Below are 423,510 nucleotides of genomic sequence, written 5' to 3' on the forward strand. Positions count from 1 at the left end.
CCAGCCTGGGCAACAGAGTGAGATTCCATCAAAAAAAAAAAAAACAAAAACAAAACAAACAAACAAACAAAAAATGAAATCACCAATAAAAAGTACAAAAGTGAAATGCAAAAAATATGTGGCACTAAATAGACCATGAAAAGGACACTCATTACAGTATGAGAGCTGAACAAGAAGGCAGGGTGTTGCTTTGTTTGAGTTCAGCTGGGAACATGTCTCAGAGTAAGCCAAGTCTTTGCCACCCTGCACATGTCCATGAATAGCCACAAAAGTGCCCTGAGCCTTGATTTGGGGGTTACAAACCCATTTTTAGCAAGTAGAAAGATTAGCAAATATTAGAATTATGAATAATGAGGATCCAAACCATAAATATGAACCCCTAAATTCTCTGTACAGCCAATGACTACTATGTGCATGAGAATATTTTACTAGAATATTTTTACTCTCTCTACAGAGATTTCTCCTCTAATATAGGAGAAAGACATGAGTGAATTTAGGGATATCTATGGGTTGAAGGCTAAAGATATGGGAACTCATATACAGCCACACTACACTACAGCAGTGTCCAAACAGACACTGTGTCAGCCTAGAGACAGCCTGTCAGAGGGTGACTTACAGCTCATTTCCTGATGCGAGGCAAGCCAGACAAGAGCGAAACCTCAGAGCCCGCAGGGTTTCTCTGCTGTGTCAGCTGTCAGCACTGACACTCTCTGCGTTCATTCCTACGTGCCCACCCAGCAATGTGTTGAGAGAACAGTCTGCACAGCCTGATGCTTCAGAATTTTCCAGAACAGAATGATAAGTAAACTCCTGGAGCTGCTCAGGCCCAGGGATTCTTCTAGGGCAATTGTGTATTTGAAATGCCAGACATTGGGCTGACAGGTTTTATTTACTATTTTAAAGTACATATTAGAAATCATGAGTGTCAACGTATTTTTTTAAAAAAAGAAAAAAGTAGTATTTGAAAGCACAGATAGTTTCCTGTATGGGGAAAAAAGGTATAGAACACAATTCCTTCAGAGTATAATCTCCAAGCTGATCTGCTGAACTCAGCAGGGACTTTCCTTTGTCATTGATATGTATAATTTATTGCTTAGAATTTCATTTTTAAAGGACGTATGCTACACACAATAGTTGAAAGTGATCATCTGAAGCTTCGCAGAGGGTATCTAACCCCCAATTTTTGTGGATTTCCCCAGTTATGTTTTAATTTTTTTTTTTTTTTTGAGACAGATTCTCACTCTGTTGCTCAGGCTGGAGTGCAGTGGCATGATCCTGGCTCACTGCAGCCTCGACCTCCTGGACTCAGGTGATCCTCCCACTTCAGCCTCCTGAGTAGCTGGGACCACCATGACCCCAAGCCCAGATAAGTCTTGTATTTTTTGCAGAGACAGGGTTTTGCCATGTTGCACAGGCTGGTCTCGAACTTCTGAGCTCAAGCTGTCTGCCGTCTCAGGCTCCCAAAGTGCTGGGATTACAGGCGTGAGCCACCATGCCAATCTATTTTTTCATTTTTAATTTAAAACATAGACTACTTTTTAGAGCAATTTTAAGTTCACAGCAAAATTGAGCAGAAAGTACAGAAAATCCCCATATACCCTCTGCTCTATACAGCCTCCCGCACTATCAACATCCCCCACCAGAGTGGTACATTTCTTACAATCCATGAACCTACCTTGACATGTCATTATAACCCAAAGTCCGTAGTTTATATTAGGGCTCACTCTTGCTGTTGTACACTCTATAGGTTTTGACAAATATACAATCACATGTATCCACGATTATACTAGCATACAGAACAGTCTCACTGCCCTAAAAATCCCCTGTGCTCTGCCTGTCCATACCTCCCTCCCTGCTAACCCCTGGCAGCCACTGATCTTTTTGCTGCCTCCATAGTTTTGCCTTTTCCAGAATTTCATATCGTTGAATCCTACAATATGTAGCCTTTTCAGAGTAGTTATCCCCAAATTCTTGAAATCAATATAAATATTTATTTATTTACCTATTTTTTGAGACAGAGTCTTGCTGTCATCCAGGCTGGAGTGCAGTGGCACGATCTCGGCTCACTCCAACCTCCGCTTCCCGGATTCAAGCGATTCTCCTGCTTCAGCCTCCCAAGTAGCTGGGATTACAGGCATGTACCACCACGCTTCGCTAATTTTTGTATTTTTAGAAGAGACAGGGTTTCACCATGTTCTCAGGCTGGTCTCGAACTCCTGACCTCAGGTGATCCACTCGCCTCGGCCTCCCAAAGTGCTAGGATTACAGGTGTGAGCCACCATGCCTAGCTAGACCAATATAAATTAATAGGCCAGGTGCAGTGGCTCAGCTTGTAATCCCAGGACTTTGGGAGGCCAAGGTGGGCGGCTCATGAGGTCAGGAGATTGAGACCATCCTGGCTAACATGGTGAAACCCTGTCTCTACTAAAAAATACAAAACATTAGCTGGGCGTGGTGGCAGGCACCTGTAGTCCCAGCTACTTGGGAGGCTGAGGCAGGAGAATGGCGTGAACCCGGGAGGCGGAGCTTGCAGTGAGCCGAGATCGCGCCACTGCACTCCAGCCTGGACGACAGAGCAAGACTCTGTCTCAAAAAACCAACCAACAAACTATACATATATATATATAAATAACTCACCTGCAAATCACTACATTGTAAGCAACTTAAGATCTTAGTCCTCATTGTATTCACGGTGTACAGGGACACTCAAACACCTGTTGAATGGGTGGAAAGATGAATAGCCTGCCTCTCCGATTTCAAAAGAAAAACCAGAACACTAATCTAGTAACAGTGAGTGGTTGTACTTAGTATTACTTAGAAAAAGAGATGCTAATTCTTTTTATTCCGAATAAAGAACAGCTTGTAAAAAATGAAGCCCAAGCCAGGAACAGTGGCTTACGCCTGTAGTCCCAGCTACTTGGGAGTCTGAGGCAGGAGGATGGCTTGAACCCAGGAGTTCAAGAACAGCCTGGGCAACACAGTGAGAACCTGTCTCCACACACACACACAAATTATCTAGACATGGTGGTGCACGCTTGTAGTCCCAGCTACTCGGATGGCTGAGTTGGGAGGATCGCTTGAACCCAGAAGATCGAGGCTACAGTGAGGTCTGATCACAGTATTACACTTCAGCCTGGGTGACAGAGTGAGACCCTGTATCTAAATAAAATAAGTATCAATGCCAGACTATAGGTCATGAGATTTGACTCAGATCTTAATATTTTGGTAACTTTTAAATTTCCAATTATATCTTCCAGAAAGTAGGATTTCACAACTGATAGCATGGTTTCTGTGAAAGGGATTTCTGCTCACCCTTTTCAAGTTTTTTATTTGGGGCACTCTTCAAATGATCTGTCATTCCCCTATGCCAGGATATCCAGAGTGTCTGCACAAAGCCAAATATGATGAGAAGATGAGCTCATGGATCGGTGATGCCTTGTCCCTATTTCTGGACCCCAGGATCATCCTTGCTTTTTTGACGATAGAGTCATGCTGCTGAGTCATGGGTAACTCAAACCCTCATCTGCAGTTACCTTCTTCTTGCTAGAACCCGGGAAACCTGGACAAGGGGCAGTTGTCACTGGCAGGATAATGGAGGGAAGGGCAGGAGGTAAGGAGGCATCCAGGAAATAGACACACAGAAAGGAACATGTGAGTCTAAACAATAATCAGTGAGAGGTAAGTCCAGGGAAATGAAAGCATGGATCTGCCTCACGTTATATAATTAAGATGTTGAAAATGTCCGCATAAATCAACTCACATTTCATTTGCAACAGGAGAACTGACACTTAGGGGAACCTGGTAATGGTTCATTTTGTAGAGTGAAGTATTTGTCTGTAATGTTAATACTCTCTTTCTAATTTAGCTGTATTTTATATTGATATTTCCCAATATTGGCTTTGAGAGAGGGCTGTCGTGTCTCATCAAAGCACCCTGTTTAGCAGACAATTAGGCAGAACAAATGCATGTTAGTCTGTCTAAATATGCCCTGAATTTGGTGTCTGAATTTACAATAGAAAATAAAGGAATGTTAGTCTTGAAGGCTGTCATCTGTTTCAGTAGAAAATGCCTTTTTATGAAAGTGTTTTCATGAAACTCTTTCAAAGAGTAAGCTGCTCATGATAACTGGGAGGAATTACCAAGTATGATGGCCTCTTAGCATTATTGTGGCTGTTCCCCAATGTCCCCTTCTCCTCCTATAGCTGGTATTTAGCTGGACACAAGTCCCTGTAATAAAAATATATTTTCCAGCCTCGCTGGCAACTTTGTGTGGTAATGTCTAAATTCTGGCCAATAGGATGTTAGCAAGGATGTCATATGTGACTTCCAGGAAATGTCCTTAAAGTAAAGTTGTTCTCTTCCTCATCTCTTCCTTCTTTCTGGGGGCTAGAATGCAGATGTGATGACTGGAGCTCAGGCAGCTGTTTTGGACTATGAGGCAGCATGCTAAGGATGGTAGAGAAACCATACAGCTGGATAAGAGCTCCCTGATGGTCTTGGAGCTTCTAAAACAGCCTTTGACTCCTACTTCTGGACTTCTATGTAAGAGAGAAATAAGAGAAATTGCTGTCCCTTAGCAATCATGGTTGGGCAAGGGAGTAGCAACCGGTGCCCAGGTAACAAACGTGTTCCTCCCTGCTGCACTGTATAATTGCAGCCCTACTTCCTGCTAATGACTAAAGTTAATTATCCCTTCCAAGATGGTAACTTTTCTTTTTTCCTGCTGATGTCTGGACATAAGGAAGCAGAAGGGCTCAGGCAGCAGCCACAGCTGATAGTTCAATAAAACTGTGCTGTGTCCCCTGGTGGAAGTTTTCCCTTTGGGAGACCAGGACCTCTAACCCTGAAGAGCTTAGAGTTGTAATGATGTGGTGGTAAATGCGGCCACTTCAGTTTTCACCCTTGGTTCCCAAACCCATGTATTTTTTCCTGTCGGGGTTTGTTTTCTATCACTGCTGGAACCAATTAAAGACTGGGATACATTCTAAGAAATGCTTCATTAGGTGATTTCTTCATGTGAGCGTCATAGAGTGCACTTACACAGCTTAGATGGCACTAGGTACTACTAAATGCCTGGGCTATATGGTATAGCCTTTTGCTTCTAGGCTACAAACCTGTACGGCATGTTACTGTACTGAGTACTGCAGCAACGGTAACACAATAGTAAGTATTTGTGTATCTAAATGTGTCTAAACATAGTAAATGTATAGTAAAAGCAGTATAAAATAGTATAAACACAGCGGCTCATGCCAGTAATCCCAGCACTTTGGGAGGCCCAGCCAGGAAGATCACTTGAGCCCAGGAGTTCTAGATCAGCCTAGGCAACACAGCAAGACCTTGTCTCTACAAAAAATCAAAAATTAGCCAGGTATGGTGGCATGCACCTGCAATCCCAGCTACCCAGGAGGCTGAGGTAGGAGGATTGCTTGAGCCCAGGAGTTCAAGGTTGCAGTGAGCCATGATTGCACCACTGCACTCTACCCTGGCAGACAGAGTGAGACTCTATCTCAAAAAATAAATAAAATAAAATAAAATAAAATAAAATAAAAAGTTGAAAAACAGTACCTCTGTTTAGGACACTTACCATGAATGGAACTTGTAGGACTGGAAGTTGCTCTGGGTGAGTCAGCGAGTGAGTGGTGAGTGAATGTAAAGGCCTAGGACATCACTGTACACTACTGTTGACTTTTTTTTTTTGAGATGGAATTTCACTCTTCTTGCCCAGGCTGGAGTGCAATGGCAGGATCTTGGCTCACCATAACCTCCGCCTCCCGGGTTCAAGAGATTCTCCTACCTCAGCCTCCCAAGTAGCTGGGATTACAGGCATGCACCACCACACCCAGCTAATTTTTTGTATTTTTAGTAGAGATTGGGTTTCTCCATGGTGGTCAGGCTGGTCTTGAACTCCTGACCTCAGGTGACCCACCCGCCTCAGCCTCCCAAAGTGCTGGGATTACAGGTGTGAGCCACAGCTCCCGGCCTGCTATCAACTTTATAAACACTGTACATTTAGTCCACACTAAAGTTATTAAAATTATTTTTCTTCAACAATAAATTAAACTTAGCACACTGTAACTTGTTTTGCTTTATAAACTCTTAAATTTTTAAACCTTTTTGACTTTTGTAGTAACGTTTAGCTTAAAACACAAATACGTTTTCAGCTGTACAAAAATTATTTCTTTATGTCCTTATCCTATAAGCTTTTTTCTATTTTGTTTTTTTTTTACTTGTTACACTTTTCTTGGTAAAAACTAAGACATCAACACACATATTAGCCTAGTCCTACAAAGGGTCAAGGTCATCAGTATCACCACCATCTTCTACCTCCCCATCTTGTCCCACTGGAAGGTCTTCAGGGGCAGTAACATGCATGAAGCCGTCATCTCCTATTATAACAATGCCTTCTTCTGGAATCCCTCACGAAGGCCCTGCCTGAGGCTGTTTCACAGTTAACTTTTTTTTTTTTAATAAGTAGAAGAAGTACACTCTAGAATAATAATAAAAAATATAGTATAGTAAGTACCCAAACCAGTAACACAGTCGTTTATTATCATTATCCAATTTTTTTTTTCAGATGGAGTCTCACTCTGTTGCCCAGGCTGGAGTGCAATGGCGTGATCTCCACTCACTGCAACCTCCACCTCCCACGTTCAAGTGATTCTCCTGCCTCAGCCTCCTGAGTAGCTGCAACTGCAGGTGCCCGCTACCATGCCCGGCTAATTTTTGTATTTTTAGTAGAAACAGGGTTTCACCATGTTGGCCAGGGTGGTCTCAAACTCCTGACCTCAGGTGATCCACCCACCTTGGCCTCCCAGAGTGCTGGGATTACAGGTATGAGCCACCACACCCAGCTGGAAAGCCTTTTCTTTCTGCTTTGTCGCTCTAGGGCATCTACAACAAAGCTTAACCTGATGCTCACCACAAGGGAGAAATGCTTAAAGTGTCTAGCTCCATTATCACAAAGCAGGTAATGCAGGGTGATTTGGAGATGAGAGTCAATACATTGAAAAACTGGCACAGACCAGACTGTGACAGACGGTGGAAAAGTTAATGTATGGGGGGGAGTTGTAAATGTATACTGTTGTCCATTCCATGTGAATGTGGACTACTTTGAATCCTCTTTTCAGATAGGGAGAGAAAAGAATGAATTCTCTAACAATGGCCACACACTATGTGTCTGAAACTGTTCATCTATTCTAGCAAAGATACTGTATCTGGCATGGTAGGTGCAATGGCAGCTACTACTCCATTTACTTTGCAGTAGTCTAGTGTCATTCCATAGAATCCCTCTTCTCCTACATGAATCATACTAGAGACATGAAGGTAACTATTACCCTTGCATTCTTCAGTTCCCCAAGGGTCTCAACTCTTTCATCCCGGGATGCAATATTGTTTCTGATTTATTATGTTGACCTGGGTTGGAAGGGGACTGCTTGGAGGCAACTACTATAGCTCTTACTCCACAAGCCAGCTCAGTGTGTATATAGGAGAGGATCACACACACTCCAAGAATTCATCCTTGGTTTCTTTTGATGGTGCAGGTTGAGCAGTCCCGTTTTCAGTCTCCCATCTCTCTTTGCCCTCAGGGACTCTGTGCTCTATTACCCACTTCCACAACTCTGTAGATCAGGCTCCTGGGCTGTCACTCCACCTGTAGATCACATCCGGCTCAAATATTTCTATCTCGATTTTTCATGTGGGAGATAATGACTGGATGGGGTCCGTGGACCCAGTGGACTCACTGTCAGCCAGACCTTGGCCGGGACTCCATTTGTTACCAGGTCTCCAAATACTTCCTCTCTAATGAAGGCCGTGATGATACTTCAGGCCTCTGGTTATCAATGCCAGCTCAGACACTGTGTCTTACAGTCCTCAGAATATTTGGGTATTCCTCTTTTCCCATTTGCCATGGTGCTGCACAGTCCTTCTTAATGAGGAGCCAGGCTTCTTTTCAATCAATTGGTTCTGCATCTGAAAACTACCTCAGGTCTGAAAACTGGGCAACGTGTGACTTTTTACTGGGGTGTCTGCCTTAGCTTCCTGATCATTCATCATGATTTATTCTAATGGTGCAGGTTGAGCAGTACCCTTTTGGGTCTCCCATCTCTTTTTGTTTTTTTTCTTTGTTTGTTTTTGTTTTTTTGTGAGATAGAGTCTTGCTCTGTCACCCAGGCTGGATTGCAGTGGCACAAGCTCGGCTCACTGCAACCTCCGCCTCCCAGGTTCAAATGATTCTCCTGCCTCAGCCTCCTGAGTAGCTGGCCCTTCAGGTGCCCGCCACCACGCCCGGCTAATTTTTGTATTTTTGGTAGAGATGGGGTTTCACCATATTGACTAGGCTGGTCTCAAACTCCTGACCTTGTGATCTGCCCACCTCAGCCTCCCAAAGTGCTGGTATTACAGGCATGAGCCACCGCGCCTGGCCTGGTCTCCCATCTCTTTTGCCCCCATGGACTCTGTGCTCTATCACCCACTTCCATAACTCTCTGTAGACCAGGCTCCTGGGCTGCCACTCCAACCTGGCCAGTTACTACAATCAGTGCACTTGCCTAGCTTCTGATGGTGCCCCAGTTGTGCCTCCTCAGATAGTGGAAGGAATCACAAGAAGACTCCTGAAAGTATACTCACATAGGGCTTTCATAAAACTAAAGAAAATAATATAGCAGGATAAAGGCAAACACCAGAGCTGTCCGACATCCAGGCGCATCTTCCTTTCAGGTACATAGGATGTACTTGATCTTAGGATGATAAACCACCAAGATGCATGCAAAATGCCTTGGTCTCAGGGAAGTCACAATCTCATCTAAGATGGTTTTTAATATCCCTCTGGTCACATAGCCAAAACCAGCTTGCATGATCAGGCTCAACTAAGATAATCTAACAGAAACCAGGTGAAAATAATCAATCTGTACATTTTCACTTAACAATGGTGACAAGTTGGTACAGAATATCTGTAGTAATTTTTGGACTCAGTACAGAACTACACTAATCAATGGTTTGCAAATTCCATTCTGGATGGATCAAGACTCAGCACTATGGCTTCAGGATCCCCTGGAGATAAGCACAAGGTTGCAGCCAGGAAAAATGACCCCCATACCTACACAGATAGTTAAGGGCCAAACCACCTCTGTTGTTTTGGGTCCTATCATTCTCTCTGCTATCAGTAGGCCTTATTCTATAAGAACTTCTTCAATCCAGTATTGGCCTACAGAGACAGCTAAGTCTACATTTCATTTATTTATTTATTTATTTATCTATTTATTTATTTATTTACTTATGACACAGGTTCTTGCTCTTTCCCCCAGGCTGGAGTGCAGTAGGTGTGATCTTGGCTCATTGCAGCCTTGAACTTCCAGGCCCTGCCTCAGCCTCCCAAGTGGCTGGGACTACAGGTGTGCGCCACCAAGCCTGGTTAATTTTTGCATTTTTTTGCAGAAACGGGGTTTTGCCACATCGCCCAGGTTGGTCTCTCACTCCTGGGCTCTAGTTATCCTTCTGCCTTGGCCTCCCAAAGTGTTGAGATTACAGGTGTGAGCCACCCTACCCGGTCTGAATTTTTTATTGATGCTGGTGTCCCCTCTCATCAGTACATTCTGATGTTCTCAGAATGGTTGTCCTCTGCGCCTCCCTATGGAACATTATCATCAGGTGGGTTTTCTGGACTTTTTGCAGTGTGTCTACTCCAGCAGGTTACTGCCCTTCCCCTTGTGACACCTTCCTCTACTGTCCACCAGGGCAATGATGGCATTTCTACCCCATTTACTACGGGCTTTATTTTTTATTTATATATATATATATATATATTTTTTTTTTTTTTTTGAGATGGAGTCTCACTCTGTTGTCCAGGCTGTAGTGCAGTGGCACGATCTCAGCTCACTGCAATCTCCGCCTCCCAGGTTCAAGCAGTCCTTCTGCCTCAGTCCCCCAGTAGCTGGGATTACAGGCATTCGCCACCATGCCCGGCTTGTTTTTGTATTTTTTTTTTTTTAGTAGAGACAGGGTTTCACCACGTTGGCCAGGCTGGTCTCAAACTCCTGACTTCAGGTGATCCACCTGCCTCAGCCTCCCAAAGTGCTGGGATTACAGACGTGAGCCACTGCACCCAGCAGGCCTTTATTTTTTTCATGCTTCTAAGAGTGAGTTCATAGAATCTCTGGGAGCCTTTGCTAGGATGTTAAATTGTGTATTATGGGATAGAATGCTCCCAAGTCAACACAGTCTCCCTCATCCAATCTCATGTTCTGGCCACCTTGATCAAGCACCCTCAACATTCAGTCCCACATGTCCTTCCCAGCTTCTTGCTGGTGTATGCTGGTTAGGTCTTGCAGCTACTTTGGGGTATAATCCCTTTTCTCCTTTACTAGGTCCATCATGTCTCTGAGTTATACTGTGACTTAGCCCTAGTTTACATTTCATGGCCAGGAGGGGAGGTGGGTTCCTTGTTGACTGTGGGAAAAAGCCTTGGCATTTTCGAGTAGGAGCCAGGGAAGGGCACTTCTGCAGGCTCAGAGCATTCAAGAGAATCTGGAAATCCAAGATTTTCAGGGGCATCAACTCAGATGTCCCTGTTTCACATGTCAGGGTCCCATCCTTTCCCAACAAGGGCTCTGACCTTGATATAGCAGGCCTACTTTGCTTGGAAGCTGCATTCGTCCTTTCTCATGCTGCTAATAAAGACATACCAAAGACTGGGTAATTTATAAAGGAAAAAGGTTTAATTGACTCACAGTTCAGCATGTCTGGGGAAGTGTTAGGAAACTTACAATCATGGCAGAAGAGAAAGCAAACCATCCTTTCTCACGTGGTGACAGGAAGAGCAAAGCGGGGTAAGCCCCTTACAAAACCATCAGATCTCATGAGAACTCACTATCACGAGAACACCATGGAGGTAACAGCCCCCATGATTCAATTACCTCCCACCAGGTCCCTCCCACGACATGTGGGGATTATGGGAACTCCAACTCAAGATGAGATTTGGGTGGGGACACAGCCAAACCATATCAGAAGCTTAACCTTCTTTGGAGCATGATTATTCAGTTGAACTTAAGTTCAGTAGTCACCCAGTTATGCTGTCCTCAGCTACTATTTTCCATATGTTTCTCAAACATCTGATATATCACACTGGCTAGTGCACTTTCTTCCACCAGCATACCATCTCAATTTACCACTTTAACAATTGGACTGCCACTTTGTGTCAGGGACTATCTGTGCTCCAACTACTACAAGTGATAAGGTCCTCACTGACAGCCAGGGAACAAGTGATCCAGCTCTAAAACTCACCTTATCATCTGCTTTCCTAGACCACTCCTAACAACCAACTATTCTGGGTTGAGTTCTCCAAGAGGCAGAGTTCAGGATACAGAATGTTGTTTTGTTTTTGTTGTTGTTGCTGTTGTTGTTTGTGTGTGTGTTTGGGCTTTTTTGAGACGGAGTCTCACTCTGTTGCCCAGGTTGAAGTGCAATGGCATGATCTCAGCTCCCTGCAACCTCCACCTCCTGGGTTTAAGTGATTCCCCTGCCTCCACCTCCTGAGTAGCTGGGACTACAATTGTGCGCCACCACATCCAGCTAATTTTTGTGTTTTTAGTAGAAATGGGGTTTTACCATGTTGGCTAGGCTGCTCCCAAACTCCTGACCTCAAGTGATCCACCTACCTCTGCCTCCCAAAGTGCTGGGATTACATGCGTGAGCCACCACACCCAGCCCAGAATGTTTATTATAATGCACAATTAATACCAGAGGCAGTGGGGAAGGAAGGAGGACTGAGCAGAGGAGGAAGTTGAGTTGTGATTCAACCCAACAACTGCCTGGCTGGCATGGGGAGCTCTGGAGTTAAAAAGGGCCATCAGACTTTCCCAGTGTGGGGCCAACATGACTGGGTCTTTATACCCCCACCTCTGTCAGTCACTCAACGTGGTCTCCCTGCAACAAGGTGACTCTTGCAGCCGAGACAATCCCTGAAGGGACAGAGGGCTGAAGCCTGTCTGCCAACAGCACTCCCAGTGGCTGGAACAAGTCCTTCCCTATAGGGGAATCTGGGCAGCACACCTCCATCTCCATGTCCATCACATACGATATCACAGACATTTAAATATTTTGATAACTGTACATAAGAGTTTCCTTTATAATCTTATAGATCTTATTTTATGCATTTGAAAATATTCTTCTGAGACAGGGCTTTTATTATATTGCCATAGGGTGCCACGACATAAAAAAGGTTAAATACTCTCTGATTCAGAAGTATCCAATGATGACTTCTCTCTCATGCATTTAATTGAAAATCTGGTTTTTCTCCTTCTCTGCTAGTTCTCTACCTCTCTCCCCACCTCCCACATCATAGCCTATTCACATATGTCTGAATCTCATGATAGACAAGTTCAGGTTCTTTTCCCAGGTTCTTTTTATGACACCCCCCCACCCCCACATAAAAAGTATATAGGGCACAGCCTAGGTTCCACCCAAATCCTTTCTCCTCTTCTTCCTGGGCCCACAACTCTCCTACATACATTGGTATACCTTGCGCTTAGGGATGGCCATGTGACTAAGTTCTAACAGTGGAACATGATCAGATGCCACTTCCAGCCTCTAAGACAGCCAGTGTGTTTCCTCCATAAGCTCCTTCTCTTCCTCCCAACTGGAGACTCTAAATGATGACCCTGCCTCAAGCAAGCAAACAACAAGTCCCTCAGGGGTGGTGTAGGCTGCAAATGGAAGGAGCTTGAGTCCCAAACCTTCCACGGAGAAGGCTGGCTACCAACCTGGATCACTCACCCAAGACTGCTCGAAGAGTTGGTTTGAACCATTATGTTTTGGGGTCTATTTATTACAACAGTTTAGCTTGCTTTGTGAATAGATTTAGTGGCAGAGCCTCCAAATTCTATAGATATATTGATCTCAGTCCTAACCGCATCTGGAACACCATTAAATAAAGGAATTGCAAACCCAGAGAAGGTAATGAATTTGTCTAAGGTCATACAAGATGGCTAGGATCAGGACCCAACTCTCCAGTTTTCTTTCTTCTCTGCTATTCTGCCTTCTGTGATCCTACATAAGTGGGCATGAGTGTGTAACATATGCGGCCATGAGATTTCTCTTTCAGCAAGAGAAAGGGACAGGAAGAAAGAGAGGGAATGCACTTTCTTGGCCTGAATTAGTGTGAGCCATTAGTTACCAACATTGACTAAATTATCTGGAATGAACATTCAACTCTACATCACATATAGTTAAAATGACAGATCTGCTTAAGATTGTTTCTAGCATACATTATTTCAATTTAGGCAAATGTGACCATTCAGTGTGAGGGGACCATAGTGTCATTAGGTCCCTGTCAGTTCTCAATTATACTGTTATCTTAGAGGGGGAAAAATGTGAAATTTGAATGTAGACGAGTGTTGATTTGACTGCTACAGTTTATTTTACGTATAGAAATAAAATAATGTGTAGCAAAAGCATTATTACAAAGATGATAATGAAATAACTAGTATTTATAATAGTATAATAGTCTAGTATTTATAATAGTATGAGTATAGTATTTATAATAGTATGATAGTTTAATGACTATTTGTCAGACGTTGTGTAAGAAACTTTATACACACACACACACACACACACACACACCTCATTTAATTCCTGTATCAATCAGGATACAGGATGCTGTGGTAACAACTCCTCAAATCTCGGTGGCTTGCACAACAAATGCTTATATCTTTTTTTTTTTTTTGACACCAAGTCTTGCTCTGTAACAGACTGGAGTGCAGTGGTGCAATCTCGGCTCACTGCAACCTCTGCCTCCTGGGTTCAAGCGATTCTCCTGCCTCAGCCTCTCGAGTAGCTGGAAACACAGGCACGTGCCACCATGTCTGGCTAATTTTTGTGATTTTAGTAGAGATGGGATTTCACCATGTTGCTCAGGCTGGCCTTGAACTCCTGACCTCAAGCAATCCACCCACCTCAGCCTCCCAAAGTGCTGGGATTACAGGCATGAGTCACTGTGCCCAGCCCAAATGTTTATTTCTTGCTCATGTGACATGTACTTCCTCGAGTTTTTCCATCCTGAGATCTAAGCTGAAGGAACAGCTCTCTGGAGCCACGCCATTCTGGTGGCGGAAAGGAAGAGTAAAAGTGGTAGAACCTTGCAATGCCTCTTGAAGCACCTGTTTGGAATGTCTACATCATGTAAATGGTAATGGACAAGTATGTATAATCCCCACACCAAAAAAAGGGGACACTATTGGGGACAATAACCACATTTCAATGCTGCAAGATGGATATTGACTCCACCCCCTTCCCACTTTCAGAAAGAAGAAGAGTAATTTTGCTGAACTCCTTCTAGAGACTGGAAATGTCCCTTCCAGTTGGGGTGATTAGGGAAGGCTTTGGTAAAATTTGAGCTAGAGTTTGAAGGTTAGGTAGACTACTGGTGGGTGAAGAAAGAACAAGGACCTTTGTAGGCAAAGGAAAACCTCAGAATTACAGAGGTGGAAAAAGAGTTCTAGTCAAGCCACTTCAGCTGGCTACAGAGTAGGTGGGAAAGAAAATGGGAGGACAAGGGCTCAGATGATGGGGGGTCGGGGCATTGGGGGGACACTTGAAAGCTAAACTAAGGGGTTGAACTTCATTTAGGAGGCGGTTAGAAGCTTTTACATATTTTTGAGCAAGAGATTGCCATAATTAAAATGATCTGGGCCAGGCGTGGTGGCTCACACCTGTAATCCCAGCACTTTGGGAGGCTGAGGAGCTTGGGTCACCTGAGGTCAGGAGATCAAGACCAGCCTGGCCAACATGGTGAAATCCCGTCCTACTAAAAATACAAAAATTAGCCGGGAGTGGTGGCACATGCCTGTAATCCCAGTAGCTGGGAGGCTGAGACAGGAAAATCGCTTGAACCCGGGAAACAGAGGTTGCAGTGAGCCGAGATCGTGCCACTGCACTCCAGCCTGGGCAACAGAGCGAGACTCCATCTCAAAAAAACAAAACAAACAAACACAAAAAACCAAAAATAAATAAATAAATAAAATGATCACTTCTGAATACTGATCTAACTAGGGGTTGCAGGGTGGGCTGATATAGGGAGAAACTGGAGAGCAAGGAGATCACTAAGGTCCCTACATGTCCAGAACCAAGATAGAGGTCTTGAACTAGGATGGTGGCAGTTAGAACAACAACAACAAAAAGTCAATTCCAGGCTGAGTGCAGTGGCTCATGCCTGTAATCCCAACGCTTTGGGAGGCTGAGGTGGGAGTTAGAAAGCAGCCTGGGCAACATTGCAAGACCTCCTCTCTAAAAAAAAAAAAAAAAAAAAAAAAAAGTTAGCCAGGTGTGGTGGTGCCCACCTGTAGTCCCAGCAACTCAGAAGGCTGAGGTGGGAAGATTGCTCGAGCCCCAGGAGTTCAAGCTTGCCGTGAGCTACGATTGTGCCACTGCACTCCAGCCTGAGCAAGACCTTGTCGCCAAAAAAAGGTCAATTCCACTGACTTTTCTAAGGTGTACACCATCAAGGGGCAGCTCCATCTCCAGGCCATTGGCTCATGAGACATTCTGTAGTCAGAAGGCTAGGGCAGATTGCTTTGAGCAAGCCCCCATGGTGGTTCTCACTCCTACTTCTTTGGGTATATGCCCCTCTGTTTAAAAATAAAGTTAATATGGATTTAAAAAAAAAAAAGAAGAAAAAGGTCAGTTCCAGAAACTGTGTGAATAAAGCATTTTACTTGCTTTTTCTATTAATCTATAACATATGTTGATTTTTTAAAAAGAATATAAGAGCTATGCAAATTGGAGCTTCAAGACAACTTCCCATCTCCCTAGGAGGAGATGGCTGCCCTAAACCCCCCTACATAGAAATCATCCCACTGCTTGGGCTTAAACTTGATGTTGGGGAAATGAAAAATCCAAGCTAAGGCCGAAGCCTGGGGCCTGGGTGACCAGCAGAATGAGGACCACTGGTCAGTTTCAGGCTGAGGTGCATCTTCCAGGGGACAATCTCTAGCTGGCCCTTAAACATTCAGACTTCAAGCTCTACTTACAGCATAAAGGTGTTTCAAAAGACGTGATACAAATAACTGCAAATGCTCTGCGATGTGTTAAGTACTGTTTGAAATTCGTCTAAGACTTTTTTTTCTAACGTAACGGTTAGATACATCATAGATTCACGTTTTTTTTTTTTTTTTAAGTACAGTTCTACTGTATTGTAACTGAGTTGGCTTGCTTTAAGCCGATTTGTTAAGGAAAGGATTCACCTTGGTCAGTAACAAAAAAGGTGGGAAAAAAGCAAGGAGAAAGGAAGCAGCCTGGGGGAAAGAGACCTTAGCCAGGGGGGCGGTTTCGGGACTACGAAGGGTCGGGGCGGACGGACTCGAGGGCCGGCCACGTGGAAGGCCGCTCAGGACCTCTGTAGGAGAGGGCACCGCCCCAGGCTGACTGAAAGTAAAGGGCAGCGGACCCAGCGGCGGAGCCACTGGCCTTGCCCCGACCCCGCATGGCCCGAAGGAGGGCACCCACCCCCCCAACGAGACAAAGACTCCAACTACAGGAGGCGGAAAGAGCGCGTGCGCCACGGAACGCGCGTGCGCGCTGCGGTCAGCGCCGCGGCCTGAGGCGTAGCGGGAGGGGGACCGCGAAAGGGCAGCGCCAAGAGGAACGAGCCGGGAGACGCCGGACGGCCGAGCGGCAGGGCGCTCGCGCGCGCCCACTGGTGGCCGGAGGAGAAGGCTCCCGCGGAGGCCACGCTGCCCGCCCCCTCCCCTGGGGAGGCTCGCGCTCCCGCTGCTCGCGCCTGCGCCGCCCGCCGGCCTCAGGAACGCGCCCTCTTCGCCGGCGCGCACCCTCGCAGTCACCGCCACCCACCAGCTCCGGCACCAACAGCAGCGCCGCTGCCACCGCCCACCTTCTGCCGCCGCCACCACAGCCACCTTCTCCTCCTCCGCTGTCCTCTCCCGTCCTCGCCTCTGTCGACTATCAGGTAAGCGCCGCGGCTCCGAAATCTGCCTCGCCGTCCGCCTCTGTGCACCCCTGCGCCGCCGCCCCTCGCCCTCCCTCTCCGCAGACTGGGGCTTCGTGCGCCGGGCATCGGTCGGGGCCACCGCAGGGCCCCTCCCTGCCTCCCCTGCTCGGGGGCTGGGGCCAGGGCGGCCTGGAAAGGGACCTGAGCAAGGGATGCACGCACGCGTGAGTGCGCGCGTGTGTGTGTGCTGGAGGGTCTTCACCACCCGCTTTGCGCAGACCCCAGGTGGAGGCTGTGCCGGCAGGGTGGGGCGCGGCGGCGGTGACTTGGGGGAGGGGGCTGCCCTTCACTCTCGACTGCAGCCTTTTGCCGCAATGGGCGTGTGTGTGTGTGTGTGTGTGTGTGTGTGTGTGTGTGGAGGGGTCCGATAACGACCCCCGAAACCGAATCTGAAATCCGCTGTCCCTGCCGCTGTTCGCCATCAGCTCTAAGGAAGACGTGGATCGGGTTCTAGAAAAGATGACTCCCTGCACGCCCCTCCCTGCACCTCCCGAGCAGTGATTCCGACAGGGCCTTCACTGCCCCTGATTTTAGGCGGGGGCCGGCCCCCTCCCCTTTTCCTCCTTCAGAAACCCGTAGGGGACATTTGGGGGCTGGGAGAAATCGAGGAGATGGGGAGGGGTCCACGCGCTGTCACTTTAGTTGCCCTTCCCCCTGCGCACGCCTGGCACAGAGACGCGAGCAGCGCCGTGCCTGAGAACAGTGCGCGGATCCCACTGTGCACGCTCGCAAAGGCAGGGTTCACCTGGCCTGGCGATGTGGACGGACTCGGCGGCCGCTGGTCCCCGTTCGCGGGCACGCACAGCCGCAGCCATGCACGGATGGGCGCGGGGCTGCAGGTGCATCTCGGGGCGGATTTCTTTCTCAGCGCTCGGAGCGCAGGGCGCCCGGCGTGTGCGCTCCCTGCCGGAGGCGCGGGGCTGGCGCGCAGGGCTCGCCCCTCACTGCGGCAGTGGGTGTGGACCCTGGTGGGCGAGGAGGGGGGAGGATAGGCTGTGCCTCCTCCCACTCCCGCCCCCACCCCACCCCCATTTTTCCCCCTCGGAACGCGAGGTGCCATCTTTTTTCGGCGTGTCACGTCTTTACGGTGCCATGCCAAACCGGGTGGCCGGGCTTCGTAGGACAGGGCGGGGCCTGGCATTAAAGGGAGGGGGACAATCAGCGCTGAAATCTTGGCGTTTTGCTGCTGCGGGCGTGAGCACTGGGGGCGTTCGCCCAGCACCTTCTTCGGGGGCTCTTTGCTTTGTCTGTAGAGGTTACGTGATCTGCGCTCCCAGCCCTGGTTTCTGGCTTTTATTCTCAGGGTGTTTAGCCAACCTCCCCCCTACGCCCATGCGCCTCTCTTTCCTTTTTCGCTCCTCATTTCCGAGCCCATTGTTGGATCTCGAGGCTTGCTGGGGTCGATGAACTCGAGTCAACCCCCCGACCCCCGGCACGCATGGAACGGGCGTGACCGCGCGCAGCCTCGTCTCGGAGTCTGCCGGCGCCGGGAAGCTTCTGAAGGGATAGGATTCGAGTCTCCGTGCGCGCTGCGGGCGGCGGCAGAGGGATCTCGCCCCTCCCTACACCCCAAGTGTCCTCAGGGCCACGCCACACCAGGTTGCCCAGCGAGGGACGCTGGCTACCCATCCGGGGATGGGTGGGGAGCCCTGGCGGGGCCTCTCCGGCTTTACGCCCTGTTGCTTCGCCTGGCTGGAGAATGTGAGGAAGGGGCATAAGGTTACTGGTGCTTCGGCCACACCCATCTTTCTGAGCCCACGGGACTGGGCGCAGAGGGGGGATTGCCATGGAAACCACAGGCGTCCGGAGAGGGGATCTTGGGGCTGGCCTCACCCCTTCCCTGCGGAGATTGGGGACCCTGGGGTAGGGGGAGCCGCGCCCAGTCGGCCTCCTGGAGGACACGGGAGGAAGCCCCGAACCCCCGCGCCTGAGGCTGTTTCTGATTGGCCCCTGGGGGCCGCAGACACGCAGATAGGCGGCCCTGGGTGTATTTTTATTAATATTATGTCCGTACTGATTAATATTATTTATCTTAAATAAATTTCACCCGTGTCCAAGTTCACCGCGCCCCCAAAACCGAGTCTGGGGCGGCAGGGGGAACTCCTGGCCAACGAATCCGAGCCTCGCCCTCCTGTGATGAACCTGGTACGCACGGTTTTCTGGTTAATTCTATCGCTGAAAACTGGTGCGGGGGGCGCACTTCTGAGACGGAAGAGCATCTAGGAGCTGAATCCTCCACGCGGGTCGCCCAGGTTGATCTGAATTTCTGGGGAATGTCTTGGCTGCCCGCCCGGGACCAGGCCGACCCTCCTTGACGGTGGCGTAGAGGGCTGGAGCCTGGGTACTGCGAGGCTCCTCGCATGGCTGGGCCCGCCGCGAGGGGTTGCAGAGCGGCTCAGGGATCGATTCAAGCATCGTCTCTCCTCCCTCGCCCCCAGACAGAGCTGGGCGCGGGGTTCCCCTTCCAGATGGAGCGAGGGTCTCGGGGTGGCCCCGGAAAAGGGGAGCCCGCGGCCACGGCTACGTATTGCCATCTCGCGAGCAGAGATGTCACCTCCTGCCTTTGGAGGAAAGGGAGCCCTGTGGGGATGAGCGCATTTAGCCTAATGCTGGGAACAAAGCGCACTCCGCGCTTCTGCGATTTCGCTCCATTTTGAAATGTGTTAGCGCTTTGGTGGGGCCGCTGCGGTGGGCAAGGCCGGGGGCGCTGTTAATGGAGGAACCTCAGGGGGACGGTCCTTCGTAGGAAACTCTATCCTGGCTCTGCGCGCGCTTTAAGGAAATGGCTTCGCTCCAGGACCTCGAGGGATGCAGCTTCTGCGCGGATGACGGTGGGGTGCTGAACCAGCCGGTGCGCCTCTGGAAATGTCTGGGCACGGATCCTGGGGCCATCGACGACTCCTCCCCATTCCCAGCAGGCGGGAGCTCTTACATTCCGAGCGAGTGACCCCTCTCACCCTCTGGCGCTCACACACCTGTAACTCCAAACCTCCGTCTCAGAATGGTCCAGGCTGGAAGGGATGATGGGGGCTCCGACAGCGACTGCCTAGCTCACCCCTCTGCGTGCTCAGGCTCCAGGCTCAGCAGGACCAATTTGAGTTCTATCTGATCCCCCTCGGCCCCTTAACTGACCCATCCTACAGGAGACAAGGAAATGTCTTTCCTACCGCGGTTGATTCTGGGGTGTCATTTTGTGTTTTGTGATGGCTGCTTATATTTATTGTATAAGCATTGTTTATTTTCCATCTCCAAATCCTCCCTCTACATAAACAAATTAATGGATAAACAGATAAGTGTATCCCCTGCCCCCACCCCTGCTACGCAGGTCCGGAGTGACTCTTGAAGCTCATACATTCCTTGGCCAAGTTTGCTTCTCTAACAGATGTTTATATAGCAATAACCTGGCTTGGCTCTTGGGTTCACCTTTGGACGATTTGGGGAAGGGGCTTGTTGGCTTTGCTGGTTTTTGGATGAGTGACAGTCCATGACTGTTCCTGCTGGAAGGGCGTGACTTTTAAGTGGTTTCTAATATCAGGCATTGCTCCTCCGACAGGAACAAAAGAAATGGATACTGCCCATAAATTGTTAGAAAACTTAGAATCGCTTTGATTGAGGAAAGGTTAGATTTATTCCGGTTGGAAAAAGTGGCCTTTCTATTAAACGTGCCCTTTGACCCTCATGCCCTTGGAGGTCGGTGCCAGCCTGGAGATGGGATAAGATTGTGGTTTTCCTTCTGCCTTTTTAACATCTGTTGTTACAGTCCATTTGTTGAAAATTTAAAGAAACTGTTTTATTCCACTTTCCCTCAGCATTTATGTGTGTGGTTTCAGTAGCTCTGTGGCTATATGTACGAACACGTGTTATTTTTCCAATTGGACATGTGATAATTTTCCAACTGGACCTTGCCTTCTATTGATGTATTTATTTAGCATCTTCCTTACTCCCTCCTTGAAAAAGAATCACTCAAAAACAAATAAAAACAGCCGTAGGGGCCTAATACAGTGCTAGACATACAAGAGGTATTCGGTCCATACCAAATGGATTTTATCCATGAAGGATAAATGGGGAAATACAGTGGGAAGCGGGTGGGAAACTGCGTTTGACGCTGCTCTTTCCTCCACCACCACTTTCCTCATCACCGTGTTCAGAGACCCCCAAAGCCCCCTCACACTCCCAGAAACACCCCCCTGGCCACTCCTAACTTGCCATGCCCAGGAGTTGGGTGCTTCCACTAGTGACATGGAGCTGGCGTTTGGGGGGCACCTCGGCAGGTGACGGGAAGAGAAGACCCCAGCCTCACCAGCTGGGCTGCAGCAGGGAGAGGAGTCCTCATGTTCCAGCAGGGACTCTCAGCTGTTTTCCTGTAAAACCATGGTTCTCAACTGGGGGCCACTGAGATGTCTAGAGAGATGTTTTTGTTTTCACAACTCGGGGAGGGTGCTACTGACATCTTGTGGGTAGAGGCCAGGAATGCTGTTAAACATCCTACAAGGCACAGGACAGTCTCCTACATCAAAATATGACCCAGCCCCAATGTCACCACTGCTGGGGTTGACACTGGCACCGCTATCTTAATTACATTCATTGAGTGTCTTTTAGGAGGCCCTATTCTAAGTGCTTGCTAAGATTATCTCATTTAATCCTCACAACACTTCCGCTATGTAGCAGGTGCTGTTATTATCTCCGTGATGGGGAAACTGAAGCACAGAGAGGGTTAGTAACTTGCTAAAGGTCACAGAGCCAGTGGGTGGTGGAGCTGGGCCTGACACTAGTTCCCTCCCCTCTCAGCCACATGTGGGTTTACTTGGCCATTGTGGACTAGTCTGGGTACCCAGATATGATCTATAACATTGACCCAGTAGAATATTGATTCCAAAACCACTGTCTCACAAATGAATTTTTACAAGAGTCTGTAATCGGAGCATGACCCAGAATAAGGTTAGGGAGATGTGGAGTTAAAGCTCTCAATTTCTTATCTGGCCCCGACACAGAGAGCAAGGCATTTCACTCTACATTGGTGCTCTGTTTATAAAACAAAGAGCAAATATCTCTTCCTAAGTTCCTTAAACCTCTTCCCCCTAATCCAGGGTTTCTGGACTGCTCTGCCATATGACGGGGCAGCTGGTTTGATTGACCCAGGGAAGGCTGGAAATCAAGACTGGGGGATCAAGACGTAGATTTAGTGTGGCCAAGGTCAAGTCTCTGAGGTTTAGGGACATCAGATCCCCAGCTTAGGTTCTGTACCTCGGCAAGGTGAAAGCGTTGGTGCCCACTGATGAGGCCAGCTCTGAGATTGTGGGTGTGGGTTGAGTTGGGTGGGCATAGGCAAGTCCTCTTGTAAGAATCTTTTGGCAAAGATGGGCCTGGGAGGCTTTTCTCACTTCCTGGGGCCCAGGCTTTGCAATAAGTATTCCATTATACTGTGGTACCTTGGGGCTACCTGAGAATCCTCTGTCTCGCCCCTGTTGCCTTGCCAAAGAGGTTGCTGTCCAAGAATTCCTTTCCTGTCTCCAGGTGCCATGCTCCTGCCACCTCTGCCAGGTTCCCTGCCTGCCCAGATGGCTCCCAACTGAGTGTGAGGAGGAATTTGAGGCTGGCCCAGAACAGGTTTTGAGCTTTCTGGGTTCTCCAGTTAGGAAACTTTCTGTAAGTATGCAGATAGAATGGGCTTCAGCAAAATACAAACTCGAACAACTTCCAGGTATAGTCCCTTAATTTTCTTTGCTTTTTTCATATTTCATCAGGCTCCATGCTGAGCCCAGTCAGGCACCCGATAGAAATCCAAACACCATGTCAGCGAGTCCCCAAGAAATGCATTTTGTGCCAAGGCTATTCAAGGAAGGTTTGGGAGCAGCTCAAGGGCAGACACTGTTACCCTCCCCCAGGTCCCCAGTGCAGGGCAGTGTTCTGCATGTGGAGGCAGTTTGGCCTAATGGTTAAGGAGGTAGGCTCTGATCGGGCCTCCTGGGCACAAGTCCCAGCTCCCTGCTCACTGTCAGACCTAAACCATGTTGTTTAGCTGCTTGGAGAGTTTTTTGTCATCCATAACTTGGAGTATGATGGTACCTGTCTCAGGGGTTGCCATGGGGTTCAAACAAGCTAACCCGGTACTCACTAGTGCCAAGCACGTAGTAACTGCTCAGTAAATGGCATCATCGGCGGTGTCCTGTGGATAAGTGCTTGTGATTGGCTGAATGACCAGAGGGGTCTAAAGATCCTGGTGATGGAATCAGTCGTACAGATAAATTGTTACACTGAGTAGGGATCAAGATAGGAAAAGTCGGCAACTACCCAGCTCCCCTGCACCAAACTGGGCAGAAGTGGATCCTCTGAAAATTGCACACACCCATGTTTAAATGTACACACAGAACTCTTGCCACAGGCAAGCAGAGATTTGTCATCTGCTGTCCCTGCCTCATCTTCTTCCTGAAATCCACTCCATGCCAGGAATAAACTGCATGCTCTCCACCAGCCCAAACCGACCTGCCTTCCCTCCAGCCATCCTGGGCAGGGTGACCTGGCTTAGTACATCGGGTTCAGAGATCTTTCTGGTTTACTCGTTGAATAAAAAGTGAGGGCTGATCGAGAAAGTAATGGCAGTCAGGGAAGGCGAAGGAGGTAAAGAAGAGATTTTACAAATGAAGTAATTCAACAGAGTGCTGACATTGGTAAACTGGCAAACAGATTTCAGGGTGGTTGGTTGAGAGTAGAGTAGAAAAGGATTAAATAAAGCAAACTTGTGGTGTACTGAATCTTAGGAATTCCATGTATCCAATAAGTATAGTCATTTATGAATTAATAAATTAGGCCTAAGAAGCCTTCTTATCGCTTAAATCAAGACTGAGTAACAATATATCAGTTTTAAAAAGTCATTATATCAGAAAATCATTTAAATGATACACATAGATTTCCAAGATTTTACTTTAACCGAAACTATATAAATGTGAATTCGTTCACCCATCTTTTGACACAGGGCTCAGGTCTTCTCTTGGTGTCTGGATCAGCCAGTTGAAATTTCTTGTCTATTTTGCCTATGCCACATTAATAATGCACTGTCTGGGTCCTCCGATTTCAGTTTGGATTTTGGGTTTACATTGTGGAGTCATCTGAATGCAGAATCCTTCAGGGATTTTACTTTTTTTTTTTTTTCATGGTCTTTACCATCCCATTTGATAGTAAATATTACTCACCTTTATGAAATCTTTCCAAAACATTCAACTAAATTTTCTTAAAATCATTGAATGATTTGAAGAGCTTATTCCTCAGCACTTTTACTCCATCAGCTTGCACCTTATTTTTTAATGTTTTTTTGAGACGGAGTCTCGCTCTATCGCCCAGGCTTAAGTGCAATGGCGCGATCTTGGCTCACTGCGACCTCCACCTCCTGGGTTCAAGCAATTCTGCCTCAGCCTCCGCCGTAGCCGGGACTACAGGTACACACCATAATGCTCGGCTGATTTTTGTATTTTTGTATAGATGGGGTATCGCCATGTTGGCCAGGCTGGTCCCGAACTTCTGACCCAAGTGATCCACCCACCTCGGCCTCCCAAAGTGCTGGGATTACAGGCGTGAGCCACCGCGCCCGGCCAGCTTGCACCTTATTTAGGGTATGTGATTATTATAGCAAGTCTGGTGTACATACAAGATTTTGAATGGGCACAGATGACCTTTAGTAAGTGCTTGGCTGTGATAAGAGGCAGTCCTGACTGCAGATCAGGCTGTGTGGACCCCAGCCTTGCATGTTTACAGACCTTCATGTCTTATTCTTACAGGGTATCAGAAGAACACCTACTGGGGAAACTTATAAATTAGTAAAAGGTGGGCGTTCTCCCCACCCATCTTCTGTCTGTCTGCCAGGACTAGCACAGCACTTTGAAGTCATTCACATAGAATCCCAACTTAAGAGGGTAAAATCCTCCTCAACAGACTGAAAATAAGTTTAAATTCCCTTTGCTATATTAACTCCCCTGAGGAAAGAGTCTTAGATCAATGTCCAACACTAAAAACAGTTTTAAATCAGCAAGTGAGAATTAAATCTGAAGCCATTGATAATAATGTTTCATTCATTCCTCTCCTTTGGCCCCGTCCACCCTACTGCTAAATCCAGGCATCAAAGAGAAGAGGGACATAATTATCTCTAGTCCCAGCTGCTGGTTTTCCTTCCAGCCTATGGCCCAGTTTTCTGTTTTACTGAGAAGGCTGGTGATGTTTTCTTGGATCTAAGTCTGCAGTTTCACCACAAAAAGTCCAGGGATGCACTTTCATGCTTGTGTCCTCCTCCCTGGGATAGCAAGGATATTAGAAGACCCCTGGCTCTGTAATTGCTTGTCATGTGCTCTACAGACGCCACAGAATGCCAAGAACGAAGTGCTGGGAAGGACCAATTCATGGAACCGTGGGACGGTGCTCCTCCCCCAGCGTAAAGGACAGCTCCTCCTCCTGAATTGGAGCCAGCATTCTAAATCATGTGTCAACAGAGTTGTCCTGGATCGGATCCAGTTCTGCCATTGATTTGCAGGTCATTTCAGTGGTACCTGTTTCCAGTTGTTCTTAATTGAACAGTGGCACCAAACCATTGTCTTGCCTCATCCCCCTCCCATGGCCTGTCCCCCAAAAAGAGACTTCTTGGGTAATTAATCAGGGCAACATCAGGCAGTCTGGGCGCAGTGGCTCATGCCTGTAATCCCAGCACTTTGGGAGGCCGAGGCGGGTGGATCATGAGGTTAGGAGATTGAGACCATCCTGGCTTTGTGAAACCCCGTCTCTACTAAAAATACAAAAAATTAGCCGGGCGTGGTGGCGGGCGCCTGTAGTCCCAGCTACTCGAGAGGCTGAGGCAGGGGAATGGCGTGAACCCGGGAGGTGGAGGTTGCAGTAAGCCGAGATCACACCACTGCACTCTAGCCTGGGCAACAGAGCTAGACTTCTTCTCAAAAAAAAAAAAAAAAAAAAAAAAAACTCTTTGGTTTTATATATATATATAATATATATTATATTTATTTATATATTATATAATATATATTTTTATATATACATTATATATAATATATATTTTTATATATACATTATATATAATATATTTTTATATATACACATTATATATAATGTATATATTTTATATATACATTATATATAATATATATTATATATTATATATTTTATATATTTTATATATTTTATATATATTATATATATATACACACATATTTATATATAAATGAGGCCAGGCTCGGTGGCTCACACTTGTAATCCCAGCACTGTGGGAGGATCACTTGAAGCCAGGAGTCTGAGACTAGCCTGGGCAACAAAGCAAGACCCTGTCTCTACAAAAGGAAACTGTAAAAGTTAGCTGGGCATGATGGCATGTGTCTGTAGCCCTAGCTACTTGGGAGGCTGAAGCAGGAGGATCGCTTGAGCCCAGGAGTTCAAGGCTACAGTGAGCTATGATTGTCCCATAGCACTCCAGCCTGGGTAACACAGCAAGGCCCTGTCTCTAAACTTTTTTTTTTCTAATTCTATTTATATTTACATGTATTTAAATGTGAATATTCACTACCTATTTGTTGCATGCCTGCATTTTTTATACTGGGCTTGCTGAAAACCCGAACAGCTTTCTACTTTGACAATGTATCAGAATTTAAATCAGCAATATGTTAATAAGCCAAGCAAAGGTTATATATGCAAATAAAACTGTTGTCTATAACCTCCTGTTACACTGGGGCACAGCAAAAGTCATGGTGTAGTCGCATGTGAACCTGTCCCTTTCATAGCTGCTCATTGCCAGGAAACATCAGGAATAGCCATTTGGAAGAGTCACCAGCCCTCCCACCATCCGTTTTCTGTCTTGTCTTTTCCCTATGAGCAGGGGAAATTCCACGCTGGCCCCAATCCCCAGTGCAGCGGCTCAGCCTCTGCCTCTGCTGCTGGTCCCCATGAGGCCAGCTTAGAAAACGGAGGATTTTGCAGAACATCCCTAAATCCGCTTGAATAATGGAGTGATCATTCATAAACTCACCTGAACCTTATTAAAACCTATTTAATATTTTTCCTGGATAATCCTATAGGGATAACTTGCCTCCTGGGCTTCTCTCCACCGGGTTCAGTTCTTCCTTTAGTGGTGAAGTTCCTCCCTTCTTAGCATCTCAACTGTGCCTGAGAAAAGGCCAGTGGCGGCTGCACTCTGTTCCCTGTGGAGTGTTAATAAAGACTGAATAAATTGAAATAAATCCCTTTCAATGTCACTAAAGTGCTATAAATAATCATGAACCAATGTTCGATGGCTGATGAGAAATGCAAGAAAAAATTTTTAATCAGTAGGATTCATGTTATAAGTTGACAATCAGGGCCAAGTTAAAAAAAATAAAAATAAAAAGACTTTTAAAAAGATCTTATCGTTTGTTACCAGTAAGACTGAATTCCAGAAGCAAGCCACTCCCTCATTTGTGGGCCCCTGTTATCACTGGCTGCTTAGGGTTGCCAAGCCCTGAATTCATTTGTCAACTAAGAGATTTTTGGCCAAGACTAAGATTTCCCATACCTCCATATTTCCATCTGAGACATGGAGATTATACTGTCTTCCCCCTCAGAATGGACGATAGTGTGGTCTCTCTTCTGTTCGCATAGTCATAGAACTGAAATAAAACAACTTAAGAGAATTCCTTTGAGCTTCTCAGAAGTGCTGCAGGGCTGGGGGATGCCTCCCAGGAGCCGCAGTCAGGTGCTGATCTGAAGTCTTTGGTGGGCTGACTTTAGCCTGACCTGAAATAGTATAGCTGCTGCCACCTGGCTCCCTTAGTGTCAGTCAGATGGTGCAGCTGGTTCCTAGGGGTGAGGGCTGAGCCAGCAGGGTCCGTGCCCAAGAGGGATGCATGGGTGGCCACAGCCCAGCCTGCACTGATCTTGTCTGTCCCCTTCTTTGGAAGGAAGGAGCCCCAAACCAGGGTGCAAGACAGTGAGTGGGGGTGCCTTGAGCATGACCTCAAGTGATTTCCAGCCCCTGCCAGTGCTGACTTCTCTGGGGAAGGGCTGGGACTTCCTTCTGGGCTCAAGTCACAGCCCTTGGATGGAATTTCCTGGGAGCTTTTCTGTTTTTTCTGGAGTTTTCAGTTTTTTCCTAACCAGACAGGGACTTGGTACAGAATCTCATATTCTAATTATGCCTAGGAGCAGCCTCTCCCCACCACTCACAGTGTTTAGCATGTGACAGGAATCGATTAAGGCATGAGTGATTAAATTAAAGCCAGGCGTTGACTTGGATGGTGTAATATTCTGACAACTGTTTGGTGTCAAAGGCACGGGGCAGGCACGTTAATTGAACTGCTTGCACCTGGCATTTGAATTGAGCCAGAGCGGGGCTGAAGTCAGTTTGCCTTCACCCTGTGAATGGAGGGTTTCTCCGGAGCGTGGATGGTGGGAGGTATTTCAGGGTGTATGCATAACTCCCACCCTGACAATGGCCCATCTCTTCTCCAGCATGGCCAGGTTTGAGTGCCAGTCCTGGGTGTCCAGTGGCCCCATAGCCTTGCGTTTTAGTAAAATGCTGCCCCCATTACCACCTGGTCTGTGCACTTCAGTCACTGGAATTTGCCATCTTCCAGTCTCGAATGTGGCAAGCCATGGAGCCTTAAGCTCTTCTCCCTCCACATCCTGGAACAGACCCGCCAGTTTCTTCCAGGCATTGCCTCAGTTTGCCCCTCTCTTTCCAGTCACACTCTCACCAGCGATAAAATGATTTTAGACCTTATCATCTCACCCTCGGATCCTTATGGAAACAATAATGAGTTGTTCCCTGTTTCAGTTCCAAAATTCATATCCAATCCGTTTTGCATGCCATTGCCAAATTCTTCCCAGAGCAACCCTGTCACCTGCCCTGGCCCTCTCCAAGTGTGGTCCTGCCATGGGCATCGCCTGCTAAGCCAAGCTGGCCTTGAGCTGCCTGCCCGGGTCCCCACACCTTGGCTCACCTCCCTGCCCAGTCCCACCTCCCGCTTCCTGCCAGCCTGCCCTGTGGCTCCTTCATAGATGCCGTGCTCTTTCTGCCCCTTGCTCACCCATGGCAGCCTTGCCCCTCTCTCCCTGCCCCACCACCTATTTAAATCGCCCTGACCTTCCTCAGTGTCCATCCTCCCTGAAGCTTTCCCCAGCCTTGGCACTCAAGGTCCAGAGGCTACGCGTTTCCTCTCACCTGTGGCAGCGCCGTGCTCCCCAGTGCCTCAGTTTCCTTCTTGCCCCCACTTCCTGTGTAGGACTCATCTGCCCACAGGTTGCACGTCCTGTGAGGGCAAGGACTGTGTCTTATGTGACTTTCCTTCTCCAGTCACAGAGCTGGGCACATAGATAGCTCAAAACCCTCTTTATTAACACAGTTGGATGTTGAGAAATCAAACAGGCCAATGTCAAATGAGCTCTCCTTATTTAAATCAAGTCAGTTCTCCACCTCCTAGCACTCACTTCCAGTACTCTATATACATGGAAATAATAAAAAACACATTTCCTTTGAAACATTCTATAACCGTTCCTTTGCCCTACTTCAGACCAACTTAACGCACTCCCCATTGGTCCAAATGAGTTTTGCTATACGAAGATGCTGATAATAATAGCAGCAGTGGATTATTCTGCTAAAACCATTGCCTCGTTAATCCTCAGTCCCGAGGTGGGGATTATTATCCTCATTTTGCAGAGAAGCAAACTGAGGCTCAGAGATTTCACAGCTGGGGAGGGAGCCAGATCATCCCTCTGTCCAGGCCCAAGCTCTCTCCCGCTTGCCTTCCTGCCTCTGCAACCTCAGAGCATCCCCCATCTGGTTCCACTGCCTGTGCTAGTTGTGCAGGAGCCAAAAGACACGTCTTTAGTGCTAAGGACTGGAGAAGCCATGCCCTCCAGCCTCTGTGAATGGGTCATATGTAACATGAGCCTGGAGAAATTATTTGAAACCCAAGGCAAGCCTCTAAACCAGGCTGCTGCTTCATGGCGCCGGTGACGGCAGAACCAAATTTAGTGCTGTGGGCAGGTCCACACTTATCAAATAGAGAAGCTCATTTTTCTTCGGGCTCACATCAAGCATGAAAAATGTTCACACACACCCCACACACACACATGCTTTCCGGAGGGGTCCATGTGGCTAGAGGCTGGGAGATGTGGATGAGAGGAGCCTGGCGGGTAAGCCCAGGGAAGATGACATTGAGCTTCCCAGACAGCATCTACAGGGAGAAATTTAATTAAAAGTGGGGCGGTTTCCCTGAGCAAGGCAGACAAAGTCAGCCCTCTACTGTTAAGAAAAAGGGTCACAGTGAGAGGGGAGGTGAGGAGACTGAGTCTGTATTTTCTAGTCTATTGGGCTACACTACCTGATCCCCCTTCCTCAAAAATCCACTTTACTTTCCCCATGTCTACACCAATGTGGTTCACACTCTGGGACCAGGAAAAGGGGGAGTGATGGGGAACAGAGAAGGGAGGAGCTCACACGGCTGAGGCTGGGGTTATGCATATCGAATTACTTCGAATTTGCAACCTCACAGGGTACTTTCACGGCGTTGAAATACACTTCCCACAGCCACCCTCCCTCTAACTAAAAGCAAGAGTCATTTCTCAGTTCTGGTCTTGCCTCCCACGTTCTCCTCCACATTTAAAAAAATCCACCAGCTACAAAGTGAAGATACCATATGTGATATCCCACCCTAGTTTCTGTTTTATCAGGGTTTGGAGCAGGTGGAGCAGGCAGAGGGATCATTTCAGCCTATAAATTGTATTAAGGGTGAGTACTGAGTCATTCTTCAAGAAAAGTTTTAGAAGCATCCAAAACTGAAGGGCGGAGCCACCTGGAGACAGTATCATCAGTCCTGGCCCTGAGCATGGCCTGCATAGGCCCCCGTGGATCCCAGCGGGAGCTGCAGAGTGCGGGCACCTTGGCACACAGCCGTGAGTGCAAAATTAGGAGCTGGGCAGAGGGCATCTCTCTGTCGCCATTGGGCAGCCCAGGGCACACTGGTCATAGCCTTAGACCACGAACACCCTGTGCCCGGGGGACAGATGGAACCAGTGTGCCCTGGGCTGCCCAATGGCAACAGAGAGATCGACACCTGGACCCCATGTCACGGGGACTCCACTACTAAGGCTCCTAAGACTGCCACCTTCCAGTGGGATAAGCCCTGCCTCCTACTGGGCCCACAATGTGCAGAGAACACTTGGGACTACCTGGCTTTCTGGATACACAAATATTGATCCAATCTGGACTAATTAGAAGGTCAGTCCCAATAAAAAATCGAAGTCAGCTGGGCGTGATGGCTCACTCCTATAATCCCAGCACTTTGGGAGGCCGAGGTGGGCAGATCATTTGAAGCCAGAAGTTCAAGACCAGCCTGGGCAACATAGCAAAACCCTGTCTCTACTAAAAATACAAATAATTAGGCTGGGTGTGGTGGCTCATGCCTGTAATCCCAACACTTTGGGAGGCTGAGGCAGGTGGTCACCTGAGGTCAGGAGTTTGAGACCAGCCTGGCCAACAGGGTGAAACCCCGTGTCTGCTAAAAACATAAAAATTAGCCAAGCATGATGGCATGTGCCTATAATCCTGGCTACTAGGGAGGCTGAGACAGGAGAAAATCACTTGAATCCAGGAGGTGGTTGCAGTGAGCCGAGATGGTGCCACTGCACTCCAGCCTGGTTGACAGAGCAAGACTCTGTCTCAAAAAAAAAAAAAAAAAGCCATGCCTGGTGGTGCACTACGTGTAATCTCAGCTATTTGGGAGGCTGAGGCACGAGAATCACTTGAACCTGGGAGGCATTGGTTGCAGTGAGCTGAGATCGCGCCACTGCACTCCAGCCTGGGCGACAGAGTGAGTGAGACTCCATTTCAAAAAAATAATAAATCTGAGTCACTTTAATATTGTTATTTGGATGTCAACCTCTAGGTGTTTGAGACAGGAGAGTGATATGGGGGCACTGGAAACACACAGGCACGGGGTGTCCTCACACTTGGGTAGCCCACACGATGTGATTTCAGGGTGCTGGGAGGTCCCCCCACTCCCCAAATTACTAACAAGTGGATAGTACTTTACAGTTTATATGATCTCATTTGATTCTTAACATGAGCCTGTGAGTGAAAAATTCCTTCCCCTCTTCTACAGATTAGGACGTTGAGATTCGGGGAGGTTCAGAGGGATTCAGGGAAGTCAAGTGGCACCTGGAGTCCTGTGGCTAATTTGAGGCCGGTAGGGGATTCGAACCCAGGATTTGTGCTTCTTACGCCTGGGCTTCTGCTCCCTGGGGCATGGTCTTCCCCCTAGCTTTCCCATTCACCGCTTTAGCCTAGGGGTTCTACCCTTTATTAAACTGCCAGTGCCTCACTGCTTTTTTCCCCCAAAGACAAAAAAAAAGTGTTTTTGCTTTTGTTTTGTTTTTCATGGGCAGAGACCTGGAATTTCAGCTTGAGAATTTGTGCCATATGATAAATAAATCAACAGATGGCTTTTTCCTTAAAAAAAAAAAAAAAACTAAGATGTATTTGCAGTGAGGCATAATTTGTACCAAAAAGTGCTCACCACACTGTAGTCATGGGGGCAGGAGGCAGCCGCGGGTGAAGGGAGAAATCTTGGAGTCCAAGCAGCCCCCTTCTGGGCTGAACTGGGGAGCTGGGGGTGCTGCCGGCCCTGCCAGGTTCTCCTAGGAGGCGGCAGCTCATATGGCCGTGGGAGGAGGCAGAGGGAGCCTCATATGCACCCACATTTTCAGGGATCTAGAAGACAGAAGGAGGAAAACCACCATCATGTTAAAGCAGACAGTTAGGTAACACATCCTGTAATACAAGTTATTTTTTCCACATCTAAAGGCTAAAAATAGTTGTTAGAATTTAAAGGTAATTGGTAAATGAGTTTCTATCCTTCTAGTTTCACATCAAATGGAATCATGCTGCCTTCACATCACTAGTGCCCGTTATTTGTGTTTAATTTCCACAATGTTGTCTAATTCCACTCTTTGGGCTTCCCCAGGGATCCAGCCTCCCTCACTCGCCCATCGCAGGGAGATGCTTTATTCATCTTTGTGTCTTCTGTGCCGGGCATAGCGCATGGCACAGAATAAGCACTCAGTAATTGATTCACGAGTGAATAAATGGATGAGTGGGTGAGTTCAATATCGACTACAAAAACCCTAAGGCCACACTGGTGAGTGGCTGCGCCTGTAGTCCCAGCTGCTGGGGAATCTGAGGCAGGAGGATCTCTTGAGCCCAGGAGTTTGAAATTAGCCTGGGCGATATAGCGAGAACCTGTCTCAAATGACAAAAACAGGGCCAGGTGCAGTGGCTCACGCCTGGAATCCCAGCACTTTAGGAGGCCAAGATGGGAGGATCACTTGAGGCCAGGAGTCCGAGACCAGCCTGGGCAACATAGGGAGACCCTGTCTCTACAAAATTTTTTTTAAAAATTAGCTGGGCATGGCGGTGTGCGCTTGTAGTCCCAGCTACTCAGGAGGCTGAGGCAGGAGGATCACTTGAGCCCAGGAAATTGAGGCTGCAGTGAGCCATGATGGCGCCACTGCACTGCAGCCTGGGCGTCAGAACGAGACCTGCTCTCAAAAAACAAACAAACAACAACAAAAAAAGGCCTTTCTTAAAGAGACTTGAGAACAGAAAGGGGAACAGATACATAACTTATATATTTATTTGTTCATCTTTCCACCTTCCTGGAGGGTGGAGGGGAACAGGTCTGCATTTGGAGTTTTGAATGCTAAAAGTGGGAATACATGTACTGTTTGCCATGATCTGTTCAAAAGTTAAGCCAAATGCCTTAGATTCTCCTGAAAACTGGAATGCCACTGTAAACTATAAGCCCCACTTCAAAGATAAAAGATCTTGATGAACAGCGTTGGGTCTGTGGACTGGGCCTCTCCCCACCACACAAGGAAGGGTGGTGCCAGTTGAAGGAAAATCACTTAAATCCTTGCTGTCTCCTAATAGGTGTGGTCCCAGGTAGGGCTGTCAGAATTAGCAAATTAAAACACAGGGCATCTGTGAAAATTAGAATTTCAGGTAACAACAAATAATTGGCATAGGCTGCATATTGTCCCTCAAAGATATCAGGTCCTAATCTCCAGAACCTGTAAATGTGATCTTATTTGGAAAAGGGGTCTTTGCAGATGTGGTTAAATTAAGGATTTTGAGATGGGGGGATTATCCTGTATTATCTAGGTAGGTCCTAAATGCAGTCACACTCATCCTTGTAAGAGGAAGGAAGAGGGAGATGGAAAACACAGAAGAGAAGACAATGTGGTGATGGAGGCAGAGATTGGAGTGATGTGGCCACAAGCCAAGGACTGCTGGCAGCTACCAGCAGCCAGAAAAGGCCAGGAACCAATTCTCTCTTGGAGCTCCAGAGGGAGTGTGGCCCTGCTGACACCTTAGCTTCAACCTAGTGATCCTGATTTTGGACTTTGGCCTTCAGAAGTGTGAGGGAATGAATATCTGTTGTTTTAAGCCACCAAGTTTGTGGTCATTTCCTACAGCAGCCACAGGAATCAAAAACAGTAAGTATGCCCCATGCAATGTTTGTGACACACACCAAAAATATTACTTGTTGTTCACCTGAAATTCAAATTTAACTGGGTCTCCTGTATTTTACTTGGCCAACCGAGTTCCCAGGCCCAAAGAAAGAGGCTTTTGAAATTTGCAAGAAAGCTGGTTGGAGCTGTCAGAAAGTGGACTTTGTAAACACAGTACCACTGAACCAATTTGAACTGTACTACCTCTAGACAAAAGAGAGGGCAGTCAGACAGTTGTTTGTGATTTCTTCTTTCAACAGTCATTTGAGCACTTACTACAAAACAGAAGCTATGTGTAAGGGTGGAGGCGTTAGCTGTTAATCAGGACCTCCAGGCTAAGTTTCTGTATTAGTCCGTTTTCACACTGCTGATAAAGACATACCCGAGACTGGGGAATTTACAAAAGAAAGAGATTTAATTGGACTTACAGTTCCAAGTGGCTGGGGAAGCCTCACAATCATGGCAGAAGGCAAGGAGGAGCAAGCCACATCTTACATGGATGGCAGCAGACAGAGAGGGAGAGAGAGCTTGTGCAGGGGAACTCCTCTTTTTAAAACCATCAGATCTCGTTAGACTTATTCACTATCAAGAGAACAGCACAGAAAAGACCTGCCCCCATGATTCAGTTACTTCCCACCAGATCCCTCCCACAACATGTGGGAATTCAAGATGAGATTTGTTACCATATCAGTTACCAACCCTTCCAGATAAATCACGTGAAATATCGCCATTAACAGAGTGAGCTCAGGTGGTTCTTCAGTGCATTTCTGATACCTGAACCTTCCCTGGGAATTTCACAGACCATCAGGCTCTCCACCCTTTGATGGCAGGATAGCAGGGCCCAGGTTCTGCAGGAGGAGATGTTACCACAGGCCTGAAAGGGAGGGAGGGGCAGATGCTACAGGAAGATGCTGGCTCTGGATTCACTGGAGGAGCTTTCAAGGGAAGTAGATACACACTGTCTCCATCATTTCATGTCCATCACACTCTAAAATGCTTTGGACAAGAAGCAAATGTTAAAGACAAATGTGGCCCATTTTCCTGTACAAAGAGGGCTGCTCCCATGCCAGGCTATTGGCACTGGTGGGCATGAGGCTTCTCTGCTGCCCTGGCCGGGGGGTTCTCTCGCTCACCGTTGGCTCTCTGACACCTGGAGAGACCACCACCCTTGGGCTTTTGTGATGCTCACAGAATCCACACTGTTGGAGCTTTAAGGAGCCTGGATCAACTGGAACAGGCAGGGAGTACTAGGACAGCCCAGCATTGCCCCAAAATATCCGGGCCTGATAAAAGAGAAAAACAGGTAGCTCACAGGAAAAGGATAAAAAAAGGAGGAGGGATTTAACATGAAAAGGTGTTTGATCTCCCTCATAATAAAAAGACTGCTGATTCCATCCAGGCAAGTGACAGAAAAAAAATAAAATTTAATTTAAAAAGACTGCTGATAAAACCACAGCGAGATGCTGCTGCTCAGGGATCTGAGGGTGTGGGCAGCCAGGCTGCCATGCATCATGGGTCGGAGAGGAAGACCACACCCCTGGAGCAGAGGGCGGCTGATCTGTCAGATGCCCTTTGACAGCAGCGCAGCTTCCAAGAATTAACCCTTTCTATGTGAGCAGAGGCATCCATGGGGGGACACACTGGTGAATCATCTGTTATGTAGAAGTCTGGAAAACATCAGGATGGAACTGGTGAAATAAGTGTGGCCTCTGATGGAATGGAGCGGTCCATCTGCACTGCTGCGGGTGCCCCTCAGATCCTGTGGGTCAGTGAGAAAAGCAGTGAGGAACAAGGCGGGTACTGTGTACTGTCCTCTGCGTGCAAGGAAGGCCAGCGCATGCAACAGAGTCCACACAGACACAGCCTAACTCTGGAAGGAAGAATGAGAATGCAGTTTCAGTGGTGGCCTCTGGTGGGGAGAAACTGGGTGAAGGGAGATGTCATTTCCATTTCTCTACTATTAATTTTGTATTACCATGCTTAAATGTTACTTTTTACCTTTTTTTTTTTTTGAGACAGGGTCTCTCTCTGTTGCCCAGGCAGGAGTGCAGTGGTACAATCATGGTTCACTGCAGCCTCAACCTCCCAGGCTCAAGCAATCCTCCCACCTCAGCCTCCTGAGTAGCTGGGACTATAGGCACGCATACCACCATGCCCAGCTATTTTTTTTAATCAAGATGGAGTTTTTCTATGTTGCCCAGGTTGGTCTCAAACTCCTGGACTCAAGCAATCCTCCTGCCTCAGCCTCCCAAAGGGCTGAGATTAAAACGTGAGTCACCCTGCCCAGCCAATTGCTTTTTAAAAAAGATTAAATGCATGTATACGCTCAGGCATCAGCACACTTGGAAAGGATGAGAATATCCGGAAGAAGGGTTCTTTTAGAAGGCTCCTCAAGTGATGCTGGCAGGCATGACGAATGTCCCTGGTCACAAAAGCTCTGATCTGGCCTAACCCTGTCATGTTAGAGACTGGAGTGCGTGTGTGTGCGCGCAAAGTGTGGGGGGATGGGGGTGAGTGTGTGTGGTGTGTAAGCATGAGTGTGTATGTGTGTGTGGTGTGGGGGTGTGTGCTGTGTGAGCGTGTGTGAGTCTGTGTGTAGTGTGTGAAGTATGTGGTGTGTATGTGTGACGTGAGGTGTGTGTGGTGTGTGAGTTTTGTATGGTGTGTGCATGAGCATGTGTGTGGGCGTGTGATGTGTGTGTGGTGTGTGAGCATGTGTGAGTGTGTGAGTATGTTTGAGCATGTGTGGTGTGTTGTGATATGTGTGTGGTGTGTGAGCGTGTGTGTGATGTGTCTGTGTGTAGTGTGTGTGAGCATGTTTGTGTGTGGTGCATGTGTGCGGCATGTGAGCGTGTATGTGCATTGTGTCTGTGAGCATGTGTGAGTGTGTGTGTGTTCAGCATATATAAGGCATGTAACTGAACACAGCACTTTAGAAGGCTCTCCTGGAGTCAGAGGGGGTGGGTAGGAGGAGAAGGGAGGTGGGCTAGTGTGCTGAAGTGTCTACTCCTTGTCATAGTCTGTGACAACCCAGACTAGCCCATGAGCCACCCTGTTCCCTGCATTTCCAATGAGACCTCGGTGGACATGTTCCCTGAGGTGAGGCTGACTGATGTCATTTGACAATCTTGATGCCAAATCCTTTTATATCAAAAACAACCAGAACACTCTCTTTTCTCTTAGTGCTTTCACCCAGATGACCACATTTCATCCTCCCAGCCACTCTGGGCCAGGTGGCACTGCTGGTTTGAAAGGGAGGTCTCCCCTGGAGTAACTTCCGTGGGCAGATTCACACCCTGCCCACAGTCCTGTCCCAGTCAGCCCACCATGGTGGTCTCCGGTTCCTCCAGAATTCCCGCTTTTCAGCTCATCCCCACATTCCCGGAGGGACTGAGAGCGCAGCCCCAGGGCCCTGCTCTTTGGGGGCCGTCTCCACACCCAGAGAAGCAGCAAGGCATTCCTAGGTTTCTCTTTCAGATGCAGAACTTCAGTGTTCAGAGATGTTCCCACCGGTCCTCAGAGGGCTCAGTTCAGCTTTAATGACTGCGCTGTTGCGTGTGCTCTGCAGAGGGCGGGTGGCCCAGTGTGGCTGACTGCAGTTTTCCTGACATGGAGCCCCAGCCTGCCCCGCTGTTTATTAATTAAGGATCACTCTGCTTGCAGAACCCTGAACTCCCCAGAACCGTGAGGTGGGAGAACCCCGAGAGGCCACCTGGCCCCACTTCCCACCTGCTGCCCAAACCCCCTCTCTGCCTTCCTGACAGTCACCCCAACTCCCAGTGATCCCCATCAACCATCTGACAAGGGGACTGAGAGGGAAGAGAAAGGAGGGGCCCAAAGAGGAAGGTAAAACTGTCGGGAACAGCCCCCAAATGTGTGACATCCTTCAGTGGAGTCGCCCACTTTCCCTTTTCTCCTCCCTGCAGGACCTCCCTTCTCCCCAGTCCTCCCCAACTTCTGAGGTTACATTGAGAAAAGTCTGCAGAGAGGTGCCAGCATCACAAGGTGTTAAGGACCACGAGTTTGGCATTTTAACAGATGCCAGAGCCACTTGAGAAATGTGGTAACTAAGCCCAGAGAGGTACAGTTAACCTCCCCAGAGTCACACAGCAGGTTCATGGCAAAGCTGGACTAGCACAGGTGTCCTTCCCCCGCAGATCCCCTTCTGTGCCCCACATCACCTCCCTCCAGTGTCTGGGCCACCTGGAGATGGGCCCTCAGACTCACCCGGCCAGAGGTGCCATCTCATGGGAGAGGTTTGGCCAGGAAGCATCGATATTTGAGATCCCAAGAAATGAAGACTTGGCCTGTCAGATGACAGACTTCGGTCATGGGGACACGTGATCTGTTTTACACATGCGTCCCCTCAGCAGCAACTTTCCAGAACATTCCCACTTTCTTCTGTAGTGAGAAGAACTCTTTCCCTGCAGCCTCCTGCCCATCTCCTCCTTCAGTGTCTTTGCTTCAGTGTCTTTGATAAACCATTCTGCTTTGCAGAGTGCGAGCTCTGCCTTGCAGGGTTCACATCTGCCTGTGCTGAGTAACCAATGCTAAGGTCGAGTGGTCGGTCACCTCTCGTAAGAGCTAGGGTTGTCTCATGCTGATGACTAGGACTTGCCCTCAAGGAGAAAAATAAATCAAAACAAAAGCAAAAACAGCAAACATGCATCTCTCAAAGAAGGCTCTGAGTCCAGGTAAATTTCCTTCCACTGAAGCAGCCAGGCTGAATTCGAATTATCTTTGCCCCTGCTTAAAAACTAATGCAAATTTTCCTAGAGAATGTCCACTAATTCCTGGAGGGGGCATGGGCATTCCTGATGCCCATGAGAGGACCATTTGCTCTTCCCTCAGTGTGCTAAATAACAGAAGCGACATTTGTTGCTGGAAAGTATCAGTGAAGTTAATAAGGTTTTTCTTGCCCAGGGTGAGGGAACAGTTCCCAATGACAAATGCTGTATGGGAAGGGGCTGTAGAACTGCCAGCCCCTTTGGTCCATCCATAAAGTGAACTCTGTGGATCCTGGAGGATTTCAGCGTCTTTTTTTTTTTTTTTTTTTTTTTTTTTAGACAGAGCCTTGCTGTCACCCAGGCTGGAGTGCAGTGGCACGATCTCAGTTCACTGCAACCTCCGCCTCCCGGGTTCAAGCGATTCTCATGTCTCAGCCTCCCGAGCAGCAAGACTACAGGTGTGCATCACCATGCCCGACTAATTTTTGTATTATTAGTAGAGACGGGGGTTTCACTCTGTTGGCCAGGCTGGTCTCAAACTCCTGACCTCAGGTGATCCACCCGCCTCAGCCTCCCAAAGTGCTGGGATTACAGGCATGAGCCACTATGCCCAGCCAGCATCTTTCATTTTTCTGTCTGCTTTGGCCCTTTCCTCTCTCACTGTCTTCCTTTTCCATTTCCAAAGTCAGTCCATCTCACTATTAGCACAAAAACTGCTAGAGCACTTGTCATTGGTCATCTCTCCCTGCACCTGGCTGGTCTGTTCTTAGCCACTGAAGTGTTTCCCCCAGCTGTTGCTTTAATCATTTTATTGTTATTATGCCTTACTTAAGAAATGGATATGAGATGCATTTACCTGTCTCTTCCTGCCACTCTGCAGAGCCAGTAAGATGTGGTGGAAAGGGCCCAGGCTTTGGAGGAGGGCTGGCTGGGGTTGGATCTTGGCTGCCCCCTACTAGCTGTGTGACCTTGGGTAAGTAGCTGGACCTCTCTGAGCCTGGTTCGGAATCATAGCACCTCTCTTTCAGGGCTGCTGTAAGGAATAGCAGTGGTGTGTATAAAGCAGAGCGCACAGCCAGCAACTGGCCCCTAGCCACACTGCTGAGCACCTACTGTGATAAGCTGCCATTGTGGTGTGTGAAGCAAAGGGGAAACATGCCTGCTGTAGTGAGCTTCCTGTAGGGCAGGCTGTAGAATCAGAGGTGGGTTCCAAGGTTACAAAGGGACTCTTAGTGTATTAGTCTGTTCTCACATTACTATAAAGACCTACCTGAGACTGGATCATTTATAAAGAAAAGAGGTTTAATTGGCTCACACTGGCTGGGTGCGGTGGCTCACGCCTGTAATCCCAGCATTTTGGGAGGCCAAGGCCGGCGGATCACTTGAGGTCAGGAATTTGAGACCAGCCTGGCCAACATGGTGAAATCCTGTCTCTTCTAAAATAAAATACAAAAATTAGCTGGCCATGGTGGTGTGCGCCTGGAATCCCAGCTACTCAGGAGGCTGAGGTGGAAGAATTGCTTGAGCCCGGGAGGTGGAGGTTGCAGTGAGCCAAGATCGCCCCACTGCACTCTAGCCTGGGCAGCAGACTGAGACTCTGTCTCAATAAAAAAAAAAAGAAAAGAAAAAGAAAAGAAAAAGAACTGCAAGAAATAAATTATTGTTTATGAGCTATGTGGTCTGTGGTACCTTGTTGTGGGACTGGGAGTCTTGGCGTCTCCCTGACCCTGCCTGTTGCTGCAGCGCCGCTCAGCCCTGCCTGCTCCCTACCTGCCTCCCCTCGGCCTCTCCTGCCTCCACCGGGCCCCTGGTGCCTCCTCTAGAGACAGTCCTCCTGGGACCGATTGTGTTCTCACTTACACGAGGCATCCAGGACTACAGATAACCAGAGGAAGGGGCGCCCGCCTGCCTGCCCTCCTCCCTGGCATCCTCACGCTGCAGAGGTCAGAGCCTCATCCCAGCCCCTTACCTGCCCCTACCCTGTGGAGAACCGTGGTCAGTTCGCCAGGCCGGATCCACGAACGGCCTTGTGGAAGATGGTGAGCTCACACCCAGAGCTGGCTCCGATGACCCTGTCTCCTTCACATGTTTCTACCTTCCCCTCCCTACCTTCCCCCACTGCTGGGCGCAGAGTGGAGGCAGGTGAGGTTTAAAGCTCAGAAGGGCTTAAAGGGGTTGGGGCGCAGTGGCTCATGCCTGTAATCCCAGCACTTTGGGAGGCCAAGGCAGAGGATCACTTGAGCCCAGGAGTTCGAGACCAACCTGAGCAACATAGTGAGACCGCGTCGCTACAAAAAATAAAATAAATAAAATTAGCTTTGCAGGGTGGCATGCACCTGCAGTCCCTGCTACTCAGAAGGCTGAGGTGGGAGGATCACTTGTGCCCAGGAGTTTGAGGCTGCAATGAGCTATGCTGGCACCACAGCACTCCAGCCTGAGTAACAGAATGAGATCCTGTCTCAAAACAAACAAACAAACAAAAGAAGGCTTAAAGGGGGCTCCAGGTGGGCTTGGCAGCACAAAGCTATGAAGTTCTATCTTAGACACAAGCTCTGTCACTGGGCCTTTGCAGGCTGGCCTGGGTACCTGGCTGCCATAGACAGGGAACCTTCCAGATGAGCTGCAGGCGTGGAGCACAGGAGCCAGGGTGCTCTTCTTGGGCTCTGTCCACAGGCAGTACGTACACAGGCTTTGTACACGTCTGGCGGCTCTGGTTCCTATTTTTGTTTGTGTTTTTCTTTTGTTTGGGGGGATGGATTTGGTTTCCCCCGAGCCCTCTGTCCTCCTGTCACCTGGCTGGTGCTTGGCAATGTTGACCAGCTGCCTGGCTGGAGTTGGCAGTGGCTAAGGCTGTGACAGCTAACATGTTCCTGAGTCCTCTCATTTCTTCACCATAATGCCCTGTTGAGTTTGCAGATACTGTCTCTGTTTTTATCTCCCAGGGAAACTGAGGCTCAGAGTGGCTAGGCCACCTTCCCATGGTCCCTCAGCTCATGAGGGCCACACAGGGCATTGTGGTGGCCTTCTCCTCAGCCTTGACCCTCCGGCCCCAGCATTGCTGCCTCAAGGGGTCTCCTCTCCTGAGCCGTGCACCTTCTGCCTGGCAGCTCCAACTCTGTGGCTGTGTTCAGTGGCTCAGCACTGCCCCTTGACCCTCCCTGGCCTTCTGCAGATGCCAGACTGGAGCACTCTGACAAGGTCTGGGGTGGTTGCGTGGGTCCTGTGACCTCTATACACCTCCCAGTGCCTGGGAATCCTGCAGATACACCCTCCTTAGCCATCCCTAACCATAGAGGACATTTCTGAGGTCCCCGAGAGAGTGGGGCACCTCTGCAGGATCCAACTGCCGGGCCCAGGAAGGATAGCAGCAGCATGAGGGGTTCCATTAGCCACAAACTCACAGCATGGAACCTTCACCCACCTCGCCCCTCATCTGCTGTTTAGCACCTGGCACGCCGTGTATACTTACTAATTATTACATTTTAATGGCAAATTATAGTGGCAAACGTATGCATCTTTGCACAATTGTTGTACAGCATGATGAACAAGTCATTAATAGTAAGGAATAAATGTGAAAGTGAGAAAAATCTGACTGCCAAAGTTTTTACTCCTTCCTTCCCTCCCCAGACTTTTAAATGAAAGTTTAGGGATAATCCCTTAGTTGTCCTGCTAGTAGGACTTGCAATTAAAAGAACTGGGCCAAGAACCCTTCTACGTTTCTCCTTTTAGGTTTGGGTGTAAATTCGGGGTATTTCTCACTGATGAAAGCCTGGTGCAGGGCAGACCATGGGAAGCTTTCATTTCCGGAATGGACCATCAACATCCCTTGGAGAAGAATTCTCTTCTCCAGACCCAGACCTGGTGTCCTGGCACCCATTGGGCAAGTGGGTCCTAGAAGACAAACCTGGTCAGAGCCTGGAGGCTGCTTAGCATTCCCCATGCACACTAGCAGCTCGGAGAGCTCAGGAAGCCGCAGCCCCTCCTTGCCTCACCAGCCTGGGTCAGGAGAGCATCCCCTGGAAGACACACAGGGCCTGGCCTCTGGTTACCCAGCCTGGAGGGAAAGCTCAATCGAGCATCATGTCACCCAGTGCCCCCATGCAGGGTGGCACTGGTGAGACCCCCAAGCCAATGATACCACCTCACAGGAGTGCAGGCCCATTGTGGCCAGATCATCTTGACTTTTCAAGATAAATCAGAAATCGTATTTCCATGAGATATCCCTATTTGCAAGTGATGGGGACTAAATCAGAAGTTTTTGAATATTGTAACATGTTCCTAGGCTGTTTGTCTGGTTTAAACTCTGTCTGGAGGAATTCAAGCTAGACTTCAGGAATAACTTCTTGAGGCAAGGATTTTGAGACCTTACGGAAAGAAGGACGTCTTGGGGGTATTCTGACTGTTGTCCTCCTGGAAGGGAAGAACAGGGAACTAGAAGACTGCCCTTAGCGAAGTTCAAAGCACCTAAGCCCGGGACCCTCAGCAAGTGTTCTTGAGTCACAGATTCTCCCTGAGGCACCTCTTTCTGGCTCCACAGAATGGCTGATTCTGTAACTCGGTGAGTTTCCTTTTTTTTTTTTCTCCGTCACCCGGCTGGAGTGCAGTGAAGCTGGAGTGCCGTGGAGCGATCACTGCAACCTCTGTCTCCCAGGTTCAAGCGATTCTCCTTCCTCAGCCTCCCAAGTAGCTGGGATTACAAGCATGCACCACCACACCTGGCTAATTTTTGTGTTTTTAATAGAGACGGCCCGAAGTGCTAGGATTACAGGCATGAGCCACCGCGGCCAGCCATAACTCTGTGACTCTTGTTACAAAGGCCTTATATTTTGCTCTTTGAGGGTGGTTTTGGTTGGATGCCTGTTGGTTGCCATCTTTTAACTAGGGATGTTTTATCAAAATGCCCAGCCAAAGTGTCCAAACAAATTATACCTTAAAGTTTGAAAATGTCTGGCACTTCTAATTGAATGCCTGTTGTGCCAGGCACTGGGCTGCTGAGGAACTGAGTCCCGTCCCTGCAGGCTAGCTAGAGAACACACACACACACACACACACACACACACACACACACACACAGAGTGGTCTTACAAGTCAGTTTTATATTCTACCTATATGCAATAAAGGTGTTATTATGTTGAGGTGCCTTGATATAAAAATTTTTCTTAAAGGAGAGGATGCCTAAAACAGGCATTACCTGAAACCTCCTCTCTCCAGCATTGGTTGTCTTCTGTCATGACTCAGGGTTTTCACTGAGAATGGGATGGAAATGTGGTCTAAAGATAGGGCCAATGTTGGGACTGGATCCCCTCTGGGAAGTCAGACCAGGCTAGGGCAGGTCCTTGGAGCCATCAGGAAAAGCCTCTGGAGCCAGAAACAAAACAAAACAAAAAAAAACTGGTGTTAACTAAACTCAGTCTCAAATCCTGAATTGGACTCAAGTCAAGCAAAATAATTAAAGGAGTTAGCAAAGGGCAAGTCAGAGAGACCGAGCAACACCAGTGTCTTCTGGGAGCCCTGTGGCGAGTGACAGAGCCTGGACTCTGGAGTAGAACTCATCTTGTGTCTTCTTCTGCCACTCGTTAGCTGGGTGACCTTGAGCCAAGCCCCTTAGCCTCTTGGACCCTATGTTCTTATCTCTAAGTAGGGGCTGGTAATATCTTCCCCTTTGAGGAATGCCCTCTAAGGGGTGTTGTGAAGATTCGGTAAGGTGGCAGGGGTAGGACTCGTGGCCAGAAACAGGCACATAATAAATGCTAAGTCTCTCCTTCCCTCCACCTGCTGGATGCTGTAGATACTAAGGATTTCTATGTGAATGAGACAAAACCCCTGCCTTCCAGGAGCCTTTGAGAATCAGAGAACTAGACCCATTTCCAGAACAAGGGGATGCAGGGTCTGGATAAAGTTTTGGGGATCAATAGAGCAGAGGGCTCCCAGAGGATCCCATAGGGTTGACTCCTAACTCAAGGGCATGAGACAACCCCCAGGAAGGGCACCCTGGAAGGGGTCCGGCTGTCCCTGATTTACTTGTGGGCACTGGGGGAATGCCCGGAGCCATCCAGCCCTCAGGGCTCTGTGTGATTCTGGGTTCCTCCCATAAAAAATAATCAGATTCTTTCACGTTAATGTCTTTCTCCACCTCATTGCACATCATGCAGCTATTCATTGGCTCAGCAAGTATCAGCTTTGCATGCTACCTTGGCCTACCCACTTTAGCTTTTAGTGATAGCTCCGTTCTTGAATAATACAACCAGTGGGGAAACAGAACCTAACTCTTACCTCTGGGAGGGTTATTTGCTTTGAGAACATCTGTCCTGCAGTTTTGTTCCTATGGCAGTGAAGTTTCGTGCACACACTCTAGAGCCAGGCAGCCTGGGTTCAAAGCGCAGCTCTGCCAGGTCCTAACTGCATGAATTTGGGCAAGTCACTCAACCTCTCCATGCCTGAGTTTCCTCATCTGTAAGATTGGAGCAATGGTAATACCTGCTTTTTAGGGTTGAGAAGAGAATTAAATGAATTAAGATGGGTAAAGTGCTTAGAGTGGAGCTTTGCAAGTAGTAAGTGCTATGTAAGTGTTTGATTTAAAATGAAAGACCCTTAAATACATTCTTTGTTCATTTCACAAGCCCTTCATTTCACAACCAAGCTCTGTCTCCCCTGGAATCCAGCCATAACTCTGCTCACAAGTGTGAGACAGGCCCCAGCAGAGCTGCATGAAGAGGAGAGAAGGCAGCCCCCCAGACTCCCAACCCCCTGTCCAAGACGGCAAAACCAGAACACAGCCTCTGTACCACCCCAGCAGGTGTTCAGAATCTGCAATCTCCAAAGCCCACTTCAGTTGTAAGTGTAGAGCCACGTGCGCTTTAAGTCACCTGTCACTCTGGAGGCTCTTTTGCTCAGTTCCTCACCATTAGCAGGGATGACAGGGAGTGCAGGAGTGCGGTCAACTCCCAGATATTGGAGAGCGCTGGGCTAGCTGCCCATTCTCCCGGCCTCCACTCCTCTTCGCTGTCCAGCCATCACTTGCTCTTTGAAGGCAAACAAAACAGAAAACAGTGCCAAAAGTATGGGAAGAAAGCCAGCTTCTCCCCTGGGGTACCTGTGATACCATGCCTACCCTCCCTGACCACGCAGCCCCTGGGGACCCTCAGGGCCCCAAGCCCCCATTTCCATCACATGCGTACACCCATGTGTGTCCATAGCCACCCATCTCAGTCAATAAGGCTGCTCCTGCCCACTTGGAATCTTGGTGACAACCAGGAGTGGCTTATGGGAACTATCCCAATGGCCTGACAGCATGTCCGCTGCAAACCGCTGAGGTGGGACACTGCCCTCACGTCTAGCTGATCAGCAAGAGGCGCAGTTGCTTTCTTAGGTAACATTGCTGCTGTGTCCTGGCCATTGCTGGGGGGTGGCACTTAATCTACACCAGATTTTTCCCTCCTGTATCCTCCGAGCTGCTTGGATCTTGGTGCTGAATTAGGTTGGACTTTGTCTTGTGGGGAAGGGAGGACTATAGACCCTCAACGTAAGCAATGGTCAGACTATTCTAAGAAAACTCGCCGAATTAAAGCATGAGGTAAATTTAGTTCTGACTTCTGTCCACCCCACTGCTACTGTCCCTTTTTATCCCATGATCCCTTGCTTTTCTTTTCCTCCTCTCTCCCTATCTCTTGTGTTTGACGCATGATAGGAATTCAGAAATATATGTTTGTGGATTTGTTTATTCACGTAGCAAACCATTTCTTGAGTGCCTACCATGGGCCAGGTAGAATGGGCGGCCCCGGGCTGCAGTGGTTTCTTCAGCCCCTCTCCTGGGTTTGCACTGTGCAAGACGGTTTGTGATGGGTCCTCCCATCGAGGACCACACTCTTCTTTCTCTGTGTCCCTTGGTCCTCAGTCTCTGACCCCACTTCAAAGGCAGCATTCACTCAGGGAAGCTCCCATACAATGCTAGTCAGAGTAAAAGTTTGGACAAATTGCCAGGAAGCAGCTTGTCTGTATGCATAAACAGCCTTTAAAATATTACTACTCTTTGACCCAGAATTTCACTTCTAGGAATCTGTCCTAAGGAAGTAGTCACATGCAAAAGATTTATGTACCAAGATGTTCATCAAAGTGTTGTTTATAACAGGAAGTCTCAGAAGCTGGCTAAATATCCAACCTCTGGAAATGGTTAGATAGAATAGTATGTAGCCATTAGAAAATTATGTCTATGGGGTTTAAAATGTCATGGGAAAACACTTCTGACATAAAAGAGCATGAGAACTGTATATTTAACATAATCTTAACTATGTTTTAGAATGCACAGGAAAAAAGAAATGTACAAACATATTCATAGTGATGTCTCTGGTGGTAGGATTATGATCAGTAAGTACTTCCGTCTCTTCATATTTTCCTGTATTTGATAATACATGCATATGTTGTTTTTAAAATAAGAAAAATTTTAAGTTTAAAATTGGAGCTGAAAAGTGTTTTTAGGTCAGGCGAGGTGGCTCACACCTGTAATAGCACCACTTTGGGAGGCTGAGGCAGTCAGATCACTTGAGCCCAGGAGTTCGAGACCAGCCTGGCCAACATGGTAAAACCCCATCTCTACTAAAATTTTAAAAATTAGCCATGTGTGGTGGCTCACACCTGTAATCCCAGCTACTTGGGAGGCTGAGGCATGAGAATTGCTTGAACCCAGGAGGTGGAGGTTGCAGTGAGCCAAGATCGTGCCACTGCACTCTAGTCTGGGCAACAGAGTAAGACTATGTCAAAAAAAAGAAAAGAAAAGAAAAGTCTTTTTAAACAGTAGCAGACATAACTAAATATAATCCTTACTAAGCCGTCGGTCAAATTTTTATTTATATATTTATTTTATTCATATATTATTTTTAGACAGGGTCTCACTCTCTTGCCCAGGCTGGGGTACAGTGGCGTGATCATGGCTCTCTTCAAACTTGACCTCCCGGGCTCAAGTGATCCTCCCATCTTAGCCTCCCAAGTAGATGGGACCACAGGTGCATACCACCACACCTGGCTAATTTTTTTTATTTTTTATTTTTAGAGATGGTGTTTACTATGTTGCCCAGGCTGGTCTGAAACTCCTGGGCTCAAGCTATCCTCCCACCTCGGCCTCCTGAAGTGCTGGGGTTACCAGCATGAGCCACTGCACCCAGCCCTCAAATTTTTAAAAATCTATAAGAGACATTATTGGACAATTAGAGAAATTCACATATGGACTTATAATAGTATCAGAGTGTGTGGTGTGATGGTTCCGGAGGGAATGGACTTTTTCTTTGGAGACAGGCTTTTCTATGCCCACCCTTTTATCTTGCTAACTTATCATCATCCAGGTTCCAGCAGAAACATTACTTCCCCCAGGAAATTTCTTAAGGGTGCAGTATCATGATGTCTGCAGCAAATTCTCAAATAGCTCAGGAAAAAAAGTACGTGTGTGGTATGAGTGTGTGTATGTGTGTGTGTGTATATATACATATATATACACACATACACATATATACACACACACATACATACATGTATTTTTATATAATTATATATGCAGAGAGTGCAAATGTTGCCAAGTTAAAGATTGGTGAGTCTAGGTGAAGGGAATGTGGTATTTATTGTATTATTTGTGCAACTTTTCTTAAGTTTGAAAATTTTCAAAACAGAAAATTGGAGGAAGAAGGCATGCCAGTCTACCCCAAGCCCTCCATTGGAATGCTGAAAATCTAAACAATGTGATTTGGCAATTTCATTTCTTTTCTGTTGTGGGCCAGTAGTCCTTAGATGTTGGGGAAGGGGGTAGTCGCTGAGGTGTGGTTGACTTAGGATGGAAGAAGCAGAAGTCAAGACTCCCAGGGTCAAGGTGGTTTGCTCTGCTGACCCAAGTGTGGGAGGCCCAGAGTCAGCATTTCAGGTGTGCTAATTCAGCATGGTTCTATTCACAGCCAAAGTCCACCCTGGGCACCTCTCTGGCAGCAATCTTGGGCGACTCTACTAAGGCCAGGCCTCCATGACCCTATGTCTGGATCCCATATCTCCACCTCTCCCACTGTCTCAGGAACGGTGCTTAGCTTTTTCTTTTCCCTCTCCTGTCTTCTTTGCCAGCATGTAGAAAGTTTAAATAATTCCCCTCTTTACAACAAAACAAAACATACCCCCTTCAGTCAACCACCCTAGCTCTCTTCTCCTTTTCCCAGCCAGATTTTTTAAAAACATCCTAGGCCGGGCGTGGTGACTCACGCCTGTAATTCCAGCACTTTCGGAGGCCAAGGTGGGTGGATCACAAGGTCAGGAGATCGAGACCATCCTGGCTAACATGGTGAAACCCCATCTCTACTAAAAATACAAAAAAGTAGACGGGCGTGGTGGCAGGCGCCTGTAGTCCCAGCTACTCGGGAGGCTGAGGCAGGAGAATGGCGTGAACCCAGTAGGCAGAGGTTGCAGTGAGCCGAGATGGCGCCACTGCACTCCAGCCTGGGTGACAGAGTGAGACTCCGTCTCAGAAAAAAAAAAAAAAAAAAGCATCCTCAGCACTTTGGCGACTCCATCTCCTCCCAACATGTCCCTGTTACTGGAATCCAGCCAGGACTCAGCCCCGATCTTTCTACTCTAACCACTTGTCTCAGTTAACAAGGACAGGTTTATGCTGCAATGACAAACAAGATCCCAAATTCTTGTGGCTTCACACATCTGGCACCACCTCATCTTCCAGCCTTAGGAGTCATCTTTTAGTTCCTTGAAAACTCTTTACAGTTTTCTGTTGGGGCCTTGTCATATACTATTCCCCTGGAATGTTCTTTCCTATCCCCTCCCTTTCACCTTGCTAACTTCTGCCCATCCTTCAGGTCTCAACAGAAACATCACTTCCTTGGGGAAGTTTTCTCCAACACCCACACTACACAGGTGTCCCATCTACATTCCTATGACTTTGTGGTACTTGTCTCACTTGATTTTCCACTGCCTTCCCCACAAGGCACCTTCACAAGGGCAAGGACCATACCACTGTACCTATGTCACTCATTGCTGTGGTCACCTGCACTCTGGCTGCCTACCTTAACTACACATTAGAATCACCTGAGGAGCTTTTAAAGCCACAATGCAAGACTCCACCCTAGGCCAATTGTATCCAAATCCCTGGGGTAGGGCCAGACATCAGTGGAGATATATATACATATATATATTTTGTTTGTTTGTTTGTTTTTTGAGAAGGAGTTTTGCTCTGTCACCCAGGCTGGAGTGCAGTGGCGCGATCTCGGCTCACTGCAAGCTCTGCCTCTCGGGTTCACACCATTCTCCTGCCTCAGCCTCCTGAGTGGCTGGAACTACAAGTGCTCGCCACCACGCCTGGCTAATTTTTTTGTGTTTTTAGTAGAGACGGGGTTTCACCGTGTTAGCCAGGATGGTCTTGATCTCCTGACCTCATGATCTGCCTGCCTCATCAGCCTCCCAGAGTGCTGGGATTACAGGCATGAGCCACTGCACCCGGCCATCAGTGGATATATTTTTAAAGAACTGCAGAGAATTCTGTTGCATCAGCTTGAGAACCACTGATCCGCCTTGTGCTTCACATTTAAAACTTTTTTTTAATGAATAAATAAACTCTGAAAAATTAATCTCCCTAAGCCTCCCTAGAAGATAGGATGGTAAGGATATTTTCCTAGGTAAAAATATGTTAATTTCATATTTCATGAAATTTCATGTTTCATTTCAATCAAGCTCTGTCATACACCTTACATGGGGCAAGCCCAGTGCCTGGGCAGGGTGTAATTATACTCATTACACAGGCAAGGAAAAGTCACATTAGGTGATGGAGCACAAATAAGCAGTTAATGGTTTCAGGGCTAGTTAGGATATGTTTGTCTTTCAATTGCAAGTAATAGAAGCCCAAAGAAATTGGTTATTCATATAATATAATTGATTGGTTCCCAAATTTGAAAAATTCAGGAATAGACCCAGCTTAGGTACAGCTGGATCCAGTCACTCAAATAATGTCACAAAGAACCCTTTGACAGGAATGTACCCTGTGTTGACTCTACTTTGCTCTGAGTAGTCTTTCCCCAGGTGATGATAAAAATGGCCATCATCGCCAGGCTTGTGTCCTATTTAGTAGGAATATACAAGAAGAGCTCAGTAAATGCTGGCCCCACCACTAAGCAAAAACAAAACTTTTGTTGTTGTTATTGTTGTTTTAAATAACAGCTTAGACCTTTCTTCTTTCCTTGTTATTCTCTTTCATCTGTAATCCAGTTTTCTACTTCTGAAGTATAGAATGTTCTGATGATTTACTCTTCATTACCTACAACTTGCACATGTTTATTTAAAAATGCCAGGATTGCCTGGCCGTTGTGTGCTGTTAACCTTTGTTTGCTGTTAGTGGATCCCTGAAGTTCAGGCTCCCGGGGGAGCAGATAATGGGTATCCAGTTCCTGCAATATCCACCCTCTGGCAAGCCAAGTTCCTTCCTGGGTAAGGTTTTGCCTACCCTGCATTCCTAGGGAAGTTTCTGGGCCTGACCACCAAGCCAGCTCTGAGAAGGGGTGCATAAGCCCCACCATGCTTTGGCTCTGTCCCTATAGAATATTTTATGTTGTTATTGAAAACTAAAGGAAGATGGGTGCGGTGGCTCATGCCTGTAATCCCAGCACTTTGGGAGGCCAAGACAGTTTGATCACTCGATGCCAGGAGTTCAAGACCAGCCTGGCCAACATGGTGAAACCTTGTCTCTACAAAAACAAAACAAAACAAAAATTAGCCGGGTATGGTGGCATGCACCTGTGGTACCAACTACTCAAGAGGCTGAGGCACAAGAATCTCTTGAACCTGGGAGGTAGAGGTTGCAGTGAGCCGAGATCACACTACTGCATTCCAGCCTGGGTGACAGAGCAAGACTCTGTCTCCGAAAAAAGAAAAAGAAAAGGAAAGCTAAAGGAGAGAGACTAAAATGATACCAGGTTCCTGGAGAACAAACAGACATGATTTTGCTTCATGGCAGGACAGCCGGAAGAAGTGGGATTATATCCTCACATTACAAATAAGAAAACTGAGACTCAGAATGGTTAAGTCACTTGTCCCAGGCCACACAGCCAGTAAATTACAGAAAAAGAATTTGAACCCAAATCTTCCAGCTCCAAAGCTTGTGTTCTTTTCACTACCTCCTGCTTAATTTTTTAATTTCTAAGATTAGACCCTTCATCTATCCATGACACCTGCCTGTCATCCCCCGAAAAAAGGTGAACGCCGTTCAGAAATTTTTCTAGCCTGAGCTCACTCCCAGTTCACTTATTTTTGCTTTGTCATGGCTGCCCAGTCCCCACCTGTAGACCAGGAATAGGTCATGGCTGCGGGGACTACACGCTGTCGCTGCTGCAAGGGCCGGCCTCTGTTTCCGGGGCTGAGCGGGGGCCAGACCTGCCAGGAGCACCATCTTCTGTGGGTCCTGCCTGGATGTCACATCCCGGCCCCAAGAAGTCACTGCAAACCTTCGTATTGTTGAGCTTCACATCCTAGAATTTGCTGCCACTGTGGCTGCTGCATTAAGTTGTCCTGAGAGAAACGGGCATTGTCATTAACAGGGAAATTGATGGTCTGGGGGAAAAGTCATCCTCATTCTCTTGCAGATCTATGGGTGATTGAGACTGGCTGATGTTGAAGGGGTTTCTCAGCCATCGTGTGCCATGTTATGGAACAGTGGTGTAGCCAGCCATTTGACACCCAGCGCTGACCTTTGTTTAACAACCTCACCTATATATGACAAAATGATTGTCAGAAATAATCGTGTAATGAAATGACTGTAATAATGGCCAGAAAAGAAACGCAGATAGTAAAATGTTTCTCTTGTTGAACTCTGTACATGTAATTGCACCAGGATTTTTTTCAAATAAAAAGTAAATATTATACTACAAAAAAGGGAAAAAGCACAAGCATTTATTAAATAGCTTTCTATATCTTTCTGAGTTTTGATCCTTTGATTGCAGACTGATGTAATATTTTATGTAAATCATTGTTTGGTTACTAAGTGAACTTTAAGAAAAGTGAGACGTCTGCAGAAGTTGCCCATAATTTAGCAGCTACTGTATTGTACCATTGATGTACGGCTTTATTTTCTTGATTAATTCTTTAAACAATATAATTCACAATTTTAAAATAATAAATTTCCACTTAAAATGGTATTTAAACTCAGCAAAATATATCATCTATGAGTAAAATTTGTATTTACCAAGCAAAAATATTACAGTTTGTGGTTCACATGCTGTCTCACTGTTTTAAATTTTAAATACAAAAACTCCAAGTAGGCTGGGTGTGGTGGCTCACACCTGTAATCCCAGTACTTTGGGAGGCTGAGGCAGGCATATCACTTGAGTTCAGGAGTTCAAGATTTGCCTGGGCAACATAGTGAGATCCTGTCTCTACTGAAAACAATTAGCTGGGTGTGGTGGCACATGCCTGCGGTCCCAGCTACTCAGGAGGCTGAGATAGGAGGATCACTTGAACCCTGGGGGACAGAGGTTGCAGTGAGGCAAGATTGCACCACTGCACTCCAGCCTGGGTGACAGATTGAGACCCTGTCTCAAAAAAAGAAAAAAAAAGAAAAAAGAAACACAAAAACTCCAAGTGGTCGCACAGAATGACAGGACTGAAGTAACTTAGCTCCAATTTCTGTCTTCATAATCACTGTCCTACCATTGTCTGTGCTTAGAATCTACTTGCTTAATGCAGGAACATGTGTTCTCACAGAGATGGAAAATGCAAATGGCGCCAGAAGCAAGCTGGAAATTCTGAACCATTAAGAATTTACTCTCTGCCAGGCACGGTGGCTCACGCCTGTAATCCCAGGACTTTGGGAGGCTGAGGCAGGCAGATCATCTGAGGTCAGGAGTTCAAGACCAGCCTGGCCAACATGGTGAAACTTCGTCTCTACAAAAATACAAAAATTAGCCAGGCATGATGGTGGGTGCCTGTAATCCCAGCTACTCGGGAGGCTGAGGCAGGAGAATCGCTTGAACCTGAGAGGTGGAGGTTGCAGTGAGCCGAGATCTATCTGCACCATTGCACTTCAGCCTGGGAGACAGAGTAAGACTCCATCTCAAAAAAAAAAAAAAAAAAGAACTTACTCTCAAAATAAATACGTGTGGCTGACTCCACATATGGTAGGGCCAACTGTATAACTAGAAGTTCTCCAAATAACTTCTGTGGAGAAAAAAGTTTATTAAAGGATAACTTTTTTAAAGTGCTAACTGGAACCTTACTAACACTGAGATCGCACCAATTGTTTATAACTTAGACAGGGCCAGGCGCAGTGGCTCATGCCTATAATCCCAACACTTTGGGAGGCCGAGGCAGGTGGATCACTTGATGTCAGGAGTTCGAGACCAGCCTAACCAACATGATGAAACCCCATCTCTACTAAAAATACAAAAATTAGCCAGGCATGGTGGTACACGCCTGTAATCCCAGCTACTGGGGAGAGTGAGGCAGGAGAATCTCTTGAACCCAGGAGGCGGAGATTGCAGTGGGCCAAGATCCCGCCATTGCACTCTAGCCCCAGCAACAAGAGTGAAACTCTGTTTCAAACAAACAAACAAACAAAAAAAACCTCTTAGACCAGGAAAATATTTTTTAAGGGAAGAGTATTTTATCACTGGCATTGTTTAGGATTGCAGGCACATGATGCTAATAAAAAGCAGACTAACTATTAGTTGGTTTTATTACTGTTTTTGAACTCTCTCTCTCCCTTTTTTTTTTTTTTTTTTTTGAGACAGTCTCTCTCTCTGTCACCCAGGCTGGAGTGCAGTGACTGCAGTCTCAGCTCACTACATCCTCTGCCTCCTCAGTTCAAGTGATTCTCATGCCTCAGCCTCCCGAGTAGCTGGGATTACAGGGCACCACACCAGGCTAAGTTTTTGTATTTTTAGTAGAGACAGGGTTTCACCATGTTGCCCAGGCTGGTCTCAAACTCCTGGCCTCAAGCGATCTGCCCATCTTGACCTCCCAAAGTGTTGGGATTACAGGCGTGAGCCACCGTGCCTAGCCCTGTTTTTGAACTCTCTAGAGACAGTCCAGCCCCTTATTACTTGTCCTGAGGCAGCTGCTCCCTTCACCTGGCCCCCCGCATTGTGTTCCGGACCCTTGTCCTGGTGGTGCTGAAGAATATCTCTGTCGATCCTTTGGGAACTGGGGAAACTGAGGCCCAGTGCCACGCGATGCCATTTGTTCAGGGAAGATTAGGTCATCTGCTAGGTCCCCAGTCACTTGACCTTCTTCCCAGACAGGAAGAAGCTGCTCTGGGTCTCTCAGTGCTCCACGTGTCTTTGCACATTGAAATGTTTTCTGATTTTTTTTTTTTTTGCTGTTACATTTACTTTTAAAAAATAACAAGCAATAAAATGTTACATTTGAGAAGGTTGAAATGAGAATTGATTTGAGTTAAATTCTAGCAGATTTTTCTTAGAAGAATGATATCATCATCTCCAGCTACCTGCAATTGATCTACTCTGAATTAAGAAAGAGACTTCCATTTGTTGTTTATATTTTGCACTCTTGATGTGTTTCTTTAAATTATGGTCATGGGCCAGGTGTAGGAGCTCACACCTGTAATCCCAGCACCTTGGGACTCTGAGGAGGGAGGATCACTGGAGGCCAGGAGTTCAAGACCTCGTCTCTACAGTAAATTTTAAAAATTAGCCAGGCATGGTAACATTCACCTGTAGTCTTAGCTACTTGGGAGGCTGAGATGGGAGGATTGCTTGAGCCAGAACTTTGAGGCTACAGTGAGTTATTTTCACACCACTGCCCTCTAGCCTGGCTGACAGAGCAAGACCTGCCTCAAAAAAATAAGTAAAAAATAAATTAAATTTCAATCATTAGCAGTCGTTAGGATATTTAAATACAGTATGTTGAATCAAAGTTACGCATGTGTGTATTTTTTTTTCCAGAGAGTTGTTTATCGTGTGGATTTTAATTTAACTTTAAAAAAATGTTGGCTGGACAGTTGCCCAAATGGTATCATCAGCCATTTGGTTGAGAACGTATGTCCTGCGGGCTCCTCTGTCACTGGAGTTTTGCTAGCTGACAGCCACTGGCTAGTTAGAGACTGCAGTCAGCACAGATGCAGGCGTGGACTTGCGCACGTAACCATGTCAATGCAAAGCCATCACTTCTTAAAAATTCTGAACCCTGCTGTCTGAGATGGTGGTGCAGCCGATAGAACTCTGCTCTAGGAGGCAGTAGCTAATTCCATGTCTTCTTTGCCCTTGACTAGCTGAGTGACTTTGCACACGGGGCTTGCCTCTCTGTTGCCTTGTCTGCAAAGTGGAATCATCTTTTCCTTGCTAGACAGAAGGTGGACCCTGGACCTACGGCCTTTTTGAGTTTCCCCCCGCCTCTTAGAAGGACCTCTGATCCTACTGAGTTTAATACCCACGGGTTAATAATTGGGAAAAGCAAAGGAAGTGCTTCTGTTTAGATAATTATATGCATGTTTTTGTCTTTTTCTGGCTGGAAAGATATCCAAGCCACTGGGAAGGTCCATGGCTACCCAGGGTAGCCCTCTCTGGGGAGGGCTGCTATATCCAAGAGCCCCTCACCAGAATTTGAAAATCGACCATGGTAGGGCCTGCTGACTTTTGACAGCTAATGGTGTGCTGAGAATTGTCCCTCCAAAGATGCCTTTCCATTCCCTCGGGAGAGTCTGGGCAGCCCCTACTGGGGGCTGGGATGCTGGCTCTTTCCTCAGCCTCCACCCCAACTGCTCTCTTCCCTCCTCCCCTCCCCAGCCCCCTAATTTCTCTCACAAGGCTTTGTTCTGCAGCAACCTTTCCTAATGCAGTCCTGGCCACGGCCTCTTCGCAGCTTCATTACATAACCTTCCGTGGACTCCTGGTCCAAGGATCACCCCAGAAAGCCAGTCAGAGGTGGGCATGCAGCTGGGGTCCATTTACTTACCTTCCCCACCCCCTCGGAACTCAGAGGTGGTGCAGGAATTTGGACTCCAAGAATTAACAGCTCCACCACCATTACCAGAGCCAAAACTTCAGGATGCATGCGCTTCATCTGCTGCTTATTTCCAGCTGAGAGCCAGTGGTGCCATGGTTCCTTAGGGAGCCGGTCCCCTGATGCTGGCTCCTGGCCCCAAATCTCTCTGATCCGGGCTCCTCCAGAATGTCTTGTCTCCACCATCGCCTTTGACACCTCTCCACCATCGCCTTTGACCAATGGTGTCCCTTTGCCTGGTAATATCCCCTTTGCCTGATGATGGCCCTGTCACTCCTCTCTTTAGCACAGAGGAGGCCGTTTCATCCCTTCAAGCCTGCCCTCCCTTCAAGTCTTAGCTCAAGTTCACCTTCTCCGCAGAGCCTTCTCCAGTCTTCTTGACTACGTCTCCTCTCAGCTCCAGCAACCTCTGTCTCTGGCACTGATTCCTTACTTAGCTAAGAGAATCACAGACACTTGGGGCTCAGGACAATCTGCTTTCTCTCTTCTTACCCATGGCCTTGGACCATGTGTACCTCTTTGTCTCCACTTCCAAACCCAACCCCCAGAGGGCAGAGAGCATGTTGTCTGTCCCTTTGCTCAGCATGAAGCCATGCGTGTGGTAGGTAGGCAGAGTTCCATAACTTGTGTTGATCAAGGGGTCGCTTTGCTCTGAAATTACCCCTGTGTCCTTCAGTATTTGCACAGATAGCTTCCTGGCCAGACCAAATATATCCAAGGGCATGGCCCACCTCTGCTCCTGTTTCCAGGTCCCTGGTGGGGGTTAGTTCATGCCTTCCTCATAATCTGCCCACTGGCCTGGTCCTCAAGGTCTTCTCAACTGCTCAGCCAGAGTTGAGAAAATGGGTCGCTCCATCCTGTTTGTGTCATTCTCTCCTTCCTGGCCCACTCTCCTGCCCACAGGTATCCAGGGGCTGCCTGTAGCATTAGAGGACATACGTGCACATGCGTGGGCATGGGACACTCACGTAGCCTCCAAGCACAGCATCAATAATGCATTCTGTGCTTTATAGCATGGAAAGCTGCTCTAAACTTTATTACACAGTGGACATGTCTGAAGCAGCTCCCAAATCCACCCCTGAGTGTGTTGGAATTGGCGAGCCTATCACTTGGGAGTCTAGTTTTCTCTGTTCGTTAATAATAGATGCTTCCTGTGGCCCCAGCTTGGCAATTTTGATTTAAAGTGATCTTAACTGAAGAGACTAATGGACGGGTCTGAATTTGTGCCTTTTAAGCACAAAGTATTGCTCTTAATTAACTGGATTCTATCCTTTGAGCAGGCAGAGGCCTTCCCCCAATGGCGTCATTAACGATCCACATCCGGACATCTTCCAAAGCCTTCTTCTGTTTCAGGCCAACCGCAGGTGTGTTCCTGAACACCTAGGAGGCTGTGAGAGCCACATATGCCTCCCAAATACACACAGCGTGCATACCCGGGGACATAGAGCAGTGTGCAAAGTCCCATTCCATCTCTCTCCACCTGGGAGAGGATGGCTCTTCCGTCTGATTCATGGCTCAAAGTGGTAAAGGAGCTCCCCACTCCCCGTCCCATGCCTACTCAGAGTCTGCAAATATGCATGCGATATGAGAGCTCGTCAGTTAGCTGTCTTCAGTGTGGTGCACATTTGAGGAGTCTGACTCCCCTCCAGCACAGGCCAATGTGCACTGCTCTCCTATCTTTGTGCCCCCACCGTTGCACTGTGCAGAGGTTGGAGCCATAGAAGTACCAGAGCTGTGAAAGGAGAGGCCCCCTCTCACCTCTGCCCTGGTCTCCATCCCCACTTTCTCTAGGAAGCTAGTAGGTGCTGACAGGGGAGAGAAGGGAGGGGAGGGGTCCAGAAACAGTGGCTCATGCCTGCAATCCTAGCACTTTGGGAGGCTGAGGCAGGAGGATCATTTGAGGCCAGGAGTTTGAGACCAGCCTGGGCAATGTAGCAAGACCCTATCTCTACAAAAAGAAAAAATGTAATTAGCTGGGTGTGGTGGTGGGCACCTGTAGTCCTAGCTACTTGGGAGGATGAGGTGGGAGGATTGCTTGAGCCCAAGAGTTTGAGGTTACAGTAAGCTGTGATTGCACCACTGCACTCCAGCCTGGGCAACAGAGCTGAGACCCTATCTCAAAAAAAGAAAAAAAAAAGGAGAGAGAGAGAGAGAGAAAGAAAAGAAAAGAAAAAAAAAAGAAGGGAAGGGAAAGCCCAGAAGAGTGTGGGGAGAGGAGGCGGCCGTCATTCTGGGGCCCTCAGTGTGCACAACCAGATAACACATGCTCTGTGGGCTTTTGTACCATTTTGCTTGAGCATAAAGAAAGGAAGGCTGCCCCTAAATAGAAAGCACTCTGGAGGCAAACAAATCTGACTCCAATCCTGGCCCTGCCACTTTCCCAGCTGAGGACTTAGACAAGCACCCTAGCCTCTTGGACATTCTCAGAGCCATCTGCTGCAAGTGGGTGCTGCCATACCCACCTTACTGGGCAGGCTTGGGGGACCAAGGGTGGTAAATGGCTCAGAGTCTTTCATGATGCGGCCACACAGCAGGTGCGCCATCCAGGTCCATTTCTTTCCTTCCTTTCCCCCAAATCAAGTTGTCATTAAAGTACTAGTCCACATTAATGAAATCAACTGTATTAGTTTTCTATTTGCTGCTATAACAAATCATCAGAAATTTAGTGGCTTAAACCAACACAAATGTATTACCTTACAGTTCTAGAGGCCAGAAGCCCTCCATAGGTGTCACTGGGCTGAAATCAAGGTTTTGGCAAGGTTGTGGTCCTTTCTGGAGGGTCCAGGGGAGAATCCATTTTCTTCCTTTTTCCAGCTTCTAAAGGTTTCATGCATTCCTTGGCTCATGATCTTCTATAGCTATAGTCAGAAAAATTTTCCATCAATCATCTTCAAAGCCAGCAATGGCGGGATGAGTCCTCACATCACCTTGCTCTGACACCAGTTCTCTGCCTCCCTCTTCCACATGTCAGGACCCTCGTGATTACTTTGGGCTCACTCTGATAATCTGGGATGATCTCTCTATTTTAGAGTCAGCTGACTGGGAACCTTAATTCCATCTACAACCCCAATTCCTCTTTGCCATGTACAGTAACATATTCACAGGTTCTGGGGATTAGGACGAGCCTGTCTCTGAAAGGCTACTTTACATGAAAATTCATTTTTTTAATTAAGATTTTTTTTTCCTCTTGAGACAAGGTCTCACTCTATGGTTCAGGCTGGAGTGCAGTGGTATGATCACAGCTCACTGCAGCCTCGACGTCTCTGGGCTCAGGTGATCCTCCCACCTCAGCTTCCCTAGTAGCTGGAACTACAGGGGTGAGCCCCCATGCCCAGCTAATTTTTTTTTTTTTTTGAGACAGAGTCTCACTCAGTCACCCAGGCTGGTGTGCAGTGGTGCGATCTCAGCTCACAGCAACCTCCGCCTCCTGGGTTCAAGTGATTCTTGTGCCTCAGCCTCCCAAGGAGCTGGGACTACAGGTGTGCACCACCACGCCCGACTAATTTTTGTATTTTTAGTAAAGATGGGGTTTCACCATGTTGGCCAGGCTGGTCTCAAACTCCTGATCTCAAGTGATCCACCAACCTCGGCCTCTCAAAGTGCTGGGATTACAGGTGTGAGCCACCATGCCCGGCCCCAGCTAATTTTTAAATATTTTTTTTGTAGAGATGGGGTTTTACCATTTTGTCTAGGCTGGTCTTGAACTCCTGGGCTCAAGCAAACCTCCTACCTTGGTCTCCCAAAGTGCTGGGATTACAGGCATGAGCCACTGCACTCGGCCTTAAGAGAAGATGTAATAATTAATACTTTACAACAAGATCTGGAAGAGGTGGGATGAGTAACTAAATGAGGATACAAGTAACCCGGGTCATATTTGCTAATACCCTTGGTCACATTGAACTTGATATCTTATCAGATTTTCCTAATCAGCTCCTTTAGCAGCAGTGTTGCAGCATCTTATCTCATTTTGTTTTTTGTTTTTTGTTTTTTTGCCTAGCACATGCCTGTAAATCACTGGATTGAGGTGTTTAGATGTTTGTTGTCCTTTGGATGCTTCTTATAAATCCATATTTCATGGCTCCCTGGAAAGTGCTTTGCAAATGATAAGCTGCAAGGATGGAAAGGAAATTGCAGTGCTCCTGAATTGTAAATGGGCTTTTATGAGGAGGTTTCTAATTACTCGCTCTTTCTCTTGAACTGAGGAGTTGAAGTGTAGGTGGCAGATCCATAACAGATAATCATGTGTGTGATGTGACTTCAGCCTGAGCGTCGAGGACCAAGTCACAGAGCGGGAACAGCCACTCTCCAGTGTCCTTGGGGCTACGTCTGAGGAGAACCTGGGATTTCATATATGACCTGCACTGGTGGGGGGCTCTCTTGACGTAACGTGTTCCCTCTGAGCATGTTACAGATTCTGACATTCTTATGTTCCTTCTGTGGAGAGACGTGTACTTAGTGACCTAACTCACTTTAGCATATTTTTGCTCATCGTTTGTGTAGCTTGAAGGAATCAGATAATTACCCCCTCCCCCCTACTTTCGGAAGCAGAAATGCAATGCCCTAGAATTGTACTGGGGACTCAAAGAGAAAAGAGAGTAGTAAAATCTATTAAAGGGGACAAAGACAGCCTATATACTACAAGCTTTGTATTTTTATGGCAGAGAATGCCATTTTCTAAGTAAACAGAGAACTGCATTTGACCTGCAATATCAAATGCATGGATTTGATGCTTTGGAAAGCAACTGTTTTCTGCGTTAATCTGGGTGTCTTCCGTGAAATGTCCTCCTGCCTTTGGCTTAAACACTAGCTTTGTCTACAGCCATTCCATCCTGAACCTGCCCAATCTTGTCTGAATCCTGGCTTCACCACTGACAAGCTGTGTGTCCTTGGGCAAGTTACTTCACCTGTCTGTGCTTCAGAGTCCTCATCTGTGAGTTGGGGAATCTGGACAGAATCTACCCCATAGGGCGTAGTGAGGATGTGTTGAATTATCCCAAGTGGCTACACAGAGTAAGCACTCAAATGATGTCATCGTTGTCGTGATTGCTGTTACCAGAGCCTAGAGTTGATTCTGATACTCGAGTCTGTGGCCCATCCAGCCCAGGTAAGGAATAGTTGGAGGAGTTGGGCATGTTCAGCTTGAAGAGGAGACGACAGGGGATATGGGATAGTTGAATCTGTGAAGGGCCCCCTGGGATGAAGAACTGGCATGTTCTGTGTGGCTCCAGGGCACTGAGCAGGACCCATTTGCCAAAGCCTCAGGGACACAGTTTCTAGCTATAGACAGAAAAATTTTCTGTCACTCAGAGGATGAAAATAGAATGAGCCCCCTTAAGAGGTAATGAGCTCCCTGTCATTGGAAGGATTCCAGAAGAGCTAGGTAACCACTTTAGGTGCTATCAAGGGGCTTTTTTCTTTAAAGTCCTTTCCAAAAGCTTCTGAGATTGCATAAACAATAGGAAGCCACCTTGGTGCTTTAACACAAACTCTCCCCAGTGATGAGGTTTGAGCCAAAGCCAGATTGGCAAGCAGAGAGGAGACTTGTGTACAAGGAGTTCCTCGGGTCAATTGCTTTTTCCTTGTTCTAGCCAGCCAGAGGGCTCCTGTTGGAAAACAGGAGACCGGAGAGGCTGAGGCCTGACCAAACCAGCCTCTGCAGGCCAGCTGGGAGGCCACAACTCCCACCTACGGGAAAACTGAAGGGCATCTCTATTTTTAGATTAGCAAAAGAAAATAAATTTAAGTTTGAGCCTCCTTTGCAACTTTTAAAAGACATCTTTATTGAGATGATCATTCACATTCTATAAAATTCCCCCACTTCGAGTTACAATTCAGTGGTTTTAGTCTTCCTTGATGATTTTGATGGTCTTTTCTTAAGGCTCTTGGAAGACCCAGAAGCCTCTCAGACACAGGTGGGTGTGGAGGGCATAGCACAGAGGCAGACTTCTCATTTCCTGGGTCTCCCCTTTAATGACTCTCAGAGACCCCTCCTTCCCCCTGCCCCTGGCTTCTACCCCAGGGGTGTAGAGTTTTGCCATTTTCCAAGCAGAACTTCATTTCCTCTTCTGTGTCTACACTCTTTGTGCTTCTTTCTTGCCAGCTTTTTCTCCTTTGCCCGCCCTTCCTTCCTTCCTTCCCTCCCTCCCTCCTCCTTCCCTCCTTCCCCCTTTCCACCCTTCCCCCCTTCCCCCCTTCCCTTCCTTCCTTCCTTCCTTCCTTCCTTCCTTCCTTCCTTCCTTCCTTCCTGGTATGTGACTAATTTCTGTTTCAGGACATAAATGTTGTCCAGGCTGTTCTTTGGTCTTTCTGTTGGATAGTGGACATTTGGCACTGAGAGAGGCTGCTTTTTCTGAAATCATGTTCTTGGGGCCCAGAACCTAGGTGTGTGCTTCTGACTTTGTTTTCTTCCTGATCCAAATTCTGATATGTCCATTTAAATTGATCTAGACCCACAGGGCACTGTGGGACAGATCCTCAGTGGAACATGACTCTGTAACAAGAGCATTTTGTTTTGTCAAAATGAGAACATATTATTGCCTTTCATCTGATTGTAAACATAATACATGTTTATAAAACAGTATAATGAGACAAAAATGTAGACACTAATAAGGGAAAATCTCCCTAATTGTATTTCTCTTCACAGAGAAAGCCCTTGTTGGGCATATATACTCTAGTTTGTTTATTTGTTTGACTACACATATATGTATTCTTTTCTTATGTATAAAAATTCTGAACATGCACATTTCTGCAACTACTGTTTTCACTTGATGATGCATGGACCTCTGTAGAGTGTACGTTTCTTCCTCCTTACAAAGCAGTTGGCTTCGCCCAGGGTGCACCAGGACACGGTTTTGGCTCTGTCCCCAGGGTGTCACGGGACCAGGGGATGATCTCACAGGGTCTGCCATCTGCCCTGCCTGGCCGGAGGCTGCATCGAGAGGGCCAAGGGGCACCACGTGTCGTGGGTACTGTCAAACAAGAGCCTTCAGAGCCTTCCACAGTCTTTCTTTTGCTTCCCAGCATTGCTTCCCCGCTGGTGGACTCTGAATCTAGAACTAGCTCCAGGCGCCTCTCCAAATTCAGACGGGGGCTGGGGCACTATTATAATGCAAATCTAGGCAAAGCCCTCCCAATACCAGGATCCAGAATGGGGTGGAGCCCTTTGCCCTGAAAAGCTGTTTAGTTTGAAAATACAAACAGGAGACAGAAAGGTTTGGCTAAATTAATGGATAAAGTTTTAACGATGGTAACCATAGTAGGGTTCATCGACAGCCAGCGATGGTTCTGAACACTTGACATGTATTAACTCACCTAATCCCCACATTTTACAGACAATGCAAAGGAGGCTCTGGGAGGTTGAGTGACTTGCCCCAAAGTTGCACAGCTCCTAAGTGAAGGATTCGGAGTGGACTCCAGGGAGCCTGGTCTGACTCCCTGCACTGCGCTGTGCTTATCTCTGGCCCCAATGCCGCCATGCAGAAGTGTCTGGGGGCACTTTGTCTCTGTCAGACAGAATTCGGAGATGTGTATGCTTGCCCTGGTATGGCACTTCTCTTTTTTTGAGACAGAATCTCACTCTGTCACCCTGGCTGGAATGCAGTGGCATGATCTCAGCTCACGGCAACCTCCGTCTCCCAGGTTCAAGCAATTCTTGTGCCTCAGCCTCCCGAGTGGCTGGGATTACAGGTGTGCACCATCGTGCCTAGCTAAATTTTTGTACTTTTAGTAAAGATGTTGTTTTGCTGTGTTGGCCAAGCTGATCTCGAACTTTTGGCCTCAAATGATCTGCCTACCTCAGCCTCCCAAAGTGCTGGGATTACAGGCATGAGCCACCATGCCCGGCAGTGTGGCACTTCTTACGTGTGTTCAGCGGACACTGTTTATCTTCTGTCCCTCCAAGACGGTGCTGAGCTGAGGTCGTTCATTACTGGCAGACAACTGCTGATTTCCAACAGAATTGCCATCCTCTTCTCCCCTGCGACTTTCAGAGTGTGACCTCAGACTCAAAAATTAGAAGTGAAAACATCTTAAAAACTATCACCTTTTCTTCCTAATCCTCCTCTCCCCTCCCTGTCTTCCTTGTTGTCCCCATCTAATGAACTATCATGGCAAAAAGAGCCCATTTCTGGTCATTTTCTGTGGCCTTTCAAACTCCCACCTACCCCACTGCTCCTGGGTGCATTACCCGACAGCTGAGACTTCAGTGCAGAAAGTGCCAGGCCCTCTGTCCCCCCAGATCGCCTTCCTTGTCTTCCCTGTGCTTGCCTGTCACATTGTGTGGGTTCCAGCGCTGGAAGGAATGAGGAACAGATTCTCTGGTTTACCTTCGCTCCACCACTTCTGAGACCTTCCCGGAAGTTGCCCCTTGTTTCTCTCCTCTCCAGGGCTGCCCCAGAGCTGCCTCTCACCTCTTCCTGCTGTCACCCCACCACCATCAGGGCAGAAGTTGGGACAAAGCCTCTCCTACTGGCTCCTGCTTTTCCCCCTTAGGTCCAGCCTCCTCTTCTCCATCTTCAGGAGTCTCCTTCTCCACTCACACGTCATGACTTCAGCACCTCGCATCAGTCCAGAACATGACTGCTTGTTCAAGTGCCACCTTTCTCATGCATTTTTTTCTAGTGACAATCACAGCCACCCTGTGGGGCAGGAGTGTCATCATCCCCATGTTTCAAATGAAGAATTGCAGTTCAGAGAGGGCAAGTGACTGGCCCAGCCTCAACAGCTAGCCAGTGGACCCCACCAGGGCTTCTGACTCCAGTCCGGGTTCCCTTTCCACCCAAATCCATGGAGGGAGCTGAGCCGAGAACAGGTGTCCTTCAGGAAGACGTGAAGCCAAAGCCTCCACCTCCAAACCCAGGGGCCCAGGGAGTCCAGGCACCCATCCACTCACAAGGCTGGATATGGTGCATTCCAGGAGAGGGGTTGGGGGCGAGTGGCCTCTCTGTGCACCCGTGGGGATAGATGCGCAAGTGGCATCGCCACATCGTGAGTCCTGGCTTCATGGGTGAGCTCCAGGTCCAACGAGAAGCCAAGCAGGGGGCGCCCTTCAAGCTCAGCTTTGGGCCCGGGTCGGGGTACAGGGTAGAGCAGGCCTCCCCAGCCCCTGCCATGAGGCCAAGGCAGTGCATCGTTCGCAGCGTACATTCAGAAACCACAGCCTAGGAGCTGGTCATCATTCCGGTTTACAGCTGATGGAAGAGCAGGTGCTTCCGAGAACCCACAGTGCTCTTTGGCCAGTGACCCAAGGGTGCCTCTGAGAGGCCTCGCAGCACCCGGAGGTGCTGCTGAGGCAACGCCCTGACTGTAAGGAGGACCATTCATCCTCAGAGAGTGGCCGTGATGCTGCTGCGACAGTCCCACCATCCCTCCCGACTCTCACTCCCAACAGACTTCCCACTGTAAAGCTGAACTCTGCAGCACATCACCTCTCGCCAGACTCTCTCCCGCTGAACTCTCCAGCAAATCACCTCTCGCCAGACTCTCTCCTCACTCTCTCTGGGTCCACTAGAGGTTCCTCAGCCTCTCTTTGCCTTGGTTTTCCCAGCTGTAAAATGGAGCAAAGAGGGCCTATGTACCCACAAAGGTGAGGTTGGAGCGACTCCTCCTACATTAGGGCCTCGAGTGGGGCTTCATGATTGGTTGGTGGAGGTCTCCAAACCCACCCAGTGCCACCGAAGGCTGGGACTGCAGATGCAATGCCACAGGTGTCCTTCCTCAGCCTGGGCAGCTGCACATCATGTGTAAAATGGGGATAATAAGATAATAACAGCCCCTTGCACCTATGTGGCTGTGAGGATTAAACAAGATAAATGTGTAACAGTGCCTGGCTATAGAAATATTTACTCTTGTTATTAAGGGAAGAATATGTGTGGCTAAAAAGGGATCGAAGATGTAAAAGCCAATCCCTCCCCCTCTAGCATATTTAAGGGTAATGTTGAGTTGGTTTGTGGACCATTTGCTGCCTGTTAGAGCTGGAAGGTAGGGACCCCCTCTCAACAGCGATGCTACAAATTATACCCATTGGAGGTCAACCAAAAGACAAAGCTTATTGGCTGGACATGGTGGCTCACACCTGTAATCCTAGCACTTTGGGAGGCCAAGGCAGGCGGATCACTTGAGATCAGGAGTTCGAGACCAGCCTGGCCAACATGGTGAAACCCCATCCCTACTAAAAATACAAAAATTAGCTGGGCGTGGTGGTGCACACCTGTAATCCCAGCTACTCAGGAGGCTGAGGCAGGAGAATCACTAGAACCCAGGAGGTGAAGGTTGCAGTGAGCCGAGATCGCACCACTGTACTCAAACCGAGGCAACAGAGGGAGACGCAATCTCAAAAAAAAGAAAAAAAGACAAAGCTTGTTAATACCAGCATATTGTTAAGGGAATAAAGTAGGCTGCAGAACAACTGGTGTAATATGGTGCCATGTAGGGAAAATTACATGTGTGCATAGGAGAGGGGTCTGCAAGGTTGTGCCCTAAGATGTTAGAGTGGTTCCTTTGCTTTTCTCTTTTATAATTTTGTATTTGACTTTTAAATAAGGACCATAAATCACTTTTATAAAATACATTCTCTCCAGCCCCTACTACTCCTTTAAAGAATAAGAGTGGTTTGCCCAAGAAAGACAGTTTTTTTTTGCTCTGGTTTTCTTGATTCTGACATCAGAGGAAACTCCTTCTCATCCACTTGGGGCTCTGGGTTCAGGGGATTCATTTCAGGCAGATTAAAGTGGTGACCAGGGGCATTCGTGGACACAGGGAGGGACAGGAGCACCATCAGTTTGTCTCACACAACCACTGTCATCCTCACTGAAGGCTGTTGCCTGATCAAAAACAGTATTGGGCCAGGCACAGTGGCTCACACCTGTAATACCACCACTTTGGGAGGCTGAGGTGAGTGGATCACTTGAGGTCAGGAGTTCGAGATCAACCTGGCCAACATGGTGAAACCTTGTCTCTACTAAAAGTTCAAAAATTAGCCAGGCGTGGTGGTGGGTGCCTGTAGTCCCAGCTACTTGGGAGGCTGAGGCAGGAGAATTGCTTGAACCCGAGAGGTAGAGGTTGCAGTGAGCCGAGATGGCACCACCACACTCCAGCCTGGGCGACCAAGGGGGACTCTGTCTTAAAAAAAATATATATATATATGTGTGTGTGTGTGTGTGTGTGTGTGTGTGTGTGTGTCAAAAATGGGGTAGTTTTTAGATCTATAGTAGTTCTAAAAACAAAGGCCATCCAAGCATGACAGATTTACAAGCACTATTGGCTATTCCAGTAGTTACAATGGAGGAGAGAAGCTTTTAGTTAAAACAAACAAACAACACAACAAACCCAGAAACCTTAGGTCAAAACCAAAATTGTCCTCTCAGACACAATCTGGGAATTTTCTCATGACAGTGGGCATTAGCCAACTGACATCAGCAGCAACCATCCGTGTGCACACAGTGGCACCACCTCCTCCCAAAAAGCAGCCTTCATCTATGCCCTCATACAATCGTTGATTATTCTCTTTGGATTGAGGCCTGGAATTATTTCAGTTTCTTCTTGCCAGCATGAGTCTTTCCTTTCTGTATGCTCCTTATCTTCTCTCTTTAATTTGGCAGTTCTGCTTGAAATCTGGGTCTTTCATTAGTAGTAGTTCAATTTGGTTCCAGAACATTCTGTGGTGTGATGCAATGTGACCAGAGCTCACACTTCAGAGCTCTTCGAGGGCCAGTCTTACTGAGCACCTCCCAGTGGCTGCCTGTGTGCTGGGCGCCACTTGTGGTGGGCAGGAGAGAAGAGGGGACACAAAAGGAGACACAGCTCCTTCTTAGAAGCTCAAAGTTGGGGACCAGCTGCCACAGAAGAGTATGTTTAGCATCTGAGACACCAAGATCCAGCGTCACAAGGGTGTTTATTAAGCCTCCTCATCTCTTTCTTTTTCTTTTTTTTTTTTTTTTCCTCAGGCAGTCTTATTCTGTCACCCAGGCTGGAGTGCAGTGGCATGATCTCGGCTCACTGCATGCAACCACCACCTCCCGGGTTTAAGCGATTCTCCTGCCTCAGCCTCCCCAGTAGCTGGGATTACAGGCGCCCACCACCGCACCCAGCTAATTTTTGTGTTTTTAGTAGAGACAGGGTTTCACCATGTTGGTCAGGCTGGTCTCGAACTCCTGACCTCAGATGATTCACCCACCTCGGCCTCCCAGTGTGCTGGGATTACAGGCGTGAGCCACTGCGCCTGGCCTTGCTGTTGCTTCATCTATAGTATGTTTGACTTGATGACCTCCAGTTACCTTAGACAGAGGTTCTCATCTAAGCTCCAACTTTCCATTTCCTTTGTCCTCGTCTTTCCCCTTAACCCCTCCACATTTCTCTCAAAATCACCCCACTTCTAAAAAATACTGTTTATTTTTCTTTTAAATTTCAAATTATCTATACTCATTGAAATAAATCAAAATAGCATAGAATAAGCGAAAAAAATGGATCCCACCCTTCCCCACTCCCATTCCCTAGGGCTAACCATAGTTAACCATTTAATGACTAGGTTTTTTTGTTGTTGTTATTTTTTATTTATTTATTTTGAGACAGAGTCTTACTCTGTCACCCAGGCTGGAGTGCAGTGGTGTGATCTCGGCTCACTGCAACCTCTGCCTCCCAGGTTCAAGCAATTCTCCTGCCTCTGCCTCCTGAGTAGCTGGGATTACAGGTGCCTGCCACCACACCTGGCTAATTTTTGTACTTTTGGTAGAGACAGGGTTTCTCAATGTTAGCCAGGCTGGTCTCGAACTCCTGGCCTCAAGTGATCTGCCCACCTTGGCCTTCCAAAATACTGGGATTAAGGCATGAGCCACCGCACCCAGCCCTCCTGGGCTCTCTTTTCCTTTAGTTGCACTCGCTCCCCGCTCCTGGAGTAGAGGGATTTCCGAGAGACTGTGGGCTCCAGCCTTCACCTAGGCCCAGGACTAGGATGCCTGCCCTAACATTTATCTTTATACCTTAAAGCAAAACAGCTGGACCATAAGCATTCAAGAACAAACTGTGAATAAGGAGAAAGTTCTCCCAGGAAACAAGAGCTTTAGTTCTGTTGGGCCAGCCCTTATATTCCTTAGCTGTTACCAGTCACTGCTTGATTTAATCTCGGCTATCACTTGGCCTGACAGGTCTGCTGCTGGTGCCAGGATGTCTGGGTTTTGAAGCCTGGCTCCATTACATACTTCCTGTGTGACCTTGGGCAACTTACTCAACCTGCCTGTTCCTCAGTTTCCCCAGCTGTATTATGTCAGCATAATAGTTTGTTGTGTGAATTAAATGAGGCAATAACTGGAAATGCTTCAAACATGGTTCCTATCATGAGAAATCCTGCTTTCCGCCTAAATGTGCTGGAAAATTCCTGGTGGTGCAGAACAGGAGACCAGAGCAAAGGAAAGACAGGGTGCAGAAGCCAAAAATTACCTTGGAGAACAAAGCGCATGTTAAGGTTATTTTTGGATTCTAGGTTTATCTCTGCTTGGTCTTCAGTTACCTGCAAGAGATCCATTTAGGGGATTTTTGTTTGTTTTTAACGATAGCTTTATTGAGATATAATTCATATGCCATAAAAGTCACTCTTTTAAAATGTTTCCGGTATATTCACAAGGCTGTGCAGCCTTCCCTGTCCTTGATTCCAGTCTGAGTTTTTAACTGAAGGGGTAAGGAGGACCACGCTTTCCCCAGACCAGAACCGCGGGCCAGGGGGCGATTCCGCTGAGTCACCGCGGGCGCCTGGTGCGCGGCGGCGGAGCCCGGGACCTTCCTTGGCTGCCCCCTAGCGAGGGCTGCAGCGCAGCCTGAGACACCCGCCGGGGCCGCTCCACGGCCGTCGGATTTAGACTGGAAGCTTGGTCCAGGTCCCCAGCTTGATGCGCCCGCGGTGTAGGAGACCAGCCCGACTCGGGCTTCCCCTGAGCCCCTGGACTCTTGACTCCAGCAGGGGCTGGGTAATGAACGTCAGCTCCCCTTTCCCAAAGGGGTTGCTCTGTTGGGAAGGCACCCATTTGATACAGTAGCATAGAGATGGGTTTTAGCATCAAAATATCAGAATTCAAGCCTTGCTCTCTGCTTACTAGCTGTGTGACCCTAAAAAGGTTTCTGAACGTCTCTGAGCTTCAGTTTCCTCATCATTCCTTCTCACGGGGTGGTTGTGAGCATTACAGAGATCCTCTCTGTGAAGCCCCTGTGAGTGGCTCATCCTGAGGGCTGAAATAAACATGTTATTAATAATCCAAAACTGGCAAGGGGTGTTGACTGGTCCCCCTCCCTTGCCTAAGGAGCTTTCTAGAACCTGAGTTATCATTACCAAACTGTACTGCCTTGAGTAAGAAAGTTAGAAGGAATGGGAAGGATGGTGGCAGGTGGAGGAAGGCGGATTGGTCATCACCTCCTTGCAGCAAGAAACAGCCCCAGATCGTGGGAAACCTACAGACCTGCTAGACAGACTAGGAGCAAAAGCTGGGGCTTTAAGAATCCCCAGGGAGGTTCTCCTGAGAGAGTAGCCAGTTGGATTTTGTAAGCAGAGATTTGGTTGGGGAGGAGATGACGACGTAGGGAGCAGAGGGGCAAAGCTGTCGGGAATCCTGCCTTGAGGGCAGGGATGTGTGTTGGGGGGAGTTGGGTCACTGGGGCTCGGTGGCCTTGGGCAAGTTTCTACCTCTCAGGTCCTTTACCCACCTAGGGTCTCCATCCTGCCCACCTCACAGGTTACAGTAAGCCTGGATGCACTGTCATGGGCAGGTGCCCAGGAAAATGGCAGACATGTTCCAAACAGCACGCAGCATTCCCCAGTGATGCCCAGGGTCACCTTGGAGGTGGGCGAGATGCCTGGGGTTTCTCGTCCACCCCACAACACCTCAGGGGACAGCCAAAGCTGTCCCTTCAGGTAAGCTGCACAGAAGATGTGAACTCTGCTGCGAAGGCTCTATTCTTTGGGAGCAAAAGGGACCCAGGGTCTCACCTGCACATCCCTGTCCCTGAGGGCCTAGGGGTTCTTGGAGGCCCAGCCTTGGCAAAATGAGGAAGAAGGTGAAGGTTGTCTGGGCCCCTGCCAGGCTCCTTCCTCGGCCACGCACTCCCCTTCCTGCACACACACCCTTCTCCCTCCACCCCATCTCCATTGTTGTCAGAAAAGTCACAATAAAAAGGTCCATATTGTCTAGTTCCCATACTTTTAATTTTTAAAATTTTATTTATTTATTTATTTATTTATTTATTTATTTATTTTTTGAGACAGAGTCTTACTCTGTCACCCAGGCTGGAGTTCAGTGGCATGATCTAGGCTCACTGCAACCTCTCCCTCCTGGGTTCAAGTGATTCTCATGCCTCAGCCTCCCGAGTAGCTGAGATTACAGATATGTGCCACCATGCCCAGCTAATTTTTGTATTTTTAGTAGAGACGGGGTTTCACCATGTTGGCCAGGCTGGTCTCGAACTCCTGGCCTCAAGTGATCTGCCTGCCTGAGCCTCCCGAAGTGCTGGGATTTCAGGTGTGAGCCACCGCACTCGGCTCCACACTTTTCACTTACTAAAAGACTGTGGTGTCCATCAATGGATGAATGAATAAACCAATGTGGACTATCCCTCCCATTACCCAAGGAATGAAGCACGGAGCTGTGCCAAGATCTGGATTCACAGTGAAAGAAGCCAGTCACCAAAAGCCACGTGCTGTGTGACTTCCCTTATACGAAATATCCAGAAGAGATACATCCATGGTGACAGAAAGTAGATGAGCAGCTGGGGACTGGCGAAGGGGAGAAGGGGGAGCAGCTGTCTATGAGGTCCAGCCTTTCTTCTGGGTTTGGTGAGAATGTTTTGGAACTAGATAGAGGTGATAGTTGTACAACATTGTGAATGTACTAAATGTCACTGAATCATGCATTTTAAATCATTCTTTACGTTGCATGAATTTTAAGTCAATCAAAAATAGTTGTTTGAAAAGAGAAAAGCCTATGGGTAGCAGCAGCAGTGATTGGATTCATGATTCGATTCCATGGCTCATCCCTCCCCTGCCTCACCCCCTCGCCCTCCGACGTCTTCTTCTTTTACTCTGAACTGTTATCTTTGTTCTCATCTCTCTCTCTCTCTCTCTCTCAATCCTGCAGACACTTTTCCCTTTCTTTGTCTGCCCCCACCCTCCAGATTTCCGTGTCTCCAGTGTCTCCCTACGAGGCATGAATTGAGGCTGGGAGGGTGTGATTCTGAAGAAGGCACCAACAGTGACTCAGCTAGCCCCTTCCCCCACCCCGCGCCCCGGGCCTCAATTTAGCTAAAAAACCACAGGGACGGACTCAGGAGGCAATACCTTTCCAAGGGTCCCTAAAAAATGTCCCATTTTAGTGTCCAGGTTTCACTCAACTTTAGTGCCTCCCCTAAAATGTGTTCCTTACCTCCCACCCCACTGCATCTAAGTCACTGCCTGAGAAAACAGGATTGAGGAAAGGAGAAAGGAAGAGAGAGAGAGAGAGGAGGAGAGAGAGAGAGAGGGAGGAAGGCTGATGGATTTAGAAAAGAAGAAAACAAGTGGTCTGAGGAAAACAGCCTTGGTGTGTTTATTTTCCTGTCTGTGTATCACTTCTCGGCCTTTTGGCTAAGATCAAGTGTATTTTCCTGTCTGTGTGTCTCGCTTAGATTACAGGGATCTGTGGGTGATGACACGTCTGGTCCAGGCTGCGTAGTCACCTCAAGGGCAAGCTTATTTATGTGTTTTTCAATTCACTATCTTTGCATGGGAGTCCCAGGCCAAGAGGCACAGCTGTGCCATTTGTCTGTTGGTTTAGATATCCTTTATCCAGTTCTTCCAGAGAAATCATCCTGCCCTTCTGGAGGAGGTGGGCAGCAGGGGTCAGAGATGGGAGGGAAAGGAAGGAGCCAGGTCCTTGGCTAGGATGCCAGGGTCCCCTGCCTCTCACCTGGCCTGGGCTGGAGGCCTCCTGCTGTCCTGTCACTGATCACTACCCCGCCCCAGGCTCCTGAGTTAGAAGACACAGGCTAAAATAGAGTATTTCTTCATTGAAAAACCCATACAAAATAAAGGTTCATAAAAAATAAAAATTTAGACCGGGTGCTGTGGCTCACACCTGTGATCCCAGCACTTTGGGAGGCCAAGGCAGGTGGATCGCTTGAGCCCTGGAGTTCATGACCAGCCTGGGCAACATAGTGAAACCCCATCTCTACAAAAAATACAAAAAATTAGCCAGGCATGGTGGTGCATACCTGTGGTCCCAGCTTCTCAGCCTATGGACCCACATAGAATACAATGTCAGCATAAGAAGGGAGCCCTGGGGTCACCAAATGGTTTGGGCGGCAAAGAACCTGAAGGTTGAGAGAAGTGGCTTGGTTACCCAGCTGTTGGATGTGAGACCTGGCCACTGCTTCTTCCATACCCTAGACCTGCACCCTGACATCTCAGGTAAAAATTTGGGGGATGTTTTATGGTCCAGGATGAAGGAACGGGCAGTGAGGGGCAGCGGAGCATCACTTTGCATTTCTGTCTGCCTCGTACTGGCTGTGTGACCTGGGGCAGGTAACTTCCCAGACTCCTGGGAATCATAACACCTATGATGATGATGATGATGATGACACCTACCTCAAGGATTGCCCTGAAGGGTCACAGAGATGCCTGCAAGGCACCTGCATGGAGCAAGCGCCCCTTCTCTGGCAGGTGCTGGGTGAGCACTACCTGCTGCCAGGCCCTGGGGCTATGGCACTGCGTGACCCTGCAAGTCCTACCTGGCGAAGCTGTCGTTCTTGTGCTCAGTCAGTGTTGGTTGTAAGACTGAGAAGAGTCACTTCATTTTGCTCTCCAGGGACATCTTTCTGGGTCCTATTTTCTGCCTAAGTCAAGTAGCGCCTCAAGGATGCTCCTGAAAATGGGCTTGTCTTTCTTAACATGGCAGGTAGGTCCCAAAGCATTAGCATGGGGCAGCTGACCTAGCCCAGCCAATGCAGTGCAGTGACTCTTGCAACCGAGTCTGATCAGAAGGTCCATGAACCTACGAGCATTTCCTGTCCCGGGATCAGGGTGGAGGCTGAGCCTCCCTGCTTAGAGATTCTTCCCATGCATTCCACTTTTTTCCCCAAAAGAAAATATTGACCCTTGAGAGGCACACAGTTTATTTATTTTGCATAGTAAATAGTAGCCTGTATTTTAAGGATGAGTTGATTTCTGCATTTTAAGGATGACCCTGTAGGTCATCAGCCTTCTATTGGTGCATCTGACTCTCTCTAGCCCTGCAGGGATGGTGGAGGGGGAGGGGAAGGAGGGATCTTTATTGGAAACCAGGACAGTGAGACTCATTGCCCTGTCATCTGCTCTGTGGTGCTGAATGAGGCAGCCCAACAGTGAAACACCCTGAGCGAGCATCCCCAGCCTCCAAAACAGTGGCGCATTGCCCTGAGTCCTGGGAATGACCTTTGATGCTCCTGCTCCTGACTTGGAACCCATGGAAACCTCTAGAAGCAGCTGAGGAAAACCCAACATGAAAAGCAGAACTCCACACTGAGAATATAGGAGGTGATCAGAACATACAATGATTCTTGCTAAGACTGATTCACAGTTTTTCTTTTTTTTCGATCGAAGAAATACTGGAGAAGCCTAAAGAAGGAGTCTAAAAACTCTGGCACGTGGGCCAAAACTGTCGTTGAGCTGAGAATGATTTTCACATTTTTAAGTGGTTGAAAAATGAAATAAAATAAGATGATGTTTTGTGACACATGAAAGCTATGTGAAATTCAAATTCTAATATCTATAAATAGTGTTTTATCAGAACACAGTCATGCTCATTTATTTATCCTCGATGGCTGCTTTCCCGCTACAATTACGTTGAGCAGTTACAACAGAGACCACGTGGCCCACAAAGCCTTACAATATTTACTATCTGGCCCTTTCCAGAAAAAAATGTGCTGACTCTTGACCTTGACCTCAGCAATTTGGGAGTCCGAGGCAGGCGGATCGCTGAGCTCTGGAGTTCATGACCAGCCTGGGCAACATAGTAAGACTCCATCTCTAAAAAAATACAAAACATTAGCCAGGCATGGTGGTGCACACCTGTGGTCCTAGCCACTCGGGAGACTGAGGTGGGAGGATCGCCTGAGCCCAGGAAATCGAGGCTGCAGTGAGCTGTGATGGCACCACTGCACCTCAGCCTGGGCGACAGAGCAAGACCTTGTCTCCCAATAAATAAATAATGCAAAGTAAAATAAATAAAATCATATAAAAAGGAATCAATTTAAAATTATAATGAAAGCTGGCCGGGCGTGGTGGCTCATGCCTGTAATCCCAGCACTTTGGGAGGCTGAGGTGGGTGGATCACAAGGCCAGGAGATCGAGACCATCTTGGCTAACACGGTGAAACCCCGTCTCTACTAAAAATACAAAAAAAAATTAGCCGGGCACAGTGGCGGGCGCCTGTAGTCCCAGCTACTCGGGAGGCTGAGGCAGGAGAATGTCTTGAACCCGGGAGGTGGAGCTTGCAGTGAGCCGAGATCGTGCCACTGCAGTCCAGCCTGGGCGAAAGAGCGAGACTCTGCCTCAAAAAAACAAAAACAAAAACAAAAACAAATTATAATGAAAGCCAAGGGGCATAGTAGAACAAATTTTCTAGAGCTCATTAAGTCAAATGAGTCACCAGTTAGTAAAACGCAGTCAGGGGGAAGAGAGGGCAGGATTCTTTGAAGCAGCAGCTCTCCTAAAAACAACCCACCCTTGTCCAGCTGCCTTCCCTCCTGAGGGTGTTCCCTTTGACTGTGTGACCCCCACCCCCTATTTCCCAACCATCCAAGCCCACCTCTAGCATAATACGAGCTTTTAATCCCTCTCCCTGACCCCAACCCGATTTTGAAGCCCAGTCTAGTATTTTCTCAAATACACTTCTTGGCTCCATTCCTTCCTTTCCATCACCTCTGCCTTTTCACTGCATGCTTGGACCACTGCAGTCAGCTCCCTACGAACAGTTGCTCCCTACCCATCCAATCGGCCCCGCCTGCTGCTGCCAAATTCACCGAGGGCACCTCTGTGGTGCTGCCTGTGGACAAAGTCCAAGCCAGCCACCTCACCCACCTACAGGTGAGTGGGGAGCAGCCAGCATGTCCAGTGGTTTACCCCATCGCCACAGACTTGGTGATGTGTCGATGTGCAGAGAAGGGGTGTTGGCAGGCACAACACAAGCAACCCCGCCCCACGTGAGATCTAAGATGGGCGTGCTGGGAGCCACCTCTGAGAATCCAACAGAAGGCAGAGGGGAGAACGGCTCACACGGCACAAACACTCCTTCCTTTTTTTTTTTTTTCTTTTTTTTTTCTTTTTTCCTTTTTGAAAGGAGTCTCACTCTATTGCCCAGGCAGGAGTGCAGTGGTGCAATCTCAGCTCACTGCAACCTCCGCCTCCTAGGTTCAAGCGATTCTCCAGCCTCAGCTTCCCAAGTAGCTGGGATTACAGGTACGCTCCACCATGCCCGGCTAATTTTTGTGTTTTTAGTAGAGACGGGGTTTCCCTATGTTGGCCAGGCTGGTCTTGAGCTCCTGACCTCAGGTGATCTGCCTGCCTTGGCCTCCCAAAGTGCTGGGATTACAGGTGTGAGCCATGGGGCCTAGCCTCCTTCCATTTAAATGTATGCCTAATTTGCCCATTGAGAACGGCTGAGATGCATTTTAAGTGGCCAGGGTCTACTTAGAGTTAGTGCTCATGACCAGGCCCAGGCCAAGCCTGGCTGGCCAGATGGTGCCTTTGACCTGCTCTGTCTCTGTGCAAAGGAATGAGCTGAAGGATGGGGGTGCAGTGTGTGGGCAGTGGGCTGGGGCTGGCAGGACTCAGTGACTAAGGGAAGAGAACTTTCCTCACTACCAGCCTGTCTTTTCAGGGCACCGCGGGGGGCTTTGGGACTTGGTGATGAACACAGCACAGAGAGCTGTCCAGCATGCGGGTCCCTGGCTTCTCACACTTCCCAGGCTCCTTCAGAGGCTCTCTCCAAAGGGAGCTGCTCTCTCTAGAACCCACGAATTTAGAATATAGGCAAACACTGCATTGGGGACCACTGACCTCAAACATAGAGACCAGAGCAAATGGGGCTCATCACGTGAAACTCATCTTGAACTCTAGCAGCTTCTTTTATATATATATATATATATTTTATTATTATTATACTTTAAGTTCTAGGGTACATGTGCACAACATGCAGGTTTGTTACATATGTATACATGTGCCATGTTGGTGTGCTGCACCCATTAATTCATCATTTATATTAGGTATATCTCCTAATGCTATCCCTCCCCACTACCCCCACCCCACAACAGGCCCCAGTGTGTGATGTTCCCCTTCCTGTGTCCAAGTGTTCTCATTGTTCAATTCCCACCTATGAGTGAGAACATGCTGTGTTTGGTTTTTTTGTCCTTGCGATAGTTTGCTGAGAATGATGGTTTCCAGCTTCATCCATGTCCCTACAAAGGACATGAACTCATCATTTTTTATGGCTACATAGTATTCCATGGTATATATGTGCCAAATTTTCTTAATCCAGTCTATCATTGTTGGACATTTGGGTTGGTTCCAAGTCTTTGCTATTGTGAATAGTGCTGCAATAAACATACGTGTGCATGTGTCTTTATAACAGCATGATTTATATTCCTTTGGTTATATACCCAGTAATGGGATGGCTGGGTCAAATGGTATTTCTAGTTCTAGATCCCTGAGGAATCGCCACACTGTCTTCCACAATGGTTGAACTAGTTTACAGTCCCACCAACAGTGTAAAAGTGTTCCTATTTCTCCACATCCTCTCCAGCAGCTGTTGTTTCCTGACTTTTTAATGATCGCCATTCTAACTAGTGTGAGATGGTATCTCATGGTGGTTTTGATTTGCATTTCTCTGATGGCCAGTGATGATGAGCATTTTTTCACATGTCTGTTGGCGAACTCTAGCAGCTTCTTTTCACAAGTTCATGGAGAGAGGTTTCCCACTGAGGGAATCACATCTGTCTGATCAAAAGAGGCTTGGGAAATGGCTCTCCTGTTCATTCCCTGGAAACCTCTGATGGAACCACTGCCACTGTGGCAGCCCCAGCACTGGCACCCCAGCCATGATTGGTGCCCCAGCCACATCTCTGCTGTGAGCCCCAGAGCCCTGGTTAATTAATCATCCACGTGTTGATGGGGAGAGGCCCATTCACAAAAGCGACATAAAGCCCAGGGAGACGTGGCCGTGGCAAGAAGGGTGTGGGACTACATTCCGCCCCCAACTGAGAGATTCAGAAACCAGAAAAAAATGGAAAAACATACTGTGCTCTTGGGTGGGAAAACTAAATATCATGAAGGGAGCAATTTTTAAAGTTTTGGCCTATAATACAATTCCAGCCGAAATCCCAATGGAACTTTGAGAATTTGCAGGAAAAAAAAAATTTCTAAAGTACATCTGGAAGACAAACTTACAAGAAGGTCAAATAATTTTGAAAAAGAAAATGATATCTAAGCCCACCTAGAAAATAAGACTTGAGATCCAAAGCTAAATCAGGAGGCTCTAGCAAAATTGACAGATAAGCAGGACAGAGTGCATGGTGCATTCACCTGGGGAAGAGGGCAGATTGCTCTACAAATAGGCCTGGGTCCACTGACTTTAGCTGTTATATTTGGGGAGAAACTTTTCAACCTCACTCCATCTTAAACCTAAAAATATTCCAGATGAATTAATAAATATAAAAAATTAGACCACTAAAAATGTAGAAGAAAATGGATGATCTTTCTATACCATAGAGCAATGGAATAAATCACAAAGGAAAACAGATTTGACTATATAAAACTTAAACCCTGCCCATCAAAAACCATCAGAAACCAAAATAAAAGGCAACCAACTGGAGAAGATAGTTGCCACAAATATGATCAAGGGTTAATGTTATTCATAAATTAAGAGCCCACACAAGTCATTAGAATAAGCACTGAGACCTGAACAGACAAGCAAAAAGAATGACAGTGGGTCGGCGCGGCGGCTCATGCCTGTAATCCCAGCACTTTGGAAGGCTGAAGCAGGCGGATCACTTGATCCCAGGAGTTCCAACACCAGCCTGAGCAACATGGTGAAACCCTGCCTCTACAAAAGTCATAAATATTAGCCGGGTGTGATGGCACACGCCTGTAGTCCCAGCTACTCAGGAGGCTGAGGTGGGTGGATCACTTGAGCCCGGGAGGTAGAGTCTGCAGTGAGCCAAGATCACACCACTGCACTCCAGCTGGAGCAACAGAGTGAGACCCTGACTTAAAAGAAAAAAAAAAAAAAAAGAGGAGAAAAATGCTGATCTCACTAGTAATTAAAACATCAGGCCAGGCGCAGTGGCTCACACCTTTAGTCCCAGCACTCTGGGAGGCTGAGGCAGGCAGATCACTTGAGATCAGGAATTCTAGACCAGCTTGGCCAACATGGTGAAATCCCGTCTCTACAAAAAATACAAAAATTCGCCAGGCGTGGTGGCACATGCCTGTGATCCCAGCTACTCGGGAGGCTGAGACAGGAGAATTGCTTGAACACGGGAGGCAGAGGTTGCAGTAAGCTGAGATCGTACCATTCCAGTCCAGCCTGGGCGACAGAGCGAGACTCTGTCCCAGAAAAAATTAAAACATCACATATTTAAACAACACTAGGATATCATTTTAAAAAACATTAATAGACTGTTTTTTAGAGCACTTTTAGGTTCACAGTGAAACTGAGTGGAAGGTACAGAGACTTCCCGTATGTTCCCTGCCCTCCACGTACAGCCTCCCCCACTGCCAACGTCCTGCACCAGAGTGGTACACTTGTTACAACCAATGAATCCTCATTAACATATCATTATCACCCAAGTTCATAGTTTATATTAGTAAAACATTATCTTTCATCTATAAGCACAAAAATTTTTTGGCATTTATTTAGGTGTATGATTAACTCAGTGTTGACAAGACTCACACTTCATACCCACTTGCACCACATCTGAGAAGCAATTGGTGTCTACAGCCGCAACACCCTCAACAAGCCCGATCTTGTTTGAAAAGCAGTTGGTGATGCTTCTCAAAATTCTATGGACAAAGTCAGCCGGGCATGGTGGCTCATGCCTGTAATCCCTAAACTTTGGGAGGCCGAGGCAGGCAGATCACCTGAGGTCTGGTGAAACCCTGTCTCTACTAAAAATGCAAAAATTACCCAGGCATGGTGGCTGGGGCCTGTAATCCCAGCTACTCGGGAGGCTGAGGCAGGAGAATCGCTTGAAGCAAGGAGGCAGAGGTTTCAGTGAGCCAAGATTGCACCACTGCACTCCAGCCTGGGTGAGAAGAGTGAAACTCCATCTAAAAAAAAAAAAATTATGGACAAAGTTTTTCAAAAAGATGTTTAATGCGACTTTATTTGTAATATTGGAACATCTGAGGCCATTTCAGTGCTATTAGGGGATGGTTAGGAAAATATGGTACATATGTGGAAAGGAACATTTGGTAGTTACTGCCCCTGATGTTTACAAAGGCTTTTAGTGACCAACAAATGCTCATGCTATAATCTTATGTGAAAAAAGCAAGTAGCATAATTGCAACTATATTTTTAATGCATAGAATAAAAGGCTAGAAGGAAATATCACAGATCCTTGACATACATTCCCAAACCTTTGTAAATCCGCGGATTCATGAAAACAGACACGTTTGCACAAGTGCCTGATCTTTTCTGTTATACATTCATTAGAAGTCAAGCCCTGGTGCCACAAAGTATCTGCCTTTTCAAATGTGATCAGAATGTTCTCTTTTGCTTCAAGGCCATTTTTCACGAAGCAGTGGCATTTTTGCCTCTTCATCAGAGTCACCGTGTGCCCTGGAGGACTGAGAACAGCAGAGCCGTTTTAGGATGGGACAGGGCAGCCAGGAGGATTGGGCTCACTCCCTACTAAGTGCCTCACTCCCGTACAGCCCCCATAGAGGAAGAGGGGTTCAAATTTATTCCTCAGCCAGATGGCATGTGCCGCCTGTCCTGGAATTTCACATCACTTATGATGGACCAAAATTCCAAAAGCTGAATCCATGATTGTCAAAGTCTGGTATGGCAGGATGTCAACAGTAATCGTTTCTGGGCAGAGGGATGATTTTCTCTTCCGATCTTGCTTTGTATAAATACATTTTCTATAATAAGATTGTATTACTTTTCTCATCAAGAAATAGCAAGTACTGTTTTACTCAAAATATGAATAGAGCCAGGCATGGTGGCAGCTTATGCCTGTAATCCCAACACTTTGAGAGGCGGATATGGGAGGATCACTTTAGCCCAGGAGTTTGAGACCAGCCTGGGCAACATAGTGAGACCCCCCGTCCCCACTCCCCGAAAGAAAACCCACAAAGCATTTATCCTGGATTATTCACAGAGGCCAAAAAAAAAAAAAAATTCAGGCCTCCTATAGCCATGAGCTATGAATATGAAAATATGCAAATGTGTAAGAAAAGCCAGCACATCCGATTTTTACTTTTACTGTCACACCTCTGTCCACCATGTTCCAAGAGAAGAAACTTGGTCATTGAAAGGAATAGATCAAATCCAAAGAACAAAACCACTGTGCTCATTGAACTTCTTAGTGTTCACAAAGCTTTAGCTGCAGGTTGAATGGGGCAACCCGAATTGGCTGGCTCACCTGGGCTGCAGGGAGCAGAGATCGCGACACTGCACTCCAGCCTGGGCAACAAAGCGAGACTCTATCTCAAAAAAAAAAAGTTCATAAATTCAAAGTTATGAATTATTTTTAAAATAATAATAATTCACAATAAAGTTGAGGACAAAGTGTGAGTAAATGGTGGTTTCTATCCAGCTCTGTTGAGCTGAAGTGGCATCTCCCTGCTGGGGCTTTTGGGGAAGAAGGGTGTGTGTTGCTCTTCAGATCCCAAGCCTCATGCCCCTACTGGGCCCTGTGGGGTGCTTCTCAGCCCACCAGGAGAGCCACCGTTGGAACGCACACGTGGGGGACCTGGTGGGTGCCGGTGTGGTGAATGGGGGCCACAGCCTGACTCCAGGAAGCCAGCAAACTCGGAGCTGGAGGAGTCAGGACACCCCCGATGAGTCAAGAGTTGGTTTTGCTGCCAGTTGACATCTGATTGAACCATCTCTTCACTTCTCCGTGCCTCACCTTCCTTACCAGACAGGCTCTGCTGATGCTGTCCCTCTCCTGTTCAGTCGTGCCCTCACCGTTAAAGAGAAAGAGCAAATTGCTAGGCAGCAGCATTGATTTTTTTAATGAAGTGGAAAGAGAGCTGGGAATAACAAGTCGGGCCCACCTCACCTGCCTCACCTGGTGGGTTTATTTGTTTTGTTTTTTTTTTGTTGTTTTGAGACAGAGTTTCACCCTGTCACCCAGGCTGGAGTGCAGTGGTGTAATCTCAGCTCACTGCAACCTCCACCTGCCAGGTTCAATTGATTCTCCTGCCTCAGCCTCCCCAGTAGCTGGGATTACAGGCACCTGCCACATGCCTGGCTGATTATTGTATTTTTAGTAGAGATGGGGTTTTACCATGTTGGCCAGGCTGGTCTCGATCCCCTGACCTCAGGTGATCCACCCACCTCGGCCTCCCAAAGTGCTGGGATCACAGGCGTGAGCCACCATGCCTGGCCGTCACCTGGTGGTGTTGAATATGAACTGCTGCGGTGTTGGTAAATTAAGCAAGCAGATAGACGTAAATAACGCTTGGGCAGGAATATGGAGCACGGGATGAGGATGGGCGGCCAACTGTTAGAGAGGGTAGCAGGGAGGCTGAGATCTGCCTGCCATGAACTGGGAGGAGAGGCTCCTCTCTCTCTTCACCCCCACTCTGCCCCCCAACACTCCTCAGAACTTATCCTCTCCTCTTCTTTCCCCAGGTGAGCTTTGAACCAGGATGGCTGAGCCCCGCCAGGAGTTCGAAGTGATGGAAGATCACGCTGGGACGTACGGGTTGGGGGACAGGAAAGATCAGGGGGGCTACACCATGCACCAAGACCAAGAGGGTGACACGGACGCTGGCCTGAAAGGTTAGTGGACAGCCATGCACAGCAGGCCCAGATCACTGCAAGCCAAGGGGTGGCGGGAACAGTTTGCATCCAGAATTGCAAAGAAATTTTAAATACATTATTGTCTTAGACTGTCAGTAAATTAAAGCCTCATTAATTTGAGTGAGCCAAGATAACTCAAGCAGTGAGATAATGGCCAGACACGGTGGCTCACGCCTGTAATCCCAGCACTTTGGAAGGCCCAGGCAGGAGGATCCCTTGAGGCCAGGAATTTGAGACCGGCCTGGGCAACATAGCAAGACCCCGTCTCTAAAATAATTTAAAAATTAGCCAGGTGTTGTGGTGCACGTCTATAGTCCTAGCTACTCAGGATGCTGAGGCAGAAGGATCACTTGAGCCCAGGAGTTCAAGGTTGCAGTAAGCTGTGATTATAAAACTGCACTCCAGCCTGAGCAACAGAGCAAGACCCTGTCAAAAAAAAAAAGAAAAGAAAAAAGAAAGAAAGAAATTTACCTTGAGTTACCCACATGAGTGAATGTAGGGACAGAGATTTTAGGGCCTTAACAATCTCTCAAATACAGGGTACTTTTTGAGGCATTAGCCACACCTGTTAGCTTATAAATCGGTGGTATTGATTAGCATGTAAAATATGTGACTTTAAACATTGCTTTTTATCTCTTACTTAGATCAGGCCTGAGTGGCCTCTCTTTAGCAAGAGTTGGTTAGCCCTGGGATTCTTACTGTAGCCACATTAATAAACAACATCGACTTCTAAACATTCTATAATACCATCTTTTGGCCAAATTGACTTCGCCTCTTCCTCTCTCTTTCCAAATGAAATGTGTTTCATTTCACTGTCAGACCACATGGTTGGGGACCCCACAGAGCACACAGCCCTCCCTCTGCCTTCCCATGCTGGCCCTTCACCCACTGCTGGAGTGCCAGGTTGGTCCAAGGGTTGGACCAAGTTGTCTGAGGTTGTCTCAAGGTTGGTCCAGGCTGTCTCCGTGCTGGGTTGTGCTACAAAGAGCCCTTCTTTCCATGGGTGTGGCTGGCAGTGAGTGCTCACAGCAACAGCCCACAGTGCAGCCCGAGGGCAAGATGGACTCAGTCCCTGCCTCCATACCCATTTCTAAGGAGGCAAAATGGCAAACACTCTACTTTTCTCTTTTAATGCTAAAAATAAGAAAACACCTTGCAGCCCAGGGTATGGGTAGTGCGTGGAAGCCGTGGAATTCCGAGGTGGGAAGTGACCTCTGCTGGATATGTCTATTCAGGAAGATTGCTGGAGTGGGTGGGGTCTCTGGGAGGTCCCCTGGGTGTGGGAAGCTGGGACCACCAGCTTTCTCGCACAGGGAGTGGCCATCCCAGCTTGGAGAGGTTCCAGGACTGGTTGGGAGGCACGTTTCAGATTTCTATCTGTTGAATCAGCGAAGATATTGGATTATGAGGAATTTGGGAATTAGGAAAGTGGGTGCAGGTGGGTTGGGGGTAGGTGAAGGAAGACATGGGCGTATTGGGGGAGCGGGGGCTGCTCAGAGGTGTTCCAGAAGCTCTGGGTGAGGAGGTGAGAGGGACCGGGGAATGCAGCTCGGCCCAGCCTCCCTGCCTGAGGTCAGCCATCACGTGGTGATGGCAAGATGGAAATGTGCTTTCTGACTGCTCCAGCCAGTGCTGCCAGATTCAGCTCCCCAGGGAGGGCACCTGAGAGGCTCCAAGCCAGGAGATCTGTTTTCTCCTTTGTTTTTTTTGTTTTGTTTTGTTTTGTTTTATTATACTTTAAGTTCTAGGGTACATGTGCACAACGTGCAGGTTTGTTACATATGTATACATGTGCCATGTTGGTGTGCTGCACCCATCAACTTGTCATTTACATTAGGTATATCTCCTAATGCTATCCCTCCCCCCTCCCCCCACCCCCTGTTTTCTCCTTTGAATCCTTCTTAGAGGCCGGGCGCGGTGGCTCACGCCTGTAATCCCAGCACTTTGGGAGGCTGCGGCAGGAGGATCGCTTGAGCCCAGGAGTTCCAGACCAGCCTGGGCAACATAGTGAGACCTCGTCTCTACAGATAATAATTTTAAAAATTATCCGGGCATAGTGGCATGCACCTATAGTCCCAGCTACTCAAGAGGCAGAGGCAGGAGGATCACTTGAGCCCAGGAGGCGGAGGTTGCCATGAGCCAAGATCCCACCACTGCACTCCAGCCTGGGCGACAGAGACCCCCATGTCAAATAATAATAATAATAATAAATAAATCCTTCTCAGTCCCTTCCTCACTGTGTCCCCCTCTACTGAATTTTTCCACCTCCTCTCCCACTTCCCCCACTCCTGCTTTCCCTCTCCTTCTCTCCCCACTCCATCTTTTTCTTTCTCTGCTGTTTCTCGTCCCTCCCTCCTCTCCATCCCGCAACGCTGCCTACCCTGTCCCTGCCCCACCCTGATGCTCAGGATGTGTGAAGTGAGGGGTGGTAGCCCCCAAGACCTCAACCCCGAAGGTTAGCCTGTTGAAACCACTTTCTCCCAGCTGCCCCCCTGGCAGTTGGTGCTGCTGGGGGAAACTGGGATTGGGGGCCAGATTTTGCCTCTTTTCCTGACAAAGAGAGATGAAGAGTTCTCTCACCAGGTGCCTGGGACTGGGGTGTGGGTGTCCCAGCCTATCCCAGCGCATCTGTTCTGCATCATGATTAATAGTGCTGCTTCAGCCGGGCGCGGTGGCTCACACCTGTAATCCCAGCACTTTGGGAGGCTAAGGTGGGCAGATCACGAGGTCAGGAGTTCGAGACCAGCCTGGCCAACATGGTGAAACCTCGTCTCTACTAAAAATACAAAAATTAACCAGATGTGGTGGTGGGCGCCTGTAGTCCCAGCTACTTGGGAGGCTGAGGCAGGAGAATCACTTGAATCTGGGAAGCAGAGGTTGCAGTGAGCCAAGATCATGCCACTGCACTCCAGCCTGGGTGACAGAGCGAGACTCCATCCTAAAAAAAAAGGAGTTTTGCTCTGTCGCCCAGGCTGGAGTGTAGTGGCGCCATCTCGGCTCACCGCAACCTGCGCCTCCCGGGTGCAAGCGATTCTCCTGCCTCAGCCTCCCAAGTAGCTAGGATTACAGGCGCCTACCACCACGCCCGGCCAGTTTTTGTATTTTTAGAAGAGACGGGGTTTCACCCTGTTGGCCAGGCTCGTCTGGGACTCCTGACCTCAGGTAATCCGCCCACCTCAGCCTCCCAAAGTGCTGGGATTGCAGGCATGAGCCACCGTGCCCAGTCAACTCCTTCTCAAAAAAAAAAAAATAGTGCTGCTTTCTCTTTCAAGTGTCCTGATTTGGGTGATAGTAAATGCCACTCTACTTATAAGGGTTCTACCTCAGAATGCTAATTGGGACATTTTTGTAGCACTCTACTGTTGGCAGCAGGTGATGCTCACAACAGCCCGTGAGGGTGAATGACGTCCGCTTCACAGATGACAAAGGAGCCTCATGCTCAGACCGTGGGCTGCCAGAGCAGGGCCATGGCTGCAGCCCCACATGGACCATATTTCCCCCTTGTCACTCTTTCCACCAAGCCCCCTTGGAACTTCAGTTATTAAACTCTCTTGGGTGGAATCCAAGTTAGAATCACAACATGTGCCTCATATGGATTGTGCCAGTGAAAAATGACATTCTATTTAGAGGCAGGGCAGCCTGGCTTAGAGTCAGTTTAAAATATGTATTATGCTGCAACAAATGTACCATGATCCTGTAAGATGTTCACAACAAGGGAACTGGATGTGGGGTATACTGTCTGTACTAACTTCACAAGTTTTCTGTAAATCTAAAACTGTTCCAAAATAACAAGTTCGTTTAAAATTAACTCCAGGAGACCAGGTACGGTAGCTAATGCCCATAATCCCAGCACTTCGGAAGGCTGAGGCAGGTGGATTGCTTGAGCCCAGGAGTTTGAGACGAGCCTGGGCAACATGGTGAAATCCTGTCTCTAAAAAAAAATCACAAAAATTAGCCAGGTGTGGTGGCGCATTCCTGTAGTCCCAGCTACTTGCGGGGCTGAGGTGGGAGAATCATCTGAGCCCAGGAGTTTGAGGCTGCAGTGAGCTGTGATTGTACCACTGCACTCCAACCTGGGCAACAGAGCAAGACCCTGTCTCAAAAAACAAAAATGAAATAAAGTCCAGGAAAGAAGTAGGTTTTACCACTCTTATTTTCTGAAGAGAAAACTAAATTTAATGTGTAAAGTGAGGACAAGTTCACCAAGTTAGTGTTTGAGTTGCCTAAAATATGTTTGCTAAAACTATTCAAAGCTTTCACATAAAACATGATCAGAAGTTCTATGCCAAAACATATGTGTGTATATATATATGCACTATATATACTGTATATAAAAATGCAAAATCTAAATTGCCAACCTTTTTGAAATTGCTCTGAAAGGAAAGCATTTCAAGATAATTTGCTTACCCAAAGAATATACTTTCCAAGAAAGCAAGTAATACTTAAGGTGTTCATAATCCTCATCAAATTAATTCTTGCTACTGAAAGCTTACAAGGAGCTGTTTTGATGTCGGGTGTGACAGGTTTGACTTGGCAGAAGGTGTCACTTTACTAACAACGTTTTAAATAAGTGACAGAAGACAAGAAACTACACGTTAAATGCCAGAACAAAGAGTGTCTAAGTGGATGCTAAGAGTTGAAATATGGCTGGATACCTGCCCAAGAGAGCTGAAAAGTAGATGAAAGTTGGTTACCTATAAACTAGTGCACCCTAATGAATTAAAAGGTGTTGATGAGTTAACTTGTTATGCCTTCCAGATAAGACATGCAAATGGGGCTTCTTCCTCCTTCACTACTTCCAAGGGATTTAACAAGGAGACCAATGCAAATGATAAGGACTGTAGGGCTCAAGCTGGGGACAGATTGGGGAAAGGGGGACCATCATGCCCATATAGATGTCCCTGTGCCCTGGCAGTCAAGGCTGCTGAAAAATAACAAAACCCAGAAGTCTGCGTGATGCTGCCTCACCATTTGTCCAAAGCCTTCTTGCGGCAGTTTGCAGGCTTTTGCAAAAGCTCCAGGACCAAGGAGCTATGTTCATGCTGGAAGCTTGTTCAGGATTAGCTGTTCTTTGTGGGATGGGTGCAGCCAGGGCCAGGTGTCCAGGGACAGTGTTTTAACAAAGGGCGTGAGGTGTCTGATCTCACAGTGGAACTCCACTTGCCTTTTTTTCATCTTCTCATTCTGCTTCATGCACAGAACCAGCCCCATCCTGAAACTGACTCTAAATTACTCCCGCCCCAGGTGGAGTGCCTTTCTCGGAGTTCAACAGAGCCTTCCTGTCGCCCAAGGCACAACTCCACTGAATGCCCAAGCCACACCCAAAACCTGACAAGTAAAAACCAAATTCTGTGCTCCCCCATCCTGGGCCATTCCTGGTTTCTCTACTGCTGTTGGTGGTACCACCATCAGCTTGTCCATCATGACCCTGGCCAGTTCCTCCCACAACCCTCCACAGCACCCAGGGACCTCACCTCCATTCCATCCGACACAGATCTCCTCACCACAAACCTTGGTTTTGCAACAGCAGCCATGAGACCTTTACACCCTCCGCCCTTCATCCTGTCCCCCACTGAGGCCCCAGAGCCATTCCTTAAAGCAGCGCACCACAAACTATGACCCACAAGCCAATTCTGGTACCCAGCCTGTTTTGCACAGCCAGTGAACTGACAATGATCTTTTCATACAGCCAGAAAAACAAAACAAAACAAAAAACAAAAAACAAAAACCCCACCATTCTGAGCATGTGACTTCCATGTTCAAGATGTCTCATGTTCAGAAAGGCCCCTGGAAAAGGAGGAAGGGGAGCTGCGCACAAAGGGGGACCCTCTCAGCTGATCTCCTCCCATCCAGACATTTCCCTGGACTTCCTATCCAATGACTTCCCTTAGCTTCTTATCAGCCACCCCTGTCTGCCCAGGAGGCTGGAAGATGTGGCCTTTTAACTGGGCACAGCTCTGTCCTCTATCATATCAGGGCTCTGTTCCCAAGGAGGGTAGAGAGAATGGACACCAGGTGGACCCTCAGCAGTCTGTGCCACAGAGGGAGTGTTTGCAATTTCCAGACTAAAAGTCCCCATGTGCTTGACGGGGTATGTGACTACAACGTGATGCTTGACTTTTCCTCATATGACCAGAGCCACTTTGTCCATCTGGTACAATGTCAGCTATCTGCTAGGGGCCCTCCAGGATTCCCAGTCAATTCCATATCTGCATCACCACCATTGGCACTAAATAAAATAAAATACTCAAGTTCCTGCTGGTGAGCATGAGCAGTGCTACACTGGGCCCTTCAACCAAGGTGACATGATAATGACTGAAAATAATCACTGCCACTTATTGGGGGCGTCTCATCTGCCAGGCATGGTACAAAGTGCTTTAAATAAGCATTCAACAATTTCATGCTGACAGAAGCCCTGTGAGCCAGTGGAGCTACTACTATGCCCATTATACAGGGGAGAAAACTGAGGCAGAGAGAGGTTAGGTAATTCGCTCAGCCTCACACAACCAATAGGTGGTGGAGCCAGGATTTGGGCCCCATCTGCCTGACTCTCTAGAGGCTCTATCTTCCAGTCTTCCAGAGTTGAGTCTAAGCCATGAATAGGACAATTAGACAGCAGACGAAACCCATTCAGCCACCATGTGCATGAAGAGTAAGGAATTTCTGTCATACAGAGGGGAGTGAATTCACTGAGCTGAGAGCTGAGGAACCATTGATCTGATGGCTGAGACACCACTGGGAAGACTGGAGAGGCTTTTCTGGGCATGCAGTGCCAGGCACAGGAGGAGCTGAGGGAAGATGACTAAGAGGTACTGGCAAAGAATTCAGAAATTCTGATGGAAGCTTTACATGTTACCATCACATCCATCCATCTATCCACCCATCCATCCACCCATATCTTCCTCCCTCCACCCAATCATGCATACATCCAGTCATCTATACACCACCCACCCACCCATCCATCCATCCATCCATCCCTTCATCCATCCCATCATCCATCCAATTATACATACATCTAATCATATATCTGTATATAATCCATTCTTCCCTCGGTTCATCCATCCATCCATTCATCCATCCATCCACCCATCCCTTCCTTCATCCTTCCTATCATCCATCCAATCATACATATATCCAATCATACATCTGCACATCACCAGCTCATCCATCTATCCATTTATCCATCCATCCTTCCTTCCATCCATCATTCATCCATCATACATACATCTAACCATACATCTCTACATCATTCATTCTTCCGTCGATTCATCCAATTATCCATCATTCCTTCCTCCATCCATCCCATTATCCATTTGATCATACATATATCATCTATACATCATCCATTCATCCATCCATCCATCCATCCATCCATCCACCCATATCTTCATCCAATCAATCATACATACATCGAATCATCTACACATCACCCATCCATCCATCCATTCATCTATCCACCCATTCATCCATCCATCCATCCATTCATCTATCCACCCATCCATCCATCCATCCATCCATCCATGTAACCATCCAGTCATATATCCAATTACACATCCATCCAGTTATACATTCATACATGCATCTAATCATTCAATTATACATACACACATCCATATAATTATACATCCAATTATACCTCCATCCAATTATACATTCATACACCCACCTAATAAATTATTAATTCATATATCCATCCATATAATTATACATCAATTATACATCCATCTAATCATTCAGTAATTCACCCACCATCCAGTCACCTATCCAATAATACATTCATCCAATCATCCATCCATCCATCCACCCATTCATCCATCCATCCGTCCGTCCACCCATCATGGTTTGAGCCATGATTTACCACGATGGTCCCCTGTGGACAGCCCAGGTGGGGCAGAACTGAAGGGAAGCCCAGGGCTGCCCCCATAAACATTTGCCTCCTTTACATCGATGAGAACTAGATCCACATGTATAAATCCTCATGATTTGAAGGTGCTTTTACCAACATTCACTCATGGGATTCTCCCAGGAGCTCTAGGAGGAGGCAGGTAGAGTTGAGGTCATCTCACGCATTTTACAGATGAGGAAACGGAGGCCCTGACAGGCAGGTCCAAGGCCACCTGACCAGAAAGAAGTGGAACTGGGACTTGAACCCAGCCATCTTGCCCCTTGGTCCCATGCTCTCTAGCCTGTAACTCCTGCTTCCTGGTGGGGCATCTCCAGGAGGACCCTATCGGCTGGCCATGGGCCTGCCCTGGAGTCTTTTGCTCTGTGTGGCCATCCTTCCTCCCTCAGGAGAGTGTGTGCTCCCAGAGCACAGGCTGTATCTTCTGAGCATTTTATCCCTTCCCAGTACCTAGTACTCAGCTCTGTATACATCGGGCTCTCAAGAAGTCTCAACCTTCCAGAGTGTAAGGCCTTGACCTGCTCAGCCCTGGATACTGCATGATGCATTGATAAGCCCATAAAATAACCAGGGCAGATTGACTCCCAGTGGCCAAAGTGCCACAGGGAAGGGACAATTCAGCCCTTCTAGGAGGAGGAGGAGGTAGTTTTCTCATTTCTATTACGGCAACAAAAGCTGCCTTACTAAAGACATTCTCGGTGGAGGGCGTGACTGTCAACCACTGTGATCATTTGGGCCTCTCTTGCCCAGGCTTCCCATTCTGAAAGGACAGTTTTATTGTAGGTACACATGGCTGCCATTTCAAGTGTAACTCACAGCTTGTCCATCAGTCCTTGGAGGTCTTTCTATGAAAGGAGCTTGGTGGCGTCCAAACACCACCCAATGTCCACTTAGAAGTAAGCACCGTGTCTGCCCTGAGCTGACACCTTTTCCAAGGAAGGGGTTGGATCGCTGAGTGTTTTTCCAGGTGTCTACTTGTTGTTAATTAATAGCAATGACAAAGCAGAAGGTTCATGCGTAGCTCGGCTTTCTGGTATTTGCTGCCCGTTGACCAATGGAAGATAAACCTTTGCCTCAGGTGGCACCACTAGCTGGTTAAGAGGCACTTTCTCCTTTCACCCAGGAGCAAACGCACATCACCTGTGTCCTCATCTGATGGCCCTGGTGTGGGGCACAGTCGTGTTGGCAGGGAGGGAGGTGGGGTTGGTCCCCTTTGTGGGTTTGTTGCGAGGCCATGTTCCAGCTGTTTCCACAAGGAGCGATTTTCAGCTCCACAGGACACTGCTCCCCAGTTCCTCCTGAGACCAAAAGGGGGTGCTGGGGAGAGGCCACCGTTCTGAGGGCTCACTGTATGTGTTCCAGAATCTCCCCTGCAGACCCCCACTGAGGACGGATCTGAGGAACCGGGCTCTGAAACCTCTGATGCTAAGAGCACTCCAACAGCGGAAGGTGGGCCCCCCTTCAGACGCCCCCTCCATGCCTCCAGCCTGTGCTTAGCCGTGCTTTGAGCCTCCCTCCTGGCTGCATCTGCTGCTCCCCCTGGCTGAGAGATGTGCTCACTCCTTCGGTGCTTTGCAGGACAGCGTGGTGGGAGCTGAGCCTTGCGTCGATGCCTTGCTTGCTGGTGCTGAGTGTGGGCACCTTCATCCTGTGTGTGCTCTGGAGGCAGCCACCCTTGGACAGTCCCGCGCACAGCTCCACAAAGCCCCGCTCCATATGATTGTCCTCCCACACCCCCTTCAAAAGCCCCCTCCTCTCTCTTTCTTCAGGGGCCAGTAGGTCCCAGAGCAGCCATTTGGCTGAGGGAAGGGGCAGGTCAGTGGACATCTGATCTTGGTTTAGTATCCTTCATTTTGGGGGCTCTGGGTGTGGCCTGGGCCTCTGGACTTTGGCCACGGTGCTTGTTCCAGCCCTTCTCCTAACCTGTCCTTTCCAGACACTCGACATCTAGGTTATTAGCACCTCACATACTTTCTGACATGCTCCTCAGTCCTGATTTTGACCATCTTCTCTTGCTTCCCATCTGTGTCAGTCAAGACTGCATTTGGCTGTAAGAAACAGAAACCCCAACTAACTGTGGCATTTACACGAAGAGGTTTACTTTTCTCACATAATCAGATGTCTGGACTTGGCCAGCACCTCAAGGGTCATTGATGCTCTCCTGTCTTTATTTTCTGTCATCTTTAGTGGTTGGATTGTTGCCTCATGGTTACAAAGTGGCTGCTGCACTTCCAGGCATCACATCTGCCTTTGAAGCAGGAACAAGTTGCAAAGTAAAGTGGCCAAAAGGGCCCTGAAACTAAATGTATCCCCTGAGGAAAGCAGGAGTTTTCTTGCAAGTGGCAATCTTCTGCTTATGTCTCATCGGCCAGAGCTGGGTCTTAGGGCCACCCCTTGCTGCAAGCAAGGCTGGGACATTGAGCATTTTGCCTTCCAACCTCTTTAGCAGAATAAACCAAGGGGGAAGAACGTTAATAATGGCTTTTGAGTCACTAGTTGGCAGTATCTGCCCCTCTATCTTTCCATCCTCCCCATGGAGTTTCAAGGTTCCTTTCTCAGTACTTCTTCAGGCTCTGCACGTTCATTTGGATCTTGTGTCTTGGGGTGAAAAACTGGCCCAAGTGTCTCCCCAAGCATCCACCTTTGGATTAATTTGGAAAATGGCTGTCAAGTGCCCGCCTCTTGCTTGGTATAATGCTACAGCTTTAGAGGACGCAGCAGGCATGGGCCTTGCCGCTGAGGTTCTTAGCCTCATGAGAATATCCAGATCAGATTCTCTTGGCTCCTTCTTAGAGCCAGTGATGCAAGACACTTCCTGCTCATCTTGTCGGGATGGTTTTACAAGTTGCCTGCCATCCTGAGAAAGTCTACAAAATGATGCCAGACCTCATGCCAGCTTCCCAAGCCTTGACTCTCAGTGCTCCCTCAACAGGATTCTGGAAGAATCTCCCAAACAAGTCTCAATGCCCTCTGGACCCTGTGCAGGCGTGAGACTCAAGAGCATTGGCTCCCACCCCTGGTGGAGGGAACGCTGCTGGGGCTGGGATCTTGCCTGGTTGCTCCGCCTGCACCCAAGACAACCATAATTAAAATGTCCTTCATTGAACTTGGAAAGCCTTCAAAGCTGACAACTCCTTACGTGTACCCGGAAAGGCCTGGGAGTGTGCCAGGGCATTGCTCGGGAGGGACGCTGATTTGGAAGCATTTACCTGATGAGAGACTGACAGCAGCTCCTGGTAGCCGAGCTTTCCCTCCTGCCTCTGCTGTGAAGGTGGACCCATCCAACAGTCAAATGCCTGACTCTGGACAGGAGCGGACCTATTTATTGCCATGCAAGGGACTCTGCACTTTTGAATTGTGGGTCATGGGCTTGGATTTAGGGGTTAGAGCTGGGAGAAGTCTTGGAAGTCACCTAGAGATGACACTGCCATTTTGCAGATGAGGAAACCGTCCAATCAAAATGGACCAAGGACTTGCCCAAAGCCTCACAGCAACACCATAGGCCCCCGCACTAACCCCGGAGTCCCTGTGCTGTCTTAAGGATCAAATAGTTGTAAGCAATCATCTGGTTTTCAGTATTTCTTCTTTTAAAATGCCTGGGGCCATGCCCAGCAGTCTGTTTCACTGCAGCGTTTACACAGGGCTGCCGGGCTTTCCTGGTGGATGAGCTGGGCGGTTCATAAGCCAGAACCACTCAGCAGCATGTCAGTGTGCTTCCTGGGGAGCTGGTAGCAGGGGCTCCGGGCCCTGCTTCAGGGCTGCTTTCTGGCATATGGCTGATCCCCTCCTCACTCCTCCTCCCTGCATTGCTCCTGCGCAAGAAGCAAAGGTGAGGGGCTGGGTATGGCTCGTCCTGGCCCCTCTAAGGTGGATCTCGGTGGTTTCTAGATGTGACAGCACCCTTAGTGGATGAGGGAGCTCCCGGCAAGCAGGCTGCCGCGCAGCCCCACACAGAGATCCCAGAAGGAACCACAGGTGAGGGTGAGCCCCAGAGACCCCCAGGCAGTCAAGGCCCTGCTGGGTGCCCCAGCTGACCTGTGACAGAAGTGAGGGAGCTTTGCGTGTTTATCCTCCTGTGGGGCAGGAACATGGGTGGATTCTGGCTCCTGGGAATCTTGGGTTGTGAGTAGCTCGATGCCTTGGTGCCCAGTTACCTCCCTGGCTGCCTGCCAGCCTCTCAGAGCATTTAGGGCCTTCTGGACTTCTAGATGCTCCTCATCTTGCCTCAGTCAACGCGTCAGTTCCAGAGACTTCTCTGCAGGGTTTTCTGGGGCAGGTGGTGGCAGACCCGTGCCTTCTTGACACCTGAGGTCAGTCCACCCTCCTGCTCAGACTGCCCAGCACAGGGTCACCTCCCAAGGGGTGGACCCCAAGATCACCTGAGCGCACAGAGGGTGCAGATGACTGGACCACACCTTTTGGTGATCTTAATGAGGTGGTCCCAGAGGAGCTCAGACATGCAATCTAGCATCCAGTTCTGGGACTCTGTCTCCTTTTCAAACGTATTCATGTAGAACAGGCATGACAAGAATGCCTTGTCAACATGGGTGATGGGGAATCAATCAGACAGGGCGCCGGGCTCAAGGCTGCAGTCACCCAAGAGTGGCTCAGCCCACCAGGCCCTAGGAAATGCCTGCACAGCCTGGAGCTCCTGGAGTCATTTCCTTCATGTCTTCTTCACTGCACATACGTAAAGATGCCAGCCATTGGTTTGGTGATTTGGAGGGTGCCCAGTTGCCCAACAAGAAGTGCAGAAGAGGCCTAGCCAGGATTTCACCAGCAGTGGAGAGTAGAGAAGATGTGGCCAGAAAAGAGTTTCCTTTCCCTCCTAAAGATGGTACTCCCTGCAGCTACTGGGGAAGCCTGCAGCGTTCTCTAGGGCTCTGTGTGTTGAGAGCAGCCCCACCCTGGCCCCTTCTGAGTGCATTTCTGCTTTGTGACTTGATCCGTGAAGTCCCCTGAGATGGGCAGAGGGGATGTCCTCGAAGCTGGGGCAGAGCCTCATCCTTGAACGTGAAGGACGTTTGAAGACTGTGGCATGATCACAGGATGAGATCACAGGGAACTTGAGTTTCTCTCCTCCTCTCCCTTCACAGTTATTTCACTGAGGGAAATCCCTCCCCTGCCCAGAATGAAAACTCTAGCCAACTTTGACTTTTCCATCACTCCAAAGTAGTTGAAAGTACATTAGTCTCCACAGTGGCAAAACAGTGTGCAAAAGCTAAATAATTAGAACAGCCAGTCCCGTGTGACAGTCAAAGCTTCTAACTCCATTCAAAGTTGCAGCCATTCCCCTCGGGGGCTGGCGGGGAGGGGAGGGGTAAGAGAAACAGGAAGGTTCTTACTGAGTTGGTCCTGGTGTGAGCTGCGTCACACTCCCTGCAGAGGTTTCAAGGAGACTCTCTCTCTCTCTCTGTCTCCATGGGGACCTTATTTGAATTCTTCTAGACTCTTACCCCAGCCTGCCATCTCCAGCTATCCTCCCCTGAAGAGCCCTTCTGCTGCGCTGGATTCTGGTGGCCATGTCATCTCCTCGGCCCCGTGGGAGTCTGAAGATCTGGCTGCAGCCTCACCTCTGAGATCCTGCTGGTTGCCACCTCTTAAACATGATCTGAGGCTCCCATGCACTCTGACCTGTGCCCACATGGGGCCCATGGGAAACACGCTGGCAAGCAAACTGTGGGTGTGCAGACGGTTCTCAGGGCTGCAGCACCTGTCCTTTGCTCTGCCCCCAAAGCAAGGCCAGCCCATCTTCCATCCTCTAGTGTTCCTTGGTGGGGCCCTGACCACAGTCCACCAGGTCCCTAACCAGAGGGGATACACACCAGGTGTCCTCAATGTATTGCCTTGAAACAGTTGTGCTGGGACTGTGATGGGGGGTGGCCATGTAGCCACCCCCACCACCCCCAAGCCACTCTCTCCAAGGAAATCCTCCTAAAGATCCCTTTACATCGTCCATGTGGTGGGGAGGTTCTAGAGTTGGGTGCATGTGTCTTCAGCTACTGACAATGCAGACCTTAGTTGGCACCTCGCTCTGGCCTATCCTGTTTGCTGTTCTTGGTGCTCCAGTGAAACTCCCCATGGGCCATCCAGTTGGGGTGCAGTGTGGCCACCCCCTTGCAGGATCCTGCCTTGCTGGAGAGCACAGGGCCCTCCTGGCTCTTGTAAAACACTCCCCATGGTACAGAGAGGCCAGCAGTGATGTGAGGCCCAACCTCCCTCCATGGTGTTCCCAAGCAGCTCCCTTTCTGGGGTCAAGGGGTGGCAAAGACAGCGCAGCGTCCAATTTCTGACTCAAGCCAGGCCAGGCTATCGCAGCTCTGCACTGTGTGTGACAGCAAGGCAACTCACCCAGTGCCGTGGCAGTGACGGTGTCCGAGGAAGCCTCCTCACGCCCTCTGTCTCAAGGACTCTGGCATTTAGCTGGACTTGCTGTAGCTCTGAGCCTTTCTGCCATTGCCATCACCTTGTCAGAAACTCAGGCCGAATCTGCACTCAGAGTTGTGCCCAGGCAGTTGAGCCAACACTCGCTCAGCGATATTGTCACATGACAAGGCACTGTCACCACTGGGCGTCGTGGGCAGCGCAGTGTCGGCTGGATGGACCCGGAGGGTGTCTGTGTCATGCTAGTGCTAGTGATGGGAGCCCCGTGAGCCCATTGCCCGCCCTCCCATGGCCTCAGCAGCTGCCTGGGGACAGCCAATGGCCTGGGTGTTTCTGAGGCTACCACACGGCTGCCAGGAAACTCGAGAACCTTTCTCTCCCTTGCCTACACTCTTCACACAGGCCTGTGCTGGCCAGCGGTGGGGATCCGGCATTCCTATCTTAGGTGCAGAGAGTGACTGACTCATTGCAGGCCTGGGAGATAAGACTGATGGCCCAGCCAGCAAGATGTATGGATTTCTCAGAGGCAGTGGCCTCTGTCATTGTCCTCAGGAAATGCTGGTGATTCTGGTGGCCTGAGGTCAATGCATGTCAACGTGGCCAACTTGCCTTATAAACTTTTTTTCTGGACAACTGCGTGCACTGTCCTGTAACAGTGTCCTGTTGTTTATGATGCAGAAATAGGTGTTTTTAAAGCCTATTGATTTTGGTACTATTAATGTGGTCAGGAACTTTCTCAGTCTTTCTTGTTTGGGGTGAGCTGTGGCTTCCTAAACAGGAACCCAAGACACCCCCAAAAGCTGCTCACCAGCACTGCCAGCCTCCCTCTTACCAAGTAGCACCCGTTCAGGACATTCTGCGAAAGGCATTTGCCCAGAAGTTGGGAGGAAGGAAATATAACATTTTGGGGCACCTACCATATGCCAGGCACCAGGCTAAACGTGTTCACACGAATTCTCTTACTAACCCTCACCATCCTTCTACAAGACAAACTAGTATCTTCATCTTGGGGTTCAAGATGAGGAAATGGAGGCTCAGAGAGGTTGAATGAATGCCGGTGCCTGGATATGAACCCATCTGCCTGACTCCGCAACCCAGGCAAAGTCTTTCCTTGAACTTCCCAGCAGCCACTGCTTAGACACAGCCTCCATGACCATGGCTCAGCAGCAAATTGCTTCTCTGACCTCACTCAGCCTGTGTGTCCTTGTTGAGTGAGGCATTCAGGACCCTGGTCCCAAAGTGGAGAAAGTCTTTCCTACTAGGTCATAGCTACACCTGCATGTGGGTGCTGTGCCTTTTGTTTAGTGAACTTCTATCACCAGCATCCTCAGCAATGACATTTGCAGAGAAGCCAGAGCTGAGGCACCTTGGTATTCTTGGGATGTGACTTTCCTGAATGTTTTAGGGAAAATGCCCGAAGATAGAGAGAGCTTGGTTTCTAGTAAACAATAACTGTCTTGCTTTTACCCCCCTTCATTTGCTGACACATACACCAGCTGAAGAAGCAGGCATTGGAGACACCCCCAGCCTGGAAGACGAAGCTGCTGGTCACGTGACCCAAGGTCAGTGAACTGGAATTGCCTGCCATGACTTGGGGGTTGGGGGGAGGGACATGGGGTGGGCTCTGCCCTGAAAAGATCATTTGGACCCGAGCTCTAATTCACAAGTCCAGGAGATTTTAGGGAGTTGGTTCTTATCAAAGGTTGGCTACTCAGATATAGAAAGAGCCCTAGTGGTTTTTCTCTAATACCATTTCTGGGTAATTCCTAAGGCATTTAGTGTTCTGAAAGATGCTAGCCTTGTGCAGCCTGGGAGTTGAGAATGAATGTCTAACAGAAACTCTAGGCCGGGCGTGGTGGCTCACACCTCTAATCCCAGCACTATGGGAGACCCAGGTGGGCAGATCACCTGAGGTCAGGAGTTTGAGACCAGCCTGGCCAACATGTGAAATCCTGTCTCACTACAAATAAAAAAATTAGCCGGGTGTGGTGGTGGGTGCCTATAATCCCAGCTACTCAGGAGGCTGAGGCAGGACAATCGCTCGAACCCAGGAGGTAGACGTTGCAGTGAGCCGAGATCGCATCATTGCACTCCAGCCTGGGCAACAAAAGCAAAACTCCGTCTCAAAAAAAAAAAAAAGAAACTCAAATATGTGTGACAGGCGATTCTCACTGCAGGCTGCCCTGTGGCCGATCCAGGAGCAAGGCCTTAACCATGTCATCCCCAAGCGATTGCTTGTAAACTTTCTTCTGTGCAGCCTTCAACCCTTATTATGATTTTCTTTTCAGGAACCAAACTGCTGTATTCAAGAAAGGCAGCTTTGTGTAATCATTTATCATAAATATCTTAAGAAAAATCCTAGAGATTCCTAATTTTAGGAAATGGGAGACCTGTGGTACTGATATAATGTGGGCTGGGCTTGTTTTCTGTCATTTGCTAGATAAATGAACTTGAGAGCCTACTGTAAAATGTGGAAGCTTCTAGATTGCAGAAGGGCTGGAAAGACACTGTTCTTTTCTCCCGAGTGATGGGATCTGTCCAGTATTTAGAGCTGCCTCTGAGGCCATCTGATTCTAGGAGACTCTGCCTCGTTGAGGATATTTTGAGGCCTAACTACACATTCCTGCCCCCAGAGAGGTCACAGCCTATAGCAGGCTGATGTTTCTCATGTCACATGGCACAGAAAGGCACATTTTCGTTCTCAGGCTAACAAAGAGCTTCAAAAACTATTAGAAGGGACAGTGGCTATAAGAGAAGAACCTCAGTCAATGTGTGAAATTAAGTAGGAACCTGGCTCCTGTTTCTTTTAGGTCATGTTTTTCAGCTTAGGTAAAACTAGAGGCTTTGATAAAGCATGACCTCTAGAAATCATTGCTTTTCATAAATGGAAGTGGGTTTGAGTTTTTTCTACTGATTGTTAGTGCAGGTGATGTCTACATGCCCCCAGAACATATTCCATGCAACAAAAAAAGCCCAGGTCACCATCTTTGCTGGGAACTTGACTTTTGTGCTCACTGAATTTTAAGCTTTCTGACAGCAGCCTGGAATCATGGAGGGATAAAGTACCTATTAGTAAGATGGAAAAAGGTGTTTCAGGTTGGAGCTGCAGTCTGTTGAGAGTAGGCTATGGGAAGGCCTGTATACGAGGGGTGGACTTTTCTTCTGTAAGTGTCCAGAGACCAGGCCTCCTGAAGAAGGCATGGGGGCTTAACTTACCTGGACTACTGTGTTTACAATACTCATTTATCTTGAACTCCTCCTAACCCCTGAGAATTGCTACATTTAGTATTTGCTGAGTACTTCCTAGCATCCTAGGGAATCAATAGAACATTCTCCCAACCAGGCTGGGTGCGGTGGCTCATGTCTGTAATCCCAGCACTTTGGGAGGCCAAGGTAGGCAGATCCCTTGAGGCCAGGAGTGCAAGACTAGCCTGGCTGACATGGTGAAACCCCGTCTTTACTAAAAATACAAAAGTTAGCCAGGCATGGTGGTACACACCTGTAATCCCAGCTACATGGGAGGAGTAGGAGGCAGGAGAATTGTTACTGAGGCAGGAGAATTGCTTGAACCTGGGAGGTGGAGGTTGCTGTGAGCCGAGATCATGCCACTGCACTCCAGCCTGGGCGACAGAGTGAGTGAGACTCTGTCTCAAAAAAAAAAAAAAGAACATTCTCCTAACCTGGCTTCTTCCTCCAGGGGTGTAATTAATCATGTCAGTTTCCTCATTGATACACACACACACACACACACACACACACACACTACAATCCTGTATCCATTACTTTTCAAGGTACGTTTACTATTTACGTTTGGGGTCCTTGTCTCTTTTTTAATAGTGTTTCTTAAAGTCTTGTATTATATCAGAGTACAGTAACATCCCAGTCAAGAGTACTCTAGTAAGCTCTAGGAGGAAAGCGACTTCCGGAAGGCAGTGGAGACCTGTCCTGTTGGGGCAGCATAGGGGCAGCCCCTGCCTCTGGTCAGTTCTGGCGCTCAGGCTCAGGGTTGCCTCTGGGCTGTTCTTCCCAGAGACTGACCAAGGGCTCCCATAAGGCACCTGCAGAGCCTGTGAGAAGCTGAAGTCAATGTTTTCCTGACACCAGTTGATCTGTGCAGGATCCATTGATTTAACCACCTGCTGTGTGGCATGCACTGTGGTCAATGCCAGGAACAGGAATTGGAGGGGCCCATGAGCATGGCCAGTATCACAGGCTGGAGGTGCTGCTGCGCTCTGACCGGGCCTCTTGGGGATGAGCCCATGTCAACCACCTTGCCTCCGATGGGGTTGGGCCCACAGGTTACCTTTGTGTGTCCATGACCACACCTTCCTCCCCGACCTCATCCAAATCTCTTTCTTTTCCAAGCCCCTGAATCCTTCAGGGCTGCAGGTTTTGTTTAAAGCAGAGCTGGTGAGTTGCATAGGTTGTTGCGTTGGGACTAGATGGGGTGTTCAAAGAGTTGGGAGTTAAAAAACATAAAGGGTATTTATTAGGAGAACCAAGGAGTGTAGTTCTCCTGTTCTTAATATGCGGCCAGGTTAATGAATGTCACGTGAATGAACCAGAAAAAAATGAAGTGTGCCCTTGATCAGCTGGGTTGGTGTGCAGCAAGCTGTGTGACCAGGGGACAGCAGTGGTCCTGAGGGCCGTCACTGTCTGCCGTGCAGAGCCCTTCCTCCCACGGGGGCCTACCTCACCTGTGCCAAGGGCTTGTCTGTGGTCAGTGACCTGGATAGATCTGAATGGGGCTTCTTTTTCGAGGAGTCTTATGGCAGGTCTCTCAGTAAAGACTCCATTCTTGATGATCACACATTTTGGATTTTCCAAATCTGTCAGAGAATGGGCTTGAGGCGGGGTTTGTGGGCACTAGTTTCACTGGTTTCATTTACCAAAAAGGGGAGCAGAAGTCAAGTATGGTGGCTCATCCCTGTAATCCCAGAGGCAAGAGAATTGCTTGAGCCCAGGAGTTCGAGACCAGCCTGAGCAACATAAGGAGACCCCGTCTCTAAAACAATGAAAAATAACATTTTAGTCAGACGTGGTGGCATGCATCTGTGGTCCCAGCTGCTTGGGAGGGTGAGATGGGAGGGTTGTTTGAGCCCTGGAGTTAAAGTTGCAATGAGCTGTGATTGCACCACTGCACTCTAGCCTGGGTGACAGAACGAGACCCTGTCTCAAAAAAAAAAAAAAAAAAGAAAGAAAAAAAGGAAAAAAAACCCTCATGCCTGTAATCCCAGCACTTTGGGGACCGGGGTGGGCAGATCACGAGGTCAGGAGATCAAGACTATCCTGGCCAATATGGTGAAACCCCGTTTCTACTAAAAATACAGAAATTAGCCAGGTGTGGTGGCACGTGCCTGTAATCCCAGTTACTCGGGAGGCTGAGGCAGGAGAATCGCTTGAACCAGGGAGTCAGAGGTTGCAGTGAGCTGAGATCGCGCCACTGTACTCCAGCCTGGGCGACAGAGTGAGACTCTGTCTCAAACCAAAAAAAAAGGGGTGGGGGGCGGGGGCAGGAGAACAGTGAGAGGTAGGGAGAGGAAAGGGGATTCTCGCTACACCCAAACCAGGTACCATCTAGAGGCTAGAATCTTTGGGAGGCTCAAATTCCCTAGAAAGCAGGAGAAGCTTCTGTAGCCCTCCCGCTTTCCCAGTAGATTAAGCCCAGGGCGGCTCCAGATGTGTGACATGCTCTGTGCCCAACCAGAGCCCATCATAGGCAGAGGAATAACACCCACACCAGAAGGGCCCTCGGAGGTCACCACGTCCAAGAACCCTCTTTACAGATGAGGAAACTGAGGCCCAGAGAGGGGAGAGCCACCTAGCGAGCTGGTGGCGGCTAGACCAGGAGAGCTGTCATTCCAAGCAAGCAAAGGCAACGAGACGAGCCCAGAGCTGTGCTCCCATCTCTTTGTTAGGGGGCCTGGGATGCCCTCTCAGTGTCATTTTGTCCAGGATGATGCTCTCTCTCTCAAGCGATTAATGCGCCCTTGCTAACCTCTTGCTATCGCTGCCTCTTCAAACCAGAGGAGTTGAGAGTTCCGGGCCGGCAGAGGAAGGCGCCTGAAAGGCCCCTGGCCAATGAGATTAGCGCCCACGTCCAGCCTGGACCCTGCGGAGAGGCCTCTGGGGTCTCTGGGCCGTGCCTCGGGGAGAAAGAGCCAGAAGCTCCCGTCCCGCTGACCGCGAGCCTTCCTCAGCACCGTCCCGTTTGCCCAGCGCCTCCTCCAACAGGAGGCCCTCAGGAGCCCTCCCTGGAGTGGAGACAAAAAGGCGGGGACTGGGCCGAGAAGGGTCCGGCCTTTCCGAAGCCCGCCACCACTGCGTATCTCCACACAGAGCCTGAAAGTGGTAAGGTGGTCCAGGAAGGCTTCCTCCGAGAGCCAGGCCCCCCAGGTCTGAGCCACCAGCTCATGTCCGGCATGCCTGGGGCTCCCCTCCTGCCTGAGGGCCCCAGAGAGGCCACACGCCAACCTTCGGGGACAGGACCTGAGGACACAGAGGGCGGCCGCCACGCCCCTGAGCTGCTCAAGCACCAGCTTCTAGGAGACCTACACCAGGAGGGGCCGCCGCTGAAGGGGGCAGGGGGCAAAGAGAGGCCGGGGAGCAAGGAGGAGGTGGATGAAGACCGCGACGTCGATGAGTCCTCCCTCCAAGACTCCCCTCCCTCCAAGGCCTCCCCAGCCCAAGATGGGCGGCCTCCCCAGACAGCCGCCAGAGAAGCCACCAGCATCCCAGGCTTCCCAGCGGAGGGTGCCATCCCCCTCCCTGTGGATTTCCTCTCCAAAGTTTCCACCGAGATCCCAGCCTCAGAGCCCGACGGGCCCAGTGCAGGGCGGGCCAAAGGGCAGGATGCCCACCTGGAGTTCACGTTTCACGTGGAAATCACACCCAACGTGCAGAAGGAGCAGGCGCACTCGGAGGAGCATTTGGGAAGGGCTGCATTTCCAGGGGCCCCTGGAGAGGGGCCAGAGGCCCGGGGCCCCTCTTTGGGAGAGGACACAAAAGAGGCTGACCTTCCGGAGCCCTCTGAAAAGCAGCCTGCTGCTGCTCCGCGGGGGAAGCCCGTCAGCCGGGTCCCTCAACTCAAAGGTCTGTGTCTTGAGCTTCTTCGCTCCTTCCCTGGGGACCTCCCAGGCCTCCCAGGCTGCGGGCACTGCCACTGAGCTTCCGGGGGCCTCCCGACTCCTGCTGCTTCTGACGTTCCTAGGACGCCACTAAATCGACACCTGGGTGCAGCTGCTCCACTCCCTCGGCCTCCTCCCATGCTCAGGCTGTGGCCGCACGCGCCCCTCACGCTTGCCCGCCACTCTGCATGTCACCAGCACCCCCGCTCCGTGCTCCCCACCTTGTTTGACTCTCTGGCCACTTGATTTGTCCACAACGGCCCATCAGCCCACAGGAGGTTGGTGGGTGCCTTCCACCGACAGGATGACGGGTGCCCTCATGGTGTCTAGAACTCTCCAACCCTCCCATGTAGGCATAAGCAGCTCCACTTTGCAGATGAGGAAACGGAGGCTCAGAGAAGTACAGTAACTTGCCGAAGGCCAATGAGTAGTAAGTGACAGAGCCAGGTTTGGGATCCAGGTAGGTTGTCTCTGAAAGACACGCCTGTCCTGCATCCCACAACGCCTCCCAGGAGGTGCTGGAGTGTGGACGCCTAACACAGAGATGTGCAGGGCACACACAGCAGGCGACACACACAGCATCCAGAGGTGGCCCAGAGCTCATGCTGTGCCTTTGGCCCAGTGCCCTGCCCCCACCCACTCTGCCTTGTGGCAGGAAGACAAGGAGCAGACACAAGATCTCCCTGGTCCACATGCCGCCACCTCCCTCTGCAGAGGACAAGGGGATCCTCATGCTGGCATTGGAGGGGGTTGAGCAGGGCCCACCTTGAGCCCTCAGGAGCACGACCACAGCAGCCCTGCAGGGAGGGATTGGTGGGAGGAGAGTCCCAAGTATCAGGGAGAGGAGAGTTGGTGTCCCACAGGAGACCTCAGAGCCACAAGGCGAGCTTGTTCATAAATTTGGGACCCTTAGCATTTCACAGTTATTTGCAGAGCCCAGAAATGGATGTTACTGAAGCTCACAGTTGCAAGCATCTGTTAAATTTTTATTAGATTTTACTTTTAGAGAAAACTTTGAAATGCTATAAAGAAGCCTGTGTTTAAAAGTTAAGACAGAGGCTGGGGGCGATGGCTCACGCCTGTAATCTCAGCACTTTGGGAGGCCAAGGCAGGTGGATCATTTGAGGTTAGGAGTTCGAGACCAGCCTGGCCAACATGGTGAGACCCTGTCTCTACTAAAATTACAAAAAATTAGCTGGGCGTGGTGGCGGGCACCTGTAGTCCCAGCTACTGGGGAGGCTGAAGCAGGATAAGTGCTTGAACCCAGGAGGCAGAGGTTACAGTGAGCCAAGATCACACCACTGTACCCTAAGCCTGGGCGACAGTGTGAGACTCTGTCTCAAAAAATAAAATAAAATAAAGTTAAGAGAGAAAAAAATATATCCTATATCCTTTGTTAAATTCCAAAACAGTAGGGGACAAATAACTGACTTGACAGGTTACTACAATATTTCCTGAAATGATGTTTTCTTGAATACTGGCCTACTAGAGGTTCATAGGTGTGTTTGGATTAAAAAAGAGTTCCATGGCCCAGTGACTGGGGGAAAAAAATAAAAGACTAAACTAAGTTAAACAGGCTTTTCTGCTGCAGGACTTGTCAGAGCCTTTAATGTACTAATGGCCATTGTGACCCTCTGAGAAGGTCACAGAGTGGGTTTCCCAAACTTACTTGATTCTACCTGCTAACATTTCCTGGAGGAAGTTTGGGAAAGGCCGATTTAGCAGATTCTTTTGTTGTGCCATGGATGGTGCTGGTTGATGTGGGCAAAACAAATAACACGTGAGTCAGATCCGCCTGGGGCTCTTACTAAAGTGCAGGTTCCCAGGTGCCACTTTAGGCTTACAGACCCAGTTGTGGGGTAAGCCTGGGAGTCTTTTAGCAGGTGATTCTGCCACATAGTATAGTTGGAAAACCTCTGGGCATACTCATTGCTGGTCCCTCTAGAAATCCAGGTGACAATAGCCAATGAGAAGCTCCAAGAGACCCAGTTGTCCATGGGGTAGAGGGAATGTGATGTTGAAACCAAAGAAGAAAATCTATGATCAGTTTTCAGCAGTGACTGTCAAGAGAAGGAGAAGGGTGAGTTAGCGCTGATGCTGGCCGACAGGTCAGCGGGTTGGTTTCACCAAGGAGTGTGATGAAGGCTGATGTTGTCTGTGGGAATGTATGATGGTAACTGGTTTGTAGCTAATTTGGGGAAGCAGTGAGAATTCGTGCCCTTTGAAGACCAGCAAGTGGCAAGAAACCCACCAGGCCTGGCTCAGGGCTGGGCTGGGCTTGGCTCATCTCAGAGCAGCTGGGGCTGGTGGCCAAAGCCGCCATTAGTGAGGGGCAGGCCCTGGGGGTACAACCAGCAACTAGGGGACAAAGACAACCCTGCCAGCCTCTCCTATTCTGGAGGTGTGTGACCAGAAATGGAGATGGGTTGGTCAGCATAAGATGGCCAGGAAGGTGGGAATCAGGACTGCTGGCAATCTAGCCACATGGGCAGGGGAGCCGGGTGGTTCCAGGCAGTTTCCGAGGCCAAGAGGGTGAGCAGGCACCTCACAGGGAATCAGGGCCAAGCCTGGCTGCAGTGTGGAGACAATGCACCCACCCCCATCCTTGGATCTTGCAGGAGGCTGGGTCCTCACTCAGCTACCAACATCCATGGCCCTGAGGCTTTTAAAACACCCATCCATGGAGTGGGGCTGGTCCCAGTGGGGTGAGGCTGACCCTGGCAGAAACAGGGCAGGAGCCTGTGGGTTAGGGAGACTGCACCTTCCTTAGATAGCCTCCATGCCATCATGTCCCCGTGACAGTTTCTGCTGCGTCCCCTCTGCATGGTCCCACCCTCGGCCAGCCTGCTGCCCCCTCTTGCCAGGTTGCTCTAATCAATGACCCCAGTGTGCTGTGTTGATACTAACAATGCGAGGCCTAGCAGATTCAAGGGAAAAGAGAACCAACTGGGTTTCCACCAGACCCAACTAAACAAACATGGACCTATCCCAGAGAAATCCAGCTTCACCACAGCTGGCTTTCTGTGAACGGTGAAAATGGAGTGTGACAAGCATTCTTATTTTATATTTTATCAGCTCGCATGGTCAGTAAAAGCAAAGACGGGACTGGAAGCGATGACAAAAAAGCCAAGGTAAGCTGACAATGCCACGGAGCTCTGCAGCTGGTCAAGTTTACAGAGAAGCTGTGCTTTATGTCTGATTCGTTCTCATATATAATGTGGGGAGTATTTGTCACTAAAGTACAGCTGTCATTTAAAGTGCTTTGTATTTTGGGGCAGGCTTTTAAAAAGTCCAGCATTTATTAGTTTTGATACTTACCCCAGGGAAAAGCAGTTGGCAGGTTCATGAAGTCATGCTCCTAATTCCAGCTTTCCTAGTGTACTTTCAGTGAGACCCTGACAGTAAATGAAGGTGTGTTTGAAAACCAACCCCAGGACAGTAAATGAAGGTGTGTTTGAAAACCAACCCCAGGACAGTAAATGAAGGTGTGTTTGAAAACCAGCCCTAGGACAGTAAATGAAGCCATCTTCTCACTGCATAAACTGCACCCAGATCTTTGCCCATCCTTCTCAGTATTTCACTTCACCCATTGTTTACTGTCTCAATGACTGGGGAAATGTCTGGGGAAATGCTCCCGTAATTACACAGTGGCGTTTTTCCTGGAAAATCCCACCATGGCTCTAGATAAGACCTGTTTTTCTTAAAGGTATCTAAAATTTCCAGCATAAATTCTGTCTGAAACACCTGAATTTTAATCAGTACTGGAGCCCGGAGGGCATCTCCAGTTGCCACATAGCTCTGAGCATTCAGTGGTGTGTTGAGGGCTGCTCCCGGAAGTGCCTGCAGAGTCAGGGCTCCCCAGCCTCATCTAGTGAGGCAGTGGAAGGGCCTGTGGGGATTTGGAGAGCTGGCCTGGGTCTCTGAAGTGACAGTGACAGCTGCTTGTCAATCACGGTGCACATTTAGTGCCGGGGGCAGGGGGCAGGGAATACCAGCCTCATGCATGCATGCATTCATTTGTTCCTTCCTTCATTCATTCATTCAGTACACATGGGTACAACATCCCTGCCCTGGAGTTGCCCAGAGTCTAGGGAGGGGAAAGATCTATTACCCTGGACCTCGGCCAGTTGGGGAGTGCTGCTGGTGGAGAGGGGCCGTGTGCAGCGAGGGAAGGAGGAGTCGTCAATACCCCCACCCCAGCTTTGCTTTCTTGTCATCAGCCCCAGGGCCCCAGCCTGTGTCCCTCCTCTCCCATTGCTACTTCATCTCCTGGGTCCTCCTTACCAAGCCTGACCACACAGAGGGCCTTGGCCGCTTCCATGGGGAATTGGAAAGCAGTAAGATAGCATCCCCTAGAAGCCCAGTGAGTCTGGGTCAGGACCCTTCTCTGAGCTCTGACTTGCTCTTGGAAACACTTCGAGGCTTAGCCTCCCCACTTTGTTTCCTGAGAGTGTGACCTGTTCCCCTCCAAACACCCCCTTCTCCTCCAGGGCCATGCCCACCCGTCAAAATCCCCCACGGGCAGGACAAACTGTGGGTGTCAGTCACCATCTATCCTGCATCCTGGTTCCAGGGCCCCCCCCCAGCCCCACCTCCATAGGGACAGGCGTGCAGACACCCGTCCCTGGCTGCTTCCTCTTGTGGAATGGGTTCAAAAGTAAGCAGTGTTGTTTACACGGACAAACTGAAAAAAAAAGAAAAAGAGATAACATTGGAGGCTTGGCACAGTGGCTCATGCCTGTAATCCCAGCACTTTGGGAGGCTAAGGTGGGAGGATGTCCCCAGCCCAAGAGTTCTAGACCAGCCTGGGCAACACAGCAAGACCCCGTCTCAAAAAAAAAATTTAATTGGCCAGGCAGAGGTGGGAGGATCACTTGAGCCCAAAGGGTGGAGGCTGCAGTGAGCCGTGATGGCACCACTGCACTCCAGCCAGGGCAACAGAGGGAGACCCTGTCTCTAAAACAAACAAACAAACAAAAGAGTTAACATTGGCCAGATTAGGATTCACCAGATAGTGTTAATATTAGTTTGATTTGAGACTTTAATCAGAAAGCACATGTGTGGTGGGGGTGGGTGTAACCTAAGTCAGGTAGAATCTTTCCAACTTTGGGGGGGCACACTCCTGATTGTAGCCATATGAGTCTGTCAGTGTGGTGGAAGAGGCCATGGGTTAATGGGCAGGTAAAAAAGCACCTTGCCTGGAATTGAGTAGAAAGTAAGGCCCTTCAGACCCCATGACACACTTGGGGACATTTTCTTGAGTAACATCCTAAGATTCATGTACCTTGATGATCTCCATCAACTTACTCATGTGAAGCACCTTTAAACCAGTGGTCTCCAAATTCAGGGGCACAGTAACATCCAACAGGCTGGAGAAAGAACGTACTAGAACTTCCATTCCTTTTTCATGTCCTCTTCTAAAAGCTTTGTCAGGGCCAGGCTCGGTGGCTCACGCCTGTAATCCCAACACTTTGGGAGGCCGAGACGGGTGGATCACGAGGTCAGGAGATCGAGACCATCCTGGCTAACACAGTGAAACCCCATCTCTACTAAAAATACAAAAAAATGAGCCGGGCGTGGTGGTGGGCGCCTGTAGTCCCAGCTACTCGGGAGGCTGAGGCAGGAGAATGGCGTGAACCCAGGAGGCAGAGCTTGCAGTGAGCCGAGATTGCACCACTGCAGTCCAGCCTGGGCGACAGAGCGAGACTCCGTCTCAAAAAAGAAAAAGAAAAAGAAAAAGAACTGTGATTGGGGAGGACGGTCACTTTCCTGTTCTTACTGATCAGAAGGGATATTAAGGGTACCTGATTCAAACAGCCTGGAGATCACTGCTTTCAACCATTACCTGCCTTATTTATTTTTAGTTACTGTCCTTTTTTCAGTTTGTTTCCCTCCTCCATGTGCTGACTTTTATTTTGATTTTATTTATGTTTATGTTTAAGACATCCACACGTTCCTCTGCTAAAACCTTGAAAAATAGGCCTTGCCTTAGCCCCAAACACCCCACTCCTGGTAGCTCAGACCCTCTGATCCAACCCTCCAGCCCTGCCGTGTGCCCAGAGCCACCTTCCTCTCCTAAATACGTCTCTTCTGTCACTCCCCGAACTGGCAGTTCTGGAGCAAAGGAGATGAAACTCAAGGTAAGGAAACCACCTTTGAAAAGAACCAGGCTGCTCTGCTGTGGTTTGCAAATGTGGGGTTGGTTTGTTTGTTTTTTAGCCTCAAAGACCTTTCTTCAAATGAGCTCTGGCATAGAAGCACCGTGTAAAATAGTTAGAATTCTGGGCAAAGGGGAAAAGAGAGCTGGGGGCCATCCCTCTCAGCACCCCACAGGCTCTCATAGCAGCAGCCCCTAAGACACCTGGTGGGACCTTGGTTTCGAAATCACTACTCTAAGGCTGGGCACGGTGGCTCACACCTGTAATCCCAGCTCTTTAGGAGGCTGAGGAGGGTGGATCACCTGAGATCAGGAGTTCGAGACCAGCCTGGCTAACATGGCAAAACCCTGTCTCTACTAAAAATACAAAAATTAGCCGGGCGTGGTGGTATGCGTGGTGGTAATCGCAGCTACTCGGGAGGCTGAGGCACAAGGATTGCTTGAACCCCAGAGGCAGAGGTTGTAGTTAGCTCCAGCTTGGGCGACAGAGCAAGACCCTGTCGCAAAAATTTTTTAAAAAACAAACCCAAAATTGCTACTCTCATTGGGTTCCTTTGCCCATTCCTGATTTTGGCAAGAGAAATGCTTCCAGATTGCCCTGATCTGGGTAGGACAGCATCACGCCATAGCAACACTGCCCCGTGAGCTCACTGCCCCCTCAACTAGCTTGTGGTCCTTGGTTAATGTCAGTTTCTTTTTTGAGTTTGTGTTATGTCTAAGGGCCATCTGCTGGGTAACGGAACCCAGGGACTGCCCTAGTCCCTAGACTGTGCCATGCCTGACTCTGCCAGCTTTGTCAGTGATGCTGGTGCTCGCCTCCTCGGGTGCTCACCTGCTCTGAGCACACCCAAGGAGTTCTTGAGGCCTTAGGGTTGTTTGCGAGAGAATGAAAGAACACGACCTAGCTCTCTTTAGCATCCTTGGTCAGGTTCAACACTGCCTCCAGGGGCCTCTGGTGGAGCCAACCACCATCAGCCAAATAAATGCATAATTAGAGTCAGAAAATGGATGTCTGCATATGCATAGTGCACTAATGTCCTGCTGATGATTGACATGGAGTGGAGAGTGACCTGACCATTGCTGTAAGCTCTGCTGGCCTTGGCACAACTCATGCTGATAACTAATGCACACAGTTCCTCTGGGAGGAAATGTCCTCAGGGAACTTGGAGTTTGGGTGGGGATGTGGGTTTGTGTGCCCAGCAAGCCCTTGTGGTTGTAGCAGACGCTAGTGGCATCTAGGAGGCAAAGGGTCACCCCAGTCTTAGCCACGTTTTGAGTCAAGGTGGCAGAGTGGGGCTGGTGTTGACTCTTGGTGGCAGTAACTTTTCCCAATGGTGAAAAACCCCTCTATCATGTTTCATTTACAGGGGGCTGATGGTAAAACGAAGATCGCCACACCGCGGGGAGCAGCCCCTCCAGGCCAGAAGGGCCAGGCCAACGCCACCAGGATTCCAGCAAAAACCCCGCCCGCTCCAAAGACACCACCCAGCTCTGGTAAGAAGAATGTTCTCTTGAATCTTAGAGGAAGCTGAAGCTCTCAGAGGTACAGCCTTCATTTTAGGAGGCCTTAGGCCACTGAGAATGAACAACCCCTGGCAGCTGGTCAGCAGCTTGCAGTTTACTAAGCACTGGAGTCTTCATTGCCTTCTCAGTCCTTTTGATTTCTGAGGCAAACGTTGAATCCCTACCTTTTTTTTTTTTTTTTTTCTTGAGACAGAGTTTCGCTTTTGTTATCCAGGCTGGAGTGCAGTGGTGTGATCTCAGCTCACTGCATCCTCCACCTCCCGGGTTCAAGCGATTCTCCTACCTCAGCCTCCCTAGTAGCTGGGATTACAGGCACCTGCCACTATGCCCGGCTAATTTTTTGTATTTTTAGTAGAGACAGGGTTTCACCATGTTGGCCAGGCTGGTCTCGAACTCCTGACCTCAGGTGATCCACCTGCCTCGGCCTCCCAAAGTGCTGGGATTACAGGCATGAGCCACCACTCCCGGCCTGAATCCTCACTTTTTATCAATGAAGAAATTGAGGCTGATTCTGCAGCATGATAAAAAAAAATACAGAAAAAGGAAAAAAAAGAAATCGAGCCTCTGAGAGTTTGCTTGACTGAGTCTAACCAGCTCATTTTAAACCCGAGGAAAATGCAGTCACATGACTACTAAGTGGCAGCTCTCGGAGCCTCTCTGGCCCCAAGTCCAGGGTTCCATAGAGGCAGCCCCAGCATGGCGTGTTTTCAGTCCCCAAATGAGACTCTGGAGACAAATGTCTCTGGAGACAGAGCAGCAGCCTGGATAAGTCACAATGGGTGACGTGACTCGGGGCTCAACCCCTGGGCAGCTTAACTTGCTAGGGACGTTAGGAGTCTGCTGCAAAACTTGAGGGTCTTAGCTGAGCAGTCACAGGCTGGGCCCGTTGCCCTGGGCTCCTGTGAGTAAAACCCAGTCAATTTTGAGTACCCAGTAAGGCATCCATTGAGTTATTTTGCAGCCAGGGGTGCTATTAAGAACAGTCGCGGCTGGGCGTGGTGGCTCATGCCTGTAATCCCAGCACTTTGGGAGGCCAAGGTGGGCGGATCACCTGAGGTCAGGAGTTCGAGACCAGCTTGGCCAACATGGCAAAACCCCGTCTCTAATAAAAATACAAAATAATTAGCTGGGCGTGGTGGCGGGCACCTGTAATCCCAGCTTCTCAGGAGGATGAGGAAGGAGAATCACTTGAACCCAGGAGGCAGAGGTTGCAGTGAGCTGAGATCGCACCATTGCACTCCAGCCTGGATGACAAAAGTGAGATTCCTTCTCAAAAAAAAAAAAAAAAAACAGTCGTCCTCTTTGGGGATTAGGGACAGCCTGCCTGCCTGCCCGAGCACTTCTCTCTTCCATTGCCCCAGTGAAGTATTCCAGGCCCCTGGGTTTAGACTCTGCACCATGTAGGGGTGTCTGACCTGCACTTGCTCCTTGGTGGCACGGGCAGCCTATGGCACTTGCTGCGGGCTGTGGCCAAAGCCTGGCCTGGATCTTGGATCTTGGTGACTCTGCTTCTCCCTGGCCTGAGGGAGCTGCCCAGAGCCTGCCCACCACCTGCTGCGTGTCTTTGCGGTGGCATTTCTTGCACACATGCCGTGCGGTGGCACCCCCAAGGATGGCCATTCACTAAGGCCCATTGTTTTTGTCTTTTCGCTTCGTGTTTTCTGGCCTGGTGTTTTTCTCATATACATGTGATCAGGGATAATTCCCAGAATTTTGACAGGATTTTAAGTAGCGTTTGGATCCTGCTCTTTTTTTTCACTTAACATCGGGCCAGTTGACTCACACTCTGTTTTTTGTTGTTTTTTTGAGACGGAGTCTCACTGTGTCACTCAGGCTGAAGTGCAGTGGCACAATCTTGGCATACTGCAACCTCTGCTTCCCAAATTCAAGCAGTTTTCCTGCCTCAGCCTCCTGAGTAGCTGGGACTACAGGCACAGGCCACCACGCCCTGCTAATTTTTGTATTTTTAGTAAAGACAGGTTTTCACCATTTTGGCCAGCCTAGTCTCGAACTCCTGACCTCAAGTGATCCGCCCACCTCGGCCTCCCAAAGTGCTGGGATTACAGGGGACTCACACTTTGTAACAACCTGAAACAAGGTGATGCATTTCCCTTTGGGTCTTACCTGCTCTTCGGTGGCTGCCTGCAGGTGGAGAGACCCTCCCCCTTGGGCCCCTCGACCTTGTTTCAGAATGGGGCCCCTGCTGGGCCAGCCGTGGGTGCCTGCCATGTGAAGGACTCATTAAGGCCCTGTTTAAGCCTGATGATAATAAGGCTTTCGTGGATTTTTCTCTTTAAGCGACCAAGCAAGTCCAGAGAAGACCACCCCCTGCAGGGCCCAGATCTGAGAGAGGTACTCGGGAGCCTACTTCGCTGGAAGCAGCCTCCGTTTGCGTGTGTGGCCATTCACTGGCTTGTGTTTCTAGAGCCGGGAGGACCCTTTTCTGCAATGCAGGGTTCACACAGGGTTCGCAGCCTGAAGATGGAGCAGTCCGAATTCTCTTCCCTGTGCAGTTTGCACAGCTGTGTTTGTCTGATGGGCTTTCTAATCCTGTGTGCTCTCCTTGACTTCAGGGACAATGGCATTACAGGCATGAGCCACCATGCCTGGCTGTCTCCCTATGTTTCAGATGAAGACATAGGCTTAAGGAGTTCAGGTGACTTGCCCACGACCAGTCTGTAAGTAAGAGGCATGAAAAGTATTTGGAGCCACCACCACCAAGCCCACTGGTCACCCTGGGTCTCTGAAGTCAGGGAGGCAGGAGGATGGGAGGTCTGAGGAGGCAGAGAGGCTGAGCCTGGAGGCCCTGGAGGCCAAGGCCCCATCTGTTGTTTCCTTATGTGGAAAATAAGAGGCTTCATTTGTCCTATTGCCACAGAGCGTACTACTTCAGGAACATCCAAGACATGGAAATCCGCAGGGCACGGTGGCTCACGTCTATAATCCCGGCACTTTGGGAGGTTGAGGTGGGAGAATCGCTTGAGGCCAGAAGTTCAAGACCAGCCTGAGCAACATAGTCAGACCCCATCTCTATAAAAAACATTATTTTAAAAAAAGACATGGAAGTCAAATTCTAAAAACTGGTGCTGGCTGGGTGCGGTGGCTCATGCCTATAATCCCAGCACTTTGGGAGGCCGAGGCGGGTGGATCACCTGAGGTCAGGAGTTCAAGACCAGCCTGGCCAACATGATAAAACCTCTACTAAAGAAATCTTTACTGAAAATACAAAAATCCAGTCTCTACTAAAATAAGTCTCTACTAAAAATACAAAAATTAGCCAGGCGTGGTGCTGCACACCTGTAATATCAGCTACTCGGGAGGCTGAGGCAGGAGACTCGCTTGATCCCATGAGGCGGAGGTTGCAGTGAGCCGAGATCACGCCATTGCACTCCAGCCTGGGCGTCAGAATAAGACTCCGTCTCAAAAAAAAAACCACAAAAAAACAAAACAACAACAAAAGAAAACTAGTGCTTATTCGTCACTGGCCAAGCTGCCCATTGGCTACATGGGTGCTTCAAAGAGCTGCCCTTCTCCAGGTCTGGCCAGCAGGTATGTGTTACAGCAAATGCCTGGGGCAGCGGCAGGGGCATTGCTGCGGGAAGCTTCTGGACTTGCAGGAAAGCTAAGTTCTCAGACTGCAGGGGAACTAAGCACACCTCGGCACAGGGTGAGGCCTGCGGTTCTCAGACTTCAGTCTTTGTGGAGCTTGAGAAAAATGAGGCTTTGCAGGTCCCACCCCTAGAGATTCTGCTCTATCCACTCTTGAAGGGGATCGAGAAATTTGCATTTTGCAACTCCCACTTTCCTCCTTGAAAGCTCCGGAGATTCTGACACAGGGTTCCGTGGGCCACACTTTGGAAAACACAGACCCATGAGACAGAATAGCAGAGTGTTGAAGTGTAACAGGGCCGTGGGAAGTGCAGTAACAGAAGCAAGTTTGAGGGTAAAGGACACCCAGAGGAGGGAGGGACAGCATCTGCATGGAGAGGAGAGGAGACCCCCCAGCAGCTTCCAGGGTGTTGGAAGGGTGCGCTAGTAACTGCTATGCATGGCAGGTGGGGAACTGTACGGCAGGGCACAGCAGCATGAAGCGGTATGGCTCGTGTGGACAGCTAGGGACAGGCAGGCGTGGAGCAGGCATCCTGTTCTGAAGCCCAAATCCCACAGAGGAGCCAGGGAGCTGGCAGGAGCCCTGAACTAGCTGAACAGCTGAACATTCACCCTGTGAGGAAAGGGTCAGAAGCGTCCAGGCTTGAGGGCACAGCTGGGTCTCGTCACTGCATCACCCTTATTTAGGATAAAGGCCCTGAAGAATTGTATTAGAGGTTGGCAAAGCATATCTACCACCTCCTGGAGCCACACTGGCCGCAGGGATTATAATTATTTCCATTTTCAAATTAAGGCCTCTGAGCTCAGAGAGGGGAAGTTACTTGTCTGAGGCCACACAGCTTGTTGGAGCCCATCTCTTGACCCAAAGACTGTGGAGCCGAGTTGGCCACCTCTCTGGGAGCGGGTATTGGATGGTGGTTGATGGTTTTCCATTGCTTTCCTGGGAAAGGGGTGTCTCTGTCCCTAAGCAAAAAGGCAGGGAGGAAGAGATGCTTCCCCAGGGCAGCCGTCTGCTGTAGCTGCGCTTCCAACCTGGCTTCCACCTGCCTAACCCAGTGGTGAGCCTGGGAATGGACCCACGGGACAGGCAGCCCCCAGGGCCTTTTCTGACCCCACCCACTCGAGTCCTGGCTTCACTCCCTTCCTTCCTTCCCAGGTGAACCTCCAAAATCAGGGGATCGCAGCGGCTACAGCAGCCCCGGCTCCCCAGGCACTCCCGGCAGCCGCTCCCGCACCCCGTCCCTTCCAACCCCACCCACCCGGGAGCCCAAGAAGGTGGCGGTGGTCCGTACTCCACCCAAGTCGCCGTCTTCCGCCAAGAGCCGCCTGCAGACAGCCCCCGTGCCCATGCCAGACCTGAAGAACGTCAAGTCCAAGATCGGCTCCACTGAGAACCTGAAGCACCAGCCGGGAGGCGGGAAGGTGAGAGTGGCTGGCTGCGCGTGGAGGTGTGGGGGGCTGCGCCTGGAGGGGTAGGGCTGTGCCTGGAAGGGTAGGGCTGCGCCTGGAGGTGCGCGGTTGAGCGTGGAGTCGTGGGACTGTGCATGGAGGTGTGGGGCTCCCTGCACCTGAGCACCCCCGCATAACACCCCAGTCCCCTCTGGACCCTCTTCAAGGAAGTTCAGTTCTTTGTTGGGCTCTCCACTACACTGTGAGTGCCCTCCTCAGGCGAGAGAACGTTCTGGCTCTTCTCTTGCCCCTTCAGCCCCTGTTAATTGGACAGAGATGGCAGGGCTGTGTCTCCACGGCCGGAGGCTCTCATAGTCAGGGCACCCACAGCGGTTCCCCACCTGCCTTCTGGGCAGAACACACTGCCACCCATAGGTGAGCATCTCCACTCGTGGGCCATCTGCTTAGGTTGGGTTCCTCTGGATTCTGGGGAGATTGGGGGTTCTGTTTTGATCAGCTGATTCTTCTGGGAGCAAGTGGGTGCTCACGAGCTCTCCAGCTTCCTAAAGGTGGAGAAGCACAGACTTCGGGGACCTGGACTGGATCCCTTTCCCCGTTCCTGTCCCTGTGCCCCTCGTCTGGGTGCGTTAGGGCTGACATACAAAGCACCACAGTGAAAGAACAGCAGTATGCCTCCTCACTAGCCAGGTGTGGGCGGGTGGGTTTCTTCCAAGGCCTCTCTGTGGCCGTGGGTAGCCACCTCTGTCCTGCGCCGCTGCAGTCTTCCCTCTGTGTGTGCTCCTGGTAGCTCTGCGCATGCTCATCTTCTTATAAGAACACCATGGCAGCTGGGCGTAGTGGCTCATGCCTATAATCCCAGCACTTTGGGAGGCTGAGGCAGGCAGATCACGAGGTCAGGAGTTCGAGACCAACCTGACCAACAGGGTGAAACCTCGCCTCTACTAAAAATACAAAAATACCTGGGCGTGGTGGTGGTGCGCGCCTATAATCCCAGCTACTCAGGAGGCTGAGGCAGGAGAATCGCTTGAACCCAGGAGGCAGAGGTTGCAGTGAGCCGAGATAGTGCCATTGCACTCCAGTCTGAGCAACAGAGCAAGACTCTGTCTCAAAACAAAATAAAACAAACAAAAAAAACCCACCATGGCTTAGGGCCCAGCCTGATGACCTCATTTTTCACTTAGTCACCTCTCTAAAGGCCCTGTCTCCAAATAGAGTCACATTCTAAGGTACGGGGGTGTTGGGGAGGGGGGTTAGGGCTTCAACATGTGAATTTGCGGGGACCACAATTCAGCCCAGGACCCCGCTCCCGCCACCCAGCACTGGGGAGCTGGGGAAGGGTGAAGAGGAGGCTGGGGGTGAGAAGGACCACAGCTCACTCTGAGGCTGCAGATGTGCTGGGCCTTCTGGGCACTGGGCCTCGGGGAGCTAGGGGGCTTTCTGGAACCCTGGGCCTGCGTGTCAGCTTGCCTCCCCCACGCAGGCGCTCTCCACACCATTGAAGTTCTTATCACTTGGGCCTGAGCCTGGGGCATGTGGACGGAGGGTGGCCACCAGTGCACATGGGCACCTTGCCTCAAACCCTGCCACCTCCCCCCACCCAGGATCCCCCCTGCCCCCGAACAAGCTTGTGAGTGCAGTGTCACATCCCGTCGGGATGGAAATGGATGGTCGGGTTAAAAGGGACGCATGTGTAGACCCTGCCTCTGTGCATCAAGCCTCTTTTGAGAGTCCCTGCGTGCCAGGCGGTGCACAGAGGTGGAGAAGACTCAGCTGTGCCCCAGAGCACCTCCTCTCATCGAGGAAAGGACAGACAGTGGCTCCCCTGTGGCTGTGGGGACAAGGGCAGAGCTCCCTGGAACACAGGAGGGAGGGAAGGAAGAGAGCATCTCAGAATCTCCCTCCTGATGGCAAACGATCCGGGTTAAATTAAGGTCCGGCCTTTCCCTGCTCAGGCATGTGGAGCTTGTAGTGGAAGAGGCTCTCTGGACCCTCATCCACCACAATGGCCTGGTTAGAGACCTTGGGGAAATAACTCACAGGTGACCCGGGGCCTCTGTCCTGTACCGCAGCTGAGGGAAACTGTCCTGCGCTTCCACTGGGGACAATGCGCTCCCTCGTCTCCAGACTTTCCAGTCCTCATTCGGTTCTCGAAAGTCGCCTCCAGAAGCCCCATCTTGGGACCACCGTGACCTTCATTCTCCAGGGTGCCTGGCCTTGGTGCTGCCCAAGACCCCAGAGGGGCCCTCACTGGCCTTGCCTGCCTTTTCTCCCATTGCCCACCCATGCACCCCCATCCTGCTCCAGCACCCAGACTGCCATCCAGGATCTCCTCAAGTCACATAACAAGCAGCACCCACAAGGTGCTCCCTTCCCCCTAGCCTGAATCTGCTGCTCCCCGTCTGGGGTTCCCTGCCCATGCACCTCTGGGGGCCCCTGGGTTCTGCCATGCCCTGCCCTGTGTCCCATGGTGGGGAATGTCCTTCTCTCTTTATCTCTTCCCTTCCCTTAAATCCAAGTTCAGTTGCCATCTCCTCCAGGAAGTCTTCCTGGATTCCCCTCTCTCTTCTTAAAGCCCCTGTAAACTCTGACCACACTGAGCATGTGTCTGCTGCTCCCTAGTCTGGGCCATGAGTGAGGGTGGAGGCCGAGTCTCACGCATTTTTGCAGCCCCCACAAGACTGTGCAGGTGGCCGGCCCTCATTGAATGCGGGGTTAATTTAACTCAGCCTCTGTGTGAGTGGATGATTCAGGTTGCCAGAGACAGAACCCTCAGCTTAGCATGGGAAGTAGCTTCCCTATTGACCCTGAGTTCATCTGAGGTTGGCTTGGAAGGTGTGGGCACCATTTGGCCCAGTTCTTACAGCTCTGAAGAGAGCAGCAGGAATGGGGCTGAGCAGGGAAGACAACTTTCCATTGAAGGCCCCTTTCAGGGCCAGAACTGTCCCTCCCACCCTGCAGCTGCCCTGCCTCTGCCCATGAGGGGTGAGAGTCAGGCGACCTCATGCCAAGTGTAGAAAGGGGCAGACGGGGCCCCAGGTTATGACGTCACCACGCTGGGTGGAGGCAGCACGTCCAAATCTACTAAAGGGTTAAAGGAGAAAGGGTGACTTGACTTTTCTTGAGATATTTTGGGGGACGAAGTGTGGAAAAGTGGCAGAGGACACAGTCACAGCCTCCCTTAAATGCCAGGAAAGCCTAGAAAAATTGTCTGAAACTAAACCTCAGCCATAACAAAGACCAACACATGAATCTCCAGGAAAAAAGAAAAAGAAAAATGTCATACAGGGTCCATGCACAAGAGCCTTTAAAATGACCCGCTGAAGGGTGTCAGGCCTCCTCCTCCTGGACTGGCCTGAAGGCTCCACGAGCTTTTGCTGAGACCTTTGGGTCCCTGTGGCCTCATGTAGTACCCAGTATGCAGTAAGTGCTCAATAAATGTTTGGCTACAAAAGAGGCAAAGCTGGCGGAGTCTGAAGAATCCCTCAACCGTGCCGGAACAGATGCTCACACCGAAGGGAAAAGAGCAGGAGCCAAGTCACGTTTGGGAACCTGCAGAGGCTGAAAACTGCCCCAGATTGCTGCAAATCACTGGGGGAAAAACGGAAAACGTCTGTTTTCCCCTTTGTGCTTTTCTCTGTTTTCTTCTTTGTGCTTTTCTCTGTTTTCAGGATTTGCTACAGTGAACATATATTGCTTTGGGGCCCCAAATGGAATTATTTTGAAAGGAAAATGCAGATAATCAGGTGGCCGCACTGGAGCACCAGCTGGGTAGGGGTAGAGATTGCAGGGAAGGAGGAGGAGCTGGGTGGGGTGCCAGGCAGGAAGAGCCCGTAGGCCCCGCCGATCTTGTGGGAGTCGTGGGTGGCAGTGTTCCCTCCAGACTAAAAGGGAGCACCTGGCGGGAAGAGGGAATTCTTTTAAACATCATTCCAGTGCCCGAGCCTCCTGGACCTGTTGTCATCTTGAGGTGGGCCTCCCCTGGGTGACTCTAGTGTGCAGCCTGGCTGAGATTCAGTGGCCCTGGGTTCTTACTGCTGACACCTACCCTCAACCTCAACCACTGCGGCCTCCTGTGCACCCTGATCCAGTGACTCATTTTCCACTTTCAGTCCCAGCTCTATCCCTATTTGCAGTTTCCAAGTGCCTGGCTCCTCAGTCAGCTCAGACCCAGCCAGGCCAGCCCCTGGTTCCCACATCCCCTTTGCCAAGCTCATCCCCGCCCTGTTTGGCCTGCGGGAGTGGGAGTGTGTCCAGACACAGAGACAAAGGACCAGCTTTTAAAACATTTTGTTGGGGCCAGGTGTGGTGGCTCACACCTAATCCCAACACTTGGGGAGGCCAAGGCAGAAGGATCACTTGAGTCCAGGAGTTCAAGACCAGCCTGGGCAACATAGGGAGACCCTGTCTCTACAATTTTTTTTTTTAATTAGCTGGGCCTGTTGGCACTCTCCTGTAGTTCCAGCTACTCCAGAGGCTGAGGTGGGAGGACTGCTTGAGCCTGGGAGGTCAGGGCTGCAATGAGCCATGTTCACACCACTGAACGCCAGCCTGGGCGAGACCCTGTATCAAAAAAGTAAAGTAAAATGAATCCTGTACATTATATTAAGGTGCCCCAAATTGTACTTAGAAGGATTTCCTAGTTTTAAATACTTTTGTTATTTAAAAAATTAAATGACTGCAGCATATAAATTAGGTTCTTAATGGAGGGGAAAAAGAGTACAAGAAAAGAAATAAGAATCTAGAAACAAAGATAAGAGCAGAAATAAACCAGAAAACACAACCTTGCACTCCTAACTTAAAAAAAAAAAAGAAGAAAACACAACCAGTAAAACAACATATAACAGCATTAAAAGCTGGCTCCTGGCTGGGCGCGGTGGCACATGCCTGTAATCCCAACACTTTGGGAGGCCGATGCTGGAGGATCACTTGAGACCAAGAGTTCAAGGTTGCAGTGAGCTATGATCATACCACTACACCCTAGCCTGGGCAACACAGTGAGACTGAGACTCTATTAAAAAAAAAAATGCTGGTTCCTTCCTTATTTCATTCCTTTATTCATTCATTCAGACAACATTTATGGAGCACTTCTGAGCACCAGGCTCTGTGCTAAGAGCTTTTGCCCCCAGGGTCCAGGCCAGGGGACAGGGGCAGGTGAGCAGAGAAACAGGGCCAGTCACAGCAGCAGGAGGAATGTAGGATGGAGAGCTTGGCCAGGCAAGGACATGCAGGGGGAGCAGCCTGCACAAGTCAGCAAGCCAGAGAAGACAGGCAGACCCTTGTTTGGGACCTGTTCAATGGCCTTTGAAAGGACAGCCCCCACCCGGAGTGCTGGGTGCAGGAGCTGAAGGAGGATAGTGGAACACTGCAACGTGGAGCTCTTCAGAGCAAAAGCAAAATAAACAACTGGAGGCAGCTGGGGCAGCAGAGGGTGTGTGTTCAGCACTAAGGGGTGTGAAGCTTGAGCGCTAGGAAAGTTCACACTGGCAGAAGAGAGGTTGGGGCAGCTGCAAGCCGCTGGACATCACCCGACAGGACAGAGGGTGGTGGACGGTGGCCCCGAAGAGAGGCTCAGTTCAGCTGGCAGTGGCCGTGGGAGTGCTGAAGCAGGCAGGCTGTCGGCATCTGCTGGGGACGGTTAAGCAGGGGTGAGGGCCCAGCCTCAGCAGCCCTTCTTGGGGGGTCGCTGGGAAACATAGAGGAGAGCTGAAGAAGCAGGGAGTCCCAGGGTCCATGCAGGGCGAGAGAGAAGTTGCTCATGTGGGGCCCAGGCTGCAGGATCAGGAGAACTGGGGACCCTGTGACTGCCAGCAGGGAGAAGGGGGTGTGCAGGATCATGGCCAGGGAAGGGCCCAGGGGCCCAAGCATGGGGGTGCCTGGTTGGCTCTGAGAAGATGGAGCTAAAGTCACTTTCTCGGAGGATGTCCAGGCCAATAGTTGGGATGTGAAGACCTGAAGCAGCACAGAGCCTGGAAGCCCAGGATGGACAGAAACCTACCTGAGCAGTGGGGCTTTGAAAGCCTTGCAGCGGGGGGGGGGGGGGGGGGGGGGGGGGCGTGCAATATTCAAGATGGCCACAAGATGGCAATAGAATGCTGTAACTTTCTTGGTTCTGGGCCGCAGCCTGGGTGGCTGCTTCCTTCCCTGTGTGTATTGATTTGTTTCTCTTTTTTGAGACAGGGTCTTGCTGGGTTGCCCAGGCTGGAGTGCAGTGGTGCGATCATAGCTCACTGCAGCCTTGAAGTCCTGAGCTCAAGAGATCCTTCCACCTCAGCCTCCTGAGTAGTTGGGACCACAGGCTTGCACCACAGTGCCCAGCTAATTTCTTATATTTTTTGTAGAGATGGGGTTTCACTGTGTTGCCCAGGATGGTCTTGAACTCCTGGGCTCAAGTGATCCTCCTGCCTCAGCCTCCCAAATTGCTGGGATTACAGGTGTGAGCCACCATGCCCGACCTTCTCTTTTTAAGGGCGTGTGTGTGTGTGTGTGTGTGTGTGGGCGCACTCTCGTCTTCACCTTCCCCCAGCCTTGCTCTATCTCTACCCAGTCACCTCTGCCCATCTCTCCGATCTGTTTCTCTCTCCTTTTACCCCTCTTTCCTCCCTCCTCATAAACCACTGACCATTATAGAGAACTGAGTATTCTAAAAATACATTTTATTTATTTATTTTGAGACAGAGTCTCACTCTGTCACCCAGGCTGGAGTGCAGTGGTGCAATCTCGGCTCACTGCAACCTCCGCCTCCCAGGTTGAAGCAACTCTCCTGCCTCAGCCTCCCTAGTAGCTGGGATTACAAGCACACACCACCATGCCTAGCAAATTTTTATATTTTTAGTAGAGGAGGGGTGTCACCATGTTTGCCAAGCTGGTCTCAAACTCCTGGCCTCAGGTGATCTGCCTACCTTGGTCTCCCAAAGTGCTGGGATTACAGGTGTGAGCCACCACACCTGCCCTTAAAAATACATTATATTTAATAGCAAAGCCCCAGTTGTCGCTTTAAAAAGCATCTATGTAGAACATTTATGTGGAATAAATACAGTGAATTTGTACGTGGAATCGTTTGCCTCTCCTCGATCAGGGCCAGGGATGCAGGTGAGCTTGGGCTGAGATGTCAGACCCCACAGTAAGTGGGGGGCAGAGCCAGGCTGGGACCCTCCTCTAGGACAGCTCTGTAACTCTGAGACCCTCCAGGCATCTTTTCCTGTACCTCAGTGCTTCTGAAAAATCTTGTGTAAATCAAATCATTTTAAAGGAGCTTGGGTTCATCACTGTTTAAAGGACAGTGTAAATAATTCTGAAGGTGACTCTACCCTGTTATTTGATCTCTTCTTTGGCCAGCTGACTTAACAGGACATAGACAGGTTTTCCTGTGTCAGTTCCTAAGCTGATCACCTTGGACTTGAAGAGGAGGCTTGTGTGGGCATCCAGTGCCCACCCCGGGTTAAACTCCCAGCAGAGTATTGCACTGGGCCTGCTGAGCCTGGTGAGGCAAAGCGCAGCACAGCGAGCACCAGGCAGTGCTGGAGACAGGCCAAGCCTGGGCCAGCCTGGGAGCCAACTGTGAGGCACGGACGGGGCTGTGGGGCTGTGGGGCTGCAGGCTTGGGGCCAGGGAGGGAGGGCTGGGCTCTTTGGAACAGCCTTGAGAGAACTGAACCCAAACAAAACCAGATCAAGGTCTAGTGAGAGCTTAGGGCTGCTTTGGGTGCTCCAGGAAATTGATTAAACCAAGTGGACACACACCCCCAGCCCCACCTCACCACAGCCTCTCCTTCAGGGTCAAACTCTGACCACAGACATTTCTCCCCTGACTAGGAGTTCCCTGGATCAAAATTGGGAGCTTGCAACACATCGTTCTCTCCCTTGAAGGTTTTTGTCAGTGTCTATCCAGAGCTGAAGTGTAATATATATGTTACTGTAGCTGAGAAATTAAATTTCAGGATTCTGATTTCATAATGACAAGCATTCCTCTTTTCTCTCCCTTCTGTAAATCTAAGATTCTATAAACGGTGTTGACTTAATGTGACAATTGGCAGTAGTTCAGGTCTGCTTTGTAAATACCCTTGTGTCTATTGTAAAATCTCACAAAGGCTTGTTGCCTTTTTTGTGGGGTTAGAACAAGAAAAAGCCACATGGAAAAAAAATTTCTTTTTTGTTTTTTTGTTTGCTTGTTTTTTTTAGACAGAGTTTCGCTCTGTCGCCCAGGCTGGAGTGCAGTGGTGCGATCTCCGCCCACTGCAAGCTCCACCTCCCGGGTTCATGCTATTCTCCTGTCTCAGCCTCCCAAGTAGCTGGGACTACAGGTGCCCGCCACCACACCTGGCTAATTTTTTTGTATTTTTAGTAGAGACGGGGTTTCACCGTGTTAGCCAGGATGGTCTCAATCTCCTGACCTCGTCATCTGCCTGCCTCGGCCTCCCAAAGTGCTGAGATTACAGGCGTGAGCCACCGCGCCCGGCCAGAAAAAAACATTTCTAAGTATGTGGCAGATACTGAGTTATTGCTTAATGTCCTTTGATTCATTCGTTTAATTTCTTTTATGGATTAGTACAGAAAACAAAGTTCTCTCCCTTGAAAAACTGGTAAGTTTTCTTTGTCAGATAAGGAGAGTTACATAACCCATGACATTTCCCTTTTTGCCTCGGCTTCCAGGAAGCTCAAAGTTAAATGTAATGATCACTCTTGTAATTATCAGTGTTGATGCCCTTCCCTTCTTCTAATGCTACTCTTTACATTTTCCTGCTTTATTATTGTGTGTGTTTTCTAATTCTAAGCTGTTCCCACTCCTTTCTGAAAGCAGGCAAATCTTCTAAGCCTTATCCACTGAAAAGTTATGAATAAAAAATGATCGTCAAGCCTACAGGTGCTGAGGCTATTCCAGAGGCTGAGGCCAGAGGACCACTTGAGCCCAGGAATTTGAGACCTGGGCTGGGCAGCATAGCAAGACTCTATCTCCATTAAAACTATTTTTTTATTTAAAAAATAATCCGCAAAGAAGGAGTTTATGTGGGATTCCTTAAAATCGGAGGGTGGCATGAATTGATTCAAAGACTTGTGCAGAGGGCAACAGTGACTCCTTGAGAAGCAGTATGAGAAAGCCTGTCCCACCTCCTTCCGCAGCTCCAGCCTGGGCTGAGGCACTGTCACAGTGTCTCCTTGCTGGCAGGAGAGAATTTCAACATTCATCAAAAAGTAGTATTGTTTTTATTAGGTTTATGAGGCTGTAGCCTTGAGGACAGCCCAGGACAATTTTGTTGTCACATAGATAGCCTGTGGCTACAAACTCTGAAATCTAGATTCTTCTGTGGTTGCTTCTGACCTGAGAAAGTTGCGGAACCTCAGTGAGCCTCACATGGCCTCCTTGTCCTTAATGTGGGGACAGTGGGCAAGAAAGGTGATGTGGCACTAGAGATTTATCCATCTCTAAAGGAGGAGTGGATTGTACATTGAAACACCAGAGAAGGAATTACAAAGGAAGAATTTGAGTATCTAAAAATGTAGGTCAGGCGCTCCTGTGTTGATTGCAGGGCTATTCACAATAGCCAAGATTTGGAAGCAACCCAAGTGTCCATCAACAGACAAATGGATAAAGAAAATGTGGTGCATATACACAATGGAATACTATTCAGCCATGAAAAAGAATGAGAATCTGTCATTTGAAACAACATGGATGGAACTGGAGGACATTATGTTAAGTGAAATAAGCCAGACAGAAGGACAGACTTCACATGTTCTCACACATTTGTGGGAGCTAAAAATTAAACTCATGGAGATAGAGAGTAGAAGGATGGTTACCAGAGGCTGAGGAGGGTGGAGGGGAGTAGGGAGAAAGTAGGGATGGTTAATGGGTACAAAAACGTAGTTAGCATGAATAGATCTAGTATTGGATAGCACAGCAGGGTGACGACAGTCAACAGTAATTTATAGTACATTTAAAAACAACTAAAAGAGTGTGATTGTACTGGCTAACATGGTGAAACCCCGTCTCTACTAAAAATACAAAAATTAGCTGGGCATGGTGGCTCACGCCTGTAATCCCAGCACTTTGGGAGGCCAAGGCAGGCCGATCACGAGGTCAGGAGATCGAGACCATCCTGGCTAACATGGTGAAACCCTGTCTCTACTACAAATACAAAAAAAAGAATAAATTAGCCGGGCATGGTGGTGGGCGTCTGTAGTCCCAGCTACTCGGGAGGCTGAGGCAGGAGAATGGCATGAACCCGGGAGGCGGAGCTTGCAGTGAGCCGAGATCGCGCCACTGCACTCCAGCCTGGGCGACAAGGCAAGATTCTATCTCAAAAAAATAAAAATAAAATAAAATAAAATAATAAAATAAAATAAAATAAAATAAATAAAATAAAATGTATAATTGGAATGTTTATAACACAAGAAATGATAAATGCTTGAGGTGATAGATACCCCATTCACCGTGACATGATTATTGCACAATGTATGTCTGTATCTAAATATCTCATGTACCCCACAAGTATATACACCTACTATGTACCCATATAAATTTAAAATTAAAAAATTATAAAACAAAAATAAATAAGTAAATTAAAATGTAGGCTGGACACCGTGGTTCATGCCTGTAATCCCAGTGCTTTGTGAGGCTGAGGTGAGAGAATCACTTGAGCCCAGGAGTTTGAGACCGGCCTGGGTGACATAGCGAGACCCCATCATCACAAAGAATTTTTAAAAATTAGCTGGGCGTGGTAGCACATACCGGTAGTTCCAGCTACTTGGGAGACCGAGGCAGGAGGATTGCTTGAGCCCAGGAGTTTAAGGCTGCAGTGAGCTACGATGGCGCCACTGCATTCCAGCCTGGGTGACAGAGTGAGACCTTGTCTCTATTTTAAAAATAATAAAAAGAATAAATAAAAATAAATTAAAATGTAAATATGTGCATGTTAGAAAAAATACACCCATCAGCAAAAAGGGGGTAAAGGAGCGATTTCAGTCATAATTGGAGAGATGCAGAATAAGCCAGCAATGCAGTTTCTTTTATTTTGGTCAAAAAAAATAAGCAAAACAATGTTGTAAACACCCAGTGCTGGCAGCAATGTGGTGAGGCTGGCTCTCTCACCAGGGCTCACAGGGAAAACTCATGCAACCCTTTTAGAAAGCCATGTGGAGAGTTGTACCGAGAGGTTTTAGAATATTTATAACTTTGACCCAGAAATTCTATTCTAGGACTCTGTGTTATGAAAATAACCCATCATATGGAAAAAGCTCCTTTCAGAAAGAGGTTCATGGGAGGCTGTTTGTATTTTTTTTTCTTTGCATCAAATCCAGCTCCTGCAGGACTGTTTGTATTATTGAAGTACAAAGTGGAATCAATACAAATGTTGGATAGCAGGGGAACAATATTCACAAAATGGAATGGGACATATTATTAAACATAGTGCTTCTGATGACGGTAGACCATAGACAATGCTTAGGATATGATATCACTTCTTTTGTTGTTTTTTGTATTTTGAGACGAAGTCTCATTCTGTCACCCAGGCTGGAGTTCAGTGGCGCCATCTCAGCTCACTGCAACCTCCATCTCCCGGGTTCAAGCTATTCTCCTTCCTCAACCTCCCGAGTAGCTGGGTTGCGCACCACCATGCCTGGCTAACTTTTGTATTTTTAGTACAGACGGGGTTTCACCACGTTGGCCAGGCTGCTCTTGAACTCCTGACGTCAGGTGATCCACCAGCCTTGACCTCCCAAAGTGCTAGGATTACAGGAGCCGCTGCATCCAGCCTAGGATATGATATCACTTCTTAGAGCAAGATACAAAATTGCATGTGCACAATAATTCTACCAAGTATAGGTATACAGGGGTAGTTATATATAAATGAGACTTCAAGGAAATACAACAAAATGCAATCGTGATTGTGTTAGGGTGGTAAGAAAATGGTTTTTGCTTTGATGAGCTCTGTTTTTTAAAATCGTTATATTTTCTAATAAAAATACATAGTCTTTTGAAGGAACATAAAAGATTATGAAGAAATGAGTTAGATATTGATTCCTATTGAAGATTCAGACAAGTAAAATTAAGGGGAAAAAAAACGGGATGAACCAGAAGTCAGGCTGGATCAACCCCAGACCCGACAGCCCAGGCTGATGGGGCCTCCAGGGCAGTGGTTTCCACCCAGCATTCTCAAAAGAGCCACTGAGGTCTCGGTGCCATTTTCAAGATTTCGGAAGCGGCCTGGGCACGGCTGGTCCTTCACTGGGATCACCACTTGGCAATTATTTACACCTGAGACGAATAAAAACCAGAGTGCTGAGATTACAGGCATGGCGGCTCACGCTTGTAGTCCCAGCACTTTGGGAAGCCTAGGTGGGCTGATTGCTTGAGCCCAGGAGTTTCAAACTATCCTGGACAACATAGCATGACCTCGTCTCTACAAAAAATACAAAAAATTTGCCAGGTGTGGTGGCATGTGCCTGTGGTCCCAGCTACTTGGGAGGCTGAAGTAGGAGAATCCCCTGAGCCCTGGGAAGTCAAGGCTGCACTGAGCCGTGATGGTGTCACTGCACTCCAGCCTGGGTGACAAAGTGAGACCCTATCTCACAAAGAAAAAAAAACAAAACAAAAAACCCAAAGCACACTGTTTCCACTGTTTCCAGAGTTCCTGAGGGGAAAGGTCACCGGGTGAGGAAGACATTCTCACTGATCTGGCAGAGAAAATGTCCAGTTTTTCCAACTCCCTAAACCATGGTTTTCTATTTCATAGTTCTTAGGCAAATTGGTAAAAATCATTTCTCATCAAAACGCTGATATTTTCACACCTCCCTGGTGTCTGCAGAAAGAACCTTCCAGAAATGCAGTCGTGGGAGACCCATCCAGGCCACCCCTGCTTATGGAAGAGCTGAGAAAAAGCCCCACGGGAGCATTTGCTTAGCTTCCGTTACGCACCTAGTGGCATTGTGGGTGGGAGAGGGCTGGTGGGTGGATGGAAGGAGAAGGCACAGCCCCCCCTTGCAGGGACAGAGCCCTCGTACAGAAGGGACACCCCACATTTGTCTTCCCCACAAAGCGGCCTGTGTCCTGCCTACGGGGTCAGGGCTTCTCAAACCTGGCTGTGTGTCAGAATCACCAGGGGAACTTTTCAAAACTAGAGAGACTGAAGCCAGACTCCTAGATTCTAATTCTAGGTCAGGGCTAGGGTCTGAGATTGTAAAAATCCACAGGTGATTCTGATGCCCGGCAGGCTTGAGAACAGCCGCAGGGAGTTCTCTGGGAATGTGCCGGTGGGTCTAGCCAGGTGTGAGTGGAGATGCCGGGGAACTTCCTATTACTCACTCGTCAGTGTGGCCGAACACATTTTTCACTTGACCTCAGGCTGGTGAACGCTCCCCTCTGGGGTTCAGGCCTCACGATGCCATCCTTTTGTGAAGTGAGGACCTGCAATCCCAGCTTCGTAAAGCCCGCTGGAAATCACTCACACTTCTGGGATGCCTTCAGAGCAGCCCTCTGTCCCTTCAGCTCCCCTGGGGTGTGACTCGACCTCCCGTCACTCCCCAGACTGCCTCTGCCAAGTCCGAAAGTGGAGGCGTCCTTGCGAGCAAGCAGGCGGGTCCAGGGTGGCGTGTCACTCATCCTTTTTTCTGGCTACCAAAGGTGCAGATAATTAATAAGAAGCTGGATCTTAGCAACGTCCAGTCCAAGTGTGGCTCAAAGGATAATATCAAACACGTCCCGGGAGGCGGCAGTGTGAGTACCTTCACACGTCCCATGCGCCGTGCTGTGGCTTGAATTATTAGGAAGTGGTGTGAGTGCGTACACTTGCGAGACACTGCATAGAATAAATCCTTCTTGGGCTCTCAGGATCTGGCTGCGACCTCTGGGTGAATGTAGCCCGGCTCCCCACATTCCCCCACATGGTCCACTGTTGCCAGAAGCCCCTTCCTCATATTCTAGGAGGGGGTGTCCCAGCATTTCTGGGTCCCCCAGCCTGCGCAGGCTGTGTGGACAGAATAGGGCAGATGACGGACCCTCTCTCCGGACCCTGCCTGGGAAGCTAAGAATACCCATCAAAGTCTCCTTCCACTCATGCCCAGCCCTGTCCCCAGGAGCCCCATGCCCATTGGAAGTTGGGCTGAAGGTGGTGGCACCTGAGACTGGGCTGCCGCCTCCTCCCCCGACACCTGGGCAGGTTGACGTTGAGTGGCTCCACTGTGGACAGGTGACCCGTTTGTTCTGATGAGTGGACACCAAGGTCTTATTGTCCTGCTCAGCTGCTGCTCCTACACGTTCAAGGCAGGAGCCGATTCCTAAGCCTCCAGCTTATGCTTAGCCTGCGCCACCCTCTGGCAGAGACTCCAGATGCAAAGAGCCAAACCAAAGTGCGACAGGTCCCTCTGCCCAGCGTTGAGGTGTGGCAGAGAAATGCTGCTTTTGGCCCTTTTAGATTTGGCTGCCTCTGGCCAGGAGTGGTGGCTCGTGCCTGTAATTCCAGCACTTTGGGAGACTAAGGCGGGAGGTTCGCTTGAGCCCAGGAGTTCAAGACGAGCCTGGGCAACAATAAGACCCCTGTGTCTACAAAAAAAATTAAAATTAGCCAGGTGTGGTGGCACGCACCTGTAGTCCCAGCTACTTGGGAGGCTGAGGTGGGAGGATTGCCTGAGTCCGGGAGGCGGAAGTTGCAAGGAGCCGTGATCGCGCCACTGCACTTCAACCTAGGCAACAGAGTGAGACTTTGTCTCAAAAAACAATAATATAATAATTTTAAAATAAATAGATTTGGCTTCCTCTAAATGTCCCTGGGGACTCCGTGCGTCTTCTGTGGAGTGTCTCCGTGAGATTCGGGACTCAGATCCTCAAGTGCAACTGACCCACCCGATAAGCTGAGGCTTCATCATCCCCTGGCCGGTCTGTGTCCACTGGGCACCCGAGGCTCCTCTCCCACCAGCTCTCTTGGTCAGCTGAAAGCAAACTGTTAACACCCTGGGGAGCTGGACGTATGAGACCCTTGGGGTGGGAGGCGTTGATTTTTGAGAGCAATCACCTGGCCCTGGCTGGCAGTACCAGGACACTGCTGTGGCTCCGGGGCGGGCTGTCTCCAGAAAATGCCTGGCCTGAGGCAGCCACCCGCATCCAGCCCAGAGGGTTTATTCTTGCAATGTGCTGCTGCTTCCTGCCCTGAGCACCTGGATCCCGGCTTCTGCCCTGAGGCCCCTTGAGTCCCACAGGTAGCAAGCGCTTGCCCTGCGGCTGCTGCATGGGGCTAACTAACGCTTCCTCACCAGTGTCTGCTAAGTGTCTCCTCTGTCTCCCACACCCTGCTCTCCTGTCCCCCCAGTTTGTCTGCTGTGAGGGGACAGAAGAGGTGTGTGCCGCCCCCACCCCTGCCCGGGCCCTTGTTCCTGGGATTGCTGTTTTCAGCTGTTTGAGCTTTGATCCTGGTTCTCTGGCTTCCTCAAAGTGAGCTCGGCCAGAGGAGGAAGGCCATGTGCTTTCTGGTTGAAGTCAAGTCTGGTGCCCTGGTGGAGGCTGTGCTGCTGAGGCGGAGCTGGGGAGAGAGTGCACACGGGCTGCGTGGCCAACCCCTCTGGGTAGCTGATGCCCAAAGACGCTGCAGTGCCCAGGACATCTGGGACCTACCTGGGGCCCGCCCGTGTGTCCTGCGCTGTGCTCATCTGTGGGCTAGCCTGTGACCCACGCTGTGCTTGTCTGCGGGCTAGCCTGTGACCCCCGCTGTGCTTGTCTGCGGGCTAGCCTGTGTCCCGCGCTCTGCTTGTCTGCGGTCTAGCCTGTGACCTGGCAGAGAGCCACCAGATGTCCCGGGCTGAGCACCGCCCTCTGAGCACCTTCACAGGAAGCCCTTCTCCTGGTGAGAAGAGATGCCAGCCCCTGGCATCTGGGGGCACTGGATCCCTGGCCTGAGCCCTAGCCTCTCCCCAGCCTGGGGGCCCCTTCCCAGCAGGCTGGCCCTGCTCCTTCTCTACCTGGGACCCTTCTGCCTCCTGGCTGGACCCTGGAAGCTCTGCAGGGCCTGCTGTCCCCCTCCCTGGCCTCCAGGTATCCTGACCACCGGCCCTGGCTCCCACTGCCATCCACTCCTCTCCTTTCTGGCCGTTCCCTGGTCCCTGTCCCAGCCCCCCTCCCGCTCTCACGAGTTACCTCACCCAGGCCAGAGGGAAGAGGGAAGGAGGCCCTGGTCATACCAGCACGTCCTCCCACCTCCCTCGGCCCTGGTCCACCCCCTCGGTGCCGGCCTCAGAGCACAGCTCTCTCCAAGCCAGGCCACGCGCCATCCATCCTCCCTGTCCCCCAACGTCCTTGCCACAGATCATGTCCGCCCTGACACACATGGGCCTCAGCCATCTCTGCCCCAGTTAACTCCCCATCCATAAAGAGCACATGCCAGCTGACACCAAAATAATTCGGGATGGTTCCAGTTTAGACCTAAGTGGAAGGAGAAACCACCACCCGCCCTGCACCTTGTTTTTTGGTGACCTTGATAAACCATCTTCAGCCATGAAGCCAGCTGTCTCCCAGGAAGCTCCAGGGCAGGGCTTCCTCGGGAGCTGACTGATAGGTGGGAGGTGGCTGCCCCCTTGCACCCTCAGGTGACCCCACACAAGGCCACTGCTGGAGGCCCTGGGGACTCCAGGAATGTCAGTCAGTGACCCGCCCCCCAGGCCCCACACAGCCATGGCTTCATAGAGGCCTGCCTCCAGGGGACCTGTCTGTCTGCCACTGTGGAGTCCCTACAGCGTGCCCCCCACAGGGGAGCTGGTTCTTTGACTGAGATCAGCTGGCAGCTCAGGGCCATCATTCCCAGAGGGAGCGGTGCCCTGGAGGCCACAGGCCTCCTCATGTGTGTCTGCGTCCGCTCGAGCTTACTGAGACACTAAATCTGTTGGTTTCTGCTGTGCCACCTACCCACCCTGTTGGTGTTGCTTTGTTCCTATTGCTAAAGACAGGAATGTCCAGGACACTGAGTGTGCAGGTGCCTGCTGGTCCTCACGTCCGAGCTGCTGAGCTCCGCTGGGTCCTGCTTACTGATGGTCTTTGCTCTAGTGCTTTCCAGGGTCCGTGGAAGCTTTTCTGGAATAAAGCCCACCCATCGACCCTCACAGCGCCTCCCCTCTTTGAGGCCCAGCAGATACCCCACTCCTGCCTTTCCAGCAAGATTTTTCAGATGCTGTGCATACTCATCATATTGATCACTTTTTTCTTCATGTCTGATTGTGATCTGTCAATTTCATGTCAGGAAAGGGAGTGACATTTTTACACTTAAGCGTTTGCTGAGCAAATGTCTGGGTCTTGCACAATGACAATGGGTCCCTGTTTTTCCCAGAGGCTCTTTTGTTCTGCAGGGATTGAAGACACTCCAATCCCACAGTCCCCAGCTCCCCTGGGGCAGGGTTGGCAGAATTTCGACAACACATTTTTCCACCCTGACTAGGGTGTGCTCCTCATGGCAGCTGGGAACCACTGTCCAATAAGGGCCTGGGCTTACACAGCTGCTTCTCATTGAGTTACACCCTTAATAAAATAATCCCATTTTATCCTTTTTGTCTCTCTGTCTTCCTCTCTCTCTGCCTTTCCTCTTCTCTCTCCTCCTCTCTCATCTCCAGGTGCAAATAGTCTACAAACCAGTTGACCTGAGCAAGGTGACCTCCAAGTGTGGCTCATTAGGCAACATCCATCATAAACCAGGTAGCCCTGTGGAAGGTGAGGGTTGGGACGGGAAGGTGCAGGGGGTGGAGGAGTCCTGGTGAGGCTGGAACTGCTCCAGACTTCAGAAGGGGCTGGAAAGGATATTTTAGGTAGACCTACATCAAGGGAAGTGTTGAGTGTGAAACTTGCGGGAGCCCAGGAGGCGTGGTGGCTCCAGCTCGCTCCTGCCCAGGCCATGCTGCCCTAGACAAGGTGAGGCGGGAGTGAAGTGAAATAAGGCAGGCACAGAAAGAAAGCACATATTCTCGGCCGGGCGCTGTGGCTCACGCCTGTAATTCCAGCACTTTGGGAGGCCAAGGTGGGTGGATCATGAGGTCAGGAGATTGAGACCATCCTGGCTAACACAGTGAAACCCCGTCTCTACTAAAAATACAAAAAATTAGCCGGGCGTGGTGGCGGGTGCCTGTAGTCCCAGCTACTCAGGAGGCTGAGGCAGGAAAATGGCGTGAACCCGGAAGGCGGAGCTTGCAGTGAGCGGAGTGAGCGGAGATCGCGCCACTGCACTCCAGCCTGGGCGACAGAGCGAGACTCCGTCTCAAAAAAAAAAAAAAAGCACATGTTCTTGCTTCTTTGTGGGATCCAGGAGATAGAGAATAGAAGGATGGTTACCAGAGGCTGGGAAGGGTAGTGAGGGGATGGTGGGGGGATGGTCAATGGGTACAAAAAAAATAGAATAAGACCTAGTATTTGATAGTGCAACAGGGTGACTATAGTCAATAATAATTTAATTGTACATTTAAAAATAACTAAAAGATAGCCGGGTGCAGTGGCTTACGTCTGTAATCCCAGCACTTTGGGAGGCTGAGGTGGGCGTTTGAGACCAGCCTGGCCAACATGGTGAAACCCCATCTCTACTAAAAATACAAAAATTAGCCAGGCATGGTGGCGGGCGCCTGTAATCCCAGCTACTCGGGAGGCTGAGGCAGGAGAATCACTTGAACCTGGGAGGCAGAGGTTGCAGTGAGCCGAGATCTTGCCACTGCACTCCAGCCTGGGTGACAGTGAAACTCCGTCTCAAAAATAAAAATAAAAATACGGCTGGGCACGGTGGCTCACGCCTGTAATCCCAGCACTTTGGGAGGCCGAGGCGAGCGGATCACAAGGTCAGGAGATATAGACCATCCTAGCTAACAGGGTGAAACCCGGTCTCTACTAAAAATACAAAAAATTAGCCAGGCGTGGTGGCAGGTGCCTATAGTCCCAGCTACTCACAAGGCTGAGGCAGGAGAATGGCATGAACCTGGGAGGCGGAGCTTGCAGTGAGCCGAGATTGCGCCACTGCACTCCAGCCTGGGCGAGAGAGTGAGACTCCGTCTCAAAACAAAAACAAAAACAAAACAAAAACAAAAAAACACACAACAAAAACCTAAAAGAATATAAATAGATTGTTTGTAACACAAAGGACAAATGTTTGAGGGGATGGATACCCCATTTTCCATGATGTGATTATTATACATTGTGTGTCTGTATCAAAACATCTCATGAGCCCCATAAATATATACACCTATGTACCCACAAAAATTAAGAAAATATATTTTTTAAGGTGAAGAGGGAGGCGAGATGCTGGCCTTAACCCCTAACCCATTGTTCTCCCTGCAAGCTGTCCACAGGGCCTCTCAGACTCGAGGTTCAGCTATATGGATGCATGAGCTTGGTCCCCAGCCAACATGGGAGACACTTCACCATCGGCAGCAGCTACAGCACAGGAACCCTGGGTCACTGCCATGTCCCCTCTGTGACTTTGTTTAAACAGAAAATGATGCTCTGGGCCAGCTGTGGTGGCCCACGCCTATAATCCCAGCACCTTGGGGGGCAGAGGTGGGCAGATTGCCTGAGGTCAGGAGTTGGAGATCAGCCTGGCCAACATGGCGAAACCCCATGTCTACTAAAAATACAAAAACTAGCCAGGCATGGTGGCACATGCCTGTAATCCCAGCTACTTGGGAGGCTGAAGCAGGAGAATCACTTGAACCCAGGAGGCAGAGGCTGAGTGAGCCAAGATCGTGCCAATGCACTCCAGCTTGGGTGAGGGAGTGAGACTCCGTCTCAAAAAAAAAAAAGAAAGAAAAAGAAAAGAAAGTGATGCTACTGGAACCATGCTTACTCCCCTCCCCACCTCACACTGTGTAGAAATCAGTGCTGTCGGCCGAGCGCGGTGGCTCATGCCTATAATCGCAGCGCTTTGGGAGGCCAAGGCAGGCGGATCACGAGGTCAGGAGATCAAGACCATCCTGGCTAACACAGTGAAACCCCGTCTCTACTAAAAATACAAAAAAATTAGCCGGGCATGGTGGCGGGCACCTGTAGTCCCAACTACTTGGGAGGCTGAGGCAGGAGAATGGCATGAACCTGGGAGGCGGAGCTTGCAGTGAGCCAAGATCACGCCACTGCATACCAGCCTGGGTGACAGAGTGAGACTCAGCAGAAAGAAAGAGAAAGAAAGAAAGGAAGGAAGGAAGGAAGGAGGGAGGGAGGGAGGGAGGGAGGGAGGGAAGGAAGGAAGGAGAAAGAAAGAAAGAAAGAAACCAGTGCTGTCTATACTTCTTTCTGCAGTGATGGAAATATTCTGTATCTGTGCTGTCCAGTATAGTAGCCACTAGCTACATGTGGCACTTGAAACATGGCTGGTGCAGTTGAGGAAGAGTGGCTGCCATATCGGACGACACAGCTATAGATTCTGTCACCCCACCCCGAGAGTCCAGAGCGGGGACTTCTGCCTTAGGCCCTATTCAGGGCTGGTTTTTACTTGAACCCTTACTGTGGGAAGAGAAGGCCATGAGAAGTTCAGTCTAGAATGTGACTCCTTATTTTCTGGCTCCCTTGGACACTTTGTGGGATTTAGTCTCCCTGTGGAAAGTATTCCACAAGTGGTGCCACTACCCCAGCTGTGAGAGCAGCTGGGAGCTGCTTTTGTCATCTTTCCCTGGAAAGTCCTGTGGGCTGTCTCTTCCTCATGCCTTGTCCCATGCTTGGGCATGGTGTCAAGCGTCAGGAGGGAGAAAGGGTCCTTATTTATTTATTTAGAGAGGGAGCCTTCTTCTGTTCCCAGGCTGGAGTGCAGTGGTGCGATCTCGGCTCACTGCAACCTCCGCCTCCTGGGTTCAAGTGATTCTCCTGCCTCAGCCTCCTGAGTAGCTGAGATTACAGGCACATGCCAACATGCCTGGCTAATTTTTTTTTTTTTTTTTTTTTTGAGATGGAGTTTTACTCTCGTTGCCCAGGCTGGAGTGTAATGGCACAATCTCGGCTCACTGCAACCTCCACCTCCTGGATTCAAGCAATTCTCCTGTCTCAGCTTCCCAAGTAGCTGGGATTACAGGTGCCCGCCACCATGCTCAGCTAATTTTTGTATTTTTTTTTTAGTAGAGACGAGGTTTCACCATGTTGGTCAGACTGGTCTCAAACTCCTGACCTCAGGTGATCCACCTGCCTCGGCCTCCCAAAGTGCTAGGATTACAGGCATGAGCCACCACGCCCGGCCTGAAAGCGTTCTTATTTAGTGTGCATTTTGACATTCAATTTAATTCCAAGGTCTTGTGGGGTCATGGTTTACAGGATGTTGATATAGAAAAGACTTCACTTAATGGGCCGGGCGCAGTGGCTCATGCCTGTAATCCCAGCACTTTGGGAGGCCGAGGGCAGGCAGATCAGGAGGTCAGGAGATTGAGACCATCCTGGCTAACACAGTGAAACCCCATCTCTACTGAAAATACAAAAAATTAGCCGGGCGTGGTGGCAGGCACCTGTAGTCCCAGCCACTCGGTTGGCTGAGGCAGGAGAATGGCATGAACCCGGGAGGCAGAGCTTGCAGTGAGCAGAGACCACGCCACTGCGCTCCAGCCTGGGCGACAGAGCAAGACTCTGTCTCAAGAAAAAAAAAAAAAAAAAAAAGACTTTACTTACTGGAAGCCAACCAATGTATATTTAGAATAATTTTTCCTGGGCTGAGCTGTCATTTACTTTTGCAGTATCTCAAGAAGAAGAGTTTACAGTGTAAATATTTGATGCACACTTTGATTAGACAGATGAAGCAAACTATTTTCAAGAGCTTTGCAAGGACTTACTTGTATCCAAACACCATTCTAAAGGAGTCTTACCTACTTCTAAAGGCTGGTCTCTACTTGGAACCACTTGCTTGGCCCTGGTTCAAGTCCTGCTGCAAACCTGGAAGTCCTGTCATTGTCTTCTTCCCTCCAGAGCAGTGGCACCCAATCTAATTTTTGCTGTGCCCCAGCAGCCCCTGGCACTTTGCCCTGTAGACTGCAGACCTCTTGTAATGTATGTTAAGTCCACAGAACCACAGAAGATGATGGCAAGATGCTCTTGTGTGTGTTGTGTTCTAGGAGGTGGCCAGGTGGAAGTAAAATCTGAGAAGCTTGACTTCAAGGACAGAGTCCAGTCGAAGATTGGGTCCCTGGACAATATCACCCACGTCCCTGGGGGAGGAAATAAAAAGGTAAAGGGGGTAGGGCGGGTTGGATGCTGCCCTTGGGTATATGGGCATTAATCAAGTTGAGTGGACAAAGGCTGGTCCAGTTCCCAGAGGAGGAAAACAGAGGCTTCTGTGTTGACTGGCTGGATGTGGGCCCTCAGCAGCATCCAGTGGGTCTCCACTGCCTGTCTCAATCACCTGGAGCTTTAGCACGTTTCACACCTGGGCCCCAACCTGGAGAGGCTGACCAATGGGTCTCAGGGGCAGCTCGGTTGCTGGAGTTTTTGTTTTTATTTATTTTTATGTATTTAAGGCAGGGTCTCTGTATTAGTCCATTCTCACACTGCTAATAAAGACATACCCAAGACTGGGTAATTTATAAAGGAAAGAGGTTTAATGGACTCACAGTTCCACATGGCTGGGGAGGCCTCAAAATCATGGCGGAAGGCAAAGGAGAAGCAAAGGCATGTTTTACATGGCGACAGGCAAGAGAGTGTGTGCAGGGGAACTCCCATTTATAAAACCATCAGACCTCAGATTTATTCACTATCATGAGAACAGCATGGGAAAGACCCGCCCCCATGATTCAGTTACCTCCCACTGGGTCCCTCCCATGACACATGGAATTATGGGAGCTACAATTCAAGATGAGATTTGGGTGGGGACACAGCCAAACCATATCAGTCTCCCTCTGTCATCCAGGCTGGAGTGCACTGGCATGATCTCGGCTCACTGCAGCCTCTACCTCCCTGGGTCAGGTGATCTTCCCACCTCAGCCTCCCAGGTAGCTGGAACTACAGGTACCTGCCACTATGCCTGGCTAAATATTTTGTATTTCCTGTGGAGACGAGGTTTTGCCACGTTGCCCAGGCTGGTCTTGAACTCCTGAGGTCAAGCAATATGCCCACCTTGGCCTCCCAAGGTGCTGGGATTACAGGTGTGAGCCACAGTGCTCGGCCTAAGTCACTGCAGTTTTTAAAGCTCCCAGGTGATTCTTCAGTGCAGTCAAAAGTGAGAACTGGTTGGGTGCGGTGGCTCATGCCTGTAATCCCAGCACCTTGGGAGGCCAAGGTGGGCAGATGGCTTGAGGTCAGGAGTTCAAGACCAGCCTGGCCAACATGGTAAAACCCCATCTCTACTAAAAATACAAAAGTTAGCTGGGTGTGGTGGTGCGTGCCTGTAATCCCAGCTACTTGGGAGGCTGAGGCATGAGAATTGCTTGAACCCAGGGGACAGAGGTTGTAGTGAGCCGAGATCGTGCCACTGCACTCTAGCCTGGGCAACAGAGTGAGATTCCATCTCAAAAAAAAAAAAAGCGAGAACCACTGTCCTAGGCCCTGATGTTTGCAGGCAACTAAAAAAGGAAGTGGACATCCCCAGTCAGCTGTGGCGCAGCAAGAACAAGTCATGGGAACATAACCTAATTTTCTAAATGGGTTACTAGGCACTTAGAGCAAAACAATGATGCTGAAATCCTGATTTCAGCAAAGCCTCTGCCTGCCTGTCTTGGAAGTATCCACATGAGGCTGCTGGGGCCTTGGTGCCCCCAGCAGTTTCTAGTCTCTAGGTCTTGCTGTGGGTGTCTGTGCAGTGAGGGTGTGTGTGGCGCTGGGTGAGCTCTGTCTAGGCCTGGCACAGGATGCGGTCTGGTAGCTGCTGCTTCTCTTCTGCAGAAGCGCAGCCAAGCACCCTCTGGGGTTTCAGGCCCACACCCAGCCTGAAGTTCTGGGAGTGGCTCACTTTCCAACCTTCAGGGTCTCCCAGCAGCTGACTGGGGAGTGGTGGAGGGAAAAGGGATTGTATTAGTCCGTTTTCACGCCGCTGATGAAGACATACCCGATACTGGGCAGTCTAAAAGATAGAGGTCTGATGGACTCACAGTTCCACGTGACTGGGGAGGCCTGACAATCATGGTGGAAGGTGAAAGGCTTGTCTCACACGGTGGCAGACAAGAGAAAAGAGCTTGTGCAGGGGAACTCCCCTTTATAAAACCATCAGATCTCGGGAGACTTACTCACTATCATGAGAACAGCACGGGAAAGACCCTCCTCTATGATTCAATTACCTCCCACCAGGTCCCTCCCACAACATGTAGGAATTGTGGGAACTACAATTCAAGATGACATTTGGGTGGGGACACAGCCAAACCATATCAGGGGTGCCCCAGAAAGGGTATAGGATCTGAGACCCAAGTCAGCATGAGAAAGTATGCTTCTCATGGTGGCCCAGTTGGGTGGAAGTGGCAGCCAGGCCGTCTTTCCACCAGGCCACTCAAGTAGCAGCTGAGAGACCCCTGCCCTGGCCAGTCCCCGCCCTCCCCTCTTGCCACTGCATCTGGTTCTGAACAGATGGGCACCCTCATCTTGTATTTGTGATAAATGTCTAACAATGTAGTTTTGTGAGAAGGGTTTGCTGATACAGCCTTGCTGCAGATGCTGCGAACTGTGGCCTGGGGCAGATCTTACCTCCAGACACGCCCTGAGGCAGGGGAGGGCACTGGCCCGTAGCTGGCCGAGAGCTCTCAGGTTGCGCGACTCAGGACACAGGGATACTTTTCAGTGGCTGGGTCGCTATCCAAAGTGAGAAAACAAGGAGGGACCAGGAGGCTGTCCGCCTCAAGAGATGTGGGGGCCAGGTCCAGTTATCTGGGGAAGCAGTAAGCTTCTCTGCTGTTTCTACCCCCCAGGCCTCCCCTGGTCTAAGGCAGGGCCTCCCAGCCTCGGGGCACTTTAAAGATATCTGGGCCTGGCCCCATCCCCACAGTCTGAGTGGGTCTGGATAGGGCCTGGGCATTGGTGATTTCCTGGGTGAAAGGAGGCCCCTCACAGTCTCTGGAAGCTTCTCTGTGTTAGGAAAAGCTCTGGGCTTGACTCTGCTTGGAAAGTCAAGATCCGCAAATCCTCTCAGCCTCAGTTTCTCCTTCAGCAAGATGAAATGGAAATGCTGTACCTACGTCCCGGGGTGGTTGTGAGACCCAAAAAAGACAATGTTCTGGAAGGTTCCTGGTGCGTTGCAGTCCTCTAAGAACCTGAGTTAGAGCCACGCTGAGTCTCAGCTTCTTGGCTCCTTCTGTTTCAAACTCGTCCATGTGATAGCTCAGGAAGGGTAGGCAGGGCCCTGCCCTCTACTCAGAAAACACCATCCTGGTCCTGGGGATCCCCGCAGCATTAGTCCCCTGTTTTCCCAGTGTATTGAGAAAAATTGCTAACAAGCAGTGGGGCACACCACCAGCCTCCTGGGTTCCTTTCAGTTTGGGGATTTTTGGACATTCCCAGGAATGTCTTAAAAAACACTTCAAAAAACATTAACATAAATATTTTTATCAAAGCCTGTATTAAATGGTCTTTCAAGAAAATACAGTAACAGGTCAGGCATGGTGGCTCATGCCTGTAACCCCAGCACTTTGGGAGGCCAAGGCAGGCAGATCACCTGAAATCAGGAGTTCAAGACCAACCTGGCCAACACAGCCAAATCCCATCTCTACAAAAAATACAAAAATTAGCTGGGTGTGGTGGCACACACCTGTAGTCCCAGCTACTTGGGAGGCCGAGGCAGGAGAATTGCTTGATCCCGGAGGCGGAGGTTGCAGTGAGCCGAGATCGTGCCACTGCACTCCAGCGTGGGTGACAAGGTGAATCTTTGTCTCAAAAAAAAAAAAAAAAAAAAGATAAAATACAGTATACAGTAATAGAGAACAATCCTTTTTTCAAAGTAGTGACCCCAAATGAACAAAATATGCATCTAGCTTAAATGGGAGCCTGGTTTTCTCTACGCCCATTCAAGCCCCCTGCAATAGGGGCCCTTCACCCCGCATCCATGGACTCCTAAAATTATATGGAAAATGGCTGTGTGTGAGTGTGGATGGACATGTGCACACATATTTTTGGCTTTACCAGATGCTCAAAGAGCCTAGGACCCAAAAAGGGCTGAGAATGACCGTGTCGGCCACTTCAGGGTCATCAGGAATTGCTGTGCACTGCTCACTTCTCCAGTGAACACTTTCTGCTTCTGTGTTTCCTGGTATCCTTTGGGACTCCTGGCTAGGTCATGTGTTTCTCTACTTTCAAAAGGGCTTCAGCCAGGCACGATGGCATGAGCCTGTAGTCCCAACTGCTCTGGAGGTTAAGGTGGGAAGATTGCTTGAGCCCAGGAATTTGAGGCCAGCCTGGGCAAGTAGATAGGTAGATGATTGATAGATAGATAGATAGATAAATAGATGGATAGGTAAGTCGCTAGACAGTCATCCATCCACCCATCCACACATAAAAAGGCCTTTGTCACGTCATGTTTTGTGGCCCACCTGCCAGTGTTGCCCACAGTTGCTGCCCCTCCAAACTCATCAGTCACTGGCAAACAGGAGGAATGTGTGGCTCATGTCTGGGCATCAGTGGCTGTGGGAGACATCCTTGATCTTCTCCAGCTTCTCCTTCCACATTTTCCTTTGCAATCTGGCAATATCTATTAAAATAAAATGTGCATGCCTTTTGACCTAAGAGCTTCACTTCTAGGACCCACTTACACGTGTGTGACATGATGTTCATACGGGTTTATTTATCTGAGGTTGTTCATACACACCATTGCCTGTAATCACTAAAGGCGGGAGCAGCCTACACATCCATCCACAGAGGAGTAGATGCCTTTTGGTACATCCGTGGTGACGGAATACTAAGCAGCCTGTGTATCTATACACTCACACGTGTTTGTTTATGTGTGGAATATCTCTGGAGGGTACACAAGAAACTTAAAATGATCACTGTCTCTGGGGAGGGTACCTGGGTGCCTGGGAGGCAGGTCAGGGAAGGAGTGGGCACAGGTATTACCAATTGGGAGACAATAAAAACAATAGCTCCTGGCCAGGCGCAGTGGCTCACGCCTGTAATGGCAGCACTCTGAGAGGCTGAGGCAGGCAGATTGCTTGCGTCCAGGAGTTCGAAACCAGCCTGGGCAACATAGCAAAACCCCGTTTCTATTAAAAATACAAAAAATTAGCCAGGTGTGGTGGCATGCACCTGTAATCCCAGCTACTCGGGAGGCTGAGGTGGGAGAATCACCTGAGCCTGGGAGGTCAAGGCTGCAGTGAGGTGAGATTGTGCCACCGCACTCTAGCCTGGGCGATAGAGCAAGACCCTGTCTCAAAAACAAACAAAAAACAGTCCCTGGCACTCTGGGCCAGGCCTGGCAGGGCAGTTGGCAGGGCTGGTCTTTCTCTGGCACTTCATCTCACCCTCCCTCCCTTCCTCTTCTTGCAGATTGAAACCCACAAGCTGACCTTCCGCGAGAACGCCAAAGCCAAGACAGACCACGGGGCGGAGATCGTGTACAAGTCGCCAGTGGTGTCTGGGGACACGTCTCCACGGCATCTCAGCAATGTCTCCTCCACCGGCAGCATCGACATGGTAGACTCGCCCCAGCTCGCCACGCTAGCTGACGAGGTGTCTGCCTCCCTGGCCAAGCAGGGTTTGTGATCAGGCCCCTGGGGCGGTCAATAATTGTGGAGAGGAGAGAATGAGAGAGTGTGGAAAAAAAAGAATAATGACCCGGCCCCCGCCCTCTGCCCCCAGCTGCTCCTCGCAGTTCGGTTAATTGGTTAATCACTTAACCTGCTTTTGTTGCTCGGCTTTGGCTCGGGACTTCAAAATCAGTGATGGGAATAAGAGCAAATTTCATCTTTCCAAATTGATGGGTGGGCTAGTACTAAAATATTTTAAAAAAAAATTCAAAAACATGGCCACATCCAACATTTCCTCAGGCAATTCCTTTTGATTCTTTTTTCTTCCCCTCTCCATGTAGAAGAGGGAGAAAGAAGGAGAGGCTCTGAAAGCTGCTTCTGGGGGATTTCAAGGGACTGGGGGTGCCAACCACCTCTGGCCCCGTTGTGGGGGTGTCACAGAGGCAGTGGCAGCAACAAAGGATTTGAAACTTGGTGTGTTCGTGGAGCCACAGGCAGATGATGTCAACCTTGTGTGAGTGTGACGGGGGTTGGGGTGGGGCGGGAGGCCACGGGGGAGGCCGAGGCAGGGGCTGGGCAGAGGGGAAAGGAAGCACAAGAAGTGGGAGTGGGAGAGGAAGCCACGTGCTGGAGAGTAGACATCCCCCTCCTTGCCGCTGGGAGAGCCAAGGCCTATGCCACCTGCAGCGTCTGAGCGGCCGCCTGTCCTTGGTGGCCGGGGGTGGGGGCCTGCTGTGGGTCAGTGTGCCACCCTCTGCAGGGCAGCCTGTGGGAGAAGGGACAGCGGGTAAAAAGAGAAGGCAAGCTGGCAGGAGGGTGGCACTTCGTGGATGACCTCCTTAGAAAAGACTGACCTTGATGTCTTGAGAGCGCTGGCCTCTTCCTCCCTCCCTGCAGGGTAGGGGTCCTGAGTTGAGGGGCTTCCCTCTGCTCCACAGAAACCCTGTTTTATTGAGTTCTGAAGGTTGGAACTGCTGCCATGATTTTGGCCACTTCGCAGACCTGGGACTTTAGGGCTAACCAGTTCTCTTTGTAAGGACTTGTGCCTCTTGGGAGACGTCCACCCGTTTCCAAGCCTGGGCCACCGGCATCTCTGGAGTGTGTGGGGGTCTGGGAGGCGGGTCCCGAGCCCCGTCCTTCCCACGGCCACTGCAGTCACCCCTGTCTGCCCCGCTGTGCTGTTGTCTGCCGTGAGAGCCCAATCACTGCCTATACCCCTCATCACGTCACAATGTCCCGAATTCCCAGCCTCACCACCCCTTCTCAGTAATGACCCTGGTTGGTTGCAGGAGGTACCTACTCCATACTGAGGGTGAAATTAAGGGAAGGCAAAGTCCAGGCACAAGAGTGGGACCCCAGCCTCTCACTCTCAGTTCCACTCATCCAACTGGGACCCTCACCACGAATCTCATGATCTGATTCGGTTCCCTGTCTCCTCCCGTCACAGATGTGAGCCAGGGCACTGCTCAGCTGTGACCCTAGGTGTTTCTGCCTTGTTGACATGGAGAGAGCCCTTTCCCCTGAGAAGGCCTGGCCCCTTCCTGTGCTGAGCCCACAGCAGCAGGCTGGGTGTCTTGGTTGTCAGTGGTGGCACCAGGATGGAAGGGCAAGGCACCCAGGGCAGGCCCACAGTCCCGCTGTCCCCCACTTGCACCCTAGCTTGTAGCTGCCAACCTCCCAGACAGCCCAGCCCGCTGCTCAGCTCCACATGCATAGTATCAGCCCTCCACACCTGACAAAGGGGAACACACCCCCTTGGAAATGGTTCTTTCCCCCCAGTCCCAGCTGGAAGCCATGCTGTCTGTTCTGCTGGAGCAGCTGAACATATACATAGATGTTGCCCTGCCCTCCCCATCTGCACCCTGTTGAGTTGTAGTTGGATTTGTCTGTTTATGCTTGGATTCACCAGAGTGACTATGATAGTGAAAAGAAAAAAAAAAAAAAAAAAAGGACGCATGTATCTTGAAATGCTTGTAAAGAGGTTTCTAACCCACCCTCACGAGGTGTCTCTCACCCCCACACTGGGACTCGTGTGGCCTGTGTGGTGCCACCCTGCTGGGGCCTCCCAAGTTTTGAAAGGCTTTCCTCAGCATCTGGGACCCAACAGAGACCAGCTTCTAGCAGCTAAGGAGGCCGTTCAGCTGTGACGAAGGCCTGAAGCACAGGATTAGGACTGAAGCGATGATGTCCCCTTCCCTACTTCCCCTTGGGGCTCCCTGTGTCAGGGCACAGACTAGGTCTTGTGGCTGGTCTGGCTTGCGGCGCGAGGATGGTTCTCTCTGGTCATAGCCCGAAGTCTCAAGGCAGTCCCAAAGGAGGCTTACAACTCCTGCATCACAAGAAAAAGGAAGCCAGTGCCAGCTGGGGGGATCTGCAGCTCCCAGAAGCTCCGTGAGCCTCAGCCTACCCCTCAGACTGGGTTCCTCTCCAAGCTCGCCCTCTGGAGGGGCAGCGCAGCCTCCCACCAAGGGCCCTGCGACCACAGCAGGGATTGGGATGAATTGCCTGTCCTGGATCTGCTCTAGAGGCCCAAGCTGCCTGCCTGAGGAAGGATGACTTGACAAGTCAGGAGACACTGTTCCCAAAGCCTTGACCAGAGCACCTCAGCCCGCTGACCTTGCACAAACTCCATCTGCTGCCATGAGAAAAGGGAAGCCGCCTTTGCAAAACATTGCTGCCTAAAGAAACTCAGCAGCCTCAGGCCCAATTCTGCCACTTCTGGTTTGGGTACAGTTAAAGGCAACCCTGAGGGACTTGGCAGTAGAAATCCAGGGCCTCCCCTGGGGCTGGCAGCTTCGTGTGCAGCTAGAGCTTTCCCTGCAAGGAAGTCTCTGGGCCCAGAACTCTCCACCAAGAGCCTCCCTGCCGTTCGCTGAGTCCCAGCAATTCTCCTAAGTTGAAGGGATCTGAGAAGGAGAAGGAAATGTGGGGTAGATTTGGTGGTGGTTAGAGATATGCCCCCCTCATTACTGCCAACAGTTTCGGCCGCATTTCTTCACACACCTCGGTTCCTCTTCCTGAAGTTCTTGTGCCCTGCTCTTCAGCACCATGGGCCTTATACGGAAGGCTCTGGGATCTCCCCCTTGTGGGGCAGGCTCTTGGGGCCAGCCTAAGATCATGGTTTAGGGTGATCAGTGCTGGCAGATAAATTGAAAAGGCACGCTGGCTTGTGATCTTAAATGAGGACAATCCCCCCAGGGCTGGGCACTCCTCCCCTCCCCTCACTTCTCCCACCTGCAGAGCCAGTGTCCTTGGGTGGGCTAGATAGGATATACTGTATGCCGGCTCCTTCAAGCTGTTGACTCACTTTATCAATAGTTCCATTTAAATTGACTTCAGTGGTGAGACTGTATCCTGTTTGCTATTGCTTGTTGTGCTATGGGGGGAGGGGGGAGGAATGTGTAAGATAGTTAACATGGGCAAAGGGAGATCTTGGGGTGCAGCACTTAAACTGCCTCGTAACCCTTTTCATGATTTCAACCACATTTGCTAGAGGGAGGGAGCAGCCACGGGGTTAGAGGCCCTTGGGGTTTCTCTTTTCCACTGACAGGCTTTCCCAGGCAGCTGGCTAGTTCCCCATTTCCTCCCCAGCCAGGTGCAGGCGTAGGAATATAGACATCTGGTTGCTTTGGCCTGCTGCCCTCTTTCAGGGGTCCTAAGCCCACAATCATGCCTCCCTAAGACCCTGGCATCCTTCCCTCTAAGCCGTTGGCACCTCTGTGCCACCTCACACTGGCTCCAGACACACAGCCTGTGCTTTTGGAGCTGAGATCACTCGCTTCACCCTCCTCATCTTTGTTCTCCAAGTAAAGCCACGAGGTCGGGGCGAGGGCAGAGGTGATCACCTGCGTGTCCCATCTACAGACCTGCGGCTTCATAAAACTTCTGATTTCTCTTCAGCTTTGAAAAGGGTTACCCTGGGCACTGGCCTAGAGTCTCACCTCCTAATAGACTTAGCCCCATGAGTTTGCCATGTTGAGCAGGACTGTTTCTGGCACTTGCAAGTCCCATGATTTCTTCGGTAATTCTGAGGGTGGGGGGAGGGACATGAAATCATCTTAGCTTAGCTTTCTGTCTGTGAATGTCTATATAGTGTATTGTGTGTTTTAACAAATGATTTACACTGACTGTTGCTGTAAAAGTGAATTTGGAAATAAAGTTATTACTCTGATTAAATAAGGTCTCCATTCATGGATTCCAAGGACAAGAAAGTGATATAGAATGTCTATTTTTTAAGTTCTTTCCCACCCACCCTTAGATAATTTAGCTCAGAACAGGAAATGACAGTATTAATAAAAGCTGGACATCAGGATTAACAGCTCTCTCTGGGGCCCTGAAGGTGAGAGTTCTCAGACTTGCTCATTTGCAGTTGCTTCTTTGTGATGCTGGCAAACCATCCTAGTCCCATTCAAAGGGCAATACAAAGCCTTGTGGCTGACCTCACGCTGCAGCACTCAGTTTGCAAGACCGGCACCAGTGTATGCAAACCTGACAAGGTTGGGGATGAGGATATGGGATCTTTCATCCCTGGAAATTTAGTCCAGAGGCCTGGGGCTGGAGCAGAACACCAAGCCAATCAGCTTAATGAATGGCTTAGATTCCTGCTAGGTTTGCAGAGCTGCCGTCTTTCCTTTGGTACCTTATTATAGATTGAGGAGTATTTCTGCTAAACCAAGATAGGGATAACCAGATAGCGTCTTCATAGCAATGCCACAAAGGAAAACAAAAACAAAACAGTAATCCATCATATTATTCCTTTAACTATGCCAAGGTCATGATACTGAATCCTTAGATTGTTTCAAAATACTACTTTTCTTTGCTCTTCCTGATGTGTTTGCCACCGCAGGCAGATGTTTAAGTAAAACAGATTTTAACTGCAGCTACAAAAGCAGCAACAGGCCAGCAAAAGAGAAGTGCTATCTCAGAGAGCATGGCTTTCAGAGCCACAAGAGACAGCCTCACTGGCTGTTTCAGCTTGACTGCCATGCAAAGAGAGCAGAGGGAGAACCAGCCCCACCCACTTATTCATCTTGTACAAAAAAAAAGCACCTACCAGCCTAGGCTACATAGTGAGACACTATCTCCACAAAAAACCCACGAAAACTAGCTGGGTATGGTGGCACATGCCTACAGTCCCAGCTACTGGTAAGGCTGTGGTGGGAGGATCTCTTGAGGCCAGGAAGGAGATCCAGGCTGCAGTGAGCCAAGATTGCACCACTGCACCCCAGTCTGGAAAATCGAGCAAGATCCCATCTCAAACAATAAAAAAAAAAAGCATGTAACCTCCTCAGAAGGAAGATGTTATAATCTCAGGCAGCAGGCAAGAACCAATCCAGGCTCTAAGCAAATTATGTATCTCACTGACCCCACCAAACCTCAGAAAAATTTAACGGTGAGAAGCAAAATCTCCTTTAAAGAGCAACTTAGAACAGATAGAAAATATCATACAGCTGACTTCACTAGAGAGAAAGTGCATCAACTGCTTTCACTCAACAAAAAGAAAAAAGAGATGATCAATGCAGATCCCCTCTCCTCCTGGCAGCCCTTACCCTCAGTGAAAAGCCACCACCATTCTCTCTCTGGTGGCCATCAGATCAACCTGCGGCGTTCCCACAAGACAGAATGGAGATTTTCCAAGGTATAGAGCAAGTCAGAGAACCCCAAAGAACGGCGGCAGAGAGCCAGCTCCGAAACTGCCAACACTACCATGCATACACAGTTCAGTAAGTCAAGAAAGGCCTGGTACACAGCATTCTGTAACTTTTTTTTTTTTATTTTTTTCAATTTTTCCTTCTTTTTTTTTTTAAGCACTAGTCTGTGCTTTGCGAACAGAATCAAGACATTAACAAAGATCAGCTTCTCTGAAGAAAAGCATTTCTATAGAACAAAGACAGCTACATGTTTCGCTGCCATTACACAGCTCCAAAGCAGGAAAAGAAAATATTTACAAAATACAAGGTTGTTTTTTTTTTCATTTTTTGTTTTTGTTTTTTTTTCAATGCTAAAAGGGTTATTCAGAATTTTCAACCTTATAAATAGAAGAAGCACTTTATGCATAGGGATATGGTGCATTATTGTATTTTTTTTTAAAGAAACAATGACAAACCCTTTAACTTGCAAACAGAAAAAAAAAATCACTAATGTTGAAAATTGTGAAAAAACCCCAACCATTAAGCAGTTGTCTACTATTTTTATACGATTACAAAATGGCCAAAAAAAAAGAGTCTTCTCCCCCCTCCCCCTTTTTGGTGATGTGATCATACAGAAGACAGGCACAAGGTTAACAGAGAAGGGTGAAGGGGGAACAATGGGAACCACAGCTAGGACCAGACAATGTTCCACAGGCAAGGGGAGCGTGAAAGACCAAGAGTGGAACTAACACCGACAGGGATCTGGATGTGAAGGAAACATGGCAAAGTGAATCAGAGGGAAAAAAAAAAAAAAAATCACACAGGGAGATGGCTGCTCACTTCCCACAACCCCCAGTTTGCAGGGGAGTGGGAATAGAGGTTAAGTAGTCCTAACCCTACCTTCAAAGATCAGGATAGGTGGTAAAAACATTCCAAGTGGAAGGACGGGTTGTGGGTGTGTACATGGCATGGGAGAGCAGATAGGGAAGGGTACCAAGGGGCATGAGGAGGGGAACCTGAGCAGCCACAGCCAGGTTACTGCAGTGAAAGAGTCAAAACAGAGAAGACCAAATGGAGATGAAACAAAAAATCAGTCTCTAAGTTCTGGGTGAGAAAGGAAAGGTGTTGTGCCAGCTGAGCACTCGGGGAGAGCAGCTGGCAGTTATGGCAGAGAGGCTCTGGTGGGGATGTTCCAGCACGAAAAACCAAGGGGACCCAGCCAGGAGGGCCACAGCGGAGCCAAGCCACAGATGGGAGGGGAGGGGGTAAGAGTCCAGAGCACCCTGCCCCATTCCACCCTAGCTCAAGAAGGCCATGCTAAACTGTAGCCCTCTGCCCGCCAGGCTGTTCTGTCCTGCCCACAGGTGTGAGGGAGGGGGTGGTCATCTAAGATCAGTAAGTCCAGTGATTCAACAGTGCAGAGGATGTGCCAGGACCAGGCCAGCAGGGTCTCATCCTGAACTTCTGTTTGCCAACGGGAGGAAGTGCTCAGGTGTGTGACAAGAAAACATGGAAACAAAAACAAAACAAAAATTAAAACAAGAAAAAAAAATACCAAAGTAGGATCTAAATTCCTTAAGTTCACTAAAAACTGTGAAAATTTCCGGCATATGATGTTTGAATATCAAACGCAGAGATTTCTGAAGCTTTAATGCCAATAGTTAGTGAGTCTGTTTAGATGGCTGTCTCCCGCTCATCTGTGAGTCGGGCGCTGAGCTGTGGCTGCTGCCACCAGATGCCGACTCTTGAGGGGGACAGTGGGAGGCGAGGTGGGCGCTGCCTCTGTCTCCCGGCCAGTCTTGCTGCCTGAGGTGCGTCGAGTGCAGCGGGCTGCTCGCTCCTGTGCATCCAGCTGGTCCTCACACTCCGCCTGGGGACTGTGTGCCAGGGGGAAGGTCCGCCGCTCCCAGGGCTGGACAGACTGTAGGCAGACAAGTTGCTCTTTGAGGACCCAGTCCCAGCCAGCCTGCTTCCTGCTCTAAGGCCCTGCCACAAACCTTGTGGCCTGGAGCCTAGGACCAGTCTATCTAGTGTTCCTGGGACAGTCTGGGAACACCCCTCCTAGGGTATACCCAGACAACTGTATTGATCATTTAGCAATGATCAATACAGTTCCACTGAACGTTGAGGAGATCAATTTAAGTGCAGCCCTTTGTCCCTTCAAAATGGGGAGGGGATGGCTAGGTCCCTCTTCAGCAGATGCTGTCCCTTCCTGGTTCCATCCCCCAACCATGCCAACCCCACCCAAAGGCTGCGTCCCTTACCTGTTCATCCAGCCCCAGCTCTGGTGTGGAACAACGGGTATCCTCACTGGCTAAGTGTCGCGGAGTGTCCCGAGCCACAGGGGTGAGGGGTGCTGAGTGCAGTTCCGGGCTAATGGGGCTCCTAGGGGACTGACCATGGGAGTATTCTGACAAAGAGTGGCTACTGCTGACATCAGGGGAGGCAGGCTGGGGGGTGGAGGGGTTGGCACTGCCCAGCTGGGGGGTTGTCCGGCCGTCTGATGACCTGTAGGACCTGCACACCAAGGAATGCAAATCTGAGTGCCTGGGAAATGTTTACTTATGGGGGTAGAGGGCATGAAAAAAGCATCCCCACTGGAGGAGTTGAGGCAAACAAAGACCAACAGATTTTCCTTAGGATCCAGCAACTCCCGTTTCTTCCCACGATTCTCTGGAGGGGTAGGTATACAACATTTACCATCCCAAGAAAAAAGCATGGCTGAACAATGCCAGGTGAGTCCATAGCAAAGTGCCTAGTGAATTCAGGAGGTTAGGGAGATTCGTGTAGACTTTGAAAACTGTAGTCAAAGAAAAAAAAGTAAAAGTAAGAGCTCCCAAAACTTTCTACTTGAGAATCCCGAGGGTTTCTGCCACTGTTAACAATAAATGGAGACAGGGTAGTGATGGACGTTAAGGGGGGGCAGTTTCTTCAAGTGGCATCACAAAGCCACTGTCCAAAGGAAGGTTAACTTGCAGCAAGGCCTTCCAAGCTCCCCGGGTTGAATCACCATGACCCCCCAACTGTCTTCCAAATGCCACAGATCATGGGAATTCCGAATTAAATAGTGACTTCTCAGCAAGGATCTAGCACTTGGCTCCTTATATCTCCACTAGTTCCATATATCTCCACTAGTTCCAACAAACACCAAGGAAATTCTGAGCTCTTTGCCACTGCCAGTAGATGAGTATGATGAGCAACCAAGAGGCAGTAGCAATTCCATGGACTCAAGTAGGGCCCAAACTCCCTGTCCACCCTCTCTCCACAGGCCCTGGGGACCCAAGCCTGCCCCATCACCTGCTGCCCCGCCGCTGGGGTGGCACACTCGTGGTCCACAGCCACCGTGCCCTCTCCATCTCCTCACATTTGGCATGCAGGGCGGCGAAGGCTGCGTCGGATAGGTCCTCAATCTGCAATAGAGCAGCTTCATCGATCCCCTCTTTTCTCCAGGAGTTAAGAACCAGTCCCACCCCATTCTAGGTTCTTCCCGGTCACGACAGGAATACAAGGAGCTTGCACTTGACACCCACAAGTCTTCAGGCCATTTAGGGTGTGTGCACTCATATGTATGTGTGCATGTGTACACACGTGTTCTTCTAACAGAAGAACCAGGCCATTACCTCCTCATTCTCCTCATCAGGACTCCCCTTCAGAGACTGAAGATCAACCTCCCGCCAGCTGCAAAACCAAGAACAGACAATCATGAGATGGCAAGCAGGCTAAAACTGGGGGCAGGGTCAAATGTCCATGCAAGGATGAGAATCCTGCACCTGTGGGTGACACTGCTCTCTGCCGGGTAGGCTCTGCCCTATCACAGCTCAGTCTCCCTACCCTGTCAAGGCCTGTGAAATTGGCCACCTACTCAAATGCCCAAGAAGGCCAGAAATGAGAGAAGCGGCCTAGGGTAAGGCTGAGGCTGAGAGACTGTGACAAACACAAGAAAAGAAACCTGTTTAAAGGGGACCACCACTGTTCAGGACCAGCTGATTGCTCCCATATGGAAATGCATACCCAGGGTTGCCTAATCTTCTGTTTGGCAACAAAAGCTGGAAACAAAGATTTTTATGTGAAATCCTGCTTTGATGTTGACAACAAATTCAGTATTTTAAAACATACTGTATGTGTTGACAAAACCGGTCTCTAGACCAGTAAGTGAATGGCCTACCAGGCTGTGACTGCTGGTTCGTTTGGTGTGTTCCTATAATGGAATGAGAGAGAACTATATACAGAAATAATTTCGTTCTTATCAGATAAGAATTTCTCTTAATGAGAAGACAGAACCAAAGACTAGGGCCCAACTCTTGGTCAGAAGAGAAGAGGGAAAAAGGGCAATAGCAGGAAGAATGGGGAGAGGAGCCAACTATTCTGAGCTTCTACCTGGGCGTAAGGATTTCCTTGTATTGCAGTTTCTCTACGCGAGTTGTTGCAGCAACAGACATTGGGATGACAATGTTGTTAATATCGAATGAGCTCTCTCCCCTTCTCCTCCTTACTGGCTGCTGCTGTAAGATAAAAATTAAGTTTAAAAGGAAGGTACAATTTTACAGACATCAAATCATTCATCTAAGACTTAAAGCAGGATCACCAATAACCAAGCATCTGGGTCCTTGGGTTGAAGCTGAGTAATGACCATAGCAGCTGCTCCCACCTAGGAGTCAGTCTCCAACAGCAAAAAACCTCGCGGAGAAATACCAGGTGGTCATGAGGAGTTATTCCCATTCATAAGTCCCACTGGTCACCCTCTTCCTTCAAGGGCTCATGCGTAAATTTCATAGGGGTGGGTACCTGGGATCTTAACTGTTGGGGTTCCTACTCTATATACACCTCTATTAACCTCCTCTCCTTTTACAATCTTTATTTCCTTCCTTTATCCCCGTTTATGACTTAAGACTCATAGTGGCCCCTCCCCTAAAAGCAATGCTTGAAAGCTTATGCTGAAAGAGGCCCAAAGGATAGGCCCATCTCAATACATCATCTAACCTTGGTTGTCATGAATGCACCTCCTTCTCAAAGATCTGAACTCTTCAGCTAAATCTGCACCCACCACCTGCCCAGTCTTTATGTGATTTCCCCTCTTTTGATGATTCTTGGGGAAAGAGCTGAGAGCTTTCTAGCTGTATCAAAGGAGATGAATGGAGGGAAACTAAAGAGGAGAACCTGACTATACCTCACATTCCTGGTGAAAGGAAATTTGCTTCTATAGGAAATAGTTGAGAAGACCAAACTCTTGGAAAAATAAGACTTCCAAGGATCGAATATCAGAGGCAGAGGTAAGCATCTACAGTAGCTGGGAGACTAGGGAACTAAATGGCTTAGTCTCTTGGATGGAGGAAGAAGTCTACTAGCTGCTGCTGCCCAGATAGTTAATACCCTATCCTGAAACAGAGACTAGCAACTGAGCTGTGAGAGGCCAGAAGGAAACAGTGGCATAACAAACACGCTGCCATGGCAACAAAACAGCTGGAAAACACCTAAGAGGCTGCATTTACACCTAAACCACCAAGTGTGGTCAGTCCACAGGGAAGGGGTTGGAGGAGTAAGAAGTCCCCTATAACTAACCCCTCTATCCTCTGTTCCTGGACGGTGAGATACCATTTATTCATCCTATCATCTTAGGACATTCTCAGAGAATGTTAAAAGTCAGCACTTCCTGGGCCAGAGTTTCAGTCACTGTCATTTGTAACTTCAGATGACCACAATGCCCTTTTCACTTCAATTTCTTTCTCTATCAAATCAGATGACTGCCATTGACCTCAGAAATTTAGGATATCTGGTTAACCAAAATGGTTAAACAGACTTTTGGGGATCTTGCCTGAGTTCTGTAGCTGAGGATTAGTGATCTCATACCCAGAGACCTCTGCCACTGCCAGATCTGTGCTGAAATTATACATCCCACTACAAGAAATGCATCTTAAGAAAGCCTCAAGAGAGACAGCCTTCCCAGTATCTTGGTCAAGAATAAATGTGAAACTGCTGGCAGAAACAGGTATACACTTTCCCTGAAACTTCTTGGGCTTGTTGTTAGTACCTTCGAGAAAAAGATACTGGAGCAGGTTGTGGGATGGTTCAACGGGCTCTGTATCTCATCCTCTGCCTAGACTCACCCCCTATTATGTTAGCTACTCATTAGGTCTAAATTAACTACTATCTCCTATTTAGAGCCAGAGATAGAGAGCAGGTGATGAGAATAAAACTGGTTCCCAAACTTGGTTGTATATCAGAAGCAACATTAAGGAGTATTTAAAAAAGAAAAAAAAAAGGTTCTAGGACTCCCCCTGCTCTTTTATAAAATCAGAATTTTGTTTGTTTGTTTGTTTAAGAGATGAGGTCTCACTATGTTGCCCAGGCTGGACTCAATCTCCTGGGCTGAAGAGATCTTCCTGAGTAGCTGGAGCTACAGGCATGCAATATCACAGCCAGCAACAAATCAGATCTTTAGAAGTGTCTGGTTGGTTGGTTTTGTTTTTTAAAGCTGCTGAGCTGATTCTGATGCAGCTACTGGCTTTTGGGAAGCACTGACAAAAACACTCGCTCTCCTCCATACCTTTCTCCAGTGTCCTCTGGCTTCTTTACTTGATTTCAAGGAGAGCTGGCCCTTTGTATCCATGGGTTCAACCAATTGTGGATTGAAAATATTTGGGGGGAAAAAATTGTGTCTGTACTGAAAAGGTACAGATTTTTCTTTTCATTATTATTCTCTAAACAATACAGCATACTATCTTTATAGCATTTACATTGCATTAGGTATTATCAGTAATCTGGAGATGATTTAAAGTATATGGGATTTAAAGCATACACATAGGTTATATGCAAATACTATGCCATTTTATATTAGGGACATGAGCAACAATAGCTTTTGCTATCTATGGGAGGTCCTGGAACCAATCCCCACTGCAGATACTGCAGATACTGAGAGCCTGCTGTTATCTGGCCTATCTTCTTTCTTTTTTTTTTTTTTTGAGACGAAGTCTTGCTGCGACGCCCAGGCTTGAGTGCAATGGCTTGATCTCCGCTCACTGGAACCTCCGCTTCCCAGTTCAAGTGATTCTCCTGCCTCAGAGTAGCTGGAACTACAGGCACATGCCACCACGCCCAGTTAATTTTTGTATTTTTAGTAGGGATAGGGTTTCACCTTATTGGCCAGGATGGTCTCGAACTCCTGACCTCAAGTGATCCACCCGCCTCAGCCGCCTCCCCAAGTGCTGGGATTATAGGTGTGAGCCACTGCACCTGGCCTATCTTCTTTTACATAAATCCAGAGTCTTTGAAAAAACTTGGCAATGAGAGAGCCTCAGGGGTTAGCATAGTGCTATACACAAAATTTTTACTCAATAAATGGTAAAAATTTCAAGTGATCCAGGCCTAAGTTAACATTCTCCAGACACAGAAATATTGAAGTGCTCACCAAGTCCTGAATCTCTGAGTTCAGATTTTCTATCAGAATTAGTTTAGACTCTTTTTTATAAATACTTTGGTTATCTGAAACCCTTTGCTGCTGGATAACTGAGTATGTGAGGGACACTACACACCTATTTAGATAAAATTTGTGGGTTACAGGGGTAAAGAAAGTCGAAGAGCAAAGAGGCCATTTGGAAAAGATTGATTTGTAACAGCAAAGAGAGAACAATGTGAATTCCTACCTGATCACAGGAGCCTAGTGAGTCCATTTTATGAGCTTGGAAGTTTCCTGATCTAGGCTCTGAAGGAACTTCCTAAGTTGCCTCTGCAATACCCTCACCCAGGCTTAGCCTGTGTAGTGTAATGGTAAAAGAGCTGGCTCTACAGTCAGGCTGCCTGAGTTTGAATCATAATTATAACCCTCACAAGTTGCCTTGACAGTTTTCATGCATATAAAATGAAATCCACAGTACCAACCTACATCTCAAAAGGCATTATAACATGTAACACATGTAAATCACTGATCACTGGCATGTAGTAAGTGTTCAATAAACATTACAGTTGTAGACTTTTACATTTACCATTACATTACATTGTAATTATTACACAAAAAGGACCCTTTGAGTAGGTCCATAGCAGCTACAGGTATGTATGTTCCAAGAGGGCACACTTGAGGAATTAAAATATTAGAATGAAATTAAAGGAAATGTGTCTGGAATAGCTGTGCAAACTGCTTCCAGATGGAGTGTGGTATCGTAAAATCTGGTGTGTGCATGCCAAATGTCCTGCCATGGGGGCCTGCTGGATCTGTAATTCTGCTCTGTATACCTAAAAAGCATGGACTCTGCCTTCTCCCTTCCCTTCTCTTCTGGTACCCTCACGCCTAGTGTTTATTCTCAGTACTTCACCTCCACTCACCCAGAGAGTAAAACCAAGGAAATCAAACACTGCTTCCAACGCCCATGGGAATCTCCCCTCTACCCACCCCTCCTCTCTTGTTCACTTCTTGGGCCAACAGGATTAGGGCCACGGAACTGTTGAGTCCTGTGTGAAACTTAGTCCAACAGATCTTGAATAGTCACAGATCACCTTAAGAGTTTGTCCCTGCATCAAGCTTTCTATGGATGGCTCAGCATAAATCCATCTCTGCTATGAAAAACAACTCAAGAAAAACAACAGAAGGTCAAGTACCATGACTTTGACTTAAAAATGGTACAGACATACATACATATGTCATGATGAGCTGAGATCCTATAAATGCCCTGGGCTTTATAACCCACCCTCACACTGTCCTCTGGAACCACTTGAGTGAGCTGTGACCTGCAGAGGGGGTGTCCGGCCAACCCCACACAGGTACTTACCGATGTGCTGGCTGTAACCTGTGAGCTAGAGCTGGCGGGTGCAGGGGAATCTGAGGAGGTGGAGAGCTGTCGCACCAAGGGACTGTGTGGAGGATGGTGGGTGGCTGCCAAGTAGCTCGAACTGCTCATGTCTGTGTGATGCTTCAACACTGCAGAAGTCAACAGAAAAGAGAGAAATACATGGCTATCTTAACCAGCGTTACTTCTAACACAAGCTTGGAATGGCAGCAATACATACTAAAGGCAAAAATGTTTTCTATGCCTAGAGGATAAAAAGGTGAAGCACACCAGCTGTGGGAAGTAGGGGCAGGGCAGAGGTTGCTGTAGCAGTTAAGAAGTGACCTCCATTTAGAAGCGGTAGCGTCCCTCTACTCTGCTTTCCTAGAAAGTGAAGGACAAAGCTGGGGGCAATTAAGAGAAGCCTAGGCTGCCCCAGAAAGCCCTGAGCAGGTGCAGTTGCAGGTAGAGGTGCCATGGGCCTGGCCCTACCTTCACTTCTCTCAGATGAATGGTCTCGCAATCTCATTTTGCTGTGGTTTGGGTCATGCACGGGTGGTGGTGGGTTGAGCAAGCGCTCTGCTTTTGGCGCTGTCACTCGCTCCACCATGGGCACGGCCCCCACATCGTCTAAGTGCTGCCTGTGGGTCCTGTCAGGCCGGGTTTGGTGATGGGACAGCTCTGAAGAGGGGAACAGAAAAAGAGCTGTGAAATATGTCCTCTCAAATATTTTCTTATTCGAGTTCCAAGCTCTCGAGTTCTCTCTAGGCCAATGCCGTATACCCAGGGCAGCAGGACAGTCCTTCAGGACTGAATTTTCTAGTAATTTGCACAATGGCTAGGATAGGCACAGGGAGCCCAGAACCAGAGAAACATGTCACCAGGATACAGAAGACACCTGCCCGTAGATGAACTCAATGCCATGCCATTGCTGGCTGTTCACTGAGCATTTTGGGTCTTGCTCCAAGATCCATGGTATCTAGAATAGCTCCCGAAGTCCATCTGAGAGCATCCAAGACAAGCAGAAGCAGTCACTGTGAGCTGAATTTGTTATCGGTCAACTGCCTCTCCCAACCCCAACATGCATGCAAACTACAAATTTGAGAATATAAAAGGAATGAAAAGTCACTGATACTCTGGGGGACTTCCCGGCTCCCTGACACTTACTGGCTGTTGTTAGGAAGGAGCTGACCAATTTGTGCCTGTCCTTACGAGCTGGATCTGGCAGACTGCCCGGCATGGGTGCTCTGTGCTTAAGCGATAACTTTTTGGGAGGTTTGATTTTGTCAAAAGGCTTGTTCTGCCACTGAGATTTCAGCATGCTCTGGAAATGCAGGCTTGTGGGAACATCTGCAAGAAACATAAAATGCTACAGGTTAGTCCAAACACCTGGCCTCTCTAGTGTTCAAGACCTACACTCCACCCTCCTTTTATTTGCCCAGTGGCCTGACACTTGGCAGGGCAAGTGCTGTCATATGGAAGATCTGTTTATGTGAACATTACTGAAGGTCATTCTTCTATTTGCAAGCAGGTCACCTTAGCTTTTTACTTTCAGGTCCCAAAGGGAAACAAAACAAAACAAGACACCTTTTTGGTTTGGTTGATGGAGTTTTTGTTCTTGTATCCTTGTTTGTTGAATTTACTGGTTTGAAAACATCCTGTTTCTATTCTAGAGATTTAAAAACATATTTAAGCCTACTTCTTTTCTATCAATATAAAGTTAATCAGGATGCAATTATTCAACAATATTCATTATCTATGTTATCAGGCACTGTACTGAGTACTACATACTCTCTCCAAATAAGAACTACATACCATTCTCTCCTTCCTTCCTCTGTGGCTCCGCCAATTCCCATCATGAGATTATCGGGGATTTTTAGCTGACTGGTTAATGTTCAATATCACAAATCAACATCTTTTGGACTGAATTTTTTATGCTGTTTCTTATCTTTCCATTTTCTTAGATTTTTCCCAAGAATATATCCTTGAGCAATTCCTTTAGAAAAGGAACTTCTAGATTTAAACCATTTTCCTCTCAAACATTTAAAGCTATTCAATTCTTCCGTGTATTCTAATATCCAGTGCTATACTTAAGAGGGAATCGGATTCTTTCTTACTTGTAGGTGGTCTGGTTTTTGCCTTTTAAGCTTCTGCGAAAAACAACAACAAACTTGTGGTATTACACTGACTCTACAGATCAATTTGGGGACAACTTCCATGTGTTCCACCACCAATACTGAATCTTTCAATCGACTGACGTGGTATCTCTCTCTCCATCTATTTACGTTTGTCTTGATTTTCTCTTGACAGTGTTTAGTTATTGTTGACATACCGGTCTTAAATACAATTTGTTAAGTTTATTCCTAAGAATTAATGTTTTCTGATGGGCAGAAGTTGGAAGAGTTTGCAGGGTTCAGAAGAAGACAGGAAGATGAGGGAAAGTCTGGAACTTCTTAGAGATTTGTTAAATGGTTTTGACCAAAATACTGATAGAAATACGGGCAGTGAAGGCCAGGCTGACAAAAGTCTCAGATGGAAATGATTAAAGATAGTACCTTTTAAAATTTCAACTTCAGTTCTTCATTACTAGTATATAGAAGTACAATAAACTGCTATATAAATGACCTTGTAGCCTGTGAAACTACTTCATTATAGACTTTTTCTTGTTTATTCAGTAGGATTTTCTATAGACATAAGTACGTCATCTACAAATGGAGACTGTTTTACCTTTTCTTTCCAATCTGTATTCCTTTTTTACTTCTTGCCTATTACTCTGACTGGAACCTCTGGTGCTGATGTATAACTTTTAGATTTTCCTTTTTATGTTTTCAATATTCTGACATTTCACCACCATGGATAGCAGTGTGAGTCTGTTTTCAAGCTTCTGCAAAGCTTTCCAGGGATATTCAAATCTAAAAGCCAGCACATTTTTCCTCACCTCCCAGTTCCTCCTGGGAATCGGTAACCACTTGGGGCATGCTCAGAAGTTCCCGCCAGAGTCCCTATCCACTGCTTCAGAATAGAATGAAACACCACTACTTCAAGGAAGAAGGCTCTGGTGGGGTGAGAGGACAGGAAACGAAAATCTAACCTAGCTATTCCAAAATGAGTCCAAATTTATCACCCAGACAAATGCCCAGGTCCTATCACTACTCCTTCTGCCCTTTAATTCTGGGTCAAAAACCTCCTGTAATCAGTTCCCACCTCACAGCAACTTACTCCTGGCATGTGCTTTGGGCTATCTTTCTATTTATTTCTTCACAGTTATCTTGTCTTTATCCATCTTTCAAAAATAATTACAAATTCCAGTCACTGATAGCATGTCTTCTAGAACTATTAGAAATTTATTGTGTGTGTGTGTGTGTGTATATATATATATATTTTTTTTTGAGACGGAGTCTTGCTGTCGCCCAGGCTGGAGTGCAGTGGCACCATCTCGGCTCACTGCAAGCTCCGCTTCCCGGGTTCATGCCATTCTCCTGCCTCAGCCTCCTGAGTAGGTGGGACTACAGGCACCCACCACCTCGCCCGGCTAGTTTTCTGTATTTTCAGTAGAGACGGGGTTTCACCGTGTTAGCCAGGATGGTCTCGATCTCTTGACCTCGTGATCCACCTGCCTCGGCCTCCCGAAGTGCTGGGATTACAGGCGTGAGCCACTGCACCCGGCCTGTTTAATATATTTTCTAAAAGCTTATGGGGTTTTGGCTCCCATAGAGCACAGAGGATATGCTCAATCTGAACTGGGGATAAGAAGGCAGGGAAGAGACGTCTAAATTAACATTACTGAACCCATTATTATCTGCCAGGCACTGTGTGTTTATCATCATGCGTGTGCCACTTAATCTTTGTAACAGTTCCATGAGGCAAACACAATTATGCTTATTTTAAAGATAGGGAACAGGTGCAGAAAGGTACATTAACTATGTCCAAGGTTACATAGTTTAACGAGTAACAACCAACTTTCAAACTCAAGATTATACAACCCTAAAGCCCATACTCTTAGACAATATACCTTGAGGCTACTCACTGATCCAGAGGATGGAGAGGATTCTTTAGTAAAGTCAATTATTTCTCAAATTACTCCCAAGAAATAGACAGTACAAAATATTTTCCAAGCCAGTTCTGCAGAGTAAAAGAAATTTAGCCACTCCTGCCTATGGTATAGATGATGAATTTCATGACACTGAATGTTATGCCTTCGAGGACTGAATGTTAGGCCTTCCAGGACTGGAATAAAAATCTGAGTTGGGAAAAAAAAAAAAAAAAGCTAATATTCTCAGGGATGATTTTTCCCAGTGGGTAAGCAGCCTCAGCTCCATGATTGCTGGGCTTTATGACAGTGAAACAAATTAGGAAAACTATTAAAGTTTTAATGAAAACAAACATTTGCTACCTGTCCAAGTGTAAAAACACAGTCTCTGAGGACACTGCTGTCTTCTCATTTTTCATAATCACTCTTTTCCACACTTAAAAACTCAGCTATACCAAATCCTAGGAAATAAAGCATTGTCTAGAAGCATTCGGCCCTGTAGAACAATCTGAAAGCTGGGCTGAGCTGGAATGTATAAAAGAGGCTCAAGAAAGGAGACAAGGTCACTTCTGCCCATCCCACAATACCGCTTTGTCAGCAGAAGAGTTACTCCCATTTGGCAAAGGCTGTGTATATTTTGTATATATATGTAATGGAACTCCAAAAAGCATAGATTTTATTTTTTCCTTTTATTTTCCCCCAACGTTCTCCCAAATCTGAAAATGAAGCCAGGAAAAAAAAAGGGACAGGGATATGAGAGACCTGGTTATAGTGAAAACAGCAATGACTAGAAACAAGTAGGCCTGGATTCAGGTCCTGGTTCTATCTCGAGTAGAAGGAGAAAGCAAGAACAAATCATTCAGCTGGGCTTTAGTTCCACCTGTGAAATGAGGCAGTGGGGCTAGATCAGGGCTGGCAACATTCTAGCATTCATTCTCTAACCCTCCTGTTGTACTGGAGGTACAAACACAGCTGTCTTTCCTGTTGTACTGGAGACCTCAGATTCTTCCCAAACAATACATTAAATAACTCCAGACAGTTACTGTCAATTCATTTGAATAGGCACAAGAAAGGACATCTATTTGTTACTGCTAGATTATATGACTGCTATGAGTCTCTCAACTCTAAAATGTTTAGTCAATGACTCTTCAACTGGAACTCCACTCCTAAACCCTTCCCCTCAACTAAATGCTCTTAAGTGCAAGTTGGCACATTGTAGAACCCAAGTCATGGAACACTACCTTGTACTCTCCAGTTGACGTATTAAGCGGAATCAAGAGCAATTCCTCTTTAAACCCAGTATAAACAGTTTAAGGAACTCCAGCTGCTAGACTTTGTTAGAAGTTTGCTGTGTTGCCTTTTAATTGCTTCCATGTTAAGAGTGAACAGGAACCCAGTTAGATCCCCCAGTCAGTAAAAAAAAAAAAAAAAAAAAAAAAAAAAGATATCTTAGGAATTGCTGGTTGAGTTCATATACTAACTAGTAAGTGATAATACCTAGGTTCTGTGAAGAGTTAAAAATCTAAAATAGACTGGATACAGGACCTGAAAGTAAGCAAAAAAAGGGATATGAAATGGAAGAGAACACACCAGAGATCCATTCAGCTAGAGGTCTCCTACATTCCATACCCACATAGGTAAACTGCTATTTTCAGAGAAGAGGGTGCTGATCCTTATCAGGTAAATAACAGGAAAATAAGACGAATTACTAATGTCATCCTTAAGTTACTGTTTCCTCAAACAAAATGAAAGATGAATGAGAAGACCCTGACTTCAGGATGACTAGGGTCTGACATTCCATGATTCACCTGGCTGTCTGGCTCCTTACTTTCCACCATTTTCTCAGGCGCACTTTTTCCGGGTGTTTTGTAATGCTCACTTCTTCCTCCTGCTGGGAAGTTGCTGTAGCCTCATGTGCAGGGTTTGGCAAGCTCTCTCAAAATACCACAGATCTTCATGGCCAGCAGGTGGTGCTCTTATTAAGCCCCTTTTACAAAGTTAACAAGCTTTTCTCCAAGGTTATATATCCTCTACATTTCCAACTAAGGATTAACTGGATTTGATTACTTGAGGTGATAAAACAAAGCCCCCTTCCTGCTGGAATACTAACAGGTTATTATACCCTAGTCTCTCCACCTTCCACAGCCAGGCATAGAGTTGGCTATAACACAGTCCCTCAATTTCTATCACCCACACACACTTAATGAGAGGGGCTGAGGTACAGTCAAGGTGCGAGGCACAACTCCAGGATGAAAAGCAGCAGTTGGCTGTTATTCTAACAAACTACACAAACTGGTTAGGAAACAGCACTAAAACTACTTAAAAAAAAATCTGTCCTATGGGGCCAGAAAACAGCTAAGTATCACATTCAAACAATTTTCTGCCTTTATGTCTGGTATAAATGTAACTATACGGAATTAATGAGTCAAAATCATTTTTAACCTTGTTATGAAAAAAAAAAAAGTTGGAAATCCTGCCACTTTAAAACATCTTCTAGAGAAGAGGTTGTAAGGGTGGCCCAGTAGTAAAATCTACCACACAAATGTTTGACCTACACAGTAGTATGCCAAGCTGCTAGCCTTCACTGTTATTTACTGCTATACAATGATGTACAGGGAATCCCAATACTTCAGGGGGTGTGTTATTTACACAGGATATTATGTGAATGGTGCCCTTTGGAGTTGGCTATCTCTGCAACCATGGGAATCTTCTGATTTCCAAATGGACTGCATTCTGAATGTGGCAGTTGTTTGGGTCAAAGCAAAATTATTCCAACAGGAATAATATTAGACATGGTAATCAGGTCTTCAGGTCAACCAACTGAGGTGTAATTAATCTACAGGCAAATACAGTAGTTAATAGAGCCTACATGTAAAAATATATATATATCTATATATATCTATCTATCTCTCTCTCTCTCTCTCTCTCTCTCCACAGTCTCGTAAGGAGAATTTAATGACCAACTTTTTCGTCCAAACCCAAGGGCCATAGCTAGAAGCTCTTCGTATGTGTGTGAGACATAGACAGAAAAACAAATAGGATTAGATGCAGGAAAATAAAAATTATAAAGACCAGAAAAGGGGGAGTGTTCCCTATCTTTCTTTCCATTCCCCCTCACTGCTGCCTGTAGTTGCTCTGAATGATGGTGTGGGAGGTGTAAGGTATGCGGCAGGGCAGCATTCATGTCAGATCTAGTGTCCTGCAGTCGGCAGGACAGAAAATGTTCAAGGGAAATGGAACCTCTTAGTAGAGATGCTGAATGATGGAACAGGAGCTGAGAGACACACAGTCTGGGTATATCTGAGGGTGGGGGAGGTTATTTGCAACTGTATGTGGTAATGCTGTTGACAAAGAAATGACTGTTGTGTTTAGCAGGTGATATCCAATGAGTGTGCTTAAGTGTCCGGGCTTCCTGTCCTTCTTCAAGTATGAGACTATACAATTCAACACAGTAATTCAGAGAGTAACCCAACAAACATTCCTAAGTCTTCCTAGTGGTGCTGTCTGTAGCCAGAATCCCAAAAAGGGTAAAAATCTGACTCCTCTTAATAATCTGTCTGGAAAGGAGCTTGAAATATAGTAAAAGGAAGGACAGGCATCAGATAATCTGGGTCTGAACTGTGAAGGCATTCAAACCCATTAGCCATTTAGTTTTAGATAAGCCACAACCTTACCAAGCCTGTTCCTTGAGCACTAACACTGAAGTAACACCTTACAAAATTTCTGGGCCGGGCATGGTGGCTCATGCCTATAATCCCAGCACTTTAGGAAGCCAAGATGGGTAGATCGCTTGAGCCCAAGAGTTTGAGACCAGCATGGGCAACATGGGGAAACCTCTTCTCTACTAAAAATGCAAAAAATTAGCCAGGCATGGTGGTGTGCACCTGTAATCCCAGCTACCCACTGAAGTGGGAGAATCACCTGATCCTGGGAGGCCGATGCTGCAATGAGCCAAAAACCACACCACTGCATTCTAGCCTGAGTGACAGAGTGAGACTCTGTCAAAAAAAAAAAAAAAAAAAAAAAAAGCCAGGTGCGGTGGCTCACACTTGTAATCCCAGCACTTTGGGAGGCCAAGACGGGTGGATCACGAGGTCAGGAGTTCGAGACCCTCCTGGCCAATATGGTGAAACCCCCATCTCTACTAAAAGTACAAAAATTAGCCGGGCGTGGTGGCGCGTGCCTGTAGTCCCAGCTACTCAGGAGGCTGAGGCAGGAGAATTGCTTGAACTTGGGAGGCGGAGGTTGCAGTGACCCGAGATTGCACGACTGCACTCCAGCCTGGGTGACAGAGCAAAACTGTCTCAAAAGTAAAAAAAAAAGAATTTTGAAAGCAGCATATGAGACAAATATGAGAAGAGTACTACAAACTTTAAAATGCTATACAAATAGTAACTGCAGTTACATGGGCTATATAAATCCAATGGCAAGGGAAGGTGAAAGTCAGTGACTCTGGAATCTGAAGCACAGAGGAAAATGTTTTAGTGTTTTCCACTCATTGTGTTCAAGTTTATTTATTGCTCCACCAGCTCCTGACTATCCATGTGTTCCAGGTTTTCTGTTTCCTTTCTCTTACAAGAAATCACATGGCCACAGGAATATTACACCACATCCTTATCACAGCTAGGGGGTTTTGGTAACAAAAGCCAAAAATCCCGGTATCTACTGGATTTAGGTGGCCAGAAATGCAATCATTTGAAGAACAGATGCAGAACAGGGGATTATAGTTATCTAATGTTTGATCAACTGTCAATTAGAAGGATTCTCTTTAGGACAAGGGTTAGCAATGATTGTTTTTATAAATAAACTTTTGTTGCAACACAATCAGGTTCATTTGTTCACATATTGTCTATGGCTGCTTTTGTGCTACAATGACAGGGTTGAGCAGTTGTGACATGAACTGACATCAATTATATGGCCTGCAAAGCCTAAGGTATTTACCATATGGCCCTTGAAGAAAAAGTTCAGGCCGGGCGTGGTGGTTTACACCTGTAATCCCAGCACTTTGAGAGGCCAAGATGGGTGGATCACTTGAGCTCAGTTCAAAACCAGCCTGGGCAATATAGCAAGACCCCATCTTTGTAGGGGGCGGGAGGCGGGGAAACAGGTTGTGGTGGTGCACACTTGTAGTCCCAGATACTTAGGAGGCTGAAGTGGGAGGATTGTTTAGAGCCCAGGAAGTCAAGGTTGCAGTGAGCTGTGATCACTCCACTGAACTCCAGCTTAGGGCACCGAGCAAGACCCTGTATCTAAAAAATAAAAATTAAAAAAAAAAAAACAAACTTACAGACTACCTGGGAGATATTATGAAGAACACCATGGAGCCCTTATCCTCAGGGAGATTACATCCCATCCCTTCCCCACCCCACCGCCGCCAAGACAGGGTCTCACTACCGTTCCCCAGGCTGCAGTGCATTGGCTCAATCATGGCTCACTGCGGCCAAGACTTCCTGGGCTCAGCTGATCCTCCCACCTCAGCCTGCTGAGTAGCTGGGACGACAGGCGTGTGCCACCACGCCCAGTTAATTCTTGTGTTTTTAGTAGAGATAGGGTTTTGCCATGTTGCCCAGGCTGGTCTCAAACTTCTGACCTCAGATGATGAACCCGCCACGGCCTCCAAAAGTGCCGGGATTACAGGTGTGAGCCACTGTGCCTGGTCCCTAAAATTTAAATAACAGAAAGCAAATACACAAACAGCCATAACGTAATTCATTAACATATTGATAAAACACAATAGGGTAGGTGCAGTGGCTCCTGACTGTAATCCCAGCACTTTAGGGAGGCCGAGGCGGGTGGATCACCTGAGGTCAGGAGTTGGAGACCAGCCTGGCCAACATGGTAAAACCCCATCTCTACTAAAAATACAAAAAAATTAGCCAGGTGTGGTGGCATACGACTGTAGTCCCAGCTACTTGGGAGGCTGAGACAAAACTGCTTGAACCCAGGAGGTGGGGGCTGCAGTGAGCCAACATGACACCACTGCGCTACAGCCTGGGCAACAAAAGCGAGACTCTGTCTCAAAACAAAACAACAACAACAACAAAAACCCACCAGTGATTTGAGAGGAAATTCCTACCTTCTGTAGGCTGGGCACAGATCATGAGATTACGTGAAAATTCAATGAAACCAATCCAGATTATGAAAGCGCTGGCTTCCATCTAGAATAGTGGTTTCAAAATGTTTTTGCTCATGCACCCCCATTTGATATGTGATTTTTAAAAAATCATAATTTCAGATAGTTGTAAAGATTATATTTGAATACTACATAATGCTTTAAAAACATTTTTATCAAAACTTTGGCATGTAAATATATTTAGCTTCATTAATTGAAAAAAAAACTTCTTTTAAACTTATTTAGCTAATCAGACTTTAGATATTAACTCAGTATTTATTCTAAGACAGACAAGGAATAGGACCATGTAACTGAGCTCAGACCCATCCCAGCCACTTGAAGAGTTAGAGGGAAATCTCTTAGTTGCAATCTTTTAGTGGTACCCTCTGGTTTGGTAGATCTGTTGCAGTCTTTTTGGAGAATTCTAAGAGAAGACTTGGTTGATAGAACTCCTGAGTTATCTCTATTTTATTTTTAAAATTCAAAACTTTTTTGCTTAATACCTGGGAGATTCTCCTTCAGGTGCTGAGAACTCTTAGAAATGATCTCTTTATTTGTTGTCCCCACCATCCAAGACCTCTTTTTTTTTTTTTTTTTTTTTTTGAGACAGTCTTGCTCTGTCGCCCGAGCTGGAGTGCAGTGGCGTGATCTTGACTCACTGCAACCTCTGGCCTCCAGGTTCAAGCGATTCTCCTCCCAAATAACTGAGATTACAGACATGTGCCACCACGCCCCGCTAATTTTTGTATTTTTAGTAGAGAAGGGGTTTCACCATGTTGGCCAGGCTGGTCTCGAACTCCTGATCTCATGATCCGCCCGTCTTGGCCTCCCAAAGTGCTCGGATTACAAGCGTGAGCCACCACACCTGGTCTCGAACTCCTGACCTCAAGTGATCTGCCTGCCTTGGTCTGCCAAAGTGACGGGATTAAAGACGTGGGCCACGACACCCAGCCTCAAGATTTTTACACTCTGGGGCAAGACCCATAGTGGGACTCAATATGGCCAAAAGGAATGCTCTTCTTTTGTCAAGTGGCAGAGGTACAGGTATGGGAAGGGAGGTGGGAAAGGAGGGCTGTCAGACACAGAGATTTAACAGGGAGGCAAACTTTAGAAAGACAGTACAAGCTAACAACGAAGATTTGTGCTTATCTACACCCTGCAAAGCTGTCACGTTACCACATAAATGCCAGTATGAAGATATTCTCCTAGAACACTGCCGTCCATCCTACATTGTATCATGGCACGCACAGACAAAACTTTTTTTTTTTTTTTTGAGACAGTCTTGCTCTGTTATCCAGGCTAGAGTGCAATGGTGCAATCTTGGCTCACTGCAACCTCTGCCTCCCAGGTTCAAGCAATCCTCCTGCCTTAGCCTCCCAAGTAGGTGGGATTACAGACAGGCACAACCACGACTGGCTAATTTTTTATATTTAGTAGAGACGGTGGTTTCACCATGTTGGTCAGGCTGGTCTAGAACTCCTGACCTCAGGTGATCCGTCCACCTCAGCCTCCCAAAGTGCTGGGATTACAGGCGTGACCCACCACGCCTGGCCCAGACAAAACATTTTTAAAGATATACTAAGCGTATTTTGGACCAGATTACTGTGGCTAGAGGCAACTGAGCCCAGATCCCTCCTAGCTACTTGAAGAGTTAGAAGGAAATCTCATATTAAGTTGCAACCTTTTAGTGGCACCTTCTGGTTTGGTGGATCTGTTACAGTCTTTTTGCAAAATTCTAAGAGAAGACTTGGTTGACGAAAGTTGTACCTTGAAAGTATCTGAGTTGTAACTGTACCTTGGCTGATTTTCTTTCACCTAGAAGTCTCCCAAGTCTCTTTCATTAGACTTTCTAGTCTGTGGTCTTTCTTACCATCTGGAAATGCTAGAACAGGATGAACACAAGAGTCCAACTGGGAAAGACGTTCCAACAGAGGGGCTTCATAGTGAATTTCGGGAGGCATGGTGTTGATGCTGCCTGAACCACACAGTGCGCAGGAGGGATTCACATCACAGCCAGGGCGGATTGTGCTGTTCCGGTGAACCTGTGAAAAAAGCCAAACAAAACTGACAATTCAGCATCTGATAAAAAGCCAGCTCCCCATTTGTTATCCCCATTTGTTATTGAGAAGTTAGCTCCCCATTTGTTATTGAGAAGACCTTTCTAGATACTTGTGTGACACTACTAAAAGGATGTTTGATTAGTTAAAAGATTTCCATTTGTCTAACACACTGACCTTCAAAGTGGGTAAGGAAACTTGCTTCCTTTTCATTGATGAAATCTAACTACTTGAAGCTCTAAGTGCTTACCTAGGTATCAAACTTCTGACAGTTTAAAAAGATACTAAAACTGTGCTTTCTGAGAACACTTTATAAAATCTGCATGCTTTCACGACCTTGATGGTCCGCTAAGACGAACAGTTGGTTCTTGATTCCCAGGTGGGACATTACTTGCTCTCTTCAGCAAATTTATCCACCTAGGAGCCTTCAATTACCAACCACACCTCTTCTCTTCTTTTCACACCTCTTCTTCAAAAGACTTTCAGGTGGTCTCAAGCCAGGTGGCAAGCTTCCCTGAAGCTTGTAACTTAAAAGTAACTTATTAACTACTCTTTAACCTGGCCTAAAATCCACTGTTACAAAGCTCATACCTAAGTAATAAAATAACATTTTGTACAGCAAATGCTCACTTTCATAGTCTTCATGTTAGATTAATTCCAAAGGGATAGAAATTATTTCCACTGAACTTCCTTTGTGCACATGTGGGCAGAATAATTGATAACCTCTCCAGGTAAGTCCAAAGTTAAATATGAACTAATTTAAGTCTTCAAAAGATTGAATTCTGTAAAAAAACTGAACATCTACAATTTTATACTTTGAGCAAACTTCAGGTCATGCTGAATGCAGAATCCCTACATTCTAGTGTTAGGATGAACAAGTCTGGCATTTGCCAAAGCCTAACTCATAAAGTCACCTGGACACACAGCCCCAGAAAAAGAAACTTGCATGTTGAATGGCACTATAAGAAGGCATCCTAGGAGCAAGCTCAGTAGTAGAACAAAGACAAAAAGCATCAAAACTCTACTAGCAAAAACTCTAACATTTACTAGAGCTCCATTTATTTTCAGCAGAGACATCTCGAAAGCCTTTTATGGATTTGTGTAAGAGAAAGATATACATAAGAACAATGTGGTCTTTATCAACATTCCCCCGACATTCTATTGCAACCACATAGAGAGGTGGCATGCAAATAAGGTCTTTTAAAGGTTAGACTGGGCAAATCACACAGAACTAGAAGCCACTGAAAGGGAGTGATACCAACTAGGCATGCTACTTTTGTGTAGACAATATTAACTGGTATTGTTTTGGGAAAAAAAAAATCCCTGTATCTATGTAATCAGAGCTGGCTTTCTGGAGAGGATGACATTTTGAGGTAAAGAGAAATGAGTAGGTAGAGATGAAAATGAGATCACACAGTGGGTGAGTGGGAGGATTTAGGAAAATTGGTTAGGATCCAAAAATTACACTGAAACTTTCAATATTCAAAAGAGATTATCTCACTCCAGTAGGTATAGCAAATAAAAAATAAAAAGAGATAGACTAGAAACCAACCCATGACATCAACTAGCTCTCCATATGGGACATTTAACAACACTACATTTTATGGCTAGAGTGTATCACTTAAGTCAAAGTCAATATTGGGAGGCCAAGGCGGGTGGATCACTTGAGGTCAGGAGTTTGAGACTAGCCTGGCCAACATGGTGAAACCCCGACTCTACTGAAAATAGAAACGTCAGCTGGGTGTGGTGGTGGGAGCCTGTAATCTCAGCTACTCGGGAGGCTGAGGCAGGAGAATCGCTTGAATCTGGGAGGCAGAGGTTGCAGTGAGCTGAGATCACACCACTGCACTCCAGCCTGGGCGACAGAATGAGACTAAGTCCAAAGACAAGCAAACAAACAAAAAAACAAAACAACAACAATAAAAAAAATTCAATAGATGTGGCTAGGCGTGGTGGCTCACAACTGTAATCCCAAAACTTTGAGGTGGGAGAGAGGATTGCTTGAAGCCAGGAGTCTGAGACTAGCCTGGGCAACACAGTAAGACTCCATCTCTTAAAATAAAATTTAAAATTAAAAAAAAAAAAAAATTTAGCCCAGCATGGTATTGCATGCCTTTAGTCCCAGCTACTCAGGAGGCTGAGGGAGAAGAATCGCTTAAGCCCAGGAGTTCAGGTTATAGTGAGCCATGACTGCACCACTGCACTGCAGCCTGGGAAAAAGAGTAAGATCCTGTCTCAAAAAAATTAAAAAAAAAAAAAAAAAAAAAAAAAAAAAAAAAAAAAAAAAAAAAAAAGGCTGCGCATGGTGGCTCACGCCTGTAATCCCAGTACTTTGGGAGGCCAAGGTGGGTGGATAACCTGAGGTCAAGAGTTCGAGACCAGCCTGGCCAACATGGTGAAACCCCGTCTCTACTAAAAATACAAAAAACTGGGCATGGTGGTGGGCACCTGTAATCCCAGCTACTGGAGAGGCTGGTAAGAGAATCACTTGAACCTGGGAGGCAGAGGTTGCAGTGAGCTGAGATTGCACCACTGCACTCCAGCCTGGGGAACAAGAGCAAAACTCCGTCTCCAAAAAAATTTAAAAATTAAAAAAAATAAAATAAAGGGTAGAAATTCTACTTATAACTTGACAAAAGGGTAATGTGCACACATGTAACTTAAACAGTAATCTCACTTTTAAATTAAAAACTGTAAAGTACTAATAGAACCCGAGGAGTATATAAAAATATATTTAATACTTATTATTTATTTTTTTTGAGACAGAGTCTTGCTCTGTCACCCAGGCTGGAGTGCAGTGGCGCGAGTCTGCCTTCCAGGTTCACGCCATTCTCCTGCCTCAGCCTCTCAAGTAGCTGGGACTACAGGCGCCCACCACCACACCCAGCTAATATTTTTGTATTTTTTTAGTAGAGACAGGGTTTCACCATTGTTAGCCAGGATGGTCTCGATCTCCTGACCTCGTGATCTGCCCGCCTCGGCCTCCCAAATGCTGGGATTATAGGCATGAGCCACCGCACCCGGCCAAAGATATATTTAATACTTATTAAAGGATACATTTTGGAAAATTTTTGAAAGAAAACTTGAATTCATACCCATGTTGCACAAATCCACACCAAGAATCTATCCTGCAGACAAACTTAAGTGTACACACGCACACGCTCTTCCACTGAAACAAGATGCCAAATCATCTGCATGAATTCATTTAAGTTAAAAAACAACAAGAACACACACAATATTGTGTTTTACAATAAGAAAACAAATTTTTAAAAATATCACAACAGATGGTGTGCACGTGTAGCCCTAGCTATTTGGGAGGCTGAGGCGGCTCACTTGAGCCCAGGAGTGAGGAGCTATAGTGATCATGTCCACTGCACTCCAGGCCTGGGAGACAGAGTGAGTCAGTCTCTTAAAAGAAAAAAAAAACAAGGATCTCCTGGGCTCAAGAGATTCTTCTGCCTTAGCCTACCAAGTAGCTGGGATTGCAGGCGTGCACCACCACGCCCAGCTAATTTTTTGTATTTTTAGTAGAGACGGGGTTTCACCACGTTGGCCAGGCTGGTCTCAAACTCCTGACCTCAGATGATCCACCCGTATCAGCTTCCCAAAGTGCTGGGATTACAGGCGTGAGCCATCGCGACCGGTCCCAGTCATGAAATCCTATTGGCAGAATCCAACCACTTCATACCACCTCAACTACACTCAATCTAGTCCAAGTCACTATCTTTTCTCAAATGGGTTTCTTCAAGCCTCCTAACTGATCCTCCTCCTACTGGCTCTTACTTCCAAATCAATCAACACAGTAATCAGTGTAAATCTTGTTTTAAAATCTCAATCACATCATACCAACCTCATAATCTTCCAAATGACTTCTCATCTCACGAGGAATAGAAACCAAACTTCTTGCATGGTTCCCACAAGGTCCTATAGTATTTGTTGCCTCTATCCCCTCTCTCTGACTTCACCTCATTTTTTTGTTACTCTCCTAGCTGACACTACCAGTTACTCTGATTTCCTTGCTATATTCCTCCAAGATAGCAGGCAACCTTCCAGATCACAGGCCTCTGCACTTGGCTCTTCAACCACTAATTCCATGGTCATTCTCTCACATCGTGTCTTTTTCTTTAAATGTTAGTATTCAAAGTAACTTTTTTTTTCTTTTTTGAGATGGAGTCTCGCTGTCGCCCAGGCTGGAGTGCAGTGGTGGGATCTCAGCTCACTGCAAGCTCCGCCTCCTAGCTTCACGCCATTCTCCTGTCTCAGCCTCCCGAGTAGCTGGGACTATAGGCGCCCGCCACAACACCTGGCTAATGTTTGTATTTTTAGTAGAGACGGGGTTTCACGGTGTTAGCCAGGATGGTCTCGATCTCCTGACCTCGTGATCCGCCTGCCTCAGCTTCCCAAAGTGCTGGGATTACAGACGTGAGCCACCGTGTCCGGCCCAAAGTAAGTTTTATTTAGAAATACAAGTGAAAGGCCAGGCGCGGTGGCTCACGCCTGTATTCCCAGCACTTTGGGAGGCCAAGGCAGGTGGATCACCTGAGGTTAGGAGTTCAAGACCAGCCTGACCAACATGGTGAAACCTCATCTCTACTAAAAATACAAAAAATTAGCCGGGCACGGTGGCGGGCGCCTGCAATCCCAGCTACTTGGGAGGCTGAGGCATAAGAATCGCTTGAAACCAGGAGGCAGACGTTGCAGTGAGCTGAGATCGCACCACTGCACTCCAGCCTGGGCGACAAGAGCAAAACTCCCTCTCAAAAAAAAAAAAAAGTGAAAAAAGATTATATTCTTGACTGTAACAACAAAAAATGCCCTGGAATAAGTTTAACAAGAAATTTAAGCACAAAGCTTAAAGATATTGATATTCTACAAATTAATGCAGAATCTTAATAGACTTGAGGGGGGAGGGGAGACAAGGCAAAGGGGATTTAAACAAATAATCTAAAAGATACAACTGAAAGAATGTAAGGAACCATTCCCCAAAATTTCTGATAGGTAAAAATACAGGGGAGTGATCTGGCCTATTACATATTTTATAGTTACAGTAATTAAAATAATCTGCCCTCGGTTAAGAAACAGAACATTTAAATAAAAACAAAAATTGACCAAAGTATATATGACAGTTTATTGTTTAACTAAAATAATACTTTTAAATCAGTTTAAAAAAACAAAAGGAGATATTACTTTTTCAACAAATGAATCAGGAAAACCAAGAGGTCATACAGAAGAAAACGGCTGCATTTCTGCCTCACACCAAAATTAATTCTAAATAAAGATTTATTCATTTTATTTTATTTTTTTGATACAGAGTCTCGCTCTGTTGCCCAGGCTAGAGTGCAATGGTGCGATCTCGGCTCACTGCAACCTCCATCTCTGGGTTCAAGTGATTCTCCTGCCTTAGCCTCCCAAGTAGGTGGGATTACAGGCACCCGCCACCAAGCCTGGCTAATTTTTGTATTTTTAGTAGAGACGGGGTTTCGCCATGCTGGCAAGGTTGGTCTCAAACTCCTGACCTCAGGTAATCCACCCACCTTGGCCTCCCAAAGTGCTGGAATAACAAGTGTGAGCCACCGTGCCTGGCCCCAAATAAAGATTTAAATATAAAAACAAATATTATACTCAAATCTAAAAAAAAAAAAATTGTGAAGCAATATATAGTGGTTAACAGTATGAGCTGTGGAGCCAGACTGCCTGGGTTTGAACCTTGACTCCGCCACTTACTAGCTGCGTGGCCTTAGACAAGTTACTGTGTCTTCATCTTTACTAACAGGAGAGTACCTGATAGAGTTGTTTTAAAGATAAATAACTCACAACAGTATCTGGCTCTCGACTCTTAATCACTTTTGTAAAACCGTAAGTATAGCTACTGATAGAACATTTACCATCAAACTTGATAGAACATTTACCATCAAAGATCTTGATTTCAAAATTCTAGCTTCTTAACACTGTATAATATGATCATTGATAAGTCACATGACATCCTTAAATTTTCTCACTTGTTAAAAAGGACTGATAATACCAATTTCATGGGATTGTAGGAAAGATCAAATGACTCTGTAACTGTTAAAACATTACACAAATGTTAGCTAAATTAGTATACCGCATGATTTCTCAACAGCTGGCACTTCTTTGTTGTGGGGCACAGTCCTGTGCACTGTAGATATCTAGCAGCATCTCTGTCCTCATGGTGCATGTGCCTCCCTACTCCCCCAATTTGTGAAAATGAGTAATTACTACAGATATTGCCAAATGTCTCCTGTGAGGACAAAATCACTGAGAACCATGAGGTTCAAATTACGGTCATCCCTTCTAGAAAAATTCAAAGCACAGGCTCCCATTAAATATTAGTGGTGAGTCACAGTAAACATAAGACTCAGTAAAAAAGGAAAACAAAAAAAATAAAAATTAATAGTAAGAACAAAGCTCTCAAAGACTATTGTCAAGAACAAGCCTGAAGAGAGCTTCCCCTACCAAAGATCAGATAACGTTAGCATCATAAAGAAAAGACTACAATGGCTTGAAATACCTCAAATATGTTTCAATCAATGACTCACAGCCCCTTCATGAAAAACTTGAGTGACTGTCCTTAGAGGATAGTAGAAAACTAATTTGTTATTTTGAAAATTGGTAAATAAAAAAAAACAAATCATGCTTTCTTCTGTACAAACTGTACCTCAGGGTAAACAAATAGTTGAAAAGGACAATTTTCCCTTTATAAACATATTCTATCTAGCTAATAAAAGAAAAACAGAAATGATACAAGTAGAATATCACCATTCTTCAGCTTCCAATTTAACAATGGGTCCAGGCAATGATCACCAGTGGTTGATAACAAACAGTTTAGTCATTACGTGTCTTCTGATACAAGCATAAGGCGGCCACCTTGTGTTTTCTCACAAAACTAAAACTGGACTTATTCACGTTTCTACTAGTTTTCAAGAAACACAAGGGACAGAAAAACATCACTGTTTTTTAAATGCACTAAAAATAAGATGGATTAATAAATGGAAGGATGATTGTATGCTAAAATGTTAGTGGTAGAACCTAGGGAGTAGCTACATAGGTGTTCACTGTAAAATTCATTCAACTTCGTATCTGAATAATTTCATAACAAAATTTGGAAAAGAAAACAGTGACACCACAGGACTTCTGCTTCTAGCAGAGTAATAGTGATCAGATTTACCTTTCAGTCATAAACCAGAAAACTGGACAACAGGCAGTATAACACTGAGAAATAAATGGGGTGGTCTCTAAGACTGCCCTGGTTTTCCGCCTGGAAGTACATTCTAGACTGCAGGGCAGGGAGAGGATCTGAAGCAGAGTATAATAGCTTCACTGAGTTGAGGAAGCAAATTCTCAATAGATCAGAATTCAGAGACTAAGGAAACTGAAAATTGCAAGGCAAAATTCTTGAGAGGAGGAAGCTTTACAGAAAAAGAGCCCCAGAAATCTTCATAAGATCCCCCTGAGTGTTTGCTAAATATTAAAAGGTGCATGTAAAGGGTGAAACTATCAGGCCAGGCAAGAGCAACTAGGCAGCTGTGAGCTGAAATGGTTTCCACAGCTAACACAAGCCTGAGAGGCTTTTAAACTGTGACCAGCCAAAGTTGCATAGAGAATTCAAGACAGAAGATCCTGCTTTAGTTGTGGAGCTAGACTACTAAGGTGGCCAACTCCTCACCTGACCTAACAAATGACAAGGAATTTACCTGCCAGCAAAACAAAGCCTCTTTAAAGGAAGATGGCACAATCCACATGCTACAAGCAGGGAAAATTATTAATTGGATTTTCAGCTTAAAACATAAATAAAACATTGTTAGATATGCCAAGAGGCAAGAAAATACTACTATAGGGATAAAATTTTTAAAAGAAAGTAGGCTGTGGGAAACTAAGGTATCGGATAAATGAAGTTTTCTCAACAAATAAATCACCTAGTATGGATAGCTTGTATCAAACCAACACTCTCACTAATTGGAAAAGCCAGATTTAAAACACACACACACACACACACACACACACACACACACACTCTCTCTCTCTCTCTCTCTCTCTCTCTCAAAACATAAGAAAAATGCTGACATAATGACAATATTGAAAGCTAAGATTCCAGAGAGGAAAAGAACCTGGCCAACATGGCGAAAACCCATCTCTACTAAAAACACAAAAATTAGCTAGGCATGGTGGCACATGTCTGTAATCTCAGCTACTTGCTGAGGCAGGAGAATCGCTTGAACCTGGGAGATGGAGGTTTCAGTGAGCCAAGGATGTGCCACTGCACTCCAGCCTGGGCAACAGAGCGAGACTCCATCTCGGAAAAAAAAAAGAAAGAAAGAAAGAAAAAAAAAAGAGCAGAGCTTTTGGTACTCTTGTAGGGCTGAATGGATAACACTAGAGACTTGAAATGTCAAATTATCAATAAAAAGAGGACAGGGAACTAAGCATGACACACTTCCAAGTACCACCCTCCCAAAGAAAACGCTGAAGTTGTGAATGGTAGGAGGCTACAAAGCTAAGTGGAAAGTCTCTGAAAAGGACAGAGATGTTTCTGGCAGTCTCGTGAGGAGACTAGAATTAGATCTCAGGATATGCTAAGAGGAAAGGAGGCTGGGCGCAGTGGCTCACACCTGTAATCCCAGCACTTTGGGAGGCTGAGGCGGGCAGATCACCTAAGGTCAGGAGTTCGAAACCAGCTTGGCCAACATGGTGAAACCCCGTCTCTACTAAAAATACAAAAATTAGCTGGGCATGGTAGCACGCGCCTGTAGTCCCAGCTACTTGGAAGGCTGAGGCAGGAAGGAGAATCATATGAACCCGGGAGGCAGACGTTGCAGTGAGCCAAGATCATGCCATTGCACTTCAGCCTGGGTGACAGAGCGAGGCAAGGCTCTGACTCCAAAAAAAAAAAAAGAGAAAGAGAGAGAGAGAAAAGGAAACTGATCAACACATGTTCTCAGCTGGAACTGAGACAGAGAAACAGACTGTTATCTTTTTGAGACAGAGTCTAGCTCTGCTGCCCAGACTGGAGTGCAGTAGCTTGATCTTGACTCACTGCAACCTCTGCCTCCCAGATTCAAACCATTCTCCTGCCTCAGCCACCTGTGTAGCTGCCACCACAGCTGGCTTTTTTTTTTTTTTGAGATGAAGAGATTGCACCACTGCACTCCAGCCTGGCGACAGAGCGAGACTCCATCTTGGGGGAGGGGAGGGGGACAAAAAACAAACAACAACAACAAAAAATCAGCCTGTGCAACACAGTGAGACCTTCATCTCAATAAAATAATAAGAGATAAAATACTTGATACACGAAGAAGTTCCCACATTCCCTTAATTAATACTGCAATGCTATCAATTCTCTTTGAAGGAATTCCCAAGAAATACTCAATTTAATACTTATGAAGGAATTAATACCAAAGTAAAACTCTATTCACCATTTTCTGTTAATCATAGCATATTCGTCCAAAACACTAAAAGAATTCTTTTGGCTCAAGGACAGGTTATAATCATTTGCTTTTGCTTTGCATTTGATATTCGTTATCTAACTCATTCACTGTTAACATGTGGAAAGATTTTCATAGGTTTGGCAACTCTATCACAATCAAGCATATCCCACATCTGGCTCTTGAAGATCCATCAGAGTGAAGAAACAAAACGTGTAAGCTTCTATTTTATCTCAGTCTTTCAAAATTTATTTTGTATGTGTTTTATAATGTATATATAAAACACCGTCATAACAGTTTAGAGGTAACTGTTCCAAGCACAGAGTGATTTCTGAGTATTCTTTTAGTAGCTTTATGTCCTAAGGTACAATTTTCCACATGGCACGCTTGCTCCTTTCCAAATGTCTAACTAGTATGAAAAAGTTGGTTGGGCCTCCAAGGTCTATTGCACTCTGTCAAGGAAGAACGTATCAAATTACTAACTTTTAATACTGACTCATATTCTAGTTCATTAGTCCTCAACCACGGTGTCATGAAACTGGATTTAAATAGGTGGAATCAAAACTAGGAGGCCTAGAATCATATATGAACACCTTTATTTACCCTGATGTCTACAGGAAACCTGGTCATAGCCATGAGAGAATGCCCTGTACAAAAATGCCACTCTTCAAGTGTGATACAATGGGAAGAAGAGGAGGACTACTCGGAATTCTATGGAAGCCAGCTTTAAAATTTGGCCCAGAGCAATCCCCCCTATGACAACAAGGACTACAAAATTCTAAAATGATGCCAGTACATTGCCAATTTGTTAGGAAATTGCTACTTTTTAAAAAATTGAAAAGAAATGCTATTAAGGGCAATAAAAATTTCAAGGGTATGTTAGTAATAAATGTAGCCATTACCTATTCTACTGGTTATTAGTACAAAAAAACCCAGCCTTTTCAACCATTCATTTCCAAACACTGATGGTTTCCACTGCCAGACTATACACAAGTTTCTAATGGTCCACAGTAAATTGAGAATGAGAACAATGCAGTAAATTATTAATAAAACTACATTCTTTTCTTTTTTAAAAAAATACTATTTGTCTTATGGTTTAATTATAAACATAATTTTACTTAAAAAATAAAAAGCAACCTTATTTGAAAATTGGCTGGTACCAATTTTATTTTAATAACTTTATTGAACTGAAATCTTAGTACGTTTAGGTTAAGTTATAAACACCTACTTCACTTAGGCACTGGGCCAGGAAAAGAACATAATGGCATATAAGAACTTTCCACTGGAGTGCTTCTTCATTCACTTAGATAATTACTAACATCCACCATACTAGACCCCTAAAGTGATGAAACACACAATAAATAGCAATATAGGCTATTCAGTAATTACAACTAGTAATTCCATCATTTTATAATAAAATTATGATTTAGGAAGTACTCCATGTTCTCCATGAGCCTTACTCTGATATTCACTTACCACACCCTAGTGGTTATTCCTTAGATTACATTTAAAATATTCCACATTGAGTTGTAGAGGCCTTAGACTATTATCTCCTCCAGGATTACTACTGTTAGTCTGTCTTTCCACCTCCAGTCTCTTGTGCCAATCCATCCCAAACATAACAGTTACACAGATTGGCCGGGCGCGGTGGCTCACGCCTGTAATCCCAGCACTTTGGGAGGCCGAGGCGGATGGATCAGCTGAAGTCAGGAGTTCGAGACCAGCCTGGCCAACATGGTGAAACCTTGTCTCTACTAAAAATACAAATATTAGCCAGGCGTCGTCGTGGGTGCCTGTGATCCCAGCTACTCAGGAGGCTGAGGCAGGAAAATTGCTTGAACCCGGGAGGCGGAGGCTGCAGTGAGCTGAGATTGTGCCATTGCACTCCAGCCTGGGTGACAGATCGAGACTCCGACTCAAAAAAAAAAAACAAAACAAAAAACAAAAAACAAAACAAAACAAAACATGTTACAGCAGATTTACCTCCCCCAAAATAGCTTACAACACTTCTCTGCTCAAAAATTTAAAACTTATAGACTGAAACCCAAATCATCAGTTTGGGCATTCAAGGCTTCCTATTTATTTACTGATAGATCTCATTTCTCTTTATTCCCAATGAGTTTAACTTACTGAACACTTTGTTTTAGTCATTGATTTTAAGAAGTACAAGTGATATAACAACAGCTTTTTTTTTTTTTTTTTTTTTTTTAGATGGACTCTTGCTCTCTCACCAGGCTGGAGTGCTGTGGCGAGATCTCAGCTCACTGCAACCTCTGACTTCTTGGTTCAAGCGATTCTCCTGCCCCAGCCTCTCGAGTAGCTGGGATTACAGGCACGTGCCACCACGCCCAGCTAATTTTTGTATTTTTAGTAGAGATGGGGTTTCATCATGTTGGCCAGGGTGGTCTTGATCTCCTGACCTCATGATCTGCCCCACCTTGGCCTCCCAAAGTGCTGGGATTACAGGCATGAGCCACCGTGCCTGGCCAGCCTTTTTAAGGGCAAAAGAGTTACTGCACTAAACGTGCATCTCAATTTTAAGATATATTCCAGCCATAATTCAACTAAGCTGACAGCCCTTTAAAAACACAGTAATTGGGCTGGGTGTGGTGGCTCACGCCTGTAATCCCAGCACTTTGGGAGGCCGAGGCGGGTGGATCACTTGAGGTCAGGAGTTCGAGACCAGTCTGGCCAACACGGTGAAACCTCATCTCTACTAAAAATACAAAAAATAGCTGGGCGTGGTGGCGTATGCCTGTAACCCCAGCTACTCGGGAGAATGAGGCAGGAGAATCGCTTGAACCCGGGAGGAGGAGGTTGCAGTGAGTTGAGATCGCGCCATTGCACTCCAGCCTGAGCAACAGAGCAAGACTCCATCTCAAAGAAAAAACAAAACAAAACAAAACCTCAATGAGTTCCCTCAAGTATGTTTTATTTGGTTCCGGAATGCAGTAGAGATCATTTAAGATGCAGGTAAGGAAAAAATATTTATCACTTGCTTTGTGTGTTCTGTACTCTGTACTCACAATAACTGTGAACTCACTGTCATGTAACAATATTAGAACATAATTTACCTGTTAACTTCTTTGCTGTCATTAGAAAGTAAGCTCCATGAAGATAAGGGCTTTGTTTTCCTTACCAATGCAACCTGGCTGCCCTGAATAATACGGTGGGCATTCAAAAATGCTGTTGAATAAATCTGTCTGGAAAACCGAGCAATTCAAGATGACAGAAGACAAGATGCTTGCTCATCAGCAAATACCACTGAGGTCATGTCATGAGTGAGGAGCCATGTGAGACACAGAAAGCAACCTAGACAGAAGGAATGGGGTGTGTCTCTAACTCTGGAAGAACTCCAGCTTTCTGCTAGATCTAGTACATGGTATATTTCCCAAAGTCAACTAATTTATCTGCCTTATTTTTCATGCAGCTTACTTTTGTGTCAGGATGATTCTGTTTTAGAAAGTGGCATTGGAACAAAAGGATATTTAGTTTTATGCCTATCTCTTGCCTAAGCTACCTTTTATAATTTTATATGTACATTCAAAACTACATTCGTTCTTAGGCATGGATCAGAAGAAGGTTGGCTACTTCACATATTAAAAAACAAAATCCAGGAGGCCACCATATACTTCAGAAAATTTTTATACGACTCCTGATGTCATGCCATAGTGGCTGGTAAACTGCCAAAACAGAGGAAGGGTGCTTTATTTTCATGAGGTGGCGGGTTTTTTTTTTTTTAATGTAAAAGCATTCTGTGTTAAATTCATCAAGGAATTGACAAAAAGCTATTTTCTACACTTGACAGTAATATACTGTTTTCTGACATTCCTGTTATCAACTCCTCTGAAAATCTTTTAGAGATATACAACTATTAGTAAAAAAAAAACAAAAAACTGAGACTGAAATGTCAATATGAAAACCCTGCCAAATACCTTATTCTTATCTATTTCTGCTATTTTGATATTTCAGGTAGAGTCCGAGGAATAGACAGGAAGAAATGGTATCGCCTGACAGTCAATTCTACAATTCTTTTCTTTAAAGAGAACATGGCAAACTTACACAGTACAATTGCATACTAGAATAAAACAAGGAAAGTACTGAAAATTCACCATGCAAATACTAATTGTTCCAGCAATTCTCTCATCTCCCTTATTTGTCATTAGCAAATATGTTGCTAGTGGCTCTCTTAAGAAAAATTCCCATTCTCTGCTCTCTTTTACAGCAACATTCTTTGAAAATGTGATCTACAATGGTTCCCTCAATTCCTTCTGTGGCCTTCTCTCCTGAAACCACTCCAACCATGCTTTAATTCACCTTTCTCCCTCTACCAAAACTGCTCACCAATGTCTGCAACAACCCCACCCCACTAAATTCAATGGTCTCAATTCTCAGCCTTCATCTTACTGATCCTGTCTGTAACAACTGACACAGACAATCTCTCCTCCTCCTCCCTCTCCAAAACACTTTCTCCCCTTGCCTTTCACATACCACACTCTCTTGGTTTTTCTTCTACTTTATTCGTCACTCCCTTCCCAATCCTTTCCTCATCTTTCACAGGAATGAGGAGGAATACCTAAGCTCTGGAATACATCAAAGGGCTAATCCATATACCTCTTCTTTATCTGAGCTCTCCAGCACTCTCTATTCCCTCCTCTATTGCATTTCTCTCTCCAGGATTTTTTTTAATTAATTAATTAATTATTATTATTATACTTTAAGTTTTAGGGTACATGTGCACAACGTGCAGGTTAGTTACATATGTATACGTGTGTTTTTTGTTTTTTGTTTTTTTAAAAGACAGAGTCTCACTCACTCTGTCATCCAGGCTGGAGTGCAGTGGCACAACCATGGTTCACTGCAGTGTCGACCTGGTGGGCTCAAATGATCCTCCCGCCTCAGCCTCCTGAGCAAATGGACTACACACGCTCGCCACAACAGCAGGCTTTTTTTTTTTTTTTTTTTTTAAAGATATGGGGTCTCACTATGTTGCCCAGACTGGTCTCCAACTCCTGAACGCAAAAGTGATCCCCCTTCCTCAGCCTCCCAAAGTGCCAGGATTACAGGTATGAGCCACTGTGCCTAGCCTCTCTCCAAGATTTAATGCTACAGGACACACTGCAGAGTTCATTTATCATTTTCTTTCTCTAACAACTAGAATATTTCATAGGGTAAGCACTTTTGTCTGTTTTGTTTAGTGTTGTATACCCAGTGACTAGACAGATTTAGCTCGTTGCAGGAAGCCAATAAATATTTGTTGAAAGAATGAATGAACAACAACAAAAGTGGTAACAATAACAGCCACTTTGTACGAGGAACTTATCAACCAGACATCCCAATAAGCATGTTACATATATTTCATTGAACCCTCAAACAACCCTATGAGATCTCTGAGGCTTTGGAGAGGAGTGGAAGTCAGGGTGGTTAACATGCACCAAATTACCAAACTACTAAGTGGTAGTACCATGATTCAAACCCAAGTTTATCATCTTCAAAGATAATGCTCTTAAATTCCTGCACAGTACCAATTTTACTGGACTTTATTAGTTTTGGAATAAAGGCAACTGCTATTTGAAGAGTCAGCAATCTAAAATTCCCTACAGTTGTGAATTAATCTCCATTTCCTTTGTGAAGACAAACTTTTTTTTAGTAATATCAATTTAAAAACTTTAGTGAAGATTCCTTTTTTTCTCAGGCAGGGTCTCACTCTGTCACCCAAGCTTAAGTACAGTGGCACAAATACAGCTCAAAGCAGCCTCAACCTTATGGGTTCAAGCAATCCTCCCTCAGCCTCCTGAGTAGCTGGGACTACAGGTGTGCACCACCATGCTTCATTTTTAAATACTTTGTAGAGATGAAGGTCTCACTATATTTTCCAGGCTGGTATTCAATTCCTAGGCTCAAGCAATCCTCCCGCCTTGGCCTCCCAAAGTGTTGGGATTACAGGCATGAGCCACTGCACATGGCCAAGATTCTTTTTTAGGGCAAAGGATTCTATACTGCCATTTTCAGTGATAACAGTGAAGGTGAGAGGGCGCACTATTCTCCTTCAAAGTGTTAAGGGCAGTACTTAAACTTTCAATCTCTCCCATTTCTATTAAAAAGCTCAAGACAGTGGTTTTCAAAACTAGCTGCAGAGTCACCTAGGAGCTTTGTGTTTTCTGAAAACAAGATTCCAACATCCAACTCCAGAGCAAACAGGGCCCAGGAACCTAGTATTTTATAAAGCTCCCCAGAAGACCTTGGTGGTTAGCCAAGTTTAGAAAACACCAAAGTTGGCAAGAGACTGACTCTATCTGAGCATCTGGCTCACTGCTTGACAATGACCAACTCTCATCTGTACCGACCTTCTTGGAAAGAGGAACGATGCTGTTGGGTCGAACAAGCCTCCGCTTCTTACAGCTCAGTACAGGACGTGTCCGGGCTGCCACACAGGTGCCATCAGATGATGAAGAGACGAGATTCAGTCGTTGCTTCTTATGTAATTGTTCCTCAGCATCAGAGCTGTCACCTGGAATGTGGTCTGCCAAGACAGGCTGAAGACTATACAAGGGGAAGGAAGAGTATTCTCAGAACACACAAAGAAACAAAATAAATAAACAACAAGAAAACACAAAGAAACAAAGCCTCTTATACTAGTTCAACCTCTATTTGCTAATGTTCAGGCACAAAGAAGCATTCTAGAGCAGAAGCAGGTCTCCTCTTGATGTCTGTTAATCTACCTGTGTGTGCTTATGTGTAAGGTTCTTGGTGCACATTAACTACATCATGTCTGAAAGATAAAAGTCAGTAAATAAACTCAAGTTCTAGTGATTGAGTTCTCCTCTACATCAAACACATGAGTAAATAAAGTCTAGAGAACTACAGTTGGTTAGAAAATGATGAATTTTGCAAATGTTAATGGGCTTCCTTAGAATCAGTTCTATGAAACCTGAATTTTAAGGGTGTTGTACACATCATTCACTTGTACAGAATCTCCCTGAATCTTTTGTTTTCGCCCTTGAATCTTCATAAATACAGATTTACAAACATAGCCCTTGGAGATCTAATCTGTCCTAAGCAGAGGAGGTTAATATAAACACTTCTGAGGAATTCCTGCAAGATTAAAACAATAATAATTCACAGTAACTGTAGTGTCTTTTATTTTACTCCATGTCCACTCCATTTTAGTAGGTAAAAGGAAAATATACAATTAATTAAAATGCACTGCTTCATTATACAGTGAAGATTAAAAATGTTACTAAGTGATAAGGCTTCCGCTTCTTTAAACCAGGGTCAGTCCCGGCTAAAGAGAACTAAGAGCTCCAAAACACCTTTACAAGTCTACTAAGTGTAGGAAGTAGAAGAGCTAAAACTTACGTGTTAATAACTCCATTGACAGGTCTGAGTGCTCCACATGATTTGGTAGACAGTGACTCTGAAATATGACCAATAATAGGGGCACCATGGTTTTCCAATGGCTGAGAAACAGACTCAATCTGATTAAGAAAAAGGAAAAAAAAAAATTAACATGTACCCAAGCACACCCCTGCCTGAAAAGCACCACCACTTCATTTGCACAAAGCACCTAAAACTTCTGATGATCAATTTGAAAAACACAACTTGAATGACTGAGGAAAAAGAAAATAAGAGAATCAGTGGTCAGGTATGATGGCTCGCAACTGTAATTGCAGCACTTTGGGAGGCCAAGGCAGGAGGATCGCTTGAGACCAGGAGTTTTGAGACCAGCCTGGGCAACACAGCGAGACCTCATCTCTAATTAAAAAGAGAGAGAGAGAGGTTGACAGAGAGAAGGAGAATATGATATTAGCTTTTGCTTTGGGGGGAAGAGGGATGAGGAATCCAAATGTACAGACTAAAAGTAAGTACCTATTGACAGGAAAATGACCTCAATAATTCTATGGAACAGAAGCTTAGCAAAACAATTACACAGTAACATAAGCTTTCAACTAATGATCAAGAAGGATATACTAACATCAGTATCAAGATGACTAAGAGGAAATTTAAATGTAGTTAGTATCTGCTTAACTCTAACAGGGTATGCTAGAAGCTTGTTTTCTAAAAACTATGCTTTGTTTAAAAATATACACACAGGCCGGGGATGGTGGCTCATGACTGTAACCCCAGTATTTTGAGAGGCAAAGGTAGGAGTATCTCTTGAGCCCAGGGGTTCAAGACCAGCCTGGGAAACATGACAAAACCCCATCTCTACAACAAAAAAATACAAAATTAGCCGGGCATGGTGGTGCGTGCATGTAGTCCCAGCTACTCAGGAGGCTGAGGTGGGAGAAGGATCACCTGAGCCGGGAGGCAGAGGCTGCAGTGAGCCATGATCATGCCACTGCACTCCAGCCTGGGTGACAGAGTGAGACTCTGTCTCAATGAATAAATAAATAAACACACACACACATTTTTCCCTGACAGAAAACAAAGTTAATAAAATCTCAATGAATCTAATTATCTGATGCTATCAGATACTAACTATTGTCTTTAGAGTATTCAAATCAAATATGTTTAGAATATAAAATGAAATAACAGATGAGAAAGAATAGAAAAAGTGTGATTTGCAGTATTCAAAACAAATTATATATTTACTAGGCTCAAAAGGGATAGGAACAGTATGAATGCCAGTCATATAGCACCTCTGAGGTATAGGCAATAAAGCAACAGATGCAGCTATCCCTCAGTTCTAGCAATTGTTGAACTATCCCAGAAAGGCTATGGGTCTTTGACTCCTTACTTTATTTTTTTGAGATGAAGACTCGCTATCCCGCCCAAGCTGGAGTGCAGTGGCATGACAGCAGCTCACCGTAGCCTCCACCTCCCTGGTTCAAGCGATTCTCCTGCTTTGGCCTCCTGAGTAGCTGGGATTACAGGCACACACTACCATGCCCATGTAATTTTTGTATTTTTAGTAGAGATGGGGTTTCACCATGTTGGCCAGGCTGTTCTTGAACTTCTGACCTCAACTGATCTGCCCTCCTCGGCCTCCCAAAATGCTGGGACTACAGGCGTGTGAGCCACCACACCTAACCTGTCTCCTTACACTTGAACTGACTCTGGGGCACGATGAAGTTCTCTTTCCTATAAAAGCTTTCAAGGTAAATATTCCTATAAATGCTTCCTACAAATGCTTTCAAGGTAAATATTTTGAGGCTGAAATTCTACTTTTCAATACTGATTTCTTTTGTCTTTATACCCCCAAGGATAAAACACCAAAGGACTGAACCTGAAAGTAGTCCTAGACAAGCATCAAAAAGAACAGACTGAGGCTGGGTGTGGTGGCTCATGCCTGTAATCCCAGCACTTTGGGAGGCTGAAGCAGGCAGATCACCTGAGGTCAGGAGTTCGAGACCAACCTAGCCAACATGGTAAAATCCCATTTCTACTAAAAATACAAAATTAGTTGGGCATGGTGGCGCCTGTCTGTAATCCCAGCTCCTCCGGGAGGCTGAGGCACAAGAATCACTTGAACCCAGGAAGTGGAGGCTGCAGTGAGCCAAATCACGCCACTGCACTGCAGCCTGGGAAAGAGAGAGAGACTGTCTCCAAAACAAAACAAAACAAAAAACAAACAAAAACAAAAAACAGATTGAGAAGATAATCTAAAAGTTTTAATACAAATTATCCTAAAATACAGATCAAACTATATACACAGACAAGTCATATAAGTATGCTACAATGAGTGAACACCGAGAAAAGGCTGTCTTTTTTGCTGGATACCCTGTACATCTACTAAGATATCACAAACATCTTGAACAATTGTCAATGCTATCAAAAATTACAGTAAATCTGGCATAGACACATTGCCTTAAGCTCTATGCAGATTTCCCTTGGAAAGCAACACGGTATTAAGCAGCAAGAGCTATAAGGATATTCCTATCTTCTGACAAAATATTCTAACCAATTTTTTAAAATCTACCCTAAAGGAGTAACTCAACAAACACACCCCCAAAAATCTTATTCACAAAGGTGGTCACTGCAATGATATCAATAATCTAAATGTTATAAGCATTATAACTATAGTTATCAGTTGTGGTACACCAAATCAAAATATTAAAAAGAATCATAAAGGATATTTCTTCTCTTATGCAAGAAGAGATTTCAAGAGAAAAAAATAATAGTTTAATACAGTTGTAGTGACTAAAAATATACACACACAGATAACAACAAGACAAAGAGTGTTACAGTTGTAAAACTATTCTGAAATTTTCTTTACATTTTAGGTAATAGTTTTGTATTAAAAAGAAACCCCCATAAAACCAAATACCCTCCTGAATGCTAGTAAGGATTTACTACACAGGGGAAACCTCAAAAAGGCTAAACAAATATGGTATGACAAAGAACAAGAAAAATCAAAAGAATTTAAGATTCAGGTTGGTATTAACAGATGTATAACTTCAGGCATGTTATAGGTATTCTAGATTTCAGAAGTTCTGGTTTAGATGAAAAAGTTTCAATAGAAAAATGCTGTTTAAAAATGCTGTTTGTTTTTATTTCGGCATTAAATTATGGCAGTGATTTGATTTATATATGGTATGTATAATTTATATGGTATATTTGATTTATATATGGTATATATAATTTATATGGTAGTGCCTTCACGTGTTCTAGAAGGTACTACGTTTAAGTAACGGGTTGACTGACTCTCCATTTGATTAAGTTTTTCTGGTAGGGATTATGAGATTTAACTGCAAGAACAGTTGTCAAGATAAAATGTTGCCATTCTCTAACAAAGTCTCATTTCAAAACATTTATCTTTCTTATACAAAGTCTAAAGAAGAATATGTCAAGTAAAATCACCAGTAATGTCACGATCCATATAGCTCACTACTACTGCTATAACAGCCTGTCTTGTTTCTCATGTCTCCAGGTGTATATATTTAAATGCTATTCAGCTTTAACATGAATGTTATTGATTTTCTTATAGAAACCTGAATCTTCCTGGAGTAACTCAGCCCCCAAATCAAAATTGAAGTCAACAGGCAACACATTATTAACATGGAAATGTTGTCAAGAACATAGAGGTATACAGAGATCAAGAGCATAAACATCAGAAAGGGACTGTGGCTGGCCTGCATTCCCAGCCACAAAAAAGGAAGCACTGGATACTCAGGAAGGATCTACTTAAGATCTTGGGAAATTCTGTAATCAAGCTAGTATCCAACAGCAGGCATTTGGACATGTCCTGCAACCCATCATCAATGCAAAGAGCTTAAAATATTAATCCCAATCACAGTGTTCCATTTGGAAAAAGAAAAACATAACACACAAACACATGTAATTTCACCTAGCTCCTTAAATGCAGGCACTCTCCCTTGAGAAAAAATGAACATTTCCTATCCTGCAGTCTAAAAGGCTGCAAATGCAGAGGATAGAGAAACATTAACAAACACTTAAGAAATATTAAATCCGCATACTAATTTCAGCTTATTACTACTGCAGTGGTTTACATCATTAGTGTTTTTAGAAAACTAAAGCATGACTGAGATATCTGCTATCCAATAGGCAACTGCAAAAAGGATGAAAGAACTTAAGACTCTCCTACCTAGAAGATAAGGATTATCATTGAAGCTTCCATTTGAATTTTATTTGATGTTGAGATGAACTCAGGGTTTATGCATCCCACAGCCAGAAAGAAAAGAGTAGAAAAGCTAAAGTGGTAGACAGAGTGCCTCTGTAATCCCCTCCTCTCCAAAGCAGGGCCCTAGGGGATTATCTTTTGGAGTAATCTTACAGTTAAAGGTAGCAAGGAGGGTTGCTGAATTGTTTTTCCCACCCCACCACCCCCCCCCCCCATTGAAAGGGCCAGGTGTACAGCATAAAATTACTAACATAGCAATGAGATTCAAATTTGTTATTCACATAAAGCAGGCATCTGATTCATTACTCCACTCTGGGCCAGATCAAGTAAGCGTGACAAAGAGGCCTTGAATGAAAAGCTAAGACTAAATAGTTTTTACGGGGGTGGTTTTTTCTAGGGTCTAAGAACCAATGTCTACTAGATTTGTTTTACCAAAAAGTAGAGAGGGTTAAGGGGTAAAAACAGAGAGCCACACACTTAAAAGCACACAATAAAATTAAACTCTACCTGCAAATATGTATTTTTACTTTATTCAATTAATGCCATGTCGCACCTGCTTGCAATGTCATTTTTTAAATGTATCACATTCATTTGGCTAGAAAAGTCAACAGTTCAGTTTTGGTTAGTTATTCCCTTTCTGACAAACATTAAAATGGAAAGAAAATGCTAACTGGGTGACAGGAACTTAACTTATTCCTGGGTTAAAATAGTTTTTGACTTTGTATGATTGATTTCATGTCTCAAGCCCACCCCACCCCCATTTCAATGATACTGAGCATAGTTTCGCTTAAATTCACCAAAATATTGCTGGCCTATAAATAGTATACTAGCCATTTCCATTAGCTAGCACCATGGCCATAAAATTGTACTAAACAAGAAGTGGAATGTTCTGAAAATTCCATTTTCACTAAGTTATTGCCTAGGCTTTAATTTCTGCCTATGTGGGGCTATGTGCCTCACTTTCCGGCTTCTGCAGGTTGAGGATAAAAGAAAATCTATATAATTACATGAGAACAATTTTGAACTCATTTTTTTAAAGTTTTGATTAGCATAATGCTGTTACTAATCCAATGGTTCCTAAACCTAAGATTTATGTTTACCAACACTTGAAAATAACTATCTAGAATTTAAAGAAATATAGCAAATGCAAAAATGCATCTTAAATTCTTATTGTTCAACTTATTTATCCATAGCCCAATTTATTATAAAAGACCTAACTTGTCAGTGTTTTCTAACACTGTGGGTCAAATATTTCTTGGCCAATATCTGTCCCTTTACCTTCTATCCCAAAACCCTTGTCAGGCCAATGAACCACTCACTGTCCCTAGTGACTGCAAAACTTCAAAGAAAGGAAGAGTATTCCTACTTACACCAATGGAATGAAGATGTATCTTGGACTGTGTAAAAAGAAACAGTAATAGCTTACATTTTTAGCATGCCTTTCTTCTGAGAAAGCATTAGCTCTTCACTTAATAGTACACTTGTTTTTCTCATCACTTCTGTAAAGTAGGATGAGCAAGGAAAGGGTAAAGGAGCAGGATCATTTTACAAACAGAAACTAACACACAAATAATGTGTTACTTGTTAATTGCCACAGAAGCAATGTTTTTGGCTAAACAAAACCCTCCTTAACGTCAAATCTAGTATTTTAAAAAATATTTATCCAAGAAGGAGATTTTAAAAAATATATACATGTGTCTGCTCATCGGTGCAAAAAAATACAGGAAAGATAACCCAAAACGTACTGAAATTGCTAACCTACAGGACGTTGAGTGAGAAAAGGATACAAAGAAGAATGTATAGCTTTTTTAGAACCACAGTAATGTTTCCCATACAAAAATAAAAATTAACAATGCGGGGTGGGGAAAACAGGGAAGGCTAGAATTGAATATTGTAGTAACAAATGAACCTAACTGTATTACAAAACAACATAACCATACTGAAAGATTTGGTGGAAGGAAATAACTAACCTACGTAACTTCAGAAAACTGTATTTTGACTGCATAACAGTTAACATACTGTACAAAAATATTGTACTCTAGTTAGCAAATGTGTTTTTCACAGGGGTACTAGATGACAACTGTGAGACTATACGGGTACTAGGATTAAACGAGTATCAATAAGGAAGGGGGAAGGCTGCTGTGTTGAACTGGTATGAACTTACGGTTTTTTATATATATATACAGGTTAAGTAGATACAGAAATATAGATGTGTGTGTGTGCACGTGTGAGCATAGATACATATGTTTCCTTGCTTTGCCTTTTGAGACATCCTAGAAGCAGTGACACTTACGAAGTAACAATGAGCACAACTAGTACTCAGATTTTAGTTCCTAATAAAAGGAACCTGAGCTGAAGTAGGCAAAATACAAGAGGAACCTGGAACATCTAGTAGTAGAAAGTATTTCAAAATATAAGCGGTACATGCTAAAAGGACACAGGAGCCAATCTGAAAGAGCGCCCAATACCCAAAGTTGAGATAACTGGAGCAACTGTATAAACAGTAATAGGTTATAATCTATTAAATAAAATAAATATCCATGGGTCCATCCTGATATTCACAACTGAGTCAATGAATGAGTAAATAAATGAGGGGGGAAGACACCTCTTCCTAACAGAATTCCATTTAATGCAGGTAGGAAGTAGAACCACCACCCTTTAGTAAACAACACAGCAATAACTGCTGTAGGAAAAAGTCATCAGTGAACAATAAAATTATGAGTAAAAACATAATGAGCAACAGAATATTTACATAGTGTCTCCCTATAAGACAGTCATTTATTCCAGCCGGGGCAAAATGGCAAAACCTTGTCACTACAAAAAAACAGAAAAATGTGCCAGGCATGGTGGCACATGCCTGTGATCCCAGCTACTTGGGAGGCTGAGAGATGGCAGGATAGCTGAGCCAGGGAGGTGAAGGCTGGAGTGGTGACTGCGACACTGCACTCCAGCCTGGGTGACAAAGTGAGACCCTATCTCTAAATAAATAAATAAATAAATAAATAAATATTGTCAGTTATTACAAAGGGAAAAATGCTAATTTTACAGAGGAGAAACCTGTCAGGCACCACCTTAACCAAGGGAACAAACCTATCATCACTATTAGAAAGACAAGTCAAAATCATGAACCCCCTGTGGTGTAGAGAAGGGTACAGTATCTTCTGTGGCATTCCTGTAAAACAATGCGTAACCTCTAATAATGAGAAAACACCAATTTCTGGAACGCTATACAAAATAACTGACCAGAAATCTTGTATCCAAGTAATGAAAGACAAAAACTGAGAACTCTCACATATTGAAGGACATTCAGAGACGCAAAAACTAAAAGCAATGATAGATTCTGGACAACAGAAAGGACATTAATAAGAAAACTAATAATACAGAAATTCAAATAAAGTATGTCTATTACTTTGTATAAGTTCAATGTTAATTTCAATGTTAATTTCGTGGTTCTGATAATTAACGATTATTGTGACAAGATGTGTTACGATTAGAGAAAGCTCCATACGGAGACTCTGTACTACTATTTCAACACACACACTCTCTCTCTTTCTTTCTGACACAATCTCGCTCTGTTGACCAGGCTGGAATGCAGTGGCACAATCTTGGCTCATTGCAACCTCTGCCTCCTGGGTTCAAGTGATTCTTGTGCCTCAGCCTCCCGAGTAGCTGGGATTACAGGCGCACACCACCACACCTGGCTAATTTTTGTATTTTTAGTAGAGACGGGGTTTCACCATGTTGGCCAGGCTGGTCTCAAATTTCTGTCCTCAGGTGATCTGCCCACCTCTGCCTCCCAAAGTGCTGGGATTTTAGGTCACCGTGCCCAGCCTAAAATCATATTTTAAAAGAATGAAGAAAAAATGTATCTAGCATTAATAAAACAAACTTCATTCATACATAAATCTGTACAGTCTACAGGTTCCTATCAGTTACAGTACTCACTTAAGATAAATATAGAATCCATTCTGAATTGGCCAAAATATCCAACACTCCATCACAGAAAAGTATTTGCAGTTACCTGATCATGCCAGGCTCTTTCAAGCCTATGCTGCATTACACATTACTCCCTACACCATGCTTCAGCAAGTCCATAAGACTCAGAAAACAGTCCATCCTTCCCTAGGAAACTACCTTTACTGACTCCCTCCAGCACTCCCATTTTATGCTTGTTGGAAGAACAAGAAGCACTCAAGAAAAGATAGATACCTGGTTCTACTTAGTCTTTCAGACATAAAGTGCAGTCTGGAACAATGACAATTAGCTTTTACTAACTTTCATTATCTATCAAACATTGTTAAAAGCAAATTATAAATTTTAAATTAACTTTGTAAGAAGGCTGGAAATCAGGTAGTAGGAGGAGAGTGTGACTCCTCCAATTTGGTTCTTGTTTTTAAAAATTGTTTTGGCTACTGGCCAGGTGCAGTGGCTCACGCCTGTAATCCCAGCACTTTGGGAGGCCGAGGCAGGCGGATCACTTGAGGTCAGGAGTTCAAGACTAGCCTGGCCAACAAGGTGAAACCCCCGTCTCCACTAAAAATACAAAAACTAGCTGGGTGTGGTAGCACACGCCTGTAATCCCAGCTACTCGGGAGGCTGAGGCAGAAGAATCACTTGAACCCAGGAGGTGGAGGTTGCAGTGAGCCCAGATCACACCACAGAACTCCAGCCTGAGTGACAGGGAGAGACTTCATCTCAAAAAAAAAAAAAAAAAATTGTTTTGGCTCTTGAAAATACTTAATGTTTCCATACATACTTGAAAATCAATGTTCAATTGTTACCAAAAACAACACAACATAAACCAAAAAATCTTGCTGGGATTTTTCACTGGGTTTGCATTGAATCTGTGTGTCTAACATTGGCTCTTCTAACACATAAATATAGCATACATCTCCGTTCACTTATGTAATCTTTTTCAGAAGTTTTATGGTTTCAGCAATAAAGTCATTAACGTCTTTTGTTAGATTTATTCCTAAGTATTTTATGTTTCTTGATACTACCGCAAATGGAACTGTTTCTCCGGGTTATTTTTCAGTTGTTTGCTCTAATAAATAAAAATAGAATTGACTTTTATATATCGACCCCGCATCTGGAGACCTTGGCTAAATCTCTAATTCTCACAGGTTTAGGGAATTCCATGGGGTTTCTAAGTATCATATCTTCAAATACAAGCAGTTTTGCCCTACCTTTTCCAATTTCCATGCCTTTAATTGCTTTTTTCTTGCAGTATTGCATTAGCCAAGACAGAGTACAATGTTTTTGTTTGTTTGAGGCAGGGTCTCACTCCGTTGCCCAGGCTCAAGTACAGTAGCGTGATCTCAGCTCAGTGCAACCTCCACCACCTGGGCTCAAGCAATTCTCCCACCTCAGCTTCCAGAGTAGTGAGGACTACAGGTGCACACCCCCACAGCAGGCGCATTTTTGTATCTTTTTGTAGAGATGGGGTTTCGTCAGGTTGCTGGAGCTGGTCTTGAACTCTGAGGCTCAAGCGACCCGCCCACCTTGGCCTCCCAGAGTGCTGGGATTACAGGCATGAGCCACTGTGCCCAGCTTACAATATTTTTAGGATATATTTTTTTCCTAATTGTAGGCCAACAAAACAAGCACTTTCACCAAGTAGTGTGATGTTAGGCGTTAGGTTTTTTTCCTAATTTTTAAACAGCATCACAGCTCAGGAATAAGGTCTTCACCTTTGATTTTCACGATTTTTACTACAATGTTGTGATTCTCATGGTTATTATTCTTGAAGTTTCATGATTTTTTAATTTTATTTTTGAGACGGAGTCTCACTCTGTTGCCCAGGCTGCAGTGCAGTGCCATGATCTCGGCTCACTGCAACCTCTGTCTCCTGAGTTCAAGCGATTCTCCTGCTTCAGCCTCCCGAGTAGCTGGGATTACAGGTGTCTGCCACCACGCCTGGATAAATTTTTGTATTTTTAGTAGAGATAGGGTTTCACCATGTTGGCCAGACTGGTCTCAAACTTCTGACCTCAGGTGATCCACCCACCTCGGCCTCCCAAAGTACTGGGATTACAGGCATGAGCCACCGTGCTCGGCCTAAAGTTTCATACATTTGTAAACTGACTGTTTAAATTCAAAAATCCAGTCATTAAGTTCCTCAATTTTTTTCCATCTTTTTTTTTCTTTTTCCTCATGACTAAGAATCATATTCTCATGTTTATTCATATGTATGGTAATTTTCTATTATATACAGACAATGTATGCAATACATTATAGAGACTCTGAATTTAGTTAGCTTTTCCTAAAGAGTGTTGATTTTTGTTCTAGCAGGCATACTACTACTACCTGGTTACCTTCATTTTGTGGAGCTAGTTTTGTTTTTATAAAAGCATAGTGGAGTCTATTTTGGTTCCCTCCTTAATCCTATGGTGAATGCCTTCGTCCTGGGAAACATTCTTTAACTCCTTAAGTGTGAGCCTTTATTGGTTTCAATCAAAGCCCTCAGGTTTTTGCCAAGTCTAGTTGGAATTCGAACTCCAAATTCTGCCTTCCCTGCATTAGGCAATGATGATCTTTGCTCAGCTCTTTCAGCCTTCCAATTATTGCTTTCCACTATGCCCTATAAAATCTTCCCTAAACGTGCAGGTCAGGGGTGAGCACAAAGATCTGAAAGGGGCTCAAATAGATTGTGGGCCTATGCCCCTCCCCATCTCCCATAGCTCCCTCTTTGCCACTATCCCCCTCCTTCAATTTCTACCTACTTGGCAGCCCTGAACTCCATCCTCTGATAATATACAAGCCCATGAAGTGGTGACTATTGAATTCTAGAAGCTCTGGGGCACATGGAGTGAGAATGCTCTCATCTCTTCCTGGCAATACTTTCTGTCTGAAATTTTGCTGACATTGTTGAGTAATTTACCTAGTAATATGCACAGGTTCCAAGCTTGCCCTTCTTTGCTCATTACTTTTTCTTAAGCAGGGGAAAGCAGGCTTCTATTTATTGAAGAGAGAGAATGAGAAGGTGGGGAAGATAAAAGGCATGTTTCAGAACACTAGAGAACAACTCTCAACCGCTTTTTACATGCTCTCTTTCCAAGGGCACACCCTCTTTGTTCAAAAGGAGTCTTAAATTTCACAGAAGCATTTATCTGTACACACATGACTTATCGGCAGCTACCAAGCTAGAGGCCCGTTAAGTTTTCTCTCCCTCAGCTAGCCTTACACCTTTAAAACTGCCTTTGAGTCAGAAGTCAGAATGAAGAGGTTAAAATTAAAAAAGAGGCATTTTTCTAGGCATTCCTCCTTAGGTCTTCCCTTTCTCTAACCCACTACTCTGTGGTATAAAAACAGTACCCACTTCCCTAACCCAGAAAATATTCCTTGATTTGCTCCATGACTCAAAAAAGGTTCACCCATGAATTCAGTCTCCAGTTCTTTTGCTCATAGGTTGGGTCCTTTTAGAACAACTTAGTTCAAAAATATCTGTACTGTATTCAAGACCCAAGCAGATATATACTGGTTCTGTCAATAAACAATCATCCTGTTTGGAAATAAAGCAAAAAGACTATTATCCTTGCAGTGTACCACTGGGACATTACCTAATAAGCCCACCCAGGAAACATCTGACTCTCCATAAATTATTTAACTTTGTTTTACCTACTATCTATAATTGATTAGGGCCCAGAAGTCTTACTGGATGTTTATTTTAGAATGCTGACAAGTTAAAGTTGGTTTGCATCTTGTTGAAAACAATGTCCAAAGTTACAGCTTTATTGTTCTATAGGATATTAATAACTTTTGTATGCTACTGAGTAATCATATTCCTGCATTCTTCCTTTTTATCTGGTATTAAAATACTGTTAACAGTTTGGCCACCATCATGATTCCCTTGTTATTCAGTAAATCACTATATATTTAGGAATTATGTCTAGGCTGGTGCAGTGGTTCACACCTGTAATCCCAGCAGTTTTGGAGGCCAAGGCCAGCGGATTGCTTGTGCTGAGGAGTTTGAGACCAGCCTGGGCAACTTGGTAAAACCCCATCTCTACAAACAATACAAAAATTAGCCAGACATGGTGGCACATGCCTGTAGTCCCAGCTACTTGGGAAGCTGAGGTGCGAGGATCACTTGAACCTGAGAGGTAGAGGCTGCAGTGAGCCAAGGTCGCACCACTGCACTCCAGCCTGGGTGACAGAATAAGACCCTGTCTAAAAAGATGGAAAGAAAGAGAGAAAAAGAAGAGAGAGGGGAGAGAGAGACAGAGAGAGAGAGAGAAAGAAAAAGAAAAGAATTATATCTAATGTTTTGAAACTATATTTTGACAATTCTAAAGACGCTGATTTTTTTTGTTAATTCCAGCTGAGTTTCAGAAATGAGAATAAAAAAATTAAACGTAACAGAAAATACCTCTGACATTATTATTTTTAAACTACAAGTCTTCAAATATATTTTTGGGTAATAAACAAGCGCAGTCCAGGAGTTTGAGGCTGAAGTGAGCTATGATTGTGCGATTACACTCCAGCCTGGGTGACAGAGCAAGAGCCTGTCTTAAAAAAAAAAAAAAAAAAAAAGGAATAAATACACCTACCTCCATTTGGGGAAAAAATTAACAAAATGGAAAACAGGCTGGTTACATGTGGGTATGAAAACCTACAGTTGCCCTCTGTCCCGGGCAACCTAATTTTTTTTTTTTTTTTAAGCAAAACTGAGAAAAGTCACTTTCCTAAAATTTAAAACAAAACAAAACAAAAAAACCTGGGGAACAAACAAGCAAAGTTAAATATTGCCTTCTTATACAGAAAAACTTTGCCTGGCAATTGACATACGCACAGCTTTGCAAATATTTGGCATTTTAAAAATTTAAGTCAATAGCTTTTAAGAAACATATGCTCTGCACCCATTCTACTAATAATAAACAATGGAAATGTATTGTCCCTGCTCCCCCCACCCCACCCCCCAACCCCTGTCTTCTCTAATACTTTCTGAACGCTTTTCAGAAAGCATGGATATATTCATAAAGGGTAGATAATTCACGAAAACAGGGAAGGGGTAATCTCTCCTTGACAAAATAGTGACAGTGTATACTTAGTTGTTTTCATTATTTATTTTACTTAATCCAAAAAGCATTCTATTGCACAATGTTGAAACTAGTATGGCCAACACAAAGGGAAAGATGGTCTTGACCTTCAAGAATCTTACAATTTAATACACACACAGGAATCTTACAATTTAACACACAAGTAAATGAATGAAGGGTAGGGAAAGGACCAAGCTCCTAAAGAGTGTGTGTGTACAAGTGAATCTGTATAAACTGTCTCACAATCACTGTGGATTTTTTAAGACAATGAGGATTAGTAACACAATGGAGGACTGTTATGCCCTGTCCTTCAGAAGTGCCGAGGTAAGAGAAAACATGACTACAGGGAGATTACTCAAAAAAGTTTGGAATCCCTAAATTCTATATACAAATATATAAGTATCTACATAGAACTTACTCCCCTATCACATATGCCTCATGTTTCATGTTTCCTGTACCCATACCACCAATGTATCTATGTTTCCTTTCTCACTTAACAATTTTTACCCTGATTAGACCATTCACTAAAAGTTTCATTAATAACTTAAAAAAGATCTGTAAACAGCATGCAATGAACTTATATTATAGATTTAAATAGTGGCAAAACTTGGCATTCTGCTCTTTAATTTATTCAAAACTACTTTCCAGTTAAGAACTATCAATCTTCTAGTGTCTTCACATTTATCTCTAGCAACAGTGGCTGGCTTTCAAAATTAGGTGAGAGATCTTTCCAAGATCTAAACATCTCCGATATCTGCCTCAGAGAAAACTTAGTTTCTGCTAAGTTCCTGCTAACAATGATTAAAATAAATAAAAGAACTATAAGGTTGGTTTATTTGCAGATACAAGAACAGCTTGCTTAACTCACCATTTAAAAAGCCATCACTTCATACTAGCTTTATTATCTGAAGCATAATCAAAATAATAAACTACTGTTGTGGGACTTTGGAATTTCTAATTAAGTTATGGAGACTTAAATCAAGAAATATGAATATTCATAAAACCCAGTAACCTTTTAGGCAAAGTAAAAAAGTGAAAAGAACAAGTGCTCTTGGAATTCAGAAAGAAAATTAACTATGGTATTGAGAGACACCAGGAAAGAGAAGGAATCACAGTAGAGCTAGGATACAGAAGGAAACAGAAAATGACAGTTTAATGCTCATTATAGAATAACAGTGAGTCACCCACAGAGACTATTTTCAATGTTCTTGTGAATTTAACCTCTAGTCTAAACTTTTAATGAAAAGGCTATAATATATTAGAGTGGCCCAGAAAGGTGACCTTATGTCTCAGGTGTCAGAGCCACACCCAGGTCTCCTGATTCCCAATGATACTCCCTAAAGCCTTACTTGCTCTGGCTGTAGTGTCTTGAGAATTGGAGCTGCTTTTAATCCTATGGTCAGCTACACAGCTGCAGGAGGGGCCCTAGATTCCCTATTCAGGAATTCAGATCTTAAAACGCCAAAAGTGATAAAAGTAGATATAGTTCCCCTCCTTCAGCCAATGCAAGGACCCTAGTTACAGAGAAAAAACGGTGTGCCAAGACAACACCCTTAATTCTCACGCATTTCCCCCTTTCTATCTTTTATACTTACCAATTTATCAGTCCCATGATCTGTCTTCACCTCAGAACTAAGCGGAAGAAATAAGTCTGTTGTATGCTCTGGGGGAGGTACCTCCCCAAGAACTATCAACCCCTGCAGGATAGAGAGGAGAAAAATAGCATAAGTGAGCAGTATAAATTTCAAATTTAATTTAGGAGTTAAGTCTCAAAAGGACTGTTGGTGTACTAGAGGCCCCCTCTTCCTTACCCTATGGTTCAGAAACAAACTACAGCAGCAGCAGCTTTGTTTTCCCAAAGAGCTATTTCAACAAGCAGCAGACCCAGGCTCCCCTCTCTGCCACTTGACTGCTCTGACCTACGTGGCTCATCAGCCATTTAGCATCTTTATTCGTATCTTTCAGATATGAAATCTTTACCAGATTATGGCATTTATACCATATTACTAGACCCCACTAGATTAACAGCAGCAATGCAGTTTTTGTAGCCAACAAATGCAGTTTATGACTTACTAAGCTGAAAATGCTACTATTCTTAATCATGTACTCCACCAACTATACCTGCACAAACAAAACTGAATGAAACAAATGTGGAACAGTCCCATACAATTTATGAGAAACCAAGAGCTTCTTAAAAGCTGGCCCAAAGGAACCTGCTTTTTTCATAAGCATAAATATTACTTCAGATGAAGTTCCTGCTTGACAATTTCAAATTCAGACCTTTGGAAATTCATTCCAGGAAACAATTTACATAAAAAGAAATTAAAAATGAACCCACAAGTCCTCCCCATTGTACGTATAATGAGCCAGGATGGGTAAAGGCAGAAGGTATCTTATTATTAAAAAAACAAAATACTACATATGAATCCCACCATGTATACCAGAAGAGGTGACAAAAACAAGGCTATGACACTATATAACCGAAAGACTGGGATGCAAGTGATCAGGGTTCCCAATCTCTTTCTCTGGTCTAAAAAGTAGAGATCTAACTAGATTAAGAAGCTCTTAATGGAAATTTAATATCAGAATCACCTGGGGAACCTTATCAAACTATACTGGCTTAGGTCCAACATCTACTCAGTACCTCTGGGGGTGGGGCCAGGTAGTCTACCTTTTTATGGGGGAAGGGAGGCAGGACATGGTGGGTACATGGAGGTGGGTGTCTCTCTCCTCCCCCACCCCGCCAACCCCACTATGTTACCGAGGCTGATCTCAAACTCCTGGGCTCCAGCAATCCTCCCACCTCAGCCTCTGGAGTAGCTGGGATGACAGGTGCCTACCACCATGCCCAGAGGTGGATATTCTACTATTCTTTAAAAGCTCCCCTGGTAAGTCCTAAACTTGTAAAGTTGAAAAACACTAGACTTGATTAGTTTGGGCTCAAAGAACATCCTAAAGTATAGATTTGGGGGACTAGGGATTGTGACTATTAGTCTTAGCTCTCTAGGCCATACGACAGACTCTTATGAGCCACTAAACCAGATGATCCATCCCTGGGGTCCTTGTAACTAAAAAACCAATATGAAATACGAGCTGCAGAAAAGGGGAAAACATTAAGAAAGAAAAATGGAATTTTATTTCAGTTCTTTAAAAAGAAGTATGTATCTCTTTTTCTCTTGAAGCAAAAGAAGCACTGCCTCCCTATTCTGGAATATGACTACACTTAGCCCGTATCAAAAATGAATTGGAGGGTCCCGGCATGGCAGCTCACACCTGTAATCCCAGCACTTTGGGAAGCTGAGGCGGGTGGATCACCTGAGGTCGTCAGGAGTTCAAGATCAGCCTGGCCAACATGGTGAAACCCCATCTCTACTAAAAATACAAAAATTGCCCAGGCGTCGTGGCACATGCCCATAGTCCCAGCTACTCGGAAGGCTGAAGAAGGAGAATCGCTTGAACTCAGGAGGCAGAGGTTGCAATGAGCCAAGATCACACCATTGCACACCAGCCTGGGCGACAGACCAAGGCTCTATCTCCAACAACAACAACAACAACAACAACAACAACAAAATGAATTGGAGGCTGGGTGTGGTAGATCACACCTGTAATCCTAGCACTTGGGGAGGCTGCGGTTAGGAGTGCGAGACCAGCCTGGCTGATGCAGTGAAACACCGTCTCCAGTAAAAATACAAAAAATAGCTGGGCGTGGTGGTGAGCCCCTGTAATCCCAGCTACTTGGGAGGCTGAGGCAGGAGAATCGCTTGAACCTGGGAGGTGTAGGTTGCAGTGAGCCAAGACTGTGCCATTGCACTCCAGTCTGGGCAACGAGAGCGAAACTCCACCTCAAAATTTAAAAAATTAAAAAAAAAAAAAAAAAGAATTGGAGTCTCCTCAGAAACAAGAGAAAGGCCATTAACTAGTAAGCAAGAAACATTAACCCTAGCCTTTAAAATGAGGTTTCTCTGGTTAAAGAACTTCTGCTTCAAAATATTTTCTTCCCTAAATCAAAAGCATAAAATATACCTTACAAACTTTATCACATCCAAGTAAAAACTATTTGCAAAAGACAGCTATCTTGTACATCACTGCCTTCTCAAAATGTTGTATTCAACAGATATTCCCTACTTAAGGGCCCAAACTGTCTTCCTGCTTCCTGTACAAAGCATGCCAAAAATCATTTTATTATTCAAATTTTCCCATAACCGGTTCCTAAGAACTTTTTTAAAGATCAATTTCCAACTACTTTCCCCAAATATTTGTTAGTGTTATACCAATCTCATCATCTCCTAGACAAATGTTTCAATGAATGTGAAGCTGTTGCTGCTGCTGGAGGTAAGGGTTATTAGTCAGTAGAAGGTTAAAAAAAACTGAATTAAAGGTTAAAACATGAGCTGTTCATCTTTATTTATACTGATTTTTATATTTTATCAGTCCAAATTGCCGTTCGTCCTTCCAAAGAGATTTTCAACAAGTCCCACCTCCTTCCAAGAAAATGTCCCGGGTTAATGAGTTCCTACTTGCTTTATCCACACTGCCAGACCTCCTAAAGCACGGTGATTGTATCTTACTTTCTGTGTATTTAAATCTCATTTCCAGAGCATTCATAATCTTATGCCACATTATTTATTTCACTTATTATTGCCTCAGTTTCTTGTTTGTTGAGACAGGGTCAAGCTCTGTCACCTGTGCTGGAGTGCAGTGGTGTGGTCACGAATCACTGTAACCTCCCCCTCCCGGGCTCAAGTGATCCTCCCACCTCAACCCCATAAATAGCTGGGATAACAGGTGCATGCCACCACATCCAGCTAATTTTTGTATTTTTTTGGTAGAGATGGGGTTTCACCAAGTTGCTCAGGCTGGTCTCGAACTCTTGGACTCAAGTAATGCACTTGCCTCAAACTCCCAAAGTGCTGGGATAACAGGTGCAAGCCACCACACCCAGCTAATTGTTCTATTTTTTGGTAGAGATGGACTTTCACCATGTTGCCAAGGCTCGTCTCAAACTCCTAGACTCAAGCAATCCACCTGCCTCGGCCTCTCAAAGTGCTGGGATTACATGTGCAAGCCGCTGCACCCAGCCTTTAATTGTTAACTAATGTTAGTTTATTGAAGATGTGGACAAAATACAAATATATTTAAATGCCCCATGTCCCTTAGCAGAGTCATACACCAAGAAAATAAATGCATAGCAAATATTTGTTGAGTTGTATAATTTTTTTCCTAACAGGAAAATATTAACTTTATAATAATTATAGCCAGAAGATAAATAAATCTAACAATTAGATATAAAATTACTCCTTCAATTTTTCTTTTTCAGTTATATGAAAGTAAGGACACAGTCAGTATTTTCCAAAGGGAAGAATTTTTCCTTAAACTACAGAATAATTTCTAAATACAACCCTCAGATAGATTATGAAGACATCTTCTCCTAAGAGAGTATAATAAAACTTGGTAGGGACCATCTATTCATCGACATAATTTTATAGACCCACAGAGAATGTAGGTCAAAGCTTATGTCTCTACAGGCCAATACATGGCAGAACTGGGGCAAAAGTCTGCATCTAACTAATATTTCATTCCTCTTTTGTTCAGTTAATTCAATCATTTATCCGCTCATCAGCATTTGTTAGGTACTAAGGATACAAGAAAAAATGAGAGACCTATCCCTCTCCCCTAACCCATCCTTCAAAGTGCTTATTACATTCTAATACTGCGGCAAAGAAAAACAATGTAAATAGGTAAATGTTATGTACTACATTAGAAGGTATTAAATGCTAGAGAGAACAAAATATAGGATAGTGAGGGGATTAAGAAGTGGAAATGGTGGGGTTGGTCATGACGGCTCATGCCTGTAATTCCAGCACTTTGGGAAGCCAATGCAGGAGGACTGCTTGAGGCCAGGAGTTCAGGACCAGCCTGGGCGACGTGGCAAAACCCTGTCTCCACAAGAACAATAATAATAAAAATTAGCCTGGTGTAATATCACACCTGTAGTTCCAGATATTCAGGAGGATCACTTAAGCCCAGGAGAGAGAGAGAGATACAAGTGGGAGGGGGTACTACAGGCGCATACCACCACGCCTGGCTAGTTTTTTGTATTTTTAGTAGAGAAGGGGTTTCACCATGTTGCCAAGGCTGGTTGCAAACTCTTGGGGCCAAGAGATCTACCCGCCCTGGCCTTCCAAAGTGCCGGGTTGCAGGCATGAGCCACTGTGCCCCTGCTTGAATGTTTATTTGAAGACAGAATCAACCAGCTATGCCAATGTGCTTACAAGACAGGAGGGAAAAGAGTCAGAGACACTGCCAAGGTTTCTAGCTTCCACAACCAGAAGAATGGAACTCTTCTTCATTTGTTCAGAGGACATTTGAATACACATTAGTTTTAATTAAACCTATTTTTGAAAATATGTGCTCAAGTGTTACACTGAAGCAACCAACAATCATCCATACACTGTCCATTGCCCCCAAGATATGTAAGTTCACTATGGCATTCAAAACCAAACACTGGATCCTCTAACTTAATACTGTACCTCACACCAAAAAGGACGAAAACAGCTAAAAAGAGGCTGAGCAAATAAAAAGCATCCAAGTAGGTAAGAGTCATTCATGCAGGTAGCATCTATTGAGTGGCTACCACGTGCAAGGTAGTGTGAAAACACAGTAATAAAATAAAAACAGATTCTACCATAAGGAGCTTATGTTCATCTAGCCTTGAACAGACAAAGAGACAAAGTATTATGACAGTGCTATAACAGAAGTTGAGAGAAGGTGATGTCAGAGCAGAAAAGAGCCTAACTGAAGAGACTGATGAAAGTGAGGCTTTACAGAGGAGGTCTACATAATTACTTAACATTCCCCGAAATATATTTAATATATTTTGAGCTATATTTATTCATTAACTATACACTTAATGACTTTGCCCTTTTCTGTATACAATGTTTCATATGCCACAATAACATTTATTTCGGATAAAGTTTACTCACGTTTAATAACCATGAAAAGAAAGGTTAGCATTAGCTGAGAAAACTTCATAATGTTCTACTCCACACCTGTCATGGCTACCCCAACATGGGCTTCCCTAACATTCCAGGTTTAAACTGGGTCAGTGTTGAATAGCTGTGCCATTAGCCTGGTGGCAATAAACTTAGGGCTGCTGTAGTACGAAATAGCAACCGGTAGAAGCCGAAGAAAAAGGTCAAGAGTCTCCTTTTCCTTCGCCATGTCCTGAGTCAGAGCCAGGATCATGCTTAGGCTGCACAGGCCTAGAAAACTGCAAGAGTGAAGCAAGCTTCTGCTTTACACAAGGACCAAAGGAACTGGAATGGGTCACAGTTACATGCAGCCTTAATACCTCCTAAGTGACTCCTCTGTGGATGAACCCTCTATTAACTGTATTTGCAATACAGCTAACAGGCAATTTCACATACTTCCTTACATCACTCTATCAGGTCAATCTTCCCTATGCATCTCAAGACAAACCAGTGACCCCACTGCAGACCAGTTCCACAAGAATCACCCTGGGCTACCTGGAAAAGATGTCTAAAGTGCTTTTAAAAACCCTATTAAGATGAGAACTTCAACAGCTTTACGAAAATTTTGAAGAGAAAGGTGTTATAAGCTTCTGCAGTTCCCATTCAACTCCTTCCCTATTCAAAAGTTTCAATGCTCTTCCACCTCCCATCCTCAATAACATTTCCATCCTCAGCTACAGCTGTGTAATCTCAAAGAGTAGTCAGAAGAGGAGATTTTAAAAAACAACATAAGAGTCAAGCCAGTGCTTCTCGGAGGCCAAGGCAAGGAGGATCACTTGAGGTCAAGAGTTTGAGACCAGCCTGGACAACACAGCGAGACCCCATCCTTTAAAAAAAAAAACCCTTTAACAATTAGCTAAGCATGGTGGGACTTGCCTATGGTCCCAGCTACTTGTACTTGCAAGGCTAAGGTAGGAGGATAGCTTGAGCCCAGGAGTTTCAGGTTACAGAGAACTATGATCTGGCCATTGCACCTCAGCCTGGGCAACAGAGCAAGACCCTGCCTCTTAAAAACTGCTTAGTCCCTATTCTTTCCCCTCATTTACCAGGTGTAAAATTTCAATAAACATGTTTCAGTGAAATGATGAAAAGGACACAACAGCAAAGTATGTTAGAAAAAAAAAATGCTTTGGAATCAGATAAAAAGTCCTGAGTTTAAATTTAGCTCTGCCTTTTACAAGCCTCTGAAGATTTATTCTGATCATTAAACGAACATACATGAGTAAACCTTTAATTAGTATACACTCAAGGTACGTATATTGTTTTCGTTTCTCCTTCTAAAGCATGGAAGAGTTTCTTTTTAAAAAACAAGCTGACAAACTATGAAAATTAAAAGAGTACAACAGCATGCAGAAGTAGTACAGAGGAGTTCCTAGAAGTTATATTCTTTCTCCAGAGAGCAATATTATTCCCAAAAGGGACTCTACTCACTTCACAGCTTGGAAGGTAATACCTACCTTCTGACAGAACAGAAACTGGTGTCTGGATCCTAGAATCACCTAGCAATAGTCACAAATACTTTTTTTTTTTTTTTGGTAATACGCCACTTAAATAAAATTAATGTTAATAAGCAACAAAGTAAATCCTTAAAAAGAAAAGCCCCACCATCCCTCCAATCTCCCACCCGAAGACAAATTATAACTCAACAGCCTATCACCAAGATTCAGCCTATCACCTAGGTTCATCTCAAAAAAAAAAAAAAAAAAAAAAAGACCTGTGCAACCCAGGAAGCACTGGGAAATCTTGGTGCAGCATGGAAAATATGAACACAAACCCACTTAACCAAAACACATAGGAAAAACTTTCTTCCATTTCAGTAACTAAAAAAAAAAACCCAAGCACTTAAAGTGATTACTAACTTGAGCAACAGCTCTGCACTCACTTGGATGTGTAACCATGAACAAACTACTTGACTGCTCTGATCTTCCACTGTTTATCTTGAAAATCGTGAATGAGAGTAAAATGCTTAGCACAGTGCCTGACATATCACAAGTGCTCAAAAACTTCTATTAATTATAGTGTTACATAAAGACTAAATGCATGTGAATATATCATTGGGGAAAATTCCATGGCTTGTTAGAGCAAGTTGAATATTGTCTCTTCCAAATTTATGTTCACCCAGAACCTGTGAATACGACCTTGTTTAGAAAAAGGGTCTTTGCAGATGTAATCAAGTTATGAAGAGCCATATAGTGTGGGCTCTAAATTCAATATGACTGGTGTCCTCCTAACATGGAAATCTACACAGATGCAAAGAGAAAGATGGTCATATGAAGATGGAGGCAGCAACTGCAGTGATGTAGCTACAGGCCAAGAACACCAAGGACTAGCACAGTATCAGAAGCTGGAAAAAGACAAGGAAGGATTCTTCCCTAGAGCCTCCACAGAGACCATGGCCCTTTTGACACCATAATTTCAGACTTCTGGCCTCCAGAACGGTGAGAGAACACATTTCTGATTTTTTAAGACATCCCATTTGTGATAGTTTGTTATGGCAGTCTAGGAAACTAATCCATTTGTTGAAAAAGAAATGTATAAATACGACACGTAAAGCTGTGAATTTTCTTGATGCATTACTTATTGGAACTATCAACCTAGTTTTATTCTTCCTATCGGAACTCTGAGAAGTAAAAGATTATCTATGATGTTGTATTTTACAGACCAAGAATCTGAAGCTCAGAAATGTTAAGTGACTTTTCTTCTCAAGGTTCATGTAAGCAGCTGGTAGCAAAGCCACGACTAGAAACAAAAATTTACCAAGTCCAAGTATGGTGCTTAATACAATACGCTTTGAATGATGAAACTCTTGGATAATCAACATACATTCATGTGCCAAATAGCATTATGGTCAATGACAGACCACATATACAATGATGGTCTTCTAAGATTTTAATACAGCTGAAGAATACCTGTTTTAGCACAAAGCACTACTCCTGTGTTTGTGGTGATGCTGGTGTAAAGAAACCTACAGTGCTGCTATTAGAAGTATACCACATACAATTATGTACACTAAGAATATAATAGTTGATAATAAAAGCTATGTTACTGTTACAAACACTTATTTCTTATGATAATAGTGTTATGTATTTACTATACTATACTTTTAATCGTTATTTTAGAGAGTACTTCTACTCATTAAAAGAAGTGAACTGTGAAACAGCCTCCAGCAGGTCCTTCTGTTGGCACTGTCACAGGCAATGAAAGCTCCGTGTGTGTTGTTGGCCCTGAAAACCTAACAGTGTAACAAGATGTGAAGGTGGAAGACAGTAATACCGACAAACCTGACCCCATGTGGGCCTACGTTCATGTGTGTGTTTGTGTCTTAGTTTTTAGCAAAACAGTTTAAAAAATAAAACTTTCATTTTAAAATGGAAAGTTTTAAAGATAGAAAAAAGCTTGTAGAATAAGGTGTGAAGAAAATATTTTTGTACAATTACAATGTGTTTGTGTTTTAGGCTAAGTGTTATTACAAAAGAGTCAAAAAGTTTTAAAAACTTAAAAGTTTATAAAGCAAAAAGTTATAGTAAGCTAAGGTTAATTTATTATTGAAAAAATATTTTAAATAAATGTAGTGTAGCCTCGGTGTACAGTATTTATAAAGTTTATAGTAGTGTACAGTCATGTCCCAGGCTTTTCAATTTCAGCCACCCTTCACCCACCGACTCACCCAGAGCAACTTCCAGTCCTGCAAGTTCCATTCATGGTAAGTGCCCTATACAGGTGTACCATTTTTATCTTTTCTACTACATTTTTACTGTATTTTTTCTATGTTTAGGTATGTTTAGATACATAAATCTTTACCACTAATTGCCTACAGTATTCAGTATAGTAGCATGATGTACTGGTTTATACCCTAGGAGCAATAGGCTATATACCATATTGTCTAAGTGAATAGCAGGCCATACCACCTCAGCTTGTATGTATTAAGTATGTATATATGTAAGTATGTATGTATGTATGTATGTATGTATGTATGTATGTATATATATATGAGACAGAGACTCGCTCTGCTTTGCCCAGGCTGGAGTGCAGTGTCGCGATCTCAGCTCACTGCACCCTGTCTCCCAGGTTCAAGTGATTCTCCTGTCTCAGCCTCCCGAGTAGCTGGGATTACAGGCACCCGCCACCACACCTGGCTAATTGTTTTGTATTTTTCATAGAGACAGGGGTTTCACCATGTTGGCCAGGCTAGTCTCGAACTCCTCACCTCAGACTCCCATGCCTCGGCCTCCCAAAGTGCTGAGATTACAGGCGTGAGCCACTGCGCACGGCCCTCAGCTTGAATTTAAGTGCACTTTATGATGTTCACACACCAATGAAATCACCTAACAACACATTTCTCAGTTTCCCTTTCGTTAAGCAATGTGTGATGGTATACACAAAACTCCAGATTATTTTCCAGATATTTAGAAATACTTTTCAGATATTTTGATATTTTGAAAGTTTCTGAAAATTGCTCTGTCATTACTTCTGAGTGATGAGCTGAAGAATAAAGCATGAACCAAATGAGGTGAGTATCTTCTTATACACAGCTAGTGAGACTATAAACTGACACTGCCAAAATACTTCTCTGAAGAATGCATTAAGAACATAAAAGAGCATTCATACCTTTGACTGAGATAAAGATATTTATCATGGCATACTTAATTTAAATAACAAACGTAACTTAAATAGTCAACAAAGAAAGCCAATAGCATGCAGCCATTAAAAATGTTTTCCAAAAACCAACTGGGAAATATTCAGGGCACATACGTAACATGACTGTGTTTGAACAAATTACTTATGTGCTAGGAAAATGTACCATAATGTTGGTAGCGAGATAATTTTGAGCTGTCGGGTTGTTTTTTTTTGGGGGGGGGTGTCTTTTATACTTCTATGTCATTTCAAAGTTTCCTGAGAATTGATACACAGTATTTCATCAATTCTAAGAGGTACTCTCCCCACATGTCAACAACTTTTAAATCAAGATGCATTTTACAATTTCTGTTATGCCCTAGTTTAACTGAAATAATTTCTTTGTCATACTTAAAACAATGGTACATCTTACAATCAATAGCAACTTAAGTTCTATGAAATGTAGCAGTTTTATAACAAGGAACTAAGATGATATAACATATACACATATATAAACCCACATATATATTTATGAATGTATATAAAAAGATGAAGCAACACTTATGACTACTATTGTACTAATCTCAGTTGTTACTAAGAGACTCTAGTTCTCAAATATAGAAATTCCCACTTAACCACTGGCTATAAAAACCTAGAAACAGACACTGAAGAGGTGTCTCTGATAGAGAAAGACTGTGTTTTTCTCCTCAGTACAGGCATATCCAGTCACCTCCTAGTTATTCTTAGTCATCATTCCAGTTCAAGTTCTACAAATCTCACTTTAAAATTTCCTTTGTGAAGACTTGGGAAAGCAAAATATGCACCAAATCCTAGAATGTTTATTAGTTTTGTTCCAGCTAATTTTTAAATAAGTAAATCAGGATTTAATTTGTATGCTACCCTAAGGGAACAAACTAGTAAGAATAAAAAAGTGAGCCCTCAATTAAAGTATGCTCTATTGAACTTTTAGGGGGAGGGGGAATATATATATATATGTATCTCCAATCTGGAAAGAAGCTATAAGTCCGCAGTGACATTTTTAGAATAAAAGTTTAAATGATTAGATAGCCCACAGAACTTTCACTTCAAACCCTGATCATTCTGTTCATTTTATCAGTTGATCAACCTTCAACTTTTGGCCTACTAATTTAATGGATACTGTTCACAGGAAAGCCATTTTCTTAAGGCTTTGACTAGTACTAAGGTCAAAAAGGCATTTTGACCCTTATTTTTAGTAGCAATAGACTTTTTCTAGACATGGGTCTACATAAAGATAGAGCTCAGCCACACCAAGCTAATATAAAAAATACTTTGCAAGAATGTAAGCTTCATGAAGGTAGGATTTTTGAGAACACTGCTGAGACACAGTAAGCACTTAAAATAATGGTACATCTTACCATCAGTAGCATCTTAAGTTCTATGAAATGTGGCAGTTTTATAACAGGGAACTAACAAATATAAATCTAACAAATATGACAGTTAACATCAATGGCTTGCTTGCATTATTCAGTCTGTTTTCCTTGTTTCCTGTTAGCTCAGATACCCACACAGTTTTGTTCTAAATATATGTTCAATTAAACATTATATTCTAATAGTGTTTTCCTTTTTATGAGACAGGTCTTTCTTAGTTGTCCAGGCTGGAGTGTGGTGGCGCAATCTTGGCTCACTGCAACCTCCACTTCATGGGCTCAAGCAATACTTCCACTTCAGCCTCCTAAGTAGCTGGGACTACAGGCACATGCTATCATGCTCAACTAATTTTTGTAATTTTTGTAAAGACAAGGTCTCACTATGTTGCCCAGGCTGGTCTCGAACTCCTGAGCTCAAATGATCCTCCTGCCTTGGCCTCCCAAAGTGCTGGGATCACAAGAGTGAGCCACCACGTGCAGCCACATCAGGTTCTTAAATTAAACCACTATATCAGGTCATTAAACCATTTACTTTGCAATAGTTAAGAAGAGGGTTATGGGGGTTACGAGGTGGGAGGGGATGTGAGAAAAGCGATATTGATAGTTTGCAGCAGCATTTAAAAACATCAGATACTTATCCCTTACCTTATTAGCACGTATCTGTTTGTAAATGTCTGTTTGCTGACGAATTCGATATTCCAAGTCAGAAACATGAGCCTGAAGCCAGTTCCAGCGGCTGACAATAGCTGCCCGGTCTGCAGCCCATTTCCATTCTGACCTGCGTCTCCTAAAAGGAAATAAACTGAGTGAAATCCAAGAGTAGCAGTAATATCTATACCAGATTGGGGGGTGGGGAGTGGAATTTAACTTTTAAAGGCCCTTGCAGAGACTAACTCTAGTGTCAAGAAAAACCCAAGAGAGAGACAGACACCTCCCGCTTATCAGGATGCACATGGATATAAACTTCCAAATAGGTATTTCCCAAATTAAGTGGAACTGCGTTCTAGCATCCTGATCCTGTGGCACACAGTTTCTCTGAAATCCCATTAATTTCTCTGGGACAATAAAACTATTGTCCATGCCAAAATAAAACATACATTAAGAATAATCTATACAGGAAATCCAACTGACACTAAGAATTATTAAAACTAATAAAGAATTCAGCAAAAGTGTTCAGTAAAGAATATTTAAAAACTAATAAAGTAGAAAATATTCATTAAGTACCATTCATAACACCAACAAAACTAATGATATATTAAATATCTTTACAGAGAAAATAATGCCTGAAAGCATGAAGATCTATACAAATGGTAGGACACATTTTTTTAGGATGGCGATTCTCATGAACATCTATAAATTCAAAGAAATTCCAATCAAATTGCCTACAGTATTTTTAATGAAAGCTGAGAAACAGATCCAAAAGTTCACATGGAATAAAGGACCAACAGCAAGAAATTTGCAAGAAGGCATGATGCAAATACACATTACCAGATAGCCAGATTTGCTGCAAAACTATAGAGAGCCTCAAAACGTAGAACTAGATACATAAAAGATAACGGGAAATTTTTTAAAAATCAGATCAGTGCAGAAACGATCAAACTACTCAATAAATAGTACTAAACTGGCCAGTTCTTTAAAGGAAAAAGTAAAATTAGTTCCCTTCTTCATGATATAATTACAAAATTTTGGCATTTCAAATTGCTAAATATGAACAGCCAAACTTAAAGGAATATCTTCGGGACTTACAGCAGGGAGCATTTCTTAGATAACACACAAAGATTTCACCTACTTTTCAACATACAATAGAAAATCTAATAAAGTTAAAAGGCCAACTACATTTTGGTGGAAGATATCTAACACATATAACTGACGATTAAACATCAGAATATGTAACAGAACTCTCAGAAATAGGATAAAAGAAAAAAAGACAATCTTAACAGAAATAGGAAATTCACATAAAAGGCAAATAATAAATATATAAAAATGTGTCATCTCGTTAAAATTTGGTTAAAATATAAATATTAGGTAAAACATTAAGATGCTGTTTGAAATCTGGATGGGAAAACACACAGTCTGATAAAGCCAACAGGTGGTGAGAAATGGAAAAGAGCAATTAATATATTGCTGGTAACAGTTAAAATTGGAACCACCATTTTTGAAAAATAATTTGAAAATACTTAGTGAGGTGTAAAATGTGCATACCCAACCATCATGATACTGTATTTTTTTTTTTTTTTCTGAGAGGCAGGGTCTCACACTCTATCATTGAGGCTGGATTGTGGTGGTGCAATCATAGCTCACTGTAACCTAGAGTTCCTTTGCTTAAGCTATCCTCCCACCTCAGTCTCCCAAGCAGCTAGGATCAGGAGCATACTACATACCTGGCTTTTCTTTCTTTCTTTCTTTCTTTTTTTTTTTTTTTTTTTTTTGAGATGGAGTTTCTTTCACTCTGGTTGCCCAGGCTGGAGTGCAATGGCGCAATCTCGGCTCACCACCAACCTTCGCCTCCCGGGTTCAAGCGATTCTCCTGCCTCAGCCTCCCGAGCAGCTGGGATTACAGGCATGCGCCACCACGCCCGGCTAATTTTGTATTTTTAGTAGAGACGGGGTTTCTCCATGTTGGTCAGGCTGGTCTCAAACTCCCAACCTCAGGGGATCTGCCCACCTCGACCTCCCAAAGTGCTGGGATTACAGGCATGAGCCACTGCACCCAGCCCTGACTAACTTTTTTTTGAGATGGAGTCTTGCTCTGTCGCCCGGGCTGGAGTCCAGTGGCATGATCTCGGCTCACTGCAAGCTCCGCCTCCCGGGTTTACGCCATTCTCCTGCCTCAGCCTCCCGAGTAACTGGGACTACAGGCGCCCATCACCACGCCTGGCTAATTTTTGTATTTTTAGTAGAGACGGGGTTTCACTGTGTTAGCCAGGATGGTCTCGATCTCCTGACCTCATGATCCACCCACCTCGGCCTCCCAAAGTGCTGGGATTACAGGCGTGAGCCACTGAGCCTAGCCCCACTGGCTAATTTTTAATAAAAAATGTTGTGGAGATGGGGTCTTGCTATGGTGTCCAGGTTGTTCTCAAACTCCTGACCTTTAGCCTCCCAAAGACACGAGCCACTATGCCCAGCCATGAAATTCTGTTTCTGAGAACATAAACTACACATTCCTCTGCATAAGGAAACAGGTGCACTGGAGGAGAGTCTGTAATAGATAAAAACTAATTATATTCTAATTCTGCTGAAATTGGTAAATAAACTATAATTTATTCATTTAATAGTTCTATAGTAATAAAAATAAAATTAACGACATCTGTATGTATCAACATGATTAAATCTAAGAACACAATGTTGAATGAAACAACTACAAAAAAACTAAAAAGATTAAGTACACACAAGTAGTGAAGGAATTTGATGAAATACTATCTAGCAATTTATTTACTGTATGTATCAACATGACCTAATCTCAACAATGGGGAATGCAAAAGCTGCACAAAAATAAACAAATAAACATTAATAAGGATTGTTACCAATACAGATAACTGATGAATACATTTTAAAATGCCTAAAACTGACATACAACAAATTTACAATAAAGCTCCTCATTATCTCTGGAAAGGGGATGGAGAAGTTGGATTTTAGCTCTACCTATAATGTTTGACTTCTCATGTAAAAAAACAAAGATGGAAATGTGACAACATTAACATTGTTTAAATATTACACTGGGGATACATGGTGTCTACTATATTCTGTAATCTAAATATTTCATAATCTACCACAAAACTATTTTCCCAGAAAGCAGCAGCAGTCACACAGCCCTCAGCCCCACTTCCCATCAGGATACACACACTCACTGCTAAAACTTATGACTATAGGTGAACTTGAACACAGTCTCCCATAGGGGCAAAATACAAAATACAAAATGTCAAAAATAAAAAAGAACAAATCTGACCACGACAGAGTAAGACATGAATTAATACTTAATACGTATTAATACTTTATCATATCATAATAATTAAGACCAAGGGTAGTAATGGTATTTTAACTTTTGTATGGACCAAACATAAACCATTCAAACCAACCACTGTGATAATTATCAATTATGTCTCTTCTTTTAGAAAGAAAACATTTTACAGTTCCCTAATTTTGATGGAACCACTTCAAGATAAAAAGATACTTTTAAAGTACAGTTATCTGCTTCAATGTTGGCTGCAGGTCTAGCTCTACCCTAAAACCAGGAAATGATCTCAAGAGATCAATAAGAAACTAGGGATCATTCTTGAACAAGAAAAATGCCCCCTACCCACAAAGAGACAAAACTAGTTAACCCTCGTATTTTATTCCCACCTTTCCTTACTCTTCAAGGCTTACCACCTTTCTATACTGCAAAATCTTCTGGATTTATAGATTCCTTTCATTCCTAAAACTACCACCACACCAGGTCCCCATCTATCACCACTGGGCAACCCCAACAGCCTCCTTAGCTGCTCTTCCCAACACCAGTCAATCATACTACTTTTCCTCAATCAACTCCCCTCACACCTTTTTCATCCTGGCATTCTAATGTTTAAGGAACCATGCAGCTCCTTTGAAAATACAAAAGGAAAAGAAAATTACTTAAAACATTTTAGTTCGCAAGAACTTTGATAAATACACTTTTTCTTGGATATTAATGAAAGTCCTATGTCCCCTACACAGGTATTTACCTAAATAACAATACAAAGTGAGCCTCCTGATAATATGTTTTGGATAATATGGTTAATAAACTAATTAAAGAAAGGCAAGACAGCACTAAGGAATACTAACAATTCCCAATTTATAAACAAGTTTCATTTTACAAGTGTTATCTGTGATATGATGGTTTAGAACTCGAAGTGATTTCCAGGAGAAAGTTGTTACAACATTATTCTTCCATAATGCTGCTCAAACTCTGATCATCTCCAATGAAAAATGGAAAACCACAACTCAAGCGTCCAAAAAGTATCTTGTGTTCAAAATACCAGCAATATGAGCGGAAAGCTAAACTGTTATTAAGCGTGAGAGGTGTACAGTTAACAAGTCTGGATAAGATATGAAGATGTTACCATACTCCAGTGGCAGAGCAGAGCACCACTAAACAGTAACACAAGAATAAGAGCTTCACATCTTTTGTTCCTTAACAAAAACAAGCTATATAAACTCAGCTTATCAGAGGTAAAGATAGACTTCCTCCTCAATATTCGAAGTGTAAATTTATCACTCTGACAATTTACAGCTCAAAACAAGGGACACACATTGAACATCAGGGACATGTTTAATGTTATACCATACAGACTTCAGGAAAGAACACAGGACTAAGGTTGCAGAATAATACTTTAAATACAATGAGGACTTGGTTTCTAATATAGTCATTATCAATAATGAAGAAAATCACGTGGATTCTAACACTGATGAGTCAACTCATTCCTGATGCTTGTTTCTGTGCTATTAGTGAAATAACTGTTTTAACTATGTGTCTGAGTAGGACACTAGAATGCCTTAGAACGTTTGATTTTACTGTGTGCTTTATCCTAGTCCATACAAAAACATGTACTATATATACTGTAGTTATCACCTGAGTGGGAATTCTTTTCAACTCGTATTTTGCTCCTTGCTTTTATCAACTTTTTATTGGTAAAAATGGCTTTGTCTCCATGTGCTATACAAAAATTCATTAAAATGTTACATGATGAATTACTTTTTGGTTACCTAAATGCAGTATCAATATTTGCTTTTGTGACACCACATGAATAGTACATCTTAATGTTAACCAGCTATGTGCTAGTATTGGTTTACATAAGAAATATTTGTTGTATATAAATATTTCATTAGCTATGAACTTGTACTTTAATCGTTCTTTTTACACAGTTAGACTATTACCACAGAGAACTGAGAATGCTCTGTTGACTCTAAGAACATAGATCTTTCCTGTGTTTGTTTCACACTGCTTTTGAGCTAGGTAGTGAGTACCTGTGAGTGGTTTTTTGTTGTTTTCTTCATGTGACTCAACAATTTTAAGACTTCTCATTGGTGAAATCTATGGTGAAACCCCATCTCTACTAAAAATAAAAAAAATTAGCCAGACGTGGTCGCGCACGCCTGTAATCCCAGCTACATAGGAGGCTGAGGCAGGAGAACTGCTTGAACCCAGGAGGTGACGGAGGCTGCCGTGGGCCGAGACCACACGCCACTGCCCTTCAGCCTGTGCAACAGAGTGAGACTCCCTCTCCCAAAAAAAAAAAAACGCGCCCTCTATAAACACACTGAAACCATACAGTAAAAGTAATTAATTTTTTTCCTTGCAAATTCAGGGTTCAGCTTACATGTTGGCTAAAAATTAATTTTTGTTTTTAGTTCTTTAAAGTTATTAATAGTCAATGGGTTTAAAAGGGATTATCAATAGATCAACTCTTTTGTATTTATTAGATAAGTAGCACCAAAAGCTAGACATTGAACCACATGGAACACCACATGTTGACTACCAAGCCTAGTGCCTCTAATTAAGTCACCTAATTCTATTCTAAGATGGGAAATTTGTATGTCAATCCAGTAGAACAGGGCTGGTGGATTATGCTTCTCTTCCCTGATGTATTAACATAAATTTTTTTAAATCTCATTAAGGCAACAAACATGCCAGAAAAACCCGAATGGTGGTAATTTCAACTTTGATTCTGATTTCAGTCCCATCTCGATTCTTTCCTTTTAATGAAACAAAGGTTCTATTAGCCAACTAAAGTAAAATGACTGTTCACAGCGAGCTACACCGTGCTACATTCACACTGGTAGATAAATTGACAAAGGATTATGTGCTACTTCCAAGTGTGCAGGAAAGCCTGAGACATCTAAGTTCTGAAATCTCCAGGTTATTTAGATAACTTTTAAAAACCAAAAGATTCAAATAAAACTGAGATCATCCCAGAGCGTACAATTGCCAGATTAACAGTTTCCAGGGTAAGAGTTAGGGTCACTGTGGGGCAGGAATCAGAAATCTTGAAATTCCTGAGTCACATGAAAAAAACAAAAACAAAAAACCACTCACAAGTACTCACTACCTAGCTCAAAAGCAGTGTGAAACAGAGGGAAGATCAGGAGACAAGTTCTCACTTTTACTTACTTTATGTGATCCTAAACATATAAATTGACCTCTGCAAATAAGAACAACATCTGCTTCACAAAGTTGTGATAGCCATACAATGATGTAATCCTAACTGCAACCTAAAATGTATGTATTAGATAAGAATAACAATTTAGTCAGCCGGGCACGGTGGCTCAGACCTGTAATCCCAGCACTTTCGGAGGCCGAGGCAGGCAGATCACAAGATAAGGAGCCTGAGATCAGCCTAACATAGTGAAAACCCATCTCTACTAAAAATACAAAAAAAAAAAAATTAGCCGGGCTTAGTAGCACGCGCCTGTAATCCAAGCATACGCCTGTAATCCCAGCTACTCAGGAGGCTGAGGCAGGAGAATCGCTTGAACCCGGGAGGCAGAGGTTACAGTGAGTCGAGATCGTGCCACTGCACTCCAGCCTGGGGGACAGAGCAAGACTCTGTCTACAAAAAAAAAAAAAAAAAGAAATAACAATTTAGTCATTATAACCATGGATTTAAATTCCATATCAAAAAGGTACAAAAAAGGAAGAAAAACAGAATAAGATTAAAGAAAAACCTCTCAGATAAATTCAGGAAACAAGTGTTTTCAGTTAGCAACAAGCCATATTCTGAGAGTTTCTTGAGCTTTGAACTTTAGAGTCATCTAAAAGTTCCACTCTAAACAGAAAAATCAAAGTAGTCTATTAGAATAGACATTGCATTATCAGTGACATTACCACCAAATTTAAAAAGATGGAGGGGATAAAGCACAAGGAGAAAAGAAGAGAACCAAACTGTCCAGAGTTAAATATCCCACATTTTAGTTGTAAAGTAAAACCCAGGAAAAAACTCGGATACATACTTCGTCTTAACCCATTCTCATCTGTCACATGACCTAGGTTGTGTCAGCTTTCTACAGATATCTGTAGTAATGTGGAACAAATGTACCAGAGCCAATACTTTTTTTTTTTTTTTTGAGATGGAATCTCGCTCTGTCACCCAGGCTGGAGTGCAGAGGCACGATCTCAGCTCACTGCAACCTCTGCCTCTCGGGTTCAAGTGATTCTCCTGCCTCAGCCTCCTGAGTAGCTGGGATTACAGGTGCCTGTCACCTTGCCTGGCTAATTTTTGTGTTTTTAGTAGAGACGGGGTTTTGCCATGTTGGCCAGGCTGGTCTCGAACTCCTGACCTCAAATGATCCGCCTGCCTCAGCCTCCCAAAGTGCTGCAGTTACAGGTGTGAGCCACAGCACCCAGCCCCAGAGCCAATTCTACCTAAACTGCCAATTCATCCTGACAGACCCTTGAAATTGAACACAGCACTTTTGTCTTACTGCTTCAACTAGATTACCTCTAATATTTAAATGAAATTTGTGTAGTTTTGGTAGTTTATTTCAGCCAAGCATTTAGTCCACCATGAACTCACTCTATCCTTCTTCCTTCCATTTAACAAATATTTAAGCAACTATTAGTTACCAAGAATTAGACTAGGTTAGGGATGCAAAAACAAGAACTGTGGCTAAAGTTTACAATTTAATGGGGCAGATAGATGTTAATAATCAAATACTCATATAAAATATACGATAAGAGATCCTAACTATGTCAGATTTAGACTGGGGGATCTAGAAAGACTTGTGATATAAATATTTAAACAGACCTCCAAAGCATAAAATAGGACTTGGATGCGCAAACTGGTAGGGGTTGGGGATGTGGAGCAGAAGACACTAGGTGGAACTGTGGTGTGTCACAAAGAAGAAACGACATGTATACAATGGTTATGTGGTTAGAGCTCCAACAGTGAACAACGAAAAGAATTCATTCAACTTGACAATGGATACAGGTAGGCAGGGCCAGGTCACACAGAACCTGGCAATCCATGTTAATCTTATAAAACAATATGAGCAATCCTCATCTTTCCTCATGCTCTTTTATTTATCTCAGACCCTGTTTGAATGAAAATTTACAAATACAAGCTAAAAGATAATAAACTCCCACAAAACCATCAAACAATTTCAACTATCAACTTTTGGCGAATCCTACCTCATCTATAACATCTATCTCCCATCCCTATGAATTATTTTTAAGCCAATTCCCAACATCACATCATCACCTCTAAATATTTCGGTATGTTTCCAAAATGTAAGGTCTTTTAAGAATATATACCAGTATATTTTATAATCTAAAAAACAATAATTCCTTAATGTTAAATATCCAGTTACTGGTTAAATTTCCTGGATTGTCTCAGTTTTCTCCAAATCAGAGTCAAATAAGATCCACACAATTCATTTACTTAATGCATCGCAAGCTCATAACACGCTCCTCACAATTTGTGGAAGAGACAGCACTATCTGTCCTTCAGAATTTCCTCCATTGTGGATTTTACTGACTGTGCCTTTAACACAAAGCCCATACTTCTAAACTTGATAATTTGACACCTCTAGGCTGGCCGTGCTGGCTCATGCCTGTAATCTCAGCACTTTGGGAGGCTGAGGTGGGTAGAGCATTTGAGGTCAGGAGTTCAAGACCAGCCTGACCAACATGGTGAAACACTGTCTCTACTAAAAATACAAACAAATTGGCCAGGCGCGGTGGCCTGGGCCTGTAGTTCCAGCTACACGGGAGGCTGAGGCAGGAGAATTGCTTGAACCCAGGAGGCAGAGGTTGCAGTGAGCCAAGATCACGCCACTGCACTCTAGCCTGGGCGACAGAGTGAGACTCTGTCTCAAAAATAAACAAACAAACAACCTTTAGTAGTTTGATACATTTCATTTTCTGTAGGTCAGCTGATAAATTTTTTTTGTACATTAAATTTTTACATGTTTAAGATTGAGATATGTTTTAAAATACACTCAATCTTTTAAAAATCATTTAAGGTACTTTAAACTCCTTTCAATACCCGTCAGTCAGATTTTTCATCAAACATGGTAAACATATACATATTATATACTCTGCCTAGCACAATAAAAGAAATGTAATTGTTTGTCATACCCTATGCAAATTTCCAACCGGAAAATACCCAGAAGCATCTTCTAACACTAAAACCCACGTCTCTCCAGGAAAGTTTTTCCTTGTGCATCGTACCTCACAATTCATTCTTTGTCCTCTTCAAGCTTAGTTGGATCCTCTTATTTTGTTATTTGTATGTGCTATTATTTCCAAGTCATGTCATACATATAACTGGTCTCCAACTAGATTATCCATGCCTCCTTATGGGAACTACCATGTGTTTTAACTGTAAGACAATTTTTAATGATGTCTGCGCACATGTAGTTTACAAGTAAATTTGCAAAAAATATAAACAACGTGAGAGAGTTTTAGCTGATGCCTTATCCTGTTTAATTCTCAAATGTTTATATTTTTAAAACACTTAACTGAAGTATTCTAATGGAGGAAAAAATGGCATGACAAAGAAGTATGGAAATGGCATACAGTTCTTGACTGACTGTAGGACTGAACATGGAATTTGAGCATGAAGATTTTGAGCAAAATACTAGGCTACTTACTGTGTCTTTTTTCTTTTTTTTTTAGACAAAGTTTTGTTCTTATCGCCTAGGCTGGAGTGCAATGGTGCGATCTCGGCTCACTGCAACCTCCGCTTCCCAGGTTCAAGCGATTCTCCTGCCTCAGCCTCCCAAGAAGCTGGGATTACAGGTGCCCGTCACCGCGCCTCGCTAATTTTTTGTATTTTTAGTAGAAACAAGGTTTCACTTGGACAGGCTGGTCTCAAACTCCTGACCTCAGGTGATCCACCCACCTCGGCTTCCCAAAGTGCTGGAATTACAGGCGTGAGCAACCGCACATGGCCTACTGTGTCTTTTTTAGAGAATAAGACTGTTATGTTTCAAGAATAAAGCAAATGACAAATAGTGAAAGGCTCTCAGTTATTCAAAGTACTGCCATTCCAGAGCAGCTCCTCCAGAGTGAATTAATTTTCTGTCTACTTTTCTTCCTTTCAAAAGTTAAACTGAGGTTAGAATGTTCAAATTCTATATGTGATACTAATTTCTCTTTCAAAGAGATTGCTTGAGGCCGGGCATGGTGGCTCAGGCCTGTAATCCCAGCACTTTGGGAGGCTGAGGCGGGCAGATGACTTGAGGTCAGGAGTTCAAGACCAGCCTGACCAACATGGTGAAACCCCGTGTCTACTAAAAATACGAAAATTAGTAGGGAATGGTGGTGGGTGCCTGTAATTCCAGCTACTTGGGAGGCTGAGGCAGAAGAATTACTTGAACCCTAGAGACAGAGGCTGCAGTGAGTGAGATCACGCCATTGCACTCCAGCCTGGGTGACAAGAGTGAAACCCTGTCTCAAAAAAACAAAAACAAAAACAAAAAAACCCAAAATGATCACTTGAGCTCAGGACTTCGAGACCAGCCTAGGCAACAGGTGAAACCCCATGTCTCTACAAAAAAATACAAAAATTAGCCGGGAATGGTGGTGCAAGCCTAAGGTCCCAGCTACTCAGTAGGCTGAGGAGGGAGGATCGCTTGAGCCTGGGAGGTCAAGGCTGCAGTGAGTCGAGACTGCGCCACTGTACTCCAGCCTGGGCAGCACAGCAAGACCTTGCCACACACACACACACACACACACACACACACACACACACAAAACCAGAAGGGTGAAGGAGCAGAAAAGTACAGTGTATTGAGGCAGGGTCCCCCTTTCATCCCTACTACCCCAGTCCCACATATTCCACAGGGAGAACTTGCCTCCGGCTATCTCTAGAAGAATGAGAGAATTTTAATACTAAATCCAACAGAAAAACATCTTCTTTCTCACCTTGAAAATACAGTTTATTGGAAAAGAGTACGGTGTCTGGAGTCAGTGAACACTGAGTTCCAAATCCTGGCCCCACCACTTAGCTAGCTATTATCATTGAGCCCCCAGTCAGCTACTGAGAAATTAAAAAAGTTCCAACGCACAATCTCCAGGAATAATGCTCCAACTTTAGTAAGTCTAAGAATTGCCTGAGAGAGTTAAGTCTCACGTACCTTTATGAAGAAAAAGCCTCTTAGTTATTATGTAAGATATCTATGAGACCATACTTTTTTTGTTTTGTTTTTGAGATGGAGTCTCGCTCTTTCGCCCAGGCTGGAGTACAGTGGCGCGATCTCAGCTCACTGCAACCTCTGCCTCACGGGTTCAAGCGATTCTCCTGCCTCAGCCTCCCGAGTAGCTGGGATTACAGGCGTCCACCACCACGCCTGGCTAATTTTTGTATTTTTAGTAGAGACGGGGTTTCACCATGTTGGCCAGGCTGGTCTCAAACTCCTGACCCTCAGGTGATCTACCCACCTCAGTCTCCCAAAGTGCTGGGAATACAGGTGTGAGCCAATGCGCCCAGCTGAGACCATATTTTCAGAAATAGTCCTTAAAGACACTGAGGTTTAGCAACAGAACACATCTTCAAGAAAATGAGTTGAACCAAAAATTAATTTGTTAATAAACTTACCAGTTCTTAAAAATAAATGTGGTAAAAAGGAACTGAGGAGATATGGAAACAAAACAAACAAAAAAGTGAATAAATAGAAGAAACCCTGGTACAGGCAAGGTGGTGTAGACTCTATTCTTTCTCCCAGCTCATCCCTGTTCTAAGCACAATTATAAATCCTGCAAATAACACAGGAGGCAATCAAAGGAAAACTCTGAAAGATAGAAAAGGGAAGGCAAACTAGTTAAGGGCCCCAGGACTAAAGGAACAACACAGTGACAAAAGCATCTAATAAACACTATCCAACCGAAAGAAGGTAACCCAAGTTTGGCATTTCCTGGCTTCCAAGAGAGCAACAAAGAGCATCTCAGACAGGCTCATTCCCTGCCTCCATATAAGGGAAGTATTTCCTTCAATACCAGGGAAGCACTGCAGCAACAGCAAGGGGGATGGATCAGGAGGTCTGCTAATAATAGGAAGCCAGAGGAAACGTTATTGCCCCATTTCTCAATTTCTTTTTATGGCAAATACTCATTATGTCTAATTTGTCTCTTCTCACTGTTTCTTTAACACAGGGTTTCAACCCACTATTGCACCAAAGCTGCTGGTCAAGGTCACCAATGACCTCCACTGTACTAAATCCAATTTCCACATTTCAGTCCTTACCACCCTTGATCCATCAGCAGTATCCAACAAAAGTGATTACTCCCTCCTTCAAATACTTTCTCCACTTCTCTTTCAAGACATACTAACCTGGTTTTTCTATTGTCTTTTTGAATTCCTTGTAAGACTGCATATGCGAAATCACTAAATCTTCTTTCCTATACTTCCTTCCTAGGTGATCTTACCCAAACTCATGGCTTTAAGTATCCAACTATGTTTCTGACTCCCAAATTCCTACCTCGAGCTGAAATCGCTCCCCTCGACTCCAGATTCCTGTTTCTACCTGCCTACTCAACACTTCTATTTGAATGTCTAAAAAGTGTCTCAAACTTTACATGATCAAAATGAAGTTGATACTTTCCCCTCCCCAACTCCTATATGCCATCCCAAACCTGCTTCAACTAGATGGATCTGTTCAGGTCAAAAACCTCCATGTAATCCTTAATTTCAACCCCCCACCACCTCTATCTCTCTCATAAACACACTCAATTGGCAAATCTTATTGGCACTGTCTTCAAATATATCCAGTATTCAGCCACTTCTTGCCACTTCATTGTTAGTACTTTGGTTGAATCTTTCTAGATGAGTCCAAGAGCCTCTAAATGGGCTTCTAGCTCTCACCCTTGACCACTTTCAGGATATTATCATGAACATAGCAGCCAGCCTAATATTGTATAAAAGGATAAGTTCGATCATGTCACTCCTCTACCCAAAACCTAGCCTAGTTGTTTACCATCTCTAAAAACCCAAGTCCTGACAACGACCCTGTAAGGCCTCAAACAGAGAGCCTCTATCACCCAATCCCTGCTACCTCTCTGGCCTCATCTCCTGCTCTCCTCCTGGCTCATTCCATTCCAGTCACCGCTGTTTGCTGAACATGTTAGGCAAGCTGTCACCCACAGGACCTTTTATTTGCTATTCCTAAAGCAGATATCCTCACTTTCTTCAGGTCATTTCCTTACATGACACTTTATTAAGGCTTTCCCTTAACTGTCCTATAAAATTGCAACCCCTCTCCAAATACCCCCTACACACCTTTCTTTCCCGCTTCCTGGCTTTATTAATAGAACCTTCATGAAAATTATTTTTAATTATCTATCTTTCTTACTGTCTGTTTCCCCCACTAGAATCATATCCGGAAAACAGAGATTTTTGTCTTGTTCACCATAATATCTCTGGGTGCTTGGAACAATGCCTAGCAAATGGCAGGTACTCAAATATTTGTTCAAAGGGAAGGAAGGAAGCAGGAAGAGAGAGGGAATGAGGATAACAGGTTGGAACTATGATCCTAACTTTTCCTTACAAAAGATTAAAACCAAAGTAATTCCAGACTGAAGCTAACCCCTTTTCTCATCTGGTGCCAACAGACCTCATAAAACTAACTCTGGCCTCCTCATAAAACTAACTCTGGCCTCTAATGCTGAAAGCGAGTCAAGCAATTATAGTCCACACTCTTAGTACAAGTATACACAAACCAGGGAAAATAAAGCTATATTACAAAGTGAAAACTACCAACAAGATATTTGAGAGCTTTTCTTTTTTTGGAGATAGGATCTTGCACTGTCACCCGGGCTGAAGGGCAGTGATGCAATCATAGCTCACTACAGCCTCAATCACCTGAGCTCAAGCAACCACTCTCACCTCAGTCTCTGCAGTAGCTGGGACCTCAGATGTGCACCACCACGCCCAGCTAATTTTATTTTTTCATAGAAATGGAGCCTCACAATGTTGCCCAGGCTGGTCTCAAACTCCTAGGCTCAGGTGATTCTCCTGCCTCAGCCTTCCAAAATGTTGGGATTACAGGCGTGAGCCACTGCACCCAGTCTAATCCCAACCATACACAACTTGAATGGAAACTTGCTGAGGGTACTATAGATGTTCCAGAGTAAAAACGTTTCCGCTTTTACACATGGTAAAATACAAAATTCTCACATCTCAATTTCTATGCTTTTGCAAACCACTTACTAACAGAATCGTGAATTATATGATACGTGTAAGATAGTTAAGTTTTATTGGCAGATTTCGATTCTGCCACATCAAATTGAAAAATATTCTGTCATGTTCATCATTATATATTATATAAATTTGCCTCCCTCAAAAACCACCCCCCCCACCAAAAAAAAACCCTTAAGAAATAATTTTTAATGACATAGACCTCAAAGGTCGAGCTAGTTTTCAGTTAAAGAATGACTGAGGGCACAAAGGTGGACATTTTTACCATCCTAAAAATTGGAAGATATCACTCCCAGGGTTGCTGTGTGATTTCAATGACATAACATTTTTAAAGTCTAGCATTCCATTATAAGTGCTCAGTAAATGGGAAGTTGCTGCTGCTCTTACAAGCTTCTGACTACCATACCTGGTTGAACTAACTCAGTTACCACAAGGTACTCTATGCCCTTACATCTAATGACAAATATTTGTTTTGAAAAACGTATACTCCTTAAACACACTTGAGAAACAGGAACCGGAGACCCAAGTACATTTTGTTCTGAATCGAGTTCCAGCATGCACAGCAAAGTGCATGTAGAGGGGTGAGAGGGTGACTAGAGAGACTGCTTCAATGGGAGATTATTCTGCAGTAGTGCCTCAACTGTAGAACAGTGATGATGATAAACTCATCCTAAATTTAGGACTACTGACAGGAACAAGTGACCACAGTAACTGTTCATCTTAAGTCGTAAAAAGCTTTCTGGCAATACTCGTCTTCAAAAAAACCTAGCATGTAGGAAAAATCTTTTATGTGTTTGAATAAGGGTAATATAGTTAAAGCTAAAGGCTTAGATTTTTAACTGGTCTAATGAGAGAAAGCACAGTGGTCATATAAGAAGAAGGTTTATGTTTTACTTCATTTTACTAGTGTTTCCTCATGAGAATTAAGTAACAGAAATTATAGGAATCACAAATGAAGTGCTTACTCCATGCAAAACACTGGTCTGGCACATTACAGATATCAATTCACGAAATCCTCATTAAAACCCTGTCAAGTGGGTATTATGATCATCACTGCCCCATTTTTATAATAAGGAAACTAAGACAATAAGGCTAAGTAACTTCTCTAAGGTCACACCACTAACAAGCAGAGCCAAGACTTGACATAGGTGCTCTGGGCCAGAGTTTTTGTTAACAGTTGGAATATACAAATTTACAAGTATTACTGCCAAATCAATTTTCTCAAAAATAAGTCAAAGTGGAGGAAGGGGGGAGATGACCCTCTGAATTCACTAAGATTCTGTGAAAAGATGCTGAAACAAATAAAAAGAGTATTTGATTGTCAAATATATGCTATTTAGAAATACTAATGGAAAAGAATACTGTGGGCAAGAAAAGAATCACAAGTATTTGTGCTGAGTTCTGAAAGAAGCAGAGAAATAAGGTTGGGGTGGGAGGTGGGGAAAGCAGGTCAAGCATGGAATAGAGCATGAATAAAAATGCACAGTCAGAAAAGTAAAAAGCTATGTCCTAGATACAAAGCAGTAGTAATAGGTAGAAATAGTATTACAAAAACAGCAGTGTCACTAGGTATCAGGCACTCAATGCATAACTAAAGAGAACATAAAAATAATTAAAACTATAGTGAAACAAATAACAAGAACATGTCATATTCTTGGTTGTGATAACTACCTATCATAATTGTAGTTTTTTCCCTTAAATTATTAAGTTGGAGCAGTTATTTTACGTCTGATGCATTTCTTAAGCGGTTTTAAAGAAGGGCATAGAATATGTGATGATAAATTTGACACAATAATTTGAGTTCATGTGAATGAGTGTTCAAACATTGCCAAGAAAACACTGAAAGATAATTTTTAAAGATGGAGTTTCACTCTGTCGTCCAGGCTGGAGTGCGATGGCGTGATCTCGGCTTACTGCAACCTCCGCCTCCCGGGTTCAAGCCATTCTCCTGCCTCAGCCTCGCAGGTAGCTAGGACTACAGGCATGTGCTGCCAAGCCCAGCTAATTTTTTGTATTTTTAGTAGAGATAGGGTTTCACCATGTTGGCCAGGCTGGTCTCAAACTCCTGACCTCAGATGATCCCCCTGCCTCCACCTCCCAAAGTGCTGGGATTACAGGCATGATCCACCGTGCCCAACCGAAAGAGAATATTAAGGAAGACTCTGCCCAACCAATTATTAAAATTGCCATTATACAACAAGTATAATCAATAGATACGGATGGTATTTGAACTAGACTAGACAAAGAGATCAGCAGACCACAAAATACAACATATACATCCAAGTATACATGGCAACGTAATATGCAAAGATGACATCTCAATTCTCAGAGGAAAGAACATTGTATTTAATTGTTGATATTGATATAACCAACTACACATTTGGGAAGAAAGGAGAGGGAATTCCTATCTCACACTACACACAAAAATAAATCTAAAGTGTGTTAAAGACTTTAGCATCATCACTGCATTGGGAGGCATTCTTAAAGAACAGAAGAAAAGCAGAAACCAGAAAAGTTTATTTTTTGGAAAATTAATTAAAAATTCTCGTGCTCTCTGATCCACTTTTCAAGATTCGATCCCACAGAAACGAGAGCACCAATACAATAATGTTTACTATCAAGGTAACTGAAAGCAATTGTATTTCCCAAAGGACAATGGCTGAGTATATTATTGTACACCTCTATAGGGAGTGTTATATAATCATTAAGAATGAAGACAGGCACGGTGGCTCACACCTATAATCCCAGGGCTTTGGGAGCCCAAGGCAGGTGGATTGCCTGAGGTCAGGAGTTCAAGACCAGCCTGACCAACATGGTGAAACCCCATCTCTACTAAAAAAATTTAAAAATTAGCCAGGCATGGTGGGGTGCACCTGTAGTCCTAGCTACTCAGGAGGCTGAGGTAAGAAAATCGCTTGAACCCAGGAGGTGAAGGTTGCAGTGAGCCAAGATCAAGTCATTGCACTCCAGCCTGGGTGAAAAGAGTGAAACTCTGTCTCAAAAAAAAAAAAAAAAAAAAAAAAAAAGAATCCAGACCGGGAGTGGTGGCTCACGCTTGTAATCCCAGCCCTTTGGGAGGCTGAGGCGGATCACCTGAGGTCAGGAATTCGAGACCAGCGTGGCCAACATGGTGAAACCCCATCTCTACTAAAAATACAAAAATTAGCCGGGCATGGTGGTGTGTGCCTGTAGTATCAGCTACTCAGGAGGCTGAGGTGGGAGAATCGCTTGAACCCGGGAGGCAGAGGTTGTAGTGAGCCAAGATCACACTACTGCATTCCATCCTGGGTGAGAGTGAGACATTGTCTCCAAAAAAACAAAACAAAACAAAACAAAAGTAAACTGTGCAGATAATTTTTTTTTTTTTTTTTTGAGATGGAGTATCACTCTTGTTGCCCAGGCTGGAGTGCAATGGCACAATCTCGGCTCACTACAACCTCCGCCTCCCAAGTTCAAGTGATTCTCCTGCCTTAGCCTCTCGAGTAGGCGGGATTACAGGCATGCGCCATCACGCCGGGCTAATTTTGTATTTTTGGTAGAGACAGGGTTTCTCCATGTTGGTCAGGGTGGTCTTGAACTCCCGACCTCAGGTGACCCACCCACCTTGGCCTCCCAAAGTGTTGGGATTACAGGCGTGAGCCACCACGCCCGGCCGGGACAGATAATTTTAGACATCAATTTAACTGGGAAGAAGACTACAAAGAATACAAAGAAACTAGCAATGCCTGAAGACATTTTTTGTTGTCACAACTGGGGGTGGGGGGATGGTACTTGGTAGAGGCCAGAGATGCCGCTAACCATACTACAACACAGGACAGTTTCCTACAAGAAAATGTCAGTAGAGCTGACACTAAGAAACCTTGCTGTATATGAACCACTGATAAGAATAAAATCTTAGCTTTCCAAGGTCAATCTTTCCTTTTAGCCCCATCATGGCCCCACGTGTTTGCAGGTTCTTTGGCTAAGCCACCAAATAGCTGTTATGGTCTGTTAACAATCAAATGAATGGCAAGGGAGAAGTTTAAGCCATGACCCAGCATTTAAAAAATAATGGAAAAGAATACAACAGAAAACTAAGAGTATGCAGCATGCAGAGTATGTGGGGAAAGTAATTTTTGTTAAAGTTAGGCATATGCAAGCCTTTGAGTCTCTCAAATTTACCTGTAGGTGTAAGTGGGGCAAACTGTTTATCGCACGGTAGATCATGCTCAAAGAAAGTCATTCAAGATACTCCTCGGTTCTCTCATCCAAAAAACTCATGAGTTGGACTAAAAAAAAAACAAAAAAACCTACGAGACACTTTCTTTATAAAATGTTAATGAATTTATAATCATCTGCATGAAGTCTTCCCTGTATGTACAGATGTAACCTACATGGGAGGGGGTACAGTCCTTATAGGTAGACACCTGAAAGGCTCAATTCATTTTAGATGTTTCAAGAAAATTCCTTAGTCAATAACATTCACATAGACTTTGTAAGATCTTGATTAAGCCATGAGGCCAAATCTAAATCTAAATCACCCACTCAGAAAGTGCCAAAAACCTTAAAACCAAAAGAAACATTAGAGATTATCTATCTCTAAGCATCTCAATTTTTAAATGAGTAAAATGAGCCCAAAATGGGGCCCAAAGGATTAAATGATTTGCCCAGAGTCATAAGCCAAGTCAGACTGTCAAACCGTTAAAGCAAACTGATAAGAAAAAGATGCTCAGGGCCAGGCATGTTGGCTCACGCCTGTAATCCCAGTACAATGGGAGGCCGAGTAGGGCAGATCACAAGGTCAGGAGTTCTAGACCAGTGTGGCCAATACGGTGAAACCCCGTCTCTACTAAAAATACAAAAATTAGCTGGGCATGGTGGCAGGCGCCTGTTGTCCCAGCTACTCGGGAGGCTGAGGCAGGAGAATCGCTTGAACCCAGGAGGCGGAGGTTGCAGTGAGCCAAGATCGCGCCATTGCACTCCAGCCTGGGCAACAGTGAGACTCCCTCTCAAACAAAAACAAAAACAAAAAAACTAAAACATCTAACTGAATCAGGCTGCTTAAGTATCAAAATAATCTTAACTATCTGAAGAGGAAGAAGGATAAAGATTCCCTAACATGCGGAACTAAAACTAGAAAAACTTTATTCTAATGTTCTTAGACTACTATCAAATTCTCCCTAGGACTTCTACATTGTTGATAACAGCTTACAATATTTTTCCCAGTTTAGTTAAGACCACATGTCAGTATTTTATTACAATCTTTTAAGCAAGAAAGAAGGTCTCTGATATACTAATTTAAAGACATATACACTCTTGATAGAGCTATATTAGGAAATGGCAATGGCTAATTCGTAAACTAGATTTTTAAAAAATGACAATATCTTGTTTAAAGTTATTAGACTATGACAGTCATCTGAGTGGGGAAGTAACTAGTTCCCCAGCAGAAGCCTTAATCCCATTAAGGTTTATCAGACAAGTGTATAACAGAAATGTTCATTTCTTCTCAGAAGGAGGTTACGAATTATATCACACGGATTCTGTTTAGATGAGGTTTAGAACAATTTTTCTTTTTAACAGTTTCTCCTTTTGATTTAGACACTCTCTAAAGATCTGTCCAGATTTAGGTCCATTTCACTGAAATTTTGTACTAAAGTCCACGAATTTTTCTCATTTTTTCTTTTGCAAACAGGTATTTTTGTAAACCCAAGTTTTATTTATTTATTTATTTTGAGATGGAGTTTCGCTCTTGTCATGCAGGCAGGAGTGCAATGCACAATCTTGGCTCACTGCAACCTCCACCTCCTGAGTTCAAGCGATTCTCCTGCCTCAGCCTCCCGTGTAGCTGGGATTACATGCGCCTGCCACCACACCCAGCTAATTTTTTTATTTTTAGTAGAGATGGGGTTTTGCCATGTTGGCCAGGCTGGTCTCACACTGCTGACCTCAGGTGATCCACCCATCTCAGCCTCCCATAGTACTGGGACTACAGACGTGAGCCACCGTGTCCAGCCTGTAAAGCAAGAATTTTTAAAGAGCAAAAAGAAAGTGCAGATTTTCTGTCTCCTTACTACAGATGAGAAAATAGTATAAAGCTATCGAGAGTGTCAACAGTTCTATATTACCCCCGTCCCCACCCCCACTGTACTGCTCCTGAAAGCTAAACAGAAATCCCAAGGAAAGTATACATTCAAGGAACGAAGATAACTTTAGATATGTATTACATGATGCATATATGGGTTTTCAGCGAACTATATGTGATTTCAAACTAAATTAAAAACAAGGCTTTACTATGACATTATGAATGAAAAAGTTTATTTATAGGATACTTTGACTCTACTCAAAAAGTATGCTTAAACAATCCAACAACTTTAGGAAAGCCAACAGATAAATCTTTGCAATCAGGCAGAAATACTAAGGCATTTAAAAAGATACCCAGACCGCTTTTAACATTTACCCCAGAGATCTCTAGGCTCATCACAGAGGGTAACCACAAAATGCTTAAGCTGCATACAGACATCAGGCAAATGCCACATAACTGCTGGACAGTAAGTTATCACCACAGTAGTTACCAATGTGACAAAGCAGAGGATAAGGCGCATTCAGAGTTGGAAACTACGGTGGAAACGTTTCCATTTATGGCACATTTTCTGATTGGTTTTATAACTCATGTTACTAACTATAGAATCATAGACGAGAAGAATCCCCAGAACCAAGCCTCTTATAAATAAGTCAACTGACCTGAAAAACTTACGACGGAGTGAAAACTAGACCCAACTTCAAACTGAGATAGGATTTTATACTTCACAAAAATTAAAGTTAGTAATTTAGATTTTATTAGAAATAGCTCAGCACGTAAAGTCCTCAAAGGAAACAGACATACAGTCAAAAAAAACCATTACTGCGGGGCGCAGTGGCTCACGCCTGTAATCCCAGCACTTTGGGAGGCCAAGGCAGGCGGATCACGAGGTCAGAGGATCAAGACCATCCTGGCTAACACGGTGAAACCCCGTCTCTACTAAAAACACAAAAAATTAGCCGGGCGTGGTGGTGCGTGCCTGTACTCCCATCTATTAGGCATGCTGAGGCAGGAGAATGGTGTGAACTCGGGACACGGAGCTTGCAGTGAGCCGAGATGGCACCAATGCACTCCAGCCTGGGCAACAGAGCGCGACTCCGTCTCAAAAAACAAAAACCAACAACAACAACAAAACATTATTAAACTATAATAATGTTTTCTATCAAGACACAAAATATTAAAAGTAGATCAGGAAGGAATAATAAGTCAATTCATTATCAACCTTGTGACTCTTCTGTCCAGCCTCTTCCAGAGGTTCCCTTTACTTTTAAGTGCAATGCAATCTTTAACCTTAACTCTAAAAACTCATTTAGAGTCCTCCAATTTCTTATCAGTTTTCCAATACAGCTCAAGAACTTTTCCAACAGTGAATAAAAGTTGCATTACTTTTCCCTTTCACAGCTTGTTGGCAGGGAATTATTTTAAATGTACAACAAAAATCTATAAATCTGTAGCTTCCAAAAGAGTGTTTGAAAATATATTTTAAATGGCAAAATAATCTCAGTAATCAACAGTAATACTGAAGTAATGTTTGAAAATTACATTTTTAGAAAGTATAAAGTTACATTTATTACAAGTGAAGAAAAAAATTTATATGAGGGAATGTTTTTAAAAAGGGTTACAAATTCTTTGACACTTCTCCCAAAGAGAAGCAGATTTCTGTCAATTCCCCCTCAAATCTGAGGGAGCTTGTGACCACTTTGGTCAACAGAATATGGTGGATGTGGTACTAGATGACTTTCCAGGACAGGTTATAAATGGGTATGCAGCTTCAACTGAGCACAGAGACTTCATGTTAAGAGATATTATAACCCTGAGAATTCCATGCTGAACAGCCATGTGCACACAGTACTTGACGAAGCAACCCAGCCAAGCAAAGCTTTCTAACCATTCCTTAAAAGCTGCCAGACTTATGGGTGAAGAAACTATCTCACAAATTTGTGTATTGACTCTCCTTCCAGTAACGTAAATTCCAAGAGAGTAGGAATTCATCTTTGTTTTATTCACTGATGTATCCACACCATTTTAATAGTTTCCTTTTATGTATGCAGTAAGCATTCAATAAAGGTCTGTTAAATAGATATTAGTGATGGTGGCAGTGGCAGGTGGAGAAGGAGATATCCTATTCATGAATAGTTCACAGCAGTAACCATGTGCATGCCTCGCAAAGCATCCAAAGATTTTCAGAGAGTCTATCTAATTCCAATGAAAAGCCCAGGCTTTTAAAAGGGTATTTTACAAAGACTGATGGATCTGACTAAAGAAATTTAAAACTTCTATCATTCAAAAACCATAAAAATTAAAACATAAATAAATAAAAAGCTAGGGAAAACAATTTGCATTTTAATTATGCTTTTAAAATGCAAAAAAACCCTTTCAAATAACTCAAAAAGACACAAAGATTTACAGATTTCTTTATATAAAAAAAGTGACAAATAAATACAAAAGAAATACACTACTAAATCAACCAAATAAAATAATCCAAGAATGTCTTTTTTGTTTATTAAATTGGAAATTCTTTAAAAACTACTATCTGTTAGGCTTCAGAACACTGCTGACAAAACAGCAGTTTCATTCTGGAGAACATAACATTTCTCAAAAGCCTTAAAATTGTCATTATCCCATGACCACCCCCCCCACCCCCGCCCCAGAAAAAGTCCACATCTAGAAATTTAACCTAAGGTAATAATCTGTGATATGAAGCAAGCTTTACACACAATGTTTTTAAACTCTTAGATAAAAGAGCACTAACTGAGGGTCATGTTCCCGACGTTAGTTTTATTTGCTTGTAGTTGGGTTTTCTTTGGCCTTCACAAGTGTGTCAAAAAAATTCAGTAAGTTGCCAGCATTTTAAAATCTATTGCACACAAACACAAGATCTGCCAGCACTGGGTCTGCAAGCCTCTTAATGACTATTAGCTAAATAGTAGCCAATCCCTTCAGATGTGGCACATGATACACAGTTCAAAATCATCCCTAATCTGAAAGCTTGGTTCATTTACATTAGATGCTTTATCTTCTAAAGTTATCTCAGTTGGAAGCCCTACACTAGAGATCAAACTTTAAGCATGCAGGGCTTGCTAAACGCTGATTGGTGGGCCCCACCCCCAGAGTTTCCGACTCAGGACATCTGAAATGGGGTCCCAGAATTTACATTTCTAGCAGATTTCTAGGTGATGGTCCAAAGACTACACTTTGATGGTCTAGAGACCACATTTTGATGACGTTTCCTTGCTGAAGCCAGAGAGAGGCCTAGCATCCTTTGAATTACACAATTACAGGATACTTAAACAATATTGGAGATTCCATTAATGGGGGAGGGAGGCAAGGAAGAGTAGAAAAGCCGATGGATAAACAACCAATAGTCAGTGCACTGCTTCCCTCTATCAGAGGTGGAAAACCATTGCCCTACACTAAATTTAAGAATAATCCTAGATTAAGTTGCTAGTCCAAATTTTCTATTCTACATTCTTTCTCATGGGCCTTATCCATTTCTCAAGGTTTAATGACCTCTTCTACACTTCATGGATAAAATAACAGGGGTAAACAAAAATTGTGGTAAAAGATCCCACGTAGCTCCAATATTTTATGACTAACAAATGTGTATCACCAGCCTTAATATTTTCTACTGAATTTGCTTTCTCCAGCTGGATCCTATACATAGCAGCTTTTGCTGAATGCTTCCTTTGTTCCGGGCACTGTGCTACAACATTACATGACTTTTCATCATTTCATCATTATAACAACTCTATGAAACGGTGCCTACTATCCCCATACTACAGATGGAGAAAAACAGGTCATTTGTCAAGGGGTTAGGTCATTTGTCAGAGAAGCAAGCACAGGTAAAATCTACATCTGTATACGGGTAATCTGGCTCCAGAGTCCTCAATTTTCTTTTTCTTTTTTTTTTTTTTTTGAGATGGGGAGTCTCGCTCAGTTGCCCAGGCGCAATCTTGGTTCACTGCAACCTCCGCTTCCCAGGTTCAACTGATCTCGTACCTCAGCCTCCCGAGTAGCTGGAATTACAGGTGCACGCCACCACGTCCAGCTAATTTTTGTATTTTTAGTAGAGATGAGGTTTCACCATGTTGGCCAGGCTGCTCTCAAACTCCTGACCTCAAGAGAGCTGCCCACCTCGGCCTCCCAAAGCGCTGGGGATACAGGCGTGAGCCACCACACCCGGCCCAGAGTCCTGAATTTTAACCACTACACTTCATCTAAAATTCAACTTGTACAAATTCCAGTCTTTCATCTAAAACTAGCTCTTCCTCTAAACTTGCCTACTGTCAATGTTTTCACCTTCCTGCTTAGGCTGTCAGGCTCCAAATCACTAAGTTCCTACCATAATTAAGTCCTTCTACATTTCACATCTGTCTTTTTCTTTTTATTTCAATTGACCTAAATGTCCTTATTCACCCTTCACCTGGCCGCTAAAATGCCTAGTATTTCTGCTTCTAGTCTTACACCCAACGGTGCTCCTCACTCATTGCCTATGGGTCAAAGGCCAGCTTATTTAACATCAAATTCAATTTAAGACCTTACCTACCTCTTGGATCCATTTCTGTGGTTCCACAAACAGATTAAAAATTATACTTAAAACACACCAACACACATGCAGAGCTTTATTTCTGAAGAAGAAGAGAGAGGGGTGGAAAGGAAAAAACTTAAGAAACAATGTTCAGTCTGAAAGTATCACTTCTAAGTGGAAGGCTACAAGGGATAATTAATAGCTACCAAAACTGAACACTGAAACATCACATCCCTCTTTCATAGAGCCATGTAAGTTAAAAAAGAATCTTAAACTGTTGAGGTATACCAACATAGATAAAATCTGAATGCCAAAGTGAGTTTCACTCTAGGATCAGGTTATCTGGCAGCTCCTGAAACAGGACAGTTTCAGGAACCCTGTACAAACCTCAGTGAAATTAAATAACTTCAAGCTGTTTGTTACAGGGGACTCTTGTGTCTTTTAGTCTAAGTAAAAGCAGCACAATTTTCTACAATATATTTATATAAGCTGTGCATTTCCATGAAAGAAAGGAGGTCTACTGTGGATATATACTTGGTATGAAATTATGTCAGAAACAAGTGGGAGCGAGGGGCAAGTCAACATGCTGTCACTAAATAAAAGACAGACCCCCAGAAATGACCTCAACAATCAAAGAAAACATGATAGTGTAAGTTAACATGATTAATTTTTTAAATTAATAGACTATATTTTAAAGTAACTTGAGGTTTAATGAACTGAGTAGACAGCAGAGTACCCATATACCCTCCCTTCCATTTCCTTTGCACATTTATTATACTTAATGAGCCAATACTTGCATATTCTTATTAACCAAAGTCCATTTACATCAAGGTTCGCTTTGTTTTGAATTTTGACAAATGTAAAATATGTACTTACCACAAAATTTTACAATATGCAATACCAAAAAATACAGCTAGATTCAAAGAGAGAATGTTTCAGCATCTCATTATCTTTATCACAGTAACATAAACTGAACTCCGATCTTCTCCCCTGCTCCCACCTAGTTTTCCCAGTCTTCCCATCTCAGTAAAGAGCAATACCTTCCATCCACTTGCTCAGACCAAAAATTCCTTCCTCTTTTATAACCCATACATTCAGCCCATCAGCAAATCCTACCTGCTCTAACTTCAAAATATATCCAGAATTGAACCTTAATTCTCACACTTTACCACCACCACTGGAACCCAAGACACCATTCTCTCACTAGGTTATTACAGTAGCCCCCTAACTCTTTTTTTTTTTTTTTGCTTCTGTCCACAAACTAATCAGATCATGTCACTCCTCTACTCAAAGCAGGAACTGGCATTCTACCTTAGAGCAAGAGCTACAATCCTCACAACAGGCCTACTAGGTTCCACACAACCTGTCTCCACCTACCTCAGTTCCCTTTTCTGTCTATGACTTCACCTCCTGTGTCCTCTTCACCACTTGCTGTTGAAGCTACACTGGCTTGCTTGCCGGATTACTCCAGGCAGTCTCTGTCCTTAAAGTTTTGGCACTGGCTGTTCTTTTTGTCCAAAATATCTTCCACAAATGCTCACACAGCTGACTTCACATCCTGATACAAATATCACTTTCATAGTTAGGCCTTTTTCCCTGATGACCCTATTTATCACTGCATTGTTCTCCCCTGTACTCCTTATCCCTCTTACCTGCTTTATTTTTTTCTGCATAGCATTTGCTGCAACCAAATATATATTCTACTTTGTTATTTTATTGACCCCCCCACCCCACTAGAAAATAAATGCAGTAACTGAGGTTTCTGGCCTTAAAAAGCACTTAGTAATTATTTGTTGAATGAATAAACTATGGTGTACAGATTCTCCTCAACTTACAATGGGGGTTTTGTCCCAATAAACCCATCATAATTTGAAAATATCATAAGATGAAAATGCATTTAACGCACCTAACCTACTGAACATCAAAGCTTAGCTGGGCCTACCTTAACGTGCTCAGAACACATACATTATCCTACAGTTGGGCAAAATCATCTAACACAAAGCCTATTTTATAACAAAGCATGAATAACTCATTTACTGAAGACTGTACTGAAAGTGAAAACAACGGCTGTGGGTACTCAAAGTACAGTTTCCAGTTTTCACACGATAATAAAGTTGAAAAACCATAATTTGAACTATAGTAAGTTGGGGACCATCTGTCAAGGTTCCTAAAGGTGACATACAGGTGCTAGCAACTACAGTCTAAAAAAATAAAGCCCCAATTCTCAACAAATCAGTAACTGATTCTGGAAACACAGAAGTTCCTTTGACTCTCTTAAAGGCTTCAAGCCCCTCTATCAGAAAAAAATGTCTACAGTTTGAGGAGACTAGCCTGCTGCCTTCGGCATGTCCCCATCTATTTTCTAGCCACTAACACAGCCACAAAGCATACCACACTTAGGAACAGATCTATGGGTAGGACACAAGCATATTTAGGCTGCTATCATAAAGATAAAGATGCATTCAGCCATAAATACTTAAACAAGTATTCATACTGGAAATATGAAACACTTTTAATCATATTCCTAACAAAAGTACCACGAGATTAACTGGCTGAGAAATAATGGGGGTGGTCTCCTATCGACTACAAAAGTGGGTTAGAAACTGAAGTAACCTAAACTCATCAAGCAAGTAAAGCTTCACTTTACTGCACTTTGCAGATGCTGTTTTAAAAAAAAACAAATTCAGTGTTTATGGCAACCCTGCATCAAGCAAGTCTATCAGCGTCATTCTTCCAACAGCGTGCACTCACTTCATGTCCATGTGACACATTTGGGTAATTCTCACAATATTTCAAATGTTTTCATTATCTGTTATGATGATCTGTGATCAGTGATCTCTGACACTGCCATTGTAATTTCTGGAGGTACCACGAACCGTGCCCATAAAAGATGGAAAACTTAACTGATAAAAATGTGTGTTCTCACTACTCCACTGAATGGCCATTCCCCTGTCTCTCTCCCTCTCCTCTTGTTTCCCTATTCCCTGAAACACAACAGTATTGAAATTAGGCCAATTAGTAACTCCTCAATGGCCTTTAAGTGTTCAAGTGGAAGAGTCTACAGCTCTCGCTTTAAATCAAAAGCTAGAAATAGACACTTGCGGATGTTTTCTGGTAAAATAGCTGAAAGAAAAGAATTTTTTTTAGAGACGGGGCGCAGTGGCTCATGCCTGTAATCCCAACACTTTGGGAGGCGGAGGCAGGCGGATCACCTGAGGTCAAGAGTTTGAGACCAGCCTGGCCAACATGGCGAAACCCCATTTCTACTAAAAATACAAAAATTATGTGGGTGTGGCATTGCGCACTTGTAGTCCCAGCTACTCAGGAGGCTGAGGCAGGAGAATCACTTGAGCCCGGGAGGCAGAGGTTGCAGTGAGCCAAGATCGTGCCACCACACTCCAGCCTGGGCGGCAGAGCGAGACTCCATCTCAAAAAAGAAAAAGAATATATATTTTTTAAAAGCTAGAAGTGATTAAGCTTCTGAGAAAGGTATGTTGAAAGCCAACATAGGCTGAAAGTAAGGCCTCTTGTACCAGTTAGCAAACTTGTAAATGCAAAAGTTCTTGGAGAAAATTTAAAAAGTGCTACTCCAGTGAACACACAAATCGTAAGCAAGAGAAGCAGCTTTATTGCTGATATGGACAAAGTTTTAGTGGTCTGTATAGATCAAACCAGCCACAACATTCCATTAAACTGAAAGCCTAATCCAGAACAAGACCCTAATCCTCTTCAATTCCATGAAGACTGAGAGAGGTGAGGAAGCTGCAGAAGCAAAGTTTGAAGCTGACGGAGGCTGGTTTACAAAGTTTAAGGAAATAAGCCATCTCCAATAACCTAAAAGTGCAAGGTGAAGCAACAAGTGCTGATGGAGAAGCTGTGGCAAGTTATCCAGAAGATCTAGCTAAGATCATCGATGAAGATGGCTCCATTAAACAACATGTCAGCAATGTAGAAAAAACAGCATTCTATTGGAAGACACAATCCAAAACTTTTGTGGCTAGAGAGGAGAAAGGAGAAATCCTGGCTTCAAAGAGAGGAGAATGCTTGACTTCAAAGCTTCAAAGGACAGCCTCTCTTGTTAGGAGCTAATGCAGCTGGTGATTTTAAGGTGAAGGCCAATGCTCCTTGACCATTCTGAAAATCTAAGGCCCTTAAGAATTACACTACATCAGCCAGGTGCAGTGGCTCATGCCTGTAATCCCAGCACTCTGGGAGGCCAAGGAGGGAGAACTGCTTGAGCCCAGTAGTTGGAGACCAGCCTGGGCAACACGGCAAGACCCCGTCTCTATAAAATAAAATAAAAACAAATTATGCTACATTTACTCTGCCTATGCTCTATAAATGAAACAACGAAGCCAGGATGTCAGCACATCTGTTGACAGCATGGTTTACTGAATATTTTAAGTCCACTATTGAGACCTCATGCTCAGAAAGATTCCTTTCAAAATACTGCTGCTCACTGACAATGCACCATTGCCCGAGAGGTCTGAAAGAGATGTACAAGGATATAAATCCTGTTATCATGCCTGTTAACACAACATCCATTGTGCAGCCCACAGATCAAGCAATAATTTCCACTTCTAAGCCTTATAATTTAAAAAATACATTCTGTAAGGCTATAGCTGCCATAGATAGTGATTCTTCTGATGAATCTGGGCAAAGTAAATTGAAAATTATTCTGGAAAGGATTCACCATTCTATTGAGTCACTCATGATTCATGGGAGGAGTTCAAAATATCAACCCCAACAGGAGTTTGGAAGAAGTTGACTCCGACTCTCATGGATAATAGAGAGGTTCAAGACATTGCTCGAAAAAGTAACTGCAGATGTGAAAGACACAGCAAGATAACCAGAATTAGAAATAGAGCCTGAAGATGTGACTGAACTGCAATCTCGTGATAAAACTGAAACAGATGCAGAGTTAAGTTGACTCTGACTCTCATGGATAACTGAGAGGTTCAAGACATAGGTCGAAAAAGTAACTGCAGATGTGGAAGAAACAGCAAGATAACTAGAATTAGAAATCGAGAATTAGAAGGAAAGAAAGGAAAGGGAAGGGAAGGGAAGGGAGGGGAGGTAGGGAGGTAGGGAGGGAGGGGGGAGGGAGGGGGGGGGAGGGAGAGAGGGAGGGAAAGAAATTGCCACAGCTTCCCTAACCTTCAGCAGCCACTACCCTGGCTAGTCAGCAGCTATCAACATGGAGATAAGACCTTCCACCAGCAAAAAAGATTATGACTCACTTCATGAAGGCTCAGGTGATCGCTGGTATTTCTTTTAGCAATAAATATTTTAAAATTAAGGTAGTCCACTATTTATTATGACATAAGCCTACCGCATACTTAACAGACTACAGTATAGTGTAAATGTAACTTTTATATGCAATAGGAAACAGAAAAAGCCCATGTCTCTCACTTTAGTGTGATATTCACTTTATTGCAATACTGTGGTCATCTGGAAATGAACCTGTGATATCTCTGAGGTATGGCTGTATTTTCATACAAATAAAGGCACTCCCCCTAAATCTAGAGTCTAGATCCCAAATACATCTGTCCATATAGGGGGTACCACTCCCAAGACCAAAGGGGTGTATGGCTCCTATCTCCAGCCATACCAAATCATATATACAGTGTAATATCTGGTTACTCTTTATTCAGGACAGCTACATTCAAAGGAAACATAAAATGGGCAGAATAAGGACTCCTTGCTCATTAACAAAACAAAGCCAACTCTTATGTCAGAGTACCCTTTTGATCAATTAGCGTGATTATGTTCAGTAGTAACAGATTCTACCATCATTGTTGTCCATTTCATTTCCATTCTCAAGCTTTAAAACCCCAAAAGGACAGAAAGAGATACTACAGGCTAGTATTGGTAATACTAAAAATAGTTAACTCTTATTGAAACCTGAAGGGCCTGGTACTTGACATATATCATTTTCTAATCTTTATATGAACTCAATAAAGCAAATATTGTTATTTCAACACTATTACATATTAGAGACTGAGCAATCTGGACAAAGTCACACAGCTTATCAGTACCAGTAGGAATTCAAACTCAGGTCTGACTCAACAGTCTGCATTCTTAAATATACCTCAATAAAGCTGTTGAAAAAGTAAAAGTCGGCCGGGCACAGTGTAATCCCAGCACTTTGGGAGGCCGAGTCAGGCGGATCACCTGAGGTCAGGAGTTCGAGACCAGCCTGGCCAACGTGGTGAAATCTGGTCTCTACTAAAAATACAAAAATTAGCTGGGCATGGTGATGGGCGCCTGTAATCCCAGCTACTCGGGAAGCTGAGACAGGAGAATCACTCGAACCCAGGAGGCGGAGGTTGCAGTGAGTCGAGATCGCGCCATTGCACTCCAGCCTGGGTGATAAGAGTAACTACGTCTCAAAAAAAAAGTAAAAGTCTCCATCTTTCCACTAGACCACACTGCTTTTCTCAATCAATCTTTATGACAAACATGTAAGGCATATTGGGTTCTGGATAATATGTCAAGGAGATATACTATTTTGGAATATTTTGGCAAATAAAGGGGGGCTTTAAAACATGAATTTTTTTTTTTCTTAATAAGAACTGTAATCTATTTCCCCAACTTCATTATTAAATGAGTTTTAGGCCTAGGTCTTCCAGAACAGTTTCCTCCAAAACATACAGTGTAATATCTGGTTACTCTTTATGTGTGCATAAGAAATGTCACTGTGACAAATGTTATAAAGTAAAAATTTGATTACCCTAAAAACAAATACATAAACAGCCCGCATGTTTAGCTCCTAAAGTAGGAAAGAATAACGTGAAAATGTTTCTGGCTGTACCACTCAACAAAAATTTGCCCGCCAATAAGGAATCCTTTCTTCAAAAATTGGTCATGATCATTAGCCAAACTGTAACTAGTAACATCCAGCTGGATTATGGAGCTAATAAAGAACAACAGAGGGGATCCACAGGAAATTCAACAGGTAATTTACAACTGGCTCTCTCATCAGACTGGCAGACTGGGTCTAATCCGAGGTCAGATGACATGGGGGATTATGGAAGCCAATAACAATCATATTTAAATAAATGTCCTTTACAGAACACCACCACTTTCCTCATAAAAAGTTCAAAGGACTATTTTCACCCCTCACAATTACAGTAAGGATAAGAAGCCCAAGCACAGCTTGAAGCAGCAAAATTTTCTGAAAAGGAATTGAATTCTGTGTTCTCTTCAGGATCTTCCTTTCCCAATAATGGGGGTATTAAATTTCACTTATAAATCAAACTGAAAGGGAAAAAAAGAACAATAAAAAATGAGCTGGAAAACCTACATTCATCATCTTCAAAACAACATCAAGTTAGAAACAGTTTTAAAGCAATGTTACAACTCCTTTAGAATCTGGCAGGTTTTCTGGTTTTTACCAGATCCCGCTCCGGCAACAACAAAAAAAGAGTTTTAAACAGTTTTATGGGCGTGGTGGCTCACACCTACAATCCCAACACTTTGGGAGGCCAAGGCAGACAGATTGCTTTTCAGCACAAGAGTCTGAGACCAGCCTGGGCAACATGGTAAAATTTTGCCTCTATAAAAAAATACCAAAAAATGCCAGGCATGGTGGTGGCACACTCCTGTAGTCCCAGCTACTTGGGAGGCTGAGGTGGGAGGACTGCTTGAGCCCAGGACAGCAAGGGTGCAGTGAGCCGAGATCGCACCAATGCACTCCAGCCTGGGCAACAGAGCCAGACCCTGTCTCAAAAAAAAAAAAAAAGTTAAATGCTGATGACTGAATAGAACACAATTCTCTGTAAATTCTTCAATGTGATAAAGCATTTCCTACACCAGTTACCAGTGGCAGCACCTAATAAGACTTGTGAGCAACTTAATACTTCACCCTCATGTATGTATGAATTTAAAATAGAACATCACAATAACTACGAAGATACCCAAACACCCCTTCCCTAATTTTTTTTTTTGGTACAAACAAAGTCTCGCTATATTGCCCAGGTGGATCTCAAACTCCTGGGCTCAAGTGATGCTCCTGCCTGGGCTTTCCAAAGTGCTGGGGTTACAAGCGTGAACCACTGTGCCTGGTCGCTTCCCTAATTCTTAACGTGTCCCACAAAAGATTCTGCTTGATCTTGGCCCCCACTATATCATCACTATCTCTAGTAAACAGACTCAAAGCCTCTGCTTTCTCTGTGGCTCTAGCCACACTGGCAGAGACCAAAGGAGAGTTCAATGATAGGCCCTCTCACAGAACCTTGTGCCTTACCATACTTGTCAGTTACAATTTTATTCACTTGATTCAAGCATTTTTTGGATGCCTCATATGTTTCAAGGTACCTTTGTTACAGCAGTGAACAAGGCAAAGCCCCTAACAGGAGGAAATTCACATTCCAGAGGTAAGAAGAGAATTTAAAAGCCAAAAAAAAGTGTGTGTATGCATATATGTGTGCATAAGAAATGTCACTGTGACAAGTGTTATAAAGAAAAAAAACACAGTAAGAGGACAGAGAGTGAAGTTGTCCTTGTACAGCTGACAGTCAATAACACCTCTTTTAACAGTAGTAGAGACCTGAACAGGGTGAAGAACAGAGCCAAGCTGACAGGAGATCTGGATTAAAGCTTTCCAGGCAGAAGGAATCGAAAATAGGCAGGAATATACTTAGCTTGTTGAGCAAGGCAAACAGTATGGCTGGAGCACAGAGAGCCAAAAGAGAGGTGATAAAGACAACACCAATGAGGTAAATAAAAGCAGACAGAACTTGGATCCTCTAGAGCCTGCAGCTCACGATATGGAGTTTGAATTTTAGTCTACGTGTGACAGGAAGCCTTTGAAGAAATTTGAGGAGGGACACGGATGTGTTATCGACACACTATAAATGACCAGTAACTTCAGAAGCAAGGAGGCCAACTGGGAGGCTGCGAAGGTTGTCCAGGCAAAGGATGATAATAGCTTAGACTAGGGTGATGGTAGCAGTCAAATGAGGAATGTTATTTATTTTCAGAATGTAATCTGAAGGTGGAGCCAAGATTTGCCAACGGAATAGAATGTAGAGATGAAAAGAAAAAAAAATCTATTCATCTCTGCATCCCCTCAGAGAATGTACCTGACCACCATGAAAGCAAGGGCCATGTTTGTCCTATTCAGGTCCTTGAACAAAGGAACAGTGCAGTATGTTCTAGTTGAATTAATAAATGACCTGCTTCTTTCCCTACAGAATCACAATATTGGCATTTATTTTGGCTGGCAAATACTGGTACGATGTCAAGCATGGAAATTAAGCACCTTAGGAGAAGAAAAGGGAGTTAAATAAAAAAGAGATCCATGTTTCACTGAACTTGCAAATTCAACTCAAAGCACCACCTGTCTGAAAATGGAACGTGTATATATATAAAAAAACTGCTCATTAAGGAAAATAAATCACAGTATCTGAGCAACAGTGCTTTGTCGTGAGTTACAAGATTGGCTACACCATCTGACAGGATTACTTAAATTGACAAAGACCTGCCTCACCAAACACAGCTAGAGGTCCTTGGGTCCTTGTGGTACTGGTATCAGGAATCTGATAAATCAGTCATACAGAGTGTGGAGTGTTTTTAAAACACAGACAACATATAATTAGCAAGCAAAGTCTGTTAAAGGGAAGATTGGAGATCACTTTAAAAATAATTCAAAGCCTACTCTAAGTATTTGCAAAATTGTAAGATTCTATTTCTGTGCTTTTTAATAAGATTCAGATTGGACAGTCTCAACTCTCCCTTGTGGGAGAGGGTAGGGGTGGGGGTGGACCTGTTTTCTACTAAGAAATTTATAGGACTCTCCAAAAACAGAACTTAGGGCAGTACTCCTTAATAGTGACCATACATTAGAATCATCTAGGGAGGGCTGGGCACAGTGGCTCACACCTGTAATTCTAGCACTTTGGGAGGCCGACACAGGCAGATCATTTGAGCCCAGGACATCAAGACCAGCCTGGGCAACATGGTGAAATCCCATCTCTACTAAAAATACAAAAATTAGCCAGGTATGGTGGCATGTGGCATGTGCCTGTAGTCCCAGATGCTCAGGAGGCTGAGACGGGAGAATCACTTGTGCCCAGAAAGGTAGAGGGTGCAGTGAGCTGAGATGGTGCCACTGAACTCAAGCCTTGGCAAAAGAATGAGATCCTGTCTCCAAAAAAAAAAAAAAAAAAAAAAAAAAGGAATCAACTAGGGAGGCTTTTAAAACATGAATGCTGGAGACCCACACCAGATAAATTAAATCAAAATTTAATCGGGGGTGGGTCCTGGGATTTTCCCTTTAAGTGTTTCCCACGTGATCTGAATGTGCAGCCCAAGTTGAGAATCACCAATTTACAGCAATAAAGTTTAAAGTAGAGGATTTAAATAAAAGTCTTTTAAAGAAACAACACTTTCAGAAGTCAACAAACTTGAGCCTTCATGTTAACACGTGGGGGTCACAGTGGGCATTTTGGAGCACAGATAAAAGGACCTGCTTTGGAATTGTAAAAGGTTGTTTCATACATACTCAAACAGTTCAGGAAAGGATAGAACGAAAACAAAAACAAGAAACCTTGATTAACCCCACCACATTCCTTCCCAAGGGCTTGAATTTTTTAACCGAACACTACAATAGCAACAAACCTAGAGAGTCAGTTCAAGACGGCTTCTCCCTGTAATGCTGCCTTAGAACTCTACAGAACAGCAGTTACTGCTGCACAGCTAAATACATCTCCAGCCAAGGAAATCTAGACATAGAAGATAGAAAATAACATCCCAGTTTGTCCCTCCTCTTTCCCCTCCCTCATCACATATCAACAGCTAACTCTGAACACATCTGTGGTTCACTGTACCACTTACAGGGGTACAGAGGAATGAAATTACCAGTCCTCACTGTAAAATAAACACATTTCTTTAAGAAATTCTATAAAGCACAAGAGTAAAGCAAAACCTTAGTAAACTGACAAATGTTCCCATTCTCCCAGCACATGAAGAAGACTGCCACAGTCTTTTTCAATTACACTTTGAAACCCTCTGTCCTGGTTTTCAAGCACAAGCTGATCTTCACCTCATTATAGATACTCAAACTGCCACCCGTCTTATTTTTAAATATCAGAGAAGTGACAAAATTCTATCTATGATCAAGGATGTATTATAAAAGAGAAGAAATTTTGCCTGGTTTTTACATTTATTTAAGTCCCTTCTACAATGAATAAAAATGGTTGTTCAAATCAATGGGTGAATGGGAATACAAATAAAATATGGGTAGCATTTTAAGGCATGGTATTAAGGCTAACATGATTTCCATCTAACATCCAGTTTCTGAAAATCTGAAATCAGAACACAGGACCTTTTCATTTCAAATTTACATTAAAGTTCAGCTCACTGATTAAGCATTTCCCTCAATAAAATTACATTTGTCATACCTTAATTGTGCAAAAGCTGCAAACTGGTAAAAAACTTGAATGCCATGGCATGATTATTCAAAAATAACTGGTACACCCTATGCCTGAAACCTGAGTGCCTACTGTGAAGCTGCCAAAATGATTACAATGACAACCCATCATCTTCATCACATGAATTACTGCAATGTGAATAGTATTCTGCTGAGCACTATACAGTAATCAAAAGACAAGCTCCACATCCTCAAGAAGCTTATAAATTTGACTGAGGAGATAGGGCTGATAGGCAAGATAGCAATAAAACACATAATAAGGGCCTAAATCATGCAGTACAAACTAAGTTTTGAATACCAGTTCCCAGCTTGCAGTCTCAGACATAGATAGCAACACCACCACCACCACCCTTGCCAAGCCAAGTAAGTAAAAAGTAAAATGAGTAGGCTAGGCACGGTGGGGCTCATGCCTGTAATCCCAGCACTTTGGGAGGCCGAGGCAGGTGGATCACAAACTCAAGAGATTGAGACCATCCTGGACAACATGGTGAAACTCTGTCTCTACTAAAAATACAAAAATTAACTGGGCATGACGGCGCGTGCCTGTAATCCCAACTACTCAGGAGGCTGAGGTAGGAGAATCACTTGAACCTGGAAGGCAGAGGTTGCAGTGAGTCAAGATCGTGCCATTGCACTCCTGCCTGGGCCAAAACAGCAAAACTCCATCTCAAAAAAAAAAAAAGTAAAATGAGTATACAGGAGTCCTAAAAACTTGAGAAACCAAAGGAAGCAATTCATTTGGTCAAGAGAAAGGTCAGGGCAGTTTCAACCTTCCCATTTATTTAGCTGTGTGACTTTCAACAATTTACCCAACCCTTTAAAGGAAGATAGTACCTACTAATTACCATGAGAACCAAATGAGATAGTGTATATAATGCGCTTTGCACAATGCCTGGCACATAGTCTCAAATACTGCCTATTATCATTACTGTTAGAAACAGTAAAATCCTAGTGTTGGCAGGGGCCTTTCAATAATCCAATTTTCCAGTCGAATAGTTCTCAGGGTGTAGTTACCATCAGCATCATTTGGGAAATTGTTAGAAGCCCATACTCTAGGGCTCCACTCCAGACCCACTGAATCATAAATTATCAAATCTGCGCCCAGTAATCTGTGTTTTAACAGCACTCCAGGTGATTGTGATGACCATTAATGTTAGAGAACTGCTGCCCTAATTAAACCCTCTAATTTTACATATAAAGAACATGGAGGCCAGGTTCAGTGGCTCTTGCCTGCAATCCCGACATTTTGGGAGGCCGAGGTGGGAGAACCACTTGAGTCCAGGAGTTTGAGACCACATAATATAGTGAGACCCTGTCTCTGAAAAGAATACAAGAATTAGCTAGGCATGGTGGCATGTGCCTATAGTCCTAGCTGCTCGGGAGGCTGAGGCAGAAGGATCACTTGAGCCTGGGAGGTCGAGGCTGCAGTGAGCTATCATCATACCACTGGACTTCCAGCTTGGGCGACACAGCAAGACCGTGTCTCAAAAAAAACAACAGCAAGCAGATGGAAACCTGAAGAGATAAAATGACCTGCTCAAAACCACAATCATGGAGACTATTTGTTTAGGGTCCATTATATGCCAAGTACCAGGGTGACCACTTTTTACATTTTTAACATCAGGTCCTCACAACAGCCCAGCTGGGCCCCAATTAACAGAAGAAAAACTGAGGTTCAGGTGTGAGATGGATGGAGTAATTTGTCAAAGGCGGCTCAATTTTTAATGGACAAAATTAACATCTCAAATCCAAGTTGTATGTGATCCCAAACCCTTACTGAAACCAGGACCACTGAGTGTTCTGAGGGAACGATACCAAGAACACGCCCAGACTTCCCCACCCAAGGGCATCGTTCTTTTCATTCTATCATACCACCTTAGCTGCAATGATTTTACCATGAAACATAACCAGAAATTAGCACTTTAAAGCAACTCTCAGAAGACAGGTGGTAAACGATTCTTCACTCCAACTAGAAAGGAAAAAATGACAACATACTATGAAAAAAGCTATGAGGCAGGAAAAAGCACACATCAAGGCATGGAGATACGGATATAGACTAGGTAATTTTGCAACAACATAAGTGAAAGAAAATTTGCTATCCAATCTTCCTGTTCTCTACTCCCAAGAGCCTAGTGCTTTTGTATAGTTTTCAGCTCAGTAAAGTGGCTCCAGATTTATAAAAGCTCAATGACAATAACAAGGTATCTTTATTACAAAATAGTTGTTAAAAGTTTGATTCGAAAAATTTTAAGGAAACCTTTCAGGTAACTGAAAGTGGAGGGTAGGGGCGCGACTCATGAAGGAGTTTTTTAATCAAAGAAATGATATGATACATTTTTAAATGATCACTTCAGTTGCAATATAAAATAACAGATTTTGGAGGAAAATGTCAATACAAGGATATCAATTATCAATTATTAGGTTACTATATTGGTTCAAGGAGAGATGATGGTGGCTGTGGAGATGAGTGAAATCAACAGATCCAAGATATATTTGAGGGAGTATTGTAGAAGACTAGGAATGGGAGTGACCAGACAAGAATGAAGACTTCTAGACTTACTGCACACTGTCATGAGGAAGGATGGGGGTGGAAGGGTACAGTGGAATAAGCTGGGTTTTAGCAGAAGGAATCAAGAGCCCCATTACAAACACATTAAATGGCCTGGCGTGGTGGCTCACGCCTGTACTCCCAGCACTTTGGGAGGCTGAGGCGGGCGGATCACCTGAGGTCAGGAGTTTGAGACCAGCCTGACCAACATTGAGAAATCTTGTCTCTACTAAAAACACAAAACTAGCTGAGCGTGGTGGCAGGTGCCTGTAATCCCAGCTACTTGGGAGGCTGAGGTGGGAGAATCGCTTGGACCCTGGAGGTGGAAGTTGCAGTGAGCTGAGATAGCGCCACTGCACTACAGCCTGGGCAACAAGAACAAAACTCCATCTCAAAAAATAAAAAATAAATAAAAATAAACACATTAAACGTTTATAATGTATTTACAAGACTAACAATCAGATAAAGTCTGAACTTCAGAAAGGAGATAGAGCTGACCTGAAAATATAAATTACGAACTATTGTTATATGGATGTTACTTAAAAGACGAGGAGGCCAGGCGTGGTGGCTCATGCCTGTAATCCCAGCACTTTGGGAGGCCGAGGCAGGTGGATCACTTGAGGTCAGGAGTTCAAGACCAGCCTGGCCAACATGGTGAAACCCCACCTCTACCAAAAAAAAAAAATACAAAAATTAATCGAACACGGTGGCATGCACCTGTCAGCCCAGCTACTCAGGAGGCTGAGGCAGGAGAATCACTTCAATCTGGAAGGCAGAAGCTGCAGTGAGCTAAGATGGTGCCACTGCACTCCAGCCTGGACAACAGAGTGAGACTTGGTCTCCAAAAAAAAAAAAAAGGGCAGAAGATGGGGCAGGAAGAATAGAGACAGGAAAGAGGAGGATGTTGAGAACTAAACCCTGAGGTACTTTTAGTATTCAAAGTGTAGTAAGGGGGGGTCTGGAAATCTTGTAGAGACCAGTAGGGGTTGGAGTATGACATCTTCCAATAATGAATTCTCGTTGCTGTCCCCTTATGGGTCTGGGTCTACCTGATAGTCTCTTCTGGAAGTTGGTATCACTTGTGCTTAATTTCTACTCTTTTGTGCCCTCTATACAGCCTCTACTACAAATCTTTTTTGAAGAAACACAGGGAGAAATAACTTGGGGGGAAAAAAAAGCCTATCTTTTAGAAATAGATTCTGAAATATTTACAGATGAAATAATATGTTGTACAGAATTGGCTTCAAAATAGTCCATGTAAGGGGTGGTCTAGATAAAAAAAAAAAGAACAGCTCTGAGTAGATGCCTGTTACAGTTGGGCAATGCACACATGGGAAGGTTCACTGCACTGGTCTCTCTGAATATTTCACAATAAAACATAAAACATAGTATGGAAGGTTGGCAAACACAAGTCCATGAGAAACCTCTCCATCTTACCCAGATTAACGAGAGATACAACCAAGGATCCACAGGTTTGATGCAGACATTCTAAAAGATTCAATTATACCAAGACTTTAAAGGTGACAGATTTTTTTCCCCTCAACCATACATTTTTTTTTTTTTTTTTGAGACAGAGTCTCAACTCTGTTGCCCAGACTGGAGTACGGAGCCATATCATGGCTCATTTCAGCCTTGACTTTACTGGCTCAAGTGAGCCTCCCAAGTAGCTGGGACTACAGGCATGCCCCACCATGCCTGGCTTTCTTTTTTTTTTTTTTTTTTTTTTGGTAGCGACAGGGGCCTGCTATGTTGCCCAGGCTGGTCTCAACCTCCTGGGCTCAAGCCTCAGCCTCCCAAAGTGCTGGATTATAGGTGTGAGCCACTGCACCTGGCCTATATTGTTATCTTAAAATGTCTCAGTGACCCAACAATTTGCCAAAGAGCATGTAGAGCAAACTAGGCTCTATTCAGCATTTCCATTTCTTAATGTATCTATTGGATTTCAATAAAATTTCTTCATTTTGAAGATCTCTCCCATTAGCTTGGGAAACTACAGAAACATGCACATAACTACTGAGAAGGTATCAAGTGTTCCTACACTAGTTTAAAAAAATCATTCAACACCCACATAAATTCTGATATGCACTAGGCTGAACAGCTGTTAACCACTGAGAAGCTGGGCACTGCATGCTCTCCCTGGGTCAAAACTCTATATGCTAATCAAACAGTGTCATGTATTTGGGAAAATAATAATCCATGGTAAAAGTCACAAAAAGACCTTAATTTTAAAATGAAAATTCCTAATCTATACATTCTTTAAAAAATCTAGGGTATATAGGTTGATGTACCTTCCTTGATCAAAACTCTTACTTCTCTGAAGCCTGTCAGAGTATTTTCACCACAAGGCTTGGATTAGGTTTCATTTTACATATGCATGCACATGTTCACATACCCATAATCATCCTTCTTAGTAGTATATAGAGACGAACCATATTGTTACCCTCTTCTGCTCAAATAAATCTCTTCCCCTACAAATGCTAAGGAGTAAAATGATCCAGAAAAAGTAGAAATTTGGCATAATCAGCACTGACTTCCTCAACGGTAACATACATGACATAAACACATTAGGTAGACTGGATGCCCAAAGGCCAATCCAACCTCATGTCTTCCTGGCATTTCTCAGGCCTTTCTCGTCACCCACCCCACCTAGGTTCCACGTTTCCAAAAAAGTTCCATGAAGATTCAGGAAAAAACAAAAAGGGAGGAAAACTCATTTTATTAAATTTACATCGTATCCTTCTTCCCAGGGTTCAAAATTAAATAAAACCAAAAGAAGAAAACCAGAAAGACAAAAGCACTTTTGTCCAAGGTGGCAAAACACAAGGGCAATTTAACTGCCATTATGAACCAACTTATACTAAAATAGTATTTCCTGGAATGTGTATAAATTAAAAAACAAAACAAAATGTTCATGGTTACTTTTACTTTCAGGGTTGGGAACTGAGTCCCACAAACAGCAGCTAAACCTCAAAAAAATTGTAATTCCCTACTTATTTCCAGATTAAAACACTTCTCTTGAACACGTGTTTCTGCTGTTCTTTGGGGTGAGTGTAGGGCACAGCTGGAGTACAGTATAACACAGAAACAGCAAGTGCACTAAGAGCATCAAATCCTTCCCCCCAAAATTGTTTATCTCTTCCAGACTCCTATTCACACTTATTCCCCTGGCTTAATTTTAATTCTGCCTCTTGGCCCTCTTACCTTGTCCCTTTCTACCCTACTCACTTATTCTCTATTCATCCTCATTCTCTGAAATGATAGTCAAAATAATACTTCATGCTAAAGCATTTTCTTAAATATTTCCAGATATTCCAACTTGTTATGATCTCCCACTTCTTTAAACCAGAAGCTATTACTACTTTTAGAGTGCATACCTATTTCTGCCCCATATTTATCACATACAACTTACGTATGATTTAGTTAGCATCCTCAAACTTAGAAAATGATTCTCAGAGCCCAGCAAAAATCCTTACTATAGCAGCCAATCAATATCTACTGAAAAATACATGTACCCCCTCGATACAATTGTCATAAAAGTTTTCAGTGTGCACTTAATTTGATAATGTCACTTCCATCTTTCTGTTTTGAAAACTGTTTCGCCGGGCGCGGTAGCTCATGCCTGTAATCCCAGCACTTTGGGAGGCCAAGGCAGGCTGATCACAAGGTCAGGAGATCGAGATCACGGTGAAACCCCGTCTCTCCTAAAAAAAAAATACAAAAAATTGGCCAGGCGTGGTGGCGGGCACCTGTAGTCCCAGCTACTCAGGAGGCTGAGGCAGGAGAATGGCGTGAACCCAGGAGGTGGAGCTTGCAGTGAGCCAAAATCACGCCACTGCACTCAGGTCTGGGCGACACAGCGAGACTCTGTCTCAAAAAAAAAAAAAAGAAAAAAAAAGAAAAAAAAAAGAAAATTGTTTCATAAGAATGACTCATCCTTCAAAGGAAAAATTCAGATGAAAAGGTGTCTGCACTATGTAGTGTGTTAAAATTTGTTCTCAAGCCTCTCCAGCTACCCTCAGGAGTGAACAGTGGCAAACTGCAGCTTAGGCTAGTGAAGTGATCTGCCCTACACCAGTCAAGTTAGCCAAGAATAGAAGCCACATTTCCTGATTCCTGCCTTGACTCCTGATCTCTTTCCACACATGCAAATACAAGTTCAGCATCCCAAACCCAAGATCCAAAAAGTTCCCAAAATAGGAAACTTTCTGAGTGTCAACATGACACTCAAAGGTAATGTTTATTGAAGCATTTTGGGTTTCCAGATTTGGGATGTTCAACTGGTAAGTACAGCTGACCCTCTGTATTCATGGATTCAATCAATCAAACAGCAAAAATATTAAAAAAACAATGTCTGTACTGAATATGTACAGACTTTTTCTTCTCATTATTCCCTAAGCAATACAGTGTAACAACTATTTACATAGCATTTACACTGTATTAGGTGTTATAAGTAATCTAGAGATGACAAAGCATACAGGAGGATGTGCATAGGTTATACACAAATACTATCCCATCTTATATCAGGGATTTGAGCACTGTCAGATTTGGTATCCACGGAAGTTCGTGGAACAAGTCATCCAAGAATACTGAGGGATAACTGTATAATGCAAAGATTCCAAAATCCAAAACACCTCTGGTCCCAAACATTTCAGATCAGAGAGACTCCACCTGTAATGGCTTTCAGTTCTGTAAATCAACAGCACATCTAGTTGTGTGAATACATACGTGGCTAAGGTTCAAAGTACTTTAAAAGTATTAAGTCCAAGACAAAGATGAGATAGTATTCCTCACCTGATCCAAGGGTCACACCTGACAGCAAGAACTGGAGTCAAAGGATCATCACTGTAACCCATCAACATAGGTACAATTCACAGTATTAGGAGAAGTCATGAAGTAACATACATACAGGACACACATAAATTTCACCTCTAACCAGGAATCCTGTGATAGAATTCATTAAACCTATTCTCACTCAACTACCCCCAGTGGCTTATGAATCAATCCTAAAGGCATCAGACACAAGACTATTGCCATTACAAATTTCTAATCTGCTAAGAAGTCTTGAGTTTTAAGGAAGAAACTAGTGCCAATTCATTAAAAAGGAAGGCAGAAAAATGGAAAACCAGAAGTCTTTCATTGCTGCTCTATCCCCATAATCTAAAACAATACCTAGGACATCACAGGAAACCAATGTCTATTTACTAATATCTATTTACCTCTTAGCCTTTATTAAAGTGAACTCATAGTATTGACATTATTTTCTCATCCTCACAGGGCATTTGACCACATTTTGGGCATTTGACCACATTTTGGAACCAAGTTTAAAATCTTTCATAGGCCAAAAAAAAAAAAAAAAGTATATAATGACTAACATGCTTTAAATACCATGACAAATATAATTAAATACTTGCTCTCACTGAATTCAAAATTTTTAGTTCCCTCAAGGTGAAGTTACTCTTTTTCCATTTTCCATTATTTCTCTCTAACGTCAATTTCTCCACCAGATTTCCTCCACCTGTGCCACTACTCACCGATCTAAATGTGCACATGTGTACTCAAGCATTCAATGAATTGCTTATTATGTACTACTCAGCACGAAGAAGCAGAGGAAACCCAGCCTTTGGAGTGATATGAACCTGACTCTACTTCTTGCTTTTAACCAATTACTAAGCCTTGTGACCTCGGGAAGTCAATCATTATGTCTAGTACTCCTGTTGCCTAACTGTAAAAATGTGAAGGATTATTACGTACATAAAAGCATAATACCAAAAATAGGCACTAACTGATTGTTAGTTTCCTTCCCTCTCCTACAACAGCACCCTGACTTTGGAAACTAACCCTCCACGAACTGAAAGCATTCTCAGAATATACTGTCCTTAAAAAAAGGGGGAAGGAATGAAGGGAAAGAAAAGAGAAGAAAAAGGAGAGAGGGAAGGGAAAAGGCAAAAATTTGTAAAAATACTTTTGGTCCTGGTTTACAAGCCACCACAATAATTCAAGTAAATTAGCATAATCCAGAGAGACAAAAACTTTTTCTATTTTTTACTACACCAAAAAAGCTCATAATAAAATTTCAAAGTATTAAAAAATAAATGAAAGTAATCCCTTCCCTTCCTCCATCCCAACCCATCCCATCCCTCAGAAATAATCACTGTTAGCACTCTGGTGTGCACATATACACATACACATACATACATATATATTTTTGTTGCCAAAATTTTACTGCAGATATCTGGAAAATAAAGAGTAGCATAAAGAAGAAAAATATATAATCTATACAACCGGAAAAAATTTTAAGCTGCAAATAAGTTTCCACAACTAAATTTACATTGTAAAACACATGATGGGGAAAAAAAGGTCTTTACAATAAATATGGTACAAGGACAACTGAATATCCACTATCCACAGGCAAAATAAAACTGGATTCCTACCTCACACCATACAGAAAACTAACTTAAAGTGGATCAAAGCCCTACTTAAATGTAAGCATTGAAACTATAAAACTCCTGGAAAAAAGCATAGGAGTAAATTCTTCATGAACTTGGGTTAGGCAATGATTTCTTATGCTGTGACACAAAAAGCAAAAGAAACAAAAAAAAAACATAAATTGGACTATATCAAAATTTAAAACTTCTGTAAATAATAAAGAAAATGAGAATACAATCCACAGAATGGAAGAAAATATCTGAAAATCATCTATTTGACAAGACACTGGTCTCCAGAATATATACAAAAAACACAATTCAACAATTTTTAAAAACCAAATAACTTTAGAAATGAGCAAAGGATCTCCAAAGAAGATATACAAATGACCAATTAAGCACCTGAAACGATTATCAGCATCATTAGCCATTAGAGAAATTAAAATCAAAACCACAATGAGATACCACTTCACATTGACTAGCATGGCTATAATTAAAAAGACAATTAGAAGTATTGGCAAGAATGTGGAGAGAATGGAACCCACAAATATCGCTCATGGTAATACAAAATGGTAATATAAAATGGAAAACAGGCAGTTCCTCAAAAAGTTAAACACAGGGCTACTTTATGTGTTAAATGCTGAGGATGCATAAAGGATCAGAAATTCAGATAAAGCATTCCCAGAACAGTGATTGATCCTGTTTGTTTTAAAAAAAAAAAAAAGACAATGTACTCAACAATTAACTAAAGTACTTGTATTTCTCTTTACAAAACTAAGTTATGTAAGAACTAAACATTTTAAATTGAAAATTGTTTATCTGGTTCTTTGAACTGAAAATCCTTTTATATTCCCACCTGTGAGTGTACACAACAAGGTGAAGCAAATGCATTAAACCCAGTAGGTCTCAGGACAGGAAGCATTTACACTCAGAGGCTATCCCACAGAGCAAAATCCACACTGAAGACTAAATCATTTCACAGAACCCTAGATTTAGATAAACTTGGAGACAGGAGAGCAGCTGAAGAGCCCTTCTTTCCTCAAGGTTGTCTACACATCTAAATCAACTTCACTGGGGGAGCATAGGGGCTGCTTAAGGGTCTAAGACAAATAAATTCTTCTATGCAATACTTTACATTTATTTACAAACGGTCTATCTTACACTAAGCTCAAAATATTCCACTGAGCTACTGTAGAAAATCTGGGTGCGAAATAAGAAAAGACAATCAGAGAGTGTATACTCATAAAAGGAATTAAAAAGAACAAAATGCCCAAGAATACAGTATCCTCACAAAAAATACCCTAAATGAATCTAGTAAAAATTTGGCAACCCATATTCTGGAAAGATATTCTTTACAAGTTAACCTGTATGTCTTATGCAACTTCCAAAGTCCCAAAGAAAGTAATACAAAATTAAGTGGTTTTGAGATACTAGTCAGCTTTTTCGGAAAGAGGGTTAGAGAGGACTGACTTACTTCCTTGTATTATGAAACAAAAAATGCTCTGATGAATTAAAAGGGTAGTTTCTTTCTTTATTTCTCTTTTTTTCAGACAAGTCTCACTCTGCGTGCCCAGGCTGGAGTGCAGTGGCATGACCTTGGCTCACTGCAACCTCCACCTACCAGGTTCAAGCGATTCTCCAGCCTCAGCCTCCCGAGCAGCTGGGATTACAGGTGTGTGCCATCACACCTGGCTAATTTTTTTGTATTTTAGTAGAGCCAAGGTTTCACTATATTGGTAAAAGGGTAGTTTCCAAAAATAAAAACATGTACAAGGAAATTTAAAATTCTCCTATTAGTGTCTGGAAGGATGAAGAATTTCTACTATTTTAGGTTGAGAAAGAAAGCTAAAGGCAAAAGATCAACAGACAAAAATTTAAACAATTTATAATTTCTAACTTATCCAAGTTTGACTCCAATATTTTTACCAAAGGATAAATATCTCTGCTTCAAAGAATCATAAAAATATTACAACAGCCTGGCACAGTGGCTCATGCCTGTAATCACAGCACTTTGGGAGGCCAAGGCAGGAGGACTGCTTGAGTCCAGGAGTTTGAGACCAGCCTGGGCAACAGAGCAAAACCCCATCTCTACAAAGAAAAAAAAATTTTTTAATAAGGGGGGCATAAGGGTGCACTCCTGTGGTCCCAGCTACTTGTGAGGACCACTTGAGTCCTGGAGGTTGAAGCTGCAGTGAGCTACGACTATGCCACTGCACTCTAGCCTGGGCAACAGAGCAAGACTGCAGACTGTATCAAAACAAAACAAAACAAAACATTACAACATATGAGAATGTTCAACTTCACTAATATTTTCCCAATGCAAATTTAAGTAAAGATAGTATTTTTTATTTATCAGTTTAGCAAATATTTTTAAAGGATCCTCCATGCTAATTGGAGTGTGGTTAAACAAAAAACCTGTTTGTTACGCTGCTGGTATGACTACAACTGGGAACCTTTTGGAAAGCAACCTAACAAGATATATCTGTAGTCTTCTGAATTGTTCACACTCTCTTTTATTCTTAGATTCATACAATATAAATAAATACAAAAAGCAAAGCCTATGTGCACAAACAGCAAGCATCAGAAAGTCCATGAAAAGAATAGTACAAGTATATAGTAAAGGAATTAACTTATACTTTGCTTTTCATACTATGTTCAATCCAATAGATTTCTAAATATGGCAAGTTTCTAAAAATCCAACTCCTTAAGTACACTGTAAAGACATTTATGCACACAGCTAAAATATACTCAAACTAAGAAGTCCTCAAAGGCCGTAAGATACACTAAAAATATAATTACCTCCCAGTGAAATAAAGGGAAAAGCAGAAGTCAGGTGAGAATATTTACATATATGTACCCATTCAGCAGTTCTGTAGAAGTCATTATCTTCTTTGGGAGGCCGAGGCAGGTGGATCACCTGAAGTCAGGAGTTCAAGACCAGCCTGGCCAACATGGTGAAAGCCCGTCTCTACTAAATACACCAAAATTAGCCAGGTGTGGTGGCAGGCGCCTATAATCCCAGCTACTCAGAAAGCTGAGGCAGGAAAATCGCTTGAACCCGCGAGGCAGAGGTTGCAGTGAGCTGAGATCGCGCCATTGTGCTCCAGCCTGGGCAACAAGAGCAAAACTTCGTCTCAAAAAATAAATAAATAAATAAAAAGGCCGGGCACAGTGGCTCACGCCTGTAATCCCAGCACTTTGGGAGGCCGAGACGGGTAGATCACGAGGTCAGGAGATTGAGGCCATCCTGGTTAACATGGTGAAACCCTGTCTCTAGTAAAAATACAAAAAATTAGCCGGGCGTTGTGGCGGGCGCCTGTAGTCCCAGCTACTCAGGAGGCTGAGGCAGGAGAATGGCGTGAACCCGGGAGGCGGAGCTTGCAGTGAGCCGAGATCACGCCACTGCACTCCAGCCTGGGCGACAGAGCGAGACTCCGTCTCAAAAAAAAAAAAAAAAAAAAGAAGTTATCTTCCCAGTAGAAGAGATGAGAAAATTTGAGGTCCAGATTGGTTGAGTGATATCCGAGGACCACAAAGCTAGTAAAATTATGGAGCTAGAACTTGAAGTCTGATTCCAAATCACATGTTTCCTATGCTACCCCAAACAAAGGGAATATTTTCTACAGTGGCATTAACAACAGACCAAGTAACAGCAGAGGTAAAACAAGTTTCACATGTCTGTGGCTCTTTGTTTTTTACAAGTTTTTATTACTTTGTCATGGGGGGGGGAACGAAAAATTATAATTAGGTCAAGGAAAGATATAACTATACTACTACTATCATTCTGAAGGAAGGGAAGGTATACCTTCTAAGTCCTGCATAGTTTCAAAATTCCCATTACTTGCGAGACCAGGTGAGACTGCACACTTCTAGACTTCCTATCGTGTGCCAAAACTCTAGGGATAATCAAAAAATGCTTGTTGAATGAACGCTAATTTAAAATAGAAAAAGAAATTCCAGATTTCCTCCTCAGTACAAGAGGCCTGTAACAACAAACTTCTGAAATACCAGCAGTCTACTAACTGCATATTCAAATTTAAACCACAGAAAGTTGAATCAACTCTGCCAATTTCTGGGACTCTCTAAATGAACTCTTAATACAAAAATACATACTCAGGCTCAGCATTTTTTCTAATCATTTACAAAAGTAAAAGGACGTCAAGACAAGTTCTGGTGAAATTTTATAAACAGCCATGAATTGCAGCTGTAGACTGCCAGATACATAACCTGTATATGACAGGGGGTACCACGTGGAAATTAGAGACATCCCCCTTCACCAAAAAGATTATATCCAGGGGATACTACATAATAAAAAAAAAATCTGAAAAATGGAATGGGATTAAGATCCTTTAGAATAGGCTAGTAGTGATGATTTTGCTTTTACAGTCCCCTCCTCACAAACGAATGATGATGACACTGCCCTTAGCTTTCTATGTGCAAAGACAGGATTAACCTTCCCAGGCCAAACTTACGACTACACCTTTTCCACACAAAATGGAAGGCATTTCTAACTCCCCAGATTACCTCACATTCGTTGGATGCCACACAATAGATGATAAAGTATCAAGATATATATTAATTTTTAAAAGTTCACCAGGAGTTGGATATTCTAAACTGGGTTTCTGATTCTTAACAGTGAGAATGAAGTCAAGCTCCTTATTTGGTGGTTAGAGGAGAGGATTTGGCCACAAATAATTCTTTTAGGATTGACAGACAAGTACTACGTAAGTTCTATCATCTCATCCAAAAACTTGCTTCTTACATTCTGCTTTTAACCCGATCTACACAATGAAAAGCCACGGAGACTAGTTTTGCATGAAAGCAAAGGACTTTTCTAATATGACTTCAGAGCATGCCATGCTTTAAAGTCCATGTTCAACCACTTACTATCATTTTCCAACTCACTCTCTATGGGCCCATCCCATATTTCAACTACAGGTATACCTCCTGGCCCTTTCTATTTCATAAGCTTCTTTGGAAGACAAATCTACTGATTTATGCAATAAACTTTCTACCTCTACTTAACCAATTTGATAATTTAATAGCTGGAGATAATTCTAAATTCCCCAAACCTTAATCAAGAATTTTGGAAAAAAAGAGCTATCTAGAACAGTTATCTTCCTGAAAACACTGTTGTGCTAAACTGAAACACAGCCTTTTCTCAAGAGCTAAGCAGCTACTTGGGTCTACATTTTAATGCACTAAATAATTTTATAAGATCATGTTTGAAACCAAAAAACCCAAAAAGGATTGTCAAGCTAGGTCAGCTTACAAAACCCCTTCTGTTATGAACTAGGAAATCAAACAACAAAACATAAGCTCTAAGAAATGAGCATGGAGGTGCTCCATCCATACTAGCTTTTCCTTGTTTTTTTCTTGAGAGGAGTGACTCTCTGTCACCCAGGCTGGAATGTAGTGATGCAATCCTGGTTCACTCCAACCTCCACCTCCTGAGTTCAAGGGATTCTCCTGCCTCAGCCTCCCGAGTAGCTGGGATTACAGGCGTCGACCATGACACTCAGCTATTTTTTGTATTTTTAGTAGAGACAGGGTTTCACCATGTTGGCTAGGCTGGTCTCAAATTCCTGACCTCAAGTGATCCTCCCACCTTGGCCCCCTCAAAGTGCTGGGATTACAGGTGTGAGCCACCGCGCCAGCCCATACTAGCTTTTCTGAAGCCTCTTTACTCATTCTTTTGTTCTCTACTCTAGCAGCTAAAGACATCTCCTAAAGAAACAACTAGTGTGCCTCCATACAACCCCTCAGTAAGCACTCAGTATTGAGACTAAACTGTGAAAAGCACTAAAATAAATGCATCATTCATCTATGACCTTCTGAGAATACCACCACCTCATATTTGAATAGACGTCTAGTTTTCATGAGAACTTTCACGCACTCATTTGATCTTCTTTAAAAACCACAGGAAACAGGGCAAGCCATCTTATCAGCTCTATTTACAGAGAGGGAAATCAATTTGAAAAGGTTACATAGCTTAATCAAGGTCACAAAGTGACTGACTGGCCAAGCTGGTACTCAGTCTTATGATAGTCCAGGGCTCTTTCCTCTACACTGATCCTAAATTGAAAAAAAAAAAATTTTTTGGACTGCTCCTGCAAGGTAGGGCTACCCCATAGGCAGAGAGTAGCTGAAAAATTCTCTATGTGTCTATCACAAGAAGGTGACAGGCCTAAAAGGTTTCACATTTAGATGTTTCTTTTTTTGAAAAAGGTGAAGATCTGGCTGGGCACAGTGGTGCACATCCTTAGGTAGTTCCAGCTACACAGGAGGCTGAGGCAGAAGAACTGCTTGAGCCCAGCCTGAGCAACACAGTGAGACTCCATCACTAAAAGTAAGTAAATAAATAAATCACATAAAAAATAAAAAATTTTAAAAGGGGGTAAAGAGCCAATGAATTGACTAAGAAATGTGTTGTTTTAAATCAGAATGACCTTGAAAAGCCATAGTACTTGCATGCAAAAATATGATCCGATTTAAAAAGTGAATATGCTTAAAATACAACAGAAAAATCAACCAATATATGTATTTCGTATTACTGGTTTAAAATTTCTGAATATGCTGTAAAGAGAAGGAGGTGAAAAACGTCAACCAGACTGGGGTGGTGGCTCATGTCTGTAATCCCAGCACTTTGGAAGGCCAAGGTGGGTGGATCACTTGAGTTCAGGAGTTCACGACCAGTGTGGGCAAGGTGTCAAGATCCTGTCTCTACAAAAAATACAAAAATTAGCCAGACGTGGTAGCATGCGCCTGTAGTGCCAGCTACTCGGGAGGCTGAGATAGAAGAATTGCTTGAGACTAGGAGGCAGAGGGTGTAGTGGGCAGAGATCATACCACTAACCCCTCCAGCCTGGGTGACAGAGTGAGACTCTTTAAAAAAAAAAAAAAAGAGAGAGCGAGAGAGAAAGAGGCAGAGAGAGAGAGAAAGATCTCAACTGATAAGATACTACATAATCACATTATCTCTTGCTTGACCAACTTAACAAATATTTCAAAATGTTTATAAAAATCAAAATGGGTCAGCATTGGAAGAAGTTGTAAGTAAAATTCAGGTGTTCTCCACATGAGGCAACTGCTGTTAATAGAAGACTATATGACGGTATTTTCTCGAAGTTTGGTACAAAGATCAAAAATAGAATCACAGGCAAAACCCTTGAAAGGCCTAGGAATCTGAATTTTTAAGCACTAGGTTGTTGATGAATATAAAATTTAAAGATGTGTATTTAGGGTAGAAATAACCTTGACCTTGGTAGCTGTGGAACTTGTGTGGTTACTTGTTCTGGGCCCTGGTTTTCCCAATGGTAAAACAGAGGAGGCAGGGACACAAACGTCCTACTTCATAGAAAAATTATAAGACTTTAAAGGCGATGGTTTATAAAAAGTAATTAGCACACAGTTTTGACACACACTAAACAATAATTAGCTACTATGGTGGAAATTTTATTTCTATTTAACACTTCTGACATTAGCAAATAGTGTACCAAACAGACATGCTTTTTACATAGTTACATGATTCTTCTCAACAACTGCTCCCCCAAAAGAAAGCAGTTTTTAAGAGGGTCACTCTCATGATTTGAAGAGAACTGGGAGAGGAGGAACATAAATCAGTTCTGTTACATTTTAAGGATTAGAATTTAAACATTAAAAACAATTTTAATATGTTCACATATGTAACTATCACCTGGTTGGACCATGACAAAAACCCACCCCTAACCATAAACAAGGGTAACTTATCATTTATCAAAAACAGGAAACGTTCCTATCTCTCAAGATCAGCGCTCTCAACTAATTATTTAACATAAGGTCTTTTTTACGAGTTCACATGCTGAATGGCTTACAATTAAAAGCCTCTTCTAACCCAAAACACCATCCTCCTTCACTTACTTTTTTTTTTTTGAGATGGGAGTCTCCCTCTGTCGCCCAGGCTGAAGTATAGTGGCACAATCTCAGATCACTGCAACCTCTACCTCCCGGGTTCAATTGATTCTCCTGCCTCAGCCTCCTGAACAGCTGGGTACAAGCACCCACCATGCCTTGCTAATTTTTTTTTGTATTTTTAGTAGCGACAGGGTTTAACCATGTTGGCCAGGCTGGTCTGTAATGCCTGATCTCAAGTAATCTGCCCACCTCGGTTTCCCAAAGTGCTGGGATTACAGGCATGAACCACCGTACCTGGCCTGTTGCTTACACTTAAAAAAAAAAAAAAAAAATTCCTCCCCTCTCCCTAGACTCCTAACCTAATCAAGTTACCAAATTCAAAAAATTATTTTATCTCATCCATTCTTGCCTCTTTTTTCTTTTTTTTTTTTGAGACGGAGTCTCGCTCTATCGCCCAGGCTGGAGTGCAGTGGCATGATCTTGGCTCACTGCAAGCTCCACCTCCCGGGTTCACGCCATTCTCCTGCCTCAGCCTCCCAAGTAGCTGGGACTACAGGCGCCCACCACTGCGCCCGGCTGATTTTTTGTATTTTTAGTAGAGATGGGGTTTCACGTGTTAGCCAGGATGGTCTCGATCTCCTGACCTTGTGATCCGCCCGTCTCGGCCTCCCAAACTGCTGGGATTACAGGCGTAAGCCACTGCGCCCAGCCTGCCTCTTTTTTTCTACTAGGGCTATCACAATTCTGGCCTTCATTTCATTTGACAGGAAGGCATGGGTTTATACCCTAACCAGAACAACAATGAACAGGATTTCTGCCTCCACTCCTCTAATCCAGGGGTTGGCAAACTTTTTCTGTAAAGGGCCAGATGGCAAATATTTAGGCTTTGCAGGCCACACAGTCTCCGTCTCAACCACACAACTCTTGCCATTATAGTACTAAAGCAGCCACAGACAATATTCAAGTGAATGAGTATGACTGTGTTCCAATAAAACTTTACTTACAAAAACTTGCCTTAGACTGCATTTGGCGTACAGGGCATAGTCTGTTGATTGTGCTAATCCAACCAACTAATATCAACTTTCCTAAATTCCATCACAGATCATGTGATTTCTGATTTAAAAGTCACTTTCCTTGGCTGGGCATGGTGGCTCACGCCTGTAATGCCAGCACTTTGGGAGGCCATGGCGGGTGGATCACGAGGTCAGGAGATCGAGACCATCCTGGCTAATAGTAGAGACGATGAAACCCCATCTCTACTAAAAATACAAAAAAAAAAAAAATTAGCTGGGTGTGGTGGCGGGCGCCTGTAATCCCAGCTACTCGGGAGGCTGAGGCAGGAGAATGGTGTGAACCCAGGAGGTGGAGCTTGCAGTGAGCTGAGATCGCACCACTGCACTCCAGCCTGGGCAACAGTGCGAGACTCCATCTCAAAAAAAGTAAATAAATAAAAAATAAAAGTCACTTTCCTTACCAAAAAAAAAAAAAAAATAGAACTTAACATTCCTTGGCCTGATACTCAAAGGCTTCCTCCATGAGTATAATCTTCATTATCCTTGGTCATTTCCTTTTTCCCATACTAGATTCCAAATTGTATTCCATGATTGTGGCTGCTTATACTGCTCTAATTCCAAACCTTTGCTCAATTTGTATACAGAATGTCCTTCCTTCTTTCCCTCTAAACACCTACCTCTCCCTTGCTTCCCACACTACCACCTAGAACTAAAATCCATCTATCCTCTAAGAAGTCTCCTTCCCTTTACCCAGAAATTCTTCTTCAGCAGAACTTCTATGGCACTTAATCTGTATCTTTTCTGACAATGATTGCTTTGTATCTTTTACCACAGTGAATTATATCTTAGATCCCCTAAGCCTGTGGGCAGAATTTATTTACAAGTCATCCCTGTATTTCCCACAGCACTTTACAATCAAGAGATAAAAAAACAGGTATTATTGTTTCAAAGAAAATATTCCTACAACTAAATTCCTTTACATAACATAGCACTGTTAATAAGACCAAGACACACTTATTCTGTATTAAAATGTTACCTAAAAACTAATGACACTGGCTCAACAAATTAAGCCTTCAAAAATTAGTCTCCATCTTATTACCCAGAGGGCAGCATGGCAAAGTGGGAAAAGGAAAAAAGGACAAGATTGACATCCTGATTCTGCCATTGTTGTTAAATTTCTGCTTCCTTATCTTGTGAAATAGATGTTACCACTGCCTACCTGGGAAAACTAGGAATAACGACTACAGTAAATTATTATGCATTATGGCTTTTATAAACAGAAATTTAAGAACAGCTAAGTTAACTGCAAGATCCCTATTCTGTCAAAAAAAAAAAACACGAGTATCTTGTGTTCAGCATTATGAATATAAAGAATAAAGACATGAGCAGTCTCATAACATAGACAAGTTCAGTCTACTGTAGATCCTTTCACAGAGAAGTAATACAACATACTGAGTGCTAACCTTCCAGCTATTTCTAAAAAGATGGAAGTCCAAGGCTATTTCTAAATTATTTTAAGCATAAAGCTAAATATTTAAGAATGAGTTATAACTAAGTTTCTACCAAATTAAAACAACGATGCTTACAACAGCTTACAGGGCTCCTGATCTCACCTTCTACCACTCATTCTATACCTGGATCACCATGCATGCTCCTGCCACCCTGGGCTTACTGATGAAAATCCAACAAACCGGGCTCAGTCCCATCTTAGGGCCTTTGCAAGTGTTCTCTACACCTTGAATGCTCTTCCTCAAGATCTTCACAGGTCTTGCTCACACACTTCATACAGATCTCGTTCAAACTGTCACCTCCTCAGAGAGGCTTTCCCTGACCACCCTATTTAATATAGACATCTCTCTCCCATAACCATCACTTTCAATCTCCTTAGGCTCTTTCCTTTTTATATCTCTTTATAGCACTTGTTAACTAGCCTTCGGTCATTATTTACTTATCTGTCTTCCCTAGTAGGATAAAACTCCCTGAAAACTGTAATATCTTATTGGCTGCTGTACTCCTTGTAACTAAAATCATGCCTGGAACACACTGAGTACTTGATACATATTAATTTTTAAATTGATGAATAACATTTGTGAGTGACGAGGAATATTCATCATTGCAACTTACATAATTTCTTAAACCAGCTGCTTACAATTAAATCTAGCATGTTGAGGCTACTCCTAGAACAGGGGTTCTTAATTTGGGGCTTTAGGGAATCATTAATACCCATGTTTCTGGAAGGAAAATCTACAGCTTTTCTTTAAATGGTCCCTCATCTGAAAAACATCCTAGACCAGTGATTTATGACTCTGGCTACATCATGGAATCTCCTGGTGAATTTTAAACATACAGATGCTTGGATCCCATCCCAGAAGGTGTATTTTTTCTCATCTGTGGTACAACCACAGGACTTCTAAAAAAATTACCCAGGTGATTCTAGTGTATAGCAAAAGTTGAGAACCATGCAATTTGAACACAACAAATGTTAACTGGGTGAGAGTCCTCAAAGGTACTTACAGTGGGAAGAAAACAAAAATTGAAAACTATGAATTTTGAGGGAATTGGCATTGCTGGCAAACAGATCAATACACAAGTTCCTGAATAATTCTGTATCATAAAAACATTTTAAACAAAAACTAGTAGCTCTACCTCCACTTAAATACTAACCTGACATTGAGATTTTAGAGCTTACTCCCAGAACACAAATAACACCTTTCACTTAAAACAACGTATTTCAGACAAACATTCACTTCTTAATAACTTACTTATAAAAACCTAAAACTATCAAGAAAACAACAGAATACTTTTTGAAGACGAATCAGCTATATTACAACTATGAAGCTCTTTGTAGTTTTATTCCTAAAAATGCCTTTGAAGCAACACATTTCCACCAATTAATGTCCTCATTTAGCCTCAACTGTTACACAGGATGACAGGCCCTGAATTTAGGTGAAACTAATACTGACAATAGACACAAAGTGGGGGGGGGGGGAATTTCAGAGATTTATTTAGATCATGCCAAAAGGGTTTGAAAAGAGCAGGTGTCAGACTGACACAGGTGGTAAATTGTTTTCTTTTTGAAGTCAAACAAGCAAACATTGAGTAATAAGCCAATTCACTGATACCAACCGAGGGTTTCATAAGTTACTGGTTTTTATACCTTCATCCAAGTAGCCCTTTTAAAAAAGGGATTAGCAAGATAGAGAGCAAAACAACAAAATGTTAAGTATTTGTAAAATAAATAAATCCAGATGCTTAAATCCACAGTGATAAATAATTTTAAATTATTCCTGGATACTTAGAATCACGATGAAACTCATTCCATCTATCCCTTTCTTTCTTTATTCTTGGCTGTATGGAGATACCTGCCGACACAGAAGCACCAGGTCATGAGCACATCTGACATAAAACATTACAAACTTAAAGCAGTATTTTTTAAAATCTAAAGGGCTTAGGGAAGAAAGCCATGCTCCTAGCTATGAAGCCTCTGTGGCTTGACTTCCTGGTCATATCACAAGGATTTTTTTTTTAAAGTATTATTCAGTTCCCTTGTTGAGTAAGTTAACTTACTAAGAAAGTGCAAACAAAGACATACATGCAGGTACGCAGCTCATCAATGCATTTTAGTTGTGGGGAAAGATCAGGCTTAGGAGACACGAATAATTATGAAACTATTAGAGTTGGAAGAGCCCTCTTTAAACTTCCCTTCTAGAAAGATGGGCACAAGGAAATCTTTAGCTTTCTATGTCGTTTTACTCAGTAAAATAGTACACTCTTATTAGTAACTTTATCTTTTATCAAAAGCCTGTGGAAATAAATGTTCTGGGATTAACTAGTAAATATATAAATAAAGCCACAGAAACATATTCCCAAAATGTGGGCTGGAAATGAAAACAGAACAGCATGGGATACAAAACCCCACTGGCTGTTTACAAAATGTTTCGTGTACATGACTTTTATGTAATAGGAACAGAACACTAGTATAGGAAATGAAGACTACATGGAAGGGCTGGCTACTTGGAGGTGACGGAGTTAAAGATTTCGTGAACCATCAAAAGACCAGGTCATTTATACACTAGATTATCAAACCAGAAAAAGTCTGAGTCCCCTCATTCCATTACATTTGAAGAAATGAGAAGCACCAAAAAAACAAAGTATCAATACAAAGAAAAGAGAGAAACTAAGACAATCTGACCCTGAAGGAATCGCAATGTGGAGGGAAAACCCAGCCCTAGGAGTTAATTGTCTAAGTCAGGTAAGAAAAGAGCGAAAAAGTTGAACAGCACAACAGACTATTTCATGAACACCAGATGCCTCGATATGTAAGGGCTTTAAATAAAGAGAAAACACTCTCCTCATGAGCTGCTGCTTCAGTGCCTAGTTCTTCACTCAACTATACCCCCCTCTAAATCAGATGCAGCATTTTGAAATCGACCTCACTCCCTTAACCACACTTAATTTTTGGAGTAGAGGTTAATGAACACACCAGGATAAAACGATGTCTAGTTTGGCAGGAGTGGGAGTACAAAAGTAAGGGGAAAAAGACAAGAAAGAACAAAGCACTGGTTCGCACACCTCTCTCCACCCCAGCTAAGCTGTGGAAAGCTGACTGGCATATCCACATGCTTAAATTATACGTTACTGGCAATGAGGGAAGTGGGGAAATGCTAACATTCTGATTTGTCCTTTGACAAATGAGGGAGGATATTCCCCCTTCAGGGTTGCACTTTAAGAATTTCTACTCGCAATGCTCACTGCAGCCTCGACCTCCCAGGCTCAAGTGATCCTCCCATCTCAGCTTCCCGAGTAGCTGGGACTACAGGTGTGAACCACAACATCTAGCTCATTTCTTGTGGTTTATTGTACAGATGGGCGTCACCACGTTGCAACTCCTTCAGCTCAAGTGATCCCCCTGCCTCAGCATCCCAAAGCACTGGGATTACAGGCCTAAGCCACCGTGCCCGGGCTCTCACCACAATTATAAAAAGAGAGAGAATGAAGGGAAGGGTAGAATTTCCTCTTTAGAAGTGGTCTGACTCACCAAACCATCTTCACTGCAAAGCCTTAAACAGTACCAGAATACAGGAAAAGGATATTGTATGCTTTTCTTAGAGCTGGGACAAAGAAATGAGAGGGTGTGGTGGGGGGAAGGAGTAAACAATCAGAGCAGAAGTAACCCATATTATACATGGTTTATATGATGCCATCTCCAGGTTTAATCTTTCCCTTTTATTATTTTATGATTATTTTAATGGAGATGGGGTCTTGCTATGTTGACCACACTGGCCTCAAAGTCCTGGCCTCCTAAAGTACTGGGATTACAAGGTATAAGCCACCACGAGCAGCCTAACCTCTCAATTTTAGTTTCCTTACCATAAAACAGACACAATGCTTACTATACAATTAAAATATGCTATAAAATAATAAGTGAAATAACTATACTAAAAGGCATTCCTGGCATTCAGAAAAGTTGATGGTAGCATCCTTTCCCCCTCAAAGATAGGTACAGGAGGCCCTAATCCAATAGTTCTCAGCCAGGGATTTTTTTTTTTTTTTTTTTTGAGATGGAGTCTTGCTCTATTGCCCAGGCTGTAGTGTTGCCATCTCAGCTCACAGCAACCTCCACCTCCCGGGTTCAAGCGATTCTCCTGCCTCAACTTCCCAAGTAGCTGGGACTACAGGCGTGTGCGACCATGCCCAGCTAATTTTTCTATTTTTAGTAGAGACAGGATTTCGCCATGTTGGCCAGGCTGGTCTCGAACTCCTGGCCTCAAATGATTCACCCACCTTGGCCTCCCAAAGTGCTGAGATTACAGGTGTGAACCGCTGCTCCCAGCCTTGGGGATTATTTTGACCTTACCCCAACCCCCAAAAGGGCACATATAATAAAGTCTGGAAAAATTCTGTTGTCTCAACTAGGGTGAGGGAAGGTCCTACTGGCATTTAGGGGGTAGAGGCCAGAGACGCCATCAGACATCCTTACAGTGCACAGAATAGCTTCCCATGACAAATAATTATTAGGCCCAAAAGGTTAATGGTGCCTCTGTTAAGAAAACCTGCCTAAAAAACATTCATTTTTGGAAAAACCACATAAACACAGAAGAGGAGCATAACACTCTAGTTCCTACAGTCTATTAAAAAAAAAAACTATTTAAAAGATATTACAGGCTAAGTGCAGTGGCTCACACCTATAATACCAACACTTTGGGAGGCTGACACAGGAGGATTACTTAAGCCCAGGAGTCTTCAGCTGTAGTAAGCTATGATCACGCCACTGCACCCCAACCTGGGTGATAGAGTGAAACCCTATCTCTCAAAAGAAAACATGGTCTAAGAACAATCCTTTCTTGTGATAGCTATTACTCAAATGACAAAAGCTGAGGGAAATACCTTGTAAATATCAGAAAAAAACTTCTCCTCCTAAGTAGTTTAAAAATATGCAGATAGCCGGGCACAGTGGCTCACACTTGTAATCCCAACACTTTTGGGAGGCCAAGGTGGGCAGATCACCTGAGGTCAAAAGTTCAAGACCAGCCTGACCAACATGGTGAAACCCCATCTCTACTAGAAATACAAAATTAGCCAGGCATGGTAGTTCATGCCTGTAATCCCAGCCACTTGGAAGGCTGAGGCAAGAGAATCCCTTGAACCCAGGAGGCAGAGGTTGCAGTGAGCCGAGATGGCACCACTGTACTCCAACCTGGGCGACAGACCGAGATTCTGTCTCAAAAAAACATTAACAAAGAATACTCCAGATCATCCAGAAAGTCAGTATCTGATAGTGTTTATATGGAGAACTCCTGCACTGGAATGTAAACTCCTAACTCTAGATCCATCTCTTCTCAGGTCTTCCTATCACCTCAGCCTACAGCAGTCAATCCTTCCCTCTAACCACTCCCTCCTCCTAAGATTTCAGCATTTAATGCCTGTACCATGTATCTAATACTTAGTACACAATGCCTAATTCTTGTTTTTTAATTTTTATTTAAAATACTAAAACGAAACAGAGACGGGGTCTCGCTATGATGCCTATTCTGGTCTAGAACTCCCGGGCTGAAGGGATCCTCCCAAGGAGCTCGGCCCACAATGTCTAATTATAATGCTTCCTCTTTTACTTGAAAGTGGAGGGGAAGGCTGGGAGCAGTGGCTCACACCTGAAATCCCAGCTACTCAGGAGGCTGAGGCAGGAGAATCGCTTGAACCAGGGAGGTGGATGTTGCACTGAGCTGAGATCACACCACTGTACGCCAGCCTGGGTGACAGAGTGAGACTCTATCTCCACAAAAAAAAAAAAAAAAAAAAATCAGTCACATAAATTACTCATTGAAGACAGGAACCAAGTTTTCAATTCTTCTTAAGTGTTTTCATCATTCCTGATCTAACCACCAGAGAAGTGTTTCCTTGCCCTTTGGTGGCAAGGTTAATCTTGGTGATAAATGATCCTGAAAGGCTAGTCTCCAAATAATTAGAACCTTGAAAATGTTTATATTTTTCTCTGCTCGGAAAATTCTGGAACCCCTTTTCTAGGACTGCCACAAGGACACTTTTGACTATCCTCAATGATGACACATTTTAGTTTCCATTCAGATTACCAACTATGGTAACTCCCCTGATCACTGTTTAAGTACTACTTATTAAAGGAACAAACATTAAGCTATTGCTCTTGGAAGGCCAGCCTGCTAGGAAACACCCAAGAGCAATTCTGTACCTTATCCTTCCCTAAATTAGTCAGCCAATCTTATCATTCAAGGATGAAATTAAAGGCATTTATCTCATCTAGTAATACCATCAGTAAACCATGGAAGCTTAAATAATCTAACATTGCTTTGGACATTATGGAAATGACAACCTCAGCACCTAATAAAATGTAAAACCAAATATATACATATCATGTCAATGTCTTGAATGTACAATTACCTTGAAAATTTCAAAGTCACCTCACATTTCTCAACTCTTGGACCTGAGACCTGCTTACTATCAAGTTATCATTGAGAACAAATTAAGAATTCTCAATTGAGAGGTCACCTGTTGCACTAAGCAAACCGCCTGCAAATACTAAATTAGCTTTTCTACTTACACTATCAAGTCAAATTACTTCTGGTAATGCTTGAGTGTATTTGCATGAGATCAATTTCATATATAGTTGGGCAGAAGCAAAATGAGTCTTAAAAGCAAGCTTCATTCTGTTTTCATCTTACAAAGAAAAGACTGGCCTGTCCTCCCAGCCTTTTGAATAAGGATCTTGAAAAATTCACTATGCACAGGGTGTGCCCAAAGAATACTTGCTGGAAAAATATGCTGGGAGAGTGCCAATTTAAAAAGAAAAACATTTTCGCCCAGTTGGAAATCTAGAGAAAGAATAGTTGTAGCAATTCAGCTGAAAACTCTCAAGACCTGAAGAAAATTTTAGAAAAACCCCAGATCTTTTTGTTATTGGAGTAAAATTCTATGAAAGGCAACTAAATGAATCAATGAAGTATTCAACTATGCTAATTTTATGCACCTAAAAAGCAGTAACTGAAATTCTGCCTTTGACATTTGACAGTGCAAAAAGCACTAAGTACCTTATTTGTTCTACATAAATGAACTTTATAATCTGCAATAGTTTTTAAATCAACTGTTTCTGGGAAATAATGAAAGCATTTTATTTTGCTTTTTAAAAAAGCAAGAATAACAAAACTTCTTTATTGTTTTGCTTTTTGGGAGGAGGGGTTGGGGGAATTGGGATAAATTTTTGTTTTCCATTAGAGACTTTTTTTTTTTTTGAGACAGTCTCGCTCAGTCGCCCAGCTGGAGTGCGGTGGCACGATCGATCTCGGCTCACTGCAACATCTGCCTCCCAGGTTCAAGTGATTCTTGCACCTCAGCCTTCCAAGTAGCTGGGATTACGGGCATGTGTCACCATGCCCAGCTCATTTTTGTATTTTTTGTTTTGTTTGTTTTTGAGACTGAGTCTCGCTCTATCGCCCAGGCTGGAGTGCAGTGGAGCAATCTCAGCTCACTGTAACCTCCACCACCTGGGTTCAAGTGATTCTCCTGCCTCAGCGTCCCGAGTAGCTGGGATTACAGGCGCCCGCCACCACACCCGGTTCATTTTTGTATTTTTAGTAGAGACGAGGTTTCACCATGTTGGCAAGGCTGGTCTCAAACTCCTGACCTCAAGTGATCTGCCTGCCTTGGCCTCACAAAGTGCTGGGATTACAGGCATGAGCCACCACACCCGGCCAAGAGACTTATTTCTGAAGCATAACACTCCAGCAATAGCTTGATTAAGCTAAAAAGATACCCATCTGTTACAGGCCTTTGTCTTCAGTCTCTCACTACAACACCCACCCCTTTCCAGGTCCACTCAGAACCTTACGCTCAGATTTTTTTTTCACTGCAATAAGTGAACACAACAAAAAATTACAGTTACTACAGGGACACACTGGTCCCAGGTTGCCTCATGAGAAAAGCAGGTGAGTAGGCCTGCTGGAGCTTTGCACTAACTCTATGGACCCTGTGGAAACTGCATGCAATGCAGGCTACATGGAGGGTCACCGGGCTGCTCACTATACCTCAGCAAAGCAAAAGGCCTGCCTATGCCTACGACAACAGCCTTTCCCATCACAGCCTGGTCCCACCACAAAACAACAAGCAATATTCTTCCAAAAAGTACAGTCCTAATTTTAAAAGTGAGGAACTCGAGCCTAGGTAGACAAAATGTAACAATTCTTAACAGTTGTCCAGAATTCTTTCTACTCTATTACTCCCCTTTTAGTACTAATACCACAAATGCTAAGAAAAATAACCTCTAGTTCATCCTTCAAGTTTTCTGGTACTTGCCAAATCAATAAAAATAACGTGAAATGTTAATCACAAACCACCTACTCAGACACTGAAATGACACAAATACAGACTAAGTAGATGAAAACCAATCAGGATAGTCCTCAACTATTCTTTCAATATCCTTTCAAGTTCTATGGTAACTAGATTTACCAGCAAGAGTTTTCTTGAGGAAAATACTAAACACAAAGCACATGCTTACAATTCACCTGTAAGCACAAGGTAAGAATAATGGAGAAAGAACATAAAATACCTTCATATCTCAAAAGAGCTCCTTTTCCAGCAACTGGGGAAATAGTTGTTTGGGGCTTTTCCACATAAGATATAAATCATCCCTTTCGAATGTCAAAAATGTTTAATTTAGCCATTTGATGGGGAAAAACCTTAATAGTTCACTTCTCTAGAGTGTTTATTACAGTAAAGGAAAACTATTTAAACTTCCCACCATCCCTCCTGGTCAATGCTGGTGTCCACCCACGTACTGTGTGGTCAGAGAGCTGTCTAAAGGAGTTACAGCAAACAGCAAAGCTATGTGCCTTCAGGTTGCTCCATTTCTCAAAATAGAATCTTTTTTCTGCCCTCTCCCTATCAGTTCCAGGAGTTATCTTCTATTCAGAAGATAGAACATGTATGACCACAAGCAAATTATTTAACATATCTATAGTCTTGGGTCTCAACTGTAAAACAGGGTATCATCATCATATGGAAGATTTAAAGACAACAAATCTAAACCACCTAACATACAGAAAGGTGTGATCAATAAATACTAATTCCTTTCTTTTCTTCCTTTTTTAAAAAAAATAACTTCAACCACTTCCTAGATGTTAGTCTGCCCTAGCAAAATGTCCCTCCTCTACCCATCCAACTTTTTTTAAGACAAGGTCTCACTCTGCTGCTCACGCTGGAGTGCGGTGGTGCAATCTCGACTCACTGCAACCTCTACCTCCCAGGCTCAAAGCAATCCTCCTACCTCAGCCTCCCATGTAAGCCGGGACTATAGGCGCATGCCACCACGCCTGGCTACTTTTTTTTGTAGAGAAGGGGTTTCGCCATGTTACCCAGGCTGCTCTAGAACTCCTGGGCTCAAGAGATCTGCCCGCCTTGGCCTCCCCAAGTGCTGGAATTACAGGAGAGAGGCACCACGCCCATATAACCCATCCAACTTCTACTCCACAAAAGAAAATGAGTAATTTTCTTTTACTCATATTGTAGGCTTAAGGATGTATCTGGTTAAGATACATATGGCTATTATACCTTTCCTCAAAAAATACGTATTACCAAATTAATGTATAATAGTCTTCTGAATATAAACATAAACGCCATATTTTACATGATGGTTGGTAGACCTCTTTTCATCAACCAAATCTAATGAACAGTTTGATTCTGTTTACACTAAAAAAGCTAGTGCTTATGCCCAGGAGATAGGTAAAGAGCCTAGATTATTATCTTGATCTCTTATTAGCTGTTTGACATTAAGTTACTTAAACTTTCCATTCTGCAGTTTGAGTCTGTAAAATTAAAATTATCTATCTCATTGTACTGTTGGAGGATTACATAAATTAATTTGTAAAAAGCTCTTTATAACTAAAGAGCTAAAAACAATTCAACAAATGTAGGCTATTATTTCTCTACCAGAATGTCTCAACTCTGTTGTCTGCTTAGGCAAAGTTGGTTAAAAACGTTGTTCCCGGCAGGGCACAGTGGCTCACACCTGTAATCCCAGCACTTTGGGAGGCCGAGGTGGGCTGATCACGAGGTCAGGAGATCGAGACCATCCTGGCTAACATGATGAAACCCCACCTCTACTAAAAAAAAAAAAAAAAATACAAAAAATTAGCCGGGTGTGGTGGCAGACGCCTGCAGTCCCAGCTACTTGGGAGGCTGAGGCAGGAGAATGGCGTGAACCTGGAAGTCGGAGCTTGCAGTGAGCCCAGGTCATGCCACTGCACTCCAGCCTGGGCGACAGAGCGAGACTCTGTCTCAAAAAAAAAAAAACCTTGTTTCCTAGCTCACCCAAATCAGTTCGGTCAAAATCCTCCTGGGTTCTCAGGTTTAAGACTAATTCAGTCCCAAAGGCCCTAAACTCTGCCACCCTGTTTCTTCCCAGGATACATCTCTCGTAAGTACCTGAGAAACAAACCAGAAACAGCAATTAAAGGGAGATCAAGGAAATGGCACTACATATACAAGGGTATTCAATTCCCTGGCACATGCCCTCTATTCTATTAGGCCTAAGTAAAACAACTTATAAGAACATGATTTTAAATGAACTATGACACCTCTCTCTAGTTGCCATTCCCCAATCTCCCCATTTCCCCCGCCCCCAAAACAATTTTCTCTACAATTCCTCTTACCTGAGTTCTGAATATAATCTACATGATTACTACAATGCTACTAAATAGGTTGCTAGAGCAAACCACAACATTCACAATTTAATAGCAAATTTTCAGTATATTCTGCTTGCAGAGCAGACCCTACAACTTTCATCAGGCTTAAAATAATTTCAAAGCAATTTTGTCTACCATGGTACAAGAAACCTTTCTTCACACTTATAGAAATATAAAATCAAACAGGACACAGTTGCCACAAAGCCTTAACTAATGAGAATCAAAACTGGTAAGATTTATTCTTATGTTTACTATATACTAAACCCCCTTGGTTTCAAATCTATATAAACTCAATGTTTTCTTTACATTGGATATGTAAGCATAATTTTCCCAGATGCACAATAGAAAATTGGAGAAAGATAATTCACTGGGAAACATGAAAGGACATGACCTTAGGCATGAATTTCTACCCAGCTTGCAAAATAATCTAGTCCACTTTGGTCCATGTTTAGGGAGGTGGGGAAATGAATTAAAGTACCATCCATTTATAACAGAATGTGGATCCATGCTTTCCCTTTTCTAGTTAAAAATATTTGTTTTATCACACTGACAGAGCCTAATCGGGGGCTCTACAAAGGACACTCCAGGTATACCCAACAAAGGAAAATATTTAAATAAAAATTAATGAATGCCTACCTCATCTGCTCCTTCTCCATCTTGACATATCCATCCAATGTAGTTACCCCTGCCAAACAAAAATCTGGGAATCACCCATGGCACCTCTTCCCTTTTGCTCACCACATGCAATCAGTCACAAGCCCTCATCACCCCTACTTCCAATAACCAATTCTCTTAAATCTTTCCTGCCAAAGGCTGAGTCCACCATTCAGCTAACTGGTTAGCCTAAATTCACCTCTATTCCCCTTCTCCACACAAGCGGGGTCTGAAAAATACAAATCATGTAAGCCATGTCAATGGCTTCACAATAAAAATTTTAACTTTATATAATCAACAAGGCCATCTGTATGATCTGGCAACTAGCTACCTCTCTGGTCTCATTTCTCACTACTTGTAAAATACACTATACTTTGCTCTGTTCTTTGAGAGTCAAGCACCTTCCATTTCCAGGACCTTAGCATGTCTTGTTTCCTCAATCAGCAGCAAAGCCCCTTCTCACCCAATTCCCTCTTATCCTTCAGGTCTCAGCTTACATGTCACTTCCTTCAGAAGACTCACCATCACATCCCCATCACATGCTGCCTAGATATATCCAATATGCACCCTCAGATCACTCTGAACTTTGTTCCTGTAGCACCCACAACAATCATAAATATATCATCATCTATGTAATTACCTGCTTAAATATTAATCTCTCTCTAATCTATATTCCCCATGAGGGCAAGACAAGGATTGTATCTTTCTTAACCACTGGATCCCTAGCATCCCAGCATGTAGCAGGCATTCAATGTAGAGTTAATGAATGAATTAATCAAATCCAAACTCCTCCAATGAAGGTTTTCAGGTCTCTACAGAGCAACTCCTCCCCCATTTATAGAAGATTATTTGGAAGCTTATTTCCTCACTGTTTTTTATTTTTTCAGACACAGGGTCTCACTTTGTCGCCCATGCTGGAGTTTAGTGGCACAATCATAGCTTACCCAAGCCTTGAACTCCTAGGCTCAACCCATCTTCCTGTCTCAACTTCCTGAGAGCTGGGATTACAGGCTCAAGCTACTGCACCCAGCCATTTCCTCATTTTTAACACTTGCTGGAACTTGTAAGGAATACAGAAACCTTCATTTTTAAGACTCCAGTAAAGAACCTGAACTCTCATGAGTTATTAAGATTATTTTGCAAACTGAGTACTGAAATGCTTCTGGTAACCATCTATTGCTGTAGTCAGCCAGGCTTAAAACTTCAATCACCTATGATGATCCCTCCCGTCATTGCCCCCACACATCACAGTTATTAAGTCCCATTCAATTTACCTCTACATCATTTCTGGAATTATCTTTTTCTTCTCACATTACATTTATCATCTGTACCTATAATACTATGTCTTCAACATATCCCATTCCCATGGTGCCACCAAAGCCCTATACCTTTCAACTTGTCTTCTCTGTGTGCCCTGTGCTTTCTGCCTATACTGACCTCTCAGTAGGTCACAATCAAAAGAAAACTGTCTATCAAAATCTTTGCCAACCTTCAAAGGTTCATTTCTAACATCACTAAGTGCCAGGCACTGTTCTGAACATTCATCTTTGTCTTACTAAGTTCTTCACTCCCTTCACTCTTTAAACTTCTTGAGGATACAAACTTAGCTTATTCATCTGTTATCTCTTGTGTCTTACACATTACTTACTCCATAAGTACTTATTATATGACTTTAACACTACCATAAAAGAGTACGTTCACTTCAGAGAACAAAAACAACAATCACAAGGTGGCAGAAAACACTATAGCAACTATATCTACGGTAAATGGGTAACACCCAAATTCCCGATGCCTAAGTTCCTTTCTTCAGAATCCCACAACAAGCACTAAGAATGATTTTCACTACCTACGTTTCTTCTCAGGAAATAAATAAGAAGGGAATAGAAGAAAAAAACACAAGTTCCTACTTCTGCCACTTGACGTCATGTGCAGATTAGGAGAAAAGCCAAGGGGCATTAAATCAAAGGTGTTCAACAAATGAAAGTTTACTCAGCTCTGAAGTAATTCTGTAAGAATACAATGAAATTATTCCCACATTTCTATCCCATACATCAAGAAATAAGATAATCACTTTAATGGACTATGAAAAGTAAATCAACCAAAGAAATGAATGAAGGCATTAGAAGAACCAAAGCTTTAAGTCACAAGTCAAGAAACCTGTTTTGTTTCAACTTATACCAGTGCTTTGCTAGGTTCTTTGCCTCAGCTTCCCCCAATGCAAAAAAATGGTGATGAGAATAGTTTCATTCATGTTATTTAAAGATAAACAGTCACATTTCAAAGTAGTTTGAGACCTAAAGGTCACGTAGGGTCAGCTCCCTCACTTTAACTAGAAAAATGGTTACATTAGTCCTATAGCTAGTTTTTAGCAGAGAAGGGTTTAGCTGAGAAGACTTGGGTATCCTGGCTGATGTTCCTCCCAACCCACCACTTTATGAAATGATAAAGAGTAGAAAAATGATAGCCGGGTGTTTGGTGCATGCCTGTAGTCCCAGTTACTCCTGAGGCTGAGGCAGGAAGATCACTTGAACCTGGGAAGCAGAGACTGCAATGAGCTGACATCACGCCACTGCACTTCAGCCTGAGTGACAGAACAAGACTCTCTCTCAAATATATACATACATACAAACATACATAAAAAGTAAAAAATGACAAACCAATTTGATTGCCACTTTGGCAACATCATCTGTGTATTCTTAATAAATTCAAGTAAGAGTTACTTTTTTTTATTTTTATTTTTACTTATTTATTTATTTGAAATGGAGTCTCGCTCTGTCGCCCAGGTTGGAGTGCAGTGGTGCGATCTCGGCTCACTGCAAGCTCCACCTCCTGGGTTCTGGCCATTCTCCTGCCTCAGCCTCCCGAGTAGCTGGGACTACAGGGGATCGCCACCACGCCCGGCTAATTTTTTGTATTTTTAGTAGAGACGGCGTTTCACCGTGTTAGCCAGGATGGTCTCAATCTCCTGAACTCGTGATCCACCCACCTCAGCCTCCCAAAGTGCTGGGATTACAGGTATTTTTATTTTTTTTTGAGACACAGTTTCACTCTGCCACCCAGGATGGAGTGCAGAGCTGAGATTTCAGCTCACTGCAACTCCTGCCTCCCGGGTTCAAGTGATTCTCGTGCTTCAACCTCCCAAGTAGCTGGGATTAAAGGCGTGCACCACCACGCCTGGCTAATTTTTGAATTTTTGGTAGAGACGGGGTTTCACCATGTTGACCAGGCTGGTCTCCAACTCCTGACCTCAAGTGATCCACCCACCTTGGCCTCCCAAAGTGCTGGGATTACAGACATGAGCCACCAAGCCAGACCAAGAGCAACAATATAGAACATTCCAAAGTATCTAAAAAGCAAAACCTATAAACACACTAGTAATTCATTTTACCATGAGGTCTTCATAAACTCCAAGAGGATAAAATTCCCCAGGAGGGGCTAGACACAGTGGCTCTCGCCTGTAATCCCAGCACTTCGGTAGGCCAAGGTGGGTGGATTACCTGAGGTCGGGAGTTCTGAGACCAGCCTGGGCCACATGGTGAAACCCCGTCTCTACTAAAAATACAAAAATTAGCCAGGCATGGTGGTGGGCGCCTGTAATCCCAGCTTACTCAGGAGGCTGAGGCAGAAGAATTGCTTGAGCCTGGCAGGTGGAGATTGCAGTGAGCCGAGATCATGCCACTGTACTCTAGCCTGGGCGACAGAGTGAGACTCTGTCTCAAAAAAAAAAAAAAAAAAAAAAAAAAAAAAAAGGGCTGGGCACAGTGACTTACACCTGTAATCCCAGCACTGTGGCAGGCCAAGGCGGGTAGATCACCTGAGGTCAGGAGTTCGAGACCAGCCTGAGCAACATGGCAAAACCCTGCCTCTACTAAAAGTACAAAAATTAGCCAGGCGTGGTGACAGGCACCTGTAATTCCAGCTACTCAGAAGGCTGAGGCAGCAGAATCGCTTGAACCCGGGAGCCAGAGGTTGCAGTGAGCCAAGATCGCGCCACTGCACTCCAGCCTGGGCAACAAGAGCAAGACTCGGTCTCCAAAAAAAAAAAAAAAATTCCTGAGGGTGAGAAAACTCACTGCAATCAAGACCACCCAAAATTCAAATAAGCGCTTTAGTGTCACTGAACTGCATCCATAGTTTATTTTTACCCAACCCTGATCTGAAACAGACTTCAGGAGACTATTAGACAAAACACAGGTTAGCATAAATTCAACCAGAAATAAAAACATGAAAATAGGGAAACAAAATGAAGCTATTAAAAAGGTACAAGCTTAGCTCTAAATTTCCAGATGTCAATAGGAAAAAAGAAACCTAGTGAACAATTACAGCACCCAGGTAATAAAAACAGACTAAAAGCTTAGACAAACATACAATTATTCTTGGCTGCACATCTTTCTCCCTGAGGTCTTTATAAAGAAGGCATTGCAGAATACAGAGAATATCCTCAACAATATTTCAGTAATCACAATGAAATGTTTTATGAGGTTATTTTTATACTGAACTTCAAGATAAGCCTAGAGTAACAGTTGGGAGAAAAAAAAGAAAAAAAAAATTTCAGGGACAGAGAGAAAAAAAGAAAGGAAAAAAAAAAAACTTAGGAGAGAGAGACCTACATAATGTGGTCCAGGTACCCAGAACACTGCTGATTTAAGAGCACAATTAAGAAAATTTCTGGAAAAAAAATATTATTTTAACAAGTAGTTACTATATAGAAGTTTATAAGCACAGGACCCAGAAAACGAAAAGCAAATTTAGCAAAATGTGGAATGGGTCCAGGAATTAAACAAAATTGCAGGGAAAAAAAAACAACTCTAAGAGGGAAAAACAAAGAATATAAAAGAAAGAAGAGCAAGCACAACTCAGCAAGTACATTACATACATATGATAATTAAATGCTTTTATTTCTACATCTACAATTAAGAATTAAACATTAAGATATTTACGGAAGCATGCAGCTTCCTTCTTAATCCCATAATCAAGGAGATAAAATTTAAATTCCTGTACCTTCCACAGTGATGAAATATCATTGTTTAGTGACATCATATCAAACACAAGGTACTGCAGAATTTTCAAAGCAGTTATATGTCCACTGTACCAAGAAAGGAAGATATGTGAAATATTTCATGAAAATTTTCCAAGAAGAGTTTAAAACAAAAAGGGTAAGAGTTTTTAAACCAGACATAAAATCAGTCAACCATAAAAATTAATTTAAAAAACTCTCTCTAAAGTCTCATTTAGCAATATAGTTTACAATGATAAACATACAATTTGCTAAACATTCAACAACATAGAAAAATTACTCATTCTATAGCTAGCATGTACCAACGACACAGAATGGATCACTGTTTCTCCTCTGGGAGGTGGGAAAGAAAAAAACAATTGAATTCTTAGTGAAGAAAGGGATTATAATTTCCACAGAACTATCCACTTGTAATTTAAGCAACATCATTTAAAAACAGCTCATTCCAACAGTCTCCTCTACTAAATATTTTCATCAGGGCTGCCTAGACGAAACCTAGCCCACCACTCTATCTTGGGCAAAAGAGTAAAATACAGACCAGCTACTGGAAGGGTGGGGGGAGCCAAAATTCACCAGCTGGGTCAAGTTCCTGAAGAATTAACTAACTACATTCTAGGATTCATTTCTCAGCATCAAAGAACAACTTTTTCTTCTTCTTTTTAAATTAAAGCAATGCCTCCATTCTCATTGTCTGGTCAACTGCTGAAAACCTTTAAAACACTCAGAAGATCAACAAACACTTGGCTAAATAAATACCAGCCTTAAGAGTCAACCCGGTGATCTTGCTCAACAAGAACTTTAAAGTATTTATGCTTTACTGGTGGTTTTAGTTTAAATACATTTTTTTTTTTTTTGAGACGGAGTTTCGCTCGTTGCCTAGGCTGGAGCGCAATGGTGCGATCTCAGCTCACCGCAACCTCCGCCTCTCACGTTCAAGCGATTCTCCTGCCTCAGCCTCCAGAGCAGCTGGATGTAGAGGCGTGTGCCACCACGCCCAGCTAATTTTGTATTTTTAGTAGAGACGGGGTTTCTCCATGTTGGTCAAACTGGTCTCGAATTCTCAACCTCAAGTGATCCGCCTGCCTCAGCCTCCCAAAGTGCTGGGTGGGATTACAGGAGTGAGCCACCGTGCCCGGCCCTAAATACAATTACAATGTGCAAAAAGAGCATGTACTTCAGAGTACTTTCAGTACCCAAATATGATCTAACGCATGAAAATTCAACTTTTTAAAGTATCAGTTGATTTAACTGCAAGAGGATTCAACTGATCCCAAAATGTTTCCTAAAAGCCATCCTTTGGCTGTTCTTATACACTTCACACCCTTCCAAACCATAAACCATTATGTGAGAAGAATGCTCAGAACTAAGTAGTGAATGAATGGCCTTAAGGTTTTTCCAAGTCATTAAACTATCCTACAGAATAAGAAAAATTCTCAGGTACTTTTATTTCATTGGTTTGTAACACTTACCTACAACAGTACCAAAACTCAGAAATGTTTTCAATGCAACGTATCCTGAAAACAATAAGCTTATAGTGTCTAGGTGCTTTTCTGTTACTCAAAATAAGTGCATGCAATTTAAAATCCTTTAACTACAGTGTTTATTATACCTCTAAGCACAAAATATTTAACGTTAACCAAGATATTTTTAAAGCGGTGATTTGAACAGCAAAGTTAGTGGGGATAATGCCATGAATATTAGCAAGCTGAATTAAGCTACTAATCCATTTAAAGAAAGATGGGTTACGGAAGAAGCAAGCCTCTGAAGCATTTGCTTTAAATCTAAATACAGAAGTGGACTTGAGCACAATGAACTAACAAATGATAATAGAACTAGGTCTACAAGGAAGAAATTCAGCAAAAATTATCCATTTCTTCCTTCAAAATAGAAAAAAAAAAGTTTCATTTCAGATACAATATCCATGCAGATAATATAAACAAAATTGGGAAACCAGAAAATTTACTTTTAAAAATCACAGCTGTCTCAACAACCCAACACTCCAGTGAAAATCTTCATCACCTTTTAATACAGTCTAGGAAACACCAATTCTTCCCACATATTCATCTTTTTCAGCCTTCTCTAGTAAGCCAGCCTCTAGCAAAGAGAAAATGAAAGATCTACTAGTCAATTATCCTGCCCCTCTTTTCCAACTCCTCATGCTCTCTCTCAAATCGATATTCCTAAGGAGATAAATGCACTTATTTAACATGTATCTTTAAGTATGTTATAATATAGTACTGCTTTATTGAAGTACATAGATGCTGAATTGGGAGTGACAGGAGTGAAACGTCTCTGTCTCCACCATGCCAATTTGGAGTGCCACCCATAAAAAGCTTATGTAAAATTTTCTCAAACCAACAGATTTAGAAAAACCAGTAAGATGAGGTGGGCGGATCACGAGGTCAGGAGTTCGAGGCCAGCCTGGTCGACATGGTGAAACTCAGTCTCTACTTAAGAAAAGAAAAAAGAAAAAAATCAGCCTGACTTGGTGGCGGGTGCCTGTAATCCCAGCTACTTAGGGAGGCTGAGGCCCGAGAATCACCTGAACCCGGGAGCCAGAGGCTTCAGTGAGCTGAGATCGCACTACTGCACTCCTGCACTCCAGCCTGGGCGACAGAGCGGAACTGTCTCAAAACAAAACAAAACAAAACAAAACAAAAAACAACAACAAAAAACAACCCAGTAAGAATTTATTCCAAATACATCAATACATTTAACTCAGCTTAACAAATCTGCTTAAAATGGGCTTTTTTTTTTTTTTAATAGGAAGAGAGTCAGGTTGTGAAAGTAGACTGTGCTTGGAGGCAATGTATTAAATATTCTGAAGCATTTTCTAATTGTCAGTCCTTAAAATGTAAGAAAATCTCAAGTGTTAAAATTGAAGACTGGGTGTGCTCTCTGCTGAAAGTTCAATCAAAAGCAACTGTAATTTCCTACAAAGGTAACTAGGTCAACTCAGCATTTGTCCCTGCTTACTGGAAACAACAAAATCTCAACAATCAGGCCATTAACTTATCATGTCCTATATATATAGTTTCAAATGAAATCTAAATTCACTCTTAAAGAGGTACTAGTACAATTTTACACATAAGATGTCTCCTAGTTATTTTTCTTAGTAAGACTTCAAAAGGAAATTACCACCATTTAGACTACAACAATACAACCCTACAGCAAAAATATCTTCCCCTTCTTCACTAGCATGTATATGCACTCATCTACCCAACATCAGGGAAAAAACAAACGGAACCTAGACACCTATGTACAAAGAATCACATTCTCTCCATAATGGCGATTCATTCATTCTTCCTTGTGCCAACATTTCTCAAGAATGCTATCATGCATGAGGTCTACTCACAGGGGTACATGACGCTGCTCGGGATCAGCTCTGGTCAGTTCTTCCTCTTCAATATCAGACTCCCCTCCTGAACTACTGTCAGTGACATCTGAATCAAATGCCTGTTCACTGCACCTCAAGTTGGCTATGCCACTAGCTGTAAATCTCTCCAATTCTTCTGAAATTGAATTGCTTTTCAGAAAGTTGCTAAGTCCCTCTGAAGTGGTGGTCTCACTGGCAGCTTTTCTCAAGGCAGCTTCGGCCTTTCGAGTCAGCATCAACTGGCTCCGTGGTCTCAAGGATTCCAAGTTTGGCAGTTTGCTCAAAGTCTTCTCCAAAAATCCACCCAGCTGATGTTGTATATGCCTCTCAACCTGCTTGGCTTGCACAACCTGTAAGCGCTTTTGTAATCTGCGGGCACGGCTCTCAATGTCAGCCTGTCGCCGCAGTAAAGCTGTTATCCTTGTGTCAGAATCTAAAGCACTGAAAAGAATGGAAGACAGGGGAGACTTTTTACCCTCCAATTTGACACCCCCCAAGTTAGAGCTGGAGTCTGTACCAGGTGATAACCTACTGCTTCCTTGAAGTGCCGGCTGTTCCATGGAATTGACAGAAGATTTGTTTGCAGTGCTATTATTGCTATACAAAGTTGTGTGTTCTACATCAAGGCTTCTATGTGGAAGAGTGCAATTGGTCATACCCCCCTTCAAGTCCCCAGATTCAGATCCTCCCATTTCACCCCCATGAAGAGCAGATGAAGTGAGAGCCCGTTTTCCCCCATTGAGGGAAGTGGAATTGTCATGATCAGAATGTGTTGAACTTTTAGTCAATTTCTTAGCCAACCCATTTACAGGTGCTTGTGGCAGAGCTGTCTGACCACTCGTATTCATGGTTCTAAGATTTTCTAAGGAAAACTCCAAAACTGACTGTCTCCCCAACAGCTCAGCTCGGAGTTCATAGGACTGAGATAAGAGAGGATGAGATTTAAGGACTGTCTGCTTGCTGAAGACCCCTTGCAACTTCAAAGACTCCTTTGAGGGAACAGATGTTACATCAGAGCAGAGATAAGATGCCACCAGTGGTTGCAGCTTTCCCAAGTCTTCCTTGGTAGGATTATTTCGGAAATCTAGGCTGGGATCCTCTGCAGCAATGGCTTTTCTTTTGGTTCCGTTGGCAGCAATAAGGATGTTGGCGTTGCCGTTATTTTCGGCACTGCCAGGGGACAAGGTAGAGGATGGGGGAGCCAGTTTGAACCGGATATGGTGTGCTTCAGCTGCTGCGTCAGTGAGAGCGGGCGCCATCGCAGCCATTCAGCACAGAGAGACAGGAAGTCCAGCCTCTCCCGATGCCGAGGCCGAGGCCAGCTCCACGGCCCCTTACTGCCTCCCCAGAGAACAGACTAGAAGAGAAAGGAGAAAAGAATATTAGAAATACAAGCACTTTTAAAAACATGTATATTTTTAACAAAAGCACTACTTGAGGCTGTTGTCTAAACTGCCTCCAGAAAGAAAACACTCTGGAGCTAACTGTACCACAGTTATTCTAGAGACCCAAATATCTTTCATCTGGGAGAAAGGGGGAGGCAAAATCCCTGCACAAGAGAAGGAAGAATTGCACCCTTCTTCTTGTCATTTGTTACCACAGATTGAAAGGTGCCAAAACACAAGTTCGATTCAGAGAAAATCACAGATTGTTAAAATTAAATCATCTCCATTAAAAAAAAAATCTCTTTAAGCTTGTTGAAATAAATGGATTTAAAGCAAGACACATCAAACTAAACAATAATTAAACAGAAAAAAATTAGTAAGGAATTCCCGTGTTCACTAAAAAAAGTATGCCAAATATCACAGGTCTGTGCATTTTTCTGGCCAGGGAATCCAGTTTTCATCAGCTTCTCACTTCTCTAGAAGTACAGATTATACTACAAAGCTAACTGTACCACATCTGTAATACCAACTTGTTTCATCAGTTTTCTTTTCTTTCAGATCAAAGTGGTCATCAATATCTTCTCTACTGGCTTCTTCCTCTCAGCCTAGGAATTTACTCAAGTATCTTCTGCCCTCAGTACAGCCTCTCTCTCATACTTAATTGCCCAAATATCTCTCTTTCCCTTTACCCCAAAACTTCTCTAAGAATAGTATAAATAACTGTCTCTGCACTCTTCACTCTTCCATAATCTGGATTTCACCCCCTACTGCTCTGGCAAAGGTCACCAGTAATCTTATTATCAAATCCAATGGTCAAGCCTCAGTCCCCATCTATCTGACTTCTCTGAAGCACTGGACAATACCGACCTTCTTCTAATTCTTTCCTGATGTCCTTATACTATCATCCTCTTCTCTTCCTCCTGGACCCTTAAATGCTGGTGCTGCACAAGGTCCCTTCTGCCCTCTTCTCTCTCAACAACCACTAGTATGGTGAGGTTTCTTAACCGTAAGAAAAACTTCTGAGCTGCACTAATCAAGATTCCTATACCTCTATGTTCCTCAAGCCCCCTGAAGCTCAGAATTCACTTTCTCCTTCCAGCACACTATTCCGCATCCTGTTTCATCACCTTAAGTAATGACACTGCTTTTATTTAGTAACCAAGCTAAAAATCTCAGTCATTTGCCTCTGATCCCCCTTGATCTATGTGGTCTGGGAGCCAAAGGAAACATACGTAAAGAACTAAGCCAGTTGTTCTTTAAAGTGTGGTCTCTGGACTTCTGGGGATCTCACAGGCTATTTTGGAGGTTCGTGAAATCAAAGCTATTTTCATAGCAATACTAGAATATTATCTGCCTTTTACACTGCGTTGACATTTGCAATCAGAGTACAAAAACAAAGGTGAACAAAACTGCTGGTACATTATTAGCACAAATCAAGGAAGAGGCACCAAACTATACTAATAGTCATTATACTCTCCACTCAGTTTTTCTTTTTTTAAGGGAGTTCCACTTAAGATGTCCTTGATGAACAGCAAAAATTATGAATTATCTTGAGCCTTTAGTGCATTTTTAAAAAATATTCTTTGTGATGAAAGGGAAAGTATGCATAAAGCACTCTGCTGCTTTATGAATTCTCAGGAAAAAGCACAGTACAACTGAGTTGCAAAATGAACTAGAGCTTTGTTCATGGAACACGATTTTTACTTGGCAGAACTACTGACAGACATTATTTGAAACCTGCTTCACTAGCAGACATTTCCTTGCAAATGAACAAAGTGAACCTGTCACTTCAAGGAAGACCACTGACGATATTTGCTGCCAATAATAAAATCTGAATTTTTTAAGCAAAGATCAGTGTTTTTGAAAACTTGTATCAACAATCATGAACTTAAACATTTTCCCAATATTTTATTTGGTGGGTGTGGGTGTGTGTGTGTGTTTAACAGAGTCTCGCTCTGTCGCCACGCTGGAGTGCAATGGTATGATCTCAGCTCACTGTAACCTCTGCCTCCTGGGTTCAAGTGATTCTCCTGCCTCAGCCTCCCGTGTAGCTGGGACTACAGGCACACGCCACCACGCCTGGCTAATTTTTGTATTTTTAGTAGAGACAGGGTTTCACCATGTTGGCCAGGATGGTCGCAATCTCCTGACCTCATGATCCGCCCACCTCGGCCTTCCAAAGTGCTGGGATTACAGGCCTAAGCTGCCACATTCGGACTTTCTGAATATTTTAAAAGCCATTTCTGATTTAACAGACTTGTGACGATATTAATGAATGTGAATTTTTGATTGCATATAATGTAATGTGTAACATTTGGAAGATCTGCATAACCCAGTGAACAATAAAATGTCCAGTGAATGTCAGGAAATCATGCATGGGTAAAAAGTTTAAGTGCAAGACAAATCATTTATTTGTTGCTGTTATTTTGAAACAGGGTCTAGCTCTGTCACCCAAGCTAGAGTGCAGTGGCACAATCATGGCTCACTGAAGCCTCAACCTCCTGGGCTCAAGTGATCCTCCTGCATCAGCCTCCCAGTAGCTGGGACTATAGGTGTGTGCCACCATGCCCGGCTAATTTTTTGAATTTTTGTAGAGATGGAATTTCATTTTGTTGCCCAGGCTGCTATCAAACTCCCAGCTTCAGCCTTCCAAACTCCTGGGATTATAGGCATAAGCAGCCATGCCCAGCCTGAATTACTTATTAAATATTTTTTAAATTTCTCAAAGTTTATAAGAAAAACAATTTATTTGCTGTTCTCAACAAATTTTAAGAGTTAAAAAAGGGTCCTGAGACCAAAATGCTTGTGAAATCACTGGACTAAGCACCCCCCTCCCTGCCCCAAATGAGGGCAATCTCCAATTTAATCAAAAATGCTTATCTTTGGAGCAATACCAACACAGGATGGTAGGCCCTACAGGACCACAGTAAGCTTCTTTATAGTATGACAATTTGAATCATTAACATAAAAATACTCAAATAAATGACTGAGAAAACATTATTCATAAAAGCACCAATATACATATGGGTCGAATCTGTCTTATTGCTGTGTGTGTGTGTGTGTGTGTGTGTGTGTGTGTGTGTGTGTGTGTGTGTTTTGAGATGTAGTCTCGCTCTGTCGCCCAGGCTGGAGTGCAGTGGCGTGATCTCGGCTCACTGCAACCTCCGCCTCCTGTGTTGGAGTGATTCTCCTGCTTCAGCCTCCCGAGTAGCTGGGACTTCAGGCATGTGTCACCATGCCCAGATAATTTTTGTATTTTTAATGGAGATGGAGTTTCACCACGTTGGCCAAGCTGGTCTCGAACTCCTGACCTCAGGTGATCCGCTTGCCTCAGCATCCCAAAGTGCTAGGATTACAGGTGTGAGCCACTGTGCCTGGCCTCATATAATTATTAACACCAAAAGTTTCTTGTTCCAGGGTTGTATTTTAACCAACACTCTTTATGAACTAGATTTTCAGGGCTTATGGAGTTTTCTCCTGTGGGCTTTCTGGCATATGGCATTCTGTGTGGCACAAATTATTCTATGTTGTCTTTTCCCATTTCTAACTTTAAATATAATACTAATTCCTAATATATTATTAAACATTGTGTTACAGACCAGTTGACAGTACTAATTCCTGTTATTAAACATTGTGTTATAGACCAGTTGACAGCTGGACCAATATAGTTGTTAAAAATATTTTGAGTCACTTTTATAATATGCAAAGGGTTTTTCCCATGGACAAACAAAAATCACTACCAGATAATTCCCATCAATTCAATCTCCTCCCCTTTTGAATGTCAATATGTAGTTGATATGAGCAATGCAAGGAGGCATATTATCAGTGCCAGATGATTAATACAACATGTGAAGAGTAATTGTACCCTACTGCCTGACAGCACTACAGTAAGACTTAGCAAGGGCAGGATGAACAGCTTCCCTCTGAGGACCCAGGCAAGGGCACAAATATGCTTTATGACTTACATAAAACTTAGGAAAACCCAGGCTCACTGCAGCACAAATGAAAAAGAAGGTCATAATTAACATCACATCACAGAAGGTGCTTAAGTAGTAAACTTCTCAAAGTTATTCTGAGATTATTCAATTCTTTAAAGCTTACAACTTTAAGAAAAAATGCCGGCTTAAATCCCATCTACTCCAGCTGGGCACAGTGGCTCACGCCTGTAATCCCAGCATTTTGGGAGGCCGAGGCAGGCGTTATCACCTGAGGTCAGGAGTTCAAGACCAGTCTGGTCAACATGGTGAAACCCTGTCTCTACTAAAAATACAAAAATCAGCTGAGTGTGGTGGCGAGCGCCTGTAATCCCAGCTACCTGGGAGGCTGAGACATGAGAATCACCTGAACCCAGGCAGCAGAGGTTGCAATTAGCCAAGATTGCACCACTGCACTCCAGCCGGGGCAACAAGAGCAAGACTCCATCTTAAAAAAAAAAAAAAAAAATCCCATCTACTCCAAGCCTTCTCTGAAATGATGTCTATGAACTTGACATTAACATATACACTTCAAAGACAATAGTTTATTTGATTTGCACTTTATCCTTGGTCTCAATATCCCCATAGGATACACAGCATAGTGTAGTTACTAAAACAATCATCTAAGTAAGGGGGTGGGGGAGGAGAGAGAGTGCAGAGAACAGGAAAAAGTGACCACTTTTTCAGAAAAAATTCCCATTCCTAATTCCTAAATCTTGAGATTTCTATACCAAAGAAATACCATTTATTGACTTGACATACCTTTATTGACTTGAAATACTATGCTAAGATTCAACATTACTCCCAAAGATATTCATAAGTAAGAGGAGCACTGACTCAAGTGAGCAAATCTCAGTTCCCATCCTGGCTCCACCTCCTGTAGGTTACTTAACTATTCTGTTCTTTAAGTCTCCTCATCTACAAGTAACAGAGCCTTCCCGAGAAGGATGCTATCATGATGAAATAAGATACTTTCAATTACTTGGCCACGTACCTGGAGCAACCACCCAGTATTATTTGCACTTTTATTACACTGGAAACAAAAAGCAAACATAGAAGGAATGAATTTCCATGGCTTTTTAATGCACAGGAAAAAACGCACCTAGTTTGCAATTAGCTACAATTGCCATAAACCACCACCTAAGTTTAGTACTTTAATCTTTTCCCTGTTATGTCTAGACTTACTTTTAATATTTCATGATGTTGTTTATAATAAAAAGAAAACTGAATGCCAAAAACTCGGTTAAATTATTAAATATCCACACAATGGAATACTGTGCAACCCTAAGTGTGGCAGAACTATATTTACTAACATAGAAAAGTGCTTGCTTCATTATTAAATGGAAAAAAGTTACAAAACAAAACACAGTATCATCTCAATTTTGCTTTAAAAAGTCATTGGTAAGATTCTTTTGTCTTTTGTTTCTTGGCTTATGTAAAGTCTCCACCATAAACATGTATTACTTCTATAATAAAATGGAGAGAAACAAAAAGAAAACAATGGAAATTCTTAAAGAGCCAATAACTAAGTAAAACAAAATCACAGTAACATTCTTTTTTTTTTTTTAAGAGATGGAGTCTCGCTCTGTCACCCAGGCTGGAGAGCAGTGGCGTGATCTCAGCTCACTGCAAGCTCCACCTCCCGGGTTCACGCCATTCTCCTGCCTCAGCCTCCCCAGTAGCTGGAACTACAGGCGTCCGCCACCACGCCCGGCTAGTTTTTTGTATTTTTAGTAGAGACAGGGTTTCACCATGTTAGCCAGGATGGTCTCCATCTCCTGACCTCGTGATCTGCCCACCTTGGCCTCCCAAAGTGCTGGGATTACAGGCATGAGCCACCGCGCCCGGCCCATAGTAACATTCTTAAATTTAATATACAGAGCAAAACAATGATTCCTATCCCACTTGACCCCTACAAAATTCAAAAAGCTTCAATCTTCGACAATGTAAAGCAGGGAAAGACTGTCAAATTTAAGCAGTTCTTAGAGAAGCTCAGGGCTAAAGGAAAAAAAAACGAAAAACAAAAAAAGGAAGCAGTTCTACACAAACAGCACAACAGCCTATCTGATAAATCATCTTTCTCCAAAGAATACAAAGCCTTAAAAGCTATAATTAACTGATTAATCCTCATAACAACCTGGGCAGTAGAATTAGGGCTGAGATTATAATTTCTAATTTACCGGTGGGGATAAAGTCAGACTGTACATTCAGAATAAAAATTCAAGCCCCAAATATCCCAATTTTTAGTTCATTCAGTTAGTAAACTATAATCTGACAAATAAATACAGATGGAGCTGCTACACCTGCTGTCACTCACACAAATTGAGATTCTGCAGTAAGCTTGTACAGATAAAAGAAAAGGCTACCTATTCAAGGTCATTTAGCTATAAAAGGTTGGGCTAGATAATCAATAGTTTCTCTCTCAGTTTCAAAGAAGTATTTTAGGGTCTGGAAGATGTTAAATGCACTCAGCAAGCAAATACATTTCGGAAAAACTTCCCAGATGGAGACTCACAACGTATTGCATCATACTGAATACGCAAATGTTTACCTTTACCAAACTTTTTTAACAAGCACCTTTTTCCATTACATCTATTAATATCAAGCAGAAACATCATTGTGAGAAATACAAGTTGGGATAAAGTTCAAATATGTGACCTCTAGGGTCCCTTCCTATGTTAATTCTATTATTCTAAATTGCACCATCGGTCCAAGGACAAACTTCTACCTAACACAAGTGGCACTTGGGAAGCAAAAATATACTTCTAGGATAGAGTTTCTCAACCTAACCACTAACTGACATCTCACGATGAGTAATCTATCACAGGAGGCTATCCTGGCAGTAGCATGTTTAGCAACATCTCTGTTTTCCACCCACTAGATGCTAGTAGTGCCCTTCTGAAAATTATGACAATCAAAAATGTCTCCAGACATGTCAAATATGGGAGCTGGGGGGTTCAACATCACACCTCCCAACAGAGAACCATATCCTAAAGATTATACACACACATATATATACTCTTTCAAAAGCAAAACGTATCCAGCTGCTTCAAATACTGTAAGTCAGAACTAACTCCACACCCACAAATGAAAACCTCATTTATTCCCAGTCAATTTCCAAGACAAGACTCCAGATACACAAGAATAACCTGGAAGCATCCACCTTGCAAAAATATTTAGCTGCAGAGAACAAAGGGGAAGGAATAGGTCATCCAGGTGGCCAACAAGACAAGTATTACAACCACACTTGCACTGAAAGCAAAAGCAAAAATCAGATGGGGAAGAAAAGTTTGCCCATAATGTGGCTTCTACTAACCTCTTCCTTCACCATTACCTCATTTCTCTACACAAAGGACGGAAAGAAACAGCAGGAAGGATGATTAGGGAAGTGTCCATGAAGTTGCCGCAATTTTAGCTGAGACTTGAAAATTAGATAAAATGTCATTATGCAAAAGGCTAGGACAAGAGAATGGTAATGTGGCATTCTAGTGAGAGGAAATGGCATAAGAAAAGGCAACGCTGTGTGGGAAAAGGCGACATTCTGAAGGTTAAAAGAAATGAACAATTTGGGCCGGGCGCAGTGACTCATGCCTATAATCCCAGGACTTTGGGAGGCTGAGGCGGGTAGATCACCTGAGATCAGGAGACCAGCCTGGCCAACATGGCGAAACCCCATCTCTACTAAAATTACCAAAAATTAGCCGGGTGTGGAGGCGCGCACCTGTACTCCCAGCTACTTGGAAGGCTGAGACAGGATAATTGCTTGAACCCAGGAGGCAGAGGTTGCAGTGAGCCGAGATCGGGCCACTGCACTCCAGCTTGGGTAACAAGAGCGAGACTCCATCTTAAAAAAAAAAAAAAAAATTAACAATTTGCTTAAAACACAAAGCACATTTTAATAGAGGAAATAGTAGAATGAAGGTGGTAAGGCAGTTTGAAGCCAGATCCTTAACGGACAGCCTTTAATAGCCTTAATTCAGACTTAAAGACAGTAGAGGGGCCAGGCACAGTGGCTCATGCCTGCAATCCCCGCACTTTGGGAGGCTGAGGCGGGTGGATCACCTGAGGTCAGGAGTTTGAAACCAGCCTGGCCAACATGGTGAAAACCCGCCTCTAATAAAAATACAAAAAAATTAGCTGGGTGTGGTGGCGGGCACCTGTAATCCCAGCTGCTCGGGAAGCTGTGGTAGGAGAATCGCTGGAACCCGAGCGGCAGAGGTTGCAGTGAGCCGAGATCGCACCATTGCACTCCAGCCTGGGTGACAAAAGTGAGACTCCATCTCAAAAAAAGAAATAAATAATAAAAATAAAAATAAAAAAATTAGCCGGGCATGATGGCAGGTGCCTGTAGTCCCAGCTACTAGGGAGGCTGAGGCATGAGAATCACTTGAACCCGGGAGGCAGAGGCTGCAATGAGCTAAGATTGAGCCACTGCATTTCAGCCAGGGCGACAAAGAGAGGCTCTGTCTCAAAAACAAAAACAAACAAACAAAGACAGCAGAGGCCAGGTGCAGCGGCTCAGACATGTAATCCCAGCACTCTGGGAGGCCAAGGCAAAAGGATTGCTTGAGGCCAGGAGTTTGAGACCAGCCTGGTCAACATAGCAAGATCAAGTCTCTGAAAAATAAAAAGTATATACATATATATATACACACACATATATATGTATATGTATATATAAAATAATGACAGCAGAGTATCATTAAACACTTTTTAAATGGGAGTGAAACATCAGACTGTGCTTTAGAGAGATCAGTTGGGTAGGATGGATTGAAAGTAAGTAAAAAGGCATCTATAGATGGCAAAGACCAATAAAAAAGCTACCACAATAATCCAGATAGGATGCAATGAGAACTTCAACCAGAAAATAATAGTCAAAGTCTCTACCAAAGCTTAAATCCAGAAATGTGAAGGGGCCAGTCTAACAAAAAGGCTAAATATATGACAAACAAAAACATGATGGCTTATAAAGAATGGAAAGAAAGCTCTCTTTTCCTTCACAATTTCATCTCCTTTGTGACGAAATCCTTCTTTTCTCACAAAGCTTTTCAGGTTTGGTATGTCCTCTCTATACTTCTAACACTATCAGTCCAGCCCAGGTCCTCATCAGCTCCTGTCTAGATTATCACAACAGCTTCCTGACTAGTGCCTCAGTGCCCCAAACTATCCTTTACCTTTTTATCATCTCACTTTCCTACTCTGAACAAGTTCCTCACACTTTTTTTTTTTTTTTGAGATGAAGTCTCGCTCTTGTCCCCCAGGCCGGAGTGCGATGGCGCGATCTCCGCTCACTGCAACCTCCGCCTCCCAGGTTCAAACGATTCTCCTACCACAGCCTCCCGAGCAGCTGGGATTACCGGTGCCTGCCACCACACCCAGCTAATTTTTTTGTAATTTTAGTAGAGACGGGGTTTCACCACGTTGGCCAGGCTGGTTTCAAACTCCTGACCTCAGGTGATCCACCCGCCTCGGCCTCCCAAAGTGCTGGAATTACAGGCATGAGCCACCACACCCAGCCCCTCACACCTTTTTAATGAGTTCAAATTCTTCAAGATGAAACTTAACGTCAGGGCAAGTACATCAATTGATACGGACCCAGAACTCCCCACAGATTCCCAACTCCGTATCTTTGCCTATGTTGCTACCTCTACCTGGAAGGTCCTCCTTCTACTTTTTTTTTTTGTCCCCAAACTTACTAATTTTTCAATACATAGCATCTCCACAAAAACTTCTTAGACTCTTCCAATTCATATCACTTTCTTCCTGCTTGAATTGTATAACGCGCTTAAAGTCACTGTCATTCAGTTCAAATTATCTGAATTTTCCCTAATTGTTAACTAATTCTATTTCCAAGACAAGCAAAATTCCTTAACAGCACCCTTCTTTAGCGTGCTAACTTTATCAAGAGCTTGGTACATAGTAAGTGCTGTAAGCCCTAAATGACTGGACTAGAGAAGTCAAAAAGGCCTCGTGGGGGTTGCCCTCAAGTGTAAGATTTTACTAAGAAGAGAAAAAGGAGGAAACACGAATCAAAAAATTGACACAATCAAAATAATGGGAAAGACATGGGGCATGATCCACAAAACAACTTGCATGAATCAGGTGGTATATGTACAGCTTCTCAAGAGAAAGAGAGGAAAAAAACAGCTATACAGTGATTTGTGATGAAGTACTGCAAGCTCCATTATGGAATGCACTGCAAAGTATTTATTTTACATATAAACAAAAGTAGATTTGTTGTGGAATACAATGGGGAAGGAGAGACAAAATTTTTACTATAAAACAAAGAGATAATGTGTGTCACCCACAAGACCATTATCAATTTCCTTGGCCAACAGGGCTTCTTAACTGAAAAAGCTTTATATTACTAAAGGAATCATTCCTGAGTGCAGGATAGGTTATTACAAATGTTGTTCACTAACATTAATTAGCATTTTACTATGTCAATCACTATGCTAAGTATCTTACATATATTCTCTTAATCTTCACAATAACAATATAAGGTAAGTACTACTGTCCTCATTTTATAGATGCTCAAAGAAGTTAAGTAATTTGCCCATGATCACACAACTATGAAGTTGCAGGGGCAGGATCCATAATGCTAAAGCCGATGCTTTTAACTACTACACTAGATAGTTTAAAGCTTAAACTGAAACGGTCTTAACTGCCTGACAGTAAATTCTGAATTTTAGTCTTTAGAGGAAAGTCAAAGAACACCAACTACCTACTGAGTATCTCCAATAAATATTAAAATGCCTAGAGTATTCAAAGCACCACAGTAAGTACATACAAGGATGACAAGCAACAGTAAAGACAGACACTACTGTGTGATTTGGGGGACGGAGGCAATCCTCATACAGGCTGAGAAGTAGGCGGAGTCAGAAAATGCTTTTCAGAAAAAAGAACATCTAGGCTGAAACCTAAAGAATGAGTAGGAGCTGGGTGCAGTGGCAGGCGCCTGTATTTCCAGTTACTCAGGAGGCAGGAGGATGGCTTCAGGCAAGGAGTTCAAGGCCAGCCTAGGCAACATAGCCCCCGTCTAAAAAAGCCACCCAAACAAAAACACTAATTTTTTTTTTTAAATGATGGCCTACCATGGTAGCTCACACTTATAAGCCCAGCACCTTGGGAGGCCAAGGCAGGAGGATTGCCTGAGCCCAGGAGGAGTTTGAGACTAGCCTAGACAACACACTGAGACCCAGTCTCTAAAAAAATAATAATTAGCTGGGCATAGTGGGAGGGTCACTTGAGCCTGGCGGGTGGAGGTCGCAGTGAGCTGTTATCACGCCACTGCACTCCAGCCTGGGTTACAGAGCAAGATTCTGTCTCAAAAGAAGGAAAAGAGGAGAGGGGAGGGGAGAGGAGAGAGGAGACAGGGGAGAGGGGAGAGGAGGTGAGAGAAGAAAAGGAGGGAAAGAAGGAAGGAGGGAGGGAAGGAAGGGAAGGAGTAGGGCCGGGAGAGGTGGCTCACGCCTGTAATTCCAGCACTTTGGGAGGCCAAAGCAGGAAGATCACTTGAGGTCAGGAGTTTGAGACCAGCCTGGCCAACACAGCGAAACCCCGTCTTTGCCTGTAATCCCAGCTATTCAGAAGGCTGAGGTACAAGAATCACCTGAATCTGGGAGGCAGCGGCTGCAGTGAGCTGAGATGGCACCACTGCACTCCAGCGTAGGCGACAGAATGAGACTGTCTCCAAAAAAACAAAAAGAAAGAAATGAGTAGAATTCAGCATTGCCTATACAACTACTTCAAGCATCCCATATTCAAAACCCATTCCCTGCCCCAACACCAAATCCAAAACTTCTTCCTGCTCCTCAACATTGTCTATTTGAGTTAATCATGACCTCAAATCACCAACTTACTTTTTACCATAAATATTTAATTTAAACATCTACTAAATGCCAGATACAAGATAGTAAAATATAAATTAGGTGTGAAGGTAGCCTAGCTTGATAAAGTACTGTATTTCACCTGAAGGGGTCAAGGAAGGCTTCTAGAAAAGATGACATACTGACTGAATTTTGAAAGGTGAGGTGGTGCACAGAGGGTGAGGGTTGGCAACACACAGAATGACAGGCACATTCATTCCATCCTTGGTGCCAATGCCCTAGTGCAGAACCTCATTATGTACTATAGTAATTCAGGCAGTAATAATCTCCCAACTATTCTTCCTTCTTCCTGTCTCAGCAAGCCTCTAATCTAGCGTCCACTACCAAAATGATTATTAGAAAGGAAAGAAAAAAGGAAAGGAGGGGATAAACCTAAATCTAACCATTTAAAATCTTTCACTGACTCTAGAGTAAGGATGAGTCCAAATTCCCCACACACCATTATCTGTCCCCTTTTTACATTAGACCTCATCTCCAGCCTGTCCTCACTGCAGCCACCTGAAACATATGTTTCCTGGCTCTTCTATGCCCCTGCACCTTTACTCATGCTACTCTTTCACGGTTCAGCTCAAGGTTACATGCTCTTTCAAGTATTCCCCATTACTCCCAGGTTGAGGTGGGGTCCCTCCCTCTAGGCTCTTACCTGCACCCCCATGACACCCTGGCTATTGCTCATGGTACAATATCAACTCACAATTTTGTCTTGTCTCTTTCTTCCCCAGAGTATGTACTTTTTTTTTTTTTTGAAACAGAGCCTCTCATTGTCACCCGGGCTGGAGTGCAGCGGCACAATATTGGCTCACTGCAACCTCCGCCTCCTGAGTTCAAGCGTTTCTCCTGCCTCAGCCTCCTGAGTAGCTGGGATTACAGGCACCCACCACCACATCTAGCTAATTTTTTGTCTTTTTTAGTAGAGACAGGGTTTCACCATGTTGGCCTGGCCTGACCTCGTGATTCGCCAGCCTCGGCCTCCCAAAGTGCTGAGATTACAGGCATGAGCCGCCATGCCTGGCCAACTACGTACTTCTTAAAAAAGGAGGGTTATAGCTTGTTTTATCTCTGTCCCCTACAAGCAGCACAATGCCTGGCAGACAGCAGACCAACACACATTAAGCAACCTGAGCATTCTATGCTACACCCATCAGGATGTCTGAAGTGATCAACCACCTAACAAGAAGAGGCATCAACTGAACCTAAGATAGGCTTCACCCACTACAAGTTCCAGTTATTTACTTGACCAAGCACCTGTACCCAGACTAGGAAACTTTTTAACTACACTTTTTAAGCTATTATTAAATGTGGTTACACAGCATTATAAAGGTAATAGCCATCAAAATCACAAATGTAATTGCTCAAACTTTTACCCAGCAACTGCACTTCTAGAAATCTATTCAACAGAAATATTCTCATAGGTACTCAAAGATGTATACACAATGCTTTCACTAAAGAACTGGAATACAAAAAAAAAACCCTAATTAAAAAGATCAAGCCATATAACAAGTATGATCCCATTAAATATATATATACACACATATATATACACACACATATATATATACACACATACACATACACATACATACACACACACACACACACACACGGACAGGCTAGGCCCCATGGCTCATGCCTGTAATACCAGCTACTCTAGAACTCAAGGTGGGAGGACTGCTTGAGCCCAGGAATTCAAGACCAGCCTAGACAACATAGCAAGATACCATCTCAAGAAAACTTTTTTTTCTGAAGGATGTCTATATATCAAACTATTAATGGTGTTAATCCTACTTCTATGCTAGCACTGAATTCAAATTTCCTACCACTCTTTAGCTGACAAAAGACAGAGGAAAAAAAATCATACTTTTTATCATATCTCTTTCCAACAAGCCCTAATGGTTGGTGTAAGTGCTCCTGAACAATCCTAAAATCAGCGACTTCTGAAAGATTTTAAGAATTCTAAAGGAGGCTGGGCGCGGTGGCTCATGCCTGTAATACCAGCACTTTGGGAGGCCGAGACGGGTGGATCACAAGGTCAGGAGATCAAGACCATCCTGGCTAACACAGTGAAACCCCATCTCTACTAAAATGCAAAAAAAAAAAAAATTAGCTGAGCATGATGGCGGGCACCTGTAGTTCCAGCTACTGGGGAGGCTGAGGCAGGAGAATGGCATGAACCCAGGAGGCAGAGTTTGCAGTGAGCTGAGATCCCGCCACTGCACCTCCAGCCTGGGGGACAGAGCGAGACTGTGTCTCAAAAAAAAAAAAAGAATTCTAAAGGAAACAGGTTATTCTGGTAGGGTCCATGGCCAAATTCCTGAGTTCCCACTGAAACCTACCTTATACCTTTAGAGAAAAGTCAATTAATGACTTTTAAAAGTACATTTTTCCAATGCCAATAAAATGTTAAGTCAATACTAATATCCATTTTTCTCTTGGGAGGCAAGGGGTAAGGAGTAAATCACTAAGTGCAAAAAAATACAGTCCAATTTTTTGGAGACATGCTTAAGGTCTTCAAAGAGCTTCAGTTCTCCATGGTAACATACGGAGAGTTTAATGAAACTTTCCTGACAGTTCAACTTATCAGACTGGTATTTCTTTTTTCTTTTTTTTTGAGACGAAGTCTCTCTCTGTCGCCCAGGCTGGAGGGCAGTGGTGCGATCTCGGCTCACTACAACCTCCGCCTCCAGGTTCAAGCAATTCTCCTGCCTCAGCCTCTTGAGTAGCTGGGACTACAGGCATGCGCCACCATGTCCAGCTAATTTTTGCTGTTTTTTTTTTAGTAGAGACAGGGTTTCACCATGTTAAGCCAGGCTGGTCTCAAACTCCTGACCTCAGGTGATCCGCCTCGGCCTCCCAAGGTGCTGGGATTACAGGCATGAGCCACCACACCCAGCCCAGGCTGGTATTTCTATGAAGTGTCTCTCCTATACTAGAAACCAGAAACTAGCTACAGTACTTAGCTTTGAGCCTCTTTCCCTTCACACCCTCTGGTGGAGGTGCTAACAAACAGTCACGAAGGCCAAATAACAAGCAGCAAGAGGAAAGTCTAGATATGAGTTCTTAGCAATTTTTGGTTTAACATCCTAACAACAAAATTGTTATTCCTCTTTTTTATTCCCTAATACTTACCTTCCAACTGAATTTAACCAAGTCTAACCTTAAGCTCTCCCCTTTTTAAAAAGGAATTAAAAGGTGAGGGACTCCATTACGTTTGATGTCACTCAAGCAACTTTTTCCAAATAAGAGCAGAATCTGCTGTAATTAAAATTCAGAGTAAGATCTCATTTTGGATTCCTGGTTCAGGTTACAAGAACCAGAGTTTTTAAAATAACATTTAGATAAAACTGCACTCAATCTACCTCCACTTTGCATTTCCTGACCCTCAAAATCTTAGAAAGAAACTTTAATTCTAAAAAAATTACAGCCAGGAAAAAAAAGGGCAAGTTCACAGTCAGCAACAATAAAATACACAGCTAAATAATTTCCTGGTAGAGGGCTTTCAAATGTTAACACTGTGGAAGCAGCTTAAAATCTTGGAAAAGCAAGGCTTGCAGAAAGTAACATTTATTAAACAACTATTTTGCCGCATTGTGCTACTAAATGGGGAAGGTCTACTCTATTTAAAAGGTCTCTTCCACCTTAAAGGGACTCTTTGCATAAAGGTTTAAAATCTTCATATAAAATGTTTGATTTTTTCTTTCAGACTGCCCAAACTCATTTGTTTTTGATTCATAAACATGAGCTGTGTTTTCTACTTTGGTCAAGTCAGTTTCCACACTCTATTTTAGCTTTACCTTTATTCTACCAAAGACAAGAAAATGCTTAATAAAGAAAAATATATATTGCAGCTCTTTTTGGAGTCCAAGTATTTTGGTAAATCACACCTTTTGGCTTATTTTCTCCTATGTATTTTGTTCTACATCCTAAAAGGCACATGGCTTAAAAAAGAAACAAATAATAATAGTTACCCCCTGCCATACTAGTCATCTCCTATGACCCACAATCCTCCCCTCAATCTGCAAGTGACACCCAAGGATATCACTTACCTCCTATATCTTCTGATAGCCTTCAAACGCTGGTGAACTCTAGTACAGTGGATATTTGTCTTTTCTAATTCATACTGTCTTCTACAGCCATAGTGTGGTTCAACTGAGTTTTGATCTCACATTTCAGGGAATGGGAAGTACTGATGAGGGAATCTTATCTTGTCATATAAACTATTGTTCTGCACAACTTTTAGTATGCCCAGAGGTATATACGCAACTTATCAGCATAGAAACTGTAATTTAAACATACATCTTCAGAAGCAACATGAGAACTAAAAAAGTCTTAAAATAGACTTCCAAGAAACAGTTATGAAGTCCAATTTTAGGAAAAAGACATGATCCAAGTGTTCTTTGCACTGACACAGTAGGCAAGCCAGGTGTCTGGGGCCATTTTACTTAAGAACCTGCCCTGTACTCCTTTCTTAAGGTAAGTAAGTAAAGAGGCACTAAGGTAAAATACGCTTCCCAAGACGTAGACTAATCAAATCACTCAAGGCAGGAACATTTAAAATGAAGAAAGAGTACAACGAAAGCTGCTTTAAAACTCTAAATAAGACAAGCAAGGGGCCAGGCCCGGTGGCTCACGCCTATAATCCTAGCACTTTGGGAGGCTGAGGTGGGTGGATCACCTGAGGTCCGGAGTTCAACACCAGCCTGGCCAACATGGCAAAACCCCATCTATACTAAAAATAGAAAAAAATTAGCCAGGCGTGGTGGTGGGCACCTATAATGCCAGCTACGCAGGAGGCTGAGGTAGGAGAATCGCTAGAACCCTAGGGGTGGAGGTTGCAGTGAGCCAAGATCGCGCCACTGCACTCCAGCCTGGGCAACAGAGCGAAGATTGTCTCAAACAAACAAACAAACAAAAAAGACAATCAAGGTTATATGCTCCCGTTGCTCAACCTACGCAGGAGGCTAAGGCAGGAAGATCACTTGAGCCCCGTAGTTCAGGCACTCTAAACTGTAGCGCACAATGATTACATCTGTGCACGCCAACCTGGGAATCACAGCGAGTCCCCGAGACCTCGTCTCTAAAATGAAAAAGAAACAAAATCTCTAAACCACTCAATAAGATTTACTCTGGGGCAATCAACAGACAACCACTTATTCAGTTTACCCTAGTCCCTCCCCTCTAAACTCAAGGAATGGAACGGAGAGGTCCTTTGTTGGGGGGTGGAGAGGGACAATAAAACGTAAAACTATATACATCTATCTAGCAAGAAAGTCGCTTATTTCTGTGTCTTAATGGACTCACCAAGAAGAAAAAAATAGCCCCTACCCATCTCCCCACAAGCTGAAAAAACATAAAAGGAATACACATTACTCTTTAAACATGGCGTTTACTATGTTTAGAAAATCCAGTGTGGATTAGTTTGGTGTTTTATAGCACATTTTAAAAATTGCTTGTCTAGGCTAGGCGTAGTGGCTCATGCCTGTAATTCCGGCACTTCTGGGAGGCCGAGGCAGGTGGATCACTTGAGGTCAGGAGTTCGACACCAGCCTGGCCAACATGGTGAAACCCCCGTCTCTACTAAAAATACAAAACTTAGCTGGGCATGGTGGCACACGCCTGTAGTCCCAATGGCACATGCCTGTAGTCCCTGCTACTCAGGCGGCTGAGGCACGAGAATCGCTTGAACCTGGGAGGCGGAGACTGCAATGAGCTGAGATGGCACCACTGCACTCCAGCATGGGCGACAGAACGAGACCCTGCCTCAAAAAAAAAAAAAAATTGCTTGCCTGATATAACAAGGTAACTAAGCTTTACTCGCAAAGGGGCCTAATCAGAACCTCTCAATACTAAAATACCTTCTCAAACAACCACAACACCCCTATGTTTACAGAGTACACAAATCAGGTCATAACGAACAAAACAAACCTAAAACTTCTTATTCACTTTAAAATGCAATTAAAACCTGTGGTCAACTCAATCCTCTACAGAAGACGCAGAGACACTGGTTACAATGTAGCATTACTAGAGATGGAAGAGTAGCCTTAGTGACAGTGAAGAAAAAAGTTTAGTATAGTTACTTCACTTTCTTCTCACCTTGATATGAGTTCACAAGTGAACTAAGGCCTACTCATTTTCTAACTTCCAGAATTTTCCTCAACAGGAAACACTCACGTAACAAAGAGTGCTCTGCAGGTTTAACCAGAGAAGTAACATGTGTAGGCAGGAAGAAAGAAAATCAGACAAAAATTTAACATCTCACGTTGGTAAAGCACCAAAGTCAAATACGAATGTTCTGAACGTGGCTTTCAGAAAAGATGCAAGAAAACTTCTAAAATACTTCACTTCGGCAGACTCACATAGATGGAAAGACCGAAAATCCCACCCTACCACGAAGGCTCTAATAATTCTTAACTGATCATTCTTTTAACTGGTCACAATCACAGACACTGGTATATACTCAAATGAGGTGGCCATCAGTGACAACCATCTTCACCATAATATAGACATTAAGAACCTTTGTAACATTTAATGTTTCCCTCCAAGTAGTTCAAAAAATAAAAAGTCAATCACCTCAAATTATGAGGTACTAACAAATACACCAAATATGCTAAAGGTCGAAGGAACGGCACACTTTGTTGCATAAACCTAGTGGAAATCCAATTCAGAATTTCATGACTGAAGGTAGTTATTCCACATTTATAATACATTTTTTAAATTCCCAAGGGATGAGCATTTTTACCTTGCCTTATTTTTAGAACTACACATCACACTGCACATATCACATGACATGATGTAACTGTTAGCAAAGAAAATGGTCCAAACCATTGACAATGTACATGGTAAATCAGGATCAATGCATACTCAAGAACCACATTTCGTATTTACTTTAAAAAAAAAGTTTCTTAATTCACAATGTTTTTTCAAATTGAAAAAATGTCTAGTAACCTATGTAGAAAAAACCAGAAATGTACTTTGTATTTTATAAAATAGGAGTTTACCCAATTATGGGAAAAACTGATATAAAGAAACAGATAAAGGAATAACATACTTCTAAAACTACAGGATTAAAAGTAAAGATTTTCTAGATCAACACCGAAATGCTAATAAATACACTTAGCATTAGGCACAAAACAATTACTACTCAAAAGTATTCACTGTTGATAGGTTAAAAAAATAGTTTTAACTGACAACGCCTGTAGACAATTGAAATTTTCTAAATTGGTCAGACAGCATGCTAGAAAAGGAACCAAGTAGAGCCTATAGGAAAGGGGAAAGGGAAAACACACCCACTTAAGCCTTTGTAAATAGTGGTCCTTTAACTGACCCAAAAAGCAGAGAAAACAGAAATTACAGACCATCCTGACAAATGGAAAACATATTCTAACGTACTAGTTTCCATACTTGAAAGGACTTTCAAAACGAAGTTCAGTAGCAATCTATAACTATATCATGATTATGCAAGGCAAAGATTATGTAATTTTATCGTTTATTTTAAAATGTTCTCCGACTCTAAAACTAAAACAAGTAAAACGTTTTGATCTCGCCAAAGCGAAAAGGAAAGGTTCCTCTGAGCTGCAATTTAAAAATATAAACACACACCCCAAAACAAACAAAAAAACACAATGATTGCTAGCCACGTGACAAAGGAGATGGCAACACCAGGATTGTGAATGGAGGGGAGGGAGGCGAGGCTGGAGGAAGAGAGATTTCTCGGAACTTTGGGGACCGCGGGAGTCGGTCTGCCGACCCTAGGAGCACTAAACTCCAGCCCCTACGAGTTGTGCTTCTAACACCCTCAAGTACAGTTTTATTAATAAGTCACAGAAAATGCTCCAGTGACCTCCAGGATAAAGGGGGGTGGGGGGGACCGAGGAAAAGGAAAGAGAGCAATTTAAAGTGGCGCCATCATGTCACCCCTTCTCCCCTAAAGCAATCAGTAAGCAATAGTTAAGTAGCACGTTTCTCTATAAATCCACATTGGGATTCCAACATTGGAAAACGAGGATTTTTAAGTAAGACACGGGAGTAGCGTTGTTTATCGTATGGAAAACAAACTATTTGCTAAGAATCAAAAGACCGTCAGCCGGAAAACAGGCCCCCAAAAAGGCAGTTAAGATTCCAACTCACTTAAAAGCAAATAAATGCCTCTTCCTCTTTAGTTTAAAAAAAAAAAAAAAGTCCGCCTGAGGGAGACTACATCTGAAAACGTAAGTGACCTGAATTTACAGGCAACAAAAATAATAAATGAAACAATCAGAGTTGTGATACAAACCGTGCAACGCGCCAAGATGTGTGTTTCGAGCAGAGAAAGGCCTTTTGCAGTCAAGAGAAGTTCAAGGCGAGAGCCAGAGTTTGTTTGGGGGGTTCTTTTACGGGAATAAATCATGTTCTTCAGGCCGCCTTTTTAAATAGAACGCCAAAGGAAAAGCTGGCGAACGAGGCGGCAGCTGCTGGGGAAGGGCCCCCGCACACCCCCGCCCTTGGGGCGACTCCCAGCCCGGACCCGCAGCAGGGAAGCCCGGAGAGGCCATTTAAAGTTCCGGGGGTTTTTTCTACCCTGCCCTGCCTTTCTAGTTACAACTAACAAAGAGAGAGAGAAATGGGAGCCACAGGGAGAGCGAGGAGAAGGAGAAAGGGCAGCAGGAGGAGGAGGAGAGGAGCAGCAGCAGCACCTACCACGTGATGGAGGAGCGTAGCCCGGGCGGATTCAGCCCCACAAAATGGGCGCAGTTTGCAAACAGCCCCCCGGCCTGGGCGCCGAGGGCCAGCGGCGGGCGGGGGCGCGCGACGGCGGCTCCGGCCCGGGCCCGCCGCTCTCCTCCCCCCGGCGCCCGGAGCCGCCCTGACTTTCCGGGCGGGGGGGCGAGGCAGAGGGGGAGGGGAAGGCGGCGGCGGGGAGCGGCTGCTTTTTCTTCTCTTTCGGGCCCTTTCCCGGCCTTGCTCCGCACCGACGGGGCCCGAGCACGGCTGGAGACCGCAGCCCGGCCGGGAGGGCGGGCGGGCGGGGGCAGAGAGTGAAACCGCCCCCCCGCCCCGCACAAACAAGCACCGCCGTCTGCAGCCCGAACCCGCACCCAGGCCGCCACCCCCGGCCGCCTCTTTCCAGCCGGAGAGCGCGCTTCAGCCGCCCCCCGCGCCGCCGCGGCGAGACGAGTCGGCTTCGCTACGGTGCTCGGTTCTCCCGCCGGCTCGGCGAGCGGTGGCGGCGGTGGCGGCGGCACTGGGAAAATGGCGGCCGAGCTCCTTTTCCCTCCCCCCCTTTAATCTGAAGCGGAGGGAGAATGGAGCGAGCGAGCGAGCGGGCGAGCGCCGGGGACACGGGGAGGAGGGACAGCAGCGCCTCCGCCGGCTGCGGCTGCGGCGGCGAAGGGCCGCTCCACCCCGGCGCGCCGCCAGGGGGCGCCCGCCGCGCCGCCCCCGCGGGCCGCCAGGAGGCGCGGCCGCCGCCGCCTCAGTCATGGCTCCTCGCCGTGGCCGATGTTTTTGTACCTCCATCTGCGGAGGCCGCGGCGCCCGGCCCCAGCTGCCCCGGACGTGCGGCGACGGCACGCAGCACTGCGGCAGGGGGAAGCCAGCCCTCGCTGCGGCCGAGGTGAGTCTAACCTGAGGCACTGACGCCGTCACATGCCCTCCGTGCTGGGGCCGGCGGTGCGGCTCGCCGGTTGAGGGGCAGGGCGGGCCGGCGCCGCGGAGCGAGAGGACGTGAGCGAGGAACTGTTTGCACTGTGTAGTAAAGAGGGTAAGGCCGTCGGCACCACACTATTCCAAGGCTAACCCTGCAGAAAGCTCCCTGACCAGTGAAGCGGTTTCCGCCGCCCGCCCTTTGTCCCTAGCAGCCAGCCTCCGTATACTGCAGCACGGCTGGGCACTAGCCCCAGCACCGCGCTCCGCAGCCACCAGAGTTGGGCGGGGTGGGGGGGGTGCACGTAGTCACTGCGCAGGCCCCAGCCAGGGCCCGCGCCGGGCCAGCCCGGGAAGGGACAGCCGGGAGCCAGAGGGGAAGTCATGGCCCCGCCGGCGCCGGGCCCGCTGGGAACTGTAGTTTTCGTGAAGAAACACGCGTCTTGTTTTGGGTGTCATGGCTTGGCAGATCCGCCAAAACAGGCAAATGGCATTACACAATGAGTATTTATGCTTCCTGCCGCCACCAAAAGGAAGTTCACTGCCATGCTAAAAGTTTAACAAAGAACTCCATAAAGAAACACAAGTCTCACAACAAAAAGCCAACTTCCCACCTCGTTACCAGAGTTGGTTTAAAGTGGTGGCACCTTATCATTTCTCATGACCAGTTTATCAGTACAGAACTTTATATTGTCCCCAAAATAGGACCTTTAAAATAATGGAACCTTTCCTAGACTTAAAGAATTCATAAACATAATGTAATACAAAGTGTCACACAAAGTGTAATTCTACCACCCTTTAAAGTTGCCAAAAGATGAGTGGAGTATCTTGAGATTTAAAAGACTAATCTAGGATTCATCAAAACTAGCTTAAATGACTGAAGAAAAAATCGTTCAAATCATTAAATCATCAAATTCGGCAGATAAGAAGGGTATGTATGCTCTACTACCAAAAAGGAAGATGCAAAATGCTTCACACTTTTTTGTGGCTTACCAGAACCAATATCCGGCATTATACGTCACTTCTGCTCATCAAAAAACACCCTCACAGTCGTTACAGAACGGTTTTAGTCTTCCCACAAAGTTACACTAACTCACCTGCCCCTGCAACATCTGCACCTAGGTTTCTGCGAGTTTCCATTTGTACTCCTAAAATCACACTCTCAAGCATAGTCATAGTTCTCAAATACCAAAGGCAGGCAGTTTGCAGTCATAGGGTCAAATTACACAAAGAATAAACTAATATTTGTATACACATCCAAAAGAGGTCTTTAGTCTTGGATTTTTAATTTACAACCCTGGGGAAAAACTTTGACTTTTTTATTGTACACACATACACACATAAATAGTAATTCCACAAAATACAGTAGAAGGGTATTGGACCAACAGATGGCGAACTAGAGCTCCAATCTGAGGCTTCTGAAATCTAAATTAGCAGAATGAAAAATACCAAATAAGGCAAAGCCCTTTGCAGCGTATACTTAAATATTAAATTCAGACACACCATAACAAAATAATCTTACTGCTGCTCCAAATTTTTAAGACTCAACTGTCAGATTTAATTAGGCAACCAAATAAGCAAGATTATATGAAATATATTTTTCTAATGGATTAGGAGAAAACTGGAAAATGCTCATTTTTAAAACCATGTATTTGGGGGAACTATAAATTCCAGTTTCCCCTTTCCCTCATTGCTTAGTGCAAGAGTCAAGAGTTCACAGGGTTTATGGCACTTAAATCAGTCAACCTGTTGTATATTCTTATCTAAAATCAGACATCTTTCTTATTAGGCATCAACTTTTACTTTTATTTTTTTGACAGGGTCCTGCTCGGTTGCCCAGGCTAGAGTGCAGTGGTGCAATCAAACTCACTGCAGCCTCCCAGGCTCAGGCGATCCTACCTCAGCCTCTTGAGTAGCTGGCATTACAGGCATATGCCACCATGCCCAGCTGTTATTTTTTTCATTCCTTTTTGTCTTGGTAGATACAGAGTCTCCCTATGTTGCCCAGGCTGGTCTCGAACTCCTGGACTCGAGTGCTGGCATTACAGGCATGAGCCACCACACAAAAATCTTATGAAGAGAAGTAAATTTTCTTAAATTTCCCCCCAAAAAAATAGTGGATGTCCAAAAGGCTGATTGAAAACACCTACATACAAAATAAAACAAACAAAAAAAGATTTAAAGAAAAAGGCCTAGTGCAGCAGCTCACTCCTGTAATCCCAGCACTTTGGGAGGGTGAGGTGGGAGGATCACTTGAGCTCCGGAGTTAGAGACCAGCCTGGGCAACAGAGTGAGACCCTATCTCTACAAAAAAAATTTTAAATTAGCCAAGTGTGGTAGCATGTGCTTACAGTCCCAGCTACTCCAGAAGCTGAGGGGATTGCTTGAGCCTGGGAGGTCAAGGCTGCAGTGAGTCATGATCATGCCATTGTAGTCCAACCTGGGCAACAGAGCGAGACCATCTCAAAATGAAAAGTGATAAAAAAATAAAAACACCAACATATTTCAAATCACTCTTGGAATAGTCATGTTGACTCTCCAATATCCACTCTATTCTGATTAGTTTTAACCCATTCTCTTTGCCAATGATTGGTTAGGAATGGCCATGAGATGTGAGTAGAAGCCCCCTGGACAGCCTCCAAAAGAGAACTGTGAGAAAAGGTTCTTCAATCCTAAAAATGATGGAGGAAAAAACAGTCCCTCTTCCTCAGACAGTGACACCTCAAACTGCTACAGTCACCTTTGCAGCAAGCCTGAAGATGCCACCAACATCAAAGGGAATAGAGAGTTGGTCCTTGGTGATAGCATTAAGCCACTGTATCAACCAATCCTGACAATTTGTATGACTTCTGGATTTCCAGCCACATTACAACAATGTAACAATAAACATTTATTAATTGCTTAAGCCAATTTGAGTTAGGTTCCTTATATAATAAATGAAGTCAAAAAACAATGATTGAGTTCTAATGTTTTTTAGTATTTGTATCTTACTTTATGATTACAGTATTTTATATAACTAATCTTATTATTTCTTCCTCAGAAAAGACATTCCATGGCCAGGCATGGTGGCTCACACCTATAATCCCAGCACTTTGAGAGGCCAATGTGAGAGTATTGCTTGAGCCCAGGAGTTTGAGAACAGCCCAGGGAAAACAGCAAAACTTCATCTCTTCAAAAAATAAATAATAAAAAAATTTAGCCGGGGGTGGTGGCATACACCTGTAGTCCAAGCTACTCACAGGCTCAGGCAGGAGGATCACTTGAGCCCAGGAGGTCAAGGCTGCAGTGAACCATGATCACGCCACTGCAAACCAGCCTGGGCAACAGAGCAACACCCTGTCTCCAAAAAAAGAAAAAGGAAGGGAGGAAGGAAAGAAAGAAAAAAGGAAAAGGTATTCCCTCTTACACACAGCTCTGTACCCATCCATCTTTGTCTGTGTTCTCTCTACCTAGAAAAAGAGGACCATCCCTCATTACCACCATTCCTTGTTAATTCCTCTCTCCAATCCACCTACAACTCATGTTATCCTCTTATATTCCACCACACCACTGTTATCGTCTACTCACTTCACTTGACAATAATGTAGGCTGGGCGTGGTGGCTCATGCCTGTAATCCCAGCACTCCGGAAGGCCAAGGCAGGCAGATCACCTGAGGCCAGGAATTCGAGACCAGCCTGGCCAACATGGTGAAACCCCGCCTCTACTAAAAATACAAAAAGTAGCCAAGCATGGTGGTGCACGCCTGTAGTTCCAGCTACTCGGGAGGCTGAGGCATGAGAATCACTTGAGCCCGGAAGGCAGAGGTTGCAGTGAGCCAAGATCACACCACTGCACTCCAGCCTAGGCGACAGAAGGAGACTCTGTCTCAAAAAAAGAACCAATAATGTACAGAGTTGGCACTACATTACCCTTGGTTAAATGCTCTCTGTAATTCCTCTGAGTTTGTTTTCATATACCAATCTTGCCACCTCAAGCCAGCCTGAAAGCCCTTGCAGGCAGGAACTGTGGTTGTTCTAATTTAAGATCTGTAACTCTCATCTATAGATAATAAACGTATTCCAAAAAGGCACTCTCTACCTTCCCTGCCACAGACCTTCTAAACAAGCCAGAAATTCCTAAACAGAATAATCTCACAAATTCAGTACCTCGTATGTCCAAACTAATCTCAAAAGGACAATGAATAACTTTTTTTGCACTTAAGAAAAAGCAATTATTATATATTAACTCAGGACAAGTTCTAAAGCCTAGGCCATTTAGTTTCAAAAGCACAGGGGCCCATTTTTTTGGTTACTTACCTAGGACCTAGCCCAGGGCCTGGCACAAAAGAGACACATCATAAGAACTGACTGAATAAATGAAAAAGGTAGAGTGTAGTACTTAAGCACACAGGACCTAGGTAGCCCGATTCTAATCCTGCCTCCCTCACTTATTCTTTGTGTTACTTTGGGCAAAGTACGTATTCTGCTCTGTAAAATGGAGATAGTAATACCACCTACCTCTTAAGTTTAACTATTATTATTAGTGAATGAAGCTATTTTCCACAGTTCTAAACTTTAAAGGTTAAAATCTGAGTGAAGCAAAAATCAGCACCTCTTTCCTAATTCAAACTTCAAACACCTATCTACTTAGGACTTGGACCTACTTTAATTTAAAAAAAAAAAAAAAAAAAAAAAAAAAGCCTGGATGTGGTGACTCACACCTGTAATTCTAGCACTTCGGGAGACCGAAGCAAGTGGATCACCTGAGGCCCGGAGTCTGAGACCAGCCTGGGCAACATGGTGAAACCCTGTCTCAACTGAAAATACAAAAATTAGCCTGGCATTGTGGCACATGCCTATAGTCCTAGCTACTTGGGAGGCTGAGGCAAGAGAATCGCTTGAACCCACAAGGTGGAGGATGCAGTGAGCCAAGATCGCACCACTGCACTCCAACCTGAGTGACAGAGCGGGACTCTGTTTCAAAAAAAAAAATCCCTGTCTAGACTCTAGCAAACAATGTTTTCATTCATGAACTTAGATAACACTATATATAAAAATACTTTTAGCTCCCTAAAAACATATTCTGAGAATGATTATTTACAATCATAAATCTAATGCCACATTAAATACTTCAAATACATTTAATTCAACAAAAATCTAGTGAGTACCTATTAAGCTCAAGAATTTATTCTAGATATCACAGAAATGAACACATAAACCTATGTAAAAACCCATATGAAAATTATAAAAGAAACATCTTTAAGCTGAAACTGAGGCATGTTCTCACATTAATATTTAACCAGCTAAATATTAAATAGAAAGCCAGAGTCAACTAAACCAAAGTTAAGAAATTTAAGTCAAAAAATTTAGGATGTAGAAGGAATATGTTCAGCCGCCACATTTTATTAGTGTGAAAATGAGGCCAACAGAAAGAAGCCAGTTAAGAGATTGCCAAAGCGTCAAAGCTGGAATCAGGGTCTCTCAGTCTTCAATTCTCACTTTTCCCGCTTCTAATTCACCAGTGCTACTCACTTGGTGAACTGGATGTGCAAACATGCTAAAGGCATTAAACCTAAACCATACTACCTATTTCACAGTGTCACAAGTATAAAGATTTAGCCAAATGCAAGTAGAAGAAAATCCTCATACTGATTACAATGACTACAAAGCTCAGAAATCAAGATTTTTTTTCATTAAATGGAGGCCTTAACTGATTCAAAATATCATACAGTATTTTTATGTACTGACTGAATCCAGTAGAAACAAACTTTCAGTAAGATTAAACAAAAGCATTTCATAAATGGCAAAGTATTACAAGAATGCATAGCATTCCTTCATTTCAATCCAACCTAACAAGATATTTTCCTCCTCATACTACTGATACAAACTGCAGGATTTACATAAAGATACTATTTTGCCATCTCACCACAGAACTGACCCAATAATTCATACAAAAGAAAAACTATTAGGCAGCCTCCTAATTTAACTGTGTTAGTAATGAGAACAATACTGTTGTAGGTTAAACCTAAATGTACTAGTAAGTCTAGAAATAATTTACTTTAGGATAATTCAGAAGACAACATTAAAGCTCAGCTGAATACAATTATATCACTGAAAGAAACAAGTCAGGTTCTCTCAGGCCATCAGCTATTGTTAAAATCTAACACCCAAGATTGTTGGTCTTCTCCACAGTGGTGGATTTAATAGCAGCTACCAGCACTCATTTCTAGTGCAAGCAGTTTAAGCAGGATTTTATACGAACATTTTAATATAAAAGTTCCTCAATGAGTTTACACACACACACACACACACACACACACACCCTGATTATTTTGGTGAATTTTAGTTAATTCTAATGTTTTTAACTTTAGTTTGGAATATTTTTAAATTCTCAAATAACTAGAATGTGTGGTTAACCCTGAACGTTCAATGACCAAACATAGAAAGAGTATTCTAATATACTGATTTTGCAGATTAAGCAATCTACGCAGGACCCAAACTTTTTATCAGATAATAAAGCTGAGTGTCAGAATTTGGCCAAAATGTACCAAGAAACTACCTGAGTTCTTTTCCAAAGGAAACATAAAGGTAAATATGCAGAACTTCAAGGCAGCTGTGAGCAGCCAAGTTGTGGAGGGCCTGACAAAAGTGAGTCAGAAGGGAAAATGTTCAAAGAGAAAAGGAGGCAGCAGGTGTACAAGGCAAAACACACCTTAAAAAATGTCTTTACAGGCTGGGTGCGGTAGCTCATGCCTGTAATCCCAGCACTTTGGGAGGCCAAGGTGGGCAGATCACGAGATCCGGAGATCGAGACCATCCTGGCCAACATGGTGAAACTCCGTCTCTACTAAAAATACAAAAAATTAGCTGGGCATGGTGGGGGGCACCCGTAGTCCCAGCTACTCGGGAGGCTGAGGCAGCAGAATGGCATGAACCTGGGAGGCGGAGCTTGCAGCGAGCGGAGATCACGCCAGTGCACTCCAGCCTGGGCGACAGAGCGAAACTCCGTCTCAAAAAAAAAAACAAAATATATATATATATATATATATATATATTTTGTTTTTTTTTTTACGTCAGTTGCTGATTCTAAGTTATGATGCAACTTGTAAAATCTTGTTCTGATGGCATGGCAAACCTAGGGACTTTGGAAGATGGCAGACCTGTTTCCTCCAATGAAGCAGCATACCATTCTTGGAAAGGGAATTACTTTTTTTTTTTTTGAGACACAGTCTCACTCTGCTGCCCAGGCTGCCAGGCTGGAGTGCATGGCAAAATCTGGGCTCACCGCAACCTCCACCTCCTGGGTTCAAGCGATTCTCCTACCTCAGCTGCCCAAGTAGGTGGGACTACAGGCGCGTACCACCATGCCCGGCTAATCTTTGTATTTTTAGTAGAGACGGAGTTTCGCCATGTTGGTCAGGCTGGTCTCAAAATCCTGACCTCAGGTGATCCGCCCATCTCAGCCTCCCAAAGTACTGGGATTACAGGCGTGAGCCACCACGCCCAGCCTAGAACATTATTTTTAACCCACTAATTCTTGGATTCTTGAACTTGTTTCTATGTACACTCAGGAACATACAGCTACAAACGGGGAGTAACCAAAGCCACTGAATATATGCAGGAGCAACTTTTTTGGAGTATCAATTTAATCAAGGATTATAGTAAAATCAGATGTACTTTTGTTAAAATAAACACAAATATATTACAGGTTGACCATCCCTAATCTGAAAATTCAAAACCCTCCAAAATCTGAAACTTTTTGAGTGCCAACATGACACCTCAAATGGAAAATTCCACACGTGACACCTTTGCTTCTGATGGTTCTCTGAACCATCAGAAACACTGTTTATTTCAAGAACAAAATTATTTTAAATTTTGTATAAAACTGGTCGGTTGTGGTAGCTCATGCCTGTAATCCTAACACTTTGGGAGACCAAGATGGGAGGATCATTTGAGCCCTGGAGTTCAAAACCAGCCTGGGCAACATAGTGAGACCCTATCTCTGAAAAAAAAAAAAATTAAGTCCAGGTGCAGTGGCTCAGGCCTGTAATCCCAACACTGGAAAGCCATGGCAGGTGAATCACTTGAGCTCTGGAGTTCAAGACCGGCCTGGGCAATGTAGCAAAACCTGTCTCTACCAAAAACACAAAAAATTAGCCAGGCATGGTGGCATGCACCTGTGGTCCCAGCTACACAGGAAGCCAAGGTGGGAGAATCACTTGAGCCTGGAAGGTGGAGGCTCCAGTGAGCAGAGATGGCGCTACTGCACTCCAACCTGGGTAACAGAATCAGACCCCATCTCAAACAAACAAAAAAATTAGCTGGGCTTGGCACCGTGCATCTGTACCAGTTAGTACCAGCTACCTGGGAGGCTGAGGCAGGAGAATGACTTGAGCCCAGGAGTTCTAGGCTGCTGTGAGCTAGGATCACATTACTGCACTCCAGCCTGGGCAACAGTATGAGACATCATCTCTTAAAGAAAAAGGTAAAAAAAAGAAATTATCTTCAGGCTATGTGCATAATGTGTACATGAAACATAGAATTTCATGTTTAGATTTGGATCCCATCTCCAAGATAGTACATTATGTACATGCAAACATCCCCAAATCTGAAAAATCTGAAATCCAAAAAACTTCTGGTCCCAAGCATTTCGGATAAGGGATATTCAATGTATACAGAGCAAAAGGCAAAATTCTCGCTGTTTCAAGATAGAAAAGGAGTCCTCAGAGAGATATGTCCTGCTTGTAACAAACTGCTCCAAACAGCCCTAGACCCTGAAAAGTACTTTAAGGAAAGATAAAGAGGTACTGGTTTAGACCATTTATAGATAAATATGCATGGCTAAAACCCCTGAATGTAATCCTTCCAGGCAGAAGATAAAACCTGAAATCTAACGTATAAATTGTCATGGGTACAATATTATAAAAGAGACCATAAGTTACCGAGAACATGACTGGAATTCAGGAAATGCTAAAGGTCCTGTCTTATCTCTGTAACTCATTTACAAAGAAATCATGTATGATTTTCTCAACTGCAATCTTTTTTGTTTCTGAATTAGACTGACAAAAATTATAGAATATAATATTCAATATTTTCCACCATATTCCAAATTCTCACAATCACATTTAGACACAATTTTATCTAATGAAATGTGTCCCAAATGAACCAACTTTAACCAGCATCAGAAAAAATAAAATAAAATAGTTAAATGAAACTGTATCTTCTTTGGTATAAGAAGTCCTTCAGGCCAGACGTGGTGGCTCACATCTCTAATACTAGCACTTTGGGAGGCCGAGGCCAGTGGTTTGCTAGAACTCAGGAGTTCGAGACCAGCCTGGGCAACATGGTGAAAACCCGTCTCTACTAAAATACAAAAAATTAGCCAGGCGTGGTGGCATGCGCCTGTAGTCCCAGCTACTCGGGAGGCTGAAGCAGGAGAATTGCTTGAACCCGGCGGGAGGTAGAGGTTGCAGTGTCAGTGAGCTGAGATCGTGCCACTGCACTCCAGCCTGAACGACAGAGCAGACTCCGTCTCAAAAAAAAAGAAAGAAATCCTTCAGCACAGAGGGTAGGAAAAAACAACTACTCACACTTCCCAGAATACCTACCGTGGCAATACCAAAATATGACCATGCTTGTTAATATTTGGGCTAGGACATTAAATGTTTATAACATAACACAAACACTTGTAATCCAAATGTGAATGATTATCTTCAATTTTCAGTAAAATAAGACCCTATAAAAGCCCTACCATTAATATATATTCATTCATAAACATACTGAGTACCAGTGAATGTTAAACACTGTAGAATCTCTAAAGAAAGAATACTCGGTCACTTTATAAGCTATGTGGTAGTCAAGAAAAATCCTTTCTACTCATTGATACGTTAAATGATCAAAAAATCCAAAGCTAAAAAATGATCAGAGAACAATGAAAAAATTTTAGGGGCTTTATGCTTCCAATTCCATTTTCTTCTGGACTCCTTTCTGAAGCTTGCCTAAATCATCCCAGGAATGCTAAAATTGGGTGTTATTTATGGCGTAACCAAAATGAAATAACAAAGTAAGTACCCCAAATAAAACTAGGAGAAAAAATCCAGGGAACCAAGCAGGCAGTAAGGATCTAAAGTTCTATACTTGGAACCTCTACCCTGAATGTTAAATAATAGATGTTTTTTAAATAGTTGACTACCAAGTGTGGTGGCATGTGCCTGTAATCCTAGCTACTTGGGAGGCTGAGGTGGAGAGACTACTTGAGCCTAGGAGTTCTAGACTAGTCTGGACAAATAGCAAGACCCTGTCTCACGGGTGGGGGAGCGGGGGAAGGCAACCAAGCTGGGTGTGCCATGTGCCTCTAGTCCCAGCTACTTGGGAGGCTGAGGCAGGAGGAGTGCTTGAAACCATAGGCCACTGTACTCCAGCCTAGGCAACATAGGAAGACGCTATCTCTAAAACAAACATAAACAAAAAGGCCAGGTGTGGTGGCTCACACCTGTAATCCCAGCACTTGAGGAGGCCGAGTTGGGAGGATCACTTGAGGTCAGGAGTTCGAGACCAGCCTGGCCAACATGATAAAATTTTTGTATCTTTAGTCTCTACTAAAAACAAAAATTAGCTGAGTGTGGTGGCAGGGGCCTGTAATCCTAGCTACTTGGGAGGCTGAGGCATAAGAATCATTTGAACCTGGGAAGTGGAGGTTGCAGTGAGCGGAGATCACACCACTGCACTCCAGCCTGGGTAACAGAGCCAGACTCTATCTCAAAAAAACAAACAGTTATATCTTTAATTATTATCTTCATTCAGTAATTAGGCAATTAGAATTTACAATTGCTAAATGAATGTTCAAAGTTCAACCAAAATTAGTCCAAGATGAAGCCAAGAACACATCTCAACTCATTCAATAAAGCCATTATTACTCTGATGCCAAAACCAGACACAGATATCACAAGACAACTACAGACCAATATATCTTATGAATACAGATGTAGAAGTCCTCAACAAAGCAAAATGAATCCAGCAACATATTAAAAGGCTTATACACCATTGCTAAGTATGACTTAATCCCAGGGATTCAAGGTTGGCTTAACTTCTGAAAATCAATTAATGTAATACACCATATTAATAAAGGATACAAACCACATGATCATTTGAATAGATGCAGAAAAAGCACTTAACAAAATCCAACATGCTTTCATGATAAAAACACTCAACAAAGTAGAAATTGAAGAAAACATCTTCAATCTAATAAAAAATACCTATGGGGGAAAAAAAGAATACCTACAAAAACCCCATAGCTAAAATCATACTTAATGGAGAAAGCCTGAATGCTTTCTCCCTCAGGTCAAGAACAAAACAAGGATATCCACTCTTACCACTCTGTTTAACACTGCACTGAAGGTTATGGCCAGGGCAAATAGGCAAGAAAAAGAAATAAAAATCATTCAGGCTTAAAAAAAAGAAGGAAAACTACCTTTATTTGCAGATGATATAATCTTGTATATAGAAAATCCTAAGAAAATCCCACAAATAAACTATTAGAGCCAATAAACACATCCAACACAGTTACAGGATACAAGCTCAATATACAAGTAGTAATCGTATTTCTATATACAAGCAATAAGCAATCTGAACATGAAAAGTTTTTTAAAATTCCACTTACAATAGCATCCCCCCCCCCAAAAAAAAGACTTAGAAAGCCAAGCACGATGGCTCACACCTGTAATCCCAGCACTTTGGGAGGCCGAGGCAGGTGGATCACTTGAGGTCAGGAGTTCAAGACTAGCCTAGCCAACGTGGTGAAACCCCGTCTCTACTAAAATACAAAAATTAGTTGGGTGTGGTGGCAGGTGCCTGTAATCCCAGCTACTCAGGAGGTTGAGGCAGTGGAATCACTTGAACCCAGGAGGCGGAGGTTGCAACGAGCCGAGATCGCACCACTGTACTTTAGCCTGGGTGACAGAATGAGACACTGTCTCAAAAAAAAAAAAAAAAAAAAAAAGACTTAGAAATAAATTTAACAAAAGCAATGACAATCTTATACTCTGAGATATATAAAAATTGCAAAAGAAGTTAAAGAAATCCTAACTAAATGGAAAGGCCAGGTGTGATGGCTCACACCTGTAATCCCAGCACTTTGGTAGACTGAAGTGGGTGGGCTGCTTGAGTGCAGAAGTTCAGGATCAGACTAGGCAACAAGGCAAGAACTCATCTCTACAAAAATACAAAAATGAGCTAGATGTGGTGGCATGCACCTGTAATCCTAGCTGCTAGGGGGGCTGAGGAGGGAAGATCACTTGAGCCTAGTAGGTTACAGCTGCAGTGAGCCATGATTGCATTACTGTACTTCACTGCAGCCTGGATGACAGAACAAGACTGTGTCCCCCCCCAAAAAAAAAAAAAAAAAAAAAAGGAAAGACATCCCATGTTCATGGATGAGAATGGATCAGAAGATATAACTCTGTTAAAATGGCAATATTCCCTAAATTGATCTACAGAATCAATGTGATCCCAGCATACTCAAAAGAAATTTGAATAGGAAAAACAAAGTTGGGGGACTCACACTTCCTGATTTGAAAACATAATTCAAAGCTATGGAAATCAAGACAGTGTGGTAGTGGCATAAGGATAAACATACAGATCAATGGAATATAAGTGTGGGTTCAGAAATAAACCTTTACACTGACAGTCAATTGATTTTTTGACAAAAATGCCAAGACAATTCAGTGGAGGAAAGAATGGTCTTTTTAAGCCAAGTGCTGTAGCTGACACCTGTAATCCCAGCATTTGGGGAGGCTGAGACAGGAGGATTGCTTGAGGCCAGGAGTTTGAGACTAGCCAGGGCAACAAAGCAAGACCCCCATCTCTACAAGAAACAAACAATGGTCTTTTCAACAAACCATGCTGGGACAACTGAATATTCACATGCAGTAGAATGAAGCTGGACCACTATATCTCACACCATACATAAAAATTAATTCTAATTAAATTTAAACATGGATTATAGACCTAAATGTAACAGCTAAAACAATAAAATTCCTAGAAGAAAACAAAGCTAATCTTCATTTCAGATTCAGCGAGGACTTTGCACCCAAGACTGTGTGGTAGATAGAGCTCCCTCTCCCCTCTCCCCTCCCCCCTCTCCCCTCTCCCCTTTCCCCTCTCCCCTCTCCCCTCTTTCCACGGTCTCCCTCTGATGCCGAGCCGAAGCTGGACGGTACTGCTGCCATCTCAGCTCACTGCAACCTCCCTGCCCGATTCTCCTGCCTCAGCCTGCCGAGTGCCTGCGATTGCAGGCGCGCGCCGCCACGCCTGACTGGTTTTCGTATTTTTTTGGTGGAGACGGGGTTTCGATGTGTCGGCTGGGCTGGTCTCCAGCTCCTAACCGCCAGTGATCCACCAGCCTCGGCCTCCCGAGGTGCCGGGATTGCAGACGGAGTCTCGTTAACTCAGTGCTCAATGGCGCCCAGGCTGGAGTGCAGTGGTGTGATCTCGGCTCGCTACAACCACCTCCCAGCCGCCTGCCTTGGCCTCCCTAAGTGCCGAGATTGCAGCCTCTGCCTGGCAGCCACCCCGTCTGGAAAGTGAGGAGCGTCTCCGCCTGACCGCCCATCGTCTGGGATGTGAGGAGCCCCTCTGCCTGGCTGCCCAGTCTGGAAAGTGAGGAGCGTCTCTGCCCGGCCGCCATCCCATCTAGGAAGTGAGGAGCACCTCTTCCCGGCCGCCATCACATCTGGGAAGTGAGGAGCGTCTCTGCCCGGCCGCCCATCGTCTGAGATGTGGGGAGCACCTCTGCCCTGCCGCCCCGTCCAGGATGTGAGGAGCGTCTCTGCCCGGCCGCCCTGTCTGAGAAGTGAGGAGACCCTCTGCCTGGCAACCGCCCCGTCTGAGAAGTGAGGAGCCCCTCCGCCCGGCAGCCACCCCGTCTGAGAAGTGAGGAGCGTCCTCCCTCCTCGTCCGGGAGGGGGGTGGGGGGGGTCAGCCCCCCGCCCGGCCAGCCGCCCCGTCCGGGAGGCGAGGGGTGCCTCTGCCCGGCCGCCCCTACTGGGAAGTGAGGAGCCCCTCTGCCCGGCCAGCCGCCCCGTCCGGGAGGGAGGTGGGGGGGGTCAGCCCCCCACCCGGCCAGCCGCCCCATCCGGGAGGGAGGTGGGGGGGTCAGCCCCCCACCCGGCCAGCCGCCCTGTCCGGGAGGGAGGTGGGGGGATCAGCCCCCCGCCCGGCCAGCTGCCCTGTCCAGGAGGTGGGGGGCGCCTCTGCCCGGCCGCCCCTACTGGGAAGTGAGGAGCCCCTCTGCCCGGCCAGCCGCCCCGTCCGGGAGGGAGGTGGGGGGGTCAGCCCCCCGCCCGGCCAGCCGCCCCGTCCGGGAGGGAGGTGGGGGGGTCAGCCCCCCGCCCGGCCAGCCGCCCCATCCGGGAGGGAGGTGGGGGGATCAGCCCCCCGCCCGGCCAGCCGCCCTGTCCGGGAGGTGAGGGGCGCCTCTGCCCGGCCGCCCCTACCGGGAAGTGAGGAGCCCCTCTGCCCGGCCAGCCGCCCCGTCCGGGAGGGAGGTGGGGGGGTCAGCCCCCCACCGGGCCAGCCGCCCCGTCGGGGAAGTGAGGGGCGCCTCTGCCCGGCCGCCCCTACTGGGAAGTGAGGAGCCCCTCTGCCCGGCCAGCCGCCCCGTCCGGGAGGGAGGTGGGGGGTCAGCCCCCCGCCCGGCCAGCCGCCCCATCCGGGAGGGAGGTGGGGGGGGGTCAGCCCCCCGCCCAGCCAGCCGCCCCGTCCGGGAGGTGAGGGGCGCTTCTGCCCGGCCACCCCTACTGGGAAGTGAGGAGCTCCTCTGCCCGGCCACCACCCCATCTGGGAGGTGTACTCAACAGCTCATTGAGAACGGGCCATGAAGACAATGGCGGTTTTGTGGAATAGAAAGGGGGGAAAGGTGGGGAAGAGATTGAGAAATCGGATGGTTGCCGTGTCTGTGTAGAAAGAGGTAGACATGGGAGACTTTTCATTTTGTTCTGTACTAAGAAAAATTCTTCTGCCTTGGGATCCTGTTGATCTGTGACCTTACCCCCAACCCTGTGCTCTCTGAAACATGTGCTGTATCCACTCAGGGTTGAATGGAAAAAAAAAAAAAAAAAAAAAAATCTTCATTTCATTTGGTGGCCTGACATCAAAACCACATGCAACAAAGGAAAAAACAAGTAAATTTGGCTTCATCAGAATTATAACATTTTGTACATTAAAGGACACCATCAAGAAATTGAAAACACAACCCATAGATGGGAGAAAATATTTGCAAATCATGTATCTCACAAGGGATTTGTATCCAGTATATTTAAAGAACTCTTACAACTCAACAATAAAAAGAGAATCCAATTTTAAAATGGGCAAAGGCTGAGCATGGTGGCTCACACCAGAAGGAGAGGATCCCTTGAGGCAAGGATTTTGAGACCTGCCAGAGCAATATAGCAAGACCCTGTCTCTACAAAATAAATTAATAATAGTAATTAAAAAAACAATTAGCCAGGCATGGTGGCACACACCTGTAGTCCTAGCTACTCAGGAGCTTGAGGCAGAAGGAACCCTTGAGTCCAGGAGTTTGAAGTTCCAGAAACTATGATTGGGCCGGGTGCGGTGGCTCACGCCTGTAATCCTAGCACTTTGGGAGGCCAAGGCGGGTGGATCATGAGGTCAGGAGTTCAAGACCAACCTGGCCAAGATGGTGAAACCCCATCTCTACTAAAAATACAAAAATTAGCTGGGCGTGGTGGTGGGTGCCTCTAATCCCAGCTACTTGGGAGGCTGAGGCAGAGAATCACTTGAACCCAGGAGGCAGAGATTGCAGTGAGCCAAGATAGTGCCACTGAACTCCAGCCTGGGTGACAGAGCAAGACTCCATCTCCAAAAAAAAAAGAAAACTACGATTGGCCACTGCACTCTAGCCAGAGTGACAGAGCAAGACCTAGCCTAAAAAACAATAGGTGTATAAAAATAAAATTAAAATGTGCAGAGAATTTAAATAGACATTTCTCCAAAGAAGATATATGAATGGCCAATAAGCACATGAAAAGATCTCATCAGGTTGAGCACAGGGGATCAGGCCTGTAATCCCAACACTTCGGGAGGCCAAGGTGCGGGGACTGCTTGAGCTCAGGAGTTTGAGACCAGCCTGGGCAACATGGTAAAACCCCATCTCTACAAAAAATACAAAAAGGCCAGGTACAGTGGCTCATGCCTTTAATCCCAGCAGTTTGGGAGGCTGAGGCGGGTGGATCACCTGATGTCAAGAGTTTGAGACCAGCCTGGCCAACATGGTGAAACCCCGTCTCTACTAAAAAGACAAAAATTAGCCAGGTGTGATGGTAGGCGCCTGTAATACCAGCTACTGCGGAAGCTGAGGCAGGAGAATCACTTGAACCTAGGAGGCGGAGGTTACAGTGAGCCGAGATCACACCACTGCACTCCAACCTGGGTGAAAGAGCAAAAGTCCGTCTCAAAAAAAAAAAAAGTTTCAAAGATAAAACAAAAATCTTGTTAAAGATAAATAAACGAGATGCTAAAGAAATAATCTACTTCTTCAAGTCATGCTATCAATTTGCACCAAAATTTTCATTTCCTATGTGTAGGTGTTGAGGGTCTTGTACCCATGATAAATGACATACACCTGTTCTGGGCTGACTTTTGTTCCTCAAAAGAGATATATAGTACTCCAAGGGGCTGGGCACAGTGGCACATGCCTGTAATCCCAGCACTTTGGAAGGTCAAGGCCACAGCATCGCTTGAGCTCAGGAATTCAATATCAGCCTGGGCAACATGGCAAGACCCCGTCTCTACTAAAAATATAAAAAAATAGCCAGGTGTGGTAGTGCACACCTGTAGTCCCAGCTACCCGGGAAGCTGAGATGGGAGGATTGCTTGAGCCTGGGGTTTAGGGGGCTGGAGGTTGCAGTGATCCAAGTGCCACTGCACTCCAGCCTGGATGACAGAGGGAGACCCTGTCTCAAAAAAAAAAAAAAAAAAGATATGTAGTACTCCTAACATTCAGCACCTCAGAACCTGATCTTAGAGACAGGATCTTCAGGCCAGGTGGCTTCCCTTCCTCTCCGCGTCAGTCTGTCCCACCTCAGCTCAGCCCACCGGAGACGGAGGGTGCAGGAACCTGGAGGCAGAGGTTGCAGGAAGCCGAGATCCTGCAACTGCACTCCAGCCTGGGCGACACAGCAAGACTCCGTCTCAAAAAAAAAAAAAAAACCTTACAACAAAATGATGCAGCCCGGGCGCAGCGGCTCACGCCTGTAATCCCAGCACTTTGGGAGGCCGAGTGGGGCGGATCATTTGAGTTCAGGAGTTCGAGACCAGCCTGGCCAACATGGTGAAATCCTATCTCAACTAAAAAAAAAACAAAAACTACAGAAATTAGCCAGGCGTGATGGCACATGCCTGCAGTCTCAGCTGCTTGGGAGGCTGAGGCAGGAGAATTGCTTGAACCCGGGAGTCGGAAGTTGCAGTGAGCCAAGATTGCGCCATTGCACTCCAGCCTGAGTGACAAAAGCAAAACTCCATCTCAAAAAAAAAAGAAAATGCAAAGTCACCTAAGAGACAGTTTAAATACATAAAAAGCTCGATGCCAAATAAAACTGGATGGGTCACTTGATAAGTGGGATTGATAAAAAGCAAGACAGCTGATATTATATAATTCTTATTTGCTTCGATATTTACTGGGGAAGGTAGAGGGGAAAAGCTATCTAAATTACTCTTAATAAGCATACAAATCTCTAATAGTGAATCAAATGCATCATTAAGTATACTAAATTCCTCAAACTGATATGTCAGATGTCAGGTAGTCATGAAGACCCAAAATAGTCTCTATGGGTTTTTTGTTGTTGTTTTTTTGAGACAGAGTCTCACTCTGTTGCCCAGGCTGGAGTGCAGTGGCACCATCTCGACTCACTGCAACCTCTGTCTCCCGGGTTCAAGCCATTCTCCCACCTCAGCCTCCCAAGTAGCTGGGATTACAGGCATGTGCCACCACATTTGGCTGATTTTTGTATTTTTAGTAGAGACAGGGTTTCACTATGTTACCCAGGCTGTTCTCAAACTCCTGACCTCAAGTGATCCACCCAACTCGGCCTCCCAAAGTGCTGGGATTTCAGGTGTGAGCCACCACGACCAGCCCCTTCTCTGTGTTTTAAAGGCATTTAAGTATAAATTATTAAACTGCAGGACAGAACATATTAGCTGACGGTCATATGAGTGACCTTCTCTAAATGCCAGGAGGATAGAATCCACTTTTCCTTTATCAATATTTTCCTTGCTCAACTTCTGGCATATTAGGTACTCAATAAGTATGTGCTGAACCAAAACGAACAAAAAAATGCTGTCATCAAAGTAACTTCCATCTACTCAAGTAGGCTGCAACTTCAAACTGCCCAAACTAGCAAATCTCTAATAAAGATGGGCTCAGAAGACATATCAGCATGAATAACCTTCTGAGGAAAAGACAACATGGATTCTAAAAGTGGAAATCACACCACACCAGTTCACCCAAATTCTCTGAGAAAATAAATATGTGTGGCTGGGTGACGGTGGCTCATGCCTGTAATCCCAGCACTTTGGGAGGCTGAGGCGGGTGGATCATGAGGTCAGGAGATCGAGACCATCCTAGCCAACATGGTGAAACCCCAACTCTACTAAAAATACAAAAATTAGCTGGGTGTGGTGGTGAGCACCTGTAGTCATAGCTACTCGGGAGGCTGAGGCAGGAGAAACGCTTGAACCCGGGAGGCGGAGGTTGCAGTGAGCCGAGATCGCACCACTGCACTCCAGCCTGGGCAACAGAGTGAGACTCTGTCTCAAAAAAAAAAAAAGAAAGAAAAGAAAATAAATATGTGAATATAATTTACGTGAGCTTTCACAAAACTCTTGATAAGATTCTAAATTAAAGTTTTTTTTTAAAGACCTGAGTGGCCACAGGATGAGAACATTTACTGTAGACTGGACATAACTGAGACACAGAAAATTATAGGTAGATGCTGAGGTACTTCCCCAAATGAAGAAGTAAAAACAGAAGATTGAAAATTTTTTTAGAAATGCTATATTTAACATTTTAATATATTGTACAAAAAATATACAGAGAATTCCCCATTTTGCAGATGGGATGATGAGATTCCTAATAATGAAATACCACATGAGTTGGAAAAATAAGGGAACGGAGTGATGGAAAGGGTTTCTAAATATATTAAATGAGAAACATTTGCAAAAACTAAGATTTATATTCAGCTTAGAGAATGCTTTGGCAAGTATAAAAGCTGTCTAAATATGTGAAGGGTTATCTAGCAGAAGACAAACCAGACTTGCTCTAAGCAGTTCCCGTGTAGACAAAATTGGGCCCAAAGTGGCAATTCCAGAAGGGCACGCTTCAACTCAAGCTTTCTAACCATCAGACCTAACTAAAAAGGTGGTTCTTACCTTGGATTACCTCTAAGAGCCCACTGAGATATGAGAGTTAAAAAATTACATGCGAGGAAATGGCAGGTATGTTACAGCATGGACAAATGAAAAGTAGGGCATTTACAGGAAAAAAAATCTAAGCTATACTTAAAAGACTCATGCCTTCAAGTCAAAAAAGGAATTTTTGAATAATTATAGAATATTCCCTAAAGACAATGTGATGTTCTACGCAAAAAAAAAAAAAAAAAAAAAGGAAAGAAAGAAAAAGAAAAGGGAGGGAGGGAGGACCAAATCCTATTAGGAAAAAACTGTAAATCAAGGGTGCCCAATCGTTTGGCTTCCCTGAGCCACACTGGAAGAAGAGCTGTCTTGGGCCACACATAAAATACACTAAAGTAACAATAGCTGATGAGCTAAAAAAGAAAATCTTAAAAAAAATCTCATAATGTTTTAAGAAAGTTTACAGATTTGTGTTGGGCCACATTCAAAGCTGTCCTGGGCCGCATGCAGCCTGTGGGCCATGGGTCGGACAAGCTTGCTGTAAATAGAACATATTTTCTTATCCTTCTACCAAATCACAGTGTAGTTATAACTAAAATGCAGTTCTGAGTAGTTATCATAAATCCAGAAAGGGAAAGCAATGCTGACAAAGATCCTGGAAGGAGGTTTCACTGGAGATTAAATTAAAAAGTCAAGCATCTTCAGTTGAGAAACATGAAAGCAAAGGGGCAATGTGATCAAAATCAGAAAACGTATCAATATGGTAAATACTAATTTATTCACCTTTTATGCTTGAAAAGTATTTCTTTCTATAACAGATAAAAGAAACTTGTGGATTGTGTTACCACAATCTACAAGTTAAAAATAGATTCAAGTGCTTGGATAAATGTATGTATATTAGGTCCATTCAGGTCCTACAGGATAGAAGTGCTATCAGACGTGAGGCCCTAAATTTCTGAGGTTAACATCTTAACAGATAACAATGTTTCACCTGAAAACATCACTTGGTGCCAATTTAGACAGAACAATTGGTTGGACAGACCCCTGACAGACAGACTCAAGGAGGCTGGTTGGTATAGACTTCCTTCCATTCTTTTACCTCGGTATGTATGTGTGTGTAATATATACATACATATTATACTAGAACATATATACATTCCTTATCTTTATACACTTAGAATGCTCCTTATATAGCTCTGCACCCTGAATTTTTCATTTATCATTTACTCAACATCCTAAGACATTAAAAATTCTTTTTTTTTTTTTAGACAGAGACTTGCTCTGTCACCAGGCTGGAGTGCAGTGGCACCATCTCAGCTCACTGCAACCTCCGACTCCCTGGTCCAAGCAATTCTCCTGCCTCAGCCTCCTGAGTAGCTGGGATTTCAGGCACGTGCCACCACGCCCAGCTAATTTTTGTATTTTTAGTAGAGATGGGATTTCACCATGTTGGCCAGGACGGTCTCGATCTCCTGACCTCATAATCCGCCCGCCTTGGCCTCCTGAAGTGCTGGAATTACGGGCATGAGCCACCGCACCCGGCCAGAAAAATTCTTTCAAATACTATTCCATGGTTGTAAATGTCCATCCTTAAATATACCATGATTTATTTTCCTATAAATCTTGCTGCTCATTTAGGTTTATTCTCAATTCTCACTAATATGAATAATGTTACAATGAACACCTTTGTTCACGAATCTTTCTATATATCTTAATTTTTCCCCTTTAGGATAAATTCCTAGATGTGCAATTACTGAATTAAAGAATGTTTTAATTTTGCCAATATATGTTGCCAAAATATCTTTCAAAAAAACTAGGCCCAATGCACACTCCACTAGCAGTTTCAGAGATTGCCCCCTCACCACCTTCGACAGCACAGTCAACTGTAAATCTGATAGGTTAAAAAAAGAGTATGTCATTTAATCTGCATTCCTTTGATTACTTATCAGGATAAAAATGTTTCTCATATGCTTCTTGGTCATTTGTATTTCTTCCTTATGAACTCTGATCATGTTCTTTGCCAGCAAAACTTTTCTTTCTCTTGGCCGACAAACTTTCTATGGAAAACCAGTTGAGATGGAATCATTTAAATATCAGCAACTGCAGCTCCCCCTGCTGACCGATAAATTACCACCACCATCAAGTGCCCAGTAAAAAAAAGTGAGCTAGAACCATACGCTTGCCTGTCTTCTGGGCTGCTGCTACAAATACAAATTATACACGGTAATAAAAAAGAAAATACTGTGTATCTAAACTCATACTTAACAGAGCTGTGATGGAGAAGGCAAGGGGGACAAGCATTTTGTTTTTGTTGTTGTTGTTGTTGTTGTTTTTTGAGACGGAGTCTCGCTCTGTGGCCCAGGCTGGAGAGCAGTGGCGTGATCTCAGCTCACTGCAAGCTCCGCCTGCCGGGTTCACACCATTCTCCTGCCACAGCCTCCCGAGTAGCTGGGACTACAGGCACCCAACACCACGCCCGGCTAATTTTTTTTTTTTTTTTTAATTTTTAGTAGAGACGGGGTTTCACCATGTTAGCCAGGATGGTCTTGATCTCCTAACCTCGTGATGGGCCCGCCTCGGCCTCCCAAAGTGCTGAGATTACAGGCGTGAGCCACCGTGCCCGGCCCAAACGTTTTCTAATGTGCAGGAACTAGGCGGGGTGCAGTGGCTCACACCTGTAATCCCAGTACTTTGTGGAGGCCGAGGTGGGTGGATCACCTGAGGTCAGGAGTTCAAGACCAGCCTGGCCAACATGGTGAAACCCTGTCTCTACTAAAAATATAACAATCAGCCGGGTGTGGTGGCACGTGCCTGTAGTCTGAGATACTCAGGAGGCTGAGGAACGAGGATTGCTTGAACCCGGGAGGTGGAGGTTGCAGTGAGCCGAGACTGCGCCACTGCACTCCAGCCTGGGCAACAGAGTGAGACTCCATTTAAAAAAAAAAAAACTAATATGCAAGAACTAATGTCACAAACAATTCTAAAAATCAATTCCCTGCCAAATATACTACCTGGCATATATAAACATCACAGGCCTAAATATTCATTTCCCTATACTTTAACTATGTGAAAACACTCTAAATTACCAAATGACACTGTGTGGTCAGCAAACTAGTTCTCTTTTTCCAAAAGCAAAAACAACAAAAACACTTTTGCCCTTTAGCATTCAAAGAAAGAGTATTAAAAATCTTAATTCTTGACAATCCTTATTCCAAAGTTGCTTGCACTTATCAGACTGGGACCAATAGATCCAAAGAGTAAGGCCAAGACTGGCAAATGCATGTGACTCTCAGCTTTTCCACTGATACCCTCCTAAAGATGCATGTCCCAAGTCCAGCAATACAGTCTTTAACACTCATTTACTAAGTGCCATCAAGAGCAAGCAGTGATGGCCGGGTATGGTGGCTCACGCCTGTAATGCCAGCACTTTGGGAGGCTGAGGGGGGTGGATCACCTGAGGTCAGGAGTTCGCGACCAGCCTGACCAACATGGTGACACCCTGTCTCTACTAAAAATACAAAAATTAGCTGGACGTGGTGGCAGGCACCTGTAATCCCAGCTATTTGGGAGGCTGAGGCAGGAGAATCACTTCAACCTGGGAGGCAGAGGTTGCAGTGAGCCGAGATCGCGCCACTGCGCTCCAGCCTGGGCAACAAAGAGCGAAATTCCGTCTCAAAAAAAAAAGAAACAAAAACAGCAAGCAGTGAGGATAAAAGACAAGAGCAAGTCCTCATTCTCAAAGAACCTAGAGACTAGCTGGGTTCAAAGTGGAGCAAACCAGCAATCAGTACAATAGAAGTGCTAGGTCTGCATATGCACACTCACATGCACACACACTAACAGTTTCAGAGATTGTCCCCTTACCACCTTTGACAGCACAGTCAACTGCAAATCTGATAGGTAAAAAATAGTATGTCATTTAATCTGCATTCCTTTGATTATTTATCAGAATAAAAATGTTTCTCATATGCTTCTTGGTCATTTGTATTTCTTTATGAACTCTGATCATAAAGTGATAATACCTGGGTCCAGAGGAAGCACTCAGTGTCAGCTACTGTTATTACTATTATCACTACTGTTATTTTGTTTTAAGGCTAATCAAGTGAAGCAGTGGGAGTGGAGAAGGAACAAAGAAATCTGTAACTGGCTGTGATCAATTAATAGTAAACACCAATATACTTGGACCAGCCACTACTGTTATTAAAGACTAGGGGGAGTAAGTTTCCAGAACAGGGTAGAGTCCATCTTAAGCAGAGGTAACTGCTTGTGTGAAGACCCAGAGGCAAAGAACAACAGGGTTCACAGAAGGAACTGGGCACAAGCTATCTGTACTACTGCGTACAGGATGCTCAGGAAGAAGTGGAGAGATGATCTGGCAAAACATTTCAACTCTACCTTCAAAGCTAGTTGAGCCATGGTGGAAGAGGGATATGATCATACGCTTGAACATGCATTTTACAAGGATCATGTTGGCAGCGACTTGGAAGAGAGAAAGCAGTCAAGGAGAATGATTACAAGACAACAGAAGGTCATGCAGCCAAAAGGGCGATGAAGGTCTGGACTCAAAAAGGAGAAGTAGGATGACTAGGAAAATATTATGAGCTAGGATCTCAAGAATGTGGTGACTAGAATGGCACAAGAAGGAACCCAGAGGCCTCTCAAATCCCTGATTTGAGTGACTGGCTGGGTGACACTACCGCTCACTAAGATACGAAGATAGGAAGAGGTTGGACTGGGGAAGTGGATAAGATCATTTTAAAATGCCCATATGATGGCCAGATGCAGTGGCTCACGCCTGTAATCCCAGCACTTTGGGAGGCTGAGGCAGGTGGATCACCTGAGGTCAGGAGTTCGAGCCCAGCCTGGCCAACATGGTGAAACCCCATCTCTACTAAAAATACAAAAACTGGCCGGACGTGGTGGTGCACACCTGTAATCCCAGCTACCCGGAGGCTGAGGCAAGAGAGTCGCTGGAACCTGGGAGGCAGAGGCTGCCGTGAGCCGAGACCGTGCCACTGCACTCCAGCCTGGGGGATAGAGCGAGACTCCGTCTCAATAGTAATAATAATAATAATAAAATAAAATAAAATGCCCATAGGACATCCAAGTAGAGATGTCCAGGAAACAACTGTGTATATGGGATTGGAGATCAGAAAACTAGTCAGAGCTGGAAAAACACACATTTGCAAATCATCGGCATATAGACGACAAGTGAGGCACAAGTTTATCTAAGGCATTCCTCATAAACTGCACAGGGTGAGAGGAAGAAGGGTCAAGGGAAGGCAAATACTAATGTTTTTAGGAGCAAAAGAGGAAAAAAGTCTGCAAAGAAAACCAAGAGTATGGGCCAGACTTGGTGACTCACACACTTTGGGAGGCCGAGGCAGGTGGATCACCTGAGATCAGGAGTTCGAGACCAGCCTGGCCAACATGGTGAAACCCATCTCTACTAAAACTACAAAAATTAGCCAGATGTGGTGGCGGGCACCTGTAATCCCAGCTACTGGGGAAACTGAGGCAGGAGAATTGCTTGAACCCAGGAGACGGAGGTTGCAGTGAGCCGAGATCACGCCACTGCACTCCAGCCTGGGCAAAAGAGCAAGACTCCGTCTCAAAAAAAAAAAAAAAAAGTTTCAAAGATAAAACAAAAATCTTGTTAAAGATAAATACATGAGAAGCTAAATAAATAATCTACTTCTTTAAGTCATGCTATCAATTTGCACCAAAATTTTCATTTCCTATGTGTAGGTGTCGAGGGTCTAGTACCCATGATAAATGATATACACCTGTTCTGGGCTGAATTGTGTTCCCCAAAAGAGATATGTAGTACTCCAGGGGCCTGGGCACAGTGGCGCATTCCTGTAATCCTAGCACTTTGGGAGGCCAAGGCCACAGGATCGCTTGAGCTCAGGAGTTCAATATCAGCCTGGGCAACATGGCAAGACCCCATCTCTACTAAAAATATTTAAAAATAGCCAGATGTGGTAGTGTGCACCTGTAGTCCCAGTTACTCAGGAAGCTGAGGTGGGAGGATTGCTTGAGCCCAGGGGTTAGGGGGCTGGAGGTTGCAATGATCCAAGTGCCACTGCACTCCAGCCTGAATGACAAAGGGAGACCCTGTCTCAAAAAAAAAAAAAAAGAGATATGTAGTACTCCTAACATTCAGTACCTCAGAATGTGATCTTAGAGACGGGATCTTCAGACCAGGTGCAGTGGCTCACGCCTGCAATCTCAGCACTTTAAGAGGCCGAGGTGGGTGGACCACTTGAGGTCAGGAGTTCAAGACCAGCCTGGCCAATGTGGTGAAACCCCATCTCTACCAAAAATGTAAAAATTAGCTAGGCACGGTGGCGAGCACCTGTAACTCCAGCTACTTGGAAGGCTAAGGCAGAAGAATCACTTGAACCTAGGAGGAGGAGGTTGCAGTGAGCTGAGATCACCCCACTGTACTCCAGCCTGGGCAACAAAGAGAGACTCTGAAAAAAAAAAAAGAGATAGGATCTTCAAAGAGGTCATAAAGTTAAAATGAGGTCATCAGAGAGGACTCTAATCCCAATATGACTTGTCCTTATAAAAAAGAGGAAATTGTGGACACAAAGAAATACACACAGGGAGGCTGGGCGCAGTGGCTCACACCTGTAATCCCAGCACTTTGGGAGGCTGAGGTGGGCAGATCACTTAAGGTCAGGAGTTTGAGACCAGCCTGGGCAACAAGGTGCAGCCCTGTCTCTACAAAAAAATACAAAATTTAGGCTGGGTGCTGTGGCTCATGCCTGTAATCCCAGCACTTTGGTAGGCCGAGGGAGGCAGATCACCTGACGTCAGGAGTTCAAGACCGCCCTGGGCAACATGGTGAAACCCTGTTTCTACAAAAAATACAAAAAATTACCTGGGCATGGTGACACGTGCCTGTAATCCCAGCTACTTAGGAGGCTAAGGAAGGAGAATCACCTGAACCTGAGAGGCAGAGGTTGCAGTGAACCGATATTATGCCACTGCACTCCAGCCTGGGCAACAGAGCAAGACTCTGTCTAAAAAAACAAAAGAAATACACACAGGGAGAACTCTACATAAGGACTGGAGTTATGCTGCCACCAGAAGCTAGAAGAGAGGCTTGAAACAGATCCTGTCCCAGTTGCTTCAGAGAAAGCATGCCTCTGCCCTTAGATTTCTAGCCTCCAGAACAGTGAGACAATAAATTTCTGTTATTTAAGCTACTCAGCATATGTCACTCTGTGGCAGCAGCCTTAGCAAACAGATGTCATAAGAAAATTCACAGCTCAGGTTTACTAAGTACCTACCAGGTGCTGTTCTAAACACTCTGCGTGAATAAACTCATTTAATCCTTATAAAGTCCACTCTAGGATCTAGGTACTATCATTATACCCTTTTTACAGTGTGGACACCGAGGTTCTAAGAGGTTAATGAGCTTACCCAGTATCACATAGCCAGAGCCCTCTCTCTCACCACTAGTGTATGAGGAGCTATTATTAACAGTAATTACAATAAGAGCTGGCGTGGTGGCTCACGCCTGTAATCCCAGCACTTTGCGAGGCCAAGGCGGGTGGATCACTTGAGGCCAGGAGTTTGAGACCAGCCTGGCAAACATAGTGAAACCCCGTCTCTACTAAAAATAGAAAAATAAGCCGGGCATGCTGGCAGGCGCCTGTAATCCCAGCTACTTGAGAGGCTGAGGCAGGAGAATTGCTTGAACTCAGGAGACGCAGGTTGCAGTGAGCCGAGATCGTGCCACTGAACTCCAGCCTGGGCGACACAGCAAGACTCCATCTCAAAAAAAAAAAAAAATTAGTAATTACAATAAGAACAGTAGTAGTCCACTGAGCCAAACACTGCCCTATGTCCTTTACAGATATAATACAAAAGTCCTCTGAAGTAAGTGTTATTATTTCCAGTATGAAGGAGGAAACTGAATCTCAGAGAGATTAAGAAAATCGCCCAAAGTCACACGGTTAAGAGTGCTGAGATTAGGCCGGGCACGGTGGCTCATGCCTGTAATCCCAGCACTTTGGGAGGCCGAGGCGGGTGGATCACCTGAGGTCAGGAGTTTAAGACCAGCCTGGCCAAGCTGGTGAAACCCCATCTCTACTAAAAATAAAAAAAAAATTAGCTGGCCATGGTGACAGATGTCTGTAATCCCAGCTACTCGGGAGGCTGAGGCAGGAGAATCACTTGAACCCAGGAAGTGGAGGTTGCAGTGAGCCAAGATCACCTGGACAACAAAGCGAGACTCTTGTCTCATAAAAAAAAAAAAAGAAGAAGAAGAAGAAGAATGCTGAGATTATATCTAATTGCTAATTTAAGGGGATATACAATGAAAACCTGTTTTTACTAAAACTTTAAGAACAAGTTAATTTTTTTTTTCTTTAATGAGACAAGAGACAAGGTCTGGCTCTATCACCCAGGCTGGACTGCAGGGGCGCAATCACAGTTCACTGCAACCTCCACCTCCCAGGCTCGAGCCATCCTCCCACCTCAGCCTCTCAAGTAGCTGCAACTACAGGTGCACACCACCATGCCTGGCTAATTTTCTTTTGTATTTTTAGTAGAGATGGGGTTTTGCCATGTTGCCCAGGCTGTTCTCAAACTCGTGTGCTCCAGCGATCTGCCTGTTCAGCCTCCTAAAGTGCTAGGATTACAGGCGTGAACCATCGCGTCTGGCCAAGTTAAATTTTTTAATGCCTGACTTTGCAGTTCAATACTAGAAATATACATCTATAAATTCAAAATTCTTGAAGATTCCAAGAGAACACATGTCCTAGATTATGGGCCCTTTTGCATGTGTATCCCCTCAACCACTGTTCAAGAACTATTCTCTCGGCTGGGCACGGTGGCCCACGCCTGTAATCCCAGCACTTTGGGAGGCCGAGTTGGGCGGATCATGAGGTCAGGAGATCGAGACCATCCTGGCTAACACGGTGAAACTCCGTCTCTACTAAAAATACAAAAAATTAGCCGGGCGTGGTGGCGGGCGCCTGTGGTCCCAGCTACTCGGGAGGCTGAGGCAGGAGAATGACATGAACCCAGGAGGCACAGTTTGCAGTGAGCCGAGATTGCGCCACTGCACTCTAGCCTGGGTGACAGAGTGAGACTCCATCTCAAAAAAACAAAAACAAAAACAAAAAAACTATTCTCTCAGTTAGAACCCTTGCCATTTCTCTGACTTCCAGACACAGAAAGAGAAGAAAAGGAAGGATTGAGATGCTGTTCTTTAAAATTTTTTTTTTTTTTTTTTTTTTGAGACGGAGTCTCCCTCTGTCGCCCAGACTGGAGTGCAGTGGCACGATCTCGGCTCACTGTAAACTCCGCCTCCTGGGTTCACGCCATTCTCCTGCCTCAGCCTCCCGAGTAGCTGCGACTACAGGCGCCTGCCACCACGCCCAGCTATTTTTTTGTATTTTTAGTAGAGACGGGGTTTCACCGTGTTAGCCAGGATGGTCTCGATCTCCTGACCTCATGATCCGCCCTCCTCGGCCTCCCAAAGTGCTGGGATTACAGGCGTGAGCCACTGTGCCCAGCTAAAATTTTCAATTTTCTATTTAATTTTTAAAATCTGATACAAACATCAGAAAGTGTAAAAAGATATAATGCAATGAGAAGTCTCCTTCCTACTCTGTCCTCTACCTGAACAATTCCTAGACCTAACAGGTAACCAGTGCCACCATTTTCTTATTTATTCTTCTAAAGGTTTGTGTTGTTGCTGTTGTTCGAGACAGAGTCTCGCTTGGTCAGCCAGGCTGGAGGACAGTGGCGTGATCTCAGCTCACTGCAAGCTCCGTCTCCCGGCTCAAGCAATTCTCCTGCCTCAGCCTCCCGAGTAGCTGGGATTACAGGTGTGTGCCACCACGCCCCAGCTAGTTTTTATATTTTCAGTAGAGACGGGGTTTCACCATATTGGCCAGGCTGGTCTCAGACTCCTGACCTCAGGTAATCCACCCACAATGGCCTCCCAAAGTGCTGGGATTACACGTGTGAGCCACCATGCCCAGCCCTAAAGATCTTTTTTTTTTTTTTTTTGCATACATACACCAATGCAAATTATCTTTTTCTCCTGTTTTTTTTTTCCAAAAAACACAAAGGGTATCAAATCATACATACTGTTCTGCATCTTGCTTTCATCACTTAACTGTCTGCCTTGCAGATCTTTCTATATCATATTAAATTATGTTTTAATTCTCTCGTTTTGCTTGTCAAGAACAGTTTTTACTTCATTTCACCATAGTTCAGTCTAGCACACAAGGCATCCAGCAGCCCTAAGAACTACCTGAGACAACTGATGATGGCTCCATGCTACACACTAAAGACCCTGTATCTTTTCTCTCCTCCTCATCTTCATTTCACTCTTTTCTCCAACTCACTCAATTCTCCTTCCTTTCCCTATTCCTCTCCCATCTCACCCACTCCTTAGCCCTAACCCTGACAACTAGACCCTAGTAACATCACTGACATTGCTTAGTCGTGGCTAGAAATATTCAGGCTTTAAAAAGGTACAGACCCCTAACACAGAGAAAAAGGGATAAATAATAATTTCCATGAGAACTTCTAATTAACGAGAGTGCCTTAAATTGAGGAGTTTTGGTTTGGAGTTATTCTTCCTTGTTACTTGCCTCCTCTGGCATTTTCATTTGTGAAGACTGAGTGACTGTGACGCTATTTTCTATACGCATGGAAACAAGCACATACTCAGTCTAACATTTACGCAATGCCTGACAGAACGACAGAGTTCATTCTACAATAAGATAATTGGAAACAAAATATAAGATCTATATAAAATAAACATTTAGGCTCCAAAATATGCACTTTAATTAACCTATCATTTCTTTTTACTTAAATTAAGTAGCTCTAATCTGAAACTACATCTTAGAAATGTTTTAAGGATATTCACCAATGAAAAAGAGAATAAAGTTCCCTCTCCCCACTTTTATTTTCCAGCCCACAAACTCAATGCTATCCTCCCCGCAAAAAGGACCTTTTTTTCTGACCAGACGAACACTGTAATTTTTAAGGTTTCTAAGTAATAAAAATAGGAAGAAAACATTACCCCCAAAAATTGGTTTACACTTAGAAGATGTTTCCCACTGAGCAAAGGATTGGTAAGGAACATAATATTAAGGCAACCACCTAACTGCATTCTTAAGTAGTAACAGGTGGTAACTCACGATATGGAGCTGATTTCCTTTCTCTATTCCTGCCATGCCAGAGACCTCTAGTAGAACTTCTGAGGTTACTGTATTACAACCCAGGTTCAGAGAGATTTAGAGGTAAAACCTTAAACACTGGAAATATCTTTAAAAGTAGGGCTTTGTGTACCAAATACATTCGTTAAAACCTAGGATACTATAAAATGAAATCCAATGTGTTGATCTCAATCCCCTTGCCTGCTTCCTAAAGAGGACAGAGGCCACCAACACTGGGGCTCAACACTTGCTAAGTCGAAACACTCTTACACAGGTCCTCTGATTCTTAACGGGTTCAGAACTTCTGGTTGCATTCCCCATGCAACCCCTCCAACTCTACAGGGAGAATGCTGGAAAAACTGTGTCACTTTGGCTTCCTGTATATTAATATAAGCACTCTTATCCAGCAATAGCAGCTGAAACATAAATGAAGATGAGAACTCAGCCTACATGACCTAAGATTTCCCACAAGTCCAGATATTTAGGTTACACACACTGCACTATTGTCTGATTTCTCCTCTGCATCAATCTGGAAGTCCACAGAGCAGATTAGCACCCAACAATCTTAACTAAGCTAGTATCCAACTCTGAAGAAAGGCGAAGCTGGTGGAGGGTTTCCAAGACTCCTTATCCTTCTCTGTCCTTCCTCCCATCCCCTCCTTATGTCTTTTCTGTTTGTTTTTATTTAATTTTATTTTTTTAATGTATTTTTAGTCACAAGAAAATCAAAGAAGCCACCTACTTAAGTCTTAAGCTCTGCCCTTTGCTTAGTCCTAATGGAGAGTTCTTTGGCCATCTATGTACAAGAGATTAGAGGAGCCAAAGAGACTGGAGAACCACATCAATGGGAGCTTTTTCATCTAAAGGTCATCTGTCCACACTGTCCAAATGAGGTTTACCCTGTGAAATAAAACTTGGTGTAAGTGCTACCTGCTGAGAAAAATAGTATGAAATGTCACACAAAGGACTGGGGTGCAGCAGGAGGACTCTGAAAGAGTCATACGTGTAAACCAGCAGGTCTTAGAATGCCCTAATATACTATATGAAGTTTCAGAGTAAACAAATGGTTAATGACACATCTTTTGTAACACATGAATCAGCTACTGATTTGCAAGAGTGGGACACACCCTAGTACCTATGACTCTAAAGTACCTGTTTGAAAAGTGGACCTAGATGTTTGAATTGCCAACCCATCCTAAGACCGGAACATAATTTTACAACTATGTAAGTTGCCATAATTTAAAGTTAAAAAGATCACTGCCTTTCATTATAATGGAAGTTAATTTGAGAACTTCATTAAAACATTCACACCGATAATCAAAGAACAGTAGAGATACAAAGTAAGATATAGCCAATCAATCCTAGGAAGCAAACACAAGAGGCAAGAGAAATGGCAGGTAAAGGAAGTGAAGAATAGCAAATTCAAAAACTATAATATTCCCAATTCTAAAGAAAAATGAATAAAATGAGGCTGGTAATGAAAAAATAACACATCTTACCTTAAGAGGCATCCAAGTAGCATTCATAGTGTCAGGATATAAAGACAATACTCAGAAACGAGCAAGAAGTCTTAGTAATTCCCTCGGTTACCAAGTATAAGCAGGTAGGAAAATCTTTTGTTTCGAGAAGGTATCTGAAAGAGAGGATTTTCATTTAGACTAAAAAATAATCAAGACGATGCAAATAGTTTAAGCTACCTGGGCAGGGATTTTGAAGTACTATTTGCCTCATCGCACTAAAAAAGTATAGAAAATACAGTCCCCTTTAGAAAAGGGCAAATGTGTGTCTCCATATATATGTGTGTAGAAACATACTTTACATAAAAAGAGAAATAAATATGTAACACGTATTTTAGATAATGTAAAATTGCTTATCAAACAATTAGCCAAAATCCCAGAGAGAATAAAGTAATTTTCCAGGGTACTTCATAAACACTAAACGTGATTTGTTAACTAACCGTCTAAAAAAAGACCCTTGCCACATTTAATTGTATTTAGTAAAGTAAAACCTCTCTAATCATCCCGACTGTCCCAAGATTATGCTTAAGTTTCAGAGTCAATTCCACATGAAAAGTAAAACCTATTCTTGACTGAAGTACTAGAAACAAATAAAAGACCCTTCTTCCCCAGAGATCGTTAAAAGCAGACCGAGCAACTTAATTTTGAGGGTGGGAGGAAGGTAAATTTGCCTGGAGGCAGGAGGATGGACTAAATGACCTCTGGTAGGATCCTCGTTCAAGTCCTGGGCCTGTATACAATTCCAGCTTAACCAGTTACTGCTTCGCTTAAAATGGAGGCTTGCCCGCGTAGGGACAAAAATAACAGCACCCACTTCTTAAAAATAAATGTCGAAAAGTACCCCTTTTTAAATAAAAATAAAAAATAAACACCTCTGGAGTGGATGTGTTCTTGCTATGCGTTTGTCACTGAGGCTTCGAAGACTTGGCATCACTTTCCTTACCGCTCACCGGATTTTGGGGGAGGAGCGGGGGGCGACAGTTTGACTCTTGACCCAAGTCTCAGGCGGACTTCAGAGCCCCACAGGGGCCCCCAACTCCAGAGCCAGAGGGAGCGGAGAAGCGAGAGCCCGAGATCGCACCTCCCCCCACCGCGGACCCCAGTCCCAAACCTACCCCTCACCTCCCCGCAGTGGGGCGCCTCCTTCTGCCCCATTCCCATTGTTAGGGAGGGCAGAGCGCGGGGTGGGCTCAGGGCAGGGGCGCCCGCGGCCGTTGCCCGGCTCGCTTCAGGAGGGGCGCCCCGCGGGATGCGGCTTCCCTTCCTCTCCGCGTCGGTCCGTCCCACCTCGGCTCGGCCTGGCGCCCCGAGCTCCGCTCCGCGCCCCCGGCCGCGGCCCCGGCCCGCCCCCCGGGCAGCCAGGCCCTCAGGCCACTCGGCCGGCAGCCCGCGTCCCAGGCCTACGAGTGGGCGCTGGGCGGGGGTCCCCGTGCCCCACACACGCGTCCCCTCTCCCCCAGCCCGGCCGCTTCCAGGGCCCTCGGCGGCGCCCGCTCCCCGGGCCCCGCGGCCCCCCGCCTCCCAGCCGGGCCGCTCCCTCGAGCTCGTCGGGTCGGGGACACCTCCTCTACCTCACCATCACCCTGGCCCACTCGTGCCCCCACCCCCAGGGGCACCAGTGCCAAAGGCAGCTCCCCCAGCCCCGGACCTACCTGCACGGTTCAACCAAGCCTAGAAGTGGGGGCGGGGAATCTTCCGCCCTCCTCTGGCGCTCATTGGCCCTTCAGGGGCACATCGTGAGCGACATTGGCTGAGCAATGGTGTCCGTCAGAGCGATGGGGCGGGACAGAAGGGGGAGAGGGATGCTGGTGCCTTGGCGTCTCTGTCTCTGTGTATCTCGTTGTCTCTGTCTCTGTCTCGGCCCTTGGAAACGAGAGGCTTTTGGCTGAGAGGACTAGAAGGGGGCCTGAGGTGGGAGGAATAGGAATAGGAATCCTGACAGAGCGTCACGCCAGTTGGCCACTCTGAACCCCCTACCTAAGTCCCCTTTAGGTTCTCTTCTCCATCACCCCCAACCCCTGCCCCTCACCCCTCGAGGTTCCTTCATCCAGGAAGCGACGTGATGAAAACTCCAGGCCGGAAGGCCATAGGGAGAGATGTTATATATGTATATAAAATATACACATAAAAATGTTTATATATAAACTCAACCAGATAAGAGTTCACTAGGGCCTGGAAAGGAAAGGGCACACATCTCACAGACAGGGAAGGACTTGAGATAGAGCCGGTAGAAGAAGGAATCAAAAATCACTCTAAGAGCTGGCAACAGTGGTTACCTCCTGGGAGAGGAACTGAGTGCCTAGGGAACCAGTGGGCGGAAGACTTCCATATCTCGGCATATCATTTGTATCCGTTGATTTTTGCACCATTCATCAAGATTCCAATTTAAAGAAAAGGATTTAAATGTTTAAATAAGGTCGCAAAACCAGGGGACAGACAAGATAATTGGGCAGGAAAATTGGCGCAACATGCAGATTTGGGGAGGAATCTTAGCTTTTAATATGTTCAGTTCCCGGTAACAGGGTTTTGTAAAACCCAGTGAAGGTGTCCCAGAGGCAACTGAAGTTATGGAACTTGAGAGAGGGTAGACAATCAGGACTAGAGAAGATGCAGGGTCCTCTGCCTAAAGATAGTGATCTATGACATGCTAAAGGATAAACTCCCAAAGAAGGGTAATAAGACACCCACAGTAAAAGGTAGGAGGACGAAAAAGGTCAGTGAGGTAAAAGAAACAATATTAAAGAGGCATGAAAATTAAGGGAGGAAGGGTCTGTGGAAAATAGAATAATAAAACTATGAGAGAGACCGGGCACGGTGGCTCACACCTGTAATCCCAGCACTTTGGGAGGCCAAGGCGGGTGGATCACCTGAGGTCAGGAGTTCGAGAGCAGCCTGCGCAGCATGGTGAAACCCGATCTCTAATAGAAATGCAAAAAAAAATTAGCCAAGCGTGGTGGCACGCATCTGTAATCCCAGCTACTGGAAAGGCTGAGGTGGGAGAATTGCTTGAACCGGGAGGCGGAGGCTGCAGTGAGCCAAGATCGCGCCACTGCACTCCAGCCTGGGCGACAGAGTGAGACCCTGTTTCAAAAAAAAAAAACAACTGTGAGAGCCTCATAGGTCTTACCTCTTTACCTCTTTAGGCTCTGGTAACCATGGGACAACAAGAATGAAAGCCAAGGCCGGGCACGGTGGCTCACGCCTGTAATCCCAGCATTTTGGGAGGCCAAGGGGGGCGGATCACAAGGTCAGGACATCAAGACCATCCTGGCCAACATGGTGAAACCACGGGCATGGTGGCGCATGCCTGTAATCCCAGCTACTCGGGAGGCTGAGGCAGGAGAATTGCTTGAACCAGGGAGTCAGAGGTTCCAGTGAGCCGATATCACGCCACTGCACTCCAGCCTGGCCGACAGAGTGAGACTCCGACTCAAAAAAACAAAAAAACAAAAAAAAACCACCTTTATCGATTAAGAATCTTTTTTCTGAGTTTATTAATTCTATTTAAATCAACCCCAGAAAACACCTTCAACACAGCCTCTCATTTCATATCTGCAAAATGGGGCAAAAAAAAAATAGTTCCTACCCTTTAGAGTTCTTGTGAAGATTAAATTAGTGAATACATATGATGGATTTTTTTTTCTTTTTTCTTTTTTTTGAGACACAGTCTCGCTCTGTCTCCCAGGCTGGAGTGCAGTGGCACTATCTCAGCTCACTGCAAGCTCCGCCTTCCGGGTTCACGCCATTCTCCTGCCTCAGCCTCCTGAGTAGCTGGGACTACAGGCGTCCGCCAGCATGCCCGGCTAATTTTTTGTTATTTTTAGTAGATACGGGGTTTCACCGTGTTAGCCAGGATGGTCTCAATCTCCTGACCTCGTGATCCGCCCGACTTGGCCTCCCAAGTGCTGGGATTACAGGCGCGAGCCATGGCGCCCGGCCTGTATGATGGATTTTTTAAGAGCCTGACTGGCGGGGTGAGGTGGCTCATGACTGTAATCGCAGCACTTTGAGAGGCTGAGGCAGGTGAATCACTTGAAGCCAGGAGTTCGAGACCAGCCTGGGCAACATGGCGAGACCTCGTCTCTACAAAAACACACACACAAAAATTAGCTGGGCATGATGGTGCATGCCTGTAGTCCCAGCTACTCAGGAGACTGAGGTGAGGGTCACTTGAGCCTGGGAGGCAGAGGTTGCAGTCAGCCGAGATCTCACCACTGCATTTCAGCCTGGGTGACAGTGTAAGAACCTGTCAAAACAACAACAACAACAACAAAAAAAACAACAACAACAAAAAAACGCACGAAAAAAACCACATAAGCTCCTTGAGGGCAGAAACTGTCCCCTAGTCTTCTATATTTTATTTCACACAATGTACAGAAGACTAAATGAATAATTGTTAGCTGGTTTTTTTTTTTTTTTAAAAGGGGATAAGATCAGTTACAATGTCTTTTTCCTCAGTCAATCACATAAGTATCTAAAATGACATTCCAAAGTAAGGACAGGAGTTTAAATCCTGAACTATGGTATCTAAAGTAAACTTGAACTTTCCTTATTTTTAAAAAATTTTGGCCGGGCGCGGTGGCTCACGCCTGTAATCCCAGCACTTTGGGAGGCTGAGGCGGGCAGATCACAAGGTCAAGAGATCTAGACCATCCTTGCCAACATGGTGAAACCCCATCTCCACTAAAAATACAAAAATTAGCTGGGCGTGGTGGCACGGACCTGTAGTCCTAGCTACTCGGGAGGCTGAGGCAGGAGAACTGCTTGAACCCGGGAGGAGGAGACTGCAGTGAGCCAAGATCACGCCACTGCACTCCAGACTGGCGACAGACTGTCTCAAAAAAAAAAAAAAAGAAAAGAAAAAGAAAGAAAGAAAAAAGAAAAGAAAAAAATTCCATACATAGAATTCTGTGTGGCATTTTAGAGAAAGTCATGGTGACTAGAGACACCAGGTGAAATTTTTTTTTTTTTTTTTTTTTTTTTTTTTTTTTTTTTTTTTTTTGGTGACACAACCCCAGGAGATCCTGTGAACATGTGTCCCTTGACCAGGTGAATTTCAGGAGCTTGCACTAGTCCCAGGTTAGCTGGCACCAGGTTGGCCCTAGTTTGAGTGCCTTCCACATACCAGGTACTGTGCTGGAGAAGTAACATCAAAAAGGAAAATCAAATTTCATCTTCAATAAGCAATCACAATACACTGTGATGAGAGTTAGGGTGAAGGAGGTTCAGGTTACCATGGGCTTATATTAGGAGGGCAAATTCTGTCTTCAAGTCTTTTTGCTTCAACAGTAGCGTTTAGATCTTGTGGGCTGGGCATGGTGGCTCTAGCCTGAAATCCCAGCACTTTGGGAGGGTGAAGTGGGCAGACTGCTTGAGCCCAGGAGTTGCAGATTAGCCTGGCAACATGGCGAAACCCTGTCTCTACAAAAAATACAAAAGTCAGCCAGGCATAGTGGTGCCTGCCTGTAGTTTCAGCTACTTGGGAGGCTGAGGTAGGAGGATCGCTTGACCCCAGGAGTTCAAGGCTGCAGTGAGCTACCATCGAGCCACTTCACTTCAGCCTGGGCCGCAGAATAAGACCCTGTCTGAAAAAAAAAAATCTTGTGATATAATAACAGCTTGTGCACTCTTCGATAGCTCAGCTGGTAGAGCAGAGGGCTGTAGACTGCATAGATAATAATAACAGTTTGCGTTTTTGAGTCAAAGATGATACCCCAGAATCATTATCGAAAATAATGGTTGATCCATTCACCTGTGCCTATGACTGTGAGCCACATTGTGAGCAATCTGTGAGCAACATGGATGGGAATGCAGTTTGGGGCCATGGAACTCACTTAACAGGAAGTTCCAATAGCAGTGGATTTACCATGTTGCGGCTGTAGGATCTTGGACAAATATTTAATGACCTCTGTCTCTCAGTTCTCTCAATAATAAAACATCCCTCCGAGAGTTGCTGTAAAGGTTAACATAGGGGGAGTCTTGCAAATAGTAGGTGCTAAGATCCTGTCTTGAAAAAAAAAAAAATATATATATATATATATATATATATATGAAGAGATGAGATCTTCAATTGTACAGACTGTCCCTGTACCCATTCATTTGCATTTCTTTTCCTTTACAATAATACATATCTATGATTTCCTTTCATTCCCACTGTCATCAATTTAGTTAGATTACTGGGCAGAGATCACCAGTGGGGCTAGAGTAAAATGAAAATAAATGTACATTGACTCTAGGTATTCCTAAGTAATAGCACAGTTTACTGTGTTCTCCCTCATAAATCCTGGTAGCTGAATGTTGCCTGCTTTTAGCAGTTATGTTTCTGCTCATCTCACCCTCAATGTTCATTAAGAAAATAGTTATTGAATGGCCAGGCTCACTGGCTTACGCCTGTAATAGATTACAGGCGTGAGACACCATACCCAGCCTTGGTTATCATATTTCTAATTTATAATAGTTTTTCTTGTTTTCTTATTGTTCATTTTTTATAGCATCCTGTTCTTATATTATGGATATATATCTTCAGGTCTCGCTGAAGAAATAAAGAGGTGTATGTGTATATGTGTGTGTGTATTATCTTTATTTTTATTTTTTGAGATGGAATCTTACTCTGTCGCCCAGGCTGTAGTGCAGTGGCGCTTTTGGGAGGCTGAGGTGGAAGGATCACTTAAGGCCAATATTTGGAGACCAGCCAGGGCAACATAACAAGACCCCCATCTCTACAAAAAAATTAAAAATTAGCTGGCCATGGTGTTGAGTGCCTGTAGTCTCAGCTACTTGGGAGGCTGAGGCAGGAGGATTGCTTGAGCCCAGGAGGTTGAGGGGGAGGTGAGCCATGATTGAGCCACTGCACTCCAGCCTAGGTGACAGAGTGAGACCCCATCTCTAAAAAAAAAAAACAGAGAGAGAGAAATAAAATGGTTATTGAGCACCTACTGTATGTCAGGTCCAAGACCCTAAAGATGTAAAGATGAATAAGGTGGTGACCCTGCCTTCCAGTTTCCACAGAGGTGGGGAATATGGATAAAAGCAGACAAAGCCATTGCCATGGGATAAGGGCAGAGAATAGCATGTGCAAATTATAGAAGGTGAGGGATAATATACCACTTTCCAGAAACTGATGGTTCAATGAGGCTAAAGCATGGAGTTCAAGAAAGGAAACCAGATGAGATTAACTGCAATGTGGTTCTCAAACTTAAATGTGCGTAAAAACTGGCCTTGTTGGCTGGGTACAGTGACTCACACCGGTAATCCAAGCACTTTGGGAGGTCGAGGCAGGCGGATCGCTTGAGGTCAGGAGTTCGAAACTAGCCTGGTCAATGTGGTGAAACCCCATTTCTTTTTTTTTTCTTTTTTTTTTTTTTTTTTTTTTTTTTTTTGAGACAGAGTCTCGCTGTCGCCCAGGCTGGAGTGCAGTGGCGTGATCTCGGCTCACTGCAAGCTCCGCCTCCTGGGTTCACGCCATTCTCCTGCCTCAGCCTCCCGAGTAGCTGGGACTACAGGCACCCGCTACCATGCCCGGCTAATTTTTTTGTATTTTTAGTAGAGACGGGGTTTCACCATGTTAGCCAGGATGGTCTCGATCTCCTGACCTCGTGATCCGTCCGCCTTGGCCTCCCAAAGTGCTGGGATTACAGGCGTGAGCCACCGCGCCCGGCCTGAAACCCCATTTCTACTAAAAATGCAAAAATTAGCTGGGTGGGGTGGTGCACACCTATAGTCCCAGCTGCTCAGGAGGTTGAGGCGGGAGAATCACTTCAACCTGGGAGGTGGAGATGGAGTAAGCCAAGATCAAGCCACTGCACTCCAGCCTGGGTGACACAGCGAGACTCTGTCTCCAAAAAACAAACAAACGAACAAAAAACTGGCCTTGTTTACATAGTCTCGCAAGCTCCAAGCCTAGAGATCTTGATGGAGCGGGTCAGAGTGCTGCTGCTCGGAGGGCTACACTCTGAGAACCACCGATGGAGAAGAAGGGCGGGGTCAACTTGCAGAGCTGTGCTGGGAGGTGTGTGCTGCAGCCTTGAGGGGGTGAAGAACCTTTGAGAGGTTTTAAGCCTGCAAGAGATGTGGTCACATTTACATTTTAGAAAAATCACCCTGTGTGCAATATGAAAAATGAAACAGAGAGGGCAAGACTGGAGTCAGGGAGAGCAGTTAGGAGGCTGCTGCAGAAACCCAGGCAAGAAATCATAAAGACCTGAAATAAAACAATGCCAGTGGGGAACGGGGAGGAGAGGCCAAATCCAAGGGGTATTTAGGAGCCAGAATTGAGAGGGTGTGATGAGTGTTGATGGGATACAGGACAGGATCCTGAGATGGCTTGCAGGTCTTCAGCTTTGAGTGACCCATGGAAGCGAAGGAAGATGGGAAGGAGGGTGCCTATCACACAGAGAGAATGAAGGTTTGAGAGGCAAGTGTGGCTTTTGACATTTTGCTTTTGAAATGTCTATGGGACATCAGAAATAATCTCAAAAGACCACAAGTCAGGCAGGGCGCGGTGGCTCACGCTTGTAATTCCAGCACTTTGGGAGGCCGAGGTGGGCAGATCACGAAGTCAGGAGCTCGAGACCAGCCTGGCCAACATGGTGAAACCCCGTCTCTACTAAAAGTTCAAAAATTAGCTGGGCATGGTGGCGGGCACCTGTAATCCCAGCTACTTGGGAGGCTGAGGCAGGAGAATCACTTGAACCTGGGAGGCAGAGGTTGCAATGAGCTGGGATCGAGCCATTGCACTCCAGCCTGGGCAACAAGAGTAAAACTCTGCCTAAAAAAAAAAAGAAAACATGAGTCACTGGTTAACAGCCTGAGCAGCAGAAATCTCACAGATCTGAGTCTGAATCCTATCTAGCCTGGCTCTGAAACTCACAATCTGGAGCTGGGGCTTGGTGCAGTGGCTCAGGCCTGTAATCCCAGCACTGTGGGAGGCTGAGGCAGGTGGATTGCTTGAGGCCAGGAGTTTGAGAGCAGCCTGGCCAACATGGTGAAACCCCATCTCTACTAAAAATACAGTTAGCCAGGCATGATGGTGTGCACCTGTAATCCCAGCTACTTGGGGGGCTGAGGCATGACAATCGCTGGAGCCCAGGAGGCAGACGTTGCAGTGAGCCGAGATTGTGCCACTGCACTCCAGCCTGGGCAACACAGCAACACTGTCTAAAAAAAAAAAAAAAAAAAAAATGCTGGGCGCGGTGGCTTACGTCTGTAATCCCACTTTTAGAGGCTGAGGTGGGAGGATCACCTGAAGCCAGGAGCTCAAGACCAGCCTGGCCAATATGGTAAAACCCGCCATCCCCTCCCTGCCATGCCCCATCTCCCCCAACACTCCCCCACCCTGTCTCTACTAAAAATACAAAAATTAGCTGGGTGTGGTGGCACACACCTATAATCTCAGCTACATGGGAGGCCGAGGCATAAGAATTGCTTGAGCCCGGAAGGTGGAGGTTGCAGTGAGCCAAGATCGCACCACTGCACTCCAGCCTGGGTGACAGAGCAAGACTCTCTCTTAAAAAAAAAAAAAAAAAAAAAAAAATTTTTTTTTTTAAATATAGAGATGGGCTTTCTGTGTTTCCCAGGCTATACTCAAGCTCCTGGGCTCAAGCTATTCTCCTGCCTCTGCCTTCAACCAGCCTCAATCCTCCAATTTTCTTATTTTTTATATTTTTCAACACCTTTTAAATTCTACATTCTGGCCAGCTGCAGTGGCTCATGCCTATAATCCAGCACTTTGAGAGGTTGAGATATGAGACTTGCTTGAGGCCAGGAGTTTGAGGCTTGCAGTAAGCTAGAATGGCGCCACGGCACAGCAGCTTGGGAGACAGAGCAAGACCTTGTCTCAAAAGAAAAAGAATTTAAATACTACATTCTTCTAGGAGATTTCTTCAACCTTCAAATTTTGTATTGAATTTTTAATTTTGGCTTTTATTTATTTATTTTTTTTTTGAGACAGGTTCTCACTCTGTCACCCAGGTTGGAATGCGGTGGCTTGATCTCAGCTCACTGCAACCTCCGCCTCCTGGGTTCAAGTGATTCTCCTGCCTCAGCCTCCTGAGTAGCTGGGATTGCAGGCGTGGGCCACCATGCCCAGCTTATTTTTGTATTTTCAGTAGAGACGGGGTTTCACCATATTGGCCAGGTTGGTCTCAAACTCCTGGCCTCAAGTGATCCACATGCCTCAGCCTCCCAAGGTGCTGAGATTACAGGTGTGAGCCACTGCACCCAGCCTTGGCTATCATATTTCTAATTTATGATAGTTTTTCTTGCTTTCTTATTGTTCATTTTTTATAGCATCCTGTTCTTATGTTATGGATATATATCTTCAGGTCTCGCTGAAGAAATAAAGAGGTGTATGTGTATATGTGTGTGTGTATTATTTTTATTTTTTGAGACGGAGTCTCACTCTGTTGCCCAGGCTGGAGTGCAGTGGCACAATCCCAGCTGGCTGCAACCTCTGCTTCCCAGGTTCAACTGATCCTGCCACCTCAATCTCCCAAGTAGCTGGGATTACAGGCACCTGTCACCATGCCCGGCTAATTTTTCTTTCTTTCTTTCTTTTTTTTTTTTTTTTTTTTTGAGATAGAGTCTCTGTTGCCCAGGACGGAGTGCAGTGGTGTGATCTCGGCTCACTGCAAGCTCCACTTCCTGGGTTCAAGAGATTCTCCTGCCTCAGCCTCCCAAGTAGCTGGGATTACAAGCGTGTGCCACCACACCCAGCTAATTTTTGTATTTTTAGTAGAGATGGGGTTTCACCATGTTGTCCAGGCTGATCTCAAACTCCTGACCTCAAATGATCCACCTTCTTCAGCCCGCCAAAGTGCTGGGATTACATGCATGAGCCACCACACCAGCAAAATTTTTGTATTTTTAGTAGAGATAGGGTTTCGCCATATGTGTGTGTGTTTTAAGTTTTTCTGTTTTCATTTCTCTTGGCATATATACCTAGGAATGGAATTACTGGGTCATATGGGAGCTCTGTGTTAGACACTTGTGTCATATCTAAGAAAACTTGCTAATCCAAAGGTCATAAAGATGTATGTCTATGTTTTCCTCTAAGGCCAACATGGTGAAACACTGTCTCTATTAAAAAAATATAAAAAACTGGGCCGAGCATGGTTGCTCATGCCTGTAATCCCAGCACTTTGGGAGGCCAAGGTGGGTGGATCACCTGTGGTCGGGAGTTCGAGGCCAGCCTGATCAACATGCAGAAACCCCGTCTCTACTAAAAATACAAAAAAATTAGCAGGGCATGGTGGCGCATGCCTGTAATCTCAGCTAATTGGGAGCTGAGGCAGGAGAATCGCTTGAACGCAGGAGGCAGAGGTTGCGGTGAGCCAAGATCGTGCCATTGCACTCCAGCCTGGGCAACAAGAGCAAAACTCGGTCTCAAAAAAAAAAAAAAATTAGTTGGGCGTGTTGGCACGCACCTGTAGTCCCAGCTACTCCAGAGGCTGAGGCAGGAGAATGGCTTGAACCCAGGAGGTGGAGGTTGCAGTGAGCTGAGATCATGCCACTGCACTCCAGCCTGGCAACAGGGCAACAGAGCAAGACTCCATCTAAAAACAAAAAGAAGAGTTTTCTACTTTTCAGTCTAACAAATGTTTTATAAACAAAGGCTTTGTTATATTTTGAGTTAATTTTTATAGATAATATGAGGTGAGGGTTCAACTTCATTCTATTGTGTGTGGGTATCCAGTTGTCCCAGGACCATTGTTTGAAAAGACTTTTTTTTCTACACTTTCTCTCATTGAATTGTCTTGGCATATTTGTTAAAAATCAGTTGACCTTGGCTGGGCACCATGGTTCACACCTGTAATCCCAGTATTTTGGGAGGCCAAGGCAAGAAGACCATTTGAGCCCAGAAGTTCAAAACCCGCCTGGGCAATATAGGCACACTCCATTTCTAAAAATAATTATTAAAAAGATTAGCTGGGCAGGCCAGACATGGTGGCTCACGCCTGTAATCCCAGCACTTTGGGAGGCCAATGCAGGTGGATCACCTGAGGTCAGAAGTTCGAGACCAGCCTGACCAACATGGAGAAACCCCATTTCTGCTAAAAATACAAAATTAGTCTGGCGTGGTGACTCATGCCTGTAATCCCAGCTACTAGGGAGGCTGAGGCAGAAGAATCGCTTGAACCGAGAAGGCGGAGGTTGTGGTGAGCCGAGATTGCGCCATTGCACTCCAGCCTGGGCAACAAGAATGAAACTCTGTCTCAAAAAAAAAAAAAAAAAAGATTAGCTGGGCGTGGTGGCACATGCCTGTGGTCCCAGTGACTTAGGAGGCTGAGGCAGGGGGATCGGGAGATGGAGGCTGCAGTGAGCCTTGATCACTGCACTCCAGCCTGGGTGACAGAGTGAGACCCTGTCTCAAAAAAGAAAAAAAATCAGTTGACCGTAATGTGAGCACTCATTTCTGGACTTTCAATTCTATTCCATTGATCTATATGTCAGTCCTTATGCCAGTGCCCAGGGGCTCAACTACTGGTACTTTGAATTAGATTTTGAATCAAGAAGCGTGAGTCTTCCAATTTTGTTCTTATTTTTCAAGATTGTTTTGTCTATTTGAAGTTCCTTACAATTTAATGTGAATTTTAGAATCAGCTTGTCCATTTTTGCAAAAAAGGTAGTTGGGATTTTGATAGAGATTGTGTTGAGTCTGTAGATCAATTTGGGAAGCATTGCTATGTGAAGAGTAGTAAGTGTTTCAATCCATGAACACACAATGTCTTTTCATGTATTTAAGTTTAATTTCTTTCAATAATGTTTTGTAGTTTGCACTTCGTTGGTTAAATTCATTCCTAAGTTTTTTTTGGGTGCCATCACAAATGGAATTGTTTTATTAATTTCATTTTTGGATTGTTCATTTCTAGTGTATAGAAATTCAACTGAGCCAGGTGTAGTGGTGCACCACCTGTAGTACCAGCTACTTGGGAGGCTGAGTCAGGAGGATTGCTTGTGGCCATGTTTGAGGCTATAGTGCATTATAATTGTGCCTGTAAATGATCACTGCATTCTAGCCTCGGCAACATAGTGCGGTCTTGTCTCTTAAAAAATAAATAAATAAACAACTGATTTTTGTACGTTGATCTTGTATCCTCCAACTTTGCAAAATTAATTTATTACTATTAAGACTTTGTGGCTGGGCACGGTGGCTCATGCCTGTAATCCCAGCACTTTGGGAGGCCGAGGCGGGCAGATCACGAGGTCAGGAGATCGAGACCATCCTGGCTAACACGGTGAAACCCCGTCTCTACTAAAAATACAAAAAATTAGCCAGGCGCAGTGGCAGGCACCTGTAGTCCCAGCTACTCGGGAGGCTGAGGCAGGAGAATGGTGTGAACCCGGGTGGCGGAGCTTGCAGTGAGCCAAGATAGCGCCACTGCAGTCCGGCCTGGGCAAAAGAGTGAGACTCCGTCTCAAAAAAAAAAAAAAAAAAAAAAAGATTTTGCTTTATTTTGTGTTTGGTGTGGATACTTTAGGAACCAAAAGATAAATAAATAAGAAAAAGGTCTAGCACTTTGGTCAAATTTATTCCTAAGTGTGTGTTTGTAAACGATATTGTAAATGAATTTTCTTAGTTTCATTTTCAGCTTGCTAATTGTTACTGTATAGAAATACAATTTATTTATTTATTTACTTTTTTTTTTTTTGAGACAGTCTCGCTCTGTTACCCAGGCTGGAGTGCAGTGGTGTGATCTCGGCTCACTGCAACCTCTGCCTCCTGGGTTCAAGCAATTCTCTTGCCTCAGTCTCCCGAACAGCTGTGATTACAGGTGCGTGCCGCAACCCCCAGCTAATTTTTGTATTTTTAGTAGAAATGGGTTTTCACCATGTTGGTCAGGTTAGTCTCGAACTCCTGACCTCATGATCTGCCCACCTAGGCCTCCCAAAGTGCTGGGATTATAGGCATGAGCCACTGCACCAGGCCAATTTTTTTTATATCACTCTTACACCTGCAACTTTGCTGAATTTGTTTACTTGTTCTGACGGTTTTGTGGATTCCTTAGAATTTCCTACATACAAGATCATGTCATATGCAAATACATATGGTTTTATTTCTTGCTTTCTAATTTGTGTGGCTTTTATTTCTTTTTCTTGCTAATTTCCTGGCTAGAAATTTAAGTATAATGTTGAATAGAGGTGGCAAGAGTGAATATCCTTGTCTTCTTCCTGATCTTAGGAGAAAAACTTATAGTCTTTCATCATTAAGTATTACCTGTGGGGCTGGATGCGATGGCTCAAGCCTGTAATCACAGCACTTTGGGAGGCCAAGGCGGGTGGATCATTTGAGGTCAGGTGTTCAAGACCAGCCTGGCCAATATGGTGAAACCCCCATCTCTACTAAAAACATCTCTACTAAAAATATAAAAACTTGGCGGGGTGCAGTGGCTCACACCTGTAATCTCACCACTTTGGGAGGCCGAGGCAGGCAGATCACGAGGTCAGGAGATCAAGACCATCCCAGCTAACACAGTGAAACCCATCTCTACTAAAAATACAAAAAAAAAAAAAAAAAGAAAATTAGCCAGGTGTCGTGGCACACGCCTGTAGTCCCAGCTACTTGGGAGGCTGAGGCAGGAGAATCGCTTGAACCCGGGAGACAGAGGTTGCAGTGAGCCGAGATCACACCACTGCACTCCAGCCTGGGCGACAGAGCAAGACTCCATCTCAAAAAAAAAAAAAACGAAAATTAACCAGGCATGGTGGTGCGCACCTGTAGTCCTAGCTACTCAGGAGGCTGAGGAAGGAGAATTGCTTGAACCTGGGAGGCAGAGGTTGCAGTGAGTCGAGATCATGCCACTGCACTCCAGCCAGGGTGACAGAGTAAGACTCTGTCTCAAAAAAAGAAAAAGGGATTTATGGGAAGTAATTAAGGTCAAATGAGGTCATAAAGCTGGGCCCTGATCTAATAGAATTAGTGTCTTTATGAGACGAGAACCCAGAGAGCTCCCTAGCTTTCTCTCTGCCACATGAGGCCACTTCAAGAAGGCAAGCCAGGTAATAAAGCCCACGCTGAGGTAGGAGGTGGAACTGGACTCCAGAGATGGGGCTTGGACACCAGACCAAATTGATGACTAGCTGAAACAGGGACAGGGTGAAAGCAGCTTTCCATAAGACACGCTCACCAGTGCGCCATGTCAGCTTACCATTTCCATGGCAGAACCCAGAGTTACCACCCCACCGCCTTTTTTTTGAGACGGAGTCTCACTCTGTCGCCCAGGCTGGAGTGCAGTGGCACAGTCTTGGCTCACTGCAAGCTCCACCCCCCGGGTTCAAGCGATTCTCCTGCCTCAGCCTCCCGAGTAGCTGGGATTACAGGTGCCTGCCACCGCACCAAACTGATTTTCATATTTTTAGTAGAGACAGTGTTTCACCATCTTGGCCAGGCTGGTCTTGAACTTTTGACCTCATGATCCACCTGCCTTGGCCTCCCAAAGTGCTGGAATTACAGGCATGAGCCACTGTGCTCAGCCTACCACCCCTTTCAATGGCAACAACTTGACAACCCAGAAGTTATCAGCCTTTTTCTAGAAACGTCTGTATAGTCTGCCCCTTAATTTGCATGTAATTAAAGGTCAATGTAAATATGACTGCAGAACTGCCCTGAGCTGCTACTCTGGTCACACTACCTACAGGGTAGCCCTGCTCTGCAAGGAGCAGTCCCTCTGCTATTGCTATAGGCCACTGCTTCAATAAAAGTTGGCATCTAGGCCAGGTGCAGTGGGTAATGCCTGTAATCCCAGCACTCTAGGAGGCTGAGGCGGGTGGATCATTTGAGGCCAGGAGTTTGAGACCAGCCTGGTCAACATGGTGAAACCCCATCTCTACTAAAAATACAAAAAATTAGTTGGTTGTTTTGGCGCACACCTGCACTCCCAGCTACTCAGGAGGTTGAGGCGGGAGAATCACTTGAACCCAGGAGGCAGAGTCTGCAGTTAGCCACTGCACTCCAGCCTGGGTGACAGAGTGAGACCCTGTCCTGAAAAAAAAAAAAAAGTTGGCCTCTAACACCTTCGGTTTGCCCTTGAATTATTTCCTGGGTGAAGCCAAGAACCCTCTCAGTCTAACCCCCAGTTTTGTGGCTTACCTGCCCTGCATCAACACCAGAAACTTAACCCTTTGGGAATCTCGATCTTGGACTTTCTAGCCTCTAGAACCATGAGAAAATGATCTGTATTATTAGGCTACCCAGTCTATGATATTCTGTTGTAGCCTGGGGTGACTAAGACATTGAGCCTGTATGACTTGAATTTTGTTACCTGCTTGGCCCCTTGATGGCATTTCAGTTTGTGACTCTTGGTTTACGTGATCACGAAGCCAAAACTGTTTAGGAAGGAAGCAAAATCAAGACAGATTAAAAATAAAAATAAAAAATAAAAGGCTGGGCACCGTGGCTCACGCCCTCCCAGCACGTTGGGAGGCAAAGGTGGGCAGATCACTTGAGGTCAGCAGTTCAAGACCAGCCTGGCCAACATGATGAAACCACATCTCTATTAAAACTACAAAAATTAGCCAGGCGTGGTGGTGGGCACCTGTAATCCCAGGTATTTGAGAGGGAGGCAGGAGAATCACTTGAACCTGGGAGGTGGAGGTTGCAGTGAGCCGAGATCACACCACTGCACTCCAGCCTGGGTGACAGAGCAAGACTCTCTCTCAAAAAATAAAATAAAATAAAATAAAATAAAATAAAATAAAATAAAATAAAATAAAGAGCCGAGCATGCTGGCTCACACCTGTAATCCCACACTTCGGGAGAAAGAGGTGGCAGGATTGCTTGAGCCCAGGAGTTTGATACCAGCCTAGGTAACATGGCAAAATCCCATCTCAATTTTAAAAAAAATTTAAAAAAGAATAATAGGGCTGGGCACGATGGCTCATGCCTGTAATCCCAGCACTTTGGGAGGCCAAGATGGATGGATCACCTGAGGTTGGGAGTTTGCGACCAGCCTGACCAACATGGAGAAACCCCACCTCCACTAAAAATACAATATTAGCAGGTCGTGGTGGCACATACCTGTAATCTCAGCTACTCGGGAGGCTGAGGCAGGAGAATCGCTTGAACCTGGGAGGTGGAGGTTGTGGTGAGCCAAGATCGTACCATTGCACTCCAGCCTGGGCAACAAGAGTGAAATTCCATCTAAAAAAAAAAAAAGAAAGAAAGAAATAAGGTATTTTACATAAGGATTAAAAAGAAATTAAAACCATTATTTGAAGATAATGGCTTAAACAGAAACTCTGCAAATCCTTAGAATAAGAAAGTTCAGGCCAGGTGTAGTGGCTTGTGCCTGTAATCCCAGTGCATTGGGAGGCTAAGGTCGGAGGATTGCTTGAGCCCAGGAGTTTGAGACAAGCCGGGTCAACATAATGAGATCGTATCTCTACCAAAAATTGAAAAATGAGCCAGGTGTGGCAGTGCATGCCTGTAGTCCTGGCTACTCAGGAGGCTGAGGTGGGAAGGTCACTTGAGCCTGAAGAGTTCAAGGCTACAGTGTTATGATCATGCCACTGCACTGCACTCCAGCCTGGGAGACAGAGCAAGACCCTGAGACCCTGTCTCAAAGAACAAAATAAAAAACCCTCACTATATTGAACACAACATCAATGTTCAATAGCCATTCCCCTTCTCCTTTTCTAATAAAATTCCACTTTTTTGCGTTCCATCCCAGGACCACGATTTATCTAAACTGGTCATTCTGGGTCAATAAGTTTGGCTAAAAATAAATAATATCGAAATTGGTCACAGGAAATCTATTCTTTTTTTTTTTTTTTTTTTTCAGACGACGTCTCACTCTGTCGCCCAGGCTGGAGTGCAGCAGCATGATCTTGGCTCACTGCAACCTCTGCCTCCCGGGTTCAAGCAATTCTCTGCCTCAGCCTCCCAAGTAGCTGGGATTACAGGCGCCTGCCACCACGCCTGGCTAGTTTTTGTATTTTTAGTAGAGATGGGGTTTCACCATCTTGGCCAGGCTGGTCTTGAACTCCTGACCTTGCGTTCTACCCGCCTTGGCCTCCGAAAGTGCTGGGTCTGTCACCCAGGCTGGAGTGCAATGGTGCAATCATGGCTCCCTGCAGCCTCAACCTCCCTGGGCTCAGATGATTCTCCCACCTTAGCCTCTCAAGTAGCTGGGATTAAAGGCATATGCCACCATGCCCAGCTAATTTTTCTATTTTTTTTGTAGAGACAGGGCATCCCTACCTTGCCCAGGCTGGTCTTGAACTCCTGGTTTCAAAGGTTCCTCCTGCTTCAGCCTCCCAAAGCACTGGGTCTATTATTCCCTTTCATATTCAAACTTAATTCTGCATTTTCAAGGCCTTGAATTTTCAAGGACAGCTTTTTCTGTCCCTGAGCTTAATCTTCAGCTCCTCTCACCTCCTGGGAGGTTGGGGGGTGGGGAAGAAAAGTCCCAACCCTCTAATCCTGCTTTGGTCTTTTGCTGCCAGCCCCCATCCTGAAGCTACCAGTCAATTTGTTTGCATACAAGAAGATATCACTTTGGAGATTCTAAGTGTATACGAGGAAATGAGGTCAAAGACCAAATATATATATTTCACTATATCACACTTCAAACTTTTGTTTACTGTTTCCCTTCTCCTACTCTATTATAAACCTTTGAGGGTGGGGACTGTGAGTTATTTATCTTTATATTCCCAGTGTCAAGAGTGTTTAGCTATAATGGGAATGAATCTCAAAGTTTCTTGAATAAATGACAAGAAGAATCATAGTTGCATGAACTAAATTCATTATTCTCAGTCCTTGAGGTAAATGAATATATTGATATCATGTCTGCTTACTCTTTTTTTGCGAGAGAGAGAAAGAGGAGGGAGGGAGAGAAGGAAGGAAAAAAGGAAGGAAGGCGAAAAGAGAGAAAGACAGAAAAGAGAGAGAAAAAGAGAGAGAAAGAAGGAAGGGGAGGGAAGGAAGGAAAGGGAGGGAGAGGAAGAAAAGAAAGAAGAAGGAAGGAAAGAAAGAAAGAAGAAAAGGAGGGAGGAAGGAGGGAGGGAGGGAAGGATGGAAGAAAGGGAAAGAAGGAGGGAGGAAGGGACATGAAGAGAATAAAGAAAGAAAGAAGAAAAGAAAAGACGAAAAGAAAAGGGAGGGCTCTGCGGGCGGCGGCGGCGCGGGGAGCCGGTTGCAGGCCGAGATGCTGCAGATGGACCTGATCGACGCGACGGGGGACACTCCCGGGGCCGAGGACGACGAGGAGGACGAGGAGGAGCGCGCGGCCCGGCGGCCGGGAGCGGGGCCGCCCAAGGCCGAGTCCGGCCAGGAGCCGGCGTCCCGCGGCCAGGGCCAGAGCCAAGGCCAGAGCCAGGGCCCGGGCAGCGGGGACACGTACCGGCCCAAGCGGCCCACCACGCTCAACCTCTTTCCGCAGGTGCAGTTGTCTCAGGACACACTGAATAATAATTCTCTGGGCAAAAAGTACAGTTGGCAGGATCGGGTGTCTCGATCATCCTCACCCCTGAAGACAGGGGAGCAGACACCACCGCATGAACACATTTGCCTGAGCGATGAGCTGCCCCCCCAGAGCAGCCCCGCCCCCACCACAGATCGAGGGACCTCCACCAACAGCCCACGCTGCTGGTAGATGAGCACGCGCAGCTGGAGCTGGTGAGCCTGCGGCCGTGCTTCGGAGACTACGGTGACGAGAGTGACTCGGCCATCGTCTACGACAACTGTGCCTCCGTCTCCTCGCCCTATGAGTCAGCCATCGGAGAGGAATATGAGGAGGCCTCCCGGCCCCAGCCTCCTGCCTGCCTCTCCAAGGACTCCACGCCTGACGAACCCGACGTCCATTTCTCCAAGAAGTTTCTGAACATCTTCATGAGTGGCCGCTCCCGCTCCTCCAGTGCCGAGTCCTTCGGGCTGTTCTCCTGCATCATCAACGGGGAGGAGCAGGAGCAGACCCACCGGACCATATTCAGGTTTGTGCCTCGACACGAAGACGAACTTGAGCTGGAAGTGGATGACCCTCTGCTAGTGGAGCTCCAGGCTGAAGACTACTGGTACGAGGCCTACAACATGCGCACTGGTGCCCGGGGCATCTTTACTGCCTATTACGCCATCGAGGTCACCAAGGAGCCCGAACGCATGGCAGCCCTGGCTAAAAACAGTGACTGGGTGGACCAGTTCCGGGGGAAGTTCCTGGGCTCAGTCCAGGTTCCCTATCACAAGGGCAATGTCGTCCTCTCTGCCGCTATGCAAAAGATTGCCACCACCCGCCGGCTAACCGTGCACTTTAACCCGCCCTCCAGCTGTGTCCTGGAGATCAGCGTGCGGGGTGTGAAGATAGGTGTCAAGGCCGATGACTCCCAGGAGGCCAAGGGGAATAAATGTAGCCACTTTTTCCAGTTAAAAAACATCTCTTTCCGCGGATATCATCCAAAGAACAACAAGTACTTTGGGTTCATCACCAAGCACCTCGCCGTCCACCGGTTTGCCTGCCACGTCTTTGTGTCTGAAGACTCCACCAAAGCCTTGGCAGAGTCCGTGGGGAGAGCATTCCAGCAGTTTCACAAGCAGTTTGTGGAGTACACCTGCCCCACAGAAGATATCTACCTGGAGTAGCCGCGCAGCCCCGCCCTCTGCGTCCCCCGGCCCTCAGGCCAGTGCCAGGACAGCTGGCTGCTGACAGGATGTGGCACTGCTTGAGGAGGGGCACCTGCCACCGCCAGGGGATGAGGAAGTGGGGGCCGCTGGCTCAGGGTAGGGGAGGGTGGGGCAATGGGGAGAGGCAAATGCAGTTTATTGTAATATATGGGATTAGATTCATCTATGGAGGGCAGAGTGGGCTGCCTGGGGATTGGGAGGGACAGGGCTTGGGGAGCAGGTCTCTGGCAGAGAAGGATGTCCGTTCCAGGAGCACACGGCCCTGCCCCATCCTGGGCCATACCTCCTCTGCCAGGGCTCGGGTGCTCTGGCTCCTGCCTTGATGAAGCCCATGTCCTGCCTTGATGAAGCCTGTGCCACCTGCAAGTGCCCGCCCTGCCCCTGTCCCAACACCCACCGAAGAGCCCTGAGCTCAGGCTGAGCCCAGCCACCTCCCAAGGACTTTCCAGTGAGGAAATGGCAACACGTGGAAGTGAAGTCCCTGTTCTCAGCTCTGTCATCTGCGGGGCTTCTGGGTGGCTCCTGCCACCGACCTCACTGGCATGCTAGCCTGTGGCAGGCCTAGGACCTCAGCGGGGAGGAGGAGCTGCCGCAAGGCCCTATCCCAGCAGGAGAGGGAGGCTTCCTGACTGACACAGGCTAGCCCCATCTTGGTCCTGTCACCCTGGCCCCAACTATTAAAGTGCCATTTCCTGTCAAAAAAAAAGAAAAGAAAAGAAAAGAAAAGGGAGGTGGGGAGGGAGGCAGGAAGGAAGGAAGAGAGGGAGGGAGGGAAGGGAGGAAGAAAGGGAAAGAAGGAGGGAGGGAGGGAAATAGAAAGAAAGAAGGAAAGAGAAATAAAATAAAAATTAAAAAACCATAAGGTTAAAGCAAACCCTTTTTCTTCATACAGATTAAAACACATGACTTCAAATTACAGCTTTGCTTCTTAATAGCTTGGTGATGTAGGACAAGTTATGTAACCTCTCTGTGCCTCAGTTTCCTCATTTATAAAATAGGGCAATAATAATATCTAGCCCATAAGGCATTGTGAGGATTAAATGTGAAATGCTGATCACAAATACCTAGCAGCCCAATAGATACTCACTGTAATAATTATTATTTTTATAATTTCTGCAAAAGTATGGTGATGATTCTTGGGTTAACCTAAAGGCAGGTTTTCTTTTATTTCTTCCTGTTTCTTTTTTTTTCCTTGTTGACTTTAAAGAATTAAAAAGAAAATCGATTCCAGCATTTTGGAATAAAAATGTGCATCAAAAAGAATTTATTCATTTTATTGGCATACAAATAAAATGTCATTTGTTTATTCAATAAACGTTTATTAAATGTCTAGTAAATTTCAGACGTAATGCCAGGCACAGGGATGACAATGACAATAAGATGTGGTCTCTGCCCTCAGGGAGCTGATAGTCCAGGAGACTGATAAGTAGACAGGTGATTACATGCAATGTAACAAAGGCTATGATGTCATACAAGAAGACAAGTGGGAGTATGTGATGGGAGTATGGTTTTGACCAGTTCCTCCTCTTAGATTTATCCCTTTTTCTTTGGCTATAAAGCAAAAGAATTGGTCCTATTTTTTTTCTTAACTTTGCAAATTAAATCATAAATTTTAATAACTTTATAAAGATAAAAGGCAAGCGGTCAGATTCAGTGGCTCACACCTATAATCCCAACACTTTGGGAGGCCGAGGCAGGTGGATATCCTGAGGTCAGGAGTTCGAGACCAGCCTGGCCAACATCGCGAAACCCTGTCTCTACTAAAAATACAAAAATTAGCTAGGTGTGGTGGCAGGCACCTGTAATCCCAGCTACTCAGGAGGCTGAGGCAGGAGAATCGCTTGAACCTGGGAGGTGGAGTTTGCAGTGAGACGAGATGTCGCCATTGCTCTCCAGCCTGGGCTACAGAGCAAGACTCTGTCTCAAAACAAAACAAAACAAGAAGATGAGCAACTTGAATTATGGAGGACACTAGAAATAGTGTTTCCTACAGAATCAGGGCTTCCTACCAACATAGTCACTTCTAGGGTTTTTGACCTGAAAAGTTCTGTGGCATCTTTTTTCTTTGCTATCCACTTTTTTTTCCCTATTTTTTTCCCCTCTTTCTCTCCTCTACTTTATCTCCTAGAGATCTAGGTAGTTCCCAAAGGAATAATGCTTTACGGAGTCTAATGTTGATTTATTAGGTAAAAACAGAAAATGATTTTTTTTTACCCACAAGTTCCAACCAAAAAATGAATGTAAACTTCTTATGCAGTTTCACACATTGAAAATGCAGGTTATTTTAATTCCACTGCATTTTTCAGAATTCTCCATCACAATCCTCTGACAACTGTTGAAGATCCGTATCTCTTTAAATTACTGGCATTAAAATATCTGTAAGTACTATAGTACTCTTGGGAGTCATGAGATGATTTATACTCTTTTTAAATTTTTCATCAAAGATTAAGTATTTTGCATTTAGGCTAAAATGTCATAATTTAAATTTTAACTGAGTTATTGAAAAACATTATTGGCAAAGGAAAGGATGTGTAATGGTAAAGATAGCCAGCAGGGGAAAGAGAACAGTGTTGAAGAACCCATATAGATTTGGAACATGTAGACACATGGAGGAATATTACTTAACCAAGAAAGCACAGGGGAAAAGGTGTTCATTATTCTAAAAAGGAATAAAAGAGTAAATAATCAAGATGGGTGAATGCAATATGAAAATGAGAAGTAAGATAATGGTAAAAAAACAAAAACAAAAACAAAAAAACAGTATAAGACCTACTCTTGAATATCATTAATTTGATGATGCAAATCAACTTTAATTTCTTTAATAAGAGCTCTCTGGAATTTTGCGGCAAATAAACTGTTGAACTGGCTTGTTTTATAGGGAAGCCAAAATTGAAGTAATCACATGTCCTTGAATTATCTTTTTAAGTACAGAATTTTTTATTGGGGTTCATATCATGACTGTTTCGGCTTTCTTCTTCAGAGACGTGGGAACAACGCAAGTCCCACTTACAACACTTAAGAACATTCTCATGATGACCGTTGAACTGGAAAAACTGTAAGTTATTTTTTTCTTAGACTTATTTTCACCTCGTTGCGTTTTTAGGTTTGTTTTATTATTTTCTTAAGTCAGGTTTATTGAGATATAATTTTCATATACTAACATTCACCCTTTTTAAGTGTACAATTTGATGAGTTTTGACAAATGTATAGTTACATAACCACCACCACATTCCCAGTATAAAGCATTTCTGTCGCCTCAAAAAGGTCCCTCGTGTCCCTTTGTAGTCAATCACCTCCTCCCACCGTCACCCTGTTAGCTACTAATCTGATTTCCTATAGTTTTGCCTTTTCCAGAATATCTTATAAATGAAATCATATAGCATGTAGCCTCTTGTATTTGACTTCTTTCACTTAGCATAATTTTTTCTTTTTTGAGATGGAGTCTCACTGTTGCCCAGGCTGCAGTGCAGCGGCATGACCTAGACTCACTGCAACCTCCACCTCCCAGGTTCAAGTGATTCTCCTGCCTCAGCCTCCTGAGTAGCTGGGATTACAGGCACATGCCACCACGCCTGGCTAATTTTTGTATTTTTAGTAGAGACGAGGTTTCACCATGTTGGCCAGGCTGGTTTCGAAGTCCTGACCTCAAGTGATCCGCCTGCCTTGGCTTCCCAAAGTGCTAGGATTACAGGTGTGAGCCACCTCACCTGGCCTCACTTACATATTATTTTTTGAAATTATGCTGCCATCCATGTTGCTGCACCCATCACTACAGCTGGCCCTCCATATCTGCAGGTTCCTCATCCATGGATTCAACTAAACATGGATGGAGAATACTTGAAAAAAATGAAATATATAAAATGACTGTAAGACAATAAAAACAGTAGAAAATTTAAAATACAGTATAATTATTTACATACCATTTACACTGTATTAGGTATTTAAAGCATACCTGAGGCTATATACAAACATTATGTCATTTCATAGAAAAGACTTCAGCATCTGTGGACTTTGGTGTCGGCAGGGGGTCCTGGAGCCAATCCCCTGCAGACGCCGAGGGACAACTGTTCACTCCTTTTTATTGCTCAGTAGTATTCCAGTTGTGTGGAAACCCCATCTCTACTAAAAATACACAAATTAGCCAGGTGTGGTGGCACACGCCTGTAATCTCAGCTACTCAGGAGGCTGAGGCACGAGAAGTGCTTGAAGCTGGGAGGTGGAGGTTGCAGAGTCTCCTTTACACTTGCTGTCCTCCCTCCACTGCCGCCTGACACACTCCTCCCCAGCAGTGGCCTCTTCATAGGCAAATTTGAGGAGCACCTTTCAGTTCTTGTCCTGCTTGACTTGGCCCTGATGTTTGAAATTCTTGATGAATCTTTCTTCCGGAAACGCACTCTTTCTATGCTTCCAGGAAATCTTTTTCTTGGTTCTCCAGACAACTTCTTAGACTCCTTGACCAATTCCTTCTTGTTGCCAACAATGGAAACAAACCAGCCCTACCTAAGCAAAGCACATTAAAACTCACTAGAAAGATACAGGGGAGGGGGCGCCCACTAAACCTCTAAAGAGACAGGAGGTAGGGAGCTGTAGGACCAGGTTTGGGAACCTGCAAGAATCAAGACCAGAGCCCCTGAAATAGCAAGAAGCTGGAAGCACAGGAACTGTCAGAGCCGGATGGCTGTCACTGCAGTCAGCGCCTCTGATTGTTTGTTTTTGAGATGGAGTCTCGCTCTGTTGCCCAGGCTGGAGTGCAGTGGCATGATCTCGGCTCACTGCAACCTCCACCTCCCGGGTTCAAGCAATTCTCCTGCCTCAGCCTCCCGAGTAACTGGGACTACAGGAGCCTGCCACCATGCCCGACTAGTTCTTTATATTTTTAATAGAGATGGGGTTTCAACATGTTCGTCTCAAACTCCTGACCCCAGGCGATCCACTTGCCTCGGCCTCCCAAAGTGCTGGGATTACAGGCGTGAGCCACCATGCCTGGCCAGTTTTTGTATATTTAGTAGAGACTGGTTTTGCCATGTTGGCCAGGTTGGTCTCAAACTCCTGACCTCAAGTGATCCATCCACCTCCGCCTCCCAAAGTGCTGGGATTACAGGCATGAACCACTGTGCCCAGCCACCTCTGATAGTTTTCATCGTCCTCGGGCCACTGGCTCCCAAATCACGGTTCCAGACAAAAGCTTACAAGTAGTCCAGCTTTGGCCAGGCTCAGTGTGATGGTTAATACTGAGTGTCAACTTGATTGGATTGAAGGATACAAAGTATTGATCTTGGGTGTGTCCGTGAGGGTGTTCCCAAAGGAGATTAACCTTTGAGTCAGCGGGCTGAGAAAGGCAGACCCACCCTTAATCTGGGTGGGCACAAGCTAATCAGCTGCCAGCAAGGCTAGAATATAAGCAGGCAGAAAAATGTGAGAGACTGGCTTAGCCTCCCAGCCAACATCTTTCTCCCGTGCTGGATGCTTCCTACCCTCCAACATCGGACTCCAAGTTCTTCAGTTTTGGAACTCAGACTGGCTCTCCTTGCTCCTCAGCCTGCAGACGGCCTATTGTGGGACCTTGTGATCCTGTGAGTTAATACTTAATAAACTCCTGTATGTATTCCATTAATTCTGTCCCTCTAGAGAACCCTGACTAATACGCTCGGTGACACACCTGTAATCCCAGTACTTTGGGAGGCTCAGGCAGGAGGATGGCTTGAGCCCCAGAGTCGTCTTCTTCTCCTTCTCCTTGTCCTTCTCTTGCCTTCCCCTTTCTCCTCTTCCTCTTCCTTCTCTTTCTCTTCCTCTTCCTCCTCTTCCTCTCCTTCCTCTTCCTCTTCTTCCTCTTGTTTGTTTGAGAAAGGTTCTCCCTCTGTTGCCAAGGCTGGATTGTAGTGGCACAATTGTGACTCACTGCTTCTCAGCCTCCTGAGAGCCCAGGAGTTTGAGGCTGCAGTGAGCTATGATCACACTACCACACTCCTGCCTGGGTGACAGAGCAAGACCCTGTCTCAAAAAACAAACAAAAAACTCTGGTATGATAGAGGTGAATTGTCTGTTTTATCCTGATAATTCTGCTTACTTTAGTCCCGTGGTTCTCAACTGGGCCAATTTTGCTCCCCAAGTGACATTTGGCAATATCTGGGCAGAGGTCAAGGACGCTGCTTAACATCTTTTTTTTTTTTTTTTTTTTTTTGAGACACAGTTTTGCTCTTGTTGCCCAGGCTGGAGTGAAATGGCACACTCTCGCCTCACTGCAACCTCTGTCTGCCGGGTTCAAGCGATTCTCCTGCCTCAGCCTCCCGAGTAGCTGGGATTATGGGCATGCACCATCACGCCTGGCTAATTTTGTATTTTTAGTAGAGATGGGGTTTCTCCATGTTGGTCAGGCTGGTCTCAAACTCCCAACCTTAGGTGATCAGCCCGCCTCAGCCTCCCAAAGTGCTGGGATTACAGGTGTGAGCCACCTCACCCGGCCTGCTTAATGTCTTAAAACACACAGGACAGTTCCCCCATAAAAAAATGATGACCAGCCGAAAATATCAACAGTATCAAGGTGAAGAAATTGCCATAAAGGCTTGGTAAACAGGGATGGTATGACAACACTATTGATAGGCCACATTAAAATACTTAGGGCCATATCCATTATCCCTGTTTTTATGATTTCTTCTTTGTCCCCATGCAGTTTCAGGGGCAAAATAAGGGAGTAAGTCAAAGGTGGTTCCAAATAGACTTCTGGGAATCTTAGGGTGTAATATGGCCCTCATGGAGGCCCTTGCTGAGCTTAGGGCCTGATTCTGGAATCCTAGCATTGCCAAGAGAGGCAGGCTGGCAGGTGAGAAGACAAATAATGGGAGAGCCCACATATGTTGGAATTCATTTGATGGTATCTAAGCTGGGGTGATTGTCCCCACTAGCATTACATGACTATGGATCCAGTTATTTGGAGAAATCCATTTCCTCCACAGGGAATATATACTACATTAGAACCAAAGATGGAATCCTTAGTAAATGGAATCATTTGGCAAAATTCAGTTGTCTGAAATTTTTGCATAAAATTCTCTTTTTTATTTTCATTGAGCCAAATAAATAAAGTATCAGGTATTTACTAGGGTCACCATTCTTTGATTCATTGATTTTTTTTTCAGACAGGATCTTGCTCTGTCACCCACGTTGGAGTGCAGTGGCATAATCTCAGTTCACCGCAACCTCCACTTCCTGGGCTTAAGTGATTCTCCCGCCTCAGCCTCCCAAGTAGCTGGAAATACAGGCGTGTGCCACCATGCCCAGCTAATTTTTGTATTTTTTGTAGAGATGGGTTTTCATCATATTTCCCAGGCTGGGTTTTTTTTTTTTTTCAAATGTCTTAGGGTTTTCGCTTTATTATTTCCTTGATATCCACAGCAGAAATTCAGAGGTATAACTTCAACATTAACAGGTGAAAAGTTCTACAATGACTTGTTGCACTCCATCACATTAGAATAATTGAACTATAATTTCCATACAACACAAGAAAACTACAGTATTTAGTGACAACTGAAAGATACCTGATAAATAAATATATCAACTTACTACTCATGAAAAGAATGGAGCTGGTTATTTCAGCTATAAAAGGGCAAAGCAAAAAGACCATTTTCTAGCCATTTGAAAGTTACTCAAAAAATTGATACAATGGAATGGAAAGGAAAACAAAAAAGATTGTAAGCAACTTTAACAATGTTCTTGCATTCTACTGATACACAAACCTCTAGGGTTTCAGTTGACACAATCAAGTTCAACTTGTACTGACAGAAAATATTAAAAACCTTCCTATTGAGTTTTTAATATCAAACAGGGAGGTTAGTAAATTGTTTTCTGATTCTTCTACAAAAAAAAAAAAGTCTAGAAGAGGGACAGGGAATGTAGTGTGCACCACTTATTATTATTCTAAGTAATAATTTTTACTTACGAGGTCAACACGAGTGCAAAGGGCTTAGTGATGCATCTTATTCTTTACTTTTGGACAGTAACACCCTCAGATGGTATTTTTATTGGTTTGTTTTATATCCCCCTTTTCCATTTGCCCTTCTGTTTTGAAGTGCTTTTTCTTAAAACTTAAGTTCTTTGCCTCCATTTTCTTATAAACCCGATTTCCTCTTTAGTGCAACTCTACCATTTGAAAGGAACCTTTCTATTGTAATTTACAAGCTGTGAATAACCGCTATGTAATTCTTTCCAAGGAAAAATAAACTGAGAGATGATTTGAACCAACAGAGGTAGGGGAAGATTAGAAGGGGGATGCAAGTGGCCATAGATCTTAGAGGCGGCCAGCAGAGGGCGCTGCTCCAAGGTGAAGGTCGCACCCTGAGAGGCCATCCTTTTTTGTAGGACCAGACTGGGGTGTAAGGACAGTGCCTCATCCTCACAACGACAGACCCGTGTTCTGGGTGTGGATTTGCTTCCCTTACCTGCGGGACTTCTGCTAGCACTGCCGTTCCTAGACTTAGACCATGCTAGAATGAGTCCAGGAACCGAGGAGAGGAGATGGGAGTGGCTCTTCCCACTGTGGCCCCTAATAATTCACATGAAGAATTTTTGCTTTCCTTGCCAGGGACCTGGGACTCAGTGGGTCCAGAGGTCCTAGTGCCAAAGGAAGAAATGTGTAGATCAGGAAATACTATTATGGTTTTATTCAACTGGAAGCCGAGGCTGGCCATTTATTGTATTTATTTATTTATTTATTTATCTATTTATTTATTTATTTATTTATTTTGAGACAGAATCTCACTCTTGTTTCCCAGGCTCCCAGGCTCAAGAGATCCTCCTACCTTAGCCTCCTGAGTAGCTGGTACTACAGTCGCATGCCACCTTGCCCAGCTAATTTTTATTTCTTTTTTTTTTTTGAGACGCAGTCTCATTTTGTTGCCCAGGCTAGAGTGCAGTGGCGCGGTCTTGGCTCACTGCAACCTCCACCTCCTGGGTTGAAGCGATTCTCCTGTCTCAGCCTCCGGAGTAGCTGGGATTACAGGCATGTGCCACCGCGCCTGGCAATTTTTTTTTTTTAGTAGAGGCGGGGTTTCACCATGTTGGCCAGGCTGGTCTCAACTCCTGACCTTGTGATCCGCCTGCCTCAGCCTCCCAAAGCGCTGGGATTGCAGACATAAGCCACCGCGCCTGTTTTTTTTGTTTTGTTTTGTTTTGTTTTCTGACAGAATCTCTGTCACCCAGGCTGGAGTGCAGTGGTGCGATCTCAGCTCACTGCAACCTCTGCCTCCTGGGTTCAAGCGATTCTCCTGCCTTAGCCTCCCAAGTAGCTGGGATTATAGGCGCACGCCACTATGCCCAGCTAATTTTTGTATTTTTAGTAGAGGTGGGGTTTCACCATGTTGGCCAGGCTGGTCTCAAACTCCTGACTTCAGGTGATCCACCCACCTCGGCCTCCCAAAGTGCTGGGATTATAGGTGTGAGCCATCAAGCCCAGCCCTGCCCAGCTAATTTTCACACTATGGGCAAGTATGCTGCCCAAGAGTGCTCTGGAACTCCTGGGCTCAAGTGATCTTCCTTCCTCGGCCTCCCAATGTGCTTGGATTACAAGCATGAGCCACCTTGCCCAGCCGAAGCTGGCCATTTAAAGTTCCTCATGCTGCTGAATCAATAAGGATGGAAGGCGGCTACTATTAAGGGCTAAGTGTTTGTATCCTCCCCAAATTCTTTTTTTTTTTTTGAGATGGAGTTTTGCTCTTGTTGCCCAGGCTAGAGTGCAGTGGCGCGATCTCTGCTCACTGCAACCTCCACCTCCCAGGTTCAAGTGATTCTCCTGCCTCAGCCTCCTGAGTTAGCTGGGATTACAGGCATACGCCACCACACCCGGCTAATTTTGTATTTTTAGTAGAGATGGGGTTTCTCCATGTTGGTCAGGCTGGTCTCAAACTCCCGACCTCAGGTGATCTGCTGACCTCAGCCTCCCAAAGTGCTGGGATTACAGGCATGAGCCACCGTGCCCGGCCCCCAAATTGTTTTTTTTGTTGTTTGTTTGTTTGTTTGTTTGTTTGAGACGGAGTCTCGCTCTGTCACCCAGGCTGGAGTGCAGTGGCATGATCTTGGCTCACTGCAAGCTCTGCTTCCCGGGTTCACGCCATTCTCCTGCCTCAGCCTCCCAAGTAGCTGGGACTACAGGCGCCCTCCACCACGCCTGGCTAATTTTTTGTATTTTTAGTGGACACAGGGTTTCACTGTGTTAGCCACGATGGTCTCGATCTCCTGACCTCGTGATCTGCCCGCCTCAGCCTCCCAAAGTGCTGGGATTACAGGCGTGAGCCACCGCGCCCGGCCTCGGCCCCCAAATTCTTATGTTGAAGCCCTCACCTCCATGTGATGGTATTAGAAGGTGGGGCCTTTGGGACGTAATTAGGCTTACAGTGCCCCACGATGGGATGAGTGTCTTAAAAGAAAAGACCAGGTGGTCTGCCTAGTGACTCACCCCTGAAATCTCAGCACTTTGGGAGGCCAAGGTGGGTGGATCACTTGAGATCAGGTGTTTGAGACCAGCCTGGGCAATATGGTGAAAAGCCATCTCTACTAAAAATACAAAAATTAGCTGGGCGTGGTGGCGCATGTCTGTAATCCCAGCTACTTGGGAGGCTGAGGTGGGAGAATCGCTTGAACCCAGGAGGTGGAGGTTGCAGTGAGCCCAGATAATGTCATTGCACTCCAGCCTCCAGCCTGGACAGAGAGAGCATCTGAGAGTCTCTGTCTCAAAACAAAAAGAAAAAAAAAAAAGAAGAGACCAGAGAGCCTTTCTTCTCTTTGTCCACCAAGTGAAGATATGGCAAGAAGGCAGCCATCTGCAAGCCAGGAAAAGAGCCCTTGCCAGCACCCAATTGTGCTATCACCCTGATATGGGACTTCCCAGCCTCCAGAACTGTGAGAAATCAATGTCTGTTGTTTAAGCCACCCAGTATGTAATAGCAGCCTGAGCTAACTAAAACCATCACCGAACTAGCCTCTTTACCTATGATTAGCAAGAGGAAAATGGCTCTGTTACTTAGTAGAGGAAGGAGGCTATGTCTGAAAGCCAAAAATTCACTGGGGACACATCTTAGCAGGCTCTTGACCCTAAGACCTGGTTAATGGAAAAGTAGAGCAACCCAATAAAAACAAGACCACCAAGAAGTCAGGTCTTATGGAATAAAGTATTGAGTGTCCCTATGAGGCACAGAACCCTTCGAAAGGGGATTGGAAGAAGTGGTGAAAGAAGGCGGCTATGATTATCAACTTAGACTTCATCGCCATTTGTAGAAGGAAGCTTCTACCAGCTATGTTTTATGTTAATTGGCTCTTTTCTCTTCTTTTTTCTTTCAACCTTATATTAAGAGCACTGGCAGAAGCTAGCGGTTTTGGTATCCTGTAATTATTAGTTGTATAACCTTGGCCAAGTAACTCAACCTTTCTGTGCCTCAGTTACTCATCTGTAAAACAGGGTAATAAGTCTCAACCTCGTACTTATGTTGTTATAAAGATTTAACACTAGGCTGGGCATGGTGGCCCACACCTGTAATCCCAGCACTTTGGGAGGCCGAGGAGGGTGGATCACCTGAGGTCAGGAGTTCAAGACCAGACTGGCCAACATGGCAAAACCCTGTCTCTACTAAAAATACAAAAAATTAGCTGGGTGTGGTGGTACGTGATTGTAATCCCAGTTACTCGGGAGGCTGAGGCAGGAGAATTGCTTGAACTAAACCTGGGAGGCGGAGGTTGCAGTGAGCCGAGATCATGCCACTGCACTCTAGCCCAGGCAACAGAGTTAGACTCTGTCTCAAAAAAAAAAAAAAATAAAAACACTTTGAACAAAAAAGAAAAAAATAATAAAATTAAAAAAAGATTTAACAATTGGGCCAGGCATGGTGGCTCATGCCTCTAATACCAGCACTTTGGGAGCCTGAAGAGGGAGGATTACTTGAACCCAGGAGTTCCAGACCAGCCTGGACAACAAAGCAAGACTTTGTTTCTACTTAAAAAAAAAAAAAAAAAAACACCAAAGTCAGGTGTGGTGGTACACACCTGTGATCCCAGCTACTTGGGAGGCTGAGATGGGAGGATCCCTTGAGCCTTGGAGGTTGAGGCTGCAATGAGCCATGATCATACCACTGCACTCCAGCCTAGGCAACAGAGTGAGGCCCATGTCAAAAAAAAAAAAAAAAATTATCCCCAACATTTAGCAGCTTAAAACAAAAAACATTTATTATATCACACTTTCTGTGGGTCAGGAATCTGGGAGGGACTTAGCTGGGTGGTTCTGCTCAGTTCTCTTGGGATGTTTCAGTCAAGCAGTGGCCTGGGGCTGCACTCTTATCTGAAGACTCAATTGGGAGAAAATATGCATTCAAGGTCACTCACTGGTTGTTGGCAGGCTGTAGTTCCTCACTGAATATTGGTTGAAGACTTCATTGGCTTACTACCTGGACTTCTCCATAGACTGCCTGAATGTCCTCCCCACATAGCTAGAGTGAATGAACTAAAAGAGAGAGAGAACACACACAGCCCAGATAAGAGTTCAGTCTTTCTAAGTCATTATACAAAAAGATTCTTTTTTTTTTTTTTTGAGATGGAGTCTCGCTCTGTCGCCAGGCTGGAGTGCAGCGGCACGATCCCAGCTCACTGCAACCTCTGCCTCCCGGGTTCAAGTGATTCTCCTGCCTCAGCCTCCCAAGTAGCTGGGATTACAGGCGTGTGCCACTATGCCCAGCTAATTTCTGTACTTTTAATAGAGATGGGGTTTCACCATGTTGGCCAGGATGGTCTTGATCTCTTGACCTTGTGATCTGCCCACCTTGGCCTCCCAAAGTGCTGGGATTACAGGCGTGAGCCACCGCGCCTGGCCGAAAAAGATTCTTGCACACACGTTTATAGTAGCACTATTCACAATTGTAAAAATGTGGAACCAGCCCAAATGCCCATCAATCAATGAGTGGCTAAAGAAACTGTGGTATAGATATACAGTGGAATACTACTCAGTCATAAAAAGGAATGAATTAATGGCATTTGCAGCAACCTGGATGGGATTGGAGACTATTATTCTTGTTTTTTTTTTTTTTTTTTTTTTTTGAGATAGAGTCTCACTCAGTCACCCAGGCTGGAGTGCAGTTGCGCAATCTTGGCTCACTGCAAGCTCTGCCTCCTGGGTTCACACCATTCTCCTGCCTCAGCCTCCCAAGTAGCTGAGACTACAGGTGCCTGCCACCATGCCCGGCTAATTTTTTTTTTTTTTGTATTTTTAGTAGAGACCGGGTTTCACCATGTTAGCCAGGATGGTCTCGATCTCCTGACCTCGTGATCCACCCGCCTCAGCCTCCCAAAGTGCTGGGATTACAGGCGTGAGCCACCGCACCCGGCCTTTTTTTTTTTTTTTTTTACTAACCAGGGGTTTAATATAAATACAACCAGCATAGAAAGACCCAAAACTATACAGAAACCAAAACCAGAATGCCATGTGGTGGAGGCAAAGGGCAGAATTTCTGACCCCTTTGGCTCAGCTGCCCTTCCCCACAAATAAAAACCAACAAACAGGACAAATCAGGACAATAAAGAAGATTCATGCTAAGCTGTGGCAGAGGGGGGAAGGTATGATCGGGTGGGGGTGGGACAAGGAATGGCCATGGAAGATAACTGGGTCAGGTTGGACCCTGGGCTGGGAGGGGGAGGGCAAGGCCCCTCACCACAACTTAAGCCAAACCTAAGCTGCCCCCAGGTGCCATAGGTCCCTGTCCCAGCAGGGAGGCTGATGGGCCTGGGCCCATGCCCCTCCCCACCTTTGGGGGTCAGATAGTGGCCACCCAGGTCTGCTGGGTTGGGGCCTGACACAGGCTCTGCATGCGCATTCGGGCTGCCTGTGGAGAGAGAATGGAGTCACTGTGTAACCATGCTACCTGCCTCAGCCCCAGCAGACCACAGGAGGTTGGCCCCAGATTCACTGAGTGCCTGCAGCAGCCGTACAGACACAGCATCCTTGGCCACCTCATGCCCATCCCGGCCATCTAGGATCAGCACAACCCAGATGAGGCCGCTGAAGGGCACCGGATGCCCAGGAATCACCACCTGGTACCAGAAGCGGTGCCAGCCAGCAGGTCCTATGCCCAAACACTTGGTGAGGAACACAGGGCTGCCCAGCTTCATTCGTTGGCACAGCAACTGCAGGGTAGCCCGAGCCCCTTGGGACCCTAACTTGTCCCTTGCCAAGGCCAACTGGCTGCCCTCTGGCTGTGGGGACCGCAAGGAGGGACCCACAAGTTGCTGGCGAAGTTGCTGCTTCAGTTCTGGCTTGAGCCACTCCACAGCCACCTGCTCTCCACAGAGGTGTGACTGCCCTTCCTCCAGGGCCTTTTTGGCCATGGCAGCGGTCCAGTGCGAGCTGAATTTGAGCAGAGCGATCTGCCCGGGCGCCGGTCCGGGGCTGGGCAGCAGCCGCGCCTCCTGCAGGCCGGGACCCAGCGGCTGCAGCGCGGGCTGCAGCGCGAGCAGCAGCGCGGTGCGGGTCAGATTCGGCGGCAGGCAGGCAACGCTCAGCTCACACTTCCCGGTGCTGCGGCACACGAGCAGCGGGCAGGACGGCCGCAGCGGGTGGTTGTGCAGCGGGCGATGGCGGCCTGCGCGCCGCGCCGCGAGCTGCAGCGGGCATATGCGAAGCCGCGGTTCAGGCCGCTGAAGGTCATCATCAGGCGGAACTCGTAGAGGCGGCCCACGCGCCGGAACAGCGGCATAAGCTGGTGCTCGTACACTTCCTGAGGCAGCCGCCCGATGAACACCTCTGACCCAGACGGCGGCGGCGGCGGCGGGCTGCCCACCCAGCCTGGGGGTGGCCCGTCATACTTCCTCTGCCCGTTCACCTGCACCAGGCGATGCCTGTCTCCCTGACCCACGCCTCCAGCGCCGCCTTGTTCTCTGGCTTCACCCTCTCACACCACAGCTCACAATCCCGCTTGGACTGCATGGCTCTCTATTCTCTTTTTTTTTTTTTTTGAGACGTAGTTTCACTCTTGTTCTCCAGGCTGGAGTGCAATGGCGGGATCTCGGCTCACCGCAACCTCCGCCTCCCGGGTTCAAGCGATTCTCCTGCCTCAGCCTCCCAAGTAGCTGGGATTACAGGCACGCGCCACCATGCCTGGCTAATTTTGTATTTTTAGTAGAGACGGGGTTTCTCCCTGTTGGTCAGGCTGGTCGCAAACTCCCGACCTCAGGTGATCCACCCACCTCGGCCTCGCATAGTGCTGGGATTACAGGCATGAGCCACCGTGCCCCGTCTATGGAGTAACTCAGGAATGGAAAACCAAACATCGTACGTTCTCACTCATAAATGGGAGCTAAGCTAGGAGGATGCAAAGGCATAAGAATGACACAGTGGACTTTGGGGAATCAGGGGGAAAGGATGGGAAGGGGGTGAGGGATAAAAGACTATTAATTGGGTGCAGTCTATATTGCTTGGGTGATGGGTGCACAAAAATTTCACAAATCACCACTAAAGAACTTACTCATGTAACCAAACACCAGCTGTTCCCCAATATCCTATGGAAATAAAAATGTTTTTTTAAAAAAAGAGTTCGGTCTTTCTGTAACCTAATCTTGGAAGTGTATATTACTTCTTCCATAGGCTATCAGTCTCCCAGACCAACCCTGCTACAGGGTAGGGGAGACTACATGGGATGTGAATACCAGAAAGTGGGGGCCATTGGGGACTGGCTATTTGGAGGATGGTTACTACAAACTATATTTGTAATTTTTTTTTCTTGAGATGGAGTCTTGCTCTGTTGCCCAGGCTGGAGTGCAATGGCACGATCTCAGCTCGCTGCAACATCCACCTCCTGCGTTCAAGTGATTCTCCTGCCTCAGCCTCCCGAGTAGCTGGGATTACAGGCACGCACCACCACACCCAGCTAATTTTTTGTATTTTTAGTAGAGACGGGGTTTCTCCATGTTGGTCAGGCTGGTCTCAAACTCCTGACCTCAGGTGATCTGCCCGCCTCGGCCTCCCAGAGTGCTGGGATTACAGGCCCGAGCCATGGTGCCTGGCTATATTTGTAATATTTTAACCACTAAAAAAAAAAAAAAAAAAAAGAAGAAGAAGAAGAAAAAGAAACAAGTATGGGAAAATATTAAGATCTGATAAAACTGGGTTATACTTATGCAGGTATTCATTACATTATTCTCCATAACTTTTTAAATGTTTAATAATAAAAGTAAAAATATTTTCCCCTTAAAAATGTGCAGAGCATACCTCAAATAATGTTGACAAAGAATCCTAAAGACAATTATTATTATTATTATTTTCTGAGACAGGTTCTTGCTCTGTTGCCCAGGCTGGAGTGCAGTGGTGCCACCTGAGCTCACTGTAAACTCCGTCTCCCGAGTTTAAGCAATTCTCCTGTCTCAGCCTCCTGAGCAGCTGGGACTACAGGTGAGCACCATCATGCCTGGTTAATTTTTATATTTTCAGTAGAGACGGGGTTTCATCATATTGCACAGGCTGGTCTTGAACTCCTGGCCTCAAGTGATCCACCCACCTTGGCCTCCCAAAGTGCTAGCATTACAGGCATGAGCCACTGCACCGGGCCTCTCAAACTCCTGACCTCAGGTGATCCACCTGCCTTGGCCTCCCAAAGTCCTGGCATTACAGGCGTGAGCCACTGCGCCCGGCCGATCTTCCTTCCTTTCTCCCTTCCCCTCTTCTTCTTCTTCTTCTTTTTTAATTAATAGAGATGGGATTTTGCCATGTTGCTTAGGCTGGTTTCAAACTCCTGGGCTCAAGCTATCTGCTCGCTTCAGCTTCCCAAAGTCCTGGGATTAAGGGCGTGAGCCACTGCGCCTGGCCCCAGTAAGGATTTAAAAGCTCAGGAATTATTAGTCAGCTTCCTTTTTTGTTCATCCTGTTGTTTGTTCATTTCAGTCTATTCCCTTTTTATAATTTCCTTCTTCATAAGGACTATTTCTCCTTGTACTTTTGTGAGAATTCCCGTAACTTGTAATCCCAGCTACTTGGGAGGCTGAGGCAGGAGAATCACTTGAACCGGGAGGCGGAGGTTGCGGTGAGCCGAGATCAAGCCATTGCACTCCAGCCTGGGCAACAAGAGCAAAACTCGGTCTCGGAAAAAAAAAAAAAAAAGAAAAGAAAAGAAAAAAGAAAGGAAGGAAGATCCTCATTGGACAGAGCAAAAAGCAGAATTGATGGCACTGAAAATGAAATCAGCGGCTGATGTACAAGTTCCAGAATGTCTCCTAGAGTAACAAGGAAATCCAGGTGTGGTAGTTTATGCCTGTCATCCCAGCACTTTGTGAGGCCAAGGAGGTTAGTTAGCTTGAGCCCAGGAGTTGGAGACCAGCCTGGCCAACATGGTGAAACCCCATCTCTACAGAAAATATAAAAGTTAGCTGGGTTTGGTGGTGGGTACCTGTAGTCCCAGCTACTCTGGAGGCGAAGGAGGGAGGATCACCTGAGTCCCGGGAGGTCAAGGCCACAGTGAGCCTTGATAGAGTTTTGCCACTGCACTCCAGCCTAAGCAACAGTGAGACCCTGTCTCAATAAACAAACAAACAAACAAATAAATAATTGTAGAGCTAGAAGATAAAATGGGGCCCGGTGCAGTGGCTCACGCCTGTAATCCCAGAACTTTGGGAGGCTGAGGTGGGCAGATTACTTGGCCCAGGAGTTTGAGACCAGTCTGCCCAACATGGTGAAACCCCGTCTCTACTAAAAATACAAAAATTAGCCAGGCATGGTGGTGTGTGCCTATAATCCCAGCTACTTGAGAGGCTGAGACAGGAGAATTGATTGAACCCAGGAGGTGGAGGTTGCAGTGAGCTGAGATCACACCACTGCACTCCAGCCTGGGTGACAAAGCCAGACTCTGTCTCAAAAAAAAAAAAAAAAAAAAGGCCGAGCAGAGTGGCTCACACCTGTAATCCCAGCACTTTGAGAGGCTGAGCCGGGCAGATCACCTGAGGTCGGGAGTTTGAGACCAGCCTGACCAACATGGAGAAACCCCGTCTCTGCCAAAAATACAGTATTAGCAGGTCGTGGTGGCACATGCCTGTAATCCCAGCTACCTGGGAGGCTGAGGCAGGAGAATCGCTTGAACCTGGGAGGTGGAGGTTGCAGTGAGCCCAGATTGTGCCACTGCACTCCAGACTGGGCAACAAGAGTGAGACTCTGTCTCAAAAAAAAAAAAAAAAGAGAGAGAGAGACAGCGTTTCACCAGGTTGGCCAGGCTGGTCTTGGACTCCTGACCTCAAGTGATCTGCCCGCCTCAGCCTCCCAAAGTGCTGGGATTACTGGTGTGGGCCACTGCATCTGGCTCCCACCATCTCTATTAAAATAAGATAAAATAAACATAAAATAATGAACCGACAAAATAATAATACAATTCATTGTAAGTAAAATGCTATCCTGAGTTCTGTGAGTCATTCTGGATAATTCAAATTCTCTAGAATTACCACCTCAGCTGACTTTTTTTTTTTTTTTTTTTTTTTTTTTTTGTAGAGACCAGGCTGGTTTTGAATTCTTGAGCTCAAGTGATCTGCTTCCCTCAGTCTCCCAAAGTGCTGGAATTACATGTGTGAGCCACCGAGCCTGGCCTACAAATTCTTTATTATACAACACACAGTAGATGCTCAATAAATATTTGCTAAGCAGAAACATACACTCAAAATACCAGAAATTATCAAGGAAGTTGCCAGTTGGTCTCTTGGGTTCTTCCTCCCGACAGGTATACACACCTATTGTAAAGATGAACACATTAGGCTGTGAGAAACCAATACTGTTAAACATTCCAATCAGGTGACAAACTCCCTGGGCTCTGGTTTATATTACCAAGCACCCTGATGATAACTTGGCTTCCTGTGTGGCTTGTTTATAGAAAAAGAATGCTACCCAGGCTGACGTGAGTTGCATTTCTGAGTTGATTTCTCATTGTAAATTAATAAACTGGCATTCTGGCTACATAGATCAGTCTCTTTGAACTCTTTGTACCTTCCACCATTAGTGTGATTTCTAAGGCTGCAAGCCAGACACTGCCCAAGACCCAGCACTGGACTCTGGTGAGTTCTTCCAGCTGTTGCCACCCCAGGAGCCTCTGGGAGCCCCTGGGAACCATCCAGCTTGCTCTCTGTCTCTACATTTCATGGTGTGGGTTTCAGGGCATTCACAACATTCCTGCAACAGAAGAGTTTTGGGAACACCCCCAGCAGGATGTGGGTGATTTGAATGTATGTCAGAGATGTGGTTGTATGTCAGAGATGTGGTTGTATGTCAGAGATGTGGTTGTAACTGAGAAATCTTAAGCCTAGTGAATTTTATTCCACTTGACTTAAAGAAAGAGCACGTGAAAGAAGGGGATCTGAGGACATCTATGAACAGGGCCCCGAGGGCATGCACTTACTAGTGTTTATCTGACTAGTGTTTATCTGGGCCTGTCTAGTCTGGAGAACCTGACTCTGGTGTACCCAAGCTTTGCAGTGGCTGTAGAGGTTTGCTCTTTTGGAGGGAGAAGATAGTTCACTCCTCCAACACCTGAATGAGGGTAGATTAACCCACCTCCTTCAGCTGCAGTTTGGCAAATTTCTCTTCTTTGATTTAATGCTCAACGGACAAACTTCCCTTCTTCTTCTTCTTCTTCTTCTTCTTCTTCTTCTTCTTCTTCTTCTTCTTCTTCTTCTTCTCCTCCTTCTCCTTCTTCTTCTTTTCTCTTCCTTCTCCTCCTCCTTCCTCCTCCTCCTCTTCCTACTCTTCTTCCTCTTCCTCTCCTCCTCCTCTTCCTCCTCCTCTTCCTTCTTCTTCTTCTTTTTTTTCGGTTTTGAGACAGGGTCTCCGTCACCCAGGCTGGAGTGCAGTGGCACGATCTCGGCTCACTGCAACCTCTACCTCCTAGGCTCAAGCGATCCTCCCACCTCAGCTTCCCATGTGGCTGGGACCACAGGCGTGAGCTACCATGCCTGGCTAATTTTTGTATTTTTTGTAGAGACAGGGTCTCTCCATGTTGCTTAGGCTGGTCTTGAACTCCTGGGCTCAAGAGATCCTCCTGTCTCAGGCTCCCAAAGTCCTGGGATTACAAGCATGAGCCACCATGCCCGGCCTCAACAGGCAACCTTCTGATTAATAATTAGACCTCTGTGCCGGCCGTCGTGGCTGATGCCTGTAATTCCAGCACTTTGGAAGGCCAAGGCGGGTGGATCGCTTGAGGTCGGGCGTTTGAGACCAGCCTGGCCAACACGGTGAAACCCCGTTTCTGCTAAAAATACAAAAATTAGCCTGGCATGGTGGCGTATGCCTGTAATCCCAGCTACTTGGGAGGCTGAGGCACGAGAATCGCTTGAACCCGGGAGGCAGAGGTTACAGTGAGCTGTCATATTTAATGAAACAATTTTACTAAACTTAGGAAGCAGTGACTTGGTTTCTCTAGAAATTGCCTAACACACATTCCAGGATACATTCTCTGTCATCTGGAATCTCCTCCCTTCCACAAACCCACGCTGTCTTAAGCACTATTTTCCTATTTGTTGTTGACCTAATCTAGAAAAAAAGCGGCCATCACTCTTTCTCCCCCACTCAGTCCCTCAGTCCCGAAACACCCTTATTCTCCGCACTTGTCACCCCACCCTCTGCTGCCCCCACCGCAGCGCGCAAACGCACACGAGTTTAAAGTTTAGGCTGTGATGCTATCCTCGCCCGCAGATCACAGGACAGACATTCTCGGGGACAACTTTGCGAGGCCATGTGCTCGTCCCCCTTAGGAAGGAAGAGGGAGAAATCCCTGCGGCTCGGTTTTGTTCCAATGGTCTGCTCAGCGAGTGATTCCCGTTTCCCCAAAGGCTGCCCCTCATTAGCATGAACGGGGACGCGGGTGTGGAGAAGGGGTTAGGGGAGAGAAAGCAAGCAAAGCCCAGGCTCACTTGTAGAGCCTGGGAACCCTGTCTGCAAAAATGACAGCTAGAGCTTTCTGGCTCCTCTGTTTAATCGTCGGATCATCCCCCGAAGCTCCGGTGGAGAGAAAAAGTAAGATCGCTGTAGTGCGGAGCCCTGGGAGCGGAGCGGGGATCTGGGGAGGGGGCGCCCAGGCCTCAGCCGCCGGCTGACAACCGGGCCACCTTCCGTGAGGCAGCACACGCGCCCACAGGCCCGCGCCTGGCGCAAGCCGAGAACCGCGCGTCGCCGCGCCGCGGGCCCGCGACGGAGGAAGCCCCGAGACGCGCGCGCTCACGGGCCCTACGCTTCCCCGCCGCCCGGCCGCTCGCGCGCGCCGCCGAGGGCCCCGCCGGCCCTGCCCACCCCAACCTGCGGCGCGCCGTCGTGCCGGCCCCCGGCTCACCGCCCGCGCCGCCGCCGCGCCTCAGCTTCAGCTTCCGCCTCAGTCAGCCGCGCAGGGACGCGGAGCCCGGCGCCGAGTCCTGCGCTTGCGCTTGCCGGGCGGGCATGGACGGGCGAGAGGCGTTCTGCAAGCGCGAAATCGGTGAGCCCGGCCGCCGCGCAGCCGCCCCGCCGCCCCGCGAGCCTTTCCGAGTCCCGGAGAATCCTGCACGCGAGATCCCAGGGCGCCCGACCCATGCGGGCCGTTTCGCTGTTGCTAAAAACCAACGCCCGGGGACTGGGAGAGGAACTGGGGTTCCCAAACTGTTTTTTGGAAGCAGCGATGAACGGGATAGTGCATGACGTGGACGTGCTGGGCGCGGGCATCTGGCTGGTGACCCTGCTGGTGGATCGGGACGGGCTGTACAAGATGAACCGCCTGTACCTCACTCACCCCCGACGGCTTCTTCCGAGTCCACATGTTAGTCCTGGACTCCTCCAGCTGCAATAAACCGTGTCCAGAGTTTAAACCTGGTATTGAAACTGAGCTGAATGACGCTGCATGTGTACTTTATACCACCGTTTGTAACGTGGGTGCCACAGCCCGGGCTGTGGGTCGCCCAGTCTTTTTTTGGGAGGGATGGGGGACAGTATTGTAACATGATTAGGATTTAGACGACAGGTATTATTTCCGCCACTCTGTGATTTAAGCACCGTCAGCCCCACCCCCACGGGTGAGAACGGCAGCTGTTGGCACAAAGCGGGCTGTCAATAAATAGATGTTCACAAATGGAGTGAGCGACCACCAAACACCATTGCCATAAGGGACTGTACAGAACTGAGTTTAGAAAAGCTGCTTTTTTGGGGGAGTGTGTGGAGGGTTGGTAGCGGGGAATACCCACTCCCGCATCTTTTTTTTTTTTTTAGACAGAGTCTCGCTCTGTTGCCCAGGCTGGAGTGCAATGGCGCCATCTCAGCTCACTGCAACCTCCGTCCCTCAGGTTCAAGCCATTCTCCTGCCCTCAGCCTCCCAAGTAGCTGGGATTACAGGCTGAGCCACTGCGCCCGGCCCCACTCCCACATCTTTCTAGGCATGTGCTCTGGGAAATCCTGATACAATGTGATAAGGACCTTTGTTCTGTAATGTGGGCTGGTTACATATTGCTTTCCCTTCCCCACACCCCGTGCTACTTTTTGTATTTTTAGTACAGATGGGGTTTCACCATGTTGGCTAGGCTGGTCTCAAACTCCTGACCTCAAGTAATCTGCCCGCCTCGGCCTCCCGAAGTGCTGGGATTAAAGGCGTGGGCCACTGCACTGGCCTGGTTGGGGTGGTTATCTTCTAAAGGTCGCTAGACCGTTTCCACCTTGCCTGTAGAGTAAATATCAGTTTCAACTTGTGCAGCAAGATAGTAGATTGCAGCTTAGGTATTTCTTAAAGGCCTTATATTTTCTGTTTCATGGCATTTAAAAAACGCTATGAATTAATGTTCTGGTTATTTTGTCCAGGCAGCAGGTATATTGTGATGGGCCACATCTACCATAAGAGAGGGCAGCTTCCTACAGCTCTGCTCCAGGTCCTGAGAGGCCATCTCTGTCCAGGGGATGGACTGCTGAGGAGGAGCAGCAGCTATGTGAAAAGGTTTAACCCAAAAAGGGAAGGGCAAATTCAAGGTGCAATTCATACCCAATGCATTTGAAACAACCATCCTGGCATTTCTGGATCACAAGAGACATCGGCAACAAGACATGAAAGGTCTATCTTCATGTAATGGGTCCTCCTTTAGAAGAGAGCCCAAAGCTACTCTATGAATGACCTGCATAGTTACAACTGTAATCTCGAAGGTGTCACTTTGTTATTTACAAGATGCTTCTTAAATGGGCTGCTCCTGAGCTCAGTGTCAAGGTGATTCAACTGTTGTGCCAGACAGTGTTTTACACAGCTCAGGTAACTGACCTGTCTAGTTAACAGATCACTGCTTCATGTTTTTAAATATTTTAATTTAATACATTCTTTAGTAGAAATAGTCCACAAAACATTTTCCTGAATTTAAATACACAACTTTTATATCATGTATCAAACCTGATTTTATATTCAAACCTGATTTATATTCAAAACTTATATGTGAAGATTAAATTCTTCACATAACAGTAAGCGCACTAGTCAAAAGACATTTACCTATGAAACGTCATTTAGATCAAACACAAGGGTCAAAGCCCAGGACAAGGATTAAAATTTTACACTTAAAAAGTACCAAGCTGGGCGCGGTGGCTCACACCTGTAATCCCAGCACTTTGAGAGGCCGAGGCGGGTGGATCACCTGAGGTCGGGAGTTCGAGACCAGGCTGACCAACATGGAAAAACCCTGTCTCTACTAAAAATACAAAAATTAGCCGGGTGTGGTGGCACATGCCTGTAATCCCAGCTGAGGGAGGCTGAGGCAGGAGAATCACTTGAACCCAGGAGGCAGAGGTTGTGGTAAGCCGAGATCGCGCCAGCCTGGGCAACAAGAGCAAAACTCCGTCTCAAAAACAAACAAAGTGTACAAAAGGGCCAGTGTGCGGATGGGTGGATTAAAAAAATAAATTTAAAAAAGTGCCAAAGGGCTTACTTCAGGCAAAAGTGTTCCTGATGTACCAAAGAGTAAGATATAGTTTATTTTCATGCCTCCCTGCTCCTAATAATGTATGTTTTGTGCTGAACTGGCAGCTATCCCAATGTGAACTGTATTCTGGGTGTATCTGATGTCATTTTTCTATTAAGACCAAGTATAATGTTTGCTTGTAAAGCAATAAATCTTGCCTTGAAATTACATCTTGGATGCACCTGTTTATTTTTGTTTTGTTTTGTTTTAGCCTTTGAGCCCTAAAGGTTTGAGAAAAAGCCTTTCTCAAATTCATTCCCCAAACCTTGGAACCAATATTAACCAATGACAGCTCACAAGCAAGTGAATTCTAAACATTTTTCAGTTGGCTTTAAAAAGGTTTAATCACTAGCTAAATTAAATATTGATTTTATACCTGAGTCCACAAAGACATGAGAGTATTTTTTCAGAAGATAAGGCTGTACTTCAGTTTATAAGAAGTACGGTGAACAGAGACACCACTAATGCATAGATGAAGATGACCGCCTAAAGAGAGACAGGGGAAGGAATTTCACTGGAGAGAGAGCAGCCTATTTGGCCTCACGGTGATGCACTCAGGAAGGTCAGAATGTGTCCTGACGCTGTCCATGGCACCCAGTAGTAGCACTGTACACATAAAGGACATCCAGGATGGGACGCTAGGGAATCACAGGAGCCAAGAGGCAACAGCCTAACATTACAATACCTAATACTATTATTTGTTCCAATTATGGGGCAGACAGGTAATAAAGAGTTGAGAGGTTCTGAGTGTTCTATGGTAAAGCACTACTGAGAGATTTCTAGAGTATTTTCCAAAAATGAGTTTTGTCCAAATTTATTATAAATTTTACTAGAATTGCTTTTTGGGAGTCAGATGCATTATTGCATGATAGAATTATAGCTAATGAAGAGCTTCTGAGCTAGTTTTCTTTAAGATAAAAAAAATTAACTCAGGCATAACTCAGGCCAGTCAAATCAAAGTTGAATTTTTAAATGTCAAAAGGCTAGGCCGGGAGCTGTGACTCACACCTGTAATCCCAGCACTTTGGGAGACCAAGGCGGGTGGATCACAAGGTCAGGAGTTTGAGACCAGCCTGGCCAACATAGCGAAACTCTGTCTCTACTAAAAATACAAAAATTAGCTGGGCATGGTGGTGCATGCCTGTAATCCCAGCTATTGGGGGGCAGGAGGATCGCTTGAACCTAGTAGGCAGAGGTTGCAGTGAGCCGAGATCGTGCCACTGCCCTCCAGCCTGGGCAACAGAGCGAGACTCTGTCTCAAACAGCAACAAAAAGTATATCTATATGGCTAATTTCTTTAGTTGAATTTGGTTCAAATTGGATCAAGTGGTATAATCTTCTAAGAAAAGTCTTTTAGTATCTCGCTCCAAGTATCTAGAAATACCTTAGAATGTTTCAAATTATTAAAAATACTTCTCGGTTGGCTCTTCCCTCCACCTCCTCAAGTACTTCATTATTTTATCCATGGAATATCCCCATTCTCACATTAAGGGCAAGAAATCTGAGACCTATGGTAATAGTTTCTTTTTTTCTTTTCTTTTTTTTTTTTTTTTGAGAAGGAGTTTCGCTCTTGTTGCCTAGGCTGGAATGTAATGGCGTGATGTCAGCTCACCGCAACCTCTCTCTCCTGGGTTCAAGTGATTCTCCTGCTCTAGCCTCCCAAGTAGCTGGGATTACAGGCATGCGCCACTTTACCTAGCTAATTTTTTTTTTTGTATTTTTGTATTTTTAGTAGAGATGGGGTTTCTCCATGTTTGTCAGGCTGGTTTCAAACTCCCAACCTCAGGTGATCCACCTGCCTCGGCCTCCCAAAGTGCTGGGATTATACGTGTGAGCCACCACGCCCAGCCATATCATGATAGTTTCAATCAGGAAGAGTGAAAGCTGTAATAACCATGTAACTTTGTCTAACTAAGTGTGCAGAGATCTGAAAGTCCACCAGGTTGGCTCTTTAACATAAAGAAGTAGAGAGTTTGCTTAAAGGAATTAGCAGAAATAGGGAAATAATTTTTATTTGCAGATCCCAGGAAGGTAGATTACAAACAACAGCAAATCTTAGTGTCTCTAAATAACACTCTAGGCCATTTGGAATATAAAAAGGTAATTATTTTACTTCAGAAAATATCTCCAAAAGTTCACTTTTTTTTTGAGACAGAGTCTTGCTGTGTCGCCCAGGCTGGAGTGCAGTGGCATAATCTCAGCTCACTACAACCTCTGCCTCCCCAGTTCAAGCCATCCTCCCACCTCAGCCTCCTGAGTAGCTGGGACTACAGGTGTGTGCCACTTGTCCAGCTAAATTTTTGTATTTTTAGTAGAAACAGGGTTTCACCATGTTGGTCAGACAGGTCTCTAACTCCTAACCTTGTGATCTGCCCGCTTCAGCCTCCCAGAGTGCTGGGATTATAGGCGTGAGCCACCATGCCCAGCCACAATTTTATTTAAACCTCCTGTAGAATTTGGATAGGAGAATAAAAGCTTTACCAATAGGAAGATACTTTTCATGAAATGGTTTCAAGGATTGTGAACTTGGCAGGTGAAGCATAACAGTTATTGAAAATACTTTTAGCCAAGGAAATCTACTGATGCAAATTAAATATATTTACAAGCCCAAGGCCTGTGGTAGAAACATCCTAAGAGTATCACAAATGTACAGTTTACTGCCTGGATTATTGAAAGCAAAATAGCTGTGTTATATAGATCTTAATAGCAGAAGCTTTCAAAGATTACTCACAGAAAAGCAGCTTTCGGAACTCATTATGTTCTATAAAAATGTATGTTTTTCTTTCTTTTTTATTTTTTTTGAGATGAAGTCTCACTCTTGTCTCCCAGGCTGGAGTGCAATGGCGTGATCATGGCTCACTGCAACCTCCGCCTCCCAGGTTCAAGTGATTCTCCTGCCTCAGCCTCCCTAGTAGCTGGGATTTCAGGTGCCTGCCACCATGCCTGGCTAATTTTTGTACTTTTAGTAGAGATGGGGTTTCACCATGTTGGCCAGGTTGGTCTCAAATTCCTGACCTCAGGTGATCCCCCCTGCCTCGGCCTCCCAAAGTGCTGGGGTTACAGGCGTGGGCCACCACACCTGGCCAGGAATGTATGTTTTTCAAAAATTACTTTTGAAAGACTAAAGCCCTATAGTTGATAAAACTATAAAATGTCTTTATGTATTTGTATGGTGATAGAAACTGTAAAACACTTTATACCATTAAATACACATGAAATTAATATCTTCCTGGTCTCAGTATTTCCATAAAATTTACCCTTTTTAATTGGCAATGCTAACAGCTACAGAAGACATATTAACCAACCAACCGTTGCTTCATTAGAAACTGCACCAAATCCAATGTCAAAAACATTACTTTATTTTTCTAGTATGAAATGTCCTATTACGTAGAAAAGAATTGCTGTTTAGAATTTGCCACAATTTGTTGAAAACATAGCAATCTATTGCCTACAGGTAGGAAAGTTCTTGCTGCAACAAATTTTAAATGATTAAGCCCATATATATTTCTATATATATGAATAAATAGTGCAGAAATACTGTGACGTGATGAGATGCAGAATAATTTTATAATTCATTAAAATGTAGAATTCTTGCATCAGCACAGTGCATACAATATGTAACTTTTTTTAAAAAGTAAAAGGACAAAATAATCCATATTTAAGTATTTCCATCTTAATATTTTAAGCAAAAATGTTTTCATGTTTTCATATTGAGTGATTAGTCTCTTTAGTTTGTAAACATAGGTTTAAGTGACATCTTCATGTACAAAAAGGAATGGGCTTCATTAGATAAAATTAAGCCAGAATAACCTGTACACCTGAGCCTGTAATAAGAAAGAATTGGGAACTGTAGCAACATCTTTCTTTTAAGAAACCAAGGTCTGGGAAAGGTTTTGCATAGCAGGGAAACGTTGAAAGGAAGGAAACTTTTAAAAGCAATAATTAGATAAATTCCAGAAGTTGATAGGACAAAGCTAATATGAGTTAGAATAAAATCTAGTAGAATTTTTGCAAAGCTGCATAATCCAGCTATGGCAGATTTTATAGAAGCTATTACCACAATGCAGTAATACAATGTGTAAGAACATTGAAAGGAAGAACATGCAAAATACATCTTCCTCATTTTCTTCCTACTGCTTACACTACTTTTCCTTACATGGAAGAAACAAACAAACCAACAAGCAAAAAACAAACCCAATCAACAAATAACACAGAGGATGAGATCATCTAACAAAAAATATCCTTCATACAATATAAGTAGCTGTCTGTAATTGGTAATTTGCCCGGTATCACAGAATGTACAGATGAAGGCAATGTGTATCTTGTCGCATTACCTTTTTCGTTAGTATGATCAACTGATGCGACAGGATTAGCACCCCTGAAGATTTTTCTCTGATGTGATGATAATTGACTGGGAATGATAAAACGAGGAGCCACTGCTGTCCAGGAGAATTCCAGGTACAATTAGATTCTTTTGCCTTTCATGACCTTGCAGCCCTCCCTCCCCACAGAGGCTTACAGATAATCATTAGCGCATATTCAAAGACACCTCTGTCTGTGGGAGAAAAACTATCTCCATTTATTTTGTTTCACATACATCCATAGTTGAATTTTAATACAAAAAGAAAAATTAGAATCTGACAAATGTTTACAAAGAAGATACCTTCAAATAGATTTTACTCATTTTAACCTGGTGTGGAGTAATTGACAAATTGTACTGTTATATTCAAGTCACCAGAGTCTGTAGTCCAGGACCACTTAGCCCAACCTTTATGCAAGCTTGATTTTAATCTACCATGAACAATAAACTCATTGTTGATTCTCAGTTGTGTGTGTGTGCACATGTGTACATAGCAGCTCCTTTCATAGAAAGAAAAGACATCTAGAGGTTGTCTTGTACTTTTACGTACAGGAATCATTGATAAGGTATGGATGGATTATATGTAACCGTGGCTGGATTTTATAAGAAAAAATAATTAGTTGACAAATGAGGGCAGCAATAAAAAAGCATCTTTTTTGCAACAATAAATAAATACAGTCAAAAGTTTTCTTTGAGACTCTAAACCAGCTTCTTCACTGAAGAGCAGACGTGGCATTTCCATGGAGTTATACTTGACCCCACAGTATCGTTTCTTGCTTTCTTTTTCTTTTTTTTTAATAAACAAAATTTTCTCGCTTCTGCCACAATAATAAAACCATTTGATCTTGACAAGATAATGGTGTCGTTGACTTTTCTTTTTTCTTTTTCTTTTCTTCCTTTTTTTGTTTTTGAAACGGAGTTTTGTTCTTGTCACCCAGGCTGGAGTGCAATGGCTCAATCTCGGCTCAATACAACCTCTGCCTCCCGGGTTCCAGCGATTCTCCTGCCTCAGCCTCCCAAGTAGCTGGGATTACAGGCATAGGCCACCATGCACAGCTAATTTTGTATTTTTGGTAGAGACGGGGTTTCTCCATATTGATCAGGCTGGTCTCGAACTCCCGACCTCAGATGATCCACCCGCCTTGGCCTCCCAAAGTGCTGGGATTACAGGCGTGACCGCACCTGGCAACTTTGCTTTTTTCTTGTCCATTGGACAAAATTGGCCAATAATATAATTGGACTGTTATGACCAATAAAAACAAAGTTTAGGTCAAGTCTTGTCAGGATAGCCTCACTAAAAAGATCTGGCTCCTTAATTTAAAATAGTTCAGGCAACAAGATTCTTGCTGTGTTTTATGTTAGGTTAACATGCTGAACTTTAGGAAGCTGTAAACTGCAGTTTGTTGTTGTGAGACCTACAGAGTACAGAAAAAGGGAACAATTGAGCACCTTTCATTTTTGAAAATGATGCTTTATGCGGATGCCAAAGTAAATAAATCTGGGAGAAGCAGCCATGTTCTTTCATTCACCCTTGGCAAGCGAATAGAAAAGAACGATTAAGAAATTTTTAACCTATAATAATAAAACTTTTCACTGTACACTAAGCATAATAGCTCACTGGAAAAAGCCAATATTTAAAATATGTATGTATATATATTTGTCTAATAAAGATTACAACATTTTCAGGCAACTGGACAAATAGAGACGTTTACAGAAGCATTACCATTGTGGTGAAAGGGGTGTGTGTGTGTGTGTGTGTGTGTGTGTGTGTGTGTTTATTTACACGGATGAGGGGAATATAAAGGGAAAAATTATGCTAAAACAAAAGAAAAAGCAATTTTAAAATCACATTTTTCTATTAAAGTCCAGAAAGTCTCCCAGTTTCACACAGTTTTATTCACAATTTTTTTTTTTTTTGAGACGAAGTCTCGCTTTTGTCCCCAGGCTGTAGTGCAAAGGCGCGATCTTGGCTCACTGCAACCTCTGCCTCCCAGATTCAAGCGATTCTCCTGCCTCAGCCTCCCGAGTAGCTGGGATTACAGGTGCCTGCCACCACGCCCGGCTAATTTTTGTACTTTTTGTAGAGACGAGGTTTCACCATGTTGGCCAGGCTGGTCGCAAACTCCTGACCTCAGGTGATCCGCCCGCCTCGGCCTCCCAAAGTGCTGGGATTACAAGTGTGAGCCACCAAGGCTGGCCTCACAACTTTTGTCAGTAAACCAAATTACTGTACAGTTACCAGGACTAAGTCAAAGGACTTTATATTGCAATAGCAGATAAATTTATATTGCAATAGCAGATAAATACAGTATTCCAATAGTTTACAATTTTTAAATACATTGTTTCACGTGGCTGCTAGAATAAATTTTTTACCACTATACATCGTTAACATTAAAAAATTATATTAGCTAACCTGACTTTTTGGGGGGCAATTTTGGATTACGTAATCACAAGGTACAATAAAACAGTGACCCCAACATCCAGTTCTGATTCCAGTTAAAAATTTAGACTAAAGATATCACAATCTGTAAGAAAAGAAAGAATATGGATGGTATAAATGATGAATTATAACAAAGTGCAGTAATGAAAATAATGTGCAAACAATGCTGGAGATCATAAATTACAATGGGAAAATATGGCAAAGGAAATTCTGGAAACCCATAATAAAATCAAGTTTCAATAACTGGCTAGTTATGTTTCATTCTACCTTAAATCTGGAAAGCAATAGAAATTCCCTAAAAATGCAACAGCAAGTTGTCTTTATACAATTCTTTGCATTGTAATTTTTTTCTTTTTTTCTTTTTTTTTTTTTTTTTGATTCGTTTGTTTTGAGACAGGGTCTCACTCTGTAGCCCAGTCTGGAGTGCAATGGCGCAATCATGGCTCACTGCAGCCTCAACCTCCAGGGCTCAGGTGATCCTCCTACCTCAGCCTCCTGGGTAGCTGGGACTACAGGCACGTGCCACCATGCTCAGCTAATTTTTTGTATTTTTTGTAGAGATGGGGTTTCCCCATGTTGCCCAGGCTGGTCTCAAACTCCTGGGCTCAAGTGAGCTGCCTGCCTTGGCTTCTCAAAGTGTTGAGATCACAGGTGTGAGCCACTGCACACAGCCTAATTTGTTTATTTAAGCAGAATTGAGCAAACGTCTCCATTCAGCTCCCACGTGCTTTATTGAAAATTATGTCAACTTGAGTATATTAAAAAGCTACATAAAATAACCAGGTGGCAAGAAGACATCCTAAGTGGCCCCTACACTATGCGGGCCCAGCCTAGGTCTCCTTTGCTCCTTTACCAAATTCCCTTTGTCTTGCCACAGGCCCCAGGACCTCCAAGCAACTTCCTCTCCTTCATCAGCAGTTGCCAGCAGTCATCCTCTGGGCTCTGCCAGCAAGTTGGCAGCAGGGTAGGATTCACACCCCTTGGCTTCTACCTCACAGTTACCACCAAAGGCCTTTCCAATTTAAAAAAGCAATTTTAGAAATTGAACCAGAGGAATAACCACCATGTACAAATCAAAAAGCATAGAGAGGCTTATAATGAGAAGTCGTGCTCCTCTGTCCTACCTTAACTCCCTCTGAAATCCAGGCTCCCTATGATCAATCCCCTTGACCTTTCAGTTCTCTGGGTAGATTTCTTTTCTTTTCTTTTCTTTCTTTCTTTTTTTTTTTTTTTTTTTTTTTGAGACAGAGTCTTGCTGTTGCCCAGGCTGGAGTGCAGTGGTGGGATCTCAGCTCACTGCAACCTCCACCTCCTGGGTTCAAGCGATTTTCCACCTCAGCCTCCTGAGTAGCTGGGATCACAGGCGCTCACCACTGCGACCGGCTAATTTTTGTATTTTTAGTAGAGATGAGGTTTCACCATCTTGGCCAGGCTGGTCTCAAACTCCTGACCTCGTGATACACCCGCCTCGGCCTCCCAAAGTGCTGAGATTACAGGTGTGGGCCACCGCACCTGGCTGAGTCCAAGTTTTATTTCCCTATAATTTAAAAATTATGTCATTCCATGCTTTGTCTGTAGGCTGATTCTAAAAGTTGAAAACCAATGTCATTATTTTTATTTTTATTTTTTTTGACACGGAATTTTGCTCTTGTGGCCCAGGCTGGAGTGCAATGGCATGGTTTTGGCTCACTGCAACCTCTGCCTCCTGGGTTCAAGTGATTCTCCTGCCTCAGCCTCCTGAGTAGCTGGGATTACAGGTGCCTGCCACCACGCCTAGCTAATTTTTGTATTTTTAGTACAGATGGGCTTCCACCATGTTGGTCAGGCTGGTCTCGAACTCCTGAGCTCAGGTGATCCACACGCGTTGGCCTCCCAAAGTGTTGGGATTATAGGCATAAGCCACTGTTCCTGGCCCAATGTCATTATTTACATTATTACGACAATGTAAATATTTTTCTCTATACCACCTAGTCCTTTGCTAATAAGGCATTCTTTTTTTTCTTTTTTTTTTTTTTGAGACAGAGTCTCGCTCTGTCGCCTAGGCTGGAGTGCAGTGGCACAATCTTGGCTCACTGCAACCTCCACGTCTCAGGTTTGAGCAATTCACTTGCCTCAGCCTCCCAAGTAGCGAGGATTACAGGTGCCTACCACAATGCCTGGCTAATTTTTGTATTTTTAATAGAGATGAGGTTTCGCCATGTTGTCCAGGCTGGTCTTGAACTCCCGACCTCAGGTGATCCGTCCACCTTGGCCCTCCAAAGTGCTGGGATTACAGGCGTGAGCCACCGCACCTGGCCTTTTTTCTCTTTCTTTCTTTCTTTCTTTTTTTTTTTTTTTTGAGACAGGGTCTTGTTGTGTCGTCCAGGCTGGAGTGTAGTTGCATGAACATGGCTCACTGCAGCATCTGTCTCCTGGGCTTAATCCTCCCACCTCAGCCTCTGGAGTAGCTGGGATCATGGGTGCACATCACCATGCCTGGCTAATGTTTGTATTTTGTAAAGATGGGGTTTCCTCATGTTGCCCGGGCTGGTCTAGAATTCCTGGGCTCAAGCATCCTCCTGCCTCAGCCTCTCAATGTGTTGGGATTACAGGCATGAACCACCATTCCCGGCCAACAGGCCCTCTTACACAACTTGTTGCTTTTAGTGGCGTTTCTAATTGCCTTTCATTTTTATCCCTGACATTCTTTGGCTTAATCATAGCCTTATGTTTTTCTGTCTAAAACAAATTATCTAATGCATGAGTCATTTTCTTGCCCTACTGACCCTCTGGGGAGTGCTCCATTCTCCTGCTAGGATTTGGATTGCTTACCACACAGCCTGCTGTACAAATGTCACCTTGAGTCAGAGTAATTCTCATTGCTTTCCTGAACCTCTTGTTTTCTGAACCCAAATAAATAAAAATTTCTGGCCAGGCGCGGTGGCTCACATCTGTAATCCCAGCACTTTGGGAGGCCAGGGCAGGTGGATCACTTGCCTTGAGACCAGCTTGACCAACATGGCAAAACCCCATCCTTACTAAAAACACAAAAATTAGCCAGGTGTGGTGGCAGGCGCCTGTAATCCCAGCTACTTGGGAGGCTGAGGCAGGAGAATCACTTGAACGTGGGAAGCGGAGGTTGCAGTGAGGTGAGATTTCACCACTGCACTCCAGTCTGGGCAACAGAGTGAGACTCTGTCTCAAAAACACAAAACAACAGAAAAATTTCTAGCCCAGTGCAGTGGCTCACGGCTGTAATCCCAGCACTTTGGGAGGCCAAGGTTGGCAGGAGGATCGCTTGAGCTCAGTTCAAGACTAGCTTGGGTCATATAGCAAGACCCTGTCCCTAATTAAAAAGATATATTATTAAAAAGAAAAAAAATTGTTTCCTTATTTTTGATAGCACACTTTTTTTTTTTTTTCTTTTTTCTGAGCAGAGTCTCACTCTGACACCCAGGCTGGAGTGCAGTGGTGTGATCTTGGCTCACTGCAGCCTCTGCCTCCCTGTTTCAAGTGATTCTCATGCCTCAGCCTCCTGTGTGGCTGGGACTACAGGCATGCGCCACTATGCCCGCCTAATTTTTCTATTTTTAGTAGGGACGAGGTTTTGCCATGTTGGCCAGGATGGTCTCGAAATGCTGACCTCAAATGTTCCATCCGTCTTTGCCTTCCAAAGTGCTAGGATTACAGGCATAAGCCATTTCGTGTCTGGCCAATAGCACATGCTTTTAAAAAATACCTGCCAAGAAAGGGTACCCTGAGTCCTTACATGACTGAAAATGTATTTATTCTGACTTTACTTGACTGTTTGGCTGCACATAGACTTCTAGGTTGAAAATCATTTTTTCTTAAACTTTTAGATTTATTCTTCCGTAATCTTCTAGCACTAAATGTTGTAGCAGAAAAATCTGACACCAATCTAATTCTTGTTTTATAGATTGTCTGTTTTATCTAAAAGTTTCTTTTATTCTTAATGTTTGGAAATTTTATAGTGATGTATGTTGGAGTGAGTCTTTTTCCATTTGTCCACCTGGTTTATAATGTTTATCAACTGACCCCTTGCTCCCCCCACCCCTCATAGAGTGCAGGGGCTTTAATTTATTCACTGCTAAATTCCCTGTATCTGGCACACATCAGGTTCTCAATAGTCATTTGCTGAGTGAATGAATTTATTCTGCTAGAATTTAAAGTCCTGTGACTCACATCACCTCAGAAAATTTTTCTTTTATTCTTGTCTTTTTTTTTTGAGACAGGGTCTCAATCTGTCATTCAGGCTGGAGAGCGGTGGTGTAATCACAGCTCACTGCAGCCTTGAACTCCTGGGCACAAGTGATCACAGCTCACTGCAGCCTTGAACTCCTGGGCACAAGTGATCTTCCTGTCATAGCCTCCTGAGTAGCTAGGACTACGGGTGCACGCCACTATGCCTGGTTAATTTTTAAAATTTTTGTAGAGACATGGTCTTGTTATGTTGGTAAGGTTGGGAATTTTTTCTTCTTCTTTTGTGAGAGTCTCACTGTCACCCAGGCTGGAGTGCAGTGGTGTGATCTTGGCACACTGCAACCTCTGCTTCCTGAGTTCAAGCAATTCTCGTGCCTCAGCCAACTGAGTAGCTGGGATTACAGGTGTGCATCACCACACCTGGCTAATTTTTGTATTTTTAGTAGAGATGGGGTTTTGCCATGTTGGCCAGGCTGGTCTCAAACTCCTGACCTCAGGTGATCCACCCGCCTCGGCCTCCCAAAGTGCTGGGATTACAGGCATGAGCCATCACGCCTAGCCTAGTTTTACAGATTTTGTAGTTTCTTGTTTTTGGTCTATAACCTGCTGCCTACTTTTCTTGCTTCCTTGCCTATATATATATTCATTTATTTTTTAATTCCTTTGCTGAGAATAAAAATTGGATACTTTAGCTGGGCTTGTCCTTCAGTTTTTTTGTTTTTGTTTTTGTTTTTTTTGAGACGGAGTCTCTCTCTGTCTCCCAGGCTGGAGTGCAGTGGCGCAATCTCGGCTCACTGCAAGCTCTGTCTCCCGGGTTCATGCCATTCTCCTGCCTCAGCCTCCCGAGTAGCTGGGACTACAGGCGTCTGCCACCACGCCCGCCTAATTTTTTGTTATTTTTAGTAGAGACGGGGTTTCACCGTGTTAGCCAGGATGGTCTCGATCTCCTGACTTCGTGATCCGCCCCACTCGGCCTCCCAAAGTGCTGGGAGTACAGGCGTGATCCATCGCACCTGGCCTCAGTTTGTTTGTTTTTTTTTTTTAAAACAGGCAAGTTCTTGCTGTGTCACCCAGGCTGGGGTGGAGTGGCTCGATCATAGTTCACTGCAGCCTCAAACTCCTGTACTCAAGTGATTCTCCTGCCTCAGCCTCCCAAGTAGCTGGGACTATAGGCACTCATCACCAAGCCTGTTTAATTTTTTTTTTTTTTTTTTGGTAGTAGAGACAAGGTCTCATATTGTGGCCCAGGCTGGTCTTGAACTCCTGGCTTCAAGCTATTCTCCCCACTCGGCTTCCCAAAGTACTGGGATTACAGGCATAAGTCACCTTGCCTGGCCTTTCACTTTTATTTTAGGTAAACTGCTTTTAAAATACCCTCTTAGAAACCATCTTCCTTGCTACAGAAGAGAGAAAGCACCCCGTGGCTTTTCCTCAAAGGAAGATCACTGGGGCGGCTGGGCGCGGTGGCTCATGCCTGTTATCCCAGCATTTTGGGAGGCCGAAGCGAGCGGATCACCTGAGGTCAGGTGTTTGAGACCATCCTGGCCAACATAGTGAAACCTTGTCTCTACTAAAACTACAAAAATTAGTCGGGTGTGATGGCACGTGCCTGTAGTCCCAACTACGCGGGAGGCTGAGGCAGGAGAATCGCTTGAACCTGGGAGGCAGAGGTTGTATTGAGGTGAGATCACACCACTGCACTCCAGCCTGGCAACAGGGTGAGACTCCATCTCAAAAAAATAAAATAAAATAACTGAGTATGCACAATTCAACTGTAATAGATACTATCAATTTACCCTCCAAAGTGACCATACCAATTTATACCCCCACCAGCCTTGCTAAAAGTATTCTAAGATATTAATTTTATGGTTAATAAAATATCCACTGAGACTTCTGAAAAAACTTCAAATTCAACTCATGTGTACCCATAGGTTCCTTAATAACACCATAATAATCTGGTGCATCATTAGGGTCTACTGGTTCAAGGAAAGGCCGGGCCATCTTATGGGCCTATAATGAAAAAGTAGGCATTCTTATTGTCAGTGAAAACACTAATTCCATTTAAGATTCCCAGTTGAGTCACTACATCAATGAACCCAAAAGTCAGTTTTAAATGCGATACATGAAATACTTTATATTAGGTGATTTCTGCTCTAGTAATAAGTTACCTAAGATGAGCTTCCTCTGCAATAATGGTACTCAAAGCCTGGTCGGAAGACCTTGGTGTGGTGAAGGGGTGGGTTGCCCCTCCACACCTGTGGGTGTTTCTCGTTAAGTGGAACGAGAGACTTGGAAAAGAAAAAGACACAGAGACAAAGTATAGAGAAAGAAATAAGGGGGCCCAGGGTACCTGCGTTCAGCATATGGAGGATGCTGCTGGCCTCTGAGTTCCCTTCATATTTATTGATCATTCTTGGGTGTTTCTTGGAGAGGGGGATGTGTCAGGGTCATAGGATAATAGTGGAGAGAAGGTCAGCAGATAAACACGTGAACAAAGGTCTCTGCATCATAGACAAGGTAAAGAATTAAGTGCTGTGCTTTAGATACACATACACATAAACATCTCAATGCCTTACAGAGCAGTATTGCTGCCCGCGTGTCCCACCTCCAGTCCTAAGGCGGTTTTTCCCTATCTCAGTAGATGGAACATACAATCGGGTTTTATACCGAGACATTCCATTGCCCAGGGACGGGCAGGAGACAGATGCCTTCCTCCTGTCTCAACTGCAAGAGGCATTCCTTCCTCTTATACTAATCCTCCTCAGCACAGACCCTTTAAGGGTGTTGGACTGGGGGACGGTCAGGTCTTTCCCTTCCCACGAGGCCATATTTCAGACTATCACATGGGGAGAAACCTTGGACAATACCTGGCTTTCCTAGGCAGAGGTCCCTGCGGCCTTCCGCAGTGTTTGTGTCCCTGGGCACTTGACATTAGGGAGTGGTGATGACTCTTAAGGAGCGTGCTGCCTTCAAGCATCTGTTTAACAAAGCACATCTTGCACAGCCCTTAATTCATTTAACCCTGAGTTGACACAGCACATGTCTCAGAGAGCACGGGGTTGGGGGTAAGGTTATAAATTAACAGCATCTCAAGGCAGAAGAACTTTTCTTAGTACAGAACAAAATGGAGTCTCCTATGTCTACTTCTTTCTACACAGACACAGCAACAATCTGATCTCTCTTTCTTTTCCCCACAGTGTGGGGGGTGGAACACAAGTTTAGAAGTCACAAAATCAGTATGCTGGGCCCTACATGATGAGCTGTCACTGAGTGATGCTGGCATTGCAACAGCTTCTGTAAACAGGTGGGATGGGTTCAAAGTGTGGAATCATTACCACAGCTGATTAATGATGAGGTGGCAGAGATGTGATGTTAGATAACATTCAACCACACATTGAGACTACGATTCCCTTTTTAGTTTCTTCAATTCTTGTGATTATGATAAAAATAGGAGAAAGTTTCAATCCAATGCACTGTATCCCTTTATTTCCCCCCATTGTTTTGAGACAGGTTCTCGCTCTGTCATCCAGGCTGGAGTGGAGTGGCACGATCATAGCTCACTGTAGCCTCCTGTGCTCAAGTGATCCTCTCACCTCAGCCTCCCGAGTAGCTGGATAAACAAGTGTGTGCCAACATGCCCAGCTAATTTTTTATTTTTATTTTTTGTAGAGACGGGGTCTCACTTTGTTGCCCAGATTGGTCTCTAACTAATTGACTCAAGTGATCCTCCTGCCTTGGCCTCCCAAAGTGCTGGGATTATAGGTGTGAGCAACCACACTGGCCTTCTATGTCTTCAATACATCTGTATCACTTGCTAATCCTGCAAACCATACCTATCCTGGTTTTCTTTTCTTTCCTTTTTTTTTTTTTTTTGAGACGGAGTCTCGCACTGTCACCCGAGCTGGAGTGCCATGGCTCGATCTTGGCTCACTGCAACCTCTGCTTCCTGTGTTCAAGCGATTCTCCTGCCTCAGCCTCCCTAGTAGCTGGGATTACAGGCTCACGCCACCACACCCGACTAGTTTTTTGTATTTTTAGTAGAGACGGGGTTTCACCATGTTGGCCAGTCTGGTCTCAAACTCCTGACCTCATGATTTGCCCACCTCAGCCCCCCGAAGTGCTGGGATTACAGGTGTAAGCCCCTGTACCCAGCCCCCTTTCTGTCTTTCATAAGGAAAATAATAACTATAATCTAATCATACTGTTTCTCAATCCATGGGAGTGAGAGGAAGTTTCTTTAAAAATAAAATGTATAAAGAAGTGAGTCACATTAGATTATCTGAGTGTGAGATAAGCTGAGGTGGTGTGGGGATATGGTAAAGCTCATGACACTGGTATGTGAAGGACTGAAGTTTGTCAAGCCCTTCACTAGACTAGCTGAGACTCAGTAAATAATCACTCTAAGATTGGAAACTTGAAATCCTAACACTGGAAACTTGAAATCCTAGAAATGCTTCCAAAATTATGCCGGCTGATTTCATTTTCAAATGCTGCACACAGAGGGGCTCTCATCTGTAAGGAACGGAGCACCCTCTTCAACTCCTCATCATCCTTCTCTGTTAGTGGTGTGAGCACTGTCATGACATCCTCTGTTGACTGGCACTGTGGACAGACATACTCATCAATGAGCTCTGCCTCACTCTGCAAGATGCCAATGCAGCACCCATGGTACCAATTCTGACACCGATCATGGCCAATAAAAAATCTGCAAGATCCGAAATGGAAATGTGAGTTCAAAACAGATGGGATGATGTTACTTATAATAAAGCATGCACCTGAAAATTTGCTAAACCCTGGGATATAAAATAGTTTTAGTATTGTGGTTTTAATACTTTCAAGATCGACATTCCAGTACATTAATTTAGTATTTTTGATGTTAAGAACAAGCAGTAAAAAAATTTATAAGAACACTGTAATTTTGGAGAACCAATCTAAAGATAAATATGAAACATTCAATTGATTTTAAAGCTGAAAACAAGTCACAAATCTTTCAACTAGTACTGTACCATGTGGGAGTTCAAAATCCTATAAGGTAATAACAGAGTCTCAAAGCTTATACCCAAATTAGTGTTTTTCTAACCTATAATAAAGCACCATTTCAAACACTGATAAAGTCCAAACAAGTCAAGCTATTTTAATCTCATTAATTTCTATGTTACATATTGAAGAATCAAATTTACCATTAAACCACATTTTCCCCAATGTGTCTCAAACATTCACTATGAAGCAAGATAAATTTTGAAGGGTAGGTAAAAAGGGAAAAAGAGAAAAAAAAATGAAAAGGAATTTGTAATGTAAGTGTATAACAAATGTAGAAAAAATCTGCTTTTTATTTTAAAGTAAATAAGTAACCAGTCAGAGCAATTTGGCTTCCTAAATTATTAAATGTGATGCTCTTATTAGAACTCACTGTGACTGCAGGTGTTCTGCAGATACAGTACAATTCCTCACTGCTGCCCTCTCGTGCCCATTTACAAGCATTACAGATGTACACATCCATTTTCTTAGCCTCCTTTTCTGCGATGCCAACACATTCTCCATAATACCAGTTAGTACAAAGATCACAGCCAATATAGAACCTAAAAGTATTCACAACGAAAATGACAATGTAATTGTCGTTTTGAGCTGCATGGTACTTAAATCTGTCTTCCCTGCCTTGCTTCATTTTTTTACAGGATAACTTCCTGCTATGAGTCAGCTAAACATTCCTGAATCCAACCATTCTACCCCTGGCAAACTCCAGTATCTGATGCTCTATCACATGTGCAAACAAAGTCACTCACATGGGTTTCAACAAGTACACTGCTTAGTGAAATATGGGTCTTTAAAAACATACTGGAATTTGAAAAAATAAACCACACACTGATGGTAATGTCTTCCTCTGAATGAATGTGTGTAAAACTGTAACAGGCACAAAAACCAAAGCCAAAGAATCAAAGACTTACATCTGTCAAACCTATTCCACAGAAGCCATTTCAATATCAGGGCTATTTCTTAGATAGGTTTAAAAATGTATCTCACAATTTAAATTTGAAAACAAAGCAAAGCGCAAACACCAAGTAGAAGTTACACTACAAGGAACATGCAGGTCAGCCAGGTGTAGAAGATAAACGGTCAAAATATGCTATGAAGAAGAAAACTAAGAAAGGTACATAGAGCAATTCAATCTCTACCAGGTTTTCTGAATAAACATTGGAATTTAATCGAATTAAAAATAATTTTTCATAATGGAATATGGCATGGGCCAGTTTTTCAGTTAATATAATGTTTGTGACAATGTGGGCAGCGGCCTGGCTAATTAACGGGTAGGGAATGTGGAAGGAGCTGCTTCAGTTCAACATCGGGGACATGGTATGGGGAAGGATGCAAAGATAGTTATCCAGAATCTGTCTACACTGCTTGGCAGGGTCTACACTGCTTGGCAAGGCGGAGCTGTGTAAGTGTGTGATTGTGGAGTGCACAGTGGCCTCTGTAATAAAAGACGTAATGACAAAAGAAAAAGTAAATGTAACAAACGCTTATACAGTGTGTCTACAAGTGTTGATAGGCACAGTGTAGGAACATCATGTCGAAGTCATAGTGAGAATTACCATGAATCACAGGGAAGCAGGCTGGCCTTGCTGATACCATTGGCACTCCTAGCTCTACCAAGGCATTTCTTGGTAGATTCACCTAGAGGAATGGAAGTCATCCTCAAGCTTCAAATTGACCTGCTTCATGAATGTGAAGGAATAATATATGGTTATGTAGTTTATCCTGTTACCACTAACTTTTTTCTTTTTTCTTTTGTCTCGCTGTATAACCCAGGCTGCAGGGCAGGGGCAGGATCACGGCCCCCTGCAGCCTGGACCTCCCAGGCTCACATGATCCTCCCACCTCAGCCTCCCGAGTAGCTGGGACTACAGACGTGCACCACCAGGCCCGGCTTTTTTTTTTTTTTTGACGGAGCCTTGCTCTGTCTCCCAGGCTGGAGTACAGTGGCATGATCTCGGCTCACTGCAACCTCTGTCTCCTGGCTTCAAGCAATTCTCTTGCCTCAGCTTCCCAAGTAGCTGGGATTACAGGTGTGTGCCACCACATCTGGCTAATTTTTGCATTTTTGGTTGTGCCACGTTGGCCAGGCTGGTCTCAAACTCCTGACTTCAGGCGATCCACCTGCCTTGGCCTCCCAAAGTCCTGAGATTACAGGTGTGAGCCACAGGGCCCAGCCTCTTTTCATATTTTTTAAAAAAAGTTTTAATGAGCAGTGAGGACGACCAGAGGTCACTTTCGTCACCATCTTGGTTTTGGTCGGCTTCTTTACTGCATCTTGTTTTTTCTTTTTTTTTTTTTTTTTTGAGACTGGGTCTCACTCTGTCACCCAGGTTAGAGTGCAGTGGCACAATCTCGGCTCAGTGTACCCTGCACCTCCCAGGCTCAAGTGATCCTCCCACCTCAGCCTCCCAAGTACCTAGGACCACAGGCACGTGCCACCAAGCTCAGCTAATTTTTTGTATTTTTGTTAGAGACAGGGTTTCACCATGTTGGCCAGGCTAGCCTTGAACTCCTGACCTCAGGTGACCCACCTCAGCCTCCCAAAGTGCTGGGATTACAAGCGTGAGTCTCTGTGTCTGGCCAACATACTATTGTCTCAATATGCATTTTGCCATACTTTTTAAGCGCATCTCTTCTGCTATCCTGTAGTACAACTTACTCTTGGAAATGATCAAAGCAAACTATATTACCCTAGGGACAAACCCATTGTGATTGGCATCCACGAACAAACTTGGTGTAAAGAAATCATATCTATGACCAAGAGGATTTCTTTCTTATTTGGAGATAAGAGTCTCACTTTGTCACCCTGCCTGGACTGCAGTGACATAAACACGGCTTGCTATAGCCTTGACCTGCCAGGCTCAAGTGATCCTCCTGCCTTAACCCCTTCAAATAGCTACAGGTGCTCACCACCATGCCCAGCTACTTTTTTTTTTGTAGAGATGGAGTCTTGCTGTGTTGCCCAGGTAACTTACCTCCTGAGCTCAAGTGATCTGCCTGCCTTTGCCTCCCAAAGTGCTGGGATGACAGTTATGAGCCACTTGTACCCAGCCATAAGAACATTTCTTAAAATCTGACTTTAAATTTTTTTAAAAAATTCTTTTAGAGATAGGGTTTCACCATGTTGGCTAGGCTGGTCTCGAACTCCTGACCTCAGGTGGTCTGCCCACCTTGGCCTCCCAAAGTGCTTGGATTACAAGTGTGAGCCACTGTGCCCAGCCAAAATCTGACACATTTATAAATTTCTACAATAATTTTAAATACCAAAAATATTCCCAAAACATTTCATCATGATTATTTTTCTTCCTAAATCTTATAGTCTCTCAGAAAAATAACTTAGCCCACATTTCCTTTAAAGAGTTTTTAATTTTTTTAATGAAGGGCCGAATTAATTTTATTTTTCCTTCTTTAAAAAAATTCATCCAGCACAGTGGCTCACACCTGTAATCCCAGCAGTTTGGGAGGCCGAGGGCGGAAGATCACTTGCGTCCAGGAGCTCAAGACCAGCCTGGCCACATGGTGAAACCCCATCTCTACTAAAAATACAAAAATGAGCCAGGTGTGGTGGTGCATGCCTGTAGTGCCAACTACTTGGAAGGCTGAGGTTGGAGGCTCCCTTAAGCCTGAGAGGTGAAGACTTCAGTGAGCTGTGATGGCACCACTGTGCTCCAATGTAGATGACAAAGTGAGACCCTGTCTTAAAACAAAACAAAACAAAACTTTTTTTTGGAGACAGGGCCTCACTTGATCGCCCCGGCTAGAGTACAGTGGTGCTATCATGGCTCACTGCAGGGTCGACCTCCTGGGGTCAAGCAGTCCCCTGGCCTCAGCCTCGCCAAGTAGCTGAGACTACAGGTGTGCATCACAACACCCAGCAAATTCCTTTTTGTAGAAACAGGGTTTTGCCATGTTGCCCAGGCTGGTCTCAAAATCCTGGCCTCAAGTGATCCACCCACCTCAGCCTTTTAGAATGCTGGGATTACAGGCTGTGAGCCACAACTCTCTTGGCCTATAAATGATAATTTAAGTGAATCTCTGAAGCTACAGTTTTTTGTTTCCAGATGGAGTCTCGCTCTGTTGTGCAGTGGCATGATCTCGGCTCACTGCAACCTCCGCCTTCTGGGTTCAAGTGATTCTCCTCCCTCAGCCTCCCAAGCAGCTGGGATTACAGGTGCCTGCCATCATGCCTGGCTAATTTTTGCATTTTTAGTACAGACGGGGTTTCGCCCTGTTAGCCAGGCTGGTCTCGAACTCCTGACCTCAAGTGATCCTTTCACCTCAGCCTCCCAAAGTGCTGGGATTATAGGCATGAGCCATTGCGCCTAGCCTCTGAAGCTATAGTTTTATAGATTCTAAAGCAGAGACTTCATATAGATGTCTATGAAAAGCCAAAAACAAACAAACAACCCACTGGAAAACCTGATTCCCCACGCCAAAATTTCAAGGATTTGCCTAAAGGTAAGGTCCATCTGTACCTGAAATAAAGTTTGCTGTGCCTCTTTTTCTGCAGGGTCACCCAGCCCTATGCACCAATCATTACATGACTACCTCAGGAAGCTTTTAAATATATCACAAATATTTTACCAAATAAACCTGAATGGCCCTGGTTTAATGAATCTGTTTCTCTGTCTATAGACTATCTAGTCTTATAAAGTCAAAAGAGAAGCAATGTGACAAATTATTCGACAGCCCTTCTCTATTTATAGAGAGAGACTGAACTTCTTCCTTGGTTAGAAAGAAAACCTTGAGTTTCATTTCCTAGTTCATATATTTTTATAACATCGCGGGACAGATTTTGGGAAAACCAAGATGGTATAGTGGGCGCACACTTTGATCCTCCCTCTCCCTTCAAGAACATACAAGTGAGAGTAAAATATAAAAAAGAGAAATTGAAAAGACATAGTCATGCTTAAATAAGTTACAACAATCTCAATGGAACAGACACAAAACTGTGAGCAGGACTAAAACTGCAGGCCTTCTAGACTCCAGATGCAGAAGGAGGAAGTGGTGGCTGAACACTAACAGTAAGAGTTTCTCGGGGGTAAGGGAGGCTAACATGCTGTGTGTGAGGCAGTGATAAGCGCTGGCTCCTTGTTGGAAGTTAAGGGTTGACTGGGTTACACTGGCCTTCAGGAGAGAAGAAAACAAAACTCCTCTCACTCAAAATAAGCTTGCAAAATTCAAATGTTTGAAAATGAAAATGTGTAATATGAAAAAAAGACAACCAGGGCCCATACAGTGGCTCATGCCTATAATCCCAGCACTTTGGGAAGTCGAGGAAGGAGGATCACTTGCTTGAGCCCAGGAGTTTGAGACCAGCCTGGGCAACATGGCAAAACCTTGTCTCTACAAAAAAACAATGACAACAACAATAACAACAAAAAACACCCCAAAATTAGCAAGAGATGGTGGCATGGCACGCGCCTGTAGTCCCAGCTACTTGGGATCCTGAGGCGGAAGGACTTACTGATCTGGGTAGGGGGAGGCTGCGATGGGGTGTGATTGCACCACTGCACTCCAGCCTAGGAAAAAGAATAAGGCCTTGCTTCTCAAAAAGCAAAAAAAAAAAAAAAAAAAAAAAAGCCAATAAAATCAATGGTCTAATCTGAATTCACTCCAAATGAAATTATAGAGCAATTTGACAGGCCGGGCACGGTGGCTCACACCTGTAATCCCAGCACTTTGAGAGGCTGAGGAGGGAGGATCACTTGAGGTCAGGAGTTCAAGACCAGCTTGGCTAACATGGTGAAACCCCGTCTCTACTAAAAATACAAAAAAAGCTGGGCATGGTGGCAGGTGCCTGTAATCCCAGATACTCAGGAGGCTGAGGCAGGAGAATTGCTCCAACCCGGGAAGCGGAGATTGCAGTGAGCAGAGGCAGCCCTACGCCCTCCAGCCTGGGCAACAGAGCAAGACTCCATTAAAAAAAAAAAATTAACCCTATTTAAAAAAAGAGGCAGAAATAAAAATAGGTAGATGTAAAGAAGGAATCACATATCTTATAAACTAAAAAGAAAATAAAATGTATTTTAAAAATATGCCAGTACTTATACATATTTGAAACTTTAGCAGAGACGGAGTTTCCTCATGTTGGTCAGGCTGGTCTCGAACTCAAAAGCAAATTACCTTAGCAATAATGTGGGTTTTTTTTTTTTTTTTTTTTTTTTGAGACAGAGTCTCGCTCTGTCGCCCAGGCTGGAATGTGGTGGCGCGATCTCGCCTCACTGCAACCTCTGCCTTTTGGGTTCAAGCGATTCTCTTGCCTGAGTCTCCGGAGTAGCCGGGACTACAGGTGTGCGCCACCACGCCCAGCTAATTTTTGTATTTTTGTAGAGATGGGGTTTCACTATGTCAGCCAGGCTGGTCTTGAACTCCTGGCGCCATGTGATTCACCTCCCTTGGCCTCCCAAAGTGCTGGGATTACAGGCGTGAACCATTGCACCCAGCTCCTTCTTTCCAAAGTATAATTTTTCTTCCTCATTAGATTGTTTTTGTATAAAATGTGTTTATATATGAACACATGCATTAAAACAATATATACAAGATATATTCTAAAGTTGTTTAAAAATGATTGTCTTTGGGGTTTAGATTTAGAGATCACTTTTATTTGTTGGCTTTGAAGTGCAACTGACCTATTTATTTACATATAAAGGATATAAACTACAAATATTTTCCCACTGTACAGAATGTGGAACGGAAACAGTGCATGGCACACTTTAAGTGTTAAATAAACATTTGCTGAGTGAATTGAATGGATACATCATACTATATATACACTAGTCTGTAATTTGGATTTTTTGTTCAAGCACTTGTCATTGGCAATTTCCTCCAAATAATTAAAAAACAAAAAACACCAATCCCACATTATTTTCTTAAAATGGAAGTACATTTTTTGGATATTCCAAAATGTATTCCAGTGGTTCTCAGCCGGAAGTGGTTCTGACACCTCCTAGAGAGTGTTTGGGAATGTATGGGGAGCGGGCAAGGTTATCTTTTTGGTTGTAAAAATGATGAGGCTGGTACTAGCCTTTGGTATCCGGGCCCAGAGATGCTAAACTTCTTCCTACAGTGTGTAAACTGGCTTGTCCAAAAGGCCAAAGCGCTTCTGTTGAGAAACACTGATGACCAATCTCCTCTATGTGGTCCTATGAGACTGTGAAACACGTATTTGATCTTCCTCCCTGGTTCCTGGCATACAATTCCTAAAACCCTCAGAATCTGCAAAATAAGTCTTTTTTTTATGCTAATGATTGACTGATTAGGCTTTCCTAGAGAGCCTCAGGATTGGGGCTGGTGGTCAGGGCTTTCAGTGCCACTCTCAACCTCTGAGAAAGAGAGAGAGGCTGAAGGTTAAGCTGACCACCAACGGCCAATGGTGTAATCATTAATGACTCTGTAATGAAGCTTCCATAAAAACCCAAATTGAGGCCGGGCACAGTGGCTCACGCTTGTAATCCCAGCACTTTGGAAGACTGAGGTGGTTGGATTACTTGAGGTCAGGAGTTGGAGGCCAGCCTGACCAACATGGTGAAACACCGTCTGCACTAAAAGTTCAAAAAATTATCCAGGCATGGTGGCACACGCCTGTAATCTCAGCAACTCGGGAGGCTGAGTCATGAGAATCGCTTGAACCTAGGAGGCAGGTTCAATGTTTATCTTGTAACTGACTATGTTACTGAATTATAATTTTTTTTTTGAGACCTAGTCTCATTCTGTCACCCAGGCTGGAGTGAACTAATCACTGCAACCTCTGCCTCCCAGGTTCAAGCGATTCTCGGGCCTCAGCATCCCGAGTAGCTGGGATTACAGGCATGCACCACCACGTCCGGCTAATTTGTTTGCAATTGCAGAAAAGACAGGGTTTCACCATGTTGCCCAGACTGGTTTGAACTCCTGGCCTCAAGTGATCTGCCCGCCTCAGCCTCCAAAGTACTGGGATTAGAGGTGTGAGCCACTCAGTCCAGACAACATTTATTTCTTTATTCATTTCACCAGTTGGCATGGTTTCCAGACTTTTCTTGATTTATTTTATTTTATTTTTTGAGAAGGAGTCTCACTCTTGCCGCCCAGGCTGGAGTACAATGGCGCAATCTTGGCTCACTGCAACCTCCACCTCAGGAGTTCAAGCGATTCTTCTGCCTCAGCCTCCTCAGTAGCTAGGATTACAGGCACCCGCCACCATGCCCAGGTAATTTTTGTATTTTTAGTAGAATTTAGGAGCTTCCTAAATTCTGGGGGCTTGTCTCCCTGTTCCCCCACCCCGACTAATTTCCCTCGGTCGCTGCCGCTGCCCCGTCCCTTAGGTCGCTCGGGCCGCCCCACTCCGAGACTTTTTTTTCTTTCGCTGGCTCTTTCAGCTTCAGTTTCCCTAGGGGGCGGGAGGGGAATATTTGGCGGCTCTCCTGCCTTCCTCTCCGAGCCGCGGAAGGGGAGACGCAGGGAGGAGGTGCGGCCGGCTTTGGGCTCCAGCCAGGGGTCCGCGGAGACTATGGTCTCCGAAGGCCTTAGACGCGGGGCATTTCGCGAGCTGCGCGTCTCTCTCAACCGCGCCACCAAGCCCGGAGTCCAGCCGCGCCACGCTGCGCCCAGCCCCGGCGCTCCAGGCTCTCCACCCCCGACTCAATGCTCCCGCGCTCCCCCTAGCGGCCGCTGCGCCACCTCGCCCCGTCCCAGGCTCATAGGCTGCTCAGCTCACGTGACCGCGCTCCGTTAACGGAAGAAACAAGATGGCGGCTGAAGGCGATCCGCAGTGGGGCCCCAGCCATTCGGATTGAGCCTTCTCCCTCCAACCGCTTCCCGCAGGCCGGGCCCCTCCTGCCCTGCCCCTCTGGCCTCCCCACCCGGCCCCAGCCGCCCCCACTGCGCCCATTGCGCCCGCCCCTTCCCGGCCGCTTTCCCTTCTCCCTCCGCCTCGGCTCCAACATGAGGGGCCGGCGGGGCAGGCCGACCAAGCAGCCCGCGGCTCCCTCTGCGGAGCGCTGCGCCCCGGCCCCGCCGCCGCTGCCGCTGCCCACGTCCGGACCCATCCGGGGTTCCGCTCGCGGCAACGCGGTAGCAGCCGGGGCAGGTGGGCCGCCGCCAGGCTGAGGTGGCGCCCAAGACGCGCCTGAGCTCGCCCAGGATGGGCAGCAGTAGCCGGAGAAAGCCGCCGCCGCCGACCCCACCCCAGCACCAGCGCCTCGGCCGGGGGGAAGCGGGGGCAGCCACCTGGCCCGGACGGCAGCGGTCCGGAGGGCCGTCGGCAAAGTGGTGTAGGAGGACGCCAGTTACTGCACGGAAAGCAGCGTCAGGAGCCATAGTACCTACAGCAGCACTCCAGGTACCCACTCAGCCCAGTTGCTGCAGACTCCTTCCCCACCTCTGCCCTCCCCCTTTGCTCACTCGTGTGCTGTGCATCCTGCTCCGATCTCCCCCCAACCCCGCCGACCCCCAGAGGGGAAATGCGAGGGCACATCAAGTGGCAAAAAACCAGATTTATAGGAGGAAAGAGTCGCATTGTTCAAAATGGAGATTGCATTGTTGCAGTTTGCAGGCCACACTCGCTCTCTCTTCCCGCCTCCCGCCAACCTCCTCTTTTTCCTCCTCAGAATTTGTCCCAGTGCAGTGTCTCCACCGGGCAAGATTGAAACTTGGGCAAACACATATCCATTGCTTTCATTTTTTCCCCTTGTTTTGGTAGTTTTCTGGAATGAAAGAAGCCTCTTGTTTTGCAAACCTCTTTTCATTTCTAATGTGGTTCCTTTCGGATTTTTATTATATATCTGTTCCTTAAAAGGGAATTAAGGATTTGGACAGATTGTGTGCCACAATCTGTTTTCACACCCCTAGCTGTGGTTTTAAAATTATGTTAAGGAAACGGATCATTTGGGTTAGTAGGGGAACCTTACCTGGTCTTGTGTGTTTGGTTTTATTCTTCGAGTGCTAACGGGCCCGTGCAGCAGTTTCTGGTAAATGGCTGATTAAAAAGCAAAGCAGAAAGCCAAACAAGACCCAACCAAATTTGGTAATTCATCTGATTCAAAATTGTTTTGGTTAAATCAAAAATTTACGAGACCGCAGGAACGTGCGTCTTAACTCATTTGATCGCTTTGCCTTGCTTGGGAAATGCAGGTTCGTGTCACCTGTTGCAGAAGATGTGTAGTTGATCATCTAGGCATAATTGCCTAAGATGAACTTTTGGACCAACTTCTAAGTCACACAGCGTCAGTATCAGATTTATTACACAACGACTTATTCTTTTCACTCTATTTCTGAGGAAAAAGCCCTCCAGAAATCCGTAATGAATTTCTCCATGGTAACCCCTCTTCTGTTTACACACAGAAAAGTTTCTCTACGCTGGTGCTGAGATGCATTTTGTTAACCGCCCCGCCCCGCCCAAAGGCTGCTTTGTATTAAATACGTAGTTGCAGTGTACTAAATTGTGAAATTAACATAACCGAAGCAACAACCGGCAAGACTTGTCCTTTATAATTTTGCAAATCTAGATTAATTAAATTAGAATCTGGTTTTAAAATCATTTTAAAAATAAAGTTTATGAGGAAGTATTTGTGAGGAAAAAGGACCCTTTTTTCCTTGAAGTGAGGTGTGTCATGTCTTTCTCAGAGAGACTAGGGTAGTAGAAGTGGTTAAATTGAAAAGTTTCTGTTTTTTAATAAATGCTTAAATACTTATTGGAGAAGTAGGGTAGTATTATATTAAGCCAAATGTAAACCCACGTAGGTTGTCCTAACATAAACTGAAAAAAGGTAATTTCTTTTGCCCGATGGTCAGAATCCTCGCCAGACTTGCCCTGGGAGGCTGGCTGGAGAATGAAGGGAATGAATCAAATGTCAGATATTTATGTCTTATATGTAAAAAGGAGTACATGTAAATTCTTGCCAGCTTAATTTTAGTGCTTTTTTTTTTTTTTTTTTTTTAACGGAGTCTTGCTCTGTCGCCTAGGCTGGAGTGCAATGGCGCAATCTTGGCTCACTGCAACCTTCACCTCCCGGACTGAAGTGATTCTCCTGCCTCAGGCTCCCCAGCAGCTGGGATTACAGGCGCCCACCAGCACGCCTGGCTAATGTTTGTATTTTTAGTAGAGATGGGGTTTCACCATGTTGGCCAGGCTGGTCTCGAACTCCTGACCTCATGATCCGCCCACCTCAGCTTCCCAAAGTGCTGGGACTAAAGGCGTGAGCCACCGTGCCTGGCCTAGTACATCTTTTATAGTAATAATTTTTACCTTAAGAAATCACATGTTGGTCTTTGTACCCAGAGCCGGTAATTGAAACATGGAGACTGGATTGCATACACCCCTGGAGGAAGTTTTTTCTGGTTAGACAGAGCTGAGACATTTTGGCAGGGCAGTTCAGCTAACTTTAAGTCGTATTTGAAGGCCTAGCAAATAATATTTAGGATTGATGGCTGTGCATATGCTGACTTAAATTACAATTTGTAGCTAGGTGTTCTTTAAAAAAATGTGTTTACTTTTGGTACTTTTGTGACATTTTGTTTTTCTTTTTTTGAGAAGGAGTTTTGCTTTTGGTGCCCAGGCTGGAGTGCAATGGTAGAATCTCGATCTTGGCTCAATGCAACCTCTGCCTCCCAAGTTCAAGCAATTCTCCTGCCTCAGCCTCCCAAGTAGCTGAGATTACAGGCATGCACCACCACGCCTGGCTAATTTTGTATTTTTAGTAGAGACGGGGTTTCTCCACGTTGGTCAGGCTGGTCTCAAACTCCGGACCTCAGGCGATCTGTCTGCCTCAGCCTCCCAAGGTGCTGGGCCTACAAGCGTGAGCCACCATGCCTGGCCTGACATTTTGTTTTTCTTAATGACACCTGTAGCCTACTGTGTGTCTACTTGTCCTATCCTTATATGAAATTATTAACTCTGTAGAGATAGGTATTGAGCTTATTCCCTCTGCAGCTCCTGTAAGTGTTTTGCACATAGCAAGTGCTCATCAAAGATTGGTTGGATAAATTACTGTTAGTAGATGAGAACTTGTAGTACATGAAGTTTCGATAATTCTACAGTGGGTGTCATAACCCCTAAATATTTTGGATTTAGGAAACTAAAAATTGTCCTAATTGGTTTTTTGTTGTTGTTGTTCTTTTCTAATTGGATTTTGATGGACAATTTGATCAGTGAATGTCTCGCTCTGTTGCCCAGGGTGGAGTGCAATGGCACGCACGATCTTGGCTCACCGCAACCTCCACCTCCCGGGTTCAAGCAATTCTCCTGCCTCAGCCTCCTGAGTAGTTGGGACTACAGGTGCACGCTGCCACGCCCAGCTAATTTTTTGTATTTTAGTAGAGATGGGGTTTCACCGTGTTGCCCACGTTGTTCTTGAACTCCTGAACTCAGGCAATCCGCCCGCCTCAGCCTCCCAAAGTGCTAGGATTATAGGCATGAGCCACCTGGCCTGGCCCAGTGAATGTTTTTCATTGCAAGAGTTACTTTGTTTTTGAGTTGCTATTTCATATTGCTTGCCAGGCATTTTCCTTTATTGGCTGTGATGTTAATTTGGATGTTTTACCTTTTGCAACGCATTATTTCTTAAGATTATGGTAAAATGGATGTGACTTTTTTTTCCCTTATTTCTTCTAAAAACAAAATGGAGTACATGTGCAGAACGTGCAGGTTTGTTGCATAGGTATACGTGTGCCATGGTAGATTGCTGCACCTATTGACCCACCCTTTAAGTTCCCTCCCCTCGCCCCCCACCCCCCGGATGTGAGTGACATTTTGAGTTCCAAACTTTTAGAACATGCCCACTTGCCTCGAATGAGTAACAACGCGTGACAGTGAGTTGTTTAGGCTAAGTACTAGTTTCATTGGTTTTATAGTCTGTACTTCCTGGGTGGAAGGCTGTCAGGTAAATGTGTAGATGGAAGAAAAAAATTTTAGAACTGGTTTAAGATATCTGAATAACACATAAAGAAGTATGATTGATGAATTTGAATCCTGTTGTACTGCGAAGGCTGAAAGAGGAATTTACTTTATTGGTAATTTAGAGTAATTTGATTAATTTTTATAGTTTACAGCGTTGGCTTAATTACTGACATGTGACATTCCTAACATAAGAAATAACTCCTAATATAAGAAATAACTCAGTATTTTGTAGGTAATATAACTTAATGCAGAGGCATTAATTGATATTACTAAAGTCATGAAAGGTTTATTTATTGAAGATTGTTTTCCTTTTATGGAAAAAAATGTAAGGATGACAACTTTTTAGTATAAAATTGCAACCACTTAGTTTTGCTTTAGCCGAAAGCATATGGCTGAATAATGCTTTAATTTATTTTTACTTTTTAAATTTAGAATTACTTCAGCCTATAGATTTTATGACATTGCCGATATAATGAGAAGGATTGTATAGGAAGTGTTTTCAATAGGCATTTGGTAAAGTTCTGACAGCACTTTGAAATTAAGCATTTGCTAATTTTAAGAAATTGTATGTAAAACAGAATGGTTCTTGTGTTTCAGTCTCAGTCTTATGTGAGACTTCTGAGAATACTTACCTGGAATTTTAAAACTTGGAACCTCTGATGACTTCATAAAACAAAAGCCCTGGTGTTATCCTGGGACAGTTAGTGATTTATGTCCTCTAAGGATTGTGACAGTGGAGATCAGTGGCAGAGATGCCATCAATGAACCATAGATTTACCTCAAACAGAATTTGTCACTGGTTTGACAATATTATTCCCACCAGTGTCAACTTAATATCTTTTCAGTATAATTTCTGATCGTTACAAGTGAGGTACAAAGTGCAGTGGGCATTTAAAGGAGGGCGAGATTATATACCCTGTTTAAGGGGATTGGTGTGGGCGTAGGCTTCCTGGATGGGCATGTGGAGAGTAAGGACAGGCAGATTGAGGGAGGGAGGGGGAGAGAGCGGGAGGGAGCGGCAGGCACTCATAGTAAAGTGTGGGCAGTCTCAAGTAACTCGGTGTAACAAGAGCCTGAGTGTGTGAATAGGAAGTTAATCAAAACTCCCTTGTATGTTGTGTTGGGCAGTACTTAGAGGATCAGGCTATAGCAACTGTACTTTCCCCCTCTTCTCTAGAATAGGGATTGGGCTGGATCGTGATCCTCAGGCCTTTTTCACTCCTGACACCCCGAGAAGATATGCTGTATTCCCAGCAGCACCATGCATAAACATGAAATAGAACCACATCAAATCACAGAGATGCTGTTGAACCACTGGTGTAGCCCTCTCTCTCAAATCTATTTCGAATCTGTTTAATTTTGGGTATTGGGATGATCAGAAGATCTTGAAGCATAGCTTCTGTTCTGCAGGATGGATTGACAAGGACAAGATAGCTGGTGGGTTTTGTAGTCCTAAATGGAAGATCAGTCCAGGAGGTACTTTAGAGTTCTTCTGGCCTTGACACATAGAATGTAGAGAGAGGAATGCATCACCTATGCCTCCCTAAGAATGGTAGTACTTTCAGTAACAATAGGGAGGTCAAGACTATAAGGGAAATTAATGACATCTGTTTTCAGGTATCAGTACCTCAAGAGATTAAACATGAGAATTAAAGTGAGAACCAAAAGGGTTTTGAAAAAGTTGGGCAACATGATTTGTGAGTAGTGGAGAGGCATGTCCTAGTTACGCAGTGATAAATAGTCTTGCATACAGTTCGTGCTGTTCTATTCTGCTCACCCATGGGCATGTTTGGAAGTTTGTGTTGAAACATGCATATAACAGGACTGGGGATGTTAAGACCAGGAGCTCTGGTCTCTTCTGTTAGGTCCTCCTTTCCTCAGTCCTCAAGACCCTGTGTCTTCCCTTTGACTAAAGACCCTTAATGATGGAGACATGGGGGTGAGAGAGTGGTAGTCATGGTGAGCAAGTGGTAATCTGGGTGACACAGGAACAAATCCTAGCTGATGCCCTTTTCCCTTCCTGCTCCTTAGCCAGGCTCGAATCCCTCTTCCTGGGAGATCTTCCTTGAGTCCTGTTGCGCACCTTGTTCTTCCTTCTCTTTGAGTGCCTGTTGACAGTGGTTATGATCTCAGCACTAGCTTAACACTGACACTAATTATTCTATTTTTTTTTTCTTTTGAGACGGAGTCTCACTCTGTCGCCCAGGCTAGAGTGCAGTGACACAATCTCAGCTCACTGCAACCTCCATCTCCCGGGTTCAAGCTATTCTCCTGCCTCAGGCTTCTGAGTGGCTGGGACTACAGGCGCCCACCACCACACCCGGCTAATGTTTGTACTTTTTAATAGAGACAGGGTTTTACCATGTTGGCCAGGCTGGTCTTGAACTCCTGACCTCGTGATCCACCTGCCTCGGCTTCCCAAAGTGCTGGGATTACAGGCCTGAGCCAACACGCCCGGCCTCTAATTTTTTTCATGCTTTTGGTTCTTTAACATAAGCATCAGGAGGCAGCATGTTTCTTAACTTAAAAAAAAAAATTATACATTAAAATACACTTTAAAAGATCGAAAGTGACCATATAGAAAGAATTAAAATACGTGTAAATATAATGTTTCAATTGTTTTGTCTGCTGGTATATATCTACAATTTTTATGTTTTTCTAGATAGTTATATTCAAATATTATTTTGAGATTGTCACATTTTAAAAATAGCGACAGTAATAGTTAACATTTATTGAACATCTTTTAAATTGCAGAATGATTTTCAAGCAATGTTTATGAAAATTCAGTTTTTAAAAGGTAACAGCTTTATGGAGATATAATTTACATACTGTAAAATGTACCCTTGTAAAGTATGTAATTTAGTGGTTTTTTTTAGTGTATTGACAGAGTTGTGCAACCATTAACACTACCTAATTCCAGCTTGTTTTTATGCCCCTGCAAAAGAAGCCCATGCCTATGGCGTCACTCCCTGTTCTTCACCTCCCTCCTGCTCTCCCCTGGCAACCAGTAATTACGTTCATTTGCTGTTGATTTGCCTCTTACGGACATTTCTTATTAAGTGGAATCATATAATGTATGGCTTCTGTCATTTAGCCTAATGTTTTCAAGGTTTATGCGTATCTTAGCATGTAT

At 44.8% G+C, this 423,510-nt stretch overlaps 4 protein-coding genes and 2 pseudogenes across 21 annotated transcripts; 4 read left to right on the top strand and 2 right to left on the bottom strand.

Moving 5' to 3' along the window:
- Window positions 1-16,582: 16,582 nt before the first annotated feature.
- On the top strand, window positions 16,583-150,110 carry MAPT (microtubule associated protein tau). Of its 5 annotated transcripts, XM_014341976.5 has the most exons (14): window positions 16,607-16,957; window positions 84,087-84,236; window positions 93,523-93,609; window positions 96,049-96,135; window positions 100,041-100,106; window positions 104,884-105,636; window positions 108,747-108,802; window positions 111,614-111,811; window positions 113,196-113,322; window positions 118,118-118,383; window positions 131,983-132,075; window positions 135,948-136,029; window positions 140,394-140,506; window positions 145,732-150,110. In XM_014341976.5, exons 2-14 carry the CDS (start codon window positions 84,104-84,106, stop codon window positions 145,945-145,947), a joined length of 2,277 nt encoding a protein of 758 aa, XP_014197462.1. In that variant the 5' UTR covers window positions 16,607-16,957; window positions 84,087-84,103; the 3' UTR covers window positions 145,948-150,110. The 5 variants fall into 5 exon arrangements, with proteins under 5 accessions (XP_008963471.1, XP_008963483.1, XP_014197462.1 ...); XM_008965217.5 differs by lacking the exons at window positions 96,049-96,135; window positions 104,884-105,636; window positions 111,614-111,811 and having other exon boundaries at window positions 16,640-16,957; XM_008965223.5 differs by lacking the exons at window positions 93,523-93,609; window positions 96,049-96,135; window positions 104,884-105,636; window positions 111,614-111,811 and having other exon boundaries at window positions 16,583-16,957.
- Window positions 120,857-131,976, top strand: STH (saitohin). Its single transcript, XM_034941618.3, has one exon. The coding sequence runs from the start codon at window positions 120,999-121,001 to the stop codon at window positions 121,383-121,385; it is 387 nt and encodes a 128-aa protein (XP_034797509.1). The 5' UTR covers window positions 120,857-120,998; the 3' UTR covers window positions 121,386-131,976.
- Window positions 150,111-151,683: 1,573 nt separating the features above from the next.
- Window positions 151,684-348,963, bottom strand: KANSL1 (KAT8 regulatory NSL complex subunit 1). Of its 14 annotated transcripts, none has more exons than XM_034941609.3 (16): window positions 348,574-348,963; window positions 346,904-347,037; window positions 291,916-293,293; window positions 216,278-216,419; window positions 204,174-204,275; window positions 189,316-189,434; window positions 188,304-188,499; window positions 172,330-172,501; window positions 161,485-161,667; window positions 160,810-160,998; window positions 160,321-160,469; window positions 155,939-156,063; window positions 155,182-155,239; window positions 154,859-154,971; window positions 153,826-154,078; window positions 151,684-153,482 (listed from the first exon to the last, which is right to left on the bottom strand). In XM_034941609.3, exons 3-16 carry the CDS (start codon window positions 293,202-293,204, stop codon window positions 153,255-153,257), a joined length of 3,318 nt encoding a protein of 1,105 aa, XP_034797500.1. In that variant the 5' UTR covers window positions 293,205-293,293; window positions 346,904-347,037; window positions 348,574-348,963; the 3' UTR covers window positions 151,684-153,254. The 14 variants fall into 14 exon arrangements, with proteins under 14 accessions (XP_034797500.1, XP_034797503.1, XP_034797499.1 ...); XM_034941612.3 differs by having other exon boundaries at window positions 155,939-156,060; window positions 348,574-348,906; XM_034941608.4 differs by lacking the exon at window positions 348,574-348,963 and adding an exon at window positions 347,794-348,209.
- Window positions 348,964-365,697: 16,734 nt separating this feature from the next.
- On the top strand, window positions 365,698-367,617 carry LOC117976690 (C-Jun-amino-terminal kinase-interacting protein 1-like; the record flags this gene model as incomplete). Its single annotated transcript, XM_055101452.3, is given in 2 exon segments — window positions 365,698-366,500; window positions 366,503-367,617. Coding segments are annotated over 2 exon segments (1,791 nt in total), but the record flags the coding sequence as incomplete, so codon positions are not given.
- A 6,759-nt stretch (window positions 367,618-374,376) lies between these two features.
- Window positions 374,377-385,905, bottom strand: LOC129394425 (dead end protein homolog 1-like; annotated as a pseudogene).
- Window positions 385,906-388,460: 2,555 nt separating this feature from the next.
- Window positions 388,461-390,794, top strand: LOC134729522 (UPF0450 protein C17orf58-like; annotated as a pseudogene).
- Window positions 390,795-423,510: the final 32,716 nt, after the last annotated feature.

Source organism: Pan paniscus, chromosome 19, assembly GCF_029289425.2.
Source record: "Pan paniscus chromosome 19, NHGRI_mPanPan1-v2.0_pri, whole genome shotgun sequence".
In the NCBI taxonomy this organism is placed as follows: Eukaryota; Metazoa; Chordata; class Mammalia; order Primates; family Hominidae; genus Pan; species Pan paniscus.

Coding starts and splice junctions, on each gene's coding strand:
- MAPT (XM_014341976.5), top strand. CDS start 84,104: ATGGCTGAGCCCCGCCAGGAGTTCGAAGTGATGGAAGATCACGCTGGG. Junction 84,237..93,522: donor CACGGACGCTGGCCTGAAAG/GTTAGTGGACAG, acceptor TATGTGTTCCAG/AATCTCCCCTGCAGACCCCC. Junction 132,076..135,947: donor ACGTCCCGGGAGGCGGCAGT/GTGAGTACCTTC, acceptor TCTCATCTCCAG/GTGCAAATAGTCTACAAACC.
- STH (XM_034941618.3), top strand. CDS start 120,999: ATGAGTGAGGGTGGAGGCCGAGTCTCACGCATTTTTGCAGCCCCCACA.
- KANSL1 (XM_034941609.3), bottom strand. CDS start 293,204: ATGGCTGCGATGGCGCCCGCTCTCACTGACGCAGCAGCTGAAGCACAC. Junction 204,276..216,277: donor AACAGATACGTGCTAATAAG/GTAAGGGATAAG, acceptor TCTATCCTGCAG/GGGTTGATAGTTCTTGGGGA. Junction 154,079..154,858: donor CCCCAGCGGCGGGGCAGCAG/GTGATGGGGCAG, acceptor CTTGGTGTGCAG/GTCCTACAGGTCATCAGACG.